The sequence below is a fragment of the Talpa europaea genome (genome assembly GCF_964194135.1).
Source record: "Talpa europaea genome assembly, chromosome: 5".
Classification (NCBI taxonomy): domain Eukaryota; kingdom Metazoa; phylum Chordata; class Mammalia; order Eulipotyphla; family Talpidae; genus Talpa; species Talpa europaea.
The window spans coordinates 13,114,682-13,691,397 of record NC_140071.1 but is presented as its reverse complement, the minus strand read 5'-3'; positions in this window follow the sequence as shown (position 1 = coordinate 13,691,397).

Genomic DNA, 576,716 nt, shown 5'->3' with positions numbered 1-576,716 from the left:
TTCCAGAGTTAAAACAATTTCAAAGAACCAAATAAATCAAACTATAAGTAATATGCTTGGAGAGCCAAAAATTAAGATGGAGTCTTTAAATGAACTATAGAAAATAACACTTAAAGGGAAAGAACAATTAAAATATCTCATCAAATGGAGTTTGGAATTCTTATCAAAAATCACAGAGAGCAGTAGGAAGTAGAATAAAGAGCTGAATCGAGTAAAAACAAGATTAACCCACACTTCTATAGCATTGCAAATATATTTGAAAATATTCTCATAAGAAGTAAAATAAGATATAATTTGTCACCAGTTGCCCAGCAATTAAAACAGTGTTAAGGAAAGTTATTTAAGGGCCTTCCTGGCCCTGGTGGTGCAGGGGATAAAGTCTCAGCTCTATCAATTTTATCAACAGCTACTGAGGCATGAGTTCAATCCCCAGCCAGGAAGCTAACCCACATGGCACAGCAGACGTCTCCTGTCTCGCCCACTTCTCTCCTCACAAGTGCATTTCAGTCAGTCTGTCTGTTCTGCTCCCTACTCTGTCTCCGGTGAAACCTCTCACCTACCTCACTCCTCTGGCCTATACCCCAGTTCTTGTATGCATTAATAAAAATAAATCTTTAAAAGAAATATTTTGGAAGAATAAAAGAATACAGAAAAAACAATTAGCAACAAAATAAATTATAATAATTGGATGAATATGATTGGTTACTTACTTGTGAAAATTATTAAATTTATAAAGTATATAACAAAATAACATGGAAGAGGTGTGATAAGGGTGTGTTATATTTCATTAAAGGAGATACAGTATTTACTGAGTACACTGAAAAATCACGTTTCTTTAATGCAACCACTAACAAATAATACACATAAATATAAAGACAGTAGATTGCTTAAAATATAATACTAATTAAGTCAAAAAATCGAAAAGAAGACAGAATAGGAGAACAAAGGAAATGAAATGAGAATGGATACATTATAAAAATGTTACAACAAAGGGATGTCTAGATTCCAGATACAGAATGAACTGAGAATTCGCACTCCATTCTGAAAACAAGTAAAAAACAGAATAAACTTCAAAATAAACAAATCTTATCATGATCGTTCAGAGAAGTAAGGTGGTAGAGAAAATCACTACACTCACAAACTGGAGAGACAGACAGAACCAGAGAACAACATATTAGAGCAAAACATTCACAAGCAGACGCCTCCAGGGAAACCAGGGTTGAAAATCTTGAATTGGGGCCTTTCTGGTGGTTCAAGGGGTTAAACCACAACCTATGAAGCTATCCACAGCCACTGCAGCATGAGTTTGATGCCCTGCCAGAGAGAAACCCACATGGTGCAGCAGACCTCTCCTGTCTCGCCCGCTGCTCCCACCGCAGTGTATTTCAGTCAGTCTGCCTGTTCTGTCCCCCTCTCTGTCTGTGATGAATTCTCTCACCTCCCACACCTCTGGCCTGTACCTCAGTTCTTGCATGCATAAATCAATATTTAAAAAATTATATATATATTATATATATATATATATAAAATTCTTGAATTGTAATTGATGAATGGCTGGAGACTTGATGTGAACAAGTCTCTAATTTAAAAATTCCAGGGTGCAGCAACACTATGTCAAGTTTGGATTTTGTATCCTGGAGTTACATTAGGTCCTTTAATCAAGAATGGATGAAAAAAAATCTCATGTTTCCAGCAGAACAAATGAAAGGTAAGCCTTTACAATTTTCAGAACATTCTGTTCTACTTAACAAAGCCCACCTTCAAGAGAAGTTCTATTATAAGAGACTCGCCTATGGACCTTGGGAAGGAAAGTATCTAAATCCAGAGTTGTTCAGGTGCAGAAATAAATGGGGAAATATTTGTGAGTTCAAAGTCAAAAGGCAAAGAATTTCTAAAAGATTGATACATAATCAAAATGTTAAAAGAACATTTTCCCACACTCATCACCTAATCACTATATCACTAAAGGCCTATTCACTGCAATTCTTTTCCCTCAGTACATCATATACAGATTCACTGAAAAAGAGTATACTAATAATAGTAATAAAAATTTCTCACAATGGAGAATTATTTAAGACTGGTCACTTTTTTTGTAGATTTATGTAAAAAGACATTCAATGGAAAAAAAATAATCTAAATAATATACAAAAACAGTATAGCATAATAAAATACCAAATTTGACTCTAATATTAAATAAATACAAAGTAAAGGAATATGAAGACTATTTAAATTTCCTTTCATTTTCAAATCTGGGGATATATAAACATGTTTAAAGTTTTAAATCCTTGTATCATGTATTTGCCTCTTCATGAAGTATAAATTGTCCTTACCTCTATCTACATAAGCAGAGAAAGTTAAATATGGTTTTCCATGAGAAATCAAAATATGGTCAGAAAAAATAATAAAAAAATGTCCTAAGTCAGTAATGTTTATTCAGCCCTGGTTGTTATACCCAACTAGCAGAAAAAGGACCCAAGTAATATAAACTTGTAGTGATAAAAAAAAAAATGTGAAAATCTTTACAGAACATAAATACCTTAAAGCTTTCCAGGTAACGATACAAATGAACAAAATGAATTATTTATACTGGCAAAAAGGAGAACAAGCATCAATTGCCACAAGCAAAAGAATAAAAATTTAAGTTAGACATTAAGAGTGAGCTTTTCACACAAAGGTCAATGGAGTTCAAATTATACTTCTGAAAGGCAATTCCAAGGGCTATGATACTTTATCTATTCAGAAACTAGAGATATTAAAAAGAATTACATAATGAATAGATTGCACAGTGGAGAATGTTAGAACTGAATGATTTCTGACCCTATAGGGATGATAGACATATCCTATCTAGCGGAGTGTAAGGGCAATGCTGTTGTGTACAATGTGCTGAGAAACTGTCTGAAATTACATTCACATTTCCCCCAAACTCCTGTAATAAAAATATTTACACAGAATTTTGTTCTGCAACATGCCATGAAGTTGGTACTTTTAAAAATTGTCCTTAAATAAACCTTTACTCCTCTGTTTATTGTAGCACTATTCACAATAGTTAAGATATAGAAACAACCTAAATGCCCCAAACCTGGTGAGCGAATCAAGAAGATGCAGCACACAATGGAATACCAGAGATCAAAAAAGATAAACTCATGCCATTTGTGGCAATGTGGAGGGAGCTGGAAGGGATTATGCTAAGCCAAATAAGCCAGAAGGAAAAAAGATAAATATCAGATGGTTTCACATATAGAAGGAATATAGGGGAACTGAATAAAGGATCAGGAAAAAAAAAAACAAAACTGCATTCTGACCAAAAAAGTGAGGCATACAGCAGTGGGGGGGAAGGAGGTGGTCAAAATGGGGAGGAAAGAGCAGGAGGGGTTGGTGATGGGTCACGGGTGCCGTGGTGGTGGGAGAAGTATGCGAACTACACCTGAGGGAAGAAATCAAACATTGTGTAAAAGTAAACAACAATGTAAGAAAACAAGTAAATTTAAGATAAAATGTCTTCTAATTAACAAAAAAAAATTATCTTTAGAATATTTTACCAGTTGTATTTTGATCATAAAAAGATGATTTCTAAATCATGTTACTCTATCATCCATCTATTTATTCATCAGAATGGAAGCACTACTTGGTACAATCATTTAGCATCTAACTACCTCTCTGTCACCTATCTAAGATCTATCTGTCCATTTATCTTAGTCAGACATATTCCTATTTCTCCAATAATAAAATACCTGCATGAGTCATGGCTGATATTTAGCTTCATCTTTGATCTTTTTGAAGCATTGGTGACCTAACAAATATTTGGCCAAGTTTTGTTTTATCATGTACCCTGTCTTCAAATGTCATTTTCTGTTCTTAAGTTTATGAAAATTGAAAATGACTTGATTTTCTCAGGTAATCCTCTTTGTTCCATATTTCTCGGTGTGTCTAGACACACAAATAGAGTGGGAGTTACCCTCAGCCATTAGATATGACATGGGCATCCATGTGCAAGGATACTGGAGAAGCAGAATCACAAATCACTCACACTGGGTTACAACTTTCATGGTTCAGTCTGCAAAACTAGATCTGAAAACTTTAGTCTACAGTTTCCAATTCTAGCTCATTTTTCTGCACTTCAATGATAGTTATCGTCTGTATCATCACATTTGAGAGTATTGTATGCTATATAACATGACCTGGTATTATACATATATGGCTCACATAAAAGATTAGTCTCCTGGGTCTTGATGGAAGCTTAGAATAGAAAATTTGGGATGGAGGCTTCACAAGGCCCAGAAACTGGAGGTGTGAGGGTAGACATGATTAGCATAGTTATTAAACCTGCAATAGAAGTGAAAAATCCTTAGACAAGGACTGTTATAGAAAATGTTCCTAAGCACAGACCAGAGGTGGGGACATGGGGATTGAAGACCATATTAGGAAATTATGGTGCTTATAAATTAACCCAAACATACCCTAGAGTGAGAGATTTAACAATAAAAACCAAATTCTCAAAGGAATGAATCCCTCCACCTAAAAGGAAACCTACATAAGAATAATCCCTCCCATGGCAAAATGCAGCTCTAAGCCCAAGACCACCTGCCAGTGTCTGTTCAGTGTCTCTGTGAACGAACATGTCCCTTTTAAACGCAGCTCTTTCTGCCTGCTTGCATCTGTGCAAATCACTTCTTTTCTTTTTTCCCTAATCAACCTGCCCTTGGCAAACTCTCACCTGCTGCTGAAAGAAAACTCTGCTGACATGTTTCTCAGAGGTAACCCCAGGGCCCCGCTCACTGAACCCAGCACTGCATCAAAAAGATAAGTCTCACCTGAGTGTCCTTTGTTTCATCTTCCTGACTTCTCTTTTACTCATAACATATTCAATTCTGCGAATTCTGAAACTTTTTAAAGAAATGTCTGTCAAATCTTATTTGATCAACTTGTATCGCACTTTTCAAATCTTCCATTATCTTTTGCCTGTGCTGAATAAACTAAGACCGGCTACTCTTCAACTCTCCTTCAATTGGCTGGTGATTATCTTGCTCCCTGAAACCAGTATGCCAAACAGGTAATAACAATTTAAAATTATGAGCTCATGTTTTGTCATTTGGTTTTGTAAATTTATTTTTTTACAAATTCCTTATAATTATTATTTTAGCTATACCTCTCAAGTAAGCTGTATTGACAAAAAATGAAATTAAGTTTCCTGTTCATTTGCCTATCTAAAATCATTTATAAATGGGTTTCTTAACTGCTTGTATGGTTCTCACTCAGAATACGAGATTGTTCCTGCAAAGGAAGCCCTTTATTAACTTGTGGCACCACCAGAGGGGAACAGCATTTGGTGCTCTAAAAAACACTGTCTTGTCTCCTAGAGAGGCAAGTAAAAGGTCATGCAGGAAAGGATGGAATGTGAGGATTTGAGGGACCTCAAATGGGTTTATTCTTTCTCAGGTCCAGAAGGCACTGGGCAGCCAACAGGAAGTGGGTCACAGGATTATTGATGACCTTCCTGGAATAGTTGGTCTCTTGTGTTGCCAGTTTAAATGATGAAGGAGTTCATCAGACTCTGGTGTTATCAGCATGCTCAAAAGGAGCAAAATAGCTCCTTATGTATTAGGTGACTCATTGGCACAGCTGAGGAATGTGGCAGGGCATGTTAAATGAAACTGTAATTTTAGGGGCAAAGGTCTTGTCATGAACTTTGGCTAAGTTCTAACCACATACTCTCTTTAAATTTGCTCAATTCATTTCATTTAAAAAACTTCTGTCAACTCATTAAAATGACTTTATTCCCATTTAACAGCTCCCAATCTGCCACTCAAAGGTGCTAAACAAAGGATACATTATTGGTAATAAATATTACTGAGAGGTCAAGTTTTAATGCCACCTTGTAGAAGGCAACATGTTTCTTGGCACGGGATATTTTTAGAAAAGACTGGAATTTTGCATTATGAGTGAGATATTTGGGTAATAGAGTAAAGCTGTGAATTCTGAATCTCCAAGTCCCACACCTTTGGCTGAGGATATAATCCCACTCCACCACATTGAGGAAACCAATCTTTCTTTTGCTATATGAAATATTTCAAAAATTCCATTGTCAAAATGTAATGCTGGTTCTCCTCCAGGTTCTCTACCCCATCATCATTATATCTTATTGGTTACCAGTACAAAATCAATTATATTCCAACGTGATCTTGAACTTATGTATTCAAGGTTTATTCTAAAAAGAGATAACTTATACACTGAAAGTCCCAGCCCACACTTCTTTATATTATTAGCATTCTGAAGAGCTTATGTGAGAGTCTATTTTAAGAGTAGTAAATCACTTAAGAAGAAATATTAGGCTTAGTAGAGCAAATTTCATTAATATGAATGTAGTCACCAAGAGTTTCAGAATGTTGATTCATTCCCATGGACAAGGAGTTAACATTCTGAAATTTTGGCTAATTGTGACAGGTGCGATCTTGTGGCATACAGCTACTATTGTTCAGTTTCATCATTCAGATTCCTGGACAGGAGTTAGGAGTAATGTCTATTTCTTCTTTCCTATCCTTTCTTTGTCCTCTCACTGTGAAAAATAACAATCTACTCCAATATTTTACACTGAACCCATTGCTAGCTGGGGTAGTATTATGGATTTCTTGATCACACCTATGTTGTGATCAATGCAGGGTAGACATGTTTTAAAATAAAACAGATGGTTGGGGGTTAAAAAAATGTCAACAGGTAAGACATTTGACATGCTATTGAGAAAAGAAGATTCAAAGGCTGAAAAGATGGCCATGCTGGAATGAATCTATTATGGACAAGTTGCTATGGTATTTCCTGAGTCCATCACCAGAGGGTAAAAAAACATACCCACTGGCAAATATTGAGGGAGTGCATGAGAGAGAGAAACACTGGTATTTTTGATGTAATCTTGTTAACTATTCAGTTTTTGTTGAGGTGATCAAAGTACATTGCCTTCAAATTGCTTCATTTATTTCTTTTTAAGGATTTTTCAATATTTGGGATATTGTCCCAAATTATCTTTTTTTTATTTTTATTGTCTTTGCTCTTTTTCCCACTAAATTATTAACTGCATGAGAATGAGAACCAAGAAGTTTGCTCATGCTATAGCCCTAGACTTCTAGTAACAAATCATCAAAACTTTTTGGTTCATAAATATGAATGAATGGGGGAATGATATATTAGCAGAATGAGAAAAGAGGATTAAATATGTGTCAGATTCCTGATAATTATGTGCCAGATATTGAAAAAAATGTCATAGAATTTGAAGGAAATTAGGATTTATTAAAGAATTGGAGGAGCAACAGCAGGATCTGTGTGTAGTTTTGGAATGTATACTTTGATAACTATGGAAAATCTCTCCCAAAGGATGTGGCCAGCCTTGGGGCAGAAGAAAATAGAATCCTAAGTTAAGTTTTATGTGATCTACAGAGGGAAATACTGAGGGTTTAGAAATCTATCAAACCAAATGCAAAATCAAAATTGAAGATAGTGGACAGGTTAGGAAAAAAATAGCATTAAGCTTATTACAGATTTCTCTGCTTATTATCTTTCTTTTGAGTACTTCAGATATTATGCTTTGCTATGGTTTATATTTCCACAGAAATAGGGAAGTGCTTATTCTCTATAATAGCATCACTCCTATTTAACAGTTCTGAGAGTACAAATGCACATAAAGAGCTTAAAATACCTTTAAAGAGTTACATAATTATCACATTACAACAGTTTAAACTTCCATCTTGAAATTATTTTTAAAAAATTCAATGGGTTGGAAATATATTCTCAATATACAGTTTTATTTAAACTACCTAAAATACAAATTATATTGATCTAATATTAAAGACTAATTACTTTAAAAAAGGAACATTTTAAATGAACTTTTTTATGTTATTTAATCACAAAATTTTGTTTTCATAAGCTATCATATTATTGGACCAGTCATATCTGGAATTTAAGTCACTTGGGTTATATTTTAATATCACACTTAATTATCTAAACATTATTACACATGAGAAACTTTAGACATCTTATTATTTGATGATGTCACTTATAAAGTATATTTTAAGATTTATTTTATATGGATATAACTCTGGGATTTTGAGAGGTCCATATTAATTTATTGTGAATCTCCTTGGATTTCAAAAGCACAAAGCCAGCACAACCCCCAAAATTCATGGACCCATGAAATGCCTTTCTCAAAATGTACTAATTCTCCTTGAGTATTTGGAACCAGTCAAAGCCAGTAAGGACATCCAAGTGGGGCAATTGGAGCTGGGACCTGTAAAATTTAGACCATTTTACTCTAAATTCAACTTTTCCCCATTTAGGAGCTCTCCAGACACTGTATCTCCTTATAACTTATTGACTAGACTCCAGAAATCATTCCTCTAGGATAATCTCAGACAGGGCCCCATGTGCAGGCTTTATTCCAACAAAGAAGTCTGGTGAGGGGAGTACATGCATTTCCAAACTAGTACATATCTTCCATGAAGTTTCAGGAAAACAGGCTGCACAGACAGTGTTGATAGGTGACTTTGGATTCATTAGGATGATAATATCATGTCATCCCAGTTAGTCTCAAGCTTTGATAGTAAAGGACAACATTCTAGCACAAATTAGACTGCTCATCTCCCAAAATCCATGTTACTGCAAGCAATTAGTGATATATGAAAGGCGATGATGTGACAACTTTGAAAGGACTATGTTCTAGGAATGCATTTATCGAGTCCTCATCATCGAACTTTGGAAGGACTATGTTCTAGGAATGTATTTATAGAGTCCTCAGCATTGCAGAGTAGAAACATTTGGAATACATGTTGATCACTTTGTTATAAAATTCTAGACAGTAAATATAACATGACCGGAAAATAAAAAATGGTTGAATTTTCTACCATAATCTGAGTAATACTTGGGCATCTGTGGTCACTATTAACTAAGCACAAAAACAACTTTTGAAAGTGTATTTGGAGGCAAGAGCAGGATGGTAGATGATAAAGACTCATGAATAACTATATAACCAACATAAAATAAAAGGCATCAAGGGACTTTAGGGCAAAAAAAAATTTCTATATATTTTCACTATAAAGATGTCTGAAGATCCAGGGCATTATGAGTAATAATGGCATTGCTACCTATTCCACTGGGATGAAAGATATGAAAATTTCCTGTAACAGAACATTGAACACTGAAATACTAGAAGAGAGAATTCTTGGAAATGAACATGAAAAAATCAGCAAGCACCACATGAATGTTTATGAAATGCATGATTAACTCTTCTCTACCTGATGTTTTTTTTTAAATCTTCACTATTAAATCACTACATCTTATATGAAAATATAATTTTAGATACATTTAATCAAATAGTTTATGTAGGTAGGGACTACACAAAATTATTTTGCTAGGACAGCTCATTCCTAATACTAGCCCTGGGCTTTCAAGCGGAAAATGCTAGAAATATCAACATGTAAATCTGAAATTAGGTATTAATTAGGTACAAATTAACTCTAGTGACATGTAAGCAAATATGAGTACATTCATCACCCCAATTAACTACAAATTCAAAAGTTTAAATCAATATTTATTGAGAATGAGACATCAAAATATCATACTTGCTTGGAGTGAGCTTCCTGGTCAGGTGTTTCCATTGGTTATCACAATCATAACATTTAATGTTGTTGGTCATCAAGATCACAACCCTTATTGGGCCTCCCTGGTGGTGCAGTGGGTTAAACACAGTACTGTGAAGTTGTTCACAGCCTCTGCAGTGCGGGTTTGATTCCCAGCCAGCCAGGGAGATACCCACATGGCGCAGCAGACCTCTCCTGTCTTGCCCGCTGCTCCCCTCAGCAGTGTCTTCTGCCTGTTCTGCTCCCCGCTCTGTCTCCGGTGAATCCTCTCACCCTCCTGAGCCTCTGGCCTGTACCTCAGTTCTTATTTAAATAAAAATAAATCTTAAAAAAAGAGATCATAACCCTTTTTATGCTACTTTCAAACATGTATTTCCATTTTCACTACTTGACTGGAATAACCTTGAAGTTTAGGATGATGTCTTAAACATATTTGCAATTATCTCAGTTGTGTAGTCCATCTTTTAATACTTCAAGAATCCTTAATAGTTCTTGAAGATGGGGAACCAACTAATTAATATACAAAACAAGGAAGAGCAAATCAAAAAAAAAATCATTGGAGTCTCGCTAAAACCATTTTCAAACTTGTTTTGATTAAGTACATCGAAAGTTTTCTTTGTTAAATCAAACCCCCATTCTCATAACTGGCTTACAAATATACGCCACAAGATTTTTTTGGTATTTTTTATTAGTCCTCATAGCAACTTTTCATTACACAACAATGAAATGACAAGATTAAGATAAATAGCTATTTATACAAATACATAAGTTGAAGCACAATGAAGTTTTAAGAAATCACCACAAAGCTCTGTATATCCCTTCTTTCATACATCTGTGAATGCATAAGTGAGTCACAGTTTAGGAATGTGTGTTCAAATCAATTCCTAAAAATAGATTTCAATAGTTATGATAAGCATTAGTCACATAAAAAGATATTTATATAGCTGAAAGAGTATTGATTTATTACTGAAGGTAATGACTTTGTAGTTTAAGTCAATAAAAAGGAGATGTTGTATTTGGCCTCCAATTAAGACATCCTACTATATGTTACATTATTTTCTAAAGAAAAGCAGGAGTGCTTCAAGTTGCCTAACCATGAGTTTTCCTTTCCAAAATAGTCCCACACATTTTTTCCCCTGGCCCAATAACCCTCCTTCCCTGGGGTTCTCTTTCCCCCTGAGTAGAAGTTTAATTTTTCAGCCATCTTATGGAATTATTTCAACATGCCAATCACATCCTCCTGAGAGAACAGGGGTCACCAGACCACGTTATACTATACAGATTGCCTCTCATAGATTCAGCTTCTTCACTAAGCTCCTGAGAGCGACTCCCATCAGACCTTGCATGGAACGCTGTGTTCTCCTCCCCAGGGCTATACATGAGTGTCATTAATAAACTGCTGGTGCTCTCATAAATCTGGGCTTAGTATCATGGGTTTGGCCATTTTATAAATCCAGATGGGAGTTTCTCATTCACTGTAGAAGAGCCAGTAAGAAAATTTCAGTGTAGTGGCTTAAAACTATGCCTAAATTCTTGAATTTTATTAGTATTTCAACATAAACGAGCTGTATCTGTTCATCATTGTCTTCATATACATTCACTGGACTGTACTTGTCAAAGTTTATTGCAAATTGACAAAGAGAAGAGGTGCTTAAAAAAAAAAAAACTTGAAGGATTTTCCTAGTCATATACCCAAAAAGTTCCCCCCCAAACCCACAACCATACACAAACAGTAACAGTAATAAATGTGGGAGATTAAAGGAGTTACTGCTTAAAGATCGTCTGTCAGGTAGGTGGGTAATTCTTGTTTTCTAGAATGAATTCTTAGTATCTTGAAAATCATAAAAAAAAAATGAGCATTTTAATAGACATGCTTTCTATTCTCCAGAGAAAGTTACAAATTACATCAAGCAAAAATAAATACATACATATTTTCTGTTTTAAATTTCTGTTCAAGTGCTCTTATCTCAAATCTCTATGCAAACTTTTCACATTCACAACAGGACCAGACACAAACTATTGGATATTTTAATTATAGTATTGCCAGGGAGCTGTGATTCTGGAACCATATTGTTTTTTTGACACAGATCATCTATATTTTGTCTTTCAACTCTAATTTGTACCAAAATGCTTATATTCTTCTTTTCTAAATATTTATAATTGAAAGAATGATGAGCAGGGTATGGACTCAAATTCTTACACTATTTCAAAAGCAAAACATTTGAAAAACTGGGGTCTCCCTGCTGGCACAAGCCGTTAAGCATGGCACTGTGAAGCTATCCACAGACTTTGCGGCACAAGTTCAACCCCGGGCCAGCCGGGGAGCTACCCACATGGTGCAGCGGACCTCCTGTCTCACCTGCTGCTCCCCTCAGCAGTGTATTTCAGTCAGTCTGCCTGTTCTGTTCCCCACTTTGTCTCTGGTGAATTCTCTCACCCCCTGCACCTCTGGCCTGTGCCCCAGTTCTTGTATGCATAAATAGATACATCATTAAAAAAAATTACAAAACTGTTTGATTCCACTTAGAAAAATAACTCTATATATAACATATGTATAGGTATATCTGTACATATATATTAGTGTTTTGATAATTTTGAAATCTTGAGAATATCTGTGCCTTTTAAAATTGAATCAGATTAATAGAAAGTACTTATGAATTTTGAAAGTTATATGTTACAAAACTCAAGTCTCCTGCTAAGATTTATTCAGTTGACATTTCAGATTCATTAGTTAAATGTTTTATTTACAAAGTATTACCTGAGCCATATGGTGTGTAAAATAAAATACAAGGAAGTGATTTTTAAAATACTTTAGTAGGAAAAAATACTAAAAATAGCATCTGAGGCGGTGTTTATCATTGGGAAAGCTCCTGGCAATTGGGGAGGGACAGAGTTTCCTTGTGGTAGAAACGCTTAAGCATGATTGGATGTCCAGCATCAGTAGTAGCAATTCCTGATAATTCTGTTACACCATTACAAACACATCTGTTTGGCATAACTCTTGATAATGAGAGTTTGTTTGAAACTTTATATAATCTATTCTGAACCTCATCACCTAGCAGAGTCCTTTCTAGTATAGCAAACTACCAAGTTCTTTTTATGTTTTTCATTTGGTCTCACCAAGAAGTAATGATGCTTTGCAAAAGAGTGAATCTATATTGTGGCTCCTGCTCTAAAGGGCTGAAATACAGTGTTCAGCAAGGTGCTGCTTTTTCATGGACTTCAGAAAAATTCTCTAATATTTGGATTTTTATTTAACACACTGTCTTAACGTAACTACAATGCTTCGGCTAGTATTTCCTTTCACGAGTCTCACCTCAACCCTCTGGAACTAGTCAGGAAAACAGAAAGCATACCAGCAATTTTAACAAAATTCAGCAGTACTTGAATAGGTAATGGAGGGCTGAAAAAGAAAAACAGTGCCGCAGAAGCTAAGGTATCAAAGAGACAGTAACTGTAGGAAACAGCTATCTCCCATAGTGTCAGGAGGGACAAATGCAAGAAGTTAGGATGCTTAGCTATTGAAAATTAGATGAAATACCCTGAATAACTTAGACTAAGACCATGAGGACAAGGAACTTCCAACCTGTTACACATGCCAATGTTCCCTAGGGCTCACCTGTGTATTCTTAAAAGTTCAGTTAGATCACCAGATAGGGGTCGGAGCATGCATTGTTGGAGTAGTGTGTTACATGATAAGGCATAGATTGTGAATGAAAAGTCATTAGATATTGCTGAGACTTCAGAAAGTGAAGACTTGCATCCAGAAACCCAGGTGTGCTAACAGGATTGGCTTCTATCACCACCACTCTCAGTGTATTTTCCACTACTTCTTGTCTATGAAAGATTAATGATCCTAGTTCTATTCCATGAACTAAAACTATAAATACTTTGTGTATTTAATGCTGATGCAGCAGGAGGCAGGGGACAGTGTTACTCTAATGATGGATAAGTTTTCTAGAATATAACAAAGTACTGCAGATATTGCTAATTAATGGGAATAGAGGCAAATGTCTAGGGCTCAGAATTCACTGAGGTATCTCTGGTGTTTTCAAACTTCGTGACAACAATCAACTGCAGTGTGGAGACTATTTTATGAGCCAGGAGTAGGTCTAGGTGATCAGGACTGTCAAGAAGCTGTATCTGTGCCACTCTACCAAACAAAACACCCACTAGCAGAAGTGTTACCTGAGGGCCAGAGTTACTAGAAAATGAAATGCTACCTTCAGTTTTGGGAATAGTTGTTGCAGCGAGGACTGTAGTTCCTCTTAATTGGTGGTGTTGTGTCAATTTTAGATATTATCTTTAGCCATTGCTTATAGTATCCATTTTGGAGTGGACTCAGTGCAGGACAAAGGCAGATTTGAATACAATGGGTGGGTTGTAACTGTTAATGTGTATCACTATCACTGCCTTTGGTTACCTCTGAATCCAACTGAAGCTGTGAAGACAGTCCATGCACCCTGAAACACCCCACCTTAAGCCCCTGTGTCATATGCTTGTCTGATGGAGGGCTTTCAGCAGTGTCTCCAGAGTTAACTAGATACTTTAGTGACTCAGATTCAAACTGTGGGCTGAGATAATTACCAGGTGGTGTTGGTAATGCTGAGATTCGTGAGCTGGTTGTAGTCATGTGAGGTGGGTTCTGACTGAAATCCGCTGATAGTCATTGCTGAAGAGGCACTGATGTGATCAAGCAGAAGACCAGAAAGGGACATGTGGCTCATTTCTCCTGCAGCGTCCACCACCACCACCCCCCGCCCCCTGCCACAACCCCCTGAGCATTTGAAATTCATGGAGATGTAGCTATAAGTGAATTAAAATGTTTCTTTGTTTTCACAGTGGTATTTTAAATAAATTTATTTTATTTCTGAAAAAATTTTCCCTAGCATCTGTCTAAAATCAATATATAGAATCTTTTAAACAGTGTTAATATAGTCCCACTAACAGTTTATACTGCAATTCATTGAAGTAGATGGTGGCAGGGGACATCTTGTGGTCAAAGCAGCAAGTGAATTTCTTTAAACAAAGCTGAGAAATGTTAGAAGATGATTATTTTACATGTAGAAGGAAAGGATGAAAGATAGGTATAAGACACAGAAGAGAAAACTAAAAGAAGCAGCAATATAGCCCTTACTATCGACTTCTCTATCACAGTTGACTTGTGCAATCTAAACGTGACAAGGTAAACACACAAAAATGATGGAAACAACACCATGAATCCAAAATAGCCCACTTTTAGGTCAATGTAAAATGATTTAAGCCTATTTGCTTCTACATTAGCTAAGTTCTCATTTCCAATTCATGATATAATCTGGATAGTTTTTTTCACATGTCCTCCCAAAGTTGTACTTCAAGAATTTAAAAAGAGGTCAGGAGTATTTAAAAAGACACAAATGGAATGATCATGAATATTAATCTACCTTGTGGCTTAAACAATTGTTATTTTTTGCTATATTTGCTTCTATCCATTTATCTGCATGTATGCCCTTTACTTATATAATCACATTGTTGAAATGTATCACATTTTTTAACATTGTACAGGTCATAAAACTTCAGTTAAGTATCTCCTAAGAATAAATACATTGCTCCTCAAAGCGATACTGTTTTTTAATATAAAAACACTTAATACTATCATCAAATCCCATTCCACATTTAAAATTTCCAAACATTTCGAAAATGTCCTCTCTAAAAGTTGTTTTTGTTTATAAATCAAGATTTGACCATGGTGAAAGTATTGAATATTAATAATACAATATAGGAGGTAAGGACATATTTATTGTACAAATACTTTACTAGTTTAAAATGTTTGAAGATGGACCTTCCTGGTGGCATAAGGGGTTAGGACATAGCCTGTGGGGCTGTCCGCAGCCTCTGCAGCACTAGTTCAATCCCTGGCCAGCCAGGGAGCTACCCACATGGCGTAGCAGACCTCTCTGTCTTGCCTGCTGCTCCCCTCAGCAGTGTATTTCATCAGTCTGCCTGTTCTGTTCCCCGCTCTCGCTCTGGTGAATCCTCTCACCCTTCCACGCTTCTGACTGTACCCAGTGCTTTTATAAATAAATAAATAAATCTTTAAAAAAAAAGTAAATCTTTAAAATAAACAAATAAATAAATAAATAAATAAATAAAATGTTTGCACATTTTCACAAGACATTTTGCATTGTTAACTAAAATGTTCTAGAAAACACCAGAACTGCCAGTGATTTTTAATTTATTTGCAATTCCAAATATATTTAATTAATTCAAAAGATAATATTGGATTAAAGTGAGGAAAGTAAATGGGTGCATTCTTGTGATATAAGTAAATAAATGTACTGCTATCATGTTCTTAGTATATGCACATAGCGCATTTGTGTCATAATTAAATCTGCTTTCTGAATACATATTGAGGTAAATACCACATATGATTATTATCAATATTATTAAAATTTTATTCAATTTCTATATCCTTTGAAATCTTAAAGTCCATTGAGTCATTATCTAGTGATTAAGATTTCCGCAAGTAAATCTTAATGAAAAAAATCAGGTTACAATTTATCAAAATTTTTCTTGTCTAAAACTATGTCCTTGAGAACAACAGTATCTTTAACACTCAATACATATGTGCAATGATTTTATACCTATGCATGTATACACATGCATACACACACATACACACCAAGGAAAATACTCTTGTACTGAACATATTTAGGAGAAATTAGCATTCACATATAGATGTAAAAACTAATTCATTTTAATCTTTAATAATGACAGTTTTACTTTGTAATACTTGCATTCTTGTCTGAAGTACTCAATATTAAATTAAACTATTCATTCATATCCTCTAAGCATACAATGACATATTGCTTAACTTAATATTAGCTTTTTATTAGTTCATTAAAATAGTTCAATATCTTAGTATGTTCAATTAAGAAACAGTTGCATTCATTCACAAAGGTACATTAAGTTTTACTGTAAATTCAAACCCCACTTGATCTTCCAACCACAAAACATAAAAGTAAAATCCACAGACTTACAGCCATATTTAATACCCATTAAATGATTCTTTAGTATTCAAATCTGCTGATGAAATACATCAGAAAAATAATGAAAGCTAAACTGAATCAGTTAAACTTTAGGGACTCAAGACATTTCCATACTTAACTTCTACTTTTTAAATTTTAAATCTCATTGTAATTCAAAATTATTATTTGCACTTATTACTTTAAATGGTATAAAAGTATGCTGTCTAATATACTCATCATTAGCCACATGTGGTCATTAAATCTCAATTTCAATTAATTAAAATTTTAAATAGTCAGTGCTTCAGTCACACGAGCCGTGACCCAAAGACTCACAAGTGGCTTGTAAATACCACATTAGACAGAGTAGAAAAGAGAGTCCAGAGTTGAACCTCATTTTGGAATGTATTATTGGGCATTCATTCTATTACTGATACAAGATATAAAATGTGGACAATATGAAAGGAATCATACCAAGTGTTTCAGTTGTTGAATAGGAAAACAATTGCTAGACATTAAAATACTTCATTTAAGGATTAAATAGTTCTTCAGTTATGTGTACCCTGAAATTGTTTAAAATATATCACAAATTGAATATGCACACACTATAGATTGAGCACAATATAAATTTTTCACTTATAATTCTGATATTTCCATTAAAATCACCTAGGTGAAAAAGCCAAATTAAGCTATCATCAAGAAAAATAACCCAGTCCTTCCTCCTGTGTAATTCTCCTGTGTTTCTCACTTTCTCACTGCTACACCATGCACAACATTTCTTGACACCAATTATGCAGAGGGGTTCCCCCAGATGAAGCAATTCTCCAAGTCACAGGCTGGGAGACTTACAATTTAACACAACTGAAACTACCTTCCCGAAGATAATGTCAGATCTCAATCCCACTAGACTATCCCCACTCCACTTCAAACACCAATAGCTAGGACTAGGTTTGCAGGTTACCCACACGTTTTGTCCATTTTGGCTACTAATCTGAAGTTCCCACAATCCCCTCTCAAATTTAATTCATTTGTTAAGATAGCTCAGAAAACTCCAGGAAATGTGTTTACTAGTTCTCAAAGGGTATGATAAAAGTTAAAGATGGATGAACAGCCAGATGAAGAGACAGATAAGGATAGGTCTGGAGGGTTCTGCTTATAGGAGCTTCTGTTCTCACCTTTCCCATGCAGATGCACTCACCAACCTGGAACCTCACTGGATCTGATACTATTAGATTTTATGGAGGCTTAATCACAGAGATGTGGTAAAATTTTAACTCCAAGTATAGCCCCTCCCCTCCTCTGAAAGACAAGGCTTTCAATTACCTCAGACACTGGACTCAAATGGTAGCAACTAGTTGGATATAACTAGGTCAAGGGCCAAGATCTAACAGAATATGGGGGGGTGAGGTGGGGCAAACATTCCACATTTCTCATTAAACGTTAATCTTTATGTAACCACCTTGTATACAGGAGTGACAAAGGATTCCTCTCTGGGTCCCCTCAGTAGGACAAAAGATGATTCTAATTTTCTTATCACTTAAGAATTCACAAGGATTTTAGGGGTCATGTGTGTGTATATATTTCTGATGTATCCTCATTATAAAATTTTAGAATATCAGAAAACACTAACATAACATTTACCTTGATTTTATCTTTGTATGTATTCTTAGAGGGATGCTTATTCAAAGCAATAGAATTCTCTTTAAATCTGTTCTGTTTATGAGAGATTAGTTCCTGATCTTTCTATTCCTCTTTAAGAATGTACTAAGAGTTAAAAGCAATTTTAACATTATGTCCCAAAGGTAAGATGGATTAGTCCTTTTATATTAAAGGATAAATGTTACAATAGGATTACGGAATCCATTAGTGAGAGCTACATTTCAGATGTGACTAAATAAGACTTTGAACATTCTTTCATCTGTCACTGATAAACTATTTTAGGGTATCTGACATAAGACATATAAGAAAAAAAAGACTGATATTATGTATATGAGGCAATATGTAAATATGTTCCTAGAGCCCCAACAGCTATACTAATGCAGGTCTATTGTTAGATTTTTCAATAAGACTAGAAACATGTTAGATTTCTTCAAGCATTCTGAAAGATTGTTATAGATGCAATATTATGTTAGTTAAATGACGTAGGAAGTGATAGAGGGGGAAATGTGATAGGAAAAAAGAGAGAACAGTCAATAAAAGATGTTTTTCTGAGCATGTAATGAGGTAGACAATTAAAGGTCAATCTTGTTGGAAATACCAGAGAAACCATGTAGAGTGCACATCTAGATAATTCTAACACAATAGAGGAAATAGGAATACTTTAACTCTGTTCCTCATGAATTGATCGACTATGAAAACATTAAATCTGGGCCTCCCCGATGGTGCAGCGGTTGAGCACTGGGTTGCAAAGCTGCCCGCAGCCTCTGCAGCGCCGGTTCGATCCCCGGCTGCTCCCCGGTCACCGGAGGAGGGTCCCACATGCCGCGCAGACCTCTCCTGCCGCCCGCTGCTCCCCTCAGCAGTGTACTTCGGTTCTTCTGCCTGCTCTGCTCCCTGCTCTGGCTCTGGTGAATTCTCTCACCCTCCCACGCTTCTGACTGTACCCAATGCTTGTATAAATAAATAAAAATAAATCTTTAAAAAAATTAAAAAAAAATTAAATCTCAGATATTCCAGATATATCCTTCTGGTGTATCTATTAAACCCCATGTTGCTATGAGACACTCTCAGAGAAGTAGAGATGTAAGTGATTGAGGTGAAAAGCCATCTATGTAAATGGAAAATATCCTCTGAAGCTTCAAATGGACTTAGGGATGTCTGAGATAGTCCAGAGAAGCATGTCTACACTGACCTTTTCAGTCACTCACTAAAGAATTCAAATATTGCAGTGACCTACAATGAGTTCTCTCTGTTATGGAAGCTTTAAATGGAAGAATAGACCTGATTTCTAAAATGATGTGACACTGACGGTAAATGCATAAGCTAGAATCTCTGTGCAGAAACTACATCTGAGGCTATAATCAGCATCGATATTCTTCTCAATCAACTTTAACTCTTATCTTTGGCTAACATTTCTATTGGTTGATTTTTGCCACTGTGGAAGCATCCAGAGATACCCAGTGAATCCAAAGGATTAGATGTTGTTCACCATATTGAGGAGACCCATCAGCTTTACTCAGTCCATCATCAGTTCAAGTGCTTATTTCCTCCAGAAATACCCTCAAAGTTGCATGCTGAAAAAATGTTTAACCAGCAATTTGGGCATCCATGGTCCAATCAAGTTGACACATAAAATTAACCATCACACCACTCTTGTCCCTTAAGTCTTTGCATTCTCTCACTAGTTAGCACTTAGTTAAATCACTACCCATTACATTCCCCCAATTTTTAAACAATTATCTTATTAAACTCTTTAATAATCTCTCTGTGTTTCAGTCACTTCCTGTATTTAGACAGTAATGAAGGAAAATTGGGAAAAGTCAGGAGTTGTGCAAATGAATGATCTGCTTAAAATATCATAGGAGGCATTGCTATTGGGCATTTGCTAAGACACCTTTGGAATAAATTTCAAATGACAAGGCTTTTTTTAATTACCTCAAAAATTAGACTTAAATGGAAACAACTGGTTCAACAAAACTGGATCAAGGGCCAAGATCCAGCTATCAAAGTATGAGTGGAGGGGTTAATTAACCTCTCCTTTTATCTGCAAGTCTCAAGAAACATAACCTCCCTCAAAAGAAACAGAAGTGATATTTACATTCCCCAAAAACAATTGATGAATGACTTTTGGAACATAAGACATCATGATTGGGATGAAATCCATCTATTCATTCTAATTTGATAGACATTTGAGATTTTATTTATTTACTATTTGTTATGAACAATTTCTATTTTTCCTTTTTCTTTTCTTTTTTTTTTTTAAGATTTATTTATTTATTTATACAAGCACTGGGAACAGTCAGAAGCGCGGGAGGGTGAGAGAATTCACCAGAGCCAGAGCGGGGAGCAGAACAGGCAGACCCACAAAATACACTGCTGAGGGGAGCAGTGGGCAGCAGGAAAGGTCTGCGCACCATGTGGGACTGGGGAGGCCCTATTTTCCCTTTTTCTCATCCTAAATAGGGTGAGTATGTATATTCCTTTTCAATTACTTTGCCATCAATAAATAATCAGTAAACGCAGAGAGGAGGAATCAATGAATACTGCTGCAACATTACTTATTGCATCAACCTGAGCGCAATAAAAAGCTAGAAACAATGCAGTGCTTTAAACAGGAAAAGTTTAATATCAGTAATTAGAAATGTAACACAATACTAAAGCAATGAGGGAACTGGCTAGTGGGAAGTGAAGGGAACGCTGAAGAATGCGAGAACAGCAGAGAGAACAGTGGCTCCTTGAAAATCTTGTTGCTAGGGATTCAGTTCAGACCTTTAGAAGAGGGCATATCCCTGCTTCTGGGATAATAAGGACGTTCCTGTGGGGCTATGCCAACGGAACTTGCTGGAAGTTTTCCCTCTGAAACATGCCAGGAATCTGCGCTCAAACATATTAGGGAAAACTGTTTGCTTGTGGTTTCTCTGGAGGCAGTCTTTTTTTTTTTTTTTAAGATTTACTTTTATTTATTGATGCATTCAAGAACTCGATGTAGGAGAGAGGTGCAGGGGTGAGAGGATTCACCAGAGTAGGGAGCAAAATGGGTGGATCTACTGAAATACACCGCTGAGGGGAGCAGCAGGCGAGACAGGGCGAGGTCTGCTGCGCCATGAGGTTTAGCTCCCTGGCTGGGGATCAGACACATGCTGCAGTGACTGTGGATAGCTTCACAGTGCCTTAACCCCTTGTGCCACCAGAGAGGCCCCAGGGGGCATTCTGCAATAAACTGCCTGAGATGAGGTGCCAGGGGGGCTGCTGGCCACTGGCTCTGCTTCTGGCATGCATGGCAGAAGCCGTGCTTTGGAAAAGGCACATGTACTGTAAGAACTGGCGGGAGGCACTCTGTTACAAAACTGCCCAAATCAGATGTCAGAGGTGTCGCTGGTCCCTGGGGCACTGGAGGAGCTGCAGTCAGTGTGGAGCAGGGCCAGGAGCAAGCCAGGCCGCTGCAGACGCTTGCCAAGTGAGCACATGAGAACCCATGATCAAAATAGTTTTTCTTCCAGGTTCTCCACTGGCACAGCTTCTTTGTCATCTGTCAGTGGAAAAATATTAAAAGATCCATATCCCTTTTAATAGGGCAGGCAAAAAAGGAGATTTGGAACTTAGAGGCAATGCATTGACAACTAGCACACATCCATATAAAGTAATATACGATATCTATTTTTGAAATATTTTCTATTAGCACAGATCATCCATATGATCCTACCTAAAAAACAACTTTTTAGTGAATTGTAAAAGTTATGACTAATATTATGCACTTAAAATGAAAAGAAAAATCTTACCAGAGATGAAATGGGATTTTTTTTTTCCAAATAGGACAATGGTAGTATTTAATTTTACAAAGTATTAATGAATTCCATCTAAAGATATACTCCTACTGATATTAAAATTAAACAAGTAAAGGTAATGTGTTATATAATTTTAAGAACTCCATCTCCTTAACCATTACATTCTTAGTCCATGACAGAAGTTCTGCATTTGAAAAGATTGATATATTTTGACACCCTTCAAATATTTTAAGGCATTTACTAAATATAATGTGACAAAGGGTATTTGTCACAAATATTCCTGAGTTAAATCAGGAGCATCAGCTCTCCTCCAATCAGATTAGATTACCAAAGATTACTAAATCTGATTGTTAGCAAATCTAAATGGTTTCTCTGGGCATGGTGGCTAACCATCTCCCTTAAAGGCAGAAAAGTGCTGAGAAATACTTCTATAGGAGAGCTGCTAGATTCTTTCTTGTATATATAATATGCAATAAGTTGAAAGTTCATACATAGTGGTGCTGATAATTATGAACATTTTTTTTTTAAAGAGGCATGTATATTTATTTATTTATTTGTTTGTTAGTTTGTACATGCACTGGGTACAGTCAGAAGCGCGGGAGGGCGAGAGAATTCACCAGAGCCAGAGCGGGGAGCAGAGCAGGCAGAAGGACCGAAGTACACTGCTGAGGGGAGCAGCGGGCGGCAGGAGAGGTCTGCGCACCATGTGGGACCCTCCTCCAGTGGCCGGGGAGCAGCCGGGGATCGAACCGGCGCCGCAGAGGCCGCGGGCAGCCTTGCAACCCAGCACTCAACCACTGCACCACTGGGGAGGCCCAATTATGAACATTTTGTAAATGGGCCTGGGCTTTTAAATGAGTATCTGTTTTAATAAAACATGTCTCAAACAGATAGTCCATTTTAATATATTACAGAGAAAATTTTTATAGAGATTTAAAGTTTCCAATAAGACTAGTTCTTCATGAAATGAACAGTCACTGGCTCATAACAATTAACACTCACAACGCACTGCAACTATTGCTTGTCTCAGAAGGCTAGAACATTATTTTGTAGGAAATGAAAATGAACAGAATAAAGATATTAACATTTATGTTTATTCACATTTTGCCTTGAGTTGTAGACTCATACACATCGAAGGGGGATTTATATGTATTCTAAGACAACTTTCCAGGCAGCTTCCTGAGTGAACAAATCCAACTTTTGCTTTATCAGCTGCTTTATCCTGAAAATGCTCTAAATCATAAAAAATGTTTCTCACACTATCCAACAAAACAAAATATTGTGGTATGCTTACAGTGACCACATGACTTTAGAGTAGATTGCCTGAGTGGAATTTTTTTTGCACTTACTAATTTAATCTTGCCATGCTGTATAAAATGACTTCCTTGGACATGCTAGATATATAATCACCATGTTCTCAGTTCCCTTGATATGAGCCATCTGATTTTCTGGTTTGTTTTCTTTTGTTTAATTGCTTTCAAAATTAGCTCTGTTGCATTTTAGTTATAATTCTTCTAGATTGTTTTAAAGACTGCATTACAGAAAATATCTCTATTTTTAAGTTTAAATTTTTGTACACTGCTATGATAAAATTAAAGCCATTAATTATAGAATGAAGGTACCATATATAAATATTTTTTATCAAGTTGTAACTGGATCAAATATTGAATCACTCTATTTTTGGACAAGGAAACACACCCACCTACAGCCTGGTAACTGAATAGTGTATACTGAGTGTGCATTTATAGAGGTGTGAGGGGAGCTAGGGGGGCCATAGAAGACAGTGGAGCTTCAAGATCCTAGCACATGGATGGAGTGCTGGGGAGGACCAGCAAAGGAGCAGCCAGAATAACTACCCCAACCTGTCTTTTCCCATCTTGTCCTAACACCATCTCTTGACTAACATCAACTGGATGCCAGTGGGCAAGGAAGCCCAGAAGAGATTTTGTGATGACATCAGTCTCCCAGGACAGAGAAAAAGACAAAGAAAGATGAATATTACATTTGGAAGATAGAATAATCAACACACAGGCTAAAAATAGCTACTTTTGCTCTCAAAAAACCAACAAATGAACCAAAATCCCAGGATTTACTTTTCCTGATAGAGATGTAGAGGCTAGAATAATCTCCCAACCAAAAATATAAAATGAGAGATATAGGGCCTCTCTGGTGGCGCAAGGGGTTGAGCACCACACTATGAAGCAATCTGTACCCTCTGCAGCATGAGTTTGATCCCTGGCCGGCCAGGGAGAAACCCACATGGCACAGCAGACCTCTCCTGTCTCGCCCACTGCTCCCCTCAGCAGTGTATTTCAGTCAGTCTGCCTGTTCTGTTCCCCACTCTGTCTCTGGTGGATCTTCTCACCCCTTGCACCTCTGGCCTGTATCCCAGGTCTTGTATGCATAAATAAATAAATCTTTAAAAAAATAAAATAAAATAAAATGGGAGATATATTCCTGGTTTTAGCTTGTCATATAAAATTAATTCTTATGTATAGTTGCTTAATAAATTTACTTCATGTTATAATTCATCAGTTTTTCTTAAGAATTTGCAGCAGTAAGACTTTGTTAGAAAAAGACTGTCATGTTAAAGGACAATAGATAAAAGTCAAATAAGTTGACCACTTTCCAAAGTTCTCTACAATGGGAGAAGGGTAGACTCAAACAATAGCAATGTACCAGCTCGCAGTAACTTGGATATGGAGAGTAAGGGCTGTGGTCATGGAAATTGGAAAGCATTTCTCTGTGGAAGGGCACTGACACGATAAGTCACCTCCAGTAAGGGACACAGGCTGATGGCAACAGTAGAGGAAAACGGGGCCTCCCTGGTGGCGCAAGGCAGTAAGTCACAGCACTACGAAGCTGTCGGCAGCCACTGAAGCATGAGTTCGATCCCCAGCCAGGGAGCTACCCACATGGCGCAGCAGACCGCTCCTGTCTCGCCTGCTGCTCCCCTCGCCAGTGTTTTTAAGTCAGTCTGCCTATTCTGTTCCCCACTCTGTCTCTGTGTTCCCCACTCTGTCTCTGGTGAATCCTCTCACCCCCTGCGCTTCTAGCTTCTGCCTCAGTTCTTGTATGCGTAAATAAAATAAATCTTAGAGAAACAAAACAAAACAAAACAAAACAGTAGAGGGAAGCCCTGGGAACTCTTGCTTTATGTTTTGCATTTTCTAACTTGCTGTTTCTTCCAACGAACTGAATCTAAGGAGATTCTGAGAACACAAAGTTCATTGTTGCTTTGCCTTAAGGCAATAGCTCAGGTCACTGGAATGATGAAAAAAAGGCAGAGAAGAGATCAATAAGGATCACCAGAAAATGTCCCACAATTGGGGTGATATACATTATATTCCTAATTTCCATTTTAGATGTACTATTAATAAAGAGATATTGGAATCTGGTGATTTTCTTTAAAAATGTCCTAATTTTCCAGAGATAGAATTATGCTGTGGAGACTAATAACCCTTTCACATTAGACCATGACAACCCATGAGCTCTCAAAAATAGTAGGGAGAGAAATCTAATAGGGAGTGATATGGAAACATGTGAAGTTGGAGACAAAGAATAAATCTAAAATTAAAGAAGCTATCCAAATTCATTTCAAAAAAATACTCATTATTGTGACAGGTAATTTCAATTCATGTCTATTCTTGAAATTTGATGGACACTCAAAGATATCAGATATAGTTTCAGCTATATTTGAAAATGAAATTCTAGACCTTGACAAAGTTAAATGACCTCTAACTTCTGGCCAAAAAAAACATTCTTTTAAAACTATGTGAAATTTTTGTGTCATTTTTTTGTGCTCTAAATTTTTGGCTCTTCTTTATTTATCCGATTATTTTTTTTTAAGTCCTACTAATTTTATTAGCTTTTTGGAAGTATATTTTCTTCATCAATGAGAAGCTTGAGGAATTTACTATCCATATTATGTTAAGGTAATGTTAATTTACACTTCAAAAATTAATTATTATTGAAATATAAAGAGAACATATTATATTCAATATGAAGTGAAGATAAATATCAAGAGAATATTTTGCCACACTGGGCTTTTGCAAGGTGCTGATTTCATAAAAATATGACCAATACTTGAAAGTTGGGGTTAAAAGTCTGAAATTAGAAAGACACAGTGGATACTTTATTTTATTAAATACAGTTTCTGTAAATTTTCTGTCAAAAAATATATTAGTGTATATTTTATGGAGAATTAGAAACATTTACTTGACATTATAGCCCTAGGAACAGTTACTTATTTCACTTATACATTATAAAATTCAAAATTATTGGCCACCCTATATAAAAGCAAAATTCAACAAATATAATGAGAGAAGTACAATACTTTCATTTTAAAAATGTTTCAAACTATACACATCTGTTTTGATTATGCCCATATAAATGTATATTGCAAAAATGTATCCAAACATTTTTTTCACAGATGCATCTGAAGAGGTGTAATCTTAGCGCTCTGAATCATACACATACTATAAACCAATGTGACATTAATAAAAGAAAATAAAAATGATTATAGTTAATCTGGGGAAAGGTTAATTAATAAAGAATTCTGATATATTTCTACTTCATACTCATATCAGGATTAAATATTTCTATTTGAAAATGTCAAGAATTTTTATACTGCAATATAGATGCCTGAAAAATGTTTACTGGACCTCAACTTCATTGATTTGATCTGGAAAAAAACTAGTTCTGGTGAGACAAGCTTAAGTGTAATTGAAATACCAACAAAATTATGTAATATAATAATCAAAATATTTTTTCAAAAGGGCAAAAAAATACAAATTAGTATATGTTTTTAAAATGCTTTAACTTTGTTTCTAATATTCTGTTAAATACAGTGGAAGGATTCATCAAATTGAATATTCTCATTCCACCAAGTTAATTTATTTTAGGAAAAATAAAGTCTTCATTTAAAGCACTACATAAAGCAAAAAATAAAAGGCAGTAAGATTAAATGTGGAAAAGTAGGTAAATTAACAATTTTACATCCCTGAATACATATCACAAAATGTTTTAATCAGCATCTCTCTGACATGTTCTCTCTGGCACAGCTGTGTAATTAGAGTCTTTTCCCCTTTCAGATATGAAAATGACCACACACACACACACACACTCTCAAGAATATTCATTTTAAATTATCTGTACACACAAATATATATAAGTACATGATCACTACTTTATTGTCTAATAAAACATAACATAGGAAAGTAAATGAGTAAATAAGAGCTAGGCAAATAAAATTGAGCAACACGCTATTTCATTTAATATATTATCCTGAACCCAAACAAAAATGTTACTGTAAAATTGCTTCACACTCTTTTATCAAATTTTAAATTATGTGAATTTAATAAGAATGTATGAAGCAATAAAGTAAAAATCAAAATCAACAAGCAACAAGAAACTACAGACCAGACACACAGTAGAGTGGGGGATGGGGGTAGTAGAAGAGGAATTAGGGTCAGAATAAGGGGGGTTGGGAATTGTATGGGGAATATAACCAAAATGAAAATATATGCATTATGCAAAAATGAAAAATGATGTAAGAATTATATAAAATAATTTATAAAAAAAGAAATTAGAAAAAAAGAATATCTGAAGCAAATTTCTAATCCTAGCAAGTTAACATGGTGGTTTAACTCATTTCTGTATCTGTTCCACCTCAAAGGCAACATAATTCAGGAGAATGTAAAACTGGTTCAGAGAAAACTCTTCTATATGTCAAACCTGACACACATGGAGGGGTCAGCTATCATACTGTGAGTCTCAGAGTTCCTTCTTATAAAGTTAGAAAAACTAATAATAATCATATTACTATGTTTACAATAAAGCATAAATTGTCACACTAAGTGACACAAATTAAGAGTCTAAACATATTCTGATTAATTTGCCCCCCAAATAAAAGCAATAAGAACAAATGTTTTCTTTAAGCTGCCAAATGAGTTCTGAAAAATATTTTGGTTTTCTGGATTGTTTAGATTTTTAAAATTGCTGATAAGGATTATGGATTCAAATCACTGTACTTATTATGGGTAAGGAAACTACCTCGGAGGTTGATAGAAGTCCCCTGAATAACACCAAAATGGTGTTCAAGATTAAAACAAGCTAGCAGTTTTCAGACTTTAGTTTTTTTTTTCTTCTTTTATTTTATTTTTTAATAAATTTTATTTTTATATTCCCCATACAATTGCAACCCCCTTATTTTGACCCCAATCCCTCCCCTCCCCGCCTCCCACCCCCCTAGAGTGTCTCTGGTTCATAGTTTTTTGTTGATTTTGATTTTCACTTTCTTATAGTTATTCATTTTCCTGGTCCCTTATTTAAGTTTTCTAGATTCCTGCTATGAGTGAGACCATCCGGTATTTTTCGTTTTCTTTTTGGCTTATTTTGCTGGGCATGATCTTAACCACTCCACTACGCTTGCTTCAACTGATTACTGTAATGGTGAAGTGAAATGATCCATTGAAATTTTTATTGTCATTGCTATATAGAAATTGTGGGTGAATGTTCCTTCTCTCCCTGCTCTGCTCCTTTTCTTTTCCCTCACAGCTGCCCAACTACCAGCTTCTGTAGTCAGTGAATTCATTCTCCAGAAACATGACACTCTGTCACCCTATCGAGGCCTTGACTAAACATATCCATAGTTTCATTCTCCAAACCACATTAGACCTGTTCTCTCTGTGACTTTGGAATCGCCAAGTTCCAGTTACTGATATTTGTCATCTGACAACTCTTGCAGTGTTCCATCAACTTCTAAGTATAAATGCAATCAATAAATTTCAATTTTGAAACAATGTTGGAAAAGTGAAGAATGAGAAGATAAAAAATAAACCAAGTGAAAATGTCTAGCTCTCCAGATAACGAGAAAGATAAAGAAAATAAAATTCTCCATCTTTGAACAGCCCATATTTAAGGACAGTTATTTTGAGTCTCCTCCAGCATCTTGAATAAAATGTTTAAAAATTCAAACAATGGATGGAGATGAGTGACTATTCTGATTTTGTCAAACATATAAAATAACTGATCAAGACAAGAAGTTTAAAAACTTGAAAGGTAAAAATTACCCATCACATATTTAAAAAAAAAAATCTCTCATTTAGAATGTGCTTGTTTTGACTTTATTTCCAATACATATTTTAAGATGTAGCCATGCGTATGTGCAAAGATTTGACTCATATGGACCATTTTTATTTGAAGTATTTTTTCAGTTTCACACATCATATTGATGGGCAGTCTATTGCATAATCTTTGTTTAATAAATAGCAGAGCATGACAATTTTTAATTCATTTGTTTTACCCAATCTGTATCTTCATTTATAAGAAGTATGTGCTTTATTAGTTGCCACCAAACTAAAAAACACCACTTCAGGTTAATATTTCCTGAATCTATCATTAAAATTATGTTTCCTGTGTTTCAAAACAGAAATGACTTGAAAAGATTTTGAAAGATCTCTAAATTAATGGCATCAACATAGGACTACCAAACTAGCATTAATGTGTGAGACTGGCACACCTATTCTCCAATAATACACACTGAGTTTAAATGATTCTCAAAGGGGCAGTGTTTTTATCCTTAGGAATTATTGCAGTGCTAGTTATTTCAGGTCAGAGGCATTCTGGATATGAGAGACATGTTGAGTCTGGAATTATTTTTTTCCTATATTTGTCTATCTCATCAAAAATAAAACATTTTAATTTTAATTGACTTTAGCAAGTATTCTTAGAAATCTCTCTAAGAGTGATTTCAAATGTACTCTTTAAATGAAATTTTTCTTTCAAAAGCTCAAAGTAAAGCTTCCTCTTCTTCCATTAATATTTTCTTGTGGCAAGATTTCATTTGAGTAAGGAGAGGGCAGTGCTGGTGACTCTGGGAAGAAATATATACTTCACATTGAATGCCTAGCTGTAATAATGAAGACATGACAATCTATATCACGAATGAAATTCACCTAAAATTGTCATCAAGATATCATACAAAGAAGTTTCTCCAAAAGATCAAAAACTAATTGTAAATTGTTTACTCCAGGATATAATTAAGTGTTCATTATAAGGGAAGTAAATATTAGAGTAGCTATGCCCTGCAATTATTAGATTTTTCAGATAAATGATACTTTAGATTTTTACATTTGCAATGGATATTGGAAGACAGCAGCATTAGAACAGGATGAAGAAAGGAAAACTAAGTTTGGAATTTAAAAAGAAGGCAGCGATATATACAACTAATAGTTTTACAAGGAACTTAAATTCAGAAGTCTTATTTGTATGTGGATGATATCAATGACATCACTGCACTTCTGCTTTTGGAAAAGTGAAGCCAAAAGGGAATCCAACATCAGAAAGAAAGAAGAGTATGACATAAGGGCATTAGCTCCATGGCTTCCTCTTCCAGTTATAGGGGCTGACTTTGTTCCAGACCTACAGTGCAGTTCCTCTTATGGTGATCTTTATACAGAAGCTTTGTTTTTCAAATCCTGTAACTTTTCTGCCCACTTCGTAGTTGCTTTGGGCTCAGATGTCCAGATGCTATTACAACACCATTGATTTTCATTGTTTTCCTACCTACTTCAAATTATGTAATCTTTTAAAAAAAATCTTTAAATTTTCCTAAATACACTATGTTTCTTACTATAACCATGATTTATGCACATAGTTACTTTGTCAAAATAATGCAAAATAATTATAGTAGTATGATTCTCAAATTAAATAATCAATAAATTATTAAAGTATATACTATTCCAAATGAGGCAATAGGTATTTATTTCTTGAATAGGAAATAACTTATTAATGGTAGAAGAATATTGATTAGGGAATTTGGCACTTTGGCACATTGACTTCCTTGAAGAAATACATAGAAAACATTTAATTAACAAGATAAAATATATTTCAATAATTAGTATCCACATTCTTATAACTTTGCCACTGCCCTGAGTTTTCTTAGAATTAGTTCCTAAAGCTGTGATTCCAGAAGCACATGCAAGCAAGAAAAGATCTATCAGAAATCAATTTCTGTGCATAATTACTTGGAAATTCAAATGATAAATGATCTCCACTTACACAATGAAACCCTTCCTTACTCTTTTGAAATGATTTTACAAAGATTCTTTAAAACTATATTAACTAACATCTGACATATTAACTCATCACTATAAACATAGAGTATCACCAAACTTGCATTTATCAAAAAAGCAAATCAATAAGTATAAGCAGTGTGATTTCTTGCTTTATTTGTGTTAATTGCACTGACAAGAGCTCAGTGTAAATGGGCTACTTTGGGACACTAAATATAACTGATTTACTCTTCATGTTCTACCTGAAGCACAATTGTGAGCTCCTCTGACTGACATGTTGATTTTCTCTCAGTAAGGGTGATATAATTAATGTGACCTTTTGATAAGGTGGGAGATAGAGGGTGAGACAAGTGCTCTCTGGAGAGCTATTAGCAACTTCTGAGCAATTTGCTAATAGTAGAGATACCTGTATTAAAATTACAGTTAAGACGATAATTGACAACCATAATAATGAGTATGTACAGGGAAGGGAGAGAGTATAAAGTGAAATGAAACTGTTAATTACTTAAAAATGGATGAACTTTCATTGCTAAGTAAACTGTGATTTGGGAACTCTAGCTTAAAAAAATGTATATAAGCCTGTAAGTTTATCCTATGTGGAAAATCAGGTGGCTTTATTTCTACTGTTAGTATTTTCATTAAAGATGTTTTCTATTTTGTTTGTTCTATTTAATTTCTATCAATACTCATCTCCACATGTAGTGACACGTCCATTTAAAGAGGCACATCAAGTCTAAATTAATAAGCATGAACTCTCTACACTAAATTTTAAAAAACCTTCTGTAGGGCCTCCCCGGTGGTGCAGAGGTTGAGCGCTGGGCTGCGAGGCTGCCCGCAGTCTCTGCAGCACTAGTTCGATGCCCGGCCTCTGGCGAGGGTCCCACATGGTGTGCAGACCTCTCCTGCTGCACCCACTGCTCCCCTCAGCAATGTACTTCATCAGTCTGCCTGTTCTGCTCCCTGCTCTGGCTCTGGTGAATCCTCTCACCCTCCCGTGCATCTGACTGTACCTAATACTTGCATAAATAAATAAATAAATCTTTAAAAAAAAGCCTTCCATATATTTTCAATTTTAAAACTGTCACATCATCCACCAAGACGTTTCTCTATCATTATTAACAAAGACTCACAAAACCACAGTTGCACTTGTAGAGTATTTTTCCCCTGAAGTAAAATGGTATTGCATAAAAATAATGCTTTTTCTAGCTAACAGAATTTACCAACAAGCTCTGTTCATGCAGACACCTGTTTAGTTATTTTTAATTAGTTGTGGTTTGTGGTTAATTAACAAGGTCAACTTATGCTTGTAAATATTAAGATTTCAATGAGAACAGAAGGTTTATGGAAAAGGAGAAACTATAGAAGATAAAAAACACTGTTATCATTATGTTTTTCTTCAAATGCATTTCTAATCAAAGGTTATATTTTGACACTTCCAGACAACAAAATAGTCACATTTTCATTTTTCAAGAATGATAACATTTCTGAAATAACCTGGGTTTCTTGAGTTTGTGGCTGACTGTTCATTTTAAATGATTATCCTTAGCAACACAAGGTATTTCTGATTGGCATGCATATGCACTCTGAATACTGAGTTTTTGCTAACAAAGTGATTCATTTATATGGGTGTAGATATTTTCTAAGGGGTTTGTGAGATAACTGAGCAACCTTACTATTCATTTATTTCATGACCTAATGAAATTAGGTGAAAGGTCACCTATTGATTTTCGCTCATCATACTCTAGGCAGAAATTTATGATTACTGCATCTGAATAATTTTATGTGATTTACAAAGGTAATGCATATTATATTTCACACGTGAAGAGAAAAATATGCCCTTAGTAAAATGCCTGAATATAAAATTTAGCAAGTTGAAAGAATGGATTTATTTATTTTTTTTTTTTTTATAAATTTTATTGTTATATTCCCCATACAATTGCAGCCCCCCATTCTGACCCCAATCCCTCCCCTCCCGCCCCTGCCCCCCTAAAAGTGTCTCTGGTTCATAGTTTTTTGTTGATTTTGATTTTCACTTTCTTATAGTTATTCATTTTCCTGGTCCCTTATTTAAGTTTTCTAGATTCCTGCTATGAGTGAGACCATCCGGTATTTTTCTTTTTCTTTTTGGCTTATTTCGCTGAGCATGATCCCTTCCAGCGCCATCCATGTTGCAGCAAATTGCTAAATTCTCAAATAAACCCAGAGAAGGACTTTAATATAAATAGAAGAATTAAGAGGGCTTGAGGAATACATGATATACTAGGGCCACTGGCTGCTCCAAGTCCCTCAGGAGTACTAGATTAAAGAGTTACACAATTGGAATACAGAAATAGGGATAGCATTGCTGGGGCCTCCCTGGTGGTGCAAGGGGTTAAGGCACAATACTATGAAGCTGTCAGCAGCCACTGCAGCTCCAGTTCTATCCCTGGCCAGGCAAGTGGGCCACATGCACGGCAGACCTCTCCTGACTCACCCGCTGCTCCCCTCAGCAGGGCGTTTCAGTAGAGCTGCCTGTTCAGCTCCCCACTCTGTCTCTAGTGAATCCTCTTTCCCTCTGCACCTCTGGCCTGTACCCCAGTTCTTGTATGCATAAATAAATAAATCTTAAAAAAAAAAAAGGAATAGCATTGCTTACTATGCATCTTTTCCTGGAATGTTAACTAACAATGAGAATGTTCCACTTTAAAATCTTTAAGTATCATGTAAAAGACTGACTTAGTTATGTCACCAGTCCCTAAAAGTGCACCATCTGATGATTACTAGCCAACTAATGCAAGAATCAGGTTCAGTAAAGCAAAGTAAGAACTTGATTGCTTGACAAGCAACAGAGAAGGAGAAGCTGAGAGAGGGAGTTATTTTAAAGCAAGCCACTGGGCAGACTTGGGGGTTTAGTCATCCATGAGCCTTTTTGGTACTTGCTGTACCTCAGCTAAGTTGTGCAAATTCAATCTGGTTCTGGGTTTGAACCTAACTATGGCAGCTCCTGGAAAAGATTCCATCTAGTAAAGGACAGCTGGCAATACATGTATTCATTGAAATGTTTCAGTGTCTGTCTTCTTTAGGTATTAGTCACAGAGTAACCAAAAAATAGGAGTTGGAAGGATCTGACTTCCAGAGTCCTATATTGTATTAATAGATCCATTTCTCAACAAAATATCATGATACATTCAATGAAACAGAAAGTATGGCACACTGAAATGAAAATAGTCAATGGAAGTCTTTCTGAGGGAACCCAGATGTTGGAAATAACAAACAATATCTTAAACTAGCTATCAGAAATGTGTTTTTTAAATGATAGAGAACATGTCTAAAGACTTAAGGAAAAATAGAGAAATGTCAACTAAAGAATATTAGTAAAGAGATAGACTTTCTATTTACAAAGAAAAGAGCTTATATAGAAACTCTTAAGTTAAAAAGTAAAATGTCTGAAATGCAAATTCACTACAGGGATCTGACAAAAGAATTGATCTAGCAGAAGAAAGTATCAGCAAATGCGAAGATAGGCCAAATGAGATTCTTCAATTTGGGGAGCAACAAAAAATAAATGAAGAAAAATAGACCATATCAGAGATTTATCAAGTAATATCATGTATACCAGCATAAGCTTTGGCGTGACAGTCAGAAAGGGGCAGAACAAATATTAAAAAAAAAATAATAAATGGAAATTTCCTAAATTTGGTAAAAAAAAAAAAGAAAGATTAATCTACACCTCCAAGAATCTCAGTGATCTTTAAGTAATACAAAGTGATCCACACCTGGCAATATCAGGGTCAAATTCTTTTTTTTTTCTTTTTAAAAGATCCATCCATACAAGCATACAAGAGCTGGGGTACAGGCCAGAGATGTGGAGGGGTGAGAGGATCCACCAGAGAGCAAGTGGGGAACAGAACAGGTGGACCGACCAAAATACACTGCTGAGGGGAGCAGCAGGCAAGACAGGAGAGGTCTGTTGCGCCATGTGGGTTTCTCCTCTTTTTCCATGTCATTGCCCATGTGAACATTTTCTATTAATGCTTGTGAATCATCTTGAAATACATTTCCTGAAATTCCAGTCCACAAACTTGATACTTTGATGTTTGACTACTGGAAATTTTGATACTTCTGGTTCATCTTTTAGATATATTTTAATTTTTAAAATTACATAAAAACATCCCCCTTATGCTTTTTGATATGTCAATCCAACACAGCAATACATAAGATATACTGATTTTGGCAGAATTAAACATCAAGAATCATTGAAATTACTTTGGGATGATGCAAATAGGATAAGTTTAGATTTTTATTTTTTAATAAATCATTTTATTTTGTACACATATATTCTATGGTTTCATTAAAAACAGTGTTTCTCTTAATTTTAATGGTTTTACTATATTAAATTATCTTGGAAAATATTGAACAGAAACAACAACATATTTTGCTTACTTTTTGCAAAATATCCAGTAAGACAAGAAAAAATAATTTTTATTTTTTCTTAATATTTATTTTATAACCTTTATCATTGAAATAAATGTTTTGGGAAATAAATCACATCAAATTCCAAAGGATTGCACTTTAAGAAATAGTTTTCTGTTAATGAAACACAAATATTAATGAAGAGAGTTAAAATGTCTCAGTCTTTGTAAGAGGCCTATTACTGATTTATCAGTTCATTATCTTCCTAATTCCCTCATTTATAAATCTGAGACATCTGATTAACTCTCTGATGCTATTTAAAAATGTCACCCATGTATGATGCATCAAATACTTTGAAGACTTAGTAAGATTATTTGGTTACTTTAATAAATGGTATTTCTGTGTTCACCCTTCTGAAGAATATAAAGTATAGGACAGTAGAATACAGTAAGTAAAAAATGTCAAATATAGATCAAGATATAATTTGTACTTTGTCTCCCTTCTGGTTCTTATTTAGTAATACTTTGCTGAAATGCTAATTTCCCCAACCCAGGGAAATAAGAAATATGTTTTATAATTATAAAATACTAAATATGAAAGTCCATAAAACTCAAGTAAAATGAATAGAGAAAAGGTATTCGGCATTATATTAATTCCCAATACACATTTCAGTACATAGTGTTTTTCTAATCATTGTCAAAAGAATTATGTAAGACATTACTTTTGTTTTCATTGAGAATACAACTTAGGCAGATAAATTTACCTTTGTGCAATACTTAAGTAAGCATGTAGGGCATTAGCCAGTACTCAAGGATGAGTTATAAATACTGCAAAATATCAGAAGAGAGTGAAATCAAAGCAAATCATGTTTTTTTAAATTTCATTCCCTCCTATGACTGATTTATGGTGTGATATGTTCATTCATTCAGTGAATATAAATATTTTATTCATTCACAATTGGGGACTCAATGACTTAGGTGGGGACTATGGGTGCCTTGGTGGTATGTATGGTGGTGTGACATCTGAAGAGGTGTGATTCTCTACCTCTGAATCACCAATAATGTTGTAAAACAATGTCACCTCACTAAAGAGAAGGAAACAAACTCTCAATAATACTGGTTGAATAAATACCAGCAATGATATGTACATTCATCCATTTCTCAAAGACAAAAGCATAAAACATAAGATAAAAACCTTATATATCCGTTATTATGCTAGGTGCTGATAAAACAAAGGTAATCACAATCCAACTACATAACATTAGATCATTGGAACCCAGAAATATAATCAAATTTATAGCAAAACAATAAGTATGACAGTTTAATAGTTAGTTGCATTGTGTATGTTTTTGTACATGTGTTGTGAGAGATCCAAATTTGAAAAGTGTTCCCAAAAAGTTATTAGATATTTAAACTTCCTTCAAGGCTTAATTTCTTCTTGAGAGTCACTGTTAGACAAATATCATTTAAAATTGTTCTAATGGAGACACATATTGTGCATTGAAAGTACACAGAGAAAGGATTTCTGTACTGGAGAAAACAGAGGAAGCTCCCCACTAAGTTTGTAAATTAACTTTTATTTTTTTTACAAGTATAGTGCATTTTATTTAATAATGAATATTTTATAACATAATAACAAGAGTATCAACATCAAGATACAGATTTCTCATTTTTAAAAATTTATGTAGGGGCCTCCCCTGGTGGCACAGCAGTTGAGTGCTGGGGTGCAAGTCTGCCTGCAGCCTCTGCAGCGCCGGTTCGTTGCCCGGCCGCTGGCGAGGGTCCCACACACAAAAAAAATACTGTTATCAAAGTATCATTGTTTCACATCCTTGCCAGAGTTTTGGCAATATAGGATTTTCCTCTTCAGGTATAGTCACCACCACTTGTCTCTTCTCCTGACCTCACCCCCCCGTCCCGCTTCTCTCGAAAGCCACAGACCTATGGACAGCTTTCAAGGGTTGGAATGATTGCACCTCTCATAAAACTCACTGGCAATGATGATATTGCTACTGTGCAAAGCTAAGATAGGCATTTCTAAAAGAAGCAGAGAATTGTTGATCTTCATCTTTTTTTTTTTTTTTTGAGGGCTGATCAGGTTTGTTTAATATTTTATTTTATATAATTCTTAAATCTTTTTTCATCTTTGCACAATGTATGCATTTTCATTTTGGTTATATTCCCCATACAATTGCACCTCCCCCCTTATTTTGACTCTAGTCCTTCCTTTCACCACCCTTCCCTCCCACTCCACCCTCCATCCCCCCTCCCCCGCCCATTGTGTGTCTCTGGTTTATAGTTGCTTGTTGATTTTGATTTTTACTTTGTATTGATTAGTCGTTTTCCTGGTTCCTTATTTAGGTTTTCTAGATTCCTGCTATGAGTGAGACCACCCAGTATTTTTCTTTCTCTTTCTGACTTATTTTGCTGAGCATGATCCCTTCTAGCTCCATCCATGTTGCTGCAAACTGCATGTGTTTATCTTTTTTGAATGCTGAGTAATATTCCATGGTGTATATGAACCACATCTTCTTGATCCAGTCATCTATTTTTGGGCATTTGGGTTGCTTCCATAGCTTAGCTATTGTAAATAGTGCTGCAATAAACATAGGGGTGCAGGTGCCCTTTGGAATTACTTGTTTCTGGGTCATTTGGGTAAATACCTAGGAGTGCAATTGCTGGATCATATGGAAGCTCTATGTTTAGTAGTTCAGGAAATCTCCACACAGCAATCCATAGTGGTTGGACCAGTTTGCACTCCCACCAACAGTGCAGGAGAGTTCCTTTTTCTCCACAACCTCGCCAACATTTGTTGTTGCTAGTTTTTTAATATGTGCCATTCTCACTGGTGTAAGATGGTATCTCATAGTAGTTTTGATTTGCATTTCCCTGATAACAAGTGATGTTGAACATTTTTTCATATGCCTGTTGGCCATTTGCATTTCTTCTTCAGAGAAGTTTCTTTTTAGCTCTTCTGACCATTTTTTGACTGGATTATTTTCTTTGTTTTTGTTGAGTCTCATCAGCTATTTGTAGATTTTTGTGATTAGTCCTTTATCGTTAGCGTTGTGTGCAATAATGTTCTCCCAGTCAGTGGGGTTTCTCTTTGTTTTTGTTATTGTCTCTTTTGCTGTACAGAAGCTCTTTAATTTGATGTAGTCCCAGCTGTTTATCTTTTCCTTCATTATCACTGCTTTGGGTGATGTGTCTGTAAAGATGTCTTTGAGGTGGATGTCATGTAGTGTTTCACCTATATTTTCTTCAAGCATGCATGTACTTGTCAGATTAAAAAGGGAGAGAAGGACATTTTGAACATATGAACATTTAGTCAAGCAAGGTCAAAATATTTCTATAACCAAGTGTGAAGGTTGATGTGTAAAATCATCAGGGATTAGGTGGAAAGAATAGAAATAATTCACAAGGAAAGGTCTTATATGCCATGAAAAGAAATATCATATATTGCAAAGTTATTGAAAAGCATTAAGAATCATTCTGAGTACAGTGAAGGATACACATCTATTATTTGACAAGACTTAAGATTGAAACAATGCAAAGATACTGTAGAAGATGTTTAATGGTAACTTCATGAATTTAAGCATAGAGTGTTTAGAATTCAGTAGAAGATTTTTAGAAGAAGTTGTGATCACTCAGATGTGAGCAATACAAAAAATAAGTATAGCTCTGATATTTAAGTTTTCAAATTTATGTAGTAGATTTGTGGTTCTCATATTAACATCACACAGGGGGACAAGTTTACCAGGTAAGCTCATGAATTCAGATATTTTACATAATGAGTTCAAAGTGTTTGGGGAAATATTAATAGGGAAATATGACTAAAATTAAGAGGGGACCATCTTTAACCATCTTTAAAATGTAGACCATCTTTTTTTTTTATAAATTTTATTGTTATATTCCCCATACAATTGCAGCCCCCCATTCTGACCCCAATCCCTCCCCTCCCACCCCCGCCCCCCTAAAAGTGTCTCTGGTTCATAGTTTTTTGTTGATTTTGATTTTCACTTTCTTATAGTTATTCATTTTCCTGGTCCCTTGTTTAAGTTTTCTAGATTCCTGCTATGAGTGAGACCATCTGGTATTTTTCTTTTTCTTTTTGGCTTATTTCGCTGAGCATGATCCCTTCCAGCGCCATCCATGTTGCTGCAAATTGCATGTGTTTATCTTTTTTGAATGCTGAGTAATATTCCATGGTATATATGTACCACATCTTCTTGATCCAGTCATCTATTTTTGGGCATTTGGGTTGTTTCCAAAGCTTAGCTATTGTAAACAGTGCTGCTATAAACATAGGGGTGCAGGTGTTCTTTGGAATTGATGTTTCTGTGTCCTTTGGGTAAATACCTAGGAGTGGAATTGCTGGATCATATGGAAGCTCTATGTTTAGTAGGTCCAGAAATCTCCACACAGCTTTCCACAGTGGTTGGACCAGTTTGCACTCCCACCAACAGTGCAGAAGAGTTCCTTTTTCTCCACACCCTCACCAACATTTGTTGTTGCTAGCTTTTTTAATATGTGCCATTCTCACTGGTGTAAGATGGTATCTCATGGTAGTTTTGATTTGCATTTCCCTGATGACAAGTGATGTTGAACATTTTTTCATATGCCTGTTGGCCATTTGTATTTCCTCTTCAGAGAAGTTTCTTTTAAGCTCTTCTGCCCATTTTTTGACTGGATTATTTTCTTTGTTGTTGTTGAGTCTCATCAGCTCTTTGCAGATTTTTGTGATCAGTCCTTTATCATTAGTGTTGGGTGCAAAAATGTTCTCCCAGTTGGTGGGGTTTCTCTTTGTTTTTGTTATTGTCTCTTTTGCTGTGCAAAAGCTCTTTAATTTGATGTAGTCCCAGCTGTTTATCTTTGCCTTCACTATCACTGCTTTGGGTGATGTGTCTGTAAAGATGTCTTTGATGTGCAAATCATGTAGTGTTTCGCCTATATTTCCTTCTATATATTTTATGGTTTCAGGTCTTATGTCTAGTTCTTTAATCCATTTTGAGTTGATTTTTGTGTATGGTGTGAGGTGGTGGTCAAGCTTCATTCTTTTGCATGTAGCGACCCAGTTTTCCCAGCACCATTTATTGAACAAACTTTCTTTGCTACAATGCATATTCTTTGCTCCTTTGTCAAAGATTAGTTGACCATAAATCTGTGGGTTTATTTCTGGATTTTCTATTCGATTCCATTGGTCTGTATGTCTGTTCTTGTTCCAATACCATGCAGTTTTGATGATTATGGCTTTGTAGTATAGTTTGAAGTCTGGGAGTCTGATGCCTCCATTCCCTTCTTTTTTTTTCAGGAGGAGAGCTTTGGCTATTCGGGGTTTTTTGTGATTCCATATGAATTTCATCAATAATTGTTCTATTTCTTTGAAGAATGACATTGAAATTTTGATTGGAATAGCATTGAATCTGTATATTGCTTTTGGAAGGATGGCCATTTTAATAATGTTTATTCTTCCAATCCATGAGCAGGGGATGTCTCTCCATTTCTTTGTGTCTTCTTCTATTTCTTTTAACAGTGTTTTATAGTTTTCTTTGTATAGGTCCTTTACCTCTTTTGTTAGATTTCTTCCCAAATATTTGATTTTTTTTGTTTCAATAACAAAAGGGATGGTCTTTTTGATTTCTTCTTCTTCAGATTTATTGTTTGTGTATAGGAAGGCTACTGACTTTTGCGTGTTGATTTTGTATCCTGCCACTTTACTGAACTGATTGATGAGTTGAATTAGCTTTTCTGTGGAGTTTTTGGGGTTCTCTATGTATAATATCATATCGTCTGCAAATAGTGATAGTTTGACTTCTTCTTTTCCTATTTGGATTCCTTGGATGTCTTTCTCTTGTCTTATTGCCCTGGCTAGGACTTCCAGTATTATATTGAAAAGCAGTGGTGAGAGTGGACATCCTTGTCTTGTTCCAGATCTTAATGGAATTGCTTTCAGCTTTTCACCATTGAGAATGATACTGGCTGTTGGCTTGTCATAGATGGCCTTTATGATGTTGAGGTATGTTCCTTGTATCCCAAGAATTTCAAGGGCTTTTATCATGAATGGGTGTTGCACTTTGTCGAAAGCTTTCTCAGCATCTATTGATATTATCATATGGTTTTTATATTTCTTTTTGTTGATGTGTTGGATAACGTTGAAAATGTAGACCATCTTTAAAATTTAGAATGAAATCTATGTAGGTGGCCATTAAATTAAGAAATCCAGAAAAGGTAAACAGCTAACACATTCAGAGTAAAATGATTGGGTGTTGATTGTGATTCCATGTAAGACAACTGAGTCTGTGTAACAGAGAAAGAAAAACATTCTTGAGAGTATCCAGTCATAAAAAGAAACAAAGATAAAAGAGCATAATTTATTTTTACTTTTTAAAATAAATTTTATTTTTATATTCCCCATATAATTGCAACCCCATTATTTTGACCCCAATCCCTCCCCTCTCCGCCCCCCACCCCCCATAGAGTGTCTCTGGTTCATAGTTTTTGTTGGTTTTGTTGGTTATTTTTTACAGTTTCTATTTTATTTTATTTTTTAAATAAATTTTATTTTTATGTTCCCCATACAATTGCAACCCCCTTATTTTGACCTAAATCCCTCCCCTCCCTGCCCCCCATCACCCATAGAGTGTCTCTGGTTCATAGTTGTTTGTTGATTTTGATTTTCACTTTCTTATAGTTATTCATTTCCCCAGTCCCTTATTTAAATTTTCTATATTCCTGCTATGAGTGAGACCATCCGGTATTTTTCTTTTTCTTTCTGGCTTATTTCGCTGAGCATGATCCCTTCCAGCGCCATCCATGTTGCTGCAAATTGCATGTGTTTATCTTTTTTGAATGCTGAGTAATATCCCATGGTGTATATGTACCACATCTTCTTGATCCAGTCATCTATTTTTGGGCATGTGGGTTGTTTCCAAAGCTTAGCTATTGTAAACAGTGCTGCTATAAACATAGGGGTGCAGGTGCTCTTTGGAATTGATGTTTCTGTGTCCTTTGGGTAAATACCTAGGAGTGGAATTGCTGGATCATATGGAAGCTCTATGTTTAGTAGGTCCAGAAATCTCCACACAGCTCAAAAGAGTATAATTTATATCACAGAAATAAATCATTTAGGTTTAGTTTTTAGTTATATAACCATACTTCAATGGGTTAAATAAATATGATTGGTAAAGAAGCAGGGATAAACACCATATTTTATTTTTTTGTGAATGTGGCTACATATGCATAGAGAGATACAGGCAATGTAGAGATAGAGAAAATATATTGTGCATGAAAAAAAAAAACTAAAATTTTAAACCTCTTTTTGTTGCTGTCCTTGGTACTACTGCTATTTGAGCATGTCACCTACTTAACCATATTTGCAGTTTAAGAGACATAATTCAAAAGAAGAGAAATACTGAGTTTACAAGTGTTAATGGAGGAACATTAATGGATCAAGATGTTAATAAATATATGAAGAAATAAAACTGGGAGGGTGGATAGGAGAAATACACTGTTTTTGGTGTGTTAGAGACTTTCCCAAACTAATCAACTGCAGAAAAGGGGCTGTTTTTAGTCAGGAATTCCTGATCCCTTGGGATAATGTTATATGTTAAGGTGAAAATGTACACAGAAGATCTAACTGGACAGATATTCTCTTTATACAGAACTAGAGATGTCTGAGTTTATGTACAAGGAAAAATTGCAAACAAAGTTGTAGAAGTGAGGCAGAACCTGGTATATTAAAAATGTCATAATAATAGAACATTTATGGGAAATAACAAAACATAAGTTTGAATGGTAAAGTTGAAATGCCAGGAATGCCATGTTAAGGACCTTAAACTTTTTCTTATAGACTGTTTGAAGGTATACCTATATAATATGCAGTCATGGAAAGAAAGTGACCAGTCACACGACTACTGCAAATTACAATTACATTGGGTTTTCAGCCATGATGCTAGTAATAACACAAAGAAATTGTTTCATACAAAGAAAAATTGCCAAGGATGATTTGACAAGTTTGAATGACTAATTGGTATAATGAGAAGATGAAAGAAAAATTTCAAGTAATTTTGCAAGCACCTGAGTTTTTTCACTGTCCAGAGATCACATTCTGAAACAAGAGAACAAAGGATATACATAATTGCTAATAAGATGCTAATGAGAAACAGTAAACAAAATTAACAGAAGAAAGCAAATTCCACAGAAATACACTTAAACATGCAAATGCCATGTGAAGCTACTTCCAGACAACAGACTTAGTTTTACTAATTCATTTTACTTCATTAGCAGCGTAGTATAATTCTTTGCCAATGTTACCATTTAATCCATATGAATAATTTGTTATTTTAAATAACGTTTACTTGTCTAATATTTAAAAATTCAAAAATAATAGACATATATGACATGAGATCCTATTACTTTAAAAACGACTTTCCTAACTGCAATCTAATGCATTCTTAATGTATTGCTAGTCAATAACTTTAAGTAGCTTTATAATTTTATTTTGTAATGAAAGTTCATATTTCAATTTTATATCCCAATCTATGTTCACTACTATAAAAAAAGTTATTCAGAAATATTGATGTGCTATATAAAATATTTACATAAAAGAACTCATGATAAGAATTCTTCCCAAGTAACCTTCCAATTGGATTTTGATTAAAGATAGTCGAAAACAGATATTAAGATAAGATACAGTTATTATATTAACATTTGATTAGACATGTTTAAGTTGAAATGTGGTAGCTTTCTTTAATAAAAGGAGCTATACTATTTCTTGCCATAAATTTCTGTATATTTTACATATCAGCTATATTATTATACAAAGTAGTCAACAGAATGCATACATTATTAATATTTTGAAAAATTAAAATGCAATGTTATTATTATTAAAAAGGTAAAAAAGGAACAAAATCCCAGCCTCATGTCAACTCTATATCTGAAAGTCTCTTTCAATATATTTCATTCAGCTGTATTTTCTAGATACCAATGAATAAGAATGCCAAATGGGAAATAATAAGATAAGAATAAGGGAAAGCAAACCAAGTTCAACACTAAGATTCCATGAAGTGGAAATAACATATATTTTATGAAATATGATTTAATCTCCTCTTCAGAATAAAGTTGACATTTTCCACTACTTCATGAGATTATTTTCTACAAATCCATCCTACATGGTATCTGTGTTATCTTCTCACATTTAAATATATTGAATTTCTTATTGGAAATGATTATCCAATATGCTCTTATCATTCATCTAATAACATGAAAACATTCAAGCAAAAACAAATGTTAATGGACAGAAATCAATAAATTCCAATAGTTCATGATACATATTTTAGGATATATATATATATATATATCATGAAATGTCAAATGTATGATATATCATGTGCTATATATGACTTACATGCCTATGTATTCACATGCCCAAATTACACATTTTTAAAAAAAAAATATTTAAATTACTCTAGGGACAGGTAAATGAGAACAGAATGTCTCTTTTTCCATTAAAGCATTTATGGAATGCTTTTTAAAGCTAAAATGCGGAAGAAACACATAAAAAGCTATCTAATATATTCAGAATCAAAAACATCTTAACAAGTTTACATATAATTCTGTTGAAATGCAAACATTTTATCGATTTGCTTTTAGCTTAAAAAGGTATATAACAAAAGATTATGCTTTGGTATGTTACCCACTTTACTTCTTTACTTGAAATTCTGGAAAATAGAGAAAATTAATAGCTTCTTAGTGTTGATGAGTTCAATTATTTTAGAATAATGATTCTAGGGAAAATGGATCCACTGTTCCTTCACATCTCAATCAGGTGACTGACTACCCTAAATCTCTGAAGAAACATATTTCTCCTCCATTCTACTTGTGTAAATCAATAATCATTAAACAAACCAAACTGGCATGCAAACTAATACCTAATGTAGTAGTGTATAATTCAGAAAACAGCTCAGATTAAAGGAAGCAGTTATCAAAACGACTGGATTCCTGGAATGTAAACTAAAATGAATAACAGAATTTCCACAAATCCCATAAGCTATGTTATTCACATAGAAATCACTTTATATAAGAATCACGAACCCAGCATTATAAAGTACATTATAACCAAAAAGGACAGTTGACTTTTTTTTTCTGTAAAGTTTAATTCAGATAGAATATCTCAGCAGATTGTTTCAAAAATTTACAATAGGGCCCCCCTAGTGGCACAAGGGGTTAAGCATAGTTTACAATAGGGCACAAGGGGTTAAGCATAGTACTATGAAGCTATCTGCAGCATCTCTAGCACAAGTTCAATCCCCGGCTAGGGAGCTGACCCACATGGTGCAACAGACCTTTCCTAACATGCCCGCTGCACCCCTCAACAGTGTATTTCAGTCACTCTGCCTGTTCTGTTCCCCACTTTGTCTCTGGTGAATCCTCTCATCCCCCTGCATCTCTGGCCTGTACCCCAACTCTTGAATGAATAAACAGATAAACCTTAAAAAAAAAATCCTGAACTCAAGATTCTCTGCTTTCTTATGGGGATGACTATATCTTGATATATAGTAATGTGGCAACATAACTATACATTTATTATAAGTAAGGATGCACAAATGACTTTTAAGTCATCCAAGTTTACTTTATAAAGAAAATATTCCTCCTTTTTTGAGTGAACACTGGACTCATGTCATATACATGTCAGAAATAGATTGGTTCATAGAGACACAAAAATATCTATTTACATATGAAGTACCTCATCAATTTCTATTAGATGTGGAAAAAGTTACTGAATCTTTTGTAAGAAGTTATTTAAATAGCATTTATGATTTATTCACTTAATTGCAGCTAAAATTAAAGTTTTGACACTTATATTAATGCTTTTATAAGAAAAGTGTTAAATTAACTTAAAAACAACATTAAAAGTTTCCATATAATGGAATTTCAAAGTGAACTGGTTGTTTTTGTCCTTAAGACATAAACATAATTTATATGTAAACATATAATTTTATCATTTGCATTTAATAGAGAATTTGCTTACAATTTTCTTTTAGAAAATGATAGCATCACTAGCAAATTTCCAGAAAGTCACATTGTTTAAGGTAGCAGCTGTTTATCACATACAACACAGAAGCCTGAGGACACATCAATTATTTTGATTATGATGGGACACCAACAAAATAAAAAAATAAATGACTATTAATTACTAGAATATTTAAAACTCGGGGCATCATTTTTTCTATGTTTTTTCTACCCTTTCTATCCATTTAACCTGGTCAATCCTTTTTATTTCCCAAATACATCAAACCAAATCTACCTCTGAATTTTCTTTTAATTTAGGTCATTCTTCAGCTTTTCCAAAGCACTTAATATAAGTTGATCTTATGAGAATACAAATATCACATTGCACCATGAGCTGTGAACATCAAAAGTGTTTATAGATCATGGACCCTGAATTTTTTCTGTATGCCAATGAACTAAAACTATTATTAAGATAGTGGACTTTTGAGGAAAGGGGAAAAAAAAACAACTAGGGATCTTGGGTATCCACTTGGAATAGCCTAGCATGTTCAGAGCTGCTTTACCAATCCAAAGAGAATTAACTATCAAATCAGAATGTCAGTACATTTATTAAAATAAAATATATAATTTACAAGCAGTTTTGAGTATTCATGGTCTGGAATCGACAAATTCACCCATGGCAACTTATCTACAGAAAAACTCAAATTAAAATCATGAAATTATTTATTGTGCAGGCAGGACTCAGAACAAAACATAGTGGATAGGTCATCTGCAGAGCTATTGTCACTGGGTAAAATTATCCTGAAGTATTCTGCTTCTCGGGAGGTATATGTCTTCCACTTTTAATGTCCTCAACGGTCTGGAAATCCACTCTGCTGAACAGTGGAAACACACACACACACACACACACACACTCATTTAAAGTTTCCACCTTTTTCTATGTTCTTGTTAATTCATATTCTGACCATAATGGGTTACACAGGAGGACTTTCTATATTGTGCAAATTGTATAAAACTTAGAGAAAATGTGTAATAAGATCATTTACTGAAAGTATCAGGCAACTTATGCATGACTTACTGTGGTGGCAACAGACACAGGGCAGTTTCACCATCAATTCAGGCAGAGGAGAGATTCCTGGAGCCCTGGGTGGATTTTTCAGACTTTAATGCTCTCAGGGAACAGGTACACAGGCACACCAGGAAGGGAGGTTGACATGCAAGGAGGCAGGTCAGGCCAGGCAGGGGGGCTGGGAGACAGGCTGGCAACTGAGCCTCCCACCCCCCAGGAATCTTTAAGCTCTTTCTCTGGGCTCACTCTGGCGTTCTCTCTAGGGCATCATCTTGTCTCTAGGGCGTCATCTCGTGGCCTTGCCTCTTGTGTAATCACGCTGCTCCTCTTCTCCTTTTAGTCCAGCCTCTAGGCTCAGGTGTGCACACTTGCACATGCATGCACACCCATAGTCCAGGTGTCCACAATCAGGCACGCGTGCCCTGGACCCACACTCACAAGCACCTTCTGCATAAACACAATCAAGGCCACAGGTGATAGCAGAGAGGCTAGTGGAGTAAAACGCCTGGTTAATTCATACACCACACATTTACCCAAAGGCTAAGTCAGACTACCCACTATCCCCTGGAATTGCCAGGGAGGAAATAAGTTGAGATTCTTTGAAGGGAATCTTCTGAGCAAGGAGAAGAGGACTCTTGCCCTCCTGCTTTATGGGGCAGAGAAGTAATCTCAACTTTAAGCTAAAGGAAGGTCAAAGGAAATCCTACAGAGAAAACAGGGATTACCATGAGGGGAGACAATCACCTCACTCTCTTTATAGAAAGAAACCAGTGGGAATTTTAAGAGCATTACAGCTATTTGTGTGTATGCTGATATAGAAAGTCAGGGTGTGAGACTAATTGGAATTGCTTGTGTTTCAGGGCAGGGATCCTTTGTGTTAGTAAGAACTTAATGATTTTATTTTTCTGTTGCAAAATATACTTACTTTAAATAAAATATGTATTTTGGAAAGAGGCCTACAGCAGTGTGCCTCCCTGGTGGCGCAAATGGTTGGAATGCAGCCTATGAAAGTATCTGCAGCCACTGAGGCACGGGTTCCATCCCCGGCCAGCCAGGGAGTTGCCCACATGGCGCAGCAGACCTCTCCTGCTGCGTATTTGTATTTCAGTGCATTTCACTCAGTCTGCCTGTTCTGCTCCCCACTCTGCCTCTGGTGAATGCTCTCACCCCCCACACCCTCTGGCCTGTACCCCAGTTCTTGGATGCATAAATAAATCTTTAAAAAGAAAGATTTTAAAAGAGAGAGAGAGAGAGAGAGAGATCTACAGTATTGATTCCACATTCAGGGAAACTTTCTGATACCTAAGCAGGGGCAACATTCTCCCTGGAGGTAAAGAGTGTCTTCATCTAGTTTGTGTCAGATTTCTCGTCACTAACCTGAGTATATCAGCTACATTGAGTATATCACTAGCATCACGTGGGCAGGGACTTACTTTGGAAAAGTGGAATAACCAAGTTCCAGCACTGTGTTTTTTGTTATATTAATATATGCTTTAATGTATACCTGCTGGTCTAAGTTCTAGCCTTAATTCTGAGTCATTGAAACAACTCAAGAATCTCAAATAGCCTATATGGTATTCAAAAAAATAAACATGTTAAAGTAAGCAAACAATACTTTTAGAACCCCAAACACATTTGCTTGCTATATTTAAGTGGAAATGTCTATGTACAATGGACAGTCCTGAGGCAGTTCTTTTTTTAAAAAAAAAAAAAATTATTTATGCATACAAGAGTTGGGGTGTAGGCCAGAGGTGCAGGGGCAGGGGGCATGGTGAAAAGATTCACCAAAGACCAAGTGGGGAGCAGAACAGGCAGATCTACAGAAATACACTGCTGAGGGGAGCAGTAGGCGAGGCAGGAGAGGTCTGCTGCGCCATGTGGGTTGCTTCCTGGCTGGCTGGGGAATTGAACTCGTGCTGCAGTGGCTGCCAATAGCTTGCTTGATAGCATGGTCTTTAACCCCTGAGCCATTAGGAAGACCCCACCTTGAGGCAGTTCTTCTTTAGAACATGTGGTCATGGGAAACGGGTGACCCAGTGGGACTGAGAGGGAACTCCAGGACAGGGGAGAGAGGTTCCCTCTTGGGTTAACTTGGAGACAAACTTGGAACATTTTGATGGGTCTGCAGTCTCCTCTTTCAGTCATCTGGTAGAATGCTTAATGTTGTCTTCCATTTTAAGACAACATTATTGTTGTCCACAATGATGTTCTGCCATTCAATAGCTACTGGATTATTGAAATGCTGTTCCCTGAACAGCATTCCTTAATGTCCCTGTGGCAGCCCCAGCCAATGCTGGTGAGGAGTGCCCCCATAGCTACACTGGTCTGAGCAGCAGAACATGATGGTGCTTCTGGGCCTTATGTGGAATATCCCTCAGGGGATATTTGTAACCAGAAATTCATCCTAAAAGAAAAGTCTGCTTGTTGAAGGAAATTTAGACGAAAAAAGATGTTGGGCCTTCCCTGGTGGCACAGTGGTTGAGCACTGGACTGCAAAGCTGCCCGCAGCCTCTGCAGCGCCAGTTTGATCCCCGGCAGCTTGTGAGGGTCCCACATGGCACGCAGACCTCTCCTGCTGTGCCCGCTGCTCCCCTCAGCAGTGTATTTCATCGGTCTGCCTGTTCTGTTCCCCGCTCTGGCTCTGGTGAATTCTCTCACCCTCCTGTACTTCTGACTGTACCCAGTGCTTGTATAAATAAATAAATAAATAAATAAATCTTTTAAAAAAAAATCTGTAGATCTACTACTATGGGGCATAAAAAGAAGCAGTAGTAAAGTTCAATCACATCACCGGATGGAATAGTGAAAGAGGCGAGAGGCAGTATTTTCAAGCCAACCAGAGAGAAGTGGGACTGGACCAGATCACCAAGGCACTGGTCATTTAAAGAATTTGCATCATTTCCTTGAATGCTGCAACTTCTGAACCATTGCTCTGAAACGTCTGGATACAAGATGAGGGTGAAGAAATGAAAGACACAGAAAAAGGTAAAATAAAACCAAGGACCACTCTCCGACCCACAAGGTAAATGGGGACTGATGGTCTAAGGAAAGTGAAATTGGATGTGAGGTTGATGAGCTACACCAGACTAATTGTTTTGCAAGACCTTGAGAGTAAGAAATGCTGCAAGATCTTCCTGACAACTCCAATATACTGTACTTGGAAGTATTGAGAAAAGAAAAATTAGTTTTCTGATCACACTGCAATAAATTCTGCAAATTTGATGAAATGGCTTTAGTTTTTTATTGTTATATTAACATATGCTTTAATGTATACCTGTTTGTCTTTCTGAATTGCCCTGTGTGATCATTCTTCCAACTTACATAATAACTTGATATGCAGCCATTATAAAAATTCATTTATAAATAGTTGATATCCTCCCATGGAATATTAGCCACAGGAATATGACGGAACAAGAAAAATGATGACAGTGTGGAAATCGCTTGTATTCTGAAGTAGGTGCATAGTAGAACACCAACCACTTCAATTTAGTACCTTGTGCGATTATAAAATAGTAAGATGACTTATATATTGAAAAATGTCTAGACTGATATCACAGCACTTTGTTATTTCAAAGCTTGATCACAATAATTATGAAAATGCTATCAATGACATAATTCCATATGCACAGTCAATAACACACATTGTAGAGACAGTCATACCAACGGTCGGTTTCAGATGTTTCCTGCCCACAAATTGTGACACTTTTTGCTTGCAATCATTTTCAATAGAGCCAACATGAACTGGAGTTATCACAACAAAGAAGAATAATTATTCATGTTAGCTAGCGTTCATAAAGAAGGACACACATGTAGAGAGTGCATTTCACAATGGGGTGCTTTGTAATCAATGATAACTAGCTCACTTGACTACAGTACAGGACACAGAGATCAAAAAAGAAAATGCTGAGTAAAGGAAGCCATATGTAGGTGGGTCCCTGATGATCAAAAATGGCTGATATTAGAGATAAGAAATGAAAGAGGGGATAAAAGCATATGGATCCCAAGCATTACTGTTCACAAGGGCTGCTCTCAAACAACGACTACATTGATAACCAGACCATTAATGCATAACTCATTCCCCCACCGCTCACCCCCCCACCATGAGGTGAACAGAAGCACACTGAGGCATTCAAAAACATATTTTTGACATAGTTAAGCCAATTATTTAAAAGGAATAAACTGCTGAAGAGAAAATACAATATTTGAAATGCAGTCACACAGAAAATTGATCTCATATTGAATAAAGTATAAGCTGTTTATTGGAATTTATCCTTAAATTTCCTTGTTTCATGCTAAAAGGAAATGCAAGCAATATTAGACTAATTCCAATTTTATACTTCCTTTGTCTTCCTTGTATTCCCTTTGCAAACTCTTTTTTCCTAAAATTGCACCACTTATCAGATAATTTATTTTGGTGGTAACTCCAGTACAAATGATATCCTTAGTAAATTTTATTTGCTTATGGTAAATTGGGAAAGGCAATAATATGACTGATAGAAATGTTTCTTGCTTTCAGAGTAAATAAATAGCTAATAACATAAAAACTTTTAAAGAATGAAATTCTTCTTGTAAAATGCCCTATTCTATAAAACATGTTTTATTTATTCTCCCTGCTGTAATTATAGCAGTCACATTTTTAGAGAGGGATAACTTAGCTTCTGAGTGATATGATGCTTATCATATAGATCTGGAATAAATATTAAATTATTTTGAGGGTTTAAATTTATTTAATTAAACCAAAGGAAATCAGCATTTATTTGTCAAAAGCTTCAAAACACATTCACTACTTATCCTTAAAAATAAAAGGAGATGTTAATTCAATGGCTCAGATACAGGGGGTTGGGCGAGTGTGTATGTGGTTGAATCTTTTTACTATTTCCAGTCACAATTAAGAGAGTTTTGGTCCAATTTAATATCTGTCTTGATAAATACAGATGATACATATTGATATTTGATATCTATCTTGCTATAGATAACTCTATCCACCATATATTTAAAGATCTAATATATTTTTTATATCTATATCAATATAGTTGTATCTATCAATGTCTATTCAATATATTGAGGTCTATGTATTTAATCTATAAATATAATGTTCTGATAAAGTGTGTTATAATGATCTAAGATTTTAATTTTAATTATATTTGATCTGTAACTAGTATTCTCCACATTATTTAAGCTATTACATTTTTTAATCAGGCAAAAAATAAAGGCATGAGATAAGAAAATATATTTTACTAAGAAATAGATACAAAAAATCAAAAGCCACATATTCCCATCCCATTCAACACAAAGATCAGAGCTAATATTCCAAGATAACACTAATAGTCAGTATTTAATGAAAAATAGACATCCAAAATTTGTAAATGAAAAATGGTTTTGTTTTTTAAATAAATCACCTTACTAGCAAAATATCACTAAATGCTGTCAAATTATTACTTCTAAGATTCAGGAATTTTGATGTGTACACAAAATTAGTAAGAACAGAAATAGATGGTGTTCTAAAAATTAGTCAAATAGGACCTATTTTTAAGTCCTATTTTTCATTAAGACCACTGCAAGAAGGGCCTCCCCGGTGGCGCAGCGGTTGAGCGCTGGGTTGCAAAGCTGCCCGCAGCCTCTGCAGCTCCGGGTGGATCCCCGGCTGCTCCCCGGCCACCGGAGGAGGGTCCCACATGGTGCGCAGACCTCTCCAGCCGCCCGCTGCTCCCCTCAGCAGTGTACTTCGGTCCTTCTGCCTGCTCTGCTCCCTGCTCTGGCTCTGGTGAATTCTCTCACCCTCCCACGCTTCTGACTGCACCCAGTGCTTGTATAAATAAATAAATAAATCTTTTTTTTTTTTTTAAAAAAAAGGACCACTGCAAGAAGACTGTTTCCTAAAGAAAAGTTTCTTTTGAATTGACCAGACTTTTCATCTGTAATTTTGTTGAGATCTATTTTGATTGATTTCACATGAAATCAAATGTTAAAAATGTATATCTGTAGCACACCATGAAGTTTAATGATAGAAACATTTTATATGCTTGTTGTGCTATTAATATAGAAAATGTTAAAAATACATATTGATATTTAGCTAGAGATAAAAAGGTAGAAAGGGAGAATCGGGGAATTAGTTGTGAGTTAAACAGCCTTGCTTTAGCTTTACACAAAAGCTTTTTAATTAGTACTTAAACCATATGGATGTAAACACTACCTGTTACTGAAATTAGACATATAGCACCTATTTGTAATCAATGTGAAATCAAATTAAATGACTCTATAACACAGATATAGACGTTCAGTACTTTTTTGCATTGCAATGTGTTCACTGATGTTTTAACGAACACAATCCCCATGTAAAAATTACTGAGCCAGATTATGTCAAGTTCTTTAAGCACAGATGTGCAGTTTTTATGGTTCATTCAAGAATAGCAAACACATTATTGTTTCTATAGAGCATACACCGAAACAATTATAAAGATGTCAACATTATGTTTCATTGCTCCAGTATTTTTAACTAGGTATGGTGGAAATCTGTTATGCTTTTAGTTACATAGCAATTTTCAAATAGCTCTTATTTATTTTTGAATAGATCCTCATACAATTATCTATTTCTCACCAAGGCACATGTCAGAAAATTGCTTTCCTAATTATTCTTACTGATAAAATATTTCACAGTCATTCCTTCTTCTCAATACTAAATATGGGACTTTTATACAGAAATGAACAACATAAGCAGCTAGAAACAAATATTATTTTTGTCTCACTGATCCAACAGGAACTTCAAATCCAAAACTGGAAAAATATTTTAGAATTCAGTGTCCACGTCAGCAATGTAAGATGTGGTGGCTATATCCAGTCCTATATTTCCAAATTTATCAAGCTACAGATACATAATTGAGAAGGGGTCTTCATGCTTGGTGAAAAGAGTAAAGATAGTTTAGATATGAACTGTCACTATGGTCTCTTATTCATTTCTCAGAATAAATATTATAACAAACCTAAAGCTACTTGAATGAATGCAGGACTATTACCCTTTGGAAAGACTCTGCGAACATTTGAACATTTACATACTGTAAATCTTCCTTCTAACCTTCTACAAAGAGATATATAGCCAATTGTCAGAGTAACTGTATCAGGAAAATTAAAACCATTTAGGAAAATCAATAATTATTACAAACGTTCCTTAATTAGCACAAATAGATGGAAGTTGACAAGCCAGTGCCAATCAGTCAACAAAGATGCTTATCAGTTAACACATGTGCTTCAGAAATTTATTTTTAATACATTTTTTAATTGAGGTAACATGGATTAGAACACTGTATTGTAGGGGTATAGGTTCAGACCTCTACTTCCTGAAATGTACATTACCACATCATATATAGCCATCACCCATAATCTTCCACCACAATCCATAGTGCCCTGATCATTCCTTGCAAAAGCCTATCATTCTCCTACTCTAGAATCTTCACTTATGCAATCAGATTCCAAGAGTTTGTTCTGGTCTGGTTTTGTCTGTTCCTTTATTTTATTTGTATTCCACACATGAGTGAAAATATCCACTGTTTGTCTTTTTACTTCTGATTATTTCACTTAGCATAATTCCCTCTAGCTCTATTCATGTTGCTGCAAATGTCTAGAATTCATCTTTTTTTAATAGTTGAGTAGTATTCCATTGCGTATAATACCACATCTTGATTCACTCATATGTACTTGGATGATTAGGTTGTTTCTACAACTTGACTATTGCAAATAATGTTGCATTAAACATAGACTTGCATATATATCTTTGAATTAGTGTTTTTTGATTTCTTCACATAGATACCTAGAAAGGAACTGCATTCCCACCAACATTGAATGAGGACTCCTTTGTTCATTTTCCTCTGTACCATTGCTAACACTTATTACTTCTGATATTTTTCATATGGGCCTTTCTCACAAGTGTGAGGTAGTAGTAATTTGGGTTTTGATTTGTGCTTTAGCATTCAGGCATTTAAATAGAGTCCAACTCATGGTACATGTACCTGGACATGGAACATAGCAGTTCAAAGCTAGAGCTATTAGTCTCAGTCATGGGCAGAAGCCCTACATTCCTTTCCCAACTCCTGCTTAGGGAGAGTCGAGTGGAAGTCTGGGATATTTCTCTTCCTATCAAAATAGTAAAACCAAACTGCAACTGCATTTCTCAGAAAATTGTAGAGACCCGTGCTACCATCAAAGACGGGAAAGATGCGGGCCTCCCCTGGTGGCACAGCGGTTGAGCACTGGGCTGTGAAGCTGCCCATAGCCTCTGCAGCGCTGGTTCGATTCCCAGCCACTGGCGAGGGTCCCACATGGCATGACAGACCTCTCCTGCTGCGCCCGCTACTCCCCTCAGCAGTGTATTTCATCGGTCTGCCTGTTCTGTTCCCCGCTCTGGCTCTGGTGAATTCTCTCACCCTCCAGCGCTTTTGACTGTACCCAGTGCTTATATGAATAAATAAATAAATCTTTAAAAAAAAAAAAAGATGGGAAAGATGCATATCATGAGCTGTTATTTTCTCTTGCCTTTGCAAAAGACAGGTAGATTTAGCATTTTCAGTGGATTTTTATAATATATTCAGCTGCTCCTCCAAATGTGTTTGGGTATATTTAGCTTGAACAAATGTACCTGGCACATGATATACAACTATTGATCTGGAAATTTATCATTTCAACATTCAAATAGTCAAAATACTAAAAGTAATTTGCTTTCACATGACAAGAACTTTGATAAATTTTTGCCACTGAATCTCAGAAATTCAAAGATTCTAAGGCACTGTGTCAGCTTTGCCTGCAAAGACTTAAATATTTTCTTCTATGGAATATGATAATGACCTATTACTATGAGTGTACCTTGCTACCAAGAAATAAGATTGATATGTAGCAGTCACACAATATATTGTGGTAAATTTTATGTATGACAGACAATGATCTATTCATTAAACTGTCAAGTTTCTTGGTGTCCAAATATATTAATTTAATTTTTCTCCTCATTGAAAAGAATCATAAAATTCCATTTTTTACAAGCAAAACATTCTGGAATAGACATACAAATCAGGTTCATCTCAGTTAAGGTTAAAGTTGAAACAATCAATAAGGAGGCAACAGAATTTTAGATGAGTTGCAGGGCTGATGTGGATTTTGTCATGTTAATATACTGGAAACTTCTGCTGTCTGCCTTATTCTGTATGGTAATGCAGAGCTTCATATATCTATATGATAACACAGAAAGTATCGTTGCTCAAAAGATCTTATCCACAGTAATGTGAATGCTCTAGGACAGTAAATGATTGATGAGCCTTAGTTAATCTCTGTAGTATGATTTATAATCCTGCCTAGCATCGTTAAACCTCTAAGAAAGTAACATAGAAGGAATGTAGCTATATCTCATTTTAACTTTTTGGTACATTTGCTGATTTGATGTAGAGAAAATAACATTATCAGTCCCCCTTCAAAAACACATATAATATACAAAATATATATTTATATAAAATATGTTCATAAATGTATATAATTAATTATATTTATATTATATACATAAATTATATATTTATATATCAATTGCATATTTATAATATATCAATGCACTATGCTCATATAAATGTGTATATTTAATGTATATGTTTCATACATGTATATATGAAACTATGTGTGTATATGTTAATATATGTGTTAATATGTATGTTTCATATGTGTATATATGAAACTATATATGTATGTGAAGCTATATTTTTATATATATATAGTTTCATATATATTGTAACTCTACAGTAATGAAATACTGCCTCACAAAAAATGTCAATATATGTGGAAGAATCATACCATCATTTTAAGTGCAAGATATTGTAATTATTCAAGTCTGAATTGAAATCCTGTTTTTAATCTACCAAACTTTGGAACTTAGTAAATGATATGATCTTAGACATAGCATCCTTATTCAAAAATAGGGGTTCATAAGGTTTTATTTGGAAAACGTGTTCATATTAACCAACATTGACTAAGGAGCTATACAAAGCATTTAAGTGTAGCTCATGAACATATGTTAGAGCAAACAAAGCATGTTGCAGAAATTTAATTATAGGCTAAGAACACATACTCATACAGAACATGAGATACAGTACCATACCTTATTTAAAGACACATTTACCTACAGTAAAACCATGATGACTGGAAATAAGTGCTAAATTCATGATGACATACCTATATTTGAGAGCATCTTAAACCTGCTCTGAGAAGGTGGTACAAAGCAAAGAGTTCTTTAGAAGTGCAAAATGCCTCAATATTACAGCTAGATATAAGTAATAGTTATTTCCCACTTTTTTGTATTGCATATTAAAGCTTTAAAAAATTAAAAATTCATAATTATCATGCCTTTTGTTCTGCATTTTCTAAACCATCTGTTACCACTATAAAACTATTTCACTGCACAGATGTCGGACATCACTTTTGCCAGATATTTTCCATTTTTGCTCTTTCAGCATTGTCATTGCTTCATCAGTGAATAATAGCCAATGGAAATGGATGCTCATCAATAAAAGAGCACAGAGAACAACCATTTCTCTAACACAGAAACCCCAAATGCCACTATTTAGTTCTTCCAGATGGGTCATATTTCAGGACAGATAGCAGCAGTATTTATCAATTGTGGCTAAAAGGTTGGTTGAAGAGGTTATCCTGCACAGGAAAGAAGAAATGGTTTAAGAATTGATCCATGCATCACATAAAATACCATCAGTGACAGACTATATAACTGTCAATTGTCACTGATTAGCAAATTTATAGAGAAAAACCTAACTTGACAAAAGGAAGAAAACCATAACATCTGAATCTGCTAGCAGAAAGAACCATGGATAGCTATGAGGAGGCAGGGGTGTGTGAGTGATCTTTATAGGGACACTGACCCATATAGTAATTTGTTTTAAAAAATCTGAAGCTTGCCATTAGTGAACCAGTGCATTTATCTACATAAAAGCTTTGGTACTACTTAGGGCGAGTGTGAGTCAGTGTAATTGAAATGTTATTCATGGGATCTAAAATATCAGTATCTATGTTTCTAAGAAACATAACAAAATATAAGAAAAATATTAAAGAGCATGCTCAATATGTCTTGCCAACTCATGGGATTTAGAAAAGTTTTACAGTAATCTTGAGAGTTTACTTTAATAGTGGTTAAGGTGAATGAGAGGGACAAAGATCCAGACAAAATGTGACATATGTGTATCAATGTAGAAGAAATGGAGAAATATTCTGTCAGAGAATGCAGTATAGAAAGTGTAGAAATGGAAGACAACAAAATCTGGCATTTAAATTAAAAATAAACTTTGTTATACTTTTATAAAGTTCTAATTGAAAAGACATGGTAATTTTTTTTTTAAAGATTTATTCATTTATACAAGCACGTGGGTACAGGCCAGATGTGCGGGAGGGTGAGAGGATTCACCAGAGACAGAGTGGGAAAAGAACACGCAGACTGACTGAAATACACTGCTGAGGGGAGCAGCGGGCAAGACAGGAGAGGTTACTGTGCCATGTGCATATCTCGCAGGCCGGCCAGGATCGAACCTGCACTGCGGAGGCTGCGGACAGCTTCACAGCACTGTGCTCAATCACCTGTGCCAACAGGGAGGCCAATATTTATTTATTTATGCATACAAAAAGTGTGGTACAGGCCAGAGATGTGGTGGGTCAGAGGAGTCACCAGAGACATAGTGGGGAACAGAACAGGTGGACTGACTGAAATACACAACTGAGAGGAGCAGTGGGTGAGTCAGGAGAGGTCTGCTGCACCATGTGGGTCAACTTGCTGGCTGGGTATTGAACTTGTGCTGCAGTGGCTGCTGATAACTTCATGGTGCTGCGTCTTATCGCCTTGCACCACTAGGGAGGTCCCAAGACATGATAAATTACCCCAAAGTTCTTTCAAACAAACAACAACAAAAATCTTAGAGTTTTGTTAAATGGTGGAAACAAACTGAAAAGAGAATTCACCATTTTGTTTTATTTATAATTCACAAACGCATATGAAATATAACTAAAGTATTTGATCTGAGACTTGAACTGCATTTTGCATTGGGGTGCTCACAGATTTTTCAAGACTATAATATCGACGGCATATATAAGTGTGATTATAAATAGTCACAAGATTTAAGGATGCTTTTAATAAAATATTGATAGCAATAGAGAAACATTCCCAAGTAATGCCAAAAGCTGAAGATTAATGGGATCAACAAGTAATTGGCACAGGTTTTCCATCCCAGGGGTCTTAATTTCCAACTCTTGCTTGAGGAAATTGTTATGCTTCCATAATATGTCTTCTATTTTTATTGGGAAAGATGTTAGCTTTCATTTTCAGATATGCTCAAAAAAGGTAATTGAATTTTCTGTCATTATGTTCTTACAAAGAGTACATTTTAATGAAACTCCTTAACAAAAATGCAATGTTCCACACATAAAGTTTTACAATATTATATAATATATTTTGTGTTGCTATATATGTTATTGATGTCATGTATCTGTATGCCATTGATAATACAGAGCGAGAGAACACATGTACATGCAACATACATTTATAAATATATACATATTTATACATATATTTGTGTATGTGTACACAATTATTGCTTCTGTAAAAGGAATATGAACTATCTACCTGAATATATAAACACATTATTTAGCTATGTACAGACAAATCAAAAATACCATGTGACTAAATTTCTGAATCAAGACTATAAAATTTAATTGCAAAATCTTTCATTTTCACTAGCACTAAAATGCTTTTGTCTCCACTGTATATCATAATTATTTTTTGTTGCTATTTGTTTTTCCATGTATACCTCATTGGCCATTTTTATGAAGTACAATTATTTGCTTTCTAGTTCCATTCATTACTAGTGAAGTATCTAATTATATTTTAAATATTTTATAAATTATTTTAATAATTGTATTATCACTCTTCCAATTTTTATATGTTCTTTATACATGCCCTTTATAGTATCAATATAGAAACAGTGATTTTCAAGACTATGTAAATGTTGAATTAATATATAAACCTGCCATCATCTAGAAATCCATCACCATTTTGTCATTGAAAGAAAGATGAAAATCTTTACCAGTTAAAAATACAAATTTTGTAATTGGAAAATCTTACCTTTGTTTCAGTCAGAGCAAAAGTGTGCAACACTGGAGGCTATTGGAGCATGGTTTGAAACTCACACTCCTAACCAAAAACAGATGCAGCTCAAACCAACAGGGAGAGGCAAATCACATCTCTGGTGACTCCACATAGATGAGGCTATCATTTGCAGTCTGAGGCTGTGATATTTGAAATACCTGCCTTACCCCAAGCAAGGCCAAAATTGAGACAACTAAATGCTCTTCCTCACTATCACTTAACAACCTGAATCTTAATAACAGGAACAACTGCCCCATATAATAGAAAAAACAAACAAATAAACAAATGAAGGGACAATTCCCAGCTTGTGACCAGTTCTCAGCTGTCACCTTCACTTAGCCTGCATTAATCAGCCACAGCCTAGAGGCTGAGGCTGGAGTGAATCTTTATGAGACATTTTGATCCAAGGAGTGGGCCTCCTGGCTGAGATCACTATAGCAACCCTACAACTCAGGTGCTTACAACACTAGGAAGTTTGGATCTTTGCTGCTCACTGAAGGTAAACTTTTGGTACCTTCCTGCCCTTGTTCCTTCACCATTCATGACCCTTTCCGGCACCAGTGCTTTGGTCATTTGAACAGGTGCAGACATTGATCAATGAAAAGATTCTGGAAATGAGTCCTTTGATAATACTCAGCTTTTGTAGAAGGAATATAAAACTAATTAAGATAATAAAAGGAAACACCCAATGCAACCCTTAAAAACTAAAAATGAAGAGCAAAGAACGTATCACAAATTCTGCAGCATAAAAACCCTGAGAGATAGCTCAATCCAGCAGAACTATGTCTGAAAGGAGTTCCAGGTAGGAGTTAAAATAATGCTCTCTGGATTAAGAGAAACATGGGTAATGTACAACAGGAATACAATAATGATCATGAAAATATGAGACTGCTACATATAGAACAAAATGGATCTAAAAATACTGTAGCTAAATTGAAGAATACAATTGAAGTCCTTAACAACAGGCAAATGCAAGAAGTAGAGAAAATTAGTGAGCTTGAAAGAAAAACAGTAGAGGGGAACACAAAATCAGAACAACAAAGAGACAAAAGAATAAAAAAGATGAAAACATTATAAAGTTCTTTGGGATAAACTTGAGGGAATCTGACATTCTTATCATTGTAGTCCCAGTAGAAGAGAAAATGGCATAGAAATTTTATTGAAATAAATAATTGCTGAGAATCATCTCTATCTGGGAAATAAACCAAACATTCAAGTCCAAGATGCCCAGAAAGTTCCAAACAAATCAATACCAGACGGACATATTCCAAGACATACAGGAATTACACTGTTGAATGTCAATGAAAACAACAGGGTTATGTTAAAAGCATCCTTAGCAAAAAAGTGTCAGTTATAAGGGAATGCCTGCTAGACTTCCCATGGACTTTTCAGCTGGAACCTTTCAGCTGGGAGGTTGTTGGATTTGCCTAGGTCATCATATGTGGGATAAGATGAGTAAGAGTGTTAAACTGTGGGTGTATGGGAGGCTGATCTTTCCCCAGAGAGTTTGAAAAGTAACTGACAAAACAAAATATGTACATAAAATTGCGTTGAGTATCATGGACATGATAAACAAGATACCTAGAAGCATACGATTATCTGATCTCTTTTTTATGGAGATCAGAAGGTTGGAGGCTGAAGGTTCATGAGGAAAACCTGCAATGCTAAGGATAAATGTAAAATGAATGTGTATGGTTCAGTGGAAACAAGGAATGGAGAATCTTTGAAGCAATGGGAGAATGTTTGTCAAAGCATTTTCTAAATAGTATGCTTCTCAGGTAGTTTGATAGTAAATGGCTAGCTTCTGATTTTCATTTTTCTCTCTTGGTTCTGAAAGTAATATTTATTGGTTCCCAAATCCATCAGCTGTTTTGCTGTTCTAGGTTACCAGTAGGTTTTCTTTTGGAATCATATATAAGCATATCTTTACCTTATGTTTTAATTTACCACTTGAACGATAAAATACAGAGATGGCTTTTACTGGGGATGAGAAAGGAGTGTTTGTCTCTGGAATATGGCAACATGAATCAGTATCTAAGGAGAAGGGATTCATAGAGTCAGGACAACAGGCTTCCAAGAGATTGTAACAATGCAAGTAAAATTAAGAGAGAAGTTGTGCTTGATACTAACTGCACTGGTTTTATTTGGAATGACCCAGAAAAATCACATGACCCTTAGCCCATTGTAAGAATACAACTCTTTCTTAATAGGAAACAAATCAAGTGCAATTCCTTAGCCTAGACTCATGAAATATCACCTATACAAAGAAGAAGTATGTTACATTCATTTTGCTTTATTATTAATTTTTGTGTTTTTTTTCCTAACATTTTTATCTGATTATTTTTCACTATGGGATTGGGCATCATAATTTAGGTAATGGTATTTCTGAATCTTACACATTTTTTAAGATAGATTATACAACTAACTTTAGTCTAATGATAATTAGATATGTTTAGTCTAATGATAATTAGATATGTTTATTTTCTAAACAAAATTATAATGGGAATCCATATTGGAGGATAGTAAAAATCATGGAAAACCCACCTATAAATAACATTCATTGGTTGTTAATTACACTTTCTAATAGTTCATTTTTTAATAATCAAGCTATTTATTAAAAAAATGTGTATTGAAGTCAACTAATACCAACTTTTTATTAAAAAATCTTAATGCCAAAACAGAACGCATTTATACTGTTCATTATTCATGATTGATAGTTTTTTTATAAAGAATCTTATTCTTTAACACTGTGGGTGAACCATAAAATAAAATTAAATCTGGGAAATCTTGCAGCCTCGATTTTCCAAAACAACTACAATTAGTTTTCCAGCAAAGTTAATTTTGAGTACTATCATTGGATAAGAACCCCTCTTGTTAAGTGACAGACCCATCTGAATTCTTCTTGGGTATAGATTTTCATTACTACAACGGGGGACAAAGAGAAAAAAATAATGAATCCTACATATGTGCATTCTGATGTTCCCTAAGAGATGGAAAATTTAATTATGCTGATCTAATTATCCCCAAATCTAGTTTGTCTGATTTGATTACAACAGAATCTAGATTTTGTGTGAGGTTACTGCTGAATCGGGACTACTCTAATTTCTGCCAAATCTAGTTTACTTGCTCTTTTCATGACCAAAATTATCTGGCTTGTAGCTACAACAAAATTAACATTTTGTTACATAGGATATTTATATGCATAATTTCTCTACCCCAAAAGCAAGAAAATATAATTTAGAAACTTAAAGGGGTAATTGGAATGAACAGACATTGCACTGAATTTATAGAGGGAAAAATAAGTATCTGCATGTTTTACAAATGCAGAAAAAGTATTAGCTATTTCAAATGTAACTAACTTCCTAATAACACTAAATATAATTGCATCATTTATAGACCCAGAGAGCCTCCCCATTTGGAGAAAAGTTATATTGTTATAGAAACAAGTAAAGGTGGATTGGGAAACATAAACACACTGATTTGCAAAATAGTCTTAATTTCTCCAGATCCTCAGAATTTATGATTAGCCTGGGTATACGGTAGCACATTTAGCTAGTATCAACTCAATTTCTTGAGTTGCTGTCAAATTTCCCTCGGGAGAAAGTAAAAGGAAACTTCTCTAGACTGCAAATTTTCTCAAGCAAAAAAAATACTGCAGTTTATTTCAGAAGGATCTGGAAAATCCCTAGCATGTGTGTCCCTTCAGCATTCAGTAAGGGACAAGATGGATGAACAATACAGGTTCATTTTATGGTAACAGGTGAGTATTAATTATTCCTCAAAAGGGTGTAAGACCTCTTGAGAAAGCTGAATATCATTGCAGAACTAGGGATATATATGAAGGACTTAGAAAAATAGATTTTTACCAAATAGACAAGATTCAAAGCAAGCACAAGAACACTGACAGTAAGATATAATGTTGTGACCACTCACTATTTTTTTTAAAAATATTTATTTATTTATTTATACAAGCACTGGGTACAGTCAGAAGCGTGGGAGGGTGAGAGGATTCACCAGAGCCAGAGCGGGGAGCAGAACAGGCAGAACAACGAAACACACTGCTGAGGGGAGCAGTGGGTGGCAGAAGAGGTCTCCTGTGCCTGACCACTCACTATTACAGGGATGAAACAATAGCTAAAATACCTTGATCAGCTTTAATTTTCTAACCATCATAGCAATGTCATTAATATAAAAATGAAAAAAAATAATAAAGGTAAGAAGGAGAGAGGAGAGGAGAAAAGAGAAGAGAGGGAAAGAAGAAAAGAGTCTTATTACAGACCAAAATTCATAGTGTTTACTTCATCATAAATCTATAAACAAAGATGGACATAAGGAAGAAAAATTCCCCAAACTTCACAATTAAATCTTGACACTAAGTAGTCTAACAATGCTCAGAGAAGTATGATGTGTATAGTCATTTTATTTGAAAAGCATAGACTGCTCATAACATGCCAGGGAAGCAGGTTGGGATACAAAAGAAATAATGGGGCAGCCCCAGTGGTGCAGCGGGTTGAGTGCAGCGCTATGAGGCTGTCCACAATCTCTGTGGCACCAGTTCGATTCCCGGCCAGCCAGCGAGATACCTACATGGTGGGGCAGACCTCTCCTGTCTCACCCGCTGCTCCCCTCAGCAGTGTATTTCGGCCCTTCTGCCTGTTCTTCTCCCTGCTCTGTCTCTGGTGGATTCTCTTACCCTCCCGTGCTTCTGGCCTGTACCCCAGTGCTTGTATAAATAAATAAATCTTAAAAAAAAAAAGAAAGAATGGAATTTCCTCTCAACTAGGTGGGGACTAATCTATCATCCTCTGGAAAGCCTGGCCAGAGAAAGATGGAGTATATATCCCAACCAATAATTCAGTCTGCCATAGGCCCTATCTAGTGATGATGTAAGTTGAATAAGCCACTCAATATCGCTCTTGAAATTTCAGTATAAACCTCTGCCCTTGAGAAGCTGGATTAGGTTAGCTTTAAAAAAAAAAAGTCATTAACCTCAAACCTTAAGATCATCACATTCATAAAATCACATCAAGACTGGAATTAGACAAACGTAAGTACCTTAGATTTATTTTTCAAGTCATCCAAACTGAAATTCCATTAAAGAGCATTCAAAATACATTTAGCATGTTGCTATCTGCAAGAAAAAAATTATTTTTATGTGATGAGTGTAAGTGTAAATATGCCTACAATTTAACTTCATTGTTCAGGTGATATTTGTAGGTCTGAAATAAGTAGAAATTGAAAGGTGGTTTTGGAGTCATTTTCTCACATGGAATTTATGCACTATTGTTATTTACAGTAAATGATAAGAATATAAGAATAGTTTATTTTAACTTTTATTTATATTAAAGTCCTCTGCCTTCACTATGTAATTTAATCCTCATCATAGTTCTATGAGACAACTATCTCCTGTGTAGATATATAAAACAGAGACAATAATGTTTTAGAATGACTACATAACTGGACACAAATAATTTCCTTGATTACAAACTTCCACCTTTTAAATGTTGCATTATTTTATAATGTTATTATATGTCGAGTACATACTCGAAAATATGTTTGGAAATGTCAAGCACATTGCTGAAAATGGTAAATTCAGTTTCAATAAAAAGAAAATGGGTGAAATAAAATGGATGAAGGGAAATCTGAGGGAATCCAAAAAACTTTAGAAGTTCCCAAATTGTGATTTTTTTATTGTGCATGCTTTTAAATGGCAATATAGAAATCACAAAAGAAAAATGCAAATAGAAGTTATTTTTTTAATATAAACTGCCTATATCACAGTATTTTATAGTAAAATAACACAAGTTGATGCATTTTGAGTTTGCTCCATGGGTTGGAGTGTTTCTGGAAGAGCAGATTGGTCAACAGACATTTTTTTAATCAGTGAGAATTGAGCATTAAGGCCCCCTAAGTCTGACATTGGTTATACTCTTTTATCTGAGGCAATGGAAACTGCTTTGTAAAAATATAGATGAAGTTGAAATGCAAGAGGAAAATGTTTCATGCTTCAAGAAACCACTTTTCTGTGAACTTTTCAACTAAGTTGTGATACAAAATTTTCAACTTTTAATATAATCCATAAATTTTTATGGAAATATTTGTGGAGCAGAGAGACTTTTTACTGTAAATATTGGTTCTCATGCTTTGTTTGCCAATATAGATTTTCAAGGATATATGTAAATGTGACATTCAAAGTTTTGTTTTGTTTTGTGTTGTCTGAGAACAATATTTCTTTACAAATCTGCACTGGATACTGTTTAAATGCCTACATACAGCCATCTTTTCATCATATGGCATTGTATTTATTTGTTTATACAAAAAACTTGTCAGTACTCAGGAAGCATCAGTTGCAACAATAAATAAAATAACTGGTCATTTTTCAATGATGAAACTTCTATTTATCATTTATGATAGTTATATATTGCATATCTTGCATATATACATGTAGTCAACATACTAATTAATATTTTTAAGCAAATTATTTGTAAAATTGGGAAACTTAGAAGACACAGGAGGAATCTCATATCGGGCATACTTCTGGGAATAAGTCCATATTATTTTCATTTGCAGGCCCTTTGCTTTTACATAAAAAGCAAAAATTTTGAGAACTTAATGAATGAAAGAAAAGCGATGATATTGAAATTCATGAATCAGGTGACAATGCTTCCTCTAAGGTAACACATTCCTCTGTTATTTCTATTTCTTGGTTATAGTCTGACAGTAGGGATTCAACTAGTGATTATTTGACAAATGCTCAAGATAAGGAGAAATCTGTCACCATTCACACACACAAAAGAATCGGTTAGAACGACAAGTTTCTGAGTACGCTCATTGAAGCAATTTCTTGCTTTATGTGTTTCCAGTTTACAGTCATATACAATACCAGATTATATTAGATATTTGATAATTTTACAGTGACAACAGGATATTTTATATTTACAGTTTTCCCCCCATTTATATTGTCTTTTTAAGTTAAGAGACCTGGTTATCAACATTGTGATTTAGAGGTACACGTTTAAATCTGCTAAGATGAAAGTTGCCACACCACATCTATCACCACCAACCTCCACTATGGAACACTGGACTTCCAACCATCTTTTCTCTCTTCCCACTACCTTTCCTCTCTGGTACCCTCAGTTCCTCGGGTCCTACATGGCGCGCAGACCTCTCCTGCCACCCGCTGCTCCCCTCAGCAGTGTGCTTCGGTCCTTCTGCCTGCTCTGCTCCCCGCTCTGGCTCTGGTGAATTCTCTCACCCCCCTGTGCTTCTGACTATACCCAGTACTTGTATAAATAAATAAAAATAAAATCTTAAAAAAAAAAGATTTCAGGAGTTTGCATTGGTTTGTTTCTTTGTATCTCACATTGGGTCAAATCATCTAACATTAGTCATTCTCCTTTGAACTTAATTTGCTTAGCATATTCCATCTAGTTCCATCCATGTTATCACAAATGGCAAGAGTCATTTTTTTTGACAGCTGAGTAATAGTTCAATGTATATATATGTCACATCTTAATCCACACATCTGTTGTTAAGCAGTTATTTCCCTAACTTGATAATTGTAACTGTTGCTGCAAAGAACATAAGAGTGCATGTATCTCTTCAAATTAGTGAGTCTTTATATTCCTTAGTTAAATACCTAGAAGTCAAATGCTGGATAATTTGGTATATCTATTTTTAATACTCTGAGAAGTCTCCATAATATTTTCCATTGGCACTTGACCAGTCTCCATTCCAACCAATGGTGTAAAAGAGTTCCTTTTTTCTCTACATCCTTGCCAACTCTTGTTATTTCTAGCCTTTTTTATATGGACAATTCTCACTGGCTAATAACCCTGATGAATTTAGATGCACAAATCCTCAATAAAATCTGAGCAAACCAAATTCAACAATATATTGAAAGGATCATATATTATCGCCAAGTGGGATTTTTCTATGGACACAATGAGGAGTCAATATCTGTAAATCAATCAATGCAGTACACCACACCAACAAAGGAAAGACAGAGAATTATATAATCATATCAATATATACAGGAAAGCATCTGACAAGATTCAGCATCCATTTATGGTAAAATTTCTCAAGATATGGGAGAAGAAGGAACTCATCTCGATTTTAATAAAAGCCATATGTAAGAAAACCCACAGCTAATATCATACTCATGATGAGGCTTAAATATTTTCCTCTAATATTAGGAATAAGACAAGATGCTTACTTTCACCATTACTTCAATATAGAATTAAAATCATAGATAGAGCAATTAGGCAAGAGAGAGCTACATTTTTACAGATTGTAGATGAGAATCTGATGTCATTCTTGATGAACCCAGTAATTAAAAAGCATAATTTACACAGAAGAAAAAGAAGAAAACCATGATTGATTGTATTACAAATTATATCATTATTGTATTTTGTTTATTTTTTTCTCACAAAGAATAATTCTGTAAAAATTTGAAGGGCTACAAAATTAGAATTATGTATATAAAGTCACCCCATTCTAACCTTCCTTCCTTGATTATTTTTAGGGATCCAATTAAAAATTGAAAAATAGGGGCCTCCCCGGTGGCGCAGCAGTTGAGCGCTGGGTTGCGAAACTGCGCGCGGCCTCTGCGGCGCCGGTTCGATCCCCGGCTGCTCCCCGGCCACCAGAGGAGGGTCCCACATGGCGTGCAGACCTCTCCTGCCGCCCGCTGCTCCCCTCAGCAGTGTACTTCGGTCCTTCTGCCTGCTCTGCTCCCCGCTCTGGCTCTGGTGAATTCTCTCAACCTCCCGCGCTTCTGACTGTACCCAGTGCATGTATAAACAAAACAAACAAACAAACCAGCAAACAAATAAATAAAGCATGCCTCTATAAAAAAAAAAAAAAATTGAAAAATAAAAGTAAGAGCAAACAAACAAACAAAAATCTTATTGAGAACATTTCAGTTTCTACAACTGAAAAATTCTATGGTTATTGTAGGTCTAGCTTATCCCAGACTGATTAATTCCTAAATTAAGAGTGTAACTATGGGGCCTCCCCGGTGGCACAGCGGTTGAGCGCTGGGTTGCAAAGATGCCCACAGCCTCTGCAGTGCCGGTTCAATCCCCAGCCACCAGGCTAGGGTCCCACATGGCGCACAGACCTCTCCAGCTGCGCCCGCTGCTCCCCTCAGCAGTGTACTTCATCAGTCTGCCTGCTCTGCTCTCCCCTCTGGCTCTGGTGAATTCTCTCATCCTCCCGTGCTTCTGACTGTACCCAGTGCCTGTATAAATAAATAAATAAATCTTAAAAAAAAAAAAAGAGTGTAACTATGGACCTCAACATGTTTCTTGCCATTTTGTAACACATGAAAATGTTATGGTATCTAAAACCTTTACATCTGGTTTCTTAAACATAAGGGAATGGTAACTAAAACACTTAGAATTGAATCAATGTTCAGATAATGAAGATAATTTCTACATCATTGGGAAGGTAAGAGTAAATAGCTTGAAAATGTCATAGACATTTCCTCAATTCTGAAATCTCACATTTAAAAAAAAAATCTTAGAATATTTTAACACCAAACAAAAGTAGTGATTTTGCTACAAATGTAAACTTGACATTTCAGATCTACTTGTGAGAGTCTTTTTTTCCCCCTTAAATGAATTTCTGATGGTTCATCAAACTAATTTGTTAATGTTAAGTGGAATAATAGGAATAACATTTACATTTAGGTAGATTCTATTTTTGAAATGTTAACCAATTCTACCTCACACTGAAGTTCCTATTACTCCTGATTTTTTTCCTCCATTCAACAACTAGCACATCCTTCATTTATTCCCCAAGAAAGAAATAATGTGATTCCTCATACAGTAAAGATGCATTTTAGAATTTGGTGTTGGAAATTCTGAGGGAACAGGAAAATTTCTGATGAAAATTGTAGAATTATATAAAAACATGAAGATATTAGATTAACTTTTCAAACTCAGATTTACAGTATGTTTTTGAATTATAGATTAGGAGTGGGCAGAAAAACAAGAATTGATAAATACACAAGAAAAATCTCTGGCTGAGATAGATGATACATACATGATGATGGATGGATAGATGATAATTGGATAGGTAAGATAGATAGATGGGTAGGTAGATAGACAGAAAGCCAGATGGATAAAGAAGTGTATGTGAGAATAAAAGGTAACCCCTATTCCTCTCCTACATAGAATGAAGGGGCATTGATGCTCCAGATTAAGCAGGGCCTATGCATCTATGGAACAAACGAACCTATGCTGAGGAACTGGCATATTGTCAGTACACCATAAATAGTACTAAAGATATTACTTTTTTCATTGCTTGTTGGTAAGAATTAGTTTACAATTAATTTACTTGGGCAGGAAATTTGAAACTGGAGAGGAAGTTAAAATTGACTTAGATATTTTTACCTTGGTTTGTAAGTTTCAGGGGAAGATGTTTAAGTCCAATATACTGGACAGGAGCAAAGTTCAGGAAACTGAAAAAAAATCTCAGGATACTCAAAACCATACATTCAGCAAAAAATCAGAAACAGAGATAATAGATAGATATCTGAATGGCTGAAAATACAGCAGCTAGAAGTATTCAATAGATTTTTCTTGAATAATTATATTACATGAGAAAATATAGATAGGAAAAATCAAATCTGGGTTAGAGGTTTCATATATAGTCATCATATTTATTCAAATGGATATCTGTTTGGGGTACTGTAACATTTGATTTGCATAACATTTCATTTAGATACATATGATTAATTTTATAATCAAACTGGCACTGTTAAAAGCAATTATAAATCTAAAATTTAAAAATTCCATAAAAATGTTTTTCTCTATATACATTAGAAAAGGTAAATTATGTAAACTGCTATGATCTGTATACATCTTTTAGTCTAAAATACATAAATGAAAGCCTATTAGTATGTATTTCAGTCAATCAAAATGATATAAAACTTATCTCAGGAAGCATAGCTATAGATTGATCAGTTATACTTCCTTAACATCCATAGGTATGAATTTTCACTATAAAATACATCTAAGAAATCATATTAAACATTAGTATGTGAATGCGTGTTTTAAGAAAAAGTGGTCATGGTATTTCTAACATTCAATTTTGATCTGAGTAAGACACTGGCACTTGAAGTTAGTTAGAAATATTTCTTAGTTACATTCTTCAGCAGATTTATGATTCCATAAATCAATTTTTGATGGATTGAGGTTGAATTTGAGCAACCTAAGGAGTTCTAGGATGTGTATCTCAACACAAATGTTCAAGTCACTGAGTGACTAACTTTTTACTTCTAAAATTGCTATGTCAACTTGACTTTCAATATGGAGAGCCACAGAGAAATCACATCATTCTTTCTATAGAGACTTGTCTCAGGCTATTTTTTTGATAAATACATCTTTATTTTTTATTCTATTATTTTTAATGCAGTAATCTGGGTTTAGTCCTGACAGTAAAGAAGGTAATCTACCATGATCTTTTATATAAATATTACAATATTCCACCTTCCATAGTAAGGTTTCCTTTTTTTGCATTAATGTTGATTTAGAACTACATATAATTCAGAGATATGCCTCACACCTTTTTAGATATTAATATGATTTAATAAGGATATTTACTTTTCATTGAATATTTTCTAGGTATGGACAATATTACACAATTAAGTCAAATATATTAAGTATTGAATATTTTATAAATGTTCTCCTAGGTTTGTTTTAACTAGAAATTATTCAACATTGGCATTATAGTTCAATTAAATCCTGAAGTTGTTTTTGACATGACATTTTGCAGTTACTCAGATATTTGATAGTGTATATATAAATTCAATTAAACATTTAAAAAAACAAAAACAAGGATATGAAGTTATGACTTAATGTACACTAACAGAAATAGACTCATGCTACAATTGTATTCCACATACTTTTCTAGAAATCTCTGCAGTTCTATGTTAAAACTCATAAAGACAAATATTCACATGCACTAAAGAAGAATGAACATTGAAGCAGTTCACAGAAGCAATAACAAGTATTCACTGCTGCTACATTCAGAAAAATTCTTAATATGACACTCCAGCATGCTATCAACAGGTAGACATTTTAGTAAGTACCTTGAAAATAGAAACACATACATAGTTACACTCATGTTGAGTAATGTAAATATCAATCCTAACTAATTCAGCCCCTAGAAATCAATGCTTACAACTGCCCAGATGTCCAAAGGGATAACATTACTAATTAATAATTAGAGTCTCCTATGTTATAGTGACTATAACTACCCACAACCTTTAAGTACCCAAGTGAGATTATTTATCTCTATTCTATGCCTCAACTGACTAAAGTTGAGACATTTGTGTGAATGCACCAAGATGAAAGGAATTTTCAATATCAACCTTGATGTGAAATTCTGCAGTGGTGGCTGGCATTCTGGAGTTATAGAAACCTTTGCCTTATCCAACCATTTATTATAAAAATTAAATTGCTTTTTTTGTTTTATTTTATATTTTTCCTTTCATCTGATATGCCAAAGCTACATTAGTTTCTGTCCATTTTCCTATTCCATTTTCCAGTTTCTGTCGACTTTGTTAATCCCAATATAACATTCATTACAGTACTCATTTATTCAATACATATTTCTATAAGGACCTACTATGTGACAGGCATTGTTTGAGGTGTGAAAGTACAATGAAAAAAAATATCTGATGTGCGGTGACACCATTTGTGAGAACATCTATAAAAAATAAATATATTGTCTTCATCATATTGTGATAAGCAATACAAAGAAAATCAAATCAGGAAAAAAGGAAAAAGAAGATGTGGAGGCTGTATTTTCAATTGGGTGATAAGTAAAAATACATGTGAAATCATGAATGAGAAGAATAAAGAGAGGCAAGAAAAGGTATAGAAGGGATTAAGTACAAGGACATGTGAGTGGGTGCCTATTTTCAGATAGAAGAAATAGCAAGAATGATTTGTGTATGTTTATTGTGTTTAAGGAACAAAAAAGCAAACAGTGGTATATAGCATTTCTCATCTTTCAATGAATCCTGTTGATTTAGGAAAGGCAGTTACTTTCTGGTCTTTGTGTCAGAAAATAACTTCACTAATATTATCAGCAATATGTAAAGATGCCAAAATAAGACCTCCAGAAATTAAATTTATTCTAACCATATGGAACCTAGCCTTTGGAATTTGTGATTAATATTTTGTATGATTGCCACATATGACTATGTAACTAACTGTTCATCTTTTAATCTATCCATATTAATCATCACTTCTCTATATTTCTTCTGATACCTTCAATATAACATATTTAAGTTCTTTATTTTGTGTTGGAAGATGGCACCTACTGGTGACATTTAAAATTGCTATCAAAGTAAAAGAACAGAAGAAATGTACAAAAAAATCTGTTTTAGACAACCTCAAGTAAGTATGGAAAAAATAACTCACGCAAAAGAATTCTAGGAAATTATGACATGGAGAAGATCTAATTATATACATTTACTTGCCATATATATTTGTGTGTGTGTATATATATATATATGTATGTATTTACAATTATAACTCCATTGTTGATCATTTAAAATATGACATTTTTCTCCTGAGAAATACTGCATCCATAGATTATGATCAGGAAAACCCTTAACAGAATATTATAGAAAAGTTGAAAAATATGGAGTTTGCAGTTTTGTTTTATATGTAGTCTCTAACTTTTATCTGTACTTTCTGAGTCAAATGGGTGGAATGTGTACATAAAAATAAAACCAATAGCAACAAAAACAAGACCCCATCTAATAAGACCATGGAACAATAAGATAGGAAGATAAGGCTAAAATTATCTTTTATTGTTAATTTCAAAGAAAATTATAAGGACAATGTTTCATTTGTAGAGAACATTAAGAATCAAAGTTTATTATAATTTAGTAGAAATAAAATAAAATAGATTTACTAGAGTTCCCAAAACAAACGCAAAGGAATGAAGGAATAGAGCATATTTAACAAGATCATGTGAGGCTTTTTGTGGTTAGGACATATTTTGTTAAGGACTGGGTGGGGATTAAAGATAAATAGTAATCTGTATTCAATCAAAAGAGAAGAACTTTCTTTTGACTACATACAGGGAATAATCAGGGAATTTCTATGTTTGTGAATGCATAGGCCTGTATGTTCAGGAAAATGGGGAATTAGTGCTATTTGGAAGATGTAAAATGATACTATTTGTCAAAAGTTTGCTAAAGATTAGAATTGAGATATTATCACATGAAAATACAGGATAGAATTGTTTGCTAAATACATACATTTTGAATATGGAGGAATACAAGAATAAGATAAATATTGGGGGGTTAGGCTATATGTAACAAATTTTGTTGACTATGAAAAAGAAATATTATCAAAATGTGTGAGATGAAGGACTGAGTTTGGGGTCATAACTGTCATTTTTTCTTATGAGGAAAATGAATAGGTTGGCCTTATTGATGATATTTGACAGGTAACAGTTTCTGTTCACTTCAGTTTATGTTCTGCTCAATCTGTTTTCTTTCTGTTTCTTAGTCTAATTGCAGTCATTCTGTTTGCTGAAGCCCATTAGGGAAATTTTTATTTTAGCTATTGTGTTTTTCAACCCAAGGATTTATTTTTTTTTTTCTGAAATATAACTTCTATCTCTTCATATTTTTTTTTAAGATTTATTTATGCATACACAGATTGGGGTACAGGCCAGAGGTGCAGTGGGTGAGAGGTTTCACCAGAGACAGAGTGGGGAACAGAGCAGGTGGATCTATGGAAATACACTGCTGAGGGGAGCAGCTGGTGAGACAGGAGACATCCGCTGGGCCATGCTGGTAGCTCCCTGGCCAGCCGGGGATAGAACTCATGCTGCAGAGTCTGTGGATAGCTTCACAGTGCTGTGCTTAACCCCTTGCGCCACCAGGGAGGCCCTCTTCATATTTTCTTGTTTCCTATAGGTATTTCCATGCCCCCCTTTGGTTTTTTGTGCATGTTTAAGACAACTTATTTAAAGTCTTTGTCTAACAAGCACAAAGTATGAGCTTCCTTAACAACTCTTTCTGTTACTTTTTCCTTTGAATGAACCACAGTTCCTGTTGGTTTGTATGCTTTGTACTTTTTTGGTTTTTGAAAATTAAACATTCAAGTAGAACAATACTATACCCCTAGAAATGAGATTTCCCCTGCCCTAGGATTTGCTACTCTACTACTGTTTTGCTATTCAACTACTTGCTATTCAACTACTGTTTTGACTGAGATCTCCTATTAAAGGAATATTTCTTACTTTGCCTGTTATAGATTCACCACTCATTTCATTGTTGTGAGACTTTGTTTTGAGAATTCTGACAAAGTTGGATTAGATAATTTATTTTCCTTTATGTTTCTATAGATAGGAGTTTGTCACTGTCTACTGTACTATTTTGCTGTTATCACTTTCACTAACAATTTTGTTAAACATATGTTTTCCTGGAAATTGTATATGGGTTTTTTTTGTTTATATGATTTATAACCTTGCTAAAGTATTTTCAGCATAGTTTCAAAGTTATAAAAAATTCCATTAATGTTCATATTGTAATAATTTCATTAGCGAATGACTTATGATAATTGACTAATAAATTAGGGCAAATTAAATGATGAGATAAATTCTATAGAATAATTACTTAGAGCCCCAACTTGTTGACCCAAGTGAATATTGCCTTATTCTACAATTGTGTATTTCAGATTATTTAGGCCACAAGTTTAATATGTTTACTCCCACATAAAATGTGAAACTGTTTTCTTTGCATGTGTCTAGAGGGATGAAAATTTTATGTCTTAGTTGTAGCATTATCTTATTGAAAAAAATGAAAAAAATTATGTAAACTAATGGTCATATGATATTCACTTCCAGTATACTTTTATTTTTATTTTGTTAAAGATATATTTATTTATGTATACAAGAACTGGGGTACAGGCCAGAGGTGCGGGAGGTGAGAGGATTCGCCAGGGACAGAGCAGAGAACAGGCAGACAGAGTGAAATACACTGCTGAAGGGAGCAGCAGGCGAGTAAGGAAAAAGTCTGCTGTGCCATGTAGCTAGCTCCCTTGACAGCCGGGGGATCAAATTCGTGCTTCAGAGGCTGCAGACAGCTACATAGTGCTGCGCTCAACCCCTTGCACCACAAAAGAGGCCCCTCCAGCATACTTTTAGTATTATTTCACTTCCCTAAATATTAGCTTTTATTCATTTCTATTTACTCCTACTGTTCATGATCACAAATTAACTGAAACAGCAGCACTTTTAACAAATACCATTGTCAAGACAAAATGTCTATATAACAGTAAAATTTTTAATTCATCTCCAAAAAATTTCATGTTAAAAAAATAAAATCTACAAAATAAAATCAGCTCTTACATTTATTTAGTATGTCCAACAAATTATTAAAAAATACCTGGTGAATGAAATGAAAATGTGAGATGAAGCAAACATACCACAAGATGGCAGATTAAGGCCACTGAACAAGTCTATCTTGTAGTGGTAAGTTACTGTTTCCACACTTATATACATGCATAAAATAATACAAACTACACATAATTTGAATGCAAACTGATCATTGGAACTCTATTACATGGCAAATAATCAACATTCTCTTTTCTGTTTTGCTTTGGTAAAATATTAAATGATTTTTTTATAGAGAACTATTTTCCAAATTTAAATACCTGTGTAAGGATTTTCCTGAACCCCCAAATATTCTACAACATATTGTCTGTATTTCTGAATACAATTGATTTTTTGACAATGCTTGGGATCACAAATCAGTTAGTTACTAAATAAAGTTACTAAACAAATAATCTGAAACAAACAAAAAACACAAAAGACTTGAAATATTTTATTTTGGAACCAGTTTATTTCATATTTTTGGTGTCATTGCTTAAATTTCTAGAATCTCTGCCTTTATGATTCTTTTACCTCTTACATGTCAAGTTTTTGATACCCTATTATGATTTTGAATTTTGCTTGCATTTTAAAAAATATGATGCTGATGGTAACATATATGTGTGTATATATTTAGCATTAATATACATACTATACATAGTATATATTAATTAATACATAATATATTTATATTAATATATATATCTGTTGTGTACCAAATTGTGTGCATTAATTATATGCATTGTATGCGATATTTTTGCATACCAATTCTATAAAGCTAGAAGAAAAAGTGTCCGTTTTTACAATAAATTAATTAAATATATGCTGCAAATAGCCTTATAATTATTGAAGTTTTATTAGAATTATCATTATAGAATTAAAATGATTACATTATAGAACTAGCAAAATCTACACTGAGAAATGACGAAACTTCCATCACAGGCAATATGTGATGTGAAAATTTGTAGCCATAAAGAAATTGTAAAAATGTGGAGTTTTTCTAGAAAATAGCAAATTTCCAATAAGCCTGTCTCATAGAAGGTGCATATGGGTGTGATAGTTGGAGAATGAAATGAGGATTTGTTTTCAAGGACAGCTTAATCCCAAAGGGAACATCTAGATGATCCAATCTGCATAGGGAAACATTTTAAACTGTTAAACTAGGGACTTGTTATTATTTTATTTAACATTTATAGTAATCAAATTTCTAGTTCTACACACCGGGAAAGAAAGCAGTTTTGGGTCATAGGCCAATTACGAATCTTTTCTAATATTTAAGATAAAACCTAATAAGATTCAGACACAGGATCTGAAAAGGGAACCGATGCCTGACATTTTCAAGAAATTTCCATAGAAAATGTTTATGTGTTGGGGGGAGGGGAAGGGGAAGGGTTTAATCAATCAACCATTTAGTTCAAAGATCATTCATTTCTTCAACAAATAATTGAACTCATTATGATGATAAGCAAATCTTTAAAGTACAATTATGAAGACAAAAACACAATTCAAAGCATTAAGAACTTTTCTACTAATAATACAGGCACATGTTTTATGTATCTGATGGTGTGAGTTAGGCAGAGAGAATTAAATTACAAAAACTCTGTAACTAAAGGGCTTTGCATGCACCAAATTTACTATATAATAATGAAAAAGGTAAAGTACAGTAGGAATCACATTTTAAAATCACCTGCTAATTTATGAATCAGCATTGCATAGGTTTTGGTAATACAGACAGAAAAGAACAAACATAACGCCTTGATGACAGAGCTTAAAGTTTAGAGAAATCAGTATGTGGGGAGAGGGTTATTAACCAATGTAGGTAAGAGAGATATCTGTGAGCATGAGAAAAAATGAATACAGAATGATATATGCAGGATCTTCTTGGTAAAGTCAGCAAGTTCTGTAATAATGCCCTTAACCTAGAAAAAATTATATGGCAGAAGTTTGTGGGGCAAGATAGAAAAATGGCAGCAATAAGTGGCATTTTGAGGATACAGAATTTGCAATATGATGGGACTACTAGATTTGACAGTGAAAATTAAATCTTAAAAAAAGATACATTTAAATAACATAAACTGGAATAGAATTAGAAAAGTGAGGCACACATTCCTACTAAAGGTTAAAGGGAAGATCATTTTAGGTTGAGGGACCAGAAAAAAAAAACTTCCTGGAGTATATGCCAGCTGGTCAATACTCCACAAGAACTAGTAGGACTTTAGTAGAACTAAATAAATAAATTATGTTAAATAGATATAAGGGTTTGAAGGACTTAAGTTTGGTGGAACACCTTCTCAGGATGACAAGCAAGACTTCCTCAGTTCCTTTGGGGTGAGAACAGATGGACCTGCACATAGTCCTTGGACGATGTTTTCTGTCTACATTAAAGAGTACAGGGGGGCGTCCCTGGTGGTGCAAGGGGTTAAGACGCAACCTATGAAGCTATCCTTAGCCACTGCAGCAAGAATTTGATCCCTGGCAAATGAGCTATCCACATGGCACAGCAGACCTCTCCTGACTCACCTGCTGCTCCCCTCAGCAGTGTATTTCCGTCAATCTGCCTGTTCTGCTCCCACTCCGTCTCTGGTGATTCCTCTCACCCTCCACACCTCTGGCCTGGACCCCAGTTCTTGTATGTATAAATAAATAAATCTTAATTTAAAAAAAAAGAGTACAGGGATCTAGAATTAAGTGCTCTCAATCACTCTCCCTTGATGATTTATAAGGGCTTCACCCTATTGTGTTCATCGTTAAAGGTTTAATACATAACCAAAAAGAAAAAAATAATATGCATTTCATAAATTGCTAATGTTTAAGATATAGATTTTTTTTTTGTTAAGTTTAAGTCAGTGGGCTTTTTAATAAGATGTGATTTCCTATGGTTAGTATAGAGAATTACTTGGTACAGACTGGAGAGGGTTATCAACTGTTAAACAAAAAGAAAAAAATTCTTTTTCACAGGACATGAGGAAGAATATTAGTCGAGAACTACGCATGTAATAGTTTCTTGCTCAGTACAAGTTGGTGTACAGTAATTTCAGTAATCAGAATAAAGATTTAAGAAATAAAGGTTTTGGTGGGGCAGGGGAAGAAGGCAAAACAATAATAAGTATTTTTTATACACACAGAATTTATCATATCTAAGACAGCTCTAATGGAATTTATAATTTGGAGAATATAAGGTTATATGGTAAACATTGACATTGATGTATCTACAAGCCATTAATTTAATTTCTGTCTTCTCAGGCAAAGGGCAGAAAATGCCCTTTGAATTTACATTATTGGCTGAACATTGTATCACCATCAACATTTGTATAGCTCTATCTTTATTTCATACTTATCTCTATTTGTATGCCACTTCCATAAAGAGTTCTTCACTTACAAACCTATCAAAATAACCACCAGCCATGACTTTTGTCTACCCTAATTGTCTTTATAATGTTCTTATCATTTTATGAATTAATATAGTGCAGACTTTTTGCATGAGACTATTACTCTGAAATAATGTAATAATAATCTGGAAAGACAGACAGATGGAGTAGAGACCAGTTGTGATCTCATCCTAGCTATTTTTAAATTATACAATTTGTTGTTACTATGTTACACTATGAAGTTATTGTTAAGGATCAAAATATGTTTTGCGTGTTTCAGTGATCCGGGCAAAACTTCCACCATTTAATTAAAAATAATTAAATCATAATACAAAATTATAGCCCTGCCTCTGTGCTTTCTTTATCTGCAATTTTAAATTTATCTTGGTGATCAATGTAGAAACTGACTCCATTTTCCCCTTTACCATCTGATTGCAAATGATTATATTTTATAAACTATCTGAAGATTAATGTCCAACAGGCACAAGAAAAAAAAATCTCATCATTATTTATCTTGAGAAAAGTGCAAAAAGTGAAACCATAATAAGATACCACCTCTGTTCCTGAGAGTGGCCCACAGCAAAACGACCAGAAATAACAAGTGTTGGAAAGATGTGTAGATAAAGGAACTTTAGTACATTGTTGATGGGGATGTAGACTGGACCAGCCCCAACAGAAAACAATATGTAGGCTTTTTAAGTTTTAAAAATACATCTATCATATGATCGAACAATTCCATTCTTAAGGATCTACAGTGAGAACGCAGAAACACTAATTAGAAGGGGTGTATATACTCCTTCATTCACTACATCACTCTTAACAACAGCCAAGTTGTAGAAACAAAGTGCCCAATGACATATGAGTGGATTAAGGATATATGATATATATACACAAGACTACTTGTCAGTTAGGGGCCTCCCTGGTGGCACAAGCGGTCAAGACACAACCTATGAAGCTATCTGTAGCCACTGCAGCACGAGTTCAATCCCCAGGAAGGGAGCTACCCACATGGTACAGCAGACCTCTCCTGACTTACCTGCCATTTTCCTCAGCAGTGTATTCAGTCAGTCCTCCTGTTCTGTTCCCCACTCTGTCTCTGGTGAATCCTCTCACCCCACATACCTCTGGCCTGTACCCCAGTTCTTGTATGCATAAATAAATAAATCTAAAAAAAAAAAAGACTACTCTGTTATAAAAAAAAAAAGATGAACTCTTGCCATTTGCAGCAACACAATGAAACTTGAGAGGATTATGCTAAGTGAAACAAGTTGGAAGGAAAGGAATACTAGATGATTTCATTCACACATGGAATGTAAAATAAATAAATAAAGGAACATACAAAACTAAACCAAAGCAAACTCTAGAAATCTAAAGTAGAATTGAGGCTATAAAGGGAAATGTGGTGGGTAAGGTGGGGAGGAAGATGGAGAGAAAAAGGCAGAGAGAGCCCAGTGGACTCTAGTGGATGATTATGGGTGCTATAGTGTGCTGACATCCATTTGAGGAGGTGTGATCCTGTATCTCTGAGTCATATACAATGTTGTGAACCAATGCTTCAATACAAATAATCTAATTAAAACATAAATATCTTAAGAGTAGCTTAAAAAGATTCTAATGTCACACCTTTAAGGAGCTAAATCCAACATTTTGACATTTAGCTTTGTCTAATAGCAAAGATTATCGTTCTGAACTGTACTGCTGATCTGCAAATGTCTAATATCATATATATATGACATGGAATTTAATTACATATATTAATTAGAAATATTTAGCAGAAACAATATTCTATTTTTCACTTTATTGTTATATAACATGGAGTTTTCAGTGAGGTCTAGTACTGGATTAACAAGGCTTCACAGTGAGAGATGCTTTACAGGAGAAATTTAACTAGTATCTCAGATTTCCGGGGATAATACCCAGCAGCTAAACCATTTAGGTAATTACAGGAAAAAAAGAAGTGAACTAAGCAGTTTGTCAGAGCAAGAAATCGTAGATCTAACTTAATTGAATTCTCTGAATAATAATAAAAAAATACATCAGCTCAGATACAGAGTAGAATTTTAAGTAAATCCCTGAGTCACTGGTATTACATATCTCATTATAATAGAAGTCAATAAGTAAAATTATTTCAATGTGCACAATATAAAACATTTGTTAACATATATAAATAGTGACTTTTAGCAAGTCTTTATCATATTTTTGGAATATTTAAATATACAGAGATGTTTTGTCTATGTTGGCCAAATTTTGAGCATAAATTGAGCAGATTTATTTTCTACCAGTTAATGATTTAATACACATAGGTGATTTGTTATCAGTATATTGATTATGCAGGAATATGACACATAATTTAAAATTTAATATAGTAGAAGAGAGAACTGACAGCTTTTGTGCTTATTTTCTATCAGTTTACAGCATATACCACCCAAATAGATGTTTCATATTCCACTGACTATAGTTTAAATAGACCCAATTTCAATTATCTTCTAAAAGAAAACATATTTTCATGATATTTTAGATAATGTTTAGAAATATCTACTAAAATTATGTTTCAACATTAAAATGACCTTGGGTTTTTAACAGATCTTGTAGAGAAATGGTATTGTCATTAATTTCTTTAGCAAATCACTATTCTCACAAATTTGGAAAACCAAAGGTAATTAAATGCTTTCAATTATTTGAAACTGTGCAGGTTTTCAGTAATCAGTGGAATGTAGAGATACAATTTTATTATTTTATAATGTTATGTATACTACAGATTATTTCATCTTTACCGACATGTAAAGAGAGAAGAGAAACACATAAGCTTATTATAACATTAGTTCATTCCATTAGATTTGCATTGGGTGTCTTTGACCGCCAAGGCATTGTCATATTTATTGCCTGTTTAAGAACCTGTCAGCCAAAATAAGAGATTCTGATGGACCCCTAACAACAGAAAGGACTGATTACGGGGAATGCAATCTCTAATGTTTTAAGGTATATTCATTTAAATTTACTTTCCATATTTCAATATTTTTTGTCTAAAATTGAATTTATGACTTATGAAAATATGTAATTAGGCACATAATTTGAAGACTTACTACCAATTGTAGGCACCATGTTCAAGTGGGAGCACTGCCATTCATCATATTTACCTCCTAGTCAAATCACCTAATTCTTTAAATTTCAGAACAGGAGAGCCCTGGGGAATGAATAAAGATCACTCAACTTGGAGAAAAAGCCTTCTTTATATTATCTTGCATGTACTGAGTGATTGAAAATAACAAAATAATTTTCATTAAGTTCTCACATAAAAAGTTTAACTTTTTCCCTTATATCTTCAACTCACAATTACAGATTGTAAATTTTTATGGAATTGCAAAGTTTATATATTATGCAATAGAGGTATAAAAATGTTATTTATACATGTTGAAGTAATGTAATAACCAATAGGGTACTAAACAAAAGTAAAAAAATACAAAAATACCGGATGGTCTCACTCATAGCAGGAATTTAGAAAACTTAAATAAGAGACCAGGAAAAAGACTAATCAATACAAAATAAAAATCAAAATCAACAAGCAACTATAAACCAGAGACACACTACAGGGTGGGAGGAAGAGGGAGGGGTGGAGAGAGGAAGGACTAGAGTCAAAATAAGGGGGGGTACAATCGTATGGGGAATATAACCATAATGAAAATGCATATGTTGTGCAAAGATGAAAAATGATGTAAGAATTATATAAAATGAAATATTTAAAAAATAAATAAACGGTGGGAAAAAAAGTAAAAAATACAATTGAAGAGTTGATTATGGAAAGGACAGACATCAGGGACATGGAGAGAAAAATTGAAGAGAAATATTCCTTCTCGCTATAATCCCTAGAATACCTACTGTGCAATGTCATTTTTTTAACATAATGCATATATTGTACTGGAGAAGTTATTAGTATAAACTGGACACATGATTATGGCCACTTGTTTGATTGCACTCATGACTTGTTAATGTTGAATTCATATAAATCCCACTGGAAAAAAAATAGCTGAATGCTATTGAAATATGGATGGAATTGAAAGGGACATAAAATATGTTTTGAAAATATGACTTACTAGGGAACATTTCTTTATCCCCCATGTTGTGAGATAATGAGCTGTGTTTGTGTAAAGTGTACCCTGTAGTATAATTTCCCCATTCTCAAGAAAATCAGAGTTTTATGTAACTGACCTATATGGGAAACAGAATGACCTGGGAATTAAATTTATTCCAAATTACTTACAAAAACAAGGGGAGAATATAGTCTATATATGGTTCAGTGTATATTAGCGTATTGTGAAATAATCATATACATAGAGACGATTCAGTGACCAATTAAGATTTCTAAGTGTTAATAAAAACTTAACATCCAAAAATACTACATAATATTTTTATTGACCATAAATACTGGGCAATTATAGATCTGTTTCTTCAGCCTGACAAAAACAAGTGTCAACACAAATTCAACATATGAAATAATCATTGCAAAATATACATATAAGCAAAGCACTGATTTCTTCACTCATGTGAATTTGGAGTGAAACCCTCAAAGTTTTCATCTATGCATGTGAAAGACAATTATATTCATGAGCATGAAATAAAGATTAACGTTATTTCTGACTGGAATGGTATGCTTAATATCTGCACTATTAGGTGCAGGATATAAGAATAGAAGGCAATGATAGCATACCATTAGGTAGCGTAATAACAAATGTCTATGGCTCTAATATTATAGATGACAGGTAACTTGCTCTGTTCTGGGCTGAATATATGTCATAGCCACAGTTGTATGAATCACCACTGCCTGCTCAGCACTTCACTCGAGCAACAGCACAATCAATATATCTTATTCTAATTCCAGGAAGTCTTTGCTTTTAAGATTCTAAGAAACTATACCACATTTAGGATTCTGTGCCAATCATATAGCTTCAGTGACTCAATTAAGGGAAGCAGGAATTTAAATCTAATGTGATGCATCTTTAGATAATATGAAACAAATATGATAAACCCTCATGAAACTACAAAACTTAATTGAATCAATGGTCTGAATTTCATCTTTAATGGACATTCAATATCCAAAGATACCATGAAATGAAATAATGCAAAAATTAGATGAATATTCTTGATATTTGTATTTTATAGTTTGAACAAGTCATGAATAAGTGGCTTCTATGTGTAGTTCATGTTGCTTTTCACTATTGATTGAAAAGAATTGTTTATTTATTTAACTTAAATTGCTGTACAACTGTCCTTTATTTAAAGTCTACTTAAATTTAGGAAACATTAATTTAGAACTCCCAGGTGTTCTGCATCCTCAAACATCTGGAAAGAGCAAAGAGCCTACAGGTTCTATGCCCAAATTATGAAAAAACACAGTTAATAGGCAGGAAAGCATTATGAAATATTTTAATATATTTGGCCTTCATAATTATCCAATTTGATTTAAATTACTTTCTATAAGGAAAATATTCTTGTGGATGTTAGGAATTTTATTTGTTTTGTTCCAAAGAAAATTAGACTGTCTCAATTGTATCTTTATTAAGAGGGATATCAGTATGAATATTAAAATTTGTAAATGGTATTCTTAATCAGCTACCATTGTTTTTAATCCAGTCTAGGGTGTTCAAACCTTGCCCAATTTGAAAGGCATTTGGACTGATCCTTGATTAACTTCTGGGAGATAAACTTTAATAATATTATGTAGTATATACTGTATCTTAGGCTCCTTGGACTTTTTTCAAAATATTTTAAGTTATAGAAATATAGAGCTCCTTATTAAATAATTTTAATTTAGTTTTTGAGCAGAAAAAGAAATAAAAATCTTAAGAAATAAAAATCTATAATCCATAAATATTATATGAAAAGGTACATTAGTTATTCTTTCCCTTAAAAAACTATGATTGTAGAGGGCTGTCCTGGTGTTGCAAGGGGTTAAATTGCAGCACTATGAAGGTATCCACAGCCACTGCAGCAAGAGTTTGATCCCTGGCCAGGGAGCTGAAACACATGGCGCAGCAGACCTCTCCTGTCTCGCCCACTGCTCCCCTCAGCAGTGTGTTTCAGTCAGTCTGCTTGTTCTGTTCCCCATTCTCTTTGGTGAATCCTCTCACCTCCCACACCTCGGCCTGCACCCCAGCTCTTGTATACATAAATGAATAAATCTTTAAAAACAACAAACTATGATTGTAGTCAAACTAATCAATTTAAAGACAGAAAATAACAAACCAAAAAACATGTCGAGCTACAATATAATGTGAATGAGAATCTTTGTGTGTGTAAACTTAAATACAAGACAAACTGTACTCTCCCTCTGCCCAATATACCCATAAATATGAAGTTGCTATTTATGCAGAAAGTCTTTTTCTGAACATTTAAGATGTATAATTTCCGAATTAATATCATATAGTTAATAGAATTGAAATGGTATTGCCAATTATTTAGGGAAATGACCCAGATTAAAGAAACTTGTGTTTGAGCAGTTACAATGAACTTAGCTTTAGACTAGAGATTCCATAGCTACTAATTAATCTAGTTTTCTATATATTATTCTCTCTACTATCTATTTCAAAATACAATTCGAATCATTTCCACAATAAAGTATTTATTTGTAGCCCAAGCAAAACTAAATTGGATTTACAAAACATTCTTCTTTTCTTATAACACTCATCACTCATCACAAGATATTACATTATAAATATTTGAACATTCTTAAAGGTAAAAAGTGATTTTTTTTTCCCTCTAATCTAATTGTCTCAAGGAAAATTTCTTAGTGCCTGTTACAGTGTCTAGCAACCAGCAAGTATTCACTGAGAATTATAGAAAAAAATAAGTATGACCTGGTATTAGGTAAATAACTGCCAGAACATAAATAAGTACATAAATTCATAAAAACTGTTTTTACATCTATCTATATGCACTACAATAGGCATATTAGGCCAGAAGAAAGTTTCAAGTTCACAAAATTACATAGACTGCAGAGTCAAGATTGGAGCAATAAAGGCAAGAAAATTAAGGCTAAAAAAGTAATTTATGTTTTCATATATTCTCTAAATTTTAACTAAAATGATTTGAATGGCACTTGTTTTAAAATGACTATTAGTTAAGGCAATTTGCAATTACTGGCGGAAAACGTCTATATTAAAATTATCTGAAAGCATGTATTAATAAAAATAATAATACTGACCCTATTTCATCATTCTTTTACCAGTTATTAAGGGGCAAAACTGTTTTGTGTAAATGAAAGATTACTTAGTGATGTCAAAGCAAATTTACTAAGGACATTTCTGGCCTTAATCAAGCAAATGGCATGATTTTATCATGAGATGCATTATTAGATTTATTACAAGGCTGAATTTGGCATTTGTTGTTAAGATGAACTGACCTTGTAGGACATGGTTGTTACAAGCCTGCAATTCCAAAGGTCTTTATTTAGGATTGCTGCTGATCAGCTCCGGGCAGTTAACACCTGGGACTTGCTTACTAAGTGTTCTTGGGCCACACCTGATAACAATGTGATTAATAATAAATACCTATTTAAATTTATCTGGAACCCTGAACCATTACATCAATTGATCCCTCAGGGGCTGGAGAGTGAGTAGCTAAGGCCACTCGCACAAGCAAATTCTATGTCTTTGTGACTGATCCTCAATAAAATTCCAGCAAAACAAGGATTAGGCTAGTTTCTCTGATTGAAAACTGTACAAACACATTATCAAATATTGTTTTGGAGAGAAGTAAGCATTATTCATGTGATTCATTGAAAGAAGACAACTGGTATCTTTTTTTCTGGCTTCCCCTGCCCTCTACCTATGCTTGTTTGTCCTCTGATATTAATCTGCATCCTTTCACTGTAGTAGATCATAACCATGTATAAAACAGGTAGTCTAGGTTCTGTGAATCCTTCTAACAAGTCATTGAACCTGATATTTATCTGTGGATTCCTCATGAATATCTCAAAATTACTTTCTCTGGAGGAAAGTAGTGTCCCAGACTTCTTCATTTGGGGAACTAGTATGTCCCCAATTCCAGTTATTTTGGTTTCTATGAGAATCCAAAGGTCCACCTGTCTGACTGTGGGTCTGACTCCATTAGAAGAAACACCTATAGCTATTCTTTGTTGAGTAGAGGAGCAGAAGCCTTGGAAGTACTTTTAGTTGAAACACCTTGCATGTAGATCTAGAGCAGTGACCCAGAACCTTTTTTAAAAATAGTCTTTGTCCTCTCTGGAACCTACATTGCTTAGTTTTTCCTTCTTTTATGTCACTAGTTCTTATAGTCCCAATATTTTTTATAGAAACATTTACTCAAAATTACTTCCATTTATTTTCTACCACAGAAAGAAATCACAACAAATAAGGTCCTTGATGAGGAATGTTTAAATATAATCACAAAGATGGAAAAAAGGGAAACAAAAGACAGGGATAGAGCAAAATGTGGAGATCTATTTAAAGATAAAGGTAAGAGCATAGGAAAGATTGGTGATTGATTTGATTTCAATAAGGAGGGCACATTGGTGGTCCAGAAGTTTGCTAAGTTTTTTCTCTTGTGCAGAAGTTTATAGAATGAACTATATAATATTAACAAAATCACTATAAAAATGTCAGGATCACCATATGTACTGTCTGTTCATCTCTTTCTTTAGATGGAAAACCATTGAATCACAAAAATACTCTGTTTTACTCTTCTTTGTTTTTCCTTTGTATGCACTACCATTCCACAGATCATACCAGCTGAAGTCCTGGAATTATTACTGAAAATGAGTGATTTTTTTATTTGAAATGTAGAATTATTATGATAGTCAAAATGGTACCATACATGTGTATATCCTCATTTTTAAATTGTACATCTTTCTCCTTAATTTTAGAATAATTGGTACAGGATCATTACCTTTTTTAAATTGTATTATTTTTATTGTGGTAACATTGGTTTACAACTCTGCTTATGACCTAGATAAAGGCTCATACCTCTTCAGATGTATGTCACCACACCACACCTACCTTCAAAACACCCACAATCCTCCATCACAGTGTATTAAGTCCCTTACACCCTTAGCGCCCCATCCTTTGCCCCCCCATTCTAGTAGACTCAATTCAACTCTCAGATTTCTAGCTTTTTGTTTGTTTGTTAATTTTTTAATGTTTTTTGTTTTGTTTCTCTGTATTCCATATATGAGTAAAATCATCCCCTATATATTAACAACTGTCTCTATGAAATATAGGAACACTTTCTAAAAATAGAGGAACACTGATTAAAATGAACAAATAAATGGGCTAGGCTGTTATAAAGGGTTGACATTACTTCAGTTTCCATACAGTTCACACAGACATTGTCAATTTCCAAACAGCAACAATATAAACAGATACTTCCTGCATAGGATGGAGTTAATTGATAACTGTTTAGGCCAGAATTGTGTTCCTATCTATCTGCTAGCATTTGGAACACTAAGTTTTATGTCTATAAATAGGAAGTTCTGAAAATAGGTTATTTGCTTTCACTGTGATTCATATGTTATCCAGAAAATTCTAGATTTCTAGACTCTTTCTTAAGAAAAACAATTCTTTCAACAATACATTTTTAAAACCACTTATGTTTTTTATGTTGTCACTAGTTTACCCCTTGGAAACACTCCCAAACTTATTCTTATTACATTGCTACACAGTATGTAGTGTCACCAAATTCAATGCTTTTTGTTATCAAAGCACTTTTCTCTACAATTCTGTCTTGGCAATTAGATATTCTTTACTCTCTACCTTTTGAATATTGTGTTTTTATCTGACTCATCGTTTGTTCAGCTTTGCCTACTCAAGCACCAAATTGACAATGGTCTCCTGCTGTAATTAAAATCTTTTCATCACTTGTAAAATTTTATTTATAGTGATACTTTTAACATTATTGTTTAAATATGCATCATTAAAATTTTCATTTTGATACATATTAAGCAAGTTGTTATAAACTGAATTTATTATATTATACAAGAAATATAATAGTCTTCATTTTATATGTTTTATAATTTCATTCTATATTTTATACTTGCCCATGAATATAAATGTGCACACACACAAACACATTTTCTCTCTTATAACTATTAGCCAGAACCCACAATGCAGAACAATTAGACTTTCTTTTCCCATAGAGACATTTTCTTGACGAGAATCATCAAGCAATGGACATTCTTTTTTTGCTCCTATCTTTGGAGAAATCAGTGTCTTTTTCTTCTGCGGAATGTAATGATGTACTAGGTTAAAGGGTACTACTTATGTGTTTTCTATTTAACAGAATGGGTAAAATAGATTCACTATGTCAATAGCTGCTCACGGGAGCCAGGGATGTATTGATTTCACCATTAGGGAGACCATGGCTGCAAATGGAATCTTAACTTCATTAAGCGTAAGTAACAGCATTGCCATTACCCAAGGCCCATTTGTCTTTTTCCATTGGCTGACCGAGAGTATCAAATGGGATGTAATAGAAATCAGAGCACTCGTAGTACAGTCAGAGCCAAGGAATTGAAGTCCAAGTGCTCAGGTACGAATTTAGTTTTATATGGACTACATGTAGAATGTAGGTATATTATTTAAAGTCTCTGGGCTTCAGCTTCCACTTCTATAAAAAGTGGAGAGTAGTCGTGCCTGCTTCATAGAGTTGTGGCTCAGATGCAATATATATATTAACTGCAATATTATCTAGTATTAAGTAAACATCGATCTAACAGTTTTTATTATTATTCATAACAGGTTATATATGCATTTTGATTACATTTAGTAAGGGAAGAGTAGAATGTTTAGCTTAGACTGTTTTTAAAAGTGCATGATGACATTTCCAATGGAGGATGCTTGTATATAAAAACACAGGTATGACCATTTTCATGAGAAGAGGTCTGTGAATGTAACTGCATATCCATAGAAGATTGTACAGATTTATTCTCTAAAGAGAAAATATGTGATCTCTGTATGAAAGCTGTGAAGCGCACTGAGTGTAGAAGACAAAATTGAAAACAGTGTAATGTGAGACTTCCGATATTAAGTTATTAGACACTTGACCTTATTATGATCTTGATTTCCAAAGCGCCAGCAGCCATGTCTGTATTTCCAAGTCAATAAACTTTAATAACATTCTCTTTGAAATATGACCATCCTGAATTCCCTAGTGATGGTGAAATTTGTACACTCTGCAGTGAAGACTTTGTCAACCCTCACTCACAGAAACTGAGCTTCTACTAATGGCTTCAATATTTACCTCACAAATATCAGCCAAAAGTCATGGATAGATCTTTATGAATGATTCAAACAAACAGAAAGAAACGCAACCTGTAAGAATGTAGATGTTTTAAGTAGAAGCTGACTTCCAAAACATCTATTTCAAATTGTTAGGAGCTCAACTGAGTTGGCTAAGAAGCTGAGTTGTCAGATCTGAGTGACCAATTAAAGTAGTAAGTTAAAAATGAAAGTGTTAAACCTCTACCTGATACAGGCCAGCAAGGGGCACTAAAACCAGCCAAGGGCACTGCCCAAATAGTTCACCTCACACTGCCTGACTTCTTCACCTGCATGCACACTGCATGATGATTCAGCTTCAGCTTCAGTTTATTAAAAACACAAGGATAAACACCAAATCACTGAGGCCACAAATGGCTGTTTATCTCGCCTGAAGCAGTGGCCAGGGTTTTATTGCCCTAAATACAAAGTGTCCCAAGATGACATCTTCCCGCCATTGAAGACTTGGAGCACGAGGCATCCAGGTTTCAACTCAAAACTCACAACTCACGAAGACAGCAGACACAACAGATGCTCATTGGAGCTGCCGAGATGCCCCAGCACAGCACCGGACATGCAACACACAAACAGCAGCCACAGCAGCACAACGACCCGACAAACAGCCCCACTCACCAGCTCAGTGAGGCACCAGGCTCCAGGTTTTCACCTTTTCCTTCCAGGCTGTACCAGTAGCAAAGCTGGGAACAGTTTCCGTCACTCCACTACCTGCAAAGCCTCCAAACTTTTCTTCTTGGAGGTTGGCTGCTGGAAGCTTCTCCCCATCTTTCAGAGGCCCCCCACAACAGCCTTCTGGAAGACTGGCATGGTGGGGACGAAAATGCCTGACCCCAGAATTGCAGAAGATCCAAAAACCCTGAAATCCCAAATGCCCAGTCCTGAAGGCTCAATCCCCAGGGCTGCTTCACAGTCCTTCCTTTTTCTAATCAGTCTCCACCCCCACTGATAACGTGTTTGTATTTTGCTTTGGGCCATTTAATCCTCACCAGCACCTGTAACAGTCTTTGGCTTCAGGGCCTCTACCCCCCCTTACATAATCACTTGCTGGGATTGGGCAAGCAGGAAGGTAAAACCAGAAACAGAGGCGGCTCTCCATTTTGCTACATGGAAATTGTGGCGAACTTGGTGAGTCAGCAGAGATATAGGGTGTTGATGGATCTCCATGTTGATGGAATCCAAACAAAAGGCTCCAGCAGTTGTAGGGACTCAGATGACTTGGGAGAAGGATGGGAATAGGATTAGTAGTGGAAAGCACTGGGTACCCAAAAAAGGGGTAAATGTCTTCAAGCTTTCCCCTCACTTCCCCCATTTGGAAACTTGGATGGAGATATCTGAAGAGGATCTCTGATAATGTCTTGGATAAATAGATCCAGGGGAATAAATCACCTGAGCTAGAAGGTGCACATATATGCAAATACATGTGGAGCATAATTAGCCAGAGGGCCCCACGTCATTGACTATGCTCTTCAGAGACTGCTGCATTGACTTGTGCCAAGTCGGGTGTGGGGAAGCTTGTGACCTGCTGGGTGAAGACATTTTGTCAGGCTGAAAATATACACAGAAGATTTTAACCAGGATCTGAACTCCTCACTAACATTCCCATGAAGAAACAGCTTCTGTGAGAAGCTATTCAAAGGTGGATGTGATATAAAAGAATACCCTAAAGGAAAAAAAAAAAAAAAAACCACTGTAATTATATAATACATGAAATAACATCCATACAGAATCTACACTGGTGGTCCAAAAACCTAACAAATAGATATTCCTGGAAAATGATAAAACCAAAGTTAAACAAAAGGCGTTAATCAAATATATAATTAAAAAGCATATTACTGATGGAGAGAACATATATTTGTAGATTAAAAGGATGTATTAAAAGTACTCTTATACCAAGGCAGGTCACCCTGACATTTCACATTAGTTTATATCAAAATTAGATCCTACAGGCAAAATAACAAAATCACCTTAGGCAAAGAAGATAAATATTCAGAGGATCTAAAAGCATTTTTTTTTAAATAGTGGAAACTAGAACGAGCATATATTTTCAAACTTAAAGGAATAGTGTATCTGCAGTAACTTGGATAGATAGAATTCACAAGATCCCTTCAAGGTTTGCTCACAGAAGTGCTACTGTAGGCGTGGGGTGCATAACCATAAGGGGAGGAAGCCCAAACAAGCAATTGGAGAGACTAGAACATTCAGTAGCGCTAATACTGTGCTATTGTAACAGGGTGGTCCCCAGGAGAGGGGGTGGTTCCAGGTTTCCTGCCCCACTCAAAGGAGGGCGGAGCTGAGCTGGGAGAAAAAGAAGCTGCAGAGGAGACTGGGAAGGAAGGAAGCAGGGCGGAGAACCAGGAGACCTGGAGGAGATACATGGAGCCGAGAGATGTGTGAAGAAACTGCACTTGACTTTTGGTCCTGAAACGTGGTGAGAGACCCGTGGGGAGGTGACGATGGCAGCATTTATTTTGATTTTGATTTTGATCTTTTCCTCCCAAACTTGTCTGGTTGTTTCTGATCCTTTTCTGTGGGTCCCCACTGGAAGATGCTTTAGACTTGTGGCAGGCTCTGGGAACTTGCTCTGGGCCAATCCTGCTTGGGTGGACTTTTACCCATGAGGGGACAGGTAACTTTGGGTGCTTGATTTAGAAACTATATTCTTTGCCTTTCCTGTATTGTTTACTAATTATATTAAAGTTCCTTCCCACTAAAGTCTCATTTGTTTTGTGTTGATGAGGCAGATGGCAGAACCTACTTAGAGCAGGCAGGTTTGCGGGGTCTGGGGTGCCTCTCTCCCTGCCCTATAACACTATCTCAGAGTTCAAAGATTCAGATTACAACAATCAAGAAATGTATGAGATAGCTGTCTCAGGGGAACTCAGGATGCATGATGTCATAGAAAAACTAAACCCAGGTGCAGAACATCAATGTGTTTTCAATGAATAATGTAAATAAGTAATATAAGTATTGAATGACTCCAAGGGAGATTTGCAATGTAAAATAGTTATGCTGCCACAGTCACCGATGTATCTTATTTCCATCTTGAGCTAAACACAGTACCATAGCCCCACATGTTAAGTAGGTTAGCATGTGAAAGTTAGCCCATTGCTTTCACTCTGTTATGAATCCAGGCATTGCCACATTGCAAATAAAGAAAAGTAAGTATGGAATTAAATAGCTTTAGAAATGCAAAATTTCATAATTTTGTACTTTCCATGGAACTATTGAAGGGGCTGCTATACAAAAACCAAAGAACAAACCAACAAAGTTAGACATTGGATTCAGAAAACAGGACACCCAACACAAGACCAAAATAATGGCAGTTCACAGTTTGACTGTGAAAGGAATTCACAAATGAGAGCAGGATTTGGTCTAGAAAATCATCTGCCCAGATTGGAGTACATTTGGTACTATGGAAGAGATTTGCTAAATATAATGAAATGAATAATTGCATGTTTGGTACTATAGTTATTTGATTTCTGCTATGTGAGAAAATAAAGCTGTTATTTTAAAATACCAATATTGTGATGGTTATAGCAACCCTAAGAAACTGATGCATAACAGGGGCCTCCCTAGTGGTGCAAGGGGTTAAGATGCGGCACTGTGAAGAGCCTCTGCAGCACAAGTTTGATACCTGGCCAGGAAGGTGACCCACATGGTGCAGCAGACCTCTCCTGTCTCACCCACTGCTCCCCTCAGCAGTGTATTTCAGTCTGCCTGTTCTGTTCCCCACTCTGTCTCTGGTGAATCCTCTCACCTCCCACACCTCTGGCCTGTACCCTGGTTTCTGTATGCATGAATAAATCTTTAAAAAAAAAAAAGAAAGAAACTGATACACAACACACACATGCACACACACACAAAGGGGAAAAAGTCAAAGTCATGATTGTTAAGTATAGGGAAAACAAGAATTTTGACCAGAAAGGAGATTGATATTAAGTACTCTTTGACTTGGATTTAAATAGAATTCAGATTGTCATAATATGATAAATACTAAATACTACTCTATATTCTAATCAAATTCTAATCTAACTATATTTGAGAAATGGAGAACAGAAAACTTTGCATGATTGAAATGGGGATGGATTGAAGAGAACAAATAGAGTAGTCCAGATTGTCAAAACTTGGATATGGGTGGAAACAGTTGCTATGGCTAGAAATAATTATATTAGTGAAGTATGTAGTGACTAAGATTGACAAATTAGCCTTTGTTTATGGAGATTAAAATGAAATCAAGTTTTATTGAATATGGTTCTTAATTTTGGTTGATTGGCCAGATGATGATAACTATATACTTAAAAAATTTTTGGTGCTAGAACCAGGATTAAAAATCAAAAGAATAGACTGGGAAATGGTACTTATTACTTTTATTGGTGGTATTTTCAATTAGAAAATTAGGAAAAATACTTATGTCAAAGATATGTTTTTTTCTATTGGTTCAGTTATGAGATTAGAGATGGATACAGATTTTAATCAAAATTCAAGACAAACCCTCGACGCAATTTTATGTAGACATACCATCTTTATAAAAATAATTGAGAATAAATGTGCAACTATTCTATTTTTTAAAAATATCAGATACAGTTATTTTTTATTTTTTTTAAAGATTTATTTATTTATTTAATACAAGAACCAGGTTACAGGCCAGATGCACAGGATGGTGAGAGGATTCACCAGAGACAGAGTGGGGAACACAACAGGCAGGGTGACGAAATACACTGCTGAGGGGAGCAGCGGGCGAGACAGGAGAGATCTGCTGCACCATGCGGGACCCTCACCGGCTGGCCCGGATTTAACCGGTGCTGCAGGGGCTGTGGAGAGCTTCATAGCGCTGCACTCAACCACCACTGGGGGAGGCCCCAGATAAAGTTATTTTATAAGAAATTAAAATTTTATCTATTTCACCTGAGCTATCTGTCACAAGCGTTGTTTCACTTATAGCTAACATACCCTCCTAACATACCCTTTCCTTTTATACACATAAACTGTGAAATAAAGATATTTCATTTGATGAATTCTTTGTAATACAAAAATAATCCTATGATTATTACTTGTTGAATTTGTTATAGGACAGGGAGAGGGGCAGCCCAAACCCCGCAAACCTGCCTATTCTAAATGGGTTCTGCCATCCGCCGCATCAACACAAAACACATGGGACTTTAATGGGAAGGAACTTTAATAAAACTAGGAAACAATACAGGTAAGGCAAAGAGTCTAGTTTCTAAATGAAGCACCCAAAGTTACCCGTCCCCTCGTGGGTAAAAGTCCATCCAAATGGGATTGGCCCAGAGCAAGGCCCCAAGGCCTGCCACAAGTCTAAAGCATCTTCCAGTGGGGACCCACAGAAAAGGGTCACAAACAACCGGACAAGCCCGGAAGGAAAAGAGCAAAATCAACATCAAGATAAAAGCTGCCATTGTCACCTCCCCACGGGTCTCACCCACATCTGTGTCACCCAGTCCACGACCAAAAGACAAGCGCAGTTTCTTCACCTGTCTCTAGGCTCCATGTGCCTCCTCCAGGTCTCCTGGCTCCATCCTGCTTCCTTCCTCAGTCTCTTCTTCAGCTTCTCCTCTTCCTGCTCAGCTCCACCCTCCCTTGGGTGGGGCAGGGAACCTCCCCCTTTCCTGGGGACCACCCTGTTACAAATTTAAACTGGACTTTTAGCAACTTATTTTTCTTTGTCCATATTAGTACAGCAAAATTCAGACAACTTTATAGAAATGTTCACAAAGTTATCTATGGTCAACATAAGTGGCTTGAGGTAGTCACAATGGAGCTGTAAATCCAAAGAACCCATACTAAGTTTTTGTGCTGTTAGACATATATTTGCGGTTCATATCTTGCAAATTATGGATTACTATTATATGACATTATTAAAATATCTTTACAATAAAAACAATCACATGAAATGCATAGTAACATTCACTGTTACATGAAAAGTCCTTAAATCTATGCAAAAACAACAGTTTTTGAGAACAGTATAAGAGAAAAACTTCCTTATAAAAAAGATTTGGATAACATCCAGATTGAATTCACATATACAAAGAACACTGAACCCTCTCAAAAGATAGTTTGTCTTCTTTAAGTGGTCTTCATTAATAGTCCTTCTAGTTACTCACTGAAAAATGTTATAGAAGGTGATATAGGAGTTATATAAAGATTTCTGGATCATTCATTTTAAATAGGAAAAAATAAAAACACAATACAAGATCATTCGATTAGCTAACAAGCTCAATAACAATATAAAATAAGGTTCCATCATATCTGTCCAATATTAAGTATGTGGAGAAGTTATAGGGTCACTTTTTGAATAATCGGGGCTTTATTTCTTTCTTTGTTAGCATGTTTATGATAGAAATAGGCAATAAATTCCATCTCACTAGTTGAAAAAATACACTTTTCACTAACTCCACCAACCCTTGTGTGTATCTGTGTTTGTGTGTGTTGCCTTCACAAAGACATATAATCTGGTTTTTGAAATAAGATGACACTGATTTTCAATTTTGTCTGGAAACTCTAAATCACCTGGTAACTAGTATTAATTGAATATTCTGCTAGTCTCCAAAGCAAGCACAGAATATATATGCCCTCTCTGCTTCCTCCCTGTTTAAAAATGAAAACAAGTAATATATCCTGACAGGCTCATTTTCTGCCTGTAACAGAATGGGGAGGGCTAAGTAAGAGTCCAAATGCTGTTGGTTTACAGAGGCAAGTTGTACAAGCTGTATTCTTTGGTTCAGTAAAATTTAGAAAAAAAAATGGGCATGATATCTATACTTATAGCTCTATTACTATTTGACCACCGTCTGCTACTACATTCATTTTAAATGGACTGCAATAGCATTATTTAGTCATGTGCATAGACGTGAAATAAAGTGGAGAGAAAATGAGAATCAAATCTGTACAAAACTAATGTGAAAAAAAAATAAGCTGAGGAAAATGTAACCTGAAGGAAGTTGTTTGATTTTCTGTAATAATCACTACCTTTGATTAGATATCATTATCTCTGGTGAATAAGTGATTTCAACTTTTGCTGTGGCAAGCAACACCACACTGATAAAGACACAGGAGTCATGGAGCAGGCTGCACAAGACAGGATGCTGCGGAGAGCAAGATCCTGGCTGTTTTTATAGATAGAATAATCACAGAGCATCAGCTACATGCATTAGGAGGACAAAGAGAAAAGGGGGGGTAAAACTCAGGAATGGCATCAAGGGCTTGGGGGGACACGAGTCTGCTGACTGTGGTTAACAGCTTGATGACCAAAGGTTGTCATTGAAACTACACCCCTGACCCCAGGCCATGGTCCTAATCTTATCAACAAGGTATTCCACTGATCAGCTTCTGGGCTCCTTTGTCATACATCAATCCTTGGCCCCCCAGGCATTTCTGGTTATACCTCCTGATGTCTGAGTCAGGAGTAAGTTTATGAATCCATCCTCAGCCCCACCCGGTGTTGCCGGTCATAGTCTTGATGCATACCATTCCGAGAGTAAGCAAGCTTTCTGCTCTTGAGTGATATGAAAGGCACCTTGTAAGGTTTGGCTCATATGGCTGACTGACCAGTTCTGAAGGGCAGTTCTGACCTTGTATAGGAATGCAGAACTGCAGGTAACCATAATGGTGGCTGAGCAGGCCACTTAAGTCTAGCAGACCCACAAACATTTGACAAAGTAGAAAAGAGGGACAAAATATTTTCTCTCCTTCACTAGACCACCATCTAATTTTTGTTCCTAGTATTTTCTTACCTATTGAAGATTTGAAAATGTAGTTTAAATTCTGGTGAATCGTTGTTACATTTTTATAAGTAGATTTTTATGAGTTATATTCCTAAATATATATCAATAATTATCATTTTTCTTCTCATTATATGCATTGTGATATGTGTGTATGAGTGGATAAGAGAGAGAGAGAGAGAGAGAGAAACATAGGAAGAGGTAATGATATAGGGGTAGAAAAGTGGTTGTGAATTGTTATGTTCTAGAAATTACATTTAGCAGCCATAATTTCATAGAATTTACATTTCCTAAGTTTCAGTTGAGAAAATGAGTTTCCAGCTAGGATGAGAAACTTCTTCAAAGATACTTGGTCAGTAATTGTTAAATCAGATAAAGTGTCCTAAATTTGCTGTCTTATAAATTGTACTTCACTGGATTTGTTAGACTGCATGAACTTGCAATAAGTTCTTTCAGTGGGACATTATACTTAAATTTGAAGGAGTTTTTAACATATTTATTTCTGTAAATACAGGCTTTCCATTAAAGTATAGTCATCTGAAAAATACCTTAATGTTATTTAGAAATAGGATTTGAATATCTCAAAAACACCATTTTTAAAGCTATGATGTGGTAATTAGTACTTCTTAATTACAGCTGTTGAAGATGTTGTTTTGTTATCACAGCTGATCACAGTCCCATCATTTTATTTGTTAGCAAATAATTCCCATCACACCTTTGTTGCATCCAGATTTCTTTTCCTTGTCTTGCTCTTGATTTGTATCTAAGTTAATTTCTCCCTATTTCTTCAATAAGTTTCAGAAGTTGATTTCATTCTCCTATGCACAAAGGTAAATTGCAGTAATATGCTACATGTCAGTTTCTTCAAATGAATTGTAATAGGTTCCTGATGAAAGTTCATAAAATCTCTTTTCATATTACACTGATATTCTTTTCATTATGCATTGTCACTAAATGATGATAAGATAATTCTTGGTCTCAACTAAAGACCTGACTTATTCCAAAAAAAGAACCTATGAAACTAATTGTCAATCAAAAGTTAAATCATTAAGATTATACTCAGAAATAAAAGACTGCATAAGGAATGGGAATCATAACTTTTGAATCCAGTTTATACTTATTTCTATGTCCACCTAATATTATTCTTTAAAAGTGGCAAAGTATAGCTGACATGTTAAGGATGATTATTAAAAATGTAAGTAAAATGCAATACTACTAATTGCAGATGTAACTTAAGGCCTTATGCATTGTATTTAATTATATTGGAGTATATATCTAAGAAAACTAACATACACAATTTATACTATTTATCTCTTCCTATAATTTAAATGTTATAATAAAAATGTATGTTTGCTTATATTTGTACACATTTATAAAAATTACATTGCTCTAAATAATAAAATATTATACAGTTTAATTTCCCTCATTTCTAAGGATAAAAAAATATAAACTTTCAAAAATATATCATTTAAGTAGTCACAAAAACTTACATTTTTTAAAAAAATTTATTTATTCATGTATGCTAGAACCAGGGTACAGACCAGATATGAGGGAGGGTGAGAGGATTCACCAGAGACAGAGTGGGGAACAGAACAGGCAGATTGACCGAAGTACACTGCTGAGCAGAGCAGCGGGGAAAACAGGAGAGGTCTGCTGCACCGTGTGGGTATCTGCTAGCGGCGCAAATTGAATCCCCTCTGCAGAGGCTGTGGACAGCTTCACAGCGCTGCACTCAACGGCCTGCATCACCAGGGAGGCCCAAAACTTACATATTTGATTCATGGCTAATAATTGTACATAGCAAATCACAGGTAAGAACTCCAAAACAGACTATTCAGAAAGGAATGCTATTTTTGAGGTGAGAATAGTGGGTAACTGTGCATGTGCTTTCTCAGTTTTACAAAATGTATTCATCTACTTCTAGAAACTCACTGCCAGCACTGTGATATAAGATGGTTGATTATAGGGAATTTTCCTAACTCTTGAGAATTTCAGTTCTCAAACTTAAAGTACAGATTTTAGATACCACTTTTTCAAGTTTCAGAACTATCTAAGGTTTAGAGGTCTGCAGATGTCCTGGAGATGACCAACTTCTTTGGTGGCCCAGCTGCCTGGATACTACCCCCACCAGAGGAGGGACTGTCCAATTCATCTGCATCACACAGGCCTAAAGTTAGTAACATTGTATAAATTAGTAACATTATTGCTCTTACACATTTTGTCCTATCATGCTTTGAAGAAATATGACTATCTTGATTCAAGAAACATGGAGGCCCAAAAATGAGGCCACTCATCATCTTCAATAGAGAACCCTAATTGTCAGACCAGGATTTACCCACTGAAAGACCATAAAATGATAGTTCTCCGATACATGTATGAGAGCTAATAGTTTGGCTGCTGAAGAAATGCATACTTTTCCATATGGGCAAGTTAAGAAAGATTAGAATTATTTTAAGCAAACTTCAAAGAAAAAAAGCCTGAGCAGGCAACCTCTCTTAAGCCTATAAATATCAAATAATAAAAGCTCTTATGCAGATTAAAATAATGCACAGATACAACAGATACAAACTGAAATTATAGAGATAATTTCCATATTAAAATATTCAAGGAAAATGAAATTGAGAATGAGACTGGGCATTGTTGAAAATCAAATTAAAGATGCTGAAATTGAGTTGCAGGAATTATGATAGTGTAGAATAATTCAGAGAAATAGAGAGCATGATGAAAAGAGATGTACTACACAGTATTGTATGGTTAACAGCCTATATCTGGAATTTACTCATCTCGCATAACTGAAACTTTGTACCTTTTGAACAGCAACTCCTATTTTCTGCCTACCTCACCACGGAACACCTCACTCTTCCAAATGAAATTCATATTTTATGTGTTCACATGTTCACAAATCCATGGGTCTATTTCTCTCACTTTCTATCTTTTGCCAAAAGGTTCAATTAACTACTTTTTACTCTCTAACTGAACCACTGCTCAGATATCTGTTGGTCTTCGCATCTATTAGTCTATCAATTCAGCATTTTATTCATTAATTTTAAGATATTGAAACAAAAGGGAGATTTGTCACATACTTAGTTTGCATTTTACCTAGACTTCTACTAGGAAAACATGTCCTTTCGTAAAGAGATTTTTCTTTGCAGAATAAAAGATACCATAAATGTTTCATAAATATACAACTTGAATCTATATTTATGGTACTTTCATGTAAGATCAATTCACCTGTATTATATTTTAATTTTTTGCTACCATATTTGAAAAATATTGCAAGATTTCTATGCTTCAATTTCTCCTAATATTTTTCAATTTTACTTTTCCCCACTTTTTTCCATTTCTAAGCTTGACTTTGATATCAATGCTCTTCAGTTCATTATTTAAAGATTTATGATTGATATATATTATTTATTGATTTACTGATTTCACTTTCATTAAATAAAATCCTGCTTCATATATGAATATTTGGTTGAATGACACTTTAAAATTAAGTAATTCCCCTTCATTTGTGTGTTCTTAGAGTTGAAATTCAGCTATACTGATAGTCAGGTCTGATTGGTATCTACGCTGTATCACTGCTAAATACTTTGTCACATATAACTGTAAAATTTGTATTTTAATAAGAAACTTTATATAAAAACAGCATTTAATCAAAGCACTTGTATCTTATCTATTATATTTTTGCTTTATTTTTCTGCTTTATTTCCTAGTTTCTTAATTTTTAATTTATATTAAATTTCTTCATTTGTGCTATACCATATTTGTTCTTTTCCTTTTTCTAATGACTTGAAATATAGATATATAAATATATATAGATATATAAATATATATATACTTTTTTTTTTACTCAGTAATGAGCATATAAATGAAGAGACTGAAAAACTACAGAATGGTGAGAATATATATATAGAGATAATATATATAGATCGTAAATATTCAGCTCTATATCAACATTTTTATCTTACATTTAAATGAAATAACATGGAAAATTGTTTCAGACATTCTGTTGAAGACAAAAATATATTTATGCTGCATATACATGTACATCTGTTTGGAGGAAAAGAGAGGGGGAGAAAAGGTCTAGGTAATCAACTGTACCTAAAGTTAATCATTAAGATTCCATTTTAGTCCCCTTTGTCTGGTGTTTGATTAGAAAACCAGTGTTTTTCGATTTCCATATTGTTTCATAGGCTTTGTTCCTGCTGAATTCAGATGAACTGCTTAAATCTCTTAGAAAATATATTAACTTTAATTTTGAGGAAAGTAACTTAATGATAGTCTTTAAATGTTTCACTTTATGTTGTATTTCCAACGACCAAAATGGTTTTTTTTTATTCATAATAAGAAATGGGCAGCAAATATCAAGTGTTTTATAAAGAAAAAAATATTTAGGATAACATTTTAATTAGCTTAAGCAAAGCCATTGAAATCTGACTTCCTTCTCATTAAATGTAAGCTACCTGAGGAAAAGACTTTGAGGTTTTGTGCAGGACACATATGGAGACAGGTGTATATTAATATACTATTTGTGTGTGTACAGTAGATAAATATGTATAGAACGAATGGTAGAATCAGCTACTTCTCACCCATAGAAATGACTATGTTTTGTGAAATAAGAGTGGGGAAGAAGAGGGAAATATTTAGGAATTGAGAGAGAGGGAAGCAGGGCAGGGAGGAAGGGAGAAAGAAATAGCAAGATAGAATGCATTTTGTATTTGGGGGAAAGATATTATATATAGAATTCATAAACACCAAGCTGAATTTCTTTTCCCAGTTGGAACAAAAAGGATTCTTATGTCAATTTCAAATTGAAAATCTCTTTCAATTCTTCAAACAGTTGGTAACCTGAATGTTTGCAATTTGAATAAAAAGTAGGATGATTTCCAAGAAGGAATTGAGATTTTAAAATTCAGGTCTTTCAAATGGGAATAGGAGAACAGCTCTCTGTTTGCGAAATGCATTGCCTGCTGTTTTCATTAAACAGTAACTGTTCTTTTTTTGAACCTTTGCCCCATAAAAATAGAAAGAAAAAAAATGAAGATCAAACAAATTCAAGTCAAACAGTTGGAGTTTTTGGTAGAGCTGTTGTATTTTACCAAAATGTCAAGTACTTAAATGCAGATGGTTTATGCTCACTGCTATTTTAAGAGCGACATTCTTTGGATTGAAGCGGATATTGATGAGAGTGGTGCACATTACTACCTCCTCAGGAGCTGGAAGAACTCACCCAAAGGAGAAGTATAAAAGTAATGAAAGCACCTGCTCTGAGCCAGAGAGGATGTTGTTTGGAAATATAATCTGTTTGCTTCCTTAGTTATGCCATCTGAACTACTTAGTAAAGAACATGTAGGCAAATACATTGGGTTAGGTCTCAACATAAACAAAAGCAGACAATTCAACAGAGATATTTCAGGTGTGAGTAACTTTAATATATTTATAATAAAATTGCAAAAATGCTACCTAATCACATATTTAATGTTCATTTTTTCAATTTAAATGTTCATTCTAGGAATTATGAAATAAGGTAAGAAAAATCACAATCATTGAGTTAGTCTCATAAATTTTTATATTTATTGACAATCTTTATATATACTAGCAAATCTAGCCCTATCATTCATATGTTATTTAAATTATGGCAACATATTTGACGAGTGATCTGGATAACATGTATGGAATCAAATACTTTTAAAAGTAAAGATATTTTTTGCTTGGTCTTGAGAGACAGAGTAGATAAGGGGAGACATTTGGGTTCCCACATATACAGTTTTCATCATTAGGAGACATGTAATTTAAAAGGTAAAAATGGCTTATAACAGTACCTCTCAAATTAAAATATATACAGTCCTCATTATTCACAGATTCTCTATTTCAGAACATGTCTACTTGTGAAAATTTGTAACCCCATAATCAGTACTTGTAGTGCTTCCCTGGTCATTGGAGAGCATGAATAGAGCAGAAGCATCACCTGATATGGACTTTTCAACTGAGGTCCAACAAAGGAAGGCTCTACCTTCTTATATCAACTCTCTTACTGTGTTATTTTTGCAGGCTGTATAAACATTAGAGCCATTAAAGGACAGCAAGCACTGATCATTTCTTATTATAAGAGGTCTTCATTTAAGAAATTCTACAATGTTGGGAATCAGAATTTTCCCCAGTTATTTTATGTTTCAAACAAGGCCAATTTTTTTCTTCCAGTTGGATTCTTTAGAAAGCATTTACAACGTGGCCTTTCATTTTTTTCTGTCAGCAAATAGTGTCTACTTCCCCATTCGTTGAATGCCACTTTTGCTGATAGAAGTGTGGTAAGACTCCGTTTTTACCATGAAAATGTGCCTAGTTAAGCTAACTAGACACATGGACTAGAAGAAATGCAGCTGCAACTAACCTAGACCAATTACCCCCCATCAGTCCTAACCAACGAACTGTGATGCCTGAAGACTCTCAGCTGAAACCAGGCAAAGCAAGAAAAATGGATCCAGCCAATCCCAGTTAAATTGCCAACCCACAGAATCCTGAGCAACATAATTGCTGCTTTAAGCACAGGTAATCACTGTAGTTGTTACAGAGCAGAAACCAAATAACCCACATATTTGACCATAAAAGCATGAGAATGAAATGTCCAGGATTCAAAGATGATAGAGAAATAAGTGCATCGTCTAAGGACGGTATATTCTTACTCACTACAGGGGACTGGACACAATAAAATATAGTTCTTCTAAACTTCTTGTTTCCTCTCTGGGTAACATAGTAGTAACTTTTAATGAGGATATTTAAAAAAAGTTTTACTGTTATTTAGATACCATAGAAAAACTGCATCCCCAAATTCATGAGTGAATACACTTCTTTTCATTTGATCACTGTAGGTTGTTAAAATCTCATTTTTATGTAACATATAATCATGCAATTTCAAGAATGAGGATTTTTTACTACTATGTCATACAATTATATTTGCATGATAAATACGATTTTGGGTTTTTTACATCCAATAGAAAGCTTTCACATATTTTTCTTATTTTGCCATCATAAAAACATCTACATTTGTGGAACATGCATTGTTATTCTAATCAGAAGAGTGAATTCCACAAATGATTGTTTTAATATATCCCTATTATAAGTGTGTTAAATTATAGGTCAGTAAATACTTTCTCCTAAATTCATGAGAAAACAAAAAGTTCACATCAATTATATAAATGTGTATTGGATATGTGTCTGTAAGTTTCCCCTATATTGTACTACACCATCACACTGCTATTAAAGTTATTTATATGTCTAAAACACAAAGAAAAAATAAACATAGGAAATGTTAATGTATAAAGCCATACATCTCTATTTAAAAACATTACTCATTTGTATTGTGTCTCGTGTGTGTATATATATATATATATATATTATCTGCATATGTACAAAATATATATTGAAATAAATAAGAATAGTATTACCTTCACAATGGTAAAGCTTTAGGACCAATATAGAAGACATTTTTATTTCTTTTATTGAATTATATCTGCTGAATATGATTAAGGAAGCATAAAGCAGGGAAAATATCACCTACCAGGGATCAGAATTTCCTTATTAAAGTTAGAGTCACTAATATGTCCCCATGAGTACAATTAAATGTGAAACAAGTCAGTTGTGTATATATGTAGCCAGAGAGTGGCTGATAAGTGAAGTCCTATTTAGTAAAATAATGAGAAATCCAGTCCTTTCAGAAATGTCATAGTAACTAGAATGCATAATTCCCCATTTATCTCAAACAGTTTTATTTATCTAGCATGACACAAAATATATCGAGGGACACCCTTGTGTGTTACAAGCTGAAAATTAATGGAAAACTAAGTCTATAAATATCACATATTAAGTCTGATAAATTAATATTAGTACACTAAATGAAAGTAATATATACAATATCCAATGCAATTTTAAACTGAGCTTATGGTTTATTACATGGAAAATATTGGCATAGTAATGGCAAAAATTATCAAATGATTTGACTTATTTCAGCGGTTCACACTGAGAAAGATGGTTGTATATACAATGAATCATTGTTAAAAAATAATGTCTATATTGTGAAATACAAGGTTTAAAATTTAAAAACTGATCCTTTAATTATCTGGAAATCTTACTCTTGGTCCAATATATTTAGACCAAAATATTTGCTTCCAGTCTATAGCTTATGCTTTCATTGTTCTGGAAAAGGAAAAACTGTAAAGATAGTGAAAGAATTAGTTGATGTTACTTATAGAGTGGTAGGGAAAGGAAAGATAAACAGCTGGTGTTCACAGGATGTTTAGGGTAGTAAAATTATTCTGAATGATATTGTCAGTGGATATATGGCCTTAAGCATTGGACAAAATTTATTAAAAAATTCCTACAGAAAGAGTAAAACTAATGTCAACTATGATCTATAATAATGATAGATCACTATTGACTCATCAACTGAAAAATTATACTACTCTAATTAAAAATTTTAATTTTGTGTTTGAGAAAAAGAATATATGGAAACTCTACTTGTATGTGTTGAATTTTTGCCTTCACCTAAAATTGCTCTCAATAACAAATCTATTCACTAGAAGGGAAAAAAGAGGAAGGTTTGAGAACTTTACATACCTTTGTGTATATGTGTATATATGTATATTTTTTAAGATTTATTTTATTTATTTATACAAGAACTGGGGTATAGGCCAGATGCCTGGGAGGGTGAGAGGATTCACCAGAGACAGAGTGGGGAGCAGAACAGGCAGATTTACTGAAATGCACTGCTGAGGGGATCAGCAGGAGAGACCGGAGAGGTCTGCTGCGCCATGTCAGACCCTCACCGGCTGGCAGGGATCGAACCAGCACTGCAGAGGTTGTGGACAGCCTCACAGTGCTGAGCTCTACTGCCTGTGCCACCAGGGGAGAAACCCTTTGTGTATTACTTAGCCTTGGATCTATCAACCAGAAGAAGTGTATCGTGAATAAATGTGGGCTTATTGACATTATTGGATCTGTGTTAAAACTTTTTGTCTTTGTAATTTAAAATGTGCCATGAGATTCTCATTGTAGACTTAGATTCTCAAATTTTAATATTCACATTAAACATTAAAGATCTTTCTGAAGTCAACAATTATTTTCTTAAATCATCATACCTAAAGCTAGTTTATTTATATGTAAAACATGTTATTCACAGATAATTTCTTTTTCAAAGTATTGACAACATAATGTAGTTTTAGAAATTCTCTCCAAAACATTACATAGCTAGTATATACAAAATTTTTGGGCCTCCCCTGGTGGCACAGGTGGTTGAGCTCAACTTACATGAAATTTTTTAACTCCTAAAAATTTCTAAAAAATTTTAAAATAGTTTTAACAGTGATTTTTGTTGATATTTCTTTTTCACTGCTTAGTAACACTGTCCTAAGTGCTTTTTGATAAAGGTTTTTCCATCTAAATCTTGGTGTTCATGCCTTCAAGAACTCTGGCAGCAACATCATCATTTTGATTAAACTAATAACTTAGTTTTTATGCCAGTTGGATGCACAAAAATCTTGACTTCACATTTGCTGTGACTGTACTGCAATGAAGATAGATCATCCAAACTATTTTGATTAAAAGTTCCAATCAGAGTTGCATAATGGTTTGGCCACTGTAAATGTGAAATAGGTTAAATGAATTACTGCGCATGAACTTAATCAACTTCATTTTGTTTATATCCAGGCTCCTCTCCAACTCATCAAGGTCATTTTGAATTTTAATCCAGTTTTTAAATGTGCTAATTGTCTCACCAAATTGGTGTCATCAGCAAATTTAATAAAGATACACTCCAGTTCATCACCCCTATCATTAATTTTAAAAATGTTTAATAGTAGCAGACTAAGTAATGACCCCTGCAAACATATACTTAGCACTTAAAATTTTAAAAGATGAAACTGTATAATCAATTTCCTAACAATTTGATGTTTTCTGTTGCTAAAATATGGAATTTTAATTTTATAAAAAACATCAACTTGTATTTATCTATGTGAAAATCAGACATTTTGACCTAGGACTTGAAATTAGGGAATATGTTTCTGTCACTGCTTGCTGATATTTTGAAACAATACCACTTTTATTTGAAGTGTCTAAAATTAAATTATACCACCTGCAATATCTTTTCCTTTCTGTTTTATGTGATCTGATTTCACCACTCCCCATACTCACTGAAACCTTTAACACAGTGCCTGATACAATGGCCCCAACACCCTGTTATCCTGATCTTCAATAACCCTATGATATTTTTTATTCCATCTTTCCCAGATAAATATGCATGTGCTCATATCTGTGAACTTGCCATTAACAAGATACTGCAATAATTATAAAATTCACATTTCCTGGTAAAATCAACATCAGTTGACTTTCTTGTATAATATCCAAAGATACTTGTTAAATACTACAATGATGATCTTACCTAATTTCCATACAGCCAGTTTTCAGTATTCACATTTCCTTTAAACATTCTTTATTCTTGCTAATTTAGAAACCATGGAGCTACAGTGAAGTCTCTATGAGCCCTCAGCGGCACCTCTTCCCTAAGTATTGGACTGTAGATTATTATGTATGCTATAGCAAAGAGTCACTAACCAGGTACCTTAAAACCAGAAAATTGCATTCTATCTCATTTCTGGAGACCCTGCTGAATGGTGGGGAGGGGGTTTATTCAGGATAGAAAGGAAGGTCCTATATCTGAGCTGAGGTCAAAGAAAACATCCTTTAAACTCACTTTATTTCAATCTACTGACTTTTGTTAAATCCTTAAGTCATCTACTTGTCTTCACCCTTGGGAGATAGCAGTATTCAAACTAGTTAGCTACATTTTGTTTTCCTTAAAGTTTTTCTTTATTTCTTGACTAAGAATACTCACTTGTATCTTCAGCAAAATTGTTAGCTATATCTTTTCAGCTTTACTCGATCATTCTCATCTAAGTAACTTCTCAGAGTTGAAGTTCCTTCTTTTCCACTGTACCTATGCATTTTGACTAATCTCCTAAAAGGATGATCATATCCTGCAGATCTGTGTCTCATAGGACCTTAGTTTCTGTTCTTCTATCTCCCATTCAGGTGTTCAGTACAGAAATTGAGATATTTACTTTTTATTTTCATCTTTCATTAAATTTCATTTATGTTTAGCAAAACATAAATCTTAATCTTAATGGGGTCTATCACCCTTTCCCTTCATTCATCAAATCTTTGATGTATCTAAAAAATTTTGCCAGATTCAGGGTCACCTAGATTTTTCCTATGTTAACTTCCATAAATTTCATAGTTTTGTAGTTTATATTTCTAGTTCGTGGTCTGGCATGTAAAAGAACTTGGAGATTTTCACAGCTGTTCTCACAATAAGACCAAACCTGAACAAGCTGAAAATCAATAAACCTTTTTAGATCCATCAGAGAATTGAGATAACAGAACAGGCTGCTTCCCTGAAGACCAGAAAGACAGATAGGCAGAGACAGACAATCCTCAGTTTATAGCAACAGAAGCCCAGAAGCAGAAGCTTGCAGGTGGGATCAGTATGTGTAGGAACACTTTCAATTATGTTGAAGATGCCAAAAGCTCATTGAATCTAGTTTGAGATTTAAAACTCAGAGGGTGTCCAGAGAGAAAAGAAACCTCAACTGCAGAGGAAAAAGGAGAAGTATTCCATCAAACTGTTTGGGAACCAAGCAAGTCAGGAGAGAGTTGAATGAAATATTCCAAGTTGAAAGAAATATTTAACTCTGAAAGAAAAGCCACCATCAACACAAAATTCTGTAACAAGTGAAATTATCCTTCAAAAGAGGAAGAGTAAAGAATCTCTTAACAAATGAGAAATAAGTCTTTTTTTTTTTTTTTTACCAGTAGGACTACCTTTCAATAAATATAAAAATATGGCCATTGATGAGAAGGAAAATGAAAAAAAACTCATCAAAAGCAATTAGTTCATCTTTCTTTACAGCTGGGTAGCATTCCACTGTATATATATACCACATCTGCCTGATTCACTCATCTGTCCTTGGATACTTTTGCTGTTTCTATGCTTCAATGAACATCAATGTCACATATCCCTAACCATCAGTAATTTACATAAATACTCACCTAAGGAATTGCTGGATTACGTAATATATTCATTTTTAATATTTGAGAGCATCATCATACTGTAATCATCCTGACATTTTATAATGTGTCAGATTGTAGACACAAACAAGTTAATGTGTTTACATGAAAACCATTCTCCAATAAAAATAAACAAAAGAGTAAATCTACAGAGTGAGGTCATCTAATGCTATTGGTATTGTTTTATTGGGTTAAAATTGGTTTATAACACTATATATAATTCAAAGGTCCGGGTTCACATCTCTATAGCTGTGTGTCACCACAGCACAGCCACTGACTTCCATCATAGTCTAATGGTAAAATGTTTTGCATTATTATGGTTATGCTTTTTCTTTGTAAGCACCATGACTGTATAATAATAATCATTATTGTATGTCCAAGAGGATCTAATTCTTTAAAGTACCTTTTTAGGAAAGCAACCTTTATATGAACAAGTTTGTTCTTTCCAGCAGCAGTCTTTTCAAGAGCTCATTCTGTCTGGTGCCTCATTTTTGCATTTTCTATATAGGATTCCAGACTCCAATTTTAATTTTATTTTGAGCCATATTGTGCAACCTTATTTTGTTACATCTTAGGTTCTTCACAATGTTTTATCCTGTTCTATAGCTCCCTGATACATTGTGCACCACTGAAACATTGCCCTCTTACATATATACCTGTTATTTATAGTACAACCTATACCTTACCTTACAAATTCTCTTTTCCACAGGATGTGTACCCACAAAATGCTGTCTTACTCTGTAATATGTTGGAGAAAAAATAGAAAACTATAATGCAATCAAGACTAAATAGCACTGATTTGTTTCTCAGTGAATGTGTGTAAGATGTGTATTTAAGAAATTCTGCTTTCAGGGCCTCCCCGCTGGCGCAGCGGTTGAGCGCTGGGTTGCGAGGCTGCCCGCGGCCTCTGCGGCGCCAGTTCGATCCCCGGCTGCTCCCCGGCCACAGGAGGAGGGTCCCACATGGCGCGCAGACCTCTCCTGCCGCCCGCTGCTCCCCTCAGCAGTGTACTTCGGTCCTTCTGCCTGCTCTGCTCCCCGCTCTGGCTCTGGTGAATTCTCTCACCCTCCCCGCCTCTGACTGTACCCAGTGCATGTATAAACAAAACAAACAAACAAGCAGACAAATAAATAAATGGAACATGCCTCTATTAAAAAAAAATTTAAAAAAAAATTAAACAAAAGAAAGAAATTCTGCTTTCAGAAATTTCATATTCTTTTGGTATTTCATATGTATTTAAAATTGTATGGAAAATAAGCATTACTTCATTTATAATTTTTAAGCAAGAAGAAAACTGAAGTTTACAAACAATGTTTTTATATGGCAAGTATAAAAACTTTTGCCATTATTTTAAGTGATTGTGAATGAGTACTCTTTTTTCCTATTCCCTCTCTTGTTCCCTAAACTAAATAGCCTACCTGAAAAATTTAGACTAATTAACGGAACAATATCGCCAACATGGGATATTTTGCAAATTCTAGAGTCAAAGATATTGTATCTATAGCATAAAAACATCCTATCTTCTAATAATAAGCTGACTTGACTTCTTGAAAGTGGCAAAATTCTTTCTGCCTTTGGGATAACTCAGTAGAACTGTCAGAAAGATCAAATTTCCTTCAAAGTATTAGATTTTGTCACAAAATTTGGAAGTACCATTTCCCTTGAGGCAAATGTAAATACACTGTCAGTTTTTGTGTCTGTTTGCTCCAACACTGTGTGATATACTGTCTCTTGGGAAATAGATCTGTTTCACCTACTTCTCAAAAGGTTTACTTTAGAGACAAATATTATTTACAAAATTCAAGGTGGAATGATATTTGATCAACAATTGCTGATAGATGTTCTAAGTTTCAAAATTCTTAAAATTTACCTAACATAATAAATGGGACATTATAGATCTTGATCAATAAGCCAAATTATTTAGGTTAAAATCAATGTTGGCATTAAACAGTTAATAATTTAAGAGAAATAGATTATTTTATCCTCAGCTAAATTGTGGTGGTAAAAATAAAGTCGTGGCTTTTTGATACAACATAAAATGGTGATAAATTCTTTAGCATTTATATGCTAAGCTAAAATATTACATCAATAATTCTCAAAAGCAAAGTAAACAAGGCAAACTATAAAAACATAGCATTTGATAGCTAAACCTTCAGAACTAGAGTTAAAAAAGCATTGAAATAGGCAGTATATATAATATTTTACAACACATATATATGCCTATATATTGTATATATAACAGGCAGAGTATATACACATTCATATATATTTTTTAATTGACGTGACACTGGTTTACAACACTATATATGATTTAGGACAAGTAGGTTCATAGCTCCTACTATGTATATCCACACCACACCCACCACCAACTTAAGAATTAAGATATATAAAATTAAAAATGCAGGGAAAACCATAGATACTTTATATATACATGTAAGCATACCCATATAAACTACATCCATACTCATAAAATCTTCACTTCATTCATTAATGTGGCCAAAGGCCTGGCATAAGAATGTAGACTGAGTACTTGCTATTTAATTTCATCCTCACAAAAATACTGCAGTGTTTGCACTCTCTTACCATTTAACAAATTAGGGCACCAAAATTCATTGGTTAAATAGCTTGTGCGATCTTGTAAGTTACAAAGGGTGTAATATTTTAATCCAGATATGCCTTTATGTAAAGCTCATATCACATGTACTCTGCTGCAAATGTTCGTTATTTCTTATACAATAGCATACACAGATATGTAACTGAAGAATTATGTAGAAAGTACACTAGTATAAACTAATATGATTAGCAAAGTCTCTCATCCAATACTGTCTCCTGATATGAAAAAAATTCATTTAAAAGAGAAATATTTACTGACTCTTTTCCCCCTCTACATTATCTTCAGTACAATTTATAATGAGCTTTTAAAATAGCATTCACAAAAATCTAAGCACAACACCATTCCTACTAAGCTGCCATAATTTCCCAGTATTTGTTCTAGGACCTATTTAAATACTTGCTGGTAGGTTATTTCGTGATTGATTTGCAAGTTTATTGAAATCAAATCAAACTGAAATTGATAAGAATATATAAAAATAAATAAATCACAACTCTAACTTAAAGAAAGAATACTCTATCAGGAAACTGATAAAATAATTATAATAAAAATAAAAAATAAAAATTATTTAACAGATTTATTTTTAAAAGATTTATTTATTTATGCATACAAGAGATGGGGTACAGGCCAGAGATGAGGGGGGTGAGAGGATTCACCAGAGACAGAGTGGGAAACAGAACAGGCAGATTGGACCTAGGTACACTGCTGAGGGGAGCAGCGGGCAAGTCAGAAGAGGTCTGCTGTGCCATGTGGGTTGCTCCCTGGCCAGCTAGGGATCGAACTCCTGTTGCAGTGGCAGTGGCTGCGGACTGCCTCATAGTACAGTGCTTAACCCCTTGCACCACCAGGGAGGCCCCTATTTAACAGATTTAATGATATAAAAGTTACATACATACCAAAAAATTTACTTTTGTAAAGTTTACAATTCAATTTTTAATCATATATTGAGTTGGTATACTTTAAATAATTTGAAATCAATTAAGAGAAATGCAATCAAGAATTATTTTCTCATAATTAAAGCAAACACCTTAATGATAAATAAAGAGAACATTTTTTTATGGAAAACCTGCCAGGGTATTTTATCACAACAGTGGTAATTTTAAGGACTGCTTTTCTTTCATATCAAGTTCTCTATTAATGTTCGTGCTACAAGTGCAGATTAAAATGTTGCAAACATGTACTACATGATCCAGCAATTTAACTCTTAGGCATATACCTGAAAAATTCAAAAGCTGGTTTGTATTTAAATAAACAAGTAGGAAGACCTAGTGCAAAAAAAAAAAAAAAAGGGTCAAAAAAAATTCATTGCCATGAAACATATCACCAGTTTTATTTAATAGAGTGGAATTGTGATACCAAGAATCAGGGATGGAAGTCACCTGATATTGCTACAATCTGTTCTTTCATTAGTTATGGCATTTCAAATATTAAAACATTTTTAAGAGCATAGAATGACCTCCATTTGTTATTACATATTTGTAGTTATTCCTACCTTGTTTTAATTCTTCAGTCTCAAAGTTCCTCTTAGTGATCTTTAAAATAACAAGATAAGGGGTCTCCCTGGTGGCACAAGGGTAAAAGACAGCCCTATCAAGCTACTGCCAGCCACTGCAGCACTAGTTGGATCCCTGGCTGGTCAGGGAGCTGACCCACATGGTGCAGCAAACCTCTCCTGTCTCACCCACTGCTCCCCTCAGCAGTGTATTTCAGTAGATCTGCCTGTTCTGCTCCCCACTCTGTCTCTGGTGAATCCTCTCATAGACCCACCCCCACCCCCCGCATCTCTGGCTTATATCCCAGTTCTTGAATGCATAAATAAATATTTTTTTTTAAGAGAAGAAATAACAAGGTATGTGGTACTGGATTTCTGTGATGCAGTGTTCAGCATAGATTTTAATCATAACTTCAATCTAAATTGGTTTATCACTTACCTAGAGTTGTCTATAAACCATCAAGACATCTAATTTTTTCTTTACATGAAATACAAGAAGGTATTGCATAGGAGTATAACTTATTTTATGGAAAATCTATTTAGTTTAATTTTATCAGTGTATATTTATTTATTCTTGTAGAAAAACTGGGGTGTAGGCCAGATGTGAAAGGATTTACCAGAGACAGAATGGGGAACAGAACAGGCGGATTTACTGAAATGCATTGCTAAGGAGAGCAGCAGTCAAGACAGGAGAGGTCACTACACCGTATGTGAGTTAATTCCCTGGCCAGGGATCAAACTCAGGCAGCAGTGATGATGGCTGTGATTAGCCCTCAGACTTAACTCCTGAGCCACCAGAGAGGCCCCAGTTTACATTTTAATGAAAAATATAGAGAGAAGACCTAAGTTCTGGGTCCATAATTGCCTGATTCTCTGGACTCATTAAGGTCAGTCAAAGATTATTGAGGAAACATTTTTCATCTTTGGAAAATGCTGTATAAATAAGAGGTTATTATCATTTCATATATTGCTTAAAAAAACTGTTGTGGAACATAATAAAGTGTTTCTGACACTTCAAAGACCAAAATGCAAAATTTTTACTGCAAAGTATTTAATTAAAAAATGTGTATTATTCAAAAGTGATTATGCTGATTAATATATGTCACATTCCACTATGCAAAGTGGCTATTTACTGTCCTTTCATATAGATCTGCTAACCTTTCAGATAATGTATTGTTCTATAATTGATAAGTCACAACAGTATGTGAAATAGTGCTTAATTTTACCATTCAACTTGGAGGACTTTACCATACCCTGATAGAGGCAGAATATGTAATTAAAACAAATGGGTTTGCCTTTGTTCTCCTGTGTGATGAACTAACTGCCTAAGCTACTGCTCTCAACGCTTTTTAAGTTGGAACATGTCAATCTCAAAAGAATCCCTGACTTAAAGAAAAAAGAAAAATCAACTGTGACCTGTTTGAAGCAAACAGGAATATTAACATGCTCTTCTGTTTGCTAATTCAGTGGAGATAAACACACTCTCCGGAGACATTTGGGATTATCTAATACTATAGCCTGATGCCCAAACTCCATCATCACAGTCACAGCCCTGACAAACGGTGCCTGTTTCACTTACACCTTGTGATATTGATCAAAATGTCCCTTAAAATATTACTCAGCGATACACAGCTGAGCATATTGGAAACTTTGATTTAAAAGAAATAGGACTTTAAACAACAACCTATATGGCAAATAAATGAAAAATATCAATAAATGGTTGAATGGGGCCTCCCTGGTGGCACAAGGGGTTAAGCACAGCACTGTGAAGCTATCCACCAACTCTGCAGCATGAGTTTGATGCCTAGACAGCCAAGCAGCTACCCACATGGCACAGCAGACCTCTCCTGACTTGCCCGCTGCTCCCCTCAGCAGTGTATTTCAGTCAAATCGCCTGTTCTGTTTGTTTCCCACTCTGTCTCCGGTGGATACTCTCACCTCCCGCACCTCTGGCCTGTACCCCAGCTCTTGTATGCATAAATAAATAAATCTTTAAAAAAAAATAAATGGTTGAATGGATTATGAATTCTAAATATGCATTTTATATATTTTTGGACACAACATACTTTAAAACAAACAGACTTATATATCTGTATCTGTAATTAACCTATCACATTCAGTTAAGCTACTAAATTTGTGGCAATGTTACAGAGCAAGAGAAAACAAATACAACTAATTTGAAACCAAGAAAATTATGAACTTTCCAGTTTGAATATCCAAAGGTTGAAGACATTCAGAATATAATTTTGCTCTTAATGTCATCGTCTTTTTTTTATAATTATCATAATGCAAGTAGAGATTGCTATTGTAGATTTTATTTAAATCAAAAATTTAAATGCTAAAACCAAAAAATTTGTGTTTATATTAGATTTGATCATCTTTTAAGCCAATTTATGCATGTAAATTTATTGTTTGCTATACACAATAAACAGTAATTTATGGGAATAAATTATATTGGAAATAAATAATCATGTATGGATTAAGCTATTGCACATGGTAAATAAGCATATTGGAAATATTATTTCATTACAAATATGGCACAAATAGGTAAATATTTGTAGTTTACTTCCACTCAAATGTTTTATTACAATCTTTAAAGGTTACAGATATGCTTAAACAGGTCATTTAAAGGAAATATGAAATGTTCAAAATTTGATAATTCTTCAAAATGTTCCAAATATGCATAGTATATGTGCTTTAATTCTGACTATCTTTATAGCAATAATTCTGCAGTCTTTTGACTGTTTCATGTCTAGGTTCTTTCTTTTAGAAATAAAAAGTCATTTTCCAACTAGATGGCCTCCTTATGCCTAGCATGTATTTTGTCCCCAGATGAATGTAATTCATTAGACAATCAGCTAGAATACATTAACAAAAAGAAATTTTTTAATCATAATTACATTTAAAGTTGATTTTTTCATGACTTCATTAATGCAACACAAAGTACTATCATCTAAATACTACTTACAGAGTCATCACTTAGCACATACTTCCAAGAATGTTACCTATTTCTTTGATTTGAGTTACTACACAATTAAGTCTGGAAATAGTACATTTGGAATTAAATCATATATTCTATCACCTGAAAAGCAGCAGGAGCACTGAACTTCACACTACTACACACAAGTGTTGCTTCATCAAAGCATTAATTAATTACGCATAACAAACTTTCACCTGCTGCACATTGAGACTTGTGATAACTTATTTAGTTGTAGATTTTCTGAGATATCAAACTAAGATTCCGGTCTAGCTTTCATCAAAGAATCATCTTAGAATATGGAATTTTTAGAATATGTATATTTTCTGAAATACTTCCAAAGTGTCCTTTTATTATTATTTTCAGGGGTGGAAAATGTGTTCTCATATGACTAGAATTGTCAGGCTTCCCTGCACCACACATTTTTAAATATCATTCTTCACTACAATCATCTGAACTACATCTTTTGTCCAGTGCACAACTTTTTATTCCTGCTATCAAATAAATTTCTCACTAATTAATAATGCATATAACTGAAATGATTGTTTTTGTTACAGTTACGTGCTTTAAAAATTGATTTACCATTGTCTAATCATACTGCGTAAGTCTGAGGAGCAAAGCTTCACACTTCTATCAATGATATTCCACATGGTACCCACCATCAAAATTCTGACACTATTTTTCAAGATTCATTTGCAAACTTTCAAAAACTCAAATTGCTTAGGACTTTAAACATCCCTTGTTGAATTTATTTTAATATGACATTTCTCATTATTTTCACCTGCTCAATGCTTACTGCACAACCACTGCCCCTCAGGCACTATATAAGCACTTAAATACAGATATCAGGTAAAGAACTATCCATTGTATTCTCATGCGACAGAAGATGGAACCAAAAACACATTGCATTTATGGACTTGTGTTAATTATACTTACTGAAAAAATAACAAAGTAATGCCATATAGGTAAGAAAATGAAGAGCAAGAATAAGAATATATGGTAAAATTCAGGTAACTGAGTTAGAAATTTGCCATATATTCAATTATTTGAAATATGTAAAGTCATCAGAATATTGCCGATCCTCAAGAAGTATACAATGAATGCTAGTTGTTAACATCACTGTTATTAATATTATTCTTAGCAATGAACACCAAGTGTTGAAAAAGTTAAAAATGTAACTCACCATCTGCCTTACATTTATAAGTTTTAAGTCAACTACCTGCAAAGCAATCTACCAAGTGTTAGTGTGGTAAACAGACAGAAATAACCCCTCATTTTATGACCCGGCCATTTAATTAGGGAGATTGACAGTATATAAAATTAGTTAGATAATTATAATACAATATTGAAGAAGTAAACAGTTCTGTGGAAAAATACTAAGGCTATACTGATGGAAATAGAGAATGTAATGTTTGAACTTAACTATGAATTAAAGAATCCCTGGCAAAAGAAGGTGATGTCTGAAGGCTCTGAAGCAGAAAGAAAGGACCTGGTGACTTTGAAGAAATGAAAATAGGTGAGATGAACTCGTTTTTTCCAGAATCCTACAAATGGGACAGAAAAAACTTAGAAGTAGACAAGAGTCAGTTGGGACTTCCTAGACCAGATTAGAGATTTTCAACAACACAGGGCAATTCTGTGGGGCGTTGAGTTTGAAAGTGGATTGATCTGGACAACTTTTAGAAAGAACAATGTGAGTCTCTGTAGAATGTCAAATTGGTTTAGAGGTAGAACAACTGTGGAAAGCTTATTAGAAAGGTAATACAGTTGTACAGCTAAGATCAGGTGCTATCTTAGTTAAGGAAGCAGCGGTACTGATGGAGACAAACTGTTGTATTCAAAGAATATTTCACATGTAAACAGGAGAGTTGAATGATAAGACATGCCACTGGTGGGAAATGTAATTAAGTATGGTGACAAACAAATGACTCAATAAGTTATGTGGTTGGTGATTCCATTTACTGAGATCAAAAACACAAGAGATTTTGAACAACATAAAATACGACTAAAAATTTCTTCAACTTCAAATGCAGGTTCCTTAAATATATGAATGTTGTAACTGTTAATTCTTGGAATCGGGAAGAAGGCATACACTAGAAATTAATTTCACAATGAGATATGGATAGTGCAAGAAAATCATGTGAGTACAATCAAATTAACTAGGGGGCAGTATTGAGTAAGATGAGGGACAGATAATGTGCAGATAATGTCTCACAGTATTTACTGTAAGAAAATGGGATAATGGAAATGTTCCCATAGAAATGGAGACCTAAAGGAGCCTCCCTGGTGGCGCAAGGTTTTAAGCACATTAGAAAGCAATCCGCAACCTCTTCAGCAGGAGTTTGATCCCCGGGCAGCCAGGGAGAAACCCACATGGCGGGGCAGACCTTTCCTGTCTTGCCCCCTGCTCCCCTCAGCAGTGTATTTCAGTCAGTCTGCTTGTTCCCCACTCTGACTCTGGTGAATCCTCTAATCCCCCCCCCCCCACATCTCTGGCCTCTACCCCAGCTCTTGTATGCATAAATAAATCTTTAAAAAAAAAAAAAAAGTTGGGGGGGGAGAGGGAAAATGAGGAGAGGAATAACCCAGGAGAAAGAGAGATACATTTGGTGAATGTGTCTTACCAGTTCCGCTGAGTTGGGACCCCAAAAGGACGCTTAAGGCCAGGCAAAAACCCAAAAGGATGCTGAAGGTCAGGGAAAAATCAACCACCCCAGACCCACAAGTCTCTGATTATATTCTCCACCCTCAGTTTCCCCATCCTCCCTTCCTGGTGGTGATGACATTATAGAATTTGCAGTCCTTGGTGACTTGGATCTCTTTGGCCTGGGGTGGGGGTGGGTTCCAAAAAACCTGAGTTTGTGGAGTTCTTTCAGGACATCCTCTTCCTCCAAAAGTACCTTAGTTTTACAGTTTAAAGTTTTATAATTCTTTTATCATTGTTTACTGCTGGTCTCAGCCTACGGATAACCAATGCCCTACGTAGACCTTTCTTGGCGTCAGGTATTATGACTGCAAGCACCCTCAGCAGTAACCATGAGAAACTCTGAAAGAGACAGTTTAGTAAACAGAACTGCAGTCACTTAGCAAGTTTGCTGGTAGAGAAAGAGCCACAGGCCTGGGGATGTGCTTTTGTAGGGATAGAGGGTGGAAGCCTAAGGTTTCCTCATCTCATTCTTTATCAGTGAACTTAAAACATAAGAATAGAAATTTTAAGCAGGGGAAGAGGAAAACAAGCAGCACAAATAGTTATTGAAATCAACCGAAATCTCTAATACAAAGGAGATTGAGCAGGAGGGGTAACAAGGTGGGCAAAGTGTTCAGCCACTCTCCTGGAGGTAAAAAGAAGCCTCTTTGAAGTGGATGCCTGAGCAATCAAGACTTAAGCTATCATTTGCATAACAAAAAGAAAAGACAGCCTCTAGGGCTTACACTATAATTCTATTACACAAATTATTTGGAAAAACAAAATTATTTTAAATATCATGATTAAAATCCTGAAAAGTTGTGACCCTATACTCCAAATTCATATACAGTATTGTAAACCTGCCTTACCTCAGTAATTAATAATAATAATAATGATGCCCCCCCCCTCCACAGGCAGTTGAGCAGTGCTGTGAAGCTGTTTGCAGCCTCTGCAGTGCTGGTTGGATCCCTGCCAGCCTCAGAGCAACCCACATGGTGCAGCAGACCTCTCCTGTCTCTCCTGCTGTTCCCCTCAGCAGTGTATTTCATCAGTCTGCCTGCTCTGTTCCCCACTCTGTCACTGGTGAATCCTCTCACCCTCCCGAGCATCTGGCCTATACCCAGTTCTTGCATAAATAAAATAAATCTTTAAAAAAGAAAATAATAATAATAATAATACCATTTAAAAATTGTGATGGGCTTTAAAAACATGATAAAAGTTTCAAAATAATGTTAAGGGAAAAAAATCCTCAGGACTGATTCTGAGAATATGAACTAGATAAATGTGATAGATTTGTGAAGTACTACTTCTAGAGACTGCAATATAAAAAGTAAGAACAAATGATAAAAAAACTCTTAATACACTAAATGTTGCCTTGAACCACTCGGACACTCTTGTTTCTGTAGTGTGCTTATGGTGACCAACGCAAGGAATGTTACTTTGGGCTGGTCAACTGCGGGTGTAACTTGGAAACCACGCTGGGCGCCAAACTGTTGTAGAGCAACCCCGATACAAAATGGGGTGCCTGACTGTGGGTCCTCACCCGCGCGTTTAAAAGGACTTATCAATGCTCTACTGCAGGCACACGCGAAAGTTTAATAAAAGGTTTATTCACAAGGGAAGGGGAATTGAGGAAATGTACAGCTCAGGGAGAAAAGTGGGAGACAAAGTTTTAGATGAGTCCTACCGGATCCGCCGATCAGGAATCCCAAATGGCACTCTGAGAGCTGGCTGCGAGCCAGGAGCCGTGAAGCCAGGAGGCGAGCGAGAGCGAGCCCCCCCAAGGCCCACGTGTTTGGTTTTTATACCCAACCTGGCTGCCCAACTCCACCCTCAGGTCCCAGCCACCCTCCCTTTGGTGGTGATGGGATTTGTCTTTCCCAATGTCCTGATGGCTTTAGTCTGGAGTGGGGGTGGCGTCCACAAAGCCTGTATGGGATTAGCTCAGGACATCATTTCTCCCTAACATTTCCAAAAGACATTTAGGACAATCTGTAGATGTCATCTTAGCGGGCAGACAAAGGGGCAACCCAGGATTCCCAAATCTGCACGTTCTAAGTAGGTTCTGTCATCTGCTGCATTAAGACAAAACACACTCTTAGTGCACAAGACCTTCAGGAGAAAAGAACCTTAATACAATTGGTGTGGAAAAGAGAAAAGAATTGTGTGAAAATAGTTTCCCCATGAAACACCCAAAGTTACCCATCCCCTGTGGGCGAACACCCAACCAAACAAGGTTTTGGGCACTGAGGCCCAAAACATTGCCCCAAGTCTAAGGCACCTTCTGGCAGGGAATCCTAGGGAAGAGGCAGAAGGGGCCAGGCGAGTCTGGAAGGAGGACAGCAAAATCAAAATACAAGCCAAAATAACGGTGGTTGTTGCCAAACTCCCCACCGGTCTCTTACTCACACCTCTGTCTCTTTCAAGCGTCTCCTTCCCATGTGCAAGGCTGAGAAGAAAGCGAGGGTTTTTCTTCCATGTCTCTGCTCCGTGGGCTTCCTCCAGGTTTATAGGGTAAGGTAAAAGGTATCAGGCTTTTCTGCCCTCCCGCCATCAGGATAGATGAGGGAACCCTGTGGTCCTGAATGCATGCCTGATGGCGGGCACCTGGAGTGGGGACACCTGCGCTAAGACTGTGCTTTTAAGGGCGGCGTCACAGGGACGCCAGAAGCCGAGAAAGCAGCATCAGAAGCCGGAGAGAAGCCGAGATCACCAGAGAGCCCAGATAGAGTGAGGATTTGCTGGGGGCTGGGAGGCCTGCCAGCCTCCTGACCTCCCAGCACCCCTGCCTGCCATATGCCTGGTGAACCCCAATAAAAGAACTGCAAAAAGCCACTGAGGACTCTGACTCCTCCTTTGCCTGGTCTGCATGGGATCAGAAAACCTGCACAGTGTCCTGTCCCGCCCTTTACAAAGTCCTTTTCTTCATTCTCATTGCTCAGCGCCACCCTTCCTCGGGAGGGCCAGGGACCCAGCAACCTCCCCTCCACGGATATAACACAGCTGCAGTCAGGGTTCATTCCCGTGCACAGTGCAGCTCTGTGCGTGTCTGTGTTTGCCCTCTTGGCTACGCATTTCACTCAGATCACTGGATTATAGTCCTTTAAGCTAAAATACAACACATGAGAAGTAAACGTGTTTACTTGTAACTACGAGCAGATGTGTTAACAGAGTCTGTGGTAAGTTGCTGCACAGCTGACTTTACTGAAGGAAAAAGACCAGGACGCTATAACTTTGTTGGGGTCCAAGTGTGCTGAGGGCCCTGAGGTTCTTGACTTCCATGAAGTAAGGAATACATGCGGGAGTCAGGGTGAATATATGTAGTTAGTTAGAAATGAAGCTTCAGAAATGAAGAAGGTAAGCGCACACCCTCCAGAGTGAGTGCGGGCAGATTCTGAGGAGAATCTCACCTTTAGCCTTAAGGCTGATGACAGAAATACTTGTTAAGTTAGAGGGGGGTGGGGGCTCACAGATGGGATCCTGAATGGGCTTTGATTGTTGAACAAAAGGGGCAGGGATTTACAGAATGGGATACTAAAATTGGCCAATTTTGTTTATCAAAATCACCTGACCCCTAGCCTCCTGTAAGAAGTTTTACAGCAAGTGGCAAATAAGAAGTTTCTCCCTAGTGGTGTGAGATAAACTGATTGGATTTGAGTCAAACTAATAGGGTTTGAGTCACTCTGTCCTGAAATGTTGCACCGCTATTTTCAGAAATACTGCACGGGGAAGTAGGGACTGCAGACATTGTGCTAAATTCCTGTTCTATCTCAACTTCATTTCCTTCCTCACAGCAAGTGCAAAAGAGAACTTCCAGTCTCTTTTGATTACTCAAAGAAAGAAACAGAGATCATTGATCTAAGATCATAAAGTTTTTATTTACCAATCAGAATTCCTCACCATGATTGACCCAACCATCAGATCTATTTTGTATCTTTATTCAAAGTGGTCTTGAGACAGACTGGGTAAAAGAAATTGTGAGCCATTAGGATAAGTTGCTCCAAGTTCTGTTTGAACAGGTGGACTGAATCATGAACTAGAGATTCCAGTCCAAATGATTTGACCCATCACAAAGTCAAAAGCACTATGCTGAACAAGAAGCATTAGTTTCTGACTGATTATGTCATGAAGTCCTGGAGAAGGTTTAGGGCCTACATGTGTGTAGGGTAAAGAAAATATCAGGCTTTTCTGCCCTTCCGCCATCAGGATAGATGATGGATCCTTGTCCTGAATGCATGCCTGATGGCGGGCACCTGGAATAGGGTTTGGGCATAGGTAGATGGGATTCACCTGAGCTAAGACTGTGCTTTTATAAGGGCGGCGTCACGGGGACGCCAGCAGCAGCAGCAGCAGCAGCCGAAGCTGAAAGAGAAGCCGAGAAGCAGCAGAACGAACGCTAGAGAGCCCAGAGAGAGTGCCAGCACCCCTGCCTGCCATATGCCTGGTGAACCCCAATAAAAGACCTGCAAAAACCCACTAAGGACTCTGACTCCTCCTTTACCCGGTCTGCATGGGATCAAAAAACCTGCACTGTGTCCTGTCCGGCCTCTACAATGTGATTTTGGAGTGTAACGCCAGACAGCATGTGTCCAGTTATAGCCTAAACTCTAACAAGCATCCTGCCTCAGGAAGCTACCCTTTTAAATATCTCCTCCAAACTTCCTTCATGGAGCTGACGAAATTCTCCTTTCTGGCACTGGTTCCTTCAAGAGTGAGTCTTATGTAACTCTGCCTGGTTCAACTACACCTAGTGCTATCTGGTGAATTCTTTCACCTGAAGACAGAGGACTCTTATGTTCTTGTGAAAGGAAGAAATAAAATCCATTCCTAACCTTCCAAATCTGAGTCCATCTTTCTTAAAACAAACTTTTAAAAGATTAAATGAACTAGAAAATTATTTGTTTTGTTGGAGGAAAGACTAACCACTTTAATAGTTTCTTTTCATTTTAATGACAGAATCAAATGATTATATTTGATGCTTGATAGAAGCTGCCTAATTATAATGTGAATGGTTAGCATAGCCTTAATTGCACATTTAGAATGTCTAGCCTAAGCTACACCTACCATGTTCACATCAAAATCTATTAGGCATACGAAAACTCTGGGGTTGTAAGGTGTAACGGATGGTTAAAAGTGGTACATAGAGGACCTCCCAGGTGGTGCAAGGGGTTAAAAGCTATCTGCAGCCGCTGCAGCACGAGTTCGATTTGCAGCCAGGGAGCTACCCACATGGCGCAGCAGACCTCTCCTGACTCGCTAACTGCTCCCCTCAGCAGTGTATTTCAGTCAGTCTGCCTGTTCTGTTCCCCACTCTGTCTCTGGTGAATCTTCTCACCCACCACACCTATGGCCTGTACCCCAGTTTTTATATGCAAAAATAAATCTTAAAAAAAAGTGGTACATGCATAGATAAATCTAAACAAGTCTTAACTATTGAACACATAATCTACAGTATATTTAAAATAAAGGGACTTTGTATACAAAAGCAATAACATAACAGTGAGAAACAGGAAAAGGGCTCCTGATGTTTATGGCTACTTTCCTTGAGGGAGCTAGGTATGGTCAGACAATCATAGAAACTGATTTTGTAGGGCCTCCCTGTGGTGCAGGGGTTAAAGACACAGCACTATCAAGCTACTGCCAGCCACTACAGCAGGAGTTCTATCCCAATCCCTTGTCCAGGGAGCTGACCCACATGGCACAGCAGACCTCTTCTGTTTTGCCTGCTGCTCCCCTCAGCAGTGTATTTCAGTAGATCCGCCTGTTTTGCTCTCCACTCTGTCTCTGGCGAATCCTCTCACACACCCCGAGCACCTGTGTCCTATACCCTGGTTCTTATATGCATAAATAAATAAATCTTTAAAAAAATTAAAAAAGAAACTGATTTTGTAAAAGCAACTATTGTTATAGTAACAATTATAAAGGGGTAAGTAAATATGTCATAATACAGAACTCCAAAATTTCACTTGTTCAACAAACAAACAGTGTCTCTCTTGCATAGATGTTTAGATAAAGCTGCTCCAGGAGTTTCTTAGGAATGCAAGTTAATAGAGCTTAGTCTTGACATATATGACCACCATAGTCCCAAGAAGTGAATGTGAAAAGTTACAACTGGCTCTAAAATTTCCCTCCCAAAGTGACACACATAACTCCTGTGTACATCCCACTAGCCAAAGCAAGTCACAGACCACAGAAAATTTCAAGAAGAGGCAAGACTATGAATCTACCATGCTGCTGCAAAGAAAAAGCTGGAGAGATTTATTGAATAGCCTGAAAGTCTATGAAAGTTAACTTGTATGTCCAACAGATATCCAGCTAAAGCTATTCCTCACCCAGGCAAAAGACACTCACCAGCACCAAATCCTCAGCAAAGTAAACATAATGGGAATATTTCATCTAGTAGTGGGAACCCACTCTGGATCAAAGATCTATAAATGAAAAGGGTGATTATTGTCTTTCTACCACCAACTGAAGTTTGAGGATCAGGGTCAATTAAATGGAAATAGATATTCCCACCTGAGAAAAGGAAACCAAAGTTTGTGGTACATACCGATTTTTTGATGCTAGTGGGAATTTATAAAAGTGACTGATTCTTTTTTTAAGGTTTTTTTTAAGGTTTATTTATTTATACACGCAAGAACTGGGGTACAGGCCAGAGGTGTGGGGGGTGAGAGGATTCACCAGAGACAGAAAGGGGAACAGAACAGGTGGATTGACTGAAATACACTGCTGAGGGGAGCAGCGGGTGAGTCAGAAGAGGTCTGTTGCGCCATGTGTGTTGCTCCCTGTCTGGGGATCAAACTCATGCTGCAGATAGCTTCATAGGTTGCGTCTTAACCCCTTGAGCCACCAGGGAGGCCCTGAAGGTGCCTGATTCTATGGTGGTGCTAGGAGTATACTCTTTGTTTTAGGCTCAAATCTCTCTAGGAGAGATTCTTGAATTCACTGTTCTCTGTGGTCCTTGCTACAATGCTCTGATGGGGTGTTGTCTTTCTGCTATCGTCTTTGTGACATCTCAAGTGGTCAACATGGACAACATAGAAGTTGAGAAGTTACACTAATCTACTCAGCAGCTTACCATAGGGTTCATACATTGACATAGGCAATCTATGTTAAAATTTTTGCTTTTAACGGTAGTTCATTTCTGTTATAAACATGGTAAACTTTTTATTCTATTCTACTCAGGTTTGTGTGTCAATAATACTCAGAATTTTTAGTTCTTTTATAAACAGATGTGTGAATTTTTAAATCCTCTGCTTATTATTGTCCTTTCTCAACTTATTTGCAGAGACCTTGACTCTATTAAACTTTGAAGGACAAACCACACCTTTAATCTCTCCTGAGTCACTTTTTTTCCAATTGAAGGAATTTATTGACCATAACCCATTCTGAAGTATTAACAATAAGATGATTGTTAATATCCTTGATTTGATCCTTGTGGGAAGGTTGAATTTAATCAGCCCTAGTCATAAGAGTATTTCTCAATATAATTTTGAATTTTTTTTTGTGTTGAAAATTCTTTAGTTCTCTGAACATTTTGTTCTATTTTATTTCCAATTATTCAATGGCACATTTATTTCTGAGCTGATCTCTTCTTGAAATACTTTGCTAAGTGCAGCAAACAGCAAGGTATTACTGCATTAAGCAAGGGATTACAAGAGGAGATTAATTCAGAAACAAATACGTCATTGGGAAACAACAAATGAAATAATGAAATAGAACATGTAGAATATGATCTGCTTCCAGCCCATTTCTTCATGACTACTTCTTGAAATACGGTAGATATTACATATAACTGTTGGGATTATACTGTCTTAGTGGTCATCTTATCATGATTTTATCCTCTTTCCAATCTCTATTTCTGTTTCTTTGCCACTCAGCCGTCTGATCTCAATATTAGGTTTTCTTTGCTTTGTTGTATCCTACTATATATGGACTTTCCCCCCCAAATATATTCATAACTCCTATAAGTGGACAATAAAAATAAACAGCATAGTAGAAAAATGAGCAAAAGTAGACATATGGTTAGCCTACAACCCTATGGAAAAGTGTTAAAACCTGCTGGCATCAAGGAAAAGAAAATTAACACAATCAACAAACAAAAATAAACAAAAATTTCACAGTGTTGATGGAAAAGTAATTGGTACCATTGTTTTGAGAATTAGATTAAATTTATAGAGTAATGTTTAAGACATGCATAATATGGCACAGATATTAAATAAAAAAATACAAAATTATATTTAGTTATGAAAACATGGCAATGAATTTTAAATAAAATTAAGGGCATCATTATTATGAATTTTAGGGCTAAGTCTACACTTGAGCATATGCAAAAGGCATTTACACTTACAGATAAATATCTGGGGCTTCTGGATTATTAACCATAAAAGAACCTATTGTTCTTCATTTACATTTATTTGAAATGAGCCTGTGTATATTTTTGAATTCTTCTGTATATTACAATCCTATCACACACTATGTATGATTAAATCCTAATGTAACACACAGGCATACAATCATTTATAAATATTTATTGGTTGCCCAATCAAACAAGTCTAATTCAATTGCATGAGAAACTAAAAGCTAGAAAAAAAACAGAGTTTTTGTTTTTCAAACAGATCTTCAGGTAGTCTGGCTGAATTTTCTAACATGTATAAAGCTGAGAGAATTATTTTGCATTTCAAAACTTGTTTTGCAATTTATACAATCCAGATGATAACAGAACTTTCATCATGCTATTGCTGAGGACTGAATACTATGTAATGTGAAATCTGCCTTGCATTAGGCCTTACAAATTCTAATACTTATATTATTATGATGATCACCACTGTTATTATTATTGAGACCACACAGTTAATTAGTAACTGAACGAGAACTGCTCTTGAATTTCCTACTTCAAAATGTACTCCTGATTCCCCTAACACATTTTGCTTTCAGGCTCCTCAAGGGCTCTGTGCAATTTACTTATATTTTCAGAATCATAAATCATCTCTGTCAAGTCTAGCATGTCTAGGAAAACTTTCTATTATGGTGATATTAAATTTTAAATTTTTGGAAATAAAAAGTATCCACCAAGAATAATACCCCCATTCGATGAAAATGCTTTGCCTTTCAAGGTGATGTCAATAATTGTAATGGGGATATAACCAGAACTTGAGGATTTTAGAAGAAATTCTTCCAATCATTATGGTTATTCTCAAAATTTAGCTCCTTGGAAACCAGGAGTATAATCAGTTCTGGAATGCTAATTGATGAGGCTTACTAAAACAAATAATACAAATATAGAGATATTTAAAATTGCATGATGTCAGCAGAAATAAATCTAGATTGATGATTTAGGTAAAAAATGCTTCATTGACTCCAAAGAGTCACCAATTTGTTGTTTCTCTGTTTGTGGAGATTTTATGGCCTTTTTAATATTCACAATATTAAATTCATTGTGATACAAATGGGTGGTTAAGGCAAGCAGAAACACACTTGTCTAATTTGAAAACTTATTTGCTTTTATTTTCTATTAGATTTCAGCTCATTAATTTAATACATTTTCTGCTGTGCATCCAGAATGCTTATTAAAATGTTCATAACAAAAACATAAACAAACAAGCTACACAGAATAGTTTGAGGTCATTTAGCTATTACTTCAAATTACCACAAGATGGCAATCTATGCTCTAAAATGCTACAACTCTTTAAAAAGAATTTTAAATGAATGTGAAAATTCAAGACTTAACATGTCTGCAAAGTTGAAATAATAAAATACAAATTTTTCCATATTTTAAATTAAACTACTCAAAATAACTTCTATATTTAATTAAGTTTAAATTATCAAATAGGTATCTTTTTATTTTATACATTTTTTTTAAAGCTTTTTTTAAAAAAAAGATTTATTTATTTATACATACAAGAGCTGGGGTACAGGCCAGAGATGTGGGGGGGGTGAAAGGATTCACCAGAGACAGAGCAAGGAACAGAACAGTCAGATCAACCAAAGTACACTGCTGAGGGGAGCAGTGGGCAAGTCAGGAGAGGTCTGCTGCGCCATGTGGGTTGCTCCCTGACTGGTGTGGGATCGAACTCATGCTGCAGTGGCTGCAGATAGCTTCATAGCTTGCGTCTTAAACCCTTGCACCAGCAGGGAGGCCCTATTTTGTACATCTTTTACATCATTTTTCATTTTTGCAGAAGGTATGCATTTTCATCTTGGTAAAAGTCCCCATACAATTCCCACCCCCCTTGTTTTGATCCTACTCCCTCCTCCCCCCCTGTAGTGTGTCTCTGGTTTATAGTTGCTTGTTGATTTTGATTTTATTATAATTAGGTTTTTTCCTGGTCCCTTATTTAGGTTTTCTAACTTCCTGCTATGAGTGAGACCATCCGGTATTTTTCTTTTTCTTTCTGGCTTTAAATAGGTATCTTAATATTTAACTATTACAATGTAGATTTTATTTTAGCAATTGGAGTTAAGAAAGTTATTATTATTATTATTATTATTTAATATTTTTAAAAATATTTATGCATACAAGAACTGTGGTACAGGCCAGAGGTGTGGGGGTTGAGAGGATTCACCAGAGACAGAGTGGGAAACAGAACAGGTGGATTGACTAGAATACACTGCTGAGGGGAGCTGTGGGCGAGACAGGAGAGGTCTGCTGCGCCTTGTGGATCGGTTTCCTGACTGGAAATCAAACTTGTGCTGCAGTGGCTGTGGATGGCTTAACCCCTCGTGCCACCAGGGAGGCCTGATAAGACATTTTTAAAAGTACTTTTTGCTGGAGATACACATTATCAAAACTAAATAACAAACTTCTGAAATATGTTTTTCTGAATGATGCACGTATTCCAAGAGACTAGACATGTATGCAATGATCACTTGAAGCAAGTCATTAATTTTGTGAATGTATAGATATTAATAACATCATATTTGATTGTTAGGAAATGATACTAAGAAAAAAACATGAAAATCCGGCCTCCCTGGTGGCACAAGGGGTTAAGGCACAACCTATGAAGCTATCTGCAGCCACTGCAGCATGAGTTCAATCCCCGGCCAGAGAGTTACCCACATGGTACAGCAGACCTCTCCTGACTCGCCTGCTGCTCCCCTGAGCAGTGTATATCAGTCGATCCGCCTGATCTGTTTCCCACTCTATCTCTGGTGAATACTCTCACCCCCCACACCTCTGACCTATACCCAAGTTCTTGTGTGCATAAATTAATCTTAAAATAAAACAGAAAAACACGAAAATGTTTAAAATGTGTTAAGCAATGTAAGCATGTTCCATGAGTGTAGCAAGAGAATTTAATGCTAATGCAAAGATTTTGGGAGAAGAGAAAGATTTTCATAGAGAAGATAACAGTTGAGTTTGGCTTAAAATTGTAAAATCAGTATTTTTCAGGTGATAAAGGGGGAAAGAGATTCAAAACAGGATTGACCAGTGTATACAAAGCCAGAGATGTGAGAAAAATTCCAAGTTGTTTGGAATATGTAGAAGTTTGGGGACTGTCCAGAGAATAAAAGATGAATACATTAGAGTGCAGAGGTACAGGAATGAAGATACATGGCAAGGAATCATACTCAAGGGCTTGAAAACCTACTAAAAGGTTTTAAAGTAGCAGCTATAGTAAATGAAGCTCATTGATTATCTTTAAGCAATGGAAGATTAATTGGGGAGCTAGAAAATTAGAGATGAGTTTTGTAGCCTAGGAGAGGGCAGATGAAATCAGACAGGAGGGGAAATGAAATGAAAAGTGGACACTACACACATATATGAGCCAACGGATATCTTACTGGCAGCCCTAACACTCCGTCAGTCATGGCTTTGTAATGACTGCTTGTCAGGATGTCAAAGATGATTATTTATCTTTTTCACCTATATAATATTAACTTTATTCCTATTAACCATAGACAAGTAGTTTTGAGATTTTTAATTTGAGAAAGACTCTAGCTTATTGAATCCGTGTGGAGAATGACCTAGTAACAAACTGGGACTAAGGTAGAAATGGAGGGTGGTGGTTATTTTAGCTTTGATGTAGTGATCTTTCCTAGGGCAACCTGGTCAACATGTATAATAGAGACCTGAGAAGAAACAGAAGGAGACTATAAGAAAGGTTCACAAGAGAGAAAAGGCAGTCAGGTTTTGCTGACAAAGCACTGGGAGGAACAGGGGAGAAAAAGACAGGCCCCCCTGCTGTGCTGTGTGAAGAGCAAGTCAGGCAGCACTGCCAGCTGTGTGCCCTGCACACTTTGCCCAACCTACAGGAGTCTCTTTGAGCTGCTTCCTCAATTTCCTATATTGTTTTCTATATGGGGAGAGAGGGACAGACATTATGTGCTTCCTAAGGTGGATGTGTGACTATACTAAGGCAATAATAGGATTGCTTCACAGGCTCTTGTGCTATAGACACAGACCCTCTGTCCTGTGCTAAGGCCAGAAGCAGCTAGAAGCAGCCAGAAGCATTATTGTTCAACATCAGTCTTTCCTCTTAGGGTATCAATGAGGGAACAGCTTCAATCTCTTGAGTGGTGCAGCTGTTTAGTGCTAGTCAATGAACTCGACATATAGTGGACAGTCTAAAATGTTTGCTTAATGGTAAAATGGCATAAAAACAGGAAGAGGGTTTTTTTTTCTTTTCTTCTTCTTATTTTTTTTAAAGATTTATTTATTTATGCATATAAGAGCTGGGGTACAGGCCAGAGATGCGGGGGATGAGTGGATTCATCAGAGACAGAGTGGGGAACAGAACAGGCAGATAGACCGAAGTATACCGCTGAGGGGAGCAGCGGGCGAGTCAGGAAAGATCTGCTGCACCATGGGGATCAGATGGCTTCCAAGTGCAGTGCTTAACCCCTTGTGCCACCAGGGAGGTCCAGAGTTTTTTTTTTTTTTTTTTTTTTTCATGAAGGAAGCTTTGGAAGGAAGCCAGCCTGAGTTTGAGTCCTGCTGTGCCATTTCAAAGCCATGTGAGCTTCAGCAAATCATGTTAGCTCCTTTGATCCCCAGATTTTTCCGCTGGTAAAACAATGCTGTTTAATGTTCTGAGGGTTGACATAATAACTGTGAGAGATGGAAACTTCTAAGCACATAGTAGGTGATTTGAAGAAAGTGCTTCTTGTGATAAAGATTCAGGAAGATTATTGAGCATCAGAGATAAAAGGGGTGAGATGAAATTGGTGTCTCAGAGGAGGGAAAATGTGATGGGATTCTTGACAATAACTACATCTTGAACTGCTCCAGGAAAATAATTGGTGTAAGTCAATTTCCTGTAAGTTGAAGTGTGGGGTGAGTGTCAGATGAAAAGGGGGCTCATGCTGACAATTGTGGAGAGGCCATTTGGCAAAATAGAGCGAACACAGACATGAACTGTTTCTGCCTCTCCTCCCTGCTTCAATTTTTCCTTCTATTAAATGTGGAAGAGGACTGGGCAAAAAAAAGACTATAGATGAGACTGGAAGTTATAGATATCTGAGCTATGACAAAGAAAGATATTCCAGTTTAATCTGAAAAACAATCTTTTGGTAATGAATGAGTTTGTCCAGGAGGTTAGCAGGGTCAAAAGTATAGGACACTGACAAAAGCAAAAGTGACACTGAAGTGTTACTGAATTGGAAAGCAAATAAGTAAGATCAAGTCATAATATATTAGGTTCATCAATTAATAATATTCAATACATATTCAATACATTTACTAGGTGCCACTCAATAAAATGTTTTAATTGCACTAGATCTTTTATCCTCAACAGAACTTTGTGAAATAGGAACTGTTATTATTTAAATTTTATAGACAAGGAAGTAGGGGCAGAGAAGTTTCATGAATTGGTTTAGGTTTCTCAGCAAGGGTGTGGCAAAGTGCGTTCCTAGACAGGGATCATCTGAGTTTCTCTCCCCTACTAATACTGTCTTTTAAGATGGCGTTCTCTTCAATGTTTCACATATCTTCCTTCTTTGACTTAGCTAAATGATTTATTACATTAGAAAATAATCAAATGATGAACTTTCTATAATTTTTTTGTGTAAATACTACTTGAATACAGTGTAGTTAGCTTTTGGCATTACATGAATTCATAGTTTTCTATCTCTATTTTTCTTTTTTTTTAAATTTATTTATTTATGCATACAAGAGCTGGAGTAGAGGCCAGAGGTGTGGGGGGATGAAAGGATTCACCAGAGACAGAGTGGGGAGCAGAACAGGCAGACTGACTGAAATACACTGCTGAGGGGAGCAGTGGGTGAGTCAGGAGAGGTCTACTGTGCCACATGGGTAGCTCCCTGGCCGTCCAGGGATCAAACTCATGCTGCAGTGGCTCCAGATTGCTTCATAATGCAGTGCTTAACCCCTTGCACCACCAGGGAGGCCCAGTTTTCTATCTCTATTTTTCTCATTGTTTCTTTCCTTTTTCTTTTCTTTTTTTTTCTACTTTTAAATAAGTTTATGTCTATAGCTATAATATTAGATTAGTTTTTTGTTTCATTTTATTGATTATGTTTGTTAGAAGGAGAACCTGGGGGTGGAAATTATTTCCAAATCTTGTATATATTTCAACATATTAAATATTGGAGCCAGTGATCATAGGTTAACCAAGGGTCTATGTGGCTTCGTTGTCATTGCTTTTACTGCTGAGATCGATGCTCTTGTTTCCAGGCTGTGAAATTTTTTAACTTGATTTTAAGCTCAAGCAGGGAGAAGGAAGAATAGAGAGGTTCACATTACAAGTGGGAGGGAAATTGATGACTGGTGTAGGTAGTTGAGAGATAGCTAGGGGAAGAGACTATGACATTTGATCTTGGAATGAAGGTGTACATGTTTCAGAAACAAAGAATGAAAATGGAGAATGAGAATGCAGAGAAATTTATGCTGAAATTTTCTGTCCCCTGCAACAAAATTGGAATACGCAGTGGAAAAATAATCTAATTATGGCCCTGGGCATTAAATCATTTCACTCTTTCAGAATAAAAGGTGAGATAAACAACAGATGGTAATTTTAGAGAAAGGTTAAGAGAGATTCTAGTTTTGAAATACCATGTTGTGCATCTCAAGCAAGCAATGAATATTTAAGAAAAGTGTAACCAAAGCAGAAATGCAAAGTTTGAAAGTTTATTTTCCTCTCTCAAGAAATTTCATGATGCTATGGTGTCCTTATATTTAAAAAATGAATAATAATTGAGCACATATTTTAAAATTAAGATCGTATGTATTTACTAAGTGACTCTTTTGATAAATTCATCATAAGTAAAAGACCATGGCAACAAGAATGGAACAACAAGAATGGAAACATGAAAATATGCTAAACATACAAGTTTCATATGTGATAGTTATTTTTCACTGGCAACTAAGCTTTTTCTTTTGCTCAAGATACTAACTGTTGGTTATATGTTAATTTATATCTGCTCTTCATACAGTTTAACTGAATTTCAATTGAACATTTAATAACCCATTTGTAATAACCACATTTCAAGTGCTCTGCAGCACATGTGGCTAGTGGCTACTATACTGCCTACTGAAGAAATATATTTCCTTGGGGGCCTACCTGGTGGTGCAAGGGTTTGGGTCACAGCATTATGAAGCTATCCGCAGCCACTGCAGCACAAGTTTGATCTCTGGTCAGGGAGGTGACCCACATGGCGCAGCAGACCGCTCCTGTCTTGCCTGATGCTCCCCTCAGCAGCACAATTCAGTTACTCTGCCTGTTCTCCCTCTGTCTTTGGTGAATCCTCTCACCCCCCGAACCCCCCATACCTCTGGCCTGTGCCCCAGTTCTTGTATGCATGAAATAAATAAATCTTTAAAAAAGAAAGAAAGAAATATATTTCCATTGACTAGGGTGACTTTAATGTTCCCCTCAGCTTGAGTAAATTTTAACAGGCAGCTTGTAGACTGTAGGTCCTAACCTCCTTTTTTTTTTTTTTTTTACAATACTTGTAATTATAATTATTTTCTCTGCTTCTTTGAGATATAGCGTAATCTGTATGTTAATCTATTTTAAAACCTCTTGCCATTTTTACAACCCAGGAATATCTTTTTTAAGGACCCACGATTCATCTCTTTGAAATGTAAGCATGAAGGAAGATAGCACTCCTATCTCCCAAAGTTTGGGGGACAGTAGGTGCCTATCTCCAGGGGGCACCTCATTCCTTTAATAAAAATATGAGAAAGCTTGCTTTTCCTTTGCATAAAGCCAATTAGCAAACACAGGAGGTCTGTGATCTCCCTCTTACCCTAGCTCTTCAAATCCTGCTGCCCTTTATCTCAGTAAGTTGAGTTCAGACTGAGTGTGGCCTCTGTCCCCTTGAAAAAGTCTTTCTTGCCTGTTTAACTGTCTGATGTAATTTTTGCTCTGCATTAGCAGAGCAAATTTTTGCTCTGCGATAGCATTAAAATAAAAAGTTGTATTTCATAGTGGTGATCTATATTAAGGATGAATAAAAAGAAAATATCCTGTTAAAAACTTGGCTGATGATAGAACACAGTCTTACTTGAATGCTCAGGAAATATGTTGTCTCTTTTCCTTATGTGCTTTCATGCTCTTTGTGATCAAGCACTCATGTCCAGTGAAGAAGAAAAGAAAGTATTTTCTTCAAAATGTACACGATTTCATGACATAGTGACTTAAGAGCAACAGGAACTATTGTTCTTTAAGCTACAATTTTACACTTCACCTTTCAATATAATATTGGTGGTAAGAGATATAAAACAGAGATAACACAATTCACTTCTTAATCTTTAAAAACAGCCAGTAAATCTTTTACCTGAGGTTCCATCTTCACAACTCCAAACTTGCCATCTTAAAAAAGTATTTGGTTGGAGAAGTCGGGGTTTTTTCCTCTGCAAAGATTAAATGAAATAGAAGTAGATATTTGAGTCAATTACAGTAAAACTCTTCTTTGGTTGATTTCTTAAAATAATGACTTTGAAGTGAATAATGAAAATTTATATGTATTTCTCTGCACACATATGGTATTTGTGTATATGTTTGCACATGTACAATCTACAGATATGTATCATATAATTTATTAGACAACAAAATAAGATTTTTATGAAATTAGGTCACTTTTATAGATGCGTATTGGTTGAATCACTGGATATTATATTTACATGAAACAGTCTCATCATATATCATTTATTATTTTTGAGTTTAATTTCTTCATTCTGAAGAGAAAATTTGAAAGCACCTGTGTGGAAATCTATGTAAAACCCCATTCTATTTTTAGATCCCCAATCATTTAAATTTATCTGGCTTACATCTGTTTTATCCTTATATTATTTCAATTACTTTACAAAATGATAATAAAAATAGTTTTTATAACTAATAAATCCTTTCCACTTTAAGTGTGTTTTAATTTGTGGATATTTAAGTGGCATTGCTGTCATTATAAGTATATTTGCTGTTTTGTTTGTAGCTGAAGTAAAATTATTCTCAGTCTGAGATTGTTTTTGCCAATAATTTATTTAGCACAGGTTTACTGTGTGATATATATATATATATATAATTTATAACATTAATATAGTTCAAACAAATTGCATGACAGGATAAAGTCTCCTAATAAACCAGTACAGACATAACCTACTTCAAACCAATGGTGGTGGATTAATTACACTATTTTTCCAGGTAGGGTGGGGATGGAAGAAACAAAATCCAAATTCAGTTGAGTTGTACCTTTTCGTGAGTTGGTTCTCAGAAGCATCTATTTAACCAACCAAGAGTTGGTAACGATGGGAAGCTCTGCAAATCAGCACCTCCAGAGGCTATTCCATGGATTGAGACTCTGCCTATGGGAAGCCTTTGTAAGGCAGAAACAGATACCACTACCTGCCAAGACCACTGCATATTTAGCAACAGTGCCTATAAGGAGTGCTTCTCCAAGAGCAGAGAAAATGTCTCAAGAGATTCCTTTAGATCAGCCCGGACTGAACACTCTAGATAACTCTTCACAAACTATTGGTATTTAAAGTAAAAATGTTCATCTTATGCAGGGCAATGCTCGTGTTACTATGGTGTCAGTGACTATCTATTTAGATGGATAAACACTTAACACTACAATTCAGCTGATAATCATCTTTCATACTTTCACTTTCAAAGAAAAGCCCATATGTTCAGTTCTGAAACAATTTCATCAAAATTAGTTGATCACAAACAGCTTTGTCCAATACCAAGTTTTCAAAACATGGATTGAAACCTAACAAAACATGGATTGAAATCCTAACAAAACATGGATTGAAATCCTAATAAAACATGGATTGAAATCCAAGCAAGTCAGTACAGAATGAGTGGTCTAGGTAGGTTTGAGAAAAATATATCCCATTGTTCATAAGTGAAAACTCAAGTGGTGGAAGCAGAAATGAAAGGCCATCCAGAAAGAAATTGACCTGAAACAATTATTTGAAAGTTGTTTTCTTTTTTTTTTTTTTGTAGAAGAACTAGGGTACAGGCCAGAGGTACAGGGGTGAGAGGATTCACCAGAGACAGAGTAGGGAGCAGAACAGGCATCTACTGAAATACAGTGCTGATGGGAGCAGTGGGCAGGACCAGCAAGTGGTTAAGTGAAAAAGGCAGGTTGATAAATTTTGCAATATATTTTCTTAAAATTCTGCTAAGAAAAACCATTCTGACATGAATGATCTAGACTGGTTAAATATATTAATTAAATATGCCCCATTGTTTGACAATGGTATAACGTCTTATTTTCACAGACACAGTATGATGTCATAACAATTTTTCTTCCAATAAGAATTAGCCTATTTATTAGGACATAGTATTGATTTACTTTACCTAGTGAGTCATGAGGCATATTTAAAACTTGACCCTAATCTATAAATAGGTGATATAATGAGGAAAGTGAATTATGATATTAAGGTAGGACAAAGTCATGTACAAAAGGTCAGCATATCATTTACATTAGTATTATGTCATAATGTAGACATATATGAAAATTTTGATTAAAATCATAATTTGGCTTTGGGAATTTAGTGCACATTCCTGCAGGGTCTGGAGGAAGCAGCACAGTCTTCCATTTGGGTCTCTGGAAAAAACAAAGTTCATGAAGGATCTGAGGCCGGAATCAACCAGCAAAATTCCATTGGCACCAAGCATAATCCAAAATATCTTTGTCTATGTTGATTTTGTGATTTTTCTTTAGAAAAAATTGAATCCTCAGACCTCTTGTTAGGAAGCAGGAATTCTGTGTCAAATCCACCAGTGTTTACAGACATAGCTCACCTCACAGCTTGATCCTGCTGGTGTCACTGAGAAAATAAATCACCACTTTGCTATTTCTCTTTAGTTTACTTTCTCTTAAATTCATGCTTTACTTTCAACTCCTCTATGGATTCCCTGCTCTAATCATTGAAAGTATTTAAACTCTTCCGAATTCAATTTGACCCACACAATTAGACACGTTCTACAAAATAGCTTCCGGGTGTCTTGGAAATCACCCTCAGTTTTGGTTTCCTCTATGTTCACACTGTTCGTTGCATGATCTTCTCGCCTGAGTTGGGAGATATAATCCTGGCCCAACTAAAGGATGTCTAGGAGGACTGACACTGACATAACAATTACATTTTTGAGTGAGGACCACTAGAAACTAAATTGAGATTTTTGCCTAAGTTTTATGTCAAGGTAGGGGTGAGAGTGGATGCAAAAAGAGAGCTCTGAAGTTTTCATAACAGCAGAAAAGTTCTCAAAGAGGAAGTATTTTTGCTGGGATATATTTAAAGGTTCTCATTTAAAGTATAAAAACTAGGGGCCTCCCTGGTGATGCAAGGGGTTAAGTCTCATCACCATAAAGCTATCTGCAGCCTCTGCAGCACTAGTTCGATCCCCAGCCAGGGAGCTGCCCACATGGTGCAACAGACCTATCCTGTCTCACCCACTGCTCCCCTCAGCAGTGTATTTCAGTCAATTCGCCTGTTCTGTTTCCTACTCTGTCTCTGGTGAATCCTCTTACCCTTCACAACTATGGCCTACACCCCAGCTCTTGTATGCATAAATAAAAAAAAAGTATAAAAACCAGATATTATTCTTTATATATGGTCATATTAGCTATCCATGATATTTACCTTTATTTGTATTACTTATTAATCTATGACTAATCCCTTCAATAGTAGCTATTTGCACCCTATTAGCAACTGTCTGTTAGCAAGGACACCTAAGAGGATTCTGATTCCAGCCAGTTCAAGGTTACCTGTGGTCATCAATGTGCTATGTGATGCAAATACCCCTGGCTGTCACAGATAATACAGATGGAAAGAATGCTTGGAACTCAGAGGTTTCTTCCTCCTCAGTGTATCAAATTAGTGCAGAGAGACCCTAAAATGGAGCTATCATGCAGCTTAGAGATGCTAATTTTAGTACCATGGAAAATATTATTGGACCCCACAATTTAGGACTGTTTCTTGGCCCTGGCTCACATTCTGCATGACTCTTGGCATTACTACCCTTCCATTGACTTGAATTTTCCCCAAGTTTTTGACATCTTTGGTTTATTTACTCTGACATGTACAGTTCAAAGTGAGTATAAGATTCCATTTCTACTTACTTTGTGATGAAGAAAGGGCAGGGGGGAAGGTAAGAAGTTGAAGAAGGGCAGGAAGTTGAAGAAGGGCGGGGGGAAGGTAAGAAGCTGAGAAGGGTAGTTGCATAGTGATAAAATGATCATACACTTCTGATGAGATGAGAGAGCATTTCACACATTAAAGTGGACAAGAGACAATAGATCTTACTTATTGTGTTCAATGGTCCAGTTTTTTGAAGGTTATTGAATTATTTACAAATGGAAAGAGGCGCCATAGGTTTGCATTGAAGCGATGCTATGCCAGGAGCATAATCTTATGGTCACATTATGTTTTCAGAAGATCATGATATGGAATCCTACCTTTGAAACACACGCACAGGCACACACACTGGTGAGGTCAAGGAACAGTATTCCCTTAGGCCATCCTGGAGTATTTTTAAACTAAAGATTGTTCATATGAATTACATTTTAAATTGATGGTGCTGAGAGTTGTGTGCCATGCTGTATAAATTTGCCTTTTCATCTTTGCTTTTAGATGGAACGATAATTTATTTTCAAAAGGAGAAAAATATGTTTACTGTAAGGGACAGCTATAGCCATATGCATTTAAGTGTGTTGAAACTACCAAACACAATAAACCCCAGTAATTCCTTTTGATATAAACAGCAATGCATATTTACCCTAGGAAATGGGCTTAGCCTTATTTTTATTGTAATTTGATATGATTTGGCTTTCAGTTTGACAGCATTAAATTTCAAAATCTTTGAGGAGCATAACTGCATTATGAATTCAGATAAGGATTAAAGAAAATCATAAACCAATACAAAATATTAGACACAAAATTATCTTACACAATAGGCTAGAGAACAAGAAAGTAATTCAGAGTTACATCAGGAAAAAAAGTTAAATCAATTTACAGTATGATATGCACTGAAATGGTTGAAATGAAATTAATTTGAGAACCAGAGTTGACCACAGAGACACTGAGCCAGTTTTAATTCTTTGCAGAATTCAAATTTGTGGAAAAACTTGGCTTTGGGGAGTAGAAACAATTAAAATTTTACTAATTATTTTCTCCTATATGAGCAAGATTATTCTCCAAAAAACAACCAGGGCAGAGGCAGAAAAAAAGATACTAACAATAGGGAGCTGATAGTCCAACTTTAGTGCAAGAATGTTTCAAAAGAAGTGCACAGTAATTTGAATCAACATCTAATTAGTTCATTTAATTATACTGTGCCAAGAGTAATTGATTTTAGACCTAGAAACAGAAGCACTTGTACTACCAGGGAAGGAAAAAAAGTACTTTTGGCCCTTTAAATTGGGAGCTGGGCAAAGGTTGAATCTAAAGAATGTAGAACATGAGATTTCTATCTCCTATTTGAAATATTATTACAACATCTGCCCCCTCCACAGTTATCACAGTTTAAATACCAGTGTAATTTAGGTCTTGATTATAAAATGCTCACATTACTGAAACACGCGTTTACATTATTTATATAAAAAAAGTACAATGCACAAGTGCAATTAAGTATTTAAATACTAATTTTATTAAATGCTTATACCTTCCAACCTCTTTTTTAAGGTCTTCTTCATATCTTTGCTATAATTAAGTCCAGGCTCTTCCTCAATGACATTACCTTATTTAAAATTCTTTTAATTGTTTTGCATTCGAAATTATTTTACTACAAGGTTTGGAGATGGGATGATTATTTTCCTTACTGCTTCCAGAGGATTCTCCTTCCTTCTTCCCTAGGAAAATGAGTAGTCTTAGTAAAGCAAGCCAAGAAGTTAGTTGATCATGAAAACTCCCTAAACATTATTGTTTCATTTATATTACTCTTTTTAATTTTAACAAAATATCTAATAATGTTTCATGTATTAATGTATTTGTACCTCTTCTATCAGTGTTTTAGTCTTGAAATTTAAATTTATACAAGAAATGTAATCATTTAAAATACCTAAGTTGAATACATAGAGTCAAACTCAATTACAATTGCAACAAGACATAATCCACATAATACTTAAATATCAATATATGAGGACTGACTGATGGAATGTTACAGATCTTAAGCCTCTTTCCATAGAGAAACATACACAATAAGACTTATTACTGAAGTGATTTTTTTTTCTCCAGGTGAATGCTTAGAATTTTTAATAAAGTACTGGTGTGTAGATATTCTTCTGCTGCAAGGTAATCAGATAGGATACTAGTAAATGCTAAAAAAAGAAAGGAAATGGCATAAAACCCTGAAAAACAAATAAATGATAGAATGTTAACAGATGTCCTATACTACTATTTCACTTCACCTGCATTAGTCAGGAATTTTTAATTCTACAACTGATATTTAGCAGTAAGCTAGGACTATGTTTTTACACATAACAAATATCAAGAAGAATACTTATTTCTAAACAACCTGCCTTCATGATTTCTAATACATTTGTCTAAGATAGACACTGAAAAGTTTTCTCATTATTTCTAATGAGAATGCATATTGGATTATCTTTATCCTGTTATTTGCATTGCATTAATAGCTGAAACAGATGTTGTCACTGGATGTATTTGGATCATCTATGTGAATGTCATTCCTCAGTTGGTGATGATCAGAAGGTAGGTAGATCTTGTCATTATGCAACTCTGAACTGAGTCAACTGCTACCTGACTGCTGTCCCTGGGACTGTTGCTTGGAGGACTAAATGTCTTCATAGTGATTCCTTAGTGAATCCTCCACCCTGTAAACAGTCGTCCTGCTTCGGTATTCGTCTCATACTAAGTACAGGGTGAGCCTGTTAGCATCTATTCTTACATGAATTCTGTATCTCTTACTGGAATTTGGAGTTATCACAAATGGCCACTGTGTACCTCATAGTTTCAGGCTTATTTTGCTAAACCTCTATGAATAGGTTTTTAATATTGTTAATACAGTTCATAAAGAAATTTCTTCCCTTTCAGGCATTGTCATAGTAATGCTCAACAATCTTCGAGATGATTCCAAAAAGACTTTTAGAGGCCCATCTTCAGCTCAACCGTGGTATTCAGTTAAAGACAATCTTCAAAGCTTTCTTCAATTTTACGTCTATACTTCTGACAAGGACCAGTCAAGGGTGCATAAAGTAATACTGCACATGTTATTTTTTTATATTACTCTCATGATTACATATTGCACTATATTTTTGAGTAAAATAAAGAACTTTATATCCCACCAAAAATAACTTTCTTTCTTCTACTGTATACTCAGTAACTTTTTCAAATAATGTTTACAACTAATTAGAAAAGCCACATGGCATTGGGAATTAATATTGCCAGTTTATGTTAGTGTACATTGAAGACTTTGGTCAAGTTATGTGGTTAATATTGCAAGGAAATCCAGTTGAAATGTAGGGTGTGTTTTCATACGCCTCACTGCACATAGATAAATTGTGTTTTCTTTAGAATAAAATCACCCTGTGTAATAAATACCCACAATCTGTTTAAAACCTTTCATTACATTTAAAAATTATCAAGGGCAGACATCCAATTTCATCAAATATTTTAATAACCAAATTTGTGTTAATTACTCCATTTTAGAATTTAATACATGTTGGTTACAAGCTATGAAAGAAATAAAGCCTAGCCTCTTAAAATATTTATTTAAAATACTTGTTTTGATTAAAAAATACATATATATTGCACTCACACATGTATGTGACATTTATTGGGATCACCCAAATTACATTGATTTTTCCTAAGTGGAGTGTGCTTGATTTTCAAATTTGTTACCATATAACATTTCTACAGAATTTAGAAATATCACTGTTATTAAAATTATCAGTGACCTATTGATATTTTTAAGTTGAAGTTACTTTGGAAGCAATGTGATACGTGTAGATAGAATAATATATATCTACACACACATATACATAAAGTTTTAATTTTTCTCCCTTATTTCAGAGCTCTCGCACAATAGAAAACACTAGTTGCAACCCATAAATATATTCATACCACTTTTTTTTCTTGATAAAATGTACAAAAGATGAACAATCCCTGTCTGTGGTCTTAAAAGAATATTTGTTGCAATTAGGTATCATTATGAACAATCCCAGTACAGTTACACTTCAAAATTAATGAGCCAAGAAAATGAGCCTTTATAAGTTTTCCACCCCTTGACTTCTAATATTACACTTGTTTCTTTTATTAATATTAAAAGCACTACATTAAATTCATATGAAATATAGCTTTGTTGTTTGATCTATTTAAAACTGACTAAAATATCCTAATGATAACCTTGCATGACTCTACACAGTTACCTACAAGAAAAACAAGAGAGGTTAAAATAAATCTGGAAACTTCAAGCCACAGGAAAGATGTTGGAAATGAGTGAATATAAACCACATTTTCAGAAACACAGATTCTGTGATTTGTAAAGTGATTTCAGTGCTCTAGCTATTTTAGACTATACATGTGACACATCAGATGCATAAAGTATACAGCTGAAGCTCTGGTCACCTTATGAGAATGTTTGTATTGGAATCGACACTCAGATCCTGTGACCTGCTGAATATTTCGAATTGGAAAGTAGAACACAGAGGATTGGCCTATGCAGTTCTGCCATCTCACTAGCAATATTGCTGGAACATAGTAATATCAGAAGCAACCGAATGAACACTGAGGAGGAAGGCACAAATGAATCAGTGCTGGGAAAAACATCTCATCCCCAAAATGAGAAGTCATTTAGAGCACTGAGCATTGGTTCTAAACATGACTTTAGTTTCAATGTACACAAAACAAAGCTTACAGATGGCGTTTCAAACAAAGATATTGTTTTTCATTATACATATATCTATATCTATCTCCATACATGCATATGTATATATGCATCAATATATATTATGTATGCACAACCCACAGAAGCAGCACTTAGACTATAAATATTTTCTTTGACTCTTGCAAAATATAAAAAAAAAAAGCTCATTCATATCTGAGCAATGTACTACTTTAGCATAGTACATATCTCAGAGAGAGCAAAGCAACAAGCATATAAACATGGATACTAGACCTTTCTAGGATCTTCATTTTGCCAAGAGACAACATATGACTTTCATTAGTACAGTCCATTTGCTCAGAATTCTCCTACAGAAAAAAAAAAAGCCCTCAAATAAATAATTTGATAAATGTTGTTATGCCTAAAATCATTGTAATGTATCCTCTTCTCCAGCTAATATTTATTAATTAATTAATTTATTTATACAGGCACTGGGTACAGTCAGAAGCGCGGGAGGGTGAGAGAATTCACCAGAGCCAGAGCGGGGAGCAGAGCAGGCAGAAGGACCGAAGTACACTGCTGAGGGGAGCAGCGGGCGGCAGGAGAGGTCTGCGCGCCATGTGGGACCCTCCTCTGGTGGGCGGGGAGCAGCCGGGGATCGAACCGGCGCCGCAGAGGCCGCGGGCAGCTTCGCAACCCAGCGCTCAACCGCTGCGCCACCGGGGAGGCCCCTCCAGCTAATATTTAAATAACGGAGTTACCGTTGCCTCATATCAGTAGATGGAATCAAAAGCTTCAATATTGCAATGGTAGGACTACAGAGCAAGATTATTTCCAAGTTAGGGGAATCGACTGGTCTTCTCAATCTCTATGAATAGACTTTGTGCAGCCACTCAAACAACCTTATTATTGAAGACCATGAAGTATTCTTCAATTATACAGTCAAGATTTTCTTTAATGAATGAGGCTTCCCTTAATAGTTTCACTAATTAATACTTAATAGCAAAGAACTGCAATATGACATTATAAACATAAATTATTTGCATTTATAAATTTTTATTAATGAACAACATGTAAGTACTGCAAAGGACTGGTTAAAATTACAGTGTCATTTCAGATGAAACAAGGTTTAAATATATATTTCATAATATATGAAACCAGCAACTTCAAACATCATTGAACATTCATCTATTCACCTGTAAACCATGAGTATTAAGTGACTTAGAATAGATAAAGAACACAATATAGTTAGTAGTATGCAGTACAAGATCAAGATATATTAGAATTGCAAACAGAAAGGAGAATGGCAAAGATTAGATATTAAATTTAAATAATCTAGACATTACTTATTGTATACGACTAAGTAAATAACTTTCAGAGCTTCAAATTTCTCATATTTAAAATGACATTTTCTTACTTCAAATGTTTATTTTAAGTTATGAAGAAGGCAATTTCTATAAATTGTAGTTTCTAAGTTTGTATAATGCTTATCTAAGTGCCTTACCAATTATAAACGACACCATTAATTTACTGGATATTACAAAATCATATTTCTTTTAATTTTTATTCATAAACATGATCTCATATTGTTGTTCTATTTAATTGTTAATTGTTCTATCATATTGTTAATTGCTATTTAGTATGTATTAATGTTTTTGCTCTGATAAGGATACTGGAGATCATAGGCCTAATTAAATAATGTAAAATTAAACATATAGGCTAATATCATATAGGACATGAATGGGATGGCAATGTCCCTCTGCAAACTGTTCTCATTCTTAGTTCAAATTACTGAAACTTTCTTGGATTTATGCACATGCCCAAACTACTTTGCTAAGTATCCTTGCTTCATCTATCCTACTTATCAAAAAGCCTAGAACTTGGGTATTACTTGTAAAAGCTGATACAACATCTTTTCCATAGAGTTTTTCAATTTCTAAATGAAGAACAACAATTAGGATGCATCTTTACTGCACATAGATAGACTGGCCTCGGAACACTTTCTTATGGACTTAGGATAGCGAGACAAAATGACAAGGTCTTAATTTCGTTCACTGCTTAGCAGTTTACTTTGGTATCTCCGTGGTGTTGTGGACCAAAACACTGTCTATATGGTTATTTTGTCATTAAACTGTGGCTTAGCTCTTGGGGGTAAAATTACCATTTTGACTCTTCTAAGTCCACAATCTATTCAGCATGATCCAAAAGGTGCAATATTCCTTCTGCTCATTTTTCTAGTCCCAATGCTATACCCGTTTGGGGAAATTGCTTTCACTTAGATGGCCCTGAGCTCAACTAATACCTATTATTGTAGAAAAAGTGACCAGATATCACTGGGGAAACAACTAGCTCACCTTAGTGATTTTCTCTTGTGATTTTTCAGGTAAAGGTGCAACTAGGTTTGCCTTTGGTTGTTAATGGTGCATTTCTGAATATTCCATGACAACTCCTGGTTCCAGTATTTTCAGTATTAAAGCTATTTGATGCAAACAGCACCATTCTAACACCATTGTTCATAACTCAGCACACATGACCAGCCCCTACACAACCATCCTCAATTCCCATAAGTCTGTACAACCCTGTGTGTCTTAACAACACTTGAACATTTATGACTAGGGCAGGATGAATATCAACGCTTTTATTTGTAATTTTTCACAGTAGCCATACTGCTACACAACTCTCAAACCAAAGAATGCAACTTAATTTTCCTATTCTTTATCATACTACATGAATAACTAAAGAAATATTCTGTATTTCTGTTCTGAGTCCTCTCAGCTCCATGTTTTTCCACATTTATTTTCCTCCTCTTTTGACTTCCTTCTCTACTATCATAAGCAATTTTGTCAAAATAATATAAAATGACTGCCTTAAAATTACTGTTAAATATTAAAATGGTTTCTCATCATCTAGAGTGGGAAAAACGATCTCTAACTTTTTAGTATGTAACAAAGGATCTGCACTTTGAATAATCCTGTCATTCTACCCATCTCGTTCTTCAGGCAAGCTATATTTAACTACCTGTGGTTTCCTCAACTTGCTGAGTTCGCACACGCCTTATTCCCTTACATATGTCACTTGGCAAAGTCCTGACAAAATGTCTAGTCGAGCAAAAGTGTTTTCTTCGCAGAATCCTTTCAGTTATTTGCCCATTCCTACGACTAGCCCCATTCAAATATCTTCGGACACGGTAACACAATATTCAAGAACACTGAAGAATATTTTGCTGTAATATTTTCTACCCTTCTATGGAGAAAAATGTAGTGTTTACATCTAGTATTTGCATCACTCCTGCTTGATGTATGATATATAATCTGGATACTATCTATTTGTTAAATAATATAATGTTGTTTGAAAGAATTTTTAAGTAGATTGTGATTTACGAATGTCTTCACTGACTTCCTGCATCGACCAAACACTCTGTATATGTCACATCACTATATGACAAACATTACCTCTAATGTTATATTTTTAATGCAAATACATTTAAATAAGTGGCTTATGGTACAACTTATGTTTCTTAGTTCTCTCATCCATAGAAAAATAACAATCAAAACAATTATAATTTTGATTTGTTTTAAAGAGTGAGTTATATTTTCAAGTATTTAATCTTGATCATTGAAAATCTACATGATTCTAAAAATTATTCAAGGGATCTCAGTGAGTTTTTCACATTTCATTTTTCCCTGGGGGCATTTACTCATAGGTATTAATAAGTACTTTGCCTTTAGTTGGGGAAGTCTGAAAAATCACATGGGGCTGTGGGAACATATTATGTTTCTCTAAACCAAGAAAATGAACAAATCAATTTGCATTTTAAAATCCACAGAGAACAAAACTGCTAGCAGATTAGGAATTCCTCTAGGAGAAGTAGGTTGAAGTATTCCTTGCAATATCATATGGTGACATTTTTATTATCAGAAACGATTTTGCATGTAAAAATAAAAATATGTTCTATGCTATTGCTCTCACACTGTGAGCAGTATACTTAGATGAAAACGGATTCATATTGTTATCCTTGAATCTTTATTGCTTACCACTGGCTGCTTGTCATGTGTAGGTCCTAAGGGCTATTGCAACTTTTATTGCTACTTACATACTGTTCAGATTATATGAATGTATAAGACCAATTAAGAGAGTTCTTTATTTCATAACTTTGGTACATTCATGGGAAATTTGTTTTAGAGTTGGCAAGAGTGCTTCTATAGATGTAATTTAAATTAAATATCTCAACTGAGAATTATTTTTATGGGATATTATGTAGTATGCTAACTATCAGTAAGTTGTACATGTAATAATAAAAAAGCAACTAAGTGTTCTTAGTTGCAAATTTTACCTATTAACTAACCCAGGCACATTAAATCATTATGTAGTAGAAATGATGAACTATTTTTGCTGTTCTCCTCATTTTTAGTTTCTAAAGTTCTGCTTTAGAGAAATAATATCAACCATCTCTATCACATTTTTCAATTGATGTAGCACCTTTATGCTCCCATATATTTTCACACAGTGCTATGTTGGCAAGTCATGTGTGTGTATTTCTCACTTTTGTGGAAGAGGAACTAGATTCCAAGACATGAAACGATTTGCCTAAGGTTACAAATCTAATACAATTTAAAATAAAACACAACTCTAGGGACATTGGTTGCTGGACTAATTACTTTGTGCTTTGCTCTTCTTTCCAATACCAATTTGCTATATTTAGTACTTAGCACTTTAGATTTTGATCACATATTTTCCTGTATATCCAAATCTCTTTGCTTTCGATTTTGAATTTTCAACTTGCTTATTTCCTTTGAATACAAATGTATTTAATCATTTTAGTGGTAAGACTTTTCTTCTCTCTGGCTAAAAGTCAAATAAGTGACCTTTACTGTGTCAAATTTAAAAAGAAAAGGTCTCTATCCAACATCTACGCTTCTTCATTTTCCATTTTATTACATCATCCACTATTTCTTCTCTTATTTTGCCATATCCAACATATTCTACCCTGTCTACATCTAATTATCAAATCTAAGGTTGGTAAATTTTCTGAGCCCTGAAATAAACCATACATATATGTACAGTTAATCTATGGCAAATGAACCACCAGGGTACAATCGGCAAAGGAAGATTTTCTTTTTAATTGTGGTAGCATTAGTGTATAACACTATATATTATTTAGAGTTATAGTATCAACATTTCTTAAACAAATGGTGCTGGGAAACCTGAACAGCTACATGCAAAACAATTAATAGTAATAAACTAGATGATTATTTAATTCCATACATTAAAAGCCAGTGAAAGACATAGGTATAAGACCTGACACCACACTCACACACACATACACACACACACACACATACAAATAAGATGTAGTGTATCTATACACTAGAGGGTTGTTATCTTGGCTTTGGTCCAGGGTGGGTGGATGTGGTTCAGGTATTTTGCATAACAGAGCTGCAAACTGCAGAGAAGAGTTTCTTTTATTGTTTTTACAATGCATTTTATTTTTTAACATAATTCTTTTTGTAACTTGAGCTTGATTGAGGTTACATTAGTTTACAACACTGTGTATGACTTAGGGGAATAAGTTCACACTCTTAGATGTATGTGACCACATTGCACCCACTATCGAGGCACCGGGGTCTTAAAACAGACTCATTAGTGTCATACTCTCCACTCTGTTCCTTTCTTTTCACTCTCTGCTCCTCTTTCCCTGTGCCTAAATGGCCTCTCAGTCACCATGATGATTGCCTCGATAATGTTAAGACCGCTGTTCTCTATCTTCCATTATTCAGCTGTTAACAAATGCCCATTTTTTCTTTTACAATCAGCTCCTCATTACTATAGATTTTTAGAGCAGATGCCACACAATAACCTAAACATACCTTATACTTGAATTTCAGGGGCCTATATGATACTTGAGGGGACTTACTGGTGATATTTCTGTGATTAACTAATATTTCTGTGATTAACTATTTAAACTGATTATTTCATCTCTCTCTCTCTCTCTCTCTCTCTCCATCCATCCAATCATTTCAAACAGCAACCAATGTTTACTTTCTAGATACACAGATGTACTAAAATATGAAAAAAAAGTAAAAGTCATGCACTTTCCAAGGATAGTTTTTCACAATTACACTCAATACGGTATCTCTCCATCAAACTGAAAAACAAGTACATGTTATTTTCCAAAAACTTATCAGTTTTGAACTCTGAAGAAATTTTCATAGAAAATACTTCTGTTGGCAGAATAGAAAAAACAGATTAAAGAAAAACCAAACAGTAACTTTTAAGAAATTATTGTGAAAGATGAAATAATCTCATATCTTGAACTCAGAGTCTGTAACTTGTAGCACAATGGAAGACAAATTCAAGGGTGGAATATTTTAAAAAGATCAGGTAAACAAAAGTTATGTATAGAAAGCTTGAAGCTTTTCATAGTCTTAGAAATGGAAATTGAGGGGTAAAATTTCTTTTCTATCAGAAGTAGCAGTAAGCTGTTCATGTGTTCTGCATTAATATTTGGGGGGATAAGGAGAGCAGAAGAGAAAACTTAGATGCATCCAATGAAATAAAAAAAAAATCATCACACCAAAATTTAAAAAAATCAAAAAACATAAGATTCCAAAAATAAGATTTCTACGGGGATGTTTACATTTCTATTGAATATATACAATAACAATTGTAATCTATATTTTACCAAATTGTTTAAAATGTGTTTTATTACCAGGAAAATAATACCTGTTAAAAATAAACTGCATTAGGGTCTCTCTGGTGGTGCAGCGGGTTGAGCGCAGCACTGTGAAGCTCTCCGTAGCTTCTGCAGTTCTAGTTCGATCCCTGGCCAGACAGGGAGCAACACACATGGAGCAGCAGACCTCTCCTGACTCGCCTGCTGCTCCCCTCAGCAGTGTACTTCAGTCTGTCTGTTCTGTTCCCCGCTCTTTCTCTGGTGGATCCTTTCACCTCCCATACCTCTGGCCTGTCCCCCAGTTCTTGTAATCATAAATAAATAAATCTTAAAAAAATAAACTACATTAAACATATCCATTTATAGATACAAACATAAATATTTATAATCTTTCTTATAAACAGTTTTGCAATTAAACAATGCCCTGTCTGCCTGATATTACATAGCATCTTCAAGTTCTTTTAAAAATTTGACATTAGGGTCATGACTTGAGGATTACTGGAATGTGGACAATTAACACAAATCTCAGATTTTATATATTGTGGGAACTTGCTACTTTACAAATGACTTCAGAAGTCTTGGTGTTAAATGACTCTGACAGTGTCACCCAAATTTCACACACATTTTAATCACGAGAAACACCAGGGGGAAAATGTATTTGGCTAAGAAAATTGAAAGAAGATTTTAATTCAAACCTTAAAAAGACCAATAAAGGTGTCACTCACATAGCACAGTTACTCAGATATATATATATATATATATATATATATATATAAGTATTGATGATCAAGCTAAAATAGAGCATATCCTTGCCCAAAGCCAATTCTTGTGATCATTGAAATAACCTGCAGATTTTAGAACTAAAATATGAACAATATTTTTAAATGAGTTATGAATTTTGTCATCTATCCATCTCTAGCTATCTAAAGAAAGAGACAGATATCACTAACTAAAAAAGATTTTATTTGTATAATTATATAGTGGACTGAAATATTTATGATTTTTTATCATTTTAATACAGAAACACAGATATTATTATTATAAAATTACCTTTAAAAATAAGAATATTTTGGGCCTCCCCTGGTGACACAGCAGTTTAGTGCTGGGCTGTGAAGCTTCCCACAGCCTCTGCAGCACTGGTTTGATCCCTGGCCACTGGCGAGGGTCCCACATGGTGTGGCAGACCTCTCCTGTCTCGCCCGCTGCTCCCCTCAGTAGTGTATTTCGTCAGTCTGCCTGTTCTGTTCCCTGCTCTGGCTCTGGTGAATTCTCTTACCCTCCCACGCTTCTAACTGTACCCAGTGCTTGTATAAATAAATAAATAAATCTTTAAAAAATGTTTTAACTTTTTTTTCAAAGATTTATTTATTTATACAAGAACCAGGGGTACAGGCCAGATGTGTGGGAGGGTGAGAGGATGCACCAGAGACAGAGCTGGGAACAGAACAGGCAGTGACTGAATTACACTGCTGAGGGGAGCAGTGGGCGAGTCAGGACAGGTCTGCCGCACCATGTTGGTATCTCCCCGGCTAGCCAAGATTGGACCCATACTGCAGAGGCAGCGGACAAGCTTCACAGTGCTGTGCTCAACTGCCTGCACCATCAGGGAGGCCCACAAAAAAAGAATATTTTAACTCCAAGTAACTATTTACCAACTAAATGTAGCTTACTTTTTATAAAGATTGGACTATATCATATCACCCAATTGAGGAGGGGAGCCATATCAAACTACAAAGTAACTTTGAAAAAAATAATAAAACATGCTACTCACTCTGGAATGTTACCAAGAGTTGAAAATGCAATAAATAATACAAATACTAGCCAATACATCAATTTAACATATCTATTTGATGAAGTTTAAATTGTACCTCTGAACATTTTATTATCTCTTGACTATCACTTTATTATTGTGTCTCTGCCTACAGCATCAATAGTCTTGGGTCTTTGCAATATTCTCCAGAGTCCTGAAATATACCATGCATTTGTAAGTACCATGAATATTCTATATTATATCATCCCAATATTCCTCTCCATTTTCAGCAAAAGTGAATTTAGTCCTGTTGTGAGTGCAGAAATACGATAAAGACAATAACTTGAAATATATACAGATGGGATAAACAGTATGAAATTATTAGGTCACTTTTGTTGCATTGATGCAAATTTTCCATGATCTTTAAATGAATATACCTTAGGTAATGATTGTACTTCTCTCTATTTCAATCACCTGAAATGGGATAGTCCATTGTAATCGATCATGGAGATAGTACAGGCAGCCCAGTATCTACATGTCTCACACTACAGCAATATAACTAGGACAGATCACTTAATATTGTTACTTTCTTTTTAAACTGCAAATGAAGATAATTGTGATCATTATTATATGAACTTATGGTTATACTTGAGCAAAAACTTTAGGAGACACTTCATTTAGGGCTGAAACTGTTTCTGACATTTTCAAGCCAATTAAAACTAAATCAACTGAAACCAACTGAAATTGAAACCAACTGAAATTGAAACCAACTGAAACTGAAACCAACTGACACAGTTAAAATTGGTTCTGACCAGTTCATTTAGGTGAAACTGGTTCAGACCAGTTGAAACTGGTTCCAACTGGTTCAATCTGGCTGAAACCAGTTCTGACAGGTACAGACCAGTTCCAATCAGCTCAAACCAGGTGAACTGGTTCTGACTAGCTGAAACCAGTTCTGACTGGCTTAACTAAGTTCTGACAAGTTCAGACCCGCTGAAACCAGTTTTGGCTCAAATCAAATGAAACTGCCTCAAACTAGTTATGACTGGCTGAAACCACTTTTGACCAGCTCAAAATGATTGTGAACACTAAAACAATAGTTATTTGTTATAGACTTTTTAAAGTTGATGTAATTGAATTTGATTCTCATGTTTCTGGAAACTTCAAAACTTGACTTTGGCAAGTACCTAAAGAAATATGGCATCATGACGTGATTTTGAAAGCCAGTCAATATATCATTGGCAGTGTCTATTAAATAAATGTGAGAGTCATACTGGCCCTTGCTGAGAATTTGAAATTGTTTCCAATATAAAAATAATCAATGGCTTGTTCATATGAAAATGTTTAAACATTGTGTTATTACCTTTAAACGTAATCTCTTAAACAATGTAATTGTAAACAGATATCAATTTTGAAAATTTGACCTTTGAAATTCTATTAAATCAGTGTAATCACTGTTCTAATCTTGTAAGACTCCATTGAATCCCTTCATTTGTCTGCTGGTATTTACTGATCACTCTGGATTTGTGGTTTCATTGACACCTAGATATCACTCACATCTCATTCACCATAGCTGCTCTGCATTTGCTGCCTCTAGCTTATACCATGTAGTGTTTGTCTGCCTTTAGTCTGGTGTTCAGTCTTACTACTGATTCACATGGGCCATCACTGTTCTACAAATGGCTGAAGAAGTGTTGTACTATGCTCACTGATTTATCCCTAGTATTCAGATAAAAAAATGGATATTATAGGTATTGAAAAATATTTGATGAGTGAAAGATTAACAGTGAAATCTTCACTGTTTTTCCAGTTCTTTAATTCATTTCCTCGTTTTTTTCCTCACAACATTCTTTGCAACATGCATTATAGATTGTTTTAAATGTGGCATTGGCCTATTTTTAAATCTCTGCTACTTTAAAATCTGAAAAACCTAACAATACTCACCAAACTATAGAAGGAAAATTAATTTAAAATTTTGTTAGATTAATATTGATGCATTGAATTACAGATGTGCATATTTATATAATCAGTGTAAATATAACTTTTTATTATTTTCTTGACTAAATGAGCTGATTATACCTCTTTTAGGATAAGGAATGGAACAATGGAACTAAATTTAAATTGCTTTTTTTCTTCCATTATAATAATAACAGCAAATACATAAGGGCATTGTGCTTTTTATTATCTACAAGGAATCATATATTCAAGTAATTAAAAAGCAAGATTTGTCATTCAAATAATAATTGGAAAGAAAAATAAAGTTTTCTGCTTTTGTTTGTGTTCACTTTCAATGTTTTCATTTCTATTCAAGTAATTTATCTTGTTCCATCTGGTTTATAAGACTGTGGTGTCATTTCCACTATTGTCTAGTTTGTTTAAGGAAAACACAGTAGGGGAGTATACTTGTTTGATCACGTAGAGTTAAGTTAAAATAAATGCCCACAGGTAGTTCATCAAGGTGAAAATTAAGCTGTCTTTCGAAAGTGGAAGTGGAAGAATAAGAAGACAATATGAAAATAAGGAAACAAAAGTATCTGTGCATAAAGAGAAAATGAGGGAATCAGGAAAACATGGAGAGCAGAATCCAAGTATAATAAGATATTTAAATGTTAAGATGCAAGTTTCTCTTTTGTTTTGTGTTCTGTTCTCTCCATCTTTATCAAAAAGTGCTGCAATAAGAATTAGCAGATTTTCAGAATGAAAATGCAAAGACCATACTTGAAGACATATAGAAATGTGAATGGACCTCTTTTCTAAGATTCTTCTAAAGGAGTAAGAAGTGTTTCACAGGAGATGAGCTAAATAAAGTAGAAGTGAAATAAAATCAAAATTGGTGAATATTTTTCATCCCCACAAATTGATATTTTTATTAATTCTCCAGAATCAGAAGTTATTCCTTATATGCCTCACAAAATCACTTATATAATTATTCATACTACATTGGTTGTGATCAACTACATATAAGAAGAATGCACATATCCCTGGGTTAAGTGAGATGAAATTTTAGTTTTCAAATAAAGGAATTCCCAAGGTAGCAGTTCCAGGCAGGTAGTATTGCCCTCAAATTCATTAGGGACATCAATTCTGTTTATTCTCTATTTTTTTGTCTACCTCAGCAGATAGCTTTTTATTTTAAAGTCATTTCAAGGTCCTAGATAATTGTTGGAGCTACATCATTACTTCTGCATTCGAGGAAGCAGGAAGGAAAGGTGAGAAAAGAAAGTAAAGTGGCTGCATTCTTAAAGACAACTTCTAAATGTCTCATTAAATAACTTTTGCTTATATGTCGTTAGTCAGAATCTGTCCCAAGTTTACGTCTATTGGAAAAAGAATCTGAGAAATTTAGTCTATTAACTTGGAAAACTGCCACATTCTAGGTACAGGATTATTATCACCAAGGAGAAAGAGATATGTGTGCAGGCAGGTAAAACTCTCTGCAAAGGTTTTCAGTTACATTACATTTTTATTTTCTAAGTATATTTTTTAAATTATCAGTGTTTATTTTTCCTTAATCAACATGTTGTCATAATATCAATTTTCAACACCATTATAATTTATGGAATGTTCTAATATAAAGATAAATGTTGCCTTAATTCAGTAAATATTTGAATTTAGGAATAAATCATATGAGTTCTAATCTCTGTTTCTTCATGTTATTTATATGGTTTTAGGAGGTTTTTTTTTTTCTCATAGGTTTCAATTTATTTAATCTAAAATATCCATGGTTTCTAAATTTAATTATTCATAATATACTTTTACGATTTTGTATGTATTTTTCTACTTATGATGCATCTAAATAACTACAATAGTAAACATAGTCCTAATTCTACATATTAATATACCAATGTAAAATTTTAAAGCCCAATATTATATACTATATTTAATTTATCCTACATTGTTGATAATTTACCTAAATTTTCATTTTCACTGTGATGTTATTTTGAAAATCTAAGTGAATTTCATTATTTAAAATCAGTGATCAGTAAACTCATCCATTTGTTTTATAAGTAATGACTTAGCACCTAGTTATTACATAATTACAATTGTTTTCAGTCTTTATAATATATAGTGAGAAAATAATAGACAAGTGCATGATTCTTAGGGGATTATACATAGTCTAACAGGTAAGAATAGGAAAAAATAATCTATAGTGCAAGAACATGATTCTATGAAAGTATTTAATTAAGAGAATGATCATATTCCATGAACTTGGGACAATTTCCTGAGCAGGGTTGAGGTGCCTATGAGTGATCCACATAAGGATGGTAGAAAGACCAATGAATATATGAATTGGGATTCAGGGAAGAGTTATTTCGAGATAGAGCTTTGGAATTTCATGTTAATGATGTTTAAAGCTATGGAACTGGATGAAGTCATGCATGGAGTTATTATCCTTATCTAAAAATGATAATTCATGGTGGTCCAGTATTAACAGCCATGTATTAGGAGAATTTACCCAAGGACAATGAAATGAAGTGGCCAGGGAGATAGGAGGAAAATGAAGCAAGATATTCTCTAAGAAAGGTAAGAAAAAGGGGACAGTTTGCAACATAACTGTGTGGTGATCTCTTTCAAATGATGCTGAGGGTGAGTACTATGGAGCCACGAAACCAGGGAATTAACAATTAGAGTTAGCAACCTGGAAGGAAATGACAAACAATTTCAGGGAAATGAAGGGACAAAATTATATTGAAAAGCGTTCAAGAGATAATGGAAGGAAAGATATAAACCAAAACCTTTTTTTTTAAATGACTATTTAATTTTTTTAAGATTTATTTATTTATGCATACAAGATCTGGGGCACAGGCCAGAGATGCAGGGGGTGAGAGGATTCACCAGAAACAGAGAGGGGAACAGAACAGGCAGACTGACAGAAGCACAGTGCTGAGGGGAGCAGCGGATGAGACAGGAGAGGTCTGCTGCACCATGTGGGCTGCTCCCTGGCTGGGGATCGAACTCGTGCTGCAGAGGCTGCAGATTGCTTCATAGTGCGAAAACCAACAATTTTTTAAGGATTTTTCTGTGTGTGGGGAATGTATATAATTTATAAATTACCTAAATGCAGTTACACAAATTACATAACTAGCAGCAAGCATTGTATATTAAAAAGAAGAAAAACAAGTAACATATAATACTAATGCTAATGATCCAGAAGGGACAAAAATAATTGATAAAAGCAAGAAAGGGTACGAGTAGGGTCGATAATGGTGTGCAGCCTGGAGGGAATACGTTCAGTGGAAAGAATGGCTTTCACTTGAACACTGATGAATGGCAGTTAATGTGTTACGACACAGATACTGAGATTGAAGAGAGAGAGGTGGCAGGGGCGACACATGGCTGACTTATGTAACAGAATAAAGCTGCAGTCTTTATTAAGGTATGAAACACTGGTGATTCTATTATGAATGTATTGAGTCTGATCTGCCTTTGAGTTTTGGAAGTGGAGATACTCAGTAGCTATTTGGTATATAATAATATATCCCATTTATGTAAATGTAAGTAAGCATGATCTAGAGTTATGAATGTATTTCTTACTGTGGTATTCATCAAAAAGATACAATATTGACTTGTTAGCCTGGTGACACAATATGAAGACAGTGATGAAAGTAAACCTTGCTCTATTCAGTCTATGTACATAACTCTTTTTTTTTTTTAAGATTTATTTATTTGTTTGTTTGTTTGTTTGTTTATGCAAGCACTGGGTATGGTCAGAAGCGTGGGACAGTGAGAGGATTCACCAGAGCCAGAGCAGGGACCAGAACAGGCAGACTGATGAAGTACACTGCTGAGGGGAGCAGTGGACGGCAGGAGAGGTCTGTGCGCCATGTGGGACCCTCACAGGCGGCGGCCGGGGATAGAACTGGTGCTACAAAGGCTGTGGGCAGCTTTGCAGCCCAGTGCTCAACTGCTGCGCCACCAGGGGAGGCCCTATGTACATAACTCTTTTTGAACAAAATTCTGTAGTAATGTCAAAAATGGTGATGGGTGTGCTGTGATAACATAAATCTGAAGAATGGGAATTCATACCCTCAAATAATGTGTTAAGAATAAACATTATCTTGATAAAATAATACAATTAAAATACATTATATTTATTTTAACAAGTAAAATTTATACTTGTTTATTTTATATTCACTATTATTATAATAGCTTTTGATTTCATTAATAATATTTCTATTTCTTACTTATTCTATGTAGCTTTGTAAGGAAATATTTTTTTCTCTTTTTTAATTTTTATTTATTTTATTTTAACATGTATCATTTTTAAAATTCTTTTAGACAATATTTGCTTCCCCAACCCCCTCAGATTGTGTCCCCATAGAATTTCCTTCCCCAAGGCACCCATGCACCATCACCTAAGTCCCCTGGGCTCCTCTCTCCCTCCCTCTGATCCCTCTTCCTCCTCCTCCCCTGCAGGATGTCAGGATGTCACTGGTTTATAATCGTCTGTTTTTGCTTTGTTATGTTTTGTACTGTTTTTTTTTTTTTTTTTTTTTACACTGATGTCTTATTTGGTTCCCCTATATTCCTGTTACAAGTGAAAACATCCAATATTTTTCTTTTTTGTAAGGAAAATATTTTGTCAAAATCTTATGTTAGTAAATGTTTCTCTATTGTTATCTCTACTGTGTCTGAAATGGATCATTTTTACATATTTTTTAAAAATATTGAGTTTGTTTACACAATCCCTTTGCTCTGCATATTTTTCTGCTTTTTTTATATGTACCTCTTTTTTGTTTTGCAAATTCTACTTTTTATAAAACATGTCCTTCAGTTTTCCCTACTGACTATAATATTTTAGATTTGACCAGTTTTCTCCTGCATCAATTATCATCTTGCATTTACAATAAAACACTCCAGTTGTTCCTGTGGAAAAAAAATAATGAGCTTTACATGTTAGTTTTGGAAATATGGAATTTTCCAATTCAAAGATGAATGCTGCCTTAAGTCAAAGAAGAAGCAAAATATTATCTAAAAATAAGGACAACATATCCTTAAAGAGACATGTAGAACTTCCTGTGAATTTTACTGCCATTGAAAACCTGTAAAATTATTTTTACTGAAAAATAATAAGGCATGTAAGAATTTCTAAAAGACTTGTCCTTTGGTTGTAATATATGTATCATGCTTTAGGTCTTAGCTATAAGTCTTTTAAGCACTTACTAGTTTAAAATTCTATTCCCTCTTTGAAAAATGCAAGATATTAAAAATGCATTCTGAAATTGTTCTTTGATACAAGGCCTTACATTTAGAGGAAATGATACTTGTGGGAAGTTTATACCTCACATTGATATATGTTGTATAAAAGCATTTTTGAAAGATATTATAAGGTAAATGGAGAAAGTGCCGTGCACATTATTACCCAAGAATCGGTGCAATCAATGATACACACAAGCCTGTGAGGGCTGATACATTTATCTCACTTTGTTCTGAATATAGTATGTATATAGTTCATGGCAAATTAAAATTTCTAGAAAGACTCAAAATATATTCTTAAGAATACATATATGTGGTAAATTAATTTTTTATGCATGACTTTTTTACAAGTATGTAACATTTACTTATTCCCAAATAGCTTTATTTATATATATTATGCATGTATATATGCATATATATGTACACACACCAAAATATATCAGCATGATTTTCATGACTATCTTTAAGAGACATACTGATTATAGAAGATTTAGATTCTAGAATAACCACTAAGAAAGGTTCAGTATCTTAGAAATCCTTTTCCTAAAGAGTCATTATAAAATATGTCAAAATCTTAGTTCAGTGTGGGTAAATTCTTGTAGAGAAAAATTAACTTCAAACCTATTGCAAAGGCACAAAATTATGGCTTTGTGAATCTGTTAGTTTAAATAATTTTTCTATTGCTTCTGCAAGATTCACAGAATTGAAATGATCCGTCCGAAATGGGGAAGAATGTTAGAATACTTATGTTTTGAAGTGTGAGGTCAAAGTGGCACTGCAATGTTGGGATAATCTCAGCTGGGGATTCCATTGGGTCTCCATCCCTTTTTTTCCCCAAATGTCTGATATTAGAATGAAGCCTTCTGGAGTTTATCCAGTCCCCACCAGTCTAAAGTGGCATCTAACCCAGCTAAACACCACCATGATCAATTAAACTAAAGCTGATATGGACTCATGAGTATAAAAAGCAGTAAGCCACTGAGACTTTGTAGGTCTTTATTAAAAACAGCACCACTCAGAAAATACATGCAAGCTAACTGACAAAGCTAGAATTTTTCTCTAGATTTCAATAAGTGCTCTAGGTGTTTGATGACAGGCTAAAGAATAAAAGCAAAGTCAGAAGATTTGAAAAACAATTTAAACCTGACAAATTTTGAACAATAACATATATTGTCATCTGAGTAAGTGTTGAAAAAAAAATCCATACTCACTAGGTTTTAGTCATAGGTAAGAACTATTTGCTTTTAATGAGAAATAACACTAATCATTTACATGCATGATGTTTATTACATAGTCACTCCACTTCAGACATATCCATGAGTGCATAAATAGAAGATTTTGTAGCTTTTTTGAACTCTCTTTCTTACTTGGTGGGCAAGTTTGGTTATGTATAAGAATACAATAAATACCCAGGAATTCATGTATACAAGAAAGTGGATCTTGGGATTACCTTGGAAATCTCTACGGAAATGAAATTTATGGGACAGAAAATAGTTCCTCCTGTTGTGGAACCAGCAGAGATTAGGTTTTAATTTTTAAAAATGCACATTATTTCACACCCTCTTTGGATGAAATCGGAGCTCAGTTTCTCTATTACTTGCTAAACACTAGTAAATTAAAAACTCCTAGCACCTTTCCATATTCTGGAGACACTATTTTACATGAATGTCTTAGAAATGTGTTCAATAACAAGCTCACCTAAATATGCAACTTTTTCTTTTTCTTTTTAAAAATTATTCATTTATTTATACAAGCACTGGGTACAGTCAGAGGCGAGGGAGGGTGAAAGAATTCACCAGAGCCAGAGCGGGGAGCAGAACAGGCAGACAGACGAAGTACACTGCTGAGGGGAGCAGCAGGTGGCAGGTGAGGTCTATGGCGCCATGTTGGACCCTTGCCCGGCGGCCAGGGATTGAACTGGCGCTGTAGAGGCTGCGGGTAGCTTCGCAGCCCAGCACTCAATCGCTGTGCCACCAGGGGAGACCCTGCAACTTTTTCTCAATGCCATAAAATAAATAAGGATGAAATACATAATTGCATTTGGTAGGTGACTTTTGATTGAAAAATTGATAACATCTAGGGCATCCCTGGTGGCCCAAAGTGTTAAGCACAGCACTGTGAAGCTATCCACAGCCTTTGCAGCACAAATTCCATGCCTGGCTGACCAGGGAGCTACCCACATGGCGCAGCAGACCGATCCTATCTCGTGCCCACTGTTCCCCTCAACAGTGTATTTTGGTCAGTCTGCCTGTTCTACTCCCCACTCTGTCTCTGGAGAATCCTCTCACCCCCGCCCCCACACAACTCTGGCCTGTACCCCAGTTCTTGTATGCATAAATAAATAAATATTTTTAAAAAGAAAAAAGATACATTAATTTATATTTAATTGATAAAAATGTACTGAATAATATTTCCCTCAACAAATATCTGAGAACCATCACAAAATTTCTCTGACTTAAACAATTGTGGCCTCAGATTCTAATATCTTTGAAAATACTCATAATTCCTTCCTCTTCTCACAATCTTGTTGATATATAATTGAAAAATTAGAAAAGAATATATATATTTATTGTATCATGTGATAGTTTCATATACAAATATTGTGACATTATCTCTACTATAAAGATATGTAACCTGTTCATCTCCTTTCATAAGTATTCCTTTTGTTCATGTGTGGTAAGAAATTTAAGATCTATTCTATCAAATTTCAAGTAGAAGAAACAGTTTCCTTTAATTGCTTTGCTGTACTTTAGATCTACAAGCTTATTTGTTTCCAAACGGATAGTTTGTGTCATTTCATTAACATTTTTCCTTCTTCCATTTTCAAACCCTGGCATTTGTCTTTAGATATCTGCCTTATTTCATTTAGTATAATATCCTTCTTATTCATCCACGTTATTACAAATGTCAGGATTTCATTCCATTTTAAGGCTGAATAATATTCCATTACATTAGACTAATTCCGATTTACCTTTGGAACTGGAAGTGGGATCCAGATTACTTGAGAATATAACCAGAAATCTGATCCCCCAAATCCAGGATATATTAACAAGAAAATGCAGCATGTGTTTTAAAACTTTATTTTTTTTTTAATAGAGGCATGCTTTATTTATTTGTTTGCTGGTTTGTTTGTTTTGTTTATACATGCACTGGGTACAGTCAGAAGCGCGGGAGGGTGAGAGAATTCACCAGAGCCAGAGCGGGGAGCAGAGCAGGCAGAAGGACCGAAGTCCACTGCTGAGGGGAGCAGCGGGCGGCAGGAGAGGTCTGCGCGCCATGTGGGACCCTCCTCCGGTGGCCGGGGAGCAGCCGGGGATCGAACCAGCGCCGCAGAGGCCGTGCGCAGTTTCGCAACCCAGTGCTCAACCGCTGCGCCACCGGGGAGGCCCTGCAGCATGTGTTTTAATTTAGAAAATAATAGTCCTGAACTTGAGATTATTTTGGAGGTTTAAACATAAATATGTTTTAAACATGTGTACTTCTACTATAAATGCTTGGAGGTGAGTGTATTGCAATGACATACACCTGCGGGATAGAATCCTGTTTTTGAATCATATGCAATCTTGTAAACCAATTTATCTAAATAAAAAAAAATTAAAGGAAAGAAAAAGTAATGCAACTCTTCCATTATTTTTTTGAAAATATATCTATATTTAAAAAAATGTATGACATGCTAATATGGGGTGTTATTTTTAACAAATTAATAAGTGTTAAAATTAAAATGTAAACTTAATGGTGTCAATTTTATTCTTCTTATTTGAAACATGTTCTTTTGTATGAAAAACTTAATGTTGAATAACAATGTAGGTAGACATCTCTCTCTTATAGACTTTGTAACACTTCTATTTACAGCATTTTATTAATCTCAAACACTTGTCTTATTTTAAGATTTGAAACTTCAGTGTCAAAACAAATATAAATCTTTATTTTTTGATCAACTGCAGTGTCTCATAAGTTTCATAAACATAATGGTACTTTGTATAATAATTTTAATTTCAATAGAATGACCAAGAATATTGACTTTTTATTATTTTTACAGTAATATTTTACAGGAAAAATGATTTAGTTTCAGAAAAAAAAGTTTGGTATGCTCCTATCAAAACATAATATTTTACATTTTAAAAAATTAATTAATTAATTAATTAATATAAGCACTGGGTACAGTCAGAAGTGTGGGAGGGTGAGAGGATTCACCAGAGCCAGTGAGGAGCAGAACAGGCAGACTGACAAAGTACACTACTGAGGGGAGCAGCGGGCGTGGCAGGAGAGGTCTGTCTTGCCATGCGGCACCCTCGCCCAGCGGTTGGGGATCAAACTGGCGCTGCAGAGACTGCGGGCAGCTTCGCAGCCCAGCGCTCAACTGCTGTGCCACTGGGGAGGACCTTAAAATTGTTATTTTATCACCTACTTTATTTCCTGAAAATTAGTAGAGAAACAAATGCTATAGTTGAAACAGACCATTAGAAGACACAGATCATTAGAAAATGCTGAAGTTAATTCTAGTGGACAAATGTCAGCTTTTCTCTTCCAAGGATAAAAGATAAGTTGGGAAGTAGAAAAAATAAGACAAATAAACAAAAATAGAAGCTTGAAATTGTATTTCTAATATGATTTAATAGCACTAGAACTGAATTGTATAGGTGCCATTTTTTAAATCTGTTTTAGTGATTACTCTGACTTTTTATTGTGACTTCTTGATTGGTGGCCACTATGCAATATTCTTTCAGTGAATAAAATGAAAGTTGTCTTGGCAGTGAAGACAAATAAAAGAGATTACTTTTTCCTTTGTTGACTTCTTGCCTGGAAACAATTACTTTATCTTCAGACTATAATCAGACAGTTCATATGTATGCATGAAAGTACATTCATCTATGATATGTATTGCTTCTTTTATGATATATTCAACTTTAAATATATTTCTTCAGCAAGTATTTATCTTTTAAATTACACATTTTGTAGACCAAAATTATATCAGGCTCTAAGGTAGATATTACAGATTAAAAAGTTTGGTAGGGTATATAAGACCACTGACAAGTGATAACAAGAGAAGGAAGATATGTGAGTAAGTATCCAGAAAATTATAGGATATTACACAGGATATTTTATATGAATACAGAGATTTCCAGATGAATCTGTTGCTGGAATGAGAAGTGGCTTTCATTTGAGGTGGTGTAAGAGTGATAGAAGAGCAAATTATATTAATGACATAGTATATGTAGAAACTAAGATAAAATATAGAGCTTGTTACATTTAAGAATCTGAAAGATATTCCTTGTAACTCGAAATATGGATTTGAATAAAAGTGCAGCCTGTTATAAATATGGAGGAAAAGGGAATCATGTCCTAGGATATTAACAATTCTATCATTCAGTATACATAAAAATTAAGGGAAATGAGGAGTCATAAATACATCTTAGAAAGACTAATCCAACTGTAGTATAAAACATACAATGGACACAAATACAGTAAGGGAAACTGGTGAAGAGTATATGCTAATCATCCAAGAAATGAGTTATGATTTGATATACAGCAGTGATGAGGAGGACAGAATAATGTAGACAGGGTTGACCAACATCTGGAGGGCAAAGTTATTAGATACTGGAGTTATTTGAACATCAGACACTTGGGATAATGGAGGGATGAATGATGCCTTCAAAGTTACTGGCTTGTGCATCTAAATGATTGAAAATAAAGCTCTGAGGTAAGGATCGCAGAAGTATGAACTATTCTTGAATTAGTTTTGTATAAACTGAGTGATAGATAGTTGAATACAGATAGCTAAACACTGCACCAGGAAGTTTCATTTATTTGCAAACACCAAGAAGTGCTATTAGTTGTGAAACTTATAATGGGTGATAGTAAAAAGAAATAAATGATAAAATCTAAGAGTCTTTAAATAAAAATGATAAAGTCAAAGTATGAAGGACATTTTTTATTTTTTTATTTTTTTTTTTTATAAATTTTATTGTTATATTCCCCATACAATTGCAGCCCCCCATTCTGACCCCAATCCCTCCCCTCCCGCCCCCGCCCCCCTAAAAGTGTCTCTGGTTCATAGTTTTTTGTTGATTTTGATTTTCACTTTCTTATAGTTATTCATTTTCCTGGTCCCTTATTTAAGTTTTCTAGATTCCTGCTATGAGTGAGACCATCCGGTATTTTTCTTTTTCTTTTTGGCTTATTTCGCTGAGCATGATCCCTTCCAGCGCCATCCATGTTGCAGCAAATTGCATGTGTTTATCTTTTTTGAATGCTGAGTAATATTCCATGGTATATATGTACCACATCTTCTTGATCCAGTCATCTATTTTTGGGCATTTGGGTTGTTTCCATAGCTTAGCTATTGTAAACAGTGCTGCTATAAACATAGGGGTGCAGGTGTTCTTTGGAATTGATGTTTCTGTGTCCTTTGGGTAAATACCTAGGAGTGGAATTGCTGGGTCATATGGAAGCTCTATGTTTAGTAGGTCCAGAAATCTCCACACAGCTTTCCACAGTGGTTGGACCAGTTTGCACTCCCACCAACAGTGCAGAAGAGTTCCTTTTTCTCCACACCCTCGCCAACATTTGTTGTTGCTAGTTTTTTTAATATGTGCCATTCTCACTGGTGTGAGATGGTATCTCATGGTAGTTTTGATTTGCATTTCCCTGATGACAAGTGATGTTGAACATTTTTTCATATGCCTGTTGGCCATTTGCATTTCCTCTTCAGAGAAGTTTCTTTTAAGCTCTTCTGCCCATTTTTTGACTGGATTATTTTCTTTGTTGTTGTTGAGACTCATCAGCTCTTTGCAGATTTTTGTGATCAGTCCTTTATCATTAGTGTTGGGTGCAAAAATGTTCTCCCAGTTGGTGGGGTTTCTCTTTGTTTTTGTTATTGTCTCTTTTGCTGTGCAAAAGCTCTTTAATTTGATATAGTCCCAGCTGTTTATCTTTGCCTTCACTATCACTGCTTTGGGTGATGTGTCTGTAAAGATGTCTTTGATGTGCAAATCACGTAGTGTTTCGCCTATATTTCCTTCTATATATTTTATGGTTTCAGGTCTTATGTTTAGTTCTTTAATCCATTTTGAGTTGATTTTTGTGTATGGTGTGAGGTGGTGGTCAAGCTTCATTCTTTTGCATGTAGCGACCCAGTTTTCCCAGCACCATTTATTGAACAAACTTTCTTTGCTCCAATGCATAGTCTTTGCTCCTTTGTCAAAGATTAGTTGACCATATACCTGTGGGTTTATTTCTGGATTTTCTATTCGATTCCATTGGTCTGTGTGTCTGTTCTTGTTCCAATACCATGCGGTTTTGATGATTATGGCTTTGTAGTATAGTTTGAAGTCTGGGAGTCTGATGCCTCCATTCCCTTCTTTTTTTTTCAGGAGAGCTTTGGCTATTCGGGGTTTTTTGTGATTCCATATGAATTTCATCAATAATTGTTCTATTTCTTTGAAGAATGACATTGAAATTTTGATTGGAATAGCATTGAATCTGTATATTGCTTTTGGAAGGATGGCCATTTTAATAATGTTTATTCTTCCAATCCATGAGCAGGGGATGTCTCTCCATTTCTTTGTGTCTTCTTCTATTTCTTTTAACAGTGTTTTATAGTTTTCTTTGTATAGGTCCTTTACCTCTTTTGTTAGATTTCTTCCCAAATATTTGATTTTTTTTTGTTTCAATAACAAAAGGGATGGTCTTTTTGATTTCTTCTTCTTCAGATTTATTGTTTGTGTATAGGAAGGCTACTGACTTTTGCGTGTTGATTTTGTATCCTGCCACTTTACTGAACTGATTGATGAGTTGAATTAGCTTTTCTGTGGAGTTTTTGGGGTTCTCTATGTATAATATCATATCGTCTGCAAATAGTGATAGTTTGACTTCTTCTTTTCCTATTTGGATTCCTTGGATGTCTTTCTCTTGTCTTATTGCCCTGGCTAGGACTTCCAGTATTATATTGAAAAGCAGTGGTGAGAGTGGACATCCTTGTCTTGTTCCAGATCTTAATGGAATTGCTTTCAGCTTTTCACCATTGAGAATGATACTGGCTGTTGGCTTGTCATAGATGGCCTTTATGATGTTGAGGTATGTTCCTTGTATCCCAAGAATTTCAAGGGCTTTTATCATGAATGGGTGTTGCACTTTGTCGAAAGCTTTCTCAGCATCTATTGATATTATCATATGGTTTTTATATTTCTTTTTGTTGATGTGTTGGATAACGTTGATTGATTTTCGGATGTTAAACCATCCTTGTGCCCCTGGAATGAATCCTACTTGGTCGTGGTGAATTATCTTATGGATACATTGTTGGATTCTGATAGCTAAAATTTTATTGAGGATTTTTGCATCAGTGTTCATTAGGGAGATTGGCCTGTAGTTTTCCTTTTTTGTGTTGTCCTTGTTCGGTTTTGGTATTAGTGTAATGTTGGCTTCATAGAACGTGTTTGGTATTGTCCCTTCCTTCTCAATTTTTTGGAAGAGTTTGTGAAGGATAGGCACTAATTCGTCTCTGAATGTTTGGTAGAATTCATTTGTAAATCCATCAGGTCCTGGGCTTTTGTTTTTGGGGAGGTTTTTGATTACCATTTCAATTTCGCTAATTGTAATTGGTCTGTTTAGGTGTTCTATTTCTTCTTTATCTAGCTTTGGGTGATTGTAGAGTTGTAGGAATTTGTCCATCTCCTCTAGATTGTTAAACTTGTTTCCATATAACTGTTCATAGTAGTTACTGATTATTCTTTTGATTTCTGCTGTGTCCATTGTGATTTCTCCTCTTTCATTGATGATCCTGTTTAATTGTGCTTTCTCCCTTTTTTCCTTTGTGAGCCTGGCTAGGGGTTTGTCTATTTTATTGATTTTTTCAAAGAACCAGCTCTTGGTTTCATTGATCTTTTGGATTGTTTTTTTAGTTTCAATTTCATTTATTTCTGCTTTGGTTTTTATTATTTCTTTTCTTCTACTTGTTTTGGGGTTTTTTTGTTGTTCTTTTTCTAGATCTTTGAGCTTCGAGATTAGGTTGTTTCTTTGCGTTCTTTCTTGTTTCTTGATGTGAGCTTCTATTGCTATATATTTTCCTCTTATTACTGCTTTTGCTGCATCCCATACATTTAGGATATTGGTGTCCTCCTTGTCGTTCAATTCAAAAAATTTTTTAATTTCTTCTTTGATCTCCTCATTAGTCCAATGGTCTTCCAGTAGTGTGGTTTTTAATCTCCATGAGGTAGGAAAGTTCCTTGCCTTCTTTTTATGGTTTATTTCTAGTTTGATGCCTTCATGGTCAGAAAAGATGGTTGATATGATTTCAATCTTGGTGTATCTGTTGATGTTTGTCTTGTGCCCCAGTATGTGATCGATCCTGGAGAATGATCCGTGTGCGCTTGAGAAAAATGTGTACTCCATTTTTTTGGGGTTTAGTGTTCTATAGATGTCTGTTAAGCCCAATTGCTCTAGGTCTTTATTTAGAGCTTTGGTTTCTTTACTTATTTTTTGTCTTGTTGATCTATCCATTGTTGATAGTGGTGTGTTGAAGTCTCCCACTACGTATGTGTTTTCTCTGATGTCTGTTTTCAGAGAGGACAACAGTTGTCTGATATATTTTGGTGCTCCTTCGTTTGGTGAGTATATGTTAATGAGTGTTATTTCTTCTTGAAGTATTGTCCCCTTGATCATAATGTAGTGACCATTGGGGTCTCTTTTTATCTTTTTGAGTTTGAAATCTGTTTTATCTGATATGAGTATAGCTGTTCCTGCTTTCTTTTTTGGTCCATTTGCTTGTAGGATTGTTTTCCATCCTTTAACTTTGAGCCTATTTTTATCTTTTGTAGCTAAATGTGTTTCCTGGAGACAGCAAAAGGTTGGGTTTTGTTTCTTAATCCAGGCTGCAACTCTGTGTCTTTTTATTGAAGAGTTTAGTCCATTTACATTTAGAGTTAATATTGATATGTTAACATCTGTATTTGCCATTGTGTTTGTCTTTCCTTTGATTTTATTTATTCTTTTAATAACTTTTTTTTTTTTGGCCTTCTTTCATTGTTATTCGTCCCTCTGAGGTTCTGGCTTTAGGACTCCTTGTAGTATTTTTTGGAGTGGGGGTTTAGTTGCAATGAAATTCCGGAGTTTCTGTTTGTCTGGGAAGGTCCATATTCTTTCTTCAAAGAGGAAGGAGAGCTTTGCGGGATAGAGTATTCTTGGTTGGCATCTGTTTTCTTGGAGTCTGTTGACTATGTCCCTCCACTCTCTCCTTGCCCGTAGTGTTTCTTCGGAGAAGTCTGATGTCAGCCTGATTGGTTTTCCTTTGAATGTTATCTGTTTCTTCCCTCTTGCCAGCTTCATTATTTTTTCCTTGTCCTGGATTCTTGGGAGCTTTACTATTATGTGTCTTGCTGTATTTTTCCTTTCGTCGTGGAAGTTTGGTGTTCTTCTTGCTTCTTGTATATCAATTTTCAGCTCCTTCTTCACATTTGGGAAGTTCTCTTCAATTATCTCTTTGAATATTTTCTCTGTTCCTACATCTCTCTCCTCTCCTTCTGGTATTCCTATAACTCTTATATTTCCTTTCCTCATGGAGTCAGATAGTTCCCGAAGTCTTTCTTCGTTCTTTTTCCTTCGTACTTCTCTTTCCTTTTCTGTTTTGGTTCTTTTTATTTCTGTGTCTTCAAGATTACTTATTCGTTCTTCCATTTCATCTATTCTGCTTTCATTGCTTTTCCCAGAATTCTTTAGTTCTTCCATTAATTCTTTGATCTCCTGCATTTCTTTTACTTCCCTCTTTAGGGACTCAATTTCTTTCTTCTGACCATTGTTTTCCCTCTCTAGGGACTCAATTGCATTCTTCTGATCGTTGATTATTTTTCCCTTATCATTGTTTTCCTTTATGACTTCTGTCAGTTTTTTAATCACGGCAATTTTAAATTCTCTTTCTGGAAGGCTCAGAAATTCTTCCAAGTTATTGTCGTTGCAATCTGGGGGCTGGCTTTCTTTTTGTGGTGTGCTTTTTCTCTGGAGAGTTGCTAGATTGCGTGTGGTTCTTCTCCTCCCTACTGTCTGTTTTCTAATTTGCCGTATGCGTTGGGACACTGTGTAGTTGGGACTTGCCGGCATCTTGGGTGGGCTTCTCTGTTCCCCTCTGGTTCTTCCAGGAGTCATCTGTCAGTTTCAAGCAGCCTTTACTGGAGAAAGGTCCCTGTTCTAAAATGCCGATGTGGGGACACACTCCCCTGTGCGCCTGGTCTGCCCCGGCGTTGGGTTCCTGCTCCCCTCTGGGCTTGGACTGCAGGCCAGAGGGGGTCTGGCGTGGGCGAACTTCCCCCGCTCACCTCTGGCTCCTGAGGAAGCCTTCTGCAGGTAGTCTTTACTGAAGAAATGTCCCTGTTCTAAAATGGTGATGTGGGACACATGAAGGACATTTTTTAATAGATAGATACCACAGTAGAAGACATAAGTGAATAAGTCCAAAAGGACTTACATTTTAGACAATTCAGTATAAAGAGCAGCTTTGAGCAATATTAAGATACTTTTGTCCTATGCCTAGACACTGAAGCCATAAGTGTGTTGAGATATTACAGCAAATATACGGTATGAAAAGAAAGAAGAACTTAGAATCAAACCTAGCATTAAAGAGATATCTTTGTCAGTATCATTATAACTTTTGACCAAGCCATTACTTCTTAAATTGGTCTCATCTCTTCCCCTGGTGTCAATGACAGCATAACCTCCTGGCATTTTTATGTCTACACCGTTTGTGTATTCAGAAAATGCAAATCTGAGTGTTATGTGACTTACAAGTGTCAGGTATTAGGTAAAGTACTCAATCTAGTTCATTATTTTATTGTTATTATTATCATCCTTTGAATTTTACTGGCAGTTCTTGAATAAATGTAATTATTTTTTCCAATTTCATTTCTCTTGACTTCTTATTATGTGATATTAATACACATGCAATTCTTATTACGGAAGACCATTCCAGTATATTAGAATACTGAACATCCATGTTGCTTTATTTTAAGTCATGAAAACCTAGGCAGAAATTAACAACCATTGTCATTATAAAATACAGAAATGGATCTGGGATAGTACAGGGAGTTGAAGTCATTATCATAGTACTCTCAGATTTGGTATAACAAAACAAATTATGATAAAAGTTTTATGAACAATAGACAGTGCTTTGTCATTCTAATAGTAGGATTCCATTAATAAAGTTATTTTATTTTGCACACTAAAGTGAAATGATTGGAAGACTTATAAATAAATCACTCTGGATCCCATGCATGCAGATGGCAACACCTGAAATTTGAGCAGCCTGCAAAGAGGATTGAAGACAATGGCCAAGAACTAACAGGAGCTCAGGAGTGTTTTTCACATAGCCAGTTTAAAAAAAAAAAAAATAGATAACTTCAAGGCTAAAACAAAACAAAACCAGTCACCACTAATCTTAAGAAGATAAGCATTGTGAATGATGAAAAAGTTAGCAGAGTGAATAGAGCTTTTGTAGATACACAAAAGGGACTAACTTGCACATTTCTCAAAATGCCTTTCCCTTTCCTCTCTGCAGAAACAACTGCTTTCTCAGCAGTGTCATGAAAACCAACCAGTTAGTGTTGACAAAGCTGCAAGATTAACGACTCAGTGGTAATACACTGGTGAGGCACCAAATCCCCCCTAAACAACAAATATTTTCTACAATTTTATTTTTTTTAAATCTTGTTCATGTGCAGATATTGGCACATTTTGAAAAAAACTGTATAAATAATTTTCTATAATCTAGGACAGTGGAAGATCAGAAGTCAACAAAATGTGATGGATCTTAAAGTATTGAAACAGAAGGCACTTCACAAAATCTGTTCACTGAAACAGTTAACCCCTACCCTAGTTTATATCTTCACTTTATATGTGATAGTGAGTGTTTGTATGGGTTGGAGGGAGGACATATAGACAGACATATGGGCGGTTTTGTGGCTGGCACAAAAACATAAGACAACCAAATGTTGAGCCCTTGGCCAATTAGTTTGTTTTTGATGACCTTAGTCTATTTCACCTTTCTTCTTAGAGAGAAGGGGGGAAAAAAAAAAAGAAGGATTAAAAGTTGGAAAAAAAATTGAAATCCTAAAATGAAGTTATGTAATTACTTAGGGGGTACATAATAAATCACATTTACCTCTGAAAAAATAAAATAAAATCACTAGTGGCCAAGTATATTCTTGGCTTAAAAAATATGTTTTTAAAATTAAATTTTGTGTTTAAAAATAAATTTGGACATAGAGGTAGAAATATTCACATCAGTATCAATACCATGATAAAACTATTATGTATAAAGACATGAAAATACATCTTTTACAAGGACCTTGAGGTTTATAAATTGAATCCATGATGTAAAGTATAATTAATTCTCATAAAAGATGTGTAAATAAACAATGTATGTGATATATTTACACTATCTAGTTATTGTGCCTATTTATAAGTATCTTCCATTCAAGAAGTGAGATTTGCTCTCTGAGTCTGATAGCACTTTTCTTTGAAACATTTCAAGACTGTTTATTGCACAAATATTATGGGCAATGCTGGCTTTTTTTCCTGTCCTTACAGAAGCTTTTGAAAGATTGAAGAATAAAACACAAGTAAGGCAGAAGCAATGAAATTCAGCTAACTATACCAGCACAAACAGCTGGAAGTAAGGAAAGTAATACTGAAGGCAGGGAAGAAACAGTGATTGATATCCTTGTTGAAAAGATAGATGAGATCATTCTGACAGTTTCTGTCTAAAATTGAATTTCCTGCTGCTCAAGTGACTTAATTTCATTTATGTCCTCTTTTGTTTAATACTATGACTTTATAGAAAGTATTTCAAAAGGTGGTTTTATCTCTGTAATTAAAATGTGAATGTTCAAAGAAGATTTTTTTTCTTACATAATTTTTGTTTTTCTTAGTTGGAAAGAGATAGGTATGCTTTATGTCCTATGCTTAGAGTCAATATATTCAGTGTATGTCTTGGGTTGAAAACACAACAAACATGTATCTCTCTTGGAAGTTGTCATTTGTCTTTCTTGTCCATATTTTCAAGACAGGTATCTCCTGAGAAGACTAAGTGACATAATAGGAGATCAGCAGGAAAGCTAAGCTCCATGTTCTATGTGTTAATGCCTCAAACATGCCTACATTAACATGAAGAATGACTTCCTGGTCTGAAGATTAGAATGTGTTTTTAGAAAGAAAGCAGTCCTCTGTGAATTATGTTTCTTGCTTAGAGACTAAATGCAAAAATTAAATCGTAATGTTAATGTACTTTCCAAAGAGACATAAAAATCTCTGTTTTCATAGCATATTATAGATTGTTAATTAATTCTTCTTTGCTTGTCTTTTCCAATCCTGTGGGATATCTAAGCTGGAAATTATATCCTGATTAGTGAAGGAAACTGAGTTAAAAACTAAGATGTGCTTTCAGAATCTATATGATTAATGATTGTAGACCGATAGGTAAGTACTAGAGGGAATAGTTGCACTGTTTTGTGTGTGTGTGTGTGTGTGATGAAACTAAACCTGGAGAAGATAAAGGAAATATGAAGCAACATTTGACTTCCATAGTTGTTCACTTAAGTTTGATCACATAAACAGATATTTTTTGAGCATCATTACCAAAGCAACAGAATACTGGGATTTATATTTGAGAGTTTTAAAAATTCTATCTGTTAATTAAATAGGTATGTCCCCATGTGACAAACATGTTCAACTTTGATTAGAGTGAGGAATGCAAGATACAAAAGGACAGACTTTTAAGGACAATAAATGGGACAAGTGAGGGTGAAAGGCTGTAATTTCACAATAAGATGAACAAAAGAAATCAAAACTTCATTGATAATTTAAATAAGAGCATAAAGGGAAGAAGTGTATGATTTCCATGCATGTATCCTCTGTATATCATTTACTAATATTAAGATGACTAAGAGAAAAGCGCATTTAGAGAGTTTGAACCAAAACTCTCTTTATATCATGCTAAATTTCATATTTGCTGAGTATTAAAGGTGAACCCCTGATCTGAAGGCAATCAATCAATCCACCAATCAAGAAATCTATCATGGTCAAAGATCTATCAATAAAACACACTTAACCTAACCGGTCTATCAAACATGTGGAATAGTTAAATTAATTGAATTAATTCCCCCAGGACAGTGCAACCATTCCTCAACTGCTAAAAATCTTGAGTGCCAAATTCTCATAATCGTTCTCTTCTTTAGAAAACAGTTCCCATTGGCCTACTTGGGATGAAGTTGCTTTATGCCACTCAGGGTCAAAGCTAGTAACTTACAGGAAGGTCTAAGTTACTAAACTTCCTAGCCTTGATGAGTTAGTGGAAGCCTAACTCTGGCTTTAAGGTTGGACTATCTCATTGTGGAAATCATGTTCCTCAGAGGACCAGGTTGAAGCTGTTCTCTAGCATAGACCACATCCTTGCTAAGTCCTTCTTCCCTTCTCTGTCCTAAACTCTGTCCTCTCAGTTCTTTAACATAAGATTCTCACAGAAAGTCAACCTCAGGAACTGTTTTTTTTTTTTTTTTTTTTTTAAGGAAATTGATTTAAGACACTCTTATAATACTCAACTACCTCTAAAGAAATGAGATCATGGGCTCCTAAAGCTGATGTCTATCTTGAACTATAAATAAATTGACAAATAATGCTCTAGATTCTGCTTGAGAAAACAGCTCTAACGTTCCTTAAGACTTTGTACAGACTATATTGCTCCCTTCTTCAAGAATTCTTCCATATCTAAAATAAGCTGAATATATCAATGTCCCATTGCACCATGAAAGAGATTAAGGAACAAAATATGTGATTAAGAAAGGCATATGCAGAAATAGATCTTCTGGTTTGCAAAAAATGTCCTTCAAATAAGAAGTAAAACTGTCATTTTTGGAATTTTAGAATATTATGTAATTGAACATTTTCTCTACAATTTGCATTTGGAACAGTGACTCAGGATAGAGTCAGGATAGAGGAACTTGATGCCTGGTAAGAATTGAATCTTTTTTTTTTTTTAATATTTATTTATTTATTTATACAAGCACTGGGTACAGTCCGAAGCACGGGAGGGTGAGAGAATTCACCAGAGCCAGAGCGGGGAGCAGAGCAGGCAGAAGGACTGAAATACACGGCTGAGAGGAGCAGCGGGCATAGCAGGAGAGGTCTGTCGCACCATGTGGGACCCTCACCAGCGGCCAGGGATTGAACCAGTGCTGCAGAGGCTGAGGGCAGCTTCGCAGCCCAGCGCTCTGCTGCTGCGCCACTGGGGAGGCCCAAGAATTGAATCTTATATATTACCTGATCCTGTGTTTACTGTAGTTAGTGAGTCCTTATAACTTGGAATATTTATCACAGATTTTAAAAAAGTAGAGTGATTTTAAATTGAAATCTCTGATTCTCCACACTCCCATCACCAGTTGCCTAATACCTCTTGCTTGTAATAGGGGTGGCGGTGAATAGAAGGTAAGCACTTTTTTAAATACAACTTCACATTGGGAGATTGTGCTTTTTTTCTCTTCTTTCTTCTTCTTTTTTTTTTTTTTACTTCTCAATTACATTGAGAAATTACAAAGCAGCAAAATGTTGCAGCTAATCCACTGGGGAAAAATTATATGCATATAAAGTAAAATATACTGTCTTTTTCATGAACAGTGTGTGAACTATTTGAAAATTTTATGCCATTAGCACTTTCAATATGTCATTAACCTAGAAAATAAGAGGGAGTAATGAAAGTCATTAAAAGCAGTTGAGTGTCCTGCTGTAGCCTGGCCAATAAGAGCATAAAGAATGAGAAACAGAGCAAGACATTCTATTACATTACAACCTGGCAGGGCTCTGTCTACAAAGGATATATATGCATATATTTTAATTTTTCCACCTTCACACTATGCCTTTAATGTATGGAGGATAAAAGAAGGTGTTTACATTTTAAATAGCATTACCGAGTGCTAGTTACAAAAGTGTCAGCTGAATCTAATATAAAGGTCATTATTCTTAATTTTGTGGCACTGAGAACATCACACTCTGTGTGTCCTTCTGGAACCTTTCCTGTCACAACCTTCAAGATTGTGGTATGCAAGTAATGTTTTATTTTAAAAGAACAAGCATGAACAAAGATCCCCAGAAAGAAAAGTATGCAAAGCTTACTTTTGCTCTGACTGTAAAATCTATATGCTACTGACTGTGTTATGAACACAAGACAATTTCCTTTATTTTCCCTGCAAATATCACCCATTATAACCATTTTTTTTAACCTACAGACTGACTGTGGACACACTACAGTCATGGCCAACCCAGGAAACTTTCAGAATTGGCTGATTTTATAGTTTGATATGAACCACTTATGACCTTGTGTTATGTCTGAGAATATATTAGCTTCATTAGATATATGAGAATAAAGGGAGATTCAATCAAGATTGTCACAAAGCTCTTAAATAATCTAAGATAAATTTATGGGAGTTAATGTTCTCTATGCTTTGGAAAATTTTGATTCTGTTTTTCCAACAATCCCTAATGCAACAGTTAAAGCAGATACATGGAGAAAATTTTAGGGCCAAAGCAAAGGAAAGAAAAATGAACAAGATTTTTAAGGGCTTGATGATTCAAGAAAAAAATTAGGTATTAATTTGAGAGGAACTTCCCACATAGCATAAGAAATTGTCACAAAGTGAAACAGGTTATGAGAAATAATGTTAGAGCTGATAAGCAGACTGACTACTCAAAATTTCCTTCCTTAACTAGTCAGCTCTTTTGATTATTTCCTAAAATATATGTTATAATAGATAAACTCAATCTTGATTCTCATGATGGAAAGTACTAAGAAATTAAATATGTTCATATATACGATTTATCTCACACAATCATGGTGTATTCAATGACTTTTTGAGCTTAAATTTTCTTATTATATAATTTTTAATGAAGTAACACTGGTTTACAAAACTGTATATAATTCAGAGGTACAGGTTCACACCTTTTCCGAAGTATGTCACCGCACCTCAACCATCATTGAGGTACAAACAATCCTATCCCATTTGCCCTTTGCTTCCCCGCCCCCTTCTGATTGGCTCAATTCTACTGTCAGATTTTTGAGGGTTGTTATAGTTTAGTTTTGTATGTTGCTTTGTTTTGTTTCTGTAGATTCCACAAATAAGTGAAACCACCTGTAAATATCTTTCAACTTCTGACTTATTTCATGTTGCATAATCACTCAAGACCTATCTGTATTCAAAAACTATGAAATAATGACATTTGGGGAATGCCACTTTAGACTGATCACAAATGTACAACTTCCATTTGGTGATGGACTATTGTTCAAACTTAACTTCAATGGTTGGTAGTCAGATAATACCAACTAATTGATCTGAAGCCCAGGTCACATGATAACTTGGTGACCCACAGTGAAGCATTCAGTTTAACCCAATTTTGGTCCAAGAGCTGTTACCTAAACAGAAAATAGTTATTTGTAGAGGACAGTCAGATATTATTCAAAATCTTAATAGCTGACACTGCAGTTCACATATTGAAGTTGCCATAGACTCCAAACTGCATTCTTGTCATCACTGACACACCAGATTCCATAGAATTTATAAAATCATAAAACCCAACTGACAAAGAAGCTTCACAGCAAACTGGACTTGCTGCAGAATCTTCTTTTATACTTAATTCCACTCAAAACTAGAAGATTTTCGGTCACTAGGTAAACGTGCTAAAGTAACACACCCAAATGAAGAATATGTTGCCTATGAGGCAGAGGAGGTATTATGTTCCTTTCTTGGTTATAAGAAGGGCCATATGCTTTGACTTTAAAAAGGAAAGCTCATGTTCTCCCTACTAAGCTATGCTTGACAAGCCTCATAGCACTGGAAATTTCCCTGAAGTTGATGACTCAGATTTATTTCTCTCCTTCTGAGATACAAAGGTCTTATCCATAATTCTAAATTAGTTGCTACTTCTTACTAATGAGGCTAAATGGTGACTAAGATTCTGTGAACTAAGACATGAGGAAGGTTTGAAATCTTTGTTTTTAATACTTGTAAGTAATATTGATGATTCAAGAAAAGAGATTAATTTGAGCACTGGATTGCTTCTATCCAGTGAATAGGTCAAGAAAAAATAGATATAAGGCATTTATGTTGAAAATAAATAAAACTGTATCTCTAGGCAAAATGCCATCTGTGTAGAAAATTTCTATAGAATGTACAAAAATAGAATCAATTAAAAAGATACTAGAATTAATAATTTTAGCAAGGCCCAAGAGCAATGTACATGAGTATACACAATGCATTGCTAACTATAACAGCAACACAAGTTGGCAATTCAAATAAAAAATCAGTTTATTACCAACATAATTCATTCCACTTCCACAAACATCAAAAATAAATACCTAAGGATAATTATGAGAAAAGATATGTAAAAGGTATGTATCCAAAACTATGAAGCATTTCTGATAGAAAATCTAAAATACCTATCTATCGTGGAGACATAATCAGTGATCATGGATTTGAAGACACCATATCGTCAACTCCCTCCAAAATGTTCCATAGAATGTGAAACAAAAATTTCAGTAGACATATGTGTATTCCCTGATAAATTCATTCTGACATGAATCCTAATACAAAAGTTTCTAGGCTATGTTACACACTTAATACACACATTAAAAATGAATTAAACTTACATAAAACTAGAAATTTTCTCAAAAACCTGAGAAAAATCTTTGTGTTCTTGTACTTAACCAGGATCTTTTCATATGATGCTAATTGATTCTTAGCCATGAAAGAACCATAACAGAACTTTTTGCTTTAAAATACACAGAGAATGAAAATAGAAATGACAAGAAACAAATTTTCAAAGAGATTTGAGAAAAGATTCTTCTTGAGAATATTAAGATAATTCTCAGAATTCAAAGAAAAAAATAAGGAAAAGATGCCAACAGATGTACTATGAAAGAAGATATGGCGGAGAAAAATCCTCATGAAAATACTGGGAAAGCTGACATGGTGTTGCCACAGCTGCTGTAATATTTTTAATGAAACTTCATTATTAGAATTAAAACTTTAATTCTAGAAATTATTGCTGTATAAACAGAAAGCATAGGGCCTCCCCGGTGGCACAGCAGTTGAGCGCTGGGTTGGGAAGCTGCCTGCAGTCTCTGCACCGCTGGTTCGTTCCCCGGTGGCCGGCCTGGCGAGGGTCCCACATGGCGCGCAGACCTCTCCTGCCGCCCACTCTTCCCCTCAGCAGTGTATTTCATCAGTCTGCCTGTTCTGTTCCCTGCTCTGGCTCTGGTGAATTCTCTCATCCTCCCACGCTTCTGACTATACCCAGTGCTTGTAGAAATAAATAAATAAATATTTAATAAAACAGAAAACATATATAACATGGTTAAATATGATTCATAGTTACCCAAAATATGACCTCCTAATTTCACATTTGTGTCACTATAAAATATCAACAAACTGGTTACATTTAATTTTGAAAACTATATCATCTATCTATCTAGCCATCATCTATCTATCTGATTTTTAACTCAGAAATTTCCACAAAACAAGATCCTGAGCATAATTAATATTTAGTAAGTTTTCTCACTTAACTTCCACAGTGTTTGTTAAAACTCTATTTCAGTGTCCAGCCTGAGAGTTCCATCTGGAATTCAGCCTGTTTTTCAGATTTCCTCCAGAATGTAGAGCTGCTATATATTTGCTAATGTCTTCACAGAGTCAATGCAAAGAAAAAAAATGCTGTGTTTGTGATTTTTGAATCAGAAAGCTGCTGGCACTGAAAAATGAAGAGCAAATCCTTGCATTCTGGCAAGCTCCTAACAGCCCTGAACTATTAACACTAAATCATTTTGAGTCCAACTTACTTTCCTAAGATTTGATCTCTTTCCTGAAGTGATGTTTTTTTGTCAAAAAAATATACAGGTGAATTTTTAAAAAATAAAAATAGATGTGAATTTCTTTTTTTCAAAATGACAAAACTTCATTAAAATGACCTTATATATAACAAATAGCAAATGGTTTTGTTTGCTAGAGTTAACTTCATTGTTGTAATATTTTTTTGACTTCTACATTGAAATTTTAATAGAACTAAAATTAGTCTCCATTATGATTGTTTGCCTCTGGATGTTTGATTCTGAGGATGTTTAGCAATGTGAAGTTTTGTACTTAGTAGAAGGGGACATATCCCAATATGTCTGAGCAAAATTATCTGAACAAAGTTCTCTATTATATATATCTATACATGTGTGTGTGAAGATACCTCTAAACACCATTTTATCACTGCCCTGATACCATTTTAAGTGCCCTATATTCTGACTAGTCACAGAACAGCAGCCAAGTGGAAATGACAGTGACTGACAATTACAGACGAAATAAAATGGCTTCCTGAAGTGCATGGAGACCTGTGGACCTCAATCAACTGAACTACAAATCCATTAAATGACTTAATTTTGTGTATCCAACTGTGAGATATATTTACCACTACACCGACAAGAGCTATAGATAATAAATGCAGGCTGTAATACAACTCTCCAAGTAGTAAGTGTATTTCCTATGCTGAATAATCTGTGGGTATCTAATACTGTTTATGGGTAAAAATCAGATAGTACATCATAAGGTTTAAAAGAAAACAATGGATAACCAGGGTAAATAATTAAGCACTTACTTTTTTTAAAGATTAACTTCGAATTAAGAAGATTCAAATATTCATGTCACCCCTCTATTGAAAATTAAATATCTGTTAAATTCTTTAGAATAAATGTCTATTTTTAAATTGATATGGTCATATCAGAAAGTTTACATAATTTTAAAGTAGGCTTGCCCAAATTCCATGTGTCTTGGAAATTTGGACATGTTAGAAATGGTGCATTTGTCAAAGGATACTTGCATGTGAAATGAATTTGCACTAGTAGAACAATTTGCCATTTAAATGATCATAACAACAGGAAAGAAATAATTCACTCACTCACTTATTCATTGGAAAACATTCACAGACATCACTGTGTCAGTGGTTTGTAGGGGAGTCACGGTCAAAAGTATCCATATAAATATCTAATATGATTTTAAGAAACTATTATTATAAATGGCACTGAAATCTCAACAGAATAAAAAAGTTATGCAAAAGAAATTTAAACTTTAAGAATGTGTTTCCACCCCCCCCCACACACCACAGGTACACACAATTCAAATAGAAATAATATAGATAAATGAAAACTCTGCTTAGTTTTCATTAGTAATTCTTCAATAATTTTATGTGATGAATGAGTTTTAGTCTTAGGTTAATTTATTTGACTATTTATCCAATATGCCTATTCTAGAATTTCAGCAATTATCATCAATTTTTTCCTCAAAACCTATAAAATATAATTTACTTTAATTTATTTTGGCATTATAATTGCTGACTGGGTAGCAAAATAAACAGACTGCAGCTAATGCGTACAACTTCTACACAAGAGAGAAAGAGATGATGATTAATTATTGTAAAAAATCTTAGAATAAAATGAGCTGTAAGTAAAGAGATGAGGAAAAATTGATCAGCATAAAGTTTAGGAAATATCTACAATAAGCATCCATTATAATCTTTTTATTCCCTTAATTGGAAGGCAAATGGAAAAACGTGAATGTTTTGGTATAAATACCTAGCTAATTAAGGTAAAAGACTCATCTGGGGGCCTCCCAGGTGATGCAAGGGGTTAAAATGAAACCTATGAGGCTCTCCATAGCCACTGCAGCACAAGTCTGATCCCCAGCCAGGGAGCTACCCACATGGTGCACCGGACCTCTCCTGACCCACCTGCTGCTCCCCTCAGCAGTGTATTTCAGTCAGTCTGCCTGTTCTGTTCTCCACTCTGTCTCTGGTGAATCCTCTCACCCCCACATCTCTGGCCCATACCCCAGTATGCATAAATAAATAAATCTTTAAAAAAAATATTTATCTGGAACTGCTGGAGAAAAAAATTTAAATCAACCTCTAAATTTGTAAATGACATGCTTTCAAATGATTTGTTTAAATAACCAATTTTCTACATTTTTTAATGAAATACATGTGATATGCATACACATATATGTGCACAGAAATAGTAAAAATGCGTATGATAATAACAACAATGTATGACAATTTTTTTCTGTTGAACTTTCATAAAATAGGCTTTTTCTACTTGTCCAATATGTCCTTCTAGAGTGTGATTGTTTGCAAATAGCAAATGAATAATTACATATTTATCTTATACAATCACCTTTTATAATATTCTCTGAGCCCTGTGCTAGGAGCTATCAGAGTAGAGTTTTGTGCAAATAGAAAAGCGAAAATAGTGAAAATGATACAGGGTAGCAAAGGGCACTCAATCTGACCAAGGATACTGCCCAAATAGTCTATTGGTCACTGAGTTTTTCACTCATGCGCACTGCAAGACTTCTCAGGTTCAGGGAACAATAACGGGATTTATTTAACAAACCAGAGAAAAACCAAGAGTTACTGAGGCCACAAATAGCCTTTTAACTCACCCAAAGCAGTGCCCAGCATTTTCAAGTCCTAAACACCAACAATCCACAGACAGAGTCTTCAGGCCACAGAGGGGGTGGAGCACCAGGCAGCCAGACAATAGGCCAGGATCCAGCCTATGGAGGGGGTGGAGCACCAGGCTGCCAGACAATAGGCCAGGATCCAGCCTATAGAGGGGGTGGAGTACCTGGTGGCCAGACAATAGGCCAGAATCCAGCTTACCAACCAGCAGAAGATACAACAGGAGATGCTCCCTGGAGCTGCTGAGATGCCCCCACGCAGCTCAAGACAAGCGTCAATAGAACCGCAGCCGCAGAGGCCGGCTGGCTGGACAAACAGCACCTGCAGCTCGGCAAGGCACCTGCTCCAGGTGGGATCTTCTCCATCCCTGCCAGGCTGTGACCCTAGCAAAGCTGGGAGTAGTTTTGGTTGCTAGGCTACTTGCAAAGCCTCTGAGCTTTTCCTATTTGAGGTTGGCTGCTGGAGGCTACTCCATATTCAGAGGCCCACAAAGCCTTCTGGAAGATCAGCTTAGTGGGGACAAAAACTGCTGACCCCAAAATGGGAATCACTGAAGATCTGAACATGCTAAAATCCTGAAAACCGAATCCAGAACACTGACTGCTGGGGCTGCTTCTGCAGTCCCTTATATTTCTTCTCAGTCTCCCACCCACCTATACTTTGCATTTTCCTTGGGACTATCCATCCTCACCAGCACTGCCTGTAACAGTCTTCAGCCACTAGTTACAAAAATAAGAATAGGAACTAAAATGGTTACAATACTTATATAAAATAGTGCTTGATCTGTACTTAAACCTCCAATATAACATGAGGACAACTATTACTTTAGGAATAAAAATATAAATTGAATTCTAAGAAAGACAAACCTCGTCTGTTAAACACCCACTACAGTTTGAAAGTATTATCTAAGGAAGTTGTAAACCATTATTTTAGGATTACTATTATTTTTTCATTATTTTAAAGACACTGCTAATTACCTTGGCAGTGACACTTAAATATGTTTTTATGAAATGATATCAAGAAGTTATTTCATTTTAGGATTGCATGAATTACTCCCAGAAATCTCTTGCACTTTGCCATTTATATTTACCAACACATAAACCATCTAACTAGAGAATGTAAAAATACTGAGAAGATTAGCAGTTTTAATCAATGTACTATATTTTTTTCTAGTACATGAAGGACATCTTTAAGCATAGTATTGAAAGGTATCTCCTTGCTTTCAGTAAACTTCAATATTTCATTGAAATTCTATATTGCTTTTAAGGATTATAATTTAGCTTTATTGTTTCTCCAAAATAAAATGATACCAGTCAATCTCATTAAATTTCAAATTCATATAGAAGCACCTTAAAAGATACCCTATAAGCAAGGAATCTTAAGTAATCTTATTAAGGTGCATTCACTTTTTTATTTCAAGCTAGACCAACAATTTCTTGCCCTTGTTTCTAGAACCCATGTTAGTAAGGACCAGTTTCAAGTTAAATACAACTCTGCAATTGTTTGTGCTGCTAATGTGTCCCAAGGATTGCAATTTTTCATAGATGTTTTTAGGTTGTATTATAAATTTTTCAACAATTGCAGTAATTATTGGAAAGCAAGTTATCCCATCAATAGAATTTTATTTTAGATTTTATTGATGTTTTCCAAAGAAAGGGAGAAATAGAATAATGTAGGATAACTGTGTTCAATTTGATCATATTTTAAGTTGTATAACACATTAAATATAATTTACTGGACAAGAACTGAGTGATATATTGATTCCCACAAATTATTTAACTATTTCTAATTGAGAAAGAGTTGTTGAGTTAAAAGGAATATATTCCACAACTCTATAAATTAGTCGTTGGAAAATAAATAGATATAATTCCCTTTTTTCTGCTGTAACAGCATTTAGAAAATGTAAACAGTGTTCCTTAGTTTTTAACACAAAGTAAAAATCAAGTTTGTCTCCAGTTAAAAGTAATAATTTATATTGGTATCTAATTTCATAGAGCCTTATTCTCACTGAAATTTTATGCTTCATTGCTTCTATAGATTTTTAATGTATGGGCTCTACAATGTATAGAACAAAAATAAGTTTTAGCAATATGAAAGACAGAACAATAAAATATATACATATTAAGTAAATCAAACTATGGAATGATACATGCAGCAAAGCAAAGAGTTTCCCTGCATGAAATTTAAGTTCAAAATTGAAAAGAGAGAAAACGAGGGACAAGCAATAATTTCAACTAAAGAACAGATGAAACAAAATCAAACCAAAGGATCTAGGAATTTCTGGAAGGACCAGACAAGATAAATATATAGCACAGCCCACCTAGAAGCATGATAATAGAAGAAAATGAAAACCAAAATCACAGAAAAAACACACAAAATTTGGTCAGAGGAGAAAAAGCAGGCACATTTCATTATTATCTTTAAAGGAACAATAGTAAGCTTGAAAGCTGTCTTCTGAACAGAAATGATGAAAAGCAAAAGATGACAGAAGGACATTTTTCAAGGGCTAAAATTAATGTCAAAAAGAAATTCTACTCCCAAGACCATCAAAAATTCCTTCACAAATAAGGGTAAAAATAACACATTCATTCAGGTGAATAAAAAATGCACAAGTATTTATCACTGTACCCATAGAAATGTTAATTATCTATTTATCAGGAAAAAAAATCTGAAGGAGACTTTGGACATGCAATATGAAATTAAAGCAAAATTCCATAGACTGATGGTTTAAACAAGAGGAATTTATTTCTCACCACTCTGGAGCCTGGAAACTCCAAAATCCTGGTTCTAGTTAATTTGGTTATATTATGAGAACTCTCTTCTTAACTTCTGGGGGCAGCCTTTTTTCCTATGCCCTCACATTATAGGAAGAAAGAAAGTGGTCATACGTATTTTTTAAACTGACATTATTGAAGACAATTTTTTTTATAATGTGAAATGAGGAAATGCTCCAAGTTAACATAAAATTTTAGGTGCCATTAAGAACATCTGCACAAAATAACAAAAGAGTACAAAAGGGAAGAGTACAAAATAACAAAAGTTGCAGGGGTTTGGAAGAAGCTGATTCCAATATCTTTTGATGATTTTCTCATTGAGAGAAGTAACTGAAGATGTGAAAATAACAAAAGAATTTAAATTGCTATAATCTCATGATAAAACTTGAATACAAGAGTAGCTTTTATAGTTAAACAGCACAAGTCATTTTTGAGATGGAATCTATTCTTAGTATTGGTGCTGTGAACATTGTTGAAATGACAAAGGATGTAGAATCTATAAATTTAGTTTAATAAAGCAGAGACTGTTTGAGAGGATTAACTGATTTCCTAATTTCCACTGGGGGTAAAATGCTATCAAACATCATTACATGCTACAAAAAGGTAATTTGTGAAAGGAAGACTCCATCAATGTGACAAACTTAACAGTTATCTTATTTTAAGAAATCACCATGGTCACCCCAAACTTCAGAAACCACCATCTTAATCAGCAGCCATCAACATCAAGGCAAGATGTTGCAAAATACTGCTACTCACTGAAATACTAGCACTAGCAAAATACTGCTACTCACTGAAGGTTCAGGTGATGGTTGGTACTTTTTAGTAACAAGATATACTTAAATGCAACATGCAAACTTTAAGTAACAGTTAGAGTCAAACAGACACATATTAAGAGAATAACTGACTACAAGAAATTTTGTCTGAAATGTCTTACAGTAAAATACATACAGTTGCATTTAGCTGAGCTCTGTTGCTATGAAGAATACAGTTCATGCACAGATATGGATGAGCAATTTGCACATTTTTCAAGTATTCATTGAATGCTACCTAATATACATATACTCATTAAATTTGAAAAATATTTAATAGACCATCCCATATGTACTTTATTTTTGTTTAGACAACCTCTTGCAAAAGATCAACCAAAACAAAATATTTTTAATTGAGGAATTTGCATTGATTTCTAAATTTAGAGTTTTATAGTGTAAACATAGTGTTTTTTTTGCACTGCAGAACCAAATGCTCGTGTGACTTCCTTTATACAATATTCACTTTATCACAGTTGTTGGGAATTGAACCAACAATATCTCGAGCTGTGAGCTGTGTATTCGTTGTCAAGTCATTATGCTGTGTACCTGAAATTAATACAATATTATCAGTCAATTGTACCTCCATAAAATAGTAAACAAATGGAAAGCTCTAGGTAATTCATCAATTTCCTCCAATGAAATTAAACTTTCAAAGACAGTACGTAATAAAGAGTAAATGCATTTTCTACCAAAATTTCATTTTGAAAAATATTTTATTTAAATCACACAAACTTAAGCCAAGCAGATACTGGGAATAAAGACAAAGCATTCTTTAGAAAATAATCAAGTGAAGATGTTACAAGAATTAATGGGTAACAATACACAGACTACAGATATATTAATGATATTAAGAAGAAATTCTAAAGACTCAGGGTTGCAAAGGATTTCAGGTCAACAAAGCAAAACATTTTACATAGGAGAGAAAATAACTTTTCCTTTATAAGCAGTTAAGTTAATCCTCTAATAAAAAAAAAAAAAGCCCAGGATTTTTTATTGGCTCCAAATGAACAGACTCACATGAAAACATATATATTTTTTTCATTTCCATTCATACAGACCCATTGCTTCCTAACAAATCTCTTAACATTTCCCTGACACACCTAAAGAGTCTATGATGTTCACCCATTTTTATCTATGTCATCTCTGTAGGACCAAGTTAAAGAAATTTTTAGAGGTCCCTATCCCTTGAGTTGAGACTGTCAGTTTTTATCAGAATCCTGCAAACAATATTGCTTGTGTGCTCTCCTTTTTCATTGTTTTGTAATATTTTCATAAATATCCCTTAAAAACAAACACTATAAATGCCATTTGATACAGTGGACAAGCTTTAGAGGAACAGTCATCTTCTCCATTTTCTATATTATAAATCTCAATATATTCTTTTTATGATTCATTACTAATATCTCTCCCTCTGTAAAATGGTCTCATATTCTTATATCAATGACTCCAAAAACATTTTAAATATAAATATAATACATATTTTAATTTTTATCTCATATTTTTAACTATTTATGAAGTTTGGAACAGAAAAATTATGGGTTTATGAGTGTGTTTTATGTATCTTCTCCCACATAATCTATAGGATATAGAATATAGTATAATATATAGAATATCAAATGTAAATCCAGATGGATATAATCTTTTGTAACTTTTTCAAATAAAAATAATGTTGAGAGAATGTGGACAATGAAAATTAGTAAACAACTGAGGTGATTTTATGTGTGTATATAAAAGTACTTAAATTACCACTGGGGAATTGATGAAGTATTAGATATCTTTTAAATAACAATGAAATAATCCAATTGAGGTTTTCTTAGCATAATTTAACTAAAAAATAAAATTTTGCAACAACTGAACCAAAATCAAATAAATATACAATATTATATACACATATACATACACAGGAAAATTGTGTATGTGATAGTCACATATATGGTGTTCTATATAGAGTGTCTCTCTTCTGGCCAGATTTATCTGTTTCTTAGTTGGATAATGTTCACCATTTGTTGCTATTAACTGTATAATAATTATAAAACTGGCTTAGTAAGGCTGTCATTTTTAATAAAATAATGAGTATGTTGGGAAGTATAAATATTCTTCTTTTCTTCTGAGAATTACAAAGGTTATTCAGCTGAAAGAGACATTACTTGAATCTTAGACATTTTTTTAATCCCTTATGGTTGTTCATTTTATTAATGTTTCAAATTTTGATTTTGTATAAATAGATATAAAAACTAGGCTTATGTATATACATTTGAAATGGGACAATGGGGAATTTTTGACAGCTTACATAAACTACTGAGACTGCATTTAAATAACCACAAAAAATCCTGACTCTTAAATAGGTGGTTAGTCATTCCAGCAAATAAGATTTTTCATTTTGATTCAATACAGCATCCCTTTCTACAAAAGCCTACATTTCAGAACTTCTGATAGATTTGGCAGATCATAGAGAATTGTATTATATGAATTGAGGAATACAGGAGATATGTATATTATTTTATTATTTTGTATAAGTAATTTTAAATTTGTGTATTTTATAGAACATAATTACATTATAAATATTTGTACTTAAATCATAATTCCTTATGAATTATTCAAGAATAGAAATTGCATAATATTTTGAAAGCCAAAAATAATTTCCCTGTAGTTACTTAAATCAAAATGACAAAATGCATTATCTTCAAACTTCCTGAATTATTTCATTCTAGGTTAAGAACTAGCATGATGAAGTTTATCCCCAAAGGTACTCAGTGGAAAAGCTATAAGCCATGGAAAATAGGGCTTAAATTCAAAGTGCCATCTCAGAAGGCATAATAAAAATAGATTTTCAGTCTGCCCCAAACACAAATAGTAATGCCATAAAATATGAAATATTGGGAGTATGGTATTGCCATCTTTAATTTTTATAGTGGAGTTTCTCTCAGATCTTCCTCTATGCTAGAAAATAACCTTACATTCTGTGGAAGTCATCCACTTGTTCTAAAAAACCTAGAAAATGATGAAATCTTTAAGCAAGTGAATGAAAATATGTGGTAATTGTCAGATTAGAATACACTTTTGCAAACTGTGTTGAAGTACAAGACATAAAAATGACATAAAAGATTGAAAGTCATCATTTGAAATGAGACTTAGTGGAATAATTCTATCTAATTATAATCAACAAGAATGGCATTAGAATGGTCCAAATTAATTAGACTTTTTTTTTACAACTGTGAGGATTAGTTCCTCAGTGTTGGATTATACCTAACCAAGGAGGGGTCTCACATGTAAGGGTCATGATTCAATCCCTATCTCATCTTACTCTATGGGTTGCAGTGATGTGTTTGAATTGAGATTTGAAGTAGGGTTAAGTGAGTGGGATTGAATTTGCCTACAATAAATATATTTGCTTCTGGATTTCTAGATGAATGGCTAGAGCAATCGCCACTGTGTGTGTGCGTGTGTGCGTGCACGTGTGCATGTGTGTGCACACGCTTAGTCTGCTCTATTAGGTAAGGATTCCATGATTCCTTTGCTGCTGCCATAGATTTTATTCCAATTCACACTCATCTGTAGGCCATACTCCCAATTGTAACTAAATTAAATTGACTGTTAATCAGTTCCTTATAAAAAACATCCACCTCATTTTACTGTTTTCTTGACACTTATTTTTATAGCATATATAAGATTGTTGTGCAATTTTTCCATTAGCTACTATCAATGGACATTTATATTGCAAGCTTAACGAAGCAGTATTGGAGAGTTTCCAAGGTTTTATTCCATCATAACCTTACATGGCAACAGTAACAACAGCTCTGAGACTACATACTACAACTGAGCTTATAATAAAATTCATACTTGAGGTTTATTATATTAAATAGGCACAATTAAAAGGTGAGAAACTGTAATTCACTGGGACAACCATTTTTAATATTTCTAACTTGATGGATGGTTATGGTATGCCTACTATGGGCCCTTATGAAATGTATAATTTAGCAGATTTGAACAAAAACAATTCTAGTGAATTGTAACAAAAATGATTTTCATTTTATGGGAGGAATTATAGGATATTTTCAACTATAATTTAGTAATGACACCTAATTTTTTGAATTGCAGCCAAAATAATTTTTCAAAATCAAGTTTGTTTTTTTTTTTTCATATACTATTGAAATAAATGTTCTTCACAAGAATATTTTCTCTAGTCAGTTTAGTATCAAGTCTGGAGTAGTAAAGATGAGAAAGTAGATTTTTTTTTTAAATTTTTTTAAAAGATTTATTTATTTATACAAGCACTGGGTACAGTCAGAAGCACGGGAGGGTGAGAGAATTCACCAGAGCCAGAGGGGAGAGCAGAGCAGACAGACTGATGAAGTACACTGCTGAGGGGAGCAGTGGGCGGCAGAAGGGGTCTGCACACCATGTGGGACCCTCGCCCGGTGGCTGGGGATCAAACCAGCGCTGCAGAGGCTGCGGGCAGCTTCGCAACCCAGCACTCAACCGCTGCACCACCAGGGAGGCCCAAAAAAGAACATGTTATATGTAAAAAAAAATAATAAAATTACATGTGATATGGCTGCCAGAAACCAGTGTTCTATTTTCCTTTTCCTTGACACCTCATTTTTTGTGCCTCTGATAAAAGCAGTGATTTCCAAACAAAGGAAATTTTTATAATAAACAATCCCTAAAACAATTTGGCATTGATGTTACTCCTACTCAACATAGGTCCTATATAAAACTAGTCACCTCATATTTAGAAATGATTCTGTTGGTTGTATTGAGAATGGTTATCAGTGAGTTAGTCTCCCAACTTTTATGATGGAAGATTATGACTAAAGCCAGTTTTGACTTAATTGCAATCAATATTTATGGAGAGATATGTTTTTTCCCCTCTATTTTGGCATAAGAATTAGGATGTTATTGATATTTTAGCTACTGGTATACTCTCAGGATTTCAAATACTCTGTAAAGTATGTAAGTTGCATATGATTTCTCAGTCAGAGGAGAAAGTGATATAATTTCTCTGGAAAGGTTCCTCAACTCTGTTAAAAAAATGAACACCATAGACGTCAGCTTTTCACAAATATAAGGTTTGGTTCTAAATGGATGAACAATTATTTTATATGTGAATTTTCAGTTGTTCTAGCATCATTTGTTGAAAAGGCATATTATCAGGACCACCTGTTAATTTTGTTTAAGCAAGGCCTTTTATAGTCAGGCTTTTAATGCCTTTACCCTCTGCATGCCTGTTTAAAAATATCTTTATGATTTTTTTTAACACTCAAAATCTATCATAATGTATGAATTGGTACTTAACTAAATTTGATTTATATAAGTAAAAATATTCTGTGGACTTTTTATCTAAATATATATATATATATAAAATGCCATTATATAATGTTATGGGAAATGACAGGAAAGTTTGACAGGTAATTTAGAATTTTTTTGTAGTAAACATTTCAGCACAATGTAGCAACTTCACATTTACATATATACACGTGGTAATTCATGCTTAATTTTAAAGGCTAAACAGTCAGATTCTTACTTTCTTTGAAGCAAATGAATCTGTTTCAAAATTTTAAGTTTATATTCATATTTTTTAAAGGAAATATGCATGCCTCTCATGCCTTGAGAAAAAAGGAAAGCCTATTTTTATTTTACTCCATATCTGGATGCTAAGGTAATTTTGCTTCAATGCCACTTTGAAACTATGAGGTCCTTGCATTCCCCTCTATCAGCTGAAAGCAATGAACCATTACAATTCTCTACCCATCCTATTAATAGATTTGCAACTGAAGCAAAAGAAATTCAAGGCCCTTTTACATCTTGGAGAATTTTACAGCAGTATCACCAGCAAGAGATCATAGAAAAAACACAGAAAGCAAAACATACTTTTGATGTGATAGGAGATTCAGTGTGCTCATCCAACACTTCATATTGATGTAGCATTTTTTTCTTTCTCAAATTAACAAATCAATGCATACATTCCTACAAGATATTTCTAGATTACCAAAAGTGTTAAATGCAACAGTATTAGGAGAATAAATGAACATTTTCATAATTCAAGAATTATGAAATATGTAATTTCAGATAAATATAATTTATTATATTTAATAATAAATTTCAGGTAAATATATCTGACATCAGATAAATATAGATGTCTTTTGAATTTCTATGCAGCAATAATATATTGCTTGTCAAAATAAAACTTACTTGGGGGGAAATGATTGTGGGTAATTCTATTAATTCTTTTCTTACTTTAATTTCTCAACCAATCTTTGTAAATGTTTTATCAAGTTTAGCCTCACTGGAGTGTTAACTTCCATAGGATGAGAAGATTCATTTGTTATTCAAGTCAAACATATATAATCACAATATGTATTTATTGGTGGGAATCCAAATTTTAACAATATAAGCACCTCCTGTAATATAATATAAGCAGACAATTAAGTTGGCAGCAAAAAAAATAAAGGGAGTGGAATATTTACCCCCAAATTGGGAATGTTTGGGAGCCTGACAGAGTGAGTCAGACCTAGTTTGGGGTGTCCCTGGAATCTTCAGCTGAAGGGCAGGGTGTTGCCACCTTTGACGAGTTAACAGCTTTCCTAATTCATACATACAAAATCCACATAACTATACTGTACAAAAATACCAATGCCTTTGTCTAAAATATATTAGTTTCTTTTTTACTGGTAAAATAATGAGGACAATTACCAAAGTGATTTTGTTTATTTTACTAGGCATGATATAACTACAAAAGGAAAAGGATATATATTTTGAGACGAAATCCTAAGTTTAGTCATACATGTTATTCTAATTACCTGAAATAAGACATATGTACTAAGCAAAATATACCACTTCACTTTATGATTTTTTTCAATATTTAAACAGACAACATTATAGAATAAAGTTGAAATGTTTACTGTTCATCTACTGCATTCTTCTGCATAGACCACCACTCAGAAAAAAACAAACACAATTAATTAACAGAATTTTATATTTTATACAAATGTGGGAATTAACTGTTATTCAATCAGTAACTTCCAGGAAGTAAAGTATTACAACCACAGTAAGGAAATTCTTGTAGAATTAGCTATGGCTATTTTAAGCCCCATGAAAATAAGCCGATATGGTTTGTAGAGGTTATAGTAGGAGACAAAATATCCACAGGGGTTGTAACTCTAAAATACCATACTGGTATGGATGACCCATAAATCCTTTGAACCGTGTCTATTCCAATCAGAAGAGCAACAACAGCAGTACAAGGTATCTGAGTTATGGATGAGCTCAGCAGTCTTATGAACCATATCCATTTGTTTTATGGGGCCGTGTACCAAACTTGCTTTATGGGATTTACGGGCATGCAAATAAAAAGCATTATATAAATTCAAATTAACTGCAATAAGATAGTATCTTTAATATTAAATTATGCAAAAACACTCATTTACTCTAAATGGAATAAGATACCGCTATCTCGTAACTCTTAAGAATATTAAAACATATTTCTTTATGCTTATTTTATATATCCTCTGTAGTGCCACAATAATCTAGTCCCTCAAAAATTTTGAGAGGGCCTCCCCTGGTGGCGCAGCGGTTGAGCGCTGGGTTGCGAGGCTGCCTGCAGACTCTGCAGCGCCAGTTTGATCCCTGGCCACTGGCGAGGGTCCCACCAAAAAAAAAAAAAGCTTTGAGTGATAATATATCTTATGATTTCAGAAACTTTATATGTCCAATATTGCTATAAAAAGCATACCTACTGATGAATTATGATTTATTAACAAAATTTTGATGGGATACAATTCAATTATAAAATTATAATACTTTAACATCAAATGATCTCTATCAAATATTGTGCGAAAAACACAGGGCTCTTGGAAGCAAAAAGCAAAGTGATTTGATGATGATGCAAGAAGAGAGATCTCTGAAGATGCCATGTAGCTTGGGGTTTTTGTGTGTGTGTGTGTGTGTGTGTGTGTGTGTAGGGGTTATAAGAAATAAGGACAGCCTCCAGGAACTGTAAAGGTTAAGATAAAGATTCTTCTCCAGAACCTCCAGAATGACGTCCTGCCAACTACTTGATGTTGGAAAAATGAGATAGATTTTGTGTTTCTGAACAACAGAATATCTTATATTTGTGTTGTTTTAAGACATTAAGTTTAAGAGGTATGCACCTTTTCTGCTAAATTATATACATCGTTGTAAACCAATTACTTCAATAAAATAAAATAAATTAATACATTTTAAAAATAAATAAAATATTAAAAGTACACCACATTTTTAGTAACTTGAAACTGGCAATAGTAAGTTAACACAGCTGGGGCACAGGACATACTTCTTTCTCAAAACCACATGGAAATGTGGGAGTTAAGTACTGCCCCCGGCTAATAGTTGGATAGAATGGAGAGATCTTTAAGATGATTGTATTTCAGTACCCATGATCAGCATACCTAGCTAGATGAACTATAAGAGCTTATATTACTTCCCACCTTGAGCCTGGAACTAAAACCCAGATCTATGTTTAATTCTCAATCCTACCAAATATGGAGTGTTTCATTATTTTCTACCTTAGTTTTTTTCATCAACAGCAATTTTTCAACTGTCTCTAAGGTTACTCCAATTCTTTGAATGAATGAGAAGTATAATATCTTATTGATTTGGGCAATATTATTAAAATAGAACAAAATATTTTGGGGTAGACTAATAACATTAAGACATAGACTTACTTCCAGGGATACTGAGTTTGTTATCATACTTACAGCACTAGAGAGAGTTTCTTCCTTCCTCTTCTGCCAAGATACATGCCACAGTTGTATAACAAGTTTGGAACTGATCTGCATCGATTATGAGCCTGAGAATCAAAGATAACATAACCCTACCTCACTTATTTTCAAGGTATAGAGAATGAATTTACCTGAAGAAACTTTTTCTATTTTCTTCTTATTTTTAAGTAAAATTTAAATATATAATTTTCCACAATCTGGGCTTCATTAGAGCATTACATGGAAAAAAAATTGTATAGGAAGTATCCAACAGATTGATATGACCTCATAATAAATTCTTTACTCTTCATATTTGTATGCTGAAAAATCATGGACTGGACATTGCCAGATTCCAACAGCATCAGGGCACCTAAATAAATTGTCCTTAGATTCTGACTGCTAAAGCTTCCTGGTCTTGTCATTACACATGGTTGTTGCAACAAAATCATAGATATCAAAACCAAGCTGGTCAGATGGACACTGAATTGTTCAGGGTTAATCTTGTAGGACTTCTGAATCTGGAATTTTCAATCTTAAATCACATAACCAAGCAGAGTACAGTTATGACATTTCAACAATATTCAAGAAATGAGTTTGCTGTATTATAGTTGTTGCTCAGCTGGTAAGAACATTTCAGCACTTTATTAAATAATAATTTGAAAATGACTTTCCAATAAATCAAACAAAACATACCAACATTTTGTGAAAATTTATTTTTATATATTTCATCAAAGTACCATCTGAAATGAGATGAACAATGGGCTGAACAATCAGTTGTATTACTAATCTTTCATTCTGGCAGCCCATTCTATTTATTTCAATTATGGTATTTCATGGATATTATGAATTCTTCATATGATATATTAGTTTATGCATTTTTAACAAGACAATTGTGTGGAGAAGAATACACAGTTATGATGAAAGTTCTGTGAGTATTATGACAATATAGGATTTCTCCCCTCAGGGAAGTTCACAGTAGCTCTCCACAACCAAATCTACCATAGTTCTCCATAATCCATTGTGTGTGTCCCCACCCTGTTCTATTTATATATTTCCTTATTATTATTGTCATTATTTATGCATTTATTATACATTTTTAATTTTCAATTTTTGGATCAATTTGTTCACTAGCTTATTTCATTGTATTGGAAAAATAAGCATGGGCTATTTATTTCTCTCTAGGAAATATACAGGGTATTTACACATTTGAAAACTACTTCTTATTGATTGTATAAAATACCATTTGTGCAGCACTGTTCTTTAAACGCATTATTTCCTGATTTTTTAATACGCCAGATAACTCTTTAGTCTGAAGAAATCACATATGCATATTTATTTCTTGTAGTTTTACTTAAATCTTCAAAAATCACATAAAGCATATAGATAACATGATTAATATCTTATTTACTTAATCATAATCAGTTTTTATAGTATGAATTTCTATGTACATCATCTTTTAATTCTGGAAATCACAAAATATTCTTAAGAGACTTTTCAATCCAAAGCTAGTCATTATTTTATTAAATTCTTAACTAAAAAATAAATTATTACATAACTCTGTAAGAATGTTATTCACACATTATTTCTTTATTTATCAGCACCAAACTGATCTTTACAGTTTGAGCATTTGATGGTTTTAGGGAAATAAAGCAAGCAGGACTTTTACCTAAAATAGGGCAGGAGGGAGGGAGTTTGTGTTCCCACAATAGAGACAGAGAGACAAAGAGAAAGACAGACAGAGAGAGTTCTCACCTCATTTCCCTTACTCCAGCCTTTCCCCAAAATTTATGTAAACCTACACAATCTTTCTTGTGAATGCTTAAAATAATATTTCCATTTTCCTCTTACATCAGTTGCAAAAGAAAACAAAAATAAATTAAAGGTTCCAAAATCTATTCACATTTATAGTTTAATTCATGACAAGAGAAATTGAATATGGTGCAACTATATAATTTCTCCCCTTATTTTTTTCAGCTGTGTCTACACTTCAACAGATAATTAACAGCTTTAACTGATTGTGCATTTATCATCCACCAATAGGCACTATTCATTTAAATAAGAGCAGCATCTCTTTGGTTCTGAATTGTGTTTCTTCTTCCACAGAGATGGGATTTTCCCACATACTAGATAGATTGCTCAGGTTGTATCAAAGAAAAGTAACTCATCTGTGACAAGCCAAAAATCCATAAGAGTTAAGACTCACACTACCTGCCTCCAATCCACTAAGAAAGGTTGAGTTTATCCTTCATGGATGAGAACAAAGAAAGTAACTGACCCATGAAATGAGAAATGTAACGAATAACTTCTGGAATTGAAAAGAGAAAAGTTGTTGACTGAGTGTTACACAATTTTATTTTATTTTTTTAAGATTTATTTATTTTTTTTATATTCCCCATACAATTGTACCCCCCTTATTTTGACCCCAATCTCTCCTCTCCCCACCCCCTCCCCATAGTGTGTCTCTGGTTTATAGTTGCTTGTGATTTTGATTTTTTCTTTATTATAGTTATTCAGTATTACACAATTTTAAAGCACATAATATCAATATGTTTCAATAAGGGTAGTGAAAATTCCAAGATGTGCAAATTGGTTTAGGAGAGTGTGGTATGATATTTATATAATGCAAATATAAACAAAATGGAAAAATTATCACTAAACTTCTTATAAAATATATTGCCTTTCACATATTTATTTTTTCATTCACACATATCTATCAATCTATCATCTGTCATATAGAACAAATATATATTTATGCATGTATCAGTATGAATAAGAAAGTAATAATTCTTCAGAATTTTAAATATGTGAATTTGCCTGAAGTATGTAAATAACAATATAAATAACTCTTAAAAGAAACATGTGTGATATACTCAAAGTAGCCAGACATATCTCTAATGACTTTAAAAATTTTGTTTTATATTCATAAGGATTTTATCAATATTATGCAGTTAGGGAAATGGTTGAAAATAAGATTTAAATAATTTTATAGAAGTTACTGAACCAACAAGTCATTGAATGAATTTTCAAACCTTAGAAATCTGAATTCACAACACGTAAATTTAACTACTGTGATATATCACATTTTTCTTTGAATATCATTGATTCTTGAGTTAAAATGAATGATGAAAGGTATTATTTGTGTATTATCTGTGCCAGTGAGAAAAATCCAGCCTACGGGATATTCTTAGAAACAACATACAGCATCAACGAATTCTCAGTAAGTAAATGTTGAGGGAAAACAAAATAAGACAATGCAAAATGAATGACTGGAAAAATAACTTAATGAAAATCAATCCTATTTTCAATAAGTTTGATGATTGTGAAGATTATGAATCAAAACTGTTCCAATCAATTTCTGTGCAGTTCTGATAGTCAGAATATCATTATTTATTTTGAAATAGATCTGGAGACCTGTAATTCATTCTATGGTCATAATTTTAGCATCTACATTTCATACATGTCTTTCCTAAATGTTGAAGGATGTTAAGTTTTCATTTCCAAACTGAATTTGCATAGATACTTCATTCTGCTTTTATGAGTATTATGATATATTTTCTACATGTATAACTCACTTATATATGTATAACTCAACATCTAGGTAGCTACAAATTTAATGACATTTAGTATGTAATGTTTAATGATATATTTTCTATATTAAGAAACATCTATTATTAGCACCCAAGAAAACACCATATGTGCTATTCCAGTCATTATGCTATTTTCAAAGTAAACATGTTTTGCTTATTTAAAACTTGATAAGTGATAGGTATGTGAGGCAAGTCCATGGTATGTATGCACCTCTCATGTAGCATGTCCCCTGTCAGGAACATACATAGTAGCGGATATGAGCAGGTATTCTATGATGCATTGATGCACATGCTTAAGCATAATATGAAGTGTACATTGAGTCTGTACTACAAAATGATATTCCCAATGAACGCAATGAGCCCAGCACAGGTTGTGAGGTCTGTAGGTCTATATATGGAAGCACTGCAGGCTCAATGACTGTTATGTGGCTGAGTAGGAGTCATATAGACATCAATCAGCTTCTTTCTGATCTGAGGGTTTAGGACCATGAACAGTGTGGGCAGGACAGTTGATAGAATCTATGCATTCAATGTCATGCACCTGCCTCTGTAAAGTCTGGCCTGGGAATTGCCCATGCTATGGATTCAACATGGCAGTTACTAGGTAATACCATAACCTCAAGTGGTTAATCACCATCTTTATCATAGGTTGATGGCATTGGGTGGACTCCATCAGAGAAGTAGGAAATTAGAGGAAGAACAATGATCTGTTTCACTGGATAACATATGCATTCTGGATTTAAGTTTCTCATTTTCATGAATTGCTACTTGTAGTCTCAACTTCCAGGTATTCCACTAATGAAAAGAAAGTGAGTTCATTAAAAATGTAAAGCAGTAGTGTAAATTACATGAGTAAATGTTTACTATGTTGTTATACAGCACAGGCAACCAAATCTATAGCATGGAAAATAATCCTTTGAAGACTTGATCATAGTGCTATCTGAGGGGGACTGTGTTTGGGGTTAGGGTATTGTCCTAAAAGATAGTTCACATACTCTAAAGCAATATAATATTCCATTTCTTTCATCACCAAAACACACAGGAACTGGAAATAAGGAGATGACACTACTCAATTAAACTTAATGACCTACTTGCAAACTTTGTCATTCTTTTCAAGATTGTATGCTCTGATGATTTAGTAATGCCTTTAATAGCAAAACCAGACCTATCTATCAGGTAACCAGAAATTACTAATTGTATTTTCTGGTTTTATATTGTTTGTTTTAATTTTATATTTTCTGTTAAAGCTCTTCATACCAAGGATAAATCATTCAAAAATACAACATAAAAAAGATTGCCCTCTGCCTCATAAATCTAGAAATTTTACTAGCTATACTCTGATATAATTAAATGAGAGTTCATAATGGGAAAATCTCTACTTTTGCATTTAAATGCTTTGTTATAATTTCCTCAAAAAATTAAAAATCTCAGTAAACTAAACTGATCTTAGCCAAGGAGATTTAAGCAAAGTTGAATCAGAGTTCTATAGGTAATCCTACATTTATTAGGCAAATAATCAAATTGATCATGGCCATCATGATTTTAAGATATTTCACTAAAATAAGGTAAGTGTAAAATATATTATTAAAAATCCAATAATGCTAGAAAAAGTACTGTATTTGAGCAAACAAATCTACAGCTATGTTAACAAAGCAGTCATTATCTTGCAGATCAGAAAATTTGTGATATGCCAGGTAATGGCCAGGTCTGCTGTAAAGAAATCTCAAAGAACCTTACTATTGCCATGAATATTGTGGACAGTCACCTGAAATATATATTGTGAATATGCACATAATTCAATTTAAGTGTAATATATAATATAGTATATTAAAAATATGAATCCAGAAGACAGTGCATGTGGGTAAATAACTTAGGGAAATTTTTTTCAGTAATATATACCATCAAGTAAACCCATTGCTATGTTTAATGGTCTTCGATGGTTCCTCAACTGAACCATTTTCAAACTTAGTCTTGACTTAACTCATATGATGGTGGGCGAGAACCTTTTTTGCTCAGCAAATAATGGCATGAGATAATGTACTCTATCAAACAGAGGAAAAACACCAATGATAAGCAATTAATAAGTGTCAGTGACAATGAGTCAGAGGAAATAAAGACAAAGGTTTGGCTGACTTTTCTCCGCAAAGTTCTTCACGAAAATCCCCATAGTAATACTCTGACCTGCCAGTTAGGCACAGGGGCATCACATGCCTCTGAGAACAAGGAAGAAGGCCACAAATAAGATAAATATGATCCAAAAGGCATAATGGAAGATTGGTTCTGTGCTTATGGAATAAAGAGTAAAGGAAATTTCAGATATTGCAAGTTGATGTCCCTAGAGCCTCCAGTTCTTAGATGGTGAAGACTTAGCTGATGAGGCTAACAAAAGTAAATATCTCTGAGGGGGAATGAGGATGCTGTCATTGAAAAACATGTAGATATTATGATTTATGAAGAAACAGTGAGTGAGAAACCTACGGACTCCATAGTGCTTGGTTACAGACACACTGCATTTGGCCTCCTATTCGGTAATATTTTCCAGTTTCTTTTTCTGTTTCATGACTAATTCTATGACATGAAAAATATACAATTTTGGTATTTTTGTGTCTCATCATTTTAATTTATTATACACACAGTTATGCTTCTTCAATAGTGTGTGTGTATGTGTGTGTGTGTTTGTGCGTGTGTGTAACCCACTTGATATTGATGAGCTCATTTCAGAAGAGGATGTTTCCTATTTATGGAAATCTATTTGGAAATATATAATAAGGGCCTGAAAAGAATAACTAAATCTCTTAATTTAACTTTTCATATCTTTCAAGAGTTTTGCATGAGTTAGTCTGTTTCATCCTTGTAGCAAGTCTTTGAGGAGAGAACTATTTTTGTTTCTATCTTCAGATAAGAAAATGGAGATAAAGTGGTTGAACTGTTTGTCTAAACTGACACCCTCAGCTGGTGGAGACAAAGCCCAGAATGGCACCATTATAGCTTGTTCCTGGGCTGGATTTTAACTGCCGTGTTATACAGACCCATGGATTTAACACTATACCTTCATTTCCAGATATCTCTCTTACATCAAATCAAGGTGATTTCTGACTATTAACTACATGAGTGATGTTCATAAAGTAACATTCACTTTCACCCCTAATTAAAACTAACAGAATAAAACAAACACACACACAAAAAAAAACCTTCCTGGAAATATATTAACTATGGCTGCTGCTGGGTGACACGATTACAGTGAATTGTATTCTTCATACATTTGTGTATTTCCTGTGTCTTCACCTACAATAAACATATATTATTCTATAAGGAGCAAAATGAAAATAAAAATGTTTTTATCCACTGCTTTATAGTTTAGTTCAGTCCAGCTAAAACATTAATTGCCTCCAATGGCTGCATAGAGGACAATAGCAATATTTGAAACCTTCCATTATTTTCATTAAGTAGTTTTGTAACACCAAAAACAGAATGCCTCATGTTACTCGGTCTTAATAAATGCTAGTGAAGGGGGTAATTTTCCTGCAATGGATAACTGTGGTTCACTGTACATCAAGTGATAAGTTTCACTAACAGCTCCACTGCATACAAAAAAGCATTATAAGTATAGAGATTTCTTTTTGGAAGTGACTCTAGTCAAGTACTTAGTAAACTGCTTCTGAAATAGATTTTTAAATTATAATAATAATTAAAATTTTCTCTAAAAATGCAGTGTTTTGTATCCAAGCTTTTCCTGATAATCTTATTGCTATTTTGCATGTATAGAAAGAATTTGAAAGTAATTATATATTTTTTAATTTCCAGAGTTTTGTAAATCTATTATCTTGATCAAATAGTCTCATATATGACTTCATAAAGAAAACACACTTGATGACTTAAATTTATTGTAGACAAATTTAGTTTAGTTCAAAATGAGATACCAGATACTCAAAAATTTGGCCAATGTGTACTATGAATAATCTAAAGATTTTTTAATCCTTTCTAGAAAATGTATCATTAGAAATTTTAGTGAAAATTGCATACTATGTAAAAATACAACTACCTTAATTTCAATTGAGTAATACATGTTTTAGTGTATTAAAATACAGAAAATTATAATGACATAAGATTTGTAGTTTTCATAAAACAAGTACAAAATTTCCCCAATTTTTTTTTATTATTTTAAATATTCATTTATTTATGTATACAAGAGCTAGGGTAGAGGGCAGAGATATGGGGGGTGAGAGGATTCACCAGAGACAGAGTGGGGAACAGAACAGGCAGATTGACCAAAGTACACTGCTGAGGGGAACAGGGGTTGTGTCAGGAGAGGTCTGCTGTGCCATAGGGGTAGCTCCCTGGCTGTCCAGAGAATCAAACTCGTGCTGCAATGGCTGCAGACAGCCTCATAGGTTGCATCTTAACACTTGTGCCACCAGCGAGGTCCTCCCTGATTTTTTTTTTTTAAACACTGAGCTAAACTCAGTCTTCTTAGTCTTTGGTCTATAAAGGAAACATAGCAATGCATTCCAAAAGTACCCTCTGCATTGAATGACTTAAACCGTTTTGTTGTGTCTAACGTACAATAAGAAGGGTCTTGCTTGAGGGATTAGAATTCCTGTTTGTTGTTTATATTTTTTTGCCTCTATGTTTTATTTTCTGTCTCTTTAGAAACTTACCAAGTTTTGTGCCTATCTTCAGGTGAATACATTGTACTGTTTGAGTTTGCCTTCTCCCGCTAGTCAGGAAAGCCTCAGTTGATATCTTCCTGGATTTACCCAGAAGGCATATTCTGAACTTTGAAAAAAATTGACACTTAACTAACTTTTTGAGGAAATATGACTATCTTTTTTTCTCACATTTTAAAAAATATTAGGTGTAATTAAATGTCATTGTTCAACACTTGCAGGAAAAAAAAAATCAAGACTTTAGAATTTTGTTCTCTTCTGACAAAAAAATTCTATCTTCAACTTCCAAAATATTGACATTTTCTGTATGTCAAGTAGAATCTAAACCTTTTGCATGGATTACATATTTGCAAATGATATACTGTTTTCAAATTGTTATATCTCCATACTATATATATGATTATTAAAAATGTTATTTAGATATATGAAAATAGTTTCAACTTTTACATTCCTGTGAAGCATTACTTTCAATTAAATATTTTAAAAGCCTATAAAAAGATCTGGACTAAAATTAATCAGTAGATTAATGGTAAAATTATTTTAATAATTACATATTTTATATAGTTAGTAAATTATCTATTGCTATTTTATTAAGAATTTGATTTGTATTTTTTCAGAATACTGTTTAACATTTAAAAATCTGGTAAACTGCTTTCCTTGTGTATTTTATAAGGTACTAAATATTAAATTATACTTTCATTATTGTACTAAATCTCAGTAGTACTCTGATTTTGCCAGCACTCTTAGCAATTATGTATTCATTACAGGCTAGCACTGTTTGTTTTTCTCCCCATAACACTTATAATTTCAAGGATTTTGTTGTTTTGTCATTTTTTTTATCCTGTTTTGTCTTTTTTTTTTTTTTTTAACTGAGATGACAATGCTTTACAATACTGTATAAGATTCTGAGGTATAAGACTGCATTTCTCCCAACACATCCTACCACATCAATCCCACTGCCCAGGCACCCACATTTCTTTTTTTTTTTTTTTTTAGTTGACAGTATTATTTGTATTTTGGAAGTAAAGTGTCCCCCCTTCTATTGCTAATGGACCACCTTGTCTTGTGTAATAGAGCTCTGCTAATTGGTTTGTATGCAAATTCTGTTTTTCATTTTACATTGAACTTACTTGTGCTTCCATATTTAAAATTATTAAGGGACTTCTCTTTTTGTGGCATAGATACACAATGGAATATTATTCAGCAATCAAAAAGATAAATCCATGCCATTCACAGCAACGCAGATGGAACTAGAAGGAATTATGCTCAGTGAAATAAGCCAGAAGGAAAAAGAAAAATATCGGATGGTTTCACTTATAGCAGGAATATAGGGGAACCCAATAAGACATCGGTGTAAAAAATAATAACAGTACAAAACACAACAAAGTAAAACAGACAATTATAAATCAGAGACATCCTGTAGAGGAGGAGGAGGGAGAGGGATCAGAAGGAAGGAGGGAGGCAGGAGCACAGGGGACTGAGGTGATGGTGCACGGGTGCATTGGTGAAGGAAACTCTATGGGGACTACACCTGAAGGGGTGGGGGGAAGCAATTATTGTTTAAAAATGAAAAATGATGTAAAAAATAAAACAATATGCTAAAAATGTAATAGATATAAGGAAAAAGAACACCAGATACTGATGTAATGGGAGAAATTATTTTTGAGAGGCATTAAAAACTGACATTAAGAACTAAAAAAAATAAAATTATTAAGGGAGTATATAGTTGGATTTAATTTTAATTCAGCCTGAAAAATTTTAATCCAATCTGCATTTTGATTGACATTTTCACTCCATTTATGTTTAATACAACTAATTCCATAATTTAGTTTTACTATTTATTCCATTAAAACAGCCTAAGTCTCTGGAGCTTTTAAAGGAAGAAACAAACAAAATATTCTAAAAGACCTCAAATTGCATTGTCACTGTTTTTTTTGCCATTCCTAACACTAATTATAATTTGCTTTTGATGGCAGGGATTATAAAATGGGGATTCCACCACCTATCTCAATCTCCCAGTTTTTCTAGAATTTTCAGTATTTTTCTGTAATTTTTAAAAGACCACAGGAATTTTAATTTTTAAATATCAGTTTATGGTATAAGAGATACAGATTTCTCATGATTATAGGCTCATAGACTGAGTGCAAAATAGTGAAGGCAGTATTTTGCTTTATTTCTATTGTTAGTTATGTCTTTTGGAAAGAAGTGAATTATAGAATTTATTCATCCCAAATTATGTATCAACATATTGGGGGAATAAAGGGTACTTCTGATATAAAGAATATTGCTACATTTACCATTGTAGCCAAGTGACAATAGCAAAATAATGTCCAGATGAAAACATCTAAGTGAAATATTTATACAACCAAAATATGAAAAAAAGATTAATTTTAATCAATAATAATTGATAATAAAATAAAATATGACTTTTGGGGCATCTTATAATATGCAACTTTAATTTAAATGTAGCCAAATTAGAAATTAACCACAGAAATTGCATTCTAAGTGTAACCCTGTGGTAGTTTCCATACAAACATCCTAGAAAATCTGCGATATAAATTGTTTCCAAACATAATGGGTTGTTCTTTTTTCAATTCATAAACTATAAAATCATGATTAAATCAGTGTTCAATGAAAATCAGTATCAACACAATGAAATCTCAAAATGATATTTTTCTTGAAATCAAGATACAATTAATGACATAATAATTTTCAGGAGTCTATTTTGTACTTAAGTTTAAATGAGCATGGAGTTGCCAGATACCAGTTTGTGTATAATGTGAATATGTTAAATATCTCCCCTATAAATTAATAAGAAAGTAAGGTAGAAATATGTTACTGATAGTGTTAAATTAACACACCACTTGAGATTTTAAGTATATAATAAGATACTTAATGTATAAAATGAGATAAATTATGTTAGCATGAAAATAATAGATACAACACATGCATACTATATAGAATATTTATATACCTAAGAACCAGTGTGAACAAAAGATAAATTATTTATAATACTATAAAGCTATTATGGGTACAAAAATATAGTAGAATATAATACTCTAATCAGTTTCTGTGGAATTAAATGTCAGTGAAAACCATTAGATTGTAACTTAATTTTCTTAGGTGATAATTCAAAACACAAAATACCATTTGCATATTAAAGCTACATAAATAACACTGTAGTTTTTGCTCTGAAAAATTATGTTACTACTGAATAGATTTATTAGTAAATTACCCACTTATTATTACTGAACAAGCTAATCTTCTCTCATACAGTATTTTCAACTTTCTATAATTTGTAGAATTTGAAAGCCAAAAAGTAATCTAAATATCTTTTTTGAGTTCAATTTACAAATAAGAAATATGAAAGTCACAAAACATACATGATTATAACACACGTCATTGCTTACTTATTTACAGTGAGAACCTAATTTCTACTTTTGTCTCTGCATGGAATAAAGAAAAGACCCCCTTATTCCCCTGAGACTTTGCCCAGGCTTTTGTTTCACAACTTTTGTTCCTGATTTCCTATCAATTTCTTTTTCAGGAAGAGAAAACAATGGGAATCAAGAAGACCAATAATAGGTCCTCCCTGGTGGTGCAGGTGGTTGAGCCCGGCTCTGTAAAGCTGTCTGCAGCCTCTGCAGCATGGGTTTGATCCCTGCCAGCTGGCAAGAATCCCACATGGTGCAGCAGACCTCTGCTGCTCCCCTCAGCAGTGTATTTCATCAGTCGGCCTGTTCTGTTCCCCACTCTGTCTCTGGTGAATCCTCTCACCCTCCCGCACATCTGGTCTATACCCCCGTTCTTGCATAAAAATAAATAAGTCTTTAAAAAAAGGACCAATAATCAAGAAAAAGTATGCAAATAAAACAAAATAGCACTTGGTTTAAATGAGAAAAGCTTTGACTAAGTAAACATGGAAAATGCTCAATTCACACAGTGGCAATTGATAAAGGAAATTAAGATTATATATAATGACATTCTCAATTATTCATAATCTCAGTATATGTGACATGTATTTATTATATATGCATATGCACCCATATCACAAACTTAAATAATTAAACTAGTAGAAATTTTAAATAGAAATAAAACATTGACAAATAGACACATTACATATTATCATTAACATTTCAAGAAAGCATGCTGCCTATGACTGCTGAGATTTATAAATAGGCATACAGATGTATAGATCTGATATATATTCATCATTTTCATATACTGATAGGTCAATGAAAAAGAGTTTCAGTAGTGGAGTTATAGGGTCTGTTACTGAAACTTGTCTTTATTGAAGTATACACACATTAAACTAATGAATATATAGCTCCTAAAAATTTTATAGGCATACATATTAGTTTGCTAGGACAGCTAGGACAGCCATAACTGAGTGCCACAGATGAAACAGCAATTTATTTTCTTATAGTTCCTGAAACGACAATTCTGAAATCAAGGTGTTGGCAGACTTAATTCATTCTAAAGCCTCAATCCTTGACTCCCAGTTAACCATCAAATTAAGTTTAAGGCATGGAGGAAAAAAGTACAATGCCTAGATCTCTTGGGATGTAGGTTTTGTAGAATAAAAGAAGACAAAGTCAGGGAAGAGATTGGACTATTCATGGTTAGTGTGTTGTCTAAAATTCTCCCACTAGGTAACTTTCTACATATCATTTGGGAAATTCTAAGTGAAGGCAAAGTAGAAATCAGGATTTTTTTTATATATTAATTTTTTTAATTTTTTACATCATTGTTCATTTTTAAACAATATTTGCTTCCCCCACTCCCTCAGGTGTAGTCCCCATAGAGTTTCCTTCACCAGTGCACCTGTGCACCATCACCTCAGTCCCCTGTGCGCCTACCTCCCCCCCTCTGCTCCCTCTCCCGCCTCCTCCCCTGCAGGGTATCTCTGATTTATGATTGTCTGTTTTTGTTTTGTTGTGTTTTGTACTGTTATTATTTTTTTACACTGATGTCTTATTTGGTTCCTCTATATTCCTGCAATAAGTGAATACACAGGTAGATCTTCCTCTCTATGGTAGATTATATCAGGATTGGAGAAAGGTTTCACCTTCCTCCAGTACTTCCTTGTGGAAGATCATAAATTTAGTCAATAGGAGATTCACATATTTGTGAACATTTACTAGAACATAAAAATATTTCCATAACTAATAGTGGGATATTTCTTAGTGGTTTTATGAACATATTATCTAATTTGTATCAATATTCTCTATATCCCTAATCAATTTTTATGATATTTTTCACTATGAGGAAATATGGGGCAATCAATATCATTCTCTGTCAATGAGGCATGTTTTCAAAAGCTTGAGGTTAATTTGAAATAATAATAAATGTCCTATGGAGTAATGCCAAAATAACCCAAAGATTTTTCAGCTGTGAAGAAATCACTGTTTTCACTATGGTATTTTTCAGGTTCTTTACCACTATAATTCAAAGACACTTCATTTTAATACCTAACAAAGCATTTACAGTAATGTCAAGTAATAGAAATATTAAAATTGTCCTACAAATGTATTTTTCTTTTTGACTTTGATAGAGTTTTTTTCTAAAATTCAACAATTTGGTACATATACACAATGGAATATTACTCAGCAATCAAAAAAGCTAAACACATGCAGTTTGCAGCAACATGAATGGAGCTAGAAGGGATCATGCTCAGAAAAATAAGTCAGAAAGAAAAAGAAAAATACCAGATGGTCTCACTCATAGCAGGAATCTAGAAAACCTAAATAAGGGACCAGGAAAAAGACTAATTAATGCAAAGTAAAAATCAAAATCAACAAGCCACTATGGACCAGATACACACTATTGTGGGGGCAGGGAGAGGAAGGATTAGGGTCAAAATAAGGGGGGGTGCAATTGTATGGGGAATATAACCAAAATGAAAATGCATACATTGTGCAAAAATGAAAAATGATGTAAGAATTATATAAAATAAAATATTAAAAAATAAAAAATAAAATTCAACAATCATTTCTTTCTGATTTCCACTGCTCATGACTGACTTCATGTCCTCCCATATTAAATAAACTGGATATTAGCTGACTGGCAAATAATTATATCTAAGTTCCAGGATGAGTGGGTTCTTTCTTAACTATTATTAATAATATCTGCACACTTGAAGGGACTACGACTCTCTCTGCGTAGATACTGCTGGCCGACTTATACATTGGTTATTTTCCAATTTCCTTCTCATTTTTCTATCTACAAATTTGAAAATGTAAATAGTCGATTTCTCAGGCTTCCTGGAAATAACTCAATGTTACATGTATTGATATTACAATGATCCTGATTGTTCATGAAATGGATATATTGAAATGGAGTGACTTAGTAATTTATATTGCATGTGACCACTTGTTTATAAGGACATTGATAAATAGACACATGAGGGAAGGCTAGATAAAAGGCTAGCTGTTTCAAGAGATCAACACCTATTCCTGAAGTTCTTTCTCCTATATAAAGATACCATGGCTTTCAACCTCACGGTTTAAGTTTATAAAGCTTTGGTTGACATTATGATTAAATGTTTAAAATTTGTGATAACTGTGTTAACATTTGAGGATGCATATTCCAACATGCTAAAGAAAGGAAATGGAACATTTTCATTAACTAAGAGAAATTTGTTCTTATAGTTAGTTATTAAATAATTATGGCGAGACAATTAATCAATCATGCCAGAGATACCTTTGGGAAATATACCTAAAATAGCCTTTAATTTTTTTCATTTGACAAAAAAAATCTTCAATTTTAAGTATTAAAATGAATCATTCATTTACCTATAGGAACTATGAATTACACATATTCACATTCCAAAACTAATCAGAAAAAAATAAAATAGATAAAATAACTCTTCATCATTTGTTTGCTAAAGTTGTGATTAAGCATACATTCATTTTAAATTTTGTGAATGTTTCACGTTTTTATAACACCTTATTTCTATAAGGCATTTTATGAGGATTTTGATGCTTTTATGATCTGAATAATGTACATGTTTAAAACATTAGATACATTTATGAAACTGATATAAATCAAAATAATCTTTAGTGATATGATAAACCTTATATGCTAAATTTGAGATTTACTTTTAGACTAAAAACTAACATTTGCCTAAGAACTTTGAAATTTTTTTCACTTTACTGTCATGTTTATCAAGATTATTGAAATATCAAACAATGCACATATTATTTAATGATGGCACCTTATCTAGAACATATTGTCAATATCATGTCATTGGAGACTCAAAACAACCCTGCTAAAATATAAAAGCAGACATGAAAAAATTTGAACTTTCATTTGACATTGACCTTTTTAGAAGGCAGAGTACCTATACTACTCTGAATATTTGTGTGAAAATAGTTAAGAGGTCGAATGTCACAAAGTATCTGAAATGCATGCTAATTATATTGTAGTGTTAATCACACATAAATTCCATTTCCTAATACTCCATAGATGCTAAAAATCATGTGTCATATTTTAGTTAAAATATCCTATCAATACACTTTAATCTCCACCTAGTCATTCAGGCATTGCTGAAAATCTGTGACCTTAATAATCATTCTCCTGCTTTAATTGCTTCAGTGTATGCTACACCTGCTAGACATAGCTATTTTTATTCTGCTCACGTGGAGGAGAGCACTATCTTGAACTAGACATATAGATGTCTGTCTTTTTCATTACAATCGGATATTGTTTATTCCCCGAAGGTTATAAAGTTGTGTCTGTCTTTCTTAAAAGCCTTATCTCTGGTCTAGAATGAAGAAGACTCTTTCTATTGTGGAAATGCTATTACTGTTGACCTCTCCTCTAAATACCGCTTTCTAACTCTGGTAGCACAGATTCCAAGCATACCCACCTCCCACTACACACACTCACAGCGTCCACAAAACCAACTCTCCAAGTCTCAGAGCCTCCATCATTTGCCTTGACCATTGCTCTTCATTATCATTTCCCACAGGAGTCAATTCTAACATCTACTATTTGCTTTTTCTTTCCAGACATATTTCTTATCCTCTTGCTGTATATTCCTTTTCTCACTGGCAAGTTCATACAGAATCCCTCCTGTTCCTTGTCAAGGTTTCAGTGAAGAAAAAATGATTTTTCTTCTTTGATAATTTCTATGTGTTTAAAATTCACTTATATATTAGTCACATTCATTAAATACATCTGTGATCTCAGTTAGTTGCACAAATCCAAATTAATCAACACTGAGTTGTTCTTAGATTACAGTATAGTTTTAGATATGACGATCTAAGCTAAGAGATTAAATCTTTCTTTCTTTTGCTATTTTTTTTTTAATATGCCACTGAACCCTGTTAAAATTAACACAATTTTTTCCCCTGGTGAGCAAACTTTGCTTCATGGACTAGAAAGCCAATTAATGGTTACTTAAAATGTTTCATAAACATATATTCTAATTGTTTCCAGATAAAGAATATTTGCTATGATGCTTATAATATAGATGTATATATATTAGTGGTGAAATGTATATCAACTGTCCTTACTGTATCTTTACATATGTTTGCTATGCATTACCCAAGTGTCCATTAATTACATATTTTGGTTTTGTATTTGCATTTGCACTTTGACCTCATAATTTATTTAATTACTTAAGTAAACAGTACTTTTATCAAACCTGTCTTCTGGAGGTATATTTTACCAATCCTGGCTCTATTTAGTAGGTGATCTTATTTTCCTTAAGTGTTATATTAATAATTTTTGTCTCATTGAAATTTAAGCTATTAGTTTGAGATATAATTAAGTAACTTTTACCGCCAAACTTGTAAACCTTCAGCATAAATTAAACTCCACTTAGTTTGGAAATGAAGTTTGTATTCTTCAATTAGAGTCAGAGTCATATATAATAATACATTTTGAATGTTTCTTAATCAGGGAAATGGAAATAAAATACATGAAATTTTTTGTCTTTTCTTTGTTGAAAGATGATAAGGACCACTGCAATGAAAACTCTATCTTATTTCCCTTGGATAAATGTTCTTACTTTTCTAAAACTAAGTATTGCTTCTTTGGCATTTAAAGGTTAAATCTTAAGTTGTAAGTAAGGTATCAGCTATGTGTGGGTGCATCAAAGTGCCCCAAAATTTAGCTGCTTAAAACAAAAGATATGTATACTCGTCCTCAGATTCTGAGGTTAGGCATCTATGTGTAGCTTAGCTGTAACTTTCTGCCATTGCAAGACTGCAAAGAAAACTTCACTAGGACTGTGTCAGATGGGTGTATCTTGATTGGTTTCTGATGCTTGAGAGTGGTTGATGGTAAAATTTTCTGTTTCTGCCATCTTGTCTAACCCTCCACACATCTATCTTGAGTGTTCTCAGGATATGGCAATTCTTTCCCCAAAAGTAATTGATGAGAGAGAGAGATAGATAGAGAGAGAGAGAGAACAAGAGATAGAGAGAGAGAACAAGAGATAGAAATGAATGGGAACTTCAGCCTTTATAATGTAATCTGAGAAATAGCACCTGAAATTACATCATTAAAAAAATGCAATTTTATTAGAGCATAAAGGACAGGCACTTAAACAACAAGGGTGGGGGGAATATGGCAAGATGCCACTTTGTCTCCATTAGCTCTGTTTGCTTGCTGGCTTATACCATGCAATCCATTTATTTGTCATCATGGGCTAGAAATAATAACAGAATATGCCCTCAGTTTGAATGTGACATTTGTCATCCATAGATTAATTTACTTAATTGTCCTGTCTAGTGAAGTGGTTCTTCTTTCCTCAGTATTTTTTTTAATCTTTCATGTTATGGTGAAGTATTTATGGCATACATCTTACCATTTTATTTTTAGTACATTCAGTGACATTAAACTCATAACATTGTAAGACCATTACCATTCTATATTTCCAAAACTTTCACCATCCCAAGGAGAACATTGTAATCTTTAAGCAATAACTGCCCATTCACTGTTCCCCTGACCTGCTAGTAAACTCTAATCTGCTGTTTTTAGTACCTTGCCATTCTCATTATTTTATGTAAGTGAAGTCATGTAATATTTGTCTTTTTCATGTCTAGTGTATTTCATGTAGTATGTAACTTGTGGTCTCTAGCTTTTGCTTTGAAAAAGGATGAAGCTACTGGCAAAATAATTACCACAGGTAAATAATGAGACAGTGATATTTCAAACACAATATCTCCCAGTCTTCTGATCTCTGGTCTATACTTCCATTAGTCACAACTAAGCTAAAACTTGATGGTAAATGAGTCAAGTTGATATCTGTTGTTCAGATACCCAATTTCAAGATGGAGGAGTATTGATGATATCAGTGAAAATACTCAGCATAGTTTAACTGGATTTTCATACATATGATATAACAATATGTAATTTTGCTAAGAAAAGATAATGGAAACAATTAAAAGAGAGGAAAACAGGTAAACAGAAATCAAGTGAGGTTAAGTGTGAAAAATCTGTCTCAAGTTTTTCGTTGCCACTATTTACTTCTTTCAGCCAATGCACTGAGCAAATTTTGGTCAGTTAAATAAATGATAGGAACATAAAGGAACATAAAATTTATGGGCGTATAACCCTATTATTCCCAGTACAGTGGCCAAGGAAACATTCCTACCGCTGTTCTTCACACAGAAAACTGTAATTTATTATATATTGCAAACTTACAAAAAATACAAGAAAGTTTAATAAAGTTACATCATATAGTAGCCCATGATGACTCCTGCCAAAAGTATTTCAGTACCACCATCCTAAGCAGAGTGAAATAAAGTATTTTATACTTGCAACCTCAGCCATTCATGTGATCCAGGGATACATTATTAGAATGGATAAACTGCACACCCATAAGGTTCTATCAAAGAGGTTGTATTTTCTGCCAAACACCAAGGAATTGGCACTTATATTTCTTGATAGGTACTTGGAGTGCAGCTAAACTACATTGCAGGTCACATTAAAGGCCATGTGATATTTCCTGTAACTCTCTTGTCACCTATGTTCTCTTTCCTTCTTCATGTCCCCTCTTCCTTTCCCTCACTCTTAAAATTTACTGTTGTCAGGGGATTTTATTCTGTCCATTTCTCTTTTCAATGTATGCATGTCATATCTGAGCAATATAATCCACTTTTATATTTTCAGTTTCCTGTGTGCTGATGATTCCCAAATGCTTTACACCTGCCCTTATTTTCCTCTTGAGCGCCATGCCCTAAAGTTCCATTTACTGAGTGGACAACTCCATTTAGACCGCCCAGGGTTATCATAAACTTTATTAAATAGCTCCACATTCTGCACAAGCCTGTTTTTGGATTGCCCACAAATGATCAATCTCAAAACCTGTGTCATAATTTTATAGCCTGCAAAGGCCATAGTTTCATACTTAAAGAATTCTCACAGTACACTTGCACTGCTTTACTGTAAGCACAGTAAAGATTTTGATTTTGACTAAGACACAATGAAAAAGGGAGGGAGGTCTTCTCTGGGCACTCAGAGATACACTGGCATCCAGTATAAACCGTTTCATGTTTTCTTTTTGGTCTAAGTATTTCTAGGAGGTCTGAGGATTCTGATGGATGCAGTGTTCTTCTTTCTCATATGTGTTCCTGTTCTATTTTACATCTAACCTCTAACCAAAAGATATTTCTATTTTAAATAAAAGTTGAACACACTGGAGGCAACTAACTTTACTTAATAGAAATTATGAGATTCAATAGTTCTTCTCTCAATATTAATAACTAGGCTGGTGTTTCTATATTCTCTTTTCCTACCTTATTAATCTAGGTTAATTTTTCTAGCTTTGAATGCACATTAGAAATATTTGCTGAGTTTGTTGTTACTGACATGGAGCCAGATGATAATTGCTGACATATTCAGTTTTATTTTATCAGAATAACTTGTTCCACAGGAATCTATTTACCTTCTTCCTTTTAGCGCCTTGAAATTTGTTCAAAAACTATTTTCTCACTGAATAATACCCATATCACCTTTAAAAGTATCCTATTTTCCAGGACTTTCTGGGTACCCTCTCAATCCCTCTTTATCTTCTAATGGATCTCGCTAAAGATGTTTGAGACGGAACATCTTTTTGTCTCTTACCTTCCATCTGTCTCTCTCTGTTGGTGAGGTCTCAGATCAGGTTGCTGACCTATTTTAATCAGGATTTTTCCTCATACTCAAATCTTTTTTTTTTTAAAGATTTATTTTTTATTTATACAACAGCTGGGATACAGGCCAGAGGCACAGGAGGATGAGAGATTCACCAGAGAGAGTGGGGAGCAGAACAGGCAGACGGACCGAAAACACTGCTGAGGGGAGCAGCAGGTGAGACAGGAGAGGTCTGTCACTCCATGTGGTAATCTCCCTGGCCAACTGGGAATAGAACCCGTGCTGCAGAGGCTGCGGACAGCTTCACAGAGCTGTGCTCAACCCTCTGCGCCACCGGGGGCAGGCCCTCATACTCAAGTCTTTGGTGTTTTTCTTTTCTATACTTTTGATTAATGTCCTTTATCAGATATGTCTTTTGCAAATATTTTCCCTCAGTTTCTGACTTGTCTCGATTAGCTGACAGTTTTTTTCACAGAGCAGAAGCTTTCCGTATTAATGAAGTGCAGTTAATCAATTCTTTGTATATCATGTCTTTGGTATTTTATCCAAAAACTCATTACCATGTACAAGGTCATCTAGAATTTTTCTTATAATATACTGTGTTCAAGAAATTTTATAGGCTTACAATTACATGTAGGCTTATGATCCATTTTGAGATACTTTTTATGCAAGGTCTAGGTCTCCATGCATTTTTGTACATGTGGATATGTATTTATTCTAACTACCATTTGTTGAAAAGACTATCCTTGCTCTTTGTCAAAGATCAGTTGATTGTGTTTATGTGAGGTCTAGTCCTGAGCACTCTATTCTGCTCCACTGATCTATTTGTCTTTTCTTTCACCTACACGCTCCTGATTACTATAGCTTTATGGTAATTGTTGAAATAGATAGTGTCAGACCTCTATCTCTATTCATGTCCATTGGTCGTAAGGTGACTACTTTGGCTTTTTTGACTCTCTTTAGAATGCATTTATCAATATCCACAAAATAAGTCCCTGGGATTTTGATTAGTATAGCACTAGATATATAGATTAAGTAACAGTTACGATTTCTAATATTTCTTCTTTTATTGTATGTATTGCTGCTGTTGCTGCTGTTTTCTTCTAGTTTCAAGAGAAATGTATTTTCCTTGAAACTATTTTACATATATGCATATATTCATAAAAAGAAAATTGAAATAACCAAATTTTATGACTATTATATAACTGATGTTGACTTAAATAGATACACAGACATATTTATTTGACTCTTTGATCATAAAATGTATATTCTATATATGAATGCAAATAATTTTCTACTATACAGTACAATATCATGAGAATGTTAGCATATTTTTGACACTATGTCTTCCTCTGACTTATTCTACTGAATATGTAATTTTTGTTTTCTTTTGCTTAGTACTACTTACTGTCCTCAAGTAACTCCTATGAGATTTATATAAGAATTTATTATTGCAGTTAAAATTATTCTGTTATGACTCAGGATTTTTTCAGATTAATAATTTATATGTCTAAAATATAGCACCAATTGGAGCATGTATATTTTCTCTGAACTTTTTTCTTTCCATATTTTATTAAAATATAATTAATGTATTATTACTTATCAATGTATTTTTAATTTTTTACAACTACTAATTTATAGTCATAACTGTCATTAAATATGATTTAACAACAGTTTCCTTTTCTTAACAGATGATTTTCTGGAATTAAAGAAATTTCATAATTACATCTGAATGGAAATTGAAGTATTAGAAATTGATATTCATTCAGTCTAATATACTTCCACTTTGTCAAAACTTCCCTTGACCTTATCATTCTTGCTTTCATTGCTCGGAGTACTTTCTATTCATTTTGTGAATTATACAAGAAGAAATATATATTAACATATCCTTTTGAAAAGGAAAATTAAATTTTGTGAAACAAATCCGATTGTTTTTAGGACAGTTGGCACAACATGTAATCACATTTAAGTGATTTTTGAAACGAAGAAATATGTATTTTCTTTGTATATCATTCCTTTTCTATTGATATTGTATTACGGAACACAGTTTTACTGTAAAGACCAATGGGCAAATGAATTACTTAACTATGCTCAGTAAAATTACATGGTTCCTCTAAGAACATTCAATCTTGAAATAGATTTAAAGGAACTTCCTATTCCTCAAGACAACTTGTATTAATGCGTTCAATTCATAATAAACGTCATTACTTGTTGGTACATTTTTTCATCACTATGCTCAAAGCATGTTGCTTTTTATAAGTAAAAACAGGAAAAATATGTTATTTTACTTATTTTGTATGGGAGGTAGCAGCACTGTAAGTTCAAATCACAGTGGTCAATTTTTTCATTCATTTAGATGTACTAAGTGCGAGCAACCAGAAGAAAATGTCTCACATCAGTCATAACATTCAATTACTTTGATATCATTTCACTTTGTTTCTTTGTTTCTTTAACTATTAGGTCTCAAACATCTCTATTTCTCTGCCACTGTGACACATAAGAAATAGCAACATATTTAAATTTGCTTTGATAAGTTGAGTTTTAAATTGGACATTCGGTCCAAAACTGAAAGTTTTATAAATAATGTGACAGATCTAGTGTCAGTTTGCTTTTTTCACATCCATCAATATCTTGAAATTAAGAAAAGGAAAGCAAACATGCTTCTTAACTTTCCTTAGGATTATTGAAATTAGACCGATATAAAATGAGAAAGGAAATGAAACAAGACAAGTATTTGTTTTTAGCCTTAATCATTGTATTTACTTCTGGTGATAGATGAAAGACTAAATTCCAGAAAGAAACTCTAGAAAGAAATGGCAACATTTTTATGTTATTAATTGTAGTATCAGAAGCCATTGGAAAATCAATAACTGCTTTTTTCAATTTCTGGATGTCATTTGGAGTTATCATCGGTTAACCTACCCACAATATTTTTAAACTCATATTTTCCTATTTTTGACTCACATTATGCTACGTCTAATGATTAGAGAGATGAAATACAAGACAAGTAGATAATAAGATCAATCAAGGCCTCTGCATGAAAAATACTTTACTGTAAAACATTATCCCAAAATATGTCTCCTCCTACCCCTTCCAGAACCAATCAAAATCTCTTTTCAGCTCCCGTTAGTTAAATAAAAGCTGGTCATGAACTAGGCACTGAGCTATATAATTGTGTCATTCCCTGACCACATAGAATTCAAAGTCTAATGGGGAGATCCACACTAAAAACATATTTAAACAAATATCAATTTAAGCAAAAAAATCAATCCAATTTTATTAAATGTCACAAAATAGAGCACAAAACAAGGGATAAAATGATATACGTGAGGAAGCAAAAAATGAATTGCTGACAAATTGACACAGAATGACCTATAAAGATCAAAGACAATGTGCCCTGAGGAAGCGGGGAGAGAATGAACCATGGGGAAAAAAAAAAAAAAAATATATATATATATATATATACACAAAACCACAATCAGTTTACAAAAATATCTGAATAACAGCCTTGACTTTCAGTTTATTTTCTTATCGGATCAAAAAAAAAAGGTTATAGGTTTATAATATTATTTTCCACAAGATCCATTTTCAGTCTCTATTCTTGAGTCTCTTATAAATGCCATATATAAATAGGGTTGCAGTACCGGGAGCCCCCCCCAAAGAGAAGCAGATTCTTGGAGTTTCTACACCATCCAGCTTAATATAATATAGAGCATTTAAGATGAAATAAATGAGAAAATCAATGAGATTATGTGGAAAAAAAAAACAGCCTTGGAGGAAATATAAGTTATGCCATAACTATTTTACCATGTCAACTATTTATACATATTCCTCATGTAACAATCAATAATAGTGAAAAAACAGTGCAAAAAAAAAGATTATCAGAGGACAACAATCTAGTTTAAGCTTTTAATCTATATACAAAGTACGTATTTGAGTACTTTAAAAAAAAAAACAAAAACTCAACGATTACAGCATCACTGGATAGCCAGTATGGTTCATGGGTTAAAAGCATAGATTTTTCTAATCAGACATATGTCTGGTCTTTGCTCTATCACATAAAAGCATTGTGACCCTGAGTGAGTTACTTTATCAAAATGATCTCAGTCAATAAATGAGAAAAATATTAGATCTTACAACTGAAATAAGCCCTGTAGAACAAAAAGTAAATCAATTAGCATGGTGCCTCCGCAAACCAGTTCAATATATGCTAAATGGAAAAATGCATTTAGTGTAAGTAGGTATCACCTAAAGGACTTTATATAATTTCACTGGTACATTTAATTTATCATTCCTTTTTTTGTTAGACATTTAAGATATTCTCTTTCATGGTAGATATTAAAAAAAAAACGATAAATGCCAAAATGATCCTCAGGCATAAAGCTTTTTTGACTATATTTGCGGTTATTTACTCGGGCTAGCATTATGAATTATAATGTATGGCATGCTTGGGTATGTAGTGCAACCATCCCATACCGGGCAGGTTCATCACCAGCTCAAGCAGCCATGTTGGTGTTCTAGCTGTTTTATATTCTCCGCCCAATGCTGCTGCATTCCACCACACCCCACCACACTCCACTGCACTCCTGTCCTTCATGCTATGCCACGCCACGCCACGCCATGCCATGCCACGCCACACCGTCCTTCGCCCCTTGGCCAAGTACGCATGAGCAGTGTGAGGGCAGAAAAGCCTGATACTTTTCCCTTTTACTTACCCCACTATCCACCCCCTCAGGGTTTTCTGCTATACAGTCTACATGTAAATTATATACCATTTTCCCTTAGCAAACATAAACACTGACACCATGGCCCACAAAAGAAAATAGAACACAACTGAATACATAACAATGAAACAATACAGCAGAACACAAATGAGTCCAGGCAGGGCACCAACCTAGTGGCAAAAGACAATTATTGGCACCAGCAGGTGATCCACCACGTCTGCTGCAAAAGGCACTGCTCATGCGAGGGGGGAGCCACTCACAGCATCTGCCGTCAGGCGCCAGGAGCCATCAGGCCTGCTCCAGCTGTGGTCTCGGCCACAAGCCACACACCACATTCACCTCCAGGATGCGCTCACCCTTGGATTGGCAATTCTGACTTTGGGGGTAATTGCCCAATCCTCAGGGTTTCTGTCTGTGGTCGCTCCAACACTCGGCTTTCATAGCCACCGATGCGCCACGCAGACCCCTGCACTCAGGCCAACCCACTGCACAAGCACCTGGGTCGGGGATCCATGGATACAAGCTCCACATGCGGCCTCTCTTGGGTTCCCTCTTTAGCTGTGGACTCCACTACAAACCACGATCCCCACCTGTCACCCAAGGACGGGTCCTTAACAACTCACCTTCACTCAACAATGAGCAGAGCAGCACCCAATCACCCACAGGTGATTTTAAGATACTCACTGGCCTTCTTTAACATACTCAGGCTGCTTAACAGCCTCTCAGGGCTTCCCATTCTCGGAACCAGTTCTGGCCTTTCTGAGCTGGGTTTTTTGATACCTCTCCTGTGCCTGGCCACGGAGAACTTGGGGAAGGCTTCCGCCCTCAGCCTCCTGGGCTCATCTCATGCCTGCCCCTTCCTCCACTCTGCCATTGCCTCTCCGGGCTGTGGCCCTAGGATTTGCAGGGCAGTACACAGGCTGCTTTTGGCCACATGGGCCCACTGACCACCCCCAGATTCCCATCTCCTGGGGTGTACAAACAATACCATCCTCCCCCAGGGTCCCCAAAACAGAACATTACCCTGCCAAAGTTCCTCTGCCTTCTGGCGGGATTATCAGGCCAAGTCCATCCATTGTTCCTTGTGTCAGCCCTGGGCGAGCTCTGAATCGTGGTCCTTTCTTCCCCAACGATCTTCCCCAACGATTCTGCTGCTCAGGGGTCATGGGCTGGTCCTCGCGGGGCGTCTCCCCCTCCACTCGAGGTCTCGGCCCCAAGTTCCCAGACCTTGTCCGCCTCTTGTGCTCCTGCAGCATCTTCAGCTCTTCCCGCAGCTCCTGGACTTTGGTCACCTCCTGTGCTGCCATGGCGCCTCCAGGCCTGTCCCAGGCTCACGGCCTGCTACTCCTCAGTCCCTCCTGAGGTCTTCAGAGGGCTCCACACTCTCTGCATCAAATAATCCTGCCGGCTTACGCCAACTGTAGCACAACCACCCCATACCGAGCAGGGTCATCACAGGTTCAAGCAGCCATGGTGGTGTTCTAGCCGTTTTCACCCTTGGCAGAGGGCGCATGTGCAGTGGGAGGGCAGAAGAGCCTGACGCTTTTCCCTTTTACTTACCCCACAGATATTTCAGACATAGAGAACATTTATTAAGCAATGATATGATTGCAGTTTACCCTGCCTTTAGTAATGTCAAGTAGCATCCCTTTTACCTTCTCTCTATAACCTTGAATATTCATACTTTTTCTGTGTCTGATTTGTTATCCACATGAAAACAGTGACCATTTTTTAAATATACTCTTTTGAAACAGTAAGAAAGTTGTTCAATTTTCCAAAAATAATATTTGAAACTTGATGAAGACATTTAAGAAAAAAAAAAACATGTTGTTGTTATGTTCTGTGTAGAGGGAGTTCAATAGCGGTAGCTCTTGTGTTATACTACTTGATTGCCACCTTTAAAAATTAATTACTTTTTTGTTTATACTTCTACTTAGATTACAATAAATCGTGCCATTCATGCAAGTTCTTACAGAGACTTAATTGCTTCTTTGAAAGGTTTGGCAGATACATCAAGCCAGTTCATTAATGCACAGATGATTCCTTCACATTAAGAAAGACACATTGGAGCGCCACAAATGTCAAGACAGTTATTATGCACAAAAAGCAGAAAATGGCAGCCATCAAAAGGTGAGCCCTTATTCTGTCGGGACCAAAAATAAAACTGCAGTAATTCCCTAGTGTAATAATGGAGAAATATTAGATTATTTTAAGGTCACACAAGGAGAATCTTTCATCTGTCAACTACATTCATTTTTGGAGGGATTTTTTTTCTGTGCTTCATGATTTTGTTCACCAAGTCTGAGAATAACAATAGATTTATCTATTGTTACATATTTTTTAAAGATTTATTTATTTATGCATACATGAACTGGGGTGTAGCCAGAAGTGCTATGTGAGAGGATTCACCAGAGAGAGTGGGGAGCAGAACAAGCAGATCCACTGAAGTACACTGCTGAAGGGAGCAGTGGGCAAGGCAGGAGAGGTCTGCTGCGCCATGTGGGTTGCTCCCTCGCAGACCTGGGGATTGAACTCGTGCTGCAGTGGCTGGCGATTTTTTCCAGTTATTATTTATAACTGACTTTTATGAGAAAAAAAAATCATTGAGATCAAATACATAAAACCAGAATCTAAACAAAAGTTATGTTTTCATGTTATTGGTCCTCATTTTAGCATTTTAGTATTTTTGGCAAACATCATTGCTATGTAATGTTTGAAGATTTTTTTGTTTTAAAGATTTATTTATTTTTATACAAGAACTGTTGTACAGGCCAGAGGTGTGGGGGGGGGGGTGAGAGGATTTACCAGAGACAGAGTGGGGAGCAGAATAGACAGACAGACCGAAATACACTGCTGAGGGGAGCAGTGGGTGAGACAGGAGAGGTCTGCTGCGCCATGTGGGGTTCTTGCCGGCTGACTGGGAATCAAACCGGTGCTGCAGAGGCTGTGGACAGCTTCACAGCGCGGTGCTCAACGGGCTGTGCCACTGGGGAGGTCCCTAAAGATTTTTAGTCTTCAAAATATTAGTTTCAAACATATGTTTTGTTCACTTACTTAGGATAATAATAATAAAGATCCCATTTGGATCTTTATTTTGGCCAAAGTCATCATGCTTTAAAAAAACAAGCACTCCTTTGGGAACTGAATTTATATATGTTACCTTGCTGTTAAAATAGGCTTTTGGCTGATTCATTTTGCTAAATTGAGATCAAAACCTAAGAAAATGGTTACTTTTTAAAATCTCAATGAATTAAAAAAAATACTAGAGCAAATGTCAATTCCATAATCCCTAGAGAACCTGGATGTTTGTGGATCTTTCTTTGAAATACTTGGTTTGTCTCTTAAATGTACAATTGGATGTTCTTCCTTCAGATTTCAAATAAAGGGTTACACCATTAAGTGTTCTCCAGTCAAATTGTCAAATTGTCTAATTGCTTCTTGTCTTCAATATATCTTCCCTGATAAGATAATAACAAAAAAGAAATAAAGGCTATTTCATAGAAGAATTAACCTTGCAGGGGATGAGATCAAAAGAGAAATTGAATGAAGGTCAAGTCAATGGTACATAAAATAAAGCATTGGCCTTTGAGCTCCTAGACCAGCACATTTTATTCAAGGAGAAATTTGTAATATTTGCAGCACTAAGGCTCACCATAATGACTAAATTAAAATACATATTAGACTCCTCTGCTTGTTTCCATTGGAAGGTTGAAGCAGCAGTATCCACACAATGGAAACTGACAATTCATTAGGCAGCAGTTAGATAAACTTTCCACCACACAGGTAAATGAGAATACTTCCAGAAGTTTCCCTGAACTCTTAAGAATGTTGGGATAGTGACATCTTTCAGCATCATGCAAAGTAGTGAAATCAAAGGTAATTATTAATGCCTCTCACACTCCCAGACTTCAAACTATACTACAAAGCCATAATCATCAAAACTGCATGGTATTGGAACAAGAACAAACACACAGACCAATGGAATCAAATAGAAAATCCAGATATAAACCCACAGATTTATGGTCAACTAATCTTTGACAAAGTAGCAAAGAATATGCATTGGAGCAAAGAAAGTTTGCTCAATAAATGGTGTTGGGAAAACTGGGTCACTACATGCAAAAGAACGAAGCTTGACTACTACCTAACACCATGCACAAAAGCCAACTCAAAATGGATTAAAGAACTAGACATAAGACCTGAAACCATAAAATACATAGAAGGAAATATAGGCGACACAATCCATGATATGCACATCAAAGACATCTTTACAGACACATCACCCAAAGCAGTGATAGTGAAGGCAAAGATAAACAGCTGGGACTACATCAAATTAAAAAGCTTCTGCACAGCAAAAGAGACAATAACAAAAACAAAGAGAAACCCCACCGACTGGCAGAACATTTTTGCACACAACACTAATGATAAAGGACTGATCACAAAAATCTACAAAGAGCTGATGAGATTCAACAAAAACAAAGAAAATAATCCAGTCAAAAAATGGGCAGAAGAGCTAAAAAGAAACTTCTCTGAAGAAGAAATGCAAATGGCCAACAGGCATATGAAAAAATGTTCACTATCACTTGTAATCAGGGAAATGCAAATCAAAACTACCATGAGATACCATCTTACACCAGTGAGAATGGCACATATTAAAAAAACTAGCAACAACAAATGTTGGCAAGGTTGTGGAGAAAAAGGAACTCTCCTGCACTGTTGGTGGGAGTGCAAACTGGTCCAACCACTATGGAGAGCTGTATGGAGATTTCTTGACCTACTAAACATAGAGCTTCCATATGATCCAGCAATTCCACTCCTAGGTACTTACCCAAAGGACACAGAAACATCAATTCCAAAGGGCACCTGCACCCCTATGTTTATAGCAGCACTGTTTACAATAGCTAAGCTTTGGAAACAACCCAAATGCCCAAAAATAGATGACTGGATCCAAGATGTGGTATATATACACCATGGGATATTACTCAGCATTCAAAAAAGATAAACACATGCAATTTGCAGCAACATGGATGGAGCTGGAAGGGATCATGCTCAGAGAAATAAGACAGACAGAAAAAGAAAAATACCGGATGGTCTCACTCATAGCAGGGATCTAGAAAACTTAAATAAGGGACCAGGCAAAAGAATAACTATAAGAAAGAAAAAATCAAAATCAACAAACAACTATGAACCAGAGACACTCTATGGGAGGGTGGGTGACAGGGAAAGGAGGGATTGGGGTCAAAATAAGGGGGTTATAATTGTATGGGAAATACAAAAAAATTTACATTAGAAAAATAAAATATATATACATATACAAAAATAATTTATTAATGCCTCAGTAAATTATGACTTAACACAGTTTAAATATTATACCAAATCTTTAAAAAATCAGAATATTCAATAAACATAAAGTTGTAAATTTAACATTTTTCTGGATAGACCGCCACTTGCAATATTATTAACATGTTTAAATGCTGATCTGCATTTTGTCATGATAATAAACAGCCAGTGTGGAAGTTCCCATTTGGGGAACCAAGGAGAATTTGGGTGAGTCTACTCTGGTTGGTGTTGGCCATATGATTACTTAGCTTAATGAAATTTGAGAAGTGTTGTGATCTAGGGAGTAGTTTTAATAGACTCTACAAATATAACCTTCTCTGTTCCTCTATCACAATATCTAGCAATGTTCTGTGCAGTGACATGTCTCTCTTCCTGGGTCCCAGATGCAAAAGATAAAAAAGCAGAACTCCCGGACTTCCCAAGATGAACTCATGACAGAGACAAGAAATAATCTTCTGCTGATTTAAGCTTCTGAGGTTTTGTTTTCATTTGTGTTTTATAAGGCATATTCCCAAGATGATTAATGAGGCAATTAGTATTTATGAAGTAATTTATTTATATTATTTCATTCTAATTATTTTTAAAATTTCCACATTGTTACTTTTAAAGTAGCCAACATAAGATCAAGAGCTCAAGTGTAAGTCATTTTCATTTTACTAAATAAAAAACATACAAATTGTATATGGAAACTTAATCCTTTCTAGTTCTTTTATAATTTATTTTACCTGATAGAATCTGTTTCTTCTTAATGTTTGTTCTGATTCCTCTAATTAGCATGACTCTAAGCATTAGTTGTTAGTTTTAGGCAATGTTGAATTTGATGTTTTTGGTTTGAGATATAGAAAGATTTGTTATAATTATTTTGCCATTATTGTTATTTTTAGTTTCTCTGGAATAAGTAATGTTGAATTGAGACTTTACTCCAAATCATGTTCTATATCAATTATGGAATGAGTAAAGGAAAAAGATGAAGTAGGAACGATTAGAAATGCTAAAAATTCAGAGATGTAAATTAAAATCACATTTCATGTCTACTTCTAGAAACAATTATGATCAAAATCTTTATGTAAATACATTTTTATAAATTAGTGCAGATCATAAACACATAAGAACATGTTTCTCCACATACTGCTGTGGAATCACACACAAACATATATTATTTAGAAGTGAAAATAGTAGGACACGATAGAATCTGTGGTTCATCTTCATTTATTTGAGTGTCAATGAACAGAAAAATACCCTTCAGAGATGCTCATGGGATATCATTATTGTCCAAGAAGAAGTAAAGAATTTTCCAATGTCAAGTTTAGAAATGTCAAATATAAATCAATAGAAAAGTAAGTAATTGTATGAGTTATAGACTCTTAGTTTAGGTCATGTTTACTCAGTCTTTCCCATTCTTCCAGCTGAATACAGTAAATTAGGTGAATGTGGGCAGTAGTATAGAGAAATGGAGTGCCAGAACTTATACTTAACAGTTTCAGAAGTGTTTTGTAGTGGAAATTATAATTTTGAAATATTAGTTCTGATTATAAAAAACTTCAGAGACTTTAAATTCACTGCAACTTGGTGCATATTACACACACTCTGGAGACTAAACATAAATTCCCTTTTTTGTGTAAGAGTTTTTATTAGATGTAATGGTTTATACATAGTCTATTTTGTATTTTCATATAAATAACAGTACCGTCTTTATGTAATGGGGATTTTGTTTCTTTCCATGATTTATTCATCTTTCATTTTGGCCATTCCTCTGACCAGACTCATATTACACTGTGATTTAAGTACAGAAATGTGATTACAACTTGTGGTGTTAAGAAGTCTTCCTTTGTTCTTAGTATTTTCTAAATGATTAATTGTGAGATTTATCATGTTTTGGTAAAAAGCCTATATTTAAGCCTTTTTTCCCCCAATGTTATTTATATACATTTAAATTTTTTATTGAACTAACATTATATTATACCATTACATGTGCTTCAGAAGTGCATAATTATAAAGCAATGTCTGTGTATACTATAGTAAGTTCACCATTTAAAGTCCAATTCTACCCTTCACCATCCAATTGAACCTTTTTTACTAGATTTATCCACCTCTTCCTTTCTGATAGTCATTAATTTATTTTTATGATCTAAAAGTTATTTTTTGTATTATTTGACCAATTTTTAACTTAAAGATATAGCTTTCTTTTGTAAATCAAAGGAAGTTAATTTTAGTACATTATATATACATATATATGTATATCCACTATCTATCTACATCTCTCTCTCTCTCTCTCTCTCTCTCTCTATATATATATATATATATATATATACACACAGTGGATAGCAACTTCTTTAGAATAGAATTCTCATTCTTTAAGAAATCTCATTACAGACAGAAAGTTGTCCTTTCTTTAGCTGTGGATCAATTGACCTAAAACTCTATATGTAAGAGGGAAAAGTAAAAGTTACAGCTATGAACAAAGTATAGATACATAACCCAGATGATACAACGGTTTTGTCAAGACAAAAATACAACAGAAATAATAATATAAAATTACTTTCTGGCTTAAAATTTTATCAAACTTATTTGTAATAAAGGGTCTCACTTAAGTCAGTATGTATCAATTAAGGTATCTTTAAGTTACTTGGATTTAAGAATTTTATATTTCTCTATACATAATAAAAAAAGTCCTTCCAAGAGGCAAGATTATAAGGGAGTTCTTGGTGTTTTTATATAACACAGTACTGAGCTTAACTTATTCCAGAAATATTCTAGCTAAAGGAAAAGTGACATGTAAAATTCATCTCATTTAGTTTAGGAATTAATAGTTGGATTTATCAGTATGAACACTTACAATGCCTCCTGTTATTTTTATTACATTATTTATCTATATAATAATATGGCACAATAGTAAAATGCAAAGATTTTTATGAAATGTATATAATCACAAGATAGGCATTGGGTCAATAGACATAAGGTAGTCTCTTCAACCACAAGATTTTTTATATTTTTATTTTATCTTTGGTAGATAAGTAATTGGCAGTTCACGTAATCTTGATAAATAGCATATATAAGAAAGTAATAATTTGCTCCTTGGAACTACTGAATGAGTCTTTTGAATGAGTGAATAAATAAAAAAGTAACATATGGGGCCTCCCCAGGGGCACAGCCCGTTGAGTGCCAAAGGTGTCCGTAGCCTCTGCAGCGCCGGTTCAATTCCCAGTCGGCCAGGAGAAACCCACATAGTGCAGCAGACCTCTTCTGCCTCACCTGATGCTCCTCTCAGCAGTGTCTTTCGTCTGTCTGCCTGTTCTGCTCCCTGTTCTGTCTGGTGAATTCTCTCACCCTTCTGGGCCTCTGACCTGCATCCCAGTTCTTGTATAAATAAAAATAAATCCATAAAAAAATAACATATGTTATCTCATAGAAAGCTTTGATGTAGAGGGACTTTTGAGCAGCAAACTTCTGATTTTGAGCTTAAGAGCAATGAAGATAAAAGCATAAGGGCAGTGAACCATGGACTAGAGGTGCTATTCATTCATATTTCAGTACAATTCATTGTGTTTTAGGATGTTTTATTTTACAGGATAAAAGTAAAAGTCTTGTGAACATTTACAGTCATTAAGAAGAATATGCTTGTTATTTTGGTTGAGATTGTTTGATCTTTGTCCTCTAATTAACCTCTTTTCATATTTACTTACTAGTAATGCAACTGATGGTTTCATAATTTATTTTTCACTCCCTTTTATCTGGCCACTTGAGTAAAAATTAGGTCAAGAAAGACAGTTAAGCTTTTGATGTTGTTGTAACAGGATAGAGTTTGACAGGTAAAAAACCAAGGGAAGTCTAATTCAAATTCATACCATATCTGACTAAAGCAAAATATAAGTCTAGCAAAGAAGAATTCATAATAGAAAATGAATATCTCAGCAATGCATGTTTTGGGCTATGATTGAAATATCATATATTTGAGCTATGATATGCAAATGTCCTGAAGGGATTAGACCATTAGTATGTAATTGTTTTATATACCGTTCAAAACAATGGATCTAATTTATAGAATAAATTTTTCAGAAACAGCCTCAGATTTACAAAGAAAACCAGAACAGTCTAGGGTTAAAAATATATTCAGATGTGCAAATTGTAAAAGTTATCTTCTATTTGGTGATAGGAGTTGTAAATTCTATATATTAGAGTACATTCTTATTTTAAAACTCTGCTATAATAGTACATGCATTTGTTTTATTAGTTTTACCTGTAAATATACCACACTTTTGGTTTAACATTACAACTTTTTTTTTTATGTTACATTGGTTTACACTGTATATGATTTAGAGGTATAGCATCACACTCTTCAGATGTATGCTACCTCACCACACCACCAGTAAGCAACACAGTCCTCCACCACAATTATTGCCCTAAAACAACTATTTTTTTCCATAATTGTATTCATTGTTGGGAAACTGTTGATGATCAAATTCAAGTTTGAGTCATCTCACCTGTGTTCATCCATGTTCTGTGTCTCTAAGGACTGCTTTAAACAACTGATTGATTCACATATGTGGTGAACCCTTAGCTGTTCATATGATCAAGTGATTGAATATTGCATTTCTTATCACAAAATTCTAGCAGACTAGCCTGGACTCTGGGTACAGCAAGCTTCTAAGAAGGGTAGCAGAAGAATGTCAGGTGTCTGGATGACAGGTTTAGAGTTGGCACATGGCTATTTTGGCTATACTGTACTGGTCAAAGCAAGTCACAAAAGAAGCACATTCAAAGGATAGGGAAACTAACTTTTGATGGGAAGAACTGCAAAGGTAAATTGCCAGTAAATATGCATGTAGGGAGGGAAATCACTGTGGAATTCTATGTGTGGGCATGTTTTGTGATTTGTTTACCTGTATGAGCATGTGCAGTATAGTTTTCTCTAAATAAGGTGATAATTACAGGATGGAAAGCAAAGAGGCTTCTCTTGTTGATATTACTTGGAGTTTTGACCTAGAACACAGCTATGATTGTTAACACTGTACATGCAGCATTTAAAGGCAGATGATGAGTTATAATGTTTGAAATTTACAAGACAAAATGCAAACAGCAATAATAAGTCTTTGGGATTTCAATCTCTCTAATGTCGTCTGTCAACCAACATATGCATGTTTGATGTTGTAGCTATTTTATAAGAGCAGAGGTAAGCTAAAGGATATGTTTTTACAATTATTATAGTTTGCAAATTCATGAAACTTGTTCAAAGTCTCATTCAGGCTCTAGCAATAGGGTAGACTGAATACAAAAATGGTTCCATTTCTCCAATTTTTCTTTTGCCATGTGTTTACAAGGTCACCCTGCAGCTTTTGCTTTCAAATGTCCTAACTCTTATATCTGGTTTTGTTACATTTTCTTCCATTTCAATGTGCATTTTCAACATGGCAGTGACACTGTGCCATAGTCACTAGGCTATGCCTTTGCCTTCTTCATAATGCTGACTCCTCTTGAGAGACAATATAAACTTGCCTTCTGGAGGAAGAAGGATCACCAGAATCCAAGCCAGCTCAGATCAGTTTTCCCACAAAGCCCTGAACTTGGGAGTTACCCAAGCTAAGATTAGCACAGTTGCCCACAGATACATAAAGAATCCCAGTCAAGCCTTAGAATTGTGAGTTTAGTAAGTTATATTTTAAGTACTAGGTACTGAGTGAATTTTATTGTATTTTTTAAAATTTTTATTTATTTTTATACAAGAACTGGGGTATAGGCCAGATGTGCGGGAGGGTGAGAGGGTTCACCAGAGACAGAGCGGGGAGCAAAATAGGCAGAATGACAGAAATACACTGCTGAGGGGAGCAGTGGGTGAGACAGGAGAGGTCTGCTCTGCCATGTGGGACCCTCACCAGCAGGTCAGGATAGAACTGGCACTGCAGAGGCTGCAGACAGCTTCATAACGCAGAGCTCAACCACCTGTGCCACCAGGGGAGGCCCCTGAGACAATTTTATAAATAGCCATGACTAAATGATTTAGTTGGAAACATTGATTCATCTGAATTATATTTAAGTTATACCAAATGATCTTTTTATATCCCCTAGTGTCTACAGTTACAAGGTAGCATGATGTAACAGCATGCCAATATTAATAAAAAGATAGTCACCTAATTATATGTTTATATATGGGGAATTTAAAATAAAACAGAGGCTAAAGGAATATTTTATGCAAGTGATTGTTAATGAGCTAACACATATTAATTAAATTAAAGTTGGCCTCCCCATCTATGACTCTGTGAAGAATATGATAAAAATATGCTTGATGATTCTACTTTCTGACATATACATAACAAATATGTAAAATAATTTGTCAAGTTAATTTTATACAAGAGTACATCTTCTGAATCATACCAACGTTAATTAAAAATAAGATCCTCTATCATTAATTATATTTTAATTGCAATAACTTGGGATCATTTCATCACTATTAAGGACCTGTGAATAATTTTTTGGTAAAATATCTGTCATTTTATTATTGATGGCTCTTTTGATATTAAAATAAACAACTTACATCATTAAAGATTTTACAAAATGATAACTATCTTATGACACAGATTTAAAATCATGTCTTGATAATTTTGAAACAGTGAAAACGTGGACACTAACATTAAATAAGAATGAGGATATAAAGATTTTGAGTGATAATTATTTGTTAAAATATATATTACTAATACATATTTATCCTTCCAGATTTATAATTCAAAGAAGAAGAAATTTCTATCCACTTGCTATTTATACTGGGGGTCTTCTAACCTCAGTGATGTTAGGAGAAATGGGCAAATCCTGAATTTAAAGATGGAGTTGAATGTATGAGAAATATTGCAATTTCTCCATATCTATGAATTCTAATCAATCAATTGATTGTGCACCTTCTCTCCAGGATTCTTTCCAATGCATAAATATTCCATATGAATCTCCAGTTTTAGCATGGAAAATTTTGGTAATCAAGAGATGTGTCAAATAATATTCTAAGCACTTTTATAAATTCACAAGCTCTTTTCAACTTTTGGCCAAAGCAACACCCAGTAGTGTGGATGTGGCTAAGAGTCGAACGCATACTATTCACACTTTTTTCACTAACGTTCTTTACATGACTTTCTGTGTGACAGTCTCCTCTTTCCTTCTAGAATGGGAACTTTAATATAAGTGATCACATCTAAGTTTCCTTCTCAGAGAATTTGTCATTAACATTGAGCAGCCTTGTGCTTGTTAAAAGCCAGATAATAGAATACTGAATGAATTCAACAGAAGTTATGTTCCATTGGTTTAAATAGAATGGGGAAGATAAGATAGTTGATGGAATATTTTCATATCTCAAACGTATATGTACCGAACAAACACATAGCACTCCTTTAAGCAATGGTCACGCACCAATATTTGGTTCATGTTCTAATATCAATTTCAATAATTGTTTTTATATCCTGTTATTCAGCACTTCACTTAAACACAGGCATGTCCCTGCCCTGGACTCTCTGTCTCATGGATCCTGGTGTTTGGAAAGCCTTTGACATTTTTTAATTATCTTGAAGGACTTGGAATCTTCAAGGGTCATCAAGCTTGTTCTTCATTTTTTCATTTTAGTGCCTTCTCTGATGCTTCCCTGACAGATCTGTTGACCAGGAGTTCAACCAGACATCCTGAAGATCTTTTGAGCTTTCGTTTTATCTAGGGTCTCAAGTCAGGGCTCCAACTTCAAGAAAATGACCTGATAGAAGGAACATATTTTCTGTCCACTGCAGAATTTTCTTCAGGGGGCCCCTGATTTCTTTCATGGGTTGCCAGAATGGTGCTGAAACACTGACTGTAAGTTTAGCAAATTTATTATAGAATGATAACACAGAGAAATATCGCTGCCCCCCAAAGTGCTCTCTAGGGGAGATGGTGCAATTAATTTTCTACATTTCCAACCATGCATTTTATTGGGAAAGGGAATTATGCAATTATAAAACAAGAATAAAATAATAATTGAAAATAACAAAGCTGTAAATAATTTTAAAGAGATGTGGGACTAAAGCAATTATGAGATAGTACTCAAATCTGAGTGTAGGGACCCAAACACCATTAAAAGTGATTTGCTGCCCCATATATTTGCTTCTATCTATATATTGTTTAACTTGTTTCATATGCAGACACAAATATGTACTTATAAAGGCTCTCAGGCTTAAATTTCCCATCAAATTTCTCATATGTACATGTAATCCTGTCTTTGCTTGTGATTTTACCCACTTCTCTGCAATTCCCATGCCCTTGCTCTCAGTAACCAGGAAGTGTGATACTGAATTTTGCAATTTTAAAGGCAGGATTAAAATGGAAGGAAAAGCCAACTCACCAAAAAAGAATTAGTCAAAATAATAAATTTATTCAATGAATGATAATATAATAAGATAGCAGAAATAGTAAATTACTAATAAGCTAAAAAATTGGAAATATTTATGCTTCTTATATAAATGCAATTTTCATTTGAACAGTATTATAGCACATGAAACAGTTAAATATCTTTACATCAAGCAGACAGCAGTACAAGTTCACTGAATAGAAAATAATAAAACTGGAGTTGTTTTAATTCTTTAATAATTTGCTTGCCAATCAGATAAAGTATTTAGGTTTTCTTTGGTCTGCACTTCTTCACTTCTAAAATAGATCCTTCATCTAGATGACCAAAGATTGTGAATGGAGTTTGAAAGGAGGCTGTTGATCTTCTCTGTCTTATCATTCTTTACATCTTCTCAGATCATACAGATCCATTAAAGTATGCTTTGTGATCTTCAGGACCAGATTGAAAAACACCTGCACTATATAATCTATAGATCTAAATATATTACTCTCTACTATTGCATTAAATCAGATTGTAATATATAAACAGAGAATAGTTTAAAACTTAATAAAAATGGAATAAAATTTATAAAATAAATCTATTGACCATATTTTATTAATATATCATTTTTGAATTTATAAACCAGCAATACTTGCAAGTTAGAAAAAAGACATATTTTATAAAATTACATATGTATGTTTTTTATTTAGTAATACCTGCTAAAAACCATTCATATAATATTTAAAACTATATAACAGCATTATTGAGACATTCATATACTGTATAATTCATCAATGTAAAGTATACAGTTCAATGGCTCTTATCATATTCAAACTTGAGTAACTATCACCACAATCAAATTCAAGTCATTTAATTATGTTGAAAATAATTAATGTGGCCGTTAGAAATAACTTTTCATTAATGCCACCCCTCTCCCCTCAAGCCCCAGACTAGAAAAGTACAAATTTCTATATACTTGTCAACTATTTCTATATTTTTGTCAACTTTGGACATTGTACGTAAATTAAATTATAAAGACTGGCTTCTTTCACTATGTTTTTTTTTTTTTCTATTTTAATGCAGGATTCATTTGCATAGTATAACATATTTAATTTTCACTCATGTTATTATACCTTATTTTGCAAAATAATATTCTATAGAATGGATTTACTACATTTTATCCATTAATCAGTAGATGGACATTTGGGTTGTTTGCATTTTTTGGATACTACGAATACCGTGGCAACCATGTTGTAATTCTGTTTAATGTTTTGAAGAACTAACAAAATGGGTTCTTTAAGTGGCTGCACCATTTTATATTCTAACCAGCAATATATAAGTATTTGAATTTCTTCACATCCTCATCAACACTTATTATAATCTTTCTTGTTGATTATAGTCATCTTAGTGGGTGTGAAGTGGTTTCTAATTGAGCTGTTGATTTATGTTTTCCTGGTGAATAATGTTGATAAATTTTTCATGTGCTTATTGGCCCTTTCCATAATTTCTTTGGTGAAATGTATATTGAAATAATTTGTCCATTTTTCAACTGAGTTATTAGCCTTTTTTAAAATTATTGAGTTATAGTAGTTCTGTATATATTTGACTCATAAATTCCTTATTAGATAAATGATTTAAAAATAGCTTCCCTCAATTTGTGTCCTGCTTCTCTTTATGATATCTTTAGAGTCACAAAGATTTTTAATTTGATGAAGTTGAATTCATCTATTTTTCTTTTTAGTTACTTCTGTTTTGGCTGTCATATGTAATCAAGGTCACAGAAAATTTTTCTTATTTTTTTCTTAAGGTTTTTATTTTATCTCTAAATCACACTATTAAGTATCTGATCCATGGACATGGGATATGTCTTCATTTATTTGGATCTTTATCTTTTTTCATAACTGTTTTTATAGCTCTCATAGTATAAATTTTGCACCTTTTCATTAAATGTATTCTTATCTAGTTATTTTAATAATATTAGAAATGGACTAATATGTATAATTGTATTTTTATGATTATTTATGATAACTTATATAAATAAAATTTAGTTTTACAAATTGATATTGTACATTGCAAGCTTGCCTAATCTGTTCGTCATCTCCAATTTTTTTCTAGTGGTTTCTTTGGAACTTTCTATATATGAGACTTTGTTTCTGACATAGAGATGTTTTTCATTCTTCTTTTCCAAGATGGGAACATTTTATTTAATTTCTTTGTATAAATGCCCTGGCTAGAATCCCCAGCAAAACATTGAATAAAAGTAGTGACAGAGGACATGACTTTGTTGTTTGACCTTAGGAAGAAAGCATTCTGCCTTATATCATTAGGCTTGAGGCAGGTTGTGGCTACATTGCAGATTCTCTGTAGTGATACTGTAACAGGGTGGTCCCCAGGAAAGGGGGAGGTTCCAGGTTCCCTGCCCCACCCAAGGAAGGGTGGAGCTGAGCAGGAAGAGGAGAAGCTGCAGAAGAGACTGAGGAAGGAAGCAGGATGGAGCCAGAAGGAGACCTGGAGGAGGCTCATGGAGCCTAGAGACACGTGAAGAAACTGCGCTTGTCTTTTGGTCGTGGACTGGGTGACACAGATGTGGGTGAGACCCGTGGGGAGGTGACCATGGCAGCTTTTATCTTGATGTTGATTTTGCTCTTTTCCTTCCGGAAAAGATTTTGCTCCTTTCCTTGTCCGGTTGTTTGTGACCCTTTTCTGTGGGTCCCCACTGGAAGATGCTTTAGACTTGTAGCAGGCTTTGGGGCCTTGTTCTGGGCCGATCCCATATGGATGGAGTTTTACCCACGAGGGGACGGGTAACTTTGGGTGCTTCACTTAGAAACTAGACTCTTTGCCTTACCTGTATTGTTTCCTAGTTTTATTAAAGTTCCTTCCCATTAAAGTCTCCTATGTTTTGTGTTGATGCGGCGGATGGCAGAACCCATTTAGAATAGGCAGGTTTGCGGGGTTTGGGCTGCCCCTCTCCCTGTCCTATAACAATACCATAATTTTAGGTTTTCAGGTTTAGTCTTGTTAGGGGGAAAGGATGTCCTGAGCAAACTCCATGCAGGTTTTGTAAATTCCACCTCTACTCCAGACCAAAGCCATCAAGACACTGGGAACTACAAAGATCCATCATCACCAAAGGGAGGGTTGCTGGCCTATGAGGGTGGAGTGAAGCAGCCAGGTTTAGTATAAAACCAGACACGTGGGCCTTGGGGGTCTCTCTCTTGGCCTCATGGCTTTTCGCCAGCTCTCAGCTGTGCCATTGGGAATTCAGCTCAGCAGAACTGGTAGAACGCATTCACAAATTTATCTCTCTTTTTTTCTCCCTGAATCATTCATTTCTTCATTTCCCCTTTTGCAAATAAACCCTTTATTAATCTTTGGTGTGCGCCTGCAGTTGAGTATCAGTAAGTCCCTTTTAAGGGCTCTGGTGAGGCCCACAGTCAGGCAACCCATTTCATATCAGGGTTGCCCTGTGACAGTCTCCCAGCCCGGAGTGGATCCCAGGCTGCAGGGGCAGCGCTGAGTCCCAGCCACTAGACCACCAGGGGTGGGTGTCTCACGAAGCCGCAGCGGGAACGTCGCTGATGCTCAGGCAAGCAAGCGAAAGAGGCAAATTTGTTCAGAGAAAGAAAAGTTTATGAGGAGAAAAGGAACAGAAATAAAGTGGGACTTCCAGGCCAGGGAGGGGCAAGGAAGCCCGAGTGGAGCCATGCCTCAGGGAATACAGACCTTCTGTCCCTGATTATTATTCTAAAGCCCCACCAGTCTCTTGGTGACTGGTTAGTTCTCCATGGTCTCACTCGCTGCCTAAAAGTCTCTGTGCAGAACTAAGTCTCTGGGCCCCAGCCCTTGCCTTAGCATACTTTTCTTTACCATCCTTGTTCCATTGCCCCTAGTCCTGGGGTGTTTGATTAGTTCCTTAAGGAATTTGTTGTACTTGTCTCTGGAGTCCTCATTCCTCGGAGGCTTTTCCTCTTCTGTTCTGACCCTAAGGGCTCTCCCCTTGCCCTGTGACTCACTAGTATGCTTATCATGAAGGCTTATTTCTTTCATCAAATGCTTTTTCTACCTCTACCCAGATGTTTCTGAGGGTTTCCCTCTTTAGTAATGAGGAATTCCCTGAGTATCTTAAAACAATGTATCAAAATTATACTCAGTGAGGGTGGGACCTAAAAGGCATTAAACTTGCCCTGAGCTGGACTAGCTTTAAACAGGAATACTCCTCTTGTAGTCCCTGATCTTCCTGCCCACCTGGCCTTTTCCCAACCAACTGGCCAAACTACTGAAGTCTCTCTCTTTTCTTAGACATTTGACTTTATAACATTTGTGATTGTCATTTGTTTACCTGCCCCTTAGAGATATAAATCTTAATAACATTGTTCCAATTTTATAAAGCAAAAATTCTCCTTTTCAAAGACTAGGAGTCACTCCTTTGAAATATTGATATAATCACTGGGGAAGATAATGCCCGAACTCCAACTGTCTGTGGAAGGGATTGCAGAAAACACTCGCTCAAGTTCTAAGACTAATCCTGCCAGGAAAATAAGAGAAAACTTTTTTTGGGGAGTGGGGGCTAAAGCCAATTGGCAAGTGAGAATGGGCTGTGATCCCACCTCTTCAGCTATTAAACATTCTTGCATGTTGCATTTCTTAATAAACTCTCTGTATGTCAGCCAGAGTTAAGTTCAGACTGAGTTTTGGTCTGTTTCCATGACTGAAATAATTTTGAATAAAGCTTCTCTGGTCTATTTAACTTTCTGCATTCTTTTTGTTTTGACAAGTGCATAATAATACACTCTCATAGGCAGAGCATACGATTAGTATTTTGCTTAAAGTTCAACAAGCTGCATTTTTTTTTTCAGCTCCATGAAAATGTGGGCAAAAAAGCTCTCATATCATTGTTTCAAATTACAGAGTAAGATTACATAAGTATATTCTACTTCTACCTCTTATATTGTGAAGTATATATTGATTTTCCATTTTCCTGTTGTTCAACTTAGACTAATAATAATTTGTTCTTCATATAATATGTGTGTCAATTTTTATCATATAGTGCCAATATTCCCCCAGATTTTCATTTGATATTTAATTTCATTTGCTCCTTTTATTCATGTACAGAAAACTATGCTCCTTTTCCTGTTTAAAATTGAAACATGCATTTCTGTTTGTCTGTTTGTCCATTTGACATCTGGATTTAATTCTTTCATATTTATATCAGGTATATCTTTTTAAGGTGAATGTTTATATTTGCTAAGTTGATTCAAATGAATGATTTTCTTATAAAATGGCATCTTTTTTGTTGATAGATTCATCATTTTTCATTACTATTATTACTGTTTTCAGTAAGAGAAAGGGAATTATCCTTACTCCTTACTAACAAAATATATGTTTAGTTTTAGTTTTATTTCTGTTCTTGTATTTTCAAATTTGGAACAACTATAACTTGAAAAATTACAATTTGTGTATCTGTGTATATTACACATTTTTTTTTCCATGGGAAATGTTTCAAACAAGCAAATTTTTGTTAAAATAAAATGGTTACTAATATTATTCACTCATCATACTAAGACATGAATAATTACTCTAATTTTATCTTTATGGGACAAAGACAGGATAAATTAAAATAAATGGCTATCCTAATATATATATATAATTAAATTTTACAGCAAGAATAAAAATATAATTATATGGAGGCCTATTTATTTCAATGTGTTGAAGTTATTTAAAATGAAAATAATTTTATCACAGCATGTAATTTACTTTTAGTAATCTTATTGGTTTACATTTATTTTCACCTCTTTGTTTGAAAAATTTAAAACACAGTATTTTAATATTAACATAAGGGATTTCTAGTCCTATAAATTGTTCTTAGTATTTTACTTTGACTTTATTAAAAGACATCGTATTGTAGAATATCATGTTCTGACTTATTCCAATTTCAATGACATACTTATTTTCATGTTTTTCTTCCAATAAATGTCTAGTCCATAGAGATTTTGGTTTGATGCTACTCAGATAATATTTTGTGGTATTAATGACTAAAACTTAAGAAATAGCAATATTTTTATTTTGCCAATTATAATGAGAATATAGCAGTTAATTTTATTTTAATCTTCCTTCGTGTTTAACGGATGTTTCTAAGGCTAATTACCACCTTTCTATATTTAGTGAGAAGTAGCACATATGAAGATAAAAAGCACAATGTGATATTTATGAGATGTCAGTAGACTATAAATATAGAAATTCTCTAATTATCTCAGACATATTCATGGAAATTTCAGTGGTTTTCTAAAGATTTGGATTAATTGAGTAAAAGCTGATTGTCCTTGCCATAAATTAATACTTGAAGGAGTTGAACTTCCTTCAAAAGCAATACAATATCAACTTCAACACAACATCCTAGGAGACGCTTTTTATTAGTAGTTATTATTTTACTCTATGGTAATTCTCACAGTAGAATTAGAATGAATTCTCCGTACGATATTCTTATTTAGTGATTCTAATGTTCAGGTTCACTGTATCATCAAAAAATTTGAAGAATTGAGTATATATAACAAAAAGATAATTTTGATGCAAGCTCAACTATAGGAAGTGGAGTGGATTATATTTAAGAACTTACTCTAGGGTCAGAGACCTTGGGAATAGATTTACCATATTACAAGCTAATATATTGTTTTAAACTTTTTTAAAAAAAGATTTATTTATTTATGCTTACAAGAACTGGGGTGCAGGCCAGAGGCACAGGAGGTGAGAGGATTCACCAGAGACAGAGTGGGGAACAGAACAGGCAGATAGACTGAAATACACTGTTGAGGGGAGCAGCAGGCAAGACAGAAGAGGTCTGCTGCAACATGTAGGCGTCTCCCTGGCCAGCCGGGGATCGAACTCGTGCTACACAGGCTGCTCACAGCTTCACAGCGCTGAGCTTAACCCCCTGCACCACCAGGGAGGCCCCTGTTGTAAACTTAAACTGTACATGGAAAACCCATGTTTTTGAAGTAGCTCAAGCTTTGACAGACTGAGTTCCTCAGAATAAGTCACTGATATATTGATTTTCAAATGTGATAACTGAAATTCTCACCATTGGTTATTTGGGATAAATTTACCCTTGTGAATTTTCATGGCTTCTTTGTTGCCTTATGTATTTACGAGTTACACATATAATTTTTCTTATTTACCATTTTGCTTCATTTTTCTATTATTATTGTTACCACTACAGGAAATTGTCTCTGTTCCTCACATATAAAATGAACACCCTTTATTTCCTGCATACTGAATCCCTGTGTACTGTAAATTGAATTTTCTGAATGCTGGATGCATTTGTAAATTTAGAAGATAAATACAGGAAACAGGCATTTAGATTTTTTCCTTCTTTTCTCCAGTATGCCACAATGAAGGTGGTACTAATATCAGCAGGGAGTAATTCTCTATATTCATGCCCAAAGATTTTTAAGAAGTGATTTTCTAAGACTAGACAGTTTAATTATCAAAAATTATTTGTTTGTTTTCAGGAAATAACCAGATGTAGAAATACAAACTATGAGACTATGAGACACAGCACACTGGTAGATAGAGAAGCTCATAAAATGAAATGCCAAGTTTGGAACATGATGGAAGCAAAATCAAAGTTTGAATGATAAGAGGGCTCAGGAAAAATTGCAGACAAGACAAGGCGTAGACATAAAGGGGAGAGTTGGGGTCAATCCAGGAAAACGCTGGACTTTCAAGGGGTGTCTTTGCATTGTATGGTTGATAAATTTGAAGGGGGCAGTTCCCAGTTGAAATAGAGGAGTTGTGACGCCTTCTTATGCCAACCCTGTCCACGCTGGTTTTATACATTGATTCATCTACGAGGGCCCAGCAGCTGCTGTCCATTGACCCCCTAGCTATTTCTCATCATTTTCAGTCGTCTTTCTCCTTCACACTCTACATTACTTCATTTATTAGATGTTCACTTTTCCTGAGATTCTTAGCTTTAGGCTCAAAGATACTGTCCTAGAGATATCATCAGTCAATAAGAGTGCTCTTTTTCTTTCTGCTTAATGAACCAATGAATCACTGCGTGCCAAGTTTCCGTTCCTCGGTTTGGATTGTTTATGCTGTGTCAAGAGCTACTTCTTTACCAAAGCACTGCTGCTGTATGATCTCTACTCTTTGTTAACGCCAGGAGTTTCATCTGTATTATGCTGTCTGGTCCCTTGGTAGCTCAGATTCCTTTGTAATATGCCCATTTTTTTAACCAAGCTAAACACTGTATTATGGATCTCTGCAGCATGCATTTTTGTTATAATGAAGAGATGACTTTTAAATAAGAATTGATTGCATTGAATTGCATTAACTGCAGCTCCAGGAGTAGAATAATGGTGATCAGAGGACTGACCAGTGTGTAAATAATGACAATGCAAAAAACTAGGATATAGTAGCAGAACAAGCATAATAATCACTGAGTCACAAATGAGGATGTAGTATGATTTTAAAATAACACACACGCTCTAAGTTTAAGTTACGGGGCTCCAAGGCAGCTGTGGTTATGTGATTTACTTAGCAAATATATTTTGGTGGAGGCATTGAGAGTTTTCCATTTTAGACTGTTTTGCAATAAATCCCAGCATAGTAAAGAGAGTAGATTTTGGGGCCAGATGGACTTAGATTTGTATCTAGGTTCTAGAAACAAATCTAAGTTGTTTTCAGCCAGCTCTGTAAACTGGAATGTTCCAACTTAACTTTTCTAAGTCTAAATTCCTCTTACATAGAATGAGGTTATGATATTTACAGGTATTATTCAAGTAATTATTTGCAAGTAACAGAAACCAGGTTTGGTAGATTTCTGCAAAACAGGCATTTATTACAAAGAATTGGAGCTGTTTGGGTGAAATGAGCATTCCTGAACTAAGAACATTTTTCCAAAGCACATGGAAAAACAGGTCAAATCAGAAGACTGCCATTACCAAGCGGAATGATTGGATGTGCACAGCTGATAGTACTGGCACTGGAAATTGGGCTTGACACCTGCTAATACCTAAAGAAAATGATTCTCATATTGTTTTGTTAAAAATAAAACTTGATAGTGTTCAAAACAATGCCAGTTCAAAGGTAGACAGCCAAGACATCTCATCAATGAAGACTTTGTTAATAAAGTCTTATTCAGTTATCAATACCAATATCTCTATATCTATCTTCATTATATGTCTCAATATCTTTATAAATATCATAGTGCTTTAGAAGTACAATAACAACATTTTTTAAAAGATTTATTTATTTGTTTATTTATTTATATAAGCACTGGGTACAGTCAGAAGCACGGGAGGGTGAGAGGATTCACCAGAGCCAGAGCGGAGAACAGAACAGGCAGACTGACGACATACACTGCTGAGGGGAGCAGCTGGCCCGGCAGGAGAGGTCTGCGTGCCAAGTGGGACCCTCGCCACCGGCTAGGGATCGAACCAGCCCTGCAGAGGCTGCAGGCAGCTTCGCAGCCCAGCGCTCAACCGCTGGGTCACCAGGGGAGGCCCAATATATATATATATATTTTTTTTTTTGGTGGGGTCTCTGAAGCTGAAAATCTGTCTTATTGGACTGGAGATGTCTTCCATCATGTATTGTCTAATGTGTATAGACTTGTATATATATATATATATATATATATATTTAAAGATTTATTTATTTATTTATATAAGCACTGGGTACAGTCAGAAGCGTGGGAGTGTGAGAGAATTCACCAGAGCCAGAGCGGGTAGCAGAGCAGGCAGACTGACGAAGTACACTGCTGAGGGGAGCAGCGAGCGGCAGGAGAGGTCTGGGGTGCCATGTGGGACCCTCATCCAGGGGCCGGGGAGAAGTGGGGATTGAACTTGCACCGCAGAGGCTTCGGGCAGCCTCGCAACCCAGCTCTCAACCGCTGCACCACCGGGGAGGCCCTAGACTTGTATATTTTTGTGACTTAGACATTGAGATTCAGTGCATGGGGTCCTTGGACCAGTCTGAGAAAGAGTTTGGAGTTTCTCTTTCAGTAACACATGGTGAGTTTATTAAGGAAAAAGACATTTGCATAGACAGGCACAAACAGCCAAAGGCTACATTTTAAAGGTTTATTAGGAAGGAAAAAAAAAAAAAAAAAACAAGGAAAAAGGCACCTTCACAGATACAACTGAGCAGTCCTAGTGGATAAGATCTGCCTTTTGAAAGGAGCAGGTTTACTAATGAAATGAGACATCTGCACGAATGCAGGCCGGCAGTCTTGGGTTCAAGATCTGCATTTTGACAGAGCAAGGGGCCTTCTTTTATAGTGTTCTTTGGGGGCAAAGGGGATTGATTCCTTTTGGGGAATTTATCTTTTATGTATCAGTTTGGGTTGGATTGGTTTTCTGTAACAGATAATCCTTTCTGGTTACTTCAGATCCCTGGAAAATTCCATAGCAAGATAAACGACTGGTTAATCGTTCTTAATACCACCTCTAGTTTTTGTCCTGTGAGAGTTTCCATCTCAATTTTTCTACTCTAAGCTTCCATCAATATCATTACCATTTCATATTTCAGGTTCCGATTTTCCTCTTTATTTCTTTTTATTAACTTTAACAAAATACAACATGACAATATTTACGGACCAAGATTGTAGTGGAAGATTCATACACAAGTTGGTGGGAGAGTGGCATGGGCTTAACATTGACAAAACTGTTGGAACTTGTGTTTATTCATTGATCAGCTGTTAGGCATTGAGAGGCTGTGTGATTTCTCTGAGGCTCAGCATATTTGCCAATACAGCAGGTAATAGTATACATTATACAGGGCGAAGATTCATACAATAAATCCCACTAAAAATATGGAGATTTTGTTTCTGAACCAAACTTCAAAGATTTTGATTTTATAGACCTGGAAGATTTCCCTGATTTGACTTTTTGAAAAACAATTTGCAGACCACACTTGGGGGCCGGGGGGAACTGTCAGAGACTGTTAGAAGGATTATTTCCATTTGAAGACATTTGCAGTAAAACTGTGCAAAAATCTCACAAAACTGGTAAAACTATTGACACAATAACCTACATATGTGTCTATATGTATTTAATATGTATATCTATCTGCATGTATTTAAATATACATATTTGCAATAGATCATGACACTTTAAAGTGACACAATTTTTCTGAGATTCCCTGAAGTCGTAGATAATTTATCCTTCAGCTGGATGAATAGCCAAGAAAAATATTTAGCAACACTGAGTGATATTCTCACTTAAACACTGTCGAAAACAAAGGTAGGTAATTATGGCTAACTTGTCTTTGACACTTTCAGACCCTATGTAGAAAAAGACTTTGATATTGTGACTATTAAGATTAGAAAATTCAACATCAATACAATAGCTGAACACTCTCGTATAGAACAAAGAAATACAAAGTTTATGAGTCCAAGTTTATACAAAAAGAATTGTAACTGAGTTTAAACTGCATAATTATTTTTTATTCAATGAAAAATTAATTGTCTTAATTAGTTAATTATAAGTATATGGAGTTATAAGTAGAAGAAAATCTGAAAGCTTTATAATGATAGGATGAAGAATCGACTTCAATTTGCATTTTTGGAGGTTAATTGAATATGGCTATAATTTTAGAAAAAATATTTTAATATTATTCCATAGCCCTTAATATAGACTATTTTGATGTTTTAAAAAGCATTATGCTCCTTTTTTTCTATTATATTTATACATGTATTTGGTCTGTAGAGGTTTTTTTGGGGGGTGTAGTATAATCATCATCTGGTTTCTTAAGTAACCTTTGCATTAAGCCTTTAAAAATATTTAACAACTTGATTTTCAAAATTTCTAGAACAATATCTTTTATTTAATACTATATTTGCTATATCTACTGGGATAATACAATTTTGAAAAAGAGATAAACATTGACAAGTGGAAGGAGTCTTCTGGTCACCTGAAGAATAGTTTTCCCACTTCTAATTAATCACATGTCAGCTGCTGGGCATGTGTAATTAATGGCACATACCCCCAAGGCTGTAATGTATAAACACATTGCTTATCTGGTTAGAGAAATAGTAGCATGCTGATGATCACTGCAAATGAGAGTGATTTGCTAATTCTGTCTTTAACTATTGAGAAAGTATTTTAATTCATCTTAGTATTGAAACAGTAAAGGGATTAGATGGAAATAAAATATATAGACTGATGCCACATAAATGCATTTGTTTACACATATACAGAAGGTGTATTATAGCAAGATCACATGAACTTTACAGCATTGAGAGCTTTGCTTTAATACAAACATGGTCTAGACAATAAAAAGAGAAAAATCCAGCTTCATTTAGCTGTCATAACTCCAGTTACTATAGAATTTAAGGTAATTAGTTATTTTTTCTGAATATTATAAAAGAGTGAAGTATAATTCCAGCTGTAAAAAGTTTTAGAAATACATATAATGATATTTTTGTTAAAGTTTAATTTCTAAGTAACTTTGAGTAAATTTAAGATATATAAGGTATTGCTTTGATACATTTATATATTGCAATATAATTATTACCATGCTATTAGTTAATGCTCTGTCATGTCACATAACTATTGTTGTTGTTGTTGTTGTTTTTTTCTTTTTTGTGGGGAGAACAGTTAAGATTTGTCTCCTAGCAACTTTGAGGTTTATAATACAGTATTGTTGACTCTGTTATGCATTAGATCTTCGAAGTTATTTATCTACTAATTGTAGATTTGTATCTTTATACAGCAACTTCTCCACTCTTTTAACCCTTGGTAGACACCATTCTCCTCTATTTTCATAAGTTCACCTTTTTTTGGATTTCATATTTAAGTGATACAAAGCAGTAATTGTCTTTCTCTGTTAGAATTATTTCATAATACATTTAAATACCATACACTTTTTCAGGAGTGGCCAAAATTTCTTTTTTTTCTCATGCCTAAATTACATTTTATGACATATTTCTATTCATTCATTTCTTGATAGAACATTTCAGTTATTTCTATATCTTTTTATTTATTTTTTATTTTTATTTATTTATTTTTCAAAGATTCATTTATTTATTTATACAAGCACTGGGTACAGTCAGAAGCATGGGAGGGTGAGAGAATTCACCAGAGCCAGAGCGGGGAGCAGAACAGGTAGGCTGATGAAGTACACTGCTGAGGGGAACAGCAGGCGCAGCAGGAGAGATCTGTGCACCATGTGGGAACCTCGCCGGCGGCCGGGGGATGGAACCAGTGCTGCAGAGGCTGCCAGCATCTTTGTAGCCTAGCACTCAGCCGCTGCACCACTGGGGAGGCCCTCTTTTTTTTTTTTTTTTTAATTGAGGTATCATTGGGTTATTGTGAATAATGCAATAAACTTGGGAGTACAAATATATTTTCCTTTGGAAGTTTAGTCAGAGATAACAGATTATATAGATATCATGTACAAGTCATTTGCCAAAGTAAGATACAATTTTAAAAGTATCATAATGAAAACCACCCTTTAAACTGTAACTCATTAAAAAAAAAAAGTCAGCAAAGGTTATTGGCCAGTTCAAATGAGTTCCAACAGTCTGAAACTGGTCTGACCAGCTGAAATTGACTGAAACCTGTTCCAACTTAGCTGAAACCAGTTTTGCTGAAGATGGTTCATACTGGTTCCAACCAAAACAGCTAAAACTGGTTCTGATTTGTTGTAAGCACCTGAAAACAAAAACACTGAAGCCAGCTAACACTGGTGACATCTGGCTGAAAATGTCTGTAACCGGTTTTGACTTGTTCAAACACACTGAACTGAAACCAACTGAAGCTAACTGAAACTGAAACAAAATGGTGCTGTCCTGACTAGTTCAAACTGACTTACACCAGTTCTGATTAGCTGAAACTGGTTCCAACTAATTCAAACTGGTACCAACCAGTTCAAACCAACTGAAACAGGTTCCTACTGGTTCAAACTGAAAACAGCTGAAACCAGTTCTGACTTGTTCAAACAAATCAAATCAAAGTGAAACCAATTGAGACTAGCTCTTACTACTCAAACTGGCTGAAACTGGTTCTGACCAGTTCCAATTGGCTGACACCTGTTCCAGCCAGTTCAAACAGGTTCTGAGCTGTTCAAACTGGTTTTGACCTGTTGAAAACATCTCCAACAGGTCAGGACCAGCTAAAATTGGCTCTGACTGGTTCACATGGGTTTCAGCCAGCCAAAACTGGCCCAGAATGGTTCTGACTGTTTCAAACCAGCTGAAACCTATCCAGACTAGCCGAATCTGGCTGGAAAAGGTTCCAACTGGTTCAAACTAGTTCTAATTTGATGAAACTGGCTGAAAATGGTGCTGACTGGTTCAAACTGTTTCCAAAAAGCTGAAACCAGTTCCAATTAGTTCAAACTGGTTCCTACCAGTTGAAACTAGTGAAACAAATTCCAAGTGGTTGGAACTGGTTGAAATTGTGTCAATCTTTAAACAAGTAGTGAATGTAGGAAGAAATGAAAGGCATACATTGTGCAAAAATGAAAAATGATGTAAAAATATATAAAATAAAATATATATATCTTTATAGAACTAGACCTTAACTAAAAATTTTAGTATACCAGAAAAAAAAAAAAAAAAAGATCGGTCAGCATTAAATTAAAAATGTTTCATAATAGGGCCTCCCCTGGAGACACAGGCAGTTGACCACAGCACTGTGAGGCTGTCCACAGCCTCTGCAGCGCTAGTTCAATCCCGGCTGGCTGGCGAGAGTACCACATGGCGTGGCAGACCTCTCTTGTCTTGCCCACTGCTCCCCTCAGCAGTATATTACAGCCAGTCTGCCTGTTCTGTTCACCATTCTATCTCTGGTGAATTCTCTCAAGTGCATCTTGCCTGTGCCCTGGTTCTTGTATGCATGAATAAATAAATCTTTAAAACAAAAATGTTTCATAGTAAATTTTTTAATAAAAATTTAATTTGACTTAATTTTAGTTAAAAATAAATTTTAAAACATTTTTAACAACATTGTAAATAAAATCCATGCTTATGGTAAAATAAAGTTTAGAGGTATTTTGAGTAAATGGAAAATTATCCCTTTGTGCAAAAGCACTAAGTCATGTCCCTAAATATAAGATAAATAAATATTCTTTAGTGTTTTATAAGATGCATTCAGAATATTATTAAAATATGCAAATAGATGTGTGTTAAGGGAAATATAAATTCAAAATATGTGACAAATTCCCCATTGAAAATAAGAGAAAAGCTTTCCCCTTCCCACTTATATCAGAAAACTTATTAGGTCATTCTCTGTTTCTTTAAAAAAATAAATTTTCTTTTTAAAATCCCAGTGAGACTAATGTCAGCTTTAGGGCACAGGTTGTCTTTCTCAAGAACTTGAAAACACTGTAATGAAAATGTAATCATCAAAAAAATAGCATCCCTACCCCTCTGATTCTGTAGGCTCTTTGAGCGCCTCTCTCCAATTTGCAAAATTTCCTCATGTCATCAATATATCAGAGGTTAGTTTTACTTCTTTATAAAGCCAATTAGGAAACACAGATGGCCATTGCAATTACTAGGTGCTACTAGAATGAATTAGGTATAACAAATGATGCTGTAAAGTCCTTTTCTTGAGGACTCATTATGATTTATCTTGAGAACATGTATGCAAAGTGCTGTATCTGCTTGACCGTCTAAAAGGGAGAGATCTTAAGTCTTTACAAATCTTTAGCATCCCATTCTGATTTAATGCTTATTCAACAAAAATATTTTCCTTCCACAATGTATACCCACACAGATATACATACATGTGTATATGTTTGTTTATATACATATGTTATAAAATGGAGTTATAAACCTGGGTATAATCATTAATTAGATTTAATAATTGCCACCTAAGTGCTGGACTTAGTATTTGACTATGATTATAAAATAGCAAAAGACAGACAAAAGTCCTTATTGAACTTACCTATTACTAGAAGGATAGCAGATGAGAAAGGCAGGGGGCTCATCCCATAGTATTTGGATGACAATATGACAATAATTACAATGGGAGAAACTAAAACATGAAGAAAAAGAGACATAGGGATTGCCACATAGATCTGAAATATCAAATGGTGTGATCAATTTAGCTCACTGAGAATGTGACACTTGAAACTTAATGGAGGAGTAAGCCGTGCCACATAGCTAGGAGAAGTAAATATCAAGCAGAAGGAATTGTAAGTGTCATGACTGTAAGGAAAGAATAGGTTTGGCATCTCTGCACAAAAGTAAGGAGGGTAGTGGAAAAACAAGGGGAAATGTTAGAGTCATGGAGAGATTTAGAGGAAGAAGTAGTAGGGCACTATGGCATTTCCAGTATGAATTTGCACCAAATGAAAAGAACCCATTACAAGTTTTGAGTAGCTATATCACATGATTCAATTGCATTTAACAATTAATGGCTACAGGAATACAAAGTAGTTATACAGTAGATAACATGTGAACCCTGTAATGACAGTATCACAATAATCAGACATAGAGATAATGTTGGTTTGTCATATATGACTTTTATTTTGTTGAGATATGTTCCTTACCTCTCACTGTCCTCAAAATATCTGTAACAATTTAAATTCCTTAAATGCCATTTGCAATATATCGGTTATTCAATAATATCATCAATGTACTGCATGTTCCAATATGTTCATTTTACCAATTTTATTATATGGTTTTTATAAAAGGAAACTTACACATGCTTTATAGATATTTTGGATTTGTATAAGTCTATGAAATGTTTGGAAGTCTTTGTCCATTTTGATTTTTTTTTCTTACTGAATCACAATGAATAATCTTTCAGAGATAGAAATTAGAAGAAAATATTAAATGTCTTTCCTGATATTTGTAATAATACAGGAGAAATATAAGGTAAAAGCTGGTGAATAATTTTGTCAAATCCTGCATTATTCATTTGAGTTTGAGTTTCAAACTAGATTTTTCTCCATTTTTTTCTGCAAATAAAGTAAATGTTTAAATTTTATTTTAAGAACCTAAGTAATGTGTGTTAAAAATTTAGTCTGATAATTATCCTTGTTTTCCTGGATGAGTTTGCTGATATTCAGATTCATTTTAATATTCAGTGATTAATTGTCTCTGAAATTATCTTTTTGGTTGAAAATAACTTCACACAGGGAAAGCTCTGATGGTTAATCACCATCCACAAACACTTGCAGGGCTTTTGATTCACTCTTGAGAACAGCACAAGCACAGACCTTACATGCCCAGAATATGTGAGAGCAATAAAATGAGGACAATTTGTCTATCTCTTGCCTTAGTTTTTAAAAAAAAAAAAGAAAGAAAGAAAGAAACCTTATTAGCAGAATTAACACAAAATCATAGATTCTTTTTTCCCAAAATTTCCTTTGTGAATTGACTCTGGAATTCTTTCTCTATAAAAAATTAATCCCACCTCTGAGTCCTTATATGATACCCACTTGATCAGATCTACTACCTGAATCCTAATATCTTTATCTCTTAAAACTAGGAATTATATTGTATTAGATTCCACCTATATTGTCTAATTTTACCTTACTACTGCTTTTGAAAGTCCTATTCCAAATAGTCATATTCTGTCCTATTTGCAGTTAAAGCTTCAACTTAATGAATTTTCAGAGCTATAACAATAGATAATTAAACTTATGCGTTTGACTTTGAGATCAACAAAGGACAAAGCTGGCCCTCATTTACACAGAGAAGGAAAGTACAGTGAGTGTTATTCTCATCATTCTGGGATACAGGGACAAGACTCAAAGCAACAATAGAGATATTTAAATATTTTCTACAACAACGTAAGTTCTCCAATAGGATCACATTCAATATATCTATATCAGGGCCTCCCTGGTGTTGCAAGGGGTTAAGACAAAACCTATGAAGCTGTCTGCAGCTTCACTGCAGCACGAGTTCCATCCCCAGCCAGGGAGCTACCCACATGACTCCACAGATTTTTCCTGACTAGCCCGCTGCTCCCCTCAGCAGTGTATTTCAGTCAATCTGCTTGTTCTGTTCCCCACTCTGTCTCTGATGAATCCTTTCACCACCCCCCCCACACCTCTGGCCCATACCCTAGTTCTTGTATGCATAAATAAATAAATTAAAAAAAATATGTCTATATAAAACTTCAATATTCTTCCCATTCTCTTTTTGACAAAACACAGAAAACATTGACAAAATACAGCTTTGGCATTAATGAGATCGATTTTGAGATAGGCTTGGTTGGATTTACAATAAGCATGGGATTTCTGGATAAATATCACGCTGTGACCCTTAAGGTAAAATATTCTGCTGGTTGTGAAAGATATGGTAGGGCAAATAATTTTTCGCTATGGCCCCTGCATGCCCTGTCCCTAGAACCATTTCTGTCTACATCTCTGCTACATAAAGTTATCCCTTAACTATACTTCCCCATATCTAGATAATATAGAAATTACCTAAACAATGACTACCAATTCACCTTTCCAATTCTTCTCTTTTACAAGAACTATCTTTGACAAACTGTTCCCTACAATTTAAAGATCTTCTGCAGGATCTTGTTTGGTAAAACCTTTAAATTATTCCTTCTAGTTCCCCAACTAGAAAACTCTTAAGGAGTCTTTCAATAAAAGCTCTTGATTTTATGCCACAGAAGATTATCAATTAAATGCTTTTATTTAGAAAACTAAAATTTAAAGATCCACAATATAGAATACATGAAATAAAATGTAAAATTGAACATGCCACAACAAGCATATGGTATTTCTCTATTTCATCAATATCCAAATATGATTTTGAAATAAGCATGCATTTACACCTTTAGGATATAAGCTATTGTGCCTTATTGAGCTTCACTTTCAGATTAGAGACTACTCAAAGTTATCTTTCTGTAATATTCCAAAGCAGGGTGGAACATTAAAAGTTTTTTTTAATAAAACAAACAAAAACATGATTTCCTTATTACAAGATCATATTATAAAATTATTCATAGTTGGTTTTAATTTTTTTTTAATTTTCCAGAGTACATTTTTTGACATTTTCATAATCTAAGGACTTTGGCAATGATTTCTGGTTTTAGACAATTACATTCAAGCTCCTTAGTTAGGTTCCAAACCTATCATTTGCAATTTGTCTCAAACTTTAACTTATGTATGTTTTGCATTTTATGGGATCTGTTTAAAATGCAATGTTTAGGGTCTCCCTGGTGACACAGAGGTTAAACTCTCAATGCTGTCAACCTATGCCAGTAACTGCAACAAGAGTTCAATTCCCAGTCTGGGAGCTAACCCACGTGGTGTAGCAGACCTCTTCTGTCTCCCTGCTGCTCCCCTGTCAGCAGTGTATTTCAGTACATCTGCTTGTTCTGTTCCCCACGCTGTCTCTAGTGAACCTTCTCACCCCCTGCATCTCTGATCTATACTCCAGTTCTTGTTTGCATAAATAAATGAAATAAAGCTCTAAAAAAAGAAAATGCAACATTTAATTTTATATGATTTTAGGTGTTTTCAAATGTTTCTGTAATTTTTTAAAGATTTATTTATTTATACAAGAGCGGGGGTACAGGCCAGAGGCGAGGGAGGGTGAGAGAATTCAGGAGAGACAGAGTGGGGAGCAGAACAGGCAGACGAATGGAAATACACTGCTGAGGGGAGCAGCAGGCAAGACAGGAGAGGTCTGCCCCACCATGTAGGTATCTCCCTGGCCAGCCAGGATTGAACCCGCGCTGCAGAGGCTGTGGGCAGCTTCACAGTGCTGCACAGGCTGCTGCACAGCCCATTGCACCACTAGGGAGGCCCTGTTTCTCTATTTCTAACAAACTTTCAAGTGCTTTCAATACTTCTGGACCACAGACCATATTTTGAGTAGGAAGGCTTTAACTTGCCAGATCTATTCAGCTCATTCCCACACATCCGTTGCTAAATAATGTGGTCCTGGGAATACCAGTAGGAACCTCAGAACCTATCTCCTTTTGCCTGCCTTCTCTACCCCTCTGACATTTCCTATATTTCCTATAGACTTCCACATCACTTTCCATTTATACGTGCTGTCCATCTCACTGTAATGTGACTCCCTTTCTTAACTTTCTTTTCCCAATAGTTACCATGGGTGGGTGTCAGGTTATTAAAATTGACATATGAAAATTAGGGTAACAATGGAGTAGAGCACATTATAGGTAACTCCTGACACCTTTTCATCCAGAAATGTTATACCCTTGCCCTCATTTTTAAAATGCCTTGCCAAACCCTGCTTTTTTGTTAGCACGAAAGTACCTTGAGAAAAAGCACCTGGGGAGTGTAATGAATGAAACAATCCTTAAATTCATGTAAACATCCAATAGGCTTTGTTTCTCATGTCTGCTCAAGGGAAGCTATTAACTGGCAAAGAAGTAGATTTAGACTTTTAAAATAGACACCATGAAGCACCAGGTGTTTAGACTCTGAGTTGATGTCGATTTACTGTTCTTTCAAACTTCTCTGCTATTTACAATTCCAAAACATACAGCTATGAAAAACATTGATTTAACTATAACCTTAACTGCATTTTTACAGAGTAAATGACACAAATATCTACACAATGACTCAAAAACTCCTGTCTTGATAAAAATAAAATATGCCTTTTTCAAAGTAAATATTGCATTGTAAATGTTTGCTCTAAAAAATCATTGAATTGCTTTTCTCTTGGCTAAGTGTTTGAACTTGATCTCTTGATCTCTTCGGCTAATAGTGTACAATGTACTGTTTCTTGTATTTTGCATTATTGAATGCATTACACGTGTATGCTAAGTACACCGTCTGAATATTTTTAAATAAACTTTAGTCCTTTTTTTTTTTTTTTTTGCTTTAGGTAACATTGGTTTACAACTCTGTATATGCTGCAGAGGTATAGGATCACACTTTATCAGATTATGCTTTAATAGATCCACCCCCAACGCATCCATACTCTTCCATTTTGAATATCTAACAATTCAACAAGCTATTACTGATTTTTTTTTTCCCTATTTTGATATTTGTGTTAAGTATAGTGGGAAAAAAAAGGAAATTTGGAAGACATATTCAATTACTTTTGGACAACCTGAAATGGGACACAAGCTTGCATATTGGATATTTGTTAAGATTAAATAAGATAATGAATAAAAAACTCCTAGTAAAATACTTATTTTATGGACATTTTATATAAGTCATAGTAACTTTTGCCATCACTTTTATTATTGAATATAGTTTCAGTATAATTACTAAATTTGCAAACATTGTAAACATTTTTGAGTTATCTAGATAATCCCCAGTGAAGAGTTTCTGTCCAAGCATACTGACCCTTCAAAACATTACAGAGCACTAGTTAAAAGGGCACTGACATCAAGCATATGTTTAATTTCCAGATTCTCTACTTCTTTTCTCAACTTTTAAAATTTTCTCAAGCACCATACATTTAATCTTACATAATTATGTAATATTATTAGGTTTGGGGTTTTTTTGCATGAAATTACATGTCAAATATTTGAGAGAATATGTCATAACATTTCTCCCATGGTGATAGACAGATCCTAATACTCACCATAGGAATAATGACATTTTTGTTTGTTTGTCCTGTACTGTTTTTATTTTTATTTTATTTAAAGATTTATTTATTTATTTATACAAGCACTGGGTACAGTCAGAAGCATGGGAGGGTGAGAGAATTCACCAGAGCCAGAGCGGGGAGCAGAGCAGGAAACTGACAAAGTACACTGCTGAGGGGAGCAGCGGGTAGCAGGAGAGGTTCTTGCGCTTGTGGGACCCTTGCCCGTTGGCAGGGGATCGAACCGACACTGCGGAGGCTGTGGGCAGCTTCACAACCCAGCTCTCAACTGCTGTGCCATCAGGGGAGGCCCCCTGTACTGTTTTCATACTGCACTGTTCTTTCAGCGAGGTCAAATGTGGGGACCCAGATTTAACTCCCTTTGCTGATAGGTCTAGATGCAGAAGTACAAAATTTCCACAAATGTGACAAGGAGAAGACTTGGTTATAACAATGAGGAATTTCTATTCAAGTGTCTAGTGAAGGTTTACCTGCCAAAGTACTGGGCACAGATGATAAATGAAGCTATTTCTGAGGTGGAGACTGAAGTATTTATCAGCTGACAAACCTTTCGTATAGCTAACACAAGTTCTAGATATCTGAAAAATGCCACCCTCTTGGTTTGCTGAAATCTGTCCAACAACTCAAGGATGTCCCCACTCTCCTTTTTTACGGTCAGTTTTCAGCTTATTAGCTACAATCCATTTACCCTTCCTCCATATAACCCTCTTCTCAACTCCCTTTTCCTTCTGTCTCATTCATTCAAGAATATTAACACATTCATGTAGAGTGTGATCTCAGCTAATTTGCAGCCAGTATGCTGTTGGTACTGGATATTGACTTGTCTAGATTTGGCATTACAAGATTTTATAATATTGATATTACTAAATGGCAAGATGCCCTAATGCTTCCACACTTATTATATTGTCACTACCCACCACTCAGTACTGCCTGCCTCATTCTGCTTTAGAATTTCATGAGGAAACCCAAATTCTCAAGATATAAAACTCAATCATTAATGGGGATCACCAGAGGTTCTCCAGGGTTATATGAAGAACACTCACCAGTATCTGTGATTGGTTATTTCATTTGCTTTGTTTAAGTGGTATCACTTTGTTTCTTTTTTTTAACCTTCTTTTTAAGATTTATTTATTTATGCATATAAGAACTGGGTTACAGGCCAGAGTTGTAGGGGGTGAGAGAATTCACCAGAGGCAAAGTGGGGAACAAAACAAGCAGGTTGACTGAAATACATTGCTGAGGGGAGCAGCAGGTGAGACAGGAGAGGTCTGCTGTGCCATGTGGGTAGCTCCCTGGCCAGCTGGGGATCAAACTCGTCCTGCAGAGGCTATGGATAGCTTCACAATGCTGTGCTTAAAACCCTTGTGCCACCAGGGAGGTCCCCCCCTTATTTTATAACCTTTAATGAAGCTGGGGAATGAGATACAGAGAGGTTACATTCAAACCTTGTCACCCTGTACTCCTTACAGGGTACATTGTCTTGGTGTATTGTCTTATCTGGTCTAAAGGAATTAGCTAAAAGGGGAAAGACAAATATGAGATGATTTCACTCTTATGTGGAATATAGAGAAACAAAACAAAGAACAGACAAAACTAAACTGAGACAACCCCAATAAATATGAGTGCAGAAAGGGGCTGCTAGAGGGGTCAGGACAGAGGGGAAGGACATCCAATGAGCTGTGGTGGTGGATTATGGGTCCTTGGTGGTAGGTGTGGTGTGAGAATATACATCAGAAGAGATGTTAACCCATTCTCCTAAATCACATACAGTGTTGCGCACCAATATAATTGCAATAAAAATTGGTTTAATTTGACATTCTTATTAATATTATGACTTTGTTCATGATAAAGATATGAGACTTATAACAACCTTAGATATGATCTTAAGTATTTTAATGCAATTTCTTTTGCTCGTCAGACAGTAGGAAAAATTTTAGCATAATGAACAAAATCAATTATAGTAACTCTAATTTCTTTACATATAAAGGGAATTCTAAACACTAGAGCAGGAGAAATACATTTCTAGCAATGCTTTCTCACCTCTGCTTTGATTCTGTCTCTAGATCTATGCACTTAATCCTTCACTTCAGCTAAAACTTCCTAGAGGAAATAGAAAAAAATGTTCTTCCCTTTGGTTCCTGGGGTAGAACATTGTTTCAGAATAATATATCAAACCTTATACTATTCACAATAATGTATTGTAGTTATTTTATGTATTTTTTATGGAAAAACAGAAAGGCAGCAATTGCACAGCATGTATTACTGTGTACAGTAAAATTTGGAGGAAATGAGGAAAAATAATTGGAGGAAAAATAAAATAAATAATAAAAAACATTACTTGTGTAATAATGACATAAAATACATAATTATTATTATTATTTTCAACAACTACCATATTAATTATGTGTACATGATTACATAGTTATCAGTATCAAGTTCTTAGTAATAACATGACCTTTTTTGTCTTTAATCTTTCTTTTTGCCTTTTTAGTATATGTGCTGCTGAAGCGAGCACTCTTTTTGTCTTTTAAAAGATTTATTTGTTTTTGCATACAAGAGCTGGGGGACAATCACCAGAGACAGAGTGGGGAGCAGACCAGGCAGATCTAATGCAATATGCTGCTGAGGGGAGCAGTGGATGAGAGAGGAGAGGTCTGCTGCACCATGTGGGTTAGTCCCTTGCCAGGGATCGAACTTGTGCTGCAGTGGCTGTGGAGTGCATCACAGTGCTAAGACTTAACTTCTATGCCAACAGGAGGCTCCTTGTCTTTAATCTTGACCCCCAAATTATATGCAATCAATTTTAATTTCTGAAATCTGAATATACCTTATAATGTTCAATTGAATAAAATGAAAATTATATGTGAGTACTGGTTTCCCCCTGCATTGTCTCAGATAACTCCATAATTGAATGAATAGAGAGACATTTAACAAAGCTTGAGGGTGCCAAATTCTTGGTGAAACCTTAAGGGCACAAACATTTGTATATTGTTTTCAAAATGTCACTAAATGCAAATTATAATGAGAATACCAGAGAATACCAGTGAAACACTTTCAACAAAAGACCTTCCAATGGAAGTTAACCCTATATGTTTTAATAAATATTAGATTAGTGTTGAAAAAGTTACTGCAAAAAGAATGACACTGAAAAATTCATCAACAATAAAGCTTTTGCTTTTTTGGTTTTAACCAAAAGCCTGATATCTTAATGTCAAATGTAAGAATTTATAAAAATATGTACACACATATATTTAAATCTTTGTCATCCCTTTGTGAAATATAGAATGATCTAGCTATAAAGAAGTGAAACATACACAAAATGGATTACAAGAAAGTTTTGAAAGAACAGACTATAAATGGAAATACTGCAAGTTACTATCATTTCTAAAAATAATATCTGCCTGCTTCCCTTTTTTCTTCACAAGTAAGAAGGAATTGTGTGTGAAGGAATTGGAATGATGATTAAGTTTGTTAATAAATTTAGGAAATGAAGATTTAAAAAAAACTATCCTAACAAAAACTCCATTTGTGTGTTGTATACTTTTTGTTTTTAATTCTATTCTTTTTGTGTGTATTTCCTTTTCAGACTCTGTTCTTAGTAACATAAATAACCTTTACCAGGATTTTTCTTTTAGTACTATTTTTATGTTTTAATTAGATTAAAACAGAATTTTTAATTACTTATAAATTTTATTGAATCATGCTATGATTTTCTCAATCATGATCATATTACTAAATAACATTTTACTGTAAATCTTTGCCTATAACTTGTTAATGTCATCTCAATGGCCATTTATTATGAAATATATAATATTCTGTGATGAAAATTTTATTTTATTATAGTTGACAGATTTATCTTTTATCTTCTTTAAAGCTTTATTTTTTATTTATTTATGCATACAAGAATGGGGGTGTAGGCCCGAGGTGCAAGGGGTGAGAGGATTCACCAGAGACAGAGTGGGGAGCAGAACAGGCGGATCTATGAAATGCATTGAAAAGGGGAGCAGTGTGAGAGACAGGAGAGGTCTGCTGTGCCATTTGGGTTAACTCCCTGGCGGGGGATCAAACTAGTGCTGCAATGGCTGGTGATAGCTTGATAGTGCTGAGACTTTAACCCCTGTACCACCAGGAAGGGTTTGGGAAACTGTTTTGATATTAGCTGGTGAACCTCTTGCAATGGATTGAAATTTGTGTCCTCCAAATTCATACATACACAGTAACCCTAACCTATGATGTGATCACTCCAAACGTCATGATATTTGGAGGTAGGGTCCTTGGGGTAAGTATTTAGATGAGCTCCTTCCTGATGGGATTAATGCCCTTATTAGGTGAGATGTCAGAGATCTTACTTACTCTGTCTGTACCATGTGAGGACTCACTCAGAGAGAAGGTGGTTATCTGCAAGTCAGGAAGAGAGTTCTCATCAGATCTGGTCCAGGTCTCCACTTTATTGTGAAAACTAGGAGGAAAAACAAAGTTCCACTATTTAAGACACCCAGTTTATGCTATTTTGTTATAGCAGTCCAGCTGAATAAGACATTTCTTAAATAGTGGTTTAAGTATCTAAAATATTAACTGAATGTTGAGGCATTCAATTTCAAAAATGACCTTTTTTCATTTAATTTCTTAAATAATGAACATTATAATATTAACATGCAATAAAAATATCCCTCCAAGCATCCCTCCAAAACTCATTTTAAAGTGCTTAATATAGAAAAATAATAATGAATTTGAATGAAAATTGAGTAATTAAAGTTAATAGGCATAAAGAAAATGCATAATATCTGCAGATAGAATTGAGATGAGGAGTTGATGTTGAGAAAGCAAAATACATTCTTTATAAAGTGCTTGCATTACAAATATATTCATCTCAAATAAAAAATTGTTTACTTGTTCTCAACACCCCTAATCGTAAATGAAACAAAAAACCTGTATTGTTTAAGAAAAAAATGAAGCGAAAAAAATAAAAAAATCATAATTCAATATTTTTTAAATCAAAACAGAAAATTTAAAATATATCTGTAGATAAATTTAGCAGAATTGTTAAATGATAAAAAATTTCACTATAATAAAATCCATTTTCTCATCAAGGGAATATAGACTGTGTTAGCCTTATTACTCAGAAAAAAAGCCTACTCTGAGATTATATATTTAGGTATGCATACTTAACATGTTTCTGTTCACTGGAATGTGGGAATTTGAAATAAATCATAAATATAAATGTGTACAATTATATTATTCATAATAAAATATAAATAAACTCTATAGTCTAAACTGTCCAGCAGCAAGAGAATGAAAATCAACTGTGGTGCATTTTTAAAATCTAATAGAATACAGCCATAAAACCAATTAAATGCATCTCTATATAATACCCTGCATGATTCTGGAATATATACTATTCAGATAAAAGATAGAAAATAATATATACTAATATGTATATATATATATACTGATAAAGTTCAAAAATTGGATAAAAATCATTCAAATGCATTCTTAAGAGAAGAAAAACGATTCTCACTTTGTCAGGAGTGAAGATAATTGTGGTAAACAGAATTTATGATCCAAGAGAGATATACAGGGTGATTTTGGGATATTGACAAAATTCTGCTTTTTTGTACTATACTTTGGTTATCATGATATTCATTTTCAATAATTTACTTAGTTGATAGTTATATTTTTGTGCTTTTTTTGTAAATAAGTTATATTTCAGAAGAAAAATAATTTTGAAAAAGATGCGATCAGAATATGTATTTCATAATTAGCCCTGTCCAAAATTCACAGATTGCACTAGTGTGATAGATTGCTGTATTCATTGTCCCCAATTAATCACACTTGCAGGTGTTCATGCTTTTGTGTATTTATTCACTTTCCATCTTGCTTCTGAGCTTGGTCATGTGATGTATTTTGCCATATCAACAAATGTTACAGAAACATTGTATCCCAGGCCTTGGCCTTCTGGAATGCTGGCACTACAATGTCAGAAAGCTAGGCTTCTGTGTACAAGAAACCGCAGGAGAAGAATAAAGTTACCTCAACCAATAGCTCTTGCCCCACTGGTAGACAAGGAAATGAGACTTGACCTATTCAGCCCAGGTGACATTTGAGTGCAGGCACATGGGTGCTCCCCAGTGAGCCTGCCAGAAGAAACATCAATTGACCTCAACCTACTGTAGTCATGAGCAGAATAAATAGATATTTTCATTCACTATATCTTAGACTGGCTGGTGTTATGCAATAACTAATTAACCATGCAAACAGTTGTCAGCATTTTATAATTCTTTGAATAGAAATTGACTTTCTAGCTAATATTTAATTTATTTTAGAGAATAAATTATGAAGTACATTAGAAAAAAAAATGTAAACCTGTCAGAACTATTATGTGTATCAGTACTACACAAATTTGACCACTGATTTGAATTGTCCAGGGACATTTTAAAGGTATTAACATCTCTTCCCTTCTCTAGAGACTCTGATTTAAATGCCTGGAGTGTGGGGAAGGGGTTAGCTATGTATCCATCCATCCATCCATCCATCCATCCATCCATCCATCCATCCATCCATCCATCCGTCTGTGCCTGCCTATCTCTCTACCATCATCTGTCTATCATCTATCAATCATCATCCCATCATCTAGTTATAGGAACCTATTAAAATTAGGTTACAATGTTTAAAGAACCTATTAAAATTAGGTTAAAATGCTTGTTACAATGGTGTAGTAATAAAACTACACCCAATGGAACAGCGAAAGGAGAGGTTACACTAATTAAAATATTATACCTAATGATATAAAATTCTACTTTCAGTTACCTGAAGTTGTTTATTTGCTGTTTCCAAAATTGAACATACTTGAAAGAAAATGTTTGGGAGACTTAAATCATGTATCTTTTTTTCTATATAACAAAATGACTTTATTTTTCTCAAATATTGGAAGAAGGATTAGTGTTTTATTCAGGAAGTCAGTTGTAAAGGTGACGGTTTTAGAGTCAGGCACGCTGAGATCAATCATGACAGTGTTAATATGCAAAAGCAAAACAATTGAATTATTGGAAAAAAAGAGTGAGAAGACTCAGCATCAAGCCAAGGCACTAAAGTAGAAAACATATTTTTAAAATCACCATTGGTTACACAATCAGTAAAGAGGATCTAGGGTCAAAAACTAAACAAGGTGTGAATAAAAATGGAAATTGAAAGAAAAATGGCACAAGATAACTTTCTTACACAAAATTAGAGTGCTTAAAACTCACTTTATTTTTGTCATGAGGTTCATGAGTGGGTAAGATTGACATGAAGTGATAGAGTTTTGAGTCTTTGCTAACCAAGGAACGTTCCATGAACCAGCAGTACTGCATAATCTGGAACTTTATTAGGCATGTACAGTCCTGGGAAACACTTGATCTAATGGGTCAAAATTTGCATTTTCCAAAATTCTGCAGGTAATTCATATTCCCATTAAGTTTGACAAGCAGTATTTTAGGTGATGTGTTAATTTCCTCTTGCAGTTCTACATTATCACAAAGTTAGTGACTTAACAACAACACAAGTTTATTACTATACTGTAGGTTAGAAGTCACACATGGCTTTCACTGAGCTAAAATCAAGGTGTAAATAGGACTGTGTTCCTTCCTGGAGACTCTAGGGGAGATTAGTTTCTTTGCCTCTTGCAACATCTAAAGGTCATCTAGCTCATGGGCCCGTAATGATTTTCTTCTCCCAAGAAGCAATCAATTATACCTTCCACTGGAAATAACTTGGCCTGGAATCTGCACTATATGTCTCTCAAAATAAAGTATTTGATATTGATGCATTTGAGTTATTGTATATAATTTATAATTTCTTGGACTGTGTTAATTCATAACTGTGTAGGTTGGTCTGTGGATTACAGCAGCATTATGAATGTCATTAACAATCAATGGAATTATCAAAACATTCATTAAAATGAATTAAAATAAATTATTTGAAAACAGTCTTAGAATACAATTATCTCATCCACCACAGAGAATGAACGTCTTGAAATAATACACAGGGAGTTTTTCTGATCATTCTTTAATAAATGATAGCCCCCTATTTTTCATTGCAGCAGGCATCTCTATAATTCTTGCATTCCTTCTCTCCCTCAAATGCCTAACCTGACTTCCTGTTACCCTATCATTCTTGCTTATACTTAGCCTTAACTTCCTCCATGCTTTCTTTCCCATAGTAGTGCTCTACCCTTTGTGTGATAAATCAATTTGATTTAGCTGAGATTCTTATAATTTTGATGCACCCTTGATTTTGTTCAATCTAGCAATACCTTGGAACAGGGAAACAAATACAAAATCATTTTTTAAAGATGCAAATTTATGGCAAAGGCTAGGATTACAACACATTTTTCCTTTCTCTCATATATGTAATTTGTTTACTTACAAATAATAACACTGTCCCTTCCTCTGCACCTTGAAGATCCCATAGAGACAGGAAAAGACTGACAGTGACATAAATATTATCTATTTTAACATTGTAAATTTATCACATTTTAGTACATTGCTAATATAGTATTCTCATTACACATTAGTCTTAGTTGCATTGGGAAGTTATTTCTGTTAAATAATAGAAACATTCATGAAATAATTAATTCTCTAAACAACTAAATAACCACAATTACAAAAGGGTAACATGAATAGTGAAATCACCTCCAAGAAGGCTGATTTTCCATGACTTATTTCCATAGTTATGTTAATGTGATTATCATAATTTTTCAATTCTATTTACAATTCATATAACTATAAGCTGTTCAAAATATCATGGATATATATTAGGGTGAACAGTTACTGAAGTCTAGTATCCCCTGTTCGGAAGAGAACTGCTAATATGCCTCACCAGCTACACTTGTCTTAAAAATGCTGATTGTACATGAGATTGTTCTGTTTTTACTATATAGTCCTCCTGATTGTAACTAGTGAAAAAGGAAGATTGCTCCAAAAGGGACTGATCAGAGAATTTTTCTCCGGAATACAGAACTGGAATTTTAAAAAACAAAATCATGTCATTTGTGGCCACATGGATGGAGTTGGGAGGGATTATGTGAAGCAAAATAAGTCAAAAGGAAAAAGATAAATTCCAGATGGTTTCACTTATATGTGACATATAAACCAAACAAACGCTCAAGAAAAAAGATAAAACTTGAAAGCTGGACATAGATCTGAGACATAAGGCAAGGGGGTAGGAGGGATAGGGGTCAAATAGCAGAGGGAAAAGCACGGGAAAAATAGTGATGGATCATGGGTGCTATGGTGGTGGGAGAACTAGGAGACTAGTTGAGGCAAGAAATAAAATACTGTCCAAGAATTAACAATGATGTAAGGAAATAAATAAATTTAGCAAAAAAAAAATTAAAAATGTCTCTGTAGGATGACCATGTTCTATAAAAGATAGGAATTTAGAAAACATTTTAATTGCCTGTGTCAGATCTGTGCTTAAAATAGAATATGATCCTTAATCTTTGAGTAAGTTTCTATTTCTTGTAATCATGTGTCCTAACTAACATAGTAGAATAGACCGTTAATCTTTCCTCTAATTATGAGTACTGTTGTTTTAGTAAGTATTTTGAGGATTCTGATGAATCCTTTTCAGAAGATAGTATCTTCTCTATACATTCATAGAAAACTAAGCACCGGGTTTATCAACCAGAATACTCACTTGGGAGGCTTATATTTTCTCTACACCCAGTCATGTGTGCATTTGTAATATTAATGTGGAAGAAATTTCTTCTGTTTTATCAACCAAAAAGCTCCCCTGAACTTGGAAAGATTAATTATAAGGTTAGTACTAGAATAGTGCATTAAAAATAGTAATTTATTAAATAGCATAGCCTCAATAAATATATTTAAATGAGTAATTGAATAAAAATGTGAATAAAAGAATAAACTGAGGAAGATAAAAAACTTTAATATTGAAAATTTTGTTTTGGTGAGTACAAAAAGAAACATAACAAGATAAATAAAATTGCTAGTGTTAAATAGTAAGGAAAAAACAAACAGGAACTAAAATAGCAACCTTACATGGACCTTTCTATTTTCAGACTACAGCATGAAGGTATTTGAAGAAAGAACTTTATAGGCAGTGGAAACAACCAATAAAAAACTGCTAATGTGAGAGTTTACTGATGGACTATCAGTGTTTCTCGAGCCTTGTATTATTAGTATTAATTATTTTAATTGTGGTATCATATCAGGTATTGCCACAGTAGGGTTCTCCCACCAAGTCACCCTAAGCCACCTCATAGTTAATGGTGCTTCCTTCCCTTTCAAACTTTTTTTTACTTGGCACTCTTTCAGCCATTTATTTTTCATTAATAACTTCACATAAGAAAGTATATGTTCTATAAATTTGTTTATGTACTGTATGTATGCCTGTGATTTGAAAAAAAAGATTTATTTATGCATACAAGAACTGGGGTACAGGCCAGAGGTGTTGGGGGGTAAGAGGATTCACCAGAGACGGAGTGGGGAACAGAACAGGCAGATTGACTGAAATACGCTTCCCAGGGGAGCAGCAAGCAAGTCAGGAGAGGTCTGCTGTGCTATGTGGGTAGCTCCCTGGCAGGGGCTGGAACTATGCTGCAGCAGCTGCGGACAGCTTCATAGCCTGCGTCTTAACCCCTTGCACTATCGGGGAGGCCCCTCCCCTGATTTTTTTTAATATATATATTTTTTTAATTTTTATATTCCCCATACAATTGCGACCCCCTTATTTTGACCCCAATCCCTCCCCTCCCCACTCCCCACCCCCCTTAAAGTGTCTCTGGTTCATAGTTTTTTGTTGATTTTGATTTTTACTTTCTTATAGTTATTCTTTTTCCTGGTCCCTTATTTAAGTTTTCTAGATTCCTGCTATGAGTACAATTGATGCTCACTACACCCCAGAACAAAGAATCAATTTGGCGTAAACTGAGAAAACAGTCGCTCCAATTGAGAACGCTTTGACTAGAGCAAACAGGGAAAACAAGGGACTGGAGTCAAGCAAGAAAAGGAAAGATTCGAGGAGATGAGGTGAGTTAGGTGACACTGCACTAAGTTTGGCCCTGAGGATGATTGTAAGGATATCAGATTTCCACTGAGACAAATGTACTCAGTGTGTTGAAAAGAATGTGAAAAAGTCATTTAAACAGCCTCAGTAAAATGACACATCCTCTGTCTGCCCTGCATTTCCACCTCAAATGTCAATTGTTCTTTCAACAGTGACATCTGCTGATCGCTCCATAAATCCTTAAGACATGCACTTTCAGGTGAGCGCAAGTAAATTAATTTCATATCAAAAACTGACATATTTTTGGGATCTAGGATCATCAGCAAAGTTTGATAACTTCCTGAAGAAGTTGTGCTGAGTTACTTGCTGTGTTGTATTGTATTTATTTTTTTGCTATTGTTTGGAATATAACCCCAATAGATCATGAACATTTAAAATTAAGTACTAATCAAGGTGCATGGATGCATATTTTTTTTCACATAAAAGTAGAGAGGGATTAGTTTAAAATAATTATATATTCTACCAACACTTAAAATGTATTCCTTCTTTAGATAGTGTTACCAAACTCCTAATATAGAAGGGATTTTTATTAATGTACTAGCTACTACTTATGAGACTTTAGGAACAGCCTATGTCCGTGTTTACAAGCTGTCACATTTATCATCAGAGTCATGGGGCTGATTTAAGTAATAGGTCTTCTTCATTCTATGATCGGAATTTTTCAGGTATATCTAGGGACTCTTTAAGATCACTGAATAATTAAGCTATCCCTCTGCATTTGAGTATCAGTGCTAGCAGAAAGGAAATAAGAGAACTGGTACTCATATCTAGGAAGATAGTGAAAAAGAAAACACTAAAAGATTTTAAAGGGCCCGGTCACCCAAATAGAGTTTAATTGAACCTGTGAATTATTATAAAAAACAGAACACTGGATAATGAACAGATTCTGAACTGACAAAATAAATGATTGATAGTAGCAATTGCAAATGTAAGAAATGAAAGAAAATGTTGAAGGCAAATGAGGGAAGTTTCTCTTAACTTGAGTTAGATGTTCATTCAAGTAGACTATTAAACTCTAGCTCTCTGTGTCTTAACACAGGAGAGTAGCTATTGTTGGTTCAATAACAGTCCAGTGTCCAATGTGTAGCATTTTATCTAGGATGACCAGCTGTCTTGGTTTGTGCAGAACTGATGCGTTTCCCCAAATATGAAACTTTCAGCTCAAATTTTGGAAAACCCCAGGCAAAATAGACAATTCACAGTCATCCTCATTTTACCTGAGCATTCTGAAAGTGTAGTCTCTTTCTACAACACCATCCTTTACTGTATATTAATCTTTTGGTGCAACATTTCTGATTGGCCCATGGTGAACAAATGGACAGAGATTGGATAATATTGAGGAGGCTATAAGGCAGGCGTGAAAGTGTGCCTACATGTTATTGGACAAAACCCAACCACCACACCACAACTGGCATCAAGGACACCAGTCTGGGATTGTGAGTTGTGACAAAAAATTAACATGTATATTAGTGAGGCAAAAGTGTGAAGACTAAAAATTCAGTTTTCATTTAGAAATGAGGGAGTCATTAAGAAAAGCAGCGTATATCAAATGGCGAAAGTAGAAGGTGACAATGTAGATTTGGAAAATAATTAAGAGTTTAAAAACTAGAAGTAAAAATACAAGCTATTTGTTCTAGAAGATTTGCAGTGGAAGGAAAAATACATATAAGTTCCACAGGGGAGCAAGGACCAATTATTTTTTTTTAACTTAAAAATGGAAGGCATTTTATGTTCATGTACTAATATGAAGTAGTCAATAGAAATAAAAAAACCCACATAATTGATTGGAATATGGATTCATCATGTTCCTAGGGATCCTGAAATTGATGAACTTTTCAGCAAATATCAGCAAATTTACTTGGAGGAGAAAGCCAGGATATCTATCTAGACAAAAGAAATAAGCATGAATATTTGAGATAACTTAATGGAAAGGACCACATCACCTTCAAGTGTCAGTACACAAGTACAAGTTACTCAAGACACTCCACTGTTTTGGGCATAACAAATACAGTAAGTCAAATAGTATTTTTAGAAATATCTAAAGAACTCAAATATGAGAGAAATTGCCTTGAAATTATCATTAAAATAATTTCCATCTTGATTGCTTAGTAATTACTTGACTCAGAACATTTAATGATATATTAGATTTATTGGACTAAAAAGAAAAATTATTTCTGGTAAAATTTTAAGTCCATATCAACATCTGTATCTATATAATTTATGTAAATGAGGGAAATGTGATAACGGTTTATAAAATGAAGAATATCTTAAGAGCACTTTGATCTCACAGAAGAGAAATATTAAGATGTGTACTTTTACTAAGGGAGAAGAAATTTAGTAATGAATCAGCACCTAAAATTTCAGTGGAATGAATATCTGAATATGTACTTGACACAGGAAATTTTCCATGTCAGCACGCAAAGCAATGAAGTATTAATTATGCTCCATCGGCATGGAGGAAGTAGTTAGGTAGCAGTAAAAGGATAAATGCAAACACATCAGCTTGAAACATTGGGTTTTGTAAACAAGCATTCTCAAGACACCTGGATCTTTATTAGCTGTCAAATTTGATCTAAATGTAAATTTTTGAATTGAGTCTGATATCAGATGCTGAGATATTGGTTTTTCTGAATTTCAGTTGCTGATAAATAAATGACATTTTCATATGTGATAGAGGAAAGAGAAATCCTAAATAATATTTAAGCTTAATCCATATCAGCATAAAGGAGAGAAAAAGGGAGAGATGCTTTCTGTTATTGATAATGCTTTAATAATTTCTGTTATTGATAATTCTTTAATAAATCTGTATTTCACATGTATATACTTTTCAAGTTCAATTTCCATCAATTTTCTTTAGAATACACTTTGGTCTCAAATTACTCCAGCTAGGCTCTTAAATACATCACTGTAGTGATCTCAAAATTATTTCCAAGTCTCACAGATACGTACTTGGAAATTACCACAATGAACATCTCAGTTTGACTGAGTCCTTTTCTTGTTAACAACTCTGCTTTGAATTTTTTTTTATAAAATTAGCAGACAATTGTGCATTAAACCACTTTCATTTCTTTTAAAATTTTGAATGGGGCCTCCCCGGTGGCGCAGAGGTTGAGCCCTGGGTTGCTAAGCTGCCCGCGGCCTCTGCGGCGCCGGTTCGATCCCCGGCTGCTCCCCGGCCACCGGAGGAGGGTCCCACATGGCGCGCAGACCTCTCCTGCCGCCCGTTGCTCCCCTCAGCAGTGTACTTCGGTCCTTCTGCCTGCTCTGCTCCCCGCTTTGGCTCTGGTGAATTCTCTCACCCTCCCGCGCTTCTGACAGTACCCAGTGCATGTATAAACAAAACAAATAAATAAATAAATAAAACATGCCTCTAAAAAAAAAAAAAAAACAGAAACTTTACCTCAACTATCAAACACAATTAAAAAAAATAAAATAAAATAAAATTTTGAATGGATGATTAAGTAAAAGTAGAATATTACTTTTGCTGTTATTTGAAAATATTTAATGACATATGCTTAACATATGCCACATTGTGTTTAAAAATTTTTGTGATTATGCTGACTTTTCTACTTTTCTTATAAATATCAGTTTTAAAATGATATTAATAATTTGATCAGAGAGCCAATTTAGATTTGTTTTTGTAATCTAGAAGTATTTGTATTTAAATATTTTCATATACATGTACATATAGAAAATTATACTTTATATAAAATCATATTTAATACACATTTCAATATAGAGTTCACTAAGGGACTGAAAGAGTCAAATAATTTTATTTTAACTATAAATATTGATTGCCAATGGGATATTCCTATTCAAATCAGTCTCTACATTGTTATATTAAGTCAAGGAAAGTTTAGTTTAATACTAGATCGCACCAGTATGTTGATTTGCCAATGGATCATCCCACATGTTAAGTATTTTTGCTAAATGTAGGTTCCTAATTGAATGTCAAACAACAAATGATTGAGTTCAAATTAGATTTTAACTTTATAAATAGGCATATATAACTAAGTTAAATATATAAACACATTTTAAATAAATATGACTTATTTATATATTAGTGTAAAGAAAGTGCTTGTCACTCTTACACCCTGAATATCAAAAACAGTGCCAGTTTCATAATAAATGAATGAATTAATTAATCATTATACTGATCTACTGACTAACAGTGAGTAAAAGGAAAAATGAAGGAATGGAGTGGATGGATGACGGGGTTATTCTGAGTTCCAGTCCCACTTTACTAAGAATTGGGAATTCAGAACCTGATGCTGAATTAGTGTCTGTCGTCCTTTTTAAGCCATCTATATAGTCTTCTGTCAATCTGGCACATTCAAGTGGCTAAATTCCCAGAATGGCACTCTTCATACATTTGTGCTTCAATGTTAATACTGAGTGCTCTCTTTAGTCAGTGCCCACATTACCAGTGTAATTACTGAGTTTTTAATTCTTCCTTTCTGTTGTGTGAATATTCATGTTTTCTTTCCTTTCTCTTTCTGTATATTGCTGTTGAAGTCATGCATTAGTGGTTCTCTCCATCACTCTTACTTTTTCCTTTCTCTGCACACCCTTTGAACTTGGCTGAGCTGAGCTGCTGCAGAACTTGGTTTGGTGACTTCTTTCCCCTTTATCTGTTGTTCTGATCCTCTTCCACATGTCATGGCTTCCTCTGCACTAAGGTTATTCTTTTTCTATGCTCTCTGCTATGGAGGCTTCTAGCTGCAGTTTTGAAACATTTTAAGTAGTTAACTAAAGCAAACCTGTGATTTGGATAGGAAATTGATTATTTTGCTAAGAAGATAACTACCCAAAGCAAAACACCTTTCTGCTACTCTCCATGTGTTTCCTTTAATGGTAAATTGGCTACACAAGTTTATTTGTAATGTTAAAAACCAATTTGACCTTTAAATAGTAATCAAAGCAAACTGGTGTCATCTGAGCAGTTTTACACTTGGAATAGTTTGTCTAGTGAAAGAAAGCCATAATTCCATGTCTGCACCTGTATGACTGATCCACTATTAATCTTTAATTGCATGGGCATTATTAGCAACGTTTAGGTACACTGAATATAATCTTTGATTTTTCTGGTTGAGTTCTTTATGGAATAAAGTGAAAATGCACACGTGACTCAATTCTTTCTAGGCTGGGGTGGTGTGAAACACATTCCTTGTAATAACTTTTTCATTGCTTCATTTTTCTATTGTGATTAAATAATGATATTCCACTACAAAAAGCTAGCAATCAACCTGTGTTCTGGCATTATTTAAAAAAATAGTATTTACTTTTGAATTAATGAAATCATAATTCCATTTGTTAAGAATAACTGCATTTATAGAGGAATTTCTACATGCTAAGCAGTGTCCTAATTTACTTAGGATCATTGCATCATTTAATCCCTGTATCAAATTTACAGGATTAAAAATCTTACTATCATCATTCAGATAAGAAAAATATGCCTTAGAGGAGAAAAACTTTTACTCATTCATATAGCTTAAGGGTGTAACAAGGATAAGAACCACATACTTTCCAGAGACAGTCTCAAATCTGTATTAAACAGAAGTTCTCTTGCTTAGAGAAATTTTTAAAAAATAAACATATTTGCCTGGCTAACTTTGATGGAACATCTAGTACATGGAGATCAGTCAGATATCTGAAAACAGGTTTAGATTGCATGGCTTGAATGACAGCCCAGTTGATAATTAGTAGGCAGGTGATTTAGAAGTACAGGGTAACTCCGTTAAATAATCTACCACACTTTGTGAACAGAATCTTCAACTTGCCAGGATTGCAGAACATTTATTATGCTGCTGCTAAGACTGAAGGGAGTACATAAATTATTCAGGGTGGGGAGAGACATTAATTTTTTTACAATGCAAAAGAGATGATTCACGGAATAGAAGTGATCAGAATTTATTAATGTATTTCTCCATTTAATGTGAATAATTTAATTCATCCTCCCTGGTAGGCTAAAGCACAGGCATTAGAAAAAAAACTGTTAACAAATCGAGATTTATTTCCCAAAGTGTGGGCGTGTTTAAAAATAGAAACCTTGATAAATGTTACAGTGAATAATTTGCTAATTGAAAGACAATTTAAAATTTAATAATTAAAAAATCAGTTTTAATGAATAAACCTGCAAACAACTGGTATGTACAGATGCATAGTCTTTCATTTTGGATACGATCACATATGCTCATAAATATGATAAAATCAGTTTGGTTTTGTTTTTTGTATTTTCCCCACCTGCTCCCTTTTCAATTGCAGATTGAAATATTTTACTTGCAAGAATATAAAGATAAATATTTTTGTGTACATGAAAAGAAGAATTCCTCCAAATTAATGAATGTTCACAGAGCCATCTGGACAAAGTAAAATTAATACCTACTAGGTGCCATAAGTTGTTTTACTCACTGGGGTCTGGACAATTTATGAAATGTTGAATTTTCATTCTCCTATGTGAAGAAAATTAAACAAAATATAGATGTGTAAATACTCATTTTAGCTTCTGATAATTATATGTATTGGTCAGAGAATTAAGCAAAAGGAGGTTAGTATGTGAGAAACACATAAGTGAATGCATTTAGAAATGGGGTTTCCTTAAATGTGAGTTAGTCTGTGACTTTAACAAATTGCATTCAGTAGAACTGATTATGCACTAGTTCTGGAACTAGGTTGAAGATCTTAGTGTTTTTCTGCTCTATTGGATTCTGCCTGTGAAACACAAGTGACAAGTTTTATTTAGCCTGCCAGAAAATAAGAGATCATATAGAGGGAAAGGGATATTCCCAGGTCATCTTAGATTCATGGATAGTCAGTTAATCCATAAGTATACGAGAAAGTCCAGAATCAATCAGCATAGCTCCCCATCTGACATGGAGATGAGTCAATATCAGGAAGCAGTATCAACTTACCCTCAGCCTTGCGAGTAATGCTAAGTGCTTAGGATTTAGTGCCCACATGTGTATACATACGTACGACGTGCAAAAGAATGTTTATGCATCCCATAGTCCACAGCATGTACTGGTTTTGTTTCCCAGAAACTTACCAACTGATGATAGACACAGATTTTCTTATGGACAGGATGTTGCAAGGTGCAATTGGGGTGAAAATAGCAGTTCTTTACCCTTCAAATACATGTGGCACACTGTAAAGCAACCAACCCATTCCGGGCAGGTTTATGAACGATTCTAGCAGCCACATGCTCTTCGCCATTGTTTGTAGTCGCTGTACTCTGTACACTCCACTCCTCCACCCTCGACACCGCACCACCACCACACGCACTCTAAGGCGAAACTCTCCGACTGTGGTTTCTAGCCATAAGCCACGTAGTACATCCACTCCCAGGATGTACTCCGGGATGGGCGATACATATACTTTATACTCTTTTGGGGGTAATTGCCCAATCCCCAGAGATAGTCTTACTGCTGTCACTTTGACACTCTGGCCTCCATAGCCATCGATATAACAAGTAGACCCATGAAATCTTTCTGGATTTCCATAGAGCAGAGCACATTCTGCTCCTGTGTCTACCAGAGCTAAAACCCTTTGTACGTTAGTCGGGGGCCAGTGGATGGCAAGCTCCACATGTGGCCTCCGTTCCCCGCCCATCCCCTGTGGATGGGTTCCTTGGCCCTCACCCTATTCAAAAGATATCAGGCTATCACCCGAGGACGGGGTTGGCAGCTAGTGGTCTTCCAGGCACAGGGCACGCGCCTGAGGCCTGGGGCTTCCAGGCTCCTCCTGAGCAGCAGTCCTTCTCATGGGCGTGAACCTCCGGTCTTCTCGCAGCTGCTGCCATAATTCCAATAAATATGCATTGGGCTGCGCGTGTATTTTAGTGCCATCTATACCTGCTCTTATTGAATCAATCCACATTTGGTTATGGGTGACTGTAGGGTAAAGAAAATGTCAGGCTTTTCTGCCCTCCCACCGTCAGGATGGATGATGGATCCTTGCGGTCCTGAATGCATGCCTGATGGGGGGCACCTGGAATAGGGTGTGGGCATAGGTATATGGGATTCACCTGGGCTAAGACTGGGCTTTTAAGGGTGGCGTCATGGGGATGCCAGCAGAAGCCGAAGAGAAGCCAAGAGAGCAGCATAGAAGCAGAAGCAGAGAACGCCAGAGAGAGTGCGGATTTGCTGGGGGCTGGGAGGCCTGCCAGCCTCCCGGACCCCAGCACCTCTGCCTGCCTTTACCTGATAATCACAATAAAAGACCTGTAAAAAACCACTGAGGACTCTGACTCCCCCTTTACCCGGTGAGCTGAATCCTAGAGAACTTGCACTGTGTCCATTCCTGCCCCTTACAGTGACTTTTATAGGTTCTGTGATGCCAAGAGGCCTCCTTGCCCTCCTTGGCATTCCTTTTGACCTTTCAGAAACTACCTGTATTCCTTTCTGAGGGCGCCAGCTCTCAACTTCGCCCACCTGGCTGTCATTGTGGTGGCGTCATGTATCTGACGTCCCACACAGGGGGCTTGAACTGCCATGAGGGATCCAAATGTGGATGAGGGGGCACTCTTTGCTACCAAGTCTCTCATGCCTGCTGTGAAACGCTCGTCGTCAGGACCACGGGTGTTCACATTAAACATGGCCTGCCGCAGCCCCCATCCCCGAAGTACCTGCACCAGCTCGGCGTCCGTCTGCCAGCCGCTTCCTGTCTACGGCACGTCTCCCGCCTCTGCCCATCCTGTCCGTATGGCAGCCACTATCCACTCCAGGAGGGTGTGGGCGCCCTGGCCATACCGCCGGCTGTTCTGCAGCCTCTGTCGCAAGGATGGGTGTGAAGTCACGGAGGCCAGTCTCTCCATCTCGTGTGCCATGCAAATACTCCTATCCACCCCCAGGTCCCAGAAACGCAGCAGCCAGGCTGCCAAGGGCTCCCCTGGCTTCTGGCGGAACTGTTGGCCCAAGTCCACCGGTACTGCCGGGGTCTGTGGTTGATAGGTAGTAAATTCCGTCATCTGTGGTGGGCCCGCAGCCTGACCCCCTGGGGCCAGGGGTCGCTGCCACTTCATTTTCTGAGTCACCACCGGGCGGGCCCGGAGCATGGGCCCAGCCTCTTCCTCCTCTCCAGAGGAGTCCGGCATCTCCGGGGTGGCGGGTTGGTTTACCACGGCCAGTTGGGACTCAGGCACAGGTTCAGCCTCCCCCGCCCCCTCTCCTGAGCAGGGGTCAGGCATCTCTGGAGTCGCAGGCTGGTTTGCCACCACTGGCTGCGATTCAGGCAAAGGGCCCGCCTCCCTCTCCTTCCTTCCTGAGACGAGTCTGGCGTCTCCGGAACAGTGGGTCGCTTTCTGCGAACTTCTTCCTCCCGAATCCTCAGATGTTGCTGCCATATCCGCATCTCTTCCCGCCTCTCCTCCCGTCCTTGCTGGAGTCCAGATGGCTCTCTCTGCCTGGCCTCTCGCGGAGCTGTGAGAAACACCCATCCCCCTGGCTCCTGCCGCTGAGCGGGCCCTGTCTCTATCAGGGTCTCTTCCATTTCATGCCGGGCCTGTTCCAGCCGCCCCGGGGATCCATCTACCTCTGGCCACTCCTGGGGAGGGGCCCCCTGGGCGAGGAGGCTGGCCACCGAGTACCATCTGCTCGTGGCCGCCACCAGGCGATCCCGCCCCCAGGCGATCCCGCCCCAGCTTCCAAAGGGTTTCGTCTGCGTGGAGCCGTCCTGCCTCGAACCGTCCTGCCATCTACGCCAGCTGTAGGGGCCGGACATGGGCACAGTGCAGGTTTTCTGATCCCATGCAGACTGGGTAGAGGAGGAGTCAGAGTCCTCAGTGGTTTTGCAGGTCTTTTATTGGGATTTTACCCGGTACACAGCAGGCAGGGGTGCTGGGGGAGGGGGGCGGGAGGCTGGCAGGCCTCCCAGCCCCCAGCAAGTCTTTCTGGGCTCTCCGGCCTTCTCTCTCTATTGGCTTCTCTTTCGGATTCTCCTGGCGTCCCCATGACACCGCCCTTAAAAGCCCAGTCTCAGCCCAGGTGAATCCCCTCTACCTATGCCCACACCCTACTCCAGGTGCCCGCCCTCAGGCATGCATTCAGGACCGCAAGGATCCATCATCTATCCTGACAGCAGGAGGGCAGAAAAGCCTGACATTTTCTTTACCCTACACACACCAAAAACTCACCCTATCACTACCTCTGAAAATCTTAAATCCAGATACTTTGTAGTTGAGGAGCCCATCTTAAAAGGGTTGAGAGGTATTCAGCCAAAAATGAAGATTTGGAGCTGAGTGTACCTGACCTTTACCAAGTTAGGGTTCTAACAAGCTAATGATAATTCTAACCTGGCCCTGTTTGTGAATCCTTAGCTTGAGAAACTCTTGGTGCTTAGTGCTGCTCAAAGAACTTCTGGGATAACTATTGTGAATATTGTGGTAGTTTATTTCTCCTAACCACTTCCAAAGTGAGAACAAACTCCAAACTCTACCCAGTTCACACCTTCCTCTGAAAAGTGCAGATCAAACTTTCAACACAATCACCCTGAATTTTAGGAATGTGCTGTTTATGTAAGTCCTGTAGGTTATAATCTATCAGATATATTTTAAAGTGCTTAATTGTATTCCGAATGTTCCCATACTGTTTTCCAACCATTCCCCACCCTATTGAATTATAGTTTCAGCTATAATATAACCTTATTTTTTTTAGGATAGATAATGTAAGAATTCATTTCTTTTATATATACATATATATATAATGGTATTATCCATGGCAAACCAGTAACAGCAGTAATCTTAATATATATATTAAGATTCATTAAGCCATGCATACAAGAACTGGGGTACTGGCCAGAGGTATGGGGGGGTGAGAGGATTCACCAGAGACAGAGTAGGGAACAGTACAGGCAGATTGACTGAAATACGCTGCTGAGGGGAGCAGCGGACAAGCCAGGAGAGGTCTGCTGCACCATGTGCGTTGCTCCCTGGCTGACCGGGGATCAAACTTGTGCTGCAGTGGCTGTGGATTGCCTCATGGGTTGTGTCTCAATCCCTTGCACCACCAGGGAGGCCCAAGAATTCATTTCTTAATAGCAAGTCCTAAACAATCAACTTATAACCTATATATTTTGTGATACTTATTCAACAAATTTTCTCTTTAGATATGTGCTATGACTTTTTTTTATGTTTTAAGATTATATCAGGGTTCCAAATGTATATTTTAATCCAAGTTGTCTAATCAACATGTCATTGTAAGTACCTCTTATTTTATTATTTTATGTCTATTATCATGCAAATGATGGGCAATTTTTTTCAGTTTTAGACTAATGGCAAATTGTGAAGGATCTTGCAAGCCAACAAGTTTACCTGTCTCTCATTCATGGATGTTTGCAGAAGGCATGGTATTTGTGGGTCATACAAAATGATATTATCCATGGCAAACCCGTAACAGTAGTAACAGCATAGTCTCCTGCCAGTTCCCAAGCAGTTCCCAAGCAGCTCCCACAGGGCAGGTGACAGGAGCATATTGAACAGGTTTTGTTGCAGGGATGCTGAGACTGCGACACCTGATTCAGATGTCTTCAAAAGAGAAGCTGTATTGCCTTGGTTCACAAGAGATACCCCCACATCTGACATGGAGTCGAGCCTCCTCATTGATACCATGTTAGTCTCCAAATAAACAATTTCATTTGTCTTTAAAAGTTCTTACAAGTTTTTCATCTATGTCATCAGGCCATTTATTTTCTCAGCCACATCACCCACCTCTCTTCCTTTAAATTTCTGTGCTTCCATTAGAATGTCATTCTGCAATTATCTGTACTTTTCAAGTAAAAATCTCACTTCACAGCCTCCTCACATTCTAATCTTCCTTCCTACATTTCCTCTCTACCTGGGTTAATATCTTCCTTCACAGTCTCAAATTAACTATTACATTATCTGAGGTCTTTTCAGAGATCTTAAGGCTATTTGAAGTCCATAATTCTGTATGTTTCTAGTATGCCCTGTATAGTATGCACTGTTTTTAAATTCATCTAGATGCATTTTTGAATTCATGTCTTTCTGATATAGTAACCTCAATGAAAGCATGGAGGGTGCTTATCTTGTTCACTAAAATCCTTTAAGATCTTGGAAGCCTGTAATTCAAATTTAAGCAAATGACTGACTACTAGAAGCAATTGTTCTTCTCAGAGTACCTGAAATCCATGAATGTGCTACTCAGAAGTACAGTGCTTATTATGTTCATATGAAATGCATATTTCAACAAATGTATTTTTTTTTTGAGATTCGGCTTTCTTTTATTTTTATCCTGGCATCATAACATGGGTTTTGGCTTTCTGACTTTTTTGTTAGTACATTTGAAAAGCAGGAGTAAATTAAAGAACATTTGTCAAAAATCATGCTTGTTTATCAGTAGTACTTCAGGTGCTCTAAATGGAAAAGAAAATTAATGAATTCTTACATTTATCCCTTTGTAGCAGCAGTGTGAGTTAATTATATCTACGATGCAAAAGAGTATGCTCATCACACTTTTTATCGAGTATTGTCAACTAAATGGTCAGTTTTCAGATATAACTCCTTAAGGTACATTAGACAAAATGATTATTGTTTTATTATTAACTTAAGGTTTATGCCAGGCATTGTTAGAAGTAATTTTTATAAATTATGTGTTCTAAAGCCTCAATCAAAACTATGTAATAGATAAACAATAAACAAATGTTTATTGAGCACCTACTATAGGCAGGCAATGTTCAGGTTGATGGGTCACTAGCAGAGAACAGATTGAATAATTGAAAATAATATTCACTTGGAGCTTGCAAGTCAGCATGGGAAATACATAATAACAAAATTAATACATTAATTATATAATGAATTAGAAAATAGTAAGTGCAATAAAGGAACATAAAATGGGAAGAGGGTTTAGAGAGAGGTTATGACAAAGATTATCTCCTTGACTGTGGTTCCCAGGAACTCTCTTGTCACCTCGGCCATAACTTTTGGACTTCTGTGATCATTTCTGCATTGTCCAGTTTTCGCAACATGGTAACAGCAATCAGAACAAGATTGTGTTCTATATTTCCAACCAGTAAATATTTTGTTTGGTGTTTTATTTTTTTGTCTTTGATACAATCAAACATAGCCACATTGTTCTAGAATTTTCTGGATCTAAATTATTTTCACCACTTTCCAGAATAATTCAGCACTCAAGATAGGATTATCTCTTCAGTAAACTTATTTTTGGTGACCCTCAGATCTACTAAACTGCCCAGAGACTAAAACTTATTAAATTCAAGTGCCCTTTTCAATATATACTGTTCAAAGTTGCCTGTGCTTCATAAAGATATGGAAATGAAATAAAATAAGCAATGCTATTATGTGATTGTTTCCTTCTGTATTAAAAATGTACTCAAATAAACAAAAACTATGATAAATACCAATAATAGATAAGATGAGCTATTAAGTTTTCAGCATAATTAATAAACTTTCTAAAATCATTTAGTCATTCATTCTTTAAATGTCACGTTCTTGAAAATATGCAAATAAATTATCCATTCACCCAATTAAACATGCATCAAAAATGAAGTTTATTTTGGATCTCTCAATATTCATTACTACATGTCTGAGGCCAGCCTGGATTTTGTGTACACCAGTGAAGCATCATCAATTGGTCGTCAAGCTAGTTTTCTATACATTTCATTCTACTCATCTTTAATTTTATTTGGGAATTGAGAGGAAAAAATATCATGGTGGGTCATGGAATTCATGGTGTATACTTTTCTTACTTTGAGGAGAAAATTCAGTTGTTTTTGTTTTTCAATGAGCTACAAGATTATGTAAATTTAACTGGGAAGCTGTTTTTGAAATAAAACCAGAAAACAGAGCCTGTAAGAGCTAAACTACAAGAAGCTTTCCCTGAATAAAAGCAGATAGAAAAAGAAATCAGGTGGAAGATAATTCCAGAGGAGAGTAAGAGGAAAAACAAGAAACTAAGGACAGAATTCAGAGCTAGCAAGGCCAATATTGCCTCGTAACTGCGGAATCCTGGGTGGCTCAAGGCTGTGTTCCCACATTTTAATTCCATTAATGAAAATGTCAGTGACATTCAAAAGCTATTGTAAAATGCCATTTGTCTGTACAACCCTATATATTTCCTCTTTCCAATCATGTAAGCATTTTAGAACTGTAAAAATAATTGCTGGTTATAAACAGTTGAATTAATGAGAGACTTCAAAGTATCTAAGGATTAATTTTAATGCACCATTCTTTCAGAAGTTATTCTAAGATTAAATGGCTTCTAATTATTTTTAACTCTTTTTTCAGTCACAAAAGATTTGCTGTAAAATCATGTTAAGACCATTTCTAAAACAAAGCAGCAGACAAACACTTTCAACTCTGGTCTAGTATTTCATTACGTATAAGTATTTCAATTATCAAGTAACAAGGTTTCACCATCTTGGGAATTAACTGCATGCAATATGATTGATTGATTTCAAGTGTAATTATAGTTACACAGTAAAAAAGTACATTAAAAATACATCTTTCAGAAGTCAAGACAGATTCTCTGGTTACTTAGTAAATCTTCACATCCTCCCAGAGGTCACTGCCCATATTCTGTTAAAATGAACAAGAGCTTGCAAGAGATTTGTTACTCTCTCTTGGGCGAGCAGTAATTGAAATTAGAAAGTATATAGAATTTAAAAAGCAGTGAAATCATCATGTGAAAGTTCTAATTCAACCAAGTTTTTATTTAAAGAAAATGCAGAATGTGAATGGCATTATGTTAGAAAATTACTTGCACTAAAACACATTCAAATAAATCATCAAATAAATAATTTCAGTAATAAAGTATAAAATCAAAGAAAAGCAAGGGAATTGTAAATACAATTAGAATAAATAATTGACTGAAACCTCACTTTCCAATGATTTACATAAAGGGGACTTCTAGGAGGAACGATAAGAGCAAAAAGAAAGAATGGATATAGTAATTAATATCCAAAACTGAAAAACAGGGCAAAATCACAGATAGATCAAAGTATTACAAAATAGTAAGACATAAAGTAATCAACTTTGTGATTATTTAATGACAAAATGCACTCCTACTAGGGAGACAACTCAAAAGTAACACACTAAAGAACTGAAAATCTGGATTGTATTTTAACTCACAAATTTTGGGAAAACACAAAATAAAGCAAACTCAGTTCATTTTTCTTGCATTTTTCAACAAAATTCTAAAGAAAACTTAATCATGTATCTTACATGAAACATTCTGGAAAACAAAATACTAGTATTCTTCAAAAACATATCAAAATTATCATTTTCACTAAACTTTCTTCCATGTTTTCCATTTCTTCTTAGTGAACAATTTCAAACTCTAGTTGTTAAAGCCAGATAGAAAAAGAATCAATTTTATAAATATATACGTACTTTTAAAAGCACTTTATTGAGGTATGCTTGACATGTAAAGAGCTCACATATTTAATATATACAGCTTTAGTCTGGAGATGAGCATATAGCCATGACATCATCACCATAATCTATACTCTAAATATGATCAGTTTCCTCCCAGTCAGCTGCTTTATCATTTTTTATTTGTGATATTAACTTAAACAAAAGCTCTACCTTCTCAGCAAATGAGAAGGAAGGCTATAGGCTACCTAACTATATTAACTATAGGCTCTCTACTGCACAGTGAATCTCTAGACTTCTCCATCTCATAAAACTAAAATTTTATACCCTTTAAATAACACCTTTCCTTTGCTCGTTCCCTCCAGCTTCTGACAACTGTTCTATGTTCTGCTTTTGTGAATCTGACTGTTCAATTCCTCATATAATTGGTATCATGTAGCATGTGCCCCTCTGTTTCTGCCTTATTTCACTTGGCACAATGCCCCCAGGTTCTTCCAAGTAGCAGCAAATGACAGTTTTCATTTATTTATTTTAAAGATTTATTTATTTATGCACACAAGAACTGGGGTACAGCCAGAGGTGTGGGGGAATGACAGGATTCACCAGAGACAGGGTGGGGAACAGAACAGGCAGCTTGACTGAAGTACACTGCTGAGGAGAGCAGCAGGCGAGTCAGGAGAGATCTGCTGGACCATGAGGGTAACTCCTTGGCCAGGGCTCGAACTCATGCTGAAGTGATTGTGGATAGCTTCATAGGATGTGTCTTAACCCCCTGCACCACCAGGGAGGCCCAGTTTTCTTATTTTTAAAGGCTGAATAATATTTGTATGTTATAGCACATTTTCTTGAATGTTAAGAAAAAAGATTAAATACCTGACTGAAAATTGTGCAAAAATCAGACACACACACACACTCGATGAATAGTATACACACAGAGAGATTTAAATTTTAATAGTATAATTTAAATTTAAATAGTATAATTAAATAGTATACACACAGATATTAAATTGTCAAAAGTGACTTCTGACAATTTGAAAAATATGGTTAATACTCATAGTTAGAGAAATAAAAAAGAAAATAAAATTGACATACCATTTCTTATCATGACAGAATACAAATCATATAAAAACACTATATTGCAAGATATAGGGTAGTAGAAATCACATGAATAGTAGTAGGATTGTAAATTATATAAATCCTATAGAGAGTATACAATAACATCTAAAAACATAAATTCCTGAGTTTGAATTTACACTTTAAAGCTAGCAATTGTATTTAAGAACTTACTTTGAAGTTATACAACACAATCATATGCAAAGTACCAATTGAAGCATTACTGAAATAATAAAATATCAGAAACAACCTACAAACTTACCCCAGGAGACTGATTGAAAACTATGATATATGTAGTAATGGAATATCATGCAGCTGTAAAATAGAATGAAATAATTTTATGATACAGAATGGTTTCCAGGGTCTCCCCGGCGGTGCAGCAGTTGAGCGCTGGGTTGCGGAGCTGCCTGCAGCCTCTGCAGCGCCGGTTCGAACCCTGGCTGCTCCCCGGCCACTGGAGGAGGGTCCCACATGGTGCGCAGACCTCTCCTGCCGCCCGCTGCTCCCCTCAGCAGTGTACTTCGGTCCTTCTGCCTGCTCTGCTCCCCGCTCTGGCTCTGGTGAATTCTCTCACCCTCCCACACTTCTGACTGTACCCAGTGCATGTATAAATAAATCAATAAATCTTTAAAAAAAATAATTTCCAGTATAAATGTGATCTTTCTAGGCATAAATTGTGATCTTTCCATATATTTCAATATGGAAATTAAATGAGATATGTAGATGTACAGATAACATATATTAGCATATAAATTATACATTATATATTATCTATATATTGCTGGTACCTGTTGTAAGGAAATCCCATAAAATAAGACATAGCAATATTCATGTGTGATTTTATTTTTGAAAAAAAATATCAAAGAACTTGGACATCATAAACACAAAAACAAATCACTTACTGATAAAAATAACAAAGTTAAAGTAACTTTGTTAAGAAAAGGGAATGAAGAATGATATTTGAAGCCTGTTAATCATTCCCAAAGTTAATGATTACAATTAAATTTAAATTATATCAACTAGGAGGAGGAAAACAAAAATACAAATGCTTGAAATGGGTAATATGCACAGAATACATGTACGGCCCCACCCAGAGAATTATTGTGTGACTTTGAACACCATGCTTTGCTTGCACTTCCTCCATGCAATGTTGTCTTATGGACTACGAATGAAATAAGATTTTTGCCCTGAGGAGGTTATTGATAGTAGTGGTATTGGTAAAGCAATTCCAATACTCACTCCTACATATTGTCAAAAGAAATAAAATACCTTGCTGTAATTGGGAATTGATATTTTCTGTGTAGGAAAAGGGACCTATAAATATCAACATGGGTAAAGTGAGAAAATACTCAATTTGTACAATGGTAAGTTTAGGATATAAATATAATATGAATTTCAGACAGGTGAAGAGATGGCACAGGTCACCAACAAGGTCTAGTGGTGATGACACCATTTTAACAATGGACATGACTATACCACATTAATGTTTTTATACATTGTTTACAAACTTCTTTTATAATTTAGTGATTTCACATCTAGAGAATCAGGATATGTCTCTAACAGTTTTGTTCATCAGAAATCAAGGATATGCTCAAAAGCTGAAAAATCAAAGAAATTGATTTGGACACATATCGGATTGCTCGAATTGTCTAAATTTTGTTAGTGGGCCCTACTTTGAACTGACTTTTGTTTCCTTTCTTCTAAAGCTTCTGCCTCAGTATCTTCCCACGAATGGCTCATTCTGCTATGAGTCTTTCCCACGTATCCCTCTGGGTCACATTTAGACTTGTTTCCAATGCCTCCTCTCACTGAGACTTATCCTCATCACTTTACTCAAAATTTTCCACATCCTAATACATGTGATCTTGCACAGCAAGTGCTATTTTTTTCCACTACCCTTATTATCTTCTAAAATATTATAAAAAATTAAAATTAATTATCCTAATTTGTCTCCCTTTCACCCCACTGGAACCAATGCCAATAAAGGCGGGTACTTGCTTGTTTTATTCACCCGTTACTCATTATTCACTAAGTCTGGCCCATTGACTCATTCTTGATCTAAAATACACACTTCACATCACTTCTTGAATAAATATATTGACTCCAAGATCTAAATTTGTCCCCTACATCATAGCCACTTCTTTAAATATGGTCATCTGCTTTATGAAATAGAAAATGATGAGTTCCAGAAAGGAAATCATGCACAGTTTGATATCCTTAGAGTTATTTTTAATACAGTTCCTTCTTTCATCACTTATTTCTAATAGGCAATCAAATCTTGTCAATTTCTCCCTCCAAACGTCTTTAAGTGTGTCATTTTATTTACTTGCTTACTCCCACCACCTAAGTTCTGAGGCTCATCATCTCACACCTGGATTACTGAAATAGCCTCTCTTCTGGCAACTGTACACAAATCATTTTCTGCATCATTCTTTCCTAAATGAGTGTTTGATTTCTCTGAATAACAGCTTTCAAAATGTGACTTTCTAAGCTCAAAATTTATCAATGAGGCTCTTGCCACTTAAGAAGTAATACCTTCCTTTGAACTTTGAAAGCAGTGAGGGATCTATTTCTGCTTATATTAATCTCTTACCCTTGACTCGTTCTATCCAGTCACTATGAGGGACTATATAAGTTTATTTAATTTTATTTGACTCGGTTTATGTCTTCCAAATGACCAAAGGGAAAACCAAACAGAAATATTCAATGGATAGACTACAGCTACCATAAGGAATTATTTTTACAGAATGGAAGGAACGGAAACTTTGACAAACACATTCCAAACTTATAAATCCACTTTATTGGATAATATAATCCAAAAATTATTATCCAAAACCATGAATTAATATCTAAAAAATTTATGAACATAACAGAGATGCATCAAAACATGTCAACATTATTTCTTTGCTTTCAGATTTCCACTCTTCTGAAATAAGAATACTTGATCCTTTGAGTTTTTGTAGACTTTCATTAGAATATCTCTCCCACTGTTTTTTTTTTTTTTAAATCCCCTCATCTTTAGTTATTCAGTAGCATGAGGAAACAAAAGTGATCATGTGGCTAACAAAGATTCAGGTTCAACAGGTCCAAGAAATTTAAGTATCCCTTATTCTAAGATTTCCAATCTAACAGTTCCTCGAATCTTGTAGACTATATAGTTGCATTGTCAATAAACACCTATTTTTCAATTTGATCATTTTGAATGTTAACCGTATCTGACTCCTAGATTGTTTTTAATAACGACTGAAGTGACTTCACTGTATATTTCCTATTTTGGTTCATCATCCTGGAGGAGAGGCACATCCCCTGAAGAAATTTTCTGTGAACTGTTGCCTTAGTGGAGTTGTTTGTATGCAGTTTGAGAATACAATTAACCTAGAAGTTTCTGGTGATACTGTATGTAGTGGTTTGAGTGGATTCTGTGGTCACATATGCACTGGAGCATTTCCTTTGGTATTGAAAGGGTTGTTTAAAGAAACTTAAATAGAAATAGATTAGAAATTATTTAACTGGTGTTTTGAGAGGCAATACAATCAGGAAAAGAGCTTCATGCTGAAAGTTGTTCTCAAATTGTTCTTTTCATGGGGGGAATAGCTGATGAAATCCATCTTTCACTTTTTTTTTAAGACTTGTTTATTTATGCATACAAGATGTGGGATACAGGGCAGAGGTATGTGTGTGTGGAGGGGAGGAGGGTGAGAGATTTCACCAGAGACAGAGTGGAGAACAGAACAGAAAGACTGGCTGAAATACACTGCTGAGGGGAGCATCAGGCAAGACAGGAGAGGTCTGCTGCACCATGTGGGTAGCTCCCTAGCCAGTAGGGGATCTAACTTGTGCTGCAGAGGCTGTGGGTAGCTTCACAGTGCTGTGCTTAACCCTTTGTGCCACCAGGGAGGCTCATATTTCACTTTCAAGGCTTGACACCTATTGATGGCCCAGTATTGGTTTCTATTCATGTTTAGTTGGGATATCCCTAGTAATAATAGATGAATAAGTCTTTATGAGAGAGAATTCAAGTTGATAAGTGAATGGCCATCCTATATCTCTGCCATAATAGGCAAATGTTTATGGTGATAGGATTATATACATGTCTTTTTGACAGTTGAGAGATTCTTTGAGGATATGTAGTTTCTGGTGAGCATTAATATGAGACACAAAATTTCTCACATTTTATGTTGAATATTCACATTGTTTTTCCAAAACATGCTTGTCCTTGAAATTTTAGTCTTGCTCCTGTCAGACAAGTGGTTCATTTGCTGATCACTATACCCTTAAAATAAGAAATCATCAGTTGATAAGTTGATATCTGAAAATAACATCACCTTCCCTCCCACATGACCACCCAAATTCCTTACTTACTAATGATATGGAAAACCATACTGTAAAAGCACAGTCTTTCTGGGTAGAGCAAGCTACTTTCTCATGTAAGTTTGGATGATAAGGATTTCAGGGATTAAGGATGTTAATTGTGGAGGTGTGGTAATTAGGGTGAGAGTCTAAGAGATTAGTTGACATTTAGAGGCATGTCCATTGGCCTTGATTACTATCCCAGTTGGATGATTTTAAGAGAAAAGCTTTACTATTGTTGGCTAGTTTTTCTGAAACATGTTCACTATGGGAAACAGTCATTATTTTTCATTTGTTTTGTGTGGGTAGGAGGAAATTATGAAAATTGAATGTGGATATGATGAAGACTACTACATTTCTTTTATCTTTGCTCTTCTAAACTCTTACTCTACCCCACTGCAGACTATGGTTTTGATGCTGATTTTCTATTTAAATATGGGAGCTAGGTTAGTTTCATGGTTTCCTATAGATATTTTTACAAAAAAAATAACTGAAGGACCTTTTAAGCCATGTTAAGGAGTTATTTTTATCTGTCAATCAAGGGAAGAATATTATAGGGTTCTATTTGGAGAGATGTCTAATTATATTTCAGAATTTTTATGTTGATTGCAGAGCAAAGAATAATTTGTCAGGTAGCAAACACAGAGACAGTGAATAAGAATATATTTTAGTTATAAAGAAAAGGGATGGTGGCATAGGGCCTATTAGGAGATTACAAGGAAGCAAGAAGAAGCAAGAAGATGAGTGAGTAAATTCAAGAAATGTTTCAGCTGGGAAAATGGTGGTGAACATGGCAATTATTTTTAGGAAAGAGGCAGGTGAACAGACTCTATGGGCCCACTCTACAATGGCAGAAGGGGAGGGGTGAAGGTGGTTCCACCATTTTTATTGTGGGTGGCAGCCCTTTTGCCTTTCCACAGGAGCTGGAGATTACAAACTGGAGGAAATTAGGTGAAAAGAATCGCCATCTCTTTTTACAATAGATATAATCAATAATTCACTAACGGTTTTAGAGAAACTTTAATAATTGGTGGAGCTGGTTCTTGATCTATTTTCTTTGAGTATCTGGCAATGCCAAACATGTGTGATATGGGGCACGCCATTACTGTTGGCCCTGGGCAAGCCCTCCCCCCCTTACCCTTCTAAAGAGATTCATATTCTTCTGCTCCAGAGCAAAATCAGCCTCAGTCTCCCCATCTCAGGACAAATCCCATTGGGGTGCCACGTGACATCTTCTGGAGGCTGAGGAAGCTCCAGTGCATAGGCCCAAGCACTGATGAAAGCGGAACTGGTGAGTCTGGTGCCTTCCAGATGGAGGAGCAGGAAAGAGAAGAGGACTTCAGGGAGGGGGACATTAAAAAGAATATCTCTCTTATCACCATGTGTGAGAGAAAAGTTGCCTTTGTCCTTGGTGCAGTTGGTACAATAGCTCTTGCAATTGTCAGGGGGAGGGGATGTCCTGAGCTAATCCCATGCAGGCTTTGTGGACCCCACCCCCACTCCAGACTAAAGCCATCAAGACATTGGGAAAGACAAATGCCGTCACCACCAAAGGGAAGGTGGCTGGGACCTAAGGGTGGAGTTAAGCGCCAGGTTGGGTGTAAAAACCAAACACGTGGGCCTTGGCCTGGCTCGCTGTCACTCGCCTCCTGGCTTCACGGCTCCTGGCTTGCAGCCAGCTCTCAGAGTGCCATTTGGGATTCCAGATCGGTGGATCGGGTAGGACTCATTTAAAACTTTGTCTCCCACTTTTCTCCCTGAGCTGTACATTTCCTCCTTTCCCCTTCCCTTGTAAATAAACCTTTTATGAACCTTTTGCGTGTGCCTGCAGTAGAGCATGGATAAGTCCTTTTAAGCGTGCGGGTGAGGACCCACAGTCAGGCACCCCGTTTTGTATTGGGGTTGTCCTATAACACTATCTCCTACTTCACTTGACTCCAGGAAAGCATTCTGGCTGTATAACGTTCACTTATTATTTAAAGCACTTAAATAATAATAACAAAATATATATATATACTTTCTTTTCTATAAAATTAGTGCTATATTTAAGAGCTCTAAGAAAACAAATATCCTTTATCCATGGAAGTTTCCAAACTAGTATAGAGTCAACTGAGCTCAGCAACACTTTTTCCTTCTGTTTTAACTAAATGCAGTGAATTTTGTTAGGTACTTTGAGAAATGTAAAAAGGAATGATACACTCTCTGCCCTCTAGGAGACCTCCTCTTACTGGCAGGGGTGTAGGAGGATAATAATGCAAAGAAACCTCTAATGAGTAACACAGTGGCACAAAGAAATTGCATCAAGAGAACTAGAAAGGTGAATTTAATTCTGAAGTGAACAGTTAAATGAAATGTCTTATAATGTGACTATTCGGATACAAAATCTTGGGAAATAGTTGATTTTTACTAGGCAGAGATTGGTATAGTGACATGGACAGAGGATGAATGCATGATCTTCTGAAAGATGATGAATAGAATGATTGGGGGGGAAAAAAAAACAAACACGTGGGAAATTATAATCTGCCAACCTGAAATGACGGCCTGTCTACTGTCACAAGGGCCTGGTGGCTGTGGTATTGTGTGTGTGCAGTAGTGTAGCAGTGTTCTGGGTTTAACAATTGTGAAACAGAATTTTAAAATATGACTAACAGACCTACTGGTTATGTTTGTTAAGTTCTCTGGAATAAATCCGCACTATGACTGAATGCAAGTTACAAATGTGATGTCACTGAATACAGAGTTGGGTGAAACTCTTATGATTTGTGCTATACATGACTGGCTCCAACTTATCCCTGTATTTTCTTAATGTCTATGTGCATATGTAATGGGGACAGAGGAAGTAAATGGAAGAGTAGAAAATATAGTATCTAGAATTGACAATAGATACATATACTAAAATACTGTTGGGGTGAAAAATGCAAGTTCAGGGCCTCTCTGGTGGTGCAAGGGGTTAAGTCTCAACACTATGAAGCTATCAGCAGCTAGTGCAGTGAGTTAGATCCCTGGCCAGAGAGGTGACCCACATGATGCTGCAGTCTCGCCTGCTGCTCCCCTCAACAGTATATTTCAGAAGATCCGCCTGTTCTGCTCCCCACTCTGTCTCTTGTGAATCCTCTCACCCACCCCACACCTCTGTCCTATACTCCAGCTCTTGTGTGCATAAATAAATAAAATAAATATTAAAACAATTGCAAGGTTATTTCTCTATCATGGAAAAAAATATTGTGAAGATAGCAGTACAGGGCTGATATAGTGGTATCTATGGAGACTCAAAGCTTTTCTATCTCTATGCTTGGGCATCTTTATAAATCGCCCTCAAAATATAAAAATCATCTCCTGTCTAAGGTTACTGGAGCTTTAACATCATGATCACTTTGCAGATTGTATAAATAAGAAAACTTTTCAAAAAATGGATACTTAAATAGTAACAGCACTTAAAATAAATGAATAAAATCAGAGGGACCACATTCATAAAGAAATTTTTAGAAATCCCATTCACATCTCTATTTCCACCACATAGTCCAAATCTTAGTCACAGTGAGTATGTAAATGTAAGTGATATTCTGATGTGTTTCTTACAGTTTGAAAAACTGTAGGTTTAAGTGAATTTTTTTAGCATCTATAACATAAGAGAGATACAATAAAGCACATTGTGATCTGTGCTACAAGATAGAAGTGGAAGAATACATTCGAAAATAGACCAGGGTCAGAATTAAACATCAGCTTAGGACATTTAATATTATTCTATACCTGAGACTCTGGGATTTTGTCTTCCACTTCCTTTTAAGGTAGTGTTTACCACTAGTGGAAAGGATATTTGATTAAAGATACAAAGGTTTTCTTACATAAAATTTATATTCAAAGTCTTATAAGATGGATCAGCAAGAAAATAGAATGGTTGTTTATAGATTCTGAAATCTGTAACAAATCAAATTTCTGCTTTATCTTTATACAATAATATTTTTATTTTGCCCCATCAAACCAGAGCAGGTAATAATGCCCAATGCATAAAATCACTGTTCCACTACTTTGGGGTGTAGCTTGGGTCCTGGAAGGATGGCTTCAAAGTAGAAATGACGATAGAGATTGTGTAATGGACAAAAGAATGAAACAGAAGTAAAAAACAAGAAGGAAAAAGGGGACTTTGCACTTTTGTAATGGTGGAAAAGAATTCCATGTGTATTTGTGATTATATAACAGTAAAAATCAGTCACTTTCCTGTTATGAATTTTACTCAGAACATATTTCTCTCACATGTTAACTTGATATTTTCTGCCTGAAGTCCCTGAAAGTGTTTAAGGAAAATGGAAATAAAGCCAGCAAAGTTTATTTTTCTGCTTGAAAGACTTATTCTGGTGGTAGACTATATAATCTTCATTTTTGAATAAGTAGACTAGATATCAGAAGCGTGAAAATTGGTAAGAAATCAAACTTAACAATTCAGTAAGAAAATAATGAGTTCCAAATAAAGGCAATAGTATTACTGCAAAGGGAAGAATGGAAATAAAACATTCTGTCAAGTTGTATCACTAGGATTTCCAAGTAATTGGCTGTGGAAATTTAAACAAATCACATCTAAAATTTGCTTTATAGGTTCCTGATGGAATATAAGGATGTTTCACAAGCCAGAAAGAAATGGAAAGATACTATCTATAATTAAATAATACTTATTTTTAAGAATTTGCTAAGTATCCAATTAAAGACAGTTTGTAATTATAGGAGAGGCAAATATGGTATGTAACTCAGTTATAAACATAGATATTTAAAACCCCTCCTTTGGAAACATTGATAGCTGCTAGAAGTCAATGGCAAAGAAGACTATGTGCCAGAGAAGAAGCGGAGTAAATACAAGCACATGAGGAAAATACTCATTAGAAAGCCTTAGCAAAGAACAGCGAGGCAAGCAGAGTTTGGGAGGAAGCGATGACACAGTTTAATTAGAGAAACAACTCATCTGTACACAGTATTAGACTGAATGTTCTGCTAATTCACCCCCCTTTTGACAAGAAAATTGAAAACTGATAGAAGAAAATCTGTAATAATGATTGGATCTGTCATGACTCTTGATGGCATGCCTCCAAAAATACTTAGCTGTTTTGAGAAATAGAGAACATCAGAGGTTCAGAGCAAGGACTAGACACTGCGCCAGGTGAGGGAGAACCACCCGCCATTCAACAACTGGAGCAAAAACTATGTATTTTTTAAGGGGTACACACTGCATTTGCCTCTGTTTTTGCTTTTCTTATATAACTCTTTTACCTGTAGTTCTCAAAAGGACCAGAGAAGGACTTGTTGCCCATGTCTGCAGTGCACACCTTCCCTTGACTGTGCTAGGAAGGGGGCCAGAGAAGCTGGCTGCCTGTGATTCCGAGGGCAGCATGACCTGCACGGTTACTATACACAATGGGGAGCCCCCCAAGAAGATGAGGGGGATAGTCACGGGATGCAGGTATTCAGATAAATCATGCATGTCCACACCATGCCGAGTGTTTGTATGTGCCACACCCTGAGCTGAAGGATGAACATGCATGTTCATAGGAAATTATCAGAGTTTATGTGACTTTATTATTCTCAATGTACAGCAAAAAAACCCCTAACATTTAGAAAGACTAAATACACTAATGTCAAAAGAATTTATAAATGGAGTAAGAATAAGAACTCAGCAACTTCAGTTCCATATACACATTTCACCAGATTCAGAAAGCTGATACTTTTATACTTCTTTTTGTTATTAACTTGCTTTGGCTAATTCAACTAAAACAATACTGACAAGTGGTATTATGAATTAGGCCTAAGGAAGAAATGAGGGCTTGGGGTGGAAGAGGGTGGAATAACTAAAAAAATAGTTAAATGTAACAATGGTTATAATGATATCAAAATATTATCGCTTATTATGTGGAAGGCACTTTGTTAAGCATTATGAAGAATTCACCTTTTTAAGTCTAGGATTATGAAGAAGGCATCTATTTAATCCTCTCAAAAGTAACATGACATGAATATTATTTCCACTTATAAAATAAGAAACTGAATCATAGTGAGATTAAAAAAAACTCAAAGATTTTAGCCAGTTAATGTCATCAGAGATGCTTATAAAACTACAATAATTTAAAATTTAATTGTTGGAAAAGACTACAAGAGATTGAGTTTTAAGAGGACAGAATAGAGACATTGAATTTGCCTAAAAAAGGATTTAGTTTGGCCTTTTGACCAATTGTGTTAAATCAAGCTAACCTAATTTTTCATTTCACTGAGTCTGTTGCAAATTAAGTCTGATCTCATTATTGTTGCCTAAGTTGAATGCTTTTGTGGAAAAAGTAACTCTATTAAGCCATAAAGACACAATTAGAGAAATGTATTAGATGTGATTATAAAAGTGACAGATTATTTTTATGAGCATACCAAATTTACAGATTCAAGTGAATATTGAACTTTACAATGGTAACTTTGAAAGACTAGACCATATTGTAAGAAGCACTTTTTTTTTTTTTGAGTGGGAAACCAGTTTATTAATTCCAGGGTCTTTGCTACCTGGCAAAGTTTTGTGAAAATTCAAACATTCTTGACATATAGTACCAAATAAATGTCAGCTATTATGAAATGAATCATTCTTGCTGAAAACTGTGCCTTATAATTTTGAATTGAGCTCAGAGAAGTTTTTTAAGATATAAAAAATACCTGTATTAGGCCTCGATTCCTGGCAGGCCAGGGAGAAACTCACATGGTGCTGCAAGCAAACCTCTCCTGACTCGCCAGCTGCTCCCCTCAGCAGTGTATTTTAGTCAGTCTGCCTGTTATGCTCCTTACTCTCTCTCTGGTGAATCCTCTCACCCTCCTGTGCCTCTGGCCTGTACCCCAGCTATTGTATAAATAAAAAATAAATCTTTAAAAAAATAAAATTAAACTTAAAAAATCTATATTTAGAGAGATAATATCAATGATTTTTTTTTATTACAAAGTTTTGTGAACCAGACTTTGCCTCTAATACTTTTGGCACATTTCCAGAAATTACATATATTAATTACAAAACTATCTGGCTCTGGTGAATTCTCTCACCCTCCCGCGCTTCTGACTGTACCCAGTGCATGTATAAACAAAACAAACAAACAAATAAATAAATAAAATAAAATAAAACATGCTTCTATAAAAATAAAAAAAAAGAACATCGACCCTATCGTATTAATTACAAAACTATATAAATATTGAAGACATTTTTAAGACTAACATAAAGACATTTTCCAACGATTTAGCCATTAAAGACTGACAGTGGAAGGGTCATCAACAGAAACTCATTAAATGCCAGGCAATTACTTTGAAAAGATACCATTCAAAACATATCGAAAAATATCAAACATGGCATTTTATACTTATACTCTAAAAATAATTCATTAATTGAATCACATCATGCCTGTATAGTCATCTAGTGAGGAGGAAATGTTTGGGTCAATAGCTCTATATATTAATTGTATTAGACCAAGTCTAATGCAAATTCCACTTTGATTTAACATTTTATACACAAAAAGCTTTACGTGTTATTCTGATATCAACGGACTTACTTATAGCTGCATACATTATCATCAATATGATGAAATATGTAACAGTCATCAAAATTTTATAAAGATTTTATGAGCATTTTAGAAAGAGTCAATGACACCCAAAAGGTGAAAGTTGGGAACACAGTGCACATTCAAATGTTTAGATCATTCCTTTTCATTTATTTTCTTCTTTTTTTCTTATTTTCCCCCATATTTTCAAGGCTTTGAAATAGTCCAACAACATGCTTTACTAAAACTAAAACATATTTATATTCAATATGAGTAAAAATAAAAGGGGTGTAGTTACACAAGACATTAAATACCAGCATTACACAAGACTAAATATTAGAATTGAGAGTCATTTTAGAGGTTGCCAACCACAGTCTACTCTGTGCCCCCAAAAGTCCTGTCAGTTTCTTATCTACTAAACTTTTGAAGATTTTCATAAAACAAATATGGGGAAACCAATTCAGAAAAGGCAAGGAGCTTATTTGAACCCCAAGATCTTTGAAGGAGTGCTATTCTGATGATAGCTTGACTTTGGTATGTGGCTTAACAATCAGCAAGATAACACCTTTATATTAAATTTATATATTTCCTTCTTTGGTTTTTAAAAATTCTTTAGAACTCTTGTTTTATTTTTTAAAAGATTTATTTATGCATACAGGAACTGGGGTACAGGCCAGAGATATGGGAGGGTGAGAGGATCCACCAGAGACAGAGTGGGTAGCAGAACAGGCAGATTGACTGAAATACACTGCTGAAGGGAGCAGCCGGCCAGTTAGGAGAGGTCTGCTGCACCATGTGGGTAACTCCCGGGCTGGGGATCGAACTTGTTCTGTGGTGGCTGTGGATAGCTTCATTGGTTGTGTCTTAACCCCTTATGCCACCAAGGAGGCCCTCTTGTTTGTTTTAGATAAGTATTGGCTCATTATAAGTAGCTTAGATGTATGATATGCACATTTATTTCAGACAGTGTGAGTTCATATTGGGGATTGCTGTAAACTGTTTGATTGCTTGCTTACCTTCTTACAGGAAACATTCACTCATATTTCTCAAATGAACGAATTAAGATTGACCAGAGTCTGAAGACTAAATTTTATAATACATCTTCATATCTGCTTGGTATTATTATGACAATTGTTCTTCCAATAGGTAGAATAATGATTGCAAAGATAATACATGAACAATATTTAGCAATGTAGGCCATATAATGTCACTGTTAACATTGTTTTTCTTATTATTGTTATATTATTATTTTTAATTTGATTTTAATTATCTTTCAATTGGAGAACAATGGGAAAGCTTACAAGAATGTAATTTCTTCTTTAATATCAAAAAAACTTACATGAAGCTCATTATAATGAATTGTCCAATTTCAGAAAGAACATTTATTTTAATGTCTAAATTTTATTACTCTTCCATTAAGTAGTTAATATTTACCCTAAAATGAATAGGAAATTGTTTGTTAATACCTTTTTAAAATTTTAATATCTCAGAACATCTGTTTAGTTACCTTATGTGGCAGCTTTTTAATCAGTTTGTTAATAGGAAGCATAAAGCTTTAGAGTATTTCATTGTTTAGTCTTTTATAGTTCATTGAAAAGATCCCTGAAATTCATATGCATGTACAATGTGAAGTACTTTTTTTCAAATAATTTATTGAATAAATAACCCCACAGTCAATAGAATAATAAAGTAGTTGATAGCATTAAACATTCCTACCATGTTCTTTTCACCACAGAATAATGCTTGAAACACTTTATAGAACTTTAGCTATATTTCAAAATAATCAGGAGTAGAGATATAGTTTGTTAGTTTATCCACCTATAACTGTATCTACCATACTTTGCAATTGTCAGTATACTGAGAAATGTTAGAAGGCTATTTTTCTTTTAATAAGATTTCCTGACTTGAGTGATGGATTAATTTGACTTTCTCCTCAATCTTATTTTATTCACACACTGTTTAGAATAAAATATTTGAAAATAAAATCTCATAATTTTGAACCAATCTTCTACCAAGATGCTGATTAATTCTTACAACTCACTTCTAAGTTTTATGGAATATAAATCTTGGTAGAATAGACATTTACTTTGTGATCTTTTACTACTTCTGATTTTCTAGGACAACATGTTCATTAGCACTAAGAACTTTTTAATCAGTTGAACATTTTTTAAATAAGATGAAAGATTAATGCTATCCTTTTCATTTGAAAGACTAGCAATGCTACAAACTGTGTGTGAACCCATACTCTGATCCCTGCAAAACCTCCTAATTCATGTTACTGTTTTGCATTTAATATTATTATGTGGAATGTGAAGAGGTAAGTTTCAAATCTGATTGCTCATATACTAGCTCATCTGGTTGACTGTATTTACATATATATAATGTATTTAAATGGAGATACAGAACTAAATTCCATAAAGATATAACTTCTAGTCAAAGGTTGAATTTATACTGCAGTTAAAAGAGCATAATTTAAGAAGCAAAATATAAATTACAATATTTTCTTGCATTTAGTCCACACATACAAATCTTTTGTAACATCACTCCTTCAATCTCAATTACTTTTTATTCACTCTAGAACTTGTTACAAAATTTCCTCCAAAATTCCTGAACAATATTAATCTCCCCTATAAAATCCTTCGCCTGTCTGTGTGTAAAATATCTCAGGTATAGTCTATCTATGCACTAGGAGTGGAGAGAAAAAAAAATAAAACAGATAAAACCAGAATCTGTGTAAGAAGGTAGTTAAAATATGCTAACATTTGGACAATGAATAATACTGATTTTGACATATTTTCCATAGAACAGTATTTTCAGATCCCTATCAAACATGCCACTTAACAATATCCTCAAGTGACAAGCTAAGTGCATATGAATATGAAAAAGCATTATCTCCTATTGTTGCGTAATATGGGCCCACTACCCAATGGCACAGAAGCCAACACCCATGCTTCCAGCTTCTGAGAAAGAACGAGTAATGTAAGGTCTCCTGTCAGGTGACTGGAAGTAAATTTCTCAAATCAGTGTCCCGAGAATGGGATGTGGGAAGAGTTTTTGTGGTTGAGGAACAAAGAAACATTTAAAAAAAATGCAAGTTGGTAGAGTCTAATTGGTTATTTTATGCTAAATCATGATGATACTAAAAGTTGGGTCCAGAATGGCAACAAAGCACACCCACTTCAGAACATCGACAAGATCTACATAATCTGGGCATCTTAATTCCATCTTCTATGGCTGTTTTTGGTTCAGTCAAGAGCGGTCATCTTTAAGACAGCACTCTTCTCAATTGCATTCTGAAATGAAACCTGTCAGCTTATGGAAAAAATGCCCCCCCTTGGTGTTTTTGCCCCATTTTTGCCAACCTGCTGCATCTGGACAATAATTTGAGAATATACTGGGAAGGCTAAGTAAAGATATCTAGAAAGGACTTGAAGGGAAGTGATGTTGCTAGGAAGTGATGTAACTGTAGATTTTTAAAACTAATCTATTTGCCCTAAAACAAGAGTTTGTGAAAATCAAAATAAAGTTGGCTAGAAGAAGAATGGAAGAGATTCCAAAAGTCATGGATTAATATAATAATAATAAAAAAATAATAAAATGCTTCTAGTAATCTGTATTCAGAAAGAGTTGTAGCCTGAAAATAGCAATAAGAATATTAATTTTTATATTCTTATTTAATGTCTATTTCTGATATGCTGCAATAATTATGCTAACATGCTATAATAGTACAATGGAAAAATAGTAAGCATAGATTGTTGCTAAGAAATTATCTTAGCTCTCTGAAAAGTAAACATTTTAAAAAATATTTGTATATTTTCACATTCCTGAAAATTGATGATCAAAACATATTATATACAAATTAATTGGGTGCTTTCATTTGTATGCTATAGAATAAAACTGTGTGTCTGCTAATCCTAAGCAGCCCATTCGGCCACCATTTTATTACCTGCAGTTCTGCATTCCTATAACAAGGTCAGAACTGCCAGGTTAATAAGTCATAGGAGCCAAACCTTACAAGGTGCCTTTCAAATCAACCAAGAGCTTAATGCTTGATCACCCTGGGAAGGGTATGCATCAGGAGGTATGACTGGTAATGCCCTTGGTGCTGAGGACCAATGTATGACAAGGGACCCCAGAAGCTGATCAGTGGAAAGCCTTGTTGGTAAGATTGAAACCAGGGCTGGAGATCTAGAGCTTGATCTCATTTACACTACCAAGTCATCATGCACATGAGAAGTGCCTGGAGGGCAGACTCACAACCCCTGATACTCTAGATGACAGAGCACATATTTTTTTCTAGTTTCACCCCTCCCTTTTCTCTTTGTCCTCATTCCTCTCACAACTGATGCTGTATAATTCTATCAATAAAAAGTATCTTGCTGGTCCTCCCCAGTGGCACAGCGGTTGAGCGTTGGGTTGCAAAGCTGCCCGCTGCCTCTGCAGCGCTGGTTCAATCCTTGGCTGTTCCCAGGCCAATGGAGGAGGGTCCCACATGGTGCACAGACCTCTCCTGCCACCTGCTGCTCCCCTTAGCAGTGTACTTCGGTCCTTCTGCCTGCTCTGCTCTCCGCTCTGGCTCTGGTGAATTCTTTCACCCTCCCTCGCTTCTGGCTGTACCCAGTGCTTGTATAAATAAATAAATAAATCTTAAAAAAAAAGTATCTTGCTCTTCAGCAGCATCGTGCATTATGTAGCCTGCTCCACAACTCCCATTTCTTTATTAATGTGGTGTTGCCCAATGCAACAAAAAACTATTTATTTTCGTGTTGCTGAGAACAGAAGATTGCACTGACAATACACCAGCCTTCATAGCATCTTCACTAATAACCTCCCTAATAGCCCTCTGATATCCTCAGTGGCACAGGACACAGGTTTTCTTAGAATTGAAAGTTTTACAAGATGGTTTCCCTGTGCTTACAACCTCTGGCTATTCCAGATGTTCATCAAGTATCCAGACATCACGTCCCACAATAACCATCTATGAAATGCCCTAGGATGAATTGTTTTATTGCTTTAAACTTAGAATTGACTCTTTAGTCCCACAGAATAAGTCATATGTTCTCAATTTGAAAAATGAGGTGGAGTGAGTTATATTTAATGGGAATAACATGGGAAATGGCAAAGAGAAGTGAAAGATTATGATGTAATTAATAAATTTCAAGTGATTTTGTGCATCTCTAGTGTGTATTTGGGAATAAAAGGTATAGATAAAACACTAAAATAGGACGTTGAGTATCAAATTAAAAGTTTGAGGGCCTCTCTGATGGCACATAACCTATAAGCACAGCACTTTGAAGCTATCAGCCACCTCTGCAGCACGAGTTCAATCCTGGGCCAGCCAGGGAGCTACCCACATGGCGCAGCAGACCTCTCCTCTCTCACCCGCTGCTCCCCTCAGCTGTGCATTTTAGTCAGTCTGCCTGTCCTGCTCCCCACTCTGTCTCTGGTGAATCTTCTCACCCCCCTCACCTCTGGCCTGTACCCCAGTTCTTGCATGCACAAATGAATAAATCTTTAAAAAAATAAAAATAAAAGTTTGAAATGGTCTGTTAGATGATAGCCTTCCAAAATCAACTAGTCAGCATATTGATGTTGTTAGGGGGAATGGATGCCCTGAGCTAATTCCATACAGGCTTTGTGGACTCCACCCCCACTCGAGACTAAAGCCATCAAGACATTGGGAAAGACAAATCCCATCACCACCAAAGGGAAGGTTGCTGGGACCTGAGGGTGGAGTTAAGCAGCCAGGTTTGGCATAAAAAACAGACAAGTGGGTCTTGGGGTCTCTCTCGCTCGCTTGCCTCCTGGCTTCAAGGCTCGTGGCTTGCTGCCAGGTCTCAGAGTGCCATTTGGGATTCCAGGTCGGTGGATCGGGTGGGATGCATTTCAGACTTTATCTCCCATTTTTCTCCCTGAGTTGTACATTTCCTCATTTGCCCTTCCCTTGTAAATAAACCTTTTATTAACCTTTTGTGTGTGCCTAGAGTACAGTATTAATAAGTCTTTTTAAGCACACAGGTGAGGACCCACGGTCAGGCCACCTGATTTGTATTGGGGCTGCCCTGTAACAATGTGACTACATGGAGAAAGATAATGTTAATGCACAATAATTTTTAACTTAATATTTTTTGAGAATTTCTGTTATTTGTGTTTAAAGTTTATTTTAGATTAATTCTTTTTAACACATCATTGGGGAAGAGGAAATAAATATGTGTGTTTCATCTGCCATTTTGAATTAGGAGAACTAAATAATTTGCTTTACATTGTGATATACATATATATGCAGCATAATATATAAAATATATTAAAGAAATACATGAAAATATATTATAAATAATGCTTACATTGGTATTTCCAGAAAACAACTATACAACCTTTTTCAAACTATACAGACCATTTATAAAATGATTGAAGAGATATATGGTAGCTGAACATTGAATAATAAACTACTTTGCTTACCAGGATTGTTGGAATGAACTGTTCTTTTAATATCCTAAATTTCTGCTTATATGTTGCTTGTTAAAAGAATATAGATTTTCTCAAATCAAACAAGGACTCAATAATTCAAAAAGACTAGGTCTTTTAATGGTTGCTATGCTATTTTCTGCCTTACTTACTTTTAATATATTGTATCATCACTTTGGTTAAGGAATTATCTAACACTAAATTTTTTATACTTTGGCATCAATAATCTTTCTCAGTGACTTAATAATTGAAGGTAGACATAGATGTAATGTCATAAAACATGTATTGCCTGAGCAGAATACAGAGAAGAGATTGAATAATTATTTGTCCCCTCATTTGCATAGTAGATGATAACACAAGATCACATTTTTTTTGGCTCTTTTGAACTCAGTGTTCCTGTTACTTACATTGTACTTGAACTTTGTTATTGATATCAATATACTATTGTGTGTGTGTGTGTGTATATATATATATATAAAACTATAAAACCTATGTAATCATATGACATGTTGGTGTTGAAATTGTCTGACTTAAATTTTCACCTTAAACACAAATAACTTTATTAGTCCAATACAACGCATATGCTATAGTGATTCCACTTTGATTATAATTGTAAAATTAGGTTTTCATAGCCATCAGTGTTTTAGGTCCTTATCTCTTTCCATAGAATAAGTTTCTAATCAATGAATGAGCTCACATTTCACAGTAAAAGCAGACAAGGCACTCTGTTTCATATTCTCATCTGTAAGGAACTGCATGAAAATTTTAATATATTTATAATTTTAGGAGGATTAATTTAATAAGAACCCAATAATGTAGATGAACATTATCAAATCATATTTACTGTGTGTAAATGCACAGGATATCATTTCTGAAATTGTTCTATGAGTTTCTCCATGTACACAAATGTCATCTAATGGTGTATAATTGCCGCGGACCAACGCAGCGGTAGACTTGCAGGACTGTCTCAGGATTGAGAAACTGTGAGGATGCTCAAGGAATCAGCGCATAAATGACAAACAGACACACTTCAAGAGTGAAGATCTGAATGTAATTTGCTCAAAATCATCATACACTTTTATACCTTTTTTAACAATGGATGATTTCATACAATTTAATTCTTTCTCAGCATAAAATACTTTGTAAGGCATAAGACATCTACTTCATTATTCATGTGCATGTGATCGCTGATCCATGACATGAAACAGTAAACGATCTCCAGGTACTGAATCTACACAATCATTTTTGCTTATACAGAACAGCACTCTTTAAGCTAGCTTTTCTTGATTTGTATCCCAAAACCACAATGATCAAAAACATTGATATTTACCTACTGGCACCTTCTACTTTTAGTGATCACGAGCAATATATTTTCTACATAAGCATTTTGATTTTTATGGTGTTGTCTCATGTGAGAAGTATTATGATTATTATAAAACTACTATTGCCACACACTATTTTCTTTATCATGCATTTCCTGAAACTGATTGTACACATATAAGGAAAAAGCAAAGTAAGTGAAAAAGTAGTATGATTATAGACAGGTTGCTAGGTTGCTACTTATTCTGAAACAATGGCTATCTGATTAATGGTAAAACTGCTTTGTAGGTAATTCCATCAGGCTTGTTTGCAGGTGACGTTCTTAGCAGCCTTGTTTCCATCAAAGGAGGGGTTAATTACTGCGGGCTTGTTGCCTAAATTAGGCTTATAGGCATGTGGACCTTGTTTGATCCGAACGCCAAAGTTTATCATAATGAAGCCCCTCGGGGACTGCGCCTGTCTTAGGTCGTCAGGAGTCACAGACATGAGGCTGGCCAGTGCCTTCTTTAGTCTGCCCCCGATCTTACCCGTCATTGACTGTCCAGTCCAGCGCACAGGGGAAGGGGGTCTTACTCACTCTGATGTGTCTGAGTGAAAGCCTCCCTCTTTCCAGTAAGTTCACTGGTGTTCAGCGGCAGAGGCTGCCGCATATAATCTTAAACCTAAAATCATACTCCTTCAGTGCTTGAATTAAAACCTACTATAATGTTTATGTGTTTCCAACTATTGCCCAGGTAGTTATAGAAGGTAGAAGAGATCAACTATGTAATAGTGAAACACTATAACATTAGCAAATAGCATCTATTAAAATTAAAAAAAAAAACTATATTACCTCTTTGATTATTCTTTCTGCATTTGTGGGTGAAATTCATGTATTTTTATACTTATGGCAGGGAAACATGAATCCTTTTATGTTTTATTCACCCAATGAAAAATTAACAAGAGAAAATGGGCATATTTACAGTGCACATGTTTACATATTCATAAATTGCCTTACATTGTCACTATAAAGCATTGTCACTATAAAGGTTTATAAAGCATCTCACTCTCTAGAGTATTTGGTTATGCCATTTTATCATTTAGTACCACTTAGTATTAACAACTTTTCAAAATCATTAAAAAGTTGAAATTTGAATATGAGTTAAATATTCTTGCAGATAATGTGGTGATGAGAGACTTCATTTCTGACAATGAATCCTTTCAGAATCTAAATCACTTTGACCTCTTTTTCAGTATTTCAAATTGTAAAACTCCATAAAATTTTTTCATCTGGCCAGGAACTCTATCAGAAAACTGCATTACCATCTTCAACTGTCAAGTAATTTATGATCTAATGTTAGAGCAAGAGATATTTAAAAATAAATAGATATCTTTTCCTACCAAGTGCATGACACTTCTCATCTGACAAATTTAAAACTGATATTTATCAACTTGAGGGAAATATGGCAAGATACTGGAGTTCAAATTCACTCTTTTCTATGAACCTATAGTGTAATGAGCTGTCATGTATGTCAAAAGCAATCACTGCCTGAATTTCTATCGGCTTTGAACTTGGGGGAAGGTCTTTCTTACTGTTTTCATTTTCCATTCTCACTTACCATCAAAATTTAAAAAAAAAAAAATTTTTTGAGGCTTTAGAGAAAAGTTTTAACAACACATAGTACAGAGTAAAAGCACCTTCAGAATTTCTTCTGCAGTTCATAAGTCAAACATGATCTTTCCATGACAATCTCACTTTTGTATTCTAGACTTTTGTGATATACACTGTGATTTCTTTAGACACCATGGGTGCAGGGGGAAAATCTCACCCCCAACATTATTTAATTTTCATTTACATTATTTTTAATTTAATAATTATCAGTGGAGGGACTCCTTGGTGGCATAAGGGGTTAAGACACAACCTATGAAGTTATCCGCAGCCACTGAAGCACAAGTTCGATCCCCGGCCAGGGAGCTACCCACATGGTGCAGGAGACCTCTCCTGACTTGCCCTCTGCTCCCTTTAGCAGTGTACTTCGGGCAATCCGCCTGTTCTGTTCCCCACTCTGTCTTTGGTGAATCCATTCACTCCCCCATAATTCTGGCCTGTACCCCAGTTATTATATGCATAAATAAATAAATCTTTAAAAAAATAATAACTATCAGTGCAACAGACATTATAAATAGAATGCATAGGGATATTGCCCTTGTAGTAGTGAACTGAGTGTAACTTACAGGCAAGCTGATTCTTAATGATGCACCCTTAAATCTTAAACAATGTTTTAATGCAAAGTTACTGCAACAACACAAAACATTTAATTATACATACACACACACACACACACACAAACACTCTTAAGTACATTGACAAATGCAACTTGAGAGGTTTAAAAGCATAGTATTTGTTTATACTGAAATGTCATTTAATAAAGACTTTTTTCCACATTGTTTCAAAACCACAAATGAAGAGTTTTATAAAATGGCATTTGCACAAATGAACACAATGCCTCACGAAATTTTCATGAGGTTAATGGATGGCAAAATAAAAATAGTACCAAGGTCCATTAAGCTTATGGGAAGAAGAAATGATTTTGTTTACACATGGTTCTTATTTTATGTCATTTTAAAGTGCATTATGCACTATTTTAGATGTATAGACATGTATAAAAAAGGTATTACAAGCCATCTGTGAATTCACCATTGTAATTTGAATAGCAAATAGTAAAGAATGGTTTTGAAATTTCTATAAAAAGTTCACTGATTTCTGCCTTAACTTCCCTTCCCATTTTCTCCATGCAAGGTATATACTCTCCAGAATATGTTTCTGTCATCTATGTAAATTTCTTCATGTCTTTGGTATGTATGTTTGTAAATAATTATATAACATTATTCCACACCTTGTACGTTATTTTATTTTTGCTATATATTCATTTAATGTTATTTTATTGGTGCCTAGTTTATCTATAATCTATTTTATTCTGACTTTTATCCAGGAGTTTAGTTCATTCCATGTCATAAATATGCCTAAAGAAGTATTGTTAATGTTTAAGTTATTATGTAGGGTTTTTTTTTTTTTTGTTAATACAAGCAACACAATCCTGATAAAAACATTTCTGACTTTCCTTGGACACAGCTGTATAAGTTTCTCTATGATATATACATAGGAAACAATTGTTTGAACATTAAGTCTATTTCTATTTTTTTAAGATTATTTATGCATACAAGAGCTGGGGTACAGGCCAGAGATGAGAGGGGGTGAGAGGATTCACAAGAGACAGATTGGGGAGCAAAATAGGCAGATCCACTGAAATACACTGCTAAGGTGAGCAGCAGGCAATGCAAGAGAGGTCTGCTGCACCATGTGGGTCACCTCCCTGCCTGGGGATTGAACTCTTCCTGCAGTGGCTACAGATAGCTTCATAGTGCTGCATCTTAACCACTTGAACCACCAAGGAGGCCGCGTGTATTTTTAAATACAGCTGAAAGTGCCAAAAAACTCTCCAAAAGCCAAAACAATTTGCAACTGAAATAGTGTGTATATATTTCAGATTTGTATATATTTGCGAGTTCTGGTTATCATATGTTCATAGTTCTCAGTGGAGAGCAATCATGTTCCTGGGTATGTGGTAGTATCTGAAATTTTGTTGTGTTTCTCTTAGCATAGTCCCTACAAGCTTTTTTTCATACAGAACTAGGCAAACTATATAATTTAATATCTTAACCATTTTTCAGTGTATGGTTGACTGGTATTAAGAATAGTCACATTATTGGGTCTCCCTGGTGGCGCAAGGGGTTAAGATGCAACCTATGAAGCTGTCCCCAGCCACTGCAGCACGAGTTTGATCCCCGGCCAGGGAGATACCCACATGGCACAGCAGACCTCTCCAGACTAGCCTACTGCTCCCCTCAGCAGTGTATTTCAATAGATCCACCTGTTCTTCTCCCCACTCTGTCTCTGATGAATCCTTTCACCCTCCACACCTCTGGCCTGTACCCCAGTTCTTGTATGCATAAATAAATAAATCTTTTAAAAAAGAATATTCACATTATTGTATAACCATCGCTACCATTCATTTCTTCAGTTTTTCATCTTCTCTAACTGAAAACACTGTTATCAATTGAATACTAATTTCCCATTCGTCTTTCTCTTCAGTCCAACATGATTACTTTCTACTTCCCATTTTTATGAATATGAGTACTCTAAGTATGAAGAAAATGTCTGCCAAACATGAAATGTTCATGCAGAAGCACCATGTGAAAGATAAGAAGCCATCCTCATAGTGTGTGTACATAGGGGCCTGGATGTATGAAGTTATGAGTTCAATGCTTCTAAACTTAGCTGTTTTCATTAGACTTTTCCTAATATTTTACTACTATTATAAATTGTGTCATCTCTTATTTTTATAGTACAACCCACGTCCCTACATGTACATACTATAAAGATGGCTTCCTGTCTTTCACATGATGCGTTTGCATGGATATTTAAGGTCTCCCCCATACCAATGCTATATTGAAGCCTTAATTTTCATGTGTTGATATTTGGAAGTAAAACATCTGGGGATAATTAGGTGATGAGAATGTGGCCTTCATTAATGAGATGAATGTTTTCATAAGTAGAGGCCAGAAAGCTAACTGGTTCTCTGTCTGTCATTGGATTATGATCAGTAACCCAAAACCCAGAAAAGTTCCGGGCTACCTAGAACTCCCATGCTGTCTCCTGATTTCCAGGTCCTAGACTTTCGGACTCCAGAAAATTGAGAACAAAATTTCTGTGATTGTAAACCATTCTGTTTATGGCATATTTATAGCAGCTCAAGCTGACTAAGATACTGCTTTTTAAAATGATAAATGGGGAATTGAAGTTTTTAGTTCCAAGTATGCTTGAGGAACAAATATAAAGTAAAATATTTTACTTTTTTGAAATTAATTTAATAAATAAGAATCACTGTGTATGTAATAATGTTTATGTCACACTCTTTGATGCTGTTAAACAACATAGACAAGAACTTACAATATATCAGCAATTCAGTAAAGAAATACCAATAACTAAAATAGCAATACTTAGTTTTCAACAGAAACCAAATACATAAATTTGTATATAGTTGTGAAATGTGTGCCTGATTTCCCACAGGAAAAACAACATCACATTTTGTGATTTCATTGAATGCATTCCTTCCAGCTTCTGTTGTCTTTTATACAGAAGGCCAAAATTGTTGTTATAAGAAGTGTGAAACACACTGTTGAATTTTTAAGATTACCTTGGGGGTTAAGCTAGTAATAAGAAGGTTTCAAGATAGATTGTCTTACCATGACCAGGTCAGTAACTTGAATATAAAAGTCTAGAAAAGTAATACAAAAGAAATTCTAAATGAAAGCTGAAATAAGAATTAGAAAATTATTTGCGGTGTCTTTCAGAAATAGAAAAAGAAAAGAAGTGATAAATAGTGAAAAGGATATACTTTAAAAGAAAATAAAGGAACTGAAAAATGGAAGTTATTATACTGTAACTTCGTCTTGAAAATAAAAAAAAAAATTCTCCTCAATAGAATATTTTAAATTTTATAACAGGAAAGTTAAATACAATTTTTAATTGAAAGCATTTTATAGCCTATTTTTAGTTGCTTATAGATTTTAATGTGATAGTCCTTCAATAACCTCTTGAAATACAGTGAAGCACTTTAATCATCACATTCATATGATTTCTTAGTGCATTATGTAAGTTCACGCATACACATGCATGCATGCACACATACTGTGTTCATACAATGTCCTTTAATGAGAAACATTGAAAACCACAAAATATAAATCCTAATATTGGTACAATTAAGAGGCAAGGAAAATTTGGAGGCAGGATTCTAGGGTAAATGTTTCTTTATAATTGAGAAAAAAACTGTAGTAATAAGATATTGAAAAATTTTAAATGTTGATAGCTTTTAAATATAAATTAAACAACCTTGAAAAATTGATATATAATTTTCTTGCTAATAATTCTTTATCCAATAAAACATACAAAAAGACCACTTCAAAGAAATTAGTTGTACTTGGACTATGTATGTTATTAACCATTACATTTCAGACATAGGTATAAACAACACAAATTCTAATTAAGAGAAAGTATAAAATAGAATATTTTTTCTCCCCTTAACAAGTTATTTTCAATTTGGAAATGATTATTATTTTTTATAATTTACAGACTTTTTAAAAGATTTATTTATTTTTATACAAGAACTGGGACACAGGCCAAATGTACAGAAGGGCAAGAGGATTCACCAGAGACAGAGTGGGAAGCAGAACAGGCAGATCTACTGAAACACACTGCTGAGGGGAGCAGCCAGCAAGACAGGAGAGGTCTACCTCGCTATGTGGGTATCTCTCCTGCCGGCCAGACTCGAATCCGCACTGCAGAGGCTGCAGACAGCTTCACAGCACTGCACTCAACCACCTGCGCCACCAGGGAGGCCCTTAATTTACAGACTTAGTTTTGCATTATCTACCTTATTCATATACTAGCATGTGAATAATCAGTTCTCCAGAACTTTGCCTTTTTCTTAATCTCCTTTTTTTTTTTTCAAACAGGTTTTGATGTACAGTTTGTGTGTGAAAGAGAGAGAGATGGGGAGACAGAGAAAGACAGAGACAGAGAACAAGAGAAATCTGATTGTGCTCTTCACCTTTACTCCTCATTCTCACTAAACAAAACACATCATTCTTGATGATACCCCATTTACTTTGACTTCAGACTTCCCATTTCAACTATAATTCATTTTGGTCCAGTTAACAAATTTCTCCTGGCCCTTTAACTCCTGAGGATCAACTATCTGCACCTTTACAAGGTTCAGCTGGGACACTTAAGAGATTCATGTACGTATTTTTCCTAAGCAGTAAATTTTTCCACAGTGGAATCCAGTCATTGTGAAAGGCATGTTTTCTCTGTCAATCGGGCTATCATAACCACTCAACCTTATGAAGAATAAGTCAATGAATTTATTGTAAAATGTTGAATGTAGGATGATAGATGTCCCTTGCCTTGTGATATTTTACGAAGTCCTAGTAACATTTTGTTCTTTTTGTTCTCACATTTAGATTAGGTAAGAAATGACTAGACCAGGCATCCAGGGACATTTTCAACTCGCCTATACTACTTTCAGTGTTTGTAAAAATATACAACAAAACCCAAGTGACTTTGTCATTTTGAAATCGAACACCTGGAAAGCTTTGACAGACACATATTGCAGGTTTGCCATGCCTTTTTTCTGAAGCAAAACATCAATTTGATGTCTAACTAATATTGTGCCTAACCACTAATAACCTTTCATGGCATCAGTGTGACACGAAATGAACAAAAGTATGTGCTTGTAACTACAGAGTCTTAAAAATGAAATAAGAGTGTTAAGTTTGACCCTGGGGTAGGCCTCTTGAGTATGAGATGTCAAAGTGAAAAATTCCTAAGTTGTTTCAAAGGCATTCAGCATGCTTATTTTCCTATCTGAAGTATTCTAACAGTTATTATATTAAATATTTGATATTTTTACATTTGAATTTACAAAAAAAATGAATTCTAAACTTACATTAAATGTGATATTAAAAATAAGCCTTAGAATAGTCACTCAATTCACAGGTTTTTATTTGCTTATAGCTCTACCTTTAAAACAGCATGAATGCCACAAATATATTCACATACATTTATTAAGGGTCAGCTTAATGTATCTTTAGGCCTTATTATAGGATAAGAATCATCCTTTTTCTTTTAAATAGTTGGATATTCGGAATCAAGTGTGTTTCTGGATACGTGGGAATGGGGTGTACGAGTTTTTACACCCAGTCATAATTTTCTTAAGAAAAATAATAGAATATTTCACGGAAAGGAAACTGAAAATGGGAGGTAGATAGAGATAGAGATAAGATAACAGATAGAGATAAGATAAGAAATAAGACAGTTGATTCAGGTAAGAGATAGAGATAAGACAGTTGATTCAGGGCCCCCCTGGTGGTGCAAGAGATTAAGACACAACCTATGCAGCACGAGTTCGATCCCCAGCCAGCCAGGGAGCTACCCACATGGCACAGTAGACCTCTCCTGCTGCCCCCCTCAGCAGTGTATTTCAGTCAGTCTGCCTGTTGTATTCCCTGCTCTGTCTCTGATGAATCCTCTCAGCCCCCACCTCTGGCCTGTACCCCAATTTTTGTATGCATAAATAAATGAATCTTTAAAAAAAAAGAGACAGTTGATTCAGTGAAGTCTTCATAGAGAAAAACTGGCAAATGCTTTTAGAAGAAATTTCAGAAATAAGTGGCGGGAAGAAGCACATGTAATAAGGTACATATATTAGTCTGTGAAGGAGGAAAGGACACTCCATCCCAAAATATGTCACTTTGTCGTGATTATTATTTTGAGCCAAAAGCATCTGAAAAACAGAAATGTTGGGAAAGGCTTTCTCTGAACTCTCCTTCTCTGTCTAAGGCCAAATCTTCCAAAGGGTTCCTAATGTCATAAATCCCTTCTCCAGGAGTTTCATCAAGTAGGAAAGATTGACTTTTATCACAGGAGAGGAGACTGAAAGTTGACACTCTAACCTGACAAATTTTGCCACAAACTATCACATGTCCCATTTGTTCCCCTAAAAGTCCATTTATCTTTGCAAAAAAAGATGCATTCTCTCCTGAGTTACCCCATCCCCTGCTCCTTCTATTATGACAGCATACAAGCTCTCAAATGTTCCCCGTGCTTTTAGGGTATTCATTTTATTGCCTATCATGCTTCTCTGTGTGTACAATTAAAATTAATAAATTTGTATATATGTTCTTCAGTTCATCTGCCTGCAGTCAGTCTATTTCATACATCCAGCTACAGAATATGGAGGGTAGAGTCTTCCTCCCCTACATTTGTTATACTATCATAGCCTAAAAAATTTGCTATGCTGCAGTACCATAAAGCAGGTGATTTCAACAAAAAATCATTTTCTTTGATTTCTGAAAGCTGGCAGATCAAGGTGCTGGCAACGTTAGTGTCTCTCCTTTGAAGACATCCACCTACTTGCTGTGTCTTCACATAGCATTTGTGTATGTGAACCAGTCAGGACTCACCTGTTCTAATGGGGCAATAGTCCTATTGAATTAGGCCTCCATCCTTATACCTTTTTTAACCCTAAATGGTCTCTTTAAATACCCTATCTCCAAATTAGTTACATTCTAAGGTACTGGAAGTTAGATCTTCAGCCAATAAGTTTTGGGGAATATATTTTAATCTATAACACCACATAATAAAGTAATGGAAAAAGTATAGTATTGAACTTGCAAAGTTAGTCAGTGATAATGCAGATAGAATGGGTAAGACAAATAGAGATAATAATGACATTATTTTAAACAGTTCCCTTATCATTTTGTCCATCACACAAAGATTTATGTGTGATATGCATGTGTATATGCCTGAGTGTTTATGTGATTTGCATTCTTTTATTAAAAGAAGGAATTGAGTATGAAATCATCTTTTCAGTTCATGAAGGATCAGATTTTATTCAGATGGCCTATTTTCTTAGAAGTCATGGATAAAAATTGAAACACTGGTTGAATTTCACTTATTATTTCTATCAAGAGGTCATTGTCTGCATTTATGTTTTTTCACTTCAATAATTTTTGTTTTATTATTATGTTAAAAACTGCTTCATAAAATAAGCTACATCATTTCTATCTGCTGTTACCAGAAAGATTTTATATAAAATGGAGATCATTTCCTTTATCTATTGCTGTATAACAATTTACCTCAGACTGTAGTGAATTTGCACAAACACTGCTTATTATTCAGCCTAAGGCTCTGGGTGGGCAGTCTAGAAAGGTCTTCTGCTCATCTTGTCTGACATCATTCATACGGTTATGGACACATGGGGGCTTCAAAGGGTCTGGAGCTTCTCAGGAGAAGAATTCACAGAGAGGACTTAATGTTGATGATGGTGCTTCTGTTTACTGCCCTGTTGCCTGTTACCTTCAAGAGACTCTTCAAATCATCTTGAATGAATTCAGCTTTCTCCAGGACCTTAGTGACACAATGAATAACACAAAAACAATCCTTTGATATTTTTCAAAAAACTCAGAGTCCAATATGGGATATTAAAAGTTTATATGCTGAATAAGCAATCAATAAACATTAGCAAATTTTTACAGTGGAATACTGCAGAATAGTTCAAAAGGATATACTTCTAACATACACAACATGAATTACCCTCACAGACATAATATTGAGTAAAATCAGCTCAGAACAAAAATAGCATGTTATACAATTTCATTTGTGGGAAGTTCTAGAATCTGATGAAAGAATTTAGAATAGTGTTAACCTCTGGGGAGAGGCAAGAAAGTATCTTTCTAGGGCCTCCCTTGTGGCGCAGGCGGTTGAGCGCAGCCCTGTGAAGCTGTCTGCGGCCTCTGCAGCGCTGGTTCGATCCCCACTGGCCTCGGAGCAACTCACATGGCCAGCAGACCTCGCCTGTCTCGCCCACCCGCTGCTCTCCTCAACAGTGTATTTTGGTCCTTCTGCCTGTTCTGTTCCCCACTCTGTCTCTGGTGAATCCTCTGACCCTCCTGCGCATCTGGCCTGTACCCTGGCTATTATATAAATAAAATAAAATCTTAAAAAAAGTATCTTTCTAGCTGTTGGAATTGCAAGTGGTGATTATCTTGGGGAATACACAGGTAAACTAATATCATTTGTAGGTTTAGTTTCTTCATTCATTTTACTATATTTACTGTACCTTGACTTAAATAAGGTGGTTCAGCTTCTTGTTAATAACTTATTTGAAAGTGATGCTATATAATAGAAATGGCATCACCTATAATGTCCCAGACAATGTCGTATTAAAGTTAGCAGATGGGTGAATTTAAGTGGGTCAATGATAATGACAAAGTAAACATTTAAAAGAATATTTCTACAAGTATATTTGAACACTAAAAGATAGTCAGACAATCTAGAACTTCCATAGTTATGTCATTTCAAAAGTATGTTCAAAGAAAAATACATATTTAAAAGAATCAAATACATTACAGTGTTTCCATTTAAAGAAAGATTAAAATTTTAAAATAGTATTTTGCTATTCAAAGTAAAATAAAGAATTAAATAATTTTGAAGCAATTTCAGAACCAAAATCATTTTAATTTTCGTATTTCCCCAATGATTTTGATTGATTTTCTCATAGCTAACTTGATAGGTTGTTTTAAAAACTCACCCCTATCAAATCTTTCCAGTGCATTTCATGTATAATGTCCTTTTCCACTCATTTTTATCAATTTATATAACATTTAATTTAATTGTTTAAATATAACAGTAACCACAATTCATAGAAGTACGTTTAAAATAAACATAACTGAATTTTGGTAAGTTTGAAACTCACTTGGTAGAAGCAGACATGTGGATGCCTCAGGTATTAATAATTGTGTGTTTTAAAGAGAAAGAGAAGAATGTTGTTTAATCGTGTAAGTCAGTTAAATGGAGGTTTGGTTAAGAAAGCATTTATTTCAGGTGCCAGTATGTGTCTCTGTGTGTACGTATTTGTATATGCAGAGAAACTTCCAAGTAGGATCTTCATGAGTTTGTGAAGAAGTTTATTAGGAGAAGGAGGCTGAGTATAATTTGAGAGGAAGAATTATATAACTGTTTAATTTTTTTTCATGCACATTCAAAATATATTTATTAAAATATCTTTGGAAATTTTCTGTATCTATCAAAAATAAAGGAAAATAACCTGTTATTTCAGACATAGCATAAAGTTTTATTCATTTCTGTCTCACATTTTAAAATTATCAGTCACTAACAGAGTCTTCTCAAAGAATTTTAGTAGATTTGGAGATTCTTCCTGATAAAAAGTGTGCTATAAATACAAAAAATAATAAGCAAGCAAATGTTGATATGGAAATTAAAATAGCACATGATCTACATGATTGGAAAATATGCCTTCTAATTAATTATTAAAGAATTCTTGGCCAATACTTCCTCATAGATCTGTAGCTTTACAAAGTTGCAGACCTCATCAGAGAAAAGCTTCCCCATAATGATAAACTGCCAGGATATTCCTGGAACTTGCCTGTCCTTTTAGAATTTCATATATCACATGTACTGTTTTGTACATTTCATTCTTTGGTCTTTCATCCAGTCTCAAAAATTCCAAAGGGCAATTGTTACAATTATGATTATTTTTAAGTAGGGAAACAGGTTCACAGAGGAGAGAAGTCATGTTCAGTTAATAGGTCATAAAAATAAGATTTCAAATTGTTTAGGTTATGTTTCCACAAACTGAATTTTATGGGAATAAGAAAACATTATTGCTAACTTTTCTCTATATGACATATACATCAATTTCCCAACATAAATCAGAGATTCAGCTCACTCGTTTTGCAAAATAGTTATTGATTTAGGGTCAAAAGTCATGGATTAGATGAGATCTACATTTTTATTTGAGTTCTTTAGTTATTGTGACCATCTACCATGAAATATATTAAATTTGTTCTTGGTACTAATGGTACCCCCTGAAAGATGCTATTATAATTTAAGCCACTGTTTTAATATTCATAGACGGAATAAGTGATACTTTATATGTAGCAAGAGAAGAAAGGCACCTTCACTGTGAAGGATCTTATATATTGTATCAAACTACATTATTCAAGAGACAAGACTATAAATCACCCAGAGGTAAGCTAATGAAACTTACCAATCCATATTCTTTCTGGAGCACTTGACTTAACCACGTTGTAAGTGATTCTGACACAGAAAATAATTATCTGGTATACATCCATTAATGAAAAAGCATCAAATGATGACAATTAAATGTTGAATGTAAAAAGGAGAAATGCAGTGTTATTTCGTGTAAGGTGATAGAGATGGTAAATGTCAAAGGGAGTGAATTAAATATTTTTTTTTTACTGTCGCATACTATTGCATACCTAAGTTTCAACTTTAACAGTCTTCGTTAGCCAAATTAAAGATTTCATAAGATATTGATACTGATAAAATAATACCAACAATCATAGTTTTAATATTATGTCAATATAAAATAAAATTCAATATAACCCTGTTAAAAATTATGGCTGTTAATATATATTGTGTCCCTTCATGTTTTTATATTTTACTACATGAGGATGAAATAACCACTTAACATTTTAATACAAAGCCAAAAATTTTTTTGGACTTAAAACAGATAGAAACTTAAATCACTGTATACTATTTGATGTTAGCAATAAGATGTTAGATGTTAGTAAAAAGAAAATCTTTGATTTTACTTTATTTGTATGTTTTTTTTTTTGATTTCCAAAGTTCCAGATATTACCTTAAGAAAATGTTTTCCTCAAATGTGAGTTTAATAATAAACATTAAACATAAAATCACATATATTTATATGAATATATTAAATTATAGCTGGTATTGGTAGTTAGAGAGCATTTATTACTTAAATATGTATTTTATTGTCTGTGAGAATGGACTTTTGCAAAAAATACTTCATGGAGGTAGTCATTATTTTCTTAAGAGGATTTATTTTTAACAATTTATTTTCACAGGGTGTGAATATTTGCCTCTAATTGTCTCACATCTTAAAGAATATTGGGAACACATCCAATCTTAAAATACTAAAACTTTGTTGCACATCTATAGTTGCCTTATTCATAATTGTTTCTGTGTGTTAAGTTCTATTAAAGTGACATGGTTAAGTTACAAACACTTGTCAACCTGTTTGGGTGATGGATGGCATTCCTGCATAATGGGAAACTTTTCTACCCAGGCTTCTAAATCAATCACTCTCTTCCTTTTTCAAGCATATAATATGCACGCTTTCAGCCATCCTTTCCAAAATTATAACTGAATATATAAAAGAAAATTTGACCAGCAGACCTAGTATCACCTTAGTAAAAATATCTTAATATAAGCATCTTATTGGAATGTTACTGCATGTTATAAGTTTAATTTTAAATTCTACAAAGAAAATTTTAGCATATGGAAAGAATTAAAAGATCTCACAAATAGAAGGAAAATGTAAGCACTTTCTCCAACGCGATCTGCTCATTTTCTTGGTAACTGTCTCATATTTAATTTAATGGCTTAATTCTTTGCTATGCATGCGTTATGATTTACATTTATTTAACTTTAAAGATGTATGTATTTATTTACTTATTTATTTATTTATTTGTTTGTTTGTTTATTTATTTATACAAGCACTGGGTACAGTCAGAAGCTCAGGAGGGTGAGAGAATTCACCAGAGCCAGAGTGGAGAGCAGAACAGGCAGACTGACGAAATACACTGCTGAGGGGAGTAGCGGGCATGGCACGATAGGTCTGCGCGCCATGTGGGACCCTTGCTGGCAGCCGGGGATCGAACCAGCGCTGCAGAGGCTGCGGGCAGCTTCGCAGCCCAGCGGTCAACCGCTGCGCCACCAGGGGAGGCTCACATTTATTTAACTTTAAAAAAATTATCTGTTCTTTTTTCCTAGTAGAATTGTGAGTCCGAAGAGAACAACACCCCTGTCTAATGTTTACATCACTCTAACTTCGTTATTTAGAACAGCTCCTGGCAAATAATAGTCATTTAGAAAATAACTGATTAGATAACAGATAAAATTAATAATAATTTTTTGGTGAAGAAATAAACAAATGGACCTTGAAATTAGACCTGGACTTTCTATTAAATATATACCTTAAAGAAACTGAGTAATCTTCTTTTGAAAATGACTAAATTGGAAATTTGGGAATTAAAAAAATCTACTTCTTTCATTCAATTCTAATTCAGATGTAAAAATGAATCCATAGGATCTACATATTCTTAAACTTGTTTAAGCAAGTGTTCAATGTGTTTTGTTCTAATATGAATGGAACTGTTTGAAATGACCAATATAACTGTATCAAAATAAATTTAAATTAAATCTCTATGGTGTCTTATCTTATGATTTTAAACAATAATTCATAGTAAATTATGTAATTATATTTGTAAAAATGTCATTCTTCTTAGCTAAATAAGAGAATATCAAGATTGAAAATTCAGTGAACTGAGATTAAAAACAAAGAATAAAATTTTACTTCTGTACTCCAAATGTTTCATGCCCTGCTAGTACTAAATTGAAATAACTGGATGATACTAACATTGATTAGGATTCTTTATTCTAAACATGAAATTCCACAAATTATTAACAAATTTATAACAAAAATAAACAAGAAAAATACTCTGCCAAGTAAAATAAAGACCAGAAATAAATCATAGTTACTATGAATATATATATACACTCTAGTTTTATTTTACCAATACTATAGTATAAATCATTAACATTAATACATTATATTTATAATAAGACAGTTTGTTTTACAACATTTTAAAATAAATAATATAATGTCACTTCCTCATTTCTTTAGTCTTAATCATCAATAAGGTATTAAGTTAGATACTGACAAAAAATTTCAAAAAATCTAAACACTTTAAAAGGAGATAATTTTATTATAGTTGCAAAACTAGACTCCTTAATGCATCATCTAAGGTTTGACATTTCAATCTGTTATAGGAATCCTTTGTTGATTAGTTTTATCTTTAAATTCAATTTACCTCCACCAAAGAACTGTTTTTCTTGACATATAACATGATTTACCTTGATATTAGAGGTAAAGTCTGATAATATTTCATCTCCTTTTTAAATATTTGCTACATGATATCAAATTTTCTTTTATTACTTTGGAAAAATGTATTATAAATAAATCTTATATTGTGTTGGTAAGGAAAAATACATAATAAAGTACCTAATATAATCTTTCCTTTTCCTTCATATTTAAAAATTTAGTTAACCTCTACATTAAGCTACTCAAAAATCAGTTGGTTTATTTTAGTTGTATCCAGTTTTCACTTTTCAAAATATAGTGCATTAGTTAAGTAACCACTTGAAGTAAAAAATAAAACTATTAAAAATGTCTGCCTCTAGGATTTGGATTATTTACAGATAATGCTGAAGCAGAGGGTTATTTCTTTCCTTATAAATTTATTTGTTATATATAATTTTAAAAATCAGGTGCATATTCTATTTTGTGCAAAATTATAACTATTCATTTTCAAATATATTGAATTGAAAAAATATATATTTTTGTGATTTTCTATTGTATGGTCAATGCATATTATCTATGAAAAATATGTGCAAAAATAAAATGAACTTTTTTGTGTAGACATAATGGTTTAGGAAATAAAATGGGACATTCCAGACAGTGATATTTGCAGCAGAATCTGTCTTTGATCACAATAAAATCACTCATCCCTAAACCAATTTACATATCAGTTATTTTAATGAGAAGATTGGGTCCTCTTGAGGATAGACCTAGTCACATGGTCAAAAAGGATACTGTAAATTTTCCTTCTAACTTTACCTCCTAAGACTGCAAGAGTTTATTATGAATTGGAAAAGACAAATTCATCAGACTTCATGGACATTTGACATTGACTTTGTCCACTCACTAACCCTCAAGACTGAACGCCGAGGAGCACTAGTCAGAGCAGAATCTTTTTTAGATCAGATTATCAATGGAATATGCCCATCTCATAAACTCAGTGGATATCTAGATCCAATTTGTTACTATCTTCTGTGTTACAAAATGTATAATTGGATCATATTTGATCAACTGACCTGACGTTTCACATGGCTCCATGAAAAGACACTGGTATGGTAGGGAATGCCAATTGGACATACCCAGATTTCTTTTATACAGAGAATATTAAATAAAGACCAGTATGTTTCTAGAGGAATTAAAGATTAATGACTTCATCAAGCACTTAAGCAGTGCTCAAGTGGATTAATAATACCACAGCTAATTCAACTCTCTTGTTTTGCATGTGAAGAGAATAGATGTGTATGACAATAATGACACTGGGTTCTTGAAAATATAATCATGCAATGACTCCAATTATGGCTGCTGATCCAGAGGTGGATTCATTGGTGGGAAAAATCATGTATCAGCTAGCACTCATGGCAGTGATAGATATGGGAAATGCTCTTTTTAATCTACACTTGACTTGTAGTAATGAATGGAAGTAGTTTCCTTTCAGCAGGCATGAACAGAAATGTGTCTATACTCTTTCAGAACAGGGTTCTAGCAACTGCTAAGCTTTCCCTTGTAGTCTATTTGTAATGATTGAAATATCTCTCAATTCAAAAGGATGTCATGTTTATCCATCACATTTGTAATTTAATGACTCTAAACCTGATTGATGGGCAGTTTCAATACATTAGACTTTGGTTAAATACATGCATGCCATTCTTTGGGAATTGCATCCCAAAAAAATTCAGGAGCTGCCAGTTTGATAAAATTCCTTGAGTGAATTTTGAAACTCATGGGGGATATTGAAATATCCCTTCCAAATTGAAGGGAAAGTTGCTGCCTCTGGCCCCTCCTACTACTAAAAATGTTGTAACACCCTATATGTTTCTTTAGATTTGGGATTCCACATATATATCTCATTTGGCTGCATTGCTCTTGCCCATTTCTGAGTATCCTGAAAAGCTGACAGCTTTGAGTGGGACCAAGGATAAATCTCTGCAAGAATCCCATCTGCTAAGAAAGCTGTTCTGCTACTTGGAACATATGACCCAACAGATCCTAATTTACTTCAAGTTTTGGTGGCAAATAGAAACATTGCATAGAACACTTTGTTGACTGCCATAAATGATTCACAGAATGGAGCTTTGGAATTTGGGGGCAAATTTATATTAGTTTCCACATAATTTTCTTTATGAAAAATCATTTCTTTTTGCTACTGTGCATCAATGAGAGTAAGTGCATTCACACAGAGGAAGCAGCAATCATAAAGACTGAGAATGACATCATGAACTGGATTTATCTAAAGGAAACCAATTACTACTACTCATAAAAAACATGAATACAAAAATTCAAATTTGTGAATTTCTATTTTGGATGAAACTGAATTATCCAAAAATACTTCAAATTGATTTGATTAAAGAAAAATAATGTTTATATTAAAATGTATATGAATAAGTCTTAGATATCTTACAGAATTTGTCATAGGGGTAGAAATGTTTTTATGAGCCAGGCATCCACATCAGAGGCAAGAAACAAAAAAGAAAACAGGATTAGCCATTGTAGCTAGCATTCATTGGTGGCGCATCCTAAAGTTCATGACCAGAGTACCATCTCCCCCCCGCAAAGAAAAAGGTTTTTAGTTAGTTATTATTTTGTTGTTATTGTTGTATGAATAAATCAGCAAGTGACATATTTTCTGAATTAAAATAATACATATTAAATGGATTTTCATTTGAAGGGATTTTTATCAGTCTTCTCGTCTAACATAGGATATTAGACTAGAATGGGGTAACTGGGAATAAGAAAAACAGATATGGACAAAAAGGACCATAGCAGGCTGCAAGGTGATATTTGGGCTCTGTGGATAAATTGAGGATGACAACGATGCCAGAGATTCCACAGTTATTTCATTTGCTGTTTTCTGTTTGTTTGTGATCTCCCTTCTTATATTACAATGTTAAGTTATTGTTTATTGCCTACTATCAAAGTTGTTATTGACATGTTAGAGAAACATAAGACAATTTTCTGCAATAGAGTATTTCAGCAGTTTAAACAATAAACCTCGATTTGATAATTTCAGATTGAACCGGATATAGAATTTCACACCAAGAATAGAACTCCTTTGGAAATGTTTAAAGTTTTATAATAAAATCAACAATAGTGATAGTTGTAATAATACAAATGGTAACTGATTGCTAAGATTAATTGATATTTTACCTCTTCCAGGTATTGCTGAAATACTTTACTTGGATTATTTAATTATCACTATAATATATGAGGTGAAAACCATTATTTCATTTTCAATGAGAAATTTAGTTCACCAAAAAATTAAGAAACTTGCCAAAGGTCAATCTTCTTATAAAAGAAAGTCACAGGTTATCAGAATAAGTAGATTTGTCTTGCTAACACTCATTCTACATCCACAGAATGGGGAGAGATAGAGACTTAGTATTTGATTTATGTTAGTTGACAAAGTAATTCTAGAACAGAGCTTGTATTATGAATACAGAGTTTGTATTCATTTTGTATTTCTTTCCCAACATGTATTAAGATCATTTCCATCTTATTTACGTGAGATATAATCGTGTCATGAAATAAATATCACTGGATATGTATTTCCGTATTGTCAACTCATTGTGAAGTGATGTACTTATGACTGATTAAAACTGAGCGAGTACTATTATGTAAACAGATAAGTTATATCCTCCATAAGACTGGTGATTTAGGAAATACTTTTCATAATCAGTTAAGAAGACTGCAGAAATATCACTTCACCATAAATGAAACAAAAGAATCAATTTGTTACACAGAAAATGGGTAATGTGGAAATTGGATTCTGTGACAACTCATTGAACAAACAATCATGAGCAACCACAATAAAATGTAATTTCCTTTATCTGAAATTCTTTAAAGTTAGCAGTTAAAGCTGGATTCTCATCTACTCCATTCCATATAGTTTATCTTTGAAGCAGATGATTTTATGTGTCAAATATCTGTAGTAAGGATAATTCATGAGCTGAGATTTTAAGGGTAAGGAAATCAACAGAATATCATGTGACAGTTTTTTTTCTTCAGACTCATAACTGTACAATGTTGATTTTATTTTTTTCAGTTTTTTGTGAACTCATGTAGCAGCAGGAAAGCATAATATAATCAAGACAGCAGGGAACTTTTCTCTACAATTGGAATGAATTTACATTTGTCCATTATGTAAATGATTCTTTACCATTTTCCTATTTGCCTATTTAAAGTAGTGGCAGAGTGAATTTCCATGTGCACTTATGAGAATATTCTTGAACTCTTTATACCTTGATACAATAATATTCACTTTTTCATAAATCCTAAGATATCACTAGTGTGTTTCTTTCAGAAATAACAAATCCATGATATTTATTTTTCTTAAAGTGTATATAATTTAACATATACAAGATATGTTTATGTATTTTTTGACATAATCTAAATTGGTCACAGTATAGTCTTAATAATTTCTAGTCATTAAATATTTTCTGATAATTAGGAAGCCGTCTACTTTATTTCCCCCTAACAAGGTACCAATAACATCTATGAAATGAGAGAAAAATTGAAATATTAACATTTCTATAGTCTGATTGATCTCCTTAATCAAGTTCTAGAAATTTATGTAACACAAATTTTCTAGACTCTGCAAATTTTGAATTATGTTTCCATAGTTTTGTTCTTAGCATTATAAATATAGTTGATTAAACTTTGCTGCAAAATTGAAAAATATTTTCAACCTCAGAAGCTAAAGTGCAATTTAAAATTAATGTCTTTTGATATATTTCATTTAATCATCGACTTTACTTTTGACTCAACAGACGCTATATATTTTTTATTCCTGAAATTTAGTTTGCTGTATTACAGCTGCACATATAGTCACTCACTCTGTGAATACAGTTAACAACAAATGGCAGACACACACACACTCATATTGACAACTGTTCTTGTCCTCATTTTGTGCCTCACGAGGGTAACCTTTTCTGACATGCTGAACTAATTGAAATAATATAATTTATTCTAAAGACTATCTAGAATTTTCTTTTTTATTAATAAAGATTTATGTATTTATGCATACAAGAGCTGGGGCACAGGCCAGAGATGTGGGGGGTGAGAGGATTCACCAGAGACAGAGTGGGGAACAGAACAGGCAGACTGACTGAAATACACTGCTGAGGGGAGCAGCAGGAGAGTCAGGAGAGGTCTGCTGGTCCATGCGGGCTTGGTCCGGGATCGAACTGGTGCTGCAGAGTCTGCGGATTGCTTAACAGTGCAAGGAGGCCCCTAAAGGTATATTTCTGTATTTTCAATTCTATGTAATTCATCTATACCACACAGGGAGAATGGTGCAAATTTGATCTAAATTTTGAGATCATAAACTGGGAATTCTCCATCATTAATATTCATATTTAAAGATTATCCTATGCCTTTTGCCTTTCATGTAATTTTAGGATAATTTTGTAAACTTCTAGGAAAAACAACTTGAGTTTTGATAGGTTTTGCCTTGATCTATGGAACTATTTGGATATTGTCATATAAATAAACATGGAATGCTCATAAATATTGTATGTATTTTCATTTATTTATATTTTCTTTCATCAATAGTTCATTTTTCTGTATAAGTCTTGCATTTTTCATATTTTTTTTGAAGAATTTCATTCATTTTTATGCTACTTTTAAATGTTTGTTCCTGATCTATAGAATAAAACATTCCATCTTTAACAACTAAATTTGCTAGTAACTGTAAGTTTATCATTGGCAATCTTAAACAAGGTGAAGAATTTTACTTCTATTCCTAGATGTTTGAGAGCTGTTTATCATAAAAGGGTGTATAATTTTTGACAATTCTTTTCTGTTTCTATTAATAGGATCATGTATGTATGCCATGTAATTTATTAAAATGGTATTTAAGGGCCTCCCCAGTGGCGCAGCGGTTGAGTGCTGGGTTACGAAGCTGCCCGCAGCCTCTATGGCCCCGGTTCGATCCCCGGCTGCTCCCCGGCCACTGGGTGAGGGTCCTACATGGCGCGCAGACCTCTCCTGCCGCCCGCTGCTCCCCTCAGCAGTGTACTTCGGTCCTTCTGCCTGCTCTGCTCCCCGCTCTGGCTCTGGTGAATTCGCTCACCCTCCCGCGCTTCTGACTGTACCCAGTGCATGTATAAACAAAACAAACAAATAAATAAATAAAACATGCCTCTATAAAAAAAAAAATGGTATTTAAATTGATATTTTCATGTATTGAATTTAGAATAGTCTTTGAATGAAGCCCAGTTGGTCATAAAATAGTTTTATATGTTGTTGAATTTATTGTTCTAGTATTATTGGAATATACTTTGTCTAAAGTTGGCGGAATATCGGTTTATAGAGAATTTTTATAATGTCTTCATAGCAAAAGGAAAATAGTGACCTGCTTTATTTCCATAGTAAGGAAATATTTTTTCAACTTATGACTGTCTTTTTTTTGAGATACACACATAATTTAATGCAGATTTATATTTATATGAAAACTTTGATCATCATCATTATCAGATTTTCTTTTGAATGGAAAAGAAGTCTGTGCTATGTATGTGAAGATAAAGATTTTAAAGAAAATGATTGAATCTTGTTTTATTGTGTTTTTAAAAATGATTTTCTTCCTTTGTTGTTATTACTTTAAATCCACTAAGTATAAGATGTATATGTAGGCTACTGTTTATGTCTCATACGTGGCTTTCCCATAAACATTATTTAAAATATGCAAGGTTTTACATTAGAGCATTATTTCCTAACCTCACCACCAAAATTTATAAATAACTGATTGTGGCATTTTTTACATTATAATATAAATGAGCATGGGTTATAATATGAACCTCTTACCATAACTGATCATTAACACTCAAGAATGTTTTATGTAGGAGGAAAAAATGTTGACTATCATTGAATGGAAAACAGAAACATGATTATACTTAGAAAATAAAGGCAGTAAATGGTTCATTTGCTCTCTTTCCATTTGCAGAATTGTAATAAAAATGCCAACTAGATTGATATTTAGGCAAACAGTACATTGCAATAAAGTTAAGATTACTAGAGGAGATGCATTAATACACAACATTTCTCTTTGAGTCTGCTTTTCTATTTCAATTTCAAGAGTACTTGGGTATTTTAATTTCAGTTATAGATACTCATTTAGCTTCTGATTCAAAGGGAACTCTCTTTTCTATAAAATAAATGTTAACACTTCTAGTTATTTCATTTTGCCACACTTTCTTAGATTTTAATCTTAATATTAAAAAAATCACATTTGAAAGAAGTTACAGTCCTATATCTTATAACTACTGAGTGCCTTCCAGTTTACATGTTATTAAGCTGCTGTAGCAGCAGCTGCATAGGATTTAGCACAACATATGGTGTTGATTCTTTCTCTTTTTTAATGAAAATCTGATTTATAAATCTCATGCAACAAACTGGTGATGAGATGTTTAGCAAAACTATAACACATATTACTTGATATTTAAAAATGTCACTTTTTTTTTCTTGTGAGCAAAAGGGTGACAGAATTATGAGGGAATTTGTTAAAAGAGGACAGGAAATAAAATGGAAAGAAAAGATGAGAAGAATCTAGAAGTACAAGATTTTAGCTAATACCTCCTAAAGTGAGTCTCATAAAACAATTAAGTAATAATATCTATTTTTTCCTAAAAAAAATAATAGCCATAAGAATACAATAAGGTATTTTGGTGTATTTTATTGATGGAGACAGGGAGTGATACAGCAGCTGAAGAAAAGCTATGCTAACTTAGAATATGTAAGAATAATACGTGAGATATTCCTAACACATGGTTTTATATGAACTGTGTAGTTTTTTTTTTAATATAGAACCAATGTATTATCAATTAAACTCAACTGAAGTGTTATAAAGACTCTGGATATACATATTCCAAGAAAAATCTGATGATACTCTGATTTCTCTTCAGATTGTATAAATCTTTTGCCTTTTATCAAGAAAAATATGATGAAACTTGTTTTCTTACTCATCAGCTCTCATTTTTCTATTCATCTGGCATTTATTCTTTTTAGAATTTAACAAGAGACTTTGATGTGGTTCCAGTCCCTTCTTCTAAGTAAGAAGTTGCTCTGTCTAAAGCAGGATCTTTAGTTTTTGAAGAACTTATATTATGGTACCAGGGATTTTTCTACATAAAAAGAGATACTAATTAAAGATCTTCCAGTGAACATATATATCATCAAAAGAAGGTCGATCAGGGGAGAAAACAATCCTTTGCTATTAAAGTGATAAAATGCAAGAATTTTAAGAATAGTAGGGTTTCTTTTTATGGAAAAGACACATTTGGCCTTCATTACATAATATGGCAGCATATGACTTCCAAATCTTACCATTTCTTTTCTTTTGAAAGACCAGAATGTAGCACTGAATTTTATCTTCTCTCTTCCTAAGTACTCTAAACATTGGCAAAGTATAAAAAAGTTGGCTGTACTTTACTAATTATATATATATATTTTTAAAGATCTATTTATGCATACAAGAACGGGGGTACAAGCCAGAGGTGTGGGGGGTGAGAGGATTCATCAGGGACAGAGTGGGGAACAGAACAGGCAACTTGACTGAAATACGCTGCTAAGTGGAGCAGCAGGAGAGTCAGGAGAGGTCTGCTGCACCTTATGGGTAGCTCCCTGGCTGGGGATCGAACTCGTGTTGCAGTGGCTGCGAACAGTTTCATAGGCTGCGTCTTAACCCCTTATGCCACCAGGGAGGTCCTGTACTTTACTATTATTTTTATTTTTTAAGACATTTTTATTAAGGAAATATTGTCTTACAATACTTTATATGTGTTATGAATATAGTTTCACACATCTCTTCAAATAGTTGTCATCACACCACTCCCACCAAAGCACTCACAGTCCTGTACCTTAGTAAATTGTGCACCTGTCCGCATTTACACCCAACCTCTCACCCTCTCCCTTTGGTAGCCTCAGTAATGTGAGTTAGAGGATTTCTTTTGGTTTGATATTTTTTGGTCCACAGATGAATGAAATCATCTGGCATTTACCATTCTCCTTCTGAATTATTTTGCTTAACACATGGCAAGCTTTCATTATTTCTTTTAAAAACTGAGACATTTTCTAGAGTGTGTGTGTGTGTATATATATATATATATATATATATATATACACATTATACACACACACACACAATTTTAATGTCATTTTTCAAAGAATTAAAACAAGTGTTACTAAAGTTTGTATGGAGCCACAAAAGCCCCTGAATATCTGAATTGACACTGACAAAAAAGTAGAACAAAGATATCATTCTCTTAGATTTTAAACTACCTTACAAAGAAGAGAGGTATATTCTCTCAGTTTTTAAACCATACCAAGCAATAGTCATGAAGATAGAAAAGCATTGGAAAAAATAGACACATATATCAATGGAATAAAAATGAAAGCTCAGAAATAAACCCATACTTTATAAACAGTGGAATTATGACAAGGGATGCAAGAACATATAATGAATAAGAAAGGAAAATCCTTTCAACAAATGGTGCTGAGAAAATTGTATAGTCAGATGCAAAACAATAAAATTAGACCACTATCTGACACCATACATAAAATACTTGGATGTAAGACTTAAAATCAGAAAACACATAGAAGAAAACAGGTAAAATACTCTGTGACATTGACTTCATAAATTAAAATCACAGTAACTACCAGGAGTATCATATTATATTGTTCACCTGAATCTAGGCACACATTATGGAAATATCTATTTAGGATTTCATAGCAACTGCCAGCTTTTTATGTCAATTTTACTATGATTGATATACTTGAATGTCATAGGGTCCCATGTGTATTAACTAGATCAATTTTGAGATTCACTACATTATTAAAAAAAGAGTTCTAGGAGAGAAATTTAAGGTGATTTGATTAAAGCAAGTTGCTGCATATATGATGATTTTGGTAAACATTTTTTTTTTCTTGCCCAAGCACAAAAATGTGCAATGGTAATTATACTCTTTACCTATATAATATAAACTCCACAAAGAAACTGAGATTATGTGTACCTACAGGAAATCCTGGAATTTTATAAATCACAGTTTAGTAGGTAAGGCACAACTTCTATTATTATTTAGAAAAAGATAGAGAACTTTAGATCTACATAAAAATTTAAATATCTCTGATCATTTGCTCAATGAAATGTTACACACATTTAAGGCAGTTAAATTACTATACTTCTTATTAATGATTTGAGTAAAATTTTGTAATGTTTCTGAATCTCACTAAATATTGCATTTGCAACATTTTTATTTTGGAAACATAGCTATTTTAATTGTCATGATCCCAAAAAAACACTGAATCTGGCTGATTCTACATGTTAAATGTTAGATTTGTGATTAGAGTTTGTCCAAAATTTTTACATGTCTAGCTTGTCAATCATATATAAGTTAAAATAATGAATAAACAAGTGGATTTCTAACATTGATGTATCAGTGTTAGGGATTAGGTAAAAATCTGGTAATGTGGCCAGTTACATGATTTGATTTCAGAGAGTAACATAATAAAATATAAAATAATAAAACTGGCTTTCTCATAGAATTATTACCACAATGCATAAGGCAAAGTATATTAAAAGGTTTGAATTAACAATGCTTAAGTATGTGTAAATACACACATATGTGTACATGTATACATGCACATCTAAGTAGTATATTTTTTAAAGATTTATTCATTTATGCATACAGGAACTGGGGTACAAGCCAAAGGTGTGGGGGTTGAGAGGATTCACCAGAAACAGAGTGGGGAGTGTAACAGGCAGATGTACTGAAATGCACTGCTGAGGAGAGCAGCGGGTGAGACAGGAGAGGTCTGCTGTGCCATGTGGGTAGCTACCTGGCCAGCTGGGGATTAAACTCGTGCTGCAATGGCTATGGACAGCTTCATAGGCTGCATCTTAATCCATTGCGCCATCAGGGAGGCCCCAAAGTAGTATTTTAAATGCAGTTTAATTTGTGTGATTAAGTTTCTAGAAAACTTAAATAAGAGACCAGAAAAAAGAATAACTATAAGAAAGTAAAAATCAAAATCAACAAACAGGAGCAACATGGCGGCGAGGAGACGCTGCGAGTAAGATCTCCCATTAAAAAAAGTTAATAGGGAGGAAAAGCGGCAGGTCCCAGTGAGAACTGGGACACGGAAGATAAACGGACGACTCCAGCAAACTGCCCGAAGAAGAAAGTTGCCATAAAAGAGGACCAGAAGGGAGGGAAGCGCAGAACCCTGCTCCCCTCCCCCGCCCACAGAGGCGGCACTCTCCGACCGGCAGAGAGGAGGAAAACAACAAACCAAAACGGCCAACAAGAACAAACGACGCAGCAAGCGGGACTGTGAGTGGAAAGGAACTATTGCAGCCACCACACCCCGTGAACGGGAGCTGAGGCGAACCCTGCAGGATTCGCCGCGGCGGTGAGCGAACTGCTCCGGGCGCCATTAGAGAAGAACAAAGACCCCCGGGAGACGCTCACACAGCCCGGGCTGCTGGTAAGCTTGTGCGCTTGAAAAGCAAGTGCAGACCGGGATTGTGGCTGCCCAGGTCCCCGCGCCTGCGACCTAGGCTTGCAGGGAGACGACCTAGGCTTGCGGGGAGATGCGCGGAGGTCCTCACTGAGGTGAAGGTCCTTCCCTGAGTAAGCAGGAACCAGGCGCCCAGGCACGGGAGCAGGTGCAAAAGGCGCCATTCCCGCGCCACTGAACTGGGCTACAGCCCGCGTCCTGGAACTGAGGGCTTTGAACTGAGACCCGGGGCACGAAAATTCGGGGCGTGGGTTCACCACGACGGTGGGGCACAAGGCAGACACAGCACCCCAAAGCTGTTGAGGTGTACCCTACCATTCCCACTCTGTTCCCTGTCCCACAGGGTGGGGGGAGGCGAAAAACAGCCCCCCAAGGACAATAGGAGAGATCTCTGGCGCCACCTAGCGACCAGGAAAAGAAAAGTCACTAACACCCCATAGAACAGGAAATTTCTTAAGACTGCTTGAAAAGGGCAGAAGGCTTCTGGAGGACCCAGTGGCCAGCCGGGAAGTTATTCCACGCCAGGCCCCTTCCGACCAGCAGTCTGAGCCCACAGAGGGAGCAGGCACCCACGTCCGGGGCAGACCGGGTGCGCAGAAGAGTGTGCCTGAAACCGGAGGCGCAGGGACTGCATCCCGCTTCGCCATTTGAGAACAGGGACATTTCTTCAGTAAAAACTGCCTAAAACCAGCAGAAAGCTTCCCCAGAAGACAGAGATGGCTCCTGGAAGAGCCAGAGGGGAGGGGAGAAGTTCACCCAAGATGCCAGTCAGTCCGAGCAACACAGTGTCCCAACGCATACGACAAATTAGAAAACAGACAGTAGGGAGTAGAAGAACCACACGCAACCTAACAACTCCTCAGGAAAGAAGCACACCACAAAAAGAAAACCACTCCCCAGATTGCAACGACAGCAACTTGGAAGAACTTCTGAGCCTTCCAGAAAGAGAATTTAAAATTGCCATGATTAAAAAAGTGATAGATCAGAAGAAGGAAATTGAGTCCCTAAAGAGGGAAGTAAAAGAAATGCAGGAGATCAAAGAATTAATGGAGGAACTAAAGAACCCCGGGAAAAGCAAGGAAAGCAGAATAGATGAAATGGAAGAACGAATAAGTTCTCTTGAAGACACAGAAATAAAAAGAACCAAAACAGAAAAGGAAAGAGAAGTACGAAGGAAAAAGAATGAAGAAAGACTTCGGGAACTATCTGACTCCATGAGGAAAGGAAATATAAGAGTTATAGGAATTCCAGAAGGAGAGGAGAGAGATGTAGGAACAGAGAAAATATTCCAGGAGATAATTGAAGAGAACTTCCCAAATGCGAAGAAGGAGCTGAAAATTGATATACAAGAAGCAAGAAGAACACCAAACTTCCACGACGAAAGGAAAAACACAGCAAGACACATAATAGTAAAGCTCCCAAGAATCCAGGACAAGGAAAAAATAATGAAGCTGACAAGAGGGAAGAAACAGATTACATTCAAAGGAAAACCAATCAGGCTGACATCAGACTTCTTTGAAGAAACACTACGGGCAAGGAGAGAGTGGAGGGACATAGTCAACAGACTCCAAGAAAACAGATGCCAACCAAGAATACTCTATCCCACAAAGCTCTCTTTCCTCCATGAAGAAAGAATATGGACCTTCCCAGACAAACAGAAACTCCGGAATTTCATTACGAATAAACCCCCACTCCAAAAAATACTACAAGGAGTCCTAAAACCAGACCTCAGAGGGACAAATAACAACGAAAGAAGACCAAAAAAAAAAAAGTTATTAAAAGAATAAATAAAATCAAAGGAAAGACAAACATAATGGCAAATACAGATGCTAACATATCAATATTAACTCTAAATGTAAATGGACTAAACTCCTCAATAAAAAGACACAGAGTTGCAGCCTGGATTAAGAAACAAAACCCAACCTTTTGCTGTCTCCAGGAAACACATTTAGCTACAAAAGATAAAAATAGGCTCAAAGTCAAAGGATGGAAAACAATCCTACAAGCAAATGGGCCAAAAAAGAAAGCAGGAACAGCTATACTTATATCAGATAAAACAGACTTCAAACTCAAAAAAAATAAAAAGAGACCCCAATGGTCACTACATTATGATTAAGGGGACAATACTTCAAGAAGAAATAACACTCATTAACATATACTCACCAAACGAAAGAGCACCAAAATATATCAGACAACTGTTGTCCTCTCTGAAAACAGACATCAGAGAAAACACATACGTAGTGGAAGACTTCAACACACCACTATCAACAATGGATAGATCAACAAGACAAAAAATAAGTAAAGAAACTAAAGCTCTAAATAAGGACCTAGAGCATTTGGGCTTAACAGACATCTATAGAACACTAAACCCAAAAAAAACGGAGTACACATTTTTCTCAAGCGCACACGGATCATTCTCCAGGATCGATCACATACTGGGGCACAAGACAAACATCAACAGATACACCAAGATTGAAATCATACCAACCATCTTTTCTGACCACGAAGGCATCAAACTAGAAATAAATCATAAAAAGAAGGCAAGGAACTATCCTACCTCATGGAGATTAAAAGCCACACTACTGGAAGACCACTGGGCTAACGAGGAGATCAAAGAAGAAATTAAAAAATTCTTTGAATTGAATGACAAGGAGGACACCAATATCCTAAATGTATGGGATGCAGAAAAAGCAGTAATAAGAGGAAAATATATAGCAATAGAAGCTCACATCAAAAAACAAGAAAGAACTCAAAGAAACAACCTAATCTCGAAGCTCAAAGATCTAGAAAAAGAACAACAAAAAAACCCCAAAACCAGTAGAAGAAAAGAAATAATAAAAACCAAAGCAGAAATAAATGAAATTGAAACTAAAAAAACAATCCAAAAGATCAATGAAACCAAGAGCTGGTTCTTTGAAAAAATCAATAAAATAGACAAACCCCTAGCCAGGCTCACAAAGGAAAAAAGGGAGAAAGCACAAATACACAGGATCATAAATGAAAGAGGAGGAATCACAACGGACACAGCAGAAATCAAAAGAATAATCAGTAACTACTATGAACAGTTATATGGAAACAAGTTCAACAATCTAGAGGAGATGGACAAATTCCTACAACTCTACAATCACCCAAAGCTAGATAAAGAAGAAATAGAACACCTAAACAGACCAATTACAATTAGCGAAACTGAAACGGTAATCAAAAACCTCCCCAAAAACAAAAGCCCAGGACCTGATGGATTTACAAATGAATTCTACCAAACATTCAGAGACGAATTAGTGCCTATCCTTCACAAACTCTTCCAAAAAATTGAGAAGGAAGGGACAATACCAAACACGTTCTATGAAGCCAACATTATACTAATACCAAAACCGAACAAGGACAACACAAAAAAGGAAAACTACAGGCCAATCTCCCTAATGAACACTGATGCAAAAATCCTCAATAAAATTTTAGCTATCAGAATCCAACAATGTATCCATAAGATAATTCACCACGACCAAGTAGGATTCATTCCAGGGACACAAGGGTGGTTTAACATCCGAAAATCAATCAACGTTATCCAACACATCAACAAAAAGAAATATAAAAACCATATGATAATATCAATAGATGCTGAGAAAGCTTTTGACAAAGTGCAACACCCATTCATGATAAAAGCCCTTGAAATTCTTGGGATACAAGGAACATACCTCAACATCATAAAGGCCATCTATGACAAGCCAACAGCCAGTATCATTCTCAATGGTGAAAAGCTGAAAGCAATTCCATTAAGATCTGGAACAAGACAAGGATGTCCACTCTCACCACTGCTTTTCAATATAATACTGGAAGTCCTAGCCAGAGCAATAAGACAAGAGAAAGACATCCAAGGAATCCAAATAGGAAAAGAAGAAGTCAAACTATCACTATTTGCAGATGATATGATAATATACATAGAGAACCCCAAAATCTCCACAGAAAAACTAATTCAACTCATCAATCAATTCAGTAAAGTGGCAGGATACAAAATCAACACGCAAAAGTCAGTAGCCTTCCTATACACAAACAATAAATCTGAAGAAGAAGAAATAAAAAAAAACCACCCCTTTTATTATCGAAACAAAAAAAATCAAATATTTGGGAATAAATCTAACAAAAGAGGTAAAGGACCTATACAAAGAAAACTATAAAACACTGTTAAAAGAAATAGAAGAAGACACAAAGAAATGGAAAGACATCCCCTGCTCATGGATTGGAAGAATAAACATTATTAAAATGGCCATCCTACCAAAAGCAATATACAGATTCAATGCTATTCCAATCAAAATCTCAATGGCATTCTTCAAAGAAATAGAACAATTATTGATGAAATTCATATGGAATCACCAAAAACCCCGAATAGCCAAAGCTCTACTGAAAAAAAAAGAAGGAAATGGAGGCATCACACTCCCAGACTTCAAACTATATACAAAGCCATAATCATCAAAACTGCATGGTATTGGAACAAGAACAGATATACAGACCAATGGAATCAAATAGAAAATCCAGAAATAAACCCACAGATTTATGGTCAACTAATCTTTGACAAAGGAGCAAAGACTATGCATTGGAGCAAAGAAAGTTGGTTCAATAAATGGTGCTGGGAAAACTGGGTCGCTACATGCAAAAGAATGAAGCTTGACCACTACCTCACACCATACACAAAAATCAACTCAAAATGGATTAAAGAACTAGACATAAGACCTGAAACCATAAAATACATAGAAGGAAATATAGGCGAAACACTATGTGATTTGCACATCAAAGACATCTTTACAGACACATCACCCAAAGCAGTGATAGTGAAGGCAAAGATAAACAGCTGGGACTACATCAAATTAAAGAGCTTCTGCACAGCAAAAGAGACAATAACAAAAACAAAGAGAAACCCCACCAACTGGGAGAACATTTTTGCACCCAACACTAATGATAAAGGACTGATCACAAAAATCTGCAAAGAGCTGATGAGACTCAGCAACAACAAAGAAAATAATCCAGTCAAAAAATGGGCAGAAGAGCTAAAAAGAAACTTCTCTGAAGAGGAACTGCAAATGGCCAACAGACATATGAAAAAATGTTCAACATCACTTGTAATCAGGGAAATGCAAATCAAAACTACCATGAGATACCATCTCACAGCAGTGAGAATGGCACATATTAAAAAAACTAGCAACAACAAATGTTGGCGAGGGTGTGGAGAAAAAGGAACTCTTCTGCACTGTTGGTGGGAGTGCAAACTGGTCCAACCACTATGGAGAGCTGTGTGGAGATTTCTGGACCTACTAAACATAGAGCTTCCATATGACCCAGCAATTCCACTCCTAGGTATTTACCCAAAGGACACAGAAACATCAATTCCAAAGAGCACCTGCACCCGTATGTTTATAGCAGCACTGTTTACAATAGCTAAGCTGTGGAAACAACCCAAATGCCCAAAAATAGATGACTGGATCAAGAAGATGTGGTACATATATACTATGGAATATTACTCAGCATTCAAAAAAGATAAACATGCAATTTGCAGCAACATGGATGGCGCTGGAAGGGATCATGCTCAGCGAAATAAGCCAAAAAGAAAAAGAAAAATACCGGATGGTCTCACTCATAGCAGGAATTTAGAAAACTTAAATAAGGGACCAGGAAAATGAATATAAGAAAGTGAAAATCAAAATCAACAAAAAACTATGAACCAGAGACACTTTTTGGGGGGTGGGGGGCGGGAGGGGAAGGATTGGGGTCAGAATGGGGCGTTTGCAATTGTATGGGGGAATATAAAAATAAAATTTAATATTAAAAAAAAAATCAACAAACAACTATGAACCAAAGACACTCTATGGGGAGTGGGGGGCCGGGAAAGGAGGGATTGGGGTCAAAATAAGGGGGTTGCAATTGTATGGGGAATATAAAACTAAAACTAAAATTGAAAAAATAAATAAAATACCAATTATGGTTTCTATTTAATTTCTATTTTCATATTCTGGAGCTCAAAATGCAGAAAGTTGAAATAAACATACTGCAGTTCTTTGGAAAAAAAAGTTTCTCTATTTTGATCAAAGAGAATTATTAAATCAACTATGCCACTGATTATCTATTTCTGGTTTCTTAAATATTGCTGTAAGGAGTATATAAGAAATGCTCCTTTTTTCCAGTTTGGTTTTCCTTATCAAAATCATCTATTAAAAATAATAATTTGATGGCAAAAAAGGAGAAAGATTGCACAGTGTAACCTTAATATTGAAGCATTAGCTTTACATTTGCATCACTGACATCAAAAGGGCAGGCATATACTTTACAGATAAACCTTTTTTTGGGGGGGAATTAACGAGATAGGGACTCTGAATTTCCTATTTTTTTACCTGAACTATCAAATTTGATGTCATTAAAAAAGTCCATAATACGGGCCTGCCCGGTGGCACAGTGGTTGAGCGCTGGGTTGAGAAGCTGCCCGCAGCCTGTGCAGCGCTGGTTCGATCCCCAGCTGCTCCCTGGCCACCGGAGGAGGGTCCCACATGGCGCGCAGACCTCTCCTGCTGCCCGCTGCTCCCCTCAGCAGTGTACTTCGGTCCTTCTGCCTGCTCTGCTCCCCGCTCTGGCTCTGGTGAATTCTCTCACCCTCCCGAGCCTCTGACTGTACTCAGTGCTTGTATAAATAAATAAATAAACCCTAAAAAAAAAAAAAAAAGTACTTAAAAAAAAGTCCATAATATCCTAATTTACTTTTTATATGTCATTGCTACAGTCAATATTTTTCTCAACAAAGGAAACTTTTCCTTTGTGAATATCAATTTTATTTATAATTAGTACCTGTTTTATTGTCTACATATTTGTACATTTTTAACAATATGTTTTTAAAACAAAACAAATTGCAATTTATAAGAACTACATTAATTTAGGAAAGTGAAACAGAAAATAATTTATAATTCTAAGTATCACAGGGCACTCTGAACAGTGTTTAAAGAGAATCTCAGTTACATTTCACTTAGTATCACAGTATCTGATAGTAGTGATTTCAGTTCTAGGACATCATTTAGATATTTATTTATCCAGGGGATTAGCTAAGCAAACATCCTTAATCTATTTAAATTCCTCATCTTGTTGAAGGCAGGTCTCTAGAAAGTGAATTGGTGGACTCAGAAACACATGGACACTTGGTGGCTGTCCTTTTAGGAGAAGCTAAAAGGTAATTACAAATCACAGAGGTGGCAATGACTCAAAGGGGTCAGGTTAGAAAGACAAGGAGAAAAATTATGGTCTAATTTTATTTTTACAAAAAAAGATCAGTGTTTAAACTCAACTGAGTTATTTAATGAGTAGGTTTAAAGAAAGGATGGGACCCAGTCCTACCTCTTCAGCATACTGAATAGCTCAAGGGAAAAACTGCTAGGAAGCATTAATTAATTTCTTTCATCTAAACTCTCTGTTAACACTGAACGAGACTCTGTCACATGCATCATATTAATTCCAAGGACAAAGTAAAATCCATTTCAAACTAGACATAGCCTATTAAAGTTATTAAGAACTGTTGCTAAGTTCTTCATTAAAGGTAAAGCATTGAAATTAATACCATTTGAAATCCATATGATAGCCCCCCAGTTTCATAAAATATGGCTGCTTTGATGTGTCTTTCTACACCAACTTATATTTTTAAGTAATTTGGTGAGACAAAAGTTCAAGTTATTCAGTTCCAGCTTGTTGTGAAAGATTGCAACTCCTATAACAGCTTTAAAAAGTAATAGCTCAAGCCTTTGGGTCTATCAGTTTCTATATCTAAAATTGAGTGCCAGTCTTACAGTTCTTGTATTTTATCTACACTTTTCTCTTTTGGGGTTGCACAAAGGGATCGGAGATTAATGAGGTGACATATTAAGCAGTTTTATGAATGATAAATATTATCCCTATTTTCTGTAGGAGAAATGGAGTCATATGTAGGTTAAGTAACCATTAAAATCACAATCCTTTAAAAGGATCCATTTATACTGCATTTAACTACATTCCAAGCACTTATTCCCTGCTGCTATTCTTAACTGTCACTTTGAGTGCCAGAGGTGAGATGAGGGTAGGTATCATGTATAAAAATATGCAAATTTTGAATCACTTAAAATATCTTTTCAAATATAGATCTGTATATCAAGTTTAATAGTCAAATAACAGATTTTTACTTACTCTTTGCCAAAATCACCCTTTTTCTGAGTTTTTATTTAATGTAAAGGGAGGGCAGGAAGAGATAAGTTTGCATATGCATATGCTTCCCTTCAGTAAACTTACTTCCCAAACCTTTACTGATCTGGTCTCACGTGAAAATATAACAGAAAGAGCTGCAAATTCCAAACTGAAGAGTAGCTGTAGAACACGTCTCTACTATCTCACTATCTTAAGGAAATTCTTTTTGTCAAAATTCTGCTTAGTTCAGTACTAAATTATACTAGTTTGATCTCTAAGCTCCGACAACATTGTCAGCATAATATTAATAAAGTGTCATTTTGAGAATGCATTTCTCCACTAAGACTTTAGAACACATTTTCAACATAATGGGTAGGATTGGAGAATATTTCACAGTGTATCAAGAGGGCAGATGGGCAAGATTTGCTTTTAAAAGAAAAGGAAAATGATTATAAGACGTTATTTTTATACATGATGTCACCTGAAATAAAGTTTAATTAATAATAATGTATAAATTTCTAAGCTAGCAAAACATAAATGAAATAAAAACTAATATCAGAGGCTAAAGAGAAATATTTATATATTTATTCATCTATAGAAATGGAGGTCACACCTCGTATTTTAGTTCAAAGTACAGCAAAGTACTCGAAAGTTCAAAGTACAGCAAGTATCATATATTAAGAAAATTTTCTGGAATGTCACAGAGCACTACAGTCACACAAATGTTACAAATATGGCATATTAATGAATCTATAAAAAATTCATCTCTAACCTTCTAGACTACTGGTGTCTTGCTTGATAGGAGCATACATCATTTACTGCTTCCCTTGTCCGATTTGAATGTTATCAGTAGTATAGAGGGTCACAATGCTGTTTTGTGGCATATCAAGATAGACACAATTTTTGAGACCTGTATTATAACAGAGCAGGAGAATTAACATAGTCCTGTGACAATATAGTTAAAGGTTTGAAAGCTGAGTGGTGAATATAGGATAGTTCTTATCATCATGCCTTCATTGATCCACTGAGATAAACATGTTTCTGTCACTACATACTAAGAAACACTAATCAGTCAGCTATGAGGTCTTGGTTATTATGGAAAGCACTTTTCACAAGTGGCACTGAAATGGAATCTTTATTATCTTGCCACTTGGGTTCTTCAGGTTATAAGCCTGCAAAGAGGGAAAATAATGTGTGACTAAAACCTAACTTTTGATTTTTCTGAGGTAGGATAAGTCTGAGGTAGATCATCACTAAATTTACTGAGGTAGACTTTAATCTTTCTATGCCATAATAAAGTCTTCAACATGTGTTCATCTACTGAGGCCTGACAAGGGTAAGATACCTTAATTTTTATTCCTCAAAAGGATAAAGTTCCAATCTCTCCATCAGACAAACCAATGGAAACCAAAGTACTGGCAAAAGATGAATGAAATGTAGCACGGATGGTAAAAGAAGAAGAAATAAATATCAATTGTGGCTAGAATCACTGTAGTTTTAGTGACTACATCTGAGGACACTGTAATTGACTGCTGCTTTGAAGAATTGAATTCTTCCACCTTTCTTAGGAAGAAAGTAAGTGCCTCTGTTTCCAACAACAGATTTGTCTACCCTAAAATGACGTAATACTATTTAACTGGCATGAAGAATTAACTGTTAATGACTACGTGAATACATTCTTTATAGTTACTTGGACCTCATTCATTTCCTTTGTTTCTGGAGTGGAGAGAAAGACTGTAAGACCCTAAGTGCAGTCACTGTATCCCATCTCTGAACCCCACAAGCTGTATCAAAGTAGCATATGTCCAGGTATAGATTCCAGGTAAGGCCATTATCTTGCCTTCTTAGACCTAAACTGAAACTTCTACAGCCTCCAGACCAACCAAGTCAGACTTAGGTTCATCTGGAAGTTTCTTCCTTCCTAATGGCCCAGTTTAGATGAACTGATATCCCAAAAAACCTTTGAATAATAAAAGAGGGAAGCTGGGAAATGAGCTTCCTTTCTTCCTTCAAGGAACTCATTCCTATCACTGGTGTTGTGTAATCTTTTGGCGTTGTCGCACAACAGCAATTATGTGTTTTCTTTGAAATTATGTTCAGTTTACTAAAACACCATATTTCCTATCTCTTTATTCCACATTCTTGCTTTCATTTGACTTTCACCGCTCCAATATAGTTTGAGCATGAAGAAGTTGCCTTTTGCTCTGCTTTCTAGGAAATCAAACTTAAAATATAATGTTTCTGGTTCAGACAGGTAAGATAAAATTGAGGGCTGAGTAGCATATGATTTAAGCATTTTCCCATCCTATGACTATATAAGGCACAGAGTTTATTTAGTTTACACAATTATTAATTATAGAAAGTGTGAAGGTAAGTTTAAATTCCAGATTTATTATTAACTTCAGTTACAGTTATGTTATAACTCTCATAATATTATTGAGACAATAGATAATCTCTGAAAAGCAGAACTATTAGCCCTTCCTGTAGGAAAGACTGTTGCAGTCACACTTTCCAAAGACAGTTTTTTTTTTCCAGTGTGAACGGATGCAACAAATTAATTTTCTTCTTGCAGAGCTATAAAAATATTGCAAATAACCTGTCAGTTATGACCTTTACAATGATATTGGCCTTTTAATCTCATAATGGTGAAAATGTAATAAAGTGTGGTGACACATAAATTGTGTTTCAAAAGTGCCCCACAAGGATGGATAAAGCAAGAACTAGGAGCAGAAAAAGATTGGATTGTTCAGTGCAGTCACATAAAGGAAGCACAAGAGTGTTTATGGAACAAGTAATTATTTTTCACAACCAGAAAAGAAGTGTGTATGTGTGATAATCTTGCTCCTCTAGGCTATATAACTAGGGTTTTGTTTTTTTTTTTTTACAACTTTTTCATCAACATCAAATTCCATTTATCCTCAAATGAGTTTGAAAAGAATGATACTGTTGTTTTGAGAAATATACAAAACAGTAAAACGTTTGTGCCTATTTAAAGGTAATCTAATGTACATTACATTGACTTGTATGTACTGATACTATTTTAAAAAGGCAATAAAAGGAACCCTTTTATTCTAAATTAAGGAGGAGATGTATATTAGAAACATCCTTGTTCATGCAAAAGATCACTACAATGAGCTGTCTTCAGCCTAATTCCCTTATCATTATAATCAGCAAATGCAATCTGATTCCTGTGTTCCTATGATAAAGTGCCTTACCTGCTTCCCTCATGTTCTTTGACAACAAAAACAGGGGCACCAGAGTTTCCTATATGAGCTACTGAACCTTCTTTAAGTGACACCAAGTCCAAGTTGGTTTTTCATTGAACAAGTTGTTACTCCCGGAATGTGGAAGAATTGAGTGCCATTGTGGAGAGTGTTTGAATCTTCTTGTCTCCAGCCCCTTAAACCAGAATAAAAGCCTTGTTTCAACCCACCAGTATTGCCTAATGTTTAATTGCCTTCATTTATTATTCATTTAAAGAGTCAAGGGATTTTTAAGCAGTAGCCTTAGAATACTTGGAGTAAAATTTCTGGACTTAGTGAGATAGATGATCTTGAGTCTTTGCTGAGTGGAAAGGTAGATGGGTAGAAACAACTTAATTTGAAGTCTCTGCTAAGTTTGACTAAGAAGGAAACAGGTAGCCAAACAATTTTGGGGAGTTGCTAGCTAATAGGGTTCTCAATAATAATAGAATAATCTAAGATGCAAGAGGTTAAGATGCAACCTATGAAGTTATCCACAGCCACTGCAGTACAAGTTCGATCCCCAGTTAGGGAGCTACCCACATGGTGCAGCAGACCTCTCCTGACTCGCCCACTGCTCCCATCAGCAGTGCGTTTCTGTCAGTCTGCCTGTTCTGTTCCCTACTTTGCCTCTGGTGAATCCTCTCACAACCACCCCCCCACCTCTGGCCTGTGCCCCAGTTCTTGTATGCATAAATAAATAAATCTTTGAAAAATAATCTAAGGATCTCAGTTAACATCTTTGTAAAGATAAACCGTAATTTAGACCAACTCCCTCCTAAGCAGATTACAGCAGCTCAGACAGTTAACACTCTTTGTTGGCTCCTATCTATCTCTTTTCTTGTTCATACACATTTCCCAGTTTCAAGTTGCAGGTTCTAGAAAAAATTGATTCATCCACTATATGGACAAATCAAATGTTTTTGTTTATAAATTAGGGTATGGTATTAGGTTATTATATTTAACATAACACTTTGGGGAAAAACTAAATCTATTGTTTAAGGTTTCAAACTGTCAGTTAAAGAAAAACAGTGTCTAAAGAATTTTATCTTTTCTATTTATAAACACAAATGAAAAACAAAATCATTATATGGGTAGGTTTCTTTTTTAAGATTTATTTATTTTTTTATACAAGAACCGGGGTACAGGCCAGATGTGTGGGAGAGTGAGAGGATTCACCAGGGACAGAGTGGGGAACAGAATAGGCAGACTGATGAAATACACTGCTGAGGGGAGCAGCGGGCAAGACAGGAGAGGTCTGCTGTGCCATGTAGGATTCTCTCTGGCTGGCCAGGATTGAACCCGCGCTGCAGAGGCTGCAGACAGCTTCACAGTGCGGTGCTCAACCACCTGTGCAACCAGGAAGGCCCCACATATGGGTAGGTTTCTAATATAGTTTTGAAAGGAAGGTTGATCAGCATATATAATATCTTGGCTAACATAAGAATAAATTAAGTAAACAATAATATAATGATTGTCATTCCTGACCAACTTCAATTCTGTTACTAGTATTCTTCTTGATAAATGTGACCTTTACATTATAAACAATGATTCTATTTGAGGGTATGCCATTTGCTATGTTGGTGTGGAAGAGCATTATGTTGAAAATTAATTTCATATATTTTATGGGAAATGATAGACCATTGTGAATCTTCACAATAATCTTTATGCTCACATATTTAAAACTGCAGAATTTTGCAAGGATAATCTTTAATTTATTAAAATATCATTTCAAAAATCTGCTTACATGTTACAATGATTACTTAAGATGAAAATTTATAAAAATTATGAATGTTTGTGTTTTAATATTTTTAATTAGGAGATACAAAGTGAATTGGATAAAACAAAGAACAGGAATAAAAGGCCAGCTGTAGCAAAGCAATATTAATTTATATTTTCTAAAACAAAAGAAGAACAAAACAAAGCACACTTTAAAAACTAATTCCTTGAAATAGAAAATTAGTTAAATCATTTAAGAATTTGGTACTAGTAAAAAAAAAAAAAAAAAAAAAAAAAAGAATTTGGTACTAGTAAGGAGGAAACACCCTTTTATAATTGTTATAAAATATTGATTTGCATAAAAGCAACACATACCATAAATATCAAATGTATATTTATTTATTTTCAAATGTATATTTAAAATAGTAAATTTTATGGAAAAAATATTTTATCAGGAAAAGTTACAAGAATTTTTCCATATATTCTACCATGAAATTATTTTTAAGTTGTTACTATTAGATATTAAATATAAAATATGTAGAGATAACTAATATTGAAAAACAGTTGTTTGTTGTCTAACCATAGGAATACAAGTTCTGAGAAATATGTCATTGGGTGATTAGACACAAATTTCATAGCATGTTTTTACACAAACCAGACTCTACATATCTATGTTATATATGCAGGGAATACCAACGTGTTTGTGTATGGTTAGTGCGTATTTTCTAAAACATTGTTATGAAACACATGATTGTAACTTGAATTGATATTGATATTCATTTCAAGATTCCCTTTGTCGAATAGTTAAAAACAAGTTAAAGACTACCAGTATAACATCTATTATTTTATTCCAAAACACTGAAATGTACATAAGTATGAAATTATTTGTAGGTAATTAAATCACTATAGAACTTTGTATAATAGTACACTCATAGTAATTCGCTCATAATATGAAAATCTAATCAAGGTATTACATTTTTTCTTTTGCTATAATACAAAGCATATGTACATAAGAACTACTTTGGAACAGATCAAATATTAGCATAGATTTGCTTGAGTGAGCTTTTCAGATCCTCCTGTAAGTATCTGTGCAGTAGGATATAGTGATCACGAAGGTGAGAACCACAGGGTAGCAGAATAATTACAATAACCCGCATTTCAAAATGGGAAGAATACCCAAGTGTCAGTCAGACCGAAGATAGTAACAGTGATTACTTCACAACTTTGCCTAGAAGCAATGCTCTATGATGGCTAAAAGTAAAACAACAACAAAAAAACAAAACTAGGTTTTGATTTCATGTAAGCAATGTTGCAAATACTAAACTAATCCATATTTTACTGACTGCAAGCTCTGTGTTTGCATGTGTGTGTATGTGCGTGTGAGAGAATGTTGAGAGAGAGAGAGACCGAGACAGACTAGCTTTGATACTCACTTTGATCAAATTAGAAGACATTGTAGAGACTTTGTGTCATCTCTTAGGAATTTACTTACTGTGCATTCACAAGTAGAGACTAAGATCACGGAGAGACTGGCCTGAAAGACAAAAATCAACCCTGAGAAAGAACTTTTTCAGAACAAATCAAGCAGTTGACAAATGTTTCTAGATCTCAGAAGATTTATCAGTAATCTCAGGATGGCCAGAGAAAACAATAACCAAAGATTAACTCAGAACCCAAACAATTGTAGTGACACTCTTCAAAAGACTCTTGGGAGACTTATCAATATTTGCAGATTTCGTTATGTTTTCCAAATGTGTTTGCCGAGAAGACACAAACATGTTTTTATGGAACAATGTATTTTTCTAAAGCAGAATTGAATATAAATGAACAAAAATACTCCAATACAAGATTAAGAAGTGTAATGTGTTATTTGAATCAAATTCATGTATTCTTTATATATGGCATGCATAACACAGGCATTTCAGATTGCTTATTCTTATTTATAGATTTTATTTTTCTGTGTTCTTTCAGCCACCACTCTGCTTTTTATCAACAAATATTTTCCATTTAATTAGAGAAGAAAATATATATTTTTTAAATAATCTTACTATGTGCCTATGCCCTACTGTTCAAAAAAGCATTTTGTTATTGTCCACATACATTTCATATTCAGGTTTAAGTACAAAACAGAAACAAAGTATTGAAAATAAACATTTAAGAATATTTGTAAGACTCATTGTATGTTTGACATCCTAAAAAATATTTATACCAAATCGTATAGCTTGAATCTTAGTCTTAATTGGAAAAATGAAGTGAATGTGAAGTGTTCTTTGTTCAAGGATAGCACACTTAAAAATTGGGGAAAAAGTATGCAGTGTAATTATTATAAACGGTCTTGGGTCAGTCTTATTTCAGTTAAATTAGTAGATCTAGCTGCTATTCACTATATTTTCTTCATTTAGTTATTTAAACTCTCTGCACCTTAATTACTTATGCATAAGATGAAAATACTATGTCCATTATCTACTCTTAAGGTTAAATAAACAAATGCATATTGCATACTTAAAATTCAGATTTAGCAACATTAAGGTGATGTACAACTTTAAATAGTCTGTGCTTCTAACAATTGATAAAAATTTAACTTCATATTTTATATCCTAGAATCATTTTAAAACTAGAATATGCAATAAAAAATCATAAAAATTCACAAAACAATTATTTTCATTTATAAAACATATTTCTGCAGGTATTTCATCTTTCACTAATCTGCATTCTACAGCTGGTAAATCTACTTTACCCAAATAGCTGCCTGTGATATTGTCCTCTTGAATTTCATTTCAGATGCATCCTTATTCATTCTAAAGCTTTACTAAATCCCCAATAAGAATTATTTGCTCTCCATCTTAAGTCCCATAACAATTATCACCTCTGTTGTAGCAAAGATTACATTCTGCTTGACATTTTTCATCCTTACACATATATTAGCTAGCTTATCTTTGTATTTTTGAGCTTTGAGCTGATTCAGTCTTCACTACATGTATGATTTAAGCTATTTCTATGTTGTTTCACAGAATTTTTTAATTTATGAAATAAGTGTTTTTCACCTATTCTGTGTATCTTGATAATATATTATATGTAGATATAATTAATTAAGTAGTATATTGATAGACATTCAATTTCAATTATTTGCCAAATATTTTTATTTCTGGAGATTTACATAAACATAGCATATGTCCTTGTTCTATTTTCTAACTTCAAATTTAAACAGTATTATTTTTTATTTTAAGATTTATTTATTTTTGCATACAAGAGCTGGGTTATAGGCCAGAAGTGGCAGGGGGTATGTGTGAGAGGATTCACCAGAGACAGAGTGGGGAACAGAACAGGCAGACTGACGAATTACACTGCTGAGGGGAGCAGCCGGCAAGTCAGGAGAGGTCTGCTGCGCCATGTAGGTTGCTCCCTGGCTGGCCAGGGGTAGAAGTCATGCTACAGAGGATGCGGACAGCTTCACAGGTTGCATCTTAACCCCTTGTGCCACCAGGGAGGCCCTAAACAGTATTACTTTTCTTCTGTATTTTCAAATGGCTGCACAATAGTTAACATTTAATTTTTCTCACATAATATTCAGCTATATTACAAAAAATGTGTATTCTATTACTATTATGAAATTGCTCCAATTTTCTTATTTTGTTTATTAACAAGAATATATTTCAAATATACAGTCCAGTCAGTTTTCCATTTGACAATTGGAAAAGTTCTACTTATTTAAATCTGAAAATAGATATGTGTTCTCTATCCCTATTTATGTAAGTGTATAGATATTGACTTCCTTTGGGGGTCCTTACACCATACAAGATAAACTTAAGAAGTTTTATAATTTAAATTGAATGTATAATAGTAATAATGATAACACCATGATCAACCATTTGTATTGGTCTTACTATTTACCACACTCTGCAATAAGAATGTTATTAATATATTTGTCAGAAAAACAAACAGGGCCTCTCTGGTGGCTCAAGGGGTTAAACACTGCACTATAAGCAATCGCAGCCTGTGCAGCACGAGTTCTATCCCCAGCCTGCCAGGTAGCAAACCACATGGTGCATCGGACCTCTCTTGCTTTGCCTACTGCTCCCCCTCAGCAGTGTATTTCAGTCAACCTGCCTGTTCTGCTCTCTACTCTGTCTCTGGAGAATCCTCTCACCCCCTACCCCCAACATCTCTGGCCTATATCCCAGCTCTTGTATGTATAAATATGTACATCTTTTAAAAAAATGAAAAACAAACAAAAGTTTAGCAATTATTATTTCTAGTGATACTATATGGCTATTTTCTTTATAGGTTTTTGCTTTGTTTAATAAATTTGGTAATGAGGATGTTATTTGGGGGATGAAAATTGTTGCCTTATATGGGTTTTTTCTTTGCTTTAATTTTAAGAAGATTCTTTCTGTTTTTCCAAATAATAACCACAATGAAATATACATATACTCTGATGTTCTATTGAGAAAACTCTCATAATTGAATGTTTTCTAACTTCTCATTTTAAATGATTTATCTTATTTTCTTATAATCATAGAATTGTTTTAATGTATAGATGTTATCTGGGGTAAGTGATCTGTCAAATACAAAACATAATTAATAAATGTTAGTTAGTTCTGATATATTTTCTGAAACAATTTAATCTTATTTATCCATATTAAGTTTTTAGTTTATGAAAGTTCAGCATGTTTTTGAAAGCTACCAATATTGGTGTATCCTGAATTGAGTCAGTCAACACTAATGATTTTTACATAGGAGCCTATCCTAGGATTGAGATGTTTTAACCAATAAAAACCAAGGACATCCTAGATAGTGAAATAGGATACCACCAAGAAATGCATGGACATAATTGCAGAATATTTCTGATCTTATAATTACTAGGTTCAATATGAACAGACCAGAATTACTAACAAAACAATATATATTTTTTAATTTTCATCTGTAAAAAAAAGGGTTATAAATTCAGTCTAAAGAAGACATGAGTAACTAAAAGTATTCAAAATTATTCCTTGAGCTCTAACTTGAGAACCAGTTCTCTTCTAGGTTATGCAATTTCTATAAATTATGAAAGTAATATCAGTCTTTAATTCATGAAGATCAGAGTCCTATAAATCTTACTCACATTAAAATGTCTTTTGTAAAGATATATCTTTTTTGGTGTTGCTGTTTCTAAAATAGGCTCAATTCTAAAGAATTAAAAATAAATTAGGTGTTTTATATAAAATTTCTATTTAACTTGGGCCAAAGGAAAGAAAAAGGAAAGGGTAGTCATTTACTCTTAAAAAAGGGATTTTCAGTTACTCGTTAAGGTCTTTACCTCATGTAAAATAAGTGTGGTTGAGTTTTTCTCACACTACCATAGAAAAGGACTTTTATACTTTTAGAGAGACATTCTTGGCATTTTCCTTTTTACTAAAAAGAAACCATCCTTATATTTTTCACCTGATTTTTATGACACCAATACCTAGAATAATCAAAGTCATTCACCAGAATGACCGTGTACGATAACAAGGCCATCTACAGAGGCAGTCTGTCAAAAATGGATTCATTTTTTAATATAGAGAAGCCAAGACAAAATAAAATGAAATGCCTGCCCTTTAGCATTTCAGAACAGGGAAACTGATTCAACTGATTCACTCTGCCCCACTCCAGTTAAATGTAATAGATGGTTTTTTTTGCACGCTTTCTAGCCACAGTGTCTGATGGACATTCTTTTAAACAACTCCTATAAATAGAATACTTTATTCCTCTCTGCTTATATTCTTTGGAATGGTAGCTGTTTCAACTTAATGAGATTGAAATCATTTGTGTGAGGATCAGGTGTTAGATGAATAAGATTAATAAACAACATAGAAACTTAGCTTGACATTTGAAAAAGATGACAACCTATTTATTCATTCCATCATTCATTCACTTACTTACTCATTCATTGATTCATTTACCAGTATCCATGGGAATCTACTACATAATCAGTGGGCTCCATTTCCACAGGTTTGATTCAAGGTAACTTGTCAACTTTAAAATATGATCAGTAAAATAATATTTTTTCAGCTCTAATATCACTGAATTTTATTCATCTTAGTAGCTACTTCTGAGAAATGAAAGATTTTTATGTATTTACTTTTCTAAACTCAATAATTGTCTTCTAGTCCATCAATTTGTTAAGATAATTTCATTATAAAGATACATTTTGACATTCCAAAGTTCTATTAGGATCAGTAGGTTTTTAGCACATCTATTTTGTAGAGTGATTATTATATAGTTCATTCATTTGCATAATCTAAGATCTTATAGTGTATGCATGAAGAATGATGGCTGTAGTTTTATAAATACACATTCTCTGTTTTATTTTACATTCTTAGTAAAAGGAAACTTTTCTCTAATCCTTTATTATCTTGATTCGAATTATTTTCGAAGTAAATATTAGTTATAAATATTAGTTATATATATCAAATTACTTTTCAATAACAGTTAAAAGTATTATTTCTCTGTATATTCATTGTTTCATCAGCTATCTGGGTATCCCTTTGCTCAATTAATTTGACACATAAAATTAGTTTTTACATGTTAACATCATGCTGTCTTGCCACTTTTTAAAATAAAATCCTGTTTAGTATACATGAGGTTGCATTTGCATTTATTTTAATTTCCCAAGTTCCCTGCTAACTAAATTTCATGTTCATATTTTGCAAGAATGTTTTCATGTCAAATATTGCTAAGGATATTTCCTGAACTAACAATGCATTTATTCTTGCATTAATTTTCTAAGTGGACAGTTATTTCTGTTGTTGCAGCTGCATTTCCACTTTATGGATCCCTCAAATATTGGTCATTAAGTATTTTCTCTATAAATATATCTGATAGTTAAACATTGATCAATATTAATAGTTCAAGTGACTTCATCCTAATCCCCCAGAACAACATTTAATGTTTTTTTCGTTCCTGAACAGTAGGTGCTGTTTTACTTTACATGACTTCTAGTTTTGGTTGTCATTGTGCATTCATGTCTAGGCTTACTCTTCTGTTAAAAAGGAAGCACAGTTTCTCTCTCCAGTTGCAAGCCCCTCTCTGAAAACCCACCTTACTTGATCTCCTTGGAGATGTGTCCTTGTTATTTATTCTGGTACAAATCCTCTAAATATGGAAATGAATAAGAAGTAATTGACATAACACTAATGAATGCCATACTTGACTCCAAGGCATTCTTCTCTATCTAGCTCCCTACCTAATATTGAGCTGATGCATTTTGGAAGATGAAATCTGCTATTTGGGACTTTCTTAATTTTGCATATGTTGGGTTGTGGAAGTTTCAGATTCGAGCCGTCTTGAAAAGCAATCAGTATTGTTGGTGTTATATCCTCCAGTAATAACTCAATAATGTCTTCGCTCAAAGGTATCTTTTAGGTTTTTCAGAACTTCTCAGTTTTTAACAAGCTAATTTATCTTACTTTGTGGTTATTCTGTAATTTCAGTGTGATTTTAGAAGAAATAAGAGGTTAAAACAGGTCCTCAGTTAACCAGTTTAACCCCCAAATTTGACAATGCTTTCATTTGATTTTATTGCAGAGAGAGAACAGAAGAGACAGTTAACAACAGTCAGGACCTAAAATATGATTACAGTTCTCTGAATCATATTTGGAATTATGTAAATAGGAGTTGAAATTTAATCCAAACTAGAAGGAATTGTACTTTTTAAAATGTGCTTATTGTAACTTTATTATGATTAATGTTAATAAAATTATATACCAGTTTTCTGGAATCTAGTTCTCCATTAACTAAAATCAAAGATATGATTAATGTATCCATATTAAAAGTGCTTTTAAAAAATTAAGCAAGAAAAAAATGCACTAATAGAGTAAATGGGAAATGTATTAGTAAATAAGAAAAGTCATTTAGTTTCAAATAAATTAGAAGTAGATATTTCCTGGAATTTAAATTACGTGTAGACTAAAAATCCCAGAGAGAATGCAACTTTAATTCACCTGCTAACAGTGATTTTTCCAATTTATAATGAATGTGAGTGGAAATCACTTGGGTTTCTTTTTAAAATATGCTTTTCAGCCCCATTCCCAAATATGCTAATGTGGTACAAAGAAACTAAACACCTAACAAGAATCCCGAGGGTCTTCTTTAAAAAAAAAAAAAAAGATTTAGTTATTTATGCATACAAGAACTGGGGCACAGGCCAGAGTGGGGAACAGAACAGGCAGATCCACTGAAATACATTGCTGAGGGGGCAGCGGTTGAGACAGGAGAGGTCTGCCATGCCATGTGGGTTTCTCCCTGGCAGGCCGGGGATCAAACTCGTGCTGCAGAGGCTGCAGATAGTTTCATAATTCTGTGCTTAACCCCTTGCGCCACCACGGAGGCCCTCCCTAGGTTAGTCTCATGAGAGATGTTCAAAGGCCCTAAAATCAGCAATGTTATTACTGGTCTTTCAGAATGAGGCTTTAGTTTTACAGTGGAAATGGGCATAAAGATGTGGGTAGAGACATTTGCACTTCCACACTGCTGTCCTGACTTCCCCAATCAGCATCGCAACGGGCACTTCTCAGAGATCTTTCAGATCTTTTCTATGAGATGCCAGTGGGGTTCATGAAAAAAAGAGTCTTCAGAACTTGTATATTCTCCCAATTTCTTCAATACCCAAATGTTTCAAATGGTATGCCCTGTAAGCGATCATCCTTCTCCAAGCTGTAATATCTTCCAGTTAAGCTCTCTTACTAGTGCTTGATGTATACCAATTTTATTTTATTTTACGTTGCTTTGAGAATATGATTGATCTGTACATAACAGTACCATTGTACTATTTAGAACATTAGGTTTTTTCCTAGATATCATTTTCTAAAAAAGGTAATGACACCTCTGACTTTGGCAAATTTTAAATTCTTAAATGTATTAACAGCTAGAATTTTCATATGACAGTAAACATCACTCTAAAAATATTTTATGATAAAGAACCTTTTACATAAAATGTCCTTGGAATACTGTAAACAGAATTTTAACATATTAAAATAGAAGTTTTTAAACAGGTATACTTGGTAAGTTCCTCATAACTTGACATAGCCTAAATACATACCTCACTAAAAGTGATTGCTTCTATCATAGTAAAGCCCTATGCTGAGATCCATTCCATTACTGAAATAGCTGAAAATCAATGTATTATTGAGAGATATATAGCCAGCTGTATATTCACATGGCGCAGTATACTTTATAATAAATGTTCAAGGACTTTAAATTATTATTGCTAAGTGATTTACCCTTGAAATTCAGGGATTATTGTTATGTATTTTGACTCTCATATTTTATATAATAGTAAGTTCATTTGATTCACAGTCCTAAATGTTTCCCAATGACTAAAATTGTTCCAATGCCAAGCTATTTGGGAAATAATTGCTTTGAATCTCATTTTTTTTTTATTGCCACCCTTCTATACTCTGTCATTTAAACAAAAGAACAGTGCAGTAAAGAAATAGTGTTGGTTTTCTGTGTATAATACAAAGTCTTCCCACTAACATTCAATGATGTGGGGTTGCATTTATTTTTAAATTCAAGGACTAAGATGACTGAAAGTATAAGATAGCATAATAATTTTTGTTGCTAGATATTGTCTTCTTAGAATTGTTTTTGAATGATAGTCAAAAATATTACAAGTGTCAATATGCATACATTAGAGTATGATACTCAGATTTCATTTAGTTCTGATTTTAGGACAGAAAAACAGCATGACATAACAGAAAGTTAAGTTAAAAGCCATATATACATTATAATTTGAGATAAAACAAAATATCATTAATACCATTTTATTTTTCATAATATATAGGTTCTCGAATTACCAACATTCTTCATATCATTGGTTTAATCACATAAAATTAACATTAAAATTTCAATAACTTTTCAGAATTATCAATAACTATACAACATAAAATATTGATATATAATCTATGATTTATAAAATTAAAGCTGAATTCCCTATTTGATGTATAATGACTATTGATTCATTTGAAATGAACATTCTGGGACACCAAGGCACAGCTCAATCAAGTAAGTTCAATTTCCATTATTTTCTCACATTTAATAATGTAAGATAAAAAAATAACATAAAATCTATACTGTCTTTTGTGTGATCATCAAGTGGCAGATATAGGTGTTTCCTTACCCCAATCTAATCAACCCCATTATTTTCGTAGTCACCTTTCATCTCAAGAAGCAATGTAGTGTGGGTCTGTTAGATTTAAGTGCCCTCTTTGGTCACCATTTTTGTTACCTACAGTTTGCATTCCAATACAAGGTTAGCACTGACTGGTCAATCAGTTATTGGAGCCCAACCTTACAAGGTGCCTTTCAAATCATTTGAGAGCAGAAAGCTTGGTCACTCTCGAAAGGGTATGTTTGCATCATGAGGTATGACTGGGAAAAAATCTACATTACTTCATAGCTTTTACTAGTGTCAATTTCTCAATAAATCTTATATGAATTAGTAAAATTTTTGAAAAAACATTGATTTTATAAACATTTTATATTGGTTTAGTTCTCATATTTGAACTATAATGATACATATTACTGGGGAATAAAAGAGATTTATAATTACATATTTTAAATTTTCTTGCATTTCGTGTGTCTTAGACAAGGCTATGTAATCCCATCTAGTCACCCTTTTTGTTATTGTATTGAAGTGCTATTCTCTTTTGAAAATGGTGTGTGATTGAAATGAAAGGATTATATTATTATGGATTATTCATTCATATTAGTGATATGATCAGTCAGATCAAAAGTATTAACTGAAAAACCATAATGTCAAGAGCTTTATTCATAAATTTATCTGCATTGTCAGAATACAATACATATTTTGAATGCTTTCACGTTATTTGATATGCCTAAAAAATAAGATTTTGGCATGATTAATATGTTTTACCCTAAACATGTTATTAAGAGATTAAATAGTAGGTAGCAGAGTACAGTTAATAGCACTATTATTTCATCACCCACTCATAGTGTGAAAATGTATTGAATAAAAGGTCAGTGCTTCATTTATCTAAGTTTCCCAAACAACTAGCAAAGTATCTAATTCATAGGCACATAACAATGCTATTGGAGTGAACTGTATATTACTATTTGCAAAATGTAAGCAAGAACATGACTAAGTTTAGTTGAAAGATTGAATAATTATGTTCTATAATGTTTGTGAAAAATTTTTAATTAATAGTAAAAAAATCAAAATTCAGTGTTTTCTTTATTTGACATCTTTATTCTCTAAACAAATATGCCACGAGCATGTGCCATGAAGCAAGTGTTGTTCAGATCGTTTAGGGTATTGAAATGATCAAACAGAATCTCCAACTTTAAGAATCTCTTGGACACATTAGAGTGTTTGCCAAATACAAAACTTGATGTTGCTTATTAGAGATGTACTCTGCATCCAGCAAAGGGCAAAGGAAGAAGTGTTTAACTCAAGGTAAGCGGTTTGGTTTTTATATGCTTGCTGTTGAAGTAAATTAATGAAGTCAGCTGATAACAGATATCATGACCTACTACTTCATTATCCAGAGATGGCAAATGAAATGTTAATATACATATGTTTTTAACAATTTTTATTGAAAATTTTTGAACTGACAACGTATCTAGGTTAAATATTTCTTTAATACAAAAAAAAAGCATATTAGGAAAAGAGAAATGAGTAGTATTTTTCATCATTGGGCCAGAAGATGTGCCCAGCAATGACAACATACAATGCTCCTGAAAATGATGCCTACAAGTATTTACTTCAAACTTGACTGTGGAAAGTCAATGACAGCTGTAAATTTCAGAGGTATAGCCATATTTCCATTTCAGAACAATCACACTGACAATAGTGTGGAGGATGATTCACAAGAATGTCCAGAATTCAAGCACCCAAATGAAGAGATAATAAGCACTAACATTAACCCAATGCCAATGGAAATAAGACAGAGGAGAGGATTTCAAGAAAGATTTAGGACCAAAAGTTAGCAAGACGTTCAGATTGATTTGAAATGAAGGTAGGATCAGCCAAAGGAAGATTCAAGAACCATCCCAATGTTCTAGTTATAGAAACTTATCATTTCTATTGTGACTGTGAATTGAAATGACAGAAATCTTAGTTACACTTGGATTTTTAGAATTGACCTAAACATTTCCTAGTGGAAGGTGCCTATAAATTATGCTTCTTTTTAATTTCTTTAGTAGTATTCAAAATTGCAACTTTTCTTTTTATAACTGTGTGGTTTAAGTTGAATGAGAAATATTAGTTGCAGAATATTTCATTCAATGAGTTTTCTGTCACTTGTTTGAATAATTCAAACACAGTTTGTGATATTAAATAAGAAATATAAAGGAAATAGTTAATCCTAAAAGTTATTATGAAATGTGAAAGCAAAATCAATACAATCTAGTCAGATTAAGAAAACAAAAAATAATAGGATTTATTACACACACATTGTTCACTGATTTTCAGAAGCAGTGATTCATGTAAAAGCTATAACAAAACGTCCAGGAGATGGCTTTGCCAGTCTTACAGAAAGGATACTAAAAGTATATATTTTGCCTAAAAGCTGTAATCATTTCCTTAAGAAAGTGTTAAGTCAGACTAAGAGCTTGCATTTTATGAGTATTCATTAAATGTGAATGGGTCAAATAATTTATTCCTATTAATATATCATATATTTTTAGGGTTTATTTTTATTTATTTATGCATATAAGAACTGGGTATAGGCCAGAGATGCGGGGGGTGAGAGGATTCACTAAAGACAGAGTGGGGGACAGAACAGGAAGATCTACTGAAATACGCTGCTGAGGGGATCAGCAGGTGAAACAGGAGAGGTCTGTTGCACTATATGTGGGTTAGCACCCTGGCCGGGGATGGAACTTGTGCTGCAGCAGCTGGTGATAGCTTCATAGCACTGAGACTTTAAACCCTGCACCACTAGGAAGGCCTAAAATATATATTCTTGATGATTTTCAGGTACACATATTTTATGTCATTAACACATCCATTTGCAGAAAAAAATATAAGCAAAGCAGGATGAAAGAAACCAAAATGTACCTAAGAATCCAACAATAAACAATTGCTATTGAGATCATAAGTAAAGCTTTGTTTATTTATATATGATTGTATGTTAATTCATATATATGTCATTCATTCATTCACAGCAATATGTGGACAAGAACCAAATTTTATAATGAAAATACATAACAAACCACTGAACTGGACACATGGGCTTGGGTTACTGTTGAGATTTTAGACATGGAAATAGTGGAACAGATCTAAGAATTCACTATGCTATAAAGGTGAAAATTCTATTAGAAAATATGTTTTGTAATTACGCCAATCTAATTATAAACATTGTCCAGCAAAGCAGAAAGTAGAAAATAATTTTTTTGATACATAGAGAGGAGTATTAATTTATGACACATCCTATTTCCATGCCTATTGTCATTTTTAGAAAATGATGCTGTATTTCATTGTACTTTGGAGTAACTGAAATCAATGCAAATATTGAAATACCCCTTAAATATATGGTGAGTTCCAGCAAAGTTTGAATCTTGATTTCTCACTCCAAGTCATTGACCAATTAAGAATATTTGTGCTATTTGTGAAGCTGGTTTAAACCTTTTCTAAGAATAGCAATGCTGTTATCATGACTCACTATCAGAGCAAAGTAATTTTGGTAAGAGTGATTTAAAATCCTGGACGAATTGGTGACTAGGAAAGAGGGCAGTAAATGTGTGAAAAGAATGTAAATCTCCAACTTTATGCTAAGGATATACATGTTTCTTTTCCACTTCAAATGAATTGTGAAGCTTATTTCAATATCATGTCCTTTATTACTCACATAATGTTATTTATTAGTTAGAATTGTCTATTAATCACTCAACTAGATCCAATAGACATTAACTGAGTTCTTCTTAAGTGACAAGCAAAGTGCTGCCTGGAATAGGAACACAGGAGGATTAACAAATCTTCTGTATCTTTAAGGAAATTAGAGTTGTAATAGCTATTTACATATAAAGAAATGGTTTTGTGCAACAAAAAATAAATATTAACATATAAATTTACACTAAGCATTTTTTGTAAGCTGTTCTTTGGGAGTTTAAAATTCATGTTCTTGTCTCCCCTTTGAGTTTCAAGGAACAGTATCTAAACTTTATAATGAACATGCATAAAAAATCATAAGGTAAATTAATAGATGAGGGTCAAAATGGAAAGCATTGATTCACAGGTGTGTAAGGCAAAGTATTGGGCTTTGGAAAAGTCATGGCACATTTTTGCTTGAAAACTATAGAAGAAATATATTATGATTTTTCCAACAACCCAGTATATATGGCAATGACTCTATATACTTTTATTAGTATATGAAGAAAAGAATGATAAAGCAGAACATGAACTGTGGACATAAAATGGATAATTTCATCCATTCTTGAACTAAGGGTGCAAGACGGCACAAAGTCCAGAATTAACTTGCTTCTTTGGAAATTTGACTTCATTTAACTACCTGGATGCCCTTGGACAAATTGCTTACTTCCCTATACCTAAGTTTCTTCATCTATAAGATGTGCCTGAGAGATAACATAAGCATAAATAAGATGAGATCTTAAGCTTGGGTCCTCTCTGGACCAAACATTATGATCAATATCATTTCATGAATATTTACATCAATAATCAAACTAATTACTTCTAGTTTTGTTATTCAACTTGAGTTGTTGAGACTGTATTTCAATTAATATTTAAAACAATTATACTCTGTCTATAACTCAAGTGATCATTTTGACCCCTTACTATTTGCTTTACCTCCTTATATTTTGATAAATTAGACATTATCATGAATTTCCAATTCTGAATATGTGGGCCTAATAACTTTTGACTAGATATTTATAGATCTTGCCACATTATCATATTTCCAATTTATACCTTTTAACCTCTTGATGTTCAGTATTACTTAGCGATTCTGTGATAAAACTTATCAAGAGGTAAGGTTTCACAGTCATCAATTCTCAAGTTTTGGAGAGGTCCCAGAATTAGAGGACACTAACAAATTTCAACCTCTAGCACAAATAGGAAGATACGCCATCATGTTTTTTTCTAAGTTGGGAGCAAAGAAGAGGAGCAGGAGACCATTTATAATCTAAAGAGCTCGTCTGTGCCGCAGAAAGGAAATGGTACCAGATGAAGGCATGAGGATGCAATGCCCTGTTTCCTCTCTGACTGATTAATATGCTTCGCTATACCCATGGTTATCTTCACCAGTCACCCCAAGGGTCCGTGAGGAGAACAAATAAAAATGTTGCAGTAAATACAGAGCAAGGAGAGCTGACTGTGAAACTGGAAGGAACTGTTTCACAGAGGCATAACCTTTGGCCTTTATATGTCCACAATACAAGAGATTTAAGGAAACAGCAAATGGATTTACTCAAACTGCTAGGATAATTAACAGTATCACAAAAGATGGAATGCTGAGCTTTATCAGGTAGATCTTAGGAGGAATCAAAAATATAACAAATAACAGATCACAGCTCAGATAGAAATGGGGGAGGGGTGGTCAACAATCATGAATTGTACTGTAATAACAATGGAATATGTGGCTAGAGCATCCCATGAGGATGGCCAAGGAGCGAAAAAACTGTCAACTACAGAAAAATATGCATTTATTTATTTATTTTTGAGAAAAATAGCATGAAAAAAGAAAGAACCAAAGTTTATCGGTAACATAGTCTAGCTACAGAAGAAATTTTCCTATAAATCTTTGAATGATGGAATAAATCCAATAAGCAGTAATACAAAAGTTGAAAAATACCAAGAAACCTAAGGAAAATAAAGCAAACCTCACAGAGAACTGATAAATGATTAGACATGGCAAGGAAAAGAATAAAGGCAACCGAGTATGAATCACTGACAAAAAGATAGTTAAAAACTTACAAAATTATAGTTTGAAGAAATTAGGAAGAGGATAACAGAAGATGAAGACAGAAAACAGCATCCAATTTAAAGATAATGGGTATTTCTAGACCTTAACATGAGAAGAAAAAAAAAAAGCTCTAAAGAAACTCTTTTATAAAGGAGATTCATAAGAAGGAATAACAGAATTTGAAGTCTACAAGAGCAAACTGGGAATGAAACAGATAATTGACACTGAGACATACCCATTTTTAGTCACAGAACTTTAAGAATAAAGAAATAATTTAAGCACCCAGTTGGAAAGAAGTAATGCATTTTCATGGGGTGAATTTCAATCTGGGCCCAGATCTTCTGTGAGTGCCTATCATTGCCAGAGTATAAAAGATAAGGAACCACCAGAATATTGATCAGCTAAGTAATTGATAAACTTATATTTTAACCTAACCAATCTGGTGTTCATCAGAGCATGTACAGTGTCAATGATGAAAAGCTAAAACAAAAACAAAAACAAGTAACATACAATGATAATTTTTTGAAGACAAAATCAGCCAAACAAAAAGCTTCATAAAGAAACAAGTAAAAGGCTAAAATGCATTTCTTCAAAGAAGACACAGAGTCATGTTTGGAAGGTTTTGAGGTGAAATAAAAATAAAAATAGAAATAAAAATTATGTTCCCAGCCTCCCTTTTTTAACCATATAACTTAAGGTTTCCTAACATGCAGAAAATCAAACACCTTAATGTCTTTCACAAATATTAAAACAAACAAATCAAAACAACAAACAACCTATACAATAAATTTACTGAACTAAGATGCATGCAACAAGATATAATAAATTGTGACCAGGGAAACTTTAGCAAAGAGATTGGCGGTCACTCTAAATTATAGTAAAGACCCAAGCATGGGTTCCCAAGGATAACTAAGAAGAAGACTTTGAAACATTTGAATTGCTATGGAAATAGTAATAGGAAATATCAGAAAAGTCTGGCATTTTTTTTACATTTATTATAGTGTTGAAATAATTTTTAAACCAGGTATGAATGAAGTAATTAGCTCCTGAAGTAATCTCAATCCTACTTGATATGGTGAAAGGACTTTATTCTATTATAAAATATAATTTGTATTTAGGTTGCTGAAAATTTAAGGTCATAGAAGGATAATTTATGTAACAGAAATGAGGAAAACTGCAAAATAATAGGTGCAAGATGTGGGGGGAAATTTGAGTGAGTTAATTCCTGATTTTTCTAAGAAGGATTCAATACCAGTTCAAATTATATAACTTTTTTATATTAAAAAAGGAAAATGCTCCAAACTCTTAATTTTTCTCATAATTGACTTTCTTTTAACTGCAGAGGAATATTTCAGAAGAAAATTATATTTGAATAATATAAATTTGTATTTGAAATTCACCATGCCTTTCAGTATAATTTTAGCTTCTTATTTTAAATTCGAGTAAAAGTGTATTTTATTAACATAGCGGTACATTTTATCACAACTCCATGAGATAGCACAACTGAAATAAAGCTATATGTGAACACATTACTGGAGAAGTAATTTCAGGGAAAAATGAATAGTGAATTGTGGGAGGGAAAGAGAACTAGAGGAAAGTCAAAACAATTTCCACCGTCAGGGACTAGTAGGTGCCTGATTCCAAGGGGTAGGAGAAGAGATATGTAGTATATCTCAAGACCACTGGCTTAAAAAAAAAAAAAAAATCACTGATCCACCAGTTCCCATTTTATTGTTTCAAACAAATCCCCCTTCATTTGGGGGTTGCATATGAAAGGCAGCTTGATTGCATTTATCATGATTAACCATTTTGGTTTTCCTGGGACTGAGGAGATTCCTGAAAGTGTTTGGTGCTCATAACAGGAATGACCTAAGAATGCTAGAATGAGTGGGTCTGGTCCCCTTATTTTATGATAACCCATGCCTTAATGTCAAAGCAGAAGTGACAGTAGAGTCATTCTGCAAAACAGTATGACAATTCCCCCAGAAATTAAAATTAGGATTACTGTCTGATCCAGCAATCCATCTTCTGGGTATATGTGCATACATCTAATGGAGAGGAAATCACTAGCTGTAATACCATATTCATCACAGCATTATTCAAAATAGCCAGTGTATGGGAACAACCTAATAACTATGAATAGATGAATGAATAAAAAAAATTATGTATTTAGAAAATGATCTATTATGTAGTTTTAAAAATAAAGGCAATCTTTATTATTTTATTTGAAAGCAACATGTTTGAGCCCAGAAGATATGCTAAGTAGCATAGACTGATAGAGAATGACAAATACTGCCTTTATTGTGAAGTCTGAAAAAATAATGTTAAGTAAGAGCTGATAAAATGGTGGCTGCCACTGGCTGGGATGCAGGGAATAGGAAGAGGCTGGTAAAAGAGTACAAGGTTTTAGTTATAAGATGAATAAGACCTAAGACCTAATATATGTCATGGTGACCCATTGATAGAAGTTCAGTGTTCTTACAAAAAACTGGAAAATATGTGATCCATATGGTAATTAATTCAATGGGAATCCTTTTATAATGCATATGTATATCAAATTATCCCATTGCATACTTCAAATATATTACAATTTTATTTATGGATTATACATCAATAGAATTGAATTAAGTTTATTCTAATTCCTCACTCAGAAGCTACAGATATAGGGTATCTCTGGTGGTGCAGGGGTTAAAGTCTCAGCACTATCAAGCTATCACCAGCCACTGTGGCATGAGTTTGATCCCCGGCCAGGGAGCTGACCTCCATATAGCACATTAGAACTTTCCTATCTCGCCTGCTGCTCCCCTCAGAATTGTATTTCAGTAGATCTACCTGTTCTGGTCTGCACTCTGTCTCTGGTGAATCCTCTCACCCCCCACATCTCTGGCTTACACCCCAGTTCTTGTATGCATGAATAAATTAGAAAAATATTTATAAAAAAAGAAATGACAGAAATAACCACAGTTATATTCACACTTATTTCTCTATATTTATGATAGACTTGGGACAGAATTCCAGCTACCATTGTTCTTCATAAGCCTCTCACCTATCGAATGACAATCAAGCTATTCCCAGTGTCCTGGTGTCTGCATTTATGTAGACTCCATACCCAGCTATTTAGGTTATAGTCTTGGTGCAACTCCCTTCCTTAGAGCGCTCTTGTCACAGTGCCTGGCATCCCTTTTAAGAAGGATCCTTGAATATTTACCAGTTCTTGAGGAGAACAAGCATCAACCTTCAAGGCTCTGTGCCTTAATCTGTTGCACAATTTTTACAAGTCTGTTCTACTCTAGCCAGGCAGAGGGCACTGCTTTGGAAGCATAGAAGGTTCAGGAGACTCTGAGTATTTCTAGATTACCCATTCTTGATCTTGAGGTCATACTTTTTTATATTCGATTCCTCATTTTAATATAATTCATCAATCAAGGCTGTGCATTCAATCTCTTTTGCAGCTATTTCAACTTTAAAATTAGATCTGGTCTGCATTTTAGCACAGTCGGCCAAGTGTCTGCAGGAGATGAGTCTTTTTTCAAAGCTGCCATGGAAGATATCTGACTTTCTCAGTTTGCATTTAGTTGACATTTTTGCTGTCTTGAGCATATCACCTTTCAATCTCATTTTTCTCAAGCCATGGAAAATGTCCTCTCAAACAAAAGAAGAGTAGAGCTCTGGGGCTAAATTCAAAATACAAGCTGAGTTACAATAGCTAGAAGTATGAAATATTAACCTAAGAGTGTATAGTTTATTTTTATAAGTTTCCTTAATCCCCAAGATATTTATACATTTCCATAAAATTAAGTTTCATATCCTTCATAATCTACGAATTAGAGCTAAGAAATCAAAAGTAAGGCCTGCAGCAAAAGAAAATCTAACAGTTAAAAAACAAAAAGAAGCTAACAAATCATTGTACCTTTTCGATCATACCTGATAGTTGCTTTAAAGAAAGCTGAATAAATTAGAAAAGTAGAGGTATGGTCAGAGGCTAAAAGTTTGTGTGCTCTTGGGAATTCACATGTTCAACACCTAGTTTCAAGTGTGATGGTATTTGCAGATGAGCCCTTTATGAGATGATTGCATCTTAAGGACTAACTTCTCATGAATGGCAAGTGTTCTTATAAAAGTGGTACCAGAAAAACCCTCCTCCCTCTGTCATATGGGGACACAGAAAATCTATGAACTAGGAAGCAGATCCTCCCAAAACACCAATCTATAGGAATCTTAACCTGGGACTTCTCAACCTCCAGAGCTGTGGGAAATAAATCTGTTACTGCTTATAAGGCATCTAATCTATGGTATTTTGTTGTGGCAGATCAGAGTGTAAGCATACTGTAAAATTTTCTGGGGGACTATCCCTGGTATAGCATACAAGAGAACAAAGACATCTTCTAAAGTTCCATCCTGGACATAGGAACATGCTGCCTAAATGTAAAGTCAATCCTTCATATATAAAAATATAGATTTAAAAATGGATCCCCAGAATTTACTTGCCTGCATTGCATTCGTTAGCAAGGAAAAAAAAATCCTTTCTTTCTCCAATATTGCGTTTCTCCAACATCAGCAGATCTTTAGGGTAGTGCATCTTAGAAGCTGCTTCCATCAAGAACAATTACATTTTTAATGTTAATGTCTCACCATTCCTACCAATACAAACTAAATTCAGACTTGTATTTATTGGAACTCTTCTCCCAGACTATATTGCCCAGGTTTGAATCCTCACTTTGATTCTCTAATAAACTCTTAGTCTAACTATTGTGGAGCCCACTTATAGTTAACAAGAGCAAGACAAGAATAGAGTTAATCCCTAATGAGTTGGTGGTGCGGTAAATACTGCATTTACTCTATATTTTACTTTCTACACTTTCTTTTTGTACTCTGAACTGAAACCTAAAAACCTGCAAACCACATGTTCATACACCTTTGCTAATCGGGTTTCTCTTGGTTTCTGTCAGTGGGAGGTAATGAGACAGAACTTGAGAGATAGATATGTGATCTGACTTGAGACAAGGGTCATGACATGAGTCTTTCCTTAGTCTTTAATGCAGCAGTTAATTTAACATATTGGGGCACATTGCACAAGACCATGGTTAAGGGTTTCATAATGCTTGTTGAAATATTTTTGTTCCTTATGATGGTGCTGATAACATCAGTGCCTAACAACACCCAAGGACCATACCCAGTAATTCCACCCCTAGACATCAATCAGAAACACTCATTCAAAAGGTAACTTGTGCTCCCATGTTTATTGGAGCATTATCTCCTATAGATAAATTTTGGAAACAACCTAAGACCCTAAAACAGATGAGTGGATCAAGAAGATGTGGTTTATATATAAATGGAATACCACTCAGCATCAAAAATGATATATATTTCATAAAGCTGTTATAAAAATCAAAAGGCGATTTCAAGGCAACATGGAAATTAGCATTTTTGAGAACAGTTCAGCAATAGTGAGAAAGTGATATCCTGGGTTTTGCTTTATAGGACATTTCTGACAGTAGCAGGCATGGAGAGTGCTTGCACCTCCCACTGTCAGCATCTCTGGGGACATAAATGGTCACAGAAGTCACAGTCTGAAAGCAGTGATGTTTCTTGATCTAAGAAGAGCAAATCTACTCTTTGCTTAACACCTTAAGCAAATCTACTCTTTGCTTAACACCTTACACTCTTGTAATGGATGGTCTGCTATAAATATCTACATAATTAAGCACTGAATGGTTTCCCTGTATTGGAATGGACTCAGACTGAATCAGGCAAGGAGTTTTGTTGCAAGGGAGATAATCCCCTTTGGATTCATCTCAGGCTGAGCATGTAATAAAATCAGAATCAGATGGGTTAACAAAGGAAAAATCAATTTATTAACATACACATGGAGAATTTACATGGTTACAAATTCTAAAAAATAATGAAATGGACCTACATTTTTTGTTCTCTGCTTAGGGATCTTAGGTTTCAGGGGAAAAGGGGAGAGTTCACGTGATAGACGAGGAGGCGCTTATCTCATCCTTACTCTGAGATTAAAGATGAGGCTCTTAGTGATCTCACTGATACGTTGACAACTGGTTGAATTTTCCCCAAAACTGCTTTATTCTAATTCATAAAAGGGGTACAGCGATTGCACCTTCCATGAGTAAAAGGGGAAAAAAATTCAAGGAGAAAGCTTCTCCAGTAACGTAATAGATTTTACAAGGTTCCCAAGGTCTCAGATGACCTTTACTACCCAATTAAAGGTGATACTTGCTGGCTTAGTCTGGGCAAACTGATCAAATCACATCTACAAATATGTGCTGAGTGCCAAAGAAGATTTTCTGTCAGTCATGCAATTTGGTAAAGCAAGTTTGGAAACAGCAACATTAAATCCAATACCCAAAGGTGCAGTAGGTGAGAGGATTCATCAGAGACAGAGTGGGGAGCAGAAAAGGTGGATCTACTGAAATACACAGCTGAGGGGAGCAGGTGGTGAAACAGGAGAGGTTTGCTGTGCCATGTGAGTAGCTCCCTAGCCAGGGAATTGAGCTCAGGCTGCAGTGTTGATAGTGTGATAGCACTAAGACTTAACCCCTAGGCCTCCAGGGAGGCCCAAAAAGAACATTTCTGTTGAAAGTATAGTCACAAGGAAAGCTAAAAATAAAAGATCCTTTATACGCTCATAGAATTTTGAGATAATACCATATTAATAAATAATAAGTGAAGTTTGAACTGTGATAAACAAGTGTTCCAGAGTATTTTATTTTATTTTAAAGATTTATTTATTTATACAAGCACTGGGTACAGTCAGAAGTGCGAGAGGGTGAAAGAACTCACCAGAGCCAGAGTGGGAAACAGAACAGGCCGACTGACGGAATACACTGCTGAGGGGAGTAGTGGGCGTGGCAGGAGAGGTCTGTTGCTCCATGTGGGATCCTCGCTGGCAGCTGGGGATCTAACCAGCGCTGCAGAGGCTGAGGGCAGCTTTGCAGCCCAGTGCTCAACCGATGTGCCACCAGCGGAGGCCCCCAAGAGTATTTTAAATGATGCCCAAACAATAGAAAGTGAGTTGGAAAGTGTCATGTAACAAAGATAAAGTCAATGCAAAGACTAAATGCTTACTCTACGTGAAAAAGGTAGACATTGTTTAATTCATTATGAAGGAGATTTCAGAGAGGGAGAAAATGGAATGCAAATATGATCAAATGATATTTTTTAAGAACAAATAAATTAAATACCTAAAATGTAGAATCAAAAGAATATTTTTAAATTTTACTGAAATAGAGACAAATTCAATGTGCACCCTGAAGGGGCTTCTAGATTACCAATGATACCTGCATTCATAGCTAACATTCCAAATCAAAGCATATTCTGGTAGAAATGATAAATTCAAGTACCAAGAAAGAACCATCAGACTAGGCAAAAGAAAAATCACGCTTCCTGTTATTATGAATTGTAAAGTTGGATTCAATTTTATAATAACATTCAAGCAAGGAGACATTTTGATCAATATCTAAAATACACTAAAAGGAGGAAAATGTGATGCAAGAGTTTTATAATCAGCCAAGTTATCCTTTGATTATAAGAAAACTATCTAGTTTAAAGGGAAAGTATGCACAAAGTTATGCCACTTATAAACAACAAGATCTGAATATCCTGAGAGAGAAGAATAGATGGTGATAAAATAAGAAATTTCGGAGAATGACACTGAAATTAGCTGATTTGATAATCGCAACTCAGGGATGTTTTTGAATTCACAGGCATAGACACTTCTTTTCACATACTCCCACTCCTACCCAGATATGTTAAGATTAATTTTTATTAACTGAAAGTGACAGAAATGTAAATGTGGTGGCCACAAAGATCAGACAAAAGAGGTGAGAATATTCAGCCAGTTTCCTTTGGTTTCAGGACTCCCTAACAATAATTCTATCCACAAGTTAGGAGACTTGTCAAAAATCAAAGCCCAATTTTTTGTATGCTTATAGCTTTTCAGACTAAAGTAATAAAATACAATTCAGAAAGAACTTTGAACAGTTTCTTTGAACAGTCCTTCATGTGAACTAGTTAGAGTAATTAGATTCTTGTTTTCCTGACATACCCACTAAAATCAAGTCACATTATCTTCAAAAGACACTGCAGTAGAAATGGAAATAGTATTTATCTACAGTCCACAACTCAGGTTTTGATTCATACCTCTCTCTGTCTGTCTCTCTGCTCTCTCTCTCTCTCTCTCTTTCTCTCTCTCTCTCTCTCACACACACACACACACACACACACACACACACTCTCTCTCTCTCACACAGTCTATGATTAGGGCCAAACCCAGAAAATATTTAAAGTAATTGTATTATAAATTATATCTTATTGAGAGGAATATTCTTAGCTTTATTTATACTGGTAAAAGGATGATCCTAGTAAACTGTTCTAAGATATTACATAAAACACCTAAAGCCAGTTTAAGAGTTTAATATAAAAAAACAAAATGGACATCTGCTAAATCACAGTGGAATTCTGAACAAAAATGCTCAAGTAACAACAAGAAAGCAGAAAAAACAGACAGAACACAAAAACTAAGAAAAAAATGCTGATTTCAACCTAATTGTATAAAATGTAAATTACTAATTGCACTATTTATAAAAAGAGATTGATAAAGAGAGTTAAATCCATCACCCAACCATACACAGCCTATAATAAACACTTGAAATGTAATAATAGAAGCATGTTGGAATGAATAAGATGGAAAAGCTCATCTTCATGCAACGAATCCAGGAGTCACTGCATTAGTGTAAGAAAAAGAAAACTTTAAGCAAACAAAATTAAGAGATTTGGGGATTATGATAAGTGGGTCAATCCACAAACATGGCATAGAAACTCTGTGTTGGTAGTAAATAACAGAACCACAAACTGTGTGAAAGAAATAGATAAAAATAACATGAGACATAAACAGATACACATGAACGGTTGGTGTCTTCAACAACCCTCTCTCAAAAATTGATAGAACAAATGGACAAAAATTCTTCAATAATAAAGATAAAAACTTGAAAACATCAAAAACCAAGTGAATAATACTGACATTTGTAAACTACTCCATGTAACAACAGAACACATTTTCTTCTCAAGTAAGCATGAAACATCTATCAAGACAGACCATATCTTGAGGTGTAAAATGTAGCTAAAAATTGTGAGCTGAAATCATGCGCAGCAAGTTCTCCAACAACAAAATAATCAAATTGAAAAATTAATAGCAGGATAACAGAAAATATTCAAAACTTGGAAACTAAACTAGACCCTTCTAAATAATCCATGTGTCAAAGAGAAAATGTCAAGAAAAATATTTTAATTGAATTGAACTGCATGAAAATGAGGACAGCGTATCAAATCTTGTGGAACAATGTTAAAACATTGCCAAGAGAAAAATTAAAGTCATACTTTAGAAAATAGGAAACCAAAAATTAAAAACACTTGAACAAGCAGAATAAAGGAAACCATAAATATAAGAAAATTAACCAAAGTTTTAAAACAAACCAGTGACACAGAAAAATCAGTGAAACGGTATTTTTTTTTTGAAAATTTCAAATTACAAATCTTTAGCAAGTATAACAAATTAAAAAGATAATTTGTGAATATGAAATTAGAAAGAGGTGTTATCTCTGAGACTTTACAGTCCTTGAAAGGCTGCTATGAGAATACTATGAACAAGTCTACAAAAATAAATGATATATTAAATAAAATAGAACGATTTCTTAAAAAACAATCACACATTATGAAAGTGATCATTTGCATAGTTTGGGGACTAAAAAAGTCCCCCCAAATCAAAACTCTAGCTATCTGTGGTTTCATTGGACACTTTTAATGCTTAGAGAAAAATTAAGATCCCTTCTTTAAAATATGTCTCAGAAAATAGAGGAAGAAACATTCAAAAATATGCAATACAAAATATGTAATTATTCTTAAATGCTTTTTATTGGTACAGAGTTCTTCATTGTGTAGATATATTGCAATTTATTTAATTGTTGGAATTGGAGGGTGGAATTTTAGATGTGGAAATTGAATTCAATTTTGTACCAATATGTACATTTAAAATATTTGACAAATATGATTTCAAAATATTATCAGTGTACTTTTGCACTTTGGGGATACATTGCTAGAAGTGAGATCACTAGGTCAAAAGCAAAATGCATATGTGATTTTGTTAGACGTTGCCAAATTCCCCTTTACAGATATACCATTTTACATTTTGAGCAACAAAATACCAGAGTGTTTATTCTTTCTTAGTTTCACCAATAGGGTATGTTTTCAAACTATTCCTTTTTTTTTTGACTCTGAAAGGTGAATAAACATTGTGGTTGTAATTTGCATTTTTCTCACTGTGATATTGATAATACAATGGGAAATACAATTTTTTTTAAAGATTTATTTATTTGTGCAAGAGCTGGGGTACAGGCCAGAGGTGTGGTGGAGGTGAGAGGATTCACCAGAGACAGAGTGGGGAGCAGAAGAGGTGGATCGACCGAAATACACTGCTGAGGGGAGCAGCAGGCAAGACAGGAGAGTTCTGCTGAGCCATATGGGTAGCTCCCTGGCCAGCCGAGGATTGAACTCATGCTGCAGAGGCTGCGGATAGCTTTATAGGTTGCGTATTAACCCGTTGCACCACCAGGGAGGCCCAGAAATATAATTTTTACAAAAAACACTGTGCCATCTAAAAGATTATATCTACTGTCTCTAAAAGATTATATCTACTGTCTGAATAACCAAGGAATTAATTGCTAAATGATAATCAATTAGTTTATTCTTAAAACATATATCTATTTTACCCACTATTGCACTTAAAGATATAGCTAGGAGGGCCTCCCCGGTGGCTCAGCGGTTGAGCGCTGGGTTGCGAAGCTGCCCAGAGCCTCTGCAGCGCCGGTTCGATCCCCGGCTGCTCCCCGGCCACCAGAGGAGGGTCCCACATGGCGCGCAGACCTCTCCTGCCGCCCGCTGCTCCCCTCAGCAGTGTACTTCGGTCCTTCTGCCTGCTCTGCTCCCCGCTCTGGCTTTGGTGAATTCTCTCACCCTCCCGCACTTCTGACTGTACCCAGTGCATGTATAAACAAAACAAATAAATTAATTAAAAAAAATACCTCTATTTAAAAAAAAAAAGATATAGCTAGGAGATTAGAAAGGAAGGAAGGAATAAATAATGAAGTAAGGAAGAAAGGATGAGAGAGAGGGAGGGAGGCCTGAAGGGAAGTAGAAACGGGAGGAAGAAAGGACAAACGTGGAGAGGGAGGGAGAGGGAGGGAAGACAGGTCTAAATTAAGACAACAAAGTATATGAATAAATAGACAAGGACTACTTAAATCAATAAAATTACCTTTGTTTGCCTGAAATCTCTACTAAAACTGCTATCTTAAAAACAACTGAATTCATGTATTTTGCTCCTATTCACATTTTTCATAGACTTTCCAGAAATGATTTAATTGAAAAGTTTTACAAGATGTCAACAGTTAACCACATAAGCACAGCTTCTGAAAAGATTGAGATGTCTTGTTATGCAAATTGTGTCTATCTTATGCTAGATAGATGCTGCTTATTAATATTTTATTCTCTAATTTTTATGGCATTCAGCACAGCATGAGAAGGGACATTATACAACAAACTAATAAAGTGAATCCTGCACTAGCTATTTGATCAAATATATTTCATGCAAACTGCCTAAGAACATCAAAACAATTAGTGAAACCTGAAATTCAATCTGAGCTAGAATTCATATTCAAAGACTTGAATTCACATAAGTTCAGAGACCAAATATTGTATTTTGATTTGTTTTGAAGTAGCCATCTGCCCATATCAAAAAGCAACTACAACACTTTGGCAGGCAGCTCAAAACACCTAAATAACTATTTCATGTGGGTCAGGTTCACAGGCATCCTGGTGTTACTTGGAAAGCAGGAAAAGTAATGATCACAGCATGTGGTACTTTACCAAGTTGCATCCAAAAGTATCTATAACTTTGCAATTGTCAAAAATTCCAGCTTTCATAAGAATCCTTTAAGGAAACCTTATAAATATATATTGAACTTCAAACATTAGTGGCCAGTACACTAAAAGACAGCATGAAAATCTAATGAAATATTTTATTTTATTTTTTTAAGATTTATTTATTTATGAATACAAGAACTGGGGTCCCGGCCAGAGGTGCAGGGGGTGGGGTGGGGTGGGTGAGAAGATTCACCAGAGAGAGTGGGGAGCAGAACAGGAGGATCTACTGAAATGCACTGCTGAGGGGAGCAGCTGGCAAGACAGGAGAGGTCTGCTGTGCCATGTGGGTCAGCTGCAGTGGCTGCCAATAGCTTGACAGTGGTATCTTTAACACCTGCACAACCAGGGAGACCCGTAATGAAATATTTTAGAAATTTGCATGACATAAGAATCCTTATATCTATAATTTATATTCTGATACATTTAAAATTATTGTTTAAAATGATATTCAATGTTATCAATTGTTTTATTTGTACATTTTATAAATGTTTATGTGCTGGTCAGTAGTCTAATTTTTATTTTTTTTAAGCAAATCCAATGCCACAAAGACCACCTTCAGAGAACCTCAAGTGGAGTTCAAGTGGAATAAACTTTAACTCCATTCCTCTACCTACGTTCCCCCATCCTACATTCCAGTTTTCACCCTCCTTTAGGTTCATGTCTGGAAACTTCTGACATGTCATTTCTTTTTTGGAAGAGTAGCTATTGAAAGGGTTGAGGATGACTCTAAGGTAGGAGTTGGGGTAAGAGCTCATGAGAAAGTTGGGTCGGCAGACAACATGAAGACACATGTGAACCATCAGCTGATCTCCATGAAGTAAGAGCTAATGACTGGAAAAGTGTGACCCTTGTGGTGACTTGGAAAAGCTAGGTGTGGCTGTACTCCCAAGAGCCCACCAACTAGATGATGGTCACCACAATTTTCCAGAGGATGTTTCCAGTGCTAAAGGCACATCTTGTTAGATACCAACACCACGTGTTCTTCCCTCCTGGATTTTGTAATGGCAAATAATCACCAATAGAAGTAAAGTGAACAGAGAATGGATACTTAGGGACCAGTCTTAGCAGCAGAAACACAGCTGTGGCTACTTCCATCCTTACTCCCCCAAATTGGTGTTCTACTGAATGAATGTGTCCTCATCTTCTATCAGAGTTAAATTGGACATATATTGTATCACTTATAGAAATATAAACTTCAAATTAGTATAGTAAAAGTTGAGGAAAGTGTTACAAAAAAGGTCTCCCAGATATTGAATTCTCAAAACTTAGTGCACATGTCTGATGGCTTATCAAAACAAGGAGTTCACAGCATTTAAAACTAAATACATACTCTTTTTAAAAAGATTTTATTTTATTTATTTATTCATACAAGAACTGGGGAGTAAACCTGAGGGGTGAGAGGATTCACCAGAGAGAGAGTGGAGAGCAGAACAGGTGGATCTATTGAAATACACTGCTGAAGGGAGTAGTGGGCGAGTCAGGAGAGGTCTGCTGCGCCAAGTTGGTTAGCTCCCTGGTCCGGATCAAACTCATGCTGCAGTGGCTGGCAATAGCTTGATAGTGCTGAGAGTTAACCCCTGCACCAACATGGAGGCCAAATCTGGGTACTCTTAATGATGTGTCTTATCCCTGCAATCATTACCTTCTCTGGAGTTTGTACCAACTCCGATCCTCAGCCTGGAGACACATCTACACTTTCCTCTGAAGATGACTGTGAAGATACTGTGTTCTGAGGAAGCACAGCCCACCCTCCTTCCTTAGCCCACACACATTGGAATAATCTCCAACCTATGCTGACAATTTATTTGCATGTTGTTCCTGCTCCAATCTCATGAGAGCTGAACCAGTCTCAGAATGTCCATACACACCACCATGTTTCTTAGAGGACTCTATCAGTACCCCAACCTGTGATCAACTTTTAGGGCTGGCTGCATCACACCAACTTGTAAGACAGCAGATCTATTTAATGACTAGTAGTCCAGTTCTTCCTAATGAACACTATCTTACCGAAATAATCTCAGGTCCCTTCTGTGTAAAGACTGTGTCATGGCCACAGATATTCCTGAGCATCAATATCATGCTTAGACCTCAAAACCTCATGGAAACCCTTATCACCAACTTCCACAGAAATCAAAGGCTTTTCTTAAAATATACATTGATTTCTTTGTTGCAGCAACAAGAGTTCATTGATGGAACATAAAATGATGAAGGGGGAAGCAAAAATCTTACTAACTTCACTTTAACACTTAAAAAAATACACCTTCTGCTACTTATCAAAAAATAACCTCATTTCATTCTCATCATCTGCAGTACCAGCTTAGCTCTGAGTTGTGTTTTTCGTCGACAGCTATATTTGGGGAAGGAAACAAAATTCACCTTGTTAATTCACTATTATTTATTCATAATAAAAATCTGTGTGCTAAGGTTTAGAAATTTATTTTTTCTTTGTTTTCATACAGCACACATATGAGTTTGACACACCTGAATTGACAAACTCAACTGATTTTACTTAATAAAATAAATGTGTACTTTCATTCTATTCCTTGTTGCTTTGCAATAATTTTCAGGTCCTTTTTCTGGCAGTTATCACTCTTATTTGAATTGGTAAGGACAGAATACATTCATAGTTTATGACAACAGATTTTAATTCTAATGGAAATCTCAATGTTCTGACAACTAGAATGTGTTTATTTTGAGTATCTGTAATTGTTCCTTGGATTGTTAAATCTTCAACTGTCATATTTTCTTCTGAAAAAATACCTAAGACAATCAGAATTTTTTTTTTTTGCAAAAAAAGACACAAAATAAAATACCACTACAAAAACATATAAAACTAAAACATCTAGTGAGAGAACTCAATATTAGCAATTGGTAATTCAAGCATAATCTATAAAAATTTGCCAAAGCTAATATAATTCAGATATCACTCTAAAGTAAAAAGATATATTTTAGGAAATAAAACTCTATTACTCATGTATCTTTTAAAACTAATAAATGATTAAAATAAATTTTATTAAGTACTCATTCAAGTTGCCAAAGGCATCGTACAGTCAGATTAAAATGCAATGCATTTTTCTAATTAATAAACTATTTCTAAGAGCAGTTTAGGTTAATAGAAAAATTAAATGGAATGTACAGACTTCCCAATTACCCCCTATATTAAATATTTGCATTTTTTGGTCTGGAGTATACAAATTTCTGACTCAGCAAAAATTCTATTTTAATCCACACATAGTTAACACTATAAAATCACACTTTTCAAAATGAAAATCTTGTTACCACTTGTAGTTCCTTTTTTCTGTCCTCAATAAAGCCTATTTCTTAAGCCATGCTATGTAAAATTGAGAAGTTTGTCCCAAGCTGGTGATACATGACCGGTAGCAAAACCACACAGAGCTGCTCTATCTAATAGGGACTAGTTACCTACACAGTAGAATCAAGAGTGTTTGCTTACGGTCTTGTATTTTTTCCAGTATTTCAACAGTAATTTACAGCACAGATAGGAGGGTGGTAAGATTTTCATTTAAAAAGTGTCACAAAGGGACTTACTCTAACCACACCAGATTTACTTTTAATGAAATGATTTTTTTTTCCACCGTCAATACCAACTTTCATAACTAAACTAATAGATATATTAGTGTTACACAGAATTTATATACACACATGTATGTTTGACTGTATATAGACATGTATAATTTCTTTTTGAAAGGGAGAGAAACATGCCTAATTTTTATTTCTAAGTAGCACATGAACCTTATCTTTTGTCTTGGTCAATAACATTTTTTAATTAAATATGTATGATTTAGCTTGACAGATTTCTAGTTTGATACATATTATAATAATATTGCCATGTTAATTTATTTTGTCTGCTGTGCTTGAACTGAATGATTGTCTACTTTTTATATACAGGTATCACTTGTGTTTGGTGTAGTCAAATTATATGCAAAAAATTAACACAAACCATTTTGCTTATGTTTTTTTCCTTCAGAGCTAGAAAACAGTATTTTAAAGTATTCCCCCAAAATGTTCAATATTATTGATGTTGACAAAATAGGTATTTCCTCCTATATATGAAGTGAAAGATGATGAAAATAAAAATTATGCAAAGCTGTCTTAAAAACAATGTTACAACTTAACCATTTCAATATAATCAATTGCAGAAATTACACTAAATGATTAAGAATCACTTTATTCAGTAAAAAATCTTAAATTTTATGATGCTAGGGAAAGCTTTTGCCAAAATTGGAATAAAGCTGTTTTGAGGTAAATGCAAATTTTCCAGGCTTAAAGTTGGAATACCTAAACTTTCTTTCATTTTCAGAAAAAGGAACTGAGACATCCAGAGGGGGGAATAGCAGGGACAAGTCAAAGTCCAAAGTCATAAGGGAGCAAAGTGGATTATAGTGTTAGACTATGAGTAGTTTGGTGGTAGTACTGCTATGGTAACAGCATTGGAACGGGGGAATCCTATACTTCCAAAATACAAACAAAATGAAATCAACATTACCCTAATTTAAAAAAGTGAAGTAATTAAAATAATAATACCTAAAGGAAAAATACACCCTCCCGCACATCTGGCCTGTACCCCTGTTCTTGCATGTATAAATAAATAAATCTTTAAAAAAAAATTGAAGAGTAAAAAAAATTTCATGGAAGTCAACTTTCTCTGAATTACTCCAACAATTTCATCATTTCTCTAGTTAAGAAGCAAGTGTTAGACTCTTGTCTGAAGAGCACATGAGGTGGAGCATTACATCAAGGAACTGAGATACTCTTAAGTAATCTAAGGGTATCTAAGCTATTCTTACTGACATAGAAACATAAATTAGGGAGATAAATGTAAAAGTTTTTATTGTGAATATTTTAGACAAAATACTATTTCTGAACAATTTTGTTTGAAATGAATAAATGAATATCAAAAATATGGAAATTTAACAAAATGTTGAATAAAAAGTATGGCTGAATTTTGTGGAGATTTAATATGTCAAGATGTTACACACACAAACACAATCACAAAAGGATAAGTTTTGGACATTTAAAGTTGCTAGTAAAACGTGCATTTATTTAACTTAATGGCTTTTAGTGCATTTTGATTCTTTTACATTGCATCAAATCTCTTTTGTACCTCAAAGCATTCTTATAGAAAGGTAAATGTGATACCAAATTTTTAGTTATTTGTCAAATGTTATCAAATTCTAACCTTTTGAAATATATACTAGAAATGCTTATTATGTAAAAAAATATGAGCAAACCCATTTGGCACAAAATGAAAAACTCTAGCATTTAAGTTGGATTACCCAAAGGAGGGTATACTATCTTTTAAAAGGAAAGTGATTTTAAAAGCTTATAATGACTTAGCAAAGGTTTTCTGAAGATCAAATGCCTCTTTCTTTGAGTGGCAACTTTTAAAATAAGTGGAAGCATTCAAAGTGGCTCTAAATTAATAATAAAAAAATCAACTTCAAATTATTTTAACTGGCTCTTTAGGCTTTAATAAATCTCAGTGCATGATATACCTTAAAAACCTCTGATGAATTATCCAGGTTAGAGTCATCCAAATGAGAGATAATGCATTTCTACTCTCATTTGTGATAATTGCAGCAATGACTATATTCAACCCAAAAAAAAAAAAAATCATGCTTTTGACAGGGTTAAGGTACAAATGAATGAGAAAGTAACACTTTGTCAAAGATGAGCAGATGTGGTTGTGGGTGAGCCCAGATTTAAGACTTTTGCACAGGATATTTCTTTTTTCTGGAAATGGATTTACACACATAATTTACTGGCTTCCACCTTCAATTTCTTTTCTCATAGAGGCTGTATCTGACCGCAACTGTCTTAATACACTCTGAAAATTTCTTGAGCTATTAGAAATTTTTCATAATTTATCAATCTTTAGTCAGCTATGTTACTCTTATTTTATAGTATTCTTTTATTGATTGTCTGTCCTGCTTCTAGAAAATGTAAGTTCCTCAAATACAGGAATATGTATTTTTCTCAATTAATCCATCTCCAGGACCTGGACCCATATTAGGAACATCAAATAATTAATGATTAGGAGAAATATTTGTCAATCATAATTAAAAACATGTGATGTCTGTACATTTTAAAATAAATCATGGCACATTTTTAAATCTTATGAAGAATAAATGTTGATGTCACATTTTCTTACCTCAATATTATAAAACTATTAACTAGAAACATTAAAAATTAAAGTATAATGCTAAGATATATCTCAATATGTGTACAATAAAATAAAAACTGAGTCTTTAGATTTCTTATAAATCTCAAATACAAGTTCAGAAAGCAATTCACAATATTTGCAAAAGGTCATTTTCGAAGATCATCTATTTTACACTTATGTACCTGAAACAACCAGTATTTAGACTAAAAGGCAAGTGGTAGAATATTGACAGTGGAATTATTTGTAAGCCCAAACTGAAAACTACTCCCAAGTCCAGTCAGGAGAATTCATAAAAATCAGAGTAACATTTGCATGAGAATAAATTATTTATAATGTATAATATGTAATTTCATTAATATTAAGTCCAATTTAAAAAACACTAATCTTTGGTGTTGAAGGTCAGGAGTCATTCACCCAAGCAGTGATTGGTGTGAGGTAGATGGCTTCCTTTTGTTCTGGATCCAAGTCTGACTAAATTATTAAAAACATTTAATATTTTTAGTTTTACTAAAATATGTAAGCAAAATTGATGAGAAGGATTACTGCATAGCACAACTGCAAATCCTGGAGTAAATGAGAAAGACTGTGGATTTTTAATCTTGCATGAGAGAGAGCCTGTGAGTTCAAGGACAGAAGTGGGGGACTTAAATGACAAGGAGAGCATGCCTCATACAATAAAAACACATGCTGAATGTTTGCCTTGACATAAAGTACGTTTCTCAAATAAAAACATTATTTCTGGAGGTGACACTAATATAGGTATTTTTCATTCTTCTAGTTTAATGCTAACAGTTTCTCTTGAAAGCAGCAGGGCCTCGACTGACCTTAGCTTCACATGTCAAGGCGACTCGTGTTGGCAAAAGCATGTCCTGACATTTTGGGGAGACCTATCCTTCAATATTTCAAAATATTCTGGAATATAATTTAGCATATTTAATATTGTAAATGATGAAATAAGTTCAAATCAGGGCATTTGTGTCAATCAGCTGGTATAATTTAATATAAAACAATATTTTTGGGGTTAAAGAGTCAAGTTCAAAGACAACAAATAATACAACATTGAGTAAACACTCATCTACTGACCAGCTCCCATCTCCAATGAGGAGCAGCCTTTCTCAAAAGCCCGATGGCTTCAGATGGCTTTGCCTACTTTATTTTTGATACCTCTCTCTGCCTGAAACATACACTTGAATTCATTTTGTAATTTGTCTTGCCGTGGCTACATCCAAGGAAGACTTTAACCCTATTTGTAAGCCATGCCAATCATCTTGACAATTCTCTTGGGTTGTAGTCTGCATGGGATCCTTCCTTTCCTACTTCATCAGGTGAAATCATAAAGGGCTATTGTTTGTTAGATTTCTCTGTTTAAATTGACCCACTCACATAAACGGAAAGGCCGCTTGGATCATCCTACAATTTAATTTTCAATTATGGACTTGTCTAACTTATTGTGGCCAAAATAGTTAAGGGTCCAGGAATAAATCATCACCTTTCAATTCTCAGGGGGACAAGTAGTGTCATCATCTCAAGGAGGACTGGTTTTAGATCTATTCCATTTTTCTGACAAGATGCAATTAACATGTAGACCTCTATCATATATTGTATGTATTAGACTACATTTTGTAAGGATACAAGAATACTGGTAAATAACAGTAAAACTTCCTTCAAAATTCCACATTTCACTCAATAGCATCATAAAATGCCTTTGTAAAAGAAGATAATAGGTCTGTTGCTGGTTTCAAAACAGTTCTAAGAGGGTAAATGTCTTGAACTGTCACCGAGCATGGCATCCATCTTATCTATTAACAGTCGAGGAAGATCGTTTTAGGAATGCAAAAGTTTAAAACTGAAATTCACTTCCTGGGGTTAGAGCTTTTAATGGACTGACTGTCACTGATAAGGAAATGATGGAGAACACAATGTTTCTGCAATCTCATTAGCTGGATGTATTGTGTGAAGTTAAATTTCCCAATCTCCAGAATGCTAACATATACTACTCACTGAGGAGAAAAGAGGAAAGTAATTCAAAGTTCTATATTTAACTTTTATTCTTTTTACTGCAGCATTAAAATAACAATTTCCATGACATTGTGTTTTCCTTATTTCTTTAGTGTGCAATAAAATTAAATCTCATGTTATTTTAGTGGATTTTCAACCTTCAAAATGAAATCTATTGTGGAAATCTCAAGTGGTTAAACAGCTTCTCATAGTTCGCATAAAGTTGGCAACTATGCTGCTTTCTTCATTAGAAAGAGACAAGATGACATATTCAATCATCAGTGGCCCAGGGCCACCCTTCACAAGCATTTGCTTAAAACTTTTAATGCTGTGCAAATGTGACATTTGATACATTTTTGTTTAGGGAGAAATAAAATAAATTTGTTGACCTTTATTCACAATGCCCATGTAATGTGATTTTCTATTGATCATTTATATTCACTGTCAAGGCATGAAACTAGATCTCAAAATGCAGAAACATCTGGATATGAATGAAAACTATGCCTTTCATAGGCCTGGTTGACACATACTTAGATGTTTGACATACTGTAGCTTACCTGACAAAACTTGATTCCCTATAAAAATAATGGTTTCCTCTTGTGCACATAGTCCTTTCTTTCCAATTTAATAGAGAAACATGAATTAAGGCAAAGTTTTGTTTTTTTTTTTTTTTCAAATCTATACTTTCATCTGAAATGCCTTTAAATAGAAATGTATAATGAAAGTAGAAAACAAAAACAGAAGCAACAAAACTTTTCTTAATCTCAGTTCTTTCCTTTCCTTTTTTTTTTTTGGTCCTAAGAAAATCAATTGATCTGTTTTCCCACATGTCCATTTAAGTCTTTAAATTAGGTAACTGTCAAAGTCACTTATAATTTTTAGAAAAGATCAGAGTGGGAACAGAGTAATATCAAAAATGCAATAGACAGGTTCAACAATGAATAAAAATATTGTTTCCCCCAAGATGGTGACTGTTATAAATGTGTGAAGTTTCAACTGGGAGAAAAATGTGTCTTCTGACACCTACAACAGAATTTCCAAATAAATCTGAAAAATGGAGTGACTTCAAATGACATAAGAACTAAGATGTATGGCCCACTTCCTATTTCTTAACTGTTATGCTGATGACTTTAAGATTTCCTTATAATATTTCATAACAAGCTTATGAGTTAGGTTCCACAATGACCATTATTTTCTAGATGAGGAATCTGGGGGGGACTCTGGGTAACACGCATGAGGTAAAATATACAAATATACATTAGCTAGTAAACACCAGAACTGGATTCTGGATAGCTACAGAACTAATGTAATATAACCTACAACTCTGATTTTGAATATACATATTTTGAATATATATATATATATAAAGAGAATATATATATATATATAGAGAGAGAGAGAGAGGAGAGAGGAGAGAGGCATTTTTAGGTAAAAAGAAGGGGTATTGAGAATAACCTTTCTTTATTTCAGAAAATACCTGCACCATGGTAATATTTTAAAATACATTTTAAGTACTCTTTTTCCTGATATAATGAGAAACAATTATTTAATTATTGAGAAAATATGTAAATAATCTTATCTTAACTCTTAGATTAAAGTTGCTTCATCTTCAACTAATGGCTTTTAGTAGGAAATTATTCTTTTCCTTGATACTCCCCCTGGGAAAACTGGAATGAGAAACAACTGTCACTTTATGTTTTAAAATGATTTCAAGGGCTTTGATTAAAATAGAAAGGGTTGGAGTAGGTCTAGGATCAAGTAATACCTTTTCCTTCCCCTTAATCAGAAGGAGTTTTGGGATTTTTTTGACTCACAGGGACTTCTTTTTTATTAACACCAACATGAAAAACTTGAGAGTTCACATTAAAATATGCATTTTTTCCCCACCAACATAGGAAAATCAGCCAAACTTGGTCTGAATTCCAATGTGGCGAGAGTCCATGGTTGCTGGGTTGCAGCTGCCACCTTTAGTCTTGCCTTGCATTGGGCTGTGTTTCCAAGGCCCCTGGGGCATGCTCCGTTCATTTACATTTCCAAGCTGGCAGAAAAAGGAAACTGAGTAGTTTGCATCTTCTCCTTAATGCCACCATTTAACTTTTTCTTTTCTTTTCCTTCCCAGCATTCATTAGGGTCTTGTGAAATGCCCTGAGTCCAAAGCAGTGAATCATTTTTGTTGCCAGTTGTAAGGAGGATGGATTAATTTGATTAACTTCCTCTGGATACTTTGAAGTAAGGCATCAAAGAACACTGTTTATGTCTTGAAATGCTCAGATTTGATGTTAGAATAAAGAAAATGTGATTCAACTTTTTTTCAAAGGACAATTGCAGAGTACTGGAACTTTGTACTTAACAAAGACATATCACAGTTCATTTTATTCTTTTCTTGAAAAACATGCATTTAGCATTAATATTTTCACCCCTGGCATATAGCATATAAAAACAATTTCTCTTTAATATGATTTTCAATGTAGATTTCTAATTAAAATACATTTGCACTATAAAAGAAGCATTCATCCAAAGGAAATAAATTTGAAACTATTTTAATGTATGCAGATTTGTGCTTTAAGAAAAACTTCTCTTGGGCCTCCCCTGGTGGCTCAGCAGTTGAGCACTGGGCTGCAAAGCTGCCAGCAGCCTCTGCAGCGCCGGTTCCATCCCAGGCCGCTGGTGAGGATCCCACATGGCATGACAGACCTCTCCTGTCTCACCCGCTGCTCCCCTCAGCAGTGCACTTCGTCAGTCTGCCTGTTCTGTTCCCCACTCTGGCTCTGGTGAATCCTCTCACCCTCCCACGCTTCTGACTATACCCAGTGCTTGTGTGAATAAATAAATAAATCTTAAAAAAAAAAAAAAAAACTTCTCTCTTTTATTGCATTATAATTTGCTATAAAATGACCTAGTCCATGCAGTTCTTAAAATAATCTTGTATGTTCGCACTTCTTCTGGCCATTTACAGAGGTAGATCTGAGTTTTGGGTTTCCTACCTTCTGCTGACCAATCTCTGCATAAAAGTACCCTTTTTTCCCAAATTGCAGTCACATACATCTAGCACACATGTGCATTGGGTACAAAAGCTCTTAATTTTTCAGTAATATCAGTTCCACAAAATGAAAAGCTGGAAATGAATCTCAAAACTGAGGAATAGTAATTTTTCTTACATCACAAAAGGTATTAATTGAATGCTATTAAAATGATGTATTGGAATGTTAAAAAAGACATAAAATATATCTCAGTGAAATGTCCAAAATGTGCCAGAAATTTCAAAACCCAGTGTTGTGTGTGTAAGAAATTTGACAAGTTGAATCTTGAAATTTTTATGAAAACTCAAAGAGCAAAACATAACCAAGATAGTCTTATTAAAAGGAAAAGTAGAAAGATTTATATTACTGAATATGAAAAATATTGTATCATCCTCTAAAATATATTTTTTGTTAAACTTATACAGTCTAGAGTACATCTATTCCATAAAAGTTACTTTTATGCTCTTGAGAACTTTAGTTTTCCAAATTTTATCCTATGCTATTTCCACTTTTCCTAATATTGACTTCATACTGCCTTTGTAATCAGAAATAAAATTAAAAAGTAAATGACCAATAGATATTAATTAGCTGCCCTATTTGGAACCAAACAGTACCCATATTCCACCAGAGTCCTACAATCACAAGTCAGAAATTTCAGAACTGCTATTTTTTGCATTTACCATCTGTCTCTGCTAATTTATTAGGTTAACAATTACCTTCTTTTTGCAATTAAATTCAATTGCTCTTCCCATTGCCCAACATAAAGTTTATCTTGACATCTAAATGAATGAATGACCCTGTGTATATTATTGCTTAAAGATAGGTTTGAAAAATTTTACTCTTTCCCAAGAAATTTAGGTAAAGATGTTATTTCTTATAGCTGCATTTTTTTTTCCTGTTACTTGGAAATTGTTTTTTAAACCATTTAATTAAAAAAGGTCATAAATGTGCAAATCATATTATGCCAAGAAATAAACTATTATCAGCACACTAGTATATCATGTTTCCACCCAGGAAACAATGATACCCTACTCTAAAATTAATCACTGTATTAACTTCTAACATCACAGATCAACTTATTGTTTTTGATCTTTTTACAAATGGAATTGTGCATGTGATTAAGTAAAAGAGGAAATACACTCTAAAGAGAAACAGTGCATCTGTATATTATTTTGTTTTTCTTTTACCTTCTTCTGGTCTCTTTACCTGATTATTTTTTGAGGTTCATCATGTGAAAATTGCATAACTGTGATTTGTTCTCTTTATTGCTGTATATTACCCTACTATATTGTGTGTATGCCATAATATTTATCAACTTTGCTTTAGAATTGGGTATTTGTTTCTGAAATATACATATATACATGTAGGTGTATAATATTATCTATAAATACAAATAAAATGGAAGTGAACTTTGGAATGAAGTAGCTGGATCATAAGAAGTTCATCTACTCATATTAAGTACATATACTCAGTGGTCAAATAATTTCCCACAGTATTTTTCCCAGAGATCTAGTTGCTACACATCTTAGTGAATACCTGATATGATTATTATTTGTGGGTTTAATAATATTTCATTGTGGTTTTATTTTGTATTCTGTAAAGACAAATGATATGTACATGATTTGCATACTTATATTGACCATTGACTACTTTCTTTGTAAATAACTGGGCAGGTATTTTGTTTTATATATATATATATATATATATATATATATATATACATACACACACATGCATATATATACATGCATATATATATACACACATTCATATATACACACATTGCACTCTCACACATACACATATGCCCATGAATACATAAAAATGTTCTAACTATAACACCATATTGAGTTATATATACTATAAATATTTGAACATCTTCCAATTCTATGGCTTACTTGTTAACCCCCTTAGCCATATATTTTCAATAATATAATTTCTTAATTTGTTATAGTCTAATTTATCAATATTTTTATTTTTTGCCTTATGCTTTGAATTTCCTACTGAATAAAACATTGCCTAGGGTTCAGAAAATTAATTCCAGGATTTTCATTAAGGAGCTTCATCATTTTCTCTATCACCTTTAAAATTGTAATTCCTCCAGGGAAAGTATTTTGTATATTGTTTGAGACTGGGATAGAGAGTCACATTCTTTCTTATGGATATATATAATTTATCCAACAATATGCATTTTCTTCATTCTATAATGTTATGTTTAAAATGACTTTAATTTTTTGCAAGAGTATGTTTGCTTTCTATTTCATTAAATTTTACTCTTACCTTTGTTGGTACTTCTTTAAGCTTTCTGTGACTTTAATTTTTAATATTTAATGACCTTTTGAGGCCACTATTGGAGCACAGGTTTTTTCAACATTATTGTTTCACATCTTGAGTTAATATGCGATTTTTCAAAGTACTTAGAATGATGTACTAGGGCCTGAATGATTTTATATTTTACTAAATTCTGAATGGTTTCTTTCTCTAATCATTTCTTCTTAGCCATCTGGGAAGATGTTAAGTTTGTCCGTAAGAGATCTGGAAAGTCATTGATAGATAAAAGGGCCACTTGCTTCCTCCATGCCTTCTATTTTTCTTGCAGCTGAAGAACTCAGTTCATGTTCAGGATATTTAAGCTGGAGTGAGTCTCAGAGGATCTTGCAGGCAGATCCCCAGTAATTTCAGTGGAACCTCAGTGAAGCAGCACTCCAATGGTGCCCCAGTCAACCTCTCTGCAATTTCAATACTGACACCGTACTCTAAACATAGCTGCCCCCACATATCCTTCAGCTCAAGGAAGGAGGCAGTTTCCGGCTTACCAGCATCTTCCTGTGGCTCCTCCATGAACTCTTTATCTAGTGAACTAACCATGCCCTTTCCAGACAGGTCTGAACTTCCACTTATGGGTCCACTTATGGATGAGGAGGTGAAGGTTGGAGGAGAAATTTTGTGCTGTATATCAGACCTAAAAGGAGTGGATTGCTTTTTATATTTGATATTACCACGTTCTTCCAGGCTCTAGTCATCTCTTAGTAGCCAGTTTCTTGTTTCTCCATTTACCTGTTATTAAGCATCAATTGTTTTGAAATTGCCTCTTTACAGTTACACATGAGTTATCTCCTGACTGGTCCTGATTGAATAATCAGCATTATTTAGAGAAGATGGATTGAAAGAATCCAACTGGCAAAATATAAGGCACTATTCAGGTCAAATATAAGATACAATTGCAACATGCAAATATTGCTTTTAAGTAAATTTATACCTATCTAAGCAGGAAAAAGTGTGTGTGTGTGTGACTGTGGATCTAATGATAAATCTTCTGAAGAGATTGGAAAAATTTCTTTTACTGAACTAATTTTGCAAATCATTGGAACAGTGAGCCTAAAGTTACTTATAAAAACTATACGCCATTCCTGATAGATCGGTCCTACATGAAAAATAAAATCAGAACTCCATAAAAATGGAACTAACCTAAGCACAAAAATAAATCAAGATCGAATTAAAATTAAATGGCTGTAGTGACAGCCCCTGTTCCAGGCCCCATGAATCATCAAGGTGCTTGATGCTCTTATGATGAGACTTTGTGAGCATTTCCTTGAGAACTGACAGCTTCAGAGGAGTAACCCAAACATCCCTCCCCTATGATCATCACCAGACAGTATTTCCCTCCTTACTAACCTCCATCCTAACACTACTCAACAACCAACTCCATTGCTTTATATAGAACATGACATTTTAATATATAAACTAATCATTATAATCTGGAAGGCATTTATGGCTGAAGATATGTAAGTTTACTAGATATCAAAATAGTCAAAAAGTAAGAGAAGGGCAAATAATTTCACTAAGAAACAATTTTTCTTGTAATTCAAATTTTCAAAAAACCTTGCCTAATAATATAAATCAGTAACATAAATTGAAGTCTCCTATTTCACATGTGAATTCTATTGCTCAGAATACTGACATAATGAATTAAGTTAATTCACCCCCAAAACAATTTAAGTTTCACTGTAAATGAATTCAGGCAAAACTCAAATGACAATTTTCTATGCATCTCTAAGAAACAAGATAGTTTCTGAGTCAAAACATTCCCAGATTACTAGGCTAATACTTGACACATTGCTTTACAAACTTTCTATATAATATGGCAAAGACATTTTAAATGTAACTTCCATGTGTTTCTTATTGTATTTTCCCTTATAGATTCTCTTTTTTTCCCCCTGATTGAGTTGGGAATTCTATATATCATTTATGTGTGTATTTTTGTGTGTGTATATATATATATATATATATTTCAATTATTTATGTGTATATATATTCAATTATATATTTTTTCAATTATGTATGTATGTTGTGTGTGTACATATATACATACATATATAATTGAAAAAATATTTAAAAATTAATTTAGAAAAAAATCCATTGGTGAATCCCCCAAACCCAATTGTATAAATTGTGAAAAGATGACATTTGTGAAGCCATTTTAAAGATGGAACAGTCAGTCATTAGAGAGACTGTGTTATCTGCCTCATTTAATCTGCAGTCAAAAACTTCTGGAAGGTTCTCCCTGGTGGCACAAGGGATTAAGCACCACACTATGAAGCAATCTGCAGCCTCTGCAGCACGAGTTCGATCCCCAGCCAGGGAGCTACCCACATTGCAAAGCAGACCTCTCCTGTCTCTCTGCTGCTCCCCTCAGCAGTGTATTTCACTCCATTAGTCTGCCTGTTTTGTTTCCTACTCTGTCTCTGGTGAATCCTCTCACCCCTGGCCCCGCATCTCTGGCCTGTACCGCAGTTCTTGTATGCACAAATAAATCTTAAAAAAAAAAATACCTTTGGACTATGCCCAAAAGCAACTGCATTAAGAAACCACCAAGCAAGCTATTATTTGCAAAATCATGCTGATCACAAGAACTAATAATTATGGAATTTTGGGCAAAAAACAGAATCAGTAACCAGTCACATATAGCCAATAACATTTTAATCTTATTAGCACTAATTAACTTCAATTTTTTTCTGTTTTTATCACGGTAACATCTTACAACATTATATGTAATTTAGAAGTATAGGATCACACCCTGCAGAGGTATGTTACCACACCACAGTCACTCTAGGGCACCCACAGTCCTCCACCAAGTTCCTCATTTCTTCCCATGAAAACACAAACACACAAAACACAAATCCAAAAAAGAAATCCTGACTCTGTGCCTTCTAGGACCATTTTACTTTTCTCCAATATTCTGTATACTCCACATTATAACTGTTTGAGTCTATGTGAATGTGCTTTGCCTTTTAATAAACTTCTGGATTTTTAGGTTAACAACAGAAAAAGGTTTATTAATTCTCCGAAATAGAAAAAAAAATAAACTTTTCCTTTCACTTCTGTTCCTTGTGCAATTTCAACCCTATCTATCTATCTATCTATCTATCTATCTATCTATCTATCTATCTATCTATCTATCTTTCTGTCTATCTACATACTTACCTACTTACCTACCTATGAGCCAATACATGAATTAATGAAATAACTTCACCTTTCAAAACAGATAAATGCCTCTTTCTCTGTAAGAATTTACAGCTAGTAGCCATGATCATTAACATATATATGCATGTATGAGTTTATGTATGCATATGTGTGTTTATATTCCACATTCTTATTCAAAAAAGTGTTCATACAAAAAACTGCCACTCAACTATTTGACAGGTTTATAAGTCACTTCTTTCTTTTTTGACAGCCTATTTATCCTACTATATAAAATCCTCCAAGGAAGGCTTGTGGTAAATGATAGTGTATTTCACAGGTCATGTAATTTGCAATTTGTCATTCTTCATTTTGCAGGAAATGGTACATGATGTCAACATCACACAAGCAGTATACTAACATTTCTGCTGTCTTTCAGTATAAACAGGGTTGTTTTTTTTTTTTTAATTTTGATATAAGTCAAAGTAAACTATAAAATGTTCTGGCCAATAATGGCTATATGAGAAGTTATGTATTAACCTGTATATGTTGCAATGTGATATTTTTAATTGACATGCCTTTTTTGTTGTTTTTTTCCCTAAACTTCTAGAATGGAACACACTTTTCATCGTTCATTAACTATTTACCAATTCAGTCAACATGCTTTTATCAAATACCTAATAAATTCAAATAACAATACATTTGGTTAGCAAATGATGAAACTGTGAAATAGTTTATGTTCTTTTTTAAGCTCTCAGAAAAACAAATAACATATTTTTTCTCTAATTTAGCTTTTGTTGCTTAAACCTATGTATGCTGACTGAACAGCCTGCCTGTCAAACATTTTTCTATTACTAGTCATGTGGCACTGACAGAAGATTAACTTGCTTAGTACATTTTCCTTAACTTGCTCCCACTGATAGAAAAGCAGAAAGCAGTTACATCATCGGGAGCAATGTCAGATACATGAATCAAGTTTAACCAAGAGCACAGTCCTCAACCTTCCAAAATGGCCTTTCCATGTGGGATATTTGACTATAGAGTGGGAGAGCTCTGCTGGGTCTTCACAGTGGTGGCAGTGTAATTGCCCTGGTAACTCCAGCAGTGACAGCTGCTATGGCTGCTGGTCCTGGCAGAGGTACTGCTGGTGACTCTTGAATAGCTGAAGCTGTATTGTTTGTCCTTACCTGTGATGTCTGCTCTCCAGCAGCCTCTGGCATGTGCTTTGTCATAATGCTAGAATGGCTGTCTCCCCTTGATTCTTTGAGGCTATTGTTTATATGTACTTCCAGTGCACCTAGCTATCCTCTCACCACCCCCCCCAAAAAAAAAATGTAGTCTGAAAGATCAGCTAAAATGATCATAATCGTCACAGTTTAAAAAAAAATGGAAAAAAATGTTTTGGATAAGAGTTTAAGTCCCAAAGAATTAAATAATAAGAAACCCCTTCCATGTATACGTAGCATTGCAGTCCTGATGTCTTAAGTCCATGTTCTGTGTTTTGTTTTCAAACACATTTAGTCTTTTTTTTACCCCTCTCTTATTAAAGCATGCTCAAAATAGGGCTTTGTGAAGGGCAAACATATGGTCAGTTTGAGCAGTGTTATTACATATCAGGGGCAAAGCAGAGAACTTAAATGTCCAGGTTTTGGCTTACACTGACGTCACACGAAGTAGCTGCTCCATGTCACACAACTATGTGACCTTGAATAGGTTGTTTAAAATCTCTGTGCCTGAATTTTTTCATCGGTGAAAGGGGGCTAAAATAGAATCATTCAAGAAAGAAATCAGTAGTTCAAATAAAAACTGCAAAGAGCGTTAGCATATAGAATAGTTTTCAATATCATCTATGTCCAGCTTCATTTGTTTCTGTTCATTTTTCAAAAAAGTAATTGAATTTTAATAATTATGTGGTACATACTCAATATTTCTTGTTAATAAAGAAACGTATAGCTAATCTTGTTTTCTTTGAGCAAAGTTTTAAGTATATTTTTTCTTTGAGTAAAGTTTTAAGTATATTTTTACATACTTTCCTTATATAGGGTTCTCCAGGGATTTGATTTGTAGCCATTGTAATTTCAATTTATTTTTAGAGTTATAACTATTTGGATGAATTCTATATTGTGAGTTTCTACTGGTTTTTGTAGTGTTAACCTCACTAATTTCTCAAATTATCACACTGAGACCAGAAACTGGTCTTTTTCTACTTTTAATCATTTATTAAATTTTATCACTTTAAGAACATAAATGGTAAATTTTCCCCAGGTGACTGCCAATACTTTAAAATGCCTATTTGTTCTTATTTTAAATTTCCACATAAACTTACTAAGGTTTATTAATTAAATTCTTCAAACTCTCTATCACTTCTGATTTTTCTTCCTTGATATTGTTTTAAGAGACGAGTAAAGGTGTTCATTTATAAGACCTGCATTAATTATGGTCTCATGATACTAAAGTGTTTGCTGCTCATACTATTATGTATTATTTTTATATAGTACACTTACCATTATAAAATTATTCTCTTTGTGCTCAATATAATTTCCACTTCCATTTTCTCAACTTAAGATTGATATTATCTCTCTCTCTTTCTCTCTCTTTTTAGCTATTACTCTTTTTAGCTGCTTTTGTTCAGTCAATAAGGTTCTCTTCACCACTGTGCCAGTGGGAATATTTTCAGTAGAGTCAGGTATATTAGGAAGTGATGAAACCCAAGGCCATGGGCCTCTGCTGAACTTCAGAGAAAAATCATTCTATCTCCAACTATTCTAGAAGCAATTGGTTCATTTGAGCCATAGGACCAAGAAGGATAGTCCTGTCCATGGGTTTACATACACAGTTCTTCCTATCTGTGGCTCTGTATATTAAGTATTGGTTATAGAACTTATGAGGAACAGTGCAAGGTAAAAATGCAGTTTCTCTTATTCAAAATTCCTTCATGGGCCTCCCTGTGGGCCTAGGGGTTAAGTCTTAGCACTGTCACCACTAAGGCCTGCTTTCGATCCCCGACCAGGATGCTAACCCATACATGGTATGGCAGACCTCTCCTGTCTCTCCTGTTGCTCCCCTCAGCAGTGTATTTCAGTAGGTCTGCCTGTTCTGCTCCTCACTCTGTCTCTGGTGAATCCTCTTACTCCCTGCACCTCTGGCCTACAACTTTAAGATGGCAACACTGGTCATTAAGCCAAGTGTGTAGTCCTAGCCTGTGAGTCCTGTAGGCCGGTGGGGTGACCGAGTTGGGAGTGACCATTAAACTGGCTCTGCTTACACTTCTGCTTCTTGGTGGTATTGTTTCCATCTCCTTGTCAAGACGCATCAGCAAGAAAATGAGAGAAGAAAACAAGAATCGACTTGCCCTGACCATTGGTTTTCAATATTAGTAGACAATGGAATACCGTGAAACCAGACATAGTTTTTGCTTAGTTATATAATTCTCTTTAATTGTACTAATGTTGTGATAGCCCTTAGTATTTTTGATTTTAGTTTTATTCTAAAAACTGTTGTTTGATGGTCATGAATATTGATTGAAGGAGGGTTGGGGAACTATTTATACATTATCCATGAATTACTTGTATTATCTATATTTAAAAATCAAGGGACTCTAATCTCAGTTATAAAGTTGGTGATTAATCATGTGAATACTAATTGTTATTTTTGTTGATAAATTTTATTTTAAATAATCTACTGATAAATTTGTCTTTTGCAGTTTTGAGACTGGAAACAAGTTATTGCCCTTCTCAATTTAAGTGTATCACTTAATTTTACAATCTAAATGCATCATAATTCAAAGTTAATTGCAAATACTTTTTGTTAAATTATTTCAACTTACCCTGTTCTTTGTATTTATAAGCTCTTTAACCTTGCATGTATTCAAGATATCAAAGTAGCCTTAAAAGCTTATTACAAATGATAGCTTTTCTACTTAGATTAATCTGCTACTATGATACAAAGGGTGTTTTATTAAATATTCATTTTCTTCTATCAGCACTGATATTAGTAATTTAAGTTTGGTCATAGAATAATCAATTAAAGTAAAGCATGCTGTGTGAACACTAAACCTAACACATTAATTTAATCTATTTTGGCTACTCCTGCTGTCTCACAAATCATTTCTATGGTTACAACACATTTGTCAAAGATTCTAATAGAAAAACATCCCATGATGGCAAGGCGTCTACTAAATAAAGCTAAGATTTATGGATAATAAAAATATTTAAATTTCATTTCTACAAATTGACATTTTCAACACTATAGAACACATACATAAAAATGAGCTCAATACACTAAAATCTCTCTTTTGAATTATTGCAGAAAAAGACAGCGGGAGGTTAATCATAAAAGGTATATATACATGATTTTATAAGAAAAACATCAAATTTAATTATGATAAACTAAAGATTGAGTGAGAAAGCCACATCTTAGAGCTGACATATAGATGAGATTTTGTCCAAATATCACCTTTTCCTTTGGGATTAAATCTTTTTTCCATATTTCTAGTAAGCACTTATTAGCATCTCAGCAGAATAAAATAACTAGAGATTTCACAGCCTATGTTGTCTGAAGCTTCAGGAAACATTTTTGCAGATGCTTACAATGATAGCCTAAGTGTGAACTTTGGTAAATGTGCTTGTGTTTAATGAGCTCTGACATTTGCCCTGGACTTCAGGAAGCAAATGTTCTTTGGAACCTCATGGCTGACCACACCAGATTGGAATGTTAAGTGACCAGGACTGTATCACACCCTAAATCACACCAAAAATGTGATACAGGGCAGTGTTAAAGTCACACAGTATCATTTGAAATGGAAAGTGAGAGCAAGAGCAAGTGGAACACTAGTAACAATTGAATAATGAACCTGAATATTAGGGTAACCTGCCCCAGAAACACTAATGAAACTTAAGGGTATTGCTGCACATTGACACCAGGAAAGTAGCACCTCTTGACTCCAAGGGAGGAGACTATGGGGGTTTTGCCTTTAGTACTCTCCAGACTTCACCTTAAGTGTTTCTGCCCCTCACTAATTTTAATCTACTTCCATGATCTGTAATAAACCATAACCAATTTGTAGTGAGTTCTGTGAGTTCTTCCAGCAAGTCTCCCATACTTGCAATCAATCAGAAGAAAGAGGAGTATTGTTTTATTGAGGACTATGCATCCTTAAATTTTGTACTTGACCTAAACTTTCAAAAACCTAAATATCTCAGGGGCTTCCCTGTGGTGCAGCTATTTGAGCACAGCGCTGTGAAGCTGTCCGCAGCCTTTGCAGGATGGGTTCGATTCCCAGCTGGTCAGGAAGATACAGACATGGTGTGTCAGACCACTCCTTAAATTTTGTACTTGACCTAAACTTTCAAAAACCTAAATATCTCAGGGGCTTCCCTGTGGTGCAGCTATTTGAGCACAGCGCTGTGAAGCTGTCCGCAGCCTTTGCAGGATGGGTTCGATTCCCAGCTGGTCAGGAAGATACAGACATGGTGTGGCAGACCACTCCTGTCTCACCCACTGCTCTCCTTAGCAGTGTATTTCAGTCAGTCTGCCTGTTCTGCTCCTCACTCTGTCTCTGGTGAATCCTCTCACCCTCCCACGCCTCTGGCCTGTATCCCATCTCTTCTATAAATAAATAAATCAATAAAAAATTAAATATTTCAGTGGTTAAAAAAATGTACAAAGTATTCTTTTTCTGACACTTGGCAAATAAAAATAACAAATATAGAATGGTCCATGAAAAACGGGGCAACGATGTGTATGGATAAAAATCAATGGTATTGTAAACATAACAAATATTTCCAGTGATTTTGATCATGACATCATAACTAGGAGGATGGGCTTTATTATTTTTTTATTTAAATATGTAAGACTTTTTTTTTTTTAAGATTTATTTATACAAGCACTGGGTACAGTCAGAAGCGCGGGAGGGTGAGAGAAGAGCAGAGCAGGCAGACTGACGAAGTACACTGCTGAGGGGAGCAGCAGGCGGCAGGAGAGGTCTGCGCACCATGTGGGACCCTCACCCGGCGGCTGGGGATCGAACCTGAGTTGCAGAGGCTGCGGGCAGCTTTGCAACCCAGCACTCAACCGCTGAGCCACCGGGAGGCCTGGAGGATGGGCTTTAAAACTTTTGTCTTGTTGGATATTGTAATGCCTTTGTGAATGACATTTGTAATGTTCTATCTCATAGTCCTTGGCTCCCTTTATATCTATTTCATTATTTTTTTGTAAGCTTTAGTTGAACTTTCCATGGCCAACTCATGGACCTACTCCAGGAATGCTATCAATATTTCAAATGCTATCAATAATTTCAAATATAGTCACAAGAATTTCAATTGCACTGTGCTTTCATTGTTTTTTGACCTATTTAGTACTTTAAAGACTTTGAGTAGCTCACAACATATTTTGTTCCTGCCATAATTACTTTGTGCATATGGTGAATAATTTATTTGACAATCTTCGTTAAAATTCTCAACTCTCCTTCACCCTCATAATTTGTTCAAGCACAAAAATCTCTTACAACATTGCCTTTTTCTAGAAAAATCCTGTTTTCTTAATTCAAGCCTATTGTTCATGTATTTTGAATGCTATGTTATGTACATGATGAACATAAATTGTTCTTTGAACAGAAATAATTTGGGTGAAAAAAAACAAGGGGCCACAAGTGCATGTTTTAAATTAATGGGTTAAACAGAATTTATCAGGATGATTCAGTCAAGTCAAAGATAATTGAAAGGACAGTGACCACTTTTCAAGGTGTAATAGCAATGTTTTTAGACAGTCTGTAAATCAAATTGTAATACACAATCTTAATCAATTAGCTAAAATTTAGTAGCATTTGTCTTTGCTCTTACATCTATGGTATCTTAATTCCATATTTCCATTCTGAGCGTATCTATTATGGACTGTATCCATTTTTAACCTTCCGTACACTTCCCAAACAATTATAGCCTTTTTTCCCTTTCCACAGTATGCCTGAAATTATTTTTCAAGGTAATGTTTTATTTCCAATCCTTTGACAGTATTAGCTCTCAGATGTATTTTTGGTATGCATTTATTATTTCACAAATTATTTATAAGGAGACAAATATATGGTCTTTTAATAAAAAGGATTGATTTAAAGTTGACCTACATCCAACTATTCTTGAAAAATATTCATTATTGACTTCTTGAAAATATATTTAGTATTGAGCTTCACAATATTACTTTACTAAATGTATTTTATTGAACTGTTTTTTTTTCTTATTTTTAATTATGGTAAAATACACATAATAAAATTTATCTTCCTAATCATGTATATGTGTCCAATTTAGTAATGTCAAATATATTCTCATTGTTGTGAAAGAAATCTCCAGAACTCTTTCATCTTAAAAAATTGAAGCTCTATAACCAGTAAAATACAACCTCCCTATATCTTTTCCCTTGCAAGCACCATACAAACATTCTGTATAAGAATATGTTATATTATTATACAGGCTCCACATAAAAGTTGAATCACACAGTAATTTTCTTTAATTCACTTAGCATGATGTCATCAATGAACATACATGCCACAACATGTGTGATGGTGTCCTACCTTTTTAAGGTTGACTAATATTCCACTGCATGATTATTTAGTATTTTGTTTATCCGTTCATCCTTGGATGAACAACTGGGTTTTTCTCACCTTTTAGCTCTTGTGGAAAATGCTTCTTTGTACATGAATGAATAAGTATCTATTTGAGTCTCATTTCAACTCTTTGGATTTGTATCCAGAGTGGGATTGATTATAAGGCAGTAAGTTTTCAATTTTTTTGAACAACCACCATACCATGTTCCATATAATTGCACAACTTTCCAATCCCACCAACAGTGCACAAGAGTTCAATTTATACATTTCCTCACTTACACTTATTTTCTATTTTTATGAAAACAGTTATCTTAATGGGGATGAGGTGATTTCTCATTATGCTTTTATTTTGCGTTTCTTAATGATCAGTGAAGTTGAGCATCTTTTCATATGCTTATTAGCCATTTCCACATCTGTTTTTGAGAAATATCTATGTAAACCCTCTTCCCATTTTGTAATCAGATTGGTTTGTTTGTTTGTTTTGGTGTTGAATTTTTAGGAGTGCTTTAAATATCTGAATATCAGTATCCCATTATATACATGATTTGCAAATATATTCTGTTATTTCATAATAGCTTTTTCACTCTTGATTTTGTTCTTTGATGCAGAGTTTTATTTTTGACATGGTCAATTTACCTATTCTTATTCATCTTATCTATGTTTTCTGTGTCAGAGCAAAGGAATCATTGTCAAATCCAACGTCAAGATGATTTTTCTCTATGGTTACTCCTATGAGCTTTGTAATTGTAGTTCTCCTATTTAGGTATTAGATGCACTTTTTGTTATTTTTTGTTCCACTCGTTATCCAATTTCGTGTTGCGTAAGGTTGCTTTCTTTCTTACAACATTTAATATTCAATTTCTTTGTGGGGGAAAAAAACAAATTAAGGAAAACATAGTTGCCGAATTTGCAGCTGAGTTAGGGAGATCATGATCACACACACACACATATACACAAACACACACTGAAATGACAAATATTATGTGTGAAAGAAGGTACCTAATATTGTGCAATGAAGAGATTTAACCTGGTTATATGCACCAGAAAATTTGCTCTAAATTGAAAGTTAACCCTTTAATTAATAGATTCAAATTTATCTTGGTAGAGATGAGAAAAAATTTTATCTAAAAAGGATGTGTTATATAAAAAATCAATGATGAATGGATCTAAAAATAGATAGCCCCTGTTGGCTCAGGGGCTTGAGACGCAACCTATGAAGATGCCCATAGCCACTGCAACACGAGTTCGATCCCCAGCCAGGGAGAAACCCATATGGCACAGCTGACCTCTCCTGTCACGCCCACTGCTCTCCTTAGCAGTGTATTTCAGTTGGTCCCCCTGTTCTGTTCCCCCAACTCTGTCTCTGGTGAATTCTCTCACCCCCCAACACCTCTTGCCTGTACCCCAGTTCTTGTATATGTAAATAAATAATTTAAAAAATATATGTAATATAAAACAAAGACCCCTATAGTTAGAACCAAGACGCAAAAGATACTACAGTACAGAATGAGACAAAAAGATGTAGGATATAGGCACAAAGGCCTTTGGGAGACATGTTAAGAAGTTTTTGAGCCAAAGAGCAATGGTGAATTTGAAAGAATTTTAAATCAATAGTGAAACACAGGAAAATATTTGCTTTGTAGAATAATGTGGGTTTTTTGTTTGTTTGCTTTGTTTTTTTTTTTCATTTTAGCAGAAGTAATTTTTAAAACAAACCAAAATCTATGGGTTTAGAAAGCCCTATTAGGTGAAATCTGATGACATTTTAGGCTAAACTGTTGAAGACAGGAGAAGTGCAGACTCTAGAAATATTGAAATGTTAAGAGAGAGCATCCTTTCCCATACAATTTCAATAGAGTTGAAGAAAATTAATATAACAGGAATATTTCCTTCAGCTGGTACTGAGTAGACTAACAAAATGAGTGTACTTTAATTGAAATAGCCAAAATATATTGCCATAACTTATAATTTGAATTCCTCTTTTAACTTAGTCAATTTTAATTGTATATTTTATACATATGTGTGTAGATATATGTATATATGTATATACACTATAAATATATATTTATGCACATATATAGTAAGTCAACCAAAATTTATTTTTTTAATAAGAATAACATAATGATTAGAATTATGCACCAAAATTAAATATTTATGTCAGTAGTAAAGGGGAAAGATCATCAAAATGAAAATGTTCTTGAATTTGACCAATATAATGTTATTGCACCAGTGATCAGAATAAATTTCAAATAAAATTTTGGAAAATTTTACTGACTATCTTAACATGAATATTTGAAAAATGAATACATTCATGATTACACTATAAATTCCAGTGGTATTTTAAGCATATTTATGATAATAAGTGATTCAGTCTCAATTTTCCCTTACTTTGGAGACATTATAAATTTAGTCTCTTAGGTCTTTTAAGGATAGAATTATTAAAAGCATAGATATTGCTTATATGTCCATGTTTACATGTTATTGTTTTTTTTTTAATTTGGGTATAATTGACCTTTTTCTTTTGTTGTTGTGATATTGAACTTAATATACCACACTTAAAATTTGGATTTATATCAAAATGTGATCTGTTGGAGGGGAATTATCATGTATATCTAACAGAATAAGTTAGGAAAAACTTGTGTGGCTTAACTTTTGTCACTATTAAAAATTGGGAGCTATACAAAAACTCTTAGTCCAGGTTCTAGTTAAAGTTTCAACAAATAAATCATGTTATTACTGAACTTTAAATAGAACTTTCCCTCAGTCTATTTTCCCAGCACACAGAGTGTGATTCTCCTATGAATGAATAAATAATGCCACTTTTTTTTTATCACATAAAGACTGAGGCCAAATTTGAGCAAAGGTTCATATATTGCTTTACGCATGTTAAAAATCTAGTACACGTTTATACTATAAATTAATCATGTAGACACAATCACCACAGCATACTTACACATACAAACCAAATAGTCTCTTAAAAGATTTACTTCCACATTAAAAAAATAGGAATTATTTAAGTTGTTATCCATAATAAAATAGATAACTATGGAGTGAGGCAAGGTATTTATTTCACATGTTCTGTTTTAAAAGGTACTTTATATACCCATACATATACATACTTATGAATATGTGTGTGTGTGTGTGTGTAAATTGGGTTAATCACAGTTGTTTTAAATAAAAAAAAAATCTTAAAATATAATCCTGGGATTTATTTGACAGCAAAAATAATTCAAGTATCACTTTTTCTCCAATTATTTTTTATAATAAGGGTATGTTTTGATTGCTAGGTTATGCTAGTGAATTATGAATGAAAAGTTTGAGAAGTTCTTATCATTTTTGTGTTGACAAAGTTAAAAATAAAAAAATAGTCTGATACCACACCATGTTTAAAATATAAGATTTCTCAAAATAACAGGTACTATCTATAGTATAGAATTTTTTCTAATACTGACAACTAGATAATTAGAGCAAAAAGTTAGGGAAATTTTAGTGGCCCATTTAACCATTTTATAACAAATTCAAACTTATAGTGTTAAAATTTCCCTCATTAAACCCCCATAAGTTTCATGGGTTAAAAACAAATCATAACTTTTATGTTAAGTGAAATAGGAAACTTACATAGGAGCTTGTGAAAATGGCACATTTCTGAAAAATTAGACAGTAATTATTAAATTATTTCATGTGTCAATTTATTAGTTTATAATTGTAGAGAATTTAAGCTTATTTGTTTTTTAATTTCATGTTATTGAACAATTTTTTAATAAGGAAAATGCAACTCCCTTGGCTCTCCCTTATTTGTGTGTATTAGTGTCAGCATAAGTCAAAATCATTGCAATCAACTCAATTTACCCACAGGAGAGCAAATTTCCCACTGGTAATTGAGACTCACTAGAATTCCAGCCAGGCATACAGATTGGGTGGCCTTTTCTTATTTGGAGGTAGGTTTTCTTTATTAATTACTCCACTATTTTAACTTAGTTTAAAAAAAATTCTTGATAATTTCTTTACATTCCTGGGAAAACATATACTTTATATATTCTCAGATAATGCCTTTGCCCTCTCTTCTTGAAATTATGAGTTGATTCTAATTCAGAACAAAAAAGAAAGCACTCTCTGGAAGAGTTTTAATTATTTCCAAATGCCTCTCTAGCATATAAATGCTAAACTGTGTGACTTTTCCATTTATGGGCTGTGAGAAATAAACAGCTGGGATAAACAGCAGGCATTTCAAGATATTTTATTTATTTCTCAGCAGAAGTTTCAACATATGTCATAATGATGGCATTTACATCATAATATATGTTGCTTCATACAGCTCTGCAAACCCATCAAAATCTGTACAAATGACTGTGGAATGGTGGAATATGAAGAGCCCATCAAACACGCTTCCATCTGCTTCGATTCCAAAAGTTCGACTTTTATTATAATCTAAGCAACTGAAAATCAAAGTTCTGAAAATGTAATTGCCTTCCTTAAATCTTGGTTTAGTTTAACTTTTAGAATGATCTAATATGTCATGACATAGGAACTTACAGTTTCTGTTGTACTTTTTCTGTCCGAGCTCGCGGACTGATCAACGAGGTTCTCGGGAGGGAGAGCAGCGGCCTGAAAGAACAGGGGTACACCACGGAGGGAGACATGTATGCTCGGTTCAGCTAAAGCATGTCTCATTTATTTTCGGTTTCAGCGGGGCTTTATAGCCGGGGAAAAGCGGAAGAAGCAGGCCAACAGTGCCTAGCCAATGATTACACACATGACCTTATTTGGTGCGTTGGAGGTCGTCATGCGCACTGGAGGTCGTCATGCGCACTGGACCGAAAGGGGCACAGCTAATCCAGTAAGGAGGAAATGTCCCGATGTCACAGGGCAAGGCGCCAACATTTTTCCTTTTCCTCAAAATCTTGTTGCCTTGGTATACAGATATTTAATTAATAGCAATCATTGTTTTATAGAGAGAACATATATCATTTAATATCCTATTAACTGCATAATGAAACCATTCTTTTGAGAATTTGATTTGGTAAGAAAAGGAAACAATTTTTAATAATTACAAATGTTGTGGTTTTATTCAGAGAAGGCCTTGGATAATTGATCATTTATCAATATTTTGTTTGACCACAGGCCAGAGAGAATCAGGGCATAGTTTGACTGTCATCTTACTTTATCAAACAGAAAGAAGGGGAAAATCTGTCCCTTTGAGTTCAGAGAATTATAGGAAGAAACTGATAATACATTTTTTGCAGGTACTTGGGTTCTACGTGATTTGGATGCCCCATTATGAGCCAATTTTTTTTAAGGATTAAAGGGCTGTATTAGGTGGATGTGACTCCAAAAGTGAGGGGTTCATCTGTGTTCCCTATAGACCTCCAGAATATTGCCTCATTGGAGGGTCTTGGGGTAATATACGACGAGGAAAGAGGCATCCTGGGCAGGCCTCTCCACAAGCTATTCACAGTATGGTAGAGAACCAGTTTTCAAGTGCCAGAGTGTAGGATAGCAAAGGACATATCTGATTGGCAGTGTGTCAAGTGTGTTCATTGCAGTGGGGTTCTGTGACTCTGGTGAATTAGGGATTCTGAAACTTTTGCCTGTATGGGAACCAAGTGAGACTCATAGGAACCTTGAGTTAAACATGTATCAGAAGAAAGTGCATATACTGGGCCAATTCTAGCCATCTGAATGCTTGCCATTGCAGGGGATCCTTTATGTTTCTATCATTGAAAATCCCCTATGTGATATTTACTTCCTATAGTAGGATTCAGAGAATGAAGATATTAAAATTTGTACTTTTTTTTTTAGAGGTGACTACATCTTTTTTACCAAATGTTCTCATGGCTGTTTAGTATCACTAGTCATCTAGCTTTCCTGGATTATGTATTCTAAAAATAATACTGCAGTAATTTAAGAATGGTATGGATTCTTGACTGGGTGATTTTAGAATCTTGCTCTCCCCATTACTATTTGTGTAGTCTTGGGTAATTGTTTCACTCATGTATGTTCTATCTATCTCCTCTGTAAGATGTAACCTATATTGAGACTGGGGGTGTCAGGAACAGAACCTGGTATAGTGTACTCATTAGAAAAGTCTTCATGGTCTGCACTTAGCCTATCTTTTTAATGAATATACAATGTATCTGCTATTCCATTAATTACATATGAAATAAAAATTGACTATTTTATCACTCAACAGGACACATGTATTCAGGCATTGATAAAATAGACATTTTTCATAGAGTTTTTTAGTGTCCTCTGTACCTTCCCCTTTTAAACACACTATCCTTGATGGTTTCCATTTAAATAGAAGAGGAGCTGCAATTTATGTCCCATGGGTCAAATCCAGACAACCATAGTTTTAATAAGGACTGTAAAATAAGAATGATTTTTATATTTGTTAATAGTTGAAAACAAACATTTCCCAATGCATTAAAATTTTTGAAACTCAAAATTGTGTTCTTAAGTTTATTATTGGTACACAGTCTTGTCTATTCACATAGGCACTGTCTATGGCTGCCTTCACTCTGCAAAGCAGAGCAGTGATAGGACAGACACTAAATCCACAAGGTTTCAAATGTGGATTATCTGTTAATTTCACATATTACAGAAATCGAACAGTAGAAAAAATTGTGTCTGCTCTGAATACTTTTCTAATATTATTCTTATGTGAAAGTGCATTTTCTGTTTCTTAGAAGAGGGTATGTGTGACTTAGGGAAAAAAACACGGGCTGAAATCCAGGAGTCATATGCTTAAGTTCCTGAAGAATCCATCCAACATTTCTCCACCAACATCCCTGACTCTGTTACAGAAGAAGCTCATCACAAGATGTGGTCTTCCTGCTCTAACATAAACCTACATGCTAAGATTTTGTTTCTTTGCTTTAATTGTTAACTCTGTGATGTTTTAATAAAAATGAGTATCAGTACTATTTAAAGTTTATACATGGCTTTCCTTTCTCTAAACCTTAATCCAACCTGCCTCCCATTTTAAAATGGTTTATTATCTTGGCTTTATAAGCTCATTTTTCTCACACACTTTGGGAATCCAAATAGGTTACTTGTCTAGTCATCTGATCAAAGCTAATAAAGTTTTATTGGTATAATAAAGTAATACTTAACATATACTCAAAATTTTAATAAAAATCCCATCCATATCCATATGTGAAATGGCACTGTGTTATAATTTTCCCCTAAAATGTATGCTAAAGATTCATGAAAGGATCTTAAATATATGAAGTACTTAAATAGCTATATTAGAGACAGAATTACATATGCTTAAGGAGACTCTTTGTCTAACAAATCTAAAATAAATAATTTAGTGGTTTTGTGAACTGCATTTTGCATTTAATATAAAGAAAGCAAAATAATATGAATTCAAGCAACAGTAAAAAAGGATCCATGTGTTACTAGAAAATTTGTTATATAAAAAGGATTACATAGAACATTAAATTAGTAATCCAATGGAACAAAGAATTTCTCTAATAAAGCCTAATTTTCAGGAAACAGATGTATACATTTTCTTAAGCTGCATTCCCGGCTCTTTTATTGAATGGAGGATTTAGTTAGAAGATTTTCTCTCTTTAAATCTCAGTCTCCATGTATATGCATATCTAATAACTTTTAACATGTATATATATACTGGATAAGTCTCAAAATAGCTTTGGGTATATTCAATAAAATGATTCATGAACAGTTAATAGTATATCATCAATAATAAATACATCATGAATATTATTGGATTTTACCAATTTTGTGGGCATATACTTTTCAGGGAAGGGAATATAAATATTTAGGATATAAGACTTTGTAATGTAAATTTTTAATAACATTCATAAACATATTTTATAACAATTATAATGCTTGCTTTTATTTAATATTTTATAACATGTACACAAATAAACAGAAATAAGTCACCCTAGAAAGGAATACTCTGCAAAGTATTCTTCCTATATTTAAACAGATTTATTGGGATATATACAAAATTTACAAAATATATACAAAATATGTTGTGCATGTTTATTTAAATGTATAATGTTGATAAGTCTGGACATCTGTATAGACCAAAATAACATCACTATAATCAAGATAATAGACCTGGCCAACATTTCCCATAGTCTTCTTGTATGTATTTGCATTAATTTTATTAAAAATTAAATAATTTTTGAGAGTGTGATGAGATTTAACATGAAGTCTACTCTCTTAACAGAATATAAGTGAGCAATATAATAATATTAACTATAAACAATATTTTATACAATAACTTTCTTAAACTTAATCATATTTTATAACTGAAATTTTATATCAATGGAAAGACAATAACAACCTAAGGAACAGATGTCAACTAGCATAAATGTATCCCTTTTAAGTTAACTGAAATGCATATATTCTATAAGTAACTACTTTATCAGTCTCAAAGCATTTCTCAAGGGTTATTCATGCTTTTCTTTGTGGACACAATAATTACAAGGCTATCGATGTGCTACAGACACCCTTCTTAGAAACTGGTGATATAATGGTAATAAAGCAAAAATGTCTCTGCTTTTGCGGCAATTATGTTCTTGTGGGAAAATTATTTAAATAAACTGGAAATAATGAAGATAATCTCATCAAGTCCTATACACTATGGACATCATAAAATAGAGGAAGAAGAAAGTAACTAGAGATGAAATGACTGATAGGAGAAAACTGCTTGATATAGAGGATAAGTAGTTGTATACATGAGTTTGGAGGACAGAAGAATTATCTGGTCTTAAGATATCACAGGGAACATTATTAACACACAAATAATACATGACACTATAGACTACATTAAATTGTGGAAAGAAGAGAGAATCATTCCTACCAACTTTGTGAATGTTGTAAAGAAAGGACCAGAAAAAGACTTGAGGAAGCGTGACCTGTGAGATAGGAGAACATACACTAGTAAGAGTTTGAGAAGGAGTGGTCACTGAGGTCCTATTTATGAGAAGTGGGGAGATGTGAACATTTTTGGAAATTTTGTAAAAGACAGTTTTGAGCAGAAGCTGCTTTGAGAAAAAAAATTAGAAATGAAGATGTGTGAATGCAAACCTAAAGAAATTTCAAGAAGTTTTACCATGCAAGGGACAAAGAAATGGACATTAATTGTGAAGAAATGTGGTTTCAGTGAGGATATCAGGATAAGAAAAAAAAATACCATAGTTAGGGGCCTCCCTGGTGGTGCAAGGTATTAAGACACAAGCTATGAAGCTATCCGCAGCCACTGCAACACAAGTTTGATCCCCAGCTGGGGAGGAGACCCACATGGCACAGAACTCTCCTGTCTTGCGCGCTGCTGCTCCCCTCAGCAGTGTATTTCAGTCAATCTTCCTGTTCTGTTCCCCACTCTGTCTCTGGTGAATCCTCTCACCCTCCACATCTCTGGCCTGTTCCCCAGTTCTTTTACGCATAAATAAATCTTTAAAAAAATACCATAGTTATATACTAATGGAGTTATTGATTGTCAACTTAGGAATTGTCTGTTTTCAGACAATTCCATTAGCAGTGTCTTTGAGAATCTATGAAGTACGGGGTCCTGAATACAAGTTTAGTGACTGACCATAGTAACTGAAGGACAGGTCTCTTCAAGATCTTCAATATAGGTCCCATTTTTTTTTTGGCCCAGAAATATTCTTTCTAACCAAAACCTATGAAATTTGCTCAATGTCATGTGAATTGCCCTCTCCTTAATGTGAATCCTCTTCTTTTCATCTTGAAATGATGACCCTTATTCAATTCCTTAGCATCATTTTGCCTCTTTGTCTTTGGAATCCACATGTGTATGTAGATTCTCCTTAAGTTTGTAAATAATTAAAATTGGCTTATATTTCGCTACTAATGTGTTTGACATTAATTTGATGATTACTCAACCAGCCTAAGAAAAAACCTGAAGAATAAGAGAAAATTTCCTCTTTTCCCTGACATTAAGTGTGACTAGCAAAAAATAAATATGGATTGATATATACGTAGACTTATACATTTGCTTACGGGAATGTTATTTTCTGAGTGCTTCTATATTTTTCTGATTATTATTTTTGTTTTAATATTTTTAGACCCATGAGCCAATAGCAGAAGAGATAAAGTACTAAAGTAAATTGAAATATATTAGAAGCATCACATTGGCTGATGAAAACCACAAAAATAAGAAAGCATTTTTAAAACTGTTATGAGTACAGATTTGAGATTTTTTTCATCCAGAGGATAATACTAACCTAATTTGCATTGTCATATGCTTCTCCAGTAAATTTTGGCTATTTTCATAAACAGTTATGTCTACTAAATGAGGTTGTAGATTTTCCTAGGAAGGAAAATAAAGGAAAGAGAGATGTAAAGGAGTTCAATATTTTATCAAAAAAGCAGTCTTTGAAAAGAGGCATTTCAATCAAAGATCACAGGACTTAGATGAAAAAAGAAATTTAAATGTAAACTAGAGTCTACTCACTTAGGAAGCAATTACTTCCCTAAAGTCAATAGGAGACAAAAGTAAATCATTCATTCCAGTAAATCATTCATTCTCTTTCACATTCAAATAATCCCTTTGAATTATGTTAATTGCAAACATGAGGCTTTCAACTGTATAACTGTGTTGATTCAGTAGCAATAAAAACGCAGCTTAAGCCAATGCAGGTACTTTCATCACCATGTCAAAGGGGGTTTGCATCCTGAGACAATTTTCACATTTAATCCTTCATTGTCATATTGTCCAGACTGGAAAGGTCCTCCTGTTGCTTCACATAGAAGCAGCAGCATGGTAGAAATTACAATTTAGTGAAAATCACAGGATTATAGAAAGATTTAAATAAAATTGAGAAAAAAAAATCTAACGGAAATGATTCCACACTTATGCTTAATGAAATTGTGTAAAATTTAGGTGACCTGTAATATAATCTTTACTGAAAGGTAAAATGACCTACTATTAATTATATGATTATATACTCATATTTGGCTTAATCAAAGCATATTGAAGGTGTTTAAGGTTTTCTGGATATACATAGCAAAACATGTACATTCCAGACAAGATAAAAATATACACAAACGCGTATAAATAAATATGCATTATCCCAAAGTATAAAAAAGTATAGCATGAATTTTCAATATTTTAGTTGGAAAGAGTTTTATTTTTTTACATTTTAAAAAGGACAGGTTTATTCAGAATTGGAGACAGAGAAAGCGGACACTTGCATAGTCAAAAACAGGAAGGAGAGCTGCCCAAGTAGAAAGATGTTTGAAAAGACAAACATTGAATTTTCTACATTTGTTCCAGTCATGTAATATTAGCCGAATGATAAACCAGTATGATTTCTCAGATCATTAGAAACTTAGTTGGAATAAACTCTCCAAAAGAGATGAAAATATTTGAGGTTATCTCAACATTTTCTCAACCTGAATTCATTTTATCATCATCTGATTTCCCAATTTCCTTTACTTGGGCCTTCTACAACTTCTAAATCACTTTACTACCAATTTAGTGAAAGTCAAATGAATCAGTATTTAATGATTTCAGATATGTATACTTTCAGTTTGAATCATTCTATTTTTGATTCTAAATACTTTAGGAATCCACAGTCCTAGTAATTAAACCCTGATTTGTACTGCTTCTTAATGCAATAATTAAGTTACATCGTTGATTTATTTATGATGTGCTTAATGCCCCAATCTACTGAATGGGATCGTACTTTTTAATCTCTATTTTGAGTCTGGAGACCAACCAGCCCTCAGGCAGTTATCCAAGTTGCTTTCCCACTTACTGAGCCCTCAAACTTGGCAACTTTACCTGCTTCCTTATTTTACACATCTGCTGAGATAATCCTCTCCTGTTTAGACATCCCACTGCTTATCACTTACTATGCCATATAATAATGTTTCACTTGACAGGTGAAACTTTCTTTTCTTCTTTGGCAAGTGCCTCGTGCCAGATCCTGAGTTCTTTTCCCTGAATTGCTGTAAGCCATTATGAGTAGAACACAAGTCTTAGATATAATTCATTTTTCAACATCTTTAAAAGATCGGTCCTCTGAATTATTATGCAGGAAATCTGTGTCTTCTTTAAGAGCAATGCTCTGCATTCTAAAATTGTATTAAAATTAATGAGTCGTTTTTTTTTCTCTTTTTAGAAAGCATTCATTTAATTCTAAGATTCATATAGTTTCGGACCACTAGCTTTTCCTCATGTTGTTATCAACAACATTGAAGTTTGAGCAAAAAGAATATGTTTTAGCTTATAAACTAGAAATAAGCTTTGAAGAAATATGTTCAAAACAAAATATCTTAATAACATGACATTTGTTCACATCAAAGAAAATATATTTATTATTATTATCTAACCTTTCATCCAGCAAAGGCCACATGGGCACTCACGTAGGAAACCACAAGACAGTATTCTCTTCGTAACATAACCCATCCCCTGGCTAAGGCTGTTTCCTCAATCCCAGATTTCAGATAAGAGAATTGATCTAGTGTGAGGTTCAAAATAGGCAGATTGAGAGTGTGTACTTAAGTTATTTAGAAAGATAATTCATAAAACAGCTAGGGAACAACCTAGCTTGCAATAAAAATATGTGTCTTGCACAGCCCACATTGGTGACTGCCACAGTTAGCTAGCGGTTGGAGGCATAATATTGAGAGTGATTTTAATCACCTATGTGATGATATCAAGTTGCCATGGCCTTTGTTACCCAGCACAAGAGAAACAGACCCTTGTCAGGTGGCCCAGCACTGCCTTTTCTGCTGTGCAGGGTGCTGGGGCAGATCCTGCCAGTACCCCAGAATTTACTGTGTGTTCTCAATTGACTCTCCCTTGTTATTCACCACCATTCCCAAGTTTGATCCCTAAAAATTTTAGTGATTTTAGCTTGTTTTCCTCTGAGAAAGGTCCTCCTGTCTTATTCTCCAGGAGTATTCATATTTCTGTCCATTTGCATGGCAGAGCAGTGTTTGAATTACCCACTAATATACCCCTGTGACAAATTGTACATTGGTTCATCATTGAATAAAACACGTGGCTTCTAGATAACTTTTAGTATCTCCTAGGAAACTGGGCAACTTTTCGAAGCAGTGTTTATATTCTATTATATTCCAATTTAAATTATTTTGTGAAAATTATTTTGTTCTCTCAACAAAGATGCATTAGTTTTAACTTTCAAATAGCATTTGTTTTTTGTTCTTCTTTCAAATTTATTTTTGAAAGAAAAATATTATTATTCCCTTATGGGCAACTTACAAAAGAAAAGTTCAGTTATTCCAAATTCTGCATCTAAAATATTTTTTACTCTAAATATAAAAAATAACTCTGAATACTAGCTATTATAATTTAGTATTGGCAGTCCATTTTTGAATTTTTTTTTAAATTTATTTGTTTATACAAGCACTGGGGCACAGGCCAGAGGCACAGGAGGGTGAGAGAATCCACCAGACACAGAGCAGGGAGCAGAACAGGCAGAAGGGCTGAAATACACTGCTGAGGGGAGTGGCAGGTGAGACAGGAGAGGTCTGCTACGCCATGTGGAAATCTCCCTGGCAGGCCGGGAATCGAACCGGCACCACAGAGTCTATGGACTGCTTCACAGCGCTGCGTTCAACCCGCTGCACCATCGGGGAGGCCCAGTCCATTTTTTTTTAAATTGCATTTAATAGCCAGCTTTAAATCTGTGACTCTATTGCTTAATAGATATATCAATCTTACTTGGCTAAATATCATTTGCTTGATAACTATGAAAATTAATTCCTATGCTTCCCTGAAACTTCTGTATCATAGATATTTTACATAGTTAACACAATAACTAACCACAAAAATATATAAACTCTATTCACTAAGAAGAATTTTCAGAAAGTTTACTTTGTTATTTTAAAATACGGTCCAATACTTCTCTTTTTATTTTTTAAATTCTCAGGAGATTAAATCCGTTAAAATGAAGCTAATCTTCAATTAGCTAGAAGAACATATGTATGCTCTTCATTAAAATCCCCAGGTATCATGAATAGCGGTTCATTTTGGGTTTTCAGATAATTAAAGCCTCATACACATTTTTTGATATTCCATCTGGCATTAGAGTGTATTCAACTATAGACCACTTCACTTACCAGACAGCTGAAAAATTTAATAACAAACGTTAATATCGGGAACATCACCACTTTGATGTTGTATGGACAAGTACATCATTATAAATTCAAACATTCTCAAACAAGAAAAAAAAAAAAGATGGTACATCTTATTGCCTTTGAAAACCTTGCTAAACAATTAAAATTAGAAGTCTTTCAAAAGTTTCAGCTTAAGCAAATCCCGAATGACTGATTCTTTTATTTTTTGGCGGTGGGTGGGGGAGCAGGCTAGATTTTTTAAGGCAAAATACCCACTACTTATCAGAACCCCTCCACTCCAGGGACACACTTGTCCCTGTAGGATCCTCTGTTCTGCTATCCATGTCCACTGGTTTATTTTTATTTTGTTTTTTTCATTCATCTGTTTCCTCATGTTGCACATACAGGTGAATTCATCCAATAATTGCTTTTCTCTTTCTGAGATATTTTGTTGCACAAAATCCCCTCAAGTTCTTTGCAGTTTACTGACAATGGCAAAATTTCATCTTTCATGGTTAAGTAATATTCCATTTTTTTGTGTATGTGCACACACATATATATATTAGATAAAGTATATATATATCTACATATATATCTATATATATATCTAATCACTTATCAATGGGCACTTAAGATGTTTCCATATCTTAGCTATTATATAAGCTAGTGTTGCAATAAACATTGTGGTGCTTATAACTCTTCCAATTAATAATTTCATATTCTTCAGCTAGATACCTGGAGGTGGGATGGCCAGTAGCTTTATTGTGGTATTTTTAAGGATGTTCTATACTGTATCTCAAAAAGGTTGTATCAATTTACGTTTCCACCAACTGTGTATGAGGATTTCTTTTTCTCCATCCCACTGCAACACTTGTTCCATTGTTACAAGTTTTTTTTTTTCCTTTTTTTGTTATAAGTCACTCTCATAAGTGTGAACTAATATCTCCTTGTGGTTTGGTTTGCATTTCTTTAAAAAATAAGAGATGAACATTTTTCACTTGCCTGCTAGTATCTCTGTGTCTTCTGTGTTAAAACGTTTATTTAGATCTTCTGCCAATTTTTTAATTGGGTTGTATTTTTCTTGTTGAGTCATATTACATTTTTATGTATGTTGGATTTTAGCCCTTTATTGGATATTTGTTGTTCAAATATCTTCTCTGATTTTATTATTCCATCTTTTATTATTCCACTGATTCTTTCACTGTCAAAAGATTTCTAATTTGAGGTAGTTTGTTTACTTTTGTGTTCTCTTGGGATCAAGTCCTTAAAAACAACTTTAATATTGCTATAATGGAACATATCAACTATGTTTCCTTTTGTATGTTTTTATGATTTTGAGTCTTCCTTCAAGATATTTGCACTATTTTAAAATCTATTTTTGTGTATGGAATTGAAAAGTGATTCAGCTTAATATTTTTGCATATGGTCATCTGGTTCTCTGAACATTATTTGTTGAAGATGCTTTTGTTTCTTTTTTATGATTTTGACTCTTTCATCATAAATTATCAATATATGTGTGGATTTACTTCTGGACTCTGATTTCTATTCCTTTGATCTATGTGTCTATTTTAATTTGAATGCCATGCTGGAATATTGAGAAGAGCTAAGAGTTATAAAAAGAGAACATTAGATCATTCAATAGTGCATTGAGATCTAATATGTCAAATATCATTGCATAAACTGAGATTTTTGTTCAGATTAAATTCACCATTGTTACTAAATAGAGTATGCTGATTTGAAAATTAATGTTTTGAAATAAGGGAAAAAATTATAAATGTTATTTCTGAGCAAAGTTAGAGTTGGTATTGATCTTTGCTACAAAGATGATGCATATGTTGTAGTACAAAATAGCAGTTCCTACAAATATTATGAATGCTATATTGACTGTATGTGGTGTTTGGTAATTTGAAAGTGACTAGATGGTATGTAATATAATCACCTGGAGGAGTGAGACAGCTTAGGAATAGGCCCAAATGGTATGATGAAATAAATAGATAACAGGTTTTTCTACTACAGTGAACAAGTTGATTAAACAGAACAGCCAATACTGGGTAACACAGGTAAAAAAGATCAAGTATGGAATTATATGAAATTATTGAGTTAATACAATTGCTACATGAAATTGTTATGTTAGTCAAGGAAATCTGATCAACTTTTAGCTGTGAAGATGAACAGTTTAGCTGGAGACTGTAAAGGTGAAATTATTTTCATGTTCTATTGCAGGTTGAAAGGAATACCAAGATAGTTGTGATGTTTTTGTTTTTAACAATACATGTAAGAGATACAGCATGATTTTGGGGGCATAATTTTTACTTAAAGTACCAAACAAAATGCACTTCTTTTTTTTTTTTTTTTTTTTTTTTTTTTAATTTTTTTTTTTTTTTTTGCATGCTTTATTTATTTGTTTGCTGGTTTGTTTGTTTGTTTTTGTTTATACATGCACTGGGTACAGTCAGAAGCGCGGGAGGGTGAGAGAATTCACCAGAGCCAGAGCAGGGAGCAGAGCAGGCAGAAGGACTGAAGTACACTGCTGAGGGGAGCAGCGGGCGGCAGGAGCGGTCTGCACGCCATGTGGGACCCTCCTCCGTGGCCGGGGAGCAGCCGGGGATCGAACCGGCGCCGCAGAGGCCGCGGGCAGCTTTGCAACCCAGCGCTCAACCACTGCGCCACCAGGGAGGCCCAAAATGCACTTCTTTTAACATTAAAACATTATTGTTTCAAAACTAATTCAACTAATCAATCAGTTCAGTAAAGTAGCAGGATACAAAATCAACACGCAAAAATCAGTAGCCTTCCTATACACAAACAATAAATCTGAAGAAGAAGAAATAAAAAAAAATCCCTTTTATTATCAAAACAAAAAAAAAATCAAGTATTTGGGAATAACAAAAGAGGTAAAGGACCGATACAAAGAAAACTATAAAACACTGTTAAAAGAAATAGAAGACACAAAGAAATGGAAAGACATTCCCTGCTCATGGATTGGAAGAATAAACATTATTAAAAAGGCCATCCTAACAAAAGCAATATACAGATTCAATGCAATTCAAATAAAAATTTCAATGTCATTCTTCAAAGAAATAGAACAATTATTGATGAAATTCATATGGAACCACCAAAAACCTGAATAGCTAAAGCTCTCCTGAAAAAAAAAAAAAAAAAAAAAAGAAGGGAATGGAGGCATCACACTCCCAGACTTCAAACTATAATACAAAGCCATAATCATCAAAACTGCATGGTATTGGAACAAGAACAGACACACAGACCAATGGAATTGAATAGAAAATCCAGAAATAAATCCACAGGTTTATGGTCAACTAATCTTTGACAAAGGAGCAAAGACTATGCATTGGAACAAAGAAAGTTTGTTCAATAATGGTACTGGGAAAACTGGGTTACCACATGCAAAAGAATGAAGCTTGACTACTACCTAACACCATGCACAAAAACCAATTCAAAATGGATTAAAGAACTAGACATAAGATCTGAAACCATAAAATACATAGAAGGAAATATAGGTGAAACACTCCATGATATACACATCAAAGACATCTTTACAGACACATCACCCAAAGCAGTGATAGTGAAGGCAAAGATAAACAGCTGGGACTACATCAAACTAAAGAGCTTCTGCAGAGCAAAAGAGACAATAACAAAAACAAAGAGAAACCCCACCAACTGGGAGAACATTTTTGCACACAACACTAATGATAAAGGACTGATCACAAAAATCTACAAAGAGCTAATGAGACTCAACAACAACAACAAAGAAAATAATCCAGTCAAAAAATGGGCAGAAGAGCTAAAAAGAAACTTCTCTGAAGAGGAAATGCAAATGGCCAACAGGCATATGAAAAAATGTTCACTATCACTTGTAATCAGGGAAATGCAAATCAAAACTACCATGAGATACCATCTTACACCAGTGAAAATGACACATATTAAAAAAACTAGCAACAACAAATGGTGGCGAGGTTGTGGAGAAAAAGGAACTCTCCTGCACTGCTGGTGGGAGTGCAAACTGGTCCAACCAGTATGGAGAGCTGTGTGGAGATTTCTGGACCTACTAAACATAGAGCTTGCATATGATCCAGCAATTCCACTCCTAGGTATTTACCCAAAGGACACAGAAACATCAATTCCAAAGAACACCTGCTCCCCTATGTTTATAGCAGCACTATTTATAATAGCTAAGCTTTGGAAACAACCCAAATGCCCAAAAATAGATGACTGGATCAAGAAGATGTGGTACATATACACCATGGAATATTACTCAGCATTCAAAAAAGATAAACACATGTCATTTGCAGCAACATGGATGGCGCTGGAAGGGATCATGCTCAGTGAAATAAGCCAGAAAGAAAAAGAAAAATACTGGATGGTCTCACTCATAGCAGGAATCTAGAAAACTTAAATAAGGGACCAGGAAAAAGAATAACTATAAGAAAGAAAATATCAAAATCAACAAACAACTATGAACCAGAGACACTCTATGGGGGGTGGAGGGCGGGGAAAGGAGGGGTTGGGGTCAAAATAAGGGGGTTGTAATTGTATGGGAATAGAAAAATAAAATTTAAATTAAAAGAAACATTCTTGTTTCACAGTTATAATGTGAGCATTTCCCCTTACTTTTAATAATATATTTTTGGTATTAAAATTTTCTTGAAAAAGTAGCATATTTACTTTATTAAGGATATTACAGAGGAATGTTCAATTTAAACTATCATTAAAATAGTCAATTGCATACAGAAAGGCTTATATTTAACATAAAATAAAATTCACATCTAAAACTTTCATTGGCAGAGGAGAACTTCATGGAGTTAGATTCACTTTGAGATTTGATTTTTAAGAAAAGTACTGAAAAATTACAAGTACAAAGACAAACCTACAAAGACAACTTTACAATGGGGAAAGGGATTGTGACACTCAAAAATCTTGATTTTATAACAAAGAGATTATATTTCCATAAAATATGTTCCAACCAGGGATATTAAATTTGAGGTAAATATGAAATATCTTGATTTTTAGTAGTTTAGCTTGATAAAGTTAATTTGTATATTTAAGAGCCACAAAATGGAGGCTCTCCAGGTGGCCTAGTATATGGAGCAAATCAAAATCTAAGTCAATAGAACCTAGGGAAAATGTTTCACCGTCAAGGGAAACTAGCATAATTCACAACGCTCCAAACCAGTTTTAGCAGCTTACTCTACCCTGGAAAACAGGACCCGTTAGCCTTATGATGAAATTAGCACCTCCTAGTCAATCATGCCATTTCTGAGTTGTCTTTTTTTTTTTTAAAGATTTTATTATTTATGCGTACAAGCACTGGGGTACAGGTCAGAGGTGCTGGGCAGGTGAGAGGATTCACCAGAGACAGAGTGGGGAGGGAGCAGAACAGGGGAGCAGAACAAGCAGACTGACTGAAATACATTGCTGAGGGGAGCAGTGGGTGAGACAGGAGAGATTTGCTGCACCAGGTGGGATTGAACTTGTGCTTCAGAGGCTACAGATAGCTTCACAGTGCTGTGCTTAACCCCTTGCGCCACCAGGGAAGCCTTGAGTTGGCTTTTCTAATGCTTTACATTTTGGCTCTTGCTCAAAAACCCCTGGGAAGAATGTTCCACAGATTGTGAAACCCTGTACTCCCCCATTCAAAGAATTTTTTCCCATGAATAAAGGACAAGTGATAATATTTTTGTTATTTGACAGACTATCTCTGTCAAATAACTATACTAATAATGTTTATCATTCATTGAATACTTCTGATGAGCTAAACACTAAATTAATAACCATATTTTATATTATATACAAATAAAACTGTATCTATTATACAGATATATTCTATTTCATTACAATTTCACAATTTGTCAAGCAATGTCTCATTCACTCCACTTTTTAAATAAAGGCATAAAGTCTTAAATCTTCAAGCTGGCAATATACTGAATAAGTATTTAAACAAAATTCTTTCTGACTCTAGAGAATATGCATTTAACTACCATTTGCACACAAAATAAATCAGTTAATGTTCTTGTGTGAGAGTTTGGGTTTTCTCCTGCTTCTGGACTTCTTCATCAGTATGCATTGCCCAGAAATGTATCACTTACAAAGTTTTGCTCCCTGGCATGAATCAGGCAATGCAAGGCACGCTATGATCCATTTTATCAGCTTCATATATACAAGTTTAGTATGTAATTCTCGTTCCTCCCTCTTCCTCATATGTCTTTTGCACCACAAAGCCCCTAGTAGTGGAATTTACCTTTCTCTCCAGCTGCAAACCCTTAGGGTTGGTGAAAAATTGGTTCTTTTCCCGTTGCGTGATTGAAAGGGGGTATGAATTCAAATTGCTTCCTAGTTTAAATTGGCTTTTCATTTATGGAGTCCTTCCTTACATATTTGTCCTGGCTGATGACTGAGATTTTTCATTGCTAAGTGCTTTGGCTTTCTTCAGAGGAAAAGCACTCTCCAAGTGCAAAATGTTACAATTAATATGAAAATGAGATTCTACTTGGTTTAGAAAGACTACTTTAAAAAATACAAGGGATCACAGAAGAAAAACAGCATGTGGCTCTTTGTATTTTAGAGATACACTTTTTTCACAAAGTGAACATGGTTTTTCAATAATGCAATTTTTAGAAGAGAAACATCAAAAACTACATGTGCAAACAGGACCAATATTAAGAAGTTTGAAATATTAAAAAACAAGACTGCTGTTATTTTCCATATTATATATATTTTAATGCTAAACTGACATAGAAATTTCACTTTGCTTTCTTTTATAGCTTTTTAAAACTAATCATGCATATACTTAACTCTTGCATTATGACCGTTGCACTGACAGTTCTGGAGGCAGGAAGTGCCTCATTGTTTCTTTTTTTTTTTTTTTTAAGATTTATTTATTTATACAAGCACTGGGTACAGTCAGAAACATGGGAGGGTGAGAGAATTCACCAAGCGGGAAACAGAACAGGCAGACTGATGAAGCGGCGTGGCAGGAGAGGTCTGTTGCGCCATGTGGGACCCTTGGCTGGGGATCGAACAGGCGATGTGGAGGCTGCGGGCAGCTTCGCAGCCCAGCACTCAACCGCTGCGCCACCAGGGGAGGCCCATGTCTCATTGTTTCTTAAAGGCAGTAATGAGACAGGAAGAGACATTGAGAAAAACCCTAACATGGGGCCTCCCTTGGTGGCACAGGTGGTTGAGCCATAGCACTGTGAAGCTGTCTGCAGTCTCTGTAGCCCGGGTTCGATCCTGGCCAGCTAGAGAGAATCCCACATGGTGCAGCCGACCAATCCTGTCTCGCCTGCTGCTCCCCTCAGCAGTGTATTTCGTCAGTCTGCCTGTTCTGTTCCCCGCTCTGTCTCTGGTGAATCCTCTCACCTTCCCATGCATCTGATCTGTACCCTGGTTCTTGTATACATAAAAATAAAATAAATCTTAAAAAAAAAAATCCCTAATGTGACAGCAACTGTTTCAGAATGCTCTACAAATAGTGAAAACTGTGTTCATATAATTCTAATTCTATTTTTGCTCAATATGAAAATAAAGTCCTACTTAATGAATACAAAATTATGTTCTGAATAATTCAATATTTATATAGTAAAATTTTTTATTCAAGCGTGTGTGTGTAGATTATGAATTTGGTCAAAGCTCGCTTAGAAGAAGTGACAAATAAATCATGTTCTCTACAATATGTTTCCCTAAAGAAATTATGGCTCATAACTTTAAAATATAAATACGGTAAGTATATCTTTCTTTAAGTATAAGATAAAAACAATTTCAATATGAACCTCTTTTTTCTTATCTCTCCACTTGTGCATAACTAACTATTGCTACTACATTTACCTGTTCTTTCAAATATCATGAATCTCTAGTCACTGAATTACATGGCCCATGAAATTTAACAAGTAATTATAATTTTTCATAACGAAAATATCAAATTATTACTGAAACTATACATCTATTTAAGCGTGATTTTTAAAATTTTAATCTAATATAGCCATGTTCATAAGAACTATATTGTACTTTTTAAAAATTAGAAAATTAATAAAATTCTATCCACTGGAATAATGTAATTCAGGAACAGATTTTATTTAGTCAAGGTTATTTTATTATTTTGTGGGAGTGAATCTCATTATTGAATAAAAAAGATATCCAAAAGCACAATAATTTTGGAATGCATTTAACATCCACAAAATGTAATTGTGTGAATTCACACATAAAATATATGCAAGACAAGGATTTGGTACTGGATCTGTTGCCTCTTCCTGGATTGAATATTTATAAGTTTATTGAGATGGGAAAATTCAACTTAAAATATTGTTAAAACATTTGATAGCTAACGGAATACTTAGCAGATACCATGATACTTCTCTTAAATGCTGTTATGAAAAAATAAATATCGCTAAGGAAAAGAAGAAAAAGTTTTATGGTATAAGTGATAAAAATTAATAATTATAGAACAATCTTAGTTGTGTGTAGTTGGTTTTTAATGAGCAATCATACATGTTTGTTTTGCTTAATCAACAATAAGGATTCATTCAGCTCTCAGAGTTGTGTGAGTGGCTGATGATCAGTGTAGCTGCACTGCTAGTACCACATAGGAAAGAGAGAGAGAGAGAGAGAGAGAGTCAGACAGACAGACAGAGAGTCTCCATCCAGATAAGATGATCTGCCATATTATTCATTTTTATCTTTTTATTGTCCAGTTGCTGAAATATAATTTTCTAAAAATACATCTTCCCGCATCAGTGAAGACAGTTTAGCAACAGGTTAAAAATGCAAAACTTCAGAAATTTATTTGCTATATGAAATCAAAATAAGATAACCACTATATTCTATTTTCTGGCAAAGTTTCAAGGAATGAATTGGATGGCTTAAGACAAATGGCTATTTCATAAATTTGACTTTTACTAAGGCAGTCATATTTTGAGACTATTGTATGGGTATGTATACATATGTATTAATAGTAGAAAATTTATCAAAAATTATTCTATGCTGTTCAGCTGTTATACTTTCACCCTTTGTAAATATGTGACAAAATTCAAAATTTACTATAAAACAAGAGTTAAACAGTCATCTTCCCTTTTAAACAGTAGTCACTTTTTTTTTTTTAAATTCTAAGTCTTAGTATCTAAATATTATCTTAAATTTATCATGAATAGTTCAAATCAATATAATCACTGTGGTTACTTGAAAAATATGTTGCAAAAATATCTGCTACGTCTATAAACTATTAAAATTGACATGTTGCTTAAGTGTGTATTTATCTATACTATTTCATCGCTAATTGATACACAAAACCTTTTTGTTCCAGTAATGCAATCCATGGTGAGGAGAGAGGAATAGAGAATCAGAACACGTTTCCACGTTGCAGTTCATAAACATTAGTTACAGTGAATGAATGGAGACTACATGTCATAAAAATTCTAATGTTTTTCCCTTGTAAATTTGCCAGATGTTGAGTCATATCATTTGGATGGTTTGAAATTAATTATTCAAATCATTTCTCTGTCATTATATTCTCTGGTGCAATACAAAGTTGTAGTTGATAAATACAAATGATTAACTGTATTATTCTGAATATGAATTTAAAACCATTGTTTAAATATCTAGAAAAAATGAAAAAAAATAATGTGGGTCTAGAGAATTTCTTTGGAGAAAATTCTTGAAATGTGCAATATTTATCAAATTAGTAGTGACTATAATAAACAATATAATCTCTTAACTCACTTTTATCACAATATGATCAACTATAGTAACTGTGACAAGGAAAATAACAAAATTATTTGAGTCACATTTAAATACTGATAACAATACTAATTTGACTGAGAAATCACTATATGATGTTACAGCCTTGGCAGTCAATGACATTAATTTCAGCTTATATTTTATATTCAATATGGAAAATATTTAAAGATTTATTTATTTATGCATACAAGAGCTGGGGTACAGGCCAAAGGTGGGGGAGAGAGAGGATTCACCAGAGACAGAGTGGGGAGCAGCACAGGCAGACTGAAGTACACTGCTGAGGGGAGCAGTGGGCAAGGCAGGAGAGGTCTGCTGCAACATGTGGGTTTCTCCCTGGCCAGCCAGGGATCTAACTCATGCTGCAGAGGCTTCAGACAGCTTCATAGGATGCATCTTAACTGTTTGCACCATCAGGGAGGCCCATGGAAAATATTTAAATCATTACAAAATACTAATTAGAAGAGAAAGCTGTTTAGCATATCTTTTTAAGAAGTTTTCTTTCACTTTTATCATGATATATGAAAATACTAAGATGAAGATTTTAAAATAACTAATAATAAGTAAACTATATAATTTTCTTGGAATTTCCATAAAATTGTAATATATTTTAAATTGTTATGCAAATAAATTAAGTCCATGATTATCTCACTTCACATCAATTTACTTGAAAATGTGTATCTTACTCTGTTGTTTTTTTCCTCTTACATATAAGTCAAAGAGGGAGGTAACTAAACTGATTTCACCTAATTCATTCATTTTCTTCAGCAAATATAATATTGAACAGTTCTTCAATGAATGAAAAGGATAGCAGATGTCAAATTTCACATATTGACATCACAATGTTATATCAAAACATGTCTGATTAAAAATGAATGTCAAAGTTATCTACTCTTTAAACCAGTTAACAGAGCAATCACTAATTTAATATACATTAACATAACCCCAGATATATGCTATTAAACATACTTCAACTTCACTTCAAGACAACATCATAAACTTAATGAGCATTTTAAAAATTAGGTTGAAAAGAATTATTTTCATGCACTTTATAGGCAATTATTTGTGAGTACAAAAAGTGTTGAGAAATAACAAAATATTGAATCTGCAGATGTGAATAATGAAGACTGACATAGTATATTTTAAAACTAAATAAGTTAGAGTCACTACCTTTTGTAAAACTTTTATTTTTCTGCAGAAACCATTACTAAGATTGTCATATGTTACTATAAATATAGCGATTTCTCTTCCACTTGTCTAAAGCCCTAATCTTACAAATTAATACCTTGCTCTTATGATTAAAATATAAACCCTACATATGTTAAGTTCTCTCACCATGTACATAACGCGCGCACACACACACACAGACATACACACACACATACACACACAAACACGCACGAAGACCGAAAATTTCAGCTGCAGATGTTTGTCTGGTTATCAGGGTTTAATGGAAATCTCTTGAAAAGGAATAGTTTCATCTATTTTATGCAAATGTTTAGCTAGTTTTGTAGTTGAGAACATTTGGATAAAACATATTACAAAAACATTAAATTTTGGATTTAACATTATTTGAAATCTCACAGTGTAAATTGTTAGTTTAAAACAATGACTTCTTGGTGTTGGTGTCATATGGTGACAGGCATCTGAAGTGCTAAGATCCTTGCTTCACAATCACATACAATGTTGCAAACCAATGTTACCTTAATAAAAAATTTTAAAAATGGCTTTGGAATGAAATATAGCTAGCAAAAATATAGGTTATTGCCGGTCTGTCCTGCAGGCCGATGGGGTTCAGGAACACGGTGGAGGGGCTGGGGATGAAAAGACGCGTGCACTCACTTGGCTGGAAGCAGGAACTGTCTTTATTACCGAGGGGAGGGGCTATATATATATATAGCCCCTATATATAGCTATATATATATAGGAAAGCCTGCACATGCACTTTATGTGGCTTTGCAACATCCGGTTACTGTTGCATCAGCCTCCGCTGACTCATCCTTGGGCGGAAGTGACAGCCACCCCAGCGGCCCCTGCTGGTGTAAGCCTGGTACTGACAGCTGCCCCGTTTTTACTTTATTCATGGGGGGGGGACACACACTGGGCCTGTCTTAGGTTGTGGCAGTCGTACTCACGTGCTTACCTGTCATAGTCACCCACTACCAGGATCCTAGGTAAGGTAGTGGAGCTGTCTTAGGTTGCTACAGGTACACCACCATCTTACCCGTCATTGGCCTACAGGTGGTCAAGGGCAATGTTTATCCACACCCTGGGATCTTCAGTGGGCTGTAATGGAGAATAGCGCACGTTTTGGAGAGCTACTTGCAGATTTTTCATCTATTCCACTGGCACCACAGGATGTAGAAAATGATTTCCAGGCAGAAGAGGATTGTACCTAGGAGTGATATTGCTTCACCCAAGGATTTTGTCAGTCCCCAGGCCTTTGAAAGCCAGGGGAGGGCCTGCTCAGAATTATATACCAAAGCACGGATGTTGTTAATGGTTAGAATTTGATTAGCCAATTGTGCAGTAAAATTGAGAAAGGTTTGGTTCCACAGGCCGCGCAGGTAGGCATTAAGGGTATGAACTTGAAAGGAGTAGTTGAAAAGGATGGCAGATGTAACACACGTGAAGGCATAGGTAGGAATACAAGGAACATGAGCAGTTAAAGTCAATAAGTCAATTTCTTCCTGTATTAAGGAAACTTGTGGATTCAACTGGAGTAGTCCGACTGCAAGATGGTTGTTGATGGAATTTTGTGTGAGAAAGGTGCTGGAGACTCTGGGGTAGTCCGACTGCGAGATGGTTGTTGGTATCTGCGTTGAGTACAAAGTTGGATAGATCTAGGCTGCCGATTTTTGGTTGATGGGGGTGGTCTATCATAGGGAGGTGGATAGTCTGTATTGTCCTCCACATTCCCCTTATCTGAAGAGGAATCTCCCCCCGGATTTGAGGATTGAGAAGGGGGGGTTTCCGTGGCTGAGCTTGCCGCGGCCAAGTATGTGGCGGGCGTTTTGCTTTCGGACTGAGCTGCAGAGTGCAATACCTCAGCCACTAGTTCATAAGCAGCTGCTCCCCCGTCACTAAGGGCATCATGGACTAGCTGCCACACAGAAAGAATACAGGGGGGAACAGTTTGGGGTCCGTAAAGGTCCCTGTGAAGAAGGAAGTCCGCTTTGACCTTTTCCCAGTTTCGTACTGAGACGGTGTCCTGCTGAAAGAACCATTTGCTGGTATTTGCGAGGACTGAGACTACATTATGAAGGGTCTGAACCTTAACGGGAGTTCCATAATATTTAAGCAGAAGTTGTAGGGCTCTAACAAGTTGGCCCTTGGACATGGTATTGCCCATGATGCCGATCACTTACCTAATCCTTACCTTACTGATTGATCGGTCCGTCAGAGGATCCCTCGTACTCGTGTCCCACGTTCGGGCGCCACTTGCCGGTCTGTCCTGCAGGCCAACGGGGTTCAGGAACACGGCGGAGGGGCTGGGGATGAAAAGACGCGTGCACTCGCTTGGCTGGAAGCAGGCACTCTCTTTATTCGAGGGGAGGGGGTATATATAGATCGCGGAAAGCCTGCGCATGCGCTTTACCTGGCTTTGCAACATCCGGTTACGGTTGCATCAGCCTCTGCTGACTCATCCTTGGGCGGAAGCAACGACCACCCCAGTGCCCCCTGCTGGTGTAAGCCTGGTACTGACAGGTTATTTTTCATTACTTAAATAAATGATTTGCATTGTTTGAGGATTATGTTATTAGCATTTATATTACAGACAGGAGAAAAGAGAATTAGATAAAAACTATGCCCTCAGTTTATTTTTCAATTTCAAATCAATCAAAAATAATTGTACAAATCATTAAGACATGGAAAATTTACAAGGCACATTTATTCGGTAATAAATTATTATTTATCATAAATGAAAGAAAATTCAGCAATTGAAGGGATTTTGAAGAGGGGACCATAGAAGATGGAAATCTTGTCAACTATTTATAAGAATGTGTCCATAAAAATAACAGGTTTCCTTAAGTCAGGGATAATATTGGAAAAGTAGAAAAGTATTAATGTTCTATGATCATTTTCTCGTTGGAGCCTCAACATTTACTGATGATTCAGAAAGGAACAGTGTTTTATTAGATTTGGAGTTCTAGAATGCTAACTTCCAAAAGCAGGAAGGTTTAACTTAGGACTCAAGCCAAATACATAAAACCACAATAAGAATTTATTGGCAGGTGGGGGTGCAGAGGAGGTGATCCACATTACAACAATCTAAGGATACAATTGAATTGGCAGCCAAAAGTAGCAAGTAACAAACCTCTTGGCAAAGTTCAGGGGCCTGGTCCAGAGAGTGCCTAACATCCATTTATTTGTTTATTTATTTACTATTTGTATACTTTTTTTAGAAAAGATTTATTTATACAAGCACTGGGTACAGTCAGAAGTGTGGGAGGGTGAGAGAATTCACCAGAGCCAGAGCGGAGAGCAGAACAGGCAGAGTGAGGGGAGCAGCCGGTGGCAGGAGAGGTCTGTGTACCATGTGGGACCCTCGCCGGCAGCCGGGGCTCAAACTGGCGCTGCAGAGGCTGTGGGCAGCTTTGCAGCACAGCACTCAACTGCTGCACCACCAGGGGAGGCCCACTATTTGTATACCTTTTACATAATCATTCATTCTCCTTTCAGGTGTAATCCCTATAAAATTACCACCACCAAGAGACCTGTGAACCAACGCCATAATGTCTTGTGAGCTTTCCTCCCATGCTTTATCCCTCTCCCTCCCTCTTTCCAGCTGAATTTCTCCAATGTATCATTGCCTGCTACTTGGTCTTTATAGGGATAAAAAGGACACTTCTCAGAGTGAGAGTCACTATTGATTCTTGTCAAATATGGAGCCTTCAGGACTACAGGTGTGATGTCCATAGAAATCTAATATTGACTTAACTATAGTGCCTGTACTTATATGACATTTCAGAGATATATTATCAGAACCATCAGTTTATCCTGTTTTAGGCAGGGCCTCTCTGCCATATTTATCCGTCTTTATTTGTTGGATGTCTGTTGATCAGTGTCCTTAAAAACTAGTGGTTGCCATGTCATTGACAGCATAAGTAACTGCTGCTGTATCTTAGTTGCCCCCACTGTTTCATCAGTCAAGGTCATTACAATGTCAGTACAATAACAAGTAAAAAAACAGTATCATTACAGCATCGGTATTTATGACAGACACATTTACCAAGGGAAAACCATCATAATAAAAAAAATATATATATATATACTTGTAAGTATTATTTGTGGTAGTCTCACTCTCATTTTATCTTGCCTTCTTTATAATGTCACCACCACTTTTATTCGATGTCTGCAACATTGCAGAAAATCTCATTTTTGTCTATTTCTATTATGGCAATCAAAATTTTACATTTCAGTAAAAATAATATCAAAGTTCTAAGATAACTTTACCAATTCACTATCTGCTAACATCAAACTGCCATTTCAGTTTGAACAATAATATTAATAGTTATTCTGTATGTACCTAAGCAGTATTTCAGTGATTTTAGTACTTTATGGTTTTAATGATATATGTAAATATTAGTGAGACACATAGATACTGACTGTATATTAATAATAATATAGAGATATTTTTATGTTAGTATGACCACTTATGGTCCCTTAGTTACTTCTATATTCCATCCAGGACAAAGGAAAGATGTACTGGTATCACTAAATCATTCAAAGTGATATGAAATCATCACTACACTCCATCTAATTCTTTCCATCTTGTAAAAGTAACCATATACCCATTAAACACTAATTCCTTATTTTCTATTTCCTACCCCCCCAATTTCCGACCATCACTGTTTTTTGTTTCTCTATGCTATACACTAAGTATCTCACAGAAGTGGAATCTGTACTGTTTGTCTTTTTGTGACTAGCTTTTTTCATTTTGTATATTATTCTCAAGGTTCATTCATGTTGTAGCATACGCCAGAATTTTCTTTATATTTAGGGATGAATAATATTTCTAAAGTTCAATAACACCAAAAAAAAACAATCTAATTAAAAGTGGACAAAGGACTTAAATAGACATTTCTCTAAGGAAGATACACAAATGGCTAACAACACAAGAAATGATTAACATCAATCATCATTAGAATCAAAACTCCAATTAGATTCCACTTTAAAATTATTAGGATTTCACCTATCAAATAAAAAAAAAAAAAGAAAATAACGAGTTAGTGAGGATGTGGGAATAAAATTGCTTGTATAAACACTGGTGGAAGTATATAATGGTTACTATGGAAAAGCTTGAAGGTTCTTAAAAATAAAATTAGCTTGTGATCCAGCAGTATCATTTCTGAATATGTATACAAAAAATTAAAATCAGGATTTCAAAGCCATATTTGTACATTCAATATTTTTTTAACCAATGTGTCCATTGCTGGAAGAATACCTAGGCAAAATGTCTGTTTCCCTAACCTTTTGACAACAGAATCTGGAGTTGAAAGTAATATTTCACTGGTGTTTTAATTTGTGAACATCTTTTACATATGCTTAGAAATTGTATAGTCATATATTTATAAATCAATGATGATTCCATTTCTGTTAATTGTCAGTCCATCTCCATATAATGATATTGTTGATTGTATTCTAATTTATTTATAATAGTTTAATGTGTTAGAATCAATTCTTCACCTCTGTACCATACTGCAAACATTTCTATCAATTTTTCCATGTGATACTTTTCTTTCATGTATGTGTAAACATATTTGATTTTTAGATGTAAGAAAAAATGTTTACTCCTATTTTATGAATATTTGTCATTTCTGTCATATTAAAATTAAGTATATATGCATATACTGTTTTAATATTTTAGTTGATTTATTTTTATATTTTATTTCTTAAAAGGTAGAATCTTTTTAATCAGAAAGAACAAGACAGTAATAATCATACCTGACAGATGACAGCTGGTAGTTGGCCTAAGCTGCTCCCAGATACAACATGGGTTTTCCTGTTGACATTGACAATTTCACAGGAAATAAATATCTGACTTGAACACTTTGTGACATGGCCATCACAAAAACTCATGATCATTTTTAATTAGAAGCTAGAAGCAAAAATGCTACAAAATAGCAAAAAACACCAAATATTCCCATGGATTTTCATATAGGGTTCATATAGGATGCAGCAGGCAATAAATCCAACTTCATCTGGTTACATATGTGTTCCTGGGGTCTTTGGCTTGTAGGCATCAAACAGAGTGAAATATGAATCCCAAGTTATTTCTTCCAGATGGCTACCTATTTTTATCAACATCTTAATATAATATTTTGGCCAAATCTTGGGTACAAACTGATTTATGTGATTATTAGCATATTAATGGTAAGTAGAATGAGGAAGTAAAGACAAACATCACAATTAAATGTAAAACTGAACTGATAAGTTGTCCAAATAGACATTGATGCATTTGGTAGGAAAAAAAAACAAAGAAACTGTGGCTATAATACAACATTTTAACTTTGTCTTAATCCTTATTTTTATAAGATAGATGCATAATAGAATACACAAATATCTTTGTAAATGGTGTTAATTTTGTATTTACATTCACTGAAGATTGTTTTGCTTAAAACTATGTTAAAACAGTAATTTATTATTCTTATTATCAATTTATTTTTAATTGGGCTAATATTTGGATACCCCCAAGTCTCTACATCCACATATCTTAATGTCTCCATTAACAAAAATCTATTACAGTTCATCATATTAAGATGGCCATAGTATCTAGGAACTATTTCTCAGGATTATGAGACTATATATAATTTGTATTTTTTCAAAATCCTTTAGAAAGTACTCAACTACTAAAAATAAACAGCTCAACATAGTTTAATTACCGTATGAGATTTGCCTTTCATTCTTGATCTTAGCTTTAGTTCACTGTGTCCACCAATTAAATCATTACATCATGAATATTCCCTACCCTAATCAAGATCTAATTTGAAATGCTCACATTAAACCAGACTCCCCAACCAACCTCAAATCTATTCTACTTATGCCCATCTCTTTATGCAATGCTAATAAGATTCTGTTAAAAATGGACCATCACTATGTGACATGCTGTGGCAAACAATGAACTCAACATTTTCAGCAAAATGTTCTCGAAAGTCAATAGATGGCATTTTGAATGTTTGTTTCTGAGTAAATAGAGGAAAGGTGCACAATTAGAAGTTTGATATCAGAAGTTTTCTTTGATAATTGTGGGAGAAGAAAATTAATTGGGAGAATAAGCTTCTTCAGTCAAAACTTTTACCTGATCAAAAATTATATATGCTTAACAAAATAAATGCCTTTTAAAATAAATAATTTAGAATATATTGTGTAGCCATGCGTATACATCTATTTATTTTTATGCCTGCAATATATTTTCATAAGATTCAAAATGTCTGGTTGAATAATACAGACGGTAGCGGATGGTTTGTTTGAATTGCCCACGCAAATTATGTTTCATTATCACTACTCACTTCCATCTATCTTTAAAAGCAAAAAATGATAGAGTATCCCATGGTTGTATTAATAAAATACCTTGAAAGCATGCACATATTCTGTTTAATTCTTCATTTCATTCCTAGAGCAATAAAATCTATAAGGATAAATGATCCATCCAAATCAAATGAAGTATCATTTATAATTTTTTCTCCATCATATCTTAAAAACAGAGGCACTTGTAAAGACAAACATAACTCTGATTAAGCTTTAGGGAAATTTGAAATGAAAGACAATATATCTCATAGAATTTCCAGTAGAAAAACAAGTAAATTTAGTATATAAAATTTTAGAAGAAAAAATTTAATATGTTTTGTAGGCTTGCAACATTTTATCCTGAATATATGATCTCTTCCTCATTTTTTAATTTGAATACGTTGTGCAATTTTAAAAATTTATAAAAAATCATCATGATATATACTTGTTTTTTTTTTTTGATTGTTGCAGTTCTGTTGCAATACAAAAATAACTACTAGTGACAGATTCTCCATGGATAAAAAAAGAGCTTTTTTCATTTTACAAATTAATTATATTTCTTTGAGGCTCTTGTATGTAACGAGAGATACCTTATACTAAAAGCTGTTGTCTGATTTATTCTGTATCTTCTTAGGTGTCCCAGCAAGGTGAAAGAGCAAGAAAAGCAGATGGAAAACAGCAGGTACACACTTTTTGATGCGAGAAACTCATTCATGATGATGACACTATTACTGTTCAAGATGGAAACAATGAAATGTAATTTAAGTTGAATAAGCAATAGTGCAATAAATCAAAGTAAATGAACACTAGCTCTCTCTGAAGAATAAAAATGGTAGTGTATTTCATTCAGATATAAACTACTCTTAAAATAAAATAGAATCTAATAACCTCCTTAATAATAATTACTTATATATCCTTATTAACAAGGATTTCTCCATTTCCATTTTAAAGATGCAAGCAACTCTGAAAAGAATTCCACTCAAAAAGCAATAACACACTTCAAAAATTTTAGAATCATGCTCTCAAATAGCTATTGAATTGTATTATTCTTAACCTAAAAGCAGTATAAACATTGAGATATCAGGAGGAAAAAAAATATGTTCTTATAGGTCTACCAAGGAAGATATTTGTCAGGTTTCACTGTACTGTATTCCAATTGGATATGGAAATAGCAAGTATATCTTTCTAACCTCAGTCTGTATGACCACAGATTACAAATTCCTCTTATTTTTCCTTAGACTAAGTGAAGAGCACTTATTCAATATGTTGATATCATATTCCTAATGCACTTTGTGACCCCAAAGAGTGTTAATTCATTTCCTTTTATCTTATTTTATTTTGATTTCCAGTCTTTAATTTCTGCTGTCTATTTTCTGAAGTCCATTAGTCCATTTCTTTTTATTTTTATGACACAGCATTTTACATGCCATAGTCAAGGTGTACTCTTTGTTGAGCACAACAAAAAAAATGGTCTTATTATTCCATGAAATAACCCATTGTATTTGGGTTATTTATTTCTAACAATAAATAACAATATATTAATCACTACAAAATTCTGTATGCTCAATACATTATTTATGGTTTCTAATTGTTAAGCAGATGTGGCAAATTCTTTCTACCTACCATGTTAAAATACTGTGTAAAGACAAAATGGCAATGTCAAATAAAGACAAATGTTCAAAATTCAAATAGAAAAATGTTTTTTAAAAATAGCTAGAAATAAATAATCATAACTAACAGGAATTTTTATTTGTGGGGGATGAATAATGGACTTTAACATACATAATCATGATGGTTTAATAGGAAATGTTTACTTTTATCATCAGGATAAAAAAAAGTCAAGAAATAGGCAAATAGGAGCGCTTAGTAGGCAGAAATACACTGTTTAAATTTATGCCCAGTAATTACAAAATCTATATAGAAATTTGAGACGTGACAATTTTTAAGATATTTAAATTAGACTTCACAAAATTAAATCACAGCTGCAAGTATAGATGACATCAACCTATATTCATTATTTATGATACATGCTTTTGTAAAAGCAAGCTTTTGAGCAACGTATTTTGTATTGTATAGCAGATCCATGAGATCTTCTAGATTTTTCCCTTTTGAAAGGATAGTCATAGTCTGACTTGTTCTTTAGAGGGTAAGACAATATAAAGTGACACAATGGACTGATTCTTTGACTGGAATTTGTCAATATGAATACAGAATGGATCTTGATCAAAGATATTCAGAGATCAAAGAGTATAAATGAAGACTGGAAATACATTTTTTACATTTGGAAAACAAAACTTAGACCGACCAATTAAAAGGAAGTATCTTCCATTCAGAGCTAATTATTTTTCTATACAACAGAATTCAGAAAAAAAGGGTATCTCTTCACCTCTACTCCTCTGGTTATTGAAAATTCTGCCTGGACTCCAACTTCATTTCTGGAAGATTTTAAAAAAGAATTCACCAATACAAACTAAAACATAGTAATATGTAGGTTTATATATAACCATGTTCTCATTGCTTCATTATGCGTGGTCTTGGGGTCACAATTATTATCTTATTTTGTCTGGGCCAATTAAATAAAGCTGGAATAAATCAAAAATTGTTGAGGTGGTTCTATGAAATTAAAATATCTAGCATTTTTAAAAGAAAACAAGTCATTAAGTTTAACCTTTACAACTATTGATATGAACTTTCTGATTATCTCATTTTTCTTTTTTATGTATGCTAGAAGGAAAAACTAACATCTTAGAACACACCCTACAAGGAAAATAATATATATATTTTATCTATTTATCTATCTATTTATTTATTTATTACAACATTATTCGTTTTTGTACAATGCTTGATTTCTCTCCTAGGTGTATTCCCCATAAAATTCCCACTCTCAAATCACCAGTGAATGGCCACCACAATCTCTTGTGCTCTTCACTGTTATTTTGATTCCTCTTCTTCCTGCTCCCCTGCTGAATGTCTCTGATTTATAGTTTGCCAGCTAGTTTTTTTTTTCTTTTTTTTTTTCTAGTTTTTTTCTTTTTTTTTTTTCTGGTCCCTTGTATTATTTTCCTATGTTCCTCCTGTAAGTGAATATATCCAATATTTTTATTTTTCTAGAAGGTAAATAATATTATTCAACAATTATTACCAAATATACATGAAGTAAGCACAAACACCTCCCTAGGTAAATAAAAATATAATTGCTTCAGTATAAATAAATCATATTTAATAAATTTATATATGCCAGGATTATTATTTCTAAAGAGAAAAACATGCATTCTTTAAAATTATTTAATCTGAGAAATGAGAGAAAAGTAAAATGACAATTTACATGTTCATATTCTATTTTATTTTAAAGTTAAAGTTTAGATATCAATTTCTATATTCAGCAGTATTTAGAGATACTTTTTCACTATAATATAAATAGGAATATAAGAAGCCTTTGATTTAAATGAAGAATTCTTGAAAAAGTGTCTATAACATGAAAGTATTTCAATTTAATCTACTAAAAATAGTGAAATTGAGGAATTTATTTTTTTTAAGCTTTATTTATTTATGCATACCAGAACATGTGGAGGTGTGTGAGAGGATTCACCAGAGACAGAGCAGGGGGCAGAACAGGCAGATTGACTGAAGTACACTGCTGAGGGGAGCAGTGGGCGAGACAGGAGAGTTCTGCTGCACCATGTGGGTAGCTCCCTGGCCGGGGATCCAATTTGTGCTACAGTGGCTGCAGACAGCTTCACAGTTTGTGTCTTAACACTTTGTGCCACCCGGGAGGCCCAGTAAGGAATTTATAATAAGGTGAAAGTGTTAAAAGAGGCAAATAATCATGAAAAGTGAATCTCACAGATAAAAATATTATTTTAATTTTCTTGAATAACCCTGCCAAATAGATCTCCAGCTATATTTGAGCTTTGGAAAATATATGTTTCAAATACTTATAAGAGCATAAAACACACAACTCACAAATTATAGCATAATGCTAATCAGTATTTGAGATTAATAAATCACTGCATTCATTTTGTGTGGGAGTCCCTTCCTATATGCACTGGGATTGATTTCCAAAAACAATAAAGCATATACACATCTCTTAGCTTCCTCTGTTTGCCTCTGATAGTAATAACAAATAAGCCCTAAGACCCACAGATATGAAATAGGATAGGGCACCAGACTTTGATGTGAAAGAAGGAATCATGAATGAATCATGCTTGGCTGGTGAGGAGGTAGGGAGCATATGAGACAAGATGGCTATTTTGAGGCCCATTGCACTAGAACCTCAAATTTTAATTAAATAAGCAAAAAAGTAAGGCTAGGTAAATTGGACTATCTTTGGCAGCAGAGAGCCCCAAAGGGAAAGTAGACAGTGCAAGGGAAGAATCATTAGGAAAATTAGTACAGTATCATGTAAAGCAGAAATACTATTCAAAATCTGACAGAGTGAAAACAGAATATTTTTTTAAAAGCATTTAAATACTATCTATGACCAGTAAAATATTAGAAATATAAGAAGCATAATTGTTGAACTAAAAAATCCAGTGTTAGAAATGAAAGACTGAATAACACAGGCAGAAAAAGTGAGTAGTTGGGAATCAGGATCAAACAACTCTCCAAAAAGTTGTGAAGAGGGCCTCCCTGGTGGCACAAGAGTTAAGACACAACCTATGAAGCAATTCCCAGCCAGCCAGGGTGCAACCCACATGACCCAACAGACCTCTCCTGACTCACCCGCTGCTCCCCTCAGCAGTATATTTCATCAATCTGCCTGTTCTGTTCCCCACTCTGTCTCTGGTGAATCCTCTCACCCTCCCGCAGGGAGGGGTACTGGCCTGTACCCCAGTTCTTGTATGCATGAATAAATAAATCTTTAAAAAAAAGGTGTGAAGAAGATGGATAAAATGAGAAAGAAAATGAGTCAAACACATGAGAAGCACCAAGAATAATATAAATAGAAATGTATTAATATTTGTATACTTAACAAGCAATAATTCTCATAATTATTAAAACAAACAGATCAAGTGGGCTCATGGTATTTTGGACAGGATAGGTATGGCGGACGAACAATCAGCAGAAAAGGAAAGTCAAGAATTCTATAAGTGTGAAATTTAAGTTTATGTTTTAAAAAAGAAAATTCTAAACTTTCTGGAGAAAAGAGGATACAACTCATCGGGGAAAAAAAGCAATAAATAAAGTATATTTCTCAAATGCACCATTTATGGAGAAAGACAATATAGCAATATTTGTAGAAAACAATAACAAGGTAAGTCTAGAATTTTATATAAATCTAAGCAATTGTTAATAAACTATGACCTGCAGTGTAAATCCATCCTGCTGCATATTTTATACAAAGAATTTGCAGGATAACAGCCAAGCGCATTCATTTTTATTTTGCGATGTTCATTTTACAATGTTCTGCTGTAAAGACAGAGTTGGTGTCTGAGAGAGAAACCACATGGTCTATAAGACTTCAAATATTTAATATCTCACTCTTCACACACACAAAAAAAATTACTGATTTCTGATCAGCTAGCGTTTAAAATGTGAGTGAATTACAGAAGTTCTCAGGCATGCAGACTATCAGAAATATTATGTTGGGGTACTGAAGGAAATCCCCCATACCTCTCTGTTCTTGGGTTGGACAAGCAATTCATCTTTAAAAATAATCTTTAAATACTGTGTCCCCTAAATGAAAGAAGTTGTTAAATGGTATTTAAATATGGAACCTTTAGATTGACGACAATTCTGGGATTTAGTACAGCATAGTCCATGGTTGTCATTAATGAATATTCTTATTTCTTAAAATATAAGGCTTTTCCTGAGAGAAATTATATAATAAATGATCTTTCAGTAAATTAATTTGGTTACTGTCATTTTTTAACAACCTATGAAGCTCTGCTTTTCCCAAGCAGCCCAAGAAAGATTTTATACAGAATTAAGATTATATATTACCACTGAAAGTTTTATTGTGATAAAAAGAAAATGAGAGGTAACATGAAAATGATGTAATTGTCAATAAAGGAAGTATTTTAATGAAAAATTTTGAGGTAGCAATTTTATTCTGTGAAATATGCATTTATTATAAAATATGATTTTAACATATTTCATACAATTACATAATTTATTATATTCTTATTCTATTTCACCTTGAGTATTATAGAATATTTAAACTCCCCTCTTTTTAGGCAGTTCTAGCTGTCTCACTATTAGACTACATAAAAAAACGCTTCTATTCTGTAAAATTAGAGAACTGTTGTTCACAGTTATTTATCCTTGTTTTAATTTTAATATTTTATTTTCACATCTGCTTTGTGCATACATCTGGCACATCACAAAATAAGTTTCTAAGCATGGTATACCGAGTTATATCCTAAAGATAGCACATGGAAGTTATGTTATATGTTCTCAAAATTATCTTGAAAAAGAACTTCAAACCTCAAAAACAACAAAGTATGGATGAAGTTTTACACAGTAAAATAACTGTGTATTTTGAAATCTCTCTTATCATGAATGCATGCTGGAAATTCTAAAACTCAGAGACCAGTAAACATTTTTACAAGTACTGCAATGACCACACCTGAGGAGAGAAATCAGGTACTGAAAAAGTTAACGGTATAAGAAAAGATATTTCAAAATTAAAAAATAAATAAAACCTACTGCTTGAGTAGTAACACATCAGTTTCCCCCCCGCAGAAGTTATTTCTACATTATTTTATAAGACTTAGCTGAACAATAACGGGGTGTGTGTGTGTTGGGGGGTGTTTAATAAAGTATAATCAAATCAGGAAAAATATTTTTACAATTGTGATTTTGATATGCTTGACTAAATTTCATGAATATTGGCAGAACTGAAATAGAACCAGAATCATTTGATGTAAAATCCACTGTTATCTATCATCACTATTATTCCTTATTGTACTGTTGAATAAAATAGAGTGTACTTACTAAATTTATTTTTATTTTGTTTTGTATGATAAACAAAAAGCAACAAAATCTGTATTCATTAAATCACATTTCCTTTGCATAAAATATTCATACATTTAGTAAATGTTTATTGAATATATGCAGTATGTTAGGCTAAATGTATTGATTCCTGTCCACCTGGAGTTTTTATTACTAGTGTGGAGAGAAAGAAGGAAAACAATTTAAAAAGAATAAAATAATAAATGATATTGTAAGTTAGATTGCAGTAAATGACATAGCAATGAATGGCATAGAAAGAAAAAGCAGTGTCTCAAAATAAAGAGAAATTGAGAATTCTGTTTGGTTAAAATGGAAAAATACAATCTGCCTAAAAATTTGAAGGTAGTGACTAAGCCAACTATGAAAATATCTGAGAGAATATTTTTCTAGTCTGAAGACCCATTAGAACAAAAGAAATAAGAAAGCAGTGTGGTGAGCATTTCAAAGAACAAGAAAGTTACCACTGTGGTTAGAACAATGAAATGAGAGAGCAGTAAGGCAGTGGACTGACAAGAACACGTTGGATCTTATCAGCATGTTAAGGATGTGGTTTGCACACCGAATGAAATGGAAACCTCTGATAAATTTTGAGTGACAAATTGAATTGTGTTTCAAAAAGATTAGACAGTGCACTTTTATTTAGGGTGGACTGTAGTGTAGTGGCTAAAGATAGAAGCAAGGAGGAGTCATCCCTGGTGGCACAGGCGGTTGAGCGCAGCACTGTGAAGCTGTGCGCAGCCTCTGCAGTATGGGTCCAATCTTGGCTGGCCAGGGAGATACCCACATGGCATGGCAGACCTCTCCTGTCTCACCCGCTGCTCCCCTCAGCACTGTATTTCAGTCAATCTGCCTGTTCTGTTCCCCACTCTGTCTCTGGTGAATCCTCTTACTCTCCCACGCATCTGGCCTACACCCCGGTTGCTGTATAAATAAATAAATCTTTAAAAAAAAAAGAAAAAAAGAAGCAAGGAGGCTATTAGGAAACTATGGCTATAATCTAGAATAGAAATGGCTGTGACTTGGATGAAAATGGAAGCTATGAATACATGGGAACGCTCCATTTCTGGATATATTTTTAAGTCAATAGTACTTATTAGTGGTTACATATGAAGGAAACTGGAGGCAAGAAGATGAAAACTCTTTGACATGATACTGAAAGGATGAAGTTTTCCATGAGCTGATACAAGGAAAAAATGTGGGTGAAGTAGATTTTGGAGAAACAACATTTTTGTTCGCATTTACTTAGAGACGTCTATTACACATTCAAGTGGCAGTAGTGAGTAGACAGTTGAAAATGTGTGTCGAATTTGTTAGAATTTTGAGCTAGAGATGTGAATTTCAAAGTTCTTGGCATTAAAATATGATTTAAAGTCATTACACTACATGAGATCATCAAAAAAAAAAAAAAAGAGAGAGAGAACTACTAAGAAGGTCAAAGATGGCTCCTGGAGAATTTCTATATTAAAAAGGCAAAGAAAGATGGACAAAGGAGACTGAATTAATAAGTAGAATAGAACTAAAGATAAGGGTGATTGCATGGAAACCAAATGAGTATCAAGGAGGATGGATAATAAGCCATGTCAAATGCCTCAAAGAGGGAAATGTAAATCAAAACACAGTAAGATACACTTTTACACTCACTATAAACAATAACAGCAACAAGAGCTGATTGGGATGTACTTCCAGGTGAGGCTGGGAGCCCATAGGTGAATTGCTAAGTCCTACAAGTTTTCGACTCAGGCCTCCGTCCCTGAGGAGCTTGTGGCTGGGCCTGGAGGCTGGGGTGCTCATCTGACGGCTACTGAGGGTCCCTGATATAGAATAAATTACTGCAAGGCCCAAGCTGGGGCCCCAGTCTGCTGGGAGTCACCCCCAAGCTGAGTGGGATGAAATCATATTTTATTTGAGCATTACAAAAATAAAGGGGAAGTTTCTACAAATTCTATATCTGGAAGTAAATTTCTCTTCTATACCCATTAACTATGTGGAACTACTATTTCTATGGTTTGACAATTCTCTACTTTACCTGCATATATATATGAAGACTGAATCTCTCTGATTTCAAATAATATGATTGAACTCGAGGGCACATTTTGATTTTGGCAAAATCAATCATATATTTTCATTAGAGTTAAAACATATCTAGTATTCTAACATATTTTACATCAAGCAAAATGCACAACATTGTTGAGAGAAATAGCTTATATGTTGATAGACAGAATACTTAGACACAGGCTTTGATTCCAAAACAACCATTTACTTTATGGTTTCAAAGTTTTCTTATACTGAGCTGCTTCCCCTATGGAACCAGAGTATTGTGAACAATCGCCCTCCAAAAAATTTGTTGAAAAATAATCATACTATGACTCTATGAAGGCTTTTATGAGCTACCCTGTAAAACTGGCCTTAATGATAAAAAGACAGCAATAATTTTCAAAGGTTAATAGCCAAAGCATTGAGATTGAAGGCTTTTTACATATTTGATGCTTTCAGTTGCATTTCTTGTAAAACAGGAGGGCAAGCTCACGGCTCCCCCATTCCTCTTAGAACACTGAAATATTAATTTTGGGATCTTTTAGAAATCTTGCTTCTCTGAAAGCCAGATGTATTCCTTACAACTGAAGGAAATAGATCACACCTAGTTATCACCACAGGCACCTTGGCCTACTTGACCCTTCACTTTCTCACCTGGCTAAGCATGGCCTTGGGTTCTGGAAGCATGCCTTATACATGCCGAAACAATTTCTCAGGTCTCATAAGCAGTCCGATTTTTTTTTTTTTTTTTTTTTTTTTACAAAATAGTCTTCTAAGCCTTTCAATTATCTTCCAATGTCAAATTTCTATCAGCACAAAATGAGTTTTGCCAAATTCGAATGGACAGATAAAATAGACAAGAGTGCTTCCAGGGTCTCACCAGAGGTCAGATTACAGCAAAGTATCCTCAAAACTGTGAGCATTTATTCACAATTTCTAATAGTAAATGCCTCTACTTGTCCTTAAAGGCAAAACTAAGGACAGGTATACATGGGATATATTTGATGGAATTTTCCATATACTTTTTTAAATTAAAAATGAGGGCTTCACAGTTCACTAAAAATTTGTATTGTATTAAATCTTTATAATAAATAATTCATTTATTTCCATCTGTTAGCAGCTTGGCTCAGTTGACTGAAATGATGATCCGAGATATGGCACCATTACTGCTAAGAAGACCCCAATGGGTGAAAACCTGCCTGTTCATGGTTGCTTGGGAGGTGAAGTCAGGGGCTGAGGATCAGAGTGAAAATTCTACAAGGCCGGAGGGTGGAGTGGCATTTTAAGTCAGATTGCTGTTGAGAGCAAAACTTCCAACTTTGAAAATAGCTTTTAAAAGTTGATTTACTTTCCCAGTGCAAGTAGTCATAAATTTAAATCGAATACTTTAGTCACAAGTAATAAATGATTTTTGTAATAGTGATTAACTGTAGAGCCATGCTTATGATGGCTTCTTAAAATGGCACATATAAAAATTGCTCGTGGTCACTTCTCCAAGAGTTCTTTCTCCAGTAAGTAAATGTAAATTCCTAAGAAAATAAGAAAGATGGAAAGGAGAGAGAAGATGTGGAATAAAGTAAACTGTTCTGTTTTTCATTAGTTTCACTGACACAGTTTCTGTAGGACAGCTGTGATTTATTTCCGTCTCTGGAATGGATTATATGAGCTTTGGTTCATGTTATATATTGCTCAGTAAATAAAGCAGGTGACCTATTGAGGCTCATAAATTAAGTCTAGCTTGAACAAACACTTTAATTGAATTGTCTATGTTATAATACTAGTGCAATTATAGATGTAGTGACATTCACACAGCAAAATATAAGAAACTGGAAACAGATTATCAAAGAGACCATATGATGCAGGAATCACCTGACACACTTTTTTCTATTTAAGAGGAAACATTGCAGAAGTCAATTACCATTCCCTGAACACTGGCCATTTTCATGGTAATACATGCATGAGGATGATAAAAAAAAATTGTCTTCATTTTTTGCTCAATAAACAGTAAACAAAATAATTTAACCCATTGCGGTTTGTACATGGTATCCCTCTCTCCACCTTGCAGCAACATTTCCTTCTGAACTCCATCCCAGGTACCAGGGTTTCATATTTATTCTTCTCTCATTTTTGATTTGTTTGACAGATAATAGTTCAAACTCCTGACATTAAAAAATAATTCTTCTCTCCCTTTAGGTTTGGCATGTAACTGTTTCAGGGAATCATAGTCCTGCAGCTATACAAGGTGGCCAGTGTAAATATTGATCAGAATATGCTACCTTTATTAATTTTGAGTTAAGTTAATTTCTAGATATGTGCAACAAAATGATTCAGAAACTCTGTAAAGGATAGTGGAGTAAGGGATTTTAGGGAAATTGAGTATGTCATGTCAAGATGCTTTTAATCACATTAACTATATTATCTAGTAGTGTGTGTTAACTAACATGGGAGTTACCCCTAACTTCTTCTCAAGTAAAAATTTTTCATAATTCTAGCCTTCCAGTGTTTCTCATATTAGAAATGGAGAGTTAATAGCCCTGATTCCTTCTAATTGTTTATTGTATAGGAGGCTATCACATTTAAATTAAGTTACTAAGAAGAGAAATTAAATATGTATATTAAGAACTAAGCTGGAAGATTTGTTTTTCGTATATTTGCAGTTAAAGGATCAGTCAAGTCTTGAATCTTATGCTTCACTTCTTATCACCAAAAGTAAGTTAATTACTAAAATTCTTTAAAATTCTGCCTATATTCATGTACATAGGCATCTACTTAACTGAGGAAGGAAAATACAGACACATTAAGAACACATAATATTGATGAAAGAAAACTACTATAAATATTTGTGTGTGGTACATGATATGGGCATAATTTTTCAAATTATTTGGGTAAATATCAATGAGTACAATTGGTAATCATATGGTAAAATGTTTAGTTTATAATAAGCTGCCAAACTGTCTTCCAAACTGTCAGTGCCATTTTGCATTCCCTTACATGCAAAAAAGAAAATTCTTATTGCTCCACATCCTTGTCAGCAGTTGGTGTTGTCAGTGTTTCAAATTTAAGCAATACTAGCGTGCAGTGGTATTGCATTGTGGCCTTAATTTGCATCTACCTAGTGACATATGTTGTGAAACATCTTTTAATATACTATTCTTCCCATCTATATATATTCTTTGCTGCATCTTTAGGTGTTTTGTCTATTTTTTAAGCTGGGTTGTTTTCTCAATCTTGAGATTTAGCTGCTCTTTGTATATTTTAGATACCTGTCATTTTTCAGATATATGCGTTGTATGGATTATCTCCTAATCTTAGACTGTCTTCATTCTCTGTATATTATATTTCACAGAACAAAATGTATTTAATTTTAATGAAATTCAAGTGATCAATTTTCTTTCATGGTCATGTATCTAAAAGTCATGGTCAAACTCATGATCACCTGTACAGATGTTCTTTGTGAGAGAGAGATAAGAGATGTGTGTGTGTTTGTGTGTGAAAAAAATTTGCAGATGTAATTAAGGCAATTTTTAAACTGGTCTTATGGATAAATCATCTTTGACTATAAAAGTGGGCCCAATGTAATCACATGAATTTTTAAAGGGTCATTGAATGATATTGGATAGATCCCACATGTGAGAAGGATCCAAAACATTGTTACATGACTCTGATTAGGGTCCCAGATGGAAAGACCTGAGAACAATTTAATGAATAGGGGCAAAGGCTAATCGAAAACCAGCAGGGAAATGGGCCTCTCAGCCTAACTACCAAAAGCAACTGCATTTGCCAACAACCTGAATGCATCTGGAATTGAATTCTTCTCAGAGTTGGATAATACAAGTCCAGCCAGCTGGCACCTTGATTTCAGCATTGTGAAACTGGAAGCAAAATAACCTGCTGAGCCAACCTGGACTTTTGAACTGTGGAAGTGTGAAAACCTGTTTGTGTTGTTCTAATTCAATTAATTTGTGATAATTCTTATGGCAATAATGGGATACTGATATATTTGGTGATTTTATGGTCAGGAGACATATAAACCTACAAATGTGAAACTCTAATTATATGCAAATACAACTCACATTATATAATAGACCCACATATAATACATGAAGCGATAAATCTAAAAAATGTAGGGAATCTTTGTGAGTTTGAGTTAAGAAAATGGCATGAGTTTGGGTTAATATCATGGCATGAAAAGAACAATTCAGCTAAGATTAAAAAAAAAACTGACTTCACTAAAATTAAAACTATCACTATTTGGAAAGGTTTTGTTTGTTTGTTTGTTTTCAGAAAACAAAAGGACAAGGTTCATACTAAGAGAAAGTATTTGCAAGTAACTTCTGAAAAATGTCTTGTATCCAGAATATATTAGAAACTCACATTAGTCATGAAGAGTGACTAGACAATCCAATACTATATGGACAAGTTATTTTCAAAGCAAGTTCATCAAACAAGACATTTGATGATAAAGTGGAAAATGAAAAGATCCTTGAAATCATTGATTGGTAGGAAACTATAATATTGTTATACATCTTAAAATAATCCTAGAAATCTGACTAAAATTAAGACTACCAAAGTGGGAGGGGAAAGTTGAGAAGAAAGCAGAGAGGGAGACTAACATACTTTGTTGAAGGACTGATAGGTGCCTTGGTGATGGGTGTGATGTGGTAACATATATTTGAAGACATGTGACTCTGTACCTTTGAATCATTCACAGTGCTGTCAATCAATGTCACCTCTATTAAAAATACATTTCAAATTGACAGAATAAATTATTGGTTAAAATGTAAAGCAATTGAAACACATATATTGCTGTGGAAATGCAAACTGGTAAAAACAATTTGAAAATCTTTTCAGATGATTCTTAAAAACTAAACATCTAATTGGTATTTCATGTAGGCTTCTGCTCATATGTTTTCCCGAGAAATGAAAGTATATATCCATACAAAATTCTTGTGAAGGATAGTCATGGCTTTATTTTTAACAACCCAAATGTGGAAAAACCCAAATGTCCAGTAACAAATGCACAGATAGGCAGATTAATAGTACTCAAAGCAATAAAATGTAATAACTCGTGATAGATGCAACAACATGGAAGATTCTCAAATAAATATGGCTATTAGAAGAAGTCGTACATAATGGAGTACAGATTGTGTGATTTAATTAACAGGAGTTTCTCAAAAAGAAAACTCATCTTTAATTATAGAAAGCAGATTAGTAATTTCCTGAAGGTTGGGAGGAAAATGGAAAGAGAGATTATAAAACGAACTTGAAGGCTGTTGTCGACTGAATGATGTGCTCAAAGTTAGTATGTTGGAGGCCCAAACCCAGCATCTCAGGAAGTGACTGCATTGGAAGTAGAGTATTTGCATGGGTAATGAAGTTAAAATTAGGTTACATGAGTGGTCCCTAATTCTATAACTATTGTCCTTATTCGAAGAGATGAGAACACAAACTCACAGAAAGAGAAGACCAAGAAAAGATTCACAGAAGGGTGACTATCCATAGTCATGTAGAAAGAGCGTAGACCCACATATGCCATAGAAAGGGCATCCTCAGAAGAAACTGATATTGAAAAGAGGTTGACCTAAGACTTCTAACCTCTAGAGTTCTGAGAAAATAAATTTTGCTATGTAAGCTACCCATTTTTTGGTTCTCTGTCATGATAGCCCTTAAAAACTAATGCAAAGGGGGTAAATATGCTCAACATCTTGAGGGTGATGATGATCTCATGAATGTATCCAAATATCCAAATTTCTCAAGTTCTCTAGTTTGAGTACATGCCATTTAATTTTTATCAATTATTCCTCCATCAAACTGTTTAAAAATGTAAGCACAGTAGAGAAAATCTTTCAAGTAAATATTCATCTCTCAAATTTCACCCAACATATTAAAATTATCTTTCAAACTTTTCTATAAATACACTGATCATTTTGATGAAGCCATATGGAATATAAACTATAAGTGAAGAATAATCTCCCCCCGCCCCCCCACCCCAGTAAATAACAGTTAAATACCATCAATAGGTCTGAAATGTTATTAAATTGCCACTATGTCAGGGTTTTGTGTGCAGGAAGCGAAGCACAAATTCTGGTGTCAAATAGGTGTCGTTTCAACATTTGGCTTCAGCCATACTTTTTTTTTTTTTTTTTTTTAAAGATTTATTTATTTATTTGTTTGTTTGTCTGTTTATACATACAAGCACTGGGTACAGTCAGAAGCGCGGGAGGGTGAGAGAATTCACCAGAGCCAGAGCGGGGAGCAGAGCAGGCAGAAGGACCGAAGTACACTGCTGAGGGGAGCAGCGGGCGGCAGGAGAGGTCTGCGCGCCATGCGGGACCCTCCTCCGGTGGCCGGGAAGCAGCCGGGGATCGAACCGGCGCCGCAGAGGCTGCGCGCAGCTTCGCAACCCAGCACTCAACCGCTGCGCCACCGGGGAGGCCCCAGCCATACTTTTTTCAAGAAACTGAACGAATGATATTTTTCACAATTCTCATTCTTCTAAGGGAAAAGACAAAATCCCTCATACACACACACACACACACACACACACAAAAGTTTTGAGGAACTAATTACCTATTGTTAATTGTAGTTTCTTTTCCTTTTATTCTTTCTTTTTTTCTTGTACCTCTCTCTGTAACAGTCTATCATTTTTCCTTGTTCTCTATCAAGTGTCTAATGTTTATGAATACTGATTTAATTTAATTTCCTCAGAAGAGTCTCATTATATCTGCCTCTCTTCTGTTTTCTAAGCAAGGTACAAGCACATCTTTGGAAAACATCATATAAAGCATTGATTAATTAGGCCCTTAGACTTTAAAATGTCATCAAAAAAAAGATAAGTGATGAGAGTGATCCATTTTTAGTGTGCAATGTATGGAAAGCATTTTGGTTTATTCAATAGTAATCAACAGTCTCTGCACTGTTATTTACTGATTGCTATTACATCTTCCTAAGGGGACTAAGTCGAGATTAAGTGCCTCATAGAAAAGTTACACAGCCTGAGCCTGTCGTCATTTCATAATGAAGGTAAGTGTAGAGAGACAGTATTTTTGACATTTGTAGGAATCACATTTCTCAAAAATAACATCTTGGGTTTATTTTTTGTTCCTTTAAATTCAGATATTTCAGATTTTTTCAGATATATATTCTCACAAAATTGTGATATTGTAGGAGTGGAGCTGGTTAGTTCTCCTAGAATAAATTCATGTCTCTCTCCTGAGTTCCTGACACGCTTGTCATTTACCAGTGAGTAGACTAGACAGAGGTTACAACACCTTTTCCGTTAATATAAATGTTATCCAATGATTTTTGGGTTCACATGCTTCGTTAGCAAATATATGGTTAACTGGTTTTTTGACCAATATTTTTTATTGGAAATTTCCTCAGTTAACCTTACTTTATAAGTAAGATAAGTACCCCAAAACTATGTTTCCTTAAAGCTGTTTCACAGCAATGGTAGTTCAATAAAATGGTGAGTAAACTTCTTTACTGGCAGACGTTTCTATCCCCTCTAAGCTGCAACACCTATTTTAAATGTGGATGTCTCTTCGTGGTGATGTTTTGCTTTATATAAGTTTTTATTCAGATCTTCAAAATTTAAAAACACCAAACATTTTCAGTCTCTTCATGCAACCATGATGTATAATAAAGAATTTGAAACAGAAAAAGTTTAAACCAAAAATCAAGTTGAGGGCTGGGTCAGGGAATGTACTACATAAGCCTGAAATATTTTATATTTCTAGAAAACAAAAGCATACTTGAAGGATAAGAGAGTCAATGAACCTTTGGTCTTTATATATAATTTCACTAAACAGATAGCTTTAATTTACTTCCCTAAGATCAAAAGATTTATTTGGATTTATGAACTGGGCTTCTCCATTATCAATTAACTAGGTTTGTAAATAAAAAAAAAACCTCCTTTAATTAACTGAAAATGTTAGAAAATAATTAGATTTTTTTCCCTTTGTTAACAAAAAAACATATGCATTCTTTCTGTGAATGTAACTTACAGATACAAAAAGAGATCAAAAACCCCGGGTCACTCAGAGAAATGTGATGTTGATCTATAGCATCTAGGTTCTCAGTTTGACTCTAAATAACCTCATTAATAATTTTTTTCTTCTTTTATTAAACTTTGAATTTGCTTCATAGCAGTGATTAATTCTGAGGGTCCTATAAAATTGAGATTACAGTAAAATCTGGATGTGAATGCTATCTCTGCCATTTAATGGTTATTAATTTTCTAGTAAGTAACTTGATCCATTTAACTTGCATAATATTTAAAATGAATATAATAATAGATTCAACTTCTTAAAGTATGGCTATGAGGTTGAAAATAAATGCAGCTTACGAGGTGCTTATTTTAGCACAAAGTAATTTCTAAGTAAACAGTTCTAAAAATAATTACAAGGAAATGTTGGATTAAATTGTATTTCTCTTAATTCTTATATAATTATCAAAGGATAAATATAAAAACTAGCTTAGAGATCATTTTATACTTTCATTCACTATGAATTATAAAAATAAAAAAAACTGTGATGATTAATTTTGTGTGTCAGTTTGATTGGGTCATGATTTTCTCAGATGTTTAGTTAAATATTATTTCTGGACCTATCTATAAATGTGGTTCCTATGATTTGAGATTTGTGATTCAATCAGAGAACTCGAAGTCCTCAATGTTGGTGTGGAACATTCAATCCACTGAGGCACTGACCAAAACAAAATGTTAAGAAAAGAACTAATTTGTTTCTTTTTCTTCCTGACTGTTTGATATAGCCACACATTTTAGAAATAAAAAAAAAAAAATCATGAAATTGCAAGATGTGCATGGGGCTTTTTGAGATATCTCTTCTGAGTTGAAAAAGTTTTATCTGAACAAACCTACAATCAAAAAAAGTCCCCTTTTGGATTTTCCAGGTAATATTGGGGTGTGTCAGTTGATCTACTTATTGAAAAAAATGCTAGATTTTTTGTTGGTTGGTTGGTTTTTATTGTGATATACTTCACTCTAGGATTCAGAGGTGCGGTGGGTCCTGGAACAGAGGGATCTGCATGAGCTCATGCATTGCTCCAAAAGCTGCCACTGGGCTTCATGAAGCAGAGGATCCAATGGTCCTTGAAATCTCACTTACGGATAGGGCTGCAATTTGGTGCTTTTGGCAGGTCCTGATGGTTCATAATGACTCAGATCCTTAGAAGTTTGATTCATTGTGTGCTATCCTGTGAACATAGATTTGCTCCCTTTGAAAAATTTCTCTTAAGTCTGTTACTAGCCCTTAGTAGAGATTGAATACTGAACCATGCTTGGACAACAGGTTACCATGAAACTCTTGCTGATCATCTTTTATATCACCTCAGTTAGAGCTTTCTGATAAAGAATGCCCTACTGTTGATATAATTGCCAGAAAAAGGGAAATTTCAGAATTCCATATATTAGGTATGAGTCATAACTTGTAAACAAAATTAATGAATTGTGCCTTTTTCTTTCTTTCCGTAATAAAAGACAAATTTATCGCACACTCATTCAAAAAAGATGAGAAAACTAGCTTTAATTCCACAACTCAGATAAAAAAAAAAAAACTGTGAACATTTTAGATTCAAGCAAGTTTTTTTGCATATGTGTTTATTCACACTAATTTAATTTTTGGGCCAAGTTAGGAAATTTCTACAGCATCATTGGGCAAAAGATTATTGCTTTTCAATTAATTATGATGGCCCTTTATGACATAGATTAGGTGTTTACAAATTCTAAAACTCATTTATATATGAGTTTATATATGCGATTTATATATGTGATTTTGGTATTTTGATTATATACATTTATATGTTAATTATAATCAAGTTCACTTCACTATCATATAAGCCATATTTGTTACCGTATACCAGACAATATGCTACCTTTATCTGAAAGAAATGTTGGATATGATAATGGTAAAGTGTATTGAGAAGCAGTAAATATATTTGCTATATTAACAATAATCAGAGACATTATCATAAATTTAAATAAGTTGCTCTTTTGAGAAAACTATTTCAGCTGTCATGAAACTGAAAAATTGCTGTTCATACTCTTATTCTAAGATATAAATAGCCCTATGAAAATAACTTTTATCAGCATATTATAGTGCCAATTATAATTGAAATATATATTATCAGTGATTAGTGATATTCTGTTGATTTTCCTTTACTTCCTATATTCTTCTTCAAATTCTGTAGATGAATTGCCCTTGAGGGATTTAGAATCTTTATGATCTGACAAAAGCTTATCTCTGATAATCTATATCCCATGTGATCAACTTCATTTCTTCATTTTTTCCTTAATTCTACAATGAACTGTAAGCATTCATTATGAATGCTTCATAAGCAAAGTCATTGCTTTCCTTATGTTTCACACATGTTAATTAAACATTTACAACAGTTTTATGCATTGAAGGCTACTATTATTTCATTTTTTCAAATGAAAAAGATGAGTAACTGAGATGAGAAGTAACATGCTGGAGGTCACAGTTACAAGATAAGATGGAAGTGGAAAATTTCACCTGACTCAAGATCTATTGAACATCACATTCCACATCATTCTATTGGTGCTTTTAAAAAAATGCAACTTGGGGCCTCTCTGGTGGCACAAAGGGTTGGGTTGAGGCCTATGGGGCTGTCCGCAGCCAGTGCAGCACGGGTTCGATCCCTGGGGTCGGGGTGGGGTGCTGTTGGGGACGGCTGCCCACATGGCGCAGCAGACCTCTCCTGTCTCCCCCTCTGCTCCCCTCAGCAGTGTATTTCATCAGTCTGCCTGTTCTGTTCCCTGCTCTGTCTCTGGTGGATACTCTCACACCCCCACCCTTTGCGCCCCCCACAGTTCTGGCCTGTGACCCAGCTCTTGTGTGCATGCATGAATAAATCTTAAAAAAAAAAAATGCAACTTTGAATCATCTGAACATGGCAACCAATTATTTTTAAAATAGCACACATAAAAATGAAAGCTAATTATCAATCTAAGCACTTCTGAAACACATTGTAAACATTATCTGAGGAAAAATAAAGCAATTTTGTACTTAGATGAAACTTTGATTTTGAAAGGGAAACACAAACATCTCAAATGCTGATAACTACTTCACCACATTTTGGGGGGTAACAGAGTTGCTTTCTTACTGAAAGGATTGGCAGGGTAAAGAGGAAAGCCAGGTCAAGTTTCTGACAGGCAGGAACTTTATTTGTACCCCCAGACTAGGTTCATTGATCCCCATGGAGGTCAGAGAAGTTGTGCCAGTTGTAGGGGAGAAATGTCCTTGTATAAGGTGAGGGAAGGTTTTTTTATTTGTCAGCGATTTTTGGTTGACCACTATCAGGTCCTGTTTGTGTTGGGTGGAGGCCTCTGGTTCCAGGAGCTGAGGCAACAGTAGAATTCCCTCTGCAGTTTCAAGATCCTTCCTTGCACCCACAATCTGGGGCCCTCACCAGGCCCCCTGCACCAACCTTACACTTACATCATTCTAGACTTCTACATAGACATAAAGTTATTGACACACCTACAGTTTATCTATAAATTGCTAATGAGCATATTTTAATTTGTTTGGGCATTAATTCTTTTAAAATAAAAGCCAAAAAATGCTCTCTATAAAATTGATGTTCATGAAAAATAACAATGCTGACAGGAGCAGATGTTTCCATCTCATGCTTAATCCCTTCATAAGTCAATTCAAATGCTTCTGAATCCCTGAAATTCCAAAAATAATTAGTGAAAAAAGTCCTTGGAAAGGCACCCGACTCTGATAAAATCATAATCTTTCTCTTCAGATAAATCTAAGACTGGATCTGAACAGCAACTGGCAATCAGTGACACATTCTATATTTTCATAACTGAGAATGATGTCAACTCTTTTTGTAATTAAATTTTAAAAATAGTAATTGAAAATAGCAGACATTTATTTTTTACTAATCCTTTTGTAGATTTTGGCTTAGAAAGTCAAATTAAAGGACTAAAAGTCAGCTGTTATGTTTGCATTTCCTTCAATTTACATAGTTAACATTTATCTTTAAGACAAATTCTCTGATATTTAAATCAACTTATATTCTACTCTTCATTAAGCTGCTTTTCCAGTTAAGCATTCTGACATGTTTCTCTCTGAGCAGTAGTTTGAAATCATCCCTGTACTTTATTTCACTTGATAATGTTAAATTGAAAACTTTAATAGGCTAGTACAATTGGGGAAATGCTACGTATGACTTAGAAAAGTTGAAAAAACATGCAATAAAAGTGGCTGTACATTAAAAAAAAATTGCATTTCATGTAAGTAAAGGTGAATGAGTTAAAACGAAAGTTATTTTCTTTTTTTTAAAGGCTGTTTTTTTTTTTTTTTTAAAGATTTATTTATTTATTTATACAAGCACTGGGTACAGTCAGAAGCACAGGAGGGTGACAGAATTCACCAGAGTCAGAGCGGGGAGCAGAACAGACAGACTGACGAAATACACTTCTGAGGGGAGCAGCAGGCATGCCAGGAAAGTTCTGTGCACCATGTGGGACCCTCACCTATGGCCGGGGATTGAACCAGCACTGCAGAGCCCACGAGCAGCTTCGCAGGCCAGCACTCAACCGCTGTGCCACTGAGGAGGCCCAAAACGAAAGTTATGTTCTTTTAAGTTTCCATTTTTATCCCACATAGCAAAACCACAAAAAGCAATGAGACTATGTAAGACTATTGTTTTGTTGAGGATTGACTATTGGGAATTATATCATTTTCATGCAGATTTAATTTGACTGTCTCTTACATCAAGCATAAAGGAAAACAAACAATACAAAGCTGTCTTTTACCATAGGTAATTGTATAAATCCACTTCAATGTTAAGCCCCATTCCCTAGTCCTTAGTATACCAACATCTCAAAGGAGAACAACTCTCTCAAGACTCAGAATGAAACATACACTCTTACTCATGTCCCCAAATACAAGTATTAGCCTTGCTTTCATCTTTAATTTTATTTCTTATTGGTAATTTGAGAAGGGAGGTAAAGACTGAGAGGAGACTTATCACGGGAGACAGTCAAGGACTTTGGCCAAAGCTACATTTCATCATATTATTCCTTCAGAAAAAAAACAGTCCAATACTACCAGGTTCTCATATGGCATCTTCAATTTTGTTGGAAAACAAATATTTTCACAAATTCTCATTTGTCTCCAGAACTCATTGTTCTTTGCAGTCCTAATTATGTACTATATAATGTAGGATTTAATTTAACTTAATTTCCAGGTATCTGTACACACAAAATCACCATTTTTGTGTACATTTTAATTTCCTGAAGGAGCTATATTTTGATAATTCTGGAGATTTTATGTTGAAAGAAGTAATCTCTACCTAGTTGAATGAGAAGTGTGAAACTGCTCTCATCCAGACACATCTCTCACTCGATCAGTTTTGTCTTGGTTGTATTATTTTAACTTTTTGGACTCAGGTATTATCCTTTATATTATAGCTCTTGGATATTTTTCTTGAGAATGTCTAGTTCATCATAAGATAACACATCATCTTATGAGTTTTTATGAATTCTGCCTTTCATGCTCACTCACCCGCACACATGAAATATTGAAAACCAGTAGAGGTTTACAGAAGTTAGGAAATATAAAGTTGTTTTTTTTTTTCCCCAGGAGGTGGCTTAATGTTATAAATAGGTTTTAAATTATTACTGTTAGTAAAATGTATATATATATATAAGTTATGCAAAATGATGTTTTGTTATTCAAACGAACCAATGACTACTACAGCCAAGATAGTTATCATATCTTTTCTTCTTACCTTTTCTTTAAATTTAGGAGAATCTTGTCCGGAGCTGCCTGGAGCATGCGCCGTGTTGCGCAACACACGTGCTATTAATTAGTTTTCGCTTTACCGTTTGCCTGCTGAGAAACCACTGGTGTTTCCTATTAATCAAATGAGACTGGGAGGTACAATGGGAGGAGCTACCAGGATATAAGAAGAGAACCACGAGAAGGTCGAGAGGTCATTGCGAGAGAGGTTATTGCGAGAGGTTATTGCGAGAGGAGCAGAGAGAAGGTCAGGGAAGGTAGAAAGACAGGGAAAAGTAAAAGAAAGGTAAAGGAAAAATAAAGAAGCAAACGCTAGCGTTAAGTTGTCTCAAGCCCCTCATTTCAATCCTCAGCCCTTCTCTTTTCGTGCCTATGAATTCCGCGGGTCGGGACAGAATCTGTTAAATTTGTTTCTTCAAAAATCAGGGGAATGTGGGCTTCAAAGTTTATTTTGACAACATTGGTAGGTTGAAGATCTAGTTTCTCAAAATATGCTGAATTAGAAGACTTGTCATAAGCCCCTGTTACGTTGTAAAAGTAGAAGATTTGAGGCATGACATTCAGATTTTGTTCATGTGAATTTCTGGAATTTCATCTTGAGATTTTTATTATAAATGACCAACTCAGGTGTTTGCTCCAAATTAAAGTTTAGAGACCACAGCATTAAAGGAAATTACAAAAAAAAAAAAATACTGCGTTCAGGAGATTTGCACAAAATTGATTTTTAGTATTCTTCTCAAATGAGACAAATTTCTTGTAACGATTTCAGCATTTTTAAAAACATCGTAAGTGTAGATTTAACAATTTATAGCAGTAAAAGTTCTGATCTTCATGGGTTCAGGGTATATAGGAGAAATAAACTGATAAAGATTTCTTCAGCTCTGGTGGAAGGGCAGAGAGAGGACTGTAAAGGTTCTGGAGATACAGTTGGACAAAGTTCCAATAATTGAGAAATGGAAAAAGTACCAAGTTTTAGACATTAGTTACAAACTAGATTTCGTCATTGACTCATCATTGCAGAGGCAATGGGTTCAGGTTAGTCAAAAACTGAGAATCTGGTTTCCAGACCACAGATGATAGTTTTCTCAGAATCTGTGAAAAGGAATGGAAAAATCTCATTTCTAAGCACCAACCACTATTTACACTGATTCTAATCCTTTCAGTGAACTTTAAGCACATTCACATAATATATGCCAGAACGGAGATCTTAATCAAGTTAATAGAATGTCAAACTCTATGTTCTTTCAAAAGATATATCCTGGATAATGGAGAAATAATAGAAATCGATCACCTGACTGCTATATTCTGTTCTGCCTGTGGATCCTATTCATAAATCTGCAGTGACTCTCGTCCATGGAGAGTTTCCATGGATTCAGAGCTCTCTTAATCTCCCTGTTCACCTAGCGAAAAACCAAAAGTGCCAGATGTTTCCACCACTCATCTTTCACATCTTTTCACCTCAAAAACATTTTCACATGAACTCCAGGTGAGCAACCTCATCCTGTTCTCTGAGCACATCTTATATTTCCTTTTATTTACTTGCAAATGAATCCTCAACCTTGACAGGAACCAGTTCTGCTGAGTGTTTTCATGGGTGGCTATTTATTTTCTCAAATCTGTATCACTTATAGCCCAGAAGGTGAGATTAATACACTATTTTATCCACATTTATCCAAGTAGATATTTGACCTCTATTATTTCTCATAAGACCTTCTGTTATGTTCATGATTCTGCCATTTAAGCAATAAAGATAAGTGAGTCTCTCAATCTTCTTATAGCTATTCTCTACCAACATATGGGACACTTCTTATTAATTAATGAAGGAGAAGAACAGACAAGAAAAGAAGAGGGGAAAAGAGAAGGAAGAGCAGAGAGCTAGAGAGAGAGAGAGCTAGAGAGAGAGAGATTATCATTTAACTTCTCTTGTTCCAGCTCTCTTCATGCTTTGTAACCTTCCTTACCATTTAAGTTCTCATAGGATAATCTGTCAAACTTCTGTCTTTTTATTGATTCAAATTGTCCATGAATTTTTTTTTATTGATTCCAACAATAAAGCATAGCAAAAGGCATAACTTGAACTTTATCATTTATCTTGCGTCCATTTTCAAAACAGTTGATGCAAGCATCCTTCGCTCTACATACAAACTCTTATCCTTACAACCTATTTTCAATTTCTTTAGTTATTCATGCTAGCTCAGAGTAGCTTGCTTCCACTTTATCCATTCATTTTCTTTATGCCCTGTATTATTAATCTCAGATTTCTTGGTCCATCACTTCAAAATTAGCTTTCCATGAATCCAAGCTTTTTAAAGCTCTGTTATTTTGCTTCACAATTTGAACACATTTCAAATCCTGGATGAATTTAGCTTTGTTTTGTCTCCATTTCTGAACCAAGAAAGCCTGGCTGTGCTGGTAGAAGTTACACAGCAGGGAATATAGATAAGTGGACTCATAAAGTATATTGACAACAAGCCAATCTCAGTAATCCTATTATTTTTTTTTTCTGCTGAAAGCACTGTCCTATAATCAACAACTCTTTAATTCTCCTTTCATCAATGCTTGTAGATAGAAATAGAAGTAATCTGATTGAAATGGACTTATTTTGCAGATGCAAAGTAGGGAGAGCTATTTTTTTTCCAATTGTTAGAGTGAAAATAGCCCAATTTCTATTCAAATGTTTACCAAATATTCCAAATAATTGAGTTTATCATTACTAAACTTTTTACTTCCTTTTCTATATCATCTTAAATTTTCCCATTCTGCTAGATAGATCTGCCTCCCCCCCCCTTTTTTTTTTGACAAAGCACTATGTACTGAGATTGTAAGGTTGATATAGTATTTCAAGAATAGAAGAACAAAGGTCTTACAAGGATAATTGTGGAAATCCTCAGATCCCTGTATGAGTATTTGGCAATCTAGAAATACATTGTAGAATCCGTTATTTTATCACACATGATCTCTTAAATAAAATTAACTAGAGACTTCTGTTCTGTTATTAGACTATAGCTTGTGAGCCTTCATAGAGAATTAGAAACATAAATCAAAATAGAACTTTCAAGATAATATTGGTAAAATTGCATATAATGCTTAATATATGCTGCTATTATACCATTTGATATGTATGCATTATGTAATTACATCCTCATAATAAATTATATTTAATAATGTCCTTAAATACAGTTCTTTTTTTTTTAAGATTTATTTATTTATTTATACAACCACTGGGTACAGTCAGAAGCACGGGAGGGTGAGAGAATTCACCAGAGCCAGAGCGGGGAGCAGAGCAGGCAGAAGGACCGAAGTACACTGCTGAGGGGAGCAGCGGGCGGCAGGAGAGGTCTGTGCGCCCTGTGGGACCCTCCTCCAGTGGCCGGGATGCAGCCGGGGATTGAACCGGCGCTGCAGAGGCCACGGGCAGCTTCGCAACCCAGCGCTCAACCACTGCGCCACTGGGGAGGCCCAAATAAAGTTCATTTTTAATGAAAAGTAGAGACAAGAAAAAAACATGGGAAGTGCACCTTAAAAAGGAATGTGTGGTTAAACCAATGTGGCGGAGGTAGAAGTGTTATACTGGAGAAAGATTGGTAAGGTTTCGATTAAAATGGTGATTTCATAAAGGTCGTCTTTATATAATACTTTCTCAAGAAAAATAAAGTGAAATGTCTAAATTTTTCACTGTTTAATCCAAATGCCTAGTTCTTATGTAATAATACTGTACTTTTAAAAAATGTCTTCTTATTGCTAGCTCAGTGCAAATCTGTTTGCTACTGTTTAAGAATATTTCGTTTTTGCTGTTTTAAGTAAATAGGTAAACTAAATATCTTTATCCATGACATTTTTTAAAGGGTAATTAATCCAGAAAATTAAAAGAAAACATTTGCAAAATTGCATTTTCCTTTATCTTAATGATTACTATTGGGCTTATATACATCACCATAGTTTTAAGTACCTAAACTTTCTAAAACCAATTTAGACTCTTAGTAATATGCATACTGAGTAAGAACAATGTGCACTGAATGTTCTATGAATTAGAAATCAGTGTTGCAAAGACTGCTTAAAAAAAAATAAGCAGCCATAGAAACAGCTGGAAAAAAATTATGCTTATCCAGCCTTATGAAATGTAGTTTAAAATGAAAGAAATGAGGAAAACGCTATTCATAATTTCTTTTAGACACAAAAGAATCATAAAAAGGCCTCCCAGAGGACCAGTGTACTCAATTCTCCCTAATGCTAAAGAATAGATTCCAGAAAGAGTCTGTAAGAATATAATAACATGACTTGTCAAAACTGGACTTGTTTTTAGTTCTTATAATTTAGGAAAAAAATAAAGTCCTCTTTCTGAAATACAGAACAAAATTAAAGTTATAATTATACAAAAGACTACACAGTGGCAGCTGCAAAATCCCTTATATTACTCCCCAACTTTAATTCCCAGAATTAATCCTGATCTTATTGACTGCCTTATTAGCTGCTGTAAATAGCAAAGCAAAGTGTTTCGGTGGGAGGAAGTTGGAAGCAACTGAGTATAGGATGACAAATGGCATTATGATAATGCACTCTGTCCATCCTGAATGGTATATTCAATTCCCAAGTATATGAAAAAGCATGTCAAAAATATTGATAATATCACAAGTTTATTACTTTCATAATTAAACCTGAAATATTTAATATTTTTCAAACTTTTCATGGAGTAGGAGCATCTGTTCTCCTCACTTTGAAAAGAACACAATATAATATGAAATAATTATTTCTGTTCCATCCCCTTCCCCCAGTAATTCTATCTTAATGTTTCCTGTGTTAAATGAGTTTTTTTTTTTTTTTCTTCAGCAATATAATGTTAATTGCTCCTAACTGACTGTGGCTTCTCTGAAATCCCTATATTTCCATTCATTTTGTGTTACTTTACCATTTTAAATTACATAATATAATGCATTCATGTATTTATCATCTCTGCTTTGGGGCTTTGTTTTGGAGCTCTTGAAGCTTTATGTAATGGATATTGTGGATAAATTCCTAATACATATTTTATCTCTTCCCTTTGGTTCTAGAGTAAAGCAGTTTTTAGAATTTATCTACTTGGGAGTAGTACATAGTTAGTTTTAGTTAATTATTGTGATCATACACCCCTATAAGTAGATGTTGTGGGAACCAAGCTTATATAAACCAATGTAGACACTAACATTGTAGCTTCCTTTGTATAATCATTGGTTCAGGGAAAGACACATGACATAGGTTTGCTAATTTTTATTTTTTGATATGACAAATTTGATTCTTCAGTTTCCAATAAATGTATTTTTTTTAAAAAATATTTTATTTTATTTATGCAAGAGCTGGGGTACAGGTCAGAGGCACAGGAGGGTGAGCAGATTCACCAGAGACAGAGCAGAGAGCAGAACAGCCAGACAGAACGAAAGCACTGCTGAGGGGAACAGCTGGTGAGACAGGAAAGGTCTTCCACACCACGTGGGTATCTCCCTGGCTGGCCAGGAATCAAACCCATGCTGCAGAGGCTTCAGACAGCTTCACAGCACTGTTCTCAACCAGCTGCATCATCAGGGAGGCCCTCCAATAAATGTATTTAGATCTCACTAATTTACTAAAATAGATGCTAAGAATAAAATGAAAAGTATTTAAAAACAAGAAGTTTCAAATTAATAAAATAATAAAGAACTACTTTAACATAAATAATAACTATATGCATATTCAAAAGCCAGTGAGGAAGCTGGTTTTCATCAGATGATATTCCATTTATTCTAGGATGACTTATATCACCCTACTGAACTCATAGGAAAAGTCTCCAATTCACTAGTTATATAATGACTATTCCTCTGCCTTTATTGTGTATTATGTATAAGCCACATTTAATGTAGATATTTCCCTCCATTGGGTTTTCTGAAAAGTGTCCTTTCATTTATTTTACATCACTGGGACTCCTTATTCTGGTACATGGGCTTGTTATTAATGAGCCAGGATTAACTCCCTCACTTTTCTACACAAAAGTGTGGATACAATGTTATGTGTAAGCTATATCCCCCCAAAAAACTGGTTAAAAAAACTGTTCTATAGCAAGACAATATATCAAACTTTGAGGACCAGATCATCTCCTTTTACTTCTTGAAAGAGATTTGTTTAGATGCTGCAAAGAAACAAAGTAATTTCACCCTTAGTCATTTATCCAAGGGATAGGCTTGTTGTTTCTATGTTCACTGCAGCACTATTTACAATAACCAATGTATGAAAGCAAAGTAAGTGCCCAGACACAGATAACTGTCTAAAAAATATCACACACACACACACACACACACACACAATGGAATACTGCTCAGCTATAAAAAAGGAAACAAAGAAAAAGATGAACTCTTCTCACTTATAACAACATAAGTGGAATGGGGTCAAACCAAAAATAGACCACAAAAATGAGACTGTAAAGATGAGGCTACCAGTGTGGGAGGTGGATGGTGGAGAGGAAAGTGGGATGGGGGCACAGTGGACGAAGGTGGAGGATAATGTGATTGTGGTGGATGTGGTTGGTAACATACATCTGAAAAGTGCTACCTAATACCTCTGAATCATATATAGTAATGCAAACCAGTGTTACCTCAATTAAAAAAATCAAATTAATTTTAGAAAAATTAATAAAAGAATATTCAGTTGGCAAAAAATGACAAGCGTGAGAAGATGATTTTCATAATTAACCACTCATTCATTCATTTAACAAACATCTTGAAAGACTCAGTTGTGACCAGTATTTTTTTACATACTGGGAAAACCCCATGGAACACTGTCAAGCACTTCTGTCTTCGCAAATGAACATTAAATATATCTTCCCTGGTGAAATAACACACAAGTTTAACATGATTATGCAGATCCCCTTACTGGATAAACTGTGCACTAGACATTCTATTTTGGAAATACGTATATGTTTCAGACTTTTATAAGAAATTGTGCTGCAGCAAATGGCTAATGGCTGCTAAAATAAAGGACATTTGACAAATGCAGTAATGTTTTCTATCAAAACGTGGGCTATATATATTAGCGATGGGTCTCAGTCCCTGAAGTAATCCAAAATAATGTATATCATTACTTGGAAGAGTATCAAAACTATACAGAAAGAAAACTATGTCATATAACTTCTGTTGACCAAGTCATGTTATTCCATAGAATTCCATAGAATTCCATAGATTACCTGAAGTAATCCAAAATAATGTATATCATTACTTGGAAGAGTATCAAAACTATACAGAAAGAAAACTATGTCATATAACTTCTGTTGACCAAGTCATGTTATTCCATAGAATCTGTATACTCAAGATTCTGCCATGGTGGTTAGAAGAATGAAGTTTGCTTAAGAAGTGGAAGGTGATCATTAAATGGAGTATATATGGTGTATTCTTCATTCTCTGCAGAATGCTTTTGGGATAGCTGTTTTGCCTGGATCTTTTACATGGCAAGAAGCTTTTAAATCTTGGCTCACATTAGGATCTCAAATAATATAATTTTTATGGAGTTTATCTTCTGATGAAAGAACAGGGATGATAGGTCTATACAGAATCAGCACAACATTAATGTCTAAACCAAGAGTATAGACCATATTCCTAAAATAATGACACTGTGCATTAAAAGCCATCCAGACTATTATTATAGGAAAAGAGGAAGAAATCCTGCTTTTAGAGAAAAAATGGAACAAAAGCACTCAGTGAAGAAGCAGGTTAAAATTCAGCAGTTTATAAACCAGGAGGACATATTTGAGTAAAAAGAATTCTGATCAAGGCTAATAAACAGCTGCTATTTGTGGGCAGAAAAAGTGCTTGCTGTTCTTACACATTTCATATTAGAAACAAAACAATAAAATCAGCACCATAACATTTCTAACTCTCTCTCTTTTTTTTTTTTCACTAACTGAAATATCTTATTGGTTTTATTATTTGTGAAGCTACCAAGGACTACAGGAAAACTAGCTTTCAAGATAAAACTTTTGGGAATATGTGATTTCTGCAAAAAAAATTAATATTTGAGGCCTGGCATAACATAAAATTCCTCATAACATAAAATTACCTTGTAATATCTGTATGGATTATAAAAGTTATCTTTCATGAAAACCTTTAAACCAAAAGTTCAATACAGCAGAATTTTGTTTAAAAACATTAAACGATCTTTCAAATAAAACAAAAAGAAAAATCATTTAGACTATCCAGAAGGCAGAACTGATCTTTTTATGTATCCTAGCAATCACTTTGGTCTCTGTATTTTTTCCAAAAAGGCAGAATTTCACAATAACATAAGTGTCTAAAAATCATTTATTTTTTAATGTGTATGTTTACCTTCAATGGTTGGGCAAGATTTTTGTCCTTTTCAGCCAATTAGAGTATTTAGCTCCATCTGGTAAACAATTTATATCCAAGTATTTCATTTCAGCTTATATCTATAAGTGGACACCTATTGTTCACTGAAATCATTCATAACTTTTAGAGAAAATGAAAATATCAATATTGGGATAATCATTTGCCTTTTAGAATTTCCCAATAGGACAGGAACTTAAACTCTATAGACAGGAGATGATTACTTTGCCATTTATATGGGTTTGTGGTAAATACAAAAATCAATCCATTGTGAAATGCGTAAATGCTTTAAGAAAATTTGTAGCAAAAAAAACCCTGTTTTTTCCTAATAAAATTATTCAAAATTATGGCATCATTTGATTTAAACTTAAAACTAAACATAGCATTTGAAAGTATTGGTTATAGCATCATGAAATCATATGCTATATAAATAGATTTAAAGGCCACATATCAACAGCATAATTTAGAAAAATAAAGTGTTTTTTTTTTTCCTAAGACTTTATAGGAATATAAAAGTCTCTACCACTGTCAATGATATTTTATATGTTTCCGTAAAAAACAAATATTTTCCAAGGATTGTGAAGCATTGTATTTATGGGTTAGGCCTTGAATTCCTGACAGATTTGCAACCATTTGCGACAGGAAATCATTGGGTCATTTTCTCATCTATAAAAGAGTAAGCGACTATTGCAATTGCTAAGCAGGCTTTAGAGAATGTTATAGCTGGACTCCTAATAATTTAAATGGCTAAAATGATGGCAATATTTCATCTGGATCACATTTTAATCAGCTACATAGGAAATATAGGAGACTGACCAGAAACCTCATCATTCGTGAAGAAATTTTCTTGATATTGATATAAATTATCTCTTCCTACATTTTGAGAAACTAGCCTGTGTGTGTGTGTGTGTGTGTGCATACTTTTATTTTGAGTAAGAGATCACTTTATTTGAGATATTTGCAGTCTAACACTCCCACTGTGAAAAAATGTAATAAAATGATACTATATTGAAAAAATGTAAGTGGGCCCTTTCAGTAACAAAATAACTATTTTTTAAATAAATCTAATATTGTGCACATTCATTTCCAAAAACAAAGTTTTGTAGACAGGTGGAAAAGTGTTAGTGGGGTATTCTATCTATCTACCTATCATCTATCTATCATCTATCTATGTATCATCTATCTACAAAACCCCATCATGTGTCTTTTTTATTAGTGTGTTTGTGTGTATGTTCGAAATGGTGATAATACAAGAGATCCTACTTTCTCAAAAACCTCAGCTATCTGGTCAAATTGCACTTTACCATGTGTCTTCCTTGTGAACAATACAAAGTAGATCTCTACTCCACCCTTTGCATACCTCATAACTCCCTTTAACTCTCAAAATGTATGAATACAAACACACACGCACACAGAGGCAAGAATGTATGACGATGTTATAAATGAATTATTGCAGAATTTTAAAATAAATCAGCATGGGCTATTTCATCACTGCATGTTAATTATTGAAATAATTGAAATACCCAGGCAATGGGCCTCCCTGGTGGCACAGGCGGTTGAGTGCCGCACTGTGAAGCTGTCTGCAGCCTCTGCAGTGCGGGTTTGATTCCGGCCCACCGGCGAGAATCCCACATGGCTCAGCAGAACTCTCCTGTCTCGCCCCCTGCTCCCCTCAGCAGTGTATTTCCTCAGTCTGTCTGCTCTGTTCCCTGCTCTGTCTCCGGTGAATCCTCTCACCCTCCCGCACATCTGGCCTGTACCTTGGTTCTGTATTAATAAATAAATCTTTAAAAAAAAAAAGAAATACCCTAGCAATACCTATTTACCTATTTACAAATAAACTATAATAGCAAAATATGAGAGAATAAGAAACATTAAAACAGCAAACAAAAATCACAGAAGATGACGGAACCATAATAATACAATATAAAAAAACTTAATTTCTACTTGATGCAAACTCCATCAAATCTGATCAAGAGCATTGTAAGAGCTCTTCTATCTTCCCCTATCTACACATAGTGTAACCTTAATATAACTGTGAATGTGAGTTCCATGAAATGTTTAGATTTCTGTTCTGTTAACTACACTCAATGTCATTTTATATCATTTAAAGTAAAAGCCATCGCCATGACCAAAAATACCAATGAGACTTGCCGACTCCAAAATAGTCTTGCCTATTAAAACATCTATTTCACCCCCACTTCTATCCAGGCAGCTAAGGCTCCTGCAGTTCCTTATATATTGTCTGACAACAGTACCCATGCACCTAAACACCATAGTACATTACCATTAACAGGAGCAAAGGAAAAAAAGTAGAATTTCTTCCTTTTTGTTTTGCAAGTGTATTATCCTAACAATGAAGCAGATAAAAATAGTAAGAGAAAATAAAGCTAAATGAAAATCCCACTTCACTTATAAGAGCTAACACAATTGTGCTGATAAGTATCCCTTTTCCTTGTGTTCTGTGCCGCTTCTAGCACAGGCCAAGGTGTTTCCCACCAGATGGCTCATTGTGGCTTCTGCCCACGACTCATTGGTGGTCGCCGTTGGTGTCTTTCTGGTACACACATCTGCTTCTTGTATTCATTGCCAGGGGTATAACTCCCTCCCTCCGCTGTAGTATCTATTCTCAACACAGCATATCAAATTATTGTGCTAACACTTGAATTAGTTCATGTCATTTCACTATTCAGAACAGTTTAATTTATTCTGAATTCACAGAGAATAAAATCAAAATCCTAATGATATCCTGAAAGGCCCTCAGGATTTTGCCTCCCACGCTTGTTTCTAATCTTATCTGGCCATGCTTTCCTTTCCTTCTCTCCATTTCAGACACGCACGATTCCTTACTCTTCATCCCTCACTCTGATACTCTGTTATCTCATGTTCCCCACTTGCCTCTTCCCAGAAACCTTGCTTCCCCTTATATTGAGATGCTATCCTTCCCCCTAATGACATGTTACTTCCTTTGTCTCTGTTGGAATGTTGATTTTCAGGGAAATGTCAACACAATTCTTTTCTCCTGCCGTTGCATTTGACATCATTCTTATATGTATGACATCATATACATATGATATATATACATATGATGTATATACATATACATATGATGTCATATATATAACACATATGTTAGCTGTGTGTTGAATGTAGAGCTATCTTCAGTGCTTAGAATAGTGCCTAGTGCATATAGAGCTCAATACATATTTATGAAATGAGTAAGCATGCTTTAAGAATGATTTTCTATGCTTAGTGGACCTCCACTCTTATTTGTCCATTCCAATAATGTTCTCACTTGACTTATTTCTACTCTGTCTTATCTGGTCTATACGCACACACACAGACACACACACACACACTTTTAATTATGGAAACCTAAATATCACAAACAGGGACACAAGTCACAGATTATTGACTGACCATTGAGAGAGGAGTATTACAAAAAAAAAAGTTTTTGATAAATCATTGCTTCTTAGAGGAAGGATTTTAGATTTTTCCCGCATCTATTGGACCATTTAACCACTTAAAATGACCCTTCATTAACACATTATGTTTATACAGAATTAAGATGAATACTCAATAATAAATATCCCACAATGCATAAAATGCAATATGGATTTCATTTAGATCGCCTTAATTTTGATTATTTGGACCACTGCTCAGAAAATTAGTTGGGATATCCAAGAGATGCCTATACTGACAAAGTGAAATTTATATGAAGAATATTGTGAACCATATGGAGGATTTGTTATTATCAGTCCCATTTTAATCTAGAATAAGCCACAATGAATTAATTTTTCTTTATAGATTTGCTTGATAAAAAGAGGATAGTATTATTTCACTACATATTTGTAAATAATTTCTTTACATAATAAAATATTTATTAAGCATAAATTTGTGTCAAGCAGTAGGTTTTTAAAGATTGAAAATGACCATGTGTTTGCAGTAATAAAATTACAAAAAGTTCACTTAACTATATATCAGACACTCTATGGAAAACTAGGATATAAAGTAAGAAGATAAATAAAGAAATTATCACCTTAAGCCAATAATTTAGGACTTATAATCTTTTTTAGAAATGGAAAACAGAAAAAGAAAAATGGGTAGTCAATTTTTTTCAAAATCATGTAACTCATATTTTGAAAATTCAACTGAAGGTCATTTGACTGAAGAACATTTGCTCTAAGAAACTAACGTCAACTTTCAAAATATAACCAAATGTAATTCCTACCACCAAAGACTTTATACTATGACAGGAAAGATGAGTATATAATATTTAAAACTATATATAAGTGCTGAAATAAAATTTTCTATGAAATTTTACAGAAATTTAGATTAAGAGGCAATTCTCCAAAAGCGCAGTAGTTAATAAGTCATGGAAAACTAAAACATGATATGACCTAACTAAATCCAGAGATAATTTAACAAAAAAGTCTAGTGGATATTAGGCATTATGAAATAAAAACACATGATAAATTATTAGATGAGTTTGTGAGCTCACTTCTAATTCTCTATGAGTTGCATTTGTCTATCTCTGTTCCCATTAAATAATAATTGCATTATACTTGAAGACTGGAAGGGAACATATTAACATTCATTAGATAAATCCTTTATTCACTGCTATATTGTTTCATTTCCCTCATAAGCATAAGAGTTACCTTTCAATTCTGTTTACAGTAAAAGAAAATTAGGTATTTGGAAATACCACAGCCATAGACGAGAGCCGTGAACAGTGCATTGCCAGTCTGTCACAATAATAAAAATGGGATCATCTTGCTTTGTTTTAAATATGCTGTGAGAAAATTAAAAAAAAAAAATAGGAACCCAGCATTCCTAGTATGTACCATTGCTATTTTTATTGCCAGGTTAGTCTCTAATGTAAGAATCACAGATGTTGACTAAAATTAAAGTAATAGTTCACTATCATGAAACTAGTGGTTTGCTGATTGCTTAGATAATGTGATAACCATGAACATAGCCATATGCTTCCAGCCCAGCCATTAGTAATGTTACTAGATTTATTTAATCTAAACTTTATGTAATCAGACACTCAAAAAGTGTTAAAATATTTTTGTAGTAGATAAGATTTTACCTTATGTTTTCAACCTTGAATATCATCCTACATAGTTTCAATTACCTTCAGAACATCTGGAATTACTGAAAGTTTTTGCATAAAACTCTATTCCTACTAGACACAGTGCCCAAAATTCAGTTTAGTAACAATGAAAAGTAATGAAATTTCTCAATTTCTAACTTTTGTAATTGATGAAGTTAAGAGAACTAGATGTTGTCATGGTGTAGGGGCAAACTCCTTTACCTCACCTGTGTTCTTCTGAGGCTGAATTAACAAGTAAAAAGTAGGAGAAAAATACTAAGACTTAATAATAGATGAACAGATGATTTACAGGGCTATAAATTCTAAGTAAATTGGGGAAAACATGTATATATATCAAGTGTTAAGAGATGTGACAAGCTAAGGAGAGCGGGGGAGGGGGGACTTCTTATGACATGCTGGTAGGATTTTTTTCCATAGGTGCGTTTGTTCTGGAAAAACTGTTTACCTTATGTTAGAGTTGAAAATAATTGCATTCTGAGATGGATATTTCTACTTCCAGGTATATACATGGCATGACATGACATGTACAAGTGAATGAGAAGACATATAGAAGAGCATCTAACATTAATACTAGCTGAAAACTGAAATTGTCAATGCCTAGCTACTGTTAAATAAATTGTGACAGTAATATAATAAAATATTATATAGCAATCTAGATAATCTATAGATACACACAATGACATGGATAAAAATACATTATTGCAAAGACGAATCTAATAACAAGAAGATACATTGTGAAATAGAGGGTTCTGCCACTTTATTCTATTTGATAGAGAGTTTGCCTTGATTCTGCATTTTAATTGAGTTTGATCACCTAACCATAAGTACAGTTGCACCAAATTAATATTTGACCTGAGCAGTCTATTTTGAACTGGGGTTAATAGTTTTATTGACCCATAAAATAGGATGTGCATTAAAAAATTTAATTCCAAAAAGGAAATATTAAATAGGTGACTATAATGAAAAGGTTCAGAAGGTATGAATGGTTTTAGGTCTCCTTCATTCCTGTTCTTATTTACATTATTTTTCTAGGGATGACATAACAAAATACCACACATCAGGTCTCTTAACCAACAGAAATTTGTTTTCTTGTAATTCTGGATGTTAAAAGTTCAAGATCAACATTGTCTTATTCTGAGTCCTCTTTCCTCAATATCCAGATTACTCTCTTTTCAGTTGGTCTTCAGAGAATCCTTCCCTTATGTGCACACACCTCTGGTATTTCAGAAGCCAGAATAAAAACCAAACTGTGACTCAGACTACAGGAACCAGTGTTCTTTTTGCTTCTTCTTCTTCTTTCCCATCTTCTATGTTATATAATATCATCCTGGATCCTCAGCTCTGTCCATCATTAAGTGAGATGAGGAACACGGTACCATCCGGTTTTATGGAGATGTCTCTGTAACAGACTCTTTGCCACAGCACAAAGGATACAAAGGATGTAACTAGCCAAGCTTCCATCACCATTAACAAAACATTCTCTTGGAATTTTTTTTTTCCTTCCTGCAGTACAACTTTGAGCTCAATTGGTTTGAAAATACCAGTTCCTTAAAAGAATGCTTCAGGGTAATTGAAAGTAAAGAATGGAAAAGAGTAATTGTTCCATTGAATCTGAAATCAAGACTATCCACTGGCTATTGTTTTTTAAACAGATACGGGTGACAGTGATTACCAGAAGTAAATTGACTTGTTGCTAGCCATTGTTGGAATGGAGGACTTTGCGCAAAATCTAGAGGCCTCACTGGAATTACTCATGCAGGTTTAAGGTAAAAAATTGGGATGGGGGTTTCACAAAACAAGAAACTGAATGTAAGGGTAGAGATAATTAACATAGATATTCAGCCAGCTATAGAAATGAAACATCCTTAGTCACAAGAAGTATACTTCGGTGGGGCTGCTATAGAAAATATGCAGGCAAAGACCAAAGGTGGGGTCATGGAGATTTAGGGACATTACAGGGAATCAGGGGTCCTTACAAATTAACACAATCATGCTCTAGAAGTGATTGATTTGACAATAGATAACAATTCCACAAAAGAGTTAACCTCACCTCACAAAAGATTTAGAACACTAAATCAGAACACTTTCTGCCCTTTCTGGCTACTTGTGTCCATGCAAGCATCTTCTTCTTCTTCTTCTTCTTCTTTTTTTTCCTAATAAACCTGCCCTTTTTGAATATAACCAAATCTCTTCATCTCTTTGGGAAACTCACCATGTGCTGCTGAAAGGTGAACTCTGCTGAATATCGTCTCAAGGTAACCCAAGGACCCTATCCATCTGAATACTACATCTCATCTGAATGACATCAGTGCTTTCTAGTACTTTTATAGCCCAAAGATTTTGGTCAATGGATAACATGCAATAAAGACCAGATCATTAGGAACTCAACTCCTGCAAGATTAAAGGTGTAAAGGTTGAATCACTCCACAAGATAAAGAATACTGTTAAATACAGCATTGGTAGAAGTAATGAGATTATGAAAAGGCTAGTAGAAAGAAGCAACAGTAATTATTGACTTAGGCTCATGAGCAATTGCAGAAATGAGATGGTATAAATTGTTAATGATGTTAATTATAATGTCCTTTATCATCCAGTTGTTTTATATAAAGGGCATGGGGTAGCTAGCATTTAGTGTGTTACAGAGAAAGATTGATAGATAAATTAATTGACCGATGCATTGTCAAATGCCATCCATCCTGCTAACATATGGCAACATGATGCCAATAAATTCCACAGAGGGTAGGGGAAAAAAAGAATAATAAAAAACAAAAACAAGAGACCCCAGGCACACATGCATTCACTTATGTATCAAACATGGCTGCTTGACCTAATTCATTCCCTAGCTCCCCTGCTCAGGAAATCCAAAGCAAGCATCTGGAACTTGTGGTTTATGGCAGATGTAAGTAAGTGGCTCTGTGTAATTGGGTAGGGATGTGGTACCTCCCCTTTTCATTGAAATTACACTGATGCATAGTTACTGAAGACTAAAGAAGGTTGCCAGCAACACAATGAAGGGAAGATGGTGAGTGAGGTTAAGATATTTATTGCCTTAACTCCCTCTGAAGTTTTGTTACATTCCGTGTTACCCTCTTAGTGGAGATTACAACATACGAAGTATGTGCTCTTTGTCCATTTCTTTCTTTGTGTTTTGCCAATTTTGTTTTCTACCCTGCCCTTTTATGTCTTCATACTCTCTGGTGGTTAAAGTACCCAGGTGTTGATAGTTTCAGGAAAAAGAAAAGATTCACACATTCACAAATAGACCATTTGTTAAACACTTTTAACATAAACATTTCATTTGTTCATTTGACTCTTTGAGATATTAAGATTAATGTATGATATTAATAAAGGTTTTGTCAGTGAAAGTTGCTTAAATATTAATATATCCAATTATCAACTTACATCTCAAATAACCTCAAAAAATCTTGGAATTTTCTTCCATTGACACACATTGCTTTTACTTTGGCACCTAAAATTATTACTGTTGTTTGGGTGCAGGAATAATTTCTTTAATCCCTCTGGATTCTTCTTGAACTGATTGAGTAATCAGAACAGTTTCATATGGGTTGGCAGAAGAAGAAGACTGAATTAATAATATGCATGTTGAAAAGCTACAGAGATGATGAGGATTCGAGGTTGAGACTAAGGGATGGGGCATGACACCGGGGTATGAACACATTCAGAGGAGCTTCGCTCGCACAGAGGAGGTGGTTGATGTTATTCTGTGAATAAGATAGGTTTCTCAGAGATGATTTTTCTATAGATAATCCCAAATCCGAATAATATCCCCAACCTTAATTCTTCTAGGTAAAAATTTCCATCACTCCTCTATTTAAGAGAAGGGCAAGAGCTTCTCCTTAACCTCCAACAACTCAGTTCAAAATAATCTGCATGCTGGTGTGGGAAGTTCTGAGCAGGTCTTTTTTGAGAATTCTGGAAAAGCCTGTTCTGAGCACCTTCAATATACGTGGTCTGAATTTGGCTACCAAAGACTAATAATGTACAAGGGAGTCAGGCAAAAAAAAAAAAAAAAAGTACCATTTGGGGGAAAGAAATTTAGCAACTAATGGCACTTTGCCAAGCAAGAAGCAGATGTTTAACTATATCTGTTAATGAAACATGAGTAGAAAAAAAAAATGGCATCACATTCTGGAAGTTTAATTCAGAACATACACAACCTGAAAGCTAACATAAACACCACAATGGGAAAACAAAAGTATATTTGAATCATTTACTTTTTGTGCCATATTTCTGAAGGATAGATGGCTCCCTGATTAATTCAAAGGTGATTATGATAAGAGCAAGTTCAAAGACAATGGAGTGGATACTTCACAGTATTTTTGGAAAGTTCAGAATAAAACTCCTGGCAAAGAGTGAGAGCAAAGTTCACTGAAGTGGCTAGACTATATTAGCATTTGGAACAAATGTGGATTTGAACGGATACAGAATCTAGGCAGCAGTGTATAGTTTGGAGAGCTCAACAAAAAGCTCTCGTCTAGAAAAACTTGCTTATGAAAACAGTCTTTTTCCAGAGAATTAATATCTTTCACCAGTGAGTTTATTCAATAAAATGATAAAAAAAAAAGGAACTTATATGAAAAGTACTAGTTCTGAGATTTTTCTATGCCCATTTTATGAGCAAATGTATAAACCTTTTTCCCCTAGGTCACATCACATGCCCCCATTATACTTCTGTGGATATCAAGTGGTAACTACAAAATGATTCTTCCTTGAAAAGCTAAACACAGCCCTGCCAAATTTGCAACAGCCATCTTATAAATACAGCTCTGTGAGTTATTGTATTGATATATAGTGATGTTTGACTCATTGGAACATTTCCTACATTTTTTGAGCCTTTCTAAAAAGAAATAATGTTAAGGTGAGTTTAGGTATGGAAATTTTATACAAAGGCAAAACCTACATTTTCTGTGATAATTTCTGAGGATGAAACAACAAAGAATCAGTATACCTTAGCAACTAATACACATTACAGACTCCCAGGGATGATTGTACATTAGTGTTTGCAGCAATAACCTGTGTTATGCTCACACTATACTTCCTACCAGATGGCGGAACAATAATGGTATTCTCCTATGGCTACACATTAGGATTTATAAACTATAAAAGTGAACTTTTAAAAGTAGTACAAAGTGACCAGCCTCTCTTAGTACACAAACATTCATTTGAGTTTAAATTATCCAGTTAAAATAGTAGTGAATTTACACTTTAATAGTTTCAGCAGATGTGTACTTGATGTCTAAAGGGATTTTTCCCATTCTGTTTTAAATGTAGTTAAGGTGAAAAGTAAATATATATATATATATATATATACATATATATGGAAATATTTCAATTTGTTAAAGTTTACTGTGTATGTGGACTTTTTTTTTATATACAGATAGAATACTTTGAAAAGTCAATGGAGATGTTAGCATGTGACCTGGGGACACTTAGGGGATCCCAAACTGTTAATGGGTATATGCTCTAAAAGGGGCCCAGCCACCTGCCACACAAAGACAGAGAAAGCAGAATCTTAATGTACAAGATCTTTGGCAGCAGGGATACACACTTGTGGGGTGAGTACAGACAGCCCAAGCCTCAGGATCTAGACATGACTAGTTTGTGGGGGCCACATGCTTACCCCCAAATGTCATCTGTTTGTGCCCCAGGGGCAGAAAATTTTTATTTAATTTTGATTTCTTTCCCCACCATTTACAAAGCCCAAGGAGCTCTTATTTTGTTAACTTGTTCTTTTTTTTTTTTTTTCAGTTTCCAATGTTTTCCCACATATTCAATGTGAAGTAATTGAGAACTGACATGCACCACTGTTACCTGTATACTCTTTTGCTACCTCTACAAAGAAAAAAAGACACCATGGGAACATTAAGTCAAAGACTTTTGTCTTAATCTCTGTTTGTACTAAGTGGCATATGATTTGAAAAGTAGCGATTTTGATTATTATTTAAAAAAAAATCTACCATAACTGATGTCTACAGAATTTCTAAACATATAATCAAGCAGGGTCTGTTATGGTAAAAGTAAGGGAGCAATTTCCCTTTAATTTTTTTAAAGACTTATTTATTTATTCATACAAGAACTGGGGCACAGGCCAGAGGTCGGTGGGGATGAGAGGATTCACCAGAGACAGTAGGAAGCAGAACAGGTAGACTGACTGAAATACACTGCTGAGGGGAGCAGCGGGTGAGTCAGGAGAGGTCTGCTGTGCCATGTGGGCACTCCCTGGCCGGGTATTGAACTCAAGCTGAAGTGGCAGCGGGCAACTTCATAGGTTGTGTGTTAACCAATTGCACCACCAGGGAGGCCCAAATTTCCCTTTTCTTTATGGGTTTGTTCAACCATGAGTTTTACTCACTGGAAGAGGCAAAGCTACCATATTAGGTCATTACGTGGGTAGGTAGGGTCTAAGATGGCTCTCAATTATTCCCACGTCCTTCACACTTGTGGGCTGTCATGTGGGCTGTCACTCCTGGCATGTGGGCTGTCTCCAGTGACTTAATTCAAATATACAATGTGACAAAGATAATGGATTGTCACAATGTGAGTAAGTTCCAGGAAACTGATACTATTGTCTCGCCTGCAGTCTCCTTATCGCCTTCTTTACTTGGACATTTTGATGAACACTGATAAGTTGAAGAGGCTCATGTGGAAAATAAAAAAAAAAAAAAAACACAAAAAAATCAGTGTAAACTCCACATATATTTATTATATAGTCCTTCTGAGAGTACATGCCAAGGCACACTCTTCCTTGAAGAGTTTCTCTTCATTGCTGAGAGGATTCCAAATTATCAATCCCAATAATCAGGCAGGTGTTGAATGTTCCATTTTTCTGTTAATTTAAATATTTTACTGAGCAGTATTGCAGGAGGATAGTATCAAGGCTTCCTGGTGGTAGTCTAAAAAAAAGAATAAGGAAAAAGAGCAAAGACAAAAAAAATTCAATGTGATAGTGACCATGAGATGTATAAAGAAAAATTGGCCCATCATCTGTAATTTTTCCCATTGAAAATATCTTTATTAGGTGAGAGTAGGAAATAATAGAAATAACAAATAATGAAAAAAATCACTGTATATATTTATTGCCTATATATCACAAGCCTATCTGTTGCTCGATTAAGTTGGAAAATAAAAAAAAATATAAAATTTTAAGTATACTTTTTTGATGATGATAAAGTTATAAAGTTCAGATTTATTCATAATCATAGGACTCAGACTTTTTGAGTTATTTTGTTAGAGGAAATATAGACATGCCATAAAAGAATTGTCATAATTGAAATCCTTCACAGATGGCACATAAAATATAGCAGATAGTAGAAACAATAAAATGATAGTTACCAATTTTGAGTCAATGACCTTACCAGGAAACATTTCACTTTCTGAAGGGGAAACAGGATATTGTTATGGATATTACGTTATCTTTAGATTCAATATATTTAGCTACTATCCAAAGGTAGCATTTTCAGTAAAGGGACATGGAGGGAGTTTCAGAAAAATTATGTATAGTAAGTCAGAATAATTTAAACAAATGCTGGATATTTATATAGCAGATGATTTGATAACATAAAATACTGGATATTTTAACAAAGGGTTTCATTTCAGATTTTTTTGGTCTAGTTGCCATGATAAAGGTGTTGTAAAATTGATCTTATTTTCATATAATTTACAAAAATATTTTCATAGTTATGTACATTTGTTCAAGATACCATAACAAGCACATATTAATACCAAAGTTATTGAAATATGAATTTCACATTATAAATAATGCACTAATATTAAAAATAATAGTTTTTATACTGTCCCTTCCACAGTTTACAATTTTAACTGTGACTCTTACTAGATTTTGATTTATCTCTTTATCTTTACTTGTTGCTAATGGGGAACAAATTATTTATTACTCATGAAAGCCACTAACTACCTAGGGTTGCAGAAAAAGAGAATATTACCATTTACATTTAAATGAGATCTGAAATGTTAATGAACAGAGCCAGTATTTTAATTATCTCTACAAATACTTTAAATTAAGGTGAACTTTTGTAGATGGCTCATTCCTTTAATTTTATAGTAGAATGCCCTACATGGTTACTTGCTATGCTAGCATATTAAGCATACACTATACATATTAGATACATATATTTTTATGATGTACACTTTTACAAATAACACTATTTTAATAATAATAAGCATGATTTTACTATAATGAATAATAATAATCACATAAATTTTTTGCTGAGTTTTTAAGTTTCATTCATTATTTTCCTCTGTTTAAAAAAGAGAGACATGATTCGTTAGAAATGCAGATTGCTTTGATAAAAATTTTCATATGACAACAAAGGTAGTACTTACCTTAATAGTAAATTCTGCACTGTATAAATGCATTTGGAAGCAGCAAGTAACAATAAAATGCTGAAGAATTCAAAATAATTGTAAAGGAAACTCTGTCACCAAGGAGATAGAGGAAATATTTCCACTGTTTAAACATGAATTACAAATATAGGTATTCTTCCAAAAGTTACAGTAGGGAAAAGAGAAAAAAAAAGTTACGATAAAATGGTGAAACTGACAAGTATTACCTTTGTTCCAATGAGGAGCATTCTACAAAATACCTAATCATTATTCCCTAAAATTATCAAGGTTACACAAAGAAAACTTGAGAAACTTTCAAAACCCAGCAAAGCTTAAGAAGACAGGATGACTAAATGTAATGTGGTATCATGGATGAGATCATAGGACAGAAAAAGGACAGATGGAAACTTAGAAAATGTGAATGAAGTTTAGTTAATGATAATATATCAATATATTTTCTTTGTTACATCTATACTGTGGTTAATATAGGTCACTAACATTAGAAGCACCTGGTGTGGTTTATATGGGATGTCTTTATGTTCTCTGCAATTTTTCTATAATCTAAAACCATTATAAAATTAAAAGCTTACTTTAAAATATACAACTGTAAGATAAGAAAATTGGGGAAATTAAGAAATTATGCAGGGCCTCCCTGGTGGTGCAGGTGGTTGAGCACAGCACTGTGCGGCTCTTTGTGGGCTCTGCAGTGCAGGTTCGATTCCAGCCGACCAAGGAGATTTCCACATGGCACAGCAGATATTTCCTGTCACACCTGCTGCTCCCCTCAGCAGTGTATTTTGGTCCTTCTGCCTGTTCTGTTCCCCGCTGTCTCTGGTGAATACTCTCACCCTCCAACACATCTGGTCTGCACCTAGGTTCTTGGATAAATAAATTTAAAAAAATTAAATATTAAAGGGCCTCCCCGGTGGCGCATCGGTTGAGTCCTGGGTTGCGAAGCTGCCCACAGCCTCTGCAGTGCCGGTTCGATGCCCGGCTGCTCCCCGGCCACCAGAGGAGGGTCCCACATGGGGTGCAGACCTCTCCTGCCGCCCGCTGCTCCCCTCAGCAGTGTACTTCAGTTCTTCTGCCTGCTCTGCTCCCCGCTCTGGCTCTGGTGAATTCTCTCACCCTCCCCTGCTTCTGACTGTACCCAATGCTTGTATAAATAAATAAATAAATAAATCTTTAAAAAAAAATTAAATATTAAAAAAAGAAATTATGGAATTACTAAATAAAAGACATGGTGAGATTGCTCTTCTTCAACACCTGTGAGAATGGTCTATGTCAAAAAGACGATAGGTAGTAAGTGTTGGTGACGGTGTGGAGAATAAGAGTTCCTTTATACTGGTGATGGGAATGTAAATTGGTACAGCCTCTATAGAAACAATATGCAGATTCTTCAAAAAAAAATCCAAGAATAAAACTGTCATTAAAACTATCATACACTCCATCATTTCCACTTCTAAATATGTATCTGAAGAACACACGAATTTCAAAAGATATCTGGAACCCTATGTTCATTGCAGCAATTTTCACAATTGCTTTCATATATGTATAGATAGATAGATGTAGATAGATATACACTTACACACAATACATATATTTATTTATTGAGGTATAAAACTATATTACTGAATATTATATAATCTTGCAAAACAAGGGATAAGAAAAAAAAATAAAAGCATTAACAGATAAAATAGAGAAATTCAACAAATCAATAAACATCTACCTGATAGAATATTTTACAGCCATTTAGCTCTTTCTATTTGAAATTGTCTTGCCATAATGACCATGTTTATCTATAACATTAAATAAAATATAGTGAATAATATAGCTTACTGTAAACATTTTGCTTTATGTGTCTGTAACACCAGGTCTTCATATGCATTAATGCAATTACCAAATGTTTTGAAGAAATCAGTTTTACTATACATTCAGTACTTAATTTTATAACTTTACATATTCTTATTCAAATGAAGTGATATTCTTTTTTGTAATAAACAAACACAGATTTTCATCTTAACACATATAGTATCATTTATTTTTGGAATGTATCATATTATTTATATGTAACAATGAGATTTATTTTATAATTAAATTTTCTTCAGCTAAGGCATATAACTTACAAGATTGTCCTTAGGTCATCTAGCCATTAGAGTTAAGGAAGCAGCTAGTACTACAGTTATTTTACTTACCTTTGGGAGTCTTTCATTAATTATAAGGTTTTTTTTTCATATATTACAAAACTCATAATAATATCCTGTAATCTCAGTCCTATAAGGAGTGTTTAACTTTTTCTAAATATAGAATCTCATCCTCAGAGGGCTTTGTGAGACTTCTTTGATTAGATATTACCTTTGTCCTCTTCTCATCATTTCTTCCTCCACCTTGAAATCTAACCTGGCTTTACAACAGTTGTCTTTATTCAAAAGCAGGTCAAAAACCTCACCTAAGTCTGGTGTTTTCCAAATCAATTCTGAGTATGACCAAAATCCAGCAATTGCTACATTATTTTATTCCCTCAATAGTCTCATTAATTTACATTCCCTGGAGAACTACATTATCTCTTTTTTAATGTAAAACTATAAAATTTATTCTAAATAAGGGAAATTAGTAAGGCTATGGCCATTTCCATGTTTTATTCTGTTTTTTTTTCCTCCATTGCATTTATAGCTTTTTTAATGGCACTTTCATTTCATAGTGTCTAATAGAACAAATAAATGTGAATGAATTGGGCCATGCCTCAGTTACATACTACTCTTGTAACCCAAAACACAATTCCAGGGATTATTGCAATATTAAAATTTAGAGAGAGAGTAATGAAAAAGATGCTCTGAATATACATAAGCAACTATTATTAATTTTAAAGGTTTTTTTTTTATAGCAAGTCACAGTTCAGCTATGATGCTATTGAGTATTCACAAAAAGACAATGAGAAAAAGAACTGGGTGATTCTTCTGTCAAGACAAAAGTAGGGCATTGTATATATATTTGATTACACAGCTACATTTTCAAAAGTATTTTCTACATAAAATCTCATTGACTTCAATTAGAATTTGCAATCTAAGTACACCATATGGCTTTGCTTAAAAGCAATGAGACTATTAAATTTAATTACTTTTATGTGTGTTTCGCATGGTAAAGGTGCTTGTTAAAGGAGTAGAAGTATATGAGAATTATTTCTAGTAAAAATTGAAAACCAAGAAGATGGCTACCATTTGGTGGTTTCTAGTTGGTGGTCAATGCCACAAGAAGAGGCGTTTCTATTAATACTAAAAATATCAGGCAGAGAACAATGTCACTTTTCTAGTTTTATTGTTGCTCTATATTGCAATATTTGACTATAAAGTGAATTAACACCAGTACTCTAAAAGCAAAGTATTTCTTCTGTTTATAAGGCATTTCTCTTGCTCTTTTCTCTCTCTCCATATATATATCTCATTATAGTTATTACATTCATCTCATTCCACTATAAAAAGTGTTGCAAAGTCAACAACAGAATCAGACATGAAATGCAATGGATAGAAATGGATTATGTAGTGTTGCGTCGGCAACACTACACTAATAATGGGCGTTGTGGAGCAGGCTGCACAATGCAGGATGCTGCTGAACAAGCAAGATACTGGCCTTTTTATTGATAGAATAATCATATAGCATCAGTTACATGGGATAGGAGGACAAAGAGTAAAAGATGGGTGAAACTGAAGAATGTGCTTTTGTCATCCAGGACTTCAGGGGGACATGAATCTGCTGACCAGATAATTCTTATCTGCTTTACTACCAAGTGTTGTAATCAAAACCAGAACTCCCAGACCCGCAGGCATGTTTCCAATCTTATTAACAAGGCATTTCATTGATCAGCTTCTGGGGTCCCTTGTCACACATAGGGTGTCAGTTCCCCAAGCATTCCTGGCCATACCTGCTGATGCATACCCTTCCCAGAGCAATCAAGCTTTCTGCTCTTGGTTGATTTGAAAGGCACCTTGTAAGGTTGGGCTCCTGCAACTGATTGACCAGGCAGTTCTGACTTTGTATAGGAATGCAGAACTGCAGGTAACAAAGAATGATGGCTGAACAGGCTATTTAAACCTAACATACCTACAATATTTTGCTGTGCAAATTGTTGGGTCTTCAGTGGGGAGTAATAAAGTCTGTGGCATATTGGAAAGTCGACACTGCTTGAAAAATAAAAGTTTTTTTTAGCTTCAGTTACTTTTTCCATGCAATATTAAAATTTGATCCACTCCTGCCAGATCACTTGATTCAATTTTAAAAGAAGCTGGAAATCTAGATATGAAATAAACTCATTAAATTTTAAAATATGAAATATAATTAAAGTAAACAATGTATAAGCAGCACAAGCAAATCTTCGCACTAAACTTGGCTCATAGCTTGTCTGCTTGTTCTTTTTCTAGCTTTCTGAACTTAAGTCATCATCCTAGTTACTTAGAAATTAAACCCAAAACAATTATCGCCCTGTTCGTTTACATAAGCAATAAAATCAGAAGTATCAGAAATCCTATGCAATAGAGAATAGCTGCTTTCCTTTTGAACAAAATGAAACAAATCATAATTGAGAAAACAGTCTCGTAATATTGAAAATAATTTTGCATTACGAAAGCTCACTAAAAGCTGGCGAGGTTAATTCAGACAGTTTCTAAGATCTATTGTGATTTCCTTTATCTTTATGGTAAGCTGTTTTTCTGATTGTGATTTCCTTTAAAAATCAGTGGTTATTTCTAGACCCAGGGTGGCTGACTGAACACAGATGATCATCTCTCCTCCTTCCAGAATCTCATTAAAATCACATAATAAAAAATTTTTAAATTCAGCACAAATTTTATAGTTGAAAAACCATAAAAGGTACATCCTACCTAGACTAACCAATATTTCATGAAATATAATGCATAGGATGATTACAGAGATAGTTAAATTCAATGAAGCTGAAATATGTACATCAGGTCTTCAAATAATGTCACTTTGATCAACGCAGTTTTGTTAAAAACATTATTGAGAAGAAAAAATTATATATATCTCCAGTGACGTGGAACAAAATGACCTTACTCGAGGACTGCTTTTGTTAAGTCATTTAGCTTAAAGTCACAGTTTCCAAAAATCTATACACGAAGTTAAGTTAGGATTCACCAAACAAGCAAAAGAACAGTCTCTTTTTTTTTTCCCCCCAGGTCCTCACAGCCCAGCCTCAAAATGAAGTGAGTCCTTCCATCTCCAGTCATGAGTGGACTGGCTTCGAGATGAAAGGTAGAGAAGCCAGGTGCTTTTGTTTCTTGTTCTATTGATTGTTTGTTTGGAAGTATCTGGATGGCTCTTGACAGGGTCACTATTTAGAGGACTATAGAACAACACTATGGGTCATCTGTCTCATCTCCTAGCATCTTTTTTCTGTATTTTCCTCCCATACACAACTATATAGGACCTATCCGGTGGCATAAGGGGTTAAGTCACAGCACTATGAAGCTATCTGCCGCCACTGCAGCACAAGTTCGATCCCCCGGCAGGAAGCTAACACATATGGGGAAGCAGACCTCTCCTGTCTCGCCCGCTGCTCCCCTCAGCAGTGTATTTCAGTGGCTCTGCCTGTTCTGCTCCCCACTCCATCTCTGGTGAATCTTCTCACCCAAGCACCTCTGGCCTGCACCCTGGCTCCTGTATGCATAAATAAATAAATTAAAAAAAAAACCCACTACATGTGCTTTATCTAAGCTGGAGAAAACAAGCATCTGAGAACACCCACAGTTACTCTTGTAGCTAGAAGAGGCAAGGGACAATCTTCTACCACGCTTCTGGACAAAGTATGAACTTTAACTTTTTACTATTAAAATGATCACTTCCCTTAATTTAATAAGTGCAAAGTAATCTATTTTTTATTAATGTAGATATCATTTACAATTAAATTAAACACTATACATTTCAAGTCAATGCACTGCCACAAAATATTTTACACATAAGGTATTTTTTAACAATAAACTCAAAATTCAAATATTTTATAATTTATAAAGCCTTTAAATGAGTTGTTATGATTACTGAATCTATTACATAAGCTGAATATTCTTTAACATACCCAAGAATAGATAATTTGAATTGAGGGGAACTTGATCACAAATGCAGCAAGATCAAGAACAAACCAATAATAATCTGAATTTCAACAAAAAGAAAAGCATAACTTGGATGAATACCTCTGAAAATATAACTGACAATAGGCATTCTCTCTATATAACTTATATTTCTTACATTAGATCCTTTCTGCTTTGGTTAATGCTTTTTCTTCTCTAGCTACAGATATTCTCTTACAGGAGCAGAATCCTGCGTTAACTAAGTCAATGACCTTTACGCCTGACTAGCAAATTCTAAGTGAAAAGTCTCAATACCATCCTTACCAAATATTTTATTTAATAGTATCAAGTGAGAACTCATCTCAGAACAGCAATTACTGAGTTTCTTCAGAAAAGTACATATTCTGTAAAACCTAACAAAAATGTAGCTAAACTTTCTTAAAATCCTTACTGTATTATATGGTAAAAATAAATGACCTCATTGGAAGAGTGTTCATTATTATGATGAATACACACTAATGAAAAATATGCTTAACTAATTCTTTCATTTTTCATGATCAGCTGTTATTAAAAAACTATAACGTCAAACCAAGTAATATATGCAAACATTTGCAAGTTATATTTTAGAACTTACCTAGAAAATATTTTGAGATCTCAATATCCTGTAAAATCCCTATTTTCACATAGCTTTAGTTATATCTTAATTTCCCATATGTAAGCATGCATATACACATACATATGTTTTTAAGACATTTTCATTTAAGAATTGAAAGTACTTTTTAGAGCACTCTGTTAATTTCTAATGAAATGGTAGACTATTGATACATTATACACATGTATTCAACCTACTGAATCATGAAGCATCTGGAAATACAAAGCATTATTTATTCAAAACCACCTTGTGTATGTGCAGATGTTTACTATTTTTTGCCAAGCAATTATAACATATTGTTATAGCTGAGCTTTGCATTTGATTGAAAAGATGAACAAAGTGGCTGTCAAGATTTATAACACTCAAAAGTTGGCCATTGGTAGCAATAATTACATCAAACAAGGTTATCCAAATATATACCAATGTCCACCTGAAAAACAAATCAAAGATTATTAAAAATTATAGGATAGAACCAAACTAATAGATAACAATATATATTTCTATTTAATCAATGGTACAATAAACAAATGAGATCCCAGTTTTTGTCAACAATCACAAATATTATAATACTTGGGAGATTGCTAGAATATAATCACTTACCATCAGTATCTACTCCCTCCCTGATACATGTCATCATTAATCATACAAATACTAGTAGATTTAAATAGATTTACTTACATTTAAAACATTAAATCAAACTTCAACTTTTTCTCTTCTTAAAGCAAAAATTAAAGGAAGAGTAATATTGAAGTAAAAAGAATAAAGGAATATTTATGTTAATAAAAATGTTTCAATAATCTATTGTTTTACAATACACCAAAAAATTTGCATTTATTGGAAATGCAATGTACACCCAATATCATATAAGTGAATTAATTTCTTGCATAAGTCACAAATATTGCAGATGAATAAGACTACATTTTAGATTTAAACAATATTTTATTATGAGTTAGAATATTAGTTATTTATCTCAATTATGCTATTGCTTTTATATGATGTATCACACAAAAAATATTTTCAATACATATTCAAAAACATTTTAAGGCATATACACATAGCTATAGCAAATGTATGTCTTTATGTACATGTGCATGTCCATGATGTATGTATGCATGATTAAGGTATGCCAACTGATTGTCAGCTTTTTGTGTACTAGAGACAATATTTGCTATTGCAAAAAAAAAAATTGTTTTTATGTTATATAAGTAAAACACAATTGGCTTCCCATCCTTCTGTTTTTAAGACCATTTTCCCAAAAAAGTTGTCCAACAATATGTAACTGACTTACTACTTATACATTTTATATAGTAACACTTAGAATTCCTTTAAAAGCTATTATTTAAATAGTCTTACTCATCTCTTCCTTGTATGATAGCTATTTTTTAGGTACGAAATACCAAGTACTATTTATGCTGTTTGTAGTTGGTTGTATAAGTATAGAATACCATAGAGTAAAGTTACCTATTTTCTATTCCATTGGTTCTTTTTGGCCCATTAAATAATTTACTTGAGATCATTGTATATCCCAGACAGAGTACATCCTCATCTTTAAATATACTTGCCTTGAATAAGGGAGGTTACAGCTTCTAAATACATAGGTAAAGATTATTTCTGATAGAGGTTTACTTTAACAGAGGAAAGGGTAGAGGAAAAAGTTGAGCATTTCTGCAGTCAGAATTTATTTTCCATATCATCATGAAAAATGCCTGTCACATTTTCTCATTAAATTATCCCCCATGTCTCCAAATTGTAGAAGAAAGTAGAAGTAAGCAGAAATCTTATCCTGATCCTTTTATAACCATATGTATACACTTTTCTAAAATAAGCTGCACAGCTTCTATGTCCAGGAAACATCACACTAAGTTATGCTTCAGTCATTGGAAATTCTCAATAACCTTCAGATTTTGCTAAATGGTCATCTCTTATCATTACCAATATTCTTTTTATTTTCATATCTTCATCTTTAATTACATTGGGGTAAAAATAGAGAAATGGCTGACAGTTGCTACCAGATAATCTATAAACTCTAGCCATTGGATTCTAGAAATAATTTATGACTCAAATAGTAATTTTATGATATATGCTACATTGTATATATTTAACAAAATCATCAAAGATGGTTAAACACTTTTGAGAAAAAAAATACCTCCTTTCTTTAAGCAAGATAAAATTTAAAGGTTTTTTATTTAAAAGTCTACTATTTGGAAGGTTGACATAAAGTTTTCTGAATATTTGAAGTGAAAAAATTTTTCAACTTAAAATAGAATATTTGAAGATATTAACTTCTACTCTGCAATATTTTAGGAGAATATATTCACAAGAGAAAGCAGCTTCATTATGATTTCTCCCTCATTTCTTTTGAGATACATTTCCATAATTTAGAATACTTGGTTTTAGACAATCAAACTCTTCTTTCAGAATTTCTTTTGATTTGCAAGTTCAGACTGACAGTCTAAGGTAATGAAATGTGAATATTTTTCTAAATCCCTTATAAAAAAGAAAACTATTGCCAATAAATTATACAGTAAAAAAGCAGAACTTTCACAATTATGTTCCTGAACTTTGTAGGTAGTTTATCTGCCCAATCCTTGACATCCTAATTTACATATATAAGGCAGTTGTTTCATATTTTATTATAATACTATTATTTTACATTAATCACCAAAAACCTTTCCAACAAAGACAGTGCAATTTATTTATATCCAAAACATGCTTTTAGAATATGTCAATGTCATCAGTACTTCATAAAATATGAGATAGAGACATAATAATATTCCCAAACAATAAGTTATTCATTCTGATCATTATTAAATTGTAATTTTAAGGCAACAGTATTTGGGGTATGCATTCCTGAAAAAAATCTTAAGATGAGAAAATGAAATAGTTAGGATCAGGAAAAACAAAGAAATATATTAATAATGATGCTTAATTGAAACAAGTTGAGACTGCGGTCATATTTATTAATGAGGCATTTATTACAGAGATTTTTTCCCATAGAAATTCACCAGGGAAAACATCACATATAAAGAAAGGGGACTGTAATAAAAATTACAGATGTGTATAAATGATTTTAAGGAGATAGAACAAACCCTGGAAATATGACTGCAGAATTGAGGCTACTAGAGGGGAGTGAGAGGGAGAATAGAAACAAAGGCAGGAGGAAGCCAATGGACTATGGATGCTTTGATGTGATGAATCTAGTCCTCTAAATTATATACATGCTGTAAACCAATGTCACCTTATAATTATTATAATAATTAAAATAATTAGCATAATTATTTTAATAATTATATACATATATATGAAAACAGGTTGTGTATTATGTAAACATATGTGCATGGTAAATTTTAAGTCAAATTTGTGCAAATACAATTTTAAGAACGTGCCTTGTAGCCAGGCAGTGCATGACCAGATGGTACCTGGATAATGTTGGATAAAAACATGCTTTCACATCTGCCTGGAGTTAAGAGTCCCAACTCATACTTTCTGCTAGCTGAAGTGTACACAGTTCCTAGATCTGGCCTGAGTATTTAAATGTTCATAATACTGATGACTTAAGGAAACATAATAGGTTTTTGACTGAACAATTGACGCTTGACCACTTATTTGTTACACAGTTTTTCATGTTTTTCTCAACACTTCTTGATTTTACTTATCTTCAGATTTGCTACATCCCTGGTCTATATCTTAGCTTTAACTTAGAGCTACGCTGTGATTCACTGATTCATAGTAATTCCTTACATTCCACTTTCTAGTTGGGGCTGGTTATTTAGTGACTCTTTTCAAACTCTATGAGCAGATGCCGGGAGAAAGAATCATCATTTAACCATACCTGAAACAAAACTGAAAGCTATCATTTAAGAAAGGAGAATAGTATCAGCAGATAAAAAAATAAGTCTCTCAAGAACAAGAAGTCAAGTGACTGAATGACTTTCAGAACTCAGAAATTTGAGAATTTTTTTGGCATATTTTTAAGATACTGTGAAGGGACTGGCTGACTCTCAGCATAGGTACTGGAGCAAAATAAATATTGATGTGATTGGATTTCAAAAGTTAGAACACAAAGCCAAATTTTAACTGATTGTTGGTCATGAAAACTCTTCTGTGATTACGTGTTTACTTTTTGGATCTATGAGAAAAGCAGAGTAGAGAGAGATTATAGTCTATTATTATTATTATTATTATTATTATTATTATTGTTCTGAAAATCAGAGTTCAACTGCTTAATAATAGCAAATTCATTATTTAAGGGAAATGTCATTGTAGCTTCAAAATAATCTCAGAATCATTCACATAAGAAGAAAATAGTGCAGGAATAAGGTTTTGAATAACATGTTTCATGTAAGTGGATGAAATTGGTAGATCTCAGATGACTTTAGATTCGGTCAGTCTTAATTACTATCACATAAAATTCATTGGGTCAGAGGCCCTGGTCACCCACTCAGTTACATCCAAATTCCTGACCCACTGAAATGATGAACTATATAATAATAGTGTGCTGTTTTGAACATCTATGTTTAGGAGTAGTTTGTTACACAGCAATAGATAAATTAACAGCCAATTCAGGCATGTGTTTCTGTGGGCTGAACACCAGCAGAATATCAATTAACAGCTTTATCCTCTAATCTTGAAAACAATATTATCTAAAATAGATTTTATTTTTTTACAATTAACATGCATCTCTTAAGGTAATGTATGTTTTATTTAAAATATTGTATGTTACATATGTTAAGAAACATATCCATAATTATTAATAACACATTTTCCAATAAAGGAAACATGAGTAAATTTCCAATTCAAACATGAGTGTCTATATTTCTTAGAGTTAAGCAATTAGAGAAATTAGTTATCTACAGTGACATATAAGAAGTTAACTTTTCTTACTGGAGTTCACTATGTGTAAATTTTAGGAGAAATTACAGGTCACAGAGGAGTGCAAAGAACACTTATTTATGTATGAAAATACAATTTTTCTGATATAAAAATGAAAATCAGTATCTCCAAATGGTTTCTTTGATCTTGATTACTTTAATACCATTTTCCCTTGAATGTTTTGCCCTCTTCACACTTGATCTTAGCCAAAAGGCCAAGAAGTGGGCCTCCCCTGTGGCCAGTTGAGCAAGTGCAGCGCTGTGAAGCTGTCCACAGCCTCTGCAGCACAGGTTCGATTCCTAACGGGCCAGGGAGATACCCACATGGTGCGGCAGACCTCTCCTGTCTCACCTGCTGCTCCCCTCAGCAGTGTATTTCGGTTCCTCTGCATGTACTGCTCCCCACTCTGTCTCTTGTGAATCCTCTCACCCTCCTGTGCCTCTGACCTGTACCCCAGTTCTTGTATAAAAATAAATAAATCTTTTTTAAAAAAATAGAAAAACAAAAGGCCAAGAAGTGATGGTTTTTGCTCTTAGTGCCATATCGGAATTGAGATGTATAGCAAAACTCTGAGACTATTAGTAAATTCTTTAATAAAAATAAGTCATATATTATTTCCTTCCAATGGAAAAAAAAAGCAGCCTTACAAATGATGTATCCTCATTTTGAAAATATGAATTTTTATTTTATGTTTATTTCTGTGGTGTATAAACTCAAATATTTATTTTAAAAATTGTCATTTGAATAGAGAATAAGTCTTGAATTACTGATGGAGAAGGTAATTTCCAAGTTATGCAATATTGATGCAGTTAGGATTGTTGAGCTCTTGATTTAAAGATACATATGTAATCTAAAGTTTAAGGCCTCACTGGAATAGGTATTTTCCATATAGATTTATGACCGCTGAGCAGCAACTGGAAATCCAATGATCTTTTTACCATCACTGAAAATAAATTCAACCAAGGACAATGACTAGTCAGCCATGAAATTGTGCGCTTAAGCAGACTTCACACTGACAACAGAAATGCTAAAGGGAATTTATACGTACTTGCTAGAACCTCGTCTGCTGAGTGTTATTCTGAAAAATCTTTTCTATGATCCATTTGTAGTGAAAACAGCAGTATATCCATTTGCTGTTTCAGTGTCTATTCGCAAGACTTATATTGATCATGGATACTTACTTTGAGTTTAAAAAAATACTAACTCCAACTTCCACTTTGGGAAAGATCCTTTTGATTCATATAGAATAGTCAATTTTGAGAAATAACAAATAGGATAGAAATGATATCACATAGGTATATCTAAAATAGTAATTATATATAATTATGTATACACAAGTATAGATAATTACTATTTTAAATATAGCTATGCGTGGCATAATATTTTTATGGACATACGTATTGATACAAGTATAGAATAAGCCTTATTCCTTCAATGTATTCCTCAGAAACAAATATCATGGGTATAATCATTATTCCCATGTTATATGGATCAAGAAACTAAGGCAGAAAAACTGAATTTGCCCATGGTTCCTAACTGAATTAGGAACCCACTCAGTCATTATTCATGTTCATGTTCTTTAAGCATCAAGTAATTTGATACAAACTGTAAATATTACTATAATATATATGTAGTAAATTACAAAAATAGCTAACATCATTACTTAAATATTTAAAAAATACAGTTCAGAACTGTTTTATGTGTGCTGTGTTTAATAATTAAAAAATTATGTTTGCTCTATGACTATCCATAATTTGTTATTTTTAAAAAATGTGCTAGACTTTTACTAAAGACTTTGCCTAAATTACGCAATAAGATCATAACAATAGTACTCTTTCCTTATTTTACAAATCAGGCAATAATCTAAGGCAGATTGTATGGCTACACTGAACATTATTGCTGATTTGTAGCAGATTCAGCCCTGAAATGCATCCATTAAAAAGACATTAATATATTATTTAAAAATTTAAAATAAAATAAAATAAAACAGAGATAATTGATACTGCTAGAATAAACATTAAGACATAGGGGAAACATGTCAAAATGTCTAAGTAGCTAACCTACAAACTACAATGGAGTATTATAAGTCCCTGAATATTCCTATCAATAGATAGGGCTCTTTTGATTTCTTTTGAGTACTTGCTTCATATCTTGCTGGCTACTTTTGGTTTTAAGATCTAATCACTTTGCTATTTCTGTAAATGTATTAATGGTTTATAGAGATCTTTTTTCTCTTGGTTGAAAGACAACAGAGATCTGGTATATTATTCTTTTCTGTTTATCTTTTTCTATTATTTTGAGCTCCACTCAATTAGGAGTTTTTCCCCATTGTAATAGAACCTCTTTGACTGAGAGGAGTGAGATTTGTTCTTCTGTGTTTATGTTTTATTCATGGCTGAAAATTTAAAAATAAAGCTACACGCTCTCAAAAAGAGAGACATTAATAAAAACTAACCTTTACTTTTTATAGATTTCTTGTTATATTACTAAAAATTTTAAGTCAACATTGATTTTAATAGATTTTGTATTTATCCAATTTATTTAAAATTAAAGCTTATAAAGCAACTAAGAATTAAAATCCCACTTTATGGGCCTCCCTGGTGGTGCAAGAGGTTAAGACACAAGCTATGAGGCTGTCCGCAGCCACTTCAGCACAGGTTCGATCCCCAGCCAGGGAGCTACCCACATGGTGCAGCAGACCTCTCCTGACCCACTTGCTGCTCCCCTCAGCAGTGTATTTCAGTAGCTCTGCCTGTTCTGCTCCCCACTCTGTCTCTGTGAATCCTGTCACCCCCTAAACCTTTGGCCTGTACCCTAGTTCTTGTATGCATAAATAAATAAATCTTTAAAAAAATCCCACTTCACATGTCTGAGAAGGTGAGTGAACTATTAGATAAATGAAAACACAAGAAAATGACACTAATTATTGATATTATCATATACATCTTACTGATCTTTAAAAAAATAAATGCATGCATCTTTTGATCTAGTCTAAAAGTTTCCTTTAGATTGCTTTTTGATCACATTCAAGAACATATTATGCAACAAAAGTAACAGAGTATTTAAGAAATAAAAAAAATTGCCATAATTATATGAGTAAAACATGGTCATTGTGAAATAATGCACAGTTCATGGCTTGTATATTATACTAAATATCCTAACACACAGATACCAGAATTGAGGCCATGAAAATACTTTTGGCTTAGAGTTCTAGGCATTATTTACCACATCATTATTGGATAAGTATTACATTATATTGCTTTCATTTTAAAATTTAGTTTTAGTATGTAAAACTCAAAATTTGGGGTTGAGGAAGTTTCAAAACAATGAATATATATAGTTCTTAAAACATAATTGGAATCTAAATCCAAGTTTAGGTATTTCATAAAAAAATATTGGATTTTACATCTGAACTTGAAGTTCACTCTGGAATATTATCTTCATGATGTCAAATAGTTACTGAACAATATTTGTGATTAATCCATAAAGAACTTAAAGTGTTAGGCTGGAGAAATTTTTAGGGCCATGGAAAGTTGTATGCATGAAGGAAAAATAAAAATAATTGGTTTTGTATGTTGGATGTTCTTCGTTAAGGATAGAGTGCAAAAAAGGTGACAAAAAGGAACACATTAACAGTGAGGTACTAGGTGGGAAGGAGATGACATCCATCAAAATACACATCTGCATTTCTGCTTCGCGTTACAAACAAGGATACTCCTCAAAATGATTTATTTCAAAATGTGCTTTCCTTATAATTTCCAATCTCTATTCCTATCATTTTGCTATACAATAGGTCAGCCTTTCAAACTGCATAAAACTATTAGAACTATTTTTTGAAAGAAAAGCTAATAACAACTAAAATGGTGGTTAGTATAGATTTACACAGTCACTACAAGTATTTGGCTACATACAGCAATATCAAATATTCAGATATTATTCCTTATCAATATAATTCCAAATATTATGCTGCTTTCCAATATACTTTGATTTTGGGATATACCAGATGTTTATCTCCTTTGAGCAAGATAACCATATGTTTAACTGTCATGAGATAAACAGGTTTATAATTTTGATGACTTTTGAGAAAACCTTGTTTAATAACAAAGAAACATGTTGGCAGAAAATATTGCTTACCATTTCTAAGCAAAGAAAAATTGTTTTTATCCTTTTAAAATTTACTGTCTTTACTGACAAATTTACTTACACATCCAAATCATATAAATGAATAAAAATGCTATAACCTCAAGCACTAATTTTGACAGTAGAACAGTTGTTTTAATACTAACAGAGTGGGAGGTTGTATTGAGCAATAATAGAAATTTCAAGCATCGGAAGTGCAATAACAGAAAGCAGGGGCTGACATCAAACACATCTCTCTATCTATGCTAGATTTCAGCATTTCCAGGAGAAAACAACACCAGTCTTCTGGAAAATAATTCTTTGTAAATACCACAAATATGATGAGATGACTTGTAGATATCTCTAATAGAAAAGTTCATTATCTTCTTTTCTTGAATGATAGTTAATGTTTTCACTTTGAAATAGTCAATGAGTTGTTTAAAATTGAAAAATAACAACTCATGTGTACATATAGAGTTTAAACTTGAGATGAATTTGGCTGTTTGATACATATAAGCTGTTTAATACAAGCTTATACACACAAAATACCTTTTATATTGTGATTATCATATAATACCTGTTATTACAATGCCTGATCTTTTAATGTAATATAACTATTTTTATCAAGTTTTCCATATTTGCTGTCTTAATTACAGAATCTGTATTAAATTTACTGGTTTACAAAAGCCCAAGTTGTTGAATCATTACTTTCTGAAGGTGAAGATACTTCCTTTTAAGTGCAAAATTATTTTTCTTATCTAGAAATCGTGTGTGCTTGCGAGTGAATATATTCATACAAATTTCAGATATATTGCAATGAAAAATTTCATAAAGCATCCATGATATGGAAAATGAATCCATACTTTTCAACAGATGGTCCCATAATCTACATACCAGTCCTCTAATTTCCCTGCATTTTGATGACTCATTTTACATCATAAGAAACTCTTCACTAATCTCTGATTATAATACTTTTGTTACTATAATTCTCACTTATCTCAATCAGTTTTCTTCATCTTTGCAAGTTTGGCAGAAGCTGGAAATTTCTGTAGGGATCATGGCTGATGTAATCAGACATCATTGACGAAATGCCAACATACATTTTTACACAGTCAGCCTCATAAGAGAAGTCACCCTTGTCTTTCACCACGCCTTACATTCATTCTCTGAAATGAAACTTTCATTACTAGTTTATTTCTCAAATTCTGTTGCTCTGTCACTTGGCCCTCTACATCATTAAACAATTCCTTCATTTCACATATAAGAATTGCCTCAAACTATTTCTTCACTGACCCTTAGTTCTCTTATATAGCATAAATTTTCTTGAAACATTCAAGATTCAGGAATATTCCTGCTCTAAAATTTTTCATAGCAGGAAATAATACCAAGAAAGTGATCACTGGGCTTCTAGATGATCGATGGGCACTGAAATCTGTTCATTATATTTACTTTCAAATATCTTCAAGCAACAATGTTACACATGATTACTCTAATCTAAATATGAATCTTGTGTCTGTTTATCTAAAGATGATTCACCTAACACGTATTTTTCCCTAAGCTTTTTCAGTTTATTTCAAATATGTGAAAAAATTTTAAATCTAACATTAATATTTTAATTAATCATTTGAAGATAATTGCAGATTCATAGGTAGTTACAAGAGAAATGAAGTAAAATCCCATGTAACTCATTTCCCTCAGTAGAGACATCTTGCGTAACCATAGTCCAATTATCATAAGTTGGATATTAACATTGACACAATCAAAATGCAGAATTTTCATCACTGTAAGGATCCTTTATATTTCCTTACTTTAGCAAGATTTCTTCCCTCTCGTCTCCCTTTTCCCTATTAACAAGGGCTCTATTCTCTATTTTTATAATTGTGTCATTTCAGGAATGTTATAAAAAAGATAATCATATGTAATATAGCTGAATGGTATTGACCTTTTCACTTTGTTTGGATTCATCCATCTTTTTGTATATAACAGAAGTACTTTCCATTTTTATTGCTGAGTAATATTCCATGACATGTATATGTTAACATTACCTTTCAAAAACTAATTTACCTCTCTAAGCCATTCAAGCAATCATTGTTAATATACAGCCTTGTTCATACTTTTAACAACTTCACAATTTTAAGTGCTAATATTCTTGTCTTTCATCCTTTCATTAACTTCATCCTTATGTTCTCTTACGGGAACAGCATCTATACTGCAAATTCTGTTCTCATAAAAGTAATTTTGTTCTGTCATTTTCATTCTCTTAGGATGTGAATTTGCCTATTAATTAGTTTTCCACACTTCAGATTATCTATTTAAGGATACTTATTTTTCTTGTCCTGTCAAAAATTCAAAATTTGCCTAGTCATGTCTCCTGACACATTCACAGGTGAGTTCTTCATTTTACTCGATATATAGGCCTTACCCATCTGACTGGCCAGTTGTTTACATTCCTCACAGAGACAATTCCAAACTCGTATTAATTTCTGCTGCACTTATCAAATGACAGTGCCCTCATTTCACACTGAAAATGGTTTTAAATCATATGAGCTGTCTGTTGAAGTCCTGTGAAATATGCTGTAAATGTAAATAGATGGTGAGTTTTCCAGTCTGGCATTCTTTCTCCAATTATCACCTCTAGAATCTTATTACATCAATCCCTTAATTCTGTCTCTTCTTTTAATTGTTGTCATCAGAATTAAACTTCTGTATCTACATTTATGAGTAGTTATTCAAAGTCATCTCAAAGAGACAGAATGTTACCTGCTGGGTCAGATTGCAGCGAAATCTTTAATTGAATGTATTAATAAATGTCAGTAATGAGTGATACCCAGAAGTATAGGAAAGGTTGGTTACCCATGGAGAGAGAGTAAGAGGAGAATAACAGGCATAATCATTTGCAAATCCCAATCAAGTACTTCAAGTATTCTAAAGCCATCTGCAAGACCATCTGACCACTTCCAAACTTTCTGATGTGATTTGGTCTCCTCAAATAGATGAAAGCCAAAAAAAAAAAATAAATAAATATGTACAAAACACATGCCACAAAAAAGGATGTATAATTCACATTATTCACATGACACAAATTATTAGTGAAAATTAACAGATTAGAATTCTGAACCTACAAGTATCAAACTCCTAATACCATTCAAAGTGGTATCTCTATGAAGAGAATTCTGCATTATCCTATTGATAAGTGTTATTTTTTGAATCTTCAACTGTAGGAACATTATCCTGTATTTTGTAATTTTACACATATACACGTATACATATACACAAACACACATATGCATGTATGTATATGCATTATATATACTATTGTATATACAAATGTATGTGTATATACTTACCAAATGCTATACTTTTTAGTTTTTACTAATTTTTGAGCCTTTCGTCTGATCTTATTAAAACACAACCCAACCTTGCTCAAGGAGAAAGTTACACTCTACCTCCTTGAGAAAAGAAGGCATTAAGTTCTTAAACCTCAAAGAAACTTATGTATGCCAAACTAGACCTGTGTCTTCTATATCAAAAGGAAAAAAAAAATCAAACTCCTGCTATACATAGTTGTAGCTAACCCTTGTAATTTTCCATTAAGAAGATCTTTTCAGATTCCCTTTTGCCTTGATTTCTTACCCCCCAGTTTCCGTGAACTTTGTCCATGGGCCTCTGAAACATTGGAAGCAATGGAAATGTTATCCCCTCAGAGATTATGTAGTCCTGTGATCACTTTTAGCTAGTGTTTTATCAACACAGGAGTGTGAAAACCCAGATATTTTCCATTCCTGTGAGAAATTTTGAGTTGCTATTTTAATTTTGAAATGTCCTGAAAAATTAGGATAAGACTAGAACTTTATCTGAAATAAAAAGACCTGTTTGATTTATTCCCAATCTCACTTCTGTCACTCCATTATCTGTTTTCCCCAGAAAAAATCCTCAGTGAATTACTTGCATATAATTTATATTTATGCATTTAGTTCATACATATTTATACATTTATATTTATATATTTAGTTCACTAAATTTATGCATTTAGGGAACTTGAACTAATACAAAAGCTAACTAATACTACCACCTGTACCTGGTATATTTTTCATATTCTACAAGAAGTTATTTTATCTCCTATTGTGCTTATTTCTTTAATATTTCCCTTTGAACTATTTCTTTGATCCATCCTACATCCTTCCTAATTACTACTGAGTTTTTCTTTTTCTGTTATATTTAATCTCTGGGAAGAATAGTCTTGTTCATTTCTTCAGCTTATCACTTTTTCTTCATTTTCATCCCATTGACATTTAAGTTGTATTTACCTTACCTGATTAAAATGGTTTTACTAAGTTTAACTAAAGTCTCCCAATTTACAAATCCAATCAGATATTTTTTGCACCACATAAATTTTTATCCAATTTTTGATTAGTTCCTGGATATTGTGATACCAATGTATTAACTTACGCTTTCATTCAATAAATACTGGTTGAGATATTTACTGAATGCCTATGAAGCCAGCTATCAGACAAACTGATAGGAAAGCATTGCAATAATAAAAATATAAACAGTGTACTATGAAAGTAAATAATAACTAAGGAAATTTTGTCTGAAAGACATCAGAGTTTAGCTGAAACCTCCATGATTTGTAGCATTTTTTGGCACATATATACTTTCTGATTGAGACCACATTATTCCTAACCAGAAAAAGTAAAATTTGGAGTAGATATATTTATCATCACCAAAGTCATAAGTCATATCATTGTCTTTGGAGAGTTAAAATCTCATTTTGTAGAAATTTAAGCTTTTACATTTATGCTGAGAAATGAACCCTTCTCTTTGTTCAGTTCCTAATCTTTATACACACACACACACACACACACACACACACACACACACACACATATATATATAACAGGATACATATATATGAACATATATATTTTATACATAATGCATGTTAAATATTATATGTGTGTATATATGTATTCTTTCTCCTTGCCCAGCTATGCTGCTAGCTCTGTAATCTCCTCCATGAAATGCAGATGTCCAGATAATCTGGATTCTTTAAATCCTTTTTATAGCAGCTGTGTACTGGTTCCAGTTACTTAGCATGCCTTTCCAATGTTATTTCTCTTAACTAACATAATATTGAGTAAAATAGAAACCTGTGACAGCAGCTTTAAAATCCTATGTCAGTTTAAGACTGACAGATATCTGCTATTAAAGTTTATTGATTGAGGCTGAATCTCGTCTCTGAAATGTCAGAATTGGGAAATGCAAATATGAAGCATAGAGAAACATTTGATTAAAATACCCATCAAAGCAGGTTAAAATTGTAGCCCAGGGAGATAGTGAAAATCTATTCCTGAATTGATAGTAACTCATAGAAGTCATTAAACAGAAAATATGGGAGAAAAACAATTTTATTTAAATTGTTAAAACTCTGTATGTAAAATAATAGCTTTAAAAAATAGGAAAAAATCATTTACTAATAATCACATGCTAAAAGATAGGGACCACCTCAGATCAGCTAGTGGGACTAGAATAATGTAGGCAGATGAAAAGCTATCTGTACTGTATAAGAACCAAATAGAGGAATAGACCTTAAACTTAAGTAAGCATATTCTAATGGGAAAGGGTTTTGTGTCCTTCCTAAATCTGTATGCTGGTTTAGTTTATATTGTTCCTTTATGACATCCTCTTAAAATCCAGATATGTAAAGTCCCACAACTGGAACAAATGCCTAATATTATGGACAAAACATTCATTCTTGTGCTAGAATTCCAATAGTGAATTGCTCAATTCCAATGAATTTGGGTTCTAAGACCACAGGCACTTTTCAAACATCAAGAAGTTAAGGTTATAGTTTTGAGTTTTGTAATGTTTATGTTTATTCAAATTTACTATTTTCAGGAAATATGATAAATGCAATAAAATTATGGTTCTATAATACAAACTCCTTTACATCAATTATAATACTGTGTATATTTAACTGCTGTGTGTTATCCTGAAAATTTCTTGAAAGTTTCCAAAAGCATAATATCTTCTTAGCTTGCAAATCACTAGCACATTTTAGAAAATTATTTATTTTGTAAATGCTAGAAAATCTAAGAAATACATCTCTGAAATGTCTATGATATAATACTTATGTCTATAATACATAATCTTTATAATACATAAATCATTATAATCATGGAATTATACATAATTTTAACAACAATAACACTTTTCTTCTTTTGGCATAAGATCGGATGTTAAAAAGTACAAAACATTCTACATTATTTTATTAGTTGTTTGATTGTTGAAGAAAAATTCCTATAACAAATTTACACAATAATATTTTACTCCAATCTCTATAAAGTTTGAAATACTATAAATTATGATAGGGTTATTTATAAAATATTATTCATAAAATTGTTATCATTTATGATTTGGTGACCAGGCTTTACTTAGAAACTGAATGAACATACAACAATGTTTACTTTTTATAATATTAAAATTATATTATATTAATATAGAATATAATATTAATGTAGAAAAAATGAAAAAAAGGAACACCTAATTAACATGATGTAGATGTATATCATCTATAATCTAATGAGCATTAATTGAATTCACTTTTGTTATTTCAAACAGAGAATGTGTTTAAAAAGCAAAATACAAATGTTGGACCAAAAAAAAGAAAGAAAGAAAATACAAAAACCTTTAGACAAGCTGTTAGTTAACATTTGTAAACCAAATTAAACAGGTTTATAATACAAGGCAGCAGATGGAGAAAATGTGATCACTCAGGGAATAAATATTCTTTATCTATCATTTTAACTTAGATCTGGTTATTATCTATCATGGAAACTTAGATATGTTTATGTCATATGCTTCTCAGAATATAAGATCTTTTCCCCCATAACATGTATTCTATTGCTGTGTAATAATGTTCTCTCAAATATTTTTTATTGTATCTGCTCTAGGTTAAGGCAATAGAATTAAAACATAGGAAAATGGCAGAATTACATTTGTCCTATTTTGCTATTGAAGTAACATTGTATTGTAATATATGTTTCACATGTACATCACTGAAAATCAACATGTGTGTATTATACAAATACTATATTTTAATTGTAGGTGAGTACATGTGTGTAAAAATGATACCTATCTTGAAAAATACTTACTTTTGCTGGGATAGACTTTTTCTTCAAAAAATATGACTGATTGGAAGTAAAGCAAAATTTTAGTAACTGGCGTCATTAACTCCTTTTTAAAAGTTACATCAAGCGATGCTTTTTATTTATATATATATATATTTTTAAAATAATTATTTATTTATGCATACAAGAGCTGGGGTAAAAACCAGAGGTGTGGGGGTAAGAGGATTCATCAGATTGGGGAACAGAACCCAGGCAGATTTACCGAAGTACACTGCTGAGGGGAGCAGCGGGCGAGTCAGGAGAGGTCTGCTGCGCCATGTTGGTTTCTCCCTGGCCAGCTGGGGGATCGAACTCGTGCTGCAGTGGCTGCAGACTGCTTCATAGGTTGCATCTTAATCCCTTGTGCCACCAAGGAGGCCCAGGTGATGCTTTTTAAAGGGATTAAAGATGGTAGAGAATTGAGACAGAGAACTAGTTAATATATTCCATGGGAGAGAACTAATTCAGAAAACTCTGAGAAAGAAGGAAACACTCCCAGATAGTATATGTTATAAAACATCCTAAAACAAAATACTGTTTCTGTAGTACAACTTATCTGGGGTAAATAGAATGTCGACAAACTCTCGACTGAATAAATCTGAATTTTACTGGTGATGACATACACTGATATAAAACTGAAAAATGTTAATTACAACATAACTAAAAAGGGTCCTTAATGTTTCAGAGGAAAAGAACAGAATATTCATTTATGGAGTCACAGATCTATTCCAAGGAAAATGTGAAAGATGAAAATATTAAAATTCAAATTCTGAAGACTTCTTCCTTTCAATTTTTATTGCATTTTGATGGCTATTGTAAAAGAGCAAAGAGAATAGTACACTGAAGGAAAATAAAATTTGTCAGACTGTTAAAATGGGTGGAAACCAACTGGAAGATGCCACACTATTTACAGGCAGTAAAATGACATTTATATAGGTAATAAAAGACAATCTTTACAGATAAAAACCCTATCTACATTGGATTTTGTTTCTAATTCTATATTTTTTAAAGGATATGGCTAGAACAGTTACAGATGCATCTATTATGAACGATATTAAAAGATCAAGAATGGTAATGGGGAATTAATTCCAGAGTATTTCAGTATTCAAAGTTCCCTCTGTCCAGCCAACATCAGCATTACCTGGGAGATCCTCGGAAATGTGCAATCGCCACCCAAATTAGACTTATAACGTGGGCATTTGAGCAAAAATCCTATGTAATTTATAGTCACATTATACTTTAAGAGGTGGCTGATCTAGTGCATATAGATTATGTTTATCAGTTGAATATGTTTTAAATGTTTTCTACAGTTACATTTCCAGTAACAGAGGAAAAAGTCACCAAATTCAGCTAAATGGAAATAAAAATCAACCATGTTAACATTTTATCCCCAAATTCAGAACATTCTATTGGGAAAACATCAGATTCTTATTACAATGGGAATTTTTTAAAGTAATTTATATAAATTATTTTGGAAATTGAAACTTTAATAAAAAATCATGTGATGATCTATTCAACATTCTAAAACATGTCAAACATAGGGAATATTGCTTTAGCACAGAATTTTGAATAATTTCATTTAATAGAATTATTAAATTTTTGCTACTATAGCAAACTTAATTCACAAAAGTGAAAAAATAAAAATCTTAAATATCAGAATGTTGATTCTTAAATAACCTTCGTAAGTTTGCAAAATGTTGGATTTCACATACAAAACCTTTAGTTAGTTGGCAAAAGTTACTGCAGTTTATTTATAGGTATAATCAGATATAAAGTGTCATTTCACAAGGTCATGTGAATTTATCAATATATGCAATAGGCAGTTTGCAAAATGTTGGCACTATGTATGCTGATCTATTGTAATAGAAAATCCGAAAAGCACTGACTTAGAGGCTATTTCTTTCTCTACCTAAATAAGAATGCTCAATTAATCAATTTCAGATATTGCTTTACAAGTTATATTTTCAACAGCGTGTTCATAACTATATTATAATAATTTGCACAACTAATTACTTTATACATAATGATATTCACAACTATTATTCAAAATGGTAACTTTGGCATTCTTAATTTTTGTCCCTATCTTCATTTCATTCCTTGCAGGAATGAATTTTCTCAGTTGACTAGTGTTAAGTGGTAAAAATGAACTTTATTACAAGCAGATGTTTATTTTATAACATAAATATTTAAATTAGTGAATTGCATGGAGTTCTTTAATGGAAAGTGTTAACTTTATTGAGGAATATTTAATTGTAGAATGGTTATTACTGTGAATAAGTTTTGTATGTATGTCTATCTACCTGTCTTTTTTTTATTGCATCATTAGTTTTAATTGCTTTAATTATATCAAGTTAAATTCATTTGCATATTATCATTGTATATAGTGCTATATTTTAGTTAGCGAGTACATTGAATCACAGACATCTATAATATACAGTCTGTGAATAATTCTGAAATTGATTTACATATTTATTTATGGAGCTGTATTGGGATCACTGGGATAGTTTCCTGAAATAGAAGAACAAATTTCTGTGAAGGTATTAAGAAGACAGCTGTCATGTAATGCTTCCCAAGTAGTTTTCAAAGTACATAAACAATATCCTATAATGAACATTCAGATTAGCATATCAGACGAAAGAGTTGGAAATTCATCCTGAATAACTTCTTAAGAGAAAGACATTTTTGAGAATTAAAGAAACAATGATCTTTATTCCTGGTCTTATTCTACTATGATTTTTCAGAGTAAAATCTGAGGATATATTTGCTGGTTTAAGTACCTTTTGAAACATTATGGAAATCTATATAATTTTCCAATGAATTTAGAATAGATGTGAAGTCATATTGTGATACCAAATGAATGAGTTAATAACGGCACTAATATTTTAATGAAAGCAACTATGTATGCAAAATTATTTAAAAAACACAAAAGGAGTGCGATTTCATTTCACCTTCTCCTTCCCTAGTTGCTAGCCTTAATTCTAAAGATTTCTATGGTTGGTTATCAGTTCGAATGTGACATGAAAAAATAATACTTTGTCTTTACCTTTTGACTTATTTTGTTAGTATTATCCTTTCAATTCCATTTGTTACAAATGGCAAGCATTTCTTTTTCAAGGCTGAGTAGTATTCCACTGTATTTATATAACGCATCTTCTAAATCTACCCATCTGCCCTTGGACAGCTGGGTAATTTCCATAGCTTACTTATTTATAAATAGTGCTACAATAATACACTTCTAAAGACATATCATCCTCTACCTCTGATCCCATTACTGTTGTAAACCAGCGTTACCTCAACAAAATAAATTAATAGAATCTAAAGCTTGGGGGTATACACACACACAGACAAATATCTAAATTTGCTTATTTTAATCTTTCTTTAAAAAACATAAAATTTCAGAAAAAATATAGTAAAATTTATATATTTACATATAATACAAATACAAAATATGCAATATTAAAGTGTATTTATATAATTTACTAGCATATAATATAAATTTTATATACTTTATATATATTATATATATATATACCCCACACATATATATATGCATAAACAATAAAAAAGTAAGTATAATATATACACATTTATTATGCCCATGCACTTTAAGCAACAAGCAGTAGGGGAAATTTGGGGGTCAGTGCTATTAACAGGTAAGATAGTCATCCATTATGATAGATAAAGGATAAATTATGGACTACTCTAGGTACGTAGGATGATAAATGCAAATTACTTATTACTTCTCAGTATAATATAAAAATATGGATTTACTTAATGGATGATAACATTATGGCATCATTAATTAATTTTACCAACATTTTTCATTATTTACTAAACGATTTTTTAGTATCTTCCTAAATATTAATATTTGGGGAAAATGTAAAGATAAGAACAAAACAACCTCAAAATTAGTACTAAGGAAAAAGATCCATTTAGAGATCATATCCTTACTATTGATATAATATAATTTAAGACAGAAAAGAGAGAGAAAGTGAAATTTGAATGCTTAGTATTTAATTTAAAACTAACCTTTCATCATATATGTAAATATATAACTAGTCTTACTGGCTGCAATAAAATTCAAAACTGCTGAAAATATTTTTTATTATTTTTATATGAGTCACTTGATATCACGCAACCATTGCCTCAAAATACTAAGATATTGGTACATAAAGAAGTTTATTGCCATTTAAATGAATTTCTGGGTATAAAAATGAAAACCTGAAAACCAGTCTTCATTAATACCTTATCCACCAAGGCCCTCAAAGTTCTTGGGAGACTCATTTGGCTGCTGAGAAGTTTCAATTCCCGGGATCATCCATGCAAAGCAAAGCCAGATGCTCCCGAGACAAGGGGGCAGAAGCCCTATGTGGTTAGATAGAAAAATGTGATATTTAAGGGGAGAAAGTTATTTTACCTTTCTTTTTCCCATGAGAGAGAGAAGCAAAATTGGTCATAAAGACAAGATGACTTTGCTATTTCCATTATCCATATAAAGTCAATAGCATACTTCTAAGATCACAGGCAGTTTCAAGAAAAGTGCCTGTCATTTTGAAACAAATCCTCACATCACATGATACATGGTTCAGGCAAATGATTTTTAAATTTTAATTTAGAAATAATTTGTAGATGTATATAAGTAGATCTTAGAGAGCGTCTTGATCAAATCACACACTTCCCAGGTGAGAAGTCTAAAAACTTAAGTCAATTCAGGAAATAATAAGATTAACCATTATGTTTCTTTCATCAGTAAAAATAAACATGTAGTTTTTGTAGACATGAAAATACAATCTCTTACTGCATTTACAGGTATGTTTAAATTGAACATAATGCCCCTCCTTAAGGGATATAAAACATGAAATCCAATTTAATTTATATATTTCACAAATGCACAAAAGTATGGTATGAGAATATAAAAGTGTTTCAAAAGCCAACTAAGCTTTAGTATGTTACAGTGATCAGGTTCAATACTCATAATATATTATAGATCATGCCTTTCATTTAGTTTGTTTGTTATATGAAACAATATAACTTAACAATGTTTATTTGTGCATCTAGATTATTACTATTACAGATGCATCCATAAGAGAGATCAATTGTAGAGAAATAACTAATTTGTGCATCTTAAAGTGCAACCGGTGAACATAATGCTTTCAAATAGGATTCTAAAAAAATGAGAAAAATTATGCACAAAATTTTGTATTAGAACAAGAAAGAAAAGCCAAGTCAGAAAATACTATTTTTTTTCAAAGAATGTAACACAGAACTCAGTTCAGGGAGCTTTTAAGAGGAGAATGAAATATTTCAAGGTCAGTAGTTATCCAAACTCAATACAAAATCCACAAGGAGCATGGTGCACATTAGAATTTTAATGGCTCTGATGGGCTCTGCGGTAAAGACACTAAATGCTTAAAGCAGATTTCCTTTTAGTTGGCTTACTTAATTACCAATATCATTAAGGTCTGTGTTCTGTGGTATAGAGTACCAGATTGGGACAGTTTGCTACAGAAAAACCAGGGTCCATGAGTGAGAATGATGGAATATTGCAAAGTTAAAGAGATATATTTGGTAACAGAACTTTACAAAGAAAGTTTATTAAATTTATTTCCAAGTGCAAAAAATTTTCAACTTATCATCAGTTATAAGTAACAGAACAGATAAGGAATTCTGTTTTATAATTGTACCTTGAAAATCTAGGAAAATAAGTAAATTACAATTAGATTTTGGTATTTATTTATGATCTAAATTTATGATATTGATTTATTTATATGTCCAAGCTAAATAAGATAAAATGATTTCATTAATGATAGAAAAAAAATCACAGAGCTTACAAATAGGTTTTGCAAGAAATGCTAAAAACCTAGTCTAATAAAACTACAAAACTGTAAGATAAGAAATAAGATTCGAATAACTAAACAATAGATCTAACAGAGGAAACAATGAGCAGAGCTCAGCATCCATATTTTAGTGTTGAAATTTTGCCTACCTTATTTTGTAGAGGCAGTTTGTAGTCTATCGTGCAGGGAGATAGAAACCAGGAAGCACATGACATTTCCCTAAGGTTGCAGATATTATGTGGCTCCTGGAGAAACAAGTTTGCTAAACAGAACACGGAATGAAGGGAGTCACGCCAAAAGAGGACTTTGTAGTTTGCAGAAAAACCCTTGGATTTTATTTCCTGATTTCTGATCTTTACATGTGTAGAGAAATCTAGAGACTGGGACAAAAAGCATCATAGAAGAATAGACAGAACAATGTCTTGGTATCTGTGTATCACTTAAAGCCAGGGATAGACTGTTGTCCAAACAACAAATATAAAAGATTTTGTAGGATATAAATTTGCAGCAGAGTTCTAAGAATCTTATTGCTATGACAACAGAACTAAATTAGAAAGATTGCTTCAAATGTGCTTGAATATATTTTAAAAGTCAACTTTGAAAAGATTCAACTGATTCCAATCAACTTCTTTTATCAAATACTAGTAAAAACTATGGCAAATTTTCAACAAAATATGGTATAATAAATAAAAATAACAAAAATGGTCCAATGATCTCAATAGAACTGAGAACATTAGACAAATTACAACACCATTTCATAAATAGGAAAATGCTTCAAAAATGAAGAATACAAGGGAAATCCCTTAGCTTGATAGAGAAAAACCCAGAAGATAGTAAGATGAAGACTCATTGCTTTCTTCCGAAGCAGAATATATATGGGAACTCTGTATTTTTCAGTGAAGTTTGCAGTGGACCTAAAATTGTCCTAAACAGTAAAGTCTACTTAAAACATCTTATGAATAAATGTGGAATCACTAAGTTAATCATGTAATCAAAAAACGAAGAGCAACATTGTGTACCACCCTGTGAAAAGTTGTGAGAAGACTACAGTAGAGTTTTCTTGTTGGTTGTTTAGTCCCAGTTTGTAAGGATTATGACCACTTAGCTGAGTTCAGCTCCTGTGGAAGAGAACCTCTGCAATGGCCCATGTTGACCAAATTTCAAGATACAATAGAACTTTGTGAATTTTATTTTGAAAAAAAATCAATACTTTTTCAGGAACATTTTTATAGTATCATGTTTAAAAAGAATTTGTTCCTCTAGTATTTGACTGAGAACAATCCTGTGTGCAAGTTAAATATAATTAGGAAAAAATTAATTCTACTCACTGTACAGGGAGTTGCTAATTATGTGACTATTTTTTTTTATTTATTTATGCATACAAGAACTGGGGTACAGGCCAGAGGTGTGAGTGTGTGGAGGGGGTGGGGTGAGAGGAGTCACCAGAGACAGAGTGGAGAGCAGAACAGGCAGACTTACTGAAATACACTGCTGAGGGGAGCAGCGGGCAAAGACAGGAGAGGTCTGCTGCCCTGTGTGTGGATCATTTCCCTGGCCCAGGATTGAACTCATGCTACAGTGGCTGACAGTAGCTTGATAGCGCTGTCCTTAACCCCCGAGCCACTAGGGAGGCCCCCATGTAACTATTTTAGAGTAAAATTTCTGCACCAGAAAAGGAAGCGAATCACAACCCTGGAGGCATGGGGGTAAGAAGAATATCAGTAATCTCTGAGTCACCTCTGCATCCTCCCTCATGAGTAGAAACACCTGGGGCAACACTACAAATGCTTTCAGATACAATTGTGACTGCAGTTTTATCTGCATCTTCTGTAAACTTGCTGTGAAATTTATCAGAAGTGGCAGGAGATTGATTTTTCCAACTACTAGAATCCTAAGGCGACTAGAACCATTTGCCAAACTAAATTGCTTAAATGCAAAAACTTGAAACTTTCGATCTTAAAGAGACACCTATCTCTTTGTTTATGGTTCAGAGATCAGAATTACAAAAGCAGGTATCAGCAAGGCCACATTCCTGCAGAGATCCAGAGAAGAATCCACTCCCTGGCATTGTCCTGGATCTAGTGCTTTGTTCCTTATATGTATCTCTTGACTCATGATGCTTCCTCCATCCTCAAAACAGCAGCATAGCCCAATTCCTTCTTCTGTAGTAGAACACCCCCCCCCACACACACACACACACACACTCACTCTGTAGCTCTCTTAGAAAGACTCTAATAATTAAAATTAGATCCTCTGGGGAATCCAGAAAATGTCTGCCTCCCAAAATCCCTAATTTAATTATATCTGTAGAATCTCTTTTTGCCATAGAACAATCACAGCTTCCAGGGATGAGGACATGGATATCTTCAGCTGATAACTTGGAACTAATGTCTGATTGGGTCCAGGATTATGAGGTCTTGGGCCTCCTGGAAGGATCTAGATTTGCAGCCAGGCACACTCACTTTGCTCCCTGGGCCTGGCATTTGAAAATACAGCCCTGCACTCCCTTCAGTCTCCACAGGCTTTCTCCTGGAACCCAGCTAAGCAGCTAGTGATAGGGGTCAGTACACTGTGGCTCTGAGGTTGGGCTTAGGGGAAGAGAGATGAGTCAGACTCTTCACAGGCTGGTTTGGGACAAGCAGGAGCAGAAGAATGTTCCTGGTGTCCTCCTACCGGACCTCCCCCATCAGTCCCATAGAAGGCCCCAGATCTCCTGCTTCTGGAAGTGTGTGGAGGCAGCTGGTTCTTAGGCCTGTTTCCCTCTGATCTGCCCCTATTGCTGCATTCCAGGCCTTCCTCTCCTTACATCAGAATCCACACTTACTACCCCTACAAAAGGAGAGAAAAATGTTATTCAGAATAACAGTGTTATCCATCTCCCAAGCTTCTCACATTGCCAACATACAAAATACATTAAAAGTATATTCAACCCTTCCAAACAGCTGCTTTCAGTGTGTGGGGAGGGATGCAAGATTCCAGAGGTATATTTCATGTGTTATTAAATTCACCTTTGGAAATTTATCCCTACGATGAAAATCATTCAATTGGAAAAGGTAGAACAAATTTCACCCCTGACTTTAGCTGAATAATCCGAGACACTACCTCAGCCCAGGAGGGCTTTCTGATTAGCACCAATACCCTGGTGTTAAATATGTTCTGCATGTGAGTTTCCATGGGACTGTTCTCTGTAGGTTTCCAGGTAGCTTATTATTTTCATATTTACTCTATTAGCACACCTATACTCCTCTCTATCTTACTGAGTTGTGTCTACTTATTTTATTATGTGTATCATTAGACTGTGCCCTCTTTAAAATGAGACCTTGTTTTGTTTGTCTTCGTATTCCCTAAAGCATGGTATAATGTGTTGTAAAATATTCTCTCAGTAACTGTTGTTGAATAATTGTCTGTATGGATATTTTTGTGGCATGCTTTAATGGGGATTTTAACAGCTCATCCAGGACTTTTACTAAAGAGATAGGCAATTGGGAGTCCACTGAAGACTTTTTGAGCAGGACAGTTATGTACTCATATGTGCAATTTAGTAAGATTAATTTGAAGGAGGTTTTTATAGTGCATTGGAGCAAGACATGCATGAGGCAATTACTTCTGCAAGGAGAATATTTCAATAGTCCAAATGGTAGATGTAGTAAAATTAATCTTATCTGACTGATAGACATAGAAAAGAATAAGACATCACATGTAAATGCTGTTCAGAAACTAGCAGGAAGAGAACCTAAAAATTCAATGATAAAGTGATGGAAAAGAAAAAATTGTTTGCTTGTTAAAAATAAACAATGGTGGACTATTTTACAATGAAAAGTTAATAGTCACAGCACACAAAAGGTAAGTTCATGAATTAAAACCATTACCTATTTATCTCGATGAAAAAAAAAGTATGAATCATTCCATCTGCATGTGTGTGGTCATAAAATAAATTTTTTATTTGCAATATTTATTGAAATTTTATACCTAGCAAAATAATTAGCCAAAAAAAAATCCTTCTTTGATAATGCCTAAAATGATAGTTCTATGGATTTTTAAAGAAATAACATTAACATAGTACTCTCTGATGTCAAAGTATAAATCTAATTATAATTAATAGAACAAATGGCCAAAAGTTTAAACAGTAGGCAGATTTTAGTTGTGTTCTAATAATCTTCTATAAATACAGTATTTAACAACTTGTTTCTTACTAAATATTGAACATATGTGTGATATTCCAAGGAAAATATTATTAGAAAACTATATTTTTTCTGTTTGTGTTACATTAAATAATCTTAAAAGGAGTTCATGATACTCTCTTTGAAACTGACTTTGGATTAGCTATAAAATTCTTGAAGTTATATATGCATGTGAGTATGCATAATTATGTGAATTTCTATACTGATAATATCTGTAACTTCCATTATATTTTAAACTTGAAAGTCTTGCTTCACGATATACAGAAATATGTTCTCAAAAAATAAGAATTTAAAATTTTTTTATCATATATCTAGCCTATTTTAGTCTACATTCTATTGCAAGTATCAAATTTTAATGAGTATTAATATGTACGTTTTTAGCAAACACGAGGGTTTATCTGACCTGTGTACAGAGATATTGATTCAAATGAAAAAAGCTACAATTATCATTAATGCAAAAGCAAACTATTCATTGAAATCTACATGCATAAGATGATTATATTTTTTTAAATAAAACTTTCATTTTAGAGGAGTTTTAGGTCATAACAAGCACAGAGTTCAAGGACAAAGTTTTTTTTAGAGTGTATTAAAGAAATGATCTGAAGGAAGGTGGGGATTAAGTGAACATAAAAACCTAAAATTTAGGGCCTCCCTGGTGGTGCAAGGGTTTAAGCACCACATTATTAAGCAATCTGCAGCCTCTGCAGCACAAGATCGATCCCCTGCCCACCAGGGAGCAACCCACATGGCACAGCACCTCTCCTGTCTCGCCTGCTGCTCCCCTCAGCAGTGTATTTCAGTCAGTCTGCCTGTTCTGTTCCCCACTCTGTCTCTGGTGAATCCTATCTCTGGCCTGTACCCCGGCTCTTGTATGCATAAATAAATCAATCTTACAAAAAAAAACCTAAAATTTAGTATTGCATTAAATATTGAGCAATTATGTATAATTTTACTGGAATTGGCTCACCTTAACTATCAAGAGCATAATTTTATATTTTATGAATTGTGAATTGGGGATTATACATAACCATTATTAAAAATTCACAGGTATGTTAAAAACAAAGGCAATAAATGTAACTCATTGCTTTCTAATTTTTATTAGTTTTTACTATAGTCTATACCCTTACGATTATTTGTCTATCTTTAGGGAAAAAAGATATTATGATATGCTAGTGTTAATTCTTTCAATATATTTTATTCAATTTTATATTTGGTAAAATTATTCTGTATGTTGCTTGAAGAAATTTTAGACTAATATTGTGTCCTTTACACCAATCTTAAAGTGAGTTATTCAGGAGTTATTTAAGAGCTGCATTGATATCTTTACTATTTTTTTCACGTATCTTCTGGTGAAGACATAAAATCACATGTAAGTCCATGCGATTCATAATAACTAGCCAAATGCTGCCTCATTGTCAACAATTTTATGAGATTGGAGAAGCATATTATGATTTCTAAGATATCTTGAACCATCTGTAAATTTTACAATCTCATTTCATATTGTATTTTTTTCATTGCATTGTTTTGGTTGATGTTGATAATTACAGAGAATAATGAGGACAAGAGGTTGAGATAGTAGGCTAGGATAAAGGCAATTGGTAAATATAATCTAATTTATAAGGACATTAATAATTAAGTTTATTTCATGTTGATTGTCAGTCTAATGAAGATATAAACTGCCTTCAAGCAAGAGAGAATAGATATATTTACAGAGGGATAAGATGGCTTTATTTACACAAGCAAATTCCGGGACTTATTGATATTACTCTGTTTGCAACCAGTGACACTGAATGATAATATGATTTTAAGGACATGAAATTTTAGGAAAAACTCTTAATATGTTGATCGTGTCCTCCCATTTTTCAAAACTATTCTAACCTGAATTCCAAAGGATTTATGCCTTCTCGGAATGTATATCTGGAAGACTGAAAAGCAATGTTGATCCTCAATAGTCCTCATTCGTACAAAAGATTTACCTAAGTCAGGACGTCAAGGTCTTAAGTAAGCAGAAGTAAAACATATGCCTACATTGGGAATATTCTTGCAAATATGCTATCACCAGCCTATTTAATTATCTATCTTAATGATATAATGATGGTTTGAGATATTACAACCAGGAGGCATAATTAAATAGACTTTTGAGTATCTAAAATGTTTTTTGCCATTGCCAGGTTCAGACAAACACCATCAGGTTTAAAGAATTGACAATGCCAAATGAATTGCAAGAAATCAAAAGGTACGGAAGGTTAGGCTATATTATATCAAGTGGGTAAACATTTTGTTTAGCACTATATTGAAGATCTGACTGGTTAGGGAATAAAACAGTCATTTATCTAGAGAAAACACACATGAACCTGAACTGACTGCTAATCGCTGGCTGATTAGAGGGGGGGGGGGATGTGCAAAAAATGTACATTGATTGTTGGTAGAAAGCTGTATCTTTATTAACAATATTTTTAAAAGAAGAAAGAAGGAAAATAATAACATGGGTTCCTCTGAAAATAGCTTGTTGGATATGAATAGTGGAGGGAATGGGGAAAAATCATTTAACAAATACATTAATCAATAAATGTTCTGTACATAGATGATTGATTGGTCTCTAGATGATGAACAATGATAGATGTATGCATACAAACATACTTATGTAGAGGAGTCATATAGAAAATCCTAAGACAGAAGTACTATGTTAAAATGGTAAAACAGATTCTATTCTCAAATCTCTTATAAGTGGAGAAAGCAAGAGATAAACCTGTAATTGTAATGTGCATCATTCATTAATAACTGCTGCATAATACATTATAAAAATGTGAGCAAAGTTGATTATACAACAGATTTTAATTGTCAGTACATTTTTAAAATAACAGGTTTTTCAGAAAATATTTAAACCCGAGAGGAAAAAATCAATAAATATTTGAAAGAATATCATGCATATGTGTGCAATATAATTTTAGTGTTAAGGTTTTAATAAATTATTTTATAATATAATTGTTTCCATTAGATAAGATGTGATATTATTAATTAGTCATTATTATTTCTAGATGTAAAAAAACTTAAAAATGATTTATCACCTCCTTTTATTTTCCTTTTACAGAGCTCATCCTCTGTACTGTTTGGACAGAGGAAAGCACTAGAATTTTATATGTCTATGTATATGTATATATATATGTTTATATGTATATATATGTATATATGTAAGAATATGTTATGCAATTTAATTATTCTAACATGGTTGTAATAGGCACTTTTACTTTAGTGTGTTTATACAACACTCTGTATGTTCTTATAAATATATATTTCATATATATGAAATAGATACTAAGCAAATAATTATTTTTTAAGATTGATTTTATTTATTTGTGCATAAAAGAACTGAGGTGTAAGCCAGAGGTGCGGGGCATGATAGGATTTACCAGAAACAGAGTGGGGAACAGAACAGGTAGACTGACTGCTGAGGGGAGCAGTGGGTGAGACAGGAGAGGTCTGCTGTGTCATGTGGGTTTGCTCCCTGGCCAGGGATGGAACGCAGGCCACAGTGGCTAGTGATAGCTTGAGAGCACTGAACCTTTAACTCCTACACCACCAGGGAAAACCATTAAGCAAATAATTATTTTAAAATAATTAAAGTGATTGAAATTAATAAGTATATTCAGCAAATTTATGAATACTGTCACCATTTCTACTTTTCTGAACTGGCTTAAATACATGCAGATAATTCATACTAGTGTATGTGCAGCTATAGTATCTAACATCTCAATCAGAAGTCATTGTGATATTTTTAATAACTGAAATTTGCTCAGTGGCTCACCCTTCATGTCTCTGACTACCGTTTTAGCAGAAGTTTCTCTTTTACCTCTCCTAAATCATAAAGTGATGTGTGCAATTCTTACTAACTCCACTGACTAGAAATCTTTAGGAGGTGATTGATGTGACTATTTTGAAAGCAGCAGCTACCAGCATTCAAAACTACAAAGGTGATCACTGAAGATGATGGACTGCTAAATTCTGCAGGGAAGAGAATTTTTCTATTAAGCTATGATAAACGACAGCAACTCCTCTGTTAATTTACTTTTCATTTTGCTTTAACTTCTTCATTTTTTAATGTACGTTTTCTAATCCATCTTGAACTTGGAAGTGACTTATCAAGTATTAGTTAAAAAAAAAACAAAAAACAAAAAACTGAAAGTGTTCAGACACCAAACCTACTGTCTAAATAGAATGAAAAATAAAGCATCATTTGATAATTAAATTGAATTCAGCAGTTGTAGTACAAACTTATTAATAGTCCTGGTAAATTTACTAGATTTTCTCCTGTAGTCACTGATTCAGTTTCATAGTATACACCAGTCCTAACAATCTAAAATCCTTTGCTTGTGAATCTTTGTCAAAAGGTAGCACTTCAAACCATACAATGTCAATAGATTTAGCTTCAGAATTTGAAAGTAGAATTTAATTTTCCTGTGCTTATAATAAATCATGTAGTCATGTAATGTGCACTTATAGCTTGTTTTTTGCCATTGTGCAAGAAATCATTCCCTTTCTCAATATATGCTTTAAAAATAAACTATAGCACATCCACAAATGCATATTTCCGTCTTTGATATATTTATGTAAGCATAAAAGTGAATGACTGAATCCTACTAATCTAACTATATAGATCTGCCAAAATTTTTAGAACCTGTCCTGTTGATAATAATGAGAATGGCATATTTTATTAGATGTAGAGTTCTCTGCTTTTTAAAAAAAATATCATTTATTTCACCAATATTTATGTAAATGGATTGTAAAATATTCAGTGGGTGTTGCATTTCTGTCCCTTTCCTTTCCAGTTACTGATCAGGAAGTTAGAATGAATTATTATTGCTGGCTTACTCAACAATTTGAATAATTTGAATATTATTTGCTTTCTTTCCCATGCAATAATTTAATATTGAATTATGTTAACTACATGCAGTGTTAGCAAACCAGAAGTTAGAAAGCTCAAAACTTACTCAGATTTTGGCTAGTGTGTAAACTTCTCTCTATGAAATATTTCACCTGTTTTAGAATGTTAATGTTCTTTTTATCCTGTTTAATGACTGAGGATTCAACTGCTTCTAGTTTAAGGTCACCAATAGCAATGGCACAAAGACAAGAATGGCTAACATTTATGGAGCTGAATGTATGCAGCAGACAATACACTCTGTGCTTGACCAGAAATATATCATATGACTTTCACAAAATTCTACAAGAATTACTAATAGTTATCTATCCCGTGTGTAAAAGAAATAATTTTTAAAGTGATTAAGGGACTTTTCCAAGGTAAGGCAGCTTTTCAACGCTGGAATTTAAGACATTTCCAATTCATCTAACAGAACCATCTGTAACTACATTATTTAAGTCGTGTTGGTATAACACACATGTGGAAATAAAGGAGTTTTATTTATTAGATCTTGTTGAGGGAAGTTCAGTAAGTTCAGTTTCAATATATATTGAAATTACATATTCAGTTATATATACTATATATAATGTATCCTGTTATATATATTACATTCAGCTATATATTTATTCATATATGTATATATTACATATATGTATAACTGTAGAACTTTGCCAACTGCAGTACCTCACATATAACTCAGATTCATGTTCTTCCCATTCACTGGACCTCCTATCCAAATATTCTGGGGTGTTCCACTTTTCTGACTCTCACAGACTCATACCTAAAATAGGTATTTGGGCCTCCCTGGTGGTGCAACCGGTCAAGCGCAGTGATGTGGAGCTCTCCACAGCCTTTGCAGTGCGGGTTTGATTCCCAACCAGCCAGGGAGATACCCACATGGCACAGCAGACCTCTCCTGTCTTGCCCGCTGCTCCTCTCAGCAGTGTATTTCTGTCGGTCCTCCTGTTCTATTCCCCGCTCTGTCTCTGGTGGATCCTCTCACCTCCCACATTTCTGGCCTGTACCCCAGTTCTTGTATAAATAAATAAATCTTTAAAAAAATTTAAAAAAAACAAATAAAATAGGTGTTTATCTTATTGCTTATTTAACTTCAATGACCCACTCAGTAAAACTGATCATCATATTTAATTTTCACATCTACTTATTGGGATTTAAAATTTTAAAATTAAATATATTTAGAAATAAAATTAGGTATATGCTCTGAATATGTTTCATCAGTTTACTCATGGCAACTACTCCAAGATAATATGTTTTAAAGAAACTATAAACAACAATAAAAATAAATACACACATTAAAATATATTGAATACTATTTAAACACCAAATATGTCTCACTGAATAAAATACACTACCATTGTATATGCAAGAAGAGGAGTATATGTTATCTTAATATGGCATGGTTTTAGGAGTAACAGTATGCACTATTAACAAAAATCAATACTATTAAATTGGTAGTAATATTGTTTAGCAATTCTCAAAAGTATTATCCCTAATTATGTTCACTACTAATTTGAATTTTAAAATTTATTTTTGAAAGCTGGAATTATTCCTTTTTCATTAGAAACCAAATGGAAATAGAAACAGTTACATTCTATTTCAAACAAAAGTTCAATATCTTACATACGGAAAACATACAGATGAACTGTATAATAACAGCTACATGTCTATTCAAGGTAACAGAAAGACCTGCTTGTGTACCATAACTGGTGGTTATATTGACCTGAATTTCTAGCCAAATTAATAATATATACATATAAAATTACATAGTCACAGATACCAAAAAGGAGAAGAAAATATTAGTACTGGTGTAAATGATAGCAGTCACCTGAAAATTCTGAAAATTCACATACAATAGAAAAGCAATTAGGCTGTTCGGTAATATGACTATATAAAATAATATAAATAATATATAAAGTAAAATGTGTATTTCTTATATCATCAATAGGTGAAAAGCAAAGTGATGAAAATTCCATCAATAGAAAAGAGGAACAAGGTACAGAGATAAATAAACCAATTGAACAGGATAGTGAGAACAACAAGGATCCAGAGGGGACACTTGAAATACGTTAATGTCTTTTTGATATTTTTATGGGAAAATAAAAAGATAATTTGGCTCCTATTTCACTTTATACTTGATAATCACTCCCAAGGAAATTTTTAGATCTGAATGCTGATGACGCTGATGACTAAATCCTAAAACTCCTAGAGAAACACATGAAGGAATGGGTTTTAAGGCTTTGAGTTTAGAATTTTTTAAATTATTAAACAAAGGACACTCGTCTTAGGGAAAAACATTTATAAACTGAATTTCATTAAATTTGTTCATCATAAGGCATTTTATAAGAGTGAAATAAAATAGTCGCAGATATAAGCCAGATGTTTACCAGCAAAGTGTCTGAACTAGAATGATTTAACATCTGTAAATTAATAAAAACATTTGGGAATATATTTTAAAAGATATTTTACAAAATTGGATAGCCAGCTGGTCAATAAAAATATAATATCTGTTCAATCTCAATAAAGAGCAAGAAAATGGAAAGCAAATAATATTATGATGCAAGCAGGCATCCTCTGCAGAGATAAAATTAAAAAAAAATCTAAATTAAATAATTATGCTGAGGTTGAAATGGAAAAATAAGAACTCCCATGACTCCTGGTATAACCAATTATTGCAAACCTCTGGAAAAATCTTTAACAGTGTCTATTTTAATTGAGCATAAGCATTTACTAGATAGATAGATTATATAAAGTTAGAGCTACAACAAAAATGAATATATATGTGGTATACACAAATGTACCAGCACCATTCTTCATAATTATCCCACTTAGAATCAAATCTAATAGTCTTTAACAGCAGAACAAATAGAAAGGTAAAATAGTATGTATTTTAGTGGTGCTGGCTAATACAACTGTTACCAGTTAGAGGACATTTCCACTGGGCAGTGCTACCTAGGACAGAAGTTGAAGTAATCAATGTTAAACACAACACAGGTGAATTTTGCACATGTAAAATTGATTGAGAAAGAGCAAACACAAAAGGTTATATATATTCTATTCAATTTACATAAATTACAGTGAAATTAATTTATGAAGTTACAAATAATGATGCTGACTTTTGTGTTGCAAGCTAGGAGAAGTTAAGGATTGAAAAGAGGCATGAAAGGAAGTTGCTGAAATAAGGTTAATACTTATTTTTAATCTGAACAGTAGCTACCTCAGTGTATTCACTTTGTGATAGTTCATAAACTTCTTATTTAGGACTCGAAATGTTATTTTAAAGAGGAAGGAAAAAAGAGAAAATAAATTGAGACAATCACAATAATTAGAAAACAAAATTAAAAATGTTGTTTGATATTAATTTTATTTCAAGTGTTGTCAATCTTCACCTTGTCAGGTAATGTACTTTTTTTATTAACAAACATGCAATTATACGACTGCAAATTAATAGAAGTTTAGTTTCTATTAATATATAAATTATAAGTTATAAAATAGTCTAAATTATAAAACATTCTATTCTATATAGGTCATAAACCATTAATACCATTACACCAATTTGATGGCATGAATTCTTACTAGCTAAATTAAATTATGTAAACTTTTTATCTTCATATCATATGTTGCATTGAAGAAAGTCATGGGTGATTAAAGAAATCATCTTAATAACTGATTTAACTGGAGTTATGCTCCTGGCATTAAAAAGATATGCATTTCTTGCTGAAGAAAAATATAACTGGTGCATTGAAACTTGTGTGTTCCATATGGCTTCGGTGTTTCATGGATGTGGAGATCTTTATTTAATTCTATGCAAACTCTTAAATATAATTAAGGAAACATCATAGTGTGCTTTGTACAATATCACTAGGAATTCCATTACCAACTTCTTGAAATCTTTTTAATAAGATAGCTTAATATGTGAAAAATAAACATGAATTTCTTAGAAAGTGTCATTGAATTTTAGGCAGACGTGCTAATGTGTTTGGAATCATTGATTCTAAAATAAGGGAAACTTTCTGCAAAGTATATTTAACACAGAAACTTCATATACCAAAACACAATGCAAAGTTTTAAGACACCTGTTCTCTAATTTCCCAATACCCCTTACAGAGACAGTGAGAAAACCTTCAAAGTCACTAGTAGTCATCAGAGACATCAACTATCAAATAGCAGAGTTATCTGATTATTCAGGTTATTGAAATAAAATCCATGAGGCAGAAAGTTGAAGCTTTTTATTCAGTATCACATATATTTGATGCATGGTGAAATGAAAGAGAATTTTCCTACATTTAGAAAATATGTATTTGCAATTCCCAGTTACATTGTTCCATTTGATACTATATCTCAGTAGCCTAGAATTACACTTGTATTTTAAAGAAGAATGTTGAATTTTTAAAGTCAATTTTTATTTCCTTTTTTTACTTAGTTTCTTTCCTGACTAGAGTCTTGGGGTTCAGAAAGCTTTCTGAAGTATTTTCAGGAGTTTCTTATTATTTCTTTCAGCTTCTTTGAAAAATTTCTCATGTTTTCATCAAAACAACAACAAAAAAATAAACAGGGTCTTCCTGGTGGTGCAGCGGTTGAGCACTGGGCTGCAAAGGTGCCCGCAGCCTCTACAGCACCGGTTCAATCCCCAGCAACCGGGGAGGGTCCCACATGGTTCGACAGATCTCTCCTGGCACACGCTGCTCCCCTCAACAGTGTATTTCGTCAGTCTGCCTGTTCTGTTCCCCACTCTGGCTCTAGTGAAAACTCTCACACTTTTGCGCTTCTGACTGTACCTAGTGCTTGTATAAATAAATAAATAAACAAACAAATAAATAAATATATAGATAAATAGATCTTAAAAAAAAAGAGCAAAAACAAACAAACAAACAAAAACCCAAACTGGGTGTTTAGGGGAAAATGATCATTCAGATGACACAAAACAAAATTTTATTTCTTATCTAACAAGAAAACCAAAGAAAACCCTCTCTCTCTATTCTCAGCTGCAGTGACACCACGGTGCCCTCTCCTCCTTAGCCAACACTGAGGGTGTATTGGGGATCAGAGTAGATGTCCCAATGCAGTAAAGAAGATCTTTAAGTGAATGAAGAATTTAGGCTTATTATTAGGGAACAGAAATTCAAAGATGACAGAATAGAAAGGATTGTCTTTAATATATATATATATATATATATATATATATATATATATATATATATAAGAGTTCTGTGCCAGTTTGTAACTTCTCTGCAGGATGGAGAAGCCAAAGCTCTGAGCATATGTACCTTGTGCCATCCCTTCTGACTCTGCTTTTTACCTGGCCACTCTGATGTGTGAATGGCATTGTCATTTTTGACAGTGATTTGCAAGAGCTCCGCCTCTTGTCTACCATGAAGTTTACCCAAGATGAGAACATCTTGCTCAGGCACCAGCACGTGTTCTCTCTGATATTCCGCCCAGGAAGTGCTTCATTGGTTGATCTGCTGGGGTCAAGATGGCACAGAATTGCTGCTACATCCTCATTTTCTTCTCCTTCTTCCTCTTCTTTTGCAAAACGTGCTGGTTATGTCCCTCAATCCATTTTGATTAAATTCCTTTCTATAGACATTTTTTTTCCCTCTTCTTTCATCTCATTGAATCTCATCAATTGACTTTCTTTTAACTTTCATGTTCTAAATAAATACCTGCAGCATTCAAATGAATTCTGATTACCTTTATATGTTCATACTTATTGCCCATGTCTTATATGCATTACTTATTCTCAAGATCCTTTATTAAAGACCACTGAAGGGAAGCAAAGCATATGCTGGCTGTTAGTAATCATAACATGAATTTTTTTTAAGATTTATTTATTTGTGCATACAAGAAATGGGGTGTAAGCCAGAGGTGCGGGGGTGAGAGGATTCACCAGAGACAGAGTGGGGAGCAGAACAGGCAGAGCTACTGAAATACACTGGGTGAGGCAGAAGTCTGCTGTGCCATGTGGGTCAGGTCACTGGCTGGAGATTGAACTTGTGCTGCAGATAGCTTCATAGTGCAAAGATTTAACCCCTTGTGCCACCAGGGAGGCCCCATCATAATAGAAATTGTAATACAGGACTCTCCCTAGTGAGAAAGTTGGTAAAGATTAGTGCAATTACGTTATCCCAACTGGTCTTCTAATTTGGAGTATTATGAGTTTAGCGAAGCTGCCTTACGCTATTACTGTCTTGCCATCCATGTTGTTTGGTCAGGTGGCCTGCAGTCACCCTAAGCTGATACTAGCCCCTCATATAACACATGCCCTCGAAAGCAGCCGCAGAACACCGGAAAATGTATGTTCCTGATAAGACATCCTTGGCATCTCTGGGAATCAAGTCTCCTCTAGGTTCAATTCGTGCCTTTAAATAAGACTTTATGTGACTTACCACAGCCACACTTTTTTTGGTCTATTTATTTATTTATTTATTTTTATAGAAGCATGCTTTATTTATTTATTTGTTTGTTTGTTTGTTTTTGTTTATACAAGCACTGGGTACAGTCAGAAGCGCAGTAGGGTGAGAGAATTCACCAGAGCCAGAGCGGGGAGCAGAGCAGGCAGAAGGACCGAAGTACACTGCTGAGGGGAGCAGCGGGCGGCAGGAGAGGTCTGCGCGCCATGTGGGACCCTCCTCCAGTGGCCGGGGAGCAGCCGGGGATCGAACAGTCACTCGGCGCTGCAGAGACCACGGCGAGCTTTGCAATCCAGCGCTCAACCGCTGTGCCACAGGGGAGGACCGCTTTTTTTTTGGTTTAAATTAACAATTCTATCTTATCCTGGGAACCTCAGGCTATGCAATATACTCAGGGACGCTAAAAAGGGCATATGCCCTCGGTCCTTCTTGTCTGCATCTGCCTTGACTTCCCTGCATACCTCTGTGGCTCCTTGAAACTGCTGGATACTTATTCCAGGACCTGTGAGCAATAAACTTCTTTATTTCAATTTCTCTTGTGCTCTGTTATTTAACCAAGGCTCACCATCTGGCATCCTGAGCTCACTTATGTGTTAATTTGACAAATTCATAACACTCTCTGTGTAGCAAGATGCTTAAAGTACACAAGCACATTAAAGTGGCTTAAAGTGGTGTGGGTGATTTCCTTGCTCCTCAAAGTAAGTAAGAAAAGTAAGTAAGTAAGTAAATAAATAAATAAATAATAGATAAATATGTAAATCTTACTACAAAATAAAGCAGAATTAGGAGTGGGCTTGTAGATGTCAATTTATTTATTTATTTATTTAAGTATTTTTTTTTAATAGAGGCATGTTTTTATTTATTTATTTATTTGTTTGTTTGTTTGTTTGCTTTGTTTATACATGCACTGGGTACAGTCAGAAGTGCGGGAGGGTGAGAGAATTCACCAGAGCCAGAGCGGGGAGCAGAGCAGGCAGAAGGACCGAAGGACACTGCTGAGGGGAGCAGCGGGCGGCAGGAGAGGTCTGCGCGCCATGTGGGACCCTCGCCCAGTAGCCGGGGAGCAGCCGGGGATCGAACTGGCGCTGCAGAGGCTGCGGGCAGCTTCGCAACCCAGCGCTCAACCGCTGCGCCACCGGGGATGCCCTGTAGATGTCAATTTAGATGTCAAATTGTTTTTAGCAATTTGTCCGTTTGTGTGTATGGGGGCGGGAGGATTGGAAATATTTGCCTACAATAAGAAGTTACAAAGCAATCAGTTCAGTTAACTAACATTTTTAAATGATAGAAATACTTTTCTTATTTTTAATTTTTAAGTTTTTATCACCATGTTATAAAAATTAAAATATTAGAGGGATATTTATTTCTTAAATGGATGAAAATAACACTACTTCTAAAAATAAAAATATTCAAGTCTTTGGGTATATTCTGTCAAAGGATTGCATGTAAGTGATACACAAATTGCATAGGCATATTTGTTAGATATGTGAATTGATAACCTTTAAACCAATCTTAAATTATGTCCCCCTAGAGTCTAACAACACATAAATGTATTTATCTGTTTCAATATAGATGATAAATGCAAAGGCAAATGAAATATAAGAGTAAGAAGAGGCATTGAATAGAGAAAAAAAAATTTGATTCTTAAAATATTGTAGGTGTTCAAAGTGGACAGAATATATGTGATGCAGACCTGACATAGGACTCATTATTAAACTGGACTCATTATTAAACAAGCAAAATACTCATGAGTAAATGCAATGGACATCAACTCCCAAAACTGACAAATCTTTGCTGACATAGAGCTATCAATTTTCCAGAAAAATGAATTCCAAATGTGTCTATGATGGATGCTGATCTCAAATTGACTGTTCAGGGCCTCCCCGGTGGCGTAGCGGTTGAGCGCTGAGTTGTGAAGCTGCCCGCAGGCTCTGCAGCACCGGTTCGATCCCTGGCCACCAGCTAGGGTCCCACATGGCACGCAGACCTCTCCTGCCACCTGCTGCTCCCCTCAGCAGTGTACTTCGTCACTCTGCCTGCTCTGCTCTCCCCTCTGGCTCTGGTGAATTATCTCACCCTCCTGCGCTTCTGACTGTACCCAGTGCTTGTATAAATAAATAAATAAATAAATAAATAAATAAATAAATAAATAAATAAATAAATCTAAAAAAAAAAAGAGACTGTTCAATTACATTTGTTAACCATTCAATTACATGTTGACCATATTGAGACTTAAAAAAAAAATCATTACATGCAAGATGCCAGATCAAAGATAAATACATGAGTCAATACAGGCTAACATTCAGAAGAAACTGGACAATTTTGTGGTAATATATTGAAAAGTTTTGAAAGACAGTTCTCAAACTAATGAAACTCCTTTAGTGGAATTTCTCTTATACCCAAATTAAATACTTGATAGATGTTATTTATTATAATTGATACCACTATGACGGTATCGTTTTTAGTCTCAGTATCACAAAACTTCTCTGTTTTTCCTTCGTACATTCAGCCTCTAATGACATTCCTATCAAATACTCTCAGATCCTATATAAATCCAAGAATCTTTAGGTAACTTAATATTTTCAAAAGACCAGCAGATATAATGTCACATAACTGTCAAAAGCCTCCATCAGAAACAAATTTCCCATTGTAATTGTGTTCATTTCTTTCTCTCCTAGTTTGTCCTGTTGTTTACCACATTGGAAGGCAAGTTCCAGTATATTCTCCTCTGGACATTTGCTCTATCAGTCGTCTCTGTATTTCCCCTATCTTCACACCCTGTATATATTCTACTGTTTTTCCTTTGAGCTCATGACTCCACCCTAGGCAAAAATCCTACCTCCTTAATATAGCATTTTTCTCTAAAACACTTCTTTCCCCCAACAGATGAAGCAGAACACTGAAAATGCTAACAAGAGGTCAACAATCACTTAAGCCCTTCTCATGATAAAACACTAGGAAAAGTGAAAAGATTTTTGTGAAATTGTACTCAACTTAAAATAGAATTTCTGTTTCAGAACAAAGCTGGTAATCTTCTTGAACTCTAGAATACCTATATAATTATATTTCCAAGTCAATTAACATCATTTTTCTTTAGTAGGTATATATATATATATATATATATATATATATTTATTTATTTATTTATTTATTTATTTATATATATTTAAAAGTTAATATACATTTCTGCTGAGTAGCTGTTTATACACATATGCACATATTTCTATTCCTGTTTGTGTTTATTTCTGTGCTGACTACTATTCAGTGATGCTTCTGGAAAGACTAGTGCTCCTATCCTCTACCTGTTCATAGACATCTTTTTCTAGAAGCTACTCATCAAAAACTGTACCCTTGCAGTATTTTTTTGAATACTCCATGTAGAAGGAAACTCTTTACATAACTGAAACAGCCCTGTATGTCTTATCCCTAATGTTTGGTGGGGGTAACACTTTTATTACATCTGTTGTTGTTTATTTCTTTTTTTAATGTTAACTATATAACATCTACTTTTCCTATGCTAGACAAGGAAAACCAAAGATGAAATAAAATCACCATTTCTTTTTCAGTTTGGTGAACTACCAAAAAATGACAATTTATCTTACCATAAAGGATATTTAAGACTTTAATATATAGACACAATAAATTAACATTAATGATCCTGATAAAATTTAGATGCTGTGTTCAAAGCATTTTTTGTTAAGATATAGTCATTCTTCCTCTCATTTTTCTACCTTTTCAAACAGGATTAGCACTTGCTGGCAAGAATAAAAATAAACAATAAGAAAGACTCAGGCATCACAAATTTATTAACAGAGCTGTTTCAGCTGAGTAATCTCAGCATCTATTCCAAGACAAGCACTTATCCAGTATAAATGTATTCCTTTAAAAGGTCTAGAGAACTGTCATCATTACATAATTCGGATCTGAAATATTATGGTATAAATAAGTAATCTGGCAATTCCACTTATAATATAGCTGTTTATTAAATGCCACAATTAAATATTAAATTTAATTGCTGGTTTAGCTAGGGTTCTGAATACATAAAATAAGCATCCCATTTGGGATACAGGCCATGAATATATAATGATCAGTGTTTGTCCTTTTTCTTTTTGTTTTCTTCTTTCAATTATTTCAGATATGTAAAGAGTCTATCCATGTAAAACATTACAGAAGATATTCTCATCTATTACTGATTAATTATTTCAACAGATTATTGTATTTATACTCTGAGTAAGATCTTTTCTGGAATATGGGATATAACAGTAAATAAAAGATAAATTACTTACCACCAATAAAAACACTTATAAAGTGTGGACTATGTTAAAAATAGAGTGCAGAGTGTGGAGAAGCACAGTTGAAAGGGAAGCTAGGAAAATCCTCATTCAAATGAAGAGTGGTAGCTTATCTGGTTTCCTCCACAGTAAGTAATGAAGGAGAGACAATGAGACAGATAGATCCAAGATAGAAGTCATGTTTTCCTAGAACTTAATCTTGGAAACAACAGTCTAACACTTTCATCACATTTTATTCTTTAGGTTATACTTAGGAAGACTAACCCATGCTTCAGAGGGAAATTAAGTTCTATTCAACAAGTTTTATTTTAAAACTAACTGGTTTTATTTTAAAACCACCATGATCCTTCACCCTACAGCTTTTGACTGGATTTCAGGCAATGGGAATCTGCAGGAAATTTAATGTGGGTATTAAACCCTTTACCGCAGTTAACTATCAGCTCATCATGTATGGATTGCTTCCTTCTGCCTAAGTCCATAGTTCCATACAACTCTCTTCCTTCACATTTTCATAATTTGTCTCTTCAATTCCCATTCCATGTCTAAGGGTAGGAATAATTCTTGACATTACTATTTTATATTGTACTACTGAAGACATTTAGAAAGGACAAAGGAGGGTATTGCATTCTAGTAATCACTAAGCAATCATACTACATTGGGAATGAAATGACACTGTTAGAATTATATAATATATAATTGTATATATAATTTTTATGAGAGGAATGATAATAAGCCATGAATCATACTGCAATATCCCTTATTGTTTTTCTTAAACCTTGCCTGCACCTATGTGAATTATCCTTTAGTAAAACTCTCTTCATATTATCCAGTCAGAATATGCATCTGCTTTCTACAACTGATGTAGTAATTAAGATGGGAGACCTTAGAAGAGCTTGGATTCTAAGCTAAACTTTAAGCTAGTTATTGGTTGTGAGACACAGAAAAGCTAATTAAGTTCCCAATACCTCAATTTTGTCATCCATTATATCTATTAAGAGCTGACAAAATGTCAGACACCATTTAGGCACTCAAAGATTTATGAGTCAATTGTTGTGATCCTTAGTACAGTTCTCTGATTTCAATCAATTATTGTTCATATTGATAGTTATCAGTAACTAATAAACTCACCTAAGTTCACATAGCTAAGATGATGTTGGGAAGGATTTGTTTGGGGTGGGGGATGAGGGTCAGAGCTCAATATGATGAGCTATGAATATTTTAATTTAAAAATTATTTCTCTTAGATGATCAGTTAAAAAATACTCAATAAATTTGAACTGTGTTCAGCATCAAGCCCTAAATGATTTACAAGAAGTTATGAGTCAAATGCAGTACACAGTTGTCTTTAATAATGTCAAAATATTATAATCAAATTTAAAAGATATTTTTATAGAAGTGGTAACATTTCTGAAAGTTATACTCTATAATTTAACAATATCTATAATTTTACTTAGATCTTTTTTAACACCAAAGTATGAATGAAAATAAGCTAGGGTGAACATGGCGGTGACTCTTAAAGCATTTTTAAAATTTAGTCACATACATATGAAATATGTTATGTGCATAACACACATGTATTATATACATATATAAACTATATATACATTTTAAATACACATAACACATATTTCAAATAATATTCTATACCTTTTAAAAATAATCTTAACAGAATGTTTTATTATTTTACTTTTCCTAAGTGTAATTTTAAAAGAAATGCTGACTTTAAGATAAAAAAGTTGAATAATATATTTTTTAAAATATTCTTTACTGTCATAAAGAACTGACAAGATACTAAGAGCTGACTAGTCAAAAATAAGTAAACTTGAGAAGAGGGAATAGCATTTCTAAGAGTATGTGTGGTCTTAGGGAACACAAACTTAGAGTTTGAGACCTATGACGTAAAGGAAAGAGTTAAAGATCCCAAAGTTACCTAAATTGCAAGAGTAAGAAGAGATCCATCCCCACTAATTAGTAATAACCATAGAAGTGCACCTTAAAATTAAGGGTGAACAAAAAATAAAGCACACACAGATACATTCAAGAAATTAGACCAGACCCTCAACAGACCAGAGGAAAAAAATACTTCATGAAAATATAACTACCAGCTGACCTTTGCACAGCTCAAATTCTCCTCTAACTAAATTAACCCAATTAACTCAAAATGAGAAGTTTATTTAAATTAGTCCTGGACTGATAGTGGCACCAGAAACTCAGTAAAAAACAAACAGCAAACTTCTGAATACTCTAGAGGATTTAGCAGGAAGGGAAAATCTTGTACAACATCTTGTCACTAAGGGAGTCTCTGCTGTGGTATCCCGCTGAAAGTGGTCTGTTGTCAGAATCACTCCTCAGGACAACGGCTCATATTTCCCAACCTCCCAAGGGTGTTTCTTGCTGAGCTCTCACCGCTGAGACCTTCTCCAGGAATTTTCCTGGATGGAAGAAAGCTGTTTACATAGCAGCCTGCATATAAAAACTGATTAATGTGTTGGCTTCAATTTGATTCAGACATCTACTTCTGCCCTATCCTGATGGCCTTATTCCCTCCCTCCAGCTGTTTCTGAGAGGAACTTTCTGCATGGAATCTGAGTCTCAGAAACTGTTTCCAGGAAACCCAACCTTCAGGGGGAACCCTCTAAGTCGACAGCTGACAAACTGATCCAGCCTGGTCTTAGTCATTTGGTGGCACCTACTGCTGATAACTGGTCCTTAGTAAGTTTTCTGCTTGCAGTTCCCCAAACACAGTACCCTACACATTTTGACTCCAGGACTCCTTCCTGAACCTTTTAACACTCAGGCAATTTCCTTATTGAAATACATACAGATATTTGCTTTTTCATTCTAATACCTTTAGGCCATGGGGGAGAGTAGGTATATCCTAGGGATTCTCAAGACCTAAGCATGCCATGATTTATGCATAATTGTGGTTCCCCAAACTATGTGTCAGGTATGTTTTGGTATAGAATCATTTAGAATTTAAACAAGATGTCTGCCATATTTGCCCATGATTTCAGATTCTTCTGGAATCTATCAGGTGTTACTAATATCTCACCTTTCTTTTCTTAGTGTTCAGCCCAGGGGTTGGGGAGACTTAAATCTCCTCTTATGGTCTACAATAGGAAATTTACCCTGATCACACCTCTCCTTAGTCAGCAACAATCCCTTACAAGAAGTAAAAGACAGCTCTAAGTATATACACTTACCCTTCAGCAAAAGGAGGGACCTGGTTCTGTGAACTATATGTAGTTTCCTTCCAAGGCAACTTTGATAGCTCAGCCAAGATTATTTTTAAGGGTGTAAGTTATATAAGAGTCATCCCCTTCATTTATATAAAATAATGGGAAAGGGTATGAAAATTATGAAGGAAACTTATAGTAGTATCAATAGTAGATGAATCATCATTATTGAAAGTACTCTGGGGAGCAGGAGACAAGTAATGTATTTCACAAATGTACCTCAGGGGAGTGGTTGATGATGTGAGACATCCTATCCACCAAGGAGGCATGAGGGATGGCCCCATTATCAGGGAGACAAGAAGGGTAATTTCAAGTTTCAGCATATGGGTAGATGGCATCATTGAGGAAGGAAACATTTGTCTTGGTGAAATTATTATTACTTTTATTTAATTTTTGAAAAATATATGGTTTCTCCCTCAGTCTTGGTGAAATTACAAAGAACTGTTCTATCAATGTGGAAATAGGTTGTATCACATGCTATAATAAATGCAGTCAAGTGGGCTATCATGTAAATCTAGTGCTATATCACTTATAAATCATGTCTATGGACAAGACTATCAATTAATTTTTCAGTTCCAGTGAGTGCCCAGTGGATGTAAACTGGCACAAACAAGAGGGTGAACATGGAAAACATAAAGTTGTCAAATAAATTTAGGAGATTATGCACAAAGCAATTATCATGCATATTATTAGTTGCTATAAAAGTAGCACCCATGCCTATGGAGAAATGGATTGTATGATAAAGATATGCACATATCACATTTCTTCAGGACATAAAATCAGATGTCTAGTTCTTACCTCATTTATGGACAAATGGCAATAATGTGAGAATAAGTGATGAATTAATGACTATAGCCTAGATAGCTTTGATGTTATGATTCTCTTTGGGGCTCATAACAGCCCAGCGGAAAAGAATATAAACTACTATGAACTCTAATTTTATACAAAGAAATGGCTAAATTTAAGATGAGATCTAGGAGACCAGCATGTGAGCAGTGGTGCCTGCAGTCTGGAATTTTCCCTTATTGCACCAACTTGTAGGGGAAGGGAGTTCTGCTTCTCCAGGTAGAGTTTCCAGGGACAGATGTTAAAGTCTGGATAAGGTTTTGGAGACCATACTGCATGTAGTCCAGCAAATATCAGATTGACTTAGCTCTTATAATTACACTGCTTTCAAAGGCAGGTTATCACAGCCATTTGTTAATTCGGGAGCTTTGGTCTTTTCAGCACAAGTAGGTTTTTATCAATTCTTGCCTTGGGTGTCTGTTTATCAATGTCCTCTTAAACAATAAGTCATGTTCATTTTAAATTGCTAAGTCTCTCCATTTCAAGTATACCCATTTCTTGATCAGTCAGGATCATATCTCATCATTTTGTGTAACAGTCAGCTGCTTTTTAGAGATTATACATTTAAGATTCAAATAAACTATGGAAACCACCTCATCATTTTGAAATTGAGTAAAAGCACAAATGTTTATATATTCTAAAAAAAAAGTATGGTCTAAATTTGAATATGTCTGTGCTGTTTATATGTTACAGCTTAAATATTCTTGTTAGTATATATGCCTAGTTAATTTGTCTATTTTTCCATTTTCCATCCAAATTAGTTTCTCCCTGTCTGAGTAGTTTCCTCTGTGCCTTCTTTCTTTACTTTTTTGTCTTGGATACCAGTAGAATGTGAAATATTGTTATGTAAACAGCACCATTCAATATATCACTGGTAAAGACATCTGTTAGTTTCAATTAATGAAAGTTACTCCGTGCAGAGCATTATCTTGCCCTCTAGGGGTCAAGATAAATAATCCTCAACCAGTAAGTCCTTCTTGGTCTTGTATAAAATAATTGAGAGAAAATATATGAGCATATTCACAGTTGAAACAAGAAAGTTATTCCTGAGGATATGCTGCACTACATATTTTGCAATATTCTCAGCAGTTACCAAATTAAAATGTGGAAATAATTAGATATTGCGTGTAAAGTGTGCTCTGAATTATTGAATGTCTATTTAAAATAGTGAAAATGAACCCATTAATTCACTTATTTAATCCTGTATTCAATAATATCTAGCTGGCTCCTACAACACAAATAATTGTTACTATGTCTGTCTCTTCCTTCAAAGATATTTTTTAAACTTCTGTTCCTTTAAAGAAGAAAGGTGTCTCATTTGCACTCTTATTTCCAGAGAATAAAATAGGACATGCTCTGTAAATGTTATGAGAACTAATTAAATGAGTATGCAAAGTGAATTTCAAAATATATGACTTTTGCATACTACAGAATTGTTCTAAACATCATAATCAAATGATACTCTATTTTTAGAAATTTTGTAAATGTAAAGGCACCAAATGAAGATTATTATTGTCATGAATATGAGTTCAGCATTTCTTAAAATATGCATGTGGTCGGTGCTGTAGATCTTCAAGAAGGTCAAGAATAAAATGTGCAGCATTTTTTTTTTCTGCTCTGTCTTAGAACCTACTCAAGCCATATTCTAAGATTCCCATTCCTGTACCCTATAACTAGGCAAACTTTAGTTTTTATTCATTTCACATATTCTGCCCTCTTCCACCTCTGTTCCTTTACTTAAATTGTCCTTGACATTTGGAGCAAACTAATCTCTGCATCTTTTTCCATTTTCCAGCCCTGTCCTCTGTAAGCGCTCAGCTGAATTTTCCCTCATTCAGAGAGCAGTCCCTCATTAACCCAGGCCCACAGGCCTTCCATTCACTCATCAGAGAGAACAATCAATTCTAATTTGCATGCATAAGAATCTCTGACCAGCAGTACTTTGGAAAACCACAATTTTGCTTATCATGGTTTTGAGAAAACACTGAATTATAGTTGTATACCCCAAATTTCAAATCTGCACTTTTCATATGTTTAGTTAATTTTAGTTCTTTTGAAGGACAAGGAAAAATTGGATATCTTTCTCCTACCCTGCTATCTCTACTCCAGCTATTTTTTGAATAGAACCAAAGGAGAAATGATGAAAAAGACAATCTAAGATCTTTAACTTAAATATTGTTATCAGTATATATGCTTATAGACTTAGATTGAGCCATGATTAATTTCCTTAAAACAATGGTAATTCCTTCAAATTCAATGTACGTCTGTGGTAACAAGGGACATTATAAGTAAAGAAAGCAGGCTATCCAATATAGTAAGACCAAGACCACCCACCTCATTCATTGACTGACAATGCATAGTTGGGAGTTCATCTTAAAAATCATGATACTTGGGGGTCTCCCTGGTGGCACAAGGGGTTAAACAATAAATAATGTAATGCATATGTAATTTAAGTTTATTTATTGATTTATTTGTCTGCTTGTTTACTTGTTCCCATTTGTCATGTAACTTTTGGCTTATTTTTCTGCCGTGGAATAAACATTCACAAATTATAAAAGAGGAGGAAAATTAAGCAACTTATATTTTATCATGAAAGATTTATACATGTTTATATTTGTAAAATTTAGATTCTCACAGGTAATTAGAAATATTAAAATGATACACAATACTACTGGAGACACTGCACATTTTTACTTTGTATGCAAAGCAACAATAGAAAATGGCTCTACTGGTTTTTAATTTGTTGCAAAATAACATCAATCAAAAAGGAAGACTGTCTTGATTTTAATCAACTTTATATTAAATCAGAAATGCTATGTGATCCAAAGTTAAGTTTACTAAAATGAAACATGTTCAATATACTAAATAATCAAAGCTGTCCAATATTTCTATTTCTGACTGCGAATGCTATAATGTATTTTGATGTATTCTCTACAACTATTTTAAAGCAGTAACGTCAAAGGTTTATATATTTTTAATAAAAAAGATAAACTAAGTAAAAAGGTTAAAGCAAAAACAAACTCTTTTTTATCTCATTATAGCAATTTCCATTGAGCTTTCATTCACTAATTTTTGAAGTGAGTTTTGCATTGAGATTGATGTCAAAGTACTTTTTATACATTTCCTTTCATCTAGGATTTTAGGTTCATTTTTAAAGATGACAGCAATAAAACTATAAGCCCTACCCTAAGAATAATCCCTCTGGGTATAAGTATGCCAGATGGGAGTGCATAATAGCTTCTATATGACAAGTAGCAAATCTGTATTGTCAGATCTTACATTACAGAATTCATATAAGTACATTTCTTGGGTAGTTACTCTCCTTTATGTATAATACCAAAATGCACGTGTATGGAAATTCAGCTACCATAGTTTCTGTCATAATTTTGAGTTGAGAACTCTCTACAATAGTAAAGAAACATAAAGATATCATGCATGTATACTTGAATCTTTTTTGTTTTGAGAGCTTTCCTCTTCTTTTTATTTTTATTAATTTTGCAGAGAAGATCTGGAGTATAGGCCAGAGGTGAGGTCAGTGAGAGGATTCAACAGAGATAGAATGGAGAGCAGAACAGGCAGATTTAGTGAAATACACTGCTGAGGGGAGCAGCAGGAGAGACAGGAGAGGTCTGCTCTGCTATATGTGGGTTAACTCCCTGGCCAGGGATCAAACTTGGACTGTGGAACACAAAGCCTGACAAAATGTTCATCTGAGACTGCATCCCAACCTCCATATATTCCATCTTCATCACCATGGAAATGGTGGCAAAAAGTGAAAGGGGGGAATTGTTAGGGGGGGAAAAGGATGTCCCAAAGCTAATTCCATATAGGCTTTGTGGACTCCACCCCCACCCTAGGTCAAAGTCAAAGACACTGGGAACTCCAAATCCCATCACCACCAAATGGAAGGTGGCTGGGACCTGAGGGTGGGGTTAAGCAGCCAGGTGGATATAAAAGGCAGACACGTGGGCTTTGGAGGGTCCCCCATTTTTGGCTCTCCGCCAGCTCGCAGCGTCTGGCCAGCTCTGAGAGTGCCTTTGGGTTTCCAGGTCGGCGGATCGGGTAGGACGCATTAAAGACTTTATTTCCCTATTTTCTCCCTGAGTTGTACATTTTCCTTATTTCTTTTTCTCTTGTAAATAAACCTTTTATTAACCTTTTGTGTGTGTCTGTAGTAGAGTATTCATAAGTCCCTTTAAAGCGCGCGGGTGAGGACCCACAGCCAGGAACCCATTTAATATCGGGGTTGTTCTATAACAGAACTACGTATATGTTAGCATACAATAAAACAATGTATGCATTTATTTCTCTATATGAACGTTCCCAATAAACGTAAGTAATATGAACTCTGAAATATGCATAAAATAATAAACAACAACAATTATTTTTCTCTCCAAGAATCCATGGACAAAAAATGTTTACGTTATTTGCCACATACATTGGAAAATTAAAGAGCAAAGTTATAAATGTTATTTTGTAAACTAATACAGAGAATCATTTAATCAAATTTAACAAAATTTAAGGATTTTTTTGCAAACCAAGCATTTATGGAATATTTTTTGCCTACATAAAAATCTTCTAATAAAAACCTATACATTTAATGATGATATTTTCAATTCTGTTGGCATTGTAGAGAGAATTTTTAAAATATATATATATATAAAATATAATTTGAAGTTGAAAGATAATAGATTATTACTTGCTGGAAAATGTTTATCTACATACTTCCTGAGGTTTTCCAACATCCATGTAAACACTATTAGATATACAAAATCTTTTTCTTTTTAGAACAAACAGACTGATAGTATCATAGTGTTTGTTTTGTCTTGTCACAGTCATCAATGGAAAAAGGGGTTCAGTTCCAGAGTCCACCAGAAATTAAAGCAACTCCAGTCTTGGAGTTCTGTAGCTCTTGGGGTCTCCACCTCCTCTAATTGAAGGCATCTAATTTTGGCAAGTTAGAGGATTTTGTATGATGTTTTTAATAGGCTTTGATTGAGGTGATATGTGATATTTCTCACATCTTAGAAACATAGTCTAGTAGGCAGCTATAGGCAGGGAAGACTAGGGAAGACAGTTAAGCAGTATGACCTGCACATAAAGACAGATAAAATGTAAAATTTAATTCGATGCAGAACAATACCATTTATCATTTTTGCAAATGTACATTTGTAGTTTATAAGATGACTTTTGAATTCCAAGTGCTGCCATAAGAAATTATGATAAATTTAGTGGAGTGAAACAATTTATATTATCTAAGTTAGAAGTCTTATATTCCTAAATATCAAGCTGTTGACAAAATTATTTTCCTCCTGAAAGTCTGATGAAAGCATTCACTTTTTTTTTCCTTTTTAAGCTTCTAAGTCTTTCTGCTTAATTGGTTTGTTTTATTGTTTCCCCTCCATTTTTAAATCAGCATCTTCAAATCTCTCTGTCTCTGAACCCTCTTCTTGTCTCACTATCACACCTTAAAAGACACCTATGATTACATTAGGTCCACGAATCCAAGTATAATTTTTTTTTCATTATAAAATAACTACTTTACAAATTTAATTCCACCTAATCGCCCTCAGCCAGGTAACAAAACATATTCAGAGGTTGCACAAATTGAGGGATTGAAAACTTTAGGAGCTCATTATGTTGTTAACACAGTAAGTAGAAATTATTGCCCAATTTAAATAATTTGCGAATTTATCTGTCTCTGAATAGACCTCCTATCATCCCTAAACTTTATTTGAAAATTGATAAATAATTTTTAAAATATGACTATGAGTAGAAAGATACAAAATTATAATTGGTTTATTTTGGTGATGTGACACTGTCTTTGAAACATTGCATTTTAATTATTAGAAATAGAATGTGAATCCATGCAAATAAATATAAATGCAGCAAAATAATTATTGAGAAATAGTTTAATTAAAAGGAAGAAATGTCTTTCCTGTAAGCATAACCTATTTGTAAGTTTTTGTGTAGAAAAATGGGAAAATGAACAGGAGAAAAATAAAGAATTATGAAATGGGCAGCAAGTCCAGCATTAAGACAAAAGTTCACTTGGCAGAAAAATATGTGAAATGTCAATATTGTCACAGAAAAAAAAATAGACATTTTCACTCAAATTAAAAGGATTTAAGAAAATAACTTGATGAGTACAATAGCAAGAGTTTTATTTGGGGCACAGCAACATATGTGAGAAAATTCTACCGTCAACTTTGAGACATAAAGCTCTTCCTGAGGTGGAGGGAATGGGCTATGTTGTGCCTGAGAAGAAAGAAGTTCAATTACAATCTGCAAATTTTTCCACTTCCAGCAGGAGGCTTTTGATCCGAGGTTGCCTCACATGGTTTATGTTCTGTGAAGAGCAGTCTACAAATAGAAAAGCCCCATGTTAAGCCTTGGCAAATGCCATCCAGAAGGTAGGAGGCCAGAGTAACAAGTAAAGTTGTTACTGTAAAGAGTGTATAAGTTTTTGTCTCATTGAATCAGTGAAAATGACCTTATTGCAAAAGATGTAGAAATGCAAGGTGAAGTGAACAAGGCAAAATGAAGAGGAGGGTCAGCTATAAAGTAACTTCAACTTATACTTTCTAAATTGTAATGATAGCCTTTACACATATTTAACAAATATTTATAATTCACAGTGAGATAGTATTCGAGTCATTTTTCTTTACATTTATCTTGGCATGTACATGTTTTCTAATCTGTATTTTATATCCAGATAACTCCAGTTTTAACTAGCTCACAGGAAAATAATAAAAAGTATTTTTTTCTGCTAAAGTGTTTTTAAAATGTCTTCAAACTTTCTAATTTAAATGTTACTTTTTGGCCAATTGATCAGGCTAACTCTGGTTGCCTGACATGTGTTTAGTATTTCATAGTACTCCTGTACTCTGTGAAGGTACCTATAATGATATTCCTGAAAAAATGATAACCTTGGTAGTAAGATGTAGATAATGCTTGCTAATGACTTCCTGAAAAAAAGTATGACCTTTTTGACTCCAATTAATATTCCTCTCTTTAATTCTGTATATTTTCACTCTCATCAATGCTTTTAAAAATCCAAAGGTGTAGTATTAAGATCAATGGACTTAATAATTGTTTGTATATGAATACATGTCTCAATACAATTTTTTTTTAAAAATATTGACTTAATGTTATGTAACTTTCTGATGTGCATCACTGTAAAGTCTCCAAGTGCAACTATTATAACCCCTGGTTTGCTGTTTGTTTTATAAAAATAATTTATTTTTTTCTAATGTAGTATAGTTTACCTTTCTATATGCAGGCAAAATACCTGAAATACAGGAATCAATATAAGCACTAAACCTCTAAAGTCGAAAGTAAATTCAGAGCATTCACTGAGAGTCTCCTTCAACTCCATTCATATTTTCATTCCCGTTTTATTTTGAGTACTGTCTCATACTCAGCAATATTACAATTGTTTAAAAAATTATGCATTTTAAACTCTATTTCAGGATGGAAGTATTATTACCAAAAAGGAACCAGCCCTTAAGACACAAAAATAATTCCTTATACTAAAGATAAGGAATGTAAGGGATCATAAAATTAAAGTAACTACAGAATTTTACAAATATAGAATGATAGGTGGATGAGATATGTGATCTACACTAAGACCAGAAAAAGGTGAGTAAAACAGGAATTAATGTAGGCATGTGGATTATCCCTTAGACCAGTTATACTTTGTAGTAAGGAATCAAGATGGTGGTCATTTTGGACTATGTCCCATGACCTTGGTCACGGTTTATACTGTTCCTTCAATTAGTTCAACTCAAATGCAAATTGTTCTCAACTTACAACAGGTTTAAGTCCTCATTAACAATGAGAAAGTGAAACTATATAAAGCTGAAAACACATCTAACACCGATCAAACACCTTAGTTTAGCCTCACCACCAATACACCTGCTCAGAAGGCTTCCATTTGCCTTCAGTAGGTGTAGGGTAAAGAAAATGTCAGGCTTTTCTGCCCTCCCGCCATCAGGATAGATGATGGATCCTTGAGGTCCTGAGTGCATGCCTGACGGCGGGCACCTGGAGTAGGGTGTGGGCAGATGTAGATAGGATTCACCTGGGCTAAGACTGTGCTTTTAAGGGAGGTGTCACGGGGATTCCAGCAGAAGCCAAGAAGCAGCAGAAGCCAAAAGAGAAGCCAAGAGAGAAGCAGGAGAAGCAGAAGCCGAGAGAAAGCCAGAGAGCCCAGTGGGAAGACCTGCTGGGGTCTGGGAGGACTGCCAGCCTCCCGGCCCCCCAGCACCCCTGCTTGCCATATGCCTGATGAACCCCAATAAAAGACCTGCAAAAACCACTGAGGACTCTGACTCCTCCTTTACCCGGTCTGCATGGGATCAGAAAACCTGCACCGTGTCCGTTCCTGACCCTTTACAGTAGGGAAATAACATCTAAACTAAACCTGAGTTTATAATAAAGTACAGACTACTCCATGTAATTTATTCAAGATTGGACTGAAAGTGGGCCTCACCTGGTGGCGCAGCAGTTGCGCGCTGGGCTGCAAAGCTGCCCGCCTCAGCAGGACCGGTTCGATCCCCAGCGGCCGGCAAGGGTCCCACATGGCACGCAGACCTCTCCTGTCGCACCTGCTACTCCCCTCAGCCTTATATTTCGTCAGTCTGCCTGTTCTGTTCCCCGCTCTGGCTCTGGTGAATTCTCTCACCCTCTCGTACTTCTGACTGTACCCAGTGTTTGTATAAATAAATAAATAAATCTTTAAAAAAAAAAAAGATTGGGCTGAAAGTGAAAAATAGTCTGTACAATATCCATTGTTTACCCTCATGGTCCATGGCTCCCTGGGACTAAGGCTCTGGCTACTGCCCAACTTCACCAGAGTATCCTATCTCATCACACTGGCCAGGGGGAGGATAACAATTCAAAACTCAAAGTATGCTTTGTGCTGACTCTGCATTGCTTCTGCACCATTGTAAAGTCAAAAAAGTCGTAAGTAGAACAGTCATAAATCAGGGATTGTCTGCATGTCACTGATTGTTTTCCTTTCTCCATACTCCTTTCAAGACTTTTACTTTTTCCGCTCCAGTCCTTTCTGGACCCAATTACAGAAGTGATCTTTTTTAAAACTGCAATTTAGATTGTATCACTCTCTGACAAAAAGTGATTCAAATTCATATTGTGTTATATTTGTGAATGTGGCATACTCAAAACAAGATAAACTTTTCAATTTATCAGCAGGGAATAAAAGCTAATACTCTGAGACTGTCTGCTCAATTCCAGGAGCTAGAGAGGCATGTGGAGTTTGATTTCTGGTGGATAAGTGGTCCATGCTTTGTGGGGAACCAAAACTAGTCTCACAACATGAAAAAGTCGCTTAAGAGGCTCATCAGACCCCAAGAATGGGAACACAAGCCATCTGAAACTCAGCCCTATGGCTGTTATTTTTATGAATATTGCTCACCTGGGGTAGTGAGAGGAAAAATAAAAAGCATCCAACTTTTTTTTGGCTCAGGCTACTAAAATGACATCTCCCTGTTTACTGCTGGACAACAGCCTCAGTGGTGAGCCCTTGGGTTGGGGCAAATGACTACCAAATCATGAGTTGGGGAGAGAGGGAGACTCAATTACAAAAAGTAACATAAACAAACTGAAAGCCAAAGAAATATGGAAATTTAAACCTTTTGAATGAGTAAGAAGTCAACAAGTAAAGATTTCAAGTGAAAAGTAAGAACAAAAATTAAAAAGAGCCATTACATATGAAAAGAAGTAATTTACAAAGGTATTCAATAGTGCAGGATTTGGAAATGATGTTTAAATAGTGTATTTACTATTTATGTTTCTTAAAGAGAATAAAGAATAAGCAAAATGTTTAAAGGGCATATGATGAGAGAAACCATGAAATTGTACAAAGCAAAACTCAGTGTAAAGGAAGACGGGAAGCTACTATGACTACTGCAGGAGGAAGTAAAGCTTTCAAAATTCCATCAATTCCAGAGTAGTCATAATCAAAAATAATCAGGCTATTGGGTATATTCGAGAATTAACTCAGATTGTAACAAAGAGATAATACAAGAGTAAATAAAGACAAAGTATAGATAGATGGCAGAGAGATTCTGAGACCCTACTCCAGAGTATAAACACACACAATGTCAGAAATGCAATAATTGTGGGACTATCCTGAACATTGTATGGCTTTGCTTTGCCTTTTGAAAGGGCTAGTGGGAAGCAAAGTCAATTCAAACAAATCTACACATCTAGAAAGACTGTAGTAAAACTAAGGCACGTAGAGTATAATGAACAAAAGAAACATCAAAATATTTCAAGGAAACAGACAAAAAATGAGTAATGATAACCTGCAAACCCAAGATGATTTGATCTGGAATCCTACCCTGTTCCCCAGGCTTCTAGCACATGTTCTACTTCTCCAGATCTAGTTGTCTGCTAAATTTGCCTTCTTCATTGTCGAGTGGATCAAGTTATTTCTTAACACAATACCTGCTTTTATCCTGTTTGTTCTGACATAATCATTCCTATTACCTTACTTCCTATAATTAAGTTCTTATATCCCTCAGGTCTCCACTTAAATGTTGCTGTCCTAGAATAATTCTTGATCAACCAGTTTAAAACATTTTCTCATTCACATTCATTTTCTTTTGTTATCTCGTAGCATCCTGTCCTTTCCTTTCATTGCCAGGAACAGAAGTTGTAATTACTCAATTGTATTTACATTTTCAAAAGTTATTGCTTAGTACCTTGGGGACTATCTGACAAACAACAAGATTTAACTTGTGGTTAAGCATTTTCTACAATCTGTTCAAAGGTGTATATTTTCTTTTGGGCTAGAACTTCTTTCAGCCATGCAGGTTAATTACTGGTAACTGTTTAAGTTGATTATCATACATGTGTGGTTTCTCACCTTTGTAGATTATCCAGGAACTCTGAGTTTTATAGGAAGCTCTTTTATCAGGAAGTACATTTAAATAGTCTCTCCTCTGCATGTCTATATTTTCTGTTGTGTAACAAATTGAGGTTTTTAACAGGAACTTCTCTCACATGCCCCATGTATGGGAGAAAAAATACATCACCCCAAAATATATCCTTGGGAAAATACTGATTTCATGGGAGGAGCTCTGCAGGCTGTCTTTGAAAAATATTTTTGCATGAAAATGTCTCTAAGGGTCTGTGCTAAGAACACCTAATCTCTGTAACATTTTTCAACGGAGGTGGCAGAACTTAAATCTATAAGCTTATATCTATTGTGCCTCTCCCAATAACTTTCCTAACTGAGCATCCTTTTGTCCCCTCTAAAGTCCTTCTGTTTTAATTATGTTAAGATGGTGTCTGAAACCATGTGGGTGAGGTATTTAGTTATGCTGGGTCTCTCCCATATATACAGGAGTTATACATGTTATTATAAACCTCCTTTTGGCTTTTTCTCTCATCAATCTCGTTGATGCTTGGTTGATTATTTGGCAACATAGACGTCAGAGGAGTATAGCGTGATTTCCCTTGTTCCCTGACACCCTCAAGTCTGTTATGTCAATTCCATGGGCTCCTGTTTTAACCATCACTGGTCAACCAATCTCATGGTGATCAAACAAGAAATTGTGATTAACACATGCTGTTTTAATAGTCTCTCCAGTCCTATCTTCAGAAAGGAAATCTGTTGTGTCATCTTGTGAAACTTGAATAACTCTGTTACTTGTCTTAAGTAACAGAAGGAATATCTGGCTTGCATTCTTTGGAATTAACAAGGTTCTTATGCAAATCTTTGTCTATACGCTGTTTATGCCTTGAGATTCTTTTGCTCATTCATGAACCTTTACAAAATTGAGTCTATTCTGCCACTGGTATCCTGGGCTTGATGCAATGACATCTATATTCTTTCTTTCATTGGCTTTTCCTCTGATTTTGACCTAAGGGTCAAATATGCTTCTACAAATGTCAGAGAAAGGAGACTCTTACCTTCTCTATATTTCATTATTTCCTAGCAGTTTCTTTAGTCTCCTGCTGACTTTTTGACTTTTTACTGACTGTATCACATTTACAGAGATGCAGGCTCTGTAAGCTATATTCTCACATAAAACATGTCATTATATCTGATTCAGCTCTCAGCTTCAGGATTTTGCAAAGGGAAACCCTGTTCTTCTAAGAAGATACTGAACAATGTCTTTGATTTTCTGTTATTTGTTAGCATATTTGTCTATTGTTCCTCCAGCTTTTTGCAATTTTACAAATCTACTTTCCTTCGTAAGATCTTAGAGATGCTTATTGATGATGATCATACACCATTTTATTACCAACTTAAGAAGAATCTCCATGGTTTGAATGCCTGGACCTAGCCAGGAATAGCAAAACTTAGACATTCCTCTCAAAGATGGGATCTAAAAGTTAAGTATGTCAATTTTTAAATGCAAATGGGATGAATTTCAGCTTTGCAATATTGCTTTTGAAGACTAGGTCCTTGGGAATTTAGAACCATGCTACTCTGATTGAAGACTGTCACACTATATTTCATGCTCCTCTGAAAGCCTCAGATCTGCAGCTAGTTTTAGCAGAACATTTATTACTACAACTCAGAAGTTGGGATGTTGAGATTCCATTTGCTAACTTGGATTTGCCTATAGGGGTTTCTTTTTTTTTCAATTTTTTAAAAAATTATCTTAGTAATAGGCCTAAACTGTATTCAGAAATCTTTTCTTTATTTCCCGCTGTCCTAATTTCTATACATGCTGTTTGATTATAAGTTCCTACCTTTTAAATATCTACCCACAATATAGTCTATGTAATAGAGACTACAATTTTTAGCAACTTATCTTGTCTGAGGCACAGAATAGATGCTCAATAACAATTTATTATTAAAAGAAGGATTTCTTGTGACTCTTTCTGCTGCTACAACTGTTTTTCAAGTCACACATCTTTATACTGTGCCATCTGAATACTTTTTGGTCCTTCACTTACTTGCAGGAAGGCCTGCAGGCTCCTTACTTTAAGTGAACTGAATTGTACCTCCAATGTCAAATGGACGTTCAAATATTTGATTGAGCTTTTAGATAAGACATTCCTAAGTCAGGCAAGGTGTGAGTAGATTTTACACAGCATTTCCTATTGATGCCATGTTAATTCTCACTCATAACTATGGATTTCTGCTACTTCAGTGTATTTTCCACAAAGCATCGAGAATGAACAGGAACATCCCCAATGACTCACTCAATTAAAATAGAAATCTAATTAATTCCCTTTCCATTCTCATTTTAATGGTGAACTAAAAGGTCTAAAAGAAGACTGACTAATATATCAATTAGGAACATCCTTCTGATTCAAAAGAGTGAATAAAAAAATAAAATCATCTAATCTTGAAAGATTTTTTTTAGTGAAATATTAACTTATGTTGGAGATTTTCTTAAATATATTACAGCATTTTCACAGTTTAAATTATTTCTAAAACAGAAATATAAAATTGTCACTGCAGTAAAACAGTCTTAAACTTATTTTTATTCTGTGAGCAACAAATTAAAAATACAATGAACAGAGGAAGTACTCTACATATTCACTTACATGAATCCATTTCTTTGCTCTAATTGTCTCTAATATCTTACTGAAATTTTCTTGAACAATCTATTTTTCAACATGATCACATCAATCTATTTTTATAAAAGCATCAATAATCATCTCCAAATTTGTATCTTATTATTGCAAAATTTGAAACTGAGACATGTCTTTCTTTAAACCATACTGTTTTTCATCAAAAATCTAATCTCTCTAAAAGTGCTGAGCTGAAGACAAATTCTACTAATGGAGTATTTTCTTAAAACTACTTTTTTCTTCATTTGAATGTGTAAATATTTAAGCTCTAACATTTTCGCAGATGCTGAATTTTTTTCTGCATTTAGATTATCTTCCCTTTACAAATATTGTATAAAATGAAACTCATTGAGTAAGTCCTATTTATGATTATTAACAATATTTTCCCCAGAGTTGCTGATTGAAAAGTCAAAAATCCTTCTCAGTTGTATTTCATTTTGGTACAGAGTATACATTGATCAAATTAAAAGGTGACTATTCTATAAATAGTATTCTTCCAACAGTTGAGATATTCAAAATTCAAAAATTAAAGCACATGCAAAGGTTCGCTCTCCTCATTAATATTTTCAAATGTTCCCATGCTTTTATAAGGATAATGGTGAATGTCTTCCTGTTTGAAATATTTGTTTTAATAAAAGTTGTGTTACTTAACATCTTACATAGTAGAACATTTTACTAAACATTTACAACTGGCTTTAAACTACAACCAAATAAGGTGATGTACATGCACTACCACTACCACTACCACTGCAGCATGTAGATTTATTTAAAAGGTTTTAAAATTTTATTTGAGATAGATAGTAATAAGAGAAAGAATAATTGCATATGAAATAATATTTAAAGAGAAATTTAGAATTCTACTTAAGGAGGAAACACACTGACACCTATTGTTACATCTTGCATATACACAAAGAATCTTTGGAATAGAATATAATAAAGTGACATTAGAATTGTAATCACTTAATCTAAATAAATCAGGTTTCAAAGAGTGCTGTGCACATTTTATGTAGACACGTGCGACATACCATCTTCCTTGGATATAGTATTAAAATAACGGAGCTATCATTCTCTCAATAGATTACTTCTTTTTGGTTTTCATGTGGTCAGGGTCATTATGTATGCAAATGTTGACATTTTTATCCAAGTTACTATTTATTATCAAATTTTTTGAGCTCTTGAAATCCAATATTTGAGTTTTCATTAAATGTACAATTTGTCTTTTAAAAAAAAATATTCTCATTACATGGTATCTGGAAAGGCCTAGGAAAGAAAATAGAGTATATTATTATAAAAAAGAAAAATTGTATGTTTGAGAAAACAGTAAAAATCAAAAAAAAAAAACTGGGATTTTTGCAAACAGAATTAGTATATGACTTTTCTCCTTCAATCCTCATCTTGTGGTGTGGCAGTCCATAATCAATGCCATAATGAATGCCATAATCAATCAAACCTTTCCATAATTAATGACCATAATGGATCAATGCTTTCTTTCCTTCTTGTCTTATGTTCTGCAACACAATCGTTCTCAATACAAGGCATCTAAATATAATGTCCTTTTTTTTTTTTCATAAGATGCACAGTAAATACAGAGAGTAGAGAGTAGCTAAGAAGGAGAAGAGGGTAGAAACAGAGATCATCCAGGAATAAAGGAAGCAAACTAACCACAAATAATCCCAAGGAAATCCAAGAATGTGTTTATTGCATTTCCTTTGAGTATAATGGTGTCTAACATGATCCATTGTGCCTTGTTCTATTTGTTATTGATGCATACAAACCACTGCATAATTTAGATGAACGTTTAATTATGTTTATAGGTTTTGTGGGTCTGAAATTCTGATCAAAGTAAGAAATGACATCTTGTATCTGTTGCATTTTACCTGGGGCCTCAAGTTGGAAGACTTGAAGGGATGGGGTCACCTTGATGGCTAGGGCCTAGAATCATTTGGCATGATGAATGATTATTGTATACATGATACATAAAATAAATATGCTTCAACCAATTGAAGTAGAAGAGAATTCGAGTTTTAAATTAATTGAAAGATACCACTGAAATGTAAACAAATTATGGAAAATAAAGAATTTACAAAGTTGAAACAATTATTATATGAATTTGAAAACACAATGAAACATGCAGAAATTAACTCTCCTTTTGGGAAATGTATTTCAAGATCTCTAGTGACCTTCTCCCTCATAGATTGAGTTCCACATACCTTAAGAAATTTCAAAACATTTGAACAAAGAATGAATCCCCTTCTCCAACAAGAAGGATGAATTAATGCTTGTGCAAATGAAGTATGCACACTAGCATAGTCTGAGACAGTGGAAATATACTTTAATAAATGAGAAATTTTTATAACAAATAATTTAATTTTTAAAATATACAATGAAACACTTTTTATTATTTATTATATTATCACTAGCTGTCCTTTTAGTCTATTATCTTGCTTTAAAAGAAGAAATGCAGACAAGATGAATCATGAGTAGCACTAAGTTAAAGAGGCTAGTTTTGAAAGAAAATAATTCCACGAAAGGTACATATGTCTTAAAATCAAATACCATTCTTACATGAAGGATAAATAGTTTTGGATCATTACAATAACAATTGAGTTAAGTAATTTGTACTAGTCTTCTGAATTAAAAAAATAAGGAAATGATTATTTTGATCCAAAACCACTAGCATATTACATATATGCTATATATTCAATGCAAATATATATAGAGAGAATATATATTCAATGCATATATATATATATACATATATATGCACTGAAGTAGTTAGAACTAGTTAACATTGATAAATGGAAAATACAGTTTTTTTAAAAACCTGTAAAACCATCGCTGAGTTTTATTAAAACAGAAGGAATTAAAAATGATTAATCATTCTCCTGTAGAAGAGGGATGGATTTGGTTTAAAGTTACGATTGGCACAGTAACAGTTACAAACAGAGCAAAACAATATGCAGCATCTGCTTATGAAGTGAAGAACTCTGCGTTTAATGCATCATTCTGTCCCTGTTGCAGGTGACATCATAGACTGCTACAGAGTGATGTCCTCAGCATATCTTTTTATAACATGGAAATGGGAGACACCTTGTATTAATACTCCAAACACAAACTTAAATTGATTTGACAATTCACAATGTGTGAAACAGTATAACTTAAGCAAACTACACAAGAAACACTCACTAGTCCTGAAATCAAATATTCTTTCCCAATAATACAATTTTTGGATATGGATTTGATATATCTCTAAGTACAGTCAAGTATGATACTTACATTTTATGAGCAAGGCAGCTATGTTTCTTTTTATTTTTAAGAACAAAATAATCACATCACAAGTCATGTCACAATTTTAGTTGCATTACAAACCTGCAAAAACTTGTCAACAGCAATGCTTTATTTGTGGACTTTATTTACACACAAAGAATGATCAGATCCTAATTGCTACTGCAATAGTATCAGGTTGTTCAAATCTATCATTATAATAGGAGTGCTTTGGAACATTTGGAATTAAGGCAAGGCTATACACTCAAATATCTGTTTGGAACCTAATTCTTTCATCAATATTTTGCCACAAAAATATAATGGACACTGAATTTTTCCTATGATTTATTACTTATTTTGGTTACTTACAAATTATTACCTAAGGAGAGAATTGTGAGGTAACAATGGCCAAGTTATCTAAAAAAACAAAATAGTTACACTTATTTTATAGCAGGGAAGTGTTTGTTGCATTTCCTTTGAGTATAATGGTGTCTAACATGATCCATTGTGCCTTGTTCTATTTGTTATTGATGCATACAAACCACTGCATAATTTAGATGGATGTTTAATTATGTTTATAGGTTTTGTGGGTCTGAAATTCTGATCAAAGTAAGAAATGGCATCTTGTATCTGTTGCATTTTACCTGGGGCCTCAAGTTGGAAGACTTGAAGGGATGGGGTCACCTTGATGCCTGGGGCCTAGAATCATCTGGCAACTTCCTTCCCTGGCGTTTTTGTCATTCAAGACAGCATGACTTGAAGACCTTGGATAGCTGTCAAGGGCACCAGTAAGTGACCTCACCAAGTGAATTGAGCTTCCTCTCAGCAGGATAGCCTTGGGGAAAGTGGACTTTTCACTGGGTCAGTTCAGAGTTCTACACTTGAGAGTTCTAGTAATGACATGGGGGAAAAATATATTCCCTTTTATAGTAATTTAGTTTCCAAAATCACATAACATCTCTTCTTCCATACTCCTTTGGAGAAAGTAACCAAACCTTGCTAAGACAAAGAAGGAAAACTGACTACCATTCTCTTAATGAGGGAAGTGGCAACCAACTTAACAATTATCTTTTAAAATCACTATGCACATAAAAGTTGTAGTGAGTATGTGTGTTTATGTACATATGAATATTTATGTATATATTGCTATTTATATATACACATTTATGTATTAATTTATTATATATATGTTTATTTCTTAAGTATTGGTTACCTTAAAAATAAATATTGTAGTTTAGTAAGTAGAGTCAATGATGTATGTCTATATATGAATCCCTGGGAGATATATTTTCAGCTACAACAACCATTAAAACTAAGTGTTTAAATGAACTGAAGTTAGAACCAGATCTTCCACTGAATGGAAAAAAAAAAAAAGCTAAATTGAAAAAAATACAAATATGTGGTTTTCAGTAAAATGGTAGAATAGTTTTGATAAGTGTATTTGTAGCAAATTTAAACTCAATACAATTTATCTTTATCATATGTTTAAAAGATACAGCTTTATCTGCCTATTTTATAACATGGATAGCAAATAACAGTATTTTACTGATCCTGTTTATCAATTAATGATGATACATGTATTTGGGTTAAATACTCATGCCTTTAAGTGATAGAATATAAAAGAAAATTATTTTTTAAAATCACTGTATTATAAGATCTCCACGAAGTGGGTTAGGCTTGACTCAGGTGGATTTAATTTTCACTGTGCTGAATACATAAGCTCCCAAATGAAATCAGACACGTGAGTCTGCCCACTATACATCTGTCCACAGTGTGTTGGGTGCAAACTTGGGATCATTCCACCCTTCCAGCAGCTGTGGAAGTGCCATTAAAGCAACGTTTCTGCTTTGCACCATGATATACTGTTTACCAAAAGCAAGCAGACGTTTTCTACCTCTGATTTCACATTTCCTGTAAATGCATAAAAACTTGATTTAGTAGTAAAAAGAACTGGAATATTCATCAAAATAAGTGCTTTGGAGGGAGTGTTCCACGTTATTTTTTACACAGTGTTTGTTCTTAGTATTTAATTCAATTTAATGGTTCTTGAATATTTAGTTTGAAAATCTAGGAATGTATTATCTCCTGAATATATGTCTACAATTTTCAAGGTATCACACCTAATGTCATTGGTTGTCAATATCCTATGTGTAACCAGTAACTGAAAACAAAACATACAGTGATTTGAAAATATTTTAAATAATATTTCATTTTTTGTGACTCAGCATCTATTTTTTTAAATACAAAGTGTTTCATTTATATTGTAACATTATTTGTCAACTCTTTTTTTCCCCTATTCTTATTCTTTTGCTTGAAGGACTATTACACCACATGCAGAATAAAGAATAGAACTTCATATAATGATTTGATTATAGCTTGTTAAGAATAGACTTGTTTTCCACTCATCATTTCTTCTTCAATTTTTCACTGAGCTGTGCTCTTTTAGAATTTTTGTTGAGTGGGAAGATGTGAGCTTATGTAAACATGCATTGAACAGCTGAACTGAAATGTTTATAGCCCCAAACAGGAGATTACTCATTGGCACTAGTACAATACATAGACATTTTCATGCACGGCCTGTAATTGCAATATTGTATTTGAGGGAAAATGTGTTTGATAAAGAGTGAAAACAATGCTACAGTTGCTCAGGAGGATAACATTAGTTAAGTTAACAAATCAATATTTCATCTGATCATTTATATTGCATCAGATTTATGGAACATTATGTTATAAAGCATGTTAAAATACCTAATTATAATTAAATAAGACATGAAAAACTTAATTCTGATTCATCTAGTTGAGAATAAGGAAGAGCTTTGTTAAATTTGTATGTATATAATGGTGATATTTACAGTAGAGAAATTGCTCAATAACCTTGATATGCATTTTAGTATTTTTTCCATTTGTGGAGCAAAATTAACATCAATTTCAATTCTATTATTTTTATAAATCTATTGAGAATGCTTTGCTGTAACAGGAAAAATATTCAATACTGTACCAGTTTAATTAAAGCAATTTGATATAGTTTATTCACAGTTTCTCAAACTGATCAGTCTATTTTCAGTATCTTATGTAAAGAAAAAAAAGAGACTTGATTGATTTAACTCTCAAAGGATAATAAGACATTTTAAGGAATATAAGAAATAGCAGATAAATTTGAGTTTTCCATATTCCCACCTTCAGATTCCTTTGCTGTAGGTGATTTTGTTTTTTTTATCTTATTGTAAGGCAGGAACATCTCACTTTCTCACTCTTTCCAACTCTCCCCTGCAAGCAGAACTACTTTTCAGTTTTCAAATCAGAGTTTGAAAGAAATGGGAAAGATGTGGCTCTTAACCTTACAACAAAGATTTAAAAAACAAATCTACAGCAACTTATAATTAATGTCTTATCTTAAAAACATTAGCAAAATGATGATCAAACAAGTCACCTGAAATTTGAAGGAAGTTGTGTCTCTGTGCAGAGAAACGTCCACTGAACATTTCTTTATCTGGGACAGACACTACTGAATGTCATATAATCTATCGAGGAGATTCAATTAGAGCTTTTATTTATTTTTTTCTTCTTTTTTTATTATATATTTTTTACATCATTTTTCATTTTTGGACAATGTATGCATTTTCATCTTGGTTATAGTCTCCATACAATTGCTAAAGACTGAAGAGACACTAGCATGAAAGTGTGAAGCCCAAGCAAACCAGAATCAGCCAGGCTGTTCCTTCTGGAACTCCACCAGGTGCTCACAGAGGACACTACTTAGAAGGTTTTGCTGTTGTAGAGTCTCCCCCTAGACACAGACTAGAGTCTGAATCAGATTAAAAAAGCCTTTATTAGCCAGCCGGCTACTGTCCCTCTTGTAGGGAGCAGCCCCCAAGCATGAGGTGATAAGGGTTCGTAAAGCCACTAACAGCACCCGGGAATTTGCAGTTGCCACAGCAAGCGGGAGTACAGAAGCCAAACTGTGCTGTTACAAACAGTGGGGCATTTCACCACTTCCCATGTTTCAGGTACAAAGGGTACATACATCTAATCTTTGACAGGAACCCAGCCTCTATTGTTTTGGCCTGGAATTTTCACAGAGTCCTCAATTATCCTCCTGAGATGGCTCAAGTTTAGGCCTTGCATGGTCTGCTACATTTCGCATTGCCCCATTTCACATTGCCATGTGGTTTTGACTTGGTCGGGTCTAGGGACACTTTCAGAAATCCACCCAGACCTAAGTCATTATATATAAATATACATGTATATATGTATAATCAATATATATATATATATATATATATATATATATATGAAAAAGTATGTAGTCTTTGGACATCTGCTGGAACTTACAGCAGTAGGAAGAGAAGAGAAATATAGAAATAAGAGGGGAGGAGGGATAGTGGAGGGCAAAAAAGGAAGAGGGGAAAGAAGAAAGAATCCTTCTAATATGCAGATTGAAGAGAGTAGAGACATAACAGAGAAGGAAAAAGCAGGCAAACTTCAAAGGTTTTTATTTATATGACTTAGAGTTATCAAGTAGGCAGTGATGGTGTTATAATCTAGTTTGGATTTATGAGGACTATTTCTGCCTTCACAGGGATCCTGCAAAATCCTATACTGTGCAACTGAATAAATGTATAAGAAAACTAGGGGGAAATAAATTATGATTTTACTTATATCCTGAACAAAAATAAAAGTTGCTTTAATATCATTATTTCAAGTGACAAATGTAGGTAATAAAGTAGGTTAATTCAATTTACCTTAAATGTTATCTAAAATGGCAGCGCCAGTCTAGTAGTTTTCTGATATTTAATGAGTGGGGTGAATATATTTGACAACGATCACATTGAGGCCATCCTGGTAATTGAAGTATGTGAATCCCTGGCCTGAGAAACCTGTGGCCAAAACAGTGGAAGGTGAACCGGTGACTTTCCAATTCAGTGGAATAACAAGTGACAACAATAAAAGTCCAATAACCTAAACATGGCTTTTAACATGCTCTTCTCTTTGTTTCTGCCTTGTGGAAAGAAAATGGTGACAATTTCCAATCGTAGGACTGAGATAACTAAATGCATGATTTTTCATAAAAGGTACAAATTATTCTAAATAGTTACAAATTATATTTTAAAAACCACAGTAAACTGGATAAGGTCAGAATTCATTTGGCTTCAATTAAATTCCAGATGCTAAGATTCAAATAAATACAAAGCTGTCATCATAAGCTTTCTGGACATTCATTTTGACCTATGATGGATTTTATAACAAGAATCTTTGATAATTGCCCATTGATTCAATTTTCAAATTTACTATTCTCTATCTCCACTGTATCTGATTTAGATCAGTAAATGTTTTTATAGTGTGTTTATATGTATACATTTATATACATTATAAAAGTAGAAATGTGTTTTTCTACTTTTCAAATGTGTGTTGATCCCTGAAAAATAATATTTCCAAATCTCCAAGTTCAACAAAAAGTCATTTCAAGGGGTTGACTTTAGAAAATTAAATTAAGCCTCCCAAAGATCCTGTTATAGTTGACAATTCTCTTCACTCTGATTATGTAAATAGAAAGAGGTTTCAGGGGAGAAAATAAAGAAAAAACTCTTAGCATGAAATTAAAATATAAGTAAAATGAATGTAATATTAAACCTCGTGAAACTGGAAATCATACACATAAACATTACAAGGTGAGCAGAAAATGATCACAGAAAATGAAAAGATTAAATTAAACAATAATTCTCTCTACATTTGTTTTGAGTTTTGCTTTTTATTCACTGTGAAAACCAGAAATAAAAATGATATGCTCTCCTTCTTGGCACTAAACATTTGCCAGGGATAATTTTATGTTGCTTTTTCTATATTTAAAAGGGGCAATAAACAATAAAGTAACACATTCATATATAAGGTCATGTTTCTGGTAATTGTAGTAGTCATATCTATGGAAATCACAGTCTGTAAAGGCAGTCAGAATCTTCTCTGCACATTATTTCCTTCCTAATCTGCAGTCTAGTATCAAATGCCAAAAAGTTATGGCTTTTACTTTGCATGTCACAAGTGAACACTAGAAATCTGACAGCAGAGTAGAGGCTACTGAAGGTTAAGGATGGGCTGGGGAGCAAAGGTTAGTCCTCCACTAGACTGTGGTGGAGGATTATGGCTGTTTTGGTGGATGTTATTGAGTGGTAAAAAAAAATCTGAAGAGGTGCAACTCTGAATCAATGTAAATCAATGCTACCTCAACTACATATACACACACACACACACACACACTCACACACCTGTATGTTATATATCCATAGATATATATCATATATAGATCTATAGATCATATAGATCCATAGTATATATAGATCTATAGATATATAGACATATAATATATAGGTATCTATATATATACATATATATATAATGAAGTAAAAAATAAAATAAGAACATAAAATTCAATGTATTGATAAGTAGCTATTTTGTGGAACTAATGCTTACCACCTAGTTATTTAATAATGAATTTTTGTTACCTGTGAAGTATTTTATCAAATAATTCAAAATGTAATAGAATTAAAGTGTGAGACAATCATGGAAGAAGTTGGAATGAAATCACTTAAATACAGCAAAATGAGAAATCCTGATTAATGTATCATTCTATTTCATTAAATTAAGCCTATATTGAGTTTTACCCATTTTTCCTGATTTTTATAATGTAATTAATGCTAATGAGGAGGGAAAATTCAGGCCAAAGAAAACCCATTTGCATTGATCCCAGAGCAATATTTAGAACTAGAAGTATCTGGACTTTCCTTGGAAGATCTTGCAATTTTCTGCTTCAGTGTTGATGACCAAATCACCAATGTCAGTGACACAAGATGCAAAGATATCAGGGACATCACCAGAGTTAATGGAGAAGCCACTGGTGATCAGTTACCAGAAGGTTTCAAATTCAATGACTTAAGATATCTTTTTATTAAAAAGACAAATATTCCACACATTGACATCACTTTCTGCATTGCGAGGCTTCTCAGCTCTTTTCCATGTGTATAGCTCTTCATTATAGAATAATTCAGCTCAAGCTTTGCTCAAACCTTAAATGAAATATATGCAGTTTTGCTAAAAAAGACTGACCTAAATTAGCTATTTCTACTTTGTTTTATTTTCCCTATTACTGGAATGTTGAAAAGAATAAAAGCATCGCACATTTCTGTCTGCATTCAACTAAACTTGTTTTGATTTCCTATCTTTTTTCATTCTCTGCCACACCATCTTTCTTTCTCATTCTTTTCTCTCTTCTTTTCATGGTGTGATTGACTTGTTTCTGTAATGTAATTTTTGCGTCTTTTTTTTTTCAAAGATTAATTAATTTATTTATTTATACAAGCACTGGGTACAGTCAGAAGTGTAGGAGGGCGAGAGGATCCACCAGAGCCAGAGCGGGGAGCAGAACAGGCAGAAGGACCGAAGTACACTGCTAAGGGAGCAGCGGGTGCAGCAGGAAAGGTCTGCGCATCATGTGGGACCCTTGCTGGTGGCCGGGGATCGAACCGGCACTGCAGAGGCTGCGGGCAGCTTCGCAGCCCAGCGCTTAACTGCTGCGCCACCATGGGAGGCCCTTTCCGTCTTTTTTTTTTTTTCTAAGTAATATATTTCCCTTCTAAGTCTGCTCTTATTTTTACATCTTACTCAAGATTCAGAAATGCAAATTAACTTTAATCTTATATTTTCCCTTACATGTAGTTATAAAGTCATTAGGTTTTTATAGTAATTTATTTTTTTAGCTCAACATTAATTGCATTATACTTTCTATACCTATTTGTTATTAACAGCAACATCTTTTATTTTTAAAGGACACAAGGCAATTAAATAAACATATCAATAAGCTTTATAAATTCGAAATTGCTATATTAGTTCATGGTAACAGCTCTACTTCAGAGATATAAAATGAAGAATAAAACCATTTTACTCCTAAGACATGGTGTCGGAGGGGTTGTATAAATTTTTTCATTGACATGAAATTGATTTACTACATGTATATGATTTAGAGGTGTAGGATTACTCCATTCTGGTGGGTGTATGATACTACACCACAAAAACCACCAACATACCAGAATTATGGTCTTCTACCATAGTACACTGTGCTCCTTCCCCACCTTGGGATGAAGAATAAATAATAGAGCTTAAAATCAAATAATGTTAGTCTCCAAAATATCTACTGGACTATTGAGAAATTATTGGAAAATGCTCCAGAGTTTACTTGATCTCCTTTAACCCTGTCTTTTCTATTTAACATTTGTCAATAAATTTCTTGTAAAACTGTTGGGGAGGTTTATAAAATACATCCTGTAACAGTATAGCACTGTTCTTATTTAGTATTTTATAAATAATGCCTCTTACTAATATTAAGAATATTGTCATTTCTATCATCAGCAAACTTACTTGTTTTTATGGAGAGCAGTCATGTGTTTTTTTTTTTTTTTGATAAACTAAAATTAGTTCATAAAACTTGAAAAGAGCTGGTTACCCTAAAGTCTTATATTTAAAATAATGTGGGGGGCCACCCCTGGTGGCGCAGTGGTTGAGCGCTGGGCTGCGAAGCTGCCCTCAGCCTCTGCAGCGCCGGTTCGATCCCCGGCCCACCAGCAAGGGTCCCACATGATGGTCCTTCTGCCTGTTCTGCTCCCTGCTCTGGCTCTGGCTCTTACCCTCCCATGCTTCTGACTGTACCCACTGCTTGTATAAATAAATAGATAAATAAATCTTGAAGAAAAATACTTTAAAAAATTAAAAAAAAATAAAATAATGTGGAGAGAAATAATTTTATACAGATAAATATAATATACAAATTACTATTTAGACCTACTATCTCTTAATAATTAACACAATCTCCAAATTGAGAACTGCCACTGCAACAATCTCTTGATCAAAACATCCTAAAATATTTATACATTTTACTGTTTTGTAATTTTTTTTTAAAGATCCATTTACTTTTATACAAGAACCAGGGTACAGGCCAGATGTTCGGGAGGGTGAGAGGATTCACCAGAGATAGAGCTGGGAACAGAACAGGCAGACTGATGAACTACACTGCTGAGGGGAGCAGTGGGCAAGACAGGAGAGGTCTGCTTCGCCATGTGGGATTCTCACCGGCTGGCCGGGATCAAACCCGCGTTGCAGAGGTTATGGACATCTTCACAGTGTGGTGCTCAACCGCCTGCGCCACCAGAGAGGCCCTGTTTTTTAATCTTAAAAGACTTTTGTTGGGTCTATATAGTCCAGTTATTTGGTATAGTAAAAATGTTCTATTCATAAAATTATGTTAATGAGCAGAATTAATGAATGGGTATATCTTTTAAGCCACTGGAGAACATTTAAGAATTATTATTTGGCATAGTTTATCAGGTGTGTCTGGTATGTTCTTCTATGATGTCTGAGAGAAATAAATGACTCCCTTATCCTCCAAGAAGAACATCATCCTCCTATAAATAATTCAATTTATCATTTTAATTAGCCCCATATATCTAATGTCCCCAAACATCAATGCTTTACTCTGAACTACCAAACATTTTTCTCTTTAGAACACGTGACCGGGCCTCCCCGGTGGCGCAGCAGTTGAGCGCTGGGTTGCGAAGCTGCCCGCGGCCTCTGCTGCGCCGGTTCTATCCCCGGCTGCTCCCCGGCCACCGGAGGAGGGTCCCACATGGCGCGCAGACCTCTCCTGCCGCCCGCTGCTCCCCTCAGCAGTGTACTTCGGTCCTTCTGCCTGCTCTGCTCCCCGCTCTGGCTCTGGTGAATTCTCTCACCCTCCCGCGCTTCTGACTGTACCCAGTGCATGTATAAACAAAAAACAAACAAACAGACCAGCAAACAAATAAATAAAGCATGCCTCTATACAAAAAAAAAAAAAAAAAAAGTTTAGAACACGTGACCTATGCAAATGTGTATTTTGATTTGTTTGGCTTGATGTGTAATGTAATATGCCTATAATTAAAATTTTGCAAACCACACAAGACAGCGCATTTATCAAAAAAGAAAAAAATGTTTCTTATTGTGGACCTTTAAAAAGAGTAAACAGCAAGATGTTTTTGAAAGTAAGTGGAAGATTAAGGAAACAGTGAGAACCTCAGACTATAAAGAAAAGAGGGAAAAGATAGCTAGGAGTGGAATTTGAGAGAAATACTTAGATTTTGAGGTGACATAAGATGTTATAAAAATAGTTTAGGAAGTTTTTCATTGTTCCAAAAAATTATTTTAAGCCTTCACAATGAAGGGAAGGATTTTAAGTGGATGTGAATGGATAAAAAGTTATCGGGAGGTAGTTTTTCTCTAACAGAAATCTATGGCACCACTTTTAAAGTTTATGAGAAAGAAATGCACATATTTTTTGGTCAGTTTTCTTCCCAAATCATTTGCCAGCTAATTCCAAAGCAACACACAAGAACTCACAAGAACTCCACGTGAGAGTCCAGAAAAGCATAAGAGCAAGGCTATAGAAAGAAAAAGGCATAGAAGTTTAATTGTAATTTTAGTTCAGTTAAAGTAGAATGCAAGAGTCCTTTTTTTTTTTTTTTTCATTCAGCAGCCACTGTCAGAATAGGAATAGATGAGAGACTTAGATATAGATTAGGAACAGTTAGAGGAATTAATGTGATTAGAAGCTTTTTGTATAAAATGCCAAGACACATGAAATGCTCTGAAGTACCTAACATCAAAGAAAAGCCAACATACAGGAAAGCATGGAGATGCATACCACCAGCAGGGCGAGAATCATCCTAAGCATTATTTATTTTACTTCTGGAAGAACACAAGGGCAGAAATGAGTTAATCAGTGTGATAAAAATGGATTAATGACAACAAAAGGGTTATTTTATTGTGCCCTTTTTATGTAATTATCAGCTTTTTGCTGTTATTGAAGGTTAATCACACATAATGCGGACAATTAGTTATCTAGGTCAATGACTACTCTGTTATTTAATATAATTCACTTGAATGTTAAGTTAACCTTTGTTTTGTGCTTTGTTTTCATTTTTCAAAATCCTAAGGGTGGGAAGAGTCGAACTCCAATTTTCTAAACCATCTCAAGGATCAATGTGGCAAGAATTAGAGGATGAATAAGCAGTATTATGACTACAGCATTTGCTGCAGCCTCCAGGGGAAAGAATATGGAAGTTCCCCCAAATTTTCAACATAAAACTGCCAGCTATCTTGACAGTTTATCATAAGAAACTTACAGTGTTCCTGGAGATAAAACGCACTTAAGTGGGCATCTTCCAGGACTTCATTTATCTCACAAGGCCCATTCTCCCCCTCCAACAATTCATTAAAATTACTATTTAAGGAGCCTCCCTGGTGGCGCAGGCAGTTGAGCGCAGCACTGTGAAGCTGTCTGCAGCCTCTGCAGCGCTGGTTCTATCCCTGGCTGCCGGCGAGGGTCCCACATGGCACAGCAGACCTCTCTTGTCTCGCGCGCTGCTCCCCTCAGCAGTGTATTTTGTCAGTCTGCCTGTTCTGTTCCCAGCTCTGTCTCTGGTGAATCTTCTCACCCTCCTGTGCATCTGGCCTGTACCCCAGCTCTTGTATAAAAATAAATGAATCTTTTAAAAAGAAATTACTATTTAAGTGTTCCTATCTGTTGCGACTCTCGTGGCTTCTGCTCCAGATTTAAAGAATACAATTGTGGGATGTTATCCGCAAGAGGTGAGAGAGGACACTCCTTGTATTGCTTCCAAGGAAAACAACTAAGAATTAACAGGTCCATTGCTCAGAGAGAGACTGAAGCACCCCTTTCATATTAGAAATCAACACATACTGCACTAGAGGGACATGGAAAAGATTCACAATTTGTTGTATAAGAGTTGTGTGGAGGAAAATGCCTGGAGTCTATAATCTAAGTGTTGGGGCTTTTGGAGTCAGGGATTTTGAGTGTGGGGTCCTTTGCTTCACTCTGGGAAAGGTTTCACCAAACGCCCCAGTTCAGTGACATGCAGCAAGTTCCCCAGGTGAGTTTCTCCACAACACAGAGATGTTAGTTATATTTAAAGGGAAGTTTTATTAGGGAAATGGACAGAAGAATAAAGGACACTTGTATAGACACAAGCGGGCAGAAAGAGCTGCCCCCAAAGAGACAGATTTGCTAAGAGATCTGCATAGTTGCAGGCGGGCGGCCTTGAGGAAAGCGGCCTCTACTGAGGGAGGTCAATGAAGAGAAGTCCTGGCAGGTACAGGTCATGGGCAGGCAGGAGGTTGCTGCCCTGCAGAGGGAGAAAGTTGGTGAAAAGAAGCACCTGCATAGTCACAGGTGGGCAGACAGACTGCTGCCCCGTTGTGGGGGCAGCATTAGGTGTTATCATCTGCAGGGAGGGGCTCATCTTTGTGGGAGGATGGTTTGTGCCCCTGACACTCCCTATAGCAGTCGATAGTTTCTGGGTCTTGTGCCTCCTGATCTGGGCATTGATGCTCAAGGGTCTTGTTTTCTATAACTGGGTGAATGGATTACACTCATCCCTTCTACCCCTACCTCCTTGTGTGAGTTAGGTCTTTGACCTTGTCTCTCCTTTCCTTCATCATAAGGAAGGAGACAGAAGTTCAAGGGTACTGACTCAACCAGGAGCACTGGAGAGGGAAGATTGAAAACAATTACAAGCAAACAGCTTTGATTCCTGCAATGACCACGCAGGGACATTGGGGTTTCCTATACAGGCCAGGACCCCAGTTAATTGGAAGCAAAGAAAGGCCTGTAGACTATACTCCTCTTCCTTCACCCTTCAGGAATGGAACTGACCTCATTAACCATCATACTGGACAGCAGAAAAACTGCCATGTCTCAAAAGTGGGACACCAGGCAGGCGAGATATCAGAAGTTCCACAAATACAAACCAGTCTCCTCCCCTAAAGTATTCACAGCAGCAGCTAGACACATCACTCCCCCACCCTGCTGACAAAACCACTGCAAATACATATAGAGAGAGTTATATTTTGGACATGTCTGAATTATACAGTTCCATGAAAATGCTGTTAACTTGATTTTGCCCTTACTGTAATTTGAGGAAGAAATGCATACATTTTTAACTTTGTTTTTTGTAAAATCATATCTTTTAAACATGTAGATTTAAGTCATTTCATTAAATGTCGTATTAAATAACTACTAGTTTGCCAGAAATGCTGTAACAAACTACCACATCTGGTAGCTAAGACAACTGAGAGTCTGAGATAAAGGCGTCCGCAGCGTGCTTCCTTCTAAGGACTACGAGGGAGAATGTGTGTCTCTCTTCCCTGTTTTAGAGATGGTGTTTACCTTCTTACACGGTTAATAGTCTTATGGGATTAGAGTTCATCCTAAGAATGTCATCTTAAAGGGATCATCTGCAAAGATTATATTTCTGAGTCATTTTCACAAACAGTTCTTATTAAAGAACAATAACATTTTTCCAGTTACAAAATTCAACCTAAAGCAATGACCTTTGCTTGAACTGACTTTAACTATTTCAATGTTGTTTTTTGAGCAACCATAAAAACTCCTTTCTGGAGTGCTAAAAGTAAGTAATTTGGATAATAGCCTGATTACGCTTTTCAAGGATAATTTTCCTGTCACCTCAAGAGGCAGCAGTGCTGGGAGAGGTGTGGGATGAGAGAGATTCTCAAAGTCCATGTGGAGAAAGGAGAGGCCTAGAGGGGCTGCACTGGGAAGTAACGTGCAGGACCCATGAAAGCAGTCTCCTGTTTATTGGAATCAGGTACAACAGTTGGCAAATATGCAGGGAGTGTACCTGCCTGGGGGTAGCAGTTATTGGGGATGTAAGCTAGGGTGAGTGACCAGAGGTTATTGCCTGGGGGGCACTATTGTTCCTGCCATTCTAAGTATATGATCTCTATTCTAATATCTCCCTGCTGTTATCAGCAGATACTGGTTTTCCAGTATGTTCCTCATACCAGGACTTTTGCCTATGGTGAGAAGCCCCCTGCATGGCCCTACATCTAGCTGACAAGCAGGAACTCTGGGCACCAAAATAATATCCCCAACAATAAGGAGGACCAGGATCCCACATTTTCCCACAGGTTGATTTTTTTTTTTATGTCTGCCTAAATACCATGGGGCTTATAATCATAATTAGGAGTGTTGCTTGTCTCAATTTACAGTATATTGAGTGGGATTAAACTTAAATAAAAATGTAAGTAACAAGAACTAGAACAACTCAAAGACTTAATTGATGATGATGCTTGGCTAATTGCTAAAGGAATGTTATAATTATTAGCTTTAAAAGTTAAGAGGAGAACATAGTTCCTTTTATGTAGATTTAATAGCTAATTTGGTAAGATTAAAAGTAGAAGCCGAATTTATTTTAGAAAGCCAAGGGGGGGGAATAAATGAATAAAACATTAGATATGAAACAATAAAACTCGAATTCAGGGGGATTAGAGGTTACCCAACTTGTCAATAGCACATTTCTATAGATAAACGGTACAGTGAGAACTGACTAGAAACATAGAACAAGGAAAAAATAAAACTCAATGTCAAAGAAAAGAGTTAAGTGAATGATGAAATAGAAAATAGTTTTATTGGGCCTCCCCTGGTGGCCCAGGCGGTTGAGACTGCACTGTGAAGCTGTCCACATCCTCTGTAGCACTGGTTAGATCCCGGCTGGCCAGCGAGGGTCCCACATGGCGCAGCAGACCTCTCCTGTCATGCCTGCTGCTCCCCTCAGCAGTGTACTTCCTCAGTCTGCCTGTTCTGTTCCCCGCTCTGTCTCTGGTGAATCCTCTCACCCTCCTGCACATCTGGCCTGTGCCCTGGTTCTTGTATAAACAAACAAACAAATAAACAAACAAACAAACAAACAAATAAATAAATAAATAAAATCTTAAAAAAAAAGAAAGAAAATACTTTCATTATAGGACAGGGAGAAGGCACCCCAGAAACCTCAATCCTGCCCACTCTAAATAGGTTCTGCCGTCTGCCACATTACGACAAAATATACTATAGCACACAAGAACTTTAATGGCAAGGAACTTTAATACAATCAGCGTGCAACAAAGAAAAAGGGACGATTAAAGTTTCTAAATCAAGCACCTGAAGATACCCATTCGCTCATGGCTAAATGCCCAGTCAAATAGGACTGGCCCAAGGTAGGGCCACTGAAGCCCAAGAGCCTGCAACAAGACTAAAGCACCTTCTTGCAGGGACCCATAGAGAAAAGGGCCAGAAACAGCCAGACAAGTCTGGAAGGAAAAGAATCAAACTCAAAATCAAGATAAACACTGCTATTGTTAACCTCCCCATGTGTCTCACCCACATCTGTTTCACCCAGTCCAGGACCAAGAAGCAAGTGCAGTTTCTGCACATGTCTCTGCTCCATGTGCCTCCTCCAGGTCTCCTTCTTGCTCTCCATCCTGCGTCCTCCTTCCTCAGTCTCTTCTCCAGTTTCTCCCTTCCCTGCTCAGCATCACCCTCCCTTAGGTAGAGCAGGGAACCTGGAACATTCCCTTTCTTGGAGAACACCCTGTAACAGTTTATGCCTAGGAGGTTAAGTTCAAATCCATCTCTTTTGACATTTATGTGTCATAATTGTCACTTATAATTTAAGTCTTTGTCTAGTTTTTTTTTTAATAAGAAACAAATAAAAAGGTTTGAATAATCAGCAAGATTGTTTGGGGATATTGTTTGTTGGAGGATTAATGGTTATTCAAAGAAGGACCTAACTTTTAAGGTAAGATTGCCAATCTTTCTAATTAACCAAGTTCCATTCTGCTCCTGAGCCTTTGCCCTGCTACTCTCTCTGCTTTTGTCAACAGTATCTGAGTTATTTGCATAACTGGCTCCTTTGTGTTTATCAATGTTCAACTTAAATATTACCTTCTCAGAGAGCTGTACCCTATTCCTCTTCAATATTATCTCAGAGTTAACAAGACTTTGGGTAAGGCTTTCTGGACAAAGATCTCTATCTGGTGACTTGATTCAGTCACCACCTTAAGTTCCTAGAAATATCCTGCCAAGGACTCTGTATTCACTTTTAACTGATTTTCACTTCTTCTAGGCAAACATTTCTAAGGAATAACAATATTAGTTAGAAATGCCATTCTCAGATATTTAAGGCAGTTGTGCTCATATATGTTATTTTAATTCCTAAGGTGTTTGAGGGTTCACCATTTCTATGAGAACTAGTACTAGAAAATGCTTATATGTAAAATAATACCAAAAATAGCCACTAATTTGGTATTATACAAACTTTCCCAAAAATAATTAGTTTTTACACAGCACTTGCATGACAAAAGTTGCCAAGATTCTGTTTTGCTTTTAGATATCTCTGACTTTTTGATTTTTAGGAATTTAAATTAAGCTTCCCCTTTTGACAGTACTTTACTTTGAAGTGGGATTTGTTAATGTCAAGAAGGGAAATCACCTTCCCAGTTGGTTGACAATTTATTAAAGCAAGGGGTCTCAGGAGATTAGCACACATAATATTGTAAGACATAATGCCATAGGGCTTGTCATTACAAAACAAACAATTTAATATGGATCAGATTGCATTTGAGTCTCTCTTTTAAAAAGTCAGAAAAAAACATTCAAAAAGAAAATATTTGCTATTAATATGGATACTTAATGCTCTAATCTGAGAAATAAAGACTATCAAGTCATTAAAACTTTCAAATATGCATAGAGTAACATATAATAAATAAATAACAATTGGTTACTTCAAATAAATAACAATTGGTTAACAACTGGAGAAACATCAATCATGTGATGCAGATTTTATGTTTTTCTGCCCTGAAATTTTAATTATCTCTTCAGTTTCTACTGCCAATCTTATACTCAGAATTTTATCATAGTTGATTAGCAATCATATCTTATGTATTTAGAGGAACATGGACATGGTGATTATCATAATCTGACTTGTTTTATGATATTCAAGTAGTATGTTAAGGATTTACCCTGAAATATAATTTGAATTGAATGCAGAAATGATTGTAATGCGTAGACAAGTATTAGACTATTATGTTGTGGTAGATTTTTCAGTGTTAAGTATGGTGAAGAAAATACACAGTATGACATTTCATTTTAAAGTATGTATAAGGAGATGTTATGTATGCCCTATGAGAAAAACAGGATAGAAGGAAAAGCACAGGACTTTCTTAGTCCTAATTGCTTACCTTCTCCCACCAGTATTTTTTTTTTTATAAAGCACACATTTTTTCATTTCCAATGTATTATTATTTCTTTTTTGGTTATGGTTTTTCCTGTCACAGATAAAACTACACACCAAAACACAGGCCACAAATATTTTCTCCAAAATTTTCTTTTTGAAATTTTTACTGTTGTTTTACATTTAGATCAATGATGTATTTTGAATAAAGTTTGTAAAACATGAAATTTGTGTTAAAATTCAGTTTTTCTACAGTTTGCCCAATTGGTCCAACATCACTTATTGACTCTTTCTTTTCCATTGAATTTCTTTAATAGGTATAAGATTATCCAAATGATATTTTCACGATGGGAAAGTTTTGTAGTCTGTGGTTTTGGAGGATTTGGTTCATTTAATCTGTATGGTCAAATTTAATTACATAGACTTGTATTCATTACAATGACACTTTGTAATGCATCAATTATCTGATATATTCCCTGCTTCATATTAGTACTAACTTTCTAATATTAGCAATAGTTTCCTTAATATTAATGAATCTATCCATTTTATTGTTTTTAATATTTTAGTTTACTCGATTGTCTCTATTATTTGCTGTTTTCAGTTTCACAGAATTCCATAATAATTTAGAAATGAGTTATATAATTTTTATTTTTTTAAAAAGCCACTAAACACTATCCTTTCAATTGCTATTCTATTTCTGTTATGATAAGCAAGCCTACAATATGTCATTTCAGTATGTTTAAATTTGGTAAAGTATGGATTTTTGGTGGAAATTTGGAAAACTTCCTTAATGTTCTAAATACACTTGAACTGAATTTGCTTTTTGCTGTTTCTGGGTTGAATGCTAAACAGATATAAATTATCTAGTGATGGTGTTACTTATTTCTCTATAAATGTGTTGATTTTCTTTGGGATTGTTAAAAAATAGAATACAAATATACATTGTAAATGGGTGATCTGTGGTGGGCTTATTTGTGTGTGTGTGTGTGTATGTGGGTGTGTGTTGTATTCCTGTGGACATTTAGAATAACAAATTTGTCTAAAGCTTTTTTTTAAATAGCTTTTTAAAACATAGGTCTAAGTTATTTCCTTCTGTAAATGTTTTTTCTCACCTAATTGTTTTCCATAATTATTTTAATGTATTTTTCTCTCTGATTGTGGAACTTAGAAATTACAAAATTTATTTAATTAAATTGAAATGAAATGAGAGAACTTCCTCTTGACTCTCATTTGTTCGTGTCACTATCACACACCTTGTTTTAAAATCTTTATTCCTTTTCTGAATGAGAAAAAAATTACCACACTCTGGTTGTTACAGTATTTTCTACCAAACTTTGGGGGTGAATCAGAGACCATTCCTTACTATTCCTTAAATAATAACATTGTCTTTCCTTTGTAGAAAAAAGTGAAACAAAAGACTATTGCTACTCCTGTTCAGTATCATCTTTTTTCTTAGAGTATATAGCCTGGTAATTGGAAAAATGGTCACCCACTCCAAACTCATTTCACTTGTGCTTTCCCTGATGGGTGATTAGTGATTCTGTCTCTTTTCCTATAATGTGTGAAATTAGGTCTCCTTGCTTTGACATGGCTTGTTAAAAGGGAGATAAACACTATGTCCATGTGGTATGATGAGCTCTAAGTATCCCGTGAAGCAATCATTTACAGGGTCAGTCAATATGTGTCAGATCAGGCACAAAGGCATGGGGAAAATGTGCCATGATAATCTGAAGTAAAGTGATTTGGGGGGAAATATGCTAATTGCTTGATTTTATTAGTCACTGAGGGCTATGACTAAGGAAGGGACTATATCAAAATTTAATTTTACAGAACACATTTAATGAAAATGAAAGGTCACCATGTTAAAGTGCTGGGGGCATCCCATAGTTTTAAAATGGACTGATTCTTAGAAACTAATGCTTAAACTACATAAGCTTGCATTATAAATTAGTTTTTAAAATAACCAATTGAGGTAGATATTTAATTTAAAATAAATGCATAACATTCAATTTCAAAGTGAATTTTAGGGCAAAGAACTAGAAGGTAAATTTTTACATGGAACATATCTCGTATGGAATGTTACTTTTATCCCTTGGAAATTAGCAGGTTTAACACAGTGGAAAACAGAATATTCAAGTGTTTTTCAATAACCTGTTTTATTTTTATTGACAGTTTTACATAATAATTTTGGGTCAGGAATATGATTAAAAAATCAAATTTTGATATATCCTGTAGTTTCTGTGGAGTGTGAACACTTGTTTGGAAGGGAATCATGTGGGTTGAAATTTAAAGAAGATAAAGAGTAAATGAATACATTACTTTTTCATAATAAGGTAAGGAAATCTTGAACTCTTAGATTCATTACCATAATTTCCAAGAGAGTAAAACACAGCATGTAAAAGTAAATATTATATGAAGAAAAATATAGGTTATTTTAAAACATGAACTATTATGACGTTATAACAATTAATATAACAATATTAATATAACAATGTAATAAAACGTCATGAGATAACTTTTGAATCTTCTTTTTGGTAACAAAATCTCACAATAATGCAAGTATCTCAAGTTGTGACCTTATTTGTTACATACATAATTAATAAAAACGAGGTCTTAGGGCCTCCCCTAACCGTGGTGCAGCAGTTGAGCACTGGGCTGTGAAGCTGCCCGCAGCCTCTGCAGCGCCGGTTCGATCCCTGGCCACAGGGCGAGGATCCCACAAGGCGCACAGGCCTCTCCTGCCGCCCATGCTCCTCTCAGCAGTGTGTTTCGTCAGTCTGCCTGCTCTGTTCCCCACTCTGGCTCTGGTGAATTCTCTCACCCTCCCACACATCTGGCCTGTACCCCAGTTCTCGTATAAAATAAATAAATCTTTTAAAAAATGAGGTCTTATAGGGTACAATGTGCCCCTAATAAATTATGAGTGATGTTTTTATAAAAATGATGTTATATAAAGAGTAGAAAACATGCACCCCACTAGAATGTCAAGTCAGCATGAAAGGAGAATGTATGATGGTAACAAGTAATGTCAAAGATCGCCAGCAAACTTCCGCCAGCTATGAGCAAGGCGGGGAACATCTTGGCCCTCGCAGCTCACAAAACAAACTCACCCTTGCTGGCATCATGAGCTATTAGAGTATTAGAGTATTAGAGCAGTATTAGAGCAACTGGTGTGCTTAGTACATTATTTATTGGGTTTTTGATTTGGTAGCTTAATGGTTGCCAGATATGTTGTTGATATGGTATACTTCATGGAACCATGTCTTGACTGGTGGAAATTTATTGCTTTCATTCTTCTCTACCACACAACACCCATGTGTATATGACCATCACTATCCATGAATACAATTGTCTCCTCTATCTTTGCAATGGAATGCAATTGCTGGATTAAAGATACTTATATATTCAACATTGTGTTTCAAGAAAGCCATTATAAATAAGATAAGGCAGCATGTTGAAGTTGGAGAAGATTATTCTGCTTAATCTTCTTCTAAAGTGAATGTGAACTGCTTCAGCACTCTGTTCACCTTGTAGCCAGGAAACTGAAATGTCTAAGTACTAAAATTCCAAGAATGGTGAGAGGTACAATTTTTAAACACTGTTATCAATCTCTGGTGATCCCAGGAAGACTATCCTGAATGACACCAGGTCCCCAGACTTAGAGCTCAGGTAATGAAATACCAACAGACCCCCACAGATCTTTCAAATTAAATTGAAAAAGTCCTTCCTTTGCATGCCATAGGGTCAAACTCTCTCATAAAGATTTGGGATGTTCAGAAGAAATTAATTTTATTTGCATTGAAAACTTCAATACTATGCTTTCCATACATTTCTACTCAGGTGATCAGTCATTTGCTGTTTTTTTAGCTTATCTGTGCAGACCTCACTATGAATCCTGTGGGTCACCATCTTTAGCTCTGATGTCTAAATGAAAGACAATTTCAATCAATCTATAAATAATCTTGGTAGTTATAAGCCTGCAAAGACGTGAATATATAAAAAGAAAGTGAATAGAAAAAGAAAAGTAACTTCAAAATCACAATGATTAAAAATGTACATGCATTGGTTTTAAAAATTGAACTAAAAGATAATGAATCACTTTACTATATAAAAACCCAGATAGAGAAAATGAAAAAAAAAATTCCAAGAATTAGTAAAAATAATCATCTCAAAAAATTATATATATACTCATAAAATTTCCCTAAAACATTTAATACTAACATGTTAAGATGGGAAAAAAATAGTGTAAGACCTGTTTTTTCAATACTATTTCTACTTAGACATAAAATTTTATCAAAAAGATGAACTTTTCCCTAATGATGATTGCTTACATTATCTAATGTTTACAATGTTTACAAGGGACATATCTGATTTTATACATTATTGAATCCCAGACACTCATCATATTTGGTGTAGAGGGAGATCTTAATGCATTTACTTTTGAACACTGATATTATAGATTTTCTACCTACACACCTTTCAAAACAAAACATATGGAACACAATTTAAACTATGCTTAGAAATATACTATGAGAAGTTCTTGTCCATGGTTCTTTATAGATTGAAAAATAAAGAAAAACAAAGTGCTTCCTTTTAATCACAGTAAATATCTCTGATGAAAATATAATAATAATAATAAAGAATATTATTATTATAGCTGTAAGTTTTGAGTTCATATTATGTGCCAGATGTGTGCTAGAAGCTTAATGGGAATTACACATAAAATTATGTGCAGCTAAACACTAATTGCTAGAAGAAGGTGGGGACAGATTAGTTTATAATAAAAGTGGGGAAAGCGATACTTTAAATTTGGCAGCTGATTAAAGTATCAAGTTGATAAAAAAAAGTTGATGAAAACTCAACAGCTGGTAGATGGTTACATTTTTCATCTTTGGCCAAGTATGTGTTGCTTCAGTAGAGAATAGAGTGGGAAATAGCCTTAGGCTAGTTATTACTGCACGCACCTGTGCTTGGAAAGGCATGATTTGTAGATTATTGATCTGATTAAAAATAAATTGACTTTTCATTGTATTTTCACTATTAAAAATATGTATATATTAAACCTTTCTATGTCTATAAATATGATCACTTAGAAAGTTGGAGATTTGGTTTATATCTTAAATTTTTCATGCTAAATGGCAAAAGGATATGATTATTCATTAGACAATACATTACATAGAGTACGTTAGAGGCAATATTTGGAAAGCCATGAAAAAATACATATATAATGGGGTCTGGATGGAATATGTATTTTAAAGTAAAATTGAATTTTTACAAAGTTAGGATCGGTGAAATACATTTCAAATATTGTAACATTTATCTTTTAAAACTTAAAGTTCAATAAGCTTGACAAATGTATACAGTTATATAAACCCCACCACAACACAAAGATTCATGTACTTTTTTCACTCAATCTGTCAGCTACTACACTGATCTGATGCCTTTCCTTACATTTTTGCCTTTTCCAGAATGACATATGAATGGAATCCTGAAGTAGTTCCATTTTTTGCTGGTTTTTTTTTTTTTTCAATTTTTCTGGGAAATCTATCCATGTCTTTATAAGTTGTTAGTATTTCAGTATTCTTTATTGCTAAGAGATATTTTATTGGAAGGATATTATATAATTTGTTTATCTGTTTGTTGAGGACCATTTATTGCAGCCTCTGGTGATTATGAATAGAAATACTAGACTACACATCAAATATTTTTGTGTGGCTATATATTTTTATAAATCTCAGTTAAACAATTATAAATCAGATTATATAGTAAACGTGTCAATATGTGTTTAAAATAAAATGATAGAATTTTATTCAAAATAGTGATATTATTTCAAGTATCAACAATATATGAGAATACGAGGTACCGCATATTTTTACCAATATTTGATACTTTCAATTTGGTTGATTTTAGTCATTCTAATAGTATTCAGTGGTATCATTTCAAATTATTTTTACATTTTATTCTTATATCTGTGTTTCAGTTGTTCCATTTTGAGTGCCATCTTTTAGGAGCTCTTGTATTTCATTTATCTTAGTGTTATGTGTTATTTTTTGCTGAAAAAAATTTTGTTAAATTAAATAATAACTTATCTGTGCATCAGATTCTAAGTTTGTAACATTTTCTCTCAACACTTTAAAATCATCATATCACACTCCTGCTTATATGTTTGTTGTTTGAGAAATACACTATCAGTTAATAATCTGTATCTTCTTTGGAGTTGCTTTTAAAATTACTTTTTCTGTCCTAATTAAGTTGCTGACTTCATTTATATTTACTTATCTCACCCCAAACCAAGTATGCTACCTTAGTCTAAGGACTTATGGTCATCATTATTTCTGAAATTCTATTTCTTGATATTACTTATCCTCTAGTCTCTCCAACTGGAGATTCTATTTCAAGACTTCTATCCCTCCTTTGTGAATAATTTAGAGGCATGATTATTTGAGTCATGTTATTTTCTTCTTTAAAATCTGAAAAACTTCCCATTGAACTTAGAATGAACACCAGTATTTCCACTATGAAAGTATAAGTGGTAGTTAGGTCATATGCTACATTGCAAACCCTCATCTTCTCTCTTTATGTTCATATATAACAATGTCAGTTTACATATCTTTAAAGCTCGAAATATATTGCCAGAAATTTATTTTTGATTAAAGGGCTTGTATTGCTATTACAGACATGTACCTACTGAATAAAAGCAGTTGTTGAATAATTGACAAATTTTGAAAGATGAAATCATTAAACAATGAACTGATCAGCAACAAGGGTTATTTATATCAGATGTAATTTTATCTTTCTCGTCAAGAAAAAGCACATTGTAGGTGTTCAACAAACATTGAACATTTCCTATGAAATTTCTTTCCTATGAAAGAAATTAACTTTAAGTGGAATAAAATCTTTAAAGAAAGATAGCAACAGGTACCAACAAACAGATTATTTAAAATCATTTATTCAAAAAAGCTAGATAAAACATGAAACAAGGCATTCAAAAGTTTTTTTTTTTTATCTTTTGTTTAGATTTGTTTTTATTTATTTATGAATACAAGAACTGGGGTGTAGGTCAGAGGTGCAGAGGGTGAGAAGATTCATCAAAGACAGAGTGGGGAGCAGAACAGGTGGATTGACTGAAATATGCTGCTGAGGGGAGCAGTGGGTGAGACAGGAGAGGTCTGCTCTGCCATGTGGGTCAGCTTCCTGGCCTGGGCACCAACTTGTGCTGAAGTGGCTGGCAATAGTTTAATAGTGCTGAGACTTAACCCCTTGCACCACCAGGGAGGCCCTCAAAAGATTCTTTTAATTTAATATTTTGAGAAAATTAAATTAAAAAAAAACCAAGAACACAAGTTTTTGAAATGAGATAGACTCTTTTTTTAATAGAAAATAATGAAACTTAGATTAGTTCATAGTTAAAACTTCCCTGCATAAACTGTACTGGCAATTACCATAAAAGTGTAGATTGCCTAATAAAATGAATCCAGTTTGGAATAAAACTTGCCTTTTATTGAAGTCAGACACATCACATTGCTTCAACTAACTTCGTGAATAATAAGAATTTCTTCAGTCTTTAATGTTCTGCGAATTTTCTTTCTGAACAACATAAAAGCTTATATTATTATGCAGAGGAAAAGGTATGGGCCTCAATTGAGATGCAATATTCCATTTAAATAAAGTTGATTCAGCACAAGTTCTCTAGATAATAGTAATTTTAGAATTTGAATAAATGTGGAATACTCGCCTAAGTTGACTTGTAATATGCAGGCTTTCCATTATGGAGACTTCCTCAGGATCTTTGTTACAGTACATTTTTGAGAGAAGGACACATAAAATGATATCATTATTTCTTTTCTTTCTTTTTTTAAAATATTTATTTATTTATTTATACAAGAACCAGGGTACAGGCCAGATGCGCAGGAGGGAGAGAGGCTTCACCAGAGACAGAGTGGGGAACAGAACAGGCAGACTGATGAAATACACTGCAGAGGGGAGCAGCGGGCCAGACAGGAGAGGTCTGTCGCACCATGTGGAACCCTTCACTATGGCAGGGATCTAACAGGCACTGCAGAGGCTGCAGGCAGCTTCAGAGTGTGGTGCTCAACCGCCTGCACCACCAGGGGAGACCCTCATTATTTCTTTTCTTTTGTAGATGTGATATCTATTTAAATACACCTTTGGCTATTAACAGATAGCAGTCATGGATTCAAGAGGCTTCTATGGCTTAATACTATAAATCCAAATGTTATTTTGTATAAAAATAATGTATATTTGAATGTCTAAGGGTTTTAAAACCATTGCATTTAAGAATATTTAAAATTTTGAAGACTTGCTTATGGTATAAAATTAGTGAATATACTAGGATTAAAAAAAAAAGAATCATGACTTATGGCTCACACTGGGTTCTGAAATAACTGTGTAGTTGACTGTTTCAACAGTGTTCCAAATTAGTTAGACTTTTATGATGCTATTTTAATTAGAATAACCTTCTTCGCAAAACTTTGACCCTGTTTATAGAAGTCGGTTAAAAGTAATCCAGTGTTATAAATGTTATGAAATTAGATATGACCATATCACAGATTGCTAGAATATGGGAAGTGATACCAGCAGTCATTCCTACAGTCTCATTACAAGAAAACAGTCTATTTTATGTTTCTTCCTTATTCATGACTGGAAATGTAGCAACCTTTTGCAATAACCACATGAAGTTGAAATTAACATGGAGGAAGATGGAATATAAAGAAATTGATGGAGGGAGTTCTTGTGAAGCCACAGCAAAAGGGATGAACGATCTATAGATGAACTTCGTTAGATTTGTAATGTACATGCCTCTGCAATTTAGCTACTATGAAAGCTCTTAGTTATTATGCACAGTCGAATGAAATCCTAATTGACCCAAAATTGTTGGGTGAAGAAAATAAAGATGCAAGGACACCTAAGGAAACCAAAACCTCAAACTTTTCTCATACTAACAGTATTATGCCATTCATACTGTCTTCATCATCTAAAATGTTTGTTTTGCTGCTATTTTCTCTTACCATTCTAACCATCACTTTGTCATCATTTTTGTTAGTTTACCTTCTACTTCTATCAATTAGCATAGACAACATGTATTGACCTCAATTTCATGTGAAGAGGTAAGGACAGAAATGAAAATCAAGGGGGAATAAAGTGTCTTAGACTTGTGAGAAGTGAAGTCACTGGAACTATATTAAAGCAGAGGCAAAGTAAGAGCCACTACAGGAAAAAGTACTTCATTGTCTTCTTTAATCTGAATCTAACCCTTTAACTGGCCCAGGCCATCAACAGTCTAAAACTTGATAATAAGAAGAAAATCCAGTTTGAAAGGACTGATTTAAAAAAAAAAAAAAAACAACTTTTACCTACTTTTGAGTGTGACCCCTTTACAAGGCCATTTTACCTTGTGATTCCTTCATCCGACCATTACCACAATCATTACTTCAACCTTCTTTTGCCCACTGTAAGAATTCTCCAAACTAGGTCCCTCTTAAGAATATCTTCTAGGTTTTAGTCTAAATCCATGTAATTCTTGGCTATGTAATCTATGCAATTCTTGACTATTTTCAAATAAACATTTAGACTCGCCCACTAACCTTGCTGTTCTCTCAGTGGAGGTTAGTAGTCTACATTCTCTGAATGGAGGTTGCTTTGTACTGTATTTCTTATTTTCCTGACCAACTTGAAGGAGGAAGATAGCCTCTCAAGTTGAGATTATGCAAAGATAACATTAGCTATGAATTGGTTCCATTCTCTCGCCATTAAAAATGGCTAGAAATATATGTAAGTCATGGATATTAAAGGGAAATGTCTTCTGTAAACTTCCTATGTTCTTGATTTATGAAGCAGAGCATCTAAGAGGAAATCTAAGTTAAAACAAAATGTGCCTTTTCTATTTATGCTTATTTAGAAGAATTTTTAAAAGACTAAGTCCACAGTCAGAAGAAAAAAATGACACTAGGAGATAAGTAAATATGGTTACATTTAAATAAGCATGTATTTTGGTCTTACAGAAACTGATTTACCATAGTTTTATAACTGAAGTAAATACAAAGTCATTATTTAGATATTTGCCTTTTGAAGTTTTATTAGTGGTGATTTCCTTACATTTCCAACATATAAATACAAACTCCTGTGCGTGTGCAAACACATACATACAGAAAAGCACTTGAGTCATGTTAAATTCTAATTTTATATGAAGATTTTTTTCCTCTTAGGTGGAACATGTTTTGAGTCAAGCAGACTCCATCTTGTCTCTCACTGTGTGACTCCCAGGAGAAAAGTAAATAACCTGACTCAGCTCCCTCTAGGCAATCTGAAGGGAAAGAATTTCCCTTATGATAACACAAAGTAATATTAAGACTGTTTTCTTCTGAGAACACTTAGAAAAAACAAAGGCAGGCCATCTCTGCTGATTGCTATGAAATTAACCACCTGGCAATATCCTATTTGACCGGTGCTGTCAACCAATCTAAAATTTTCAAATAAATTACCTAAACTTAGAGTACACCCCTGCTTAATCCTTCAAAACTCCCCTATTGGGGCCTACCTGGTGGCGCAAGGGGTTAGGACACAGCCTATGAAGCTGTCCGCAGCCACTGCAGCACAAGTTCGATCCCCTGGCCGAGGAGCTGACCGAAATGGCACAGCAGACCTCTCCTGACTTGCCCGCTGCTCCCCTCAGCAGTGTACTTCAGTCAGTCCGCCTGTCCACCTGTTCTGTTCCCCACTCTGTCTCTGGTGAATCATCTTGCCCCTACACTTCTGGCCTGTACCCTAGTTCTTGAATGCATAAATAAATATCTTTAAAAAAAAATAAAACTCCCATATTTTCTGCTCCTGGTGGAGCAAACTTTGGGAAATTCTTTGTGATAACAAAGAAAATAGAGTCATAGAGATTTGAGTAATTCTCAGAATACATTGCTTGCTTATTATATACACAAACCTATCTCCTAGGTTAATAAACCAGTGGTTTCTCTCTCAAAAGGGTTAAGCAATAATTTACAAATAAAAGTTTTCTTAAGTAAGCACTCTAAGAAAAGGGAAGACATTTGCCCAAAAACAGATGACTGGATCAAGAAGATGTGGTCCATATACACCATGGAATATTACTCAGCATTCAAAAAAGATAAACACATGCAATTTGCAGCAACATGGATGGCGCTGGAAGGGATCATGCTCAGCGAAATAAGCCAGAAAGACAACGAAAAACACCAGATGGTCTCACTCATAGCAGGAATCTAGAAAACCTAAATAAGAGACCAGGAAAAAAGAATGATTATAAGAAAGAAAAAATCAAAATTAACAAACAACTATGAACCAGATACACACTATGGGGGGGTGGCAGGGAAAGGAGGGATTGGGGTCAAAATAAGGGGGTTGCAATTGTAAGAGGAATATAAAAATAAAATTTAAAAAAAAAAAAGAAAAGGGAAGACAAGCACTGCAGTGGCAGGAGGGGACGGCACAGTGCAGGATCTCTATGACCCGAGCAGACAGGGTAGAGGAGTCCTGGAGTCCTCAGTGGCTTTTCAGGCTTTTATTGGGATTTACCAGGTACACGGCAGGCAGGGGTGCCGGGGGGGCAAGGAGGCTGGCAGGCCTCTACCTGGGCTCTCCGGCCTTCTCTCTTGGCTTCTGCTTCTCTGCTTCCTCCTCTCCTGTTCTGGTCTCTTTTGCGCTCATTCTCTTCTGGTCACCTGGTAGTTAGTGCCATTTCCTTCTGATGCCGCCCTTTAAGCCCACTTTCAGCCCAGGTGAACCCACCTACCTATGCCCACACCCTATTCCAGGTGCCCGCCATCAGGCATCATTCAGGACCACAGGGATCCATCATCTGTCCTAATGGCAGGAGGGCAGAAAAGCCTATTATTTACCTTATAGACACTCAGGGTCAGAAGCAATTTTTCTAAAGAGTAAGTCATGCTCAGGAAAATGTTAAAGCCATGTGTAAGGGGCAGGAATGGACACGGTGTAGGTTTCCTGATCCAGCAGACCAGGTAAAGGAGGAGTCAGAGTCCTCAGTGGTTTTGCAGGATTTTATTGGGATTACCAGGTACATGGCAGGCAGGGGTGCTGGGGGGCCGGGAGGCTGGCAGGCCTCCCAGCCCCCAGCAAATCTGCACTCTCTCTGGGCTCTCTGGCCTTCTCTGCTTCTGCTTCTTTTCTTCTCTCTTGTCTTCTCTTCAGCTTCTGCTGGCGTCCCCGTGACACTGCCCTTAAAAGCACAGTCTCAGCCCAGGTGAATCCCATCTGCCTATGCCCACACCCTACTCCAGGTGCCCTCCATCAGGCATGCACTCAGGGCCACAGGGATCCATCATCTATCCTGACAGCAGGAGGGCAGAAAAGCCTGACATTTTCTTTACCCCACACCATGTTTGTCAAAATAGGAGAGTAGAACCATAGTCTGTACTGAACATTCATTTTCATGCTATCTTGTTGCATCTGGGGGCTGAGGACGGATGTATAAACGTACTCCCGACTCATACATCATGAGATATGACCAGGAACACCTGGGGGGGCTAAGTATGATGAGGGACTCCGGAAGTTGATCAGTGGAATGACTTGTTGATAACATTAGGACCACGGCCGGGGGCCTGGGGACTGGTTTCGATAACAACCCTTGGTCATCAAGCTGATAACATGGGCAGCAGACTCGTGTCCCCCCAAGCCCTAGATGCCATTCCTGAGCATCACCCCTCCTTTCTCCTTGTCCTCCTAACACATTTAACTGATTATAGGGTAAGGAAAAACGGCAGGCTTTTCTGCCCTCCCGCCATCAGGATAGATGATGGATGCCTGCGGTCCTGAATGCATGCCTGATAGCGGGCACCTGGAGTAGAGTGTGGGCATAGGTAGATGGGATTCACCTGGGCTGAGACTGGGCTTTTAAGGGCGGCGTCACGGGGATGCCAGCAGCAGCAGAAGTCGAAAGAGAAGCCGAAGCAGAAGCCGGAGAGAAGCCGATAGAGAAGCAAAGAAGCAGAGAAGGCCAGAGAGCCCAGAGAGAGTGAAGATTTGCTGGGGGCTGGAAGGACTGCCAGCCTCCCGGCCCCCCAGCACCCCTGCCTGCCATATGCCTGGTGAACCCCAATAAAAGACCTGCCAAAAACCCACTAAGGACTCTGACTCCTCCTTTACCCGGTCTGCATGGGATCCTAGAAAACCTGCAACTGTGTCCGTTCCTGACCCTACACTAATGCTGTATGATTATTCTATCAATAAAAACGGCCAGGATCTTGCTCTTCAGCAGCATCCTGCATTATGTAGCCTGCTTCACGACTCCCGTGTCTGTCAGTGTGGTGTTGCCCGACGCAGCACTACCTCTGTCGGGGTACAGTTTAGGAAGGTTAAAAACTAAGCCCCGTCTCCGGACCCGGTGGGCAGGTTGGGAGGCAGGAATAGAGAAGGGAATGGATAAGGCTGCCATGAGGACAAGGACATAAAACTGACCATCATGACCAGAACTACCCAGGCCAGCCCCAGGGCTGCAGAAGCAGAGGCCAGAACATGTTTCTGTGTCAAAGACCAGCACTGGAAAGCAGACATCCCAGCAGATAACTGGCGCAAGCTGGTGCCCCAAGTTAGAAAGCCTGAGGAAACAGAGTATAAAAGAGAACCTCAAATCCTCTTTAGGGCTCAGAATTCTCCCATCTCACCTGCAGCTTCTTTTAGCTGCATGTTTCAATAAATACACCCATCCTGTTCTCCACTCTGTCTCTGGCCATGCCACTGTCCTCACCCTGATCTTATCCCCACAACAAATTCTGTGACAAGAAGACTGGAGGAAAAGTGTTCCTATTGGAAGACAAATTGGATACCTGCTTCTTAAAATCCTTTTCCTCCCCTGTGTCTTCTTTGGGAGACGAATAGTTTTTTCTACCCCAATATATCTTCGAGTGGGGAAACCAGTTTTCCTGGATCTGAGTGAGACATCCTCTCTCCGTGTTCTCAAGCAATCTGTATGTCTTTTAAAGTATTTACCACTGGGACTCCCTGGTGGTGCAACGGGTAAAAGCATCAGCATTAGGAGGCAATCTGCAGGTACTTTAGCATGAGTTCAATCCCCGGACAGGGAGCTACCCACATGGCGCAGCAGACCTCTCCTGGCTCGCCCACTGTTCCCCTTAGCAGTGTATTTCAGTCCGTCTGCCTCTTCTATTCCCCATTCTGTTTTTGGTGAATCCTCTTACCCAGCTCCCCACCTCTGGCCTACACCCCAGTTCTTGTATACATAAATAAATCTTTTTAAAAAAACAAAAACAAAGTATTTACCACTAGAAATTAATTTTGGATGTCAATTTTGTCTTCCTTATCATATTGTGAACATTTGTAGGGCAAAATACTGTGGTTTTTATGTGTGAATACTAACAGCAATATTGTCACACATAGTAGGGAGATATTGACTATTTTTTTTTTATTTTTTTATTAATTTTTTTTTTAATAGAGGCATGTTTTATTTATTTATTAATTTGTTTGTTTTGTTTATACATGCACTGGGTACAGTCAGAAGAGCAGGAGGGTGAGAGAATTCACCAGAGCCAGAGCAGGGAGCAGAGCAGGCAGAAGGACTGAGGTACACTGCTGAGGGGAGCAGCGGGCGGCAGGAGAGGTCTGCGCGCCATGTGGGACCCTCCTCCGGTGGCCGGGGAGCAGCCGACGATCGACGATCGAACCGGCGCCGCAGAGGCTGCAGGCAGCTTCGCAACCCAGCATTCAACCGCTGCGCCACCGGGGAGGCCCAGATATTGACTATTGTTGAATAAAAAAAACAGTTCTTTCACAGTAAGTAAAGTCAGCTAGGCTAAAGAGATACAAGAATGGACAGAGTCATACAAAGTCTCTTAAACCTTGAGTGTTAAAGCACTTATTCCATCTCTTTGAGCTATATGCCAACCCTATTAAAGAGCATTATAAATGAAAACTATGCAAATTCTTAAATATAGCCCAGTTTTAATGGGGATTATAAAAAAATCGAATATGAGCTTAACTTAGAATTTCTTGGCTTTTATGTTTCAAGTTCAATCCATGATGCCATTTGAAACTATCTTTTGGAATGCAAATCATCATGAATACTGCTGAACATACTGAAAATTAATGAAAATAATAACAGAAAGAACTTACAAAGCATACTAAATTCCATTTTAACATGATAAGTAGAATGAAGGTGGTCTTTATTATTTTTTTTATTAACCACCTAC